The following is a 435,028-nucleotide window of genomic DNA, read 5'->3' as shown; positions in this document are numbered from 1 at the left end:
TGTAATTACATGGCATGTAAGAATTATTCTCCTGTGTTCACTGGGATATACATACATAGCAGTGTGCTATTTACACAGCAAATGTTAAATGACTTCAGTTTGTTATTCTGGGTAGTGCACAGGTAGCCTAACCTTTAGTGATCAGCTGCAAGCTGGCCTAGCTCTTTTATGGCACAAGAGGGGATCATCAGGCTTATAACTTCACAGAGGCAAGGAATTGGCCCTTGCCACTTGTAGCTTCAAAAAAAAAAAAAAAAAAAAAAATAATTCAGACTAATTGCATGAGGTGCTACCACTTCCCTCTTCTGTTCTGGCATCTCCTATAGCAGCAGATTGTCTCTCTGGCTTGTCCAACCCTGGAGTCAGGCGGTTGTCAAGAACTGACTTTTTCCCCTCTGGTATTTTGGCTCTAGGTCTCTGGGTTGGAGGCCACAGTTTTCAGCACCTGCTAATAATTTTTTAACAGATGCTAGAAAGGAAAATTTCCAAATACAGCAGATACAATCTGTTGTAGCCTGGGTCAAGCATGGACCACAGGGTTCATTTGCCTAGAGATGGGGGGGGTAACGATGTCCATTATTTTAGCAAAAATGTTGTCTTCCTTGAAGATGATGGTCAACGTAGTGCCTTCGCTGCAGAGGGGAAGCATGCTGTGTGCAAGCTCTCCTCTTTCTGCTCTAACAGTGACTGGCTCCTCCACCAGTATGGGTAGGAGAATCCACACTGCCAAGAACTATAATTTGCATTTTTTTCAAACAAACTTTTATTTAAAATCCAAAGGAAACATTGAACCAATTCAATATATTCAGGTTCAGGTTGCAGTACCACCACAGGAAAAATTCAGAAGCTCTGTTCCTTGCAGTGATCAAGTCTAAAACAAATCTTGACATAAAACTTCACTTCAATATTTCTGGCAGCTCTCTGTCCCACGACTTCCACCACCCTTTGCTAAGCAAGTCCCCTGACTCCTTCCCTCTGTTTTTCTTGTGATAGCCTGTGTATTTTAATCCACTACAACTATTTGTTCTCATAGCCTTCCCTGGTCAGCAGGAAGTAATGGGACCTTTGAACGACTCTTGAGAGGCAAGGGAAATAAATAAAAGACAAGGAAATTGAAGCAGTAACAATGAACATACCATCCAGGGCAGGCTTCCATTAGGCTCAGGAGGCAAATGACAGTAGGTGTGGAAGGCTGTATACGAGACAAAATGTCTCATAAGATTTTGTCACTCTCTGATGGCACTGGCTAGATATAAATGTGCCTTTTTTTTCTTTTTCCTGGGTCCTAAGCTGACACAAGGCTCAAACCAGGAGAAATGTAGAACGATGAGTGTTTGCAGAGTGCGTGTTACAGCTGGGGCTTCTTCCACTGCCTTTTCCCAGTATGTATGTATATAACCACACATGTGTGCCGTATATCGATAACATACATCTATAACAGTCAGGTCTCTATGCTGATACCTGGTATGGAAGAGCTGCATTGTCTTCCTCCAAGGAGTCCTCACTCATCCTCATCCCAGCCCTCAGGTCACAGGCACACATGCTTTTTCTCTGTCTTCAGAAGTTACCTTTAGGCTGTCTTTCATAAATTAATTACTTTCAGATGTACCCATCATAGGGTCAGAGCCTGAAGGTGAGATCAGAGAGTCCAGGTGAATGTGATTCCTCTCCTCCCCTTTTTTTTTCCTGCTTGCAATACTCCTTTTCAAGTTTGGAAATTAAAGTTATTTTCTTGCCAATGTTTTCTGCTTCCATGTGGCAAACATTTCTCTTTCCAGTAAAGCAGGAGCCAACATGGCTGCCTCAAGCGTGCGTTGGTTTTGTGTATCCTGTCAGCTCTTTCCTAGTCAAAGTGAACAGTCCTGAGATCTGTTCTGCCTCCCCCTAATCCACTTGGGTGTCACCCCTGAGTTTTAGTACATCATTCATGAACCTGAGGCAAAATAATGGCTTTTTTTTCCTCATAAATACAATTTTGAGGACATTGCTTATTTTATCTTAACTGTGAAACCTTTTCCCAACTTTTCCCTGTACCTTTTTGAACCTGGATATACTAAAAAATGCAGCTTAACATCCAGAGCATAGACTTGTCCATGATTGTGTCTGAGTGACTACTCATCTTATTTGCTCAGGTCACAGATAAATGGATAGTTTGTTCTAATTGTTAGTTTTGTGCTCTTTTTGTAGGGACTCTGGTCCTCACAAAATGCAGATGACTGTTGGTGCAGGGTCTGAGACAATGCAATGATCTTGGGTATCTCACTGTCCTTTACAGATGGAGGAGGTGAGTGGGCTGTTGAAGTGCATCAAAAGTGTCAGTGCATGCTCTTACCCTTTTCATTAGGCAACCAGCACATGCACCCTTTGAGACAGGGTTCCTGGCTTGGTGGCCATTACCCATCCTGAACTACAATTGTTCTTAAATAACAAAAGCATGAAACATAAGGGAAAAGAGATTCAAGACAGACAACAGTTTTTTGTCATCACATCTTAAATATTCCTGTCAGTTGTTCTTGCTACATTCATATTATTTCATATATGTACATATATAAAATCAACTAGTAGTTGTACCTGCTTTTTAATGTATAGGGCTATGCACTGCTTCTGGATAAAATCCATGGTTGTGGATGAATCTTATCTTGAAACATGTGTATTCTGTCTCTTTGCCATGGAGAAGTCCCAGCCTGTGGGAACTTGGGTAATGAACTGGAGAGTAATTCATGTTTTCTATCATATTTCTGCTTGCATCTATTAAGTGGCCTGCTTATGGAGTCAGTAGCTCTAGGTCCAAAGGAAGGGTGTCAGATTGTTTTCTCTCCCTTTCACTTTGTTTTCATATTTTGTGCTCTGAAGAAGAACAAATCTAATATTGTCCATGTGCTGTTACTTTTTCACATAGTATTAACATTGCAGCCTCTGCTGAATAGTCTTTAGCTATTTCTAAGGTTGTAGAAAAAAAAAACCTCTTTGCCTCACATGAACACATCTTGGAAAACGAGATCTTAAATATGGTTTGGGTTTTCAAGCATTGAATCAGGTAGTCCTGGGTGGATTTTTCCATGCTAAGTTAAAATGTATCTAAAATGAAACAGGATTTCAACTCATAGCATAGGGTAAGTGCCAGCTTCCAAAACCTGTATTTCAGGGTATGTTTTAAGTTTTGCTTCAGTCTTCATGATATTGTTGTTTACTGTGTTGTCAACAGACTTTGGCTTCTGCTGTACGTTTGCCCTTATAATACATGTGTTGGTGACTGCTTAACTCTTGCCAGAGCACGTCTCCCGTATTGTGAATAAGTTACAGCTTGAAGTTGCCACTTTCTGCTTCCATTGACTAATCACTGCTTTATTCATTATGGTGTTGCTATGGTTCTGTCATGGTGGACTTTAAGATTCTGTTACTCTGGGCAAATACATAAAAAATGATGATGTCATCCTCTGATCTGCCACCTATAAATCAAACAATATGATTTGACATATAGCTAGTCAGATAACTGCCAAAGACATATGCCAGTTGGGACAAGCACAAAATGATGTTGGAAAATAGCTGACAAACCCATGGTCAGGCATATAATTCAGGGCAGAATGCACCCCTGCAATTCTATTCAAATAAATCCAATAATGCCTCCAAAAGTGGTTGCTGCTTCACATCTGCCCTCTTCTTTTGGGACTATCCTCTTCTGTCACTGTATTAGGCACCATAACCTAGCACTGGTCTTGAAAACTGTGGAGGTTCACACCTTGGCCAACTGGAGTCTTGAATCAGCGGTACTGCAGCTTTCCATCAGCTGCGTGCTGGCGGGGCAGGGATGGAGGTGAGTTTGGAGACCAGCTGTCAGTGCGTATAGCAGGAGGGCAAGGGCTGGGACTGGTGGCGATGATCTGTGAGCTTTTATTTTCACAGCAACTTGCAGGGAAAGGATGAGGCAATGTGGGAATGAAAGGAATGGCAAAGACCAGACAGCCTGGATGGCTCTTCTAGACCTCTCAGTCTGTACTGAGGGACATATACCTGGGCAGCTAGCCGGAGCCAAGTAGCTCAGAAAAGTCCACCAAGAGGCAAGGGACAGGAATGAATGCAAGCCATTCTACACTGACCTTGAGCTCTGACTGAAGCCAAGTGGTCATTTCTACAGTCCTTACCCAAGCCAGATTCTCCTTGGACCAGCGAGACTTTGATCTCTGTACAGACTGCAGATTTTGGGCTTTGACATACTCTGCTGTGGCAGGTTTCTGCAGAAAACTGCTGCTGCAAGGCCATTGCTTGGGGCTTCACCAGGAGAGAGTGAGCACCGGGGGAAGGGATGTTTCCAGACAAGAAATAGATTTTTTTTTTTTAAACGAGTGATTTGTTGGCTTCAGGCAAATGGCAGAAGGTTTTACTGAAAAGGCTTCTTTATGGGATTGTGGTTTTGCTTGGGGTAACTGAGAGAAGTCTGTAAACCGCAGGAGCTCAAGGAGTTTGACAGGTTTGACAGGCCTTCGTGCTACTTATGAACAGGAGGCTGGAGTGAGTGTTCCCAAGATCACCTCCCTGTTTTCCATGAAAGCATGCTAGCAAGCCAGAGCAAAAGAGAAGCTGTTTTCTACCCCTATTTTATTTTCTTACTTAAAGACAATCAGAAATCCTTGTTTCTGTTTCTTTTAAACTTTGTATTTTCTGGGATCCTCTCAATATGACATTCCTGTCAACCCTTCCATGCTTTGGATTAGACGTTCCCACAGAGTCTTGAGCACCTTGAAATCTTTATGGCAATAATCATTAGCGGCAATAGGAGAGTCACACCAAAGACTGATATCACCTCTAAAGAACATGCCAGCTCTAAAGAGCAGCACTTTCACCTGTACCACAATAGCCCTATCATCCCTTCTTGTGTTCACTTAACCTACCGCACTTCACATGCTGCCCTGGACCAAGGTGAAAGACACCTGAGAAAATAATGAAAAAAAATCAAAATGAAAATGAAAATGACTGTAAAGCTGCCTTTGTGTCATGTGAAATGACAGTAATGGCTGCAGCTCCTGGTACTGACAGGCAGAAGGGACCTCTTTACTCTCCCTGGCTCAGCCTATGCCTACACACCACCCCTGATCTTAATCAGTAAGGGGAGTGAGTGCTTCTAATTAACATCACATACTTCCAAAGTTTGCAAAGCGAAGGGCTTGGATTTCTGCTGTAACAGCAGTGGCTGCTGCAATACTTAAACCATTGCTGGTCAGAGAGCTGTTGCGGTGCCTGAGTCAGGGGTCACTGCCCTGGGCATGTGGCAAAGGGAAAGCCTGGAAAGAATCAGTAATTCATGAAAAATGTACACATAAGGAGGAATTTCCTATTTCTTTGAATGATGGTAATTTAATTTAAAAGGAAATCCAGTGACAACTTCCCAGGAAATAAATGCCTTTTTGTAAATCTCTGTGGTGAAAAGATGCTTAGCTGAAAATCAGCTGAACTCTTCTTACTCTAGTTTCTAATCGTGCCTTAGTTCCTAACCCAGCGTAAAGCTTGGGAAACTGAAACGAGCTCTGACAACATGAACAGGCTGCTTAGGGCAGAACAAACCCAAGAGATTAAGTTAAACTGGCCAGCTGAGGCAAGCTTCTGAGCTTTATCAAACATGCGAGCTGGAGAAAACTCTGGAGCTGACAAGTGATCCTGCTAATACCTGAGCCCACTAAATCTTCCAGATGCAAGGAGCTCCTCAGACCTGGGGAAGCCTCCTGCCTCCTGAAGAGAAGCAGCAGCTTAGCTCCAGAGGCCAGCCTTGTAATTCCTTAGCCTTATCCCTGGTAGCACCTGACTAGCTCACCTTATCCAGCCAGCCCAGCCTGGAGGCTCATAGGCAAACCACTTTACTCAGCACCAGCTTAAAAAATAGAAATGACAAGCCCATAGGGAAAGCACCAGAGAAGGCTAGTTGGACTGAAGAAAGAAAAGCAAACCCTTCAGTGTCAACCTTCTAGCTCTCTTCTACTTCTCCCTTCTTTTTTAGTCTTATTGAGGTCTTTCCATATAAATGATGTATTTAGCCATTTCATTATCATATAAAATCAGTTCCTGGTTCTAGTCACTGTGGTGGACTATGCCCTAACATTCTCAAGTATTTTCATGGAACAAGTATTTCCTCCCCTCTTCTGGACAGAGAGTCATGAAACTTTGGGAGTTCTTCCATGCCACCTAGCCACTTAGCTGCTTTGTGCAAGTCAATAATGTAGCCTCATCCTTCATATATTACTATTCAATTAGGGGAATGACTGCAAGCCCCAAATGACTATGCTAGGACTGTGCAACATGGTAAGTGGTGACCTGTGCTCCAGAATGCATCATCTGCATGGACAAGACAGAGAAATACTAAAGTTCCAGCTATGTAAAGAGGAGCTGAGGTACACTGACATTTAAGAGACATTTCCAGATAGGAAGTATATACTAGAAGCAAAAATTCAGTTTGATCCTAGCTGCTTTTCCACCTTGTGGTTCTCTCTCTGACTAGCTTTTCTCTCTGTGGGATTAAATGTTACCTCCCAAATCTCCTCCTTGTAGGTGCAGATCAACCAGGGGGGTAGAGGAGCTATCACCACAATGCACAGATTTCTCACGGTGAGTGCAGACCTGATGATGCACGTGCTCTGAGTTGCAGCTAGCTGCCAAGCTCTCCCTGTTTGCATAATCATCTGCATCACATCCTACAAATGAAAACCAGACCATCCTTCAGATACCTCAGTCATTAAACAGTTGGTTACAACCATGTGAAACCCTTCAGGAGCTGCGGGAACTTCCCTATAGCTCCCAGTCTGGGATTTGGGGTGCACCTCCCCCTGTAGTCCTCACTCCCAAAGCGTCCCTGTGCCAACGGCTGCCCTTTGCTTGAGTAAGGGATGCCCAACTTAGCCTTTCAATTTGAACTCAGCTCCCACTCTACAAGTCATTTTTACTTTACTGGGATACCAGTGAAGCTGTAGTTCAGTAACTGATGTTAAGAGGAACTTTTAACACCTCAACAGCAAATGGAGGAGAGTGTTTCCCATTAGTGGCTGAGGAAGTAGTGCTCCTGTAACTTCAGCCTTGGAAACTAATGAAGCTCAGATTGTGGCCGTGGCCTTTGATGTTGAGATGCCTGAGGTCAGTGTAGCTTTCAGAGGTGCCAGTGCTATGCTATGTCACTGTGTTCGTCTGGGCGAGGACCCAATAATTCTAATCCTGTAATCATGTTTCTGTAAGCAACAGCATTTATTGTGCAGATAGTGGGGGATAGCTGCAGCAGTAACTAAATCAGGGATACGCTATAGAGGAGAAACTAATCGAACCCTCTAATATAATTTCCAGTAGAGGAAGTTACAGCCAACGACATCAGTAAATAAGTAGCAAAATACTGGAATCAGTTTAGAGAGAGAGTGTGGGGATAAAAACGCCTTGTTTGGCCATCTAATCCGTCTCACTGCAACTCCTGTTGTAGGAGCAATGTTAACACACCAGCAAAAGCCAGGAAAATCAAAGCTGTGCCTTGACACTCCCAACTTTGGCTCCCACTAATACATGGTGGGGTAAAAGCACCCACTGATGAGTTTGGTACTGTTAGCTCTGAATTTAATTCCTTGTCTTAGGCTGTTTCACAACCTCGGGCCACACTCTATGTATATTATGTCTTCTAATGTAGGCTGTTGTCTCCCAGGTACATGTGCATTGTCAGAAGAACACTATGGTGTATTCCACTCTAGTGGGGGGAAATACACATCTATGTGTAAATATGGTTCATCTAGGAGATGAGGAGAGACTCCCAAAAGCTGTTCTGCTGTAATGAGTACGTGTATAGACATTTCTGTTATTTTATTTTGCACAATCCACTCAACTCCATTATAGATAAATATCTTCTTATGTATATCTTATTAAATCAGAGCTCTTTTATCTTTTATAAGCACTAGATATTAAAAAACCCCACTATTTTAAAAAGGAGAAATGAATGGGAGTACTTTGTACCCCTTTTCTATGCGGTATCTCTAACTTTGTTGGGGGTTCTGTGAGGGAAATTAGTCATGAAGAATCAGTTTTGTCTATCAAGGAATAAAGAAAAATGCTTGTTTAAAGAAAATGTAATGGCAAACTGCAGACTTCAGTTGTGCTACACACAAATGCACACATGCACATATAAATATAGAGGAATAGATAGTATGTATGTGTGTATGTATATATAAAAATACATACACACAAACATATTTCCTTTAGCTCAGTGCCTGAAAGTTCATTTGTGGGCATCCTGATTCTTGATATATTATTTGTAAACAGAGGGCCAGGGGACTGGAGTATTTCCTTGACTTCAATGGATGATGAGGCCTCAAGCTGTGCACTCAGATTGGGACCTCTAAGTATCCTGCTGCTACCTAACAGCTTGCTGAAAAATGGCATAATTTGTGACATCAGCAATATGCTGCTTTAATAGAGGTTTGTAAAATGGTTTCCACCCTTGTGTGTCAGGACAAAAACACCTATCCTTACTAAACCCAAGGCAGCCCCCTCCTGTATTCCTCACACACCTCGCATCCTTTGTACTTTTTAGGTATATGTTGCTATAAAGTCCCAATATCTGAAGAGCAATAGGAAATAATTTGGTAAGATCCACGTGAGAACTCCTGCCCCATCAGTGCCAGGGAAGATGTCACTTTTCAGAAGAACGGTGGCTGCCAGCGGGAGGTTCAACAATGCAGATTTTAATGCGGAGATTTAATTTCAAATACAATTCACAGTTTGTACGTGGTTGAAAAATGTTTATTACCACCTGTATGTTCAGGACATTGTTTTGGAGGAAACAAATTTCAATTTGGACAATGCTTTTCATTTCAATTGATGCCTTTAAAACATTTTGCAGCTCTGCAAACAAGATGTTTTATGCAATTGTAATAGTAACAGCAAAGAACATATCAATTCAAAAATCACCCAAAATAATAATAAAAAAATAACCAACGGCCTTGGATAACAGGACGTTAGTCTGAAATTGATTCAAATGTGAGAGGTTTACTGATTTTTGCAACTGTTCCATTCTATAATACAATGAGCAAAGAATGATTTGCCTCTCATAAATTGTATTGCATCTGGAGTAAATTTATTTTAAAATAAGATACAAAAAAAAAAAAAGTTTTAAAGGATATAAACATTGTCAGAACTTGAACGGCAGTAGGAGTGTGCCTTAACATGAAAGAATTGGTTCTCTGGCTTTGTTGCTGCGTTGCTGATACATGAAATGAAATCAGTATCTGTTAGGAAACACACCTTAGGAGTCACAACTGCCCAGTCACACCTTCAGCATCTACTGGGATTTCTGGTTGGAGGGATGTTTGACACACTTGTGGGAGGGGACCTTTCACACACGGCTCCTCATAAATGGTAAGGGAAAATACCTCAGGAAACAGACCATCTCCGTGAGTGACTGTGTGGTGGACAAGGCGGGGTACCTGCCTGTTCAGAAGACTGTGCCCTGCGTTTTCCAGCCCACCACAATCTGGTCCCTGAGGCAAAGGTGCACTGCGTTAAGAACAACATTGAAAAAGTCAGGAAGGCTCCATGTGAAAATACAGAGACTTCATGTCTCTAAATTGCAGTGTTGTAGGCTTTCCTCACCAAAAAAAAAGAATAGAGGAAGGAAGGAAGGAAGGAAGGAAGGAAGGAAGGCAGGCAGGCAGGCAGGTAGGAAGGGAGGGAGGGAGGGTATTTTTCAAAGGGGGAAACTGTCCATTGGTGTAGATGTTTAAGCAAAGACTAAGGTGCAAGCACAGCTTGACTAAAAATAGGGGTAGGAAAGTGACTTCCCTATCTTTCCCTCTGTAAATTTTATAGCATCAAAACAATGACTAGAAAAGACCTCAGCATTCACCTAGTCTGCCCCCTCCCCGCCACGAAAGCCCTGCAGCAGATGCTTACCTAGCCTGCTCTAAAGAAACCTCACCCCTTTCCTTTAGTGACTTACCTCATTGTGCAACTAGCCTTCAATTAGAGAGGGTTGTTTGTTTTACAAACAGTTAGATGTTCACACTTTCCTTTGCTGCAAATTAAACCGATTTCTGCCTATCCTTCTGCCTATGGACACGGAGAACAAGGGATGACTCTGCCACACAGTATGAGAAGACAGGCATGCATCTGTCCTCTCCATCCCCATCCCTCAGCTGTTTCTCAGCCACTCTCCACCAGTATTTCCCTGCTCCTTAGGCCACCTCTCTGACAACGTTTGTTCTCCAGCTTGCGGTCCATGCCTGCCTACTTACTTGTAGTCAGCTCTTTGTTCAGGCCAGTAACTGGATGCACCAGAGGAGAAGTAGTGTCAGGACTTCCACAAACAGCTCTGGAGAAATATCACCTTATATGAGCTTTTACCATGAGAAGAGGTAGTTTATCAGATATTCTAGGGCCAAATGAGAGGTGTGCATGGAGTGGGAGCTGCAAAGGCAGAACTCAGTGGGTTCTGCCAGCTCCTCCTCAAATGCCATTGGGAGTGTGGGGGAATGCAAAGATGATCATGTTGAACAGCAGTGCAGCTGGTGGGCTTCAGCCATGTCTTTACATCGTGATAACAGAAATGAAATATAGTGTAGAAGCACAAAACAATTTCTGCTTTTGCCCACAACACTGACTTAAATTAGCCTCAGATCTATGGTGATTTCTGGCCAGATTTTATGTAAGCACGTTGGCTGCAGCAGGAGGGAAAGCCATGGCTTCTATTTTCATACTTGGTTCTCACATAAAATAATGGGGGGGGGGGGGGGGGGGGGGAAGAGGAGGAGAGGGGGGGAAGATGCAGCTGCAAAAACAGTGAGTGAAACATAAAAATCCCTATTGTTTTGTTGTAGTTCTCAGTGCCCTTCAACTTCTGGGCACAGACGAGGCCTCCCCCTGCTCAGGTTCAATACGCAGGGGAGCCTTGGGGCTCAGAGCTCCCTCCCTACTTTCCCTAAGCCTCGCTGTCAATTGTGCTTTTGTTCATGAAAAAAAAATTTAGCCCAATGCATGCTAATTTATAGCCAGGGAAGCAATTAAAAAAAAGTTTATTATCCTTTCCCCCCCGCCTCTCAAATGGAGTGTTACAGCAGCGGGGTTTTTTGGTAAACTTGACACAAACTGATGTCAGTACGGGGGGAGCAAAGCCAGGAACAGTGCACAGATCTTTACATCTCCCCTCCATGTGAAATAGGACAGCCTTCCAATTTTCTCCATCTGCCTGTGCTCAGGAACGTGCGTGCTTCAGGAAAACCTAGGCACAAAGACACACTCACTTCCCTAGGCTTTGACAGCAAACGTGCACTGTACACATCACCCTCATGTACCCCTTTAACAAATGCTCGTTAAACATTGAAGAAAGGATTGCCTAATACAGCTACAATGTAGGGACATATCTATATCTATTACTGAACTTCTTGTGTGCCTTTTTCTGTAAGTTTGGCATATCCTTAATATTCAACAAAAATCATATTAATCTATACGGTGAAGGCAGTTAATCTGGTTCCCCTCTTTGTAACTCCATGTAAAATCTTAGAAGTGCACCAACAGAGCTTTTGCTGATAGTAGAGGACTGGCTTTTTCTTTCAGGGGAACTGTTTGTGGTTTTTTTTTTTTTTTTTTCCTCCAAAATCAAATGTAAAGGAAAGGAAAAAATAGATGTCTCTACCAACTATATATTTTAAGCAAGCTCTGAGTAGAGTGTAATGATGTGGCGCTGAAAGTGCCTGAACACTTTCAAATGAACAGGTAGGCTTTCACTTATACCCCAGCAGTCACATGAGTGCTGAGGTGGAGGCATGGCACTGCGCAGGCAGGCAGGGGTGGGCAGCCTCTGCTGGGCAAGCTCGATCTGAGGCATCTCATGGGCAGAGACCACAGCTCTTCCCTGCGCTCTGAGCAAGTACCACAGACCTAGGAGACCTTAAACTCTAAAATAAAACACAAACCCTTCACTGATGGCCCAAACCCTGATGACTGGAGAGGATGGAAGTGATTTTGTTCCCTCACCTGTGCTGTCACACAGCAATGCCAGCGATGTAACCAGACAGCCCTTGCACATCCTCTGCCACTGTTTTCTCCCTCAATTGCAAGTATTGAATTCTATATTATCCAACCGTGGGCCTCTTGGTGACAAAACTGTAGCCAGGGCTGTCAGTGATGGTCAGATTTGCAGCGATATATGCACTAGTGACTATATCTGAACTACATTTTTACATAGGGCAGGACATGCAGAGTTAACATGAAGCATTTCCAGTGGCATCCCATAGTGTACCAGACCTGCACAAACACTGCTGTATATTAGGGGATACTACAAAAGCAAGCCAGGAATGAAGTCAGGTATCAGGAAGCTTAGACCAGGTCTTCCCAGCAGCATGAACACGTCTCCCATAAATTCTAAGCAATTGCAGGCATGTTTCACACAGGAACAAGTTTTTTACCTTCAGCAAGCTTCACTTTGGAAAATTCCTAACTGATGCATGTGCTTGATATCACAACTTCAATAACATTAGCAGTGCTAGCAGAAATAGGAATAAAATTACAAGCATAAGACCCAAAGGTACGTGGAGCCACACTTTAAATTAGAGAGGCCCAAGAAGATAGCATAGGCATTTAGCACTCCTCATTCTCACCGGGATGATCAGCTTCAAATGATGCCAGCAGGCAGTGGGCACCTACAACAGCTTTAGGAATCAAGCCTCTTGCATTTCTGAAGACATCATTTTGAGCAGCACCTTATGGTATTGGCTTTGCTATCACAGATTTGGGAGCTTCAGACTTAATTTGAGGTAATAACCCCAAACATAGTGAGGATATCTGATCTCTCCCCTGCTTGCTGTATGGGCACATGCAAGACATTTTGGCTCTGCACCTTGCACTCCCAGCCGTGTGGAGGAAAAGCCACTGTTCCCAGTGAGGGACACCCACTGCTGGGGGCCAAAGGGAGACCTGGGGTGCACCGAAGGGACAACGAAACCCAGTGGGGACTGTGAGGGGGAAGGAAGGTGTGATGGAAATGGAGGGCTCTAATTTCTCCGCTGGCCCTTGCAGGCACCACTGGTGCCAGGCTGGTGTGTGTGTACATCTCTGCAGGGGGCCTTTCCACAGGCACCCCGGTCCCGACTGAAGGGGTGCTGTGGGCATGAGAGCGGCTGGAGGACACCGTTCTCGTGAGGGTGCGATGGGTGTGATTAAAGCACCCCTTCCTCCTTCCCCTTTCTCCCTCTTTCCCCTTCCCCTCTTCCCTTTCTCCACGCTGTCCGGGACTCCTGGCAGCAGCCCAGGAAAGCACGGGGCTGTCGCTGTCCCCGCGGGGCCAGGGGCCGCCTTCCCTCCCTCCATCCCTCCACCCATCCACCCAGCCCCGCGGCCGTAGCCTGGCCGTCCCGCGGCGGTGCGGGGCGCTGCGAGGGTCCCTTCCCGCCGCCCCGGGCGCCGCTGGCCGCTTGTCGAGCCCGGGAGAGAGGGACAAACAACAACGACACCCTCTCCCTCCCGCCAGCGGGGCAGCTCCTGCAAATACCAGCACCCTAAGCCGGCCCTCAGCCCTGCCCGCCCCGCCGGGGCGCTGTGCCCCGGGGCTCCCCCCGGCCTGGCTTCCCCGGGGGATGCGCGGCTCCCAAGTCCCGGGGCACCGGGAAAAATAGGAAATCATGTACTGCCTTCACAGGCTTTTATTCCCTTCTCTGTCCCCTTTTTTTAACCTTTAAAATAGTAGTGAAAAAATAGCCCTGGCTCGGGCTCTGAACCTGAGGGAGGGGAAGGTGGGAGAAGCGGGGGTAGGAGCGATGGGATGGACGAAATGCGGTCAAAGTTGGGGTTTCTTTTTTCTTTTTTCTTTTCTTTCTTTTTTTTTTCCTCCCTCCCCCTCCAGTTCGAAATCAGAAATTACTGCCTGAGGAGCCGATACTCCGTTTTATTGGCTCGTAAAAAAAAAGTTTTGAAAGCCTAATTTCCACCAGATACATTTATTTTCCGTTGAAAGCAGAATTAGAACAATACGCGCGAGTAGGTGCCATTAAACCTAAGCCATCTTTTGCTGTTAATCACAGGCGAGAAGGAGTAGGAAAGTCAGTAAGGAACACTGTGTTTTAAACGCAAAAATCCAGATTTTTTTTAGGAAGAGTAAGCTCAGAGAAGGACTGAAGCAGCCCAAGAAACACGGAGGGACCCTTAATAAGAGTTAAAATTCAGTGTCAGGTTACTTCTCGATATTGCAGGGAACATGCCGTTCCTGGAAGGGATTTGTGGTTGTGAAATGCATCCCTTGCTAAAATACCGTTTGATGTTTGTGTCGAAGAGGAAACCAAAACAATCTTTTCCTTTTAAGCCCCGATTTCAAAACAAAACTAAAAGAAAAGGAAAAAAATCCCCCCAACAAAAAAATCACTCTAAATTTAAAACTGAAGCTTTGAACAGCTTTCCTGGCGATATTTGCTTCAAACCTCACAGGCGGAGTGCCCCTGTGTTCCCGAGATCTCCCTGCCCTCCCTTCCCCCGTTTCTGCTGCTTGTATGGTAGGTTCAGAAGCAAATGCCCTGCTAAATAATTGCTAGAATTTGAAAAAAAAAAAAAAAAAAAAAAAAAAAAGAGAGGGGAAAAAAAAAGACGGGAAAATGCGCACCAGCATTCAGGTGCTAACCTACTTATTTGAAAGTAATTTATTTTCCATTTTGCCCGTTTTCCCCCTTTAAAACAGAATGCTGAAAGAAAGAATAAGTGCTTTAACATTTCAGTGTTGTGCTCTGGTAATTACTTTTTCACTTTTCCCCTAAGTTCCAATGTGAAAACCTCACAGGGGGGTCTTTGCTGTAGCAGGGCTACAGTTCCCAATCCCAAGCGCAAGATCTGCAATTACAAACCCATTCGGTGCCCTTCCCTATCATTAATATGCACAAAATCCTGCTGCTAATCTTATAATCTGTTTTGTTTCATCAATTGCTTGCCTAGCACCCGGCGGGAAAGAAAAAGAGAGAAAGAAAAAGAAAGAAAGAGGAGAAGAATAAAGCCGGAAAAACACGGAAAGCTTCCTAAAGTCAACGAAAAAACCAAATAAATCGGATTTTATTTCTTACAAAGCGAAAATCGTTAAGACTGTTAAATGGAAGCAGGATTTTCCGTTGAGGGGGTCAAGAAAATTTAAGGAGAACTTTGAATATATCCAACATTTTATTTGCATATTCGATTTCTCCGCGTACGGGTCACGAAATGAAGTTACTTAAGCAGCCAGCTGCGGAACCGAGAGGCTGCGCGTAAACACCTCGAGAGACCTTATTAATATTTCTTGGGTTTAATGAGGGAGCGGAGGCGGCGGGCGCGGTCCGGGTGCGCCTCCGCCGCCCCCCGCGCTGCCCTCCGCGGCCGCGCAGCTCCCGCGGGCTTGTCACACGTTGTCATTAAGACTTCAGTAAAACAATGAAGACATTATTTTTTTTTTAAATCCCCCCCCCTCCCGGCGCGGTATTAAGGGAATAAAACAATCTACGCCACACGGGTCCTATTGAGATTAATGAAAAAATTATGCAAAAAAACCCCAAACCCCTATATCTCATAAATCTCATTTTCCGTTCCCTGCGCCAGGCCTCCCCTCCGCCTTGCCTTGCACCTGATGATTTATTAAGGTAATCTGCGGGGATAACTACACATGTGCCCAGCTCCGGCTTGTCCCAGCTCATCTCCTAAGTAATTGTTTCTCATTAGTTCTGATAATGTTTTAATAGCGTTACCCATAATTTAGTCAGCCAAGAATTAATAACGGAGGGTGCCCTGAAACGCACCGGGGGTGTGTGTGGGGAAGAGCTGCGAGGCGCAATATGACCAGGTAGTCTTTAATTAATCAGATTAGCCCGGAGGTCCCCGCGCTGTAAGGGAGCACCCGGCGCAGCGCCCTCGGACGGGACCCGGGGGGCGGGTGTCGGCCGCGCTGCTCGTCCCCGAACTCCGCGGGGTGTGTGTGTGGGGGGCTCCGCCGCCGCCCCCCGGTGCCAGCCCGGGGGGGGGGACCGCCCCCCGCCCCTCTGCCCCGCCGCTCCCCGGGCCGAGCCCCACCGTACCCCCGCCGTTCCCGGGGGGCCGCGGCGAGGCGCTGCCGCCGCCCCCGCCCTCCCTTTCCTCGGTGCTTCCACGCGGGTCGGTCGGTGGGGTTTGTTTTGGAGTTTTTAAAAATTTTTTTCCCTCTCCTTTCCTCTCCCCTTAATTAAACCAAAAATAACCCCAAATGTTTAAAATCGCTGCTCGGAGATGGAGGGGAAACATACTAAGTGAGCAGATGGGAGGAATAAGCCCCTGTGACTCCATACGTAAAATGGCCATGGAGGCGGTGAAAAATGAAACTAAAAAACAACTGTTTTCTATTTACAAATTTAAATAAACAGAACAGCCTTCCCCGCGGTGTTTGTCTAAGTGCAGCAGCATTGCTGCTGTGTAGGTCATGAAAAGGTTGGTGCATAGTTTAAAACTTCCCATTCTGTTAATTTCTTAAAGAACAGTCGTTCATAGTCTGAGCACAAAAGCTCATGATTTAATGAGGAACAGAAACAAAATCTCTGATTGTTGGTGTTTCAAACTTCATTGGAGTCCTCTGGCAACCACAAGTTGATCCTCTGCAGCTTCAATACCCTTTAGCCCTCCATATAAGAGTACATGCTGAATAGAGGACAATGCCTGGTTGTTATGTTTATTTACCCTTACTACAAGCTGGGTTAACCTCTTCAAAACAGCTTTACTAAGCCCGTTAACCACACGGCCCACATGACCTGTAGCCGTATCCCTAATGTGATGTAAATCTGACTCGAGACCATATGCACAAGTTCTGCTGCATTGTGCCTCCGAAAACTACAAGTTTATTGCCGTCCAACCCTTCCCGGGCTGGACGCTTCCAGGAGGAAACGCTCTGAATAGCGACCGCTTAAAAAAAAGAGAAGAAAGTCAAGAGTCCCACATTGTTGGAGCAATATTTTTAATGGCTGTGCCACATTTACAGAGGTGGCGGGGAATGCAAAGCCCGCACAGGGTCATGATTTTCATCACAATTATTTCAACCGGTGCATAATTATTTGAGGCTTTGCCCTTTCTGACAGGAGTTATGCACCAGAGCGGGAAGAAGCATAGATACAAATAGAAGCAATCGACCCGGTTTTCATCTGCTCTTTCAACAGAGCTCACAGTTTATGTTTTGCCTTTCTTCTTCAGTGAAGTCATAATCCTGCGTTCATAGTAATTATCGTGATGTCACACAGTCAGTGATGTAACTTCATTGCAGGCTATGAGTAGTATGTGGGCCGTGCAGGAGCGAGCAGTGGTTTGAGTCGGGAATAGTTTTAGTAATTAGCAATTCTGGCAAGCAAACTATGACAGATCTGCAAAATGGAAATGAATTTCTGCTTAAGCTTGAAGTCTTTAATTTCCCCCCCCAAGTATTATAGTCATCTTTTAAAACAGCTACTGGGGCCCCATGGCGAGAGCTTCATTTACCAGCTCATTTTTTCTTGATGGCTGTGGCAAGCGTAACAATGTTCTGTGCCTGCTTCAGTAATGGCATGTCGATCATGCTCCCGTGGAAAGTAAATGCTCCCTGGAAAAGAGAGAATATAAACTTCCTGAGAGGACCTCTGGAAATTGTAGTTGGCCTGTCTTTTTCTTTAAAAACACATCCATTTGCCAAGAAATGCCAGCTCCCACAGGAATCCTGAATGAGTTTTAGGAGACAAACTAACCGAGGCAGGGCAAATGCGTTTAAAGAGATGCGGTGGGCGCTGAGTCCTCCAAAGAGGAGGCAAAAAGAGAGAGAAAAGAGAAGTCCAGCGTGCAGCCTGCTTGTTTCAGCCTCTCTAGCTGGCAAACACCGAGGGTCAAGAGCAGCAAGGCCATGGATGCCAGCTGCGGGGGCTGGCAGACACTGCACCTGGGGGGCAGCTCCACTCCCCATGTCCGGCATCACCCTCCAGCACTGGGGCCATGCCACAGGGCCGGCACGAAACTGTCTGCAGATGGAAGGGAAAGCCAGAAGTGTTATCTTTGTCAGGAAACAGCAATAGGCGTTTTGAGGGGGGGAGGGAAGTTTCCCTGACTTGGGAGTGTATTGAGGTTGTGCTGCTGCACATCTCCATCAGGTCTCCAGCACTAAAAGTAGGCTGGGCTTGTGCTTAGAGCCAGGGGCTGGGATGAAAGCTGAAGGAACAAGTAGCTGGCGCAATAATATTGCCCAAATCTGCTCTGAAGCCAAGGTAAAGCCCACCTGAGCACTGCATATAGGGGATTTCCCAAAGCAGATGAAGAAGTAGCCAGTGCGCCTCAGTGGTGGTGATCTGAGAGCAAGGGCGGGTTTCAGAAGTCACTTTGTATTTCTAGGGATTTTGTGTTGGTACCATGGTGACAAGTTTAAAATAATTGACTATGAATTGTAGTTAAATCTTAAACAGAAGACACATGTTTTAAATAGGGCCAAACCTGACTTGTTCCTTTGGATGCTTTAATCCACATGTATTGCTGAGGTAGGCTTTTGAAGATAAACCACTGTGCGTCAAGACATGCCAAAGTTCAGCGGAAAAAAAAATAAGTATCTTATTTGTAATTCTGACCGTACTTGGAGATATTCTTGAAAAAAAACAAATACAAAGATACAATCCCTTCCCTGAAGAATTCAGAATTGAAGGCCTGGCCCCTGCATTGCGTAGGGCATCTCTGTGAAGCATTGCGCACCCTTTTAATGTCCTGCTGCAATCAATACGGGATCACAGGCTGGCCTTAGATGAGTAAGGCTAACCAAGAACAGGGTAAGAACGATAGCAGCATGTGTGTCTATGCATGCATAGCGAGAGAAATGCAGAGGAGAACAAGCCGTTTATTGTTTTCTGGTTTTCATTTAAGGCTTAATAATCATTAAATAGGGGACTCTAGCAAGTAAAATGAAAATGTAACCCATTTACAAAAGTGTTTAGGAAATGTGTTGCTCCAGTGACATATCTAGCTTGACTGAAGCAGTATTAATTAAATACTAAATCACATTCTAGAACAGTTAAGACAAAAATCCACCTTAAACAGTAATCTAATATAAATCAGTATCGTCGCATGTAAGAACAGGCTGTATTAAAGGCATTAAAAGTCTAATAGTTAAAACTATTGTTTTATTCAAAGTAGGATTTCCTTCTATAGCTTGCAGTATTTTAGATGGATTTGGAGAACAATGGGACTGACAGATACTCAAGCGTAGATGCTTCAAATTGAATTTCTTGTTTACAGAGCAACCAATCAATCTTACATTACCCCAATAACAACAACATTAATAATATTATTATTACTATTACTGTTAATAATAACACACCACCTTTTATCTTAGCTACACCTCAGCCATTTTCACTTATACATTTAAACCTTTACAGAAAATGCAGTGTCAAACTATTCCATTTATTAATTGTTGTGAAAATAAATTGGGAACTAAGTAAACATTTTATGACATAGGACTTCTTCAGAATAATTCAGGTCTATGTAGTGATCTCGAACTGCGAAATAAATTTTTTTCACTGTAAGAAAAACATATTTTAATTGTGCCTATTTTTCTATAGGCATTCAGTCAAATAATATCTATTGCTTAAAAGAGAAATTTGCATGTGGGATGGCAGTGGTAAGTAGAGATATGTTAAGGCCTGGAATCATCCTTCCTAGTTCTGTGAAATGGCTGACGTAGGAGTGCAGTTATCCTAAGCACCTGCAGTAGTTTGCAGAAAGAGATGGGCATCTAGGAATGGCAATTCTGATCTCTGGTGGTCCAACTCATGATCGGGAGGGTCTTATCCTTTCCACTGACTGTATACAGGATGCTCTGAAGTCAGGTACCTCTGCAGGTGCCTAAGTTGGAGCATGATGAATCTGGGTCACGACATCTTTTTTAGAAAGCAGGAGTTAATTAAACAGCATGCCTGTCCTCTCCTCATTAAAATAACATGTTTAGAAAGGAAACCAGGATAATAGTGTGTGTGTGGACACATGAACACTGAACCACTTGAGATCTGCCGTACATTCTCTTCTTGTCAGCAGGCAGCTGTAGTTTGGGTTGCTAGGAATTTGAATTCTTGAAGGAAAAAAAAGCTTTTTTTTTTTTTTTTTTTTCTGACAGCAAAGAGTTACATGAAGAAGTTGGCTTCTCTGCCTGTTCACTCTGAGGCTTATTTTCTCCCTGCTAATTTGCAGCGTTGAGCTAAATTCCAAAAAAAGAAACCAATTTTAATGCCATGGAATATACTCTATTCACTGCCTCTCTTTCCACCCACAGGTTTCAACAGATAGGAAATACCAGTAATTATAGCTTTGTCCCCATGCTCTCTTTTCCAGTTCTGCTAGATGAAATTTGCCTTTAGCATTCTTTCGATTTTCTCTCACATGAAAGTAAAGAAAACAAGACTTTCTATAAACACCATTTGCTTTGATAGCGTTAATCTGGGGATTAATTTAGTCATAGATCTAAATTTTCTTTTTGGCTAATTTTCTCAATAATGTCATGCTTCCAGCTTGTACTTAGACTGTAGGACCAAAGGTTGGTTCTTAAGGAAGCTTGCAGTGTGTATGGGAGAGATGGCAGGTGCGTGGTGCAAGGCTGGGGTTTGCATCCATCGTGTTCGGTGGCTTGTGGTTCTCCCTTGCCATGTGGCTGTATAGATCATTCAGTGGGAGCCTTTTCAAAAACCTGCAAAAGGACCCTGCCACCAGAGTCAAATGTGTCAGACCTGCCCTGGGAAGAGACAGGCCCCCCAGGGAAAGGCTGAGGGAGGAGCTGGGAGAAGGAGCAGCCGGCAGGCAGAGCCACAGCTGATGGACACAACCTTTGGGTGATGATGCATGGGTGCAAGTAACTGGGGTGGGATGAGAAGCGGGGACTGTTTCCCATTTGGGTCATCATGCAGACTAGCTAAGAGTCCTTCCCAGTTGACTGACAAGCAAGGAAAGACTCAAAGGTGTTTCCTTTGGGATAGCTCTGAGAGAGCAGAGCAACAGGAAGGCAGACCCATCTAGCTCCTCTTCTCTCTGCCTGGTTATTGCAGCTGCCCACAATTTGTCATTTCCCCATCTCCATCTCTTGTATCAGACCACCTTCTCTAGGCTGAACGATGCAGGACCAGTACTATGTAATTTGCTGCATCCCTCAGGAACCATGTAGTATTTGAATACAATAAATTCACAATGACATTTAATGCTCTGTTAAAACAGTAGTAACATTTTAAAAAACATAACAGCTATTTATGCAAGATGCAGGCCATGCTGAGTAAGATCTTAACCGCTCTACTTTGAATTTCAATGTGTCTTAAAGTGCTTTGAGAATGGAACAGAGAAGGAGAGAAGGCTTGTGGCAAATACAGAAAACAGCTGGAAGGGAATTAAAATTATAGAAAGCTGCTAGTTGGTTGGGTTTTTTTTCTTTTCCCAGAAGGAAACAGCAAAAAAATTATAGTCTTGGAAAAAAAAGAATGGAGCATGGTCAGCCCCAAGTAATAAAAAGACTCAGCCTACAGACAAGAGAAGCGATAAGGCAAAGTTGACAGAGAACAGTCATTTTCACAGGTCAGGAGCTGAAGATACAGGCTCATGAAAAAGGGGGGCAAATCAAGTTGTGCACTAGGAATAGCTAATGCAATAAATTTCCAGGTGGCTGTGGAGAGGACCAAAGAGATGCAGAACCAAACTTTGTAACACAACGGTTTGACAGAGCATAAGCTTATGAACCTCCTTTTGCATACATGCAGCTGCTACCAAAACCAACTCATATCTAGCCAAGTGCAAGGTGTAATTGAGGGCTCTTTGGCAACTTGGAAGACAACTCTGGCCATATGTTACCGTGGATCTTGGACATGGCTCCTGTCATATCTGTATGTCATCTTTAAAGATTTCCTTTACCTATAAGAAATGACATGTATCAAGTTGTAGAAAGAGTCTCAGCGTTGCTCTGCTGTTCATTGCCACAGCCAAAAGGTGAACACGTTACTGCAGTGTTTCCTGGAACATGAAGACCTCCTCATTTTGTGTGTGTCTACGTGTGGCAGCATTCACATGCTCTGTGAAACTTTTGGGTGTAGTTAAGAGCTTGGTAAATCTATGCAACCATCTCATAAACAGAGTATGGGTTTTTTTTTGTTGTTTTTTTTTTTTTTTTTAATAGCAAGAAGCATTTTACCTTTCTAGAAGTTAAATGGACAAGATTCAGAGTCCATGATTTCTGTATCATCTGGGGATCAATATGTTTTGGCGGAACTAGGAAAGGTGAAGAAACGATACAGCCAATTCTCTTGCTAGTGTTTATCATGGGTGGTAGAACTGTGCTGACTTTGACTACAACAGGAGATAGACAGGATCACAAGTGAGGTACCCTTCATGTTTTTCCAGAAGATCAGGGAAAGTAAAGTTTCATACTTCTTCATCCTGAAACCTTTTCATAATATACAGTGTTACGTGGGGTTTTACTCCAACCATCTTTTGCTTCCTTATGTTCCACTGGGTTAACAAGAGAAACAAGCTGGCTAGAACTATAATGATACAGAACATTTAAGGCACCTCATAGTGATGTGACACAATGATCTCTGAGCTGTGGATTAAAGTACATGAGTTAATTAAAGTAAAATAATAATTGTTCTGGGACATGTGGGACAGTGATCAGATGAGCTAGTCCCCTTTGGTTGACAAGGAAGATTAGATGTACTCCTGCACCTGGGAATACTTGTGGCTTTTTCCTCAGCATTTTCTCTGTCTGGTTATCTGTGCCTCTATCTACGTCCATTCCCAGGACTGTGATGAACTCAATAAGAGGGTTACTGCAGACCCTCAAAAAGTCTACCAGCTTCCTGTTTGATGGCAGATGGGACTCCAAACATGAGCACTCACAGAATTGCAGAATGTTAGGGGTTGGAAGGGACCTCGAAAGATCATCTAGTCCAACCCCCCTGCCAGAGACTCATGAGAACTCTGTGCTTTGTTTTGGGAACGACTGCTGTTGTTGTTAATTACCACAATCATTGGCAAGCCTTTGCTAATAAACCTTTGTTTTGATGCCCTGTTCTACCAGATCTCATCATACATGTAGCCAACAACTTCAACTCCCATGTGACAGTGGCCAGGACTTTCTTAAAGATATTTAGGAAGATTACATTAAGCCCATGGCTTGCCTACAGTGGAAAGAAAAAAATCAATCGTCTTGCATCAGATGAAAGAATATAGCCAATAGTGCCATATTCATTTGTTGTGTGTGTCAACGTATGGGCTGTCCTGGGCTGCTACATAGAGATAGCCAACTTTTTCAAAAGCAGTTTACTTTGGGAATCCAGTCAGGCAATTGAGATGACAGGCTTGGAGGTGCTAGGGGATCCTGGTGAGTAGGTAAGGCTTTGGCATGGGCGAGACTCTAGGTACCCGGGCCAGTGGAAGAAAAGGAAAAGCAAGCCAAGGTCATGTTCCATGAAACTGCAATACAGACAAGAAAGCACCTGCTGCTGAGTTTTGAATTAAGTCTCGGTCTAAGATAGGGGTTATCTAATGCTTACGGAATTGCCAAAAAAATTGCTGTCACTAGTTAGGTGACCATTGATTGGAAGACAAGCAAATTCATGAGTGAGCAGAGGTCCTTTGACGGCACTCTGCTGTTGCAGCGTTAGAAATACTGCTCCGCTGATGAAGATTTGGTTTCTTCAATTACTTTTCTCAACAGTTTAGCTAGCAATACTTCCCTTTGCAGACCAAATCCCTGCAATGAGTGCATGGCAGTTGGGTTATCTCCTTGTCCTACTTGGCTGCCTTCTGAGGGCATGTGCACCTAGGACCTAGGGGAAATAGGTCCAGTGAGTATGGGGGACCAGCGAGCCAACCACCCTTCTCTCCTCCATCATTAGGAGATGTCGTGAATCAAACAGAGCTCCCACACTGCTCTGGTAATGTGGGCCAGAGGCTGTGTGTGAATACAGCCATTGTCTAAATAAGCGATTATGTAAGTCCCCTTCCAACCCCTGTGACCTGTATCAGCACGCGCGGGCAGATGCCAGGCTAAATGGAAATGAGCAGAACGGGTGATGCCAGCTGGCCAGTGAAAACCTTGCATACCTTCCACAAAGGGAAATGGAGAATCCATATAGAGAAGCATCCTCAAGTCCACAGATGCAAGAAATATTTGATCCACAGTTATCTGAGAAATACCAATTCTTCCCATGACAATTCAGTGGTTTGCCCACTTCTAAAACCCAAAGGTCTAGTTATGACTTTTTGGAGACCACAAAAACACATGGAATAAACCCACTGAAATAGCTTGGCCCTGAGAACATTATCTCTAATCCTGAACAATATTAACTGTTACAAGGACGTGTGTTATGTTCTGGAAGAAGGGCAGATTTGCTCTTCTGAGGAGGGAAGGAAGCAGGTGGATGGCAAAGGGTCCCCCTAAAGAGCATGGTATTTAGGAAGATAATTCCCCCGGGATTAAATGAAAACACACATTGTTTAAGCAACCCCCTGCAGAGGAAATTTGGAAATCTTTGCTTTGGGGCTTAAAAAGAACGCTTGGATTTGCTTACAGGTAATGAACAAAAGAGAAGAGAGTGCTGGTCTCAGCAAATGGCGTTGGGTCTGTGCCTGGGGGAGGAGTGATTATCTTGACTACAAAGGAATGACTTTCCCTTGAAACAGAAGGCTGAAACCATATTTTTGGGGAAGTCAAGAGTAGGAAATAAGCTAACAGCTGTGATGGTGCTGAATGCAGGTTTAATTAATTTTTTTCTTCTGCAAGTTGTAGCCAAAGAACTATCATAAAGAGCTGGGTCACGATTCCACATTTTAGTGATGAACTTCCAAAGGTCAGTGAGCTGCTAGGAGGTGTTCGATGATATCTGGGTCAACTGAGCACATTTTTCAGGCTGTAACAAGATAATGTCTCACTCTCCTCTCTGCTCAGGCCTGTCCTGCCTCCAGATCAGGCTGACTATGGCTTTCTTTTAGCATCTTTGCAGTAGGTAGGAAACACCCAAATAACTAGTATAGTCACATATGACGAACTGAAGACTTCACATGCAGCAAGTTCTACAAACAGAGCTTTTTTGGTTACATATTTCCGTATCTTCTCCTTTGAACTTTTTGACATTTGCCCCTTTCCTGTAGCAATATTATGGGACGAAAGACACTTATACACAAAATCTTTGGGGAAAATAAATGGTCCCTGAAAAGGTTTGTCAAAAATGTGGTTTTTGGCAAGAGGAGGTGCTCAGCGTGTCTCTGTGATCTGTTGAAGGAAGGGATGGATGGGGAGGGAATTCTGCAAAGTATCAACAACAGCAAGTTTCTTAGCCATTTTGTTGATATGAAGAAAACATTACATTTCAGTACCTTTTGTTTCTTTTTACCAGTGTACACTTCCACCAGAGCAGCAGCAGTTAGTTCAGAGGATAAATCAGTTTGTAATGCCAGAGCAGGCCTGTTTGTATGAAATAGGCTTCTACCTCTAGGAGCAGATGGAAGGACACAAAAGGTCGAGAAAGAAAGAGCAGCAACAACATGAAACAGAGATTAATTTTTACCTCAAATAATTCCCGAGCAGCAGTACAAGAACTTTGGCAGAAAAAGCCCTTTCTAAAGCTCAACAGGCAGGAAGGACTTTGTGATCCCTCAAGTCCACAGTGGGTCAGGAAAGATGAAGAACAGGGACCTACAAGGTCCTTTACTTCTCTTCCACCTGACATTATCATTCCCAACCGATGAATAAGGGTCTTGTCCTGCTGTGTGAGCCAGACAAGCTGTTTTTCCCTCTTAAGCCCCCCAAGCTGCCTGAACCACTGGGGACACCATTTCGGCTGGGATGGGCCAGGGGATCCTGCTTGGTCCAGCTCCAGAAACTCGTTGAAGCCACCAAAGTCTCTGTCTCTCACTGAGTAAACAGCCTGTTTAAGATCCCTGAATGAAAGGCAGACATGGGGGGTTTTATTGCTGTCTTTATATTTTCTTTAGTTTCCTCCTCATTGTGGTTGTTGCCTTCCTGTGCACTCCTCTAGAGTAGGAAAGAATAAAATTAAAGAAACAGAAGAAAGTCCTAGAAATCAGGAATATTCTCCACTGGTTTCCATCCTCTGTCTCATAATGTATCGGGAACGGAAGAATCCTAGAGAGCACACTTGCTCTTGCCAAGCAAATCTTTATTTTATAGCACAAAAGCAGCTTCCTGGACAAACATCCTATCCAACCATGCATTTTTTTCCCCCTAGTGAGCATCATGGTTATTATATGGAAAAATGAAAAGTAACTAATATTAAGACTTCAGCATCCTCAGATGCCCTTAATTAAGTAATAGAGAATTAATTTGAGGTTTATAATCATGGAAGCAATTTATTAAATATAGACTAGAAAATTTCATCTGGAAGTAAATGACTACAGGACACACAAAAGGCATTTGATACTGAAAGGGAAGGCAGCTACAAAACACAATGCAGGCAAGAAAAGGAAAAACAGTGAAGCCCCTTCTGTCAACAAGAGTGGAATTATAATTTTTTTTGTAGTCTATATTTTTTCTATTTTCAGATTAATTTTCTGAATAGGATTGAACAGCCATGTTTTACTGCCATTCTCTATTTCAGCTGATGGAGCTTTCACGGAGAGCTTTTCTAGGTCCCTGAAAATGCCAGCCAGCAGAGAGAGGAGTGAAGAGGCAGCAAGACTGCTGCTACTTAAATTAACTGAAACAATATTTTGGCTGTACAGGCGTCTGAATTCCCTCAGTAAGCCTTAAAAAGAGCCATCTGGTCAGAACATTACATCTCTGGTTAGATTCTGCTTTGGAAATTGAAACAAGGCTTGTGAGTGCTTGTTAATGCTTTTTAAAGAGGGATTTGGGAGGTGGGTAGTTGCCTCGGTGGGTTGCTTGGTGCAGAGCAGGTTTTGGCACAACAGTGGGCAGGTGTCTGCAGCGATGGGTGCCTTTCCACTCCATGCCCACAAAAAAGCATTGCCTGCATTGGGAGTGTGCTGGTATGGCATGGCCCTTCCAAAAGCAAGAGCGCTCACTCTGTCTCACCAAGACCCTGCATGCACATCCTTGAGCTGACAAGGACAGAGGGGTTGTGACTTCCTTACTGAGGAGGAACCCAGAGGGGTGCCATTCAGTGCCCTCTGCAGGGCCTGTGTCCCCCGGGACAGCAGCTGCCTTCTCCAGGAGCTATCTCCGGGTGGAAAGGCTATGGAGGGGCACAAGATTCGTTCTTCTGCTCCCGGCTCGCGGAGAAACTTCTCCCTGTGGAAAATGTCAAAGCGCCATCCGAGTCCCTCTCCCCCCGCGTTTTGGACACAGGTCTTTAATGAGTGGAGGAAAACAGATTAAGAGCCACCGAATGCCTGCTGGGGCGTGTGTGTGGGAGTTGGCAAGAAAATGTTTTGTATGAGTTTCTGCCCTGCTTAGGAGCTTTTGCAGCCCCGCATAGTAAAATCTGTCTCCTTCTCTCCCCACCTGGCATAACTCCCTCAGGACTGATTGCGCCAGTGTAGGAACCAGTATAGCACAAGCAATTAGCTAACACAGCCCCTTCTGCTCTATTGCAAAGGTTCGCAATTTGCCCCAGATGGATCTTTCTAAGAGAAAAGCCTTCAGCTGTGACAGAAATCACATTTCTAAAATCTTTTTCAAATAATAAAATTGTATAGAGAAACTTTAAGTACTAATAGGAGCTCTCTTGATCTCTATTTATTCATCAATTTTCACATTATAATTTCACTTGTCCATTTTTTAAAAAGATATTGAACATAACAGTGTCCCATGCTTAAATCCCACCAAGCGCTCTTCATCTTTGCATAGAGATGTACCTGAGCATGCACTTCTTAAGGCCGAAGCTCACAAAAGGTAGCAATCTATCACAAATCCCTGAATCCCCCACTCTGTAGCATGAGCAATATACATTGCCTAATTAACATAAACAACAGCAAACGCCCTGTATCCTCAGAGCGAGAGCTGATGGGGCTGCAGCCCAGCGTGCACAGAGGTAGCCTGTGCCACTGGCGTTGCCCTGGGATGGGATCCAGCTTAGTTGGTGGCACCTCAAAGTTCTGCCTGCAGTCTGTTCTGGGCGAGGGGAGCGGGGAGCTGGGCTGCTCCTCACCCCCAGCTCCGCGTAAAGCCCTGAGATATAATGCCCTATAAAGTGTGATATAATCCCTGTGGGTTGATGGGGTCCCACACTGCCCCATGCCAGAGGGATGCTCCAGCACATCCCTCCCAGGAGGGAGCCCAAAGTAGCCTGCCACCTCCAGGGCACGGTCCTGCTCTCCCAGCACCTATAGACTGGACTGGGGCAGGATGAATCCCTCGTGGCTGGGCCCATACACAGAGAGCCATCCTGGGGGCTGTGACACTGCCAGGAGAGGGAGGGCAGCGGGGAGTGACCTCCCCGGGTGGTGGTGGGAGCTGGATCTGGCCCAAGCATGAGGGCGCATCGTCTCCAAGATACAGTGGCTTGGGGTAGCTTTTCCTAAACAAAGAGCATTATAAGGGAGCCACTGCTGGAAATTTCCATTCCTTTGTTGGGTAGATGCTGTGTAAATAAGTGCATTCCTAAGATTTTTCATAATCCTAGAAAGGTCCGTAAAAGAAACTGTATAGTTTGTCAAATTGCTGGAGTTCATATATATTATTCCTCAGCCGCTGGGAACATGATATACAATGGCACAGAATATAATGCAAGAAACATATGCTAAAGTTCTTTTTAGCAGCACTCTGTGCATTCATATGTGGCATGTACAGATATGTCTTCTGTTTTGCCCTGTGGGATCTAAAATATTCAACCCATATTACAGCTTGGGTTTGTGAATTACTCACCCTAACTCTAAATAATCCTTACCTGACAGGCGACTTTGGTGGCAGCATTTAGCTATTCCCTGGTTTAATGTGCGGGTGGTTTGAAAGAATTTATAAATTAGTAGATAAGGTAAATGTGTAAGCAACCTCTTTACTCTTCTACTTTTCTTTCTGTCTGAATTTTATTTAAAAACAGATGATTCAGGAGGATCCCATTATGATAATGATATTGTGCCTGATGTATTTGCAAGTTGAATGTCTCAAAACCGTATTTTCAATATCTTACTTTCTTGTCATATATAAAGAGTAACTATGTATGTATGCAGTGTATTGGTAATGTAAATGCAGGAGTCACTTACATAGTAAAGACTATTGTACCTTCACTGTTAGAAGTCAGGTCTTCTTCTTGAAATAAGCTAGTAATTTCTCCCACTAACTCTACCCTCTTGGACTCAGTTAATCTGGATTTATAAGATCACTTCCCTGTTTAATGTGGTACAAATACTTCAGAAATTTAGAACAGAAACTGTCCTTTAGACTACCAGAATGATGTTTATTACCCTTCATTTTAATTTATGAATACACTCTGATATTTAGACTTTCCCAAGAGTTACGCCTGCTTTCTTTAAGATGAACTTTTAAATTTTGAAATATCCCCTAGTAATGCAATTCTACTGGAAAAATATTGAAATGATACAGAAATAATACTTTTCTTTTTAAGCAATTTTCATTTTTAGAGCTCAAATTTCTAGACAAAAATAGAGCATTTAATAAAATAATTGCATAAAACACAAAATGTACTTTTTCAACATTTGTCTTCCAGTTGTCCAAAATACAACATTTCTATTTATTTCCTAGATATGCTATTTTTCAGTCAGATTAGAAATGCAAAAAAGAAAAAAACCCAAATCCACAACCAAAACAACCTAGAAGCCAAACCAAAACAACCCCTCAAACAGGACTCTCTTGGTAAGGTAAGCCCAAATACTTTTGGCCAGCTGGTTAGCTCTCTAATTTCCTTCTGTTTGGACACTGCCACAGCATCTCCAATTCTGCAGTGCTCATCCGAGATCCTAATTTTTCCTGACCTCAGTACGCACATTTAAGGGCTACTATGTCAAAGCATTTCAGCCTCCAGGATGAAGTTGCCTGGTTCAGCCCTCTCTCAAAGAAAGATTATTATGGCAATTGTAGCTCTCAAATTGAAATAGATTATAAAAGCTTATTACTGTACTTTAAATTAAAGTATTGTTGACTAAGGGCATCAAATTTTAAACCAAATTAATAGAAACTATGATCCTGAAGACTGCAGACCAGTAACTTATCTACCACACAAACAGCCACACAAATCCCTCACATTTATTTTTTCCAGGCTTTCAACTTTGATTAATAACATGGCAAAACCATGCAAGTCTCAACCATATTATCCACAGCTATATTTTTAGTCTTACTGACATGAACACTTTAATATAATAAAAGGAAAAGGAAAACAGAAGAGGTGTTTCATTAGGACATGAGGATTACTAAAACCGCTGTGTGGAGTATTTGTCAGGAGGTGGTAGGGGAAGAGTTATTACTTACATTTTAGCATGTCGCTAGGACGCAGAGCAATAGGATCCCTCAGTGAGATATGTTTGCTTTGGAAAAAAATTAAGCAATCAGACCATCCAAGCTCTTATTACTGACACATTTATAATACCAAACTGCAAACTCGGTTAAGAAGTTTGCAGCACTACACGGAAAACTATTTTTCCAATTTTGTTATGAAGCCTGGCAATACAGCAGTGATACATGATCCAGAAGTCCACATACTAACCTGCCAGTCCTTTTTTGTTGATAGACGGCTACATGCACAAATATATGAAGCATGCAACCTGTTTGGTAAAAAAAACAGCCCAAACCACAAGCCTTCAGCAAATCTGTTCTTGCAGCTGATTATAGAAGGTTATAACCTGTTTTAAAAGCATTTATTTAAAAAAAAATAATCCCCCAAACCCAAACAAAACCCCTCTGAATGGCTAATAGAAGCAAGAAACCAGCATTATGTCAGTAAAATAACAGCTTCAAAAGAAATTCAAAGACTAATGCTTGCCTAATACAGAATTCTTCAATATTAAACATTTCTGGCTTCATGATTGTGCGATACTGAGACGAGAGCTAAACTTAGTCCAGTCTCCTCATCGATTGTTCATATGACAGGGGTATTCCTTAGATGAGTTTCTGACACTAAATTCAGCTGAATGAACAGTATTATACACATCATAATCATAAACAATGTTCGGCTGAGTATATCGTTTGACTTTTTTCTTTCTGCATCTACCTGCCTACTCATTTGCACCAGCAGTGTATTTATAACGATGCCTTTTGTAAGAGAGCCAAGCTTTGTAAATCGGAGTAATGGGCAAAACCAGTCATACATTTTCCATTTCTAAACCAGTTGCATGAAGGCAGCTACATTTCAAAATTGAGGGAAGAGAAGAAAGAGATACAGGCATACAGCATCCTAATAGTGACCCTGAAATAACTACTCAGGACAGCACCCAAATATTATAGTCACGGACGTATTGGAAACACCCAGGTACCACAGGAGGGATGTGATAGCCTAGCAAAGAGAACGGCAGAGCAATAGCAAATACCTTTTGCCCTGAGATGAAAGCATAAGTTCTGCTTTGACCTTTTTAGCATTTCTAATGCACAACATCTGCAGTATCAGAAATGCAGGGGAACAGGGAAGGCACACGCCCCAACCTATTCTTACCCACCAGTAAGAAAAGAAATGTACAAAACCCCTTTATACACCACCGGAGAAAGTGAGACCCTATGCACAATCTTATAGGTGAACCTCACTACTGAAGAAATTTGTATCCCACTTGAATGCCACACAAGCACACGCGAACCGTTCCTGTTCATCTGCACTCCCCGTTCTGACATCGGGACTTCACTTTTTAACTAGCTCAGGCTTGGCTGCAATGAAGATAAACATATTTAGATGCAACTTTTTTTTCTTTCAAAAAGAGGCAAACTGGATTATAGCAAATAACCTTTAAGATAATTAACTGACAATGCCGCAACTAGCATAAAATCTTCCTTCAGGCGACCCCTAATTTAAGTATTACTGGCACAAAGTGGAGACAGATTGTGCATCACCACCGCAATATTTACATAGCAGAAACCCACAGAGCAGGAAACGTGAGACTCAATGATGCACTAAATTAGGAACAATCATATTCTAGTGTTAATTTGCTTTCTCCTCTATCCAAATTTCAGGTCCAGCAATTGGTACAAATGCACATAAAACATTTCCATTTTTAATGATTAAGAACCACAATCTGCAAGCAGTTCTGCTCAAAAGTAAATTCACTCGCTACTAGTGATGTTTGCAGGATCAAACCCCTAAAAGTGAAACAGGTTTACCAACACAGAGATTTTTTAGAAAACCAAGACTTCCTAACCTGTTTATTTCTTTCCGTAAATGATGTCTGCACAAGCAGCCTGTGTCGTCTGCCAGGCTACCTGCCTTTTGATTGCAAATATTTTCCTATCAGAGTAGCACCGTGACTCTGTGGCGTAATGGAAGAGCAGTTTTAATTCACTGATGCTGTAGATATATGCAGGTTCTCAAAAGGTTATGTAACCAAAGAATTAAAGTTAAAACAGGATGGGGGGGGGGGGATGGGGGGGGGAGAGAAAAAGATAGCCAGTCTAATTGTAAATCCATTGGGAAGTGACACATTTATAATAAAATACACTCTATCAAGACACAGATTTCACAAGCACTACTCTCAGTTACAGCACATAAGATAAATGCAAAAAGCCATCACCAGTCTTTCTAAATCTTAAATATTACTGAAATTTGGTTTCCACTATGGCATATTAACAAAATATTTACCTTGCCTAATCGCTGATGTTCTTCAAAAGCAGAAATCAGTTCTTGTGCCCACTTTATTTTTTCAGGGCTCGGAGAGAACTGTTCCTGGACAACAGCAATTTGGTTGGGGTGAATCACCTGCTTACCTACAAGGAAGATTAATAACACCAGAATCATGCATCGACAAACAGATGTTCAAGCAAAATGTTCCAACCACTTGAGGCTCTCATATGCCTCACAGACTTTCTTGCTCTTTAACTAATTATTTCACTTGGTTTCTTTTATTTTTTAAACTGGACAACAGGCAGATAGCTTTTTGCCAGATTTTTTTAAGAATAAAAATATCTTGAGTTATGCTTGCATTCAGTATCTTTGAAAGAGCCCACGATTCTTTCCTCTCCCTCCCCATTTCAATCCATACATCTTCTCTCAGTCGTTTCAGATGCAATTGTTTGTCTGGGTCAGTCAATAACACTTAAGTATAACGTATCTCTGAATTTAGCTATTTAAATAACAGCTCCGGCCACTCTTAAATAAGTTATATCAAAATACATTCAGAAAATGAGATCTGAAGAAGATTGCATGAGATTTGTAGGACTGAAAAGTTACCAGTCACCTAAGGATCATGCCCTAAATTCTCAGTATGGGCTTAGCATCATAAAATGCTCAATGTTGTTTAAATTGTTGTTGCAATAGTTAGCAGTTGCAGGTAGGTTGCAATATTTATTTATCCACCAGTATATTAAACAACGACCAGTGGTGCCCTGAGGTTTTATGAAGCACTTTTTTTTTAGCCTTTCTTGTATAAACAGACGTTAAGAAAACAAAAATAGACGTTGCCTTTTTTTACTAGAGATTTTCAAATGTGAATAGACAGCCACATAATCTGTTTCAATCTGTTATCGTATTTAGCTACCTTAAACCAAATACATATCTAATTTGTTTGACAGTTTTAAAAGTGTAACATTGACATTATTAGTTCTTTTCTAAGGGAATTTTCACAGACGGGTGTGATTTCTGCACTGTGGTTTCAAAGTGTTTTAATAAAGAGAGGCTACCGTAATTCCCAGTTTCCCGCAGAATAAATGACTCTCCTCCGTGCAGATCATAAAACTAGTTAGAGGGATGAGCCTGATCCTGCAAACCTGCCATCAAGTGAGCAGTCCCCTGCGCACCGAGGGTCCCACGGCTGTGCCGTCCTGCCGCACGCTGCAGCCTCTCGCGGGAGCGAGATTTTTGCACGCGAGGAGAAGTCTGAAGCGTCAGGACCTAAGGAGGTTTCCTGTGCACAGAGGCTGCTCCCATGTTCTCACTGACATTAAGCCAGCCGTACGTTAGAAGTCAGCTCGTCACTTGGTCTAGGAAGTCTCACACATGACCGCAGGGATGCACCTATTTTAAATGAAATTACCACTGCAAAAAAACTGGGAACACTTTTATCAGACTGCAGCGGGTCTCAGTGATAACCCGGAGTGCAAATAAAAGCTGGGGATGCAGCAGCACAATCTACTTAATTTAATGAGCAAAGAAAGAGCAATTTTTTAGCATTGCTATGTTTCTTTGCCAAAAAGCTATAAATAGCTCAATTTTATTTCCTATTAAAAAACCCTTAGTTCATGATCTTACAGGTATCCAAATATTCAGTTTGAAATTTCAATGTCATAACTATTTAAAAAATAGTTTAAAAATAGGTAAAAGCTTAAAACTCAGTAAGAACTATGGTTTTTGAAAGAAATTACATGGAGACATTTCTTAACTAATGTGCTTTACAGTAGGTCTAATCAAAGGGTTTTTTTAGTCAATTTAATCAAATGTCACCATTAATAAGATTATGATATTCCTTATTTGTAATACAACAAATTCTCCCTAGCTAAACTAGTAATTCTAAAATTGAAGGGTGAACAAATAATTCCTGCAAAATCTAAGGACCTTAAATTTCTGGGAAAAATATAGAATATATTTCAAATTATATTTAAAGTCAGTCTATATAACAAAAATAAAAACATGTATATATGATTTTTTAAAGTGTAAAACATTTCTGTAAAAAGATTTGCTTTTGATAAAGACATCTGTAGCAGTAAAATATACTTTTTATCATTAAACCACTACAGAACAATTTACAAGGAATATAATCTAACTGTTGATTTATAGCACTCAGTTGCTTTTTGTCACAGATTATGTATCCAAATAACTGTATAACAGACGTAATGCCATGCAGGAATGAAGCAAATATTTTAAACAGAATTGTTGTTATTGACAAGTTACTGAGAGAGTGCAAAATTGGAAGACATTAAAATTTATGACCATGAAATCCTTTTTACAATACCACTTGATATATCGTGCTTTAAATCAATACCTGTCAAGTCTTTTAGGTAACTGTATGATGGTGTCATTTTAGCCTCCTACAAAAGACTGCAAAAAGAGAGGAAACCTATAGTGTTTCATATTTAGATCTGGCTTCTCAGCATATAGCATAGGACTTTCTATAACGACTAAGTCAGCTGTTGAAGCTTATGGCAATTTTTTACACAAACACTGCTAAAACTGATGACCATTTCTATAGGCAAGACACTGACTTCAAGTCCACAGGTTCTGGTATTGTAGAACATCTTGCCAGGGGTGTGTGTGTGTGTGTGTATATAGATATTTGTATACCCCCCCAATATAAAGATAAACAAAAAAACAACAAAAAAAAGAGATGTATAAAAGATCTATTAATTTGGCTAAATTACATTTGAAAACATTTGATTTTATGTAAATGCACTCGCTGAAGGAAAAACAGGTTGCTTTTAAGACAACTAGAAAAGAAATCGGCTACAATAAGCAATGAGGGTCACAATAGTGACTAAATAGCTGGTAAATTCTTTGTTACATTATTTCGCTTGTTTAATCTTGAGTGAACATATTTGATTACATTAAGGCCAATTCTACCTGTCTAAATCTGCATGTGGGAAAATCTAAGGACATACAACTTTGCTGAATATTTTGGATTTCCATTAGTTTTGAGGGTGGTGACTTTGGCCCCATGCACGCAAATAAGTGTGTGTTCTCCAGCTAAGAGAGAAATTTGGAAGCCTCAGCTTGTTTTAGTCCTGTTGATTTCAATGATTTTGATTCTTTGTGAAAAAGTAGCAAGAAGGGATCTTAAATATTTAAAAATAACAAGCTTTGCATGTTTTGAACTTGTTAATAAGGTGACACTTCAGTAGTTTACTCTCACGTTATCAGAGGACTGTCAGTGGCAAATATGATCTGCAAACTTCTGCTTTATATAAGGTCATGGACTAAGCTAAAACCCATTTGTAATTTTCCGTGACAAATATTAAATTGAAAATGTTAAAATGTTTCATTTATATAGTTTTGGAACAAAATGTTTTTGCTTTCAGTTTTGAAATAAAAATGTTATTTTAATCAAAAGAAGCAAGAAAGATTATAAAAACATTAGATAAACTGAAAGCAAAAGAAACAAAAGAACAAGTGAAACATTAACAAGTGAAACATTTTGTATTGACCTCAAATATTTTTTCTTTTTTACTGAAAATATGAAAAACATTGTTTTGTTTTGACTTAAGCAGATTTTTTTAAAAAACTTTTGGGTTTTTTTGTTTTGTTTTGGTTTGTTTTTTTTTGGGTGGGGGCCACCACATCAGAAAAGTCAGTATTGCCCTGTCTCTAATTATGGTTGGACTGGCTGTCAGGCTGTTTGCTGGATTTTGGAAATGTGTTGATGATAGTTGTGGAAAGGCAGGAGGCAAAGAGCAGAAGCTGTGAGTTCACCTTAATCAAGCCCGTGTCTTTTACAGATCTTTACTCCTCGTAACAAAAGGCAAGACACCTCTATGGCCAAGTTAGAAGTTCACTAAATTGCTGCATATTACCTTTTTTATGTTTCCTATCTGGACCTTATCCTGATGTCAGACAACTTCTACCAGTGGAGTCCAAACCACCATCAACGTTTATGCTGAGCCTTTCTAAATTCCCTAAATTGGCAGTTAAGTATTTAGATATAAATTAAGCATTCAAAAAGAGTGCTCCCAAAGGTGGCAGGCATCTGCAGCTCCATATTCTGTCAACAGGAGGTTCAGATGCTTCATTTTTTCAAAAATCCAGCCCTTCCTTAAGCTAGGAAATATTGGTTGAGATTAGGAAGCCATCAGCATGTGTAACCATTCAGGAGCTCTATTGTTTTCCCAACTTCAATCACAGACAAATGAAGGGTGCAAGTCCACATGGATGTGGATAACATAGCTGTGAGGAGCTAGCCACTTTGCTTCTGAAACAAGATCGGGTTTTGCAAATGTTGAAGCTTGACAGACAGTAAGGCAGAGTTTATGCTGAAGAGCATTGATTGCTATTCTTTCACTGGCATGTCGAGATCACTTAAATGAATGCTTGGGTTTTTGCTTGGTGCTTCAAGATATCATACTGCTAACTGTAAAGATGCAGTTTGCTAGATGGCATCACCAGGACCCATGCCTTTGGTAACACAAACCTAAGAGATGTACTACTACTGTACGTATATCCTGAATGAAGGTCAAATAATGTAAAATATTCGTCCGATATGCTAGAATTCTCTAACGCATGTGTCAAATGGCTGATTTCTATTGCAAAACCCCAATCTTTGGTGGTTGCGCTGTCCCACCAGGGTGTCCGAGTGAGCTGGTACACCAATCACAGGGTAACAGGCTGCATTACAGGACTCTGGGGCAAGGAGCCTGCTGCTCTTGCTGTCTGCCAATACCCGTAGGTGTCACCAGCACTTACTGGGAGAAGAGCCAGGAGATGAAAAACAAATCAAAGAAAATAATAAGAAAATAACTTTCCCCTAGCAATTAGCATAAGATATTTGCTTCTCAACTCCTTCACCTCAGAAGTATTTTTTAACACCTGCCATTTAAAAATAATAGGAGAAAGGGAACTACATATTTTAAGAAGCAATTGTGGAGTGGTCATCGCAGAGTACAGCATTGTTTTTGCTGCGCTCTGTGTTGGGAGAAATCACTGCACAGCCTCTGCCCCAACTTCTCTTCAAAAAACAGTCACACGCTTCATGGGATGTGGTTTTAAAAAGCAGCCTGTGACTTTTCAGCCCCAATTTTAAAGGTGCTAATAAACATAAAAAAGCTTGGTGTTACTGAGTTTTTCAATAAATGCGCTGAAATAAAACCCAAGTTATTTGTCTAAGTGACAGTAAATGTAGCACTATGTCTAAATTGAAGAAGCTATATGTTATTTTGAGCCATCAGCAGAAAGCCGTACCAGTGAATCCCATTGAGGCACCTTCTCTTGATTGCCTGCGAAGCCCATCTTCGTCTCGGAAATCGATGTAAACAAGGTCTATTGCTTGAAGGCCAAATGCCTTTGCTGTGACTATTATTTTTTGTCTGGCATATAGAATATCCTGAGTTTCCTTACTGCTTGTTGCACCTACAAAAACAACGTAAACAAAGAAAAGCTGACAAGAACGTTTTAAACCTTTCTATTTTAAATATTTCCTATGTTAAAAAAAGGAAAGTTTGAGATTTCATTTAACTAATTTAGAAAAAAAAAGAGGGGTGCAAGGCTATATTGTAAAAACGGTACTCTTCTGAGGAAAAAAAAGCTGCTTAGCCAAAAAAAAAAAAAAATCTCTCTTTAAACACTAGCTTAAAAAATTCAGATTTTGATTTAGTTCAAATCAGAAGCAGTAAGCCTGAAGTCAGTGGTAGCTTTGGCTGGTAAGGACTGCTGACTTGGGACTAACACGAAGCAATTATTTGATTATATTATTTACTGTATATACAGTGAGAAGCATTACAGCAAGAGAAACTTTACACAAATTGATATACTGGGTACAACTAAATGGTTAAAAAATTCACACTGAGAATAGAATTGCACTTTCCTTGGTTCCGATTCTCGTCACAACCGAAGTCCTCAGCTGAATATTTAAGCTTTAGTATTTGGATGAAAAAATGGTGTTAGATGACTTCTGAGAAGAAGCAAAAGTATTCACAAGACTTCGTGTGCTCACAAGGCACCAGCTAAGCAATGTGCTCACGTGAAGGCTGGTGTGAAATAATAATAATAATAATAATAATAATAATAATAATAATAATAATAATAATAATAATAATGATGATGTTCCCTTTCCCTAAGGCCACTATTTAGACACAGATTTCCAGTTTGTCATAATATTTTAGTAAAGCAATGATAATTTTTACATCAACGTACTTATTTTTAATTTAAATGTTGATAGCTCTGCACTTTTATCTTTAAATTGAAACAGATTAATAAGAACCTAAGCAGCCTCTCATAAGAGAAATTGTGAAATACTTTTTATTTTTGAGGAAGTCTAATAGTGCTTTCACATGAATACGTGTCTGTATTGACACGGGACATTTGAAGTAAATTTATGAAGGCAAAATGTAGCGGGAGAGTATTTGTGCATGATGTCAAAAACCTAACTGATAATTATCTGTAAAACAGTGATGAAGCAGACTCCAGAATTTTAGGGCTTTAAATGTAGTTCTTAAAAGCACGTGCATGTTTCTTATGGTTATCATATTTTTAAATAATTCCAGTGACTCAACAGGTTTTGGGTATTTTTTCATTAATTTTTGATACTGCATGGCAAGAAGCACAAGAAAGTGTCAGTGCCCTGTAACACACAGGGACCACATTTTAATTTGCCAGTGATACATTCTGTGTTGGAAAAAATTAAGGAGAAAAGTGAAAACGTAAAATGCAGAATCAAGCTTTGTCATTACTTTTAATTATTGCTGTCAGAAAAGCAGTGGTCATAAATAACATAGGGCTTCTCCAATGCAAAATGCTATACGTTAACACTTATAGTAAACACACAGGTAACAACCTATGCTGGCACGGAAATCCTCTCCTCCAAAGACGACTGCGTCCAAATGAAAGCCAGCCTGGGATCCTGTTCTCAGTGCTTCTTCACAGACAGACTTCAAGTGAGAAGAGAGTATTAATTTCTACAGAAATGCAGGATGCAGAGAGACTACAGAGGATATTACAGCAACTCAGTGTTATCAAAATCATTCAGCTAAAATTGCTCCTATTAGGCAGTGCTTTAAAATGACTCAGCATAAGAGAACCTTTCCCTAAGCACCTCTATGCCTAGACTGTATAAATACAGGACATTGTAGCAGATTCCCTGCCTTCTGGTTGACATAATGCATTGGGTATTACTGTGATCACCACTTCAGATCTTTATGTAACAATATGAAACAAAACATTTGTCAAATACTGCTTAAAAGCAAACAAAAAGTATTACATTTAATTGGTTTGACATGGAATATATCTGCATGCGAAACAGAAATATAGATCAGAATCTCTTATTAAATAAATAATATGAATGGTTTAAAACAGTTGTAGATTCCCTATAGGATATAAGGATTCCCTATAAGATTGCCAATTTAAAGCCTTCTGCTACATATAATGAAAAACTAGTGAAGGAAGTTAAAAATGCAACAAGTGCTGCAGAAAAGTATTAAAAGCAAGAAAAATTTTGTTGCTGTAGCTATTCTATGAAGAAGTGCATTTCCAAAATGTTACTATTTTATATTCGTGTTTGGATAATATTAATATTTTTAAGCTAAGGTACGTGGAGACTGATGTAATTATCAGCTCTACTAATGGGTGTTCTATGGCAGCTGGTGGGACAAGAAATGATTCTTTTACAGAGTGCTTTAAAAGGCAACTCTCCTGCCAACATCAGGAACTGCGGTATTAAAAATTCCACTATAAAGACTGTAGGTGATGAAAAATCTCAGCTGGTTTAAAACATGATTTAATTCTGTGTATGCACACTGGACAGGTGTGTGTCTATTTGGTTACTGCTTTATTGTGTTCCCAGATAACGTTAGCGTATGTTGTAAGATAAATGGCTATATCAAATGAGCAGGCTGCCTGTGAGGCCTGCCGGTACTTCTGGAGGTACTTCTGATGCGTGTGTCCTCAGCTGGTCTGAAACTTTTCCCTTAGAGCTTGCGACGGGAATGCTGCACTCCTGGTGCATGCACGGGATCTTCTGTTTCATTATCATGCTGCCTTGCCTTTCTGAAAAACCTGGACTTGATAGTAAAGGCTGGGGAGTAATTTATATTAAAATACACTTTAAAAATAAGATCTGATCTAAAATTACTCTAAAAAAGGAGCACATCCTTCAGATATTTCCTATTTTCAAAGGTAATTATACTTCTAATCTTAGCATTAAACACCCCATCATACACACAAAAACCGGTAACATGAAATTTGGTTGTAATGTTATCAGTAGAAACCATTATAAAGATGCCAGTTTAGCAATAGTGAAATGATGATTAATACTTTTTTTCTAATTAAATGTTATACAAAAGTCGAGTTTGATAGCTACTAAGTAGCCAAGTGTATTGCAACACCGTGAGTATTCCAAATCTTTGGACAAGCCTGTTTCCACTCTAAGTGTGTTAAAAATGGTAACACTAATGCAGAGATTTTGTTATTTGGCATGGAATATCTGGAACTGTTCTGTCACTGAAATATTTTGAATTTATGAAGGCCTTTACAAATCAAGCACGAGAGTTCAATGTACAAATGTTTTAGAGGATTGAACAATACGTTTAGTATTTTTTTAATCTCTCTTCCTTGATGAAATTAGGGGGAGACTGGGGAATATTCTGCTTATCCTAGTTCACTGAGATGGCAAAATATGAACACTTCAAGACCTGCTTACCTTAAAATTGAGCAAGCCCACTGCAGTTTCCACAAAAGGGATAAAATTCATTGGTTCTACAAGTGTTCGTCCTTTTAGGTGATGTAAGAATTTGTCTGAAAACTAAAACTAGACAGTATGAGCTATCAGAGAGAGAAAAAAAAAAGAGAACAGTCTACATGTATATATAACGTTAAATTTTCACCTGGCTGTAACAACACCCCTCCCCACCCCAAAAACCTTATAATTACAAGAATTAAACCAGCTTTTAACAAGGCCTGTGATTCGAACCCGCAGCATTCCCATACATTTCTAAGTTTGGAGGCTGGTTTGCAAAAAAAAAAAAATCCAGGCTTAGCACCTCTCACCCTGGCTTAGTGAAATGCAAATCCGTGGGCCCTGGAAAACAATGAAGTGCTGCTGTACCTGAGGTCCGGTTTTGTTTCAGGTCCAGCACTGCCATCACTGGAAGTGCTCCCCAGCCTTCTAAGTGGCATCCGTATTATTCATTACGGCACCGTTACCCTTTTGTTCAATAGGCTTTTCTTCATAATTTTTTAGCTTACCTAGGAAGGCCTTAAAAAGGAAGTTTAATTCTTTGAAGACCAAAGCTTGCCAATTTTTTCCATGAGACCAGTTCACAGCTAGCTCTGAGCTGCCAGTGGGGTAGCCCAAATTCCAAAATCTATCATCTGGAAACATACAAAAGCTCTTGCACAGATTTTTCCCCTTTCAAGAGGGAAAAAAAAAAAGGGGGGAAAAAACCCTTAGCCCTATATTGTAAATCTATTATGTCTGTCCAGATCGAGTAATTTGCGCAGAGATAAACATATAGCAGGTATGGTGAAAATATGTTAGTAAATAAAGACAAAAATAACATATGCATATATTTTAAATTTAAGGAATATTCGACTATTAATGGATATCAAAGGAAAGGGAATTTTAATCATCTCTCCATTCAGTCTCAGTTGGGTAAATCATATCTAAGAGATTTGCATAAATATAAACCATCAAAGACTTTTCATCTTCAAAGGGGGTTTCAAGACCCTATAAGCTTTGTACTGTAATCATCGCAGGTCACAACCCTGCAGGAATAAGGCTGCTATGGCAACATAAAAAACTAATGCTTAAGGCTTAGCATAATATTCTGACTAATAGAAAGGAAACTCATTTTAAAAGCTGGCAGCCTATTTACCAGAAGCTGGATTAGAGGTGTTATTTCCCCTTTTAGCTTCCCCCCACTGCCCCTCCCCAAAAGAAGGAAAATCTAATCACCCAGATCTTGAAAAAAAGCTTTCCAGCAATTTGCAGTAACTTTACAATTAGGCCAAAATAAATCACAGCTTTCTTCGATGAAGAATTCTGCCCTTCCCATCCCTACTTTGCATCATCACTGTGTCCCTCTTGGTAACTTTTTTTTGGAGAAGAGAATTCCACCCAAAAATGTGTAAGGAGAAAAAAAAAAAATCAATGCAATTCACATGTGTGAGTGTACAGTATGGCAGGTACTATAGTGACAGAAAACAGTAAACTTCATCCAGGCAAATGCAGAAAATGAGGTAACAATGGCATCAGTATATATTCTTAAGACTCCTATCTGATTTTTATTTTTTAAGTGAAAAAAAAAGTAAAAAGCGCTAGTGTCGTTATATTTCAGGTGCAAGTTAAAGCAGCAGAGCTCTTCTTTTATTTTAAAATATTTTAAGTCACACTCCTGGGATTTCTGCTATCTCTTGTTTGGAAGGTAAATGAAAAAAAAACCCCACATTTAATTAAATATTATCTTCCTTCCTCTCTCCTTTAAAAAAATTGCAATAAGCACCAATACAAAAGGTAACAAGTGGAGAAGTTTCAATTAATTTTTTTTTTTTTTTTTCAAAAGGAGACGATTAAATGTTTCCGGCCTGGTAAAGTGTTCATTTCAGGCAGAAAGGGGGAAAAAAAAAAAAGAAGGCGGAGGAAAAAAAAACCCACAAAGCTTGGGGAGGGGATGAAGTAGCAAGGCCTCAGCAATTCTTTCAATTCCAGTGCACACCCAATAGTGTGTCGGGAAGAATGCACACTGGTCGGGATTTGTGGGAGAATTGTCCCGCCACAAAGAAGGGAGAGTTACGCTTGTTATAGTCCAATAAGCCATGCCAGTCAAACAAGTACCCACACTAGGGACAAAAGGAAAGCAAGAGATTCTCACACAAAAGAAAACAAGTAAGCCCATCTTTTAGTTGTGCATCAGCCTCCAGGTTTTCTGCTGCGCATAAATAAAAATGAAGGGGGGGGGGCGGTATGTGAGGGGGAAATAAACAGCTTCTGGGAGGCTGAAAAATCATGCCAGAGTGAATTTTGGGAGGACTGGGAAAAGAAGGCAGTGGTGTTAAGCAGAGTGCACTCTTTGTGTGCAAAGGCTGGGCAAAGTGAGAAGGAAGCAAAAGGCAGACCATGAAGCAGAAGTTGTCGGGGCTGGCTTGTTTTCCATGACGGAAATCAAAGTTAGTGAGAGGGAAGGTGGAAGGGGATGAGGGGACAAAGAACTCCTGCTTCCCACCTCCTCGCAAAACCTGCGTGGTGGCAGCAAGGGCCCTGCCATTTTGGAAGCATGAATATTCATTACTGACAAGTAACATCTAGTACTTACACGGCTGTAAACCCTGAGAGGTATACTCTGGTTAATTTAATTAAATTTTCGTGGAAGGGGACGGTGTACTTTCCATTGTGAGTGGCGGAGGCCGAAGGGGCAGTGCCACAGAATGGACGAGGTTCGTCACGTACGCAGTGTATTTGCTCAGTTGTATGCTCATGCTTGATCTCAATGGTTTGATCAAGGTTAGACGCTGAGATTAAAATAGATCCTAATACATCTGCCTGCCTTTCATCACAGCTTGCACGCATGCTAGTTGCTTGGCTAGTGGTTTGCAAAAATACAGAAGCGAATACTTCAGCATTATTCCTTTACTGGCATGTTATAGCAATAATGGTATATCTAAACAAACGTCCCCCTTTCTTGACAATTTAAACAATTATAGCATAATTAGGCCTATTTCAAAGTTTTCTTAAGTAATTTGACACGCCAACATTTACATTTCATGTTTTTATTGGCTGAAAAGTCAGTCGTGAAACACAAACACACCTGTCAGCAATTAAAAAGGAAGAAATAGAGAACTGTTCAGGAAATAATATCTGTGCTAATTAAAAACACTAGTTAAAAGCTTCCTGTTTGTTCCTCCAGTTGCCCCAAGGAGTGACCTTCCCCCCAACCCATTTTTTCATATGTCGCTAATATGGTTTCCCCATCTCCTGCTTACAATGCGTGTTAACTAAGGCTCACGGACAGAGACAGTCATTTTGCTTGTTAGGATAGTTAGAGAAGAGTCAGATACTTGTGCTTCTATTTTTGATAACATAATCTGACATCAATATTGGTTCTTCATTGACCATGGGAGAAATAAACCTGGTTTTCTTTATAAATGCAAGGTGTTCCACGTATGCCTTTTATACAGCACATCTCACACACATTTAAATGGATGCATTTCCCAATGATCTTAGCCAGGGAACAACATTGTATGGTATTTGCAGCCTTCCTCATAACTTAGAGCCATTCATCTCTATGCTGTGTGAACTTGGCCCAACAGCTTCAGTCAAAAGCTACTGTGTTGTTGGTACTCACCCATCTTATTTCTTCAACATTTTCAACCTTTGGCAGCATCATGCTTGACGGAAGGGTATTTGACTGCAAAAGCACCTCTAGATCTTCTTCTGCAAGACCGCTGGACACGGAGTTTATCCTAACACACTTTTCGGCATGGCCAAAGTCAAACTCTTCAAGCGTTTTCACAATGGTCAGCCTTGCTTCTCTCTACAGTGTATATGAGTTTAGAGGCACAAGAAAAGAAAAAGAAAGCATATTTTCTATTGACAGAAAAGGGCACTGAGCAGAAAACTTGTTGAAAGGACATGGGGAAAAAGCGAGACAGCCAGTATATTGGAGTCCCCAAAATGTCTGTAACTCTTGGACTTTTATTGAAACGGTCATCACCAGCACCTCGCAATTGTACCTTCCTCCTTTCTTTATATCTGGTAAATAAAATGCTTGGGTTTTATGTCTAAGTATTTCTACACCATCACTTGCAGAAACAAGACTTTAGTGTCCACTAGTGCTGAATACGTTTAACAAACACGAATCTTTACATTAACCACAATGTGTTGCACTAACCATCTGTGCTCACAAAAATGGCATGTTATTAAATTTGCATAAACCAATTCATTTTTGTAATTTATCTCTATACTGCCTGGATGTCAGCAAACACGGATGTACATACACTTCTTTGGTTTTGCTATATAAAACTTCCTTTTCTCCATGTATCCAAAATGTTTTAAAGCCCGTGGTAGAGTTCACAACTCGCATGTGGAAACAACGCCAAAATAACTTGGAAATTTTTCTTGGACCACTTAAAAAACTATTCTCCTGCTGGCGCAAAATAAAAATCTCCAAAGACACGTGCTTCCTGTGGCTGTTCGCTGTTTTTGTGAACGTAAATTTACAAATCTGTTTAATAGTTGATTTGCATGAAGATACTTTTCTGAAATGAAATGCATTTCTCGGCCTGGAGAAGAAGTAGGGGGGTGGGGGGTGGGGGAAGGAGGGCACTGGGCTCCTTGCTTCCTGTCAACTGCAGTTTCAACCCCAAATTCCTTCCACTTGCCAACAGCCCCTAACAAATTTGCATTGTCAAAATGCACACTTATCAAAAGTAATTTCATTTGTGAAGAGTTTTTATGAGGCTAATAAAACTTTAAAGTTCCTGACTCACGAAGGTTCAGGAATGACTTTAACAATATGCAGTTGCTGAAAAGAGATGCTTTTCAAGAAAACAGGCAAACTCAAGGGGAAAAAAAAAAAAAAATCATCAAAGTTAATATCCAGGCTAATACCAATCAGCAAGACAGCACATGACATTAGATTTAAACCAGACGGATGCAAATCTCTGCTGGTGAGAGGGGCAGAGGCAGTTTCCCAATGTGGTCTGAGTTAAAACAGTGTGAGGGAACAGTAGCTTACAGTTGTCAGGTCCGATCAGAACAGGGTCTCCCAGGCCAGTTTAAGACAGCTCTGCAGTGTAATGATTTACAGGGCTGGGACCCCCAATAATTAGGGTAAGTTTAGAGAAAAGTAAGTGATGGCTCTAACTGGTTAAAAGGAAGGAATAATGAAGCAGAAAGTTAATGAAATCTGAAGCAAACAGCCTTCGGCTTGGGGCTACTAGCCGTGCTTCTCCAAAGGCTGGGAGCATATGCCTGTTAATCGGACAGACGGGAACAAGGCGCACATGTATGCATCCCTGTGCTGCGATCAAGGGGCATGTTCAGAGGTAATCTCCGGAAAATACAACCCAAAACGTTCGAACTGCTGTGAATGGACTCTGACTGGGGCCATTAGGAAAGCCACACAAAGATGCATGCAGTTTACTACAAACACGTCCAGCTGGAAGACAGCTCCGGCGCACAGCCGTCTGAAATGGTTCTTCTGAATTAGGTAAACTGAACTGTATGATGCCAATACCGGGTAATACAAATCCCCTACGTTTTCCTTCTCTGACCAAGCATAATGGGTTTCTAGGGCTGGGCTGAAAGTTTCTGGATATGATGCAGAAGAGTAGCTTAAAAACAAGCTCCAAACCAATTTATGCTTTTAATTAAAGTCAGATTATCACTGTTTCAGCTCACACTGATCCAATTTGCAAAAGAACGATCTCCCCAAATTACCCACTAAGGCAGCATCCAATTCCAACTGAAGGCACATCTCTAGCAAACTTACAGCCTAATTCATTAAATTTTTTTTTCAGAGTATAATAATGAGTAGTAGACCATCTCATTAGCTATTTTCCTCCTCAGGCTTCAAACTCCCTTCCCAAAAAAGACAGATCGTGTCTTTCTAGGTATATTTCCATACAAAACACTTATTAACAGGCTGTTGCTGTTATCAATTTACATAAACTAAATGTGCAGCCCTCTGGTACGTATCCCAAAAATAACCAACAACTTCACTGAATTTATACCAACCAACAAACATGGGGAGGGGGTTGTTGTTTTTTCCCATATTTTAATAGAAAATATGTTGCTATGTTCGTTAACACACCCATGCCATCTGTTGGGTTGAGAACTGATGCATTTTCTTAGAACCACTATGTTTTAGATCTGTCTGCCTAGATACCCCAGGAATGGAAACGTTTCCCTTCCATGATAAAATACCTCCAGTCACTAAAGTTTCCACACCAGGATTCAATTTATGTTTTTAATTGTGAGACAAACTGAGAGGACCTGGCTGCCAAAGGCAGAGCTCATGAGGGGGCTGACTCAGTGCCTAGCCTCCCTACAATGAAGAAAATCCCATTGATATTAGTGGGGTGTATCAGATCCCCACCCAGGCTTCTGATAAAACATTTAATGGGTAAATAAAAAAATGTACTAAAACCTCTGACTAAATGTACTAAAAACATGGAGGAAAGGGAGAGCCCTTTCTGCCTCATTATACAGGGAAACGTAGATGCTATTATTATTGCAGGATCTATGCAAAAGCTAAAATCTCAAGTTAGGTAAACTACTTCAACATTGTAACAGTAGAGGGAAAAGTAGTCCTTAATACAATAATGTCTTTATAGTAGTAGATGCAAGAATAAACATGTTTTCTAAACGCTATGTAAAATCCCTGCCAAGAACGGACAAACTGGAATTTTTAAGGAACGGTGAAAGAAATGATTTACCCTGTTCTTCACACGAAAACTACAACATCAGATAATACTCTGTCATGAATGAATAGCTGATAAAGTAATAAACCTGATCATTAACTAAATGATTCCATCCCCAGGTATCCTGGGATGGTGGTATACTCATTGGGTCTCACGTGGGTTGGGCTCTTTATCAAACTGAACAAGAGAGAGAGACTTCATGGTAAACAGTATATTATTGAAATAAGCTAATTTTGCAACTTGTGCTGGAAAACCAACTGGGAAAAAAACTGTTGGTCAGGGTGCCTATTTTAGCATCCCTTCTGTTTGGCTGTGACGAGGACATGGGAAGATGTTCATTACCACACGCTATGTCAACTGGAGAAGATAAAGGTTTCAGTGACGCAGCATCGCCAACAAATCCACCACCACCCAGACACACAGACACTGAAATTAAAAATGGGAATACGCGTGTTGTCAGCTCAATTGGCACTCATTAAACCTAATAACTAACCATCCTCATGAGTTCCTAGCTCTGAATTATCAAATCTGCAAATAAAACAACATCCGTCCACTTTTACACTCCAGTGGAAGAGGTGGTCCCTCGCGGCGGGGCTGTGCAGTCTCGCCATCTGGAGAATAAATCGAGTGTGAAGTACAGTATAGTTTGGGACCAAGCTCCGTGGCGGCAGCCCAGCAGTTAGTTCATTAGTCCCAAACTTGTGGGGATTAGTGTGGTATCAGCTCTACTGTCGGATGGGATCAGGCAGGCAGAGCGCGAGACTTGGGGAAGGGGGTGGTGGCAAAGAACGAGCCCCTTGGGCTTATTTATAAAACTACTCTGTAGAAGCACACCTAAACAGGTGCCTTTGGTAACAGTATTATCATAGTCTCCTACCAGCTGAATCAGTACCTTTCCTTCTCTCCTTCTGTTCTTCCCCCTACCTTTTTTCCTTTAAGTTATATGTCAAGACATAGAAATTTCCGCTTCGAAACAGAAGGAATGCCACAGAGCTGGAAGCTCAGCCACCCACTCACCCTGGACACAGTGTTAATACAGCAATAATGAAGCAAAGACGGTCAGATTAACAGAATTTTGGGGACTGCAACAGCAGATGGAAAAATGACATTTTATTTTCTTTTCAAACTGGTATGATACCCCACAAACCAGTTTTCCAGCACTGTCATTTCTAGACCTGCCTGATTTTGGTGACAAAATCTCTGCTTTGCTTTATCTTTCTTTCCCAGTCTTACACCCCCTCCTCCCTTTTTTTTTTTTTTTCCTTAAGACCTTCAGGTCTTAATGTAAAGATAGAGGGTATATGTAAAGATATGTTTATGTACAGATCTCATCCCGTTAAGATCTTTTGGTAATACTTCTTCATATGGAAATGTAAATACATGATGCACTAAAATGGCAGGCCAGAATCTATCATCTTCATTGCCATAATAAGTTTGCATGTTTCAAATGGCAGAGGAAAAATTAATTACTATAATCACAATTTGAGTTATTTTTTGTGACAGGTCTGACATGGTAAAAACATACAATTATGTGTTAATGTTACTTCCCTGGAGTGGTTTGTTTACAGGACTTGACATTGCTGAATCTTTTGTCACTTATATTAGTGCATACTCTAAGAATGTGGCTCTCAAATAAGAGTTTGCAAAAGCAAAAATATATATTATATACCCACAGCGGTTTTTGGGCAAAATTGAGTTTCTGCAGAGGGAAAGCCTGACATTTTTTACACTCTTGTTTCTCCGTCAATGAGGTGATGCCATACAGAATGATACTTCATTTAGCTTCAAATTCACAGATGAGATTGGCGAGAAAAAAGACAAATCACATTAGTTTTTTAAGGAAACAAAGATAACTGCAACTGTGGAGTAGAGTGTTTCTGAGAGCAGGAGGTGCTTGGTTCACAACACCTGCCTTCTACCTTACATGCATCAGGCACTTGTGACAATAAATCTTTGAAATAGCAAATACTTATTTCCAGTTAGTCTTGTTAGCTGAAAAACTATGCATACATAGCAAAGCCTTCAGGAAGCTGTTATTAAATAATTTCTTACAATTACCTTCAAGCAGATAATCAGTTGAGGAGTTTTCAAAGACTTAGGAAGTTTTAAAACACATTTTCTTTTGGTTCAACAGGGAACATGCCAAACCTGCCATGTAATCCTAAAGGAAAGAAGGGTCAGGAGTGGGGAGGAGGAGGGAGAATGGGGTCTCCATCATGTATGTCGGTGTTTCTCCTCTGCAGTGCAGGCAAACACACATTTTGGAGCACTGTAAGATTCTCATTTTTCTGCTACTCTTTCCTGAAATCTTCAAATTATTTCTTTAATAATTATTTCATCTATTCAAGCCTTTTCTTTTTTTATACCAACCTTTTCACTTTTCTGAAAGAGAGATTCTTCATGACATAATGAGTCATCTAACTCTGTGCATCTCTAGCATCTGCTGCTTTTCTCTCTGCCGTGCTAATTGTCTTTACATGCAGTACATGGTCTAGCAACACTAAAATGAAGCAAACTTTGGTGGTCAGCATTATGAACTAAGCTGCAATTTAGTTATGCTCTACTGAGGAGCCTTAATTTCTTTGCCTGTTTTCCTAGAAGTTTTATTTGAGGCTTAGGAACACATCAGTGAGCCTATCAACAATATTTACGCTGTATTTTTAAAAGACAAGATCTCTTAAAGCTGTTTATGAATAGTTGGGAGCTGCTTGCTGCAATGTAAGCTTAGCAAGCCTCTCCCTCCCTCCACCAGTGTGGACAATATGGATCCTGAAAATATTAGGTGGGGTCTATCCGACATGATCAGAGTTGGACAATTTCCATATGTGATGATTGGGTGATGGCCTGTCTCGAGATGCTCAAGAACGTGGGGAAACAGAGAACAAGAACTCCATATCCAGCCAGCAGTCCAGGACCCGGGGCTCATGAATCCCAGCAAAGCTCTAGGGGTGCTCAGCTATGTAAGCACTACATTTCTGCTGATCTGGGGTATCCAAGGACGTGTATATTACTGCGAGAGCAAGACATTTTCACAAGTTGGGTTTAAGATATATTTCCGACCTGCGTGCATCTCAGAAATTTAAACAGAGGCCAGAATGCTGCTAGAATGAATTGGCACATAGAAATATTCCTGTAATATGGGTACTTAGTATAAATATCTCAGTAGTAAAAATAATACAGCATGTTGTGTGTGTGTGTATATACATAAACACAGACACAGGCTTATACCTTAAGACTATGTGTACAGAAATAATTCAAAATGTTTTTTAATGACAGTACTATATACAACAGCTTCAATAAAAGAAAATTTTGTTCATGTACGTAGGCAGCTATTCTTCTGTCTGCCAACTTTTATAAACACTTACAAAAGAGATGTAAACAACCTTTCAATTAAGACAAATCAAGCTAACACTAATTTAAGCTGGCTGCAAGATGTAGTGTCTTTACTTTTTTTCCCTGGCTTTCTGTTTTTGTGACAGATTAGCATCACAAATGAAAATTCTTTAGAAGCATTAGTGTTAATTAGTCTTCCTGGACAGTCCGAATAAGCTGCTGCATGATGAAATGAGACCACAAAATACTCAATCTGATGTATCAATTAAAAAAAAAGCTATAAATTTCTTTCATCTGGCACATGAACCTAACTCTATGTTATGCTTATTTTTGATTTAAAAATATTCTAGTTTAAGGTACACTTACTTGGCACGATATAATAAATTATTATGGAAAATGTGTACATTTAGGCATCCATTTTTTATTTTTATAAATGTATCTTTTTGTTAATGCTGATAATGAAATACATTGAGGTTGGTCAAAAGTACATCTGCTTTAGAAAACTATCAGCAGCTCATTTCAGCTGTGGTGATTCTAAGTGAGGTATGGATCAAATGTTTTGAAGATCGGCAAATGGGTACCATCAGAAGCACTATTTAATTACTGTCTCAATTATTTAATAAATTATTTTAAACAAATAATTAAAGCCAAACAAGGTAACCATTAGCCATTGTGGAAAGTTAAAAGCAAGCTAAAGGCAAATAGAAGTTTATTAGAAAGAAAACAACTGGCCAGAAGCTTACACCTGCTTGTACTGAAGGAGCCAGCGCCTGCCCCAAACTGCTCAGAAGCCCGTAGGAAGGAAGAAGGCATTAAGAAAAATCAGGTCAGCTGCGCCATGGTTTCCTTCATCCTTCCTCTAATATGGAAGAAAGTTCTCCCAGTTTACCTGCAGTCTCAATGAAACGAGGTGTTTTTAAGAGAAAACTTGGAACAACTGTGCATGTGTTTTGGTATTGTGCAAATACTGATTCATAGCTCTTATCTCAGTTTTCATGAAGTGCTTTATCTGCATTGGTAAATTAGCAAATTAATGTTCTGTAATGTGATCAAAACCCCACAGAATTCCCTAAGTCCAAGTGCTTACAGGTCATGTCCACAGTAAAATCGTACTTGTGCAAAAAAGGTCTCATCTCTTAATTTTCAACTTACATTTTAAAGTTAAGTGGTGTCACCTTGTAGATGCCTGTGTTTTCATGCAACAGGTTTAGGATGGGATTTATGACAGTAACTGGTCACTCAGGTGCCTTACACTGAGCAAGGCACCCCCAGGAAATCCTCCCACCAGGTGGGTTCTTGTACCATCTAGAAAACAACTTCTTAAACCTTATCTCACAGGCAGTTTTTTAAAGCAGAGATTATCTCATATAGTCCTGCATGCTCATGTGATATCATATAATTCCTATCAATTTCTGTTTATAGACCCTCTAAGAAAATCTATACCATCAGATAACTTAGCTCCCAGCTTCACCTGAAGGTCTTGGGCCCCAGCTGCCCACAAGGCACAACTGCTCGTTTACATCCAGACTCTCCTTTGGGAGACTGACTTGTCTGTTTCCTCCAAACCAAAACACAGGTGTGGTTTTAGAGATGGATCTCTCCAAGCATCACACCCAAAGAGCAGTATGGGCAGGACTTCACCAAGTTCATCTGCCTCCACCCTGCTCAGTCCTGTGACACTGCTCCAGCAAGGCCTGTGTACCTTCAAACATTCACACGTGCCGTCTTGTCATGCCCTGGGGAATGCAACACATATCCTCAGCTAAAGGTTAAAAATCCCCATATTGATATGGCATGCTGGTCACATTATTTCAGCTGCTGGAACCGAAGAAAAACCACCCAGAAAAACAATCATACTGCAGGTCCATCAAAGCCCCACTCTGTCATGGAGAGACCCAGACCCATGTGCTATGTATCCGTCACTGCAGTCAGTCTGCTCTCGAGGTTTGCCCCTAAGCAACGTGGACATGAACTCCTCTGCCCACTAGGTGAGGCCACAAAGGATCTCTCCTTGGATCAGATGCATTTAGCATTGTGGAAGTAGCCTGTAATTGCAGTAATTACTTCCATGGGTGAATAATGTTAGGAAAGCAGGAATGTAATTTTAGATGTTTTTAAGTTTAGAAGCTTGAAACAAGTAGATGCCAGGAGCACTGAATAGATAGCTCTCCATGGGGGCATTCAACACAGGAAACTTTAATCTAACAAGCTTCACACTAAATTGACACAACTCTTGCCTTCCTGTAAAGCAAACTTGTTTTATACCTGTATTTCTCAGCCAGTGCTCACCTTAACAAAACCCCACCTTGCTATGCTGTTTTTTTGCCAGAAATCCTTCTTCTTTCTCCACCAGAAAGGCTTCCTTCTGACAGAGATCCCACTCGCATGGGTGCCTGGGGTGAGTCAAAGAACCCAAACATCCCACTTCACCCCAAATGCAGATTTGAGCACCTTCTGCAAGCAACATTTTCTCAGATGCTCCTAATGACGTGATGAAGCCCACTACAGCTAGCTGTTCCCTCTTGGCAGAATCCCTGAAGGATGGGCAGCAGTACAAAAGTAACTGCACCCCCCTTCCTTCCACCCCCACACCCCCAAAGCGGGAGACAGGACACAGCACCAGAATGCCATGTCCTGCATGTCCTTACATCGGCAATGACTGGCTGAGGCAGAGACTGAGCTCTCATATAAAATAAGGTTAAATCCGTGACTCATGTATTCATGGCAAGGAGTAAGGACCTTTTTAGAAATTACTTCACTTGTTTCTTGTGGTCTAAACCAAACGTGACAATGTGAATTTTTCCCTGCCTAGACCTATGATTGGTGTTAAAGGAACTGAGATTTTTTTCCACTTTGAAAGGGAGACCTGTTGGTGACACGAACAATGGGATTGAGTGCACCTTCAGCAAGTTTGCTGATGACACCAAGCTGTGTGGTGAGGTCAACACACTGGAGGGAAGGGAGGCCATCCAGAGGGACTTTGACAGGCTGGAGAGGTGGGCCCATGCAAACCTCACGAAGTTCAACAAGGCCAAGTGCAAGGTCCTGCACCTGAGTCAGGGCAATCCCAAGCACAGACACAGGCTGGGGGATGAGTGGATTGAGAGCAGCCCTGCAGAGAAGGGCGTGGGGTTGTTGGTGGGTGAAAAGCTGGACATGAGACAGAAATGTGCAATCACAGCCCAGAAAGACAACTGCATCCTGGGGTGCATCAAGAGAAGTGTGGCCAGCAGGTCAAGGGAGGTGATTCTCCCCCTCTACTCTGCTCTGGTGAGACCCCACCCGCAGTACTGCATTCAGGTCTGGGGCCACCAACATAAGAAGGACATGGAGCTGTTGAGATGAGTCCAGAGGAGGACCACGAAGATCATCAGGGGCTGGAGCACCTCCCCTATGTGAGGACAGGCTGAGAGAGTTGGGGTTGTTCATCCTGGAGAAGAGAAGGCTCCTGGGAGACCTTATAGCGGCCTTCCAGTACTTCAAGGGGGCCTGCAGGTAAGATGGGGAGGGACTTTTTACAAGGGCATGCACTGATAGAACAAGGGGCAATGGTTTCAAACTGAAAGAGGGTATCTTTAGATATTTGGAAGAAATTCTTTACTGTGAGGATGGTGAGGCTGGAACAGGTTGCCCAGAGTGGTTGTGGCTGCCCCCTCCCTGGCAGTGTTCAAGGCCAGGTTGGATGGGGCTTTGAGCAACCTGGTCTAGTAGAAAGTGTCCCTGCCCATGGCAGGGGGGTTGGAACTAGGTGATCTTTAAGGTCCCTTCCAACCCAAACCATTCTGTGATTCTATGATTCTATGACCTGAGGAGGTGGTTATTTTCTAGGTCAAATCTCCCCTGTGTCAATCCACATATGGTTGTGGTATGGTATTTGTACATCACTGATAGATGTAGTGTACAGCTACAATATAATACACATCTTTATAGACATGTAGAGAAGAAATCTTAATTGTTTATTGGTGTTCTTCAAAACCTTTTTAAGGTCCTCATTTAGATTTTCTGATTGCAGTGGAGCAAATTACTGGAACTTGTGACATTTCTTTCCCTAAGCTTTTCTTCAACTGTATTTTTTTCTGATGATATTCATCAATGACCTGGATGGGGGAACAGAGCGCACTGTCAGCAAGTTTGCTGATGACACAAAACTGAGAGGAGTGGCTGACACACCAGAAGGCTGTGCTGCCATCCAGAGAGCCCTAGACATGCTGGAGAGCTGGGCAGGGAGAAATTTAATGAACTACAACAAGGGCAAGTGCAGAGTCTTGCATCTGGGAAAGAACAACCCCATGTACCAGTACAGGTTGGGGACTGAGCTGTTAGAGAGTAGCGTAGGGGAAAGGGACCTGGGGGTCCTGGTGGGCAGCAGGATGACTATGAGCCAGCAATGTTTCCTTGTGGCCAAGAAGGCCAATGGCATCCTGGGGTGTATTAGAAGGGGTGTGGGCAGTAGGTCGAGAGAGGTTCTCCTCCCCCTCTACTTTGCCCTGATGAGACCGCAGCTGGAATAGTGTGTCCAGTTCTGGGCCCCTCAGTTCAAGAAGGACAGGGAACTGCTTGAAAGAGTCCAGTGCAGAGCCACAAAGGTGATTAAGGGGGTGGAATATCTCCCTTATGAGGAAAGGCTGAGGGAGCTGGGTCTCTTTAGCTTGGAGAAGAGAAGACTGAGGGGTGACCTCATTAATGTTTATAAATACGTAAAGGGCGAGTGTCAGGAGGATCGAGCCGGGCTCTTCTTGGTGATGGCCAACGACAGGACAAGGGGCAATGGGTGCAAGCTGGAGCATGGGAGGTTCCACATAAACATAAGGAAAAACTTTTTCACTGTGAGGGTGACAGACCACTGGAACAGGCTGCCCAGAGAGGTGATGGAGTCTCCTTCTCTGGAGACATTCAAAACCCACCTGGACATGTTCCTGTGTGACCTACTCTAGGTGGTCCTGCTCTGGCAGGAGGGTTAGACTAGATGATCTTTTGAGGTCCCTTCCAACCCCTAACATTTTGTGATTCTATAAAATCAATTCTTTTTAAATGCTAGGCTGAGAAGGTGCTCCTTAGTGGGGCTTCTGGAATATCTGTGAAGTTTAAAGTAAAATTGGTGCATATTCCCCAATAAAAGGATAAGATAAATCAATGTATGTTTATTTCTGCAAGATCTAAACAGTTCTTACCCTCTTCTGCTTATTCTCACTCCATGCCCTACTTTCTCCCCACACAAGCATTTCCAATGCAACTGTTTCTTGAGCCAAGATCCATCAGGATCACCGAAGCAATCGCATTAGAAAAACTCAGGTTTATTTTATTTCTGGGTGAGGTAGTGGGACTTTTTGCCCCAGATCATTTCAGCAGTCCCATTTACAGCATGGCCATACAAACAATTGCATCACTGCAAGCAAGGGGGTTGCAAAGGATGACAACAAGCAGCTAGAAAGAGCAACATGGAAAGAGGAACTTCTTGAGCTGTTTTTGCCTTTTCCACCAAAGCCAACCAGCTAAGCATCCATCATTTCACTTGTTTTGTGCTAATGAGGAAAGTAGCACGTAGGATTCAAGCAAATGCCTTGCATCCCATAACATCCATCACTATAAGACCCCGCTCTTACATCCACATGTATTTACCCATAATGTTACATCAGCATAACTGACCGGGGCATCTGGAAGCAGTACACCTTGTTAAATCATCGATTACTTGACTAACACGACTTTTGCCTTCACTTAGGTTCTAATATGACTTTTGCCTTCACTTAGGTTCCTCCCTTCATAACATATTCCCGGGCCTGAATATGCGGGCTCCTTCACCTGTGTTTTTGTTACCTACTCTTATATCTGTCCAAGTCCAAAACTGACGTGGATTTGATACACTTCAAGCAGTCTGTCAGGCTTTGAGCTCAAATTCTTTATGTCTGGCTTATCAGGTATTTTCTCTCACTTTTTGGACAATGACTCTGCCAAATGCAATGTCAATAAAAGATAGCTTCAGCTTTAGATCATTTCTTAATATACGTAATAAATGCTGGGGCCAGCCTGGACCCTGCCTTTGTACTGATTTAACTACTTTGAATTTAGTTGACAGCAATAACATTAAGTTGATGCAAAGCTTTGGCATGCATCTCTTCACCAAAATGCTGCTAGCAGTATAATTTATTTTCCTGTGTGAATGAACTTCATGGAAAATCATGATTTTGCAGCTGTATAAGTGCATTCATACAGTACTGCTGCTTTGTTTTTATTATATTAGTTTTAAAACAGCAGTGATAAAATGGAATTCAGTATTCACAAGTTTGATACGCATTAAATTGCCATTTTTGCTCACATTTCTTTTTTCTCACATTTTTGCCCAACTTGTTTTATTGATGTGTAACTGTCTGGACTAAATGTGTATTTAGCAATTTGTCTCTTTGACTTGATATGAATCTCCTTCTTGATCTGAATGAAGGACTGCCAAAAGAGATTCATGAAAATGTATCCTACTTACCTAACGAACACTTTCTAAGGGAAACTGTTCTGCTTCACTTGCTAAACCTGTTCACGCTTTTTGACTGTCCCAGTAATACTGTGTTTCGTACTGAGAACAGAAGGTAGTTTTCCCCACAAAGTGCTCAGAGGCATCTTCTCCAGCCAGAAGACCCACTCCCATCACCTGCATCACCCTCGCAGTAAAAAAGTGTTTCCTGATGTTCAGAGGGAACCTCCTGTGTTTCAGTTTCTGCCCGTTGCCTCTGGTCCTGTCTCACTGGGCACCACTGAGCCGAGCCTGGCTCTGTCCTCTTTGCACACTCCCTTCAGGTATTTATATACATTGATGAGCTCCCACCCCCCCCCCGAGCCTTCTCTTCTCCAGGCTGAACAGTCCCAGTTCTCTCAGCCTCTCATAGGAGAGATGCTCCAGTCCCGTCATTGTCTTTGCAGCCCCTTGCTGGGCTCTCTCCCCTATGTGCTTGGCTTTTGTGTACTGAGACCTCTGGCATTCTCTTCCAAATGATTCACAAGGTTTAGAAGTCCTCTCTGTTATTTATCAGAAGTTTTTGAGCATATTAAAACAGTCTACTTATTTTTTTACATTTTTGAAAAATATTAAGGTCCATTAAAAAAAAATATTACTGGTATTCGGCACTACAGTTTATGTATTAATACTATTTTTTCAAAAATTCCCATGTCCCTTCATGCTCTTGGCATTATCTTTTCCAATACAATTCTCCTTTCCAATTGAGTGATTTGATCTCTGCTTTAAGATAATTTTTCATCTGTTGCTTATTTGGCTTTATTTCTTCTTGACCAGGTTTCACAGCTTCAGATTCTGTGTTGGCAGTTTCTTGGCCAGTTTTCCTTTCCTGTTGACCAGATATAATCTCTGCCAGTATGGACGCTAAGTCCTCTATTGCTGGCCAAGCAAGAATCAATCATGCTGAATCTTACTAATATAAATCCACACTTAACACAAATGTAATCCTCTTGGGAATTATCATCCACCCTAATATAAACTTTGTCACATTTTATGAATGCTTATGAATATTAATTAATTATTCCAGCCCACTTGCATGCATGTTTGTAAATAGATGGCTATCAGGACAATTAAAATAGCAAGACAAGAGCAGCAAAATGGCTTCAGTCTAACAGCTATATAAATATATATATTTAAGAACACTGCTTCTGCCTGGGTTTCTCAGGACAGGTCGCTGTTTGACTCCATATGCAGGTGGACCTACTTTCCAGCTCTTCTAGTTTCACATCTATATTGCAGAATCGCTGTAGAGCCACAGGCAGGTTGAACCCCATTGTCCTCTAGACCATTCAGGCTTAGCACAAACGCACGATCTAGCAACGAGAGCTTTCACTCAGCCAATTCTGCATGCCCAGAAGTTCAGCTCAGCTTTTTCATCCTGAACAATGAGGAAGCAAGGGGGATAGCCTAATATTTTATCCTCTGTTTTGCCTACGTAGTCTTTGTCCACCAGCGGTTTGCGGCATTAAAGGCAAACCTCTTGCATTGAATAGCTTTCACAAAGCCTTCCTCCTGTAGACAAGGCAACGATGAGTTAGAGTCAGTTTGCTGTTGTCCTAATCTGTTTTCCAAATGAAGACGCCTTTTTTATCGTGTATATAAGTCGTTCTGCTCCTTCCGTGTCTTCCCACGCCGTGGCATGCTCTCTGGGTTGAATACAGGACAAAATCTGGAAAATTTGTTCTTCTGCTGTCCTGTCTCCCAAGGATCACCCCTTCCCTTTGAACTTTATATTCTTTGCACTTTTTCCACTGCTGCTAGTCAAACAAGTTATTGAAATGTTTTTGTTTGTTTTTTTGCTGTTTCCCTCCCTCGCCTTCAGTCGATGTTTGTAAAGCATTTAACACTACACCAGGCGGGTTAATTTACTGCACTGGTAAAACAGGCTATTTGGAGTGTCTTGCAACACTGACATGTTTTCAGCTTGAAAATCAGATGTCTCCATCCCAAAGGAAAGAATTCTTGCCAAAGCTTTGTTTATATCGATGCCAGGTGCAATCTGGCCCAACAGTGGTAATGACATATGAACACTAAACAGTTTGTAAAAAGCATGCTTCAAAATGAAATCTGAATCCTATATATAAAGACCCAGGTAAGAGTCTTACTAGGAATTTGCCTGGTGTAGGAAAGTATTTCTTTGTAGAAACATTAATTTGGCTTCTGGGCTCCCTTTAGTGTTATTAGTGGCTTCTGATTTCAATTTTTTCATTACAGATTGTTTTTCTTTTGCTTCTGGTAGAGTTTTCAAAGCCACAGGTTTATTGTGCAGAAATATTTTAACAGAAATTACTATAATTACTGTATTTAATACTTTATTTTGTACAGGGCTCTTGCATGTATGATTAACAAAAGAAACCTTTCCTCTTTTTGCCTCGCAGAGAGTGACCCTGACTTGGTGAAAATACTGCAATGCAATGCATACTGCAGCACTTCTTGAAAGGGAATTGCCAGAACTGAATTGCATCTTCTTCTCCTTAAGACAAGTTCAAAACAGGCTTTCCTCCCTAAAGGAGATTTTTTTGGTTACTGCTGGCTACACAGAGGGGAAAAAAATGTTAAACCTGTGTGAAAGTCCTGACCCTTAGATTAAGCAACTCCCTGCCCATAATGTTAAAGCATCAGAAACCCTGGTAGGCTGCAACTTGCATATGTTTGTCTGTGCTCCGTGATGGTCACATGCTCAGCATCACTTTGCAAACTTATGGTCAGATAAAACTGTGGAAAACAGCAGTGGGTTGACACACTGAGGGGTTTTTAAAATGTGCTCAGATTTTGTTTGCAAATCTGTATTAAATTGACACTCCCACTAAATCAGCGGCCATTTACATGAAAACAAAACCAATGACATTTGTGTAGTGATCAGGTTCTTATCTCTTCGGAGGGACAACTTTAAAACCAAACACCCATTGCTGCTGTTCAGTATGCGTACTGCAGTAAGGAGGTGTGATCTACATATCATACAGGCATAGAGCAAATAATTTCCCCATAGAGTAAACCAAACAAAAGCTTTGAGAACAACAGCAATAAGAGACTACTTAACAAAAAGCTATTCATGTGCGCAACCCATTACCTCACCGCATACCTAAGTGTGAGCCAGTGGCTTTGGGTTTTGTCTTACGGAGAACTCCGAGGGAAATTTTCAGGATGCCCTTCCCATCTGTTTGAAGTAAAATCATGAGATCAGTATGCCTTTAAAACGAGAGATAAACCACTTAATACTTTAACTCAAACTTCAGAAATCATGGTTCTTGAATCAGTGCCTCAGCAGAAAAGGAAAGACTCAGATTTGCAGATGGCAAGTTGCTTGCTGTAATCTGAAAGGGTCTATACTATAATGGCAAAAAATATGACTATATACACTTTCTTCCTCTGTCCATCTGCCACTGTTAGAGTCTAGTGTGGGGGTGATTTTATTTAAATTTGGACTGTTTGCAGGCTGATTTCTCATTTCTGCAATCATTAGGTTTGTCACAAAAAGAGTAAATAGATTTTTTAAAAAAAAAAAAAAAACACAACTGCTGCCTTGGTGCTGGTGACTTAAATAGTGAAATCATTGCAATAGACTCCCACTGAAGAAATCTACATACATCTGCTGCTGGTCTGCACAGTATCTCATCCAGTGACTGTGTATGTACATCTACACATGGAGGGTTCGGGAATTTTTACAAAGCTTGTAAGTATTTTGTGAAACCGAAGATGCAGAATAGTGGTAATGACCAGACAGACCAAGAATAAAAGAAGAGAAACACATTAATAATAGAAAATGAGTAATGCAAATGGATATTTAATGTATTAATATTTAAAGGTCATAGGAAGAGTCATCTTATTTTACTCACTTATTATTCACCTTCATCCAGGGAAATTATACACTAGCTTGCCATGGTTTCCCCCGCACAAATTTTGTAAGAAAAGATGTCAGTGAACAGAGGTATGTATTTATGAAGACACAGAGACACTGAAAAGCTAGCAGGAACCATGACTGCAAACATCAGATTATTCACCTTTGTCTTTGCTCAAGACTTGCCAAGAACAGGACATATAGATGGATTTTTTTTTTTTTTTTTTTTTTCAGAGGGACCGGATTTGCCTAGAAGAAGCTTTTGTGCCTTCTGCCATCAGACCCTCATCTTTGTAGGGACCATTTGGTGGACCTGCCTCCTGGACTGGTGGTCCTCATGGACAAATCCCCCTGGCCCAGGCTGGTCCTCTGTGCTATACTCATGCCTTTGGGCTCCCAGCGGCACTGATGGACCAAGGAGTTGTCCCCTCTGCTCTTCAGAGTCACCCCCCCCCCCAGTACAGCCAACTCCCCAGAAGGCAAGCTGGCGGCTGCAGGGAATGGGAGCAGCTGGCTAAAGGTGCCAACTCTGCCAGGCTGATGGCAAAGGAATTGCAGCAAATAATGGAAACTGGCTCCTTAATATGTTACATTTTTGAAATGGCCTGTGACGTTACAGGATGCACACAGTGGTTTTCGGGCTTGCAGGTCACTAGCTCAGGGGCTCTGAAAAACTAGTATCTGAAGGCAGACTTTTAAAGGGTTCACTTCAAGTCGCTTATTCTGTGAAAATGAGAAAATACCAAACTGAAAATATTAGAAAATGTTGGTTCTCCTCTCTTTTGCACTGCGGAAGGAGTGTCAGCGTCCAAGCTGGCAACTCAAGTCCATTGGGACAGTAAAGACTTTGGATCTGTGTTTTGTGTAAGCTGGAAGAAAATAAGGCAGCTGCCAATAAGGTTTCATCCTGCTTTGAGTCCATCAGTGAAGGCGGAAGATGAGTTTGGCCCACTGCTTGGCAGCACCTTGCAAGGGATACATCTAGGTATATAAGTCATCTGCCCCGTCTAAATACTAACAAAGATGACTAACATCATCCTCTGAATGGCCCGCCTTCTATATTTCTGAGATTTTTTTTCCTTCTTTTTCCTTTAAAATTTAAAAGGAACTTCAATTTTATTATAGCTTGCATTAAATATTTGTCCTCCATCAAAATAGTATTAGTATAATACAGCATACATGTTGTTCTAAAGTCACTGAAAAGACCACTACAGAGCACTGAAGAGTGTTATTTGCTATGGAACTGAAAATATATAAACATTAACTTATTTCTTTAATTTAAGAAAATGAATAAGCAGGAGACATTTTGTTGCATGATTCTGAAATTAGGATCTTTGTCTAAAGCTGATGTAAAAAATAAAGGGGTTTTAAGCTGTGTGAGACTTAAACTACCTAGCATCTTTGTCGCTTATTCTGTGTCAAGTACCGACTGCAGTGATTCCGATAAGAAGGCTTTTCACATTCACTTCTACCAGTAGTAACCGAAGATGTCAAGGGGGGTGAAAAACAAGGGTCATATTTATAAGCTGGAATGCTGCAAAATGTATCTCTTCAAGTTTTCAGCTGAACTGAGATATTTATCTTAACAAGATCTAATTAGACCTAATTTCCATAGCATATCAATTATTTTCCTCATTAGAGTAGCTAATGCCATGTTCAGATATCATGGCAATCAAGCTTGCAATTTCTGGAAAAACTGGTTAGAAGGCTTAGTATTAAGTGTGTTTCCAACTGTGAAATTTATCCTTCCGAGCAATGCCTCCCAGTTTACTCACTTTGTTCCAGGATTCTCTGCAGCATATGGCCACTGGAACCCATTAAATAACACGAAGTAAGACAAAGTCAGTGATGAGTCAAAAATAGCTGCACTAGTGAATCGCCTTTCAAAATTCTGTCTCTAACAAGAAAAATAATGAAGAATAAGACATGCAATTAGAAGAAATTAAGGTTAATTTTCAAGCCGGGTTGCCTACGTGGTGGTTTCAAAATCCATGTTAGGCACCTCAAATAAAAGCAGTCTGATTGAACACCTGCAGCTCTTGGCAATGCACTCCCGCATATACGGCAGCCAGGCAATTCTTGTACACAAAGTCTCTACCTCTCAGTTTTATTTTCCCCATTACCTAAAACTCCTAAAACTCCAGGTCCTAATCGCTAGGTTTGACATGTTCCTTTCTCCTCCTAAGGAAGCTACCCAGTGTTTCCAGTCCGTGGCCATATGTGTGCCTTGTTGGACAAGTCCCATTTACTCAGCATGAGAGTGAAGGCACTTTTTTTAGTACAGGAGCTTGTCACAATGTATTTGGCCAAACACATTCTCACAATATATTTGGATTCCTTGCATCCAGCCTGCGTCATCTAAAAGTTAGATGGCTGCTCTATTTTTTTTCCTAGAGGGTTTTTTTTTTACAGTCAATAGTGAAAGGTTGGTACATCTGGAAGGAGATTTATCTTCTAGACTAGCTGCCTAAGGCATAAAGATTATTTGTTCTTTGGAAGTACCCATCTCCTTCAACTGAACATGCAGGGAGCCTCTGCAGCTAGTTGAGACAAAGCACCTTCTTCCTAGAGAGCTACAACAGGCAAGATGAGTCTCACCTCACTGTTTTCGGGGCTGATGGCTCCTATCCCAGATGAGACACACAACATTTTGCTAGCATGAAAGGTCTAACTATAGACCTTTGCTGCTATTAGAATATCACACTAACAGCGGATCTTCAGGATGAGCTCAATTTATGGCTATACTGACACGTTGCACGGCTGAGAGCAGGGAGATGCTTTCATTCACAGCTATACCTTAACCAAACACTAGTCAACTACATTTATTTCCTCTCATTTAAAATACATCCAGTGCTCTGATTGGGTGCATATTAAATGAAGCATAGGAAACAAGCAAGTTTCTGAATAAACTGAATTCTATTTTTGAGGCATTTTGAAGCTTTGTAGTTGTTACTATTTGGTTACTTTTGTATCCAGCTCCTTTCATTTGCAAATAAAAAGATGCTTCATCTGGAAATGATGTATTCAAACAAAATACCCCAGGAAATAAACAACTGTGCTCTTCTGACCTGTGTTATGAACAATAAAAAGTTATCTAGAGTCTGCAGACTGTATACACTGTGTCTGTCCCCTTATACCTAAGCACGCCTATGCATTTAAGAGGCATATTTAGGTATAACGCAGATCGGAATCCAGCCACATACTCCCAATTGATTTAAAATTATATGGATGGTAACGGTGCCAGAAGACAATTTAGTTTGCTCTCTTTCATACTGAGCTGAAGTTGTTTGGTTTTCTTAAAAGAAATAAAACTGATAATTGTCACTACAGTAAGTAAATATGTCTGAATACATGCAGAAAGCAGATCTATTGGGTAAGAAGGTTACAGAATCTCATTTTGTGGTCCATCTGCTCCTTCTTTGCTTCCCAAGCCAACAGACACTAATCTGGGATGAAGAAACTGACAGGACATGGGGGAGGAGTAGACGGTCATGATTCCAACTCGTTTCAGCTTTTGGATACATGTGCTCACGCCATTGTGATATAATAGAAGGAAAATAATGCAGCGGAGTCAAGAGGACAATTCAAAAATTATGTATTACAGCAGCATTTTACTGTTCAAGACTTTCTTAAAATTTCAGTGCAAATTTTACATTTTATCTCTGAGACCTGAGTGCTCAAAATTAAGATTCAAAGGGAAAAAGATGCATTACTGGAAAAGATTGTTAAGCAGATCATAAGCTGAAATAAACAGTAAAATAATCACATGGAGCTAAGAAAAGTGTCCAGGGTACTCCTGTTGGATTTTTTTTTTTTTTTTTAATTTGTGTCTATGCTGACTGTCTTGAAGAAAATGTGAATATCATCCCAATAAAAATTTTCTAGTGACACTAACATGAAAAAATCAAAAGCAGTGCAAGAGGATGGGAACCAAATACAAAAGAGCTAAGGATAAAAACAAAATTCAAAGCCATGGACCATCAATGAGAAAGACAAAGCCGAAATGGCAGTGTGGCTAACCAGGGACGGCAAATGCGAAAGGGATGCGCTATGTGACTGTGCAGCAGGAAAAAAACAGCCAATGGAGCTGTATCATGTCACCTCCATCTCTGTGCAGCTTGGCAACAACAGTACTGCCAGTCTTTATCTCTAACTCTGGGCACTTTGTCATCAGAAAGACCATAATAAATAGAAATAAGTTTGTATGGAAGCAAGAAGGAGCAAAGTAAAAAAGAGATGAAAAGACATAAATGTGTATTGTTTGGCTTAACTGTAATTAAGACGCAAGGCATGTACAAATAATTTAAGCAGTTAACTTTCCACTGAAAGTGGAATATTTTTGAACGCAGTAAAAGAGAAGTATCACTAGCATTTTGGGTAAGTACTATGAAGAAGTTACAAAAAATAAAGCTGTTGTCAGTGGGAAAGTGTGTCTCATGGCTAAAGCACCTAATCCAAGATTTTAAAAACATTTATCATTTTGACCACATGATGCAAAGCACTGACACAGTGTAACATCCCTCTGCTAGATTAAGGCTGTTCATACTTTCTGGAAGGGTAAATTTAGCCCAGATCAGAGGCTGTGGACGTGCATAAAAATGACTGGACTTCCCTCAGCTAACCATGGACTTTTAATGGGTGTCTTCTTATCCCCTTTCCACTCCCAGTCCTCCAAAAGCTACCTGGTTGTCCCTTGGATGTGGTTGCCTTCCCTTATGTGCATCACCACGATGATTCATGAGGAAGCTGGCTTAACTTTGACCTTTTTTTTTGCCCACTGCAAAACACCTGAACTGACTCAATCGCTCCCAAGGCAGCACTACCCAAGTCAACCACATCAAACAGTAGCACAGAGCTGCCGATGACTAGTGTCAAGGCTAAGCTGGTGGCCCCAGCCAAACACAATGGAGACTGCATGCTGATAGTGGTATTCCCAGGGATCACCAAAAGGTCAATCTAAGCTCCCTCTCCTCACTTTATTGTATTTTGGAAGCTGGTCTTGATCCATTCATCTTCCACTGGAGCTGTCAAAAATTCTCCATTCCCAGAAGTATGAAGAAAATAACTTTCCCCTTCTACCTACACTGGATCCTGGATCCCTGGAACGAGAGGCAGTGACTTTGTTCTTAATAGTCCTTGATTTGGTTCTTTCATGAATATGCTCTGTTGCTTTTCGGACTGATGTTCACTTCCATACTATTGAGAGGGAAATATGCATCATGTGAAACAGAGATGCTTTTCGATTTGCTTGGAATGTGCCACTTGATATTTTTTCTTGTTTGAAGCATCTTGGCATCTGCAGCCAAAGCCAGACAACTCAAGGACACAGCTGGTCCTGCAGGCTCTAGAGAAAGACTGGGAACAAAATCAGGGCTGCAGTGGTGAGAGAAGACTCAACAGAGTGAACGTGCAAAATCAGATTTGGCAGAGAAAGCCACCATGAGCGTGGAGTGCAGCCAGGCTTCAGTGGGTGCCTCAGTGGAAATTGTAAGGGCCTTTGTCCAGGACGTGATTAGCAGAGGTCAGCTAATGAATGATACAGGAACAACACCTTTTCCTCCTCAAAAATCTCACGTCCAGCCTTTAGATTCTACATCTTGATGCAGCTGCAAAGCCCAATGCAAGCAAAGACTGCTTTGACAAACCATGTATCCATCACCTGAGGGAAGTGAGGGCCAAGAGCTTTGTTAACTTTTGCTTCGCAGCCCTGAATGTTTGGTAGCATAGCAGAGAAGCTGAGCAATCACCAGCTTCCAGGTGGCCATGCCAGTGTTTTTGTTCCCCCTTTCCAAGGGGGTTCATCAGCTATGAAATGTGATCTTCCTCATCCTGCAGCTCTTACTCTGCTGCTGAGCCCTCACTGTGCTGCTGCTGGATCTCCTGTCCTTGTTCCCTCCTGCAGGACAGACCCCGAAGGGCTCTGTGAGCCCAGCTCCACCTGGAGCCTCTCCCTTTACATGATCTGGACAGCACAGGAGATGGTATGTGAGGCTGGGGACTCTGAGTACAGCCCTGCTCCCACTTGTAGGGTCTTTGCTGTCCCCTGGCATGTGCTTCTGTGGCTTGTGTGCTGTTAAAAAAGCAAATGGCATCCTGAAAATGGCACAGTTTCTCTGGCAGATTATCTGATGTGGGCCTGCGTCCCACACTGGCGAAAACACTGTCCCACGTGCCCTGCCCTGCTCAGTGGAGGTGCCTGATCTGCAGCCACATCCACTGACTCAGCAGTGCATTAGATCCTGCAGCACTAGCCTGGGACTGATTGGCTTGGGAAGCAGTTTGCTACAGAAGAAGTGAGACCTGGCAGGCGGCACACAGATAGAAAGGAATTAAACCTCTACTGTTTGCTGCTCTTTGATTCACTGCAAATTCCTTTCCGGGGAAGGGAAAAAAAATCATGTCTTGTTCTAGAGCAAAGATTTGGGTTTGGAAGATCATGAAACACTTCAGTGCTTATAGGGACTTAAAGACTAAACAAACCCAAAAGCACTAGAAAAAAAAATATTCTAGTTCTCTGCATGTCCATCTCGGAATCTACATTTTGATAGAGCCAAGCATTAGAACTATTAGGTGATTTCTCTTAACTTGTGGCTCTTCCTTTTCTTTTACCATCACACAGCCACTTACTACTGTATATCTTGGTACAAGCCCAGGTATCTATCCCGAAAACAGGACGAGTGACTTGTAAAATACAGGCAAGTCAAAGCATTGGAAGGATTTACTGCTTATGGTAAACCACCAGATGCAGTAACATCTCAAGCAGGAGGCAACACCAACCAAAATAACATAGGTGGGTACGCTGAAAGAGCTATGTAACCTGGCCCAACTGGGTAGACCTAGAAGGAACTGCTGCCAACCATACACGTAAAGGAAACTACCCGTTGTAAAACGCACCCTGAATGCAGGTATAAACAGAAATAACATGAAAATATGGATGTTCAGATTAACGAATTAAAAGAAATTACAATTTTGATCGGTTCATAAAAAATAAAATTAATTATTTTTTTCTGTAGATAGATCAAAATACACAATTTGTAAAGGAGAACCCAAATAGCCCTATATGCTTTAGGTCCAATATATTTAGCAACAGTCTAATTTAGAGACATAAACGAAGCTTTACACAAGTGTCAGAGAAGAACCCAGCCCCCTCGGTTCCAGGCCCCAAGGGGGCTAGTGCCGTCCTCTGCCTAGCACCGGACTTCCACCCTTCCTGCTAAAATAACGTTTGCTTACTAACATCTCATTCTCCAAAAGGTGTAAATGGTCCCTTGTTTGAGCCCGTCACAGATTCAGCTTTATTCTTTTATCTTCAGTAATTTGGAGATTTTTTTTTCTCTGTGGATAGTTTCTATGTTCCACTCACTGCTATTCGCTGGAGAAAGTCTCTTGGGCTTTTTGCCCTTTGTATTTCCTCTCTTCTTTCATGTGGAGAACACTGCCAACGTGGGATTTGCAAACTGCTGCCAATATGGGATTTGTGCTGCTGCGGCTGCCAATCTTTAATTTAGCATATGTATAAAGCTAATTTTTGGACACGATGCTAGTGCCTGGCATCTCTGCAGGAGTCAGCCAGGTTGTAATGTTTGTATTGTACTGCACTATAAAAAACAATAAAAAGAAAATATAAAGGAAAAAGCCTTTTATCTCTAGCTTTATAGCTACAGATATGGTCTAAATACTTGTATTCTCCCTCTGCATCTAAAATTCACTTCCTCCTTTCTGTGCCATAGCCCTTTCTTTTAGATTTGCAGTTTGTGTTGCCTGCAGTAGGAGCCAATGATAGGCTCCTGCTCCCTACTGAGCATATCTTCGTATTAAAATTTATAAATGCAACTCTTTAGCGGAAGAAAAAAAGACTAGTTTCCCTTTAATTTTATTTAAACTACACAGCCACATGCGTGAAGTAATACTTTCTCCTTTTTTTTTTAATATTTTAATACAGAGAGTCAGAGAAAAAAATCCAATCATTCAGAAAACATCTTTCTTACAGAAAACATAAGCTTGACTACCCTTCTTTGGCACGGACATCTGCTATTCGGGAGGAGGTTCCTGCAGCGAATCCTCTAAAATATGTCGGTGCCATTCTGGCCCCCATGCAGGAGTGGGAGCAAGCTGAACTCCAGCTCCAGGACCCCCCCGTACATAGGACCTTGTGCAGCCCCAGGAGCAGGCAAAGGGGAAAGCTGCTGGGTAAGCCGGGGCTGCAGGGCAGGCAGAGGGGAGCAGATTGACACTGTCCTAAAGTGATGATGGCTATAGCAGGACAAAGGCTGTAATAGAAAGGTACAGCTCCCAGTGGTCCTAGATGGATTTATAGATAGATTTATAGGAAGGGATGGATTTATAGGAAGAGCTCCCAGCGACAGTTTGCAGCTCTTCCTTTCAGAGGGGCTTTACTAAACCTTTACCTAAAACTATTCCAGCCCTTGTACTTGAAGGGTGAATGTTCATTAGAAGTGCAGGCATGAAGGAAACTCCAGAAAACGGGCTGTCGTTTGGAAGAGCATGACAGACCATGATAGTGGCAAACCGAGCTAGTGACTTAAAGTAGAGCCCACTGAACGCATCCAGCTTGAGCATCTTTCCCCAAATGCAGGGCAAAAAATCATTGGACAAATGCGGAGAAACACGAGGGGTTTGCACATTTACTTTTTAAAAATAATTAGTTTTCCCCTGGGTGGCAAAATTTGTTTGGATATTACTTTTTTATTAACAGAGATTTTTGTAATTTCTTTCCCACAATATATATTAGATGAAGGAAAATGGTATTGAACTGTCCTGGCATCACTTTTTCATTTTAATTACCTCATCTACAGAAGTCCACAATATAGTGTTGCCTACCCAGTAATAGAAGGTAGTTTTTCCGCACGGCTAGACTGGTATTTTCTAAGAAGGAGATCTGCTAGCTTGCCTACTTTCACAGCGGCAGTGCCATGTGCCGTAATGAGACAGGATTATTGTTGCAACTGCTCTTGAAGGCCTCTCTCCCCAGGCAGCTGAAGAATGACTGAGTCATGCAGGTGATGCATTTGCTGTAATGAGACAGACAAAACCCCAAAACACCCATCTAGGCCTCCACTCGGCGCAGAACAATCCCCCACGTACCCACGCTTCTGGTGGAGGTGGGGAAACAGGGATGAGGCGGACGAGAACAAAATCACCGATGTTGGGAAAAAACAAATAGATGATATTTATTAAAAAAAAAAGGGGGGGAGTCCTAATGCTAATATGCTCTGCACAGTCATGCAGAAAACCCGGAGTCTGATTTCTAATCCAGGCCTCTTGTTCCCTGGCTGGCACGGAGCGTGCGTGGGGTGGAAGGAGGTGCCGTGCATCACTCAGCAGCAGCCCCTCTGGCTGCCTAATGAAAGGGGCTGACAGGCTCTTACGGGAGACCCATCCAGCCCTCCTTGGCTGGAAGGATGATGGCCTTGGCACGGAGCATCACACCACAGGAGGGGACTTTTTCCTGGCTTTATAAACTCCATCCCTGAGGCCCTGTGTCACTGCCAACTTCTTCTGCCCAATGCAGGACTGTCTAGGACTCCCTCTGGGGCTCATCCGCCGTTTGGAGAGGCTGTTATTGAGAAACACAGGATACACTCTCGCAGAGCACGCTGAGCCTGGACCACCCTCGCTGAGCTTCCCGCACCTGCTGGCTGGGAGACTGAGCATCGGGGCTGGGAACGGTTGCAAGAATAGTACTATTGATAGGAAACAGAAGCGCAAAACAATTATTTATCTTGTGCTAGGAGTTTGTGAGGGGGGCTATCATGAGGAGCCCTCTGTAAGACAGAAATTGTCTCTATTCCCAGAGCATCAGTGCATCAGAAAACCCTACTGACAGGCACCTCAGAAATACGGAAAGGATTAGCACTCTGAATGCCAGGATGCTGTTGCCAACGTTGTGTGCTCACATTAGCAGCCGCGCTCTGAGCTCCCCACCCTCTCCTGTCATGTGGATGGCAGGAGGAAATGCTGTTATCTTTCCAGTGTCAAGTGTAACTGGACAAACATGGGACAAACTATTTTATAGACCTCCCCGCAGCTTTCGGATTACAACGCAAACATTAATTTCCAATCTGTAGTGGAGAAAGGGGAAGGATTTCTGCACCTTTGCTTTGCTTTGCAAACTCCTCTCCTGGGCACTAGCCTGTGAGTGCTGGTGACTGCACCAGGGAGCTGTTCCCTGTGACTAAGGTCTCATTTACACTGTAAGTATCTGCTGTGGTTTGGATCAGTCATTTGATTTCATAGCACGCAGGTTTGCCCTCTGCTATGAGCCAGTGGCATCTAAAGGTACTGGAAAAGCAAAGCAAGCCATTAAGGATGTTTCAGGTCTGTCTACCAGGATAAAACCTACCACAGGTTTTGTTTCACCTGTGTCTGGCCCTTCCCTTCTGATTAAATCCTGTGATTTATTAGGTTTGCCTTATGCAAGCAGAGCCCAGGCACCCTGTTTTTCCTAACAAGGTATCACACAAGCTCATGCAAGCACTGTTCAGCCCCAAAACAAAGATATTATCCCTGGACTGAAAGCATAGGCCAGTGTCTGCATCCGATCAACCACTGGTGACTCTGCTAAACCTGCCAGAAAAGGGATTGCCACCAAGTATCGTTGCTGTCCGAGAGTTAAAATCCTTGACAGTGCCAACCAGGAATAAATATGAACTGAGGGGCAAGTACTTAAACTGCATGCTGCATCACAAAACCTATTCAGAAGCCTACACAAAACCCAACCAAAACAACAACAAAGAGCTTTTCGGGAGGTCTTGGTATGACCTCATCATTGACCTGCTGATTCACCATTCAGTTGGGCAAAGGATTCATATGACACTAGTCTTTCCCAATCATGTGAGAAGGGTACCAAATAAAATAGAGTCACTGGTGTGAAACATGAAATTATCCTCTCACATTTCATCTGTCAATTATTTCACATCAGCAGTCAGGGAAAACAGATGTAATGAACAGCTCATCATTCAAAACAATCACCCACTAAACCTAATTCCCTCACTAAATATATTCAGAGGAAGATCAGCAATGGTTGGATTTACACAAGATGTGAATTGAGTTCACTGGCCTGTTTTCTATACTGGGCCACACCAGCCCAGCTGCACCCTACACCTCCGAGGGTCTGGGCAGCTGTCTGCTCCCAACCCGTGTCCCCTCACTGTACAACATCATGTCCAAAGGCAACCCCGGTTAGAAGCACAGTGCCTTAACGTCACTTACTAGATATTCTGGGCATCTACCTCTCCCGGTGTACCAGTGCTCGAGAAAAACTATCTGTGCAGCAAAATAAAATAAGGACAATGAAACATCCAGGGCAGGAATTAATCACAGTACCATAATTACGTCCAAGGTAGATCACAATCAACAGTAGAAAGCGAGGGCACATCAAACATGAATGATACAGCTTAATTTCAAAACCAACCGATGTTCCTAAAACCAACCCATATTTAAGAGGCAGGTAGACACCCCAAATTTTTTCCATCTATTTTCTTCAAGTCTTAGCTTTTTACAACCTCTGCCATCCTATGCACGTCTGACTTTAGGACTCCTAAAGCCTGAACGCTGCTGACTGTATCTCAGTGTAAGAAATACCTTAGAAATTGCACAGATGAGATAATTATCACTGCAGACTGCTATTTAAAAATGTGTTACTATGACTAATGGGGGAAGAAAAAAGGGTATTTTTTTATTTCTCAAAATACAGCACACATCTCTACAACACAACAATAAAATGCAGAATTTTTACATATAGCCCTTTGCTGATATGAATATTACAAATGGATGCTATATGGTCAACGGAGCACTGCTGAAGCATGGGCAGTCACACAAGAGTGACGTTTCCCATCTAATCGCACAAACACGCCAACAAACTGCGGCACCTCGGTGGTCTGGTTCCTCACTGATATTTCAGTTGTTCAGCTGCCGCAGCCACAGACACAGCGAATTTTGAATTAAACACTAGTGCTCGGTGATGCTGACGCTCGCAGCCAAGCATATCTTGATGAAATTAGAGATGCAGAAAATACTTTTTGACAGAGTGCACGAGCAAAACAGCCAGAAGTGCAGCCAGTTCAGTGTGAACGGCTCGTGCAGAGAGAGAGACTGGGGAGATGTTGAAAATTGGACTCTCTGATTTTGGCAGGAAGAGGCGAATTTTATTAGCAATCTATGCTGCAAACATAACTTTCTGACTATTAACAGTTTTTGGGTGCCAAAAGAAAATCACCATTTCTAATTGCTTCTCAGCTCTTACATTTTATAACGAAAAAAAAAGAGGAAGGCAAGCAAACTTACATCTCCATTATGTAAAATATTAGGTAAGTGGAGAATACAGTAGCATTCCAGTTTAACAAAATCTTCACACATGTAAACACTTTACAACCTTCTGCCCAAGCCCAGCACCCATAATTCCACAACAATTTTGGACACATATATTAAAAATGTGCAGGAAAATTTTGCAAAGCATTATAAACTAAATAGGAATTGGTAATAGTAAGACTGGTTATTTACTGTTGCTATTTATTACGTAGGGCGCAAAGTCTTAAAAATCTAAGGATGCTTTGTTTCCTTGAAGAAACATGTTGTGTTCTCATTTTCCTTTGAATTCAACAGAAGGCAAATTTTAAATTAACAGTGCAAGAGACAGCAGGATTACTTCCAACCTGTAAAGCACCAAACCCCACCTGTTTTACTGTATTTTTTGCTGGCCCAGAAGGAAAATACAGCTTTTCTGGCTCCGCGAGTACCACTGTGACCACTGAGCAGAGGAAATTGCTATGAAACTTAAAGTATCCCTGACTTAGAGGTTTGGATGGGCTAAATGAGACTTTTAAAGCAGTGTGTCTAAACCCCATTGAAAATACCCTCAGCTTTTTAGAAGGTCCCCAAAGATTTACTGAGACACAGCATGTAAAAATTAGTAGCTAGCTCCTTTAGAGAGAAAGGCTGGCAAGCTGAACAAGGAAATACCCTTTAGTCATAGTGGGGAGAGTGACCCTTGGGGAAGAGCCCAGATGGACTTGGCTCCCATGGTCAGCTATATCACCCAGCCAGAAACATACCACTTGCCACTAAAACCAAACCAGCTGTTCTCAACCACAAGGCTATGTATCTATTACTTGCAAAAGTGTCTTTATCTGGTGCTCTGATCATGCTATCTAAGAAGACTACACATGTAAGCTTTCCAGTGGCATTAAAAAAGCAGTTGCTCCATGAGGTGAGCGGGGACATTTCCTACCCTGCCTTGCCCGAATATGGCTAGTGTATGTACTAGTTTGTAGAGGACGGGGTGCTGAAAATGAAATAAAAATTCTTCTACAGTCCTTACTGGAGCCATAGATGCTGGAGAGAAGATAATGGAGAGCTGAGCAGTGCCAGATGTGCAATGGTGTGAAACCCATGCTGATGACAAAGCTTAAGGACCAACACTGTGTATGGGCACAAGGCAGGAGGGAAGGGCTTGACTACGAGCTCCCCGGACTACAAAGTGCCAGTTAAAGCACACGGTTGCAGATGGCCAAGCTTTCTCGTTTGTCTCTGTGGCTGGCCACAGCCAAGCATGTGTGGCAGTGAAGGGTCACCCTGAGACCCTGCAGCATTGCCATGTGGTAGCCTTGGGTCATGATGCTCTCTTTCCCCTCCACAAAATACCCCCAAACCAGAAGCGAAATGCAGTTCAGGTGAAACAGATGAGCGGGAAGCACCCCACACTCATATGAGAAGCACCGGGCTCCAGCCCCTGGTGGGACCCAGCCATAAGGGCAGACCTGACGTTCCTCTGACTAGGAATGCTCGGGTCTAGCTCAGCTCCTGCGTGCAACCAGGGGCCCAAGCGAGCAGACAGAAGAGCAAGGGGACAAAGAAACCAAATATTTCTTCCTTCCGTGGGATGGTGAGGCAACCCCTGCACGTGCGCGCATGCATTTTGAAGCCAGGCCCAGGGAGAAGCAGCAACCATGACAGCCTTTGCATGATGTGCCCCGCCAGGCACCTGCTGGGCCGGCGTGGCTCTGCACCCACCCCTACTGCTAGCCCCCTTGCAGTGCAACAATTTACCCTTGAATAAATTAGCAATAATTGGAAATCCACTTCACTGGACCTTACGCAGCATGACTAATGTGACTCACTTTTTAGCTCTGTTCCTTTTGTGTGACTACTCAGCAAAGAGGGTGCCTTAGAAAAGAGAAGAACCAGTAAACTTTATGCTGTGGAAAAAGAAATGACAGTCTCTGAAGAGTGATATAAAGGTTTAATGGGTGCTTTGGATGCACAAGAAGCAAGTATTTTAAGAGTACTGTGGTGTACAATGCTTCTACTGATGGCTTTTTTGCCTTTCTGTCCTTGCCTTTACCTTTTAGGTGGTGCATGTTAATTTTGGTGGCAGGGGCACAAGGCTCAAAAAAGTACATTGCTGCAACAAAGGGAATACAAATCTGCAGAGCACAAATAATTTTGAAAAAAAACAAGAGACTTGTGTTATTTACTAGAAACTTTGCAGGGATTCTATGGGCTGAGAGTCGTCTGAATCTCAGCCTTTGTCTTCACCTAGATCTCTTATGAGAATGTGGTTAAGCTATTTAAACCTCTCCTTCATGGACAAAAATCATATTAAAGGATAGTTAGAATGGTAAACGCTTATGGTGAAATTACAGCATAAAAAGCTAACGTGCCAGAAATGCAGTTTTTAAAAAGTGAGAATGTAAACATTGTTAATTCTGGAGTGTCACACACATCAGTTTTCTTTCTTGTCCCTGTTCAAGCTCATTGTATCGAGCTAATTGCCAGGCTATTTTTTTCCCCAAAAAAATAAAAATAGGAATATTCAGCATATAAATGCCTGTGCAAGCCCTGTAATATAGCACAGCTACAATATTCAAACAATTTGGCAAACTCTTGAGCACTCACAGTAACTTGCAACCTGGTATATGAAGTAAGCACCATGAATTACAATACAGAATTGGTGACATAATCACTGTGGGTTTATTAATGTCATATGCAAATGCCATGTTTAAATATTTATCTTTTGGTACCTGCCAACAGGTATCTTCCATTCTAGGGGGAGTACTTTTCTCTTGATTTATGCACATAATTCCTATAACATGAAGCCCAGATATGCATGTAGAAGGAGAGAAAAATACATCCCTGTAGCTACAATTTTTTCTAAGACATTAGCAAGACAAGTGTTTCACAATTTCTGTGCAGGATCCTTAAGCAGAAATTGTGGTGCATGAAACAATCCCAATTTCCAAGGAAAAAAATTATAGCCTTTCATTCTCATAGCAGCATGTAACTAAGGTTTAGATGAGTGAACAGATGCATGCAAAAATCAGCCATGAGAATGGAAAACATTCATTTTCACAATCTGCTAAATCTGCTAGGTATGCATGAAACAGAGCCAAAGAGATCTCCAGCAGAACGCAATGTCACAGTCTTGGCACAACGGGGAACTTTCTCAGATCCTCCTCGTGCCAGCACTGGCACTTGTACTGTACAGCTGTGTTTAGAGATCACTGAAATATACTGGAATCTGAAAGAATTAATAATATGACTGCTATTAAAATATATTCTCTCCACTTCCCACTTTTCCAGGAAATTAGATGTGATTTTTTTCTTATTATTGCAGCTACTGCTTTACGTGAAGTAACAAGTTCAATAGAGAGATTTTCTAAGTGAGTTTCCCTCTGTAACAATGTAAGTCCCTTATCAAACCCTTTCAATGAAAACTCCATGGTGTTGCCTTCACAGCACTTACATGACCCAAGCTTAGTGACCTCATGCAATGCTGAAAAGGATCCCAAATTTTGTATGATTTTTTAATATTACTGTTCTTCTAAACCAGAGTAGAAATGAGCATATAATTAGACTGGGTAGATTAGTTTGAATTACACAGTATAGTCAAATCTTCTCTTAAGTAGTAGTTTCTCAGAAATAAGGCTTCTGACTTTTCAAGGGTGAATTATATGTCTTATTCTGTTGAAATGTAGATCTTATCAATTTAACTTCACAGCTGGTGCCTGGTCTCCAAAAGCCTGACTCTCTAAAGCCCAAAGAAAGCAACTGGATTGAGCACCACCCTGTCTCATTTTAGCACATTGAAAACAAGGGCCGTGGGCAAGAAAGGATATATGGAAAAGCAGGAAGGGAGGAGATCGTTCCCTTGAGTGGCAGGCTTCTTCTGACAGCTTCTTTGTGCCTGCTTTTGGTGTGGGAGGTTCAGGCCCTTACGTTCCTAAAGAAGGCACCTTTAATCTCTTTCCCCCTAAACATGGTTGCTCAAAAGCACTTGGTTTTAGCAGCACCTTCAGAATGAAGACTGTTTTCTGAAGTGATAGAAGAGGTTTTCTGCAGAGGTAGCATTATTTTCTGGTGTCCTGACCAGAGTCTTCTCCTTTGGAAATCTAGCGGCTTCACACAAGGGGAATTTCATAGCTTATATTTCGGGATCTTGGATCAATTTTAATGGGAAAAAGTACTAAAGGAATTTGTCACATGGTGCCTGGAACCACCTGGAGAGTCAAGGATGTCTCCACGCTCCAAAGCTGCCGCTCAAGCACTTGCATTTATATTTCTTGGCAAAAACTGCATTTATGTACTCACTCGATTTCCAGAACAGGGTGAAAACCAGATGCCCTTCTTTGCACCATGCAGCTTACTCCCTGGGATGTCTACATGAAAGATACTGTGATGATGGGGTTTATTTTAAGGAAGCAGTTGATTGGTAGCCTACAGTGTTGCCCTTTTCATGCCACACTCTGGAAGGAAAAAAAAAAACTATGAAAGGAGGTGTGCTTGCGCCAAGGCACTCTATGAAGTATACCTTTCCTCTGATCTATGACCTGGAATCAGTCCCTAGAGGCAGGGAGGTAGATGCTGCCAGGACAGCCCTCGGACTGCTTACAAAACTCTGCTGGAGGCCTGACATGAGGAGGAGGAAAATGAAAGGAGTAGTTTAGAAAAAAATACTTTTGTTTAGGCCAGATCTGTGACCTGTAAAGCTGTCTCAAAAGGGGTACACAGCCTCTATCCTTCCTTCAGAGGCTCCATCAAAAGGAATGCCTGGAATCCGCAGCTCCGTGCAGTGTAATGTTTCACTTCAAACTCTTTCCTCTTTGTTAAACTCCAGAGGCGTGCACTACAATTTTGTATCTACTTCAATGATTTATTTGTCCTTTACTGTGGTATCTCTCTTTCTTCCCATTTAAGAAATTTCCAGGGTAATTACTCAGCACCAAAAGGACGGACAATTTATCTGTACAAGTCAGATGCAACACCAGCATCCACTTCTCTGGCTTGTCCTCTAATTGGCAATAATGATTTCTAACAGTGCTTTGGGGAACAAGTACTCTGCATTTAGGGAATCCCAGCAAAGTCTGCAAGTTTTTCAATATTGTAATGAAAGATAGTGCCTTATCTGGTTTTCCTTCTGTGGCGAATGGGATGCAAACCATATTTTGGGGGTTTTGCGATGCTATGTCATGGGTTACAGAGAGGCCTCACATAAGTGAAAAACATGTAATTTGCATTCTGTGACAGCCCACTGCAAAAAATGCAACAAAAAAAAATTGAACTAGTTCACTGCGGTTACTGCAAAGCAAGCTCTTTACTGTACGTGCTGTGAGGTTACCTTGGCATGCCTATAGGTTGCTACCACAGACTGACAAATGCTGAGGAACCCATTTGCACGGTTCGGTGAGTCCATAGGAGAGAATATGGCGAGCAACCTCGGCAAGCGTTGAGAGCGTGAGTCAAGGAAACGTGTAAAGTGCCAAAAGGGAACCGACAGAACATTACACTTGTATGAAATGGGAGTAATCTCATTACCAGAGGTGATAACCACTGCACCCCTGATGGAAATGCATAATTACTGAAAACAGCTAATCAACTGCAAGAGCAGCAGGGTAGCCAGAAGCTCCTATCTATACTATCTACTGTGCTTAACCTAGTTGAGCAGCTCCTCCTCCACTTTCTACAAAAGGATCAGTAAAACATGCTGCATGTACAAACCCTCACATGTGGGTCAGCGCAGCTAAGTGATACGGTGCTTTGCATTTTTAACTGCAAATAAAACATATATTAGTTCTGTGAAGTTTCCTTCCTAATTCTATAGGATGCTCAACCACGTCACACTTAGAGCACTCCATTTGATAGCTACATCTGTAGATAAACAGGGTTTGGAATAACAGTTTAACATCCAAATCCTATTGAAGAAAACAGTGGCAAGTTTCTTACCATTAATCTCTGACTTTGAGAAACCTCGCCTTTAATTTACTAGCAATATATATGGCTATGGCCAATAACAAGTGGTAATTTTCAGGCTAATGGTAAGGTAAGTTGAATTGTTAATGGGATCTGGGACCAGCTACAGGAGTGCTCCAGTGTGTGGGCGTGTGTGTTTAATGAAAAGAAGTCAGGAGATCAGGGGATCTGGGGCCAGCTACAGGATATACTGACTGTGTAAGGCCAGATATGGCCGGTCAGTATCATGCATGTATAGAGATATATATTTATAGAGATATATATTATACAGACATTGGGTGTATATGCATACTACTATACAGAGAGAGCATATGCAAGACTGAGAACAGGATTTGCCCATCATGCTGTCCACATTTATATGAGCACTGTGTGAGTGCTCGTAAGTCACTACTTTCTGACTGTGCTGAACTGCGTGGCCGGCCACTCAGTTTATTTAGCACAGTCAGAAAGTATATATACATATGTATACAGACATATATACATATGTAAATATGTGTATGAATGTGCCTATTTGGAACACTTGCTCAGCCTTGCTGGTGGTGGAACTGGCTCTAATGGGCTGCTGGATTCAGCAGCCTCTAACACACTGGGTTTTTTTCTTGTCCTGACCCTTGCAGGGCCTATCCAGGCACTTCCAACAAAAGAAGGAACTGGCTTGAATTGTTTCTCAAACTGCAACAGGTGAGGGATGAGTACAGGGGGAGGGAAAAAATAGCTGTCAGAAGTTTTTAGTAAAATATATAATTTTCCACTTACAACTAGAAAAGCAGTAAAAACTATGTGAATTGTTTCAAGGTGTTTAAACAAAAAGAGCTGTACATGGAGGTGGCAGGCTGTTAAGAAAAAGCATAAATGAAAATTTCCCTGGTAGTATAGCGGTATCTTTGATGGTACCAGTTTCATGCCTGTTGAGGATCTGATTTCTTGATTAGGTTAGTAAACTAGGACTAGAAACACACAGGGACATATGCACTGTGATGTATGAAAAAAAGCCATAGGCTAAAATGTATAAGCTCTCCCTGGAGCACAGATAGAAATCCAGGTCTCTCTTCTCTTAGGTTCATGCCCTAATCACTCAGCTAGAAAGTCAGACTGAGGCCTAGATTTACTCTCTGGCCCAGTTAATATCTACTTATTTAAAGTAAGGTGGAGGAAGGCTCTACCACAGAGGTATGTGCATACAGATCAGAGTTTTGTTTAGCAAGCAGGCTGCTGCTGTCACTCCAGCTAAGGTTGAATAGACCTCTGCTCCCTGCTTCCTGGACAATTTTTCAAACCACTAGGAAAATCATGGAATCACACAGTCTAATTCAGGTTGGAAGGGACCTCAGGAGACCACCTTGTACATCTGCCTTTTCAAAGCAGGGCTAACTACTGCTCTACAGCAGGTTGCTCCTGATGTATTCATCCAGCCAAGGCCTGAATACCCCCATGGAGGGAGGATGCAGCATTGCTCTGGACAACCTCTTCCAGTGTCTGACCACCAGCATGAAGAAGGCTTTTTTCCCTTGTCTCCAGTCAGCATCTCTCCTCAACTAACTTGTGGCTGTTGCTCTTGCTCTGTTGCTGAGCTCCTCTGAGAAGGATCTGGCTCTGCCATCCACCCAGCTCCCCTCAGGCAGCAAAGATTCCATCAAGGCCCAACTCAGCTGTCTCTTCTTCAAGATGAACACATCAAGCTCCTCAGCCTCTCCTCCTGTGCCATGACCACCTTGGTGGCCCTTCCTCGGCTCCCTCCCATTGGTCAGTCTCTCTCTTGTCCTGAGGCCCACAGTTGGGCACAGCTCTCCCTCCCGGGAGACCCTCAAAAGCCAAGTGGAGGGGAGGGACGCCTTTCCTGGACCTGCTGGCTGCACCTATGCCAGCACAGCCTTGGAGGTGGTCGGCCACCTTTGCTGCAAGGGTGCAGCGCCGACCCCATTCAGCTTGCTGTAAAACAGCACCCAGGTCCTTTTTTGGCAGAGGTGCCCCCAGGGAGTCACACTCCCAGCCTGTACTGGTGTGTGGGGTTATCCCAGCCCGGTGCTGGGACTTTGCTCTTGATCTTGCCTGCCCCTTCCTCCAGACTGCACAAGTCCCTCTACAGAGCAGTCCTGTTGTCCAGTCATTCCCCTGCAAAATCATAGAATCATTAGGTTGGAATAGACCTCTGAGATCATCAGGTCCAACTGTTGACCTAATACCACCATGCCCACTAAACCATGTCCTGAAGTGCCACATCTACACATTTTTTGAACAATTTCAGTGATGGTGACTTCCCCAGGCAGCCTGTTCCAATGTTTGACCACTCTTTCTGTAAAGAAATTTTTCCTAATATCCAATCTAATTATATCACCTGCAAACCTGCTGAGCCCGCATTCCATGAAATCACCCAGGTTGCTGATTAAAACATTACACAGTATCTGCAAAATGCCACTTTTAACCAAGCACCAGTTAGGCTTTGATCTACTCAGCACTATTCTTTGAGTTCTACAGTCCAGGCAATCTGCCTGTGTGGTCCATTTCTCCTCCAGCTGGCTACCAGGATATCATTAGACACTATGTCAAAAGCCTTACTAATTTAAAAGTAAAAGACATCCACTGCTCTCCCCTCATCCAAACTGCCAGTCATCTCAAAAGAGAAGGCCAACCAGGTTTGTCAGGCACGATTTGCTCCTGATCAGTCCATCAGACCTGGCTAGGCCCTTAGGTGCCTTGGGAAATACCTTCCATGAGAACTAACATCACCACTTTCCTGGAGACTAGCTTGAAGTTGATGGGCCCATAGTTCCTCACTCTTTCTGATGATGGTTGTAACATTTACCTTTTTCCAGGCATCAGGACCCTCCTCTAGCCACCACAGCCTTTCAATGATGACAGACAGCAGCTTCATGATTACACTAGCCAGCTCTCTCAGCAGCATCCAGTGTGTCCTGTCTGGTCCCATGGACCAGCTTATTTAAACAGACCCTAACTCCATCCTCTACTGCATATAACACCTCTCTCCCCCAAGTTTTGCTTCTAGACACAAGGAGATGACCAGGACATTTGAAAGCAGACTCTGACTGCAAAGTCTGAGGCAAAGAAAATATTAAACACCTCAGTCTTATCCCTGTCGTGAGAGAAAATGCTGCCACTCAGTAGTTGACCCACATTTTCCCGGGTCTTTCTTATGTTGCTGATAAAAGTGTTGAAACCTTTGTGGTTGCCCTCCAGGTCCCTCACCAGTTTTAACTCCAGCTAGACTTTGACCTTCCTCATTCTGTCCTTACATGGCCAGGTAATATTTGTCTATTCCTCCTCTGTAGCCCATTCCTGCTTCCATGTCCTGTATGCTTCCTTTTTGCGTTTGAGTTAAGGCAAGAGTTTCCTGTTCAGCAAGCTGGCCTCCTGCCATGCCTGCCTGTTCTTCTGCCCTTCAGATGATTTTTTTTGCATTTTGAGCAGGTTGTCACTGAAGTCTGACCAGCCTTTATAAGCTACCTTACCTTCCCCCTACATGGGATCAGGCCTGCCTACCAGCTTAAGTCTTGTGTCCTTGCTTTCCTCACTGCCTTCAGGACTGTAAACTCCAGCATCTGACAGCACCTGCAGTCGAGGCTTCTATTAACTGACAGTTCATTCTCATTCAGGAGTCCAGCAAAGCATCTTCCCTAGTTAGCTTGTTCAGCACTTGCATCAAAAATTTGTCTTCCAGGCGCTCCAGAAATCTGGATCGCTTGTGTCCCATCACACTGTCCTCTCAGTAGATACTGGCAAAGTTAAAGTCCTCCATGAGGTTCAGAAAGAATTTGAGATACTTCTTTCAGTTGTTTAAAGAAATCTTTGTCCACACTGTCTCCTTGATCAGGCACCACCATGACATTTCCCCATTCTGGCTTCCCCTCTGACGATGATCCATCAGCTCATAGTGAGCCTGTTACCCACGCCACCATAGATATGACCATTATTTCTTCTTTCCTATCCTAGCCATTTTTAAATAAAAAGGCCACATGTGTCTCCTGTCAGAGTTTGCTACGCAAGTTTTGATCCCATCTGTCCAAGGGCCTTAGACAGAATATATCTTTCTGATAGCCTTGGCATAAGAGAGACAACAAGCTGCCAGAAAAGGACAGAAGCATTTCTGAGTATGCACAAAAGTAGACTTTCAAGCGCTTAAGAGCATATGCAGGGAGTAGCAGTGTGGCTGGGAACTGCATTCTTGGATGCAGGTGTCTAAGGTCAACTCAAGGCACCTAAAATTTTAATGATCAGAAAGTACAATATGCTCCACTGCTAAGGACACTTCAAAATACCTGACACTGTGAAGGTATATAATGAAGAATAAAGTCTCTTATTCATTAAGTCTATTGATTCTAGCTGGGCACAGAAGAAAATAGACAGAACAGGTTGCAATCATGATACCACAATAACCACAGACAACCAAATGATGGAAGAAATTGGCTAAGTCTGTGTGGGTTTGCCCTGGTTTTGGCTAGGAGGCTAGGATAGAGTTAATTTTCTTCCTAGTAGCTGGCACAGTGCTGTGTTTTGGATTTAGTATGAGAATAATGTTGATAACACACTGATGTTTTAGTTGTTGCTAAGTAGCACTTAGTTTAGGATTTTTCATTTTCCCGTGCTCTGCCAGTGACGAGGTGCACAAGAAGCTGTGAGGGAGCATGGCCAGGACAGCTGACCTGAACTAGCCAAAGGTTCCACACCATAGGATGTCATGCTCAGCATAGAAACTGGAGGTGAGTTGGCCAGAAGGGGCAGATTGCTGCTTGGGCATTGGTCAGTGAGTTGTGAGCAATTGTATTGTGCATCACTTGTCTTTTCTTGGCTTTTGTTTCTCTCTCTTTTTTTTGGTTATATTCCTTTTCATAATATTTTTTTAACTGTTATTATTGTTATTATATTTTATGTTATTTTAGTTATTAAACGTTCTTATCTCAACCTATGAGTTTTACTTCTTTTTTTTTTGATTTTCCTTCCCGTCCCACTGCGAGAGGAGAGGAATGAGTGAGAGGCTGCGTGGTGCTTAGCTGCTGGCTGGGGTTAAACCACAACAGGGCTAGAGATAGGAGGACATCTCTGCCTGACCCATCTGATGGCCTTTTATGACAAAATGACTGGCTATACGGACAAAGAGAGAGCAGATGTAATACACCCTGACTTTAGATGGCATGGCATTTTCATCCGGAAGTTGAGAAAATATGGGCTAGAAGAATGGACTATTAGATGGGCTGAAAACTGGCTGGATAGCTGAGATTGAAGGATAGTTATCCATGGCTCAATGACTAGTTGGCAGCTGGTAACAAGTGGAGAACCCTAGGCTTTGATAGTAGGGCCAATTCTACCCAGCATCTTCTGTGTCAACCTCAGCAACGACACAGAATAAGCCCTGGGCAAATTTTCCAGTTATGCCAAATTAGTGTGACGTGACCGGTAGAGTTTCAGTTCAGAGGCACCATGAGAAACTTGAGGACTGGGCCAACAGGAGCACCAGGAAGTTCACCAAGGAGAAACAAGGAGTTGTACAGCAGGGACTGGCTAACCCCACACGTCTGCCTGGCCAAAGGTGACAGGCTACAGACTGCGCCTGCTGAAAGGGTCCTGGGGCTTTGATGGGTGGGTCCTGAATGGGCACCAGCAAGGGAAGGGTGTGCTTTCATTGCAAACAAGGCAAACTGCACGCTGGACTAGCATTAGAAGAAGCGTGGCCAGAAGACTAAGGGAGGTTATCGACTGCTTTTACTCAGCACTGGTGAAGCTGCACCTGAAGTACAATCTCCAGGTTCGGCCACCCACTTCAAGAGAGGTGTTAAGAAACTGTGGAGGGCAGTCAAGATGTGAGAAAGCTTTTGACAGTGCTGCAACCAGTATTCAACTGAACACCTCTCCTGGAGGGTGAAGGGGCATAATTTCAATATTTTCCTTAACAACTTGGGTAGTGCAAGAGAGATTAGATTTTCAGTGTCTTCAGACACTTGTAATTTGGAGGCAAATGCAAAAACATTCTCAGACTGGATAGACAGTAAAAAGCGAAAAAGACAGAACACCACCACATATGAGACAAAGATATAGAGGTAGAAACAAAGTCGACAATGCACTAGCAGGCTGAAGTGAATGAGTGCCAGTGTTATTACAAAAAAAGACAAAGCCAATTCTGGAAACACATTAACAGGAGCATCATATATAATAAAATAGGAAGCAATTGCACTGTTTTATGCTGCGTTTGTAAGAGCTCAGTTGAAATATCCAGTTTTGGGGACGAGAAATAAAAAATTATTGGAGAGAGTCCACAAGCTTACAAGAAGACTGATAAGATTTTCAGGTACCTCCTGTTAGAAAAAGCTGAAGTATATGCCATCATTTTCACTAAAAAGAAAAAATCTATAGGAGACATTAATAACAATTCAATACACAGAATAATGTTTTACAGGAGAAGGTTTCTGCTTTTCTGCTTTTCTTTCTGTAAGTGGTCATGAACAACAAAATCCACCTCATTTGCTGAAAATAACATTTAATTTAAATTACTAGAAAATCCTGAGTGGACATTAGGGGGACCAGAGATATGTGTGGACATTCTCTACAACTGGTTACAGAAAAATCCATCAGGGTGCTTTGGAAAGGCATAATCCTGCTTCAGATCAGAGGACTGAACTAGGTGTTGACAGGTCCTCCAGCTCAATACTTCTACTACACCAGAGAACACTCCAAAAAATGATCCCAAATGGAGGTCCTAGTTTCTCCTGCCAGATATATTTATCAGTAGAACAAAAAAATCCACAATTCAACAAATGCTCTGCTTCACTAAAGGAACCAGGCTTGATAGCCACGGGAGATTTACTACACATACCAACTTCAGTAAGCACTTGTGGAGTTCTGGATGTGGAAAAGCCAGCAGCTGATGAGCATGGAACTTTCTGCATGAAATTTGCCCATTTAAAAGCTGGCAGAAGTCCTCTTTTCTTGAACAGTGATAGTCAAAAGAGGGCCTGTAGGTAGCCCTGTGTGAAACTGCAGGCAAGACTTCTCTGAGCTGAGAAGGGCCAGTGCTGGTCTGTGCCACTGTCCCTCAGAGTGGCCTCATTTGCTTCAGTATCATTTTCTCACACCCTGTCCAAGCTACCAGCTTAGCAACTCACTTAACAGCTCCTGGACCACATTGGAAAAGAGCTGCCTTACCTCCAGCTCCAGCTGCAGTGTGCCGCAACCAGCTCACAGAGATCCTCTCTCTGCTGCTACCTGGTCTTCAGCGCTTAGAGGTATGTGTTAAATATGCACAATATGCATCATTATTATATTTTTTGACCCCAGCCAGGAGGCTGCTTGCCAAGACCATATGGCCTGGAAAGGTGGTCCTTGTGTGTCTGCTCTCCCTTAGCAGCACAGAGAAAGCTCAGAGCTTCAGAAAGGGGAGGTCTCTGACACCTCTTCAGCAAAGTGTCGTTGCTCTTTCTGCAGGGAATGTCACCCCCAGGAGGGCATGAGCCACTCAGCACTTTGCTATGTAGCACCACATACACCTTTATGAAGAGATGGACATAGGAAAAAGTGATGCTTGCTGACTGGGGATCGGGATCACCCTCACAGGCTAAGAGCCAGTTGCTCTTTCTGCTGGTTTCTGTCAAGTCACATCAAGCGCTACTCAGAGGTTGCTCAGTACGTGAATTCCCCTCAGCTACAAAATCGAGCATGTTTGTGCAGGGCTACTTGTAACAGCCTCAAGCACTGAAACCCATGACCCACCACCACATTTCCGGGCATTTCTTTTTTCTTCTCAGCATTTCCGTTGTACCTCACCGATGATAAGCAAATTTGACAACATGAAGCCAAATTCTGAGATCAGGTGTCCTGACTGGCAATGCCCAGGCACTGCTGCTGCTGCTGTTTTCCACATGGGCTCTGAACAAGCTTCTACAAAGTGTCTGCTCTAGAAAAACACATACTGAGATGCAAGAGCACTGGATGGCAGAGTCAAGCATCCCTTATTCCTCCCTCCCTCTTCAGTGAGATCTTTCATAGTCAAGCGGCTGGTGGTCATAGCAGGCACGGGGTCATCTGGAGGATGAAAGGTGCTCTGCTCAGTAACCACATTGCTCCCTTGCATCTCCATCTCTCTCTTCCAGAGACTGGAGGCAGATGATCGGTGCCCAGCCAGGTGATGTGGATGCAACCCCCGGTCATTTAATGCTATCTTCCCACACAATCTTTCTTTAATTCTCGTTTGAAAGCTACTTCACCTGCTGTGTTACCATATGAAAAATGAAGAGCCAAACCTATTTACACAAGCTGAGGAGCTAGCCAAATGTTTTAAAAACAACCCAAGTCTTACGGGCCAAATCTGTGTACTTTCCAACCCAGACAACAAAACTGGAAACAAACTCTAAAATGTTAGAGGATTGCTCGTTACTTAAGGGGGAAGGAAAGATAGATCCTTTATCTAAGGACCATGCCCTTCGGGGAAACATCAAATTCACAGCCTTCCTGATGTGAGAAATCATGGGCACATTCTGCTTCCATTTCTCCAAAAGTGCCTAGCACTTCAGAGGACTGTGGCAATGGCTAAAAGATACCTGCACCAGGCTAATGGACTGTTGTACACTTCTATGTACAGAAAAATAATTTTAAAAAGCATTTGGGGGACAGATTTTTGAAAAAGAGCCACAATAGAAGGCAAGCATCTATTTCCAATTCCCATTAGGGTTCATTATCTCTGGTGTAACACAACAGGAGATAAAGCTTTGTCCTGTTGATGCCAAATGGTGTGAGTTTTCCAACTGACATAATGGTGACAGAGTTCTTCCTCATGGCACTAACTTCAGAGGAGGACAGTTTGGCAACTTAGAAATTTCACACTATTTCTACAGCTTAAATGTTGTCATATGCTATGTTATGTTGTTATATGTCTATGTTACACAAACATGATTTAAGAAAGCCCTTAAGGCAGTCACAGCCACATCACTGGTAACCGATTTAACCTCAGCAATGATTGTTATGCACACATGCTTTGGCAGAAAAGATTCTCTCTAAAAATGTAATCCAGTAAGTAATAATGATTAAAGTAGCAATCCACAAGGAGGAAAAATGCAGCGTTTCAAAAGCATCAAACCAAGAACCAACCTGTAAAGCTATGTACTAGGGTTGCAAAGCCCCAGTTAAATCTCAGATAACAAAACCCCAGTCTGACAGTGACTCAGATCTAGTTCTGCTTTACTTGAACCAAGAAATGGGGAGGTTGATAGGCAAAGTTAGAACAAATTGTTTCAGTTAAACTCTCATTAGTAATTAATGAGATTCTCTAAAAGGAAGAAATTTGTGAGACAAGATGACAGACAACAGATACTGTTACACTAAAATCTATACTGGACCAACAACACTCCATATGATGTTGCAAAGTCTAGAAGAAATTGTTTTGTGTGCCTTTGTGATTGATATCTTTATCTAGCAGATACCTCTTAACCCACCACACAACAAAATACTACTTTCATTATTTCAGTGCTGCAGCTGTGAATAAGGGCTCACATTCTAAACACAGAGCTTTTAAAATAATTTAAAGGAGATGTGTACTTTGCAATTATAAGTAATAAAAGGTTTTCTCTGCAACTGTGATGGGGACAAACATTTTTTAATTGAAATATGACACAGCATATACCTTACAGCTTGCCTTCAGCTTATTTCATCTGTCAATGACTAGAATAAGATATTGGTAGACAAGCAGGTTCAGTGACCCACCCATCTCCTGTACCACTGCCTACAGCAGTTGTCCCATAACTGTCCTTCAAGGTATGTAAGGGGAACTGGACGAAGAGACAGAATGCACACTCAGCAAGTCTGCTGATTACACAAAACTGGGAGGAGCAGCTGACACGCCAGAAGGCTGTGCTGCCATTCAGTGAGACCTGGACAGGATAGAGAGCTGGCCGGTGAGGAACCTAATGAGGTTCAATAAGGCAATAAGGGCAAGTGTAGGGTCCTGCACCTGGGGAGGAATAACCCCACGCACTAGTGCAGGCTGGGGGTTGACCTGCTGGAAAGCAGCTCTGTGGAGAAGGACCTGGGAGTCCTGGTGGACAGCAAGTTGACGATGAGCCAGCAATGTGCCCTTGTGGCCAAGAAGGCCAATGGCATCCTGGGGTGCATTAAGAAGAGTGTGGGCAGCAGGTTGAGGGAGGTTCTCCTCCCCCTCTACTCTGCCCTGGTGAGGCCACATCTGCAGTACTGTGTCCAGTTCTGGGCTCCCCAGTTCAAGAGGGACAGGGAACTACTGGAGAAAGCCCAGCGGAGGGCTATGAAGGTGATAGGGAGCTGGAGCAGCTCTCCTACAAGGAAAGGCTGAGAGACCTGGGGCTCTTTAGGCTGGAGAAGAGAAGACTGAGAGGGGACCTTATCAACGCTTATCAATATCTGAAGGGCGGGTGTCAAGAGGATGGGGCCAGACTCTTTTCAGTGGTGCCCACTGACAGAACAAGGGCCAACGGGCACAAACTGGAGCACAGGAAGTTCCACCTGAACATGAGGAAAAACTTCTTTACGTTAAGGGTGACAGAGCTCTGGAATAGGCTGCCCAGGGAGGTTGTGGAGTCTCCTTCCCTGGAGATATTCAAAACCTGCCTGGATGCAGTCCTGTGCAACCTGCTCTGGGTGAACCTGCTTTGGCAGGGGGGTTGGACCAGATGATCTCCCTTCCAACCCCTACCATTCTGTGATTCTGTACCTTCATCAGGCTCTCTGCGGAGCAGCTTTATGGGCCTGTTCAGTAAAGGGATAAGTGTTTCTTGGTTGGACTTGATGATCTTAGAGGTCTTTTCCAATCTAAATGATTATATGATTCTGCAGTGCTGCCAGTCCTTGGCTCCTACAGCATCTAGCTGGAATGCAAAGACCTCAGCCCTCAGGACAGGAGAAGGCCTTTCTGGCTATCCCATGCTCATGTTGGATAACTGTGAATTAGTCACAAGGCATGTATAAATCAGTGTGTGGGCTAACATATGAATTACCAGTTTTGGAGCCTTTTACTACCTGATATATTTCTTTTGTATTTGAGGCAGAACATGGCCACTCCCAGATTTCATTTCTGATGCATATTTCACTTCATTTTTCCATCCTGCAATATTCATGCCATTTATCTTGTCCTATATTCACTTTCCTTTTTTTTCCTACTTTTGGGAAAAGCACCTAATATCCCTGTAGCATTAGTTTTTCTTTGTTAATGTCAAAAAAATGTTAATCCGTGAAGACTTGCTTCCTAGATAATGTTAATTCAGCTGCCAGTTTTATAATAGGATTATGCTTTCCAGGATTTAAAAATCCCACTTGTTAGCTACAAAACAGACTTCTACTAACAGCTATAAAATCTAATTTAATCCCTATTGGCATTAACTAAATAGCTGAGGTATAATTTCTGTCTAGCTACACTTAACACCCTGCTATTGCCATAAATATATAAAATTCCCTTTGAAGTTATAAAAGAAACTATTCAGTAGGATAAACAGAGTCTCATGAGCCCAATCATGTGCCATGTCCAAGGCATAACAAATGTTGTTTACATATTGTTAGGATTTTGTGGACTGTGTATTTAAATAGATTCACCCGTGTTTGCACGTATTAATTTCCCCTTTTTCTCAAAAAATGCATACTAAATTATGATCTATAATTATTCTATTTAAAAATAATTGGTTAATGAGTGGAAAATTTGGTCTGTGTGGAATCAAAGCTTAAAATGTAACCGAACAACCTGGCTAAGCTGGAAGAAAACACCAATTTGTTCAACATATCCCCTTTTAACTCACAATTGCATTGTGAAACCTTAGAAGATGAAGTTATCTCAAACCTGGCACAGGAGCAGCTATTTTGAGGCAGTCTAGTAAGAGACTGTAACAAGTAAGGAGGAAAGAAAGAGCAAGCCATGGTTTATAATCCTCCTAAAATGAACAGCCAGGATCTTTACAATCATTTTCTCCCAACTGAGGAATAACACAAGGATTTATGGTCTTCTGGAGCTCAGTGATCAGAAATGAAGAAAAATATTTACAATTCTTTTCTCCCAGTCTTCAAATAACTAGCAAGTTCATTGTTCTGGAGAGGGTAGCCCTAACACACTGCAGTGAAAGAAGGATATCAAAAAGAGCTATTACGGTGATCCACACTAGACAGCACTATGTTATTCAGCCATCCAGGAGTTGAAACAGCAATCTCAGAGCAACCAAGCTGCTCTAAAGATAGAAATTATAGTCAAACTCAGAAAACACTGAGATTTTATTTATCCTTTCAGAAAGGATGCGAAGTGCTGATCAGCTTCCACAGCCAGTTTATCACTTTCCTTATTGATAAACAAGAAGACAGATCTCCACAAGATGACAGATCATAATCTCCCTTGTGATATTCATAGCCAAAAGGAAAGACAGGCAACCTCAGCAGAGCAGCTTACATTATCATCCAAATCTGCAGTATGCTGGATTTGCAGATGTGTGCACTTGTCTTCGAAGACAGATATATAACATACTTTGGTCAATGCATTTTAGATGTGCTAAGAACTGCACGTGCTCCACACATACATAAAACCACTGCCAAAATAGCAACTTTCAAATGCAGCTCCATGTTTTTACTTATCTGAAATGAAGAAAAAAATTTGGCATGTTTTTTGCTTCTTTGCAAAAGAATTCCTTGGTTGGAAGCTCAAACTCTGGGCATGACAATTTGTAACCTGGGGACATATTAAGAGCTTTTGTGCCCCTGGAGCCTGCTGCATACTATGTAGCCAGCAGAGCTATGCAAATTTAGATATGAGTAAACAAATGCATGTAGTTCCTAATGCTCCATCCCCATTTATCATGGCTTTTACGACAGACACTAGAAAAATCACAAGAGTTGCGTATTGTGTTCTATTCTGGTATGTGAGTGCACAATGAATTCATGGCTCTGGATGCTGTCCAGTTTCAGTAAGCCAGAGACGTGTTTTTGTAGCTATTTTGGGCACCAGCCTGTTCCATGACGGTGTTTTCTTTTGGTGTATAAAGCACTGTTTAACATACAGTCTTTTCACAATTCAGAGAAGAAAGTCATACACAGAATATGTAAAACCCAGCAGCTTTAGGCAATAGTAATCCATGTGTTTTATCCTCTGTTGAACAGAGATAAATTACTCCACTCTAAGTTAAAGGTTTGTCACAGCATGGACTTAGTTCATGGTGGAAATAAGAGGCTGGTTTTAGACGGTTCTATGCTTATTTTGGGAACGGTGTGTCCTGCAACTAGCATAGTAGACATGCCTTCCATTCAATATACAGTGGTGTACAGGAGGAATAAGCTCAAACTCCTGAAGGGCTTAATCCTGAATTACTCATTTAGACACAAATGTCCTTAATTCATTGTCAAATGTTATCTGAATAAGGACTGCGGAATCTGCAACATTGTTAAGTATTGTGGATTCCTGCTAACTGGCCATATGGTGGAAGGAAACAAGGCTTCTACATAGGTACTGGTGGTTAAGCTCCCACCACTGAGGGCTAGGTTCCTTTCCTCTGGTCTCCAGAAGAACTGATGAAACCAGCTTTCAGCTGACACCTGCAAAGGTTCCCAAGCCTAGCCTTGACCACACACATCCTCACCCCCATCTGCAACTTTACTGTGTACGGCTATGCTGTTCCTCCATCTGACATCAAAAATTCTTTTCTCTCACCCAGCGTCCCACCAGACTTCCTTGTTTTGCCAACTAATAATACTACTACACCCCAGGCAAACAAATAATGTTTAAACAGTTTGGTAAAATAAACCACAGATTTTGCCCACAGTCTTCTGAGTATCTCTAAGGTTCCCCCCACTCCTCATCATTCTGGGACAGGTCCAGCTTTGATGGCACCAAGGCACTGGGAAAAGTACCATGCATTTCCTCCTTCTCTTACCTACCTATCCTACCTAAATCAGACCAAAGGTCCACTAGACCACTACCTTGGCTGTGACTGTAGAGGCACCTCATAGAAAAGTTCATCAAAGAGGGCAAGTGCTCTATTCTCTGTGTGTCTTACCACTTTCTGATCCATGTTCCTGTTAACAGGTTCTGTGGGTTTCCTCATGTTTGGCCTGCCTCTGTTTTCAAAATGTGGCCCTTACAATGTGGAAGAATAAGCACTGGTTATGAGCACAGTGGAGTCTTAGGTTCAAGATTAGGTGTCAAGATTAATTGCAATAGGAACTTGAACACACAAACATATTCCTCTGCCTGCTCTTGGCCAACAAAAAAAGCAAATGAGACTTAGAGCAAATGGTGCTGAGTGCTGAGAAGCCCTGTAATCAATTTGGGCAGTACCTTTATGTTTTCCTCACTCCCAGTACCATTGCAGCCCCGACAACACAACCCAACACATGGCTCTGCATAGGAACAAAAGTCTGCCCAAATTTCATTCAACAGATTGTTTCTAAGCTACATGTGTATACTGAACTTTTTGTATTGGCTTGATTTTCTGTAGCACACTTGAAACTCAACAGCTCCCTTCAAACTGTGAACTAGAAGCTCAATGGCTGTGTAGCCAGGTCCTTCCTGCTATGAAAACAGAAGAAATATTGAAAACTGCTCCAGAAATGCATAGCAATATATGACTTCTAGTCTTGCAATTAGCCTTCAGTACCCAGATGTGCTGATGTGCCTGTGGACAGTGGACTACACAGAAAGAGTTGAAGTACTGTGAATTCCAAGCCCATACAAACATTAACTGTATATTTTGGAATATTTTCCCAGGTCTATTAATGTACTCCTGCCTGAAATCCCTGTTAATACTGAGCCAAGACATTTTCCCTAAGTTTCTAGATACCATTGTGTCAGCAGTAATAGTTACATCAGAACATGTCCAAGTCAAACTTAATTGGATACATCTGAATCAGTGGAAAAGAAATAACTGGCAATTCAAAGGCTCTGCTCGAAGAGACACAGGCATTACTGAGCTCATTAAGAAGAAAATTGGTGAATATTGCGATTGTCCTTATGAACCCTCAAATCTTTATGTAAAGAAGATGATTGGCTTGTAGAGTAAAACAATAGGAACAAAAACTTTTATTGTCACAGTTACCACTCAGGAGTGGCAGTTCTTCCAGGACCATGGTGGGATTAATAAGGAAATGAAAACACTTTACAACTTTCATAAAAATGTATATTCATCAGAACTCTTCAAGGATCAAAAAGGCCTTGCAGAGTTTCACTGTACAGTTCAGCTTCCCTACAATAAACCAGAGAGACTTTTGGACTCCCCAATTCCTACAGAAGAAATTTCCCATGCTACTGAGAATTTTAATAATGGCAAGCCACTGGGGAAAGCAGCATTCCCATTTTAATTTTGTGTATCTTTTGAAGAGAAATCACCCTACTATGCGCCTGTGTACATTTAATCATTCTCTACACACTTTATCAGCAAGCCTTCTCCCTGTAGGAGGAATACAATTAGGTACAGTACTAATTTATTATAAATAAAGCAAAGACCTGGTAAAATAACCTAGTTATCAATGTTTCATGCAACTGTGCCTATGAAGTACTAGCTAACATTCTCACTATGATACTAGAGAAATACCTGCGGCATTGATAAATCCTAACCAACTTGACTTTATTAAAAAAAAAAAAAGATTATCATCACATAATACAGGAAAACTGTTGATTTTAATTGAAGCAGCTAGAGATTTATGGAAACGAACTGCAGCTTTTTTCCACTGATACTGTAAAAGCCTTCAATAAGATCAATAAGGAAATTCATTTCAATAAGGAAAGCCTAGGATTTTTTTGTATACCATGCTGATCCATTTTATGTATTTATCTCCACCCCCAAATTTAGTTGAAGTGTTAATTTACGTGCAAGAGCCTCTACTCATCAGTGATAAGGAATAGAAAGGTCAGAAGGCCTCAGATTAGGGGAAAAATGGTAGGCAAGGATGCTCTCTCGCTGGCGTGCTGTTTGTTCTGACCCCAGGATCAGATCGCTAGAGAGATGGAGAAGGCATTCTCATGAGGAGAAATCTCCATAAAATCAGCATGCATGCCGATGATCTTCTCTTAACTGAACTGAACCCAGAGTCATCTCTTACGTATGTGTTATTCATAATGGAACAGTCTGAAAAGTGGTCAAGCTTTAATCCTATTTTTAAAAACAGATGATTCAAAAGAATTAATTGAATTCTTTTTTTTCTTCCATGGCACAGCACAGCGATGATCTTTTAAGTGGCTACAAGATATGAAGTAGGAACAAATCTGTGCTATGGCCCTAAGAGGTCATGCTGCAGGTAAGCAAAACAGGTCCTTCCCCACCCATCCTCTTAGCCCAATTGAACTTCCCCTTGCTGCTGAGAGGAGCAGGGAGAACAGAAGAGGCTCAGGGGCTGCTGTTTCCCCTCTTGAGGAAGGGGTGTGAGGAAAGCACAGAGCTGAGGCTTCCTCTTCCCCAGCTTCTCTTGCTCAAGTGCCGGAGGACATAACAACTTCTTTATAGAAGAGACAAAGTGGTATAATCATGATTCACAGCAAAAAGGGCGTAAGAACTTAAACCCTAATCGGTCCTACATCATTTTACAATGCAGCCCTGGATATCAATAACTTCTATTGGATGAACGAGACCTATTTAGTTCCAGAGAAACAACAAAAAGACTTCTTGTTTTCAAGTGTTTCATGTCAGGGGACCACACAGACATTTCCCAGCCCTATGTACACTCCAAAGGATTGCTTTTCACGTCTGATACAAAAAACGTGAGGAGGGGGAACATGGCATTTTGTTTTGATTCTTAATGATAACACTGGCATTGCATATGGAAAGAAAAGGCCGAATCCTAGACCCTTCAAAATTTGCCTGAGATGATTTTCAAATGTAATCTTTGGCAGAAGAGACTGTGCCCTGGCTGGCCTGATGGCACACTACAGAGAGCTACAGAGTAAGGTGCTGTATATCCCAATTATACAAAACCATCTTACTGGCCTCAGTGAAGATAAAGCCACTAATAGCACTGGTTTGGAGGCACCAACATGCTCTGAAACTCTTGTCAAGGACTCAGAAAGAGGCATAAACACTACAGTAGCAGCTCCAACTGGTCTCTTGCTAGGCTGACCTGGCAACCGACACCTCCTGGATGCTCTGAAGAATAGCAGCACTGAAGACAGGATCCTGCTAGAAAAAATGTTGTTCTAGAAAACTCTTTTGTAAGGGTGGTAACCTGACAAGACCCATGGGAACTAACCATGAAATCTCAGCCCACTCTGCCCTTAGAAAATAAAAGCAGTGGCATGGAAATCTTCCCTTCTCCAACAGGAGAAGGAAACTTTTCCACTTGATAATAGGTTCACCTGGCATGGAAGCATAGCAAGTAACGCAGCTCTACAGAGAAAGCTACACCAGGGCACGCTGGCTTGGCTGAGAGCCCTTGAGATTTCTTCAGATAGCTCAGCTCCTACAGAGACTTCTCAGTGGCATAACATGCAATTCAATATAATGGCTTATATGACTTGGTCAAGCATGTTGATGCAGCCATCTTTTTTATCTTTTTGCTTTTTACAATTAAAGTGAAAGAATATTGAGGCCTTCTCCTGCAAAGAGCTAAAACAGATAGAGACTATTTTTGTACCAGTTCACAAAAAGTCTCTAGAGTGTGATGCATTTGCAACATATCAACACTGCAATCTGTATTATTTCTAATTTTATAGTTTTAGAATTTCTATTGGAACTGTTCACTTAAAAATATCACCAAGAGAGCCATTCTGAGTCATTTCTTTAAAATGCATAGCAACACTAGAGAAACTACATCAGTGGGAAAGAGCTCCTATCTTCACCTGTGAATAGAATCTTAGGGAAAGTAATTTCCCTCTAGCAGTATTCAATTCTCCCCCCAACAAAAAACTAAACTTCTCTTGTAGAAATTCACAGTATCTTACAGAGCTGGACACCTGGAGAGGCAGCTGATAGTCCACATCATGTGACACTATGCATTTGAACCCCTAAAAACAGCCTGTGGAGCCCCAACCGGAATTTGAGGTCGGCATGACTAGTAGGATATATTCAGCAAGACTAAAGATAAATTTGTAAAAGAGGCTGATGTTTTCAGCAACACTGGGATATCTTCCTATCATCATCCCTATTCTGAATTTTTGAAGACCTCCTACAGCTCTGTCCAGTCCCAAAGGGCCTGCAAAAGCCCCATGTGACCTACTCACACTAGGATCAGCTCTCACCCTACTTGCAGGCTTAGTATTGAGCATACTATAACTTTGCTTTTAAGCCATTTCTTCCCACTGGTTCCCCTCAGAAAATTTGCTGAGAAATTTTCTTGAGTACTTCTTGCTGCAAGGGTTTTTCTTCTGATGTAGTCAAAACATCAACTAGAAAAAAGATTGTAAAGAAGTCAACAGATGATACCTGAAGTCATGGTCAGTGCTGTAGCTCATGAAGGTAAGGAATGCAGGCACCAAAATGGTACACAGATTAGAGTATGGGTATGGGCTCTCTTCTTCTGGTGGTATCTGTGAACCACCACAAAATATAATTGTTGGGGGAGAGCACAGGGGAGGATATCATCCAAAACTTCTTTGAGAGAAAATACAGAAAATAGTTACAGATTTTTAATTTATGACTGTACCTTCAAAAGCAGCGACTGCAACCAGATGCAGTTTTGCAAATGTTATCAGTTTCAGTTTCAGTAAGCTAATCTACCTCATTTCCCTCTAAATGAGCAACGAAACAGAGCTGCAGACACTCCAGATTCTTGATCTCTCCAAATCTAACTTAATCCTAATAGAAACCACGCAGCATCTTGTTAAAATAGACTTGTTAAGATGTGGTTCAAACTTGCTGCTTGGACCTGATGCAAGCGAAGGCCTTCCGTAGATAGGTAAGTTTGGTCCAAGGCACTGTGAACCTTCAACCAGGTCCTGATTTTCCCAAAAACCAACATTTCTGAAGCAGTTTCAAGAAAACCTGTAAGTAGCCTTTGTAGTGATATAAAACATGGCAATAAGTCAGATTCATCAGTACTATTTGTTTTAAGAATAATGATTAAGGGACAGCTTTAGTGTTGCTGTGTTTCCCAGCGGTTTTCTTTTTTCTTAGTTTGAGATGACCCATTTGCAATGGGCCACTGAATACTGTACTTCAGTGCATGTTCTTGACGTATCTTTCACACAAAGTCTCCAAACACGCAGAAACATTAATAAATTAAGCTGCAAGAGCAATAATAATTTCACATTCACAGAACCTAAGTCTCAAAGTCTTCCTGAGTATCTGTGGCAGATCTAAACATGAAATTCCACCTTCCAATCACTTTGAATTATGCTTTGCTACTAGATCATGCAATCACACAGTCTAATTCAGGTTGGAAGGGACCTCAGGAGACCACCTTGTACATCTGCCTTTTCAAAGCAGGGCTAACTACTGCTCTACATCAGGTTGCTCACAGATTCATCCAGCCAAGGCCTGAATACCCCATGGAGGGAGGATGCAGCATTGCTCTGGACAACCTCTTCCAGTGTCTGACCACCTGCACAAAGAAGGCTTTTTTCCCTTGTCTCTGGTCAGCATCTCCCCTCAAGTAACCTGTGGCTGTTGCTCTTGCTCTGTTGCTGAGCTCCTCTGAGAAGGATCTGGCTCTGCCATCCACCCAGCTCCCCTCAGGCAGCAAAGACTCCATCAAGGCCCAACTCATCTGTCTCTTCTTCAAGATGAACACATCAAGCTTCTCAGCCTCTCCTCCTGTGCCATGACCACCTTGGTGGCCCTTCCTCGGCTCCCTCCCATTGGTCAGTCTCTCTCTTGTCCTGAGGCCCACAGTTGGGCACAGCTCTCCCTGCCCGGGAGACCCTCAAAAGCCAAGTGGAGGGGAGGGACGCCTTTCCTGGACCTGCTGGCTGCACCTATGCCAGCACAGCCTTGGAGGTGGTCGGCCACCTTTGCTGCAAAGGTGCAGCGCCGACCCCATTCAGCTTGCTGTAAAACAGCACCCAGGTCCTTTTTTGGCAGAGGTGCCCCCAGGGAGTCACACTCCCAGCCTGTACTGGTGTGTGGGGTTATCCCAGCCCAGTACTAGGAGTTTGTGATGAATTTTGTTGGAATTTATTGCATTTCTGTCAAGTTATTCTTCAAACTGCAAAGCCTCATCACAAGAGCAGCTGTGCCCTCCAGCATATCAACTGTACTCCAGTTTGCTTTTATCATGAACCTGGTAAGAGCGCACCTCATCCCATCAACCAGGTTACTAGTGAAGAAGTTAAACGGTATTCGTAGCTGCAAAATAGCACACCCGATTCCTGTGAAAAGGCTATCCACCCTACAGGCTATTCCAGTCCATTTTTTCTCAGGCTGATGACCAGGATATTACAGAACTTACTATGTCAAAAGCCTTGCTAAAGTCAAGGTAGACAACATCTTTTCAGCTCTCATAATCAAAGACAGTAATTTATTCAGAGAAGGCAATCAGATTTGGCAGGCACAATTTGCTCCTGATCAGTCCATCCTGGCTAGGTCCTTGGCTAAATCCTAAAATATCTTCCATGAGAACCAGCACCAGTTCCTGGAGACTAACCTTAGGTTGATGGGCCCATAGTTATTCACTCTTACCCTTTCTGATGATGGCTATAATATTTGCCTATCTCCAGGCATCAGGAACTTCTCCAGGCCACCAGCCTCAGCTGATGCACTTGTAGTAGCCACTCTTGTTGTCCTGCTCACCCCTTACCAGCTTTGATTCCAGCCAAGCTTTGACCTTTCTTATCCTGCCCCTATGTGCCCAGACCACACTTCTGTGTTGCTCTTTGGTAGCCTGTCCCCACTGCTACCTCCTGTCTGCTTCATTTTTGCATTTAAGCTCAGTCAGGGGCTCATGTGTCATCTCAAGTTCCTATTACAGATTTTCCCCCTGATTTCTTTGAAATCTCATACCCAATAGCATAACTCCCTCTTCACTTCAACAGCACCAGAATTTTACCACTCTTTAGAAATTACTACTATCAACTTCGTCACCTTGATCATAAAATTTTGTTTTGCTGCCATCCCCTATTACAAATAGGAACTTCTGCTATAAGTTATTTGTTTAATATAATTAAGCTGCACCTAAAAATACTACAGTTTAATACACAATTGCATCTTGTGTCATCTTACAGCAGCAGCTTCCCAAATATCACCTGAACAATATTAACTCACTGTGACAGCAGATATAATCTTAGTTTTCCACACAGAAGTTTAGCAACTGGAAGATGTTTTCTAACTGACTTCCGCAGTACACATGAATGTTCAGCAATGCTATTTTCACTTTTCAGAACTAAAACAGATACATGCAAACTCTGTAAACTTTTTTCTTTCCAACATACCTGTAAAGAGCTGAAGGTTAAAGACAGTCCTTCTGGAAAGCATTAACTCCCAAGAAACAGAAAAGAGTAAAATTTCATCCACAGTTTTGAGATGACATGGGAAAAGTTTCAAGCCTATTTTCACAACTTGTTGGACAACACATACATACTCAAACCCTAAACACTGTTTGCTGTAGTTTGAAGCACTGTAACATGGATAGGAAAACTGACAAATATGAAAATAATGTGATGACAAACTTATATTCCTGTTCAGAAATAGCTTTCACTAGGAAACACACCAGTTTCTCACATACACTGTTTAAGAGGGTGGACTTCACAGTGTTAGGTTTATGGTTGGACTCAATGATCCTAAACGTCTTTTCCAACCCAGATAATTCTATGATTCCAAGATGTGAAATATTTTTAAATGGTTACTTTCACATATTTTAAAAATGTGCCTGATAAGCAAAACTGAATGCATGCTAGATCATTTTCTCTTCTTTCACAATTCAGTGTCAATGAAAACTTGGCACTGCTACTTGACACATCTACATCTCCCACTCTGCTTTCCATCTCTGCTTTCCTGCAGCTCCTTCTATCTAAATCACTCTCCAAACCCTGGTACACTCAGGTTCTAACTTCTTCCTTCAGAAACACCCCTAAGAGCATTGCCAAAAAGCTCAGGAAGTAAATCTTTCTAAACACCCAAAGGCTCAAACCCAAACCCACGCTGTTTTGCTCACAATCTGAAGATGCTTTCATTTCAACAACAAACCCTCTACCTGCCGATTCTGAACTAACTCTTCCTTTCCTGCTTCTTTTCTCATAGACCAGTTTCTCCTCTTCCCTAAGAAATATGCAGCAATAACAACAGTATCTCCTGCTCTTCTGTGACGAGATCTTACGTCCAGCTCTGTATTCCTTCAAAACTCCATCCCTGCTTACTCACACGGGATCTCTTTCAGTTCTGGGTAAGCAGATTTTCCCAACACCTTCACAAAGCCTAACGCTGTTACATTACTTTGTATATCTTAAGATTTATCTTAGTCTCTCTGGTTGTCACTTCCCTGAGGCAACGGCAATGTTTTTCCACACGTTCTCTTTAGTGCTGATTGAATCACATAGATAGTTTTTAATTACCTTTCTGTTCAGAGCCACGCCATCTTCACAGTCCAGCACTGCACAATCTACATTTAGTGATGGGATTTTTCGTATCTTCTTTTCATCATCTGCAGGTACATACAGCACAGCTCGCCTGGGAATGTACTTACGACATGATGCAAAGCGATAACTAAGCTTAGGAACACCAGCTGGCAGAAGAGAATCCAACCTGTAAAGGATATTGTTGAAATTAGACTCTTGGCTGCAATGCTGTTAAGAATACTTGACTATATTTTAAAAGGGAAACATTCCTACCTAGATAGTGGCTGGTTTTGGGTTATTTATGTATTTTTTTCCCTTAGGAAGAGTCAAAGTAGGGAGATAGCAGTATTACAGCTAATTACAGTATAAAACTCCAAAACTACTATGTTCAACAGACGTTGCAAACTTAAACACTCAGAACTGACGAACTGCCAGGGCTAAGGTTATTTGTGCAGCCTTAATTACGCTGCCTGTTCTGTGTGCTACAGCAAGTATTTAATACAGAAGGGTGGTCGTTGTTTTTTCCCCTGTGATAGGACTCTTCTGTAGGATGGAGGCTGTACTGGGAATGGATCAGGATTGCTTTAGGAAAGTGGCTGCTATCTGCCATGTTTGCTCCAGGAGCTGGACGTGCTGTGAATGAAGGAGGAGTGTTGCTTAAAACAAACATGGGTTTGTGAAGTTGATTTTGAAACCTTAGTGTTATATCAGCAAATGTATTTGCATGCAAATTTTAAATAAATAAAATGGATGGAAAGGGGAACAAGGAAAACAGGAATGAAAATCCCATGTAATATGGAACCTCACTGATCCCAACATGTCCTCTCCGAAGCCTTGAGACCTTCAGATCCACAGCACAGACTTCTTCCAACAAAGCTCATAAACCCACCAGCATCATCATCAGTTTGTTGCTGCCTTTTAAAATTTATAAATGCTTTGTGTGTCACACTTCAGTGCAGGTGTGAGCCTGTGGTGCCACATGGCTTGAGTGTGTGGCATCTGTATGGCCTGTGGGTGTCAGGTTTGTGGCAGTCTCCACCCTGTGCCAGTGTTCCCAGTGGGGGACCAGCTAATCCACCTCAGGCGTGAGCTGGGTTGGTGCACTTGGAGGCAGTGGGGCTGCTGGGGGGGGGCTGCCCTCAAGTGTGGTAGTGAGCTTGCTTTACTCCATAATTACAAGCACAGAGAAATAAATTGCAGAGAGTGACACTGTGTTTCATGGCCTTCCAAAAAAAAAACCCTTGCCTGCTCCTGTTCCTCCCAATTTCATGCTGTACCCCAGGCCTATTCTGCTACATCAAAAATGAGGACAAAATAATACAATTTGCCTTCATACTCAGAGCACAAGTCACTTATGCCACAAAATAATCCTACCATATAGCACCATTGTACATTATCATGTATATTATTCAGCACTTTGAATAATGCAAAGCTTTTCTAGCACCGTGCTGAACATGTCATTATCGCATCATGTCAGGGACCCATGCATTTTCCTATGCCCCTCTTCATAATGCTTCCCAAGTTGCTACACTTGGATGACACATGGCTACATGTGCACATGGCTTTTCGTCAAAGTGAACACGACTAACCCTCTGAAACGCCTGGAAATGAGTTCAGTCAATCTAAATCAGAGCCAACGTGGTGTGTCACTGACACACTACGATACTTGCCTTTCTAAGCTAACTCCATTGAAGAAATCTCTCTTCCCCTGGAGTGTGCACCCTAAATGCTGAATATAAGTCTTGTGTTAGAAAAATGAAGAAAGCTTTTATCACAATTTATCTCAGTAAACTAAATTGAGAAAGACAATTCCTCTGCTGTGCCTCTGCACATCCTGGGTGGACCCACTTTATAAGCCCACAAAAACCCGCTGTGAGAGTCTTCTTTGTAATATGCCTGGTAATGCTTAATTCAGCCTAAGAAATGGGGCAGCTTTGCTGTTAAACAGAAATGACAAATTATTACAAGTGCCCGTGCTACCTTTGTTAATAAATCTTCTTCATCTCTAACTGCAACAGCTTCAAGATTTAGGTGGTGGAGGTTCTGACAACACCCACAGACATGCAACTGAGATCCACTGAGTCTCTCCTAAATACCCTCTTTGCCCCTCTCCCACAAACCACTTCATGTCCCCTGCTTCATGTTGAAGTGGGGATGGTAATACAACTTGTGGCAACTCAAGTGGCTGCTAGTTAAATCCACTTAATCCCATTTTCTTGCAGTAGTACACTTTGGGAGAGTAAGGAGGAGGTGGAAGAGTGGTTTATCTCAAATGGAAAGAGGAGGGTCTTTTTTCAGTGTGACACAGAGGTCAGTAAAGAAGTCTGCAGTTCTTCACTAAACATATATGGGGCGACAAAAGTGATTAGTTTCTATTCTCTTTCTCTGATGGCTTCAACCGTGTAGTTCCCAAAGGCACAAAGGAGTCAAAGAGCTCAGTCCATTAATAGTTAACTCTAGCCTAGAGCCAAGGAGCCTCTGAAGCACCCTTAATGACTGCCTCTCACCAAACCCTCCAACCTGCCAGAAACTCGATAGACATGGCTAACACTAGAGATGAGATGTATCTCCTGTCACATATTTTCCAGGATTTCTTCTCGGGTGTCATCAAACCATGGGCTATTTGACCAGATTGTTTCCCTCTGACTGCCACAAGCCCCACAAACGCAGCTCTGTTCCACATACCACACACGACAGCGTGTAGTATCGTGCAGGTAAAACCGTTGTTACCTGCAGACCAGATTTAGTCAGGTGTTACCACTGAGGTCTGTGAACTTTTGTTTTGATGGGGGAGCAGTATGGCTTCCCCACCAGACTGCCTGACTCCGAAGAAGTGGTAGATTTAAATCCACTAAAATGCCATCACCTAACAGGCTTAACGTTAAAAGTACCATTGCCCAGTGACTAACGGTATCTCCTCCTCAGCTAACCAACTTTGTAGCCACATGAACCCAAACCAAAGGTTTCTGAGGACACAGATTATTATAAAAATATACTGTCAATGTGTCGAATTATTAGTCTTATGGAACATTTTAGCAACTTGAAGAAGCAACAATTTTTTCAAGAGTTATGGCCAGAAAAAAAAAAATGTGCAGGAGGAACCAGTGTCAGTGGACCAACATAGCACCCTTCTCCTTTCAAAACAAAAAGCTCTAGAATTGTACATGTGAAATAAGAGTTTTCCACGAGTATGCTTAAGTGTGACTGCAGTAAATGTTTTCATACGCTATTATTTTGACATATATTCTTAAAAAAATAATCTGTTCTCACTGTGCATTTTCCTTGCATAGTCATATTTTACGTTCTACAGTAAAATGAAATGTAGAGGAAGAAGTGGATTTATTAAGAAATCCATTTGCCTACAGACCTTTTTAAAACAGTGACAAGGCCCAGGGTGCTACGCACATGAGCAGTTAGCTACTCTGGTTGGAAACACTATCCTGATTATCTTAACTTTTGTTATTTTGATAGAATAAAAACATCCTCAGCAGTTACTTTTTTAGGACAAAAAAACCCACACAGCATTGCAATCTCAATTATAGTTAAGTCCACTACCATAAAGAGGAAGAAAATCTTACACATGTTTCCTGACTGCAAGTATTTTAATGATTCAAACTAAGCTTGACTATGCTTTAAACTAAACACACGGATATAAGCCAAGTAAATTTGCTAAGACAATGTTTCTTCCTTTAAGCACTGTAAGTTAAAACAAGGACTAGGCTATTGGGTAATGCTCATTAAATTGTTTTACAGCAGCATATTTTCATTCATAGCATCTAGCGGCATGCTGAATGCTCTTGGGTCTTGGAAATGAAACTAAATTTCTTCAGCAAACATAACACTCTACTAAAGTCTTCATCAAATATGTAAAAGTAGCTGGCAAGTTAAAGTTACTCATGATCCTCTGAGAACTGTTTCACCCAAGAGCAAATAGTTCATCCTCAGGAAGGAGGAAATAAAACCTTTTTGATTACTAAGAGACATTGCACTTTGCAATGGCAGCCATACATTGTGACTGTAACCAGTGAAATTACCCCAAATTATACACATTTCCCTGTTGTAAACTGCATTTTCACATTCCAGCATTGCTGATACTCACACATATACTTAATTGCACACACCTGTGCAGTCTCATCGAAGCCAACAATGTATAGCTCACAAAGCAAAGCACTCCCACAAGTGATTTTCAGGATCAGCACTTTAACCTGCATCTCTGTTCCATGTTTATTTGCTAAATCAAATTGACCCTGGAAGAGATGCTACACCATGCTCTGCCTAACACATGGAAAAATATCCATTGCTCTACAGGCCAAATCTCTCCTTCTGCAATCTTTGGCACAGTGTTGGGCAAAGTGTTTCTGAAGAGCATTTTTAGGCATTCGACTAAAGCCATTTAAAAAGCTGGGTAATTTCCACAATGTGTATTTCTGACCGTATGCATGTTAACTGCATACCAATCACAGTCCTGGATATCTGTGGTGCTGTGGCAGAAGGACAGAAGTGACCCAGGACCTAAGACTCCACTAAACACGACCCAGCTAAGGCAGAAAGATCTCCCACAAATTATTTCTCTGATATGTGAAAAAAAAAACCAACACAGAGTAAACATAATGGTTTTCCTGTGTCGAATTTACTAGGGAGCAGCTCACAACAGCACACAAATAATCTGCCAAAGACAAAGGAAACTTCCACGAAATTACAAAGGCCCGCAATTTGCATAGTAATTTTTTCTAATTAAGAAAAGAAGATATAAGTTGTTTGTTATAAACATCAGCAGGCCCTGTGCAAATACGAAGGGCTTGCAGTCGAGCTGAGTATTTGTCGAATCAAAGCAACTCGCCAGAGAGTTTTATTGGTACAGCTGCAGCGCATGCATTTTATCACACATGCTAATAATCCCGGTTATGGCACTAACATTTTAATCATTTGTTCTGTGGGCTTGTTTCTCAAACAATTAGCACTAATGAATGGCCAAAATACCTCAGATCATATATGTCTAATTGCAGTCAAGAGCGGTTATTGTCCGCATGTACATTTCAATTCACCTCTGGGGATAATGTTTGTTAATTGTATTTCTTTATATAGCAAGTGAAAAAAAGGCTGTTCACTCAAAAAGGGACTAAGTGTTCTCTTCTTTCCCTTTGTTCCCACAAGAAGCTAAAGTCACTTCAAGAGGCACTTAATCCCATCATCCATGGTTACAATTGCCTTACAGCATCAATCAAAAAGAATCTGAAGTAAAATGATGCAGCTATATTGTGTAATTAAAAGCAATTCAGGTAGTTATTGCTTGGGGCATTTTCCAGGTCCAAATACTTAAAATGGCACTGTGGGGATGCTAAATACTGTAGTGTTTTAAATTTGGTCAACTACAATATCTCAGAGAGAAAGGGGAGGAATATGCAAAAAAAAATCTCCTAGTGTGTATTGTAAAGAGAAAGAAAAGAGGAGGAACAGCTAACGTTTGAAGTGACAAAATCTACAAGTCTCCATATAAAAGGGAAATAAAAATATCAAGAAAAGAGAAAAGGGGAGCAAAAAGAAAAGGACGGCAGTTTTCAAGGAAAAGAATTTCCCCGCAATTGTTAAAAAGTTAACATGTGAAAAAATGCTAACGTTTCCTCGCATGGAAAACAAAAGCTCATGTCACAAGCTTTACCATCAGAATACAGGTCCCTGAAATCTTAGTGCTCTCCTAGTGGAAATAAATCCGAGGTAAACTGAGCAGTTCTTCTTCGGGGAAAAAAAAAAAAAAAGAAAAAAAAAAAGAAAGAGCTTTAGGTTAAAAGAGAAGAGCTATGATATTTACTTCTGAATAAAGCCAGAACTTCCCAAAGGTACTTTACCTAAAAACTGCTACTAACCCTGATCCAATTATGCTAAAATTAAAACTGGGGGTTTATCAACATATCAAACACTCTGCTTTACATTTTGATTTCTTCCTTTGTTCCAGACCCACTACGGTCATTTCCCTGACCTCCAAAAACTAATTAAGAACGCGCCCCCTCAACCCCCCCCCCCCCCCAACCCCTCACCAGGACAGGCAGAAGCCACCAGCTCTGTGGTTTGAGATCTCTTGACAAGCAGCTTTCCTTCCCAGTCAAAGCACCCTGGAAGAGGCTTTGTCTGATTTTAAACTCCCCCAATAAGGCTGATATGTAACGTGGAGATTATTTTTCCTGAAGCTGATGGGAGTTATACAGGTATAAAATTGGCCCCCATCCCTCAAATTCGAAGAGGGTGGAAGAATAAACCCTAACACTTTCACAGCATCCTTAGGGAGACAGGCGATCTGCACCCAGCTGTGGGGACTGAGCACGGTGGGCTGAAGAAGTGCTCACAAAAACTCAGCAAATGAAGAAATTTAACCCCCGTAACAACCAGCTTCGGATATCAAAAGGGACAGATTGGAGGGGGTCGCTCCCCCAAGTGCGGTTGCCTGCTGGAAAAACTGTAGCAGGGAGAAATGAAAAGGGGGCTTTCAAGTGACCTTTTGCAAGTGCTCACTCCAACTGATCAAGACACATCACATTATAGCCAAAAAATAGAGAGGTGAACCAAATGGGGAAGGAGAGCCCTGCGGATTAAAAAAATCATGACGCAGAGAAGTGCGAGCAGAAGAAAGCAGTTTAGGGTTTAAATGGAAACTGAGTACCAAATCCAAAGTTGCTGGCAAGTCATTTTAGGAAAAACATGTCTCTTTGGCTGCTATTCATAATTTTTCCTATCTCCAGTAAATCAATGTCAGTCATATAACTGGACACCAGAGAAAAGATTGAATACAAACCGGGAACTTACTGACAAAGGCTTAAAATCACGGACCCCTAAGCCATAAAATGATAAAAGGCTATCATAGGTTAAATAGTTAACCAAACTCTCTCCTCCCACCAGCACTAAACATAAAAAAAAAAAAGACCTTTTATTTACCCCACCGTGTTCTTTCAACTACATTTGACCCTGTTGTTTTGGTTCACTCCGAGCTCCACCATGCCTTGAATTGCTTTGACTGAAGATCAGGGTTTTTTTTTTTCAGTTCAAAATGGCCAAATTAGACAGCGAGGATGAACAACAACAAAAAAAAGGACCATTGGCTTCTTATATTACTAACAACTCCTTTTTTCATGGCAGCAAAAATACTCTGTTTGTGAGGAAGAGGAAAGTGCTATGGTTCTTCGATTTAATAAGGGAATTTTAAAAGAGATTTAAATAATGGCTCAGGGTGACAAGAGCTGCTGCTTCTTACTAATGGCAACAGGCTGCTTCTCTCAGGTTGCCTGTGTGTGTGTATTTGCTATCATCCAAGGTTAATTGGTGTCCTGTCTTGGGGAGCTTTAACATACGTGACATACAGTCGAGGGTTCACTCCCTTCCTTACGGCGTGGATAACTCTGAATAACTTGTCATGCCCATAACGTATTCCCGAGCTGAGCTGTGCCTCACTTTGCTTTTACCATTAGCAAAGTTTCCGGCTCTTTGGGATGCTTTCTGCTGCTTAATCAAACCCACATCACTGCAGGGCAATGGAAAAGCCCTCTGTTTGTCTGTGACATATCTGCTTTGCCACATTAACCAAAGGAAGGTGTAGTTAAGATACTAATTCATTTCCCTGTTTTCCTAACTATAAAGATATATAAATAAATATAAACACTAAATAGAAACAGTTTTGAAGTTTTAATTTCTGTAAATAATTTCAAGTGCTTTCATGTACTTAACTAATGTTGTTTCTATGTTGCATTTTTTAAATCTACAACACTGTAAAAAGATTCTGTAAAATTTTGTTTAGCTGTACGTTTTCCCAACAGAAGCTCTTGCATTACATAATTTTTACAGAATTGCAACTAGCAGTTGTGATGGAAAATTACAACACATTTTAAATAACAAAACCATCCCACAATAAAGGTGAAGATTCAATACCAGATCAAGGTATTTAGAAAGGACTACACATAAAATCAGCCTTTTTTAAGATGCGCACTGAGAAGTAAGAAGAGATTATTTCGGTTGTATGACATCGATGTATGATTTGTTTTGGTTTGTCAATCGCTGTTGTGTACAAACCAACATGCACTAAGTGTGCTCAAGGCTGCGCAACACAAAGGAAAAAGCATGGCATCTGGAGTCAAGCATCTTCCACTTCAGAAGGATGAGGCACATACCATCAACAAGCTGTCCTGGAGCATCCCATGCTAAACTCTGCCTTAGGAAGTGAATATATAAAAACCACAAACCTGTAATGGTTGCATTTTTGTCTAGTCAGACCCATGTTGGTGGCCTCTGCAGAAAAGCTGAACTTTGATTCATTATGTCACTGCAAAACTACTCTTGCCTCTTCCAATTCTCCCCTCTGTCTCACTATCACTTTTCTTCCTACTAATTCTGCCCCAGTTTTTTCACAGGCACCGACTCTGCACCCACCCACATCTCTATGTACACATATACAAAAATTGATAACAATGTTTGGACAGAATTTCTTTTCTCACTGCTTTTCCACTCTTTTCTTCCCCGCTCCCCTCTCTTCCCTCCGCGCCAGTGCCCATACCAGGATACAGGGAGCATCCCCACCACTGAGCTCTTGCAGCTCCTGCCACCGGTCCTGCTGTGCGTGCGTTGGCTAAATGCTGCAAGGTCAAGATCGAGACCAGGATTCAAAAATTCAGCGCTAATTACTGTGATTACAGTCCGCGTCCCAAACAGCCAAAGCCTCCCCAGCAGTTTAAGAGTGGGCTGCTAACGAGTTATATGTAAAATAAGAAACAGGCACTTGATAAAGTCAGAATCAATAAAGTGCCATTCCTGCCTGTTAAATGACCTTGTTGTAACACAGAGCCACTATGTTCACCAGAGCCTATGCAGGTTAGATACCCGTATCTGCACAGCATGAGAGAAAAGGAAAACAGTACAGTCCTTAAAATCAGTTCTCATTTACGTCTGAGTTAAAATAAAATTACACTAAAGATGTGCCTGAGTATATTTAGCAGAAGGAAATTAATCAAGTGTCAATTTACTGGTGCTGCAGAAGTCATAAGAAAGAAGAAATTTGTCACCCACTTTGGGTCTTTCAGAATTTCTGGTTTTTTAATGACAAATTGTCATCTTTTTAATTTTGGTTGTGGTGGCGATATTTTACAAACTGAGGTTGCCTTCATACTTCTGAGAATTTTTCACTAAATAGGCCATATTTTATCTTGATTTGCAATTTACAGCTTACATGTAGCCAAAGCACAAACAGCTCAACAATTCCTGTACTTAGAAACGTATGTAAATTATGCTACCAAATAAAGCACAGACATTTTTTACTTCTCAGGAAAACCAAAACAATATAGCAGTCTTCTCTGCACTTTTTGCTCCTGCAAACCCATTCGAGCATGCGCTTAGCCCAGAGAAATCAAAAGGACTAGTCAAACACTTAAAATTAACCTTGTGCTTAAGTGCCTGCAGGACTGGGGATTAATTTTGGATTACGAAACTCTTCCATTTCCATGTGTTCTTAGGCTATATGTGGGCCAACCTGCTATTTTCAGGTTTTGGCACAGGGGTTTGTGCAAAATTGAGACTTAGATGCATGCAGATGCAATCCAGCTGGTGAATATCTTTTAAACAATATAAAGATGCTCGATCTCAGCTGGGGAAAAAAAAAAAACACCTGCATGATATTTTCAGAATAAGATTAAAAGCACAAATATGATTCATATTTAGCCAAGCATTATTTTGTAGAAGAATTGTTATGTAGAAGAATTATTTTGTATTAAACCAATCTTATTCAGAATGGTTTCTGTGCCAAATAACTGAGCAGTAAAGAACAATTAGTAAATACGAAACTGCTGAAGAACAGATCTATAAAACTAAAATGCACTGCAATTACATAAAAAAAATAAAATGTTGTAACTACACCAAAGCTGATGCAATATGACAGAAAAAAGAACGAATGCACAACGCTATTAGTTCAACAGCAAGTGTAGCTACACTAATTGAAAACTAACCACTCTCTGCTTTTGAATACAAGCCTCATGGAAATTTGAAAATATTTCCTAAACAGACTATAAAGAAGAATGCCTGAAAATCCTGCAGTGCTCCAGGCAACACTTAACTTTAGAAATGTCTACAGGCAGAAATACTACCCTGCAGTATGGCTCAGGATGGCACAAACAAGCATCTGTGTTTATTTTTTAACTAGTCAGATTTATAAGAGCAATGAAATCCCTACATAAGCATTTTATATTGACCTGATATGGACTTACTGTTTTAACCAGCTTTTTAACTAACTCCACAAGTTAATAAAGGCAACTACATGAATCCTTACTGCCTATACATTAAGATAAGAAAAACATTCATTAAGCAATATCCAGACTGTTTTAATTACAGGAATATCACTCTTATTTGCAGTATAATGTTCGTTAAGTACAGTATAACATTTTCTTAAAATGCCCCAGAGGCAGTTAAACTCCTGATTAGCTATAAAAAAAAAAATTCCCTTAACTTCAATCACAGGAGTTAATGCCTACTGCAATGAAATTCCAGTACTTTTAATCATACAAAAATGTCATATGTAAATCTTATTAACCATGAAAACGTTATACAAGATCAAATGAATTTTCTATGTCGCTATCACTACTCAAGGTTAGCAAAATGTAGAAATCTTTCTATAACAGTTGTGGAAGTAACAATAATAAGCCCAGCCCTATTTCCTTGGACAATGAAATCAGCTGAAAAACAGACCTTATTTTATTAATATCAAGCGATAGCAGAGAATGCCCAAAAATTCTGACTTCTATATTTTCAGGCCGTTAACTATGTCCCTGTTCATTCATCCAAAGTTAAAACACACAAAACTAGTAGCAGTGATGGGATTAAACAACATTATGGAGATGGCAGAACTTTCTTGATCTCCAGTAAATAAACACCTGGCAAAGCTTTATTATCCAATAGTAACATTTCCTTTTTCTTCTGCCTTTTTCAGTATGTTACAACAATTAACATTATTACTGCTTTTGTACAGATGATGATGAAATACAGATGTATTTATCCTGCATCTGCCCATTATTCCATACATCTCTTGAAAAGAAACTATTCATGTTTGCTAACAACACCAAGAATTCAAAAAATCACGAATAACATGATAAAAATGGCAACATTTTTGAAGTGCACAATGAAATACTATTTTCTGGTTCTTGTGTCCCTGGCTTCATATTTTCAATCTTTTCCTTGCAACAGTCAAAGCCAGAAATTTTTTTTAAAAGTAAAAAAAATATTCAAGGTGAGATTTTAGGAACCCGGGCTTAAGAGAAATACCAAATATTGAGAAACTAATGATAAAAAGGTGACAGTTGTCAATGCATTTTGATCTTCCACATAGGCAGCTGAAGGATATTTTTATTACATGGAAACAGGCACGCCAACCCCTAACTCAGCAGTGACGCTCCAAAAACATAAAGTCAGTGAACTAAAAATGGTAAATTTAGTGCCCACCAGTCTCTTCAGGCTCAGCGCCCGTCTAGCACCAAGTTCCCCTCAGCAAGTGATAAGCCTTTGCACAGCGCTACCCTGAAAGGGACAACCCCCTCACCCTACTGAGCTGGTGGGTCAGGTCCTGCTGCCCCCATGGGTGGATATTTGGGGTGTGTGGTCAAAAGTCCCTGGTGCACCCTCCAGGGGGGGGTGGGGGTGGGGATTCAGCCATAACCCTCCTCCGGACTCAGGCAGTTCATTAAGTGCCTTGAGGAGGTAAGCATGCTTGGAGGAGATGAACCCCACCCGGGGGTGTTCACAGCAGGGAACTAATTTGGAGGCACACATTGGTCATATCACGGCCTGCCTTACCAAGGATGAACTTTGCTGTGTAGGTAAGCTCAAAGATCATACGGATGCCAGACCAACCAGGGCAGATAACATGAAAATTATGTAATAGAAAAATGTTGGCCAAGGGACATATTTTAATACTAAACGCAGAAGCCTGCTACAGAAAAAAACATTTCTAAGCTACTTTTATAATTTAATTCTCTAAACATTTTCACATAACTCTTCAGAACGGCTTTGCCACATCCCAGGAGACTTAGAAACCGGGTGTAAAACCATGGGTCCCAGCTCCCTACTGCAGATCCCCCACCTAGTAAGTCCCATCCCATTTGATGGTCAGTCAGTCAGTCAATGATGTGGGTGTTTAAAAAAAATCATCATCATCAAGAGTGGAAGACAGTCAGGAAAACAATATGATTTTATTTTTGAAAAAAAAAAAAAAAAGTAGAATTATCAGCTAGCAGCCCCTTTTGGGGCACTGGGAGCACCCGACGGGCCTTGCTCTGTGCAAGTGTGAGTGCAAGCACTCTTATTACACACTCTGCAGGGGTTTCTTATCTGTATTTCCCAGGTGAGATTACTTGTGCGGTTATGGCTGCTACAGTATATATTTACCGTGGCCAGTGAACACACAAAAAGCCAACCGAAACTTAGGTAAAGCTCAGGAGTCAAAGTTGCTCTCATCCCCAATGGGAAAAGGATGCCCCTTTTCCCCCAAACACCTCAGTTTTGTTAAATGTGGATTTCCTACCTCACTGCATCACAACACACATCATCATCATGGGTCCGCCTCCCTTAAAAGCAAATTTTAGAAAACAACCCTGTCCCTGACGGCTGCCTAGTGGGAAGAGTTGGACATGGCTGAGAGGGAAGCGAAAGGCAGGACAAGGGGTCACCGAGCACACAGCTCGCTCGGGAGTGCCACAAAGAAGAAATTCTTCCATACTGCCCCAGTGTGTGAGTGAGGCTTTTTTTTCTCTAAATTCTTGACACAGGCTGTTCAATATTTATTTAAAAATAAATGAAGAAGAAAAATACACTGCCTCCCTTGCAACCTGCACAAATATAGAAAATGGCTTTTAGTTCATAATGATGATATACAATAGAAAAGCAAAAGTCCTGGATTACATGAAAATTAAATATATAACGAGAAATAGGATTATGTCTATTTCCATATAACAGTTTTTATGACATTTAAATGAGCAACTATGTTTCTCTAAGTAAGTGTTATAGCACTTTACATCTGTACAAAACCTGAATGACAGACTCTTTGAACGCACTGATATATAACCTTGTGGGAAAAAACTTTCTGTGAAAATATGTAAAGGAATCACCTGGTTTTCCTTTACAAGTCTTCTTTAACAATCTCTGTCATGAATACAGGTTCAGAATTAAGGAAACGAGATAACTAGATTACATATGTCTTTTATTCTGTACTGGATAAAAAGAAAAAATATTCCATTACTGTATCTGCCTACTTCTTTTGTATCATTTTAGATATACTTTGGTACAAAGGTGAATTAATATCATTAAGATATGTTTTAACTCTGCAGAGCATGTCAGTAATCTGTAGTAATATCATTAAACAAAGTACTTCTCAAAGTTGAGACTATATATATGGAATTTGGACAGTTTGAAGCATCAGTTTTAGTCTCACATTGCCCCTTGTTCATCATCATCTGTTTCCTTGCTGATAGGAAGAATCTCACGGATGTTTCAATTTTTATCTTCCCGAATAACAGTTTAGTCGAGCTAATGTCTCAGTAATGTCAAGATTTGTTGTCAGAGACTAGCATCAGATGCACTGGGAAAAAACTGTGGCATATCCACCCTCTTCTGCAGAACACATCCAGCAGGCAAAGTCTTTCCTCCTTTTTTGCGTCACTTGAGCTTAAAGGAGAAAATGCAGAATCATAACCTCACTAGCTCTGGGTGCAGGCAAGAACAAAATCTGAGACAATGGACAAACAACACAATATCCCCACTCTTAAAGGTAAGGTTTTCTTTTAGCTTGCAACTACGATAGTCAAAGGTGAACATTTATTTATAAGTATGCATGCTTATGTTTATATATTCATGTGTCTGTATATATATATATACACATATATAATTTTTTAATTTATCTATTTATGCACATATAAATGTGCATACATAAATATGCATATACGTACAATGTGGCAATAGACTCAATGTGGCATAGTACAACAGTAGCAGGTAACGATGGAAAGTAGCAAAAAGAATTATCTTCCATAAATCCAAGAAACCATAAAACCATTTTTTCCACAACTTTTAGTCTCAAATATTCCTCCAAATACACTTTGCTGGAATAAACTGCCTTTTCCTGCACTCCAGCCATGGCATTAGAATGGGAATTCTTCAATGAAATATGAAGTTTCCCTGGGACCCCACGTACGTTAGACTGAAGGTTGTTCCACCATTAGCGATCCATGACAGTGCCTTGCTTTTGCAGCACTTGTGGTCTTTGCATCACACACTTTGCATCCACGCACTGCAGGCATCCTGCCTATCTTGCAAGCACAGGTGTGACCCTGCAGATTCACAGCTGCTGTAGACTGAAGACATGTCTCTCTAAGCCAAAGCAGCTCTGCCCCTAATGTTATCGCTTCCTCTTTGCCAAATCCCTGCCAGAACAAAGCAAGCAACCAGGTATTTCACACAAGTGACACTCCTTCCATTTCATCTCTTGGAGCTCAACATTTTTAGCCACAAAAAAAGTAAGATAACAATCTCATATTGTCCTTTCCTTGTCCCTGCTCAGATTATTTTGGAGGGCAAGGAGGGAATTTAGGGGCTCTTTCATCAATACTGTACCACTATAACAGGTGGGAAGAAAGACAACTTTTTGGCTAAAATAGTAATTTACAGTGGTAGTCAGAGGCACTGAACTGCACTGCAAAAGAGGGGAAATAACTCATTTCTTTCTACCCTTTTGAGGAGCATCATGACAAGGGTGGGCATTTTGTACAGATGATGGAAGGAATGAATGATGAAGGATCTTTTCCAAACTAAATGATTCTTAGAATCATATAATCATTAGGTTGGAAAAGACCTCCAAAATCATCAAGTCCAACTGTCAACCTAATACCCCCATGCCCACTAAACCATGTCTAGAAGCGCTATATCAACACGTTTTTTTAAGACCTCCAGGGACGCTGACTCCACCACTTCCCTGGGCAGCCTGTTGCAATGCTTGACCACTCCCTTGGTAAAGAAATTTTTCCTAATGTCCAATCTAAACCTCCCCTGGTGCAACTTGAGGTCATTTCCTCTCATCCTTGTATTGCTTGTTACTTGGGAGAAGAGACTGACACCCACCTCACTACAATCTCCTTTCAGATAGCTGTAGAGAGCAATAAGGTCTCCCCTCAGCCTCCTCTTCTCCAGACTAAACACCCCAGTTCCCCCAGCCACTCCTCAGAAGACCTGTTCTCCAGGCCTTTCACCAGCTTTGTTGCCCTTCTCTGGACACACTTCTGCACCTCAATGTCCTTCCTGTAATGAGGGGCCCAGTATTCTATGAACTGTTCTTCACTCTGCTCCTGAGGCTGCACGGTTCCTGTGCCAAGGCTGGGCTGTGAAACCACAGCTGAGCCCTTTGCAAAACTGAATCAAGTCCCCTGTGGAAACACTGAAGAGAGGCAGGTCCCTGGGAAGACTTCCATGCCCATCTTAGATACCTGAACCCGAATAAATATGTATTTAGGCTGTTTCGTATGGCTTTGGAATAGCTAAAAGGTAATTCCCACCACAGCCAGTGCTAGTGCAGTGTTTAAATAATTTCTTTCACTATATTTTACAGGAACTACTTCTTCAGAGGAAATGTTGTTCCATTGCTGAACATTCCTGATACTCTACAAGATAAGTCCCAGCATTCAGCATGCTCAAATAAAAAAAAAACAACTGGTGTTATCTGGCCTGAAACCCTGCTTTTCCTCTCAACAAATACAGTTATGTTTTGGGGTCTCTTAAAGATATGTTGCCACTGTTCCTGTCATAAGCAGATATATTGTAAATTGTTTTCCCACCATGATAACAGTCATGCCTGCTAATTTGAGCATTTCAAGGATGTTGCTAGATTTTGATCCACAAAAAGGATATTATAAATATTAGTAGCTACATTCATTCATGCCTCAGGAGCTTATATTAATTTGAAAAATAAACAACCAGTAGTTAAGTTTTGTGCAATCATAGATATACCAGTCTAAATTTATTCTGTTTTATTATTTTCTAACCTCAGCAAAAATGCTGCGAATTATGACGAAAGTGAATAGAAAACAGGTTCTAGACCAGGGTGGATTGAATTATGGAGAAGTGAAGATACAAGAGCCTGGAGAGCCAAATAGGGCTCCGGGTGGCCGCAGTATGTTGATTACTCCATTACTCAACTAGATGTGTATAAGTCTTGATTCAAAATACAGTTTTATTACTCAATACACCTTTACATTGCTTGGAAAACAGAAACAAACAGACCAATGTTTAACCTAGCACAAGAAGTATTAGTGTGGCTTTGAATGCAGGGAAGATGGAGGGCTTCAGTAAGACTGCTCATGTTTGAGGGCATTAAGGAAAATTAAAAAACATCTACAGGAGGAAGAGAATAAAAGGGTAATGGTAGGCTGCAAGAAGCCAGGTCTGGCATACGGATCAGGTGAGGAAAAGCCAGGACCTGGGCAGTGTAGACACAAAATCTGAAGCCAGAAACATGCAACAGACAGCTCTACAGGCAAGTCAAAGCAAGAGAGACGATCCTGGACAGCCAGCACCCAGCAAGGCAGGGTGGCCCAACTGGCCAAGAGAAGGGTGACAGACGCATAGGGTCTCAGTGAGACGGCCCCCAGGCACCAAAGGGAGGAACGTCTTTTGTGCAAGTGGTGAGGCAGATAGTGCCAGGACGAGACCCTAACCAAGCCACCGTGGGAGAAGACCAGGAAGGACTGGGGAGGACTGCCAGAGAGACGTACAAGGACAGGAGGTGAGACTGTGAAACAGAAACCAAACCATCAAGCAGGGATGCAAAAAGGGAGCCGTGCTATGTATTCACTTAGAAAGCCAGAAGAAAACAAGGTCAAAAGCAAGATTAAAAGAGTAAGGTGAGGATGTAATTAAAAAAAAAAAAAACCAACAAAAGAAGAGGACAAGGTCAGTGAGGGAAACATCAATGAAGAGCAGGGACTGAGGAATCTCTTGACACAGCATCAGAGACAGAGAAAATGTATTAACTCAGGGCATCCAGCTGTATCACTTACGGAAAACAAGGGCAGCCTGGCCTAAGTTTTTGAGGATGATGCAGTGGAAGGGGAGTCAAGGATGGGGAGTACAGGGGAGGAGGAGGAAACAAAAAAGGAAACAGCAGGATCTTGATTCAGCCAAGTAGCCGAGCACCATGTGAAGACTCTGAGCACTCTAATAATATCATCTGACTAAGCACCTTCCTGAATCAGGGCCTGCTTCAGAAGCTTCCTAGTCAAAGACTGAGGAAAAAGCTACGTAAACTATGCAGAACAAATGGCAGTTCATCCTGAAGAATGGAAATGAAATGGGAACTTCGATGCTGACTCCAGAAGTTCTTCTGAAACCCTCTAACTGTGACCTGTCACCTCACTTTGCAAAGAAAGCCGAAAAATGTTTTTACTTGCCCTACACACTGATTTCCTGCACACAAGTGATCATTTTAATTTAGGGGCCTCTACATTGTTTTGCCAGTACTTAACGTTGCATAAAAATAAAGTAACTTCAGCTCCCTGCAATGCAGTGCGAGTGACGGAACTTCCCTTCAGTAGCCAGAACTGCACCCATTAAATGTGTGAAATGCTAAAGGTAACAGTGTCCAACAACAGAAAATGAGGCAAAAGGAATCTAGACCAATCTCAGGAACCAGTTTGCCAAAATTATGGGTGGATGCTAGGGGAAAAGGACAATTAATACAGGGACAGATGGCTAAGCAAAAACAAAAGCCATTATCTAAAACCTGGCTAAGGAAAGCTTAGCAAATGATTGTTTAACAGAAGCAATTAAAGAACTCAATTAAATACTATCAATAGTTTGGATTCTAAGGAATAAGACAATGGAGAACCTGCCACCATTTGTGGCAGTATTAAATACGTGCTGTGCTCATTTTAAATATTAATATGCACACATTTTATATCTAATGGGCATTTCTTATCCCTGTTAGAAGGCGGGCTGAAAAAGCGAACAAACTCTAGACCAATAATAAAAGCTCTAGTGACTTGTCAAGTTTTAGAAAACCATAACAGGGTTTTGTGAGCAGACTGCTGCTCAGGAGATCCTGCTGAAGTACTGCAGTCCTTCCCTCCCCTCTTGATTACCCCCTGCAACACATGCACACATATAGTCCTGGAAAAACATACTTGGATGGGAAGGCCAGAGCTTTGGTCATGTCCCCACAGAGGTGAAGGGTTATTTCAGAACAGCAGCAGCATTTTCTGAAGGTGCCCTACCTGCGCCACCTTGCGTGATGGCCACCATGGAGCAAGACCTGGGAGAAATGCATGGAAAGCGGCCAAAGTGGCAAAAGGGAGAAAGATATCTTACACATGCTTAGCATTGTGCCAGGTCAAGGACCTGCAACCTCTGGCAACTCTTAGCAGAGGGAGGGTGTAGCACCGGCTAGCATGGCTCCAACAGCCCAGTGGCATCACGTTGAGTCCTGGGCATCCTGCAGTGCTCTCTGCCATGAAGCCCGTGTAAAACTGCATCCATGAGGTGGGAGATACTGCCACTCTCCATGCTGACAGCAGGCACACGTTTTGCACAGTTACCTCACTCCGCCCCATACACCACAGAATTAAATCCAAAGAAATGTCTGAATCTCTGCCTACAGCCCCAGTACAAACACTGCTCTCTCAAGGCAGCATGGCATAAGTTGCACAAGTCACGAAAACGTAGCCTTCCATCAGCTTTACGCAGCACAAAATGATGGCTAAACCTGTCTGCCATCACTGCCTCGTAGGAACAGTTGAACCAATAGGCCTTATTCATACAAGTAAGTGATGTTTAGTTCTTTTTCCATAGTTTCCTGGTACTTTAATTATTTTAGTAACTAATTGACATGCATTGTATCAATGTATCGCATCTCCGTGGTGGCACCATCAGTTTGCAATAAAGGTTCTTTAAGAAGAGAAACAGCTTCTTCATTTTTTTATCAAAAAAAAAATTAATAATTACAGGAACACTGACAGTGTTGCTATAGTTACGACTATATCAGCCTTTCACTTACAACTCCCCGTTTTCAAGGGTCAATAACTCAGTTGTCAAAAATCCCACTGGGCAGAAGCCTGACACACATCTTAGACACACATTAAACAAATGCATAAACAAAAATTGTCTGTTTCAGACTTGTGAACATTTTGATTCAAACCAGTCTTTCCAGATGATATTTTGAGCATCTGACAGTAGGTTTTGGGGTTTTTTTAATATACTTTTTGGCAGGCTGATAGCCTTTTAGGTGCCCTAAAGGTAGTGTTTTGGCTGCTGCCAGAGCAAAAGGAAGAGCCACCGCTTTTTCCTCCAGCCATTTCAGCCCCCCCTACCAGAAAGGAAGCAATTCTGGACGTGCCCACTACGCTCCCAACAAAACTTTCTGAGGATTTTTAGACACAAAAGCTTCACGCGCATGTGCAGCAGCTGGATTACCACAATAGACCGTAACGGCCCTAAGAGCCGTTACGGTATATCAAGTGAGTAAACCGAAAACTAAGAAGGATTTACACAATGACCATAGTGGCTCCCTGGGAGCCGTTACGGTCTATCAGGTCAAAAATCCACTTTTTAAAGAGCGCCTAAATATGTGTATACCCAACAGGGCCTTGAGTCTCCAGAGCGACTATCACACGCATTTTCAAAATGAGCCAGGGAAGAGAAGGGAGATTACACCAAACAACATAAAATGAGAAATTTTTTACAATGAATAAGACATATCATGCAAATTCTAAAGACCTATATTTAAAGGGAAAAAAGTGCATGTTTAGTTGAGAAACAGGACACAACGCGATTTTTTCATTGCCAAAATATTCTTTTAGGTTTTTTTCTTTCCTTCCTTTCTTTTTTTTTTTTTTTTTTTTTTTTTTAAATGAGAATTAAATGAAAAAGGAAATTTCCCACCAAAAGGAATCACTTTTTAAAACAGAAGTTAGGTTTCACAAGGTACAGAAACAATGCAATTGCAGCTGGGTTCTGAGTTGTAGTTCTGCTGCATTTCAAGCCTCCAGCCACGGAACAAGTTAGTAACATAGCTCAGCTTTGCCTTTCTTTACTTCTCTCCCATTGTGTCAGAAAACAAACAAGTTATTCGAGACAGTAATTTTCTCTGTAAAAGTCACCTCTATTTTTTCCAAAAAGAAATCTGCAATAAATCATCAGCCTACTTACTTTTTCTTCTTCCCCTTCCTTCACATGCCATATTTGTTCCTGCAGCAAACCTGTAAGAGAACACTTTCTCTCGATGACCTGAGATAACGGTAATGTTGAAAGAATGGCCTCACTTGTCAAAGATTAGAGGGCTGTCTGCAGCCTACACTCCTCTTTACTAGAGCCAAATAGGCCCAATAAATGCTAATACTCAGCATGACGCATCGAGAACGTTAAGCCTCAACACTGACTAAGAAGAAAGTATCACAAATTTACTGAAATTATCTATAGCACAATAGAGAAGAGAAGGAATTAATCAAAGTCTCTCTCTTAATGCAATGCTTGATTGAACTATCCCAATCCCTTTTTAAATAGGATAACCTAGTGGCAAGTGACCCCGATGACACATCCTAGAGAGGTACACAAGTACCACTTGTTCGATTTTTTTTCTTTTATGACCTCATTAAGAAGGATTTTGAAGATTGTTCCTGAATATGAGAACAAAGTGTCTGAAGATATCTCTAGCTTTTTATGTCTTTAGCCTTTTGCTGTTGAAATGGCTTTTGAACAAGTGTGTATAAACTAAGTACGTGCATAAGCAAAAAAAATGTCCTTAAAAATGAAATCTACTAAAGCTACCTTTTCTTAAATGCAAAGACTAGCTAAGTCTCCAAGAAACAAGAAAGTTTTGCCAAGACGAACTCATGATCGCATCTCCCCCCCACCCCATTCTCCCCCTCTCTCCTTCGTTGTTATAGACCCCATTAATTAGATTTGGCGGCAGTTTTCCCTTCCTTATCAGGGAAGACAGGGTCTGCCAAATCCGCGAGTGTGAAAATACTCTATCGCCAGTAAGATTTTTTCCTAAGTGTTTGTTGATTCCGCGCTAGGATTTCATATCAAGGATTATATTTTATAACCAGAAACAAACAAACAGATTTATAACTGAAGACTGAAAGGCAAACAGCAAAAAAAAGCAAGCCAAGTACTGAGCCTAAATGTAGCATTTTTATTGACTTCTTAGAAACCAAATAACCTGGCATATTAGTGTGTGCATTCTGCAACAGACATTCAGCCCCATTGTACTACTTAGAAGAGAATAAAAAGAAACCCTACTGTTTGAAATCCAGCGGAACATCCCCACAACAGAGCACAACTGTTCCCTCATGCATGAATGGGAAGGAGATGAAAGAAAAGATGGACTTCTGAGGTACAGCAAAAAACAAAGACAACAAAAGTGCTGATCATGAGGGAATGACACAACTCATTGCTGCAAAAAGGATGAGAGAAAGGAGCTCAAACAATGGTGCAGACAGCTAAGTGACATGTAGAAGAATTGAAAAATCTACAGAAGTGTCTTTTCTTTCCACACTTGACGAGAAACAATTAAATGTTGGTACATCTGTCATAAAAAAGATAATTGAAACCTGTTACCATCATTATAGACGGTAACTTAACTACCAAAACTGTAACTGTCCAATTAAATGTTGCCCCCTCTGTTATCTATATCACTTGCTAAAATGAAAAAAAAACCTTTAATGCTTGTGATGATTTACCACCAGTATAGCTGTTACAAGCCATAGAGCTGAACCGGCACGTTATAAGGTAGATATTTAGACTACAGGGTACCTACATCTATTTGTACACACACAGATGGGGAAAGGCAGGCACACATGGGTGCAGGCAGGATCACATGCGTGAGCGCACGCATTCATGCACATGCTCTCCCGCACCCACCAGTGAGGACAAATTTTGCAAACAGATGAGGTTTTTGACAAGGAATCCAAAAAACCTGAGGAACTGACAGAAGCCTTGCTAGGTGTTTACTGCCTCGAACATCCACCAGCCTGCAAAAACAACGCTGTGCTAAACTAACCCACCAATTGTTGCTACTTGCTTGCTAACGCGCAACATCCCACAAAACTGCAAAGCAGTTATTGACCCTGTCAGAATACCTGATTAATGGATAAATGCTGTAATTGATTAGCAGACAAGTGTGAATTAAAACAGAGTACAGCATCAATAATGAGCCGCTGACAAAAGGTAGCCGACATAAAATGTAAAACGGTAGCCTGCAGCCATATCTCATCAAAGACATGCATTTCTTAAAACCAGAAGAAAACACCACCCCCGAAAAAAACCCCACAAGCATAGTGTCCTGTTCTCCGCATTCTTTAGGCTTTTCTCTTGGTAATGATTAAACCACCAGCAAAATGTTATGGGAACTACTCGTGAATCCACCTTCATACATCAAGCCAGGCAAGGCAGTTAAATGACTCCATTATTCCCTGGGCTTCTCTACCCTTAAAGAAATGCACTGCTCTCCATTTTATCCCAGTGGGCTGCGACTTTGCAGTGGTGCTGGCGCCAGGCACACCCAAGGCTATCTTCTGCAAGGTGCTCAGGCAAATCCCCCGGTTTGCAGGTATACGAGGTAGCCCCACAACAGTGTCACACTGGGAAGACAACTTGGAGCTACAATTGTGGTGTTGTTAAACTTGTTTTCCATTCCCTTAAGGGCCTTAGGAGGCCAAATGTTCCCACTTTTGTTCCCTTTTCTTTCTGATTTAATCCTACTCCAAGGCCCTACTTTATGCCTGACATTGTATGAAATAGATTATATAGATTTTATATAGCACCCGCAAACATACATGCGATGTTTCTCTGCTGTAGGAAAGCAAGTTTAATAATGCAGTGTTGGAAGCACTAAGTTGCTTGTTTTCATGGCACCTGTATTGGTCTTCCTGTTATTTAGGCACCGTGCGCTACTCTGAGCATTAGGCAGGTTGACACACATAATGTAATGCCATTAGACATATGAAAGCTGTCCTGGTACAGGCAGAAGGCAACATTAGCTTGAGTAGAGCACATAATGCAATTACGTTGCTCTGACTTCCTGGGCTAGCTCGCTCAGAAGCAATTTCTACATGAAATTGCATTGTATCCAGCAAACATAGCCTCTGCTCAAAATGGTTGTTGCTACAAGGTCTCTTGGAAGTCTCTATGTGTCCTTTTCCCCCCCTTTAAACTAAAAATCAGAAGCTTTTAAACTGAAGATACCTGCTTGTCCTTTCCATACGGAAAATACAAACAATAAAAACCAAGAATGGCATTAATATCTTGTAATAATTCTCTGCAAATTGTCTTTAATCTGATTTTGTTAATTTGATGTCTGTTTTACATTCATCTGCAAAACATAATGTATTTTTGTAACAGTTTACAAGCTCACAGATACGTATTCAAGAGACATAATCCTTTAGATAAACACATCTTTTGAGATCATTCTTTCTTTTTTCCAGCAGATAACCACAAGAATTATTTTGGCTGCAGATGGACTTTTCAGCTTCCCCAGCTTCTTCGGGACTGCTACATTTTCAGTGGTATCACAACTTTATAAGTTTAAATAATTTCCCAGCTCAGGAGTAGATTTCATCCCACCTCACGCTGGTAATCTATAACATTACTTGTGTAGATGATCCTCACTATCAACCAAGAGAATCACATATTTCCAACGAACAAGTCATCTAGCAAGTAAGCTTGGCATCTTTGGGTTGGAGGGCCTGCCCTCCAGATGCGTTCCCTCTCCCTTTACTGACTGTAGAAGTTACCCAAACAACTTGCACTTTAAAAGGTACAGCTACATCACAGGGATTCTGTCTTAGCAATTTAAGATAATTGCAATTAAGGTGGCTTTTAACCCTCCCTATTGTATTGCAGTTCTTGGTCCTCAGCAGCGCTTTGTGAGGACCAGGGACGGAGAAACAAAGTGTGCTCTGACAGGCCCTCACCCCACTGCAGAACATCTCCAGCCCAGGATGAGCCTCCTCACAGGCACTTCTTTGCCCTAAAACATGGCTGGACAAAAGGAGGGGCAGGTCACCATGTATACGACTATGTCCCAGGGAAGGGGAACCTGGGTCCCCGCTATTACTCACACTGTCTGAGAGATCCCGCTCTCCAGGATACCAGCTGTTTGGGGGAAGGCTGAGGTGCAGGTACATTTTGGCCATATAAAAAGCCATCGGTATTTCTTTCTTGCTCAGCTTCAACAGGAGGAATAGGGGATCTTCCACCAAAACAGCAAATGGATGGATGACTTGGGCATTTTTGGAGTGTTGTGTTTGAACCAGCTCAGGGTGATTGTGGGACCGAGCCCAGCTTTCAATGCCCAGGCAGGTGGGGTAGCACTGGAATATCAGAAAAATGGTGGGCACCAAAGCACTCCTTTTGTAAGAATTAAACAAGGAGACCTGGTGACAGCTCAGATATTTCTTGGAATAACTGCTTTACTTACCTGACTCCAGCAAGCCTGCTAGTGCCAGATCCTGAGAGCTGGGGGACAGCTGCCCATAGCCTTGATACAGAAGCTTGCAAACAAGAACGGGAGAGCTCACACCACCTGCAACCGTGTAGGAAACACCAACTTCCTATTGCTTATTATCAAACTTGAACAGTTTTTTCAGAAATGAAATCATGTCTCCCTCCCTTAGATGTTTTTATATTGTACTGTAAAATATGAAACCTGGTTTTAACCTAAAAGCATAAAACATACATCCAGCAGCCCAAAAGGGAAGCCTAAAAAAAAAAAAAAAAAAAAACCAAAAAGAGACAAAGTTACACTGATTTCAATGGAAGCTGGATTAGGCCCTTTAATATACTCTTTTTTTTTTTTTTTTTTTTTTTTTTTTTTTTTTTTGGGGCAGTGAAGAGGAGAGCCGAAACTCTGGCAGCTGAAGGTTCAGCTTGATCCCCAGAACTTTTAAAGAAGACATTCTTCTCCACGGCTATTGTCAGAGCTGGAGACAAAACAAGCAGAGGCCCTTTCAGCTGCTGAACTTAGCCAAAAAGCCATTTGTAACTCCTGCAGAGCAGTGCTTTTATAGGTCAGGGCAAACTCCATAAAGATTTTCTCTCTTTTTCACTCCCTTTTGGAAGATCTGGTTAGGATCCAGAAACTTAGCACAGAAATAAGAAAAAAACACTTCAGCACATGACAAAACAGTGGTAGAAGGATCCCTAAGCATATTGTTTTAATCACAGTTTTGTGATTCAGAGTTATATATTACTAGTAGGCACACACACCTACAGCGGTCATTGCTTCCTCAGACATTGTTCTCCACGAATTTTTGGTTGTTTGGGTCTTCAGATATCTCAATGTATGGGTCAAACAGAGTTCTGGAATCTAATTTTGCTTCTAGTCCCATAACATCACGGACCTGTGATGCAGTTTTAATTTTAATACCAATTAGTAGGTGCTAATTTTTTCTTCCTAATAAAATTCAATTAAATTGGCCAGACAAGAGGGGTGCAGGGAATTACAAAGGAAATGCCAAGTAACAGCCTTACTCCATTTTTGCATCTGACCAGTGGGGCAAACTCAGTTTACTGGAACGTATGTCTGACTACACTCTAAGGGCTGCTTGAGTATGCAGGCTTTAACTAAAATGGTGATCTCAGTACCTGGGGAACTAGATCCTCACCTAAAAATACTTGTCCTATCCCAAGAAATGCAACTGGAACTACTTACTGTGAACAAACACAAGAAAGGAGTAAATGCTACAGAACGAAACATTACAAAAGGAAATGCAGTCAGACAGAAAAAAGGAGATTTGAAAAGACTGATGGAAGGACACCACAGTTAATATGAGAGCAGAAAAAAAAAATCAAGATTTTATCAAAGGAGACCCTTTTAGAAACCCACATACCCACCATTCCTGATAAAACACTGCTCTGATAAAAACCCCATTGACTTCCACGACCAAATAAGAAAAAAAATAAATGCCACCAGCTAACTTTTGGTACACATTTAAAGAGAAGCATCTCATTTAAACACATCTTCTACCTTTAAGAATGCATGGCAAAATCAATGATAATCATAAGGCTTTCAGACAATTGTAATCCAAAGCCTGCTAAAACCAAACAAAATCTCTAATGTGTGCAGGAGTTGAACAGTTACATTGGCAAGAACAGGGACTGGCTGGCCTATATTCATGTTTACAGCAGTGGCAGATGAGTGGTATTTGAGTGGGTTAGAAAGTTTTCTTGCTATTTTTGCAAGGTGAAAATGTGTGCTTTGTTTCACCCCAAGAAGCATTGCAGCTTTTTAGTGTATTATTTTCTGGCAGTCCAAACCATAACAGGTTTTCCTGCATTTGTTATATGCCATACTTTCTTTAAAACACTTTGAATACTACCTAAAGATGTTGTCTAACATTAATTTACACTTACAACTGAGGACATTAAAGAATAGCTCCAGAGATAACTAGAAGTCACACCAGATACAGCAGAAGGATTCTTCACAACAATTTTGGGGTGGGTTGCTGGGTTGTTTTTTTTTGACATGGGTAAATCAGGGTAGATAAATCCTACAAAATCAGGTCTGCTTCATTTGAAACATCCAAAGCTCTCAATTCACCACTGAAGTCACACAGAAGTGAAGACAACCTTTTGGAAACAGGACTTTCTGTTTCTAGACGATTACTGCAGATGAAAACTTGCCACCACTGAAGTTGCCAACAAACTTCTCACTGCACCCAGTCAACCATCAACCCGTTTAAGAAGTCAATGGTCTGTGTGCAGGAGTTAATCTAAAGTCATGCAAGGATGTTTTCTATGTAACACTAACAAAATACATTCCGAAGTTATAGATATATAACATGAATTTACAAGACTTAGGCTAAATTGATGTGTAGGGCTACCTGTAATGTTTAGCCCTTATATCTTAAATGTTTCAGGTAGTACGGACCTTCTTAGCTTACTACAGCAGTTCTGTCTTACCAATCTACACAGTTATTCAAAGCAAATTGCCATTGCTTACACGGAACTCAGTCAGTCACATAAAGGTGAACAGAATGTGCAGTTTCTTAAATGAAATTACTTTATTACAGATGTTATTTCTTACCAAATCAATACCATGCAATCTTAATAACATCACTGACCTTATCAAACATTGTTCTGGCATCCTCATGCAAAGTGGCCCAGCTGGAGTATACCTCTAGCTAACGAGATGGTACTAACTTCTTTGAAACCAGTAAAATGTATTCCTTTTCTACATTCAGCTCCCTATCCAATTTCAGAGCGAGTAAATTGGTTCAAGAAAACACTTTTCTCCATTACATGCACATACAAAGAATTAACACTTCTGTTTCCAAAACCACTGAAATTTGGATATAACCCAGAACAATGACTAGTAGCTTTACAGATTTCGTATTACACAAATGAGATTAAATTCTGCCCATCGGCGTTTATAGTGAACTCCTGTGCTGTAATTCCACCCTGGCAGATCTCTTTAGCATTTAGTTAGCAGTGACATGAGATGAACTAAGATGAGAGGTTTGTCCATGGTTATTTTTAGGTTAGTTGGGTTTTTTTTTTAATACTGTGGGTCTTTTACTTGTGTACCCTAAGATTTACATCTGTGTAAAGTCTACTCCCAAAACAAGTAACTTGATGACTTTGTTCTAATTCTGCCCCCTGCCCCACCAAAAAAAAAAAGGCTTCTAGATGAAGAGTCTTTCTCATTGGGTTACTTAGTTCACTGGAGTCAAACTCAGCTCACTTTTAATTACTTGCCCCCAAAGAAATGCCAAAGTAGGAAACATAGTTCAAGAAGTGTGTATAATAAATTCCCTGTTATTCAATTCTGCATTAGTGGAGTTTAAATTACTTTAATAGTCAGCCCACAAATCAGAAATGGAGGCTTCCAGTGTAAATGGCAACTGTTCAGTCCTCACGCAAATGTTTCCACAGCCACAGAGCTAACACTGGATGGGTACTCTCAATGGGTGCCAAATATTCTTTAACTCTTATGCAATGATATTGGCTTTGTGGCATAATAAAGTGGGTTGATCTTAGAGTTGGCTGCAAACTGATAGTCTTCTTTTTTATTTCTCATCTTCATGTCAGTATGCTGACATTTTTTGATGACTTGTGGTGATCTATCTACTTTTCATATTTAATGTGGAAGAACTAAGTGGCTTCCACACGAGCAACATAAACCTTTTTTATGTTTCTGTAGAGAAAATGAATCATACAGCATGCCAAGTAAAATTTTGCTTTTTTAAGTTCTTCTGCTTTTTAGGATAAGACATAAAAATACTAAGTTGAAAAGAAGTACAAAGATCTTAGTAGAAACCAGAGGGATCTCAGATTGTTTCCCCTAAAAAGATGTGAAATTATGGTCCCTTCACTCTTCTAAAGATGTCACCTAACAACTTGTGGCGCAGCAGTTAGGGCTTTTTTTTCTAATGTTCCTATCTGCTTCTACCTTTAGTGTGCCAGATAACTATTTTATACCATGTTATTCTGATTTGTACTGGACAGTTCTTAATGACTTCCAAACAGTTCTAGGCACACGTACCCCAAACCCTGCCACTTGCTTCCGATATTCCCACAGGATCCATGCAGGCTCCCAAGCCCTGGAGCCGTGCTCAGGACAAGGAGGGAGCAGCGGTGGTTGGGAGCAGGCACAATGTGCCGTCCTGAGGGTGGCCGCTCGCTGTTAGCCTTTCCTCCCATTCAACTCCCCGGGTGACAGCCCAAGCCCACGGGCCGACCCGTGCCAAAGCCGAGCCCTGGGGACCCTGGCCGGCATCTCCCCCGTCCGGCTGTCGGAGAGGGGAGCTGAGGGCAGATAGGCCCAGCGCCCCGGCACGCTTATTTTCTTCCGCCCGCGTGTGCGGATGCCAACTCCGGCATCCATAAAACCGGGTTACATCAAACGGACCAACCGCCGTCATCTCCCCGTTATTACCCCCGACGCAAGCCCTGACAAAAGGCCGCTGCCAAGGCCTCTGCTGACAGGCCGAACAATAGAGGCGACAAAGGCCTTTTCTGCCTGTGCAGATGACATAAATCTGATGCTATAACGCCAGCGCGACTTCAGCTTGCTCCTTATTTATTTATTTAATAAGCCACTGTCATCCATCTCGGGAAGGTAGCTTCCAAACTCCAAATTAATCAAGCCACTGAATGTGAATTTCCATATTGCTCTGCCAAAGGTCTTCTCTACATCAATTGCTGGGAGAAGGCCCCTGTTGTGCTTTGGTGTATTGTGTGCGGCGTTACTGCTGCTGCTAAAAGCCACTCTGTTTTTAATAAACATGCATTGTTCTTTTTGTAGTAAATCCAGGAAATAATACCCAACTGGGAGTTTGGGTGCAGGCTTTTTTGTAGCGTAAGTGGAGCGATGGATGCATTTTCATGTCTGTTAGTGCTGTGATGGCTCCATTTGTTACTGCTCAGAAGCTATTTCATTTTTCAAAAATATAAATTAGGCAAATACTGAAGTAATGCTTTCTTGTTTATCTTGGAAAAGCCCAAGCTGAGGCCACTGATCCAGCATGTCTGCTTCACTGAATGGGAGGTTCAGCTCCAGATGCCCCTTGCTCAGCCATTTACCCAACTGCCAGAGCGTGATTTTCTGGAGCACTCTGGGTGACCTACCTCGGCACTACTCAGTTCAATGAAATAAAAAAGTCACTGACTTAATGGAGCCAGAATTTCAGTTGTATGCCTTTTAAAATTCTTTAGTCAACTAAATATCAGGTCTTGAGCCTACACAAGTTATCTGTTTCCTTTAGGCAGGCTGTGGAGAAAGAGGCAGCTTCCCACAGGACGGTTCATCACTGTCTCGGGGATGGGCTGAACTACCTTCCCGAGGAAAATCATGGTTTCTCTCTCTTTAATACACACCTCCCACCCTCTGTGAATGAGCTCTATCACCTTTCCCACTGGCAGAGAGGACAGCAGAAGGGCAGCAGCCCCAAGTGGGCAGGACCAAACAAGAAGGGTGGCTCCTGGGTGAGGTAGTGGGCAGAAGCACTGGCTGCACATGTGACTGCACCATGGCCCCATGCTGGTTTCGAAGTCCAGCCACTAGAAAAGTGCTCCTTAGTGGTGTAACAGGGAAGGAAAACAAGAGGTGGGTCAACACCATCACGAGAGCAGAAGTGAGATGACAGAACTCTCTCATCTGCTGTATTTGAGCATATATTCGATGCTTTTCAGGTCTTACAGATGTGGGAATGGATCTTATCTCCCCGACAACAGGTTATTTCAATTCCTAAAGATGGGAGGGAGTCTCCTTTCAAAAACATTTTCTTTAAAAATGTTTATAAGGCATTTTCACTAGAAACTGAAGTTGAAGCTCCATCTTTTTTTTTCATGATGAATGATCTTTTGGAAACAAAGCATGCAAAAGGTTTTAAATAGTGCAATTAAAAATTCCTTCTCCACTCAGCTCATCAGCTTCCTCATTTGCACTGAATTTTAGTAGTGTTTTCCAGAATAAAAATATCTCTGAATAGTTGCATTGCAAGACAAGGAAACACAATACAGACGGCACTCACAATATGAACAGAGTTTGATGGACAACAACAGGTACAATAAAATCTACCAGTGAACCAAGAGATGAGATAATTAAAGGTATATTCACTGTATTTTAAACTTTCCTATCCCTTGAAATAGCAAGGTAATTTGTCAATCAGATATTCTTATTTGACTAAACTTTTCTACTCTAGAAATACTACAGCTCCATTCAGAACAGGCTGGAGTCACAAACGCTGAGAAAGGACACTAATAGATGGCATCTTTCATATTTCAGTAACACCTTCTCTCTAAAAAAAAAACCTGCAAAACCCATAGTAAGTTGAGCTTCACAGCATATCTCCAATGAAAAGCAATGTTTTCCTAATGAGGGTTAATTATTTTCTTTTGAAGGACAGGCAGTGAAGAAGCTACCCAGCAGCTGCTGCCCAGAGTGAGAGCTGGGGTTCTTGTGATAGGCTCAGGCTCAGGAGGCTCAAATGCACAACAACCCACAGGAGGGACTTTTACAGCCAAGCAATAACACACCCAGGGTCATCCCTGCGAACAGGCTGCTCGGTTCCCAAGAACAGAAAATAGATGGGGGCAGAGACTACAAAGAAGCCTGAATTTGCAAAAGTGAGCAGGGCTGGGAGAGGAAATACCTGGATCTCAACCTGTGCTTTCAGGACTATTTTCACTTTTTATCCTGTGACTCTTCAATAGGAAGAATAGGTCTTTCTGTGAAAGCAGTGGGAATAGGAACTGCTCAGCAACCTATGAGTCCAGTCAATAAAAAGCTGTGGAGCAAGCCTGAACAGAGGGCCTGGGTGGAGCTTGCCCACCTCCAGGCAACACCATGCAGAAGAAAATGCCTGAGGTGGCAGATCAGATTGCAGAACTTCTAACAAAGTCATGAGTGAAATCTCCAAAGTAAGGAGAGCACCTCCAGTGTGAAATTACAGACACATTGACTTGTACTTTTTAGCATAATCTGATAGTCTCAAGACAGACAAATCAAAGTGTAAAAAAAAAAGCAAAAAGCAAAAGCAAAAAAACCTCCAAATCAAAAACCACCTCCACAAAATCTTGCATAAGAAAGATGATTTTTTTCCCCGTTTCAATGCCTAAGTATCTTTCCGAGTAACTATTTAACATTCACTTTTTAAACCATATTGAAGACGACCATAAAAATATGTGCCTGAAAATATATTATAAATAGCTCTGTTCTTAAAATAGTAATGTACAAAAATAAATTAAAAAAATTGTTAATTAATACTGCTTACTGTGCTACAGCCTAACCGATGAAGGGAAATGCATTCAGACTCCTAAAATGCCTGTCTCCAAGACCATCAGGGTTAGTTTCTGAGTGGCACGTTTTTAAAACATTTAATCAGTGATCTGAATATGTGTCAACACTTTCTGGTAGCGTGCTATAAAACGTGAACCTTGTCAACAGAAACATAAAAAGGCGACACACTTGGGACACAGAGCTTTTATGCTGACACACTGTAATAATATAATTTTAAAATTTATCATCTGTTTAGCCACAAGCAACAATTAATCTTTTTGACTAATCATACAATGTTTTAAATAACACCTCCAAAGAAAAAAAAAGGTCCATTTTTACTTTCATTGCCTTCCCAGTTGCGTCACTTTCAAATCCTTTCAAAGCAACACACAATAAATTTTGCAATGAGGATAAAAATGTTAGCGAATAATATGTTTCCCCCTCCTCAGTTAATAAAATTACTTAACACCGAGCCTGGAAGCAAAAAGAAAACCCCAGGAGTAACGCAAGCATCAGTGGGTTCAGTTCTGTTGCTATTCTGTCGCATTAAGTGACATTTTATTCCCAAATCACTTAACCTTTGACTTTTATAACTAAACATACAGACCTTGAATTGTTGCTGTGGAGGGGACCAGCGAGCCACGCTACTGCCAGGCACTGGAACCGAGCACCCCATGGTAGCGGATAGCTACAGGATGGAAATAATTGGGCTCATGAGAACCCAAGTTTCTGTACAAAACTTGTCACCTGCAAAAGGAGGCAGAAAGGGAAATGGGAGGAGAGGAGATGTGGCCTTGTTTTTGCTAACGACCCCTCTGCTATACAGCACCAGGTGCGTCTTCCAGGGACCCCAGGTAGGTGTTTTTGCAGCATTCCCACCGGTGGTGCGCATGCCAGGCAAAGAATGGGTTAATAAACAGGCAGAGGTGGCAAAGAAGCACTTTATAATTAAAGGCTAAATCCTGCTGAACCCAGCTGAAGCTGCACGAGAGGACAGGATGGGGGGAGCTGGCAGCTGCACCCCTGCATCCACTCCGCTTGAGGCCATGCTGGGTTGGAGAGGGAAACCCAAAGGTTCTTGAGAACAAATGCAAATGTTGGATGTGGTGACCAACTATGGCCCCGTCAAAGCTTTCTCGGTGAAAACAGACAGTACTTTTATAATGTGGGTGGAGGGGGCTTTTTGGGGAACAGCTTTAGAAGTAATGAGGTGACACCGAGAGTGGCAACTGCACCTCAGCATGGAGGGAGGGAGGGAGGGAGGAAGGGAGGGAGGGAGTGAGCCCTGCAGGGAGCCACAGCATGGGTTTCTGCAGGAATTCTAGAAACTTCATTACTTAGCACTTTTATTGTTGACAAGGCACCTACAGGTAAGCCCTAGAGAACAACTCTGCATCAGACTTTTGCACTCAAAATTTCCATGGTTTTTTTCCAAAAAATGCAGGAAGAACGTCAAACCACATGGATAACTTTGGGGTTTTTTGTACAATAAAACATCACAGATCATCACACAAGTGTGTCCGCATAAGCACACTTGCATTATCAACCAGCAAAGGCAAAGGCATCTTTTGCTTCATCTCCAAGATCCTGACTGCCTCCTCCTGGGTGCAGGGAAGCAAGGAGACACACCAACCACCTCACTGAACATGACCCCATGGCTGGACAAATAGAGTTGCATCTTTATACAGCTATCATGATTGGCAGAGACTTTTATGTCGTATGTACAGCAACTAAAGCTTCTGATTAAAATATGCAATTACCTAAATCACTTTCTTCTTCCTTGCCCACTGGCTGAGGCCTTTGTCCTTTGCAGCTCTTGTTCACGTGACAGACTTTGCTGGTGTGACATGTGCAGTCATGAGCAGGCAAGGGGAGAACCTGACTGCCAAATTCAATAATGTACTAAGCCAGTCATGGCAGGATTTAGTTTCCAAGCATGGTCCTTACAAACTTACTGTTAATGATTCTGATTAAAAGGGTAGAAAAAAATGAAAATCTTGTGTACTAAATATGGATCAGTTCACAGTTTACTTTAATTTTAAACGACAGTGTTATTCACTTTTCCTAACAGTGTAATTGTGGGTATCCATCAACCATAGAACAGTGGACTCCAAACAGCCTATGAAAATCACCCCAAACAAAAGTTAAGAAAATTGCATATTAATTACTTATGACCAATGTATCTTTAAAGGATGAATCATCTTCCTGAATAGTAAATATTTGGTCTAACACATGAGAGCTTGCTCTGTGATTAGAGATTCTTCACACTCTGGCAAAAAGCATGTTAAAGTCGTATCTTGAATTAATGCCTAGTGAGGAAGACTAAGAACTGGCAAAACAACCCTCAGCTGTACCCATTATTAGAAAAGGTAATGCTGGTCAGTCAAAGAAACTAACTCTTAAAATCTGTTTAATGAGCGGGAGCTTTTCACAGCATGGAACAGGGACACAGGCTTCTTGCAAAGCACTTTTCAGATTATGCTCTTAATTAATTGCAGCATCATCCATGGGAGCTGCATTTTTAAAGGCAGACATATAGGTAAGGGCATCAGAAAATGGAAATGAAACAGAAAACATGGCAAATATAAATGTGATGGAAGACACGTTAACAGAATTGTGAGATGGCCGGATGGATGGATGGATGGATGGATGGAGAATGACAATTTGCCCCCTCATTTCATGGCTGAAGCATCAAAATACTGCAGCCATCTGTTGCGCTTGCAGATACCCTCAACTCTTGCTGCTAGAAAAGACAGAGTTCAGCTGCAGCTGCGAAGACTAAGCAGGGGAAGTTGACCGTTTGCAACAAATAACTTCAAGAGCATTGGTCCTGGACCACAGGAAGTCATTTGTTCCTCATGCCAGACGACATTTTCCAGTTTACTTTACAAATTGCAGAAGCATGGTAAGACTTCTGCAGAGCAGTGACTAATGTTAAAACAAATATAATTCTACTACGACAAGGAAGGTGTTCACAAACTGCAGGAAGCAGTTTAAAATAAATTGATGTAGGTTTTGAATTGTCCACAAGTTGAGTTTAGCTTCCTTCCATTTACCTTTTACTGCATTAACATTTCTTTTGTGATGGCTGCTGCTGGGAACCTATTGTAAGTTTGGGCAATTAGGATTTTTGTTCCATCTGTCCCTCCCCTCAGTCAATACTGTAGCATCAAAAGAGGCCAATTCAGTGTAGGCTGGCTCTGGCTCTAAAGCCAGCTAAAAGAGATGTTAGAATTCACTACTGCTCTGGGTGGAAAGGATGGGGGGAAAAAAAAGCTATAATCATAAAAATGCTGTTTCAGGCTTGTTGAGTTCTTAAAATAATCTGACTTAAACCTCCTACACAATGCTCACAAGTCAGAGCATGGTAATATACTTCAATGTAGGTTGCCTTGCTCTCTCTAAATCCAAACTAAAATAGATGTTAGAAATCATTACCGCACTATGTCAAATACAGACTAGGACTGTAATCAGAGGGCTGCGGCTTCAGGTTTCAACGGTTCTTAAAATAATCAGCCTTAAACCTTCTGCAGGAATCAAAGCCTGGTCATTTATATTTTTGTAAGGCTGAGGATTCCACTGCCTCAGGCTTCTCCCTGATAAAAAAGCCGTTGTTTTTTTTTTTTTTTCCCCACTGGAATAACTTATGCATGGCAGATATTGGCAGGTAGAAAGACAGTGGAAACTAGGTACTTCATTCTTATCAGGAGGTTAACTCCATGTAGAGTCGGGGTATGACCCCAGAACAAAACCTGAGTGCCTTGTCTTCACTGTGTTTTTACCTGAGCACAGCAGATGTATATTAGCTACCTGAACTCAAAACTGCTTTAAAAAGTGAAGACAATCCTTATATCCCACTATGGAGCACAGTGTTAAAGCAGGCAGCTTTGCTCCTTTCCTGAAGTGTAAATTCCTAGTCTTCTATTTTCATGTATGCAATCCATGGGTTCAAATACAAACCAAAACAAAATAAGGAGAATGCATGTGATGGGGAGTTTACAATTCTTCTACCCACCCAAGAACTCCTTCTGTGTGACCAATTAGTTCTTCCTCTCTCTAATCCCTCCCTACTTCTGCCTCCTTATTTAATACAGGTTTTTTGCAGGTGCAGATTAACCACAGTCCTATTTTCAAGTATAAGTACTTCTAAGAGGACACAAGTTATCTGTGATGCAGGCTATAGACATGAAAATAAGGTAATCTTCCTATTCTTTTGCAAATGTCCAGGAAAGAATATGCTTAACATTGTGTAATAACATCCGGACCGGGGGTGGGAGGGGTGGGAAGAGGCAGGGAGTGCCTCTGATGCTCCTGGCACACTGACCCGTTCATTAAAGCTAAATCCAGCCCATGAAAAGAAAACAGGCACAAATAACCATACTCATAGGAGCATTTGTCTCTTCTCGTTTTTGTCAACATTCAGTATGCTAACTGTGCTCTTGGGATTTATCAGTGTCACAAAACATGGTATGCTGTCTTTTGTTCATGCTCCCTTTCTGAGAGTCATAGACCTACATGAAGATTTTTAAAAGAAGGTAAATCTCAAGACCGGCTGATTGCACAGGAAAGCTTGGAAATGTGGGAACCCCACAGTTCAAAACCAGAATGCTCTTAGCATTATTATTGCATGGTAAAACCTTGTGGGTTTTAATGTTTCAGGTGGAGATTCATTAAAATCTCATCCAAGAATGAAATTAGAGACTCAGGTGCTCCAGGAGGCACAACACGGAGGTAGGGCAGCTAAGCAGGGTTATAGCACCAGATAGGACTAATGGTCAGTGCCACAAGAAAACTTGCTTCTCAGCCAGGCTTTGTCCCAGGGCAGGTCTGGCCTGCCTGTTGCAAGGTCTTCTTCCACAACCAAACACCAAGCCTGAAGGCATGGCAAGTCCCAAGAGGCTGTAGGCTGGGGAAAGACCAGCCTGCCCAGAGGCGGAGAAGGCCAGGACAGACCCACCACTTCCTGCAGTCAGAAAGGACTTGGAAAAAATTCACATCACACCTCCTTTGTCCTTAGCAAAGCCAGCCGCTCGGGACTAATACACTTGCTCTCTTTCCCCCGATCCCTTCAGTTTATCCCAACCATTCTCAGCTTTTGCGTGCTCCCAGTTGAGCTGACGGTCGGTATATATGCAGAGCAGAATGCGGCACTACGATAATGTTATTTATGGGACTGAAATACAGTGGCTCCTGGGAGGTCACTGAAATTGGAGAATTGACCAAAGTAGTAGTGGGAGAGGCGTCGGAAGATGCGCTTGTGACATTCAGGTGTGACAACACCTAGAAAGAGCTGCAGGTCTTCCCCGAGCTTATTGTGCCCCTTTGACGACAGGCCAGCCTGGTTGGATGGGGGTGGTACAAAACCTTGCGACGGTCACAGGCTCCTGAGGACATAAAGGGCTTGTGGTTTACCCCAACCAGAGATAGGATTGTATTAGTGCAGCAGGAAAGCAGGAGCCACAGACCCAGGGTTGGGTGTAAACCATGAAACCATAAATTCAGCTTTGGAGAAAGTATCAGAAGAGGCCCACCTCATAGCAAGTGTGGTCGCTGGATAAAGGGGAAAGATGGTCCTGAGCCAGACTGCACCGGCATCATCTCCTGGATCAAGCCTTAGGCTGTCTGTTTGAAAGGGAAAAGAAGCAAGCTACTGAAGAGTTAATCCTAAACAAAAGGTTTCAAGTGCTAGGGAAAACTGGCCACTGGTTACCCAAGTGATTTAAAGTACTTCAGGATATCTATGCGACATTAATCTTGCATGTATACGTGTGTCACCTACTTTCAAAATAACTTCCTTACAAAGAGACAGTAGGCTTGTCTCAGTAAGATAAAAGGTTTTAAACTTTTCGAAACCTGGAGTTTTTCTGTGTGAAAGAAGCATGGAAAAGGATCGTGCAGAGTTAAGTAGCATCCACCCACATAAACCAAACAGGTCTGCACTGAAGGAATTGTGCCATAAACCTTGGAATTTTACAAGCAAGTTTTATATTAATTCTTTAGAAACCCTTTGTGCTTATGGTTTCAGACAGAATATAAAAGTACCATATAAATATCAGCATAATATAGCAGGCAGCTGTTAGGTACTTTAACCATTCCCAATCAATTATAATAAACAGAACAAGCACATTGAATCGCATCAGAGTGCCATGCAGTAACCCTCCACCTCTGTCTTCTCCTTCCTGTCATGTAAAATTAAACTTGCAATAAATTACTTGTAAAATGACAGAATACGGAATGTTCTGGAAGGTTTTTGGTAGTCTGGGATGGATAGAGAGACTAAACCCACTCTTTTCGAACAACAAACAACATTAATGACAGTAACAGTCTCTTTCTTTTTTTTTAAAAAAAAAATCAACTGTGAAAGAGCAGAGGAATAAACCCAACTATTCTATTCAAAGCAGAAGGGAACCCAAAATGTTGACCCTATGGAAACACTGAGAAGCAGCACAATCATGCCTAGCAGACACGATCTGCTTATTTGGCTAACAACAGCCAGAACAAAAAGAAATGCAGCAGTTGGGAGACTTGAGAGATGTAATGTGGTGGCAGCAAAGCCTTCCCTTATGGCAGGGAAGGAGGCATAGCTGCCCAGAGCAGGCAGCAGAGGCGCACAGAAGGAAGGAAAGGTGGGAGCCTCCTGGAAGACACGCACGTGACTTGACAAATGGAAAGTTGCTTCTGGAACTGATAAACAGGCAACCAGCTTCTTACAGGCCGATGTCAACCGCCTGTCTCTTTTGCTTTCTGTTTACACACCTTTAACTCCATCCACTTGTGGACGTGGATGTGCTTGTTGCTTCAGATGGTCATGAAGCTAAGCACGTGGAAAACTCCTCCTGATTGGGACAAAGACAAACAACCTCTTTTATGTGTTTGCTAAACTGCTTTTATGCAAATGTGCAGTGCTATCGCAGCACTCACAAAATGGTCTGAATTATGTGAGGGCCATGGGTAATTCTCACCATGATGGCTCTCACTCGCATGCTGGATCCGGCTGTAGACGTGGACGCTGACCGGTGGGGTCTGCGTCTGGACCACTCCTGGGTCAGGCCCATGGTGAATCCCACAGGCCTTGCTGAAGTTATACTTTTATGTACAGTATGCTGTGTTGTGTGAGATGAGGAGGACAAGATCTACTGTGTTTGTTTACTGTTTCTACTCACCCACACACTTGAAGCTGGTGCTTTTTTTCCACTTCAGCAGTCACAGGTCTCCTAAAACTATATTAATTTGAATTACAATACTGCCAGCCAGAGCTGTTCTTAACAAATTACATTATTTTCTATGTAATTTCTAGTAGTTTTAAAACTCTCTTAAAAAACGTGAAATAGTTTCACAAACTTTGTTTTCATGCTTCAAAACTCTTAACTGAAACAAAAATAATATCTGGGCATTCAAAGTGCTATCAGTCTGAGGAACAATTTATGCACGTATTGTAACAATGACAGATTAACCTATAGCAAATTGACAACAAAATTTTAAATTACACTTCATACTAATACTACCATTTAAGATTATCTGTATCATAAACCAAGGTGTTATAAGCGTATTCAAAGTCTTGGAAATATTTTTACTTTCTGCAATAAGACTTCTGGACATAGAAGTGATAACCCAATACAGGTATCATTCTATGCACTGGAGTACCTTACACTTGGAAGAAAGAAAATCAATGGAAATTGTGGAAAAAATATTTTTTCCTGTAGCTTCCCTGCCAGAAGGCTAGCTTTCCATGAGCATCGGTTTTCGCTTCCTTGTAAGAAGAGGATGCTCCATCAGAAAAGAAGCCAGAAATACACTGATATTTAAAGATCTAGAAACTTGACCTTTTGATGATCCAAATTCAGCCAACGAGAAGCTGAGGAAAATGCATTTAGAAACAGAGAACAATATGTAATATCAGGTAGAGGTTAACATAGGTGGTGATGATCAGAGCACTTTTGGGCCTCGGCAATACAATGACCACTGAGCCCTGTATTTCCATTTCAATCTGACAGGGTCAGAACATGGTACAGTTTCCTAAGGGACAGAATATGAGGCAGAATAAAATTTTTTGGGGGACAAAATAATCCTCCTGGAGGACCTCCCCTTTTTTGTCAGCAAGTCTGTCCTCTCCCACAGCAACAAAAGACAGCCTGCAAGATACCCTTCTGTTTTGGAGAATTATTTCTGATACAGTGAATCAGACGTAAGCTTGAGGCAAGCAAGCCATCCCAAAAGATTTTACTGCTAAGTACTTGTCATAGGCTTGCATTTCACACTTTTAATTCGTGTCAAGATTTCATGTTCAAAAACTTAATACTTGATATCTACCTACCTGTTATATATCTCTACCTTTATATCTATCTACCTGTGCTCTGAAATCATATGTGCTTGAGTCATATCACTCCCAGATGTTTAAACACTCACAGAGTTTACCGAGTTTACAAATTAATACTATTAAAAAGTAATTCATTACCAGCAAGTTGTCTCTTTTCCCCATAATATCCTTCCAGAAGCTAGCAGGATGGATGTCCTGTCCCCACCAGCATCCCTCTCACAACACAGCAAATACAACCAACATAAAACTTCATTTCATAAGGCAGCTGTAAAAAGGAAAGCTACAACAGAAAGCCTTAAATGACCCATGGTACTATTTCAATAGCATCTGAGCTATAACACAAAGCAACAATATATTTCCAAATAGCAGTGTTTTAATAAAGTTATAAATTTAAATAGAGAAATAAAAGTCTGAGCTTTATGAAGCCCCCAAAAGGCAATGAAATGCTCAAAACAGTGACAAATCTTTCTAGAAGCAAGCAAATCCTCATCCAGTACAGTTTACAGTTGACTTCTAGTAATACAGATGTTTTACAGGATACCAGTATCTATCTCTGGTGCTTCTCATTCTGTTGCCATTTTGCAGCAGAATACCTACAACCCAAAATACTGCCACAACATTCACAGCCAGCCTGTCACTTATATTTAGAAGACAATATGAGAAGAAAAAGTTCCACAGAGAATTTAAAACAGGGATAAACAGAATCAGTGGTTTCCAGTTTCCAGTTGCAAATAAAATTTGCTGGGAAAATTTACTTTAAAGCAGCTCTAAATGAAAATCTATATAATTAAGGAAAAGACCATTGCTTCAAACAGATTGACTGTCTTCAACAAATTTCTCTCTTTCTAGCTACTCAGATATGCTATATTTCCTAATTATCACCTTTTAAGGGCCATCTGGGCACCATTCCTCACCATCAGGGGGCAATTCCATTTGCATTGTTCATAGGCTTAGTCATGATCAAGTAGTCTGGTGGTAAAGTTCATTAGAAATTAGAAGAAAAGCATTAAACCTCACACAGTAAACCAAGTAGCTGATACCTACATACCCACAGGAGAGATAAGCATTTAATGCATATTCTCACACGACTTAACAAGTCTTCAACGAGCATTTTTTTTCCCAAACTGCTTAAAGAATCATTTAGCCTGGTTCCTGACCAGGTACGTAATGAAAATTCGATCAGACTCTGCACACTTCAAAATATTTCTCAATTAAAGAGAAATAAATAATAAAATCATAATCGATTTAATAAAATCATAACCTATTCACATCTTTAAACCTGAAAAGTCCAATAAAGCTAATATACGATACTATTTTTTCTTCTGTTATTCAGATATGCTTGCTACATATCTCAAATCAAGAGCAAGAATTTTCTAGTAATTGAATTAAATACACAAATACAGATGCACACGCATACACTGTGCTGTTAAAAATTACAGAAACGTCATTTTGGATTAACCATATGAGAAAGTTACTCTTTGTTGTCATATATCAATCAATAAGACTATACATTTCCCCACAGGTGAGTATAAACATGCTTTGGGCAGCAGAGGAGGAAAACTGAGCAAGTGCTTGGCCTTGTGCCTGGATCCTACAGTACAAGTCAGTATTTCATAAATATGGCCTTCTCAAAAAGTTTGAAAATGGTACTTAAAAAAAAGCATAGGAAATCTAATTCGTACAAATTACGGACCCAAGGAAGTCAACACTGACTTCCAAATGCAGCGTACTGTTTCAAAACAGAAGTGCAGCAAAACTCCTCTTTGATACAGATTTTTTATCTCTGCAGTCTGTGCTTTCGGTCATTTTATATGCTGAAGCCTGTAGCCTCTGGGAGCTATATGCCCATAATAAAGATGAATTACCATTACTTTTCTATGAAAACCCTGTGTAGCACTTGAGTTCCTGACAAACTGTGCTGAGCCTCACACAATAAAAATTTGGAGATTAAGGACAGATTAGTCCATGCACACTACCTGCTATCTTTCCATGTTATTTAATTCGGGAAATTTCTCAGTCAGCTTGAGAAAAACTGAAATGATCATGTTAATGATAAAACACTTGATGCTATAAAACATGATACACTATAACTTGAACACTACAAATGTACTTTCCTCGCTGCATGAAAGTTGCAGCATTATTGAGGTAATGTGATGCATTATGTGCACTCCACAACTTTCGGGTGAAAATGTAAATGTCAGCATATCATTGTCCATATCAAGGAGCTGTAATCGGGTATTAATGACTAGATTTATCTTTCGAGTATTGTAGGCTTCTTAGCATGTCATGTCAGTTAGAAGTGAACTCAGGCTCCAAAATTCTGGAGTAATTGGTTTTGATTTTTCAGTGCTGCCTATGAAACAGATTAGGATAGTTAGAAGTTTATTTCCTCAACAACCTTTTCTGACAATGCTCCTCAACAGGTATTCCACCCATTTCTTGCAACTCAGAGGACTCCTCTCAGAAGCTACATCTGAGCTTCTGCATTGAGGAGCACATGCCAGCCAGCAGCACTGGTAGGCAGCTCTGGTCCTTGCTCAGGAGGGCACAGCAGGCCCCGGTAGGGATGCCATTGGAAGGCTGTCCCGATTGTCAGGTGGCTACTGGATGTTGTGAGATGCAAGATTTGGAAGCTTTACATCCTCTTTTCTGATTCTGGTGTAAATTAAACTTCATAGACACTTAACAACTTGATTGTGTTCTGATTTTTTTAGAGGATGTTTTATTTTGGGGCAGAAGGATGCAAAGGAGACGTGCTGGTTCCAAAGGTACTTCAAACTGGACAAAGGCCAGCCTGGACAAAGCCCAAGTTTGAGGAGTTGAATGGAGCTCTTAGTGCCAGCTCCTCTCAATGCTTGGTCTTCTTGTGAAGTAGTAGACAAAGAAAAGATGACCTTGGCAGGAAAACTTGGAACTGTTTTTTGCTTAAAGATTGTGATGGTCTCATTCTTCAAGCATCGTTAATGCTTCAGTGTATTATCAATTATTTCTAACTGGTCCCTGGTGTATGACAACCCTATGGATTTCTACATGCAGCTCCAGAGCCAAAAAAAACCATAAGCATGGGCTTTTCACTTGGAAAAGGGCAATTGGGTTTTATAGTTTAGGATCAAGCCTCTATGTAATTGTACCTTACAACATAATTGACCAGAGATACCATTGCATTTTCTTCTCCCTCAGTATCATAAACCATACTTCCCAGGTTCTTTCAGAAAGCCTGATACAGAAACTTATTTGCCATTCAAAAAACAAATTAATTAGCTGTCTGCAGAAGACTCTATCTTTTCACATTCCAGGCTACTTATTTGGTGTAAATTTGGCCTGAGGTTTTCTAAAAAGAAACCAGCTGCACTCAGTCAGACAGACACTGTAGCTACAAAGAGCAACAAATGCAGAAGAGCTGAAAAGCAGTTAATAAGGATGACCAACACCTCTGATTTTACATGTTGCCTTCGGTAGAAAAGATGTAGGGCAGATTATCACGGTCAACACAAAATATACCTAGGTTTTGTGCAGGGTAAAACATTGCAGCAGGGTTTGGAGTATAATCAGAAGCTCAGACAAAATACAATAAACGGAGATCTTTGACAGACAAAACTAAAAACCTTATTGCCATGAGCTGAAAGTCAAGGCACGCTGCTGGAAGCTGGTGATGATGTATAATTAACATGTGGTGACAGATTCCTTTGAGACCTATCCAGCACGAATTCTCAGGGCAATCTCTAAATACAAATGGCTGGAGTGCCCATTGAAAGTCTTGTCTTCCCAGTCCATAGGTGAAATAACACCAAATAAAAACATTTTGCCCTCTTGGAGGTACCCACAACCCTGATATTAAAAAAAAAACCCAAACCAACAAAACCTACAAAACCCCCCCAATTCCTCTGCCTTTGCTGAGAGAAGACTCAAAGACTGAATGCCCATTCTGTAGATAATATTTGCCAACTGTAGAGGTATTTCTGATTGAAAGAAACTGTATTAGATCAGGTTTCTCTTCTGGATGGCTGTGTTAACCTGTTGGGAAGCACTGGCTGGACGGGAGCATGGCTGAGCTGAGAAATCCCCATAGCCTGCCAGCACCATTGGCCACTGAGGGCTGGTTTTGGCCCTGGAGTGAGAGCATGCAAAGTATTTTCAGGCACCTCAAAGGAATGCTTAGAGTATGACCGACATGCAGGTGATGGGCTTGGAGTTTGCAAACCTGATTTTGCCGTTTTACATTAAAAATAAATGTAAGTCATCAGCTTTTCTCAACAGCTGTGCCTTTTACTAGAATAGCCTACACCTGCTTTTGAATATTCCTTTATTATTTTCACTGAACAGTAAAACTCCAGTAAAAATACAAGCCTTGAGTGGATCTATAAAGCCAGCAAATGCAGTAAAATGTCACTGCCATGTCAGAGAATTGCTTTACTACTTAACACTGCACAAGGAGTATGTTTTCATAGTTGTGTTGAGTTTTAGCTACCTGGCTCCTACTGACTTTAATGGGAATCACGCAGCTAAAACTCCATGCACCACTTTGATACTTCAAAGTAATTTTTCAGTCCCCTGGAGAAGGTCATAGAAATATTAAAAACTAAAGCATTCTCCAAGGATCTCAGATTAAAGACTTGCATCAGACTTTATAAAAGTGATTGGTCAAACATATAATGTACTCTTAATGTTCTAGCTCCTGGTTTGTTTTCTTTAGAAAGAACCTTTGTGATGTTTTTCACAAAAGGCAATATGGAGCGTAAAGAACAGCACAGCAAGGCATAACATGAACAAGAAGACATACAGAAGAGTTACTTGATAAATTTTTACAATAGCAAAGTATTACTTAAGGGTTTTTCAAATATTATGAGCAAATGCAGAGCAATTCTTAATTAAGACATTGTTACAACTCCTCTATGCCATTTGATTGCAAGCAATCCTGTAACAGAAATATTTCTACTCCCTTCAGCATGTTCCCTGTCCTCTTTTGTTCCCATAACAAACAACTTGGCCATAAAATTCCATTTTCATATTACTTTCCTAAAGTAGGTTGATGTAACTGCTCTTTCAGACCCAAGCACACACCTCCTTTCCTCTGCAGTTGCTTACCAGAAATATGCAGCCTTCTTGCTTTTCAGTCCTCTGACATCATCATAACCCCATTAGTCTTGCCACACTGAAGGTAAATCATATCTATGTTATCCATTGTACAGATAGACAGTAAGTGAAAGAGTTAAAAAACATGATAGAAAAGCATGAATTCAGGAAATTTGCATTAAATTTATCTTCAGGTTACTGAAGGCACAAGCAGCAATCAACATCATAAACTAATTTCATTTTGGTGTTACCAAAAACATGGTACTTGTATATATGAAGTCATCTAGTAATATGAGAACCTCAATAAAAATAAAGTGCTTAACAGAATGTAAACAGCATAGTCTTGCCTGAGTCCTTTCTTTATACTGAACTAGACATACCATGTTTAAATTTTAAATCTGCAAAAGCAAAATTAGAAAAAAGCAAATGCACATTAAAAAAATGAAGCACATTTTAAACTCGCAGCAAGTGCCTACCATACAGCAATGAAATACCTTCAGCCTTCCACCTGGAAGCAAACTGAGAAGCTCGCTAACCACACCAGTTCTCCTGAAATATGACGTCCCACATAAAAGCACAGTCAAGGCATATGAAATAAACCCATATTTATTACCAGATAATCCCACATATAATCTAAAAAAACCCTTCATGAATCAAAATAAATATAAGCCTGTGTAAAAACACACACACTCTTAAAGGTGGCGAAGCATACCCCTCTAACACCTCCGAACTATTACGTACATGCATTTAAGGAGATGAAGCACATATATACACACACAACAGGTTTTTGCAAAATCAAGAGGTTTTTTGCATTTCCACCATCCCTACATAGCAGTTGTCAAGTTACAGACCAATTAAGCTGAAATAACCTTCCACTAAAGTCTTGAGCATAAAACAAAGCACCAGGATGACACAAAGTAAGTGTTACCATCTCAGCCAATTCGCATGAAAAATGACTGTGGCAATATCATCACACTATAGGTATCCTAAAACAAAATGGGTCACGTTTTGCTTTTTTGTTGTCACAGGAAAGGCAAATTGATGCATAATTAACAATTGGCCGATGCAAATTCTTTTACATCTTTTAATTGGTGTTAATTAGATTAGAAGTAAATTTTCTTTTATCTCGCCATTCTAATGCGAACTAATCTTCTCAGCAGCATGTCAAAGTTTCCCTTTTAATTAAACTTTTCAGCTGGGAACTTCGGCAGTGCTCAGGCAGCAAAAGATAATTTAAGGCACATGAATTGTGCTGGGTTTTATGAATGGAACATCAAAAATTTAAAGCAATGATTAAAAAGCCTCAGCAGAAGGTCAGAAATCTGAATTCTGTTGAGGCAACAGTTAGCTTTTAAAGCTGCTCCAAAAATGCGACTACAGCACTCTCCAGCCACCCCCTCCACATCCAAATCCATCCTTTTACAAAGGAAAACTACCCCAAATGTAAAACATCTTCTGTGAATTAACTTCCCTCTTTCATACTGCTTTCCCCAAAATATTGCAGCTCCTCTAAAATTGTTAACGTGCAGAATAAACCACAAAATACATTTAATATCTTTTATGGGAAGTTGACCTGAAATAAAATTTTATGTAGTTAAGGACTTTTGATAGTTCTTTGTCCAACTTTTTTCTCTCTCTATGGGGCAATGGTGATTGAAACCTGATGTCTGCTGCACAAAAAGGCCATAAAATGTTTTTATGCAGAAGTAAAACAGTAGCCATTAAGTTTTGCTATGATGTTTGAGTAGATATGCAGCATGAAAACATGATAAAAGAGCCATAAACTGATTGTGATCAAATGCAATTACAATGACTTCTCTCGAATGAATGACATGTACTAAATGCAGTTACAGTTTCTTGCAAAATTACTTTGGGCAAAGAACCAAGAAAACACGATATCCTCTTTACGAACGGCAGCTTGCCAGGGAAATCGCAAACACACAAGATTTAATATCTATGGCCAAAAAGCACTTGGGAACTCATTAGGAAAAGGTTAAAAAGACTCACTTGTGAAATACAGCTTTTTTGCGATTAGAGCAGCATCCTGAAGAGTCCCACGTTTGGGGTGTTGGGAAGAAGTGCTCCCAGAGGAAGGAGAGAGGAACCATAGTGAGGGTGGTTACCCTTTTCTCCTCACCACATTTTGACCCCACAACAAAGGTAACCTGCAGAAAAAAGCAACTTGTTTCGCAGCCTTTCCTATTAAAGTTTTATATCCTGCGTGACAGAGGACCAGTCAAAATGGGAACTCTAGCCTAACAACACATATTTTGCCAGGAAGAAAGTCCTTCAGCGCTGGAAACAATTAAGATAGAAGCTGATAGATTTGAAATCAGATGAAGTGGGCTCTTTTTAAAAGGTGGATAGGAACCAGGATCTTGCAAGTTTCATCCTTTTGATTATGTTTTGGGTTTTTGGTTAGACAACCTGGTTTAACTTTTACTCATCAAAAGGATTTCTATATTCTGAGTAGTCAGATCAAAGCCCCAGATTTCCTGAGGGGTAGACTCTAAGGAGAAGGCACCCTCAGGTGTCTGAAGTGTCAAAAGGCAGTGAGCAGTGCTAGGTCATTCTCTGGCTAACAAGATTTAAGGAAGATGGTGTAGAGATATTCCAAGTAATCTCTGCGCCAAAATAAAACATACAATAATAAAGTGTCAACAGCAGTAATTTCCTCCTGAGTGAAACTGCCCTGAAGTACCATGAAAAGTGCAAACCTGGTAGCATTATTTTCTATCTCTACCTGGAAACAGAGGGAATCAGAACCAGGACCTTCCTGTGGAATATAAGGTATTTTGCTTTATATAGGAAGGACAAAACAGAGTTGAAGCTACAGATGTAAATTTCCCTGTATATTTATTTACAAAAAGAGAGTGAAAAAAACCCCACCAAACTTGCACTTTCATTGTCTAAGAAACTCTGATTATTACATTTTAGAGCCACTTAGGAGGTGCAGAAGTAACTGCTGATGCTTAGTACAGTTATTTAATGGGCTACCGAAACTTAGGTATTATTATACCCAGGAGCAAGCTGAGGAGAGACCACAGCCTCCTTAGTGGAGGGATCAACTCCCACCACACCACCGGGATTCACTTTAATGGAAACTTATGATGCCTGTTATTAACAGCATATAGAATTGCCAACAAGCTGAATTATTTATCAAAGAAAAAAATATGAAAAAAAATTGAAATACTAACCAGGATTATTCTAATTTAATACTAACAATGTGCAGTGGTTATTTTTTATAGTGGGGCTCAGGTTAAGGGCTTATCAGTTCTTTTTATATAAGCTTCAGGTTTATAACTTACATAAAAACTAACTGAACACTGCAATGCTACAGAAGGTGTCATTGCACACACCTCTTAGTATATGGTAGAGTACAAACCACAAAGGACAGAAAAAATCCTCCCTATCTATAGCACTCTTAGCCTGCCTGAAAAATGTCATGCTAGACACCAATATCACCAGTAAGAGAGTGAGGAAACACACAGTAACTTGAACTCCCTGCCCCAGAAAGCCAATAAATCTCTCCTCCTAAAAACCAGAGCCTGCTCAGCTTTCTCCTGCCTGATTAAATCACAAACCAAAAGCAAACGTTGAAGCACTGCTGCAACTTCATATAATTACTGTAAGACCTCCTAGACTGTGTTTTAAGCAGGGAAGAAAATTTGGATGTGAAAGAGGTGATGTTCACTGCTGCCAGAAGCAGTGCTGGGATGCAGCACTGGGCTTTGGTGCCGAGGCATCTCCCCTCCTCCTCAAAAGAACATTTTTCTTTAAATCCTGTTCACTAGTTGTTTAATACTAATTACCAATTTTGCAACAGTGACCGCCAGTCAGTAATTACTAACAGTAATTGAATTCAACTGAAATTTAACAAGGGAAATGTCTATACTTAGTGTACTGCTCTCAGAATAAAAGCCTTCTACAGCAGTGTGTCAAATAATAGAAACTACAGTATATTTCAAAATGGGAACATTCAGACTGATCATACACTCACACACACGTTTATCATTATGAATATAACACATTCACTTTATTATACATGCAAATTGACTTTGTACTTGATTTTGTCTAAACTTGGTTTTTTTTATATATGTATATATATATACACACAAACACACTAGCTCCATTTCCAAGCACGTGCTGTGCTGCAGCTAGCAAGACGCTTATTTTCAAGAAAACAATAAAATCTGCACAAGTCTTACCACTGTAGAATGCACTCCTTCAAAGATTACACTTTGGCTATTTGAGTCATTGAACACCACATTTTCATTTTAGTAGAAGGTATCCCTTAAAACCTTTTACCATACATTTGGCCAGTGGTGTCTGATCACCTGATTACTTACTACTTATTGAATCTAATGCAGATTCCAGGAAAACAGGCGGGGAAGAATCTCATTTCGCTCTTCCAGAACTAAACTTTCCTTTAAAGTGTGTTAATATGGCAAGGAATAGTTCCTTCTCAAGGTTTTTAAGAAGAACCAAAATTCATCATTGCTAAACTTCTACTGCTCAGACAAGTGCAAATTAGTCTCTGGTAACTTTTTTTTTTCCCCATGAACTGGTCCTCAGCAGTGCTGTGCATGGTGGGTGAGACATGGAACAGTGGTGCCAACAACTAAGACTGTACGAGGTATAAAGACTGTATGAAGAAGGAGTGACACAGCCTGATGCTACCCGGTGTCCCCCAGTAATGGAAAGAGATAGACATTTGCTTTGCTGGTGTTTAGCAGAGCATGAGCACTACAATTCCTTTGAAAAGGGGAAGAAAGCCTTAGAACCTGGTTGGCTCCAGGCACAACGGAAGAAGCTCCCACTTCTCTGGCTTTTCTGAAAGTCACTCGTCCACCTGCACCAAACCCATGTAACCAAATAAACAATACGCTGTAACATTCAAAAATAACCTTCAGGTGGTTGCCTATCGGTGCTTGGCCAAAGGGAACAGCAGCAGCAGTTCAAGGATTTTGATGGGCTATATTGATGACTGCTGCAAAGCTAGAGCTAGAGCTGCACGGATCACACAGCATCATCCCTCATTTCCAAAAATTAAGGATTGATAGCAGCCTGCTGCAAACATGAAAATTAATGTCCAAGGGTTGGATTTGCAAATAATGTCCAGAAGAATGACCACTTTAAGATAAAAATTGAGGAGAAACCACCAGAGAAACATCTGATTCTGAAGAATTAGGTAATTTGATTATTTCATTCCTGAAACCTCTGGAACAAGTTCTGCTTCTTGAAGAAAATCCTTCAGCTTTCTCTCACTAAATACTTGGCCATTATAATCTTGGCCAGGTCACTAGTGCCTGGATGTAAAATCCTGGAAAGGTAATGTTGGCATTTGTCAGGCATAAAAAAAATCCCTTTTGATGGGAAATAGAAGATTCGGTGAGACTGAAGGTTATACAGCAATAGTAAGAAGTCCCACACAGAAGCTGTAAAACATCCATGGACACCAAAATTATGTTTTACTTACGGAAACTCTTTGCTAAGCTACTGCTGTGGGAGAAGGATGATATAAGCAGCACTGTGCTACTACCTCCAACGTAAGGTATCTGCTGGGGGGGGTCTTTTGCCACCCGCTCAGCCCTCACCAAACTACGCTACTCCAAAACGAAATGATCTTTGGCACACACGAGTAAATTGCTGCAGCACAGACATATCTGGACAGTAATTAATCACTTCGAATGCTCAATGTGTTTGGATATAAAATTAAGAAAGTCGAGTTGTTAAAAAATGACAGATTTAAGCACCATCTGGGCTCTGTGGCCACAGTGGCGCGAATTCCAAAGGAAGGCTTAACAGTGCATGATCCGAGAATCCCATCTGTCTCAGCTGAAATGAAACAAATAAATAAATAAACCAGCAGCCTCATTTACAAGGTTTTCCCAAGTTTCCCACTTTAAAACTCAGCTTGCAATAGGAAAGCATATAGAAGTAAAGACACTACATCTTCAAAATGCATCTCGTGCCTTTTACATAAATTACTACTGTACTATATCTCTATGGAAAAATCTCTATATAGGTATACCTATACAGACCAAACGTTTTGAGATGGCATTTCCTAGTATGAGTTTGTGTTCATAAAAATATAGTGCTAGTAAAGAACTGATGTGATATGACTCTTCAGCTGATCTGGGGAAGCCAAAGTCCCTTTCTGACACACACAATCTCCCTTAGCTCCTTCCCCAAGCCACTACTCACCTGCCCCTGCCCCATGGCAGCTCTGCCTGGGGATGCAATGCAGCCTCCTTGGCTCCTAACAGACCGCACTCAGGCCACCTTGCTGCATCTCCCTCCAAGGGGAGAAGCCACTCAAACTAAAGTCACCTGCAACTAGTTAACCTGCAGGATTTCTTCAATAAAACTTGCCTGGCACAGAAAAGGTAAATAAATACATCATCCAAGACAGATGCACGCAGAATATGAACACAACTATTTGTCTCAGAAAAGCTTAGCTAGGTGAGTTTTAAGTTTAGAGGTGAACCCCAGGAATAGTCTGGTGAAGTCTCCGACAGTTTTAAAGTTTATTCCAAGAGCCTCCCTCCGCCCAGCTGAGCACCAGACAGACGGACACACGAACAATGTCTGGTTCTCAAACGTCTTTGTGTCCCACCGCTCAGGACGGTGCTTTCTGTGTCAAGGCACCTCTTTTTGCTCTGCAGGAGTGATGGGGCTCTCCGTCCTCAGTGATCTCTGCCCTTGGTCAGCAACCCCATGCTGACTCAGCCCATATGCAGCTTACCTGAAGGAACAGAAAACCCCAAATCGGCACCCACCAAAGCCACACTCTCTCCTCCTGCCTCAAAGCCATGCACTCACTTTTCCTGCAGATGAGAGCAATGGAAAGATTGCCATGGACATCCGTGGGGCTCTTCTGAGATCTTGGGGAAGGGGCTTCTCCAAGGGGTTTGAATCACAATGGGTGACCACTGCCTCTCTCACATAGCCACTCTTCACTAAAACTGAGCCCTCCCTCCCATCTTGCCTACATCCAACAGCTGGAAGAAGCTCCCCAGACAAATCTGCAGGAAATAAGTCCAAAAAGTACAAGTTACTAGTTTTAGACCTAAATAAAAGATAGCATCATACTGTATAATATCATAGGTTCTTTCAAATACAGACATTTGTATCAAGGCATAATCCCGGAAATATTTTTTGCAGTATCTTGATTTTACCTTCAATAGATACCTTTGCCTTTGTAATATGAGGGTACACTTTTCTGGATTCATAATGTAACACTTCTTTGTCTCTGCTCTGCTCTTACACTTCAATTTCTGTTGTACATTTTTGTAGGAGAATAATTTGGACCCAAATGGATGAGCAAATAGGTAATATATTCTCTCACTTAAAATTGCTTTTAAATCAGTGGCCCTAAACTTGCTTATTCTTCCCTTTTTTAAAATTTGTTGTGTAGTTTGTGGGGTTCTCCTTTCAGAAAACTCATGCAACTCCTGCAGGCATTACCGAGGGCTCACCAAGAAGACAATACATATAATAAATTTCCACATAGCTCCATATACAGAATTGCCATACATTAAAAGTAAAGAGACTGCACTATTTTCCATGAAATACAAGTATTTTACAGGAATTTGCTACATATTATAAAGAATAGAAATAAAAAGGGGAAAATGTGATTATTCTCAAATCTTGTTTCAGTAGATGTCTAGCAGGAAGATGATCTCTGCATAATAACAGAAATGAAAGCGTAGCTCAAGGAATCTGGAAAACAAACACGAGAGCAAGCCTCTGTAAAACAAAACCACGTCAGGGCCTGAAGCTGGCGAGCAGCAGGCAGCTGCCGCTCCGCCGAAGCTGCTCCACCGGGAAGGTCTCAGCACCTCCAATGGTTGGGCTCTGGGGCCCTGTAAAGGTACACCAGCGAGGACTACCCTGCTACTCCGCAGTCCTCAGATGCTGTGCTCCTCCACTGCCGTCTATCCACTGCTAAAATAAACGGGATTTACAGGAATAATAACAGAAACACTGTATATATAATTGATGGGCCGGCTATAGCCCAGGTGATGGGGATTGCTGACGGCAAGCGCAGCAGGGTGTGGAGGGTGACCGACAGAGCTCGCCTCAGGATCCCTATGCACTCTTCCTGGAGGACTGTTTATCTGAGGCACTTTGAGACACTCTATACCTGGAAGATGACAACAAATGCAAAATATTGATATTTTCCATCATCAAAAAAATATTTTCTCAGCAAATACTACATCTATTTATGAATTTCCTAGTAGTTGGACAAAATATGTGTTTGTTCTCTCAGCAGATGTTGCATAAAAATGAATACACTTCCCTCAATTTTTTTTTTTCTGTATAAATAAACCAGTATCTGGTTACAAATTTTTCTTTGTTCATCAGTTTCATAAGCTTTAAAATAGGATGAAAATACATCTTTCTATCTTCAGAATTTTGAAGTGATGTAAAACCTTTGTAGTGTAAAAACAGGCACAGAGCATTTAAAATAAGCTGAATTACCAGGATATTATTGGCTGGCCTATTAAACTTAGTATTTTCAGAACATGGTAAAGTGAGCTATACTATAAATAACATATATTTTACCCCTCTATAATTTAGTCTTTGCCACCCTGTTTCCTTCATTATTAAGACTAGATGCTGTTTTTCATATGTGCAAAACTAGTACAAGTTTCCCTGTGAGAGAGTCTTCGTACCAGTTAGGTAAGAAAATAATGAATTGAACTTAATCCTCATCACCACACACCTTCCTGGGGACACAGTCCTCACAAAAGGGAAGCATTTTCATGTTGTGGCGTTGTGACGAGGGCGAGCTGTGCTCGGTGTGCACCGGAGTGGAGTCAAACGGCCTACAGGCTACTGATCAGTTTGCGTTGCATTTGATATCATCTTCTCCACTTGTAGAACAGCTGTGTAAACTGAAGGGAAGGGAGAGCAGCCAGGTTTTAGGCAGGGGTCTGGGAGATGTGCACACAACAGAAGGGACTGAGGCAAGTGGGTCCAGGCGCTACGGCAGGGCAGGCGGTCTGGCTGCGGCTCCCATGCTGGAAACCAAACATCCCTCTGCTACCCCCATGGAAAGCAAAAGCAAAGCACCTTGGGCTGTGGGGTGCACGTGGGGACACAGTGGGAGGCAACACTGGGGAGCATGAGGAAAGCGGGGGAAGAGTGTAGCCCAGCTCCGCTGAATTATTTCAGAGAGGGCACCACACGTGGGGCTGCCAGAGACAAAACCAGTGCTCCGGAGAGCAGCCTTTGGACACGGAGACTGCCCATTTTTGAGCGTCACCGTGGGCAGGCACATCTCCAGCAGGTGCTTTCCGTGTCCAGTGGGGCGGCTGTGGGGCCAGGGAGCTGGAGCAGGGTGGGACAGGGAGTAGCATGAGGGGTCGGCCAGGAGCACACGGGACCTGCACCTGGCTACGGAAGGGACAGCTTTCTCTATTTTGGGCTTGCAACTGTTTTGCAGTCCTTGGGCGAACTGCAACCTGCCTGTGTCTTGCAAGTCTTGACCTATAAAAGGGCTTGAAATGTGTGTGTGCCTTGTACTGCTATGCACTCCTATGAGGAACTGGAAATACTTGGAGATTGTTGGATGAATGGAGTAAAAATATAATTACCATAAAGCAAAACATCTAAGTGTTTTCCTTATGGGGAATGCCTCTCGTTTTACATAAATTTTCTATGCAAATTAACCCAGGGTGCTCCTAGCCACATAAAAAAAATAAGACCTCATTAAATGTTCATTATACATTTAGCACTGAAATTGGCTGGCTGAAGTTTCTAAAGAGTTCAACTGCAAGAAGTAAACTTAAGAGAGTAAAAGGTAAAATAAAAGTCTTTCCTTAGTGCAGAACCCAAATTATGGTGAAATCGAGTTAAACAGCAGCACGTGTTGGTGCTCATTTCCACTCTTAAAGGCAAATCATTTCCGAAATACCCCAAACTCGCTGTAATTACCCAGCTGACGTCGGCTGCCTGAGACCAGGCGCGGCACCATTTCAGCGATGAACCTTTACGGCAGCAGCGAAGCCACCAAGCTATATGAAGATTAATAGAAATCTGAACCACGCTACATCTTAAATAAACAAAAGCTTTTGTAGCCGCGCTGAAAGGCCCATAAAAGTAAACTACAACCTCGGCAAAGCCTTTTAAAGTGACAAAACAGCACGGCAGAGGTCAGGGAGGCAGGCGGGTCAGCAAAGCCCTGCCTGCAGGTTTGGGGGTCGGTCGCTCTCCCCGCTTGCGCGGGGGCCTCACCGGGGCCGAGGAGAAACCCTGCCGCCGCTCCTCCCTCCGCCGGAGCAGGAACACTTGAACTGCCCTTCTGTCTCAACAAAACTTTAGTTTGCTGATTGGGCACGAAACAAAAGAAAGACAGCGGGACGCGATTTATAAGGGGGCAGGGTAGGCTGACATGCTATTGTACTCCAGAGGTATCCACAAGCTGTTAATTCCATTTTAACATTGTTAATAAGACTGTTAACACATCTGACTTTGTTTAGAGACTTTGAAAACATCAACAAACTAAAGAAAACAAAAAAAAAATCCCACTCAAAAAACCCACCCCTCACCAGAAGTAAAATATGATCTTTTCAAATAGCATCAAATGTCCAAACGTGATGCTTCTGCCTGTCCGGACCTGGCAGCGAGGAGAAGGGACGTCAGGGAGGCTCAGGGAAGTGCGTCCACGTATGCTTCATCCTCTCGTTAGACTATTTAGCTAATCACATTTTCCAGGTTAAATTTAAAGGACTCGTTTCTAACACCACTGCCGTTTTGAAATGGAGAGGGAGTAAACCTGGACTCCCCCCTCCGCGCACACCTCCTCTCTCTCACTTGCACTCGCACACAGGCAAATGTGCAGATTTAATCAGTGTGGAATGTTTTAAATGAATAATTGGGTCTGACAGATTTATTGCAGTTAATTTTGCAATAGAATGGAAAAATGTTTGGATCTCAGCCTTTAAAGTATTAGGAAAACAATTAATCCATCACATAACGGAAATTCCTGTATTACACCCTCATGTCCAATTAAATAATGTCAAGTAATCTTACATTGTAAAATGCTGAAAATTGAAGCTCAAAATGTTAGGGGAATATGTTTTAATTTTTTCAGGAACCTCGAAACAAAAATCACATCAAATTAAAATCAGATGCTTCGATAAAAGGGTGTTTTTTTTGTTTTATTTGGAGGAGGAGACGTTTTTAAAGCAAAAAAAAAAAATCTAACAAAGAAAAAAACCCTGCCTTACTCCAAAAACCTTGATTTCTCTTTTGCTTTCCGGATTTTGCATCAAGAATGCTGTCTTAATAAGACAACCTCAAAACAAATCAAAAGCATTAGGATGAAGTGTGCGGCTGCAGAAAAGATCTTTAAAAGGAGATAACCAGCACTTCTCTTTTTCAGCAGGCAGAGGGGCTTATTCCAGGGTACTTACTTACTTGTGCCAACTCTCCGAGACTTCAAGCCATGTTTTGCTTGAATAACATCCCGTAGGATCGAATCCCCAGTTTAGGAACAACTGACAGCAAACTTCTGAGACTGGAAGTAAGCGGGATTCGTTTGTCTTTGTTTACAGCCCAAAGCTACTAATGCTGTAAAATTGCTTAATGTCACACTTCATCTCCTTTTTATTAAAGGTAAAGTAAAAAAAAAAAAAGCCTGCAAATCAAAGAACTTTTCCAGAATAACAAAAACACCGAGTTACAAATGTCTTGCCTGCCCCTGAAATTTGAAACTTGGCAAATTCATCCCGTTCGGCTGCTGTACAAAAGGTCCCTGAAGCGTGTTACAGTAGGGACCCGTGAGCTTCCCAAATACTTCGGCTGCTTCAAAACTAGGGGAGATGGGGCTGCGGTTTCAGGGCTCCCTCATCTACAGAGAAATCAAAGCAGTGCTGAAATTTTAATATCGCAGAGGTTTAAGAGGAGCATGTTCAGCTGTTTTTACGGGTGGATTGCTGACAGTCCTGTGGCTGGCAAGGTAGGGACTGCAGGGACAAAAAGAGATTGGAGCACGTGTCGCTAGAGAAAGGCAGCAAAAAAAAAAAGTTAGAGGCACTGAAGAAGGGGTAAATACAAAATATAAGGAAACATCCTTCTTCCAGTATGTCAACGGCAAAAATAACAAACTGAAATCTCAGGTCACATTTAAGGGCAATAAATATTGCAATGCATTGCTGGCACCTTCGTTAAGGCACCGTCGGCACGGCTGGACAGATGAAAACAGGGATTGCGCTGAATGAAAGAAGTATTAGACTTGGCCACCACCACTCAATCTGTTTTTCCAAATACAACATCGTGCTTATTTTGCTGGTTTCTTACAATCTTGACGTTCTGGATACCCGTGTTGCCACCCAACTATTTCTGTTGCCATAACAACGTCAGAAATTTGGTCCTTGATGTCCTTTTTAATAAAAACATTCTGGTACTTGGGAGCTTTCAAAGGCGGGACAGTTTCTCAATTTAGGCAGCTCACACCTTTCTCACAAGGAGCCTATTTGTTTCTGTTTCTGTAAAAAAAATAATCTCCTAATTTGAAAATGATGCTGTCCCTCCTCCGCCACCTTCTTGACATTGGAAAAAGGCCTGTTGCTATAAATAGCTTTTCTGGGGGACTTGGGATAGGAGTTTCAAGAAACAGGCAACCTACAGCAGCCGGGGGACCACCTCCTAAGGCTTACAAAAAGGAGAGAAGTACTGTACGTGCAGCCCAGCGTCTGAAATAACAGGCAAGTTTTCTCCACCTATCCACTGGATGCTTTTTAAGACCTTCAAAAACTAAATATGCAACCAAAAATTACTTAGAAAGCCTAATAGTGCTGTATATTTTGTATCTGGGCACTTGGGAGATCCTCATCCCTCCTGCAACTGGAGCTTTCTTTGGGAGCTGCCCCTTGGCATGGCTAATATTTTTTCTGCTTTCTCAGAATAAGCTCAGAATAAAAAAATTCAAACCAACCCCTGTCTCTTTACCATTAAATAAATTGGATTCACAGCACAAACAGCAAAACAAAGGCCAAGAGGATGTGACTAACAAACGCAGAGAGAAGAGTCAAGCTGCCCTCTCCTTGCATATGCAGCGAAACAGAAGTCATTTGGGTTGTTTTTTTCCCCCCCCCTCCTATTTAACGTATCTGTGCATTTCAATAAGTTGAGAGAAACAATGCCTGGCTTTCAAAAGTTGCAAATTCCTGGGAACACATTGCAAAATGTGGATAGCCCATAATATTGGAAGATGTTTAAAAGTATTTCTTTGGGTTGTTTTTTTTGTTCAAGTTGTGGTTGTTTTTTTTTTCCTCAAGAAAAAGGAGAGGGAGAAATCATAACCCTCCAGGAAAATAATCCTAGACAGGGAAGAAACTGTACTGGTGAGATACGCAAGGAACTTCAAGGGGAAAAAAGGATTCAAGTGTATTATTTTTTAAAAGAACAAATATCTATATATAGCCTTCTCACTCGCTGGTCAAAGCCAGGCGAGGAGTTCTCTGGCTCATGTGCACTGATGATTTTCAGCCAAAAGTAAACACTTCTTGCCCTCGCTGCCGATGACAGGCAGACACCTACACACCCACACCACCGCACCTCGAGCGGGAAAAACTCCCTTTTTCGCTGTTACCGGTGTCATTTCTATAGCTGCTGAAGGAGAGTGACGGGAATCGCGCCCTTTCCAAGTAGCCGGTTTTCCAGCACAAGTTGGAGGACGTCCACCACGCTCAGGAAAAGCGAAGGGGTGTGTGTGGGGGTGGTGTGTGTGACCTCCCCACGCGTGCAAAAAGCTCGGCAACCCCCTCGATAAACACCACCCCCACCCCCCCCCCCAACCCACCCAACCCTTTCCAACCCCCTCCCACGCTTGACGCTTCTACATGGAAACATCTCTTTTTCGGACGTTACGGGTCGTGAGGGTCTTCACCCCTCGAGATTAACACCCACCCCCCGCCCTCTCGGCGCGGCGGGACCCACGCCAGGCGAAGGGCGGCGAGCCCCCCCCGCCCCCCGCCCCCCGCCGCCGGGAGGGGAAACTCGGGGCTCTAGTGACACCCACCGATCCCGCCGCAGAGCGCAGCCCCGGGCTGCCCGCCCCGAACACCCCCACCCCGGCGGGCAGCGGCGGGCAGGGGCGAGGGCAGCGGCAGAGGCGAGCGGTGCCGGCATGGGTGTGGATGGGGGCAGGCAGGGATTTGGGCAACGGCAGGCAGGGGTGTGGGTGGTGGGCTTGCAGTGGGTAGGGAAGGGGCGGGCAGGGGCAGACGGGGCAGGCAGGGATGCGGGCAGGGGCAGACGGGGTGCAGGCAGGGATGCGGGCAGGGGCAGACGGGGTGCAGGCAGGAGCAGAGAGGAACGTGTGCAGGGGTGCGGGCAGGGATTCAGGGAGGGGGCAGGCAGGGGTGTGGGGGCAGGTGGGGGCAGGCAGGGATATGGGCAGGCAGGGGTGCGGGTAGGGGGCAGGCAGGGGGCAGGCAGGAAAGCCATCAGCTCAGCATTCCTGGCTGGCTTTAGATCTCGACAATTGTTCCCCCTTCCCTCCCGGCGGGGCGAGGAGGGAAACAACCACTTCAAAGAGGAAACTTTCCGCATGAAGCAGAGACGAGAGTTCTTGTCTCTCCGTTACCCGGACTATTATTATTATTAATATTTCTTTTTTTTTTTTTTTTTTTTTTTTTTTTTGTCAGCTTGCTAATGAAGCTGTTGTTATTCCTGGGGAAGGAGGAGGCAACGCGCGGCGAGGGAGGCGTGCGCACCGATAACTCCCTTTCCAATTTGTTTTCCCCTGAAGAAAATGGAAAGTATCTCTGGCAAAGGACTTGGCCAGCAGCTCTCTGCATCCCCAGCTCATGCCCTCGCCCCGTGGGGCTCCCAGGGCAGCCGGGCTCCAGGGTGAGCCTCTTCAGCCCCAGGCCAACCCACAGCACCTTCCAGCACCTTCTGTCTGAGGATTTTCAAAGGGCTGCACAAACAGTAATTAATTACCCGTGCTCCATACCCATGCAAATGCAGACCCGGGGATCCATTTTACAGATGGGGAACTGCTTGCACAAGGAGACCCAGCAAGTCACCCTCATCCGTGGTGGAGCCAGAAATTAAAATACTAATTTTCTTGACTTAAATATAAAACCGATTGACCACTTTGCCGTGCCAGGGGATGGGGAGAGACAGGCCAATCGGGAAATTAATTCCCCATCTCCTCACATTCAGCCTAGAGACGCACAAAACCTAACAGAGAGACATAACAGGGCACTCCCCTCACATTCACACCCTTTTACACAGAGTCTTTTAACCCCAAATGCTTTACACAGTCAAAACAACACCAAGAAAGAATTAAAAATCATTAGGAGGAGAGGGAAACTAATTTGAAAAATCTGGGCACGCTCATTGCTGCTCAACTGAGCCTTTAACCAGCTGAAGGGCCAGTTTGGTAGAGAGAAAGGAGAGGGATCTCCCTGGTGTTAGGAACTACAAAGGAGGAGACTCCGGCATCAATACAGGCCAGAGTGCGGGAGACGGAGACGGGAGACAAATATTGATGGGAGCGGGGGGGTCACGGGGATAGATGGGGACCAGATTTTCCAGGGCAACTGAAGATGCAGACAGGCACCTGGCAGGATTTTCAAAAGCAACTGAGCAAGATAGGTACCTAAATCCCACCGATTTCAATGGATGGGAGGATGTCTAACCTGCTTATGCTCTTTTGAAAATCCCATTAAGCGCCAGCTGCATGTTTAGGAACCCAAACACATTTGAAAATTTATTGTAAGGCTCCAGGACGGATAAATTTTAAGAGCAAAGCACTGTTGTGCTGATGTCAAGAATTAAAAAAATGAAGCCAGACTCCCTCCCAGCCCAAAAAGGAATCCGGTGGTTAAGAAGAAAGAGAAGATTTCTTTCTGTTTAAAGAAACAGTTTTGCATTTGCACATTTAGCCTTTCTCATTTCTAGCTCCTCTCCCTGTCTTTTGTAATAACCCAACTGGAGGGAGTAGGGATTTAAGATGGAAAAAGAATAACACTGCCAGGCTCCTGACACAAGTGAGCAAGTGGCAGTGCTGGGGGGGGGGGGGGGGGGGCGGCACAGGTATGCACTGGGGGCGACAGGTAGGTGCTGGGCTACGCAGCGAGGCAGCAGGGCTGCTGGGGACACTGCTGGGACAGTGATCTGCCGCTGCAAATGTGGGGAGGCAGGAAACAACAGGCAAGCATCAGAGAGCAGCTTTGCCATCATGCTCAGATGCAAAACGATGCGACTGAGGACACCGGGTGACATCCCTTTACTTTCAGGGGGTGTGCTGGGGCAACTCCAGAAAGGCAGCACGTTATCATGAAACAGCTGTGTATCACACATACACCATTAAGAATCACAGCATTAATGAGATATGGATTATTTTTTCTCTGAATCAAGGTTATTTTGCCAGCGTGGATTTTCCTGTGAATTTTGATGCTTTCATTTATATTTTTTTAGAAAACTGTTAAAACACTATTGTTGGGGAATGCCAGACTTTCCCATGAGTTCGCTTTGAATAGTTAGGTAGCAGCTGTCTCTTGATCACCAACAAACTTTAAAATCCACAGAGTAAAATCTCAACAAACAATTGTGTAAAGACAGAGACTTTCTGAAAGGTTCTTCAAAAAAACCCCACTCTTTCTAAAGCATTTTAATGCCAACAGCTAAACTGACACAGCAAAACCATTGTGTTTTGCACCAGTTTTGTTTTGCTCTATACAGCTGTGTTTTCACAGATGCAAAACCATGTGTCTCCAGCAAAAGGTCTACTCTTCCCTTCAGATGTGAACGAAGATCAAAGGTTCAAACACAGAAATACAAGCTCCTTTTCCCTTTGGAACATGTTTTTATTTTTTGCAGTGGCTCTAAACCAGAATTTCCATCTGTTGTCCTTACGCAGTGTACAGGTTAACCTTCACAGCCGGGTTTGCAATGCTGTTATCTCAACTAAGAAGTGGAGAGATGAATCACTCTTGCGTGTAGGCTCTGAACATCTCACCAAGCAGCAGAAGCAGGGCTGCCTCAGACAACCATCCGTCATTGCACGGAGGTGATGGTTGAAAGAGACTTGTTCCTTCCTTTCCAACAGAAAATTAGGAATTTCCTGAATGTTATGTTACTACGGTCACATTGAAAATTCTCCAGCTCTATTCTCTGCTGTAATAAACCGGTGTAACGCCATCAGATTAAATGTCAGTGTTTCAATTTTCAGCATGAGAGATTTAGGCCTATAGCTTTTAGACAGTATCACTTGACATTTTGTCTCTGCTCCTCCACCGCGCAGGCTGGGAACACTCTCGGTACCAACGTTTGCCCAGCTGGTTGTAAAAGCAGGGCTATCTCGTGCGAGGTACTGAAGTGAGTTGTTGCTAGTTATACGACTAGCTGGGAACGATTCGTCTGTGTTTCACAATACATGCTCTACAAAAAGTAAAGTATTTGCAGCACTTTTGCCCTAGAAAATAGCATTAAAGTGACGGAGGAAACCTCGGGGATCAAAGAAGAAATTGATGGTGCAGGTTATCTATTTTAAAGGATAATACAATCCATAAACATACAGACGGCGGTATATTTTATGCACATTCACGTCCTCCGTTTGGTGTAACGGCAGGAGCACACGCAGCCTAGGGATGGGGATGGGAGCAGCTCCCGCGGGGTAAGCGGGGCGCCGGGGAGCAGGGCGGGCTCCTGGGGAGCTCCGCGGCTGGAGAGGCGGGGGCAGGGCGGCGTCCCGGGGGACAGGCCGGTGCCCGGGGAGAGGGGGGGGGGGGGGGGGGGCAGGCCGGTGTCCCGGGGGGGCAGGGCACCCCGCCCGCCCCGCCGCGGCTGCAGGTGCGCGGCACCACCCCGGCGCGGGCGGGAAGGCGGGCGCTCGCGCTGCCCCCCGCGCCCCGCCGGGCCACCCAGCCGGCAGCCCCGCCCCGCCCCCTGCCAGCCCCGCCCACCGCCGCGCGCCGCGCCGCTCCGCCGGGGCAGCAGTGCCATCTAGCGGCGCCCCCGCGCGGGGAGCGGGGTCGGCTCTGCCCGGTCCGCGCCCGCGGGCTGCGGCGGGTGTTGGGGCGGGGTGGGCCCCGGTCGGCCGCGGCCGAGCGGGGGTTTGGAGGTTGGCGCTCCCGCCGTTGGCCGGGTTTTCCCTCCGGGCTGGCGGGAGCCGGCGGGGCCTCGTCGGGTTTGGAGAGGGGCGCGACCGGCCTCCCGCGCGCGGGGCCGCCAGGCGCCGGCGCGGCGCGCTGTGCCGTCGTGGGGCTCTACGCGAGCAGGCCCGAGCCCACGCGGGAGGCCCCTGGGAACGGTGGGGCGGCGCAGTTTCACCTCCCTCACGTACAGAGCAGGGCCGCTTGCCCCATCCCCCGGCCGAGCGGGGCTGGACCACTCCTGTCCCCCCACAGAGGCCGCCAGGGTCTCCTCCTTCCCCTGGCCCCACGGGGAGCTTAGCCTCCACGATACCCACTGAAACGCTGCCCCAATTGCCCCTGCGCTCACTGGGAGAACGGGATGGATCTCGACCAGCAACTTTGTTCCATGATCACCCCGCTCACCAGTTGTCTATGTGCATAGATGTATGGATGGATGGACAACATATTCCCCCTGGCAAGAACGGCTGCTTGAGAGAGCCACTTCATGGAGGAAGAAAGCAAAGCCATGCCAGGGCTCTCTGCCAGCACTGGAGAGATGAGGCAGCCAGACCGTGCACTGTCACCAACGGGGCAAAGGGCCAAACTCATCAGGCACGCCTGCTAGCAGACAGATGCGGCCACCCCCATTTCTGAGCCTGGAAAACAACCAGTGGGATGTGAGTTGTAAGAAGACAACCCTGAAGGTGCAAGTGGAGTGCAAGACAGGGAATGTGCCCTGTCAGGAGTGAGCCTGCTACCACTGAGGAGCTGGAGCGGCCGGAGCCAGGAGGAGCAGCCACCAGTCACCTCTTGTCGCATGCAGCTGCGCAGGTATTTGTAGCGCTGCCATGTCCTGTTTCACACCTCTCCAGGTGTGGGGTGCATACATGAGCCAAAAGAGGGTCTGGTGTCACAGCTGCCAGCTGGGAGGTCACAGTTACAGCCACTCTGTGCCCCTAGCAGTGCTCAGCCCGAGTGACTGCACTGGCAGGAGAAGCCACAGCTGGCTTTATCCAGGCATATGGCTTCACCCACAGAACACATGTGCCACCTCCTGATTTGCACTGGCAGCAGTTCGCCTGAGCCCCGGTGTCAGTGCGGGCAGCTGGGGTGCTTGGCCCCTACAACAGGCTGAGTAAAACCTCACCCCCATGGAAAGTGGTGGCAGTGCTGTGATTTCACCCATTGCAGAGATGGAAATGTTGGGGGGTCAGCAAGCATTGGGCTCCGCTTCCGAGAAGAAGGGCTGGTGGGTGGCACAGCTCAGTAGCCCAACACCTCTGCGGGCACGCAGTTGTGGTGTCACACCAGCCCATGCCAGCTATCCCTCGTGGGACGCCAAGACCAGCCAGACAGCTCGGGCTGCCCGCTGGGACGGGATGATCACCATCAGAACTGGCCCCTAGCTCCATTCGTGGCTCCGGTAGGTAGGACTGCTACCAGAGGATATATGCCTCTGCCCACAGTGATGGGAATCTTCTCCGAGCTCCCCCCAATGCAGTGGCAGCTCTGCGATAGCAGGATGCACACCAATCCCCTTTTCCCACAGCATGCTTGCCCTGGAGCTGCCCAGCAAGTGCGAATCTGCACATTTTATGGGCCTGCATTGAAGGCCCATAAGGCTTTGGATTAGACTTGCTCGGTACTTTAATGAGTATTAAATTAGCTTTGGCGGCAGCAGAAACCCCCAAAAGCATGATATGCAAATTACACTCACTTTGAGAAAAACACACAGTGATGTTGTTATTTGGAGAAACCAGCACAATCTTGGAAGAATAGTTCATCAGTAACTCTTCCTTTGGAAAAAGCCTCCAATGGGTATAGTAGCATTTAATTTCTACTTTTTATTGCAAAAAAAACAACGGTTAATAGACTTTAGCATTGCCGAACATAATTGCCAAGTATAGCTTTTGTCAAGTTGGCTGAACTTGTTTTCTCCTGCCTAAGTCCCTCTGAATATGCAGGGCAAAGACAGTGCCAGGGTTCCAGAGCAGAACAAGAGACAAAACAAGCATGCTGAAGACTCGGATGGACACATGTGTTTTTGCCATCAGATTTTCAAGTTTTTGTAAGTCCTTTAAGAAAAGGTTTCTGTAAAAATCAGCATTTATCACCATTTCCTAATTCAAATAAAGTCCTTACAAGTCTATCAGAAAAGAGATCGCAAAAGGCATGATCTTTTCTTGCTCTGTACAGCTTCAGTTGCAGTTGCTTTTCCTCCTTACAGAAACAGCCGAAGTTGGCGATAACAGTAATTCCACATTGCACAGGGGGTATGAGTTCAGCATCACGTTTCCCCACGACCTCTAAGCAAACCAGAAGGAGAGAAGCCTATGTACTGACACTACAGTATTTCATCGCTGCTTACTGCTGCTTACAAACAACTGCCTAGAGTACTGTGAAGCTGTTACTTGTATTAAGAAAGAATTAATAAAAAAACACTGTCAAAGCTTTGACATTCTGCTATTTCAGTCAAAAATGGGAGGCAAAGAATATGGGCACAGCCTGATCTACCGTTTTTGCTTTACTGGCCCTCTATTTTCACAAAGGCAAACTAGAAAAAGGAAAAGAAAAGGGTAAGAGGGAGTGAGGAAAGAAAGAAAAACAGAAGAAAACAAAACATTGTTAATTTTTCTTTAAACAAGAGAAATATCAAGAGGAGTGTAATTTTCCAAAAACTCTGGATATTTTGCTTTATATTGTTCAACCAGCTCTAATGTTATCTGCACAGGAGCTTAGTAGAGATGTAGCACATCAGCCAGTGGATGGATTTACTCTTCATGGAGAATATGCAAAAAACCCCATTTTTATTAAATTGATTAGGTATCTGTTTCCATTGACTGAGTACCCATGAGTGGGAAGAAAGCCTATGCAGTTCAGCTAGGGAGAGGGAAAAGAGAAACATGAAATGCTTTCCAGGGAGCACTGTGCTAAGCAGCAGCCATAAAACCTCTCCCAGCAGGACACCTACTGCTTTCAGTGATTGAAGGCTGCAGGCAGATGTCCTCTTCTGAACCTAACCTGAGATGGCATCAGCCTGGGGTGCTTGGGATCACCCATGGGCCAGATGCGATTGCCTCTGCAACCACGCTGGTGGGAAGGGGTTGCATCAGTGCCCCCGACCCCCCTCCAGGCACAGTGAGCCCCATTAACGTGTATCGAACTTCTCCGAGGCAGACCTACAGGAGCAATCGCCTCTCCTGGAGCGGCAGTGAGATGGGAAGCGGTGCCATTCTCAACCAGCACGTCTGGTTCCAAAATGCACAGCTACGACCTAGCTACCAGCTGCTGGTAAGAATAAACACACAGAGTTGCTTCAGGACATCAGTTCCAGTTAACAAGCTCGAGCTAAGCATTTCACTCCTATGCCACGCTTTCGCACAGCCCCAGCACAGTTTTGCTTACTTTCTCTGCAATAATTAGAATTCAGCTGTGAATTCCCTTCCCTCACACCGATTAATTTTCTTTTCAGTACCAATTAGTAAAGGCTAAACTTTAGGGCTCATACAAGGGAAACTGTTGCACAGCCTAGCACCAGAAGAAATTCTTCTATTTCTTCTATTTCAAACAGAAAGCTTTACTGCCTCTGTTGTGAAAGCAACCTAGATCAGAGAAGTGACAACTCATCTTCACAAAGACAATAATGTGAGCGCCCGCTATCTGAACACAGGGTTGTAATTTAACATGATTAAACAGCCTTTTTGCTGTAGAAAGATGTAAACAATTGCTACAATCACAAGACCCAAGTTTTTCTGCAATTGCAGATTTCCTCTCTGCTAATTTGTTAGTCCAACACTTCTGGTGTTCCAATAGCAGGGGGTCTGCATTAGCAACGCTAGTCTTTTTGTTAACAAAAACCTCAAACCTCCACATTTCGTTAGCTCTGCACCTGAGCACTGGAGAGGGCTGTCTGCTTGCCTACAGCTTGGATTCATTCTTTTCTTCTAAATTTCTGGAATTTGCAGCCTAAGCAGACTGGAAAAGTACCCATTTTTCTCCATGAACCTTGCAGAAAGTTCTGCTTCTCCATTAACACAGCAACATCATTCTCCACATTCAGCTTCCCTCATGGGAGTAGACTATCTGCAGTAGGATCACGTTGTGGCCTATTACTAAGTTGCCAGATATTCCTCATTTTCAGTTACACATAATTCTGCTCACAGCAGGGACAGGAATTGTCTGTGCTACTTGTCCACTTCAGGCTGAAGTTCTGGGAGCTTCACCACATTAACAGGTGATTTCAAAGAGTGAGGCTCTTCTGCATATCGAAATTACCAAGACTTTGAAAAACATTCCTTTTCAAATTACTTCCAACTTAGCAAGGAGGACTGGTAGTCTTTTGTATTTTATGTATGTCATGCTCATTAGAAATCACCCAAATTTAGCAAAGTTAAAAAACCTCTGAAAAACTGCAATTCAACATAGGCAGGGAAGATTTGTTTCATTTAAGATGGTAATAATGTAAGTTTTGCTGTGCTCCTTCCACTCATAGCCCTTGGTCAGACCAGACTGTGCAGTACCCTGTGCCCTCGAGGGAGCTCCACAGCATGGCTCAGGTACCTCTTGTCCTGCGACGGTCACTACCAGCAGTTCTGGTAAAATGTGGGAAGAAGTCGTTTTGCTTCTGTGTTCTCCAAAACCTTCCCCCAAATGCTGAGCCCTAAGAGGAAGGCTAGTCCTGGTCTGGCAAGAGGGCTGAAGTAAATGAGAAGCCTCAGAAGGTGAATGGGACTGAAACAATGCACTGAGGAAGAGAGAGGACAGGACAGAGCTGGCAGCAGAAAGGATCATGTCACCTGCAATGGCCCCTGATGCACCTGGGCATCTTTAGTTGCAGAGATTCCTCCTCAAAAATCAGAAGACATATCACAGTACCACCAACTATAATTGGGACTTTGGCAGGCTGTGGCTCCTGTGACCTGCTCATACTGGGGGCGCATACTCACTCACATCGTGATGACAGGCTGCGGCAGAAAGCGTCCCTAAGGTCACTACAATCCCCACTTTCTTTCCGCCCTCTGCAGTCCAGTTTTCTGCCCCCCCCCCCTCCTATGAGGACAAGGCTTTTGCCTGCCTGCCTCAGCCCTTTGCTGCAGAAGGAGCATAGCGCCCTCTCTCCCCACGGGCAGCACTGGGTACCGACCGCGCTCTGGGGACAGAGGTGGCAAGGGCAGCAGCTCGGTGACACCAGGCCGCACTGAGCAGGCATAATGCCTGCGCAGAGGACACTGACACCATATCAGCACCTAATACCTTGGTGCCATATGCATATCGATAAGTGCAATATTGCAGTACTACCTTGCATGTTGCCCACCGTGGCTTGGTGCTCTCCAGCTCACCAGCCATCTGACAAACCACATGGGGTCCAGTATCATTTCAGGCTAAAACGTCCTCTTAGCAATCTGCAAAAACCACATCAAAATACTACTGCTGAGACTGCGAGGCACGCTAACAGAAAGTTAGCGAACAGCCAAGCTGACATTTCTGTGTAATCCAAATTCAGCCCTCAGAGCACACAGCTTATCAAACTGTCTTCAATAATATATTCCAGCAGACACGTTTTATGGGACAGAACTGAATCATGACTGGATAAGGAAGATTATTTTCTGTAGGAACCTGAGAGGGGTTTTTGTTTATTTGTTTGTGTGTTGACTTTAAGGTTTTTTAAGGTCTTGCCCTCACCTGGGGACACAGTGCAGAAGTGGTGCTATCTGGCATGCAGTTACACATTCACTGGATCTGAGGGAGATGACACAAACAAGCCCAAGCATGACCTTTGAGGCCAGTCTATGAAGACTCATCTAAAAACTACTTTCCTACTTTAACCAATACTTGATTAATACCGATTACTTGGATAACTAACTGGAGCAAGGACAGAAGCTGGGTCTGCCCTCTACCAAGTGAATGCCTCTACCTATTCATCTATAAAGTCGTAGTTTAATCCATTATTAGTTAAAGAAGTGTTTTGGAAATAGAGGCTTGAATCATCTCAAAAATAAGGACAAACTGATGCCATTGCTTCTTATCACAGAGCAATTTCTAAAGTAAGGGAAGCTCTTGTCCACATTTTTGTTTCCCTCTCTGGAAGGGTCCTATCTAAATCTAATACCAAAATGCTTTTGGAAGCAAGAGCTCAGATAAGTGACTCTAATAAAGGGCTAAGAGCTCTGAATCCAGAGTGGAGGAAAGCACTTTCCTGAAACCCATAGTAAGGATACTAAATCTATGAAAAGGCTGTGAGTTAAGGAATGGTATTCTGCAGTATTTCCCCTTGTCTAGGTTTAGGTGATTCCCTGCTCACTGTATCTTCTAATTATTTTCAGCTCTTTTCAAGTGTAGTGAAGTTGCAACCATGTTGCTCTGCAAGTCTCTTTAGAAGTTACTACTTGGCACAGAATTAAAATTATTTGGACATTCAAAAGTAAAAGAGTGCAGGTGAAGAGGATATGCATGCCCAAAGTTTCTGGTTTTTTCCCCACAAAAGAGGTATTAGTGCAATAAATGGTATTGGTGCTCCCTGCACAGGTCATCTCACTAGCTTTTCTAATAACAGTGGAGAAAGTCGAGCTAAGCTACTCTTGCTCTGATGGCAAGGTGCCTCAAAAGTGAATGCTGAAATACAGATCTCTACCTCCTTAACTGTAAGCTGACAACTCAGCACCCAAATTTATGGGACATTCATGACTCTCCCTATGCCTCAGCTCCCTATTTGTAAAACAGCAGTAATACCAGCCATTTTCATCATGAGTGTTTTCTGAAGATAAATTAATTAATGTTTGTTAAGCATTCAGATATTTATAGCAATAAGTGCCATAGAAAAGCTCATGAGGAAATTAACAATTCTGTCTTCACAGCAGGGTTTCAATAGTGTGCAGTAAATAAGGCCTAGGGCTACACACTGAAAAATTAGGAGAAAACAAAATATTGAATAACTGCTCATTAACTCAGCATCGTCCATCCTGTTCACTAACTGAGGCAGGGGTCCTGTGGAAAAACCCGTGTACGATCCTGAAATTAAAAGACTATGCTATCATGCAAACATATAAGGGGGCTGAACTTTGATTGCAGCAGCTATCTTAATGATGACATTCCCTAATTCCTGAATATCTTACTTTCCAGCCTTAATGTCTTTGCAGTCTCCCCTTATGAGGAAAGACTTAGAAGAATGCAGTGTGCAGGAAGACACAGAGGCTGAATGAATGCCAGTATCATAAAAGAAAACAAGGTTAATAATAATAATAATAATAATAATAATAATAATAATAATAATAGAACTGCGGCAAAAATTTGCTGCAGTCTTTTAAACGGCAAGAAAACACTACTGAATCAATTTACATCTCATGGCAATGATGCAGAGAAAGACCTTTTACAAGGGCATGCAGTGACAGGACAAGGAGTAACAGTTTCAAACTGAAAAAGGGTGGATATAGATTAGATATTAGGAAGAAATTCTTCACTGTGAGGGTGGTGAGACACTGGAACAGGTTGGTTGCCCAGAGAAGCTGTGGCTGCCCCCTCCCCGGCAGTGTTCAAGGCCAAGTTGGATGGGGCTTTGAGCAACCTGGTCTGGTGGAAGGTGTCCCTGCCCATGGCAGGGGGGTTGGAACTAGATGGTCCTGAAGGTCCCTTCCAACCCAAACCATTCCATGATTCTGTGAATATGCAACCAATGGGAATTTCCAGAGGAAATGGGGTGAAAGAGAGTATTTTCCCACTTAAACAAGGTTTAGTCATCAACACGAAACAATGCAGCCTTCCATGCAGTTGCTCTCTCTATCTCAACATTTGGATGTGAAAGCTGGAAATCAAGTGCCTTCAAAAACACTAGGTGTTAAAAATCAAGTTGGTTTTAGACAAACACCAAGACTATTTAAAGCTTAGCAATTCCTTATCTGCAAAATTACATGGAAAAGGAGAGTGGAATATTAAGCATGTGTGAAGAGTGGAGCAGGAAGGTTTTCCTTGGCAAGCGTGCCTCTGGACAGTGGGAGGAGGCCTGCACAAAACAGGCAGTATACCCCCACACAGTTTCTCAGAGAGGGAAATTTGTGAGGACATACAATGGCAAAGATACCTGTCTGTTGGACAGAGATCACTGAGCCTTAGCTGTGATCGTAGCAGCATCTAATGTGGCAATGGATTTATATGTGACATCATCATAGCTAAAATAAAAAAGATTTTTTTTAATAAATTGAATATATATCCTGAAAACAATGACATAACATAATTATAAAACTAATGAATATTCACCTAGTGGGAAAGTCCTATCTGTTTTTGTCAAATATTTAAACCCACAATGATTTATTTGTTTAAAAAAGAAAAGAAGTATTTTAGGGAAAAAAAAAACCAAACAACCCCAAACCCAAGATTTAAGTTAAGAAATATCCATCAAAATGTTAGGTGCTGAGTTACATAAAAAAAGATTAGGTAGGAATATAGCATATCTTAGTAAAGAAAACTCTAAAAATAACATTTGTGGTAACAGGTTCAAAGATATGAAAAGAAAGGGCAATGGGAAACCTTCATTTTTCATTTCTTTTCATGCCACTTAACATCTACCTTCATGAACTAAAATGTTATATTTTTAGGCTGTTTTTTCCTTTCACTACAAAATAAAAGGAAAATGGGGGAGAACCCAGACATACTTGATGTGACTATAAAACGTTAATTTTGCCAGAAACACTTGCTTATTGTTTGAATGGTGGCATCTAGCTTGAATATATAAACCTGAGGGGAAAAATCTCAAGGATATTTTTAAACCGTGCAGCACCAGAAACATTTTAGCACTTGCCTGTTGAGGGAGATTTTGCAGTGAAAAGTTTCTCTATAGAGATTATTTACAATACTAATTTAAGGCCTTACTTTGTAATTCCTCCTCAAAGAAAAAAAAAAATAAATCCCATTGACTACAGAGCAAGCAAATGGATTGCTAAGATGACTGTAAAGAAGATTCAAATTATACGCTTTTGCCAGGTATTGTGCTTCTTTTATACTACCTCTCCAGAATTATACTAATTAAATACTTAATAAAATGCCTTTCAATTAATTAACATATTTGCCCATATTCCTCATTTAACAGTAGCTCTTAAAAATAATTAGGTTTTAAATTCAAGATCCCACGCACCTGATTCAGCAGGCAGGTTGCACTGTGCTGAGCCACGCAATTCCTTATATACGCTAACAGTCTCATGCTCACCGTATGAGCAGTGAGAGAGTTGTGTTGTCCTTAGCTTTTCAGGGGTTTTTTTGGTTATATGTACTTTCTGTGGTGTGGCAGATAACCACATTTTTCTTACTTACCAGCCTTTAACTGGGCTTTGAAACCCAAGGGGGAAATCCCAGACGGCCTGAAGCCAAGGGAAATTTTGCACTGCCTTTAGCCAGCCTGCGATTTCATTTCCCTCGAAGGCTTTTTGCTTCAGACTACTGTTGCTTTTAGCAGTACCAGACACTGTTCGCAACCACCAGACCACCACAAAAAGACAATACAGCGAAAACGACGTTAAGGACTTGTTGGACTGGGCTGCAATCTTAACCGGTATCACCGCCCGGCTTTTATCTGTCCTCGCACTGGTTTGTAAGGCCAGCACGGTGCTTTGCAAAGCTGCACCTGGAAACGCTTGGCAGGAGAGCCTGCTAAGCGAGACTTTCACAGCCACAGCCGCTTCCAGCACACCATTGTCTTGGGCTGGTGGTAAACTGGCAGCAGTGGCAAATAAATGCTGTTAACTGTACAGCGTGCAAGGGGAAAACTTGACTTGCGTCGCATTAGAACACATGCACGCGCATCCACGCGTGCACATGCAGCTTGCTCAGCGCTCAGAAAATGGACAGACTGAGTAGCATCTGTGCTGGGGGGGATATGGAACAACTAAGTAATTGCTGTTTTTACTAAGTAAAGCAGAAAATTACAGCATATCAACAGCCAAGTGTGTTTGTTGCCTGGGAAGAAGCATTTGTGTTCCAATTCGGGCTTTTTTACTCATTTGAAGTCTGTGCCTTAAAGCACATTAAAAGCATTTTAATTATTATTACGAGTTTATGTCCTTGTATAGATTTAAAGTCTATAAATAATATAAGGGGAGGCGGGGAGAGACAGCAAAATAAATAAATCCAAGCAAACTTTCTACATTTTTAACAGCAAAATCTGGAGGAAGACGCAGCTCTACATTAACACCGTAGAAAACATATCATTCTTTTCAGAGAGCACATATTGTATTAAAAAATCTGTCTTGGTTTATCAGAGGAGTGTGTGGCTATGTGTATGTTTTCTTAGCTATATTCAACTCTCTTCAGAAAGACATCCTCCAGAATAGCGCTCTTTAGGGACAGTGTTTCAGGGTTGACAAGAACATTAAACCATATTATAATTATCTCTTCAATGAAAACACGGCTTTGTAGTGAAGGCTATGCGCGGTTCTCAAGGCGAGTGTTATTAGCCTGTATGTGTTTTCTTGGAAAGAGATTCATGGAAAGAAAAAAGCTTTATAATTTACTGCAAGGAAAAAAATACAGAGTACATGTCATGCATAGCAAAAGGGATTTTACAAAGAAGGCACTTCGTTGAGTGCCTCACTTATCTTCAAGAATGCTTCTACATAATAAGTGTGGGGATCAGTTTAACACAAGCTACAATATAGATATAACACATGCATACAATTGTCCGTGACCATTCATATAGATAACTGCAAAAAAATTGTCTGTGAAGTAAGGTAAATATAAAGCAATTGCCGCCTATGCCATAAATGGGTTCTGCCTCATTCTTTGAGAGGTCACTGCTGAACCCCACACATTCTTATCGCAGTTTGGATAGTAAAATCTGTTATTCTTAACATGAATACGAATATTTTCTAACTTGTCTTCCACATTCGAAATACTGTTTTCTCGAATTAAAAAGGCAATTAGAAAGCATCAGTCCTGGAACGGTGAGCAAAGTTACAAACTGCACCAAGAAGATTCTAACACATTCTTAAATGACTGTATTTAATATGCATATGTGTACACGTACTATCCACACATGCACATTTGGATTTATTTATTAATTAAAAAAAATACTATGGATTTTAAATACTTTTGCAAACCCCTGAATTATTTTAAAACATGAATTTTCCTCTTGTTTGTGTAAATAAGGTTGCAATTTTGTTTTCTTTAGTATATTGGCAAATGGATAGATTCAAATTCCTTAAAATGGAAGGAACTAGAGGAAAGAAACAAATGACATTAACCAACAGTTTATGTACACCCTGAACAGAGCAAACCCTGACAATATTATGAAAACCATGTGCACAACATTCTAATGGAGGATTGTAAAGCTGTGGCAATTCAGTTGTGTGCATGCAAGTCCAGGCACACACAGGCGTAAGCACAAAAGACAACAGCCCTGCTAAACAGCTACCAAAAATATACCCACAATTGGCCTACTACTAGACACAACAGCTTGAGCATACTTACGAAAAAAAAGTCAGAAACTCACCAAATCTCGGTTTTAAAAGCATGCTAGGTATCCAGAGAGAGCATTCTGAACAGTCAATTACTTTCACATTTTGTCCCAGGACTTTAAAAGTTAAAGGCATAGTTCTGCCAATTGTGAGATGCCCCATCCAGCACAGACCACCCACAACTACTGATTTTCCATCTGGTGAACAAAACAGACATCTCCCTAATTATTTTTAAAAAGGTTTTTTTTCCTAACATACTTCCTTTATTTGTCTGTGACCTGGAACTTAATGGAAAACCTGGTAGATGCCAACCTCATTTCTTGTAATGAAGTATCTTATTTTCCCTACTTTAAGCATGCTTATTTAAAAGCCGTTTAATAGAAAGTTATTACCTAAGCTGATCTTTGATAGGATCTAAATTACTAAATAGTTTGAAACTAGAACAAGTTTATATCGAACCCTAAACATTTTAGTTAAATATTAACCGTTAAAAGTTCTTTCCTTAAAGTAGCATATTAAAACAGAAAGCAATGAGGTTTACAGTCTCATATGCTGGGTTCCCATATTGCCAGTGTCAAAATTTATGCCTTTTTTCAGCAATATGGTTGCCATTGCCAGCACCACGCTTGTAAATGCCAACTGTAATTAAAATCTGGCACCTTATACAAGCATTAGACATGCTTAAAGATTTAAAAAAAAAAATCTTTATTTTAAAATACTCCTTGCAGCTTATGCAGGCTTAAAAAAAAAGTTCTTCTTCTGCCAGTTTTAGAAACATCACAGAAAAAAATGGTCCACATTGTCCTGAAAAATCAGTCTGGAAAAAAACTATATACCATGATAATCTTTCACGGTGAATGCACATGAGGGAGAAATGGCAAACCCTGGATTTTTACTTGAAAAGGACAACAAAGAAATAGGGTATTCAAAAATCTGGACACTAGGCAGACACAAAGGGCGGGTAACATGCAGGTAATATGTTTTACCTCAGCATCCTTTAACTGCTGTTTTTGTTCAATAAACACATAAAGCCTCATCGCTCTCACAGTGAACGTCCAAGCAGGGTCGTGGACCCCAGAGCCTGATGAGGGAGAAGGCAGATCACTCAGAGAGGAATGGAGGCTGGGCTGCACCATAGCCTGTTCGTGTTAATAGTTCTGGGCAAGCAAACGCAATCATCTAGGTTTTTCATCCGTTACATACCCCTCATTGCTACATGCCCGTGCCTCCAGCAGTGAGCAGTGGGCTGGGTGGCCAGTTAAGAAAATTCTATTCTGGGCTCAGGATATATAGACAAAACATACAGGGCTACCTTGGGAAATAACCATGAGGAAAAGGGGGAGGTGGGGAAATGTGCCATTATACCCAGCAAAATTTCCAGCCATAAATTCCTTTTCTGCTTACTAATGGGTTACTTCTAAGTTACACAGCTGATTTATGGACCTGCTGAAGATGAGGAACCGATGTTCATGAGAGGTTAAAACCTACAAAAGCTACCCAGCAAGGTGGAGCCAGGCACACAACACACAAGCTGGAGCACCCCGAGATTTGCTTCTGGGCTTGGCAGCACTGCACTAAGCGCTTGTCTCTATTGCCTTGGTCATTCATCCCAGCTAGGAGGCGAGGAAGAGCAAGCCAGCCATGTTCTCAAGTAAAATACTGGAGAAGAGGCACCTCTCAGAAAGTCAGCACCGTTCACAGACTTTGCTTCTGGGGAAACTGATATAAAAAACAGGCAGCCTAACCATTGCCAAATGGATCTTTTAAGTAGTCAGCAACAGAAATCAATGTTTTTTTCAAAACAATTTGGTGAAAGATTGTGAAATTTACAGTACGTGGAAGAAGGGGCTGACTACTTGGGAAAATTCCAAGACTGCTGTCGGAGTATGCATGGATGAAACAAAGAAAGCCAAGGCCTCCTTGGAGTTAAACCTTGCAAGGGATGTCAAGGTCAACAGGCAGGGTTTCTTCAAGTATATTGGTGGCAAAAGGAAAACCAGAGAAAATGTGGGCCTGCTGTTGAATGAGGCAGGTGCCATGGTGACAGAGGATGCAGGGAAAGTGGCACTACTGACTGCATTCTTTGCTTCAGTCTTTATTACTCAGGCCAACCCTCAGGAGTCCCAGACTTTGGAGGTAACAGAGAAAGTCTGGAGGAAGGAACTTTCCCTTGGTTGAGGAAGATCAAGTTAGAGATCAATTAAATAAACTGGATAGCCACAAGTCCATGGGTCCTGATGGGATGCAGTCATGAGTGCTGAGGAAGCTGGCAGAAGTCATTGCTAAACCACTCTCCATCATCTTTGAAAGGTCCTGGAGAACAGGTGAAGTGCCTGAGGACTGGAGGAAAGACAATGTCACTCCAGTCTTCAAAAAGGGCAAGAAGGATGACCCAGAAAACTACAGGCCAGTCAGCCTCACTTCCATCCCTGGAAAGATGTTGGAGTAACTCGTTCTAGGGGTCATCTCAAAACATGTGGAGGAAAAGAAGGTGATCAGAAGTAGTCAACATGGATTCACCTAGGGGAAGTCACGTCTGACTAACCTGATAGCCTTCTACGAGGGTGTGACTGGATGGGTAGATGATGGAAGAGTAGTGGACATTGTCTACCTTGACTTCAGCAAGGTTTTTGACACTATCTCCCACAGCATCTTCATAGACAAGCTTAGGAAGTGTGGGTTAGATGAACGGACAGTGGGTTGGATTGGAAATTGGCTGAAAGATAATGCTCAGAGGGTTGTGGTCAGTGGCACAGTCTAGTGGGAGGTCCATAACAAGTGGTGTTCCCCAGGCGTCAGTATTAGGTCCAGTCCTGTTCAATATATTCATCAACAACCTGGATGAAGGGACAGAGTGCACCCTCAGCAAGTTTGCTGATGATATAAAACTGGGAGGAGTGGCTGAGATGCCAGAAGGCTGTGCTGCCATCCAGTGTGATCTGGACAGGGTGGAGAGTTGGGTGGACAGTAACCTTATGAAGTTCAACAAGGGTAAGTGCAGGGTCCTGCACCTGGGCAAGAATAACTGCATGTACCAGTACAGGTTAGGGGCTGACCTGCTGGAGAGCTGCTCTGTGGAGAAAGACCTGGGAGTCCTGGTACACAACAGGTTAACCATGAGCCAGCAATGTGCCCTTGGCCTAGAAGGCCAATGGTATCCTGGGGTGTATCAAGAACAGTGTGGCCAGCAGGTTGAGGGAGGTTCTCCTTCTCCTCTACTCTGCCCTGGTGAGGCATGTGGTGGTTTGGTGTCTGGCAGGGTTTTGGTAGCGGGGGAGGAGGCTACAGAGGTGGCTACTGTAAGAGGCTTCAAGAAGCTCCCCTGGCTCCAATTTTGGACCTGTCTCTGGCCAAGACCAGGCCAGTCAGCACCTCTGCAATTAACTCTAAGAGTGAAAGAATCTGTCGAGGGAGATCTTTGTGTTTCTTTGTTGGTGAGCAGAGAGGAGGAGGGGTATGTGAGAGAAACAGCCCTGCGGACACCCAGGTCAGTGAGGAAGGAGAGGGGGAGCTGTGCCGGAGCAGAGGGTCCCCCGCGGCCCACGCTGGGGTGGCGGCTGAGCCCCTGCAGCCCCTGGAGCCCAGCGGTGGCCCAGAGGTTGGCCTGCAGCCTGCGGAGGGCCCCGGGCCGGAGGAGCAGGGACCGGGCCCGGAGCAGCCGCGACTCCGAGGCAGCCCGCGCTGGAGCCGCCCGTCGGTGGGAGGGCGGCAGCCCCGGGAGGGACCCGCGCTGGGGGGTTCTGGGGAGCTGCGGCCCCGCGGGAAGGACTCCCGTTGGGGCGGTGGGTGGAGGGCTGTCTGCCGGGAGAGGGACCCCGCGGTGGGGCAGGGGAGGGCTGCGAGGGCCCCTCTCCCTGAGGGGGAAGGAGCCGCGGAGACACCTTGTGCCGGACGGACTGTGACCCCCATTCCCTGCCCCCTGCGCTGCTGGGGGGGAAGAGGGAGCAGAGCTGAGCCCGGGAAGACCGGAGGGAGGCGGGGGAAGCTGTATTGTGTTTAAGACCTGGTTGCATTTCTCATTATCCTCACATTTTCTTGGTATCACATTCTTGGCTGAATTGCTGGATCCTTATATCAAGATTGCACTTATGTTTATGTTCACTCATAGATACCTCAGTTATCGATGACTCTCATCAGGATGAAATCTTTTAAGCCACTTATTTTAATAACGAGTTAAACTACCAAGCGGGAAACCTTGAGTTAAATAATTAATTTGAATCTTGTTTTCCCATTTAAACGTTTTAGTTATTTTCTTGAAGAAAGGTTAATTCTCAGTTTGTAACCACTAAAGTATGTTGCTTTGTAACTAAATATAGCTTTTACACTAAATTTGGCACTTCTTATGGCTAGCCAGAAGGACAGAGTAGCTGCACTGATACATATTTAAGCTTTTCTATACCTCATTATACATTTTTTCAGATTAATTTTACTGGTTTTGTTAGAAAATCATGTATGGCACAATTCTTATTTACTAGCTGATCCCTTTGTGTTTACTTAGGATTTACGTTTCTTTGGATGGAACACAGCTTAACATGTAGCGAGATGGTTTATCAGTTGCATAGCACTGTCTTAAAGAGGCTAGACTTCTAAAGAAAATTGTGATTTGATTTAAAAATTGATCTATTAAAATAACTTGGTATTAGCTAGAATTAGCAACAATCTAGTATTTGGTCATAATATCATTCAATATTGTAGTATTAGCAAACCTAATCCTCTCATAATTAGCTTTTATTCACAGATTGGCAGAGAAGAACAAGCTTTTCTGCTTCTTCCAACTCCCAATTGGTCAAGTTTGAATAAATTAGCCATTTAACTGAGCTAATTGAATATATTGAAGAAAATATTCTCTTGGTAGTTGCAGAAGAGACTAGTGATCTAAAAGCCAACTCAATACTTCAAACACTTTGGGTTTTCAGAGTTTAGGCAGTGACTTTCATCAGTTGAATGGTCTGACCTGGAAGCATTGTTTCTATTTTATTTCCTATTTTTTTATGATTTAAGCAGATTTCAGTAAGTTTAGGCCTTTGCGTAATTTTAATAGATGTATTTTTAAGAATACACCCAGCATAAATTTTGAAAACTGTTTTTTTGTTTATTGATCACTATTTTTTTTGCTATCTCATTGACTCAGAGTTCAGCTCTTTGCTTATTATTTAGTTCCAGAATTTGTTTTGTGGGGTTTTTTGGTTTTGGTTTTTTTAGTTGTTATGGTTTTTTTTTAATCAAGGAATGTGCCAGCATTACCATTACTAGTGGCAGAAAGCAGCAAGACTTACATCTCAAATATTTTATATAAAAATGCCAGAAAATAAATATTTTTATCAGTTGTAGAACAGACAAAGTGTTCTGAAAAAGAAACTGCAAGTGTCTAAAGTGTTAAAAATCTTCAGTGTCTTTTTCTTCTAAACTAACTCCCTCTATGGTTGTGGAGCAAAGACATCCTGCAGCCATCCCTCTCCACACAGCGTTGTCATGCATTACAACAGATGAATCAGGGAGGGGATGAATATTTCAGTCTCTGAAGTCAAGGTCTCCAAACATCTTTGAGGTCTACAGTACCAGAAAGGCCCAAACTGTTGCTGGTTTCCCCAAAAAAGTTTACATTTGGTTTGAAACCATTTAATTTTGCCATTACCATTGCATAATGAATATGTGATTTTATACAGTCACAAATTACAATAACAAACCTAAACCATCATGTCTTAATTTTTCTTTTTCAGATTCTGCCATTTGTCGGTTGTGTTTTAAGGTTAATAGATCATTTTCCAGGCAAAAGTGGTCAAAGCAGCTGATAAACACAGCTGCGCAAAGAAACGCAGCCCTTTGATACCATAGTCATTTTCTGGTTTATCTTGTTCAGGAATACCAGTGCTGAGTTCCTGCGGGACGACAACCTGTTAATAGCATGTATCTTAGATATCCTTTGAGTATATCTGAAATTATACAGAGTTCAGTCAACTTTGTCTTTAAGGTCAGTATCATCATCTATCTTGATGGCATAAAGACAACAGTGGCCTTCAATTTTGTTTTAGAAATTAAAAGTCTGGAAATACGAAGTCAACATTCTCAGTCTGAACATGCCTTTGTGCAAGCACTGGGTTTTCTTTTATTACTATTTTTAAAATTTGTTATTTCTAGTGCGTAAGACAGGTGTTTATCCATTCCAAATGTTTTAAATTACTGAATCTAGACAAGCTTTTCCCTATTTTAAGATTCCATACCAGAATCAAAAAAATTAGGAAATACCACACCACTTTTTGGTAAGTAATTTTAATTTCTTTCCAGTATTCGTCTGCATGAGGATGAACATGAAATGGGGCAGGAGCTCCAGGCTTGACATGGGGAAGAAGGAGCACTGCTCAGGCTGTATTTGTCAGAAACGGTGAAGCGTGTGGGTGGAAAGGAGGCCCTTTGATTTTTAGCCCTAGAAAGCTCTACAGCATCAAAAGCTCTATAGCATCAAAAGCTGTGACACTAGGGTTTTGTACCTTCAGACACAAGTGATCCAATGCAACCAAACTTCTAGAGAGCTGAAGAGTTTATGGGGACCCAGCCTTGCTAGGAAGAAAGAAACTTTTCCTCCTAAAATAAGACTCTTCCTCCTGATGTAGGGAAGGGGGGAAAAAAGACCAATTCTACCTGTAACCTCCCTGTAGTGTGCCATAGCCTTCACCCTAAGATGGGCACTGTTCAGCACCCCTGTGCTTCATGTGCTGTGGAAGTATTAAAGTAACCAGTGTAAACTGGTGAGCAGACAGCACACAAGTCAAATTTTCATCCACACTGAAAGGTGTGGATGTACTTAAGGAATGACAAAAGTAAAGAAACACATGGCAAGAGAGGGACTCAGACTGAAACAGTATCGCAGGTGAGAAAACACAGTTAATCAACCGCAAAAACAAAAGGGCAGGGGGAAAAAAAAAAAAAAACAACCAAAAGCAAACAGAAAAGCAGAGACCAACAACCTGCAGCAACCTACCAAAAGAGATGGGGTTTTTTGGCATTGGTCTGCCTTTTGTAGAGGAGTGACTGGCTTCACCAAAATTTGGCTGACTGGCTTCCATACAGTGTGTGAAGGTACCTTGCACAACAGCCCTGCTGGGCTGACAGGTACATAAAAAAAGTGTATGAAAGAGGTTAAGAGATGTCCAGAAAGAGATGACTGTCCCCCTAGAAGACAAAGTTTGCTGACCCAACACCAGTAACTTTCAGAACCTAATTCAAAAAATAACTACGGAAGATTCCTGCAAAGACAAAACTGCAGTCCAAGGAAAAGACCAGCTCAGGAGGAAACCCCAGAATTATGCTTCGTGGTAGGTGTGTTACCTAAACTAGATGCAATGTTCTTCCTTCATGTTGAGATAACCTCTCTTGCAACAGGCCACCACAGGAGGTAATCCTGTAGCACTAGAAACACCAAAGTCACAATATGTAAGAAAACAAAACCTCTCATTAAAAATATAATTGTATATTTTCATTATTTATGGGTACTATGAGACATCTATCTCAAGAAGTAAGTCAAAAGTACAGCACAGCAGGATCACGTGCTTTTGGGAAATCACATACTACCTCTTCTGTACTGAGCCTCCAGTGAAGCACTGTAAGAGCTCTGCCACGTGGGTCTCAGGCACAGCTAGCACGTCAGGTAGAGGGAGCACCATCTAATGCTGAATTGTTTAATACGACGTCTCGTCTTTTTTCCTGTGAATTAATCTAGAATAAGATTTACTTCATGTTTTGAAATCTGGCTGGAGGAGAGAGGGAATCCAGAGCAGCAAGCAGTCCATGCTTGCAGCTCCCTCTTTCATTTGACTGTGGCAGGTGAGTAGCAACTGCAATTTTTTTATTATTCAGCAGATGTTTGCTGGTTATGGTGAAACCACCAGAAAGGTCAAAAACCTGAATGTGCTTACAAATTAAGCTGCCTTCTCAAACTCATGATTATTATTCATCTGCTCTAGGTTGAGACAGGTCTATGTTGAAAAATTCTTGAATTTCTGTTGTCAGTGAAGCAGCTGTGCCATGAGCAGAAAACCTCAGGCTGCAACGGGGGTGCCCATCTGCAACTTTTTACAAGCCCTAAAAACTCACACTGTACAAAGTTTTCAAAAACTGAAGACGAATTACATATTTTGCTTTGCACAATACCTGTTTGAATTACATTCTACTTCTAATAAGGTTACTGTTGCTCTTACAACACAGCACACCAAGAATGATTAAAATCTGAATAAATCCTGTTTGTTATTTTCCCTAATTTACCTATTTATTTAAACTGATGTGTTCCTTAGGAGAAATTGCCAACATGTTAGTTCCCTCCCGCCCAAGCAAAATAGGAACACTATATATAACATTATATCATAAACTTTGATAACTAGTATCTCCCTTCAGGAAAAACTGCACGTGTTGCCCTCCACCTTTAACAGGAACACATGGTTTCCAACTGGCTGCCATTAAATTCCAGGTTTTAAAACCTAAAACCCAAAAACACAGTAGAAGTTAAATTATGCACTGCTGCTAAATTTGCTGTGTGTACTGCAGGAGTATGGTCTGAAACAACAGTGTTAATGGTTCAACATTTAAACAAAAATAAATCTAAAAAAAGAAAAAAAAAAAAAAGGGACGACATTTTGAGACTGAATTTTCTATCTGCTGTATCTGATTTTCCTTGTTTAATTATCTGGCCATACTAAAAACATTGCAACCAGACAAGAATTTAAGTGAACCTATTAGTGAGATAAATTTTGGGACGCAAACCAACAGGAACCTTTTCTTTATGTTCCAAGCAGTAAAGCTGCTGCGGGGTGAGGCGGGAGCAGGCAGCAAGGCAAGGGGGTGCGAAGGGAAGTGGCCATTAACTTATCAATTCCAGGCCTTGGCTTTCTAATTGACAACCTCAGGGCTACTTTCATCACTTGTCGACTTCAAACCCACACTCAATTTTTTTTTTTAGATAATGATGCAACTATAACATAACGGTGTTTCTGACATATTGCAGCATGTAGCAGTGGAAGATTTCTTCAGTAGCTTAGTTTAACAGGAAAGGAAAAAACTCACCTGTTAAATGGTTTTCACATCTATCAACTTTTCAAAGAAACAGTAAGAAAACGGATTTTATACTTGCAGTATGCTGAAGTCACTATTTGGTACTGACCCAAGCCAAAGCACCTTCAGTGCTTTAGTGTTGCTACAGATTTAACAAAAAATAAGCCATTGTTTAATGCAATAGGCCCACAAAGCATGCGTTCATATATGAAGCCTAAATACATGAGCCCACAAAAACTAGAAATGCGCTACAAACTAGAGAACTTCAATGAAAAATACCACAAAAAATGTCATAAAAAATGTATTGATGATACGCCATCTAGAAATCGTATGTCCTTCACAAAGAAAACATAGAAGTAACAGGAATGCTGGCATGGACACATCCCTACACAGAGCTGGAAAACCCTGACTCCTGTCCTCTCGGAGAAATCCCAGCGCTTGCTGAAGGCAACCAGACCATTTGTGAAGAGTAAGGTACTCAGGTAAGTAAGTTCATCACATTTTGACCATAAAGAAAAAAAATAAAAAAAATTGTCAAGTAACAGCACGTCCACAGGCAACAAAGCACCTGGCTCTAACATAAACAGTCACGTAACTGCCTTTTAATAGTGGATATAAAGGTCTGAGTCCTGCAGTTGACGGCAAAGGCCCTGGGGTCATAGTAAACTCAGTGCAGTGTTTGGGGCCCCGAGCATGTCAATCTAGGAAACAAAAGCAGCATCAGAAAATGGAATACCAATACACTTCTCAAGTGCAGCCACTTCTCTGGCTCCTATGTGATTGAAGTACGGAAGGACAACAGTTTGGATACCACGCCAAATAGCCAACTGCTGCTGCAATCAGCGTGCACAAACACGCAGGTATTGAATTAATACAGATTAATGAAGCAAAGACACTGCAGACAGACTTGACGTGCAGTTGGCTCTTGTCTTCACTGGAATTTAGTCTCTGATGGTGCAAACTGGCACCCAGGTAATTTCAGTCATGGGACATTAACGAGGCCATGAATAGTTGGCTTATGTTGGCTGGACTAGAAGAGTTCAGCCCCAGCCATTTAAGATTACAGATATGGATGCCTTTGAATGCAATTGCTACATTTTGGTCATAAACTTAAAAATTACTGCTCCAGCTCTCATTTGAGGAGTAACAGGGGAGCACACAAGGAAAGCAGTACCTGCTCTCAGTATGAACACTGGACTCAACGTTTCCTTAGGCTACCACTCTAGTGCCTTTCAGGCTTTCTAGGACCATAAAGCCACAGCATATTGTGAATTTAGCAGATTACATTGCCTTTTTAGAGCCGTAACAATCAGTTTTATGAAGATTTGGTATGCTGGCATATCACCCACTATGCTGAAGACCTCTCCATTTCACGTGTTGTGCATGCTGCTACTTCTTCTCAAGCAATGAGGCGAGAGCTTTCCCTACAAAATGCCTGGCCCACATAATGGGCATAGGTCACCGGTTGCAAAATATTATTAAAAAAAAAAAAAAAAAAAAAAATATCAAGAGAAACTTCTTCTATTGCCAAATTAGCAGCTCAGCAAAACAGTGGGCTATAGTAGGAAAGATAATAAGCCCAACAGCTGGGCAATACAACCGATAAGGATTTGACTGGGATCATTGCCCAGGATGTTTTGGGGGGTTTTTTGGATGTAAGAGATATCAACACAAGAAGTGTGAAAACCCAGGCTATTACATTAACTATTAGAGGCAGGTGTTTTTCCATTTTTTCTTAAACCAAATCCCCACCACCTTTGCAATTTTGCCACTCCAAGGCTGCAACCAGCAGTATAAACGGGTTCCCTTTCAGGGTTTGGAGCGCAGGTTTTACAAGCCTGTTTTGCCTTCCTGCAGGCACTTTGAGCTTATAAATGGCACCTTTCAGTGTCCTGAATTATGAAGGGCAGCTAGTCCTGAATTCTCCTGTCGCTTAATGATCTCACATAAAATGAGGTCCACAAAACTTTTATTACCTCTGCAGTTCAAATTTGCAGGTGAAGAACCACCAGGGAAAGGATGCGGACATGTCTCTTGCTTTTGCTCTCCTAATTTTCCAGGTGCAAGAAAGTTTCCCACTTGGGCTTGAACAATTAGTTAACTCTCAAAGCGAAGCCTGATCTAAATAAAAAGACTGCAGTGTGTTACCCCAATATGCACTGGGAAAAGCCATAGGGAAACCACTTGAGAGCAACACACACTAGTGTCAAATTCAGGTTACTAAAATTTAGGTTAAAACCCCCTATTTAAGCATTTGTTTATTGTCTTTTGTTTTCCATCGAATTTTATTAACTTACCACCACTAAGTATACCTGACACTCAAGAATTATACATAATATTTAATTAAAACATGAATTGGTTCCTCCTCTAATCTGGTAATAACATCTGACATTTGGAAAACATACTGTACCTCAGCCGTCCAAACAAAAATTCAAAAGACAGTCTTTCCAAAAAAATAAATGATTTTGTTTGTTACAAATTACTTCTGCATTTATATAAAGATTTAATGATTCATGGCATGCCAAATACAGTGCTAATGAGCTTCGGGTTGTGTTTTTCATTTTTGTTTGAATTTTTTTTTTTCTGTTAAAAAACAATTACTAGAAGCCATTCGAACGCCACTGTGTAAACCAGGAAACCTAGTAAAACTGTAGGTAAAATTGGCATTTTGTTTCAAGCGTGGCTCAGGAGTCCAATTCGCATGTTGGCAAGCTGCATATTTCAAACAGCACTTGCATCTCCTCCAAAAAGGCAGCCGGTAAAACACATTTACAACATTCACTAATGCAAAACAAAAAATTAAATAGCATAGCCTCACCGTTTAATTCCCGCCTTCCAAAGATGAAGCATCTTAGCCTTTCTGCTTTCTTCTCCAGTTTCCAATTATTTGATATATAGATAAATTAGCAGAAAAAGAAGCTCTTCTTTCTCAGTACCTCTTTAGAGGACACACGTGCCCATAGAGGCTTAAAAACCTTCCTGGGGAGCATTATTAATCTTGCTCCTAACAGCACAGAATTTTTAAAGCCTATTAAAATACTGTCTAGTCATAGCTGTGCAAGTCTTGCTTTTTCATGTGGCCTGGTTTCAAGGAATAAACAAAAAATCAGGGGAAATGATGCCCAATTATATTTCATCATTCAGTTACGCAGATCACCTCCCACCTCAACTACTAACTAGATACCAAACATCGTCCTTCTACAACAAACCTTGCCATCTACCGCACAGAATCATGGAATAGTTTGGGTTGGAAGGGACCTTTAAAGGTCATCTAGTCCAACCCCCCTGCCATGGGCAGGGGCATCTTCAACTAGATCAATTACATCACACATTGATACTTCAGTCTAATGGAAGTCCTACCTTGACCCTGCTTCGTCCAGCCCCTCCACCTCTGCCTCTGGGCCTAAAAATACTTTCAGAAACCTATTTAACCACCTTTTGCACAGGGTGTAGTGGTCCTGCCTGGCTGCAGCTGAGCTGCTGCCCGTTTACACCACCACAAGCCAAGTCACTATCAATCCCCTGGACTTCAGTCTTCGAAGTAACATCTGTGTTACTCCAAAGGCTTTCAGATGAATTTTTAACTGAAAACATCCAGGATCTTGGGGGTTTTAACAAATCATCATGACTATTGCCCAGCAGCTGATAAGACTAAAGTTAATTAATGTTGTCTGGAAATAGAAATATGTCTGTGATGATCGAGTTTTGTTATGCCCATATTCAATATTTCCCTTCCTTTCTTGGAAGAGCATTTCACCAACTTGAAAAAAAAACAACATAAAACCAAACACACACACCCCACACCCAACAGACTGAGCAAATGAAAGATATTCATACTAACCCCGCTCTCCAGGTCACCCCACAAAAAATCCCACTGACAACATCAAGAGTGGGGAATCAAACCCCTTTACTACCAAGTCCGCAGCAGATAAAGCAGCAATTGTGGTTATACAGTATTGGAAGTGTAGCTACAACATAGCGTGACAGCTTGTTAGTGTTGAAAATATATAAGCTCTTTGTAATTGTGCCTTTGGAATGCCATCTGTCTTGAATTAACGTCCACCTGGGATCATGTTTCGATGACCAATATGGACAGATTACTGAAACTTTAAAACCTCGCTTTCTTTGTAATTGACATTTAAACTGTTTGAAGTTTCTCATTAAGTCCTTTTTTACAAATTAGGTGCAGATGTATAAAGCTAAATGTACAGTACTAAGGGAAATTAGGTCACCTGAAAGCTCAATAATAAAATGTATCAACTGCTTAAGTGCAATGAGTACATTAAAATTTAGAGATCAGCTTTATGCCCCAAATTCTTCAAAGTTCCATCATTTCCCTTTCATTGCTGCAGAGCCCCTGATGCCAACCATTTTTTAATTAAAATGGCAGAGAAGAAAGCGGGTTTGGCCACTCAGCCCGTGACAACCGGTCAACCCCAGCCCACAAAGGGCTGGAGAAGGCAAGGCAGGCAGCCGCAGCGATGCTTGTTTCACAGGGACAGGCAAATCCTATTTACACCAATGACGCTAGAAGATTTAAAGGGCACAGGGAGACCTGAGAGGTAAATATAGCACCGACAAGAAAATAAGGGAAAAAATTATATGAAGGGGACTTATTCAACACACAGGGGCTCGGTAACCATGCAGGTGACCTCCAGACCCACTTGCAGTCAAAGTTCTGCAGACCTGCTGTGCTCCACAGCCTCGTGGGGCAGGAGAGGGAAGCATAAAAAAGGCAGCGGCTAGAGAAACACATCCATGCACAGCCTGGCTGACAAAATGAGGGCAAAACGAGTATTTCCCCTTTCCAAATGAGGAGGCTCAGAGCTCAGCAACATCTGAGAAAGGGGTCCGGGAGAGACCACCACCAGGAGTGCACCTGATGTGCAAAGGACCAGAGCAAATACCACACTAGGGTTTATCAGCAGAAATCCTACAAAGCTCTTGGCATCAACGGGCTTTTAAGTGCCAGAATGACTCTTAAGAGAAGAGACTTCAAGTACAGCAGCCCAATCTTCCCAAAAGGCACGAAAACTCCAGAGACTCCACTCACGCAGCCTTTACAAGTAGCCAAGAAATACTGCACAAGTGTGTGAAGGCTCAGAGCTGGAAGGCACCAAGCATCCCCATGCAGGGCCATGGAGGAGGGGTGGCGCTGGGCCTCAGAAATGGCATCCCACAGTTGGCGGCATTTAAACTCAACCCAATCAAGCAGGTTTGGTGGAAGGTCTGTTAACCCTTTCTCCCAGAGAAAGGTCTCCCAGGATAAATTAGGACACGGCCTACATAAAATGCACAACTGCAAATCCTTTCGGCACCACAGCCAGCACGTTGGTTCTTGAAATGATATCAGGAGGTCTACCCTGCCTCCCCGCTCATAAGCATGGAAGTGTGATGGAAGAAGCAGTCTTCTCTTAAATGCTGGTAAACAAGACAAATACATTGTCAACCAGTTCTTTTTTTGTGTGCTTAGACTACATTATCTCCTCTTAAGCAGACTGTCTCCAGTATCAGTACTTACTACAATGATTTTAAAAAGCTTTTCTGCTCACACCCCCTTACAAACTACTAAAACCATTTTTGCGAAAGAAGTGTGAATTTTCGGCTGGATATGTTTCTGTGGCTTCTGATAAACAGCCTAGAAACTTCGCTGTGAAACGGGTCGTGCATCTGTTTGCAAGGTGACCAGCAGGTCTCAACCAATACCAGAACAGTACGGCAGGGGATTCTAGTTTCCTTATCCATGGGCTCTGTCTCCACGCTCATACACCTTTTCAGCTCAAGGAGGAATCTGAAGAAAAATTATGTGTATTTTTAAAAGAAAGAAAAGTTAAACCAACCCTATGTAAGCAAACCGCAACATCTGGGAGAGAACAAAACCTGACCAATATAATACAGAAAGGTAACATTTCCAGAAGGGGACAGCCAAATTAATTTGCAAAGGGGAATGCGACAGAGGAGTAACTCATTTGCCACTTGCACTGAATGAGAAAGACAGACTCACAGAATGGTAGGGGTTGGAAGGGACCTCTGGAGATCATCTAGTCCAACCCCCCTGCTAAAGCAGGTTCACCCGGAGCAGTTTGCACAGGATCATGTCCAGGCAGGTTTTGAATACCTCCAGGGAAGGAGACTCCACAACCCCCCTGGGCAGCCTGTTCCAGTGTTCTGTCACCCTCAACGTAAAGAAGTTTTTCCTCATGTTGTGGCAGAACTTCCTGTGCTCCGGTTTGTGCCCGTTGCCTCTTGTCCTGTTGCTGGGCACCACTGAAAAGAGCCTGGGCCCATCCTCTTGACATCCACCCTTTAAATATTTACACTTCTAAGGGAAATGTGTTTGTACCCAATTCTGTTTTGCTCGCACATTTTATGAATACGAGCTTTCACTTGGCTAACAGGCCTGCAAAGACAGGTAAAGACTGGGCAGGACTGTCCAGAACCATGTTAGCTTTAAGCAGACTAGTTGGGGTGTCACCAGTGATTAGCTGGACACCCTCAGCTTCGCACCCTGCTTCTCATTACCATTAATTAGCCGGCATCATACCTCTGCTGCTGCCAGGATAAGAACTGGCTCAGGCAGTAGTTTCACAGTCCTTAACGCCGAGTATGGAGTTGCCAAAGCGCACAACGGGGAGCTTATGTTGGACCCATGTCTTTCTGCCAAGGGCAGAGAGGGGAGACCCAGTTCAGCAGAAAGCAGCATGGACAGGTAATACCTCCTTTGGTGTAAGACCTCCCATGTAACTTTAACCTGCCAAAAATGTTTGAGTGCATTTGAAACACCAGAGCTATGGCTCAGCTTTGTAATGTGCTTCGCCTGACCTAGCGCCGACGGCTAACGAAATGTCCCACCCTGCACACTACCTCACACGCAGCCCAGTGACGGTGGCTGCAAGGCAAACTGAGGCTCCATCAGGTCGATCCCCAGAGAGAGCATTGCAACGCCAGGGACTCAATTAGCAGTGTTCAAGCTGTCCCCTCCCTCCCAGACATGAGCTATCAGGTTCTCACCTCGCCAGCAACACAACAACATTAGTTTAGGTGAACCAAAGTGACCTTGTAGAAAAGCAGATTCTGCAGATACGGCTCAACAGTTCTGCCAGATAAAGTAGTTTTATCACTAGAAAGTCACACTTTCAAATAAATTTCACCCTGAGGCCATAATCCTGAAAGACACACTTAAAAATGTGTAGAACATAAAATGAGTGATTTTTTTGATAGAGGTTGAGGAAAGAAATCCCTCATAGACTTAACACTTTATTGATATTCCTGGTTATAGCTCTACACATGCCAAGCAGGATCAGCTACTGGTAAGGACCACGATTCATGTCTTTCCATTTAAACGTTGCAACAAAGAATAAAACTTACACAACTAACAAAGGGGAACCCTTTAATTTGCTAGAACAATTTCAGCTCCCATTGCATTAGCACCCTCCAGTGTCCAATCCATGAAAAACAACGTCATCACTAATTTGCCAAATAGACACAAACGCGTGTGAAACACGAGACAGAGCAGCAGTGAATTCCTGAGAGGGAAGATGACAATCAGAGACGAGAGAGGAAACTCCCAATGCTTGAAATTTTAGGTGACATAGGCATAGTCCCTGAACAAGATCTGACACAAGGTTATTACTCTTCTCAGGCTCCTTTGTTCCTAGCAGGCGTACTGGTGTCTGCACCTTTGGCACAACATGCTCTACATGCCCACACAGTATATTCCATCCTCTGCAGCGCTCCACCGAGATGTGAGCTTAACGATGCCACTTTTGATTGATTTAGTACAGGCATGTGGGTATAGATGTGTCTGGAATATGCCATGTAAATAAATACATGTAAAAAACCCCTCATACATGGGTGAAGCAGATGCGCACTCAGCTAGCTGAGGGCAAACAGGTGATCATGCTTACGCGTGCAATGCTCTTCTCTTACAGTGTAATCATCAAGCAAAACCAGAACCCTTCACAAAGATCTGTCAGCAAGAGAGTTTTCATACTCAATGCTTTACTGCAACATTGCTTTTAAAAGCACATCTGAAGCTTTTGACAACAACAGAAAGAACAGCTGCATTTGTTATTAAAAAACAGCTGGAAGGAGGTTTTTTAAATTTTTCCAACAAGACAAAAATCTTTTGCAGGCAGGGAAAGCCCAAAAGGCTCTGGAACGTCGCAAGTAAGCAAAATGAGCTCCGGGTACTGTAGGTTTTACCTGCCAGCTAATGACACAAACACTCTGTCCACATTCTCACAGCAGCACTGCACAGTGGCTTCGCAGGGGCAGCAACACCCACATGAAAAGAGGATGGCGGCAGCTGGAAAGGCAGCCACACCGCATCGGAGGTACCTGCTGTAATTAGGGTCCCAGCCTGACAGTGTGACAATGAGTGCTGAGGGACCCAGGCAGCAGGGTCTGGACCCAGCGGCATCTGCCAACTCCTGCTAAAGACCAGGGAGCTGCTAATCAAACCCAACCAACACCAGCAACGATTGCAGACATCTGAACTTGTCCCTGTATTTTCTCTTCCCACTGCACATGGCTACTTGTCTGCCCAGCTCAAAGGTGAGCATGCCTCAAACCGCTCTGGTCTCTGAACGCTTGGATGCCCCAAATTCTGTGGTCTCCACCTGCATGGTGGCCTCTCAGGTTCCACAGCATCACTGATGACAAGGGACAGGCAGTTCCCACCGCAGGGAGGCCGTCACATCTCCTGGGAGTCAAGTGAGGGGGCTGTGGTGCTCAGCAGCCATGTCCCATCCCGTGGCAGCACCAGCCGAGGAAGCCCTTTCTGAGCACGGCTGGAAGACAGCAGCCTCACCACGGGCGTGCAGTCAGCCTCCTCTCCCAGCCCTGAACAGGTGCTATGCACATATAAATTTAATCATCTGACTGCCCTCACACTGTGTAGACTCATCTTCTCCCCACAGTATAAATATTCAAAATTCCTCATGACCAGAAATAGCAAGGCATAGCATTTATGACTCTGCACCAATATGTGGGGTGGGTGAGGTGGGGAAAGGCATGTACATGCACACATCTTCTTCAGAAACAGGCTCTAGAAGTAAGCTGAAGGAGGTAGGCTGGACAAATGACCCTGGGTGCTACGCAGGACAGCGTATTATGGGCAAGAAGTCTGACATGGATTTTTTGGGCTCTTTGCACTGCCTCTAGCACAACACAAAGCAGTCCAGTTGTCCCTGAGGCTCCCCAAGAACACCAGCATCAATATTACACGTTCACAGTAACATCTGTGTTACAGTTATTACAGACTGTATACTCTTTTGTCTGTCAACTATAAAATACTTACACTATCATGGTGTCAGCAGAGACTGCAAGAATTTAAAGCTTTTAATATTTAAATCAATTAACACTTGATTGCTTGCCTAATATCAGTACTAAAAAAATTTCCTTTCCCTCTAAAAGTGCTGTTGAAAACCTCCCTTAAATCAGTAGAGACCCAATAATCAATCAGTCTGGCAGAAGTCATTTTCTTCCTGCAGGTAATGCGCAAGCAGGCACCTGCAGGCAGAAAGCTGGGCATCAAACCCACACAGATCAGTCTCCAAGAGAAAGCTACGGTGGAGCCCTCCCCTTATATAGCACATGCCACTCAGGGCCTGATTCTGCAAACTGACCTGCACGGGGATCGAGTATTTACAGCGGAGCCTTCCCTAGTATCCTGTCCGAAGTCCATGCCCTGACAGCTGTGGGAAAGCCCCTGGTAAACTTGGTCCCCTTACAAGGGGACGTACATTGCCTACGTGACCCTGCCGTCCAGCCACCGCTGCGTCAGGGACACGGGGACACACCACTCTCCGGACTCACAAAGGCCTCCCCGAGTCCATGACGAGTAACGCCGACGGGGCTGCAACAGCCTCGCTTCTGCCCACACCACGACCTACGCTCAGCTCCATCTAGGGTGGCTTATCAATGGAGGCAGCAACACGGTATTCTCTTAAGAGGAAAGCCCACAGTGCGGATCCAGCGCCCCTTCGCCCCCGGTTTCCCGCTGCAGGAGCCAGGGCAGAGCGGCCGTGAGGAGCCCGCCCGGTCGGAGGTTCAGCGCAAGAACGCGAAGGGCCGAGATCGCTCCCCGCGTAGGGCGGTGCCAGAGCGGAGAGCGGGCAAGAGCGGGTCTGTGGCAATCGGAACAAACTTATTTCTGTTTTCCCGTTCCCTGTGCCCGACCGTGCTGCGTTAGCAGTGCCCCTCAGGGGGAGGCACAGGGCCCAGGCAGGGGGCTGTCCCGGGGCGGGAAAGAAGGGCCGGAGCTTGCCCGTGAGAGGCTCCCCCGGCTGCTGCCCGGCGAAGCCACGCAAGGAAACGGCAGAGCCAGAAAGCCGCGGATTCTCCCCAGCTGGCTCACGGCGGAGGCGCCCCGGCCCTGCCCGGCCCGGCCCTCGCAGGCAGCCCGAGGTTCGCCGCCCGCCACGGCCTGCCCCCAGCCCCTCCGGCTGCGGGGGTCCCCGCCACCCGCCGGCCCGGCCTGCCCCCGCAGACCCGCCGCTCGGGCCCTGCTGCCCCCCTCTCCTGCCGGCCCGGGCGCCGCGGCCGGGGCGAGGCGGGAAAGGGGAGACATCCCCCCCCTCCCCCCCGAGCGGGGTTTCCAGCGGGAGGGGGAGGGGCGGCGCCGGGGGTCCGTTGGTCCCGCCCCCCGCGCGCGGCGTCCGCGTCACTCACAGTCTCCACCTCCCCAGGCGCAGCCCAGCCCGCGAGAAGACCCACGTCGCCGCCGCAGCCGCCGCCGCCGCCATCATCACCGCCTCGGCCCCGCCCCCCCCACGGCCCGTTGGCTGGGGCGGGGGCGTTCCCCTCCGCCGCGCCCCTCCTCCCCGCGGTGCGGATTGGTCGGGAGCGGGGGGGGGAGGTGTGCCCCGCGCCATGCTCCCCACGTGCCCGAGCCGGCCGGGCGCCGCGGCGCGGGGGAGGAGCGTTACGTCCTCGTGGGAGCGGGGCGTGCTCGCGGCCGTTACCGGCCGTTAGGCGGGGCGCAGCCGCGCGTGGCTCCCGGCGGCCGCCCCGGGCCTGCGCGCCCCGCGGGGGGTCGCCTCCGCTCCTCCGGCAGGCGGCCAAGCCCCCCCCCCCCCCCCCCCGAGCCGGCGGGCCTGAAGGGGAGGTGGGCTCGCACCTGCCTCAGCCTGCCCGAAACCCGCCGGGGATGGCGCGTGTGAGGGGCTCGGCTGCTCCTCGGCCAGGATGGCACCCGCCGGTGTCGTCCGTGCATCCCAGGCAGCCGTAGCTGTACCAGTACCGCCATTGTGGTAGCACAACTTCAGCCAGCCAGGTGCTGGCGTACACCTTGGTAATCACACTGGCGCAGCAAAACTTGTCTGCAGGAAAGGTGGGGAGGGACTCTTTGTCAGGGAGTGCAGTGACAGGACGAGGGGTAGCGGTTTCAAACTGAAAAAGGGGAGATTTAGAATATTAGGAGGAAATTCTTCACTGTGAGGGTGGTGAGACACTGGAAGAGTTACCCAGAGAGGTTGTGGCTGCCCCCTCCCTGGCAGTGTTCAAGGCCAGGCTGGATGGGGCTTTGAGCAACCTGGTCTGGTGGAAGGTGTCCCTGCCCACGGCAGGGGAGTTGGAGCTAGATGGTCTTTAAGGTCCCTTCCAGCCCAAACCATTCTGTGGATATATGAGAACTTACACAGCTGGAGTGTATTTGCAGTGAGGATGTTAGGGTCAGCATGTGCCTGGGGAAATGCTGATCGAACCTTAGTGGTGGGCCAGGCCCGCTGCTGCAGCAGAGGCTTTTGGCACGACTTCGGGGGTCATTTCTGTCTGGGATGCTTCTGCTCTGCACGTCTCAGTGTGGAAGCAACTGCCGTGAGTGGAAATAGTTAATTCTTGCAGAGAGTAAAGACCCAAGACCAAAGGTAACATATGAAGTAGTAGGAAGGAAAGGGTCCTGAAAATGGAGCAGGGATTCTGCTGATCTTCTGTTTTCCATCAGTCCAAAGCTAGACCAAGAACGTATTTTTCCTTGCCATGCTACTTGAATGTGCTGGAGTGGCCACAGAGCATGATCACAGTGAGCTCCTACAATAGTGTGAGTATTTCAGCCAGGTTTCCAAAGGACAGTACCTTGGATCCTGCAACCTGTCTGTCCCATCATCTCCCTTCCCTACCCTCCCACAACTGCTGAACAAGTTCCCCATTTTGGACCAAGTCTGGTGACGACAGAAAGCTCCCCAAGACACTCAGTTATAACAGCTTTTATAAAAACAAGAGAAGGATAATGAAACAACACCCCAAACCAGTGCCCCCACTCCTCAAAAGGCTCAGGATCCCAATTGTTTAGGTCAAGCTCAAGTCCTCATGGAAAAGCTTCTTTATTTTCTAGTTTTGTTGAGTTTTGCCATGTAACTTTGTTCTTTCCCTGACACACAATTTGCTTTTCTTTGTCAGAAGGCTGTGTAGAAATTTTCTGGTCTGGCTTAGCATCACTTTACTGGGGAAGTGGTGTCAGCAAGTGTGCCTTTCCCCTCCTAGCAAAATCAAATACGCTGTTTTGAAGAGCTGTGCTGAAGCATGAAAGTGACCTGCGCTCAACTTCCCTCTGTAATCTTGCGTGCTAGTCATGGGTGATACCATCTGAATCTGACATAACGTGGTAACAGAGAAACATTTCCTGGTATCACCAGGAGCATGATAGCGTTAACCCTTTTCAGCACAGGACCAGTAAACTGTGTGTGGCAGAGACTCTTCTTTCTCCCTCCTGTCGCTAATGCCTCCCTCCCTTCGCCCTCTCCTCCCACCAATCTTATCTCCTTAAGAGACTCTTCCTCATGAGGGAGGATGTGGCATAAGGTGGTGGAGGAGAGCCTGGGGCTTGTCTCCCGCCCCTCTCTTACCTCCATAGGGACAGGGGATTTCCTTCCTGCCACCTCTCTTGTCTTTTCCCTTTCTGACTCCAAGACTCCCAGGTGCACAAAACGCCCTCCTTCCCCACTTTGCTGCTGAGGCCAGCCAGCAGTGGGGAAAAAAAGCGATGTGTGACCCCTGACAGACCCCCTTGGCTATTGTCACTCTTTGGCTCCCCAGGCCAGCCCGGAGAGGATGAGAACAGGGGTACAGCCAGCCAGGGGCAGACCCCCCAAAATGTGGATCTCCCTTGCAGCAGTGGCATTTAGTGCTGCAATGTCAGGTGGAGGCAGGACATTGTGGTGACAGCGGATCAGCCACTGTCACTGCGTGGAGACCAGCTTTCAGGTTTTGCCAGAAGTCCAAACACCCTTTTTACAGCACGAGTAGCTGAACGTAGGTTCTGCATAAACCAGCGTTGGAGAGCCTGGGGTAGCCTGGCCTGCCCATTTCCAAATTACATATGCTGCTTTGATCATAGGAACACAGGGATGCCGATTAAATCTCATTACTGTCTTTTCCCTTCTGTGTTCTGGGAAAAATACTGTTCATCTGTCTTGCCCTTTTAGAATCAGAAGCCTTTTAAAATGCTGTGTTTTCCATTAATTGGGTTAAGCCCATGTAATGTTTTCCAGGATGCTCAGAAGGTATTTATGAGCCTAATTCCCACTGACACCCTCAAGAGTTTGGCACCCAGGTGCTTGTGAGGATGTGAGTCTTAGAGCAGCAGGATCTTTCGGGCTAAGACCCTTGGAGCCGTATGTACACAAAGAGTATGTGGAGAAAAGGGCCGCTGAGCTCACCTGGGGCCGGTAGTCAGCGTTACGATACTTTTCTTGGTGCTGTTTGGTTTTGTGTCTCCTTGCAAAACCTCATGTGCACAAATGTTTCAACTGAACATGTGATGACTACACACAGAAATTAATTGGAGAGAGCGATCCTGCACTTCTCAGGTAGAAAACGAATGATGAAGTTCGAATGACTCATAGACTGCACAGTTGAAAATCATTTCACAATTTTAATGGACTAGGCAAAATAGTCTAAAAAAAATATAACTGCCTGCCAGTCTTCCTTCTCTTATTTCAACAAAGCATCACAGCAACCACAGTGCTACAACATGCATTTCATCTACACTAATTTTTTAAATTGTTGTATTTCAAACACCTTTTTTTGTAATGGTGGTCTAGTATCTTCTGAGATGTTGAAAGCATAAGGTCGCTATGAAAGAGCAAAGTAAATATTCTGGAAGAAGATATGGTTGTCATTGTTCTACATTCATTTTCTAATTCTTCAATGATCTCGTAATGGTATGATTAGTGACTAAAGCAGGTATTTTTGCATGAGAAAGGGAAAAAAGAAGCAGTGTAGAACAGAAGTACTGTAGAACTGTTAATGAGCCATGCTGATACAAATTAATCTTTTACTGAGGTCTGTGTGGAGTCTGAGTAGAAAATAAGACCTGTGTTGCTGCCGGAAGCTATTGCACGTCAGTGTCCTCTTGACACCCATTTACTTTGATTTTCAAGAGAGAAATGAACATCGTAACAGCCAAGGAATGACGTGCCTTCCTCTTGGTATTGTGAACACAAAGGGATGTCCTCCTCAGCTCGTTGTGCAAAAATGGGAAATAAATAATCATTGGCACCAATCTCGCTGAGATTTCTGTGCCTCTTTCCAACAGGCATGTGTTTTTGCTGGCCAGGCAAACACACTTCTTTGGGCCTGGTCTCCTACCTGGCCAAGCGTTTGCGGGAGTTGCTGAGTGCCTCAGCTGCCTCCCAGCTCTGAGAGCACTCGTTGCCTGGTGGGAGCCTCCTCCTGCAGTGCCTCCTGCGCCACCAAACAGCTCTCAGCATTCCCTCAAGTTACACATCTCTATCCCGTACTTTCCAGCTCTAACTTAATAGCACAGAGAAAACAAAGGGGCATTGTCAGTCTTATATGGGCGGTGTTTGATCTCCCCTACAAACTGCGTTTGTGTCTCCGGGCTTGCAGAACGAAGGCATGCAGGGAAGGTGCTAAACCTCTGCTCCCTGCCACGAGCACCCCAGAAAGCCCGTGCAGGCCTCTTGCCTGCCTCATGCCATGCATGCCACCTGAGCTCTGCCCACACCGACACCAGTCACACAAGGCCTCTTGTTCCTTCTGGCTCCTTCTGGTGCCAGCCCTGCGAGCACAGAGCGCGCCCCTGCACCCCCAGCCCCCTCTGCAGGGCACACCGAGGTGGTCTTTGCAGGCTGCGGTGCTGCTCGTCCCTCTCCAGGTCTCCTGCAGGAGCGGGGTGGGAGGGTGTGTTCCCCTCCAGGGACTGCCATGTGGCCATCCCTGGGGCTGGTGGGACACTCATGTCAGAAAGTTTCTTCAATCTCCTGCACAAGGAGCACGCCTGCCAGGCCACCTCTTGCCTCCTAACCCAGCTAGTGTCCTGACTCTTGAAGAACACTGCCTTCCTCACCTTTGGTTTTATGTGGCCCTCTCGGACCAGGCAGCAGCCAGGAGGTTGGGACCTCCACAGCACCACCGTGGATCATCTGGCCATTGAGAAACTGCCTTCAGCCTCACAGCACAGTGAAGAGCAGTGACATCTCCTAAGGGACCTTGGTTGGGACTCACTAGCTTTTCTGGAGGAGTGAAGGGGTTGACTTCACCTGGATAGTGGATTAAGGAGATACTAGAAGAGGTGTTAAAAATATAGATGGCTAAGCAAGGTCAAGGAAAGGAAGAGAAGGGATTTCGAGCCAGAAGAAAGGTGAATGGGAGTCATTAAGTGCTGAGGATTTTGTGCAGTCAAAGGCTAACAGGGCATCATGCTTGCCCCATAAACAGCGCAAGAACTGTTTCAGAGTGCTCTGGGAGTTCCTGATGGTGCAAGAGCCATCTCCTGTTGGCACATCTGTGTTAGGAGACCTTGTAATGATGCAGCTCAACCCTGCCCTATACTCTAGACCCTGGTGTCCCCAGCAGGCACTGGGGTGCAGTTTCTGGCTGTTTCCTTTAAAAGGCATCCAACTTCTGAACTTCACAGATGCTTTGAGAACCAGGGCACAATCAGTGCAGTGGTGGATTTCACTCTGCATCCACGCTACTGCTTTGGACCTACAGCCCGAGACAGCAAATTCTTCCTAGGATCCAGGCTACCATAAATAATGCCTGGACCTCACATAAGGTGTGACATCTATGGAGAGCTCAATCCAGACACTTGAATATGAGCCCGTAAGTCCCATGTGAGACATCTGCACCAGGCAGCAGATACATCACAGGACTCAGACACTTCTTGAGCCCCAACATCTGTTCAAGATGCAGTAAGAGCACCTCAGGTGGCACTGGACATCTATGGGCAGGCCACCAAATGGAGCCCACGGTACTGCCAGGACTCTGTGTTCCCATGCCAGGCAGGACCCCCATCCTCCACCTCCGCTGAGGCTGCAAGGTGCATGGTAGCACCTGGCTCCCCAGTGGAACAGGTGCCAGGGCCACGTGTGCTCAGCCTAATGCTGGGCTGTCTCATGGGCGTGCCCATCTCCTGGGAGAACTATCCTGGCCTGCTGCTCCACACAGAGCCAACAGCGTGCCCATGTGCAGTGACGCAGCTGTGCCTGGGGAGCTGCTGAGACAATTTGGCTCCTCCTGTAGGAGGAGGAGAGCCCAAGGAAGAACCTGCTTTGCAGCAACAAGAAAATCTTGGGGAACCTCCCCCAAAACTGTATCGATGTAAGACTAGAAACAAGCCAGCAAACACTGAATAGCTTTCACAGGTGAAAAATTAATTTTCCAATGGCTATTTATTGCACTGTTAAGTTTAACAGAATTGCAGTGCGTGTCATATCCCGGCAGTGTGTAGTGTTTTAATCCACCATAAGTCCATGTACAGCATGTCATCTGGAGCCTGTGCATTTAGCATGATGGAAAGTGGGTTTTGGTGAAAATTTATTGAATAGCCCTGGTATATTGAGACAGGATCATTTTGTCAAGAAAAGATCTCTCTGCAGTCTTGAAGGGCCTGAAACATCCCAGCTTCCCTTTCTCAACCACCTCGAAAGCACAGCTCGGGCAGCTGCTTCCTTCTCCTGGGGAGGGTAGAGAGCCCCTGCTACCACTATCCTATTGAACCAGGGGAAAACCGCAGCCTTGTGCACGTGGATCCTCCCTAGATCACAGGAAGCTCCTCAGGAAAGGTAAATACCCCTTGCCCACCCCAGCGTCCTTGCCAGAGATGCTCTTTAGAGGTTGCTTGTGCAAGTCCGATTCTCAGCCTTTGAAATCAAACCCTTCCCTTCCCCAGGTAAGCTGTTGATGAGCGTCATCAACAGATGGAACAAGAAAGTCAAGAGAGGGAGAAACATTTGGAACAAATGACGGGCCAGTAGCTGAGGTGAAGCTGCAGAGGGTAGAAACTATGAGAACAGGTCCAGCCGTAAATCAAAGAAAATGCTCAATAAGTGATATCAAGAATGGGAGGCCTGTTTTCAGACATCAGGAGGACATTACAGTGAATTTGTTGCCATCCAACTCGGACGCTGTTACATACTGCATTACTTTGGGAGAAGGTTACTGGAAAGTGACTGCATGGAATCACTGGAGTTCAGAAAAGTCAAAATGTTTTTGTGCTGGGAAGCAGCACAGACCCCATGTGCTCTGTACACCAGCTGGGAGAAATTTGGGGGGGGGGAGGGGGGAAGGGAAACAGCTGGAAAACAGAGTTGATAGATGTGCTTGCCAGTCCATCAGTTGGGAGCAGGTGACCTATTACAAAAAGTGGTGTGGTTTCAGTATTGCTTTTCTTCTTCGGTCCGTATACATCCCCACAGTTCATTTGGTGCTATACATGGAGCAGATGCGTTCACTGGACTGGAGTGAGACTGTTCCCTGAGTGTTAACTGGTCACTTAGTGATGAGTGATGCATAGGTGTGGTTCAGGATGCTCTCCTCTCCGTGTGTCGCCTTGGGCTTGCCAACGCGGTGCCTGCTTTGCCGCTGCGGAGGGGGAATCCCAGCACTCTCCCCTGGAGCGGGGCCTGCAAGTGGTGCTGATGCTGCTCCCGGAGGATGCGGTGCTGTGTATGGGCACTGACTCCAGCCTGCCCGGGCTCATCCCGCTCGACACCTTCCCGCGTTCAAGGAGAAGAGGGCACCTCAGAGCAATGACGACTCCTACCTGAACTGCTGTCTGCAGGAGCGTGTCCTTTCCCTGGCTACGGGCAGAGCTCAGGGAAAATAACTGTAAACATTCAGAGTGGCTGCCAGGTGAAGGTGGGTGGTGGGGACACTGCCCTACCTTATGTAGTGCTGGAGAGCCTCTGCTGCCAGCATGCCAGTGGTTTTGCTTAACAAGAGGCAGGTGATGCTATAGTTCAGAAATATAACAGACATGGAGCTATTTGGAGCAAATTTATTTAATAAGAAGTAAAATCCATCATGATGGGTTTCCTACATGAAATAGTCTCAAGCTGTGAGAGGGAAATAAGGATGCAAGGAGAAAAGTGTGATGCACGTGTAGGTGAGGAGGGGGCCAAGAAAGCAGACTGCCCTTCTGAACGTGGGTATTTTGAAAGATTTCAAAACTTGAAACATTCTGTATATCTTATAGCTGATTATATATAAACGCTTGTTGGTAGTTATATACTCTACCCTTTTATTTCAAAGTCCTCTCTCCCCAGACATTTGATAGCGTTTTCACCTTTATGGAGTTTCATTAAGCTCGCTTTGCTGCAGGATGCTTTGAAAGCCAGCAGATAATCTGCAGGCTGTTGACACCATAATATTATGATGGCTTCTGTGCCATTAAAATGGATCACAGAAATGTTCATCTATAGAACCTGAACTCAATACATTGTGTCAGTATACAGTATAGCTCCCTTAATCCATAGACTATTATTAAAATAGTGGATTAAGGAGTTGTTTGGGATCAGAGCATGCTGTATATGTAACAAAACAGTTTAACTGAGATTAGTATTTATTACTCAACACAAAAATTGATTGAAGGATTCATAATGCTTATAATATCGCAGTCTGCATTCGATCACGAAATTACTGCTTTTTTTGCCATATGAGTTAAGACCTGAGAATAAACTAATCACTTTGTGTGAAAAAGTAAGAACTGAATAACTGACATAAATGTTACTGATTAAAATATTTTAACTTCATACTAATATAAAATATGATATTAAATGGTTTAAATGCATTGTATAAGAATGTGTGTGGAAAGGGCATTCATACTTCTGAAATAATAACTTGTCAAATCTTTTTTTTAAAGAGAGTTCACAAGCTGTTATACAGATCAGTGTCAATTTAATCTAACCCAAAGCAAACTGGAAACCAGAAGTATTTTTTCTGTACAGTTTTCTTCTGCCAACAGTCTTTCTGAATTTGTCAGATGGGGAAGTTTTATTCAACCGTGTGGTAAAGTTGAACTGAGTAAGAGAGTGGCAGTTTTACAGACTTGTCTTTAATGCAACAGAAGGTTGTCAACAAGCCTTTTCGGTGACATCTCCACATGAGCATGGTGAGCAGATGATTTGAGGATTACCAGGCTGCTGGACAGGTCAGCTGGCATCTTAAAAATCTCTCCTATAAAGGACCAAATCTGCAGCCAGAAGCTGTTTACTGGCTGGAAGGGGGAGGGAAATGGGTTTGTTTAAAAGGCAGAGACCCTTGGGTTTGTTTGTGTGGCTGCCACAGATCGCTGTCTTTAAAGCTCGCTCTGTATAATGGAGAGCTGAACTCTGGTTGACACTTGTTTTCAAGTGAACTAGTAGGCAAAGTAAAACTTTAGTAGCGAAGTGCCAACATGAAAAAGAAAAAAAATGTGTATAGAAATTGTATTATATTTACTAAAAGGTAAGTAGAACAGAGCCATTTTTTTCCAAGGTGGAACATGTTTTTACCAAATTTCAGTTAAACTGCAAGTCATATTTAAAAAATGGTTTCTAATTCTAGTTTTAGTTTTTTGTGGGTTTTTGTTTTTTGTTTTTTGTTTTTTTTTTTAACTCCTGTTGCTGCTAGTCCAGGTCCCTATTGTACTTTACGGAAGAGTCTGGATATTTCTGAATGGAGGTTCAGACACTTCCATATCAAGCAAATTAAACTTCTGCAAGCGTGCCTGTGCTGGAGATTTCTCTTCCACGGACTATCCATAAGCTGATCGTATCTGTTAGTTTTCAGGTCCACTTCCTACATCTGCCCAGCCCCTGGACATACGATGCTGTGGCTTGTTAGAAGCTTATGAAACCCCATGCAGAAGGGCACAACAAATACAGTCAGCACAAGGCGTCCACAAAGGCATCGCTTTGGGAGCAAGCGTGAGTTGCATGTAGGGAAAACTATTGTACTTGTAGGCAATGATGCTCGTGCACAGGGTAGTGCAGCAGGGACCAAGAAGCCTTTGTATTCTAAAAAGTATCACCTGAATCACCGTGAAAGAAAAGAAGGACCTCTGGCCGCTTTTCAGTGCAGCTCTGAAAGAGCATCTGTGGCCACAGAACCGGGGAGTTGGCACCGGAAAACTGGAGGGGAAAATATCCAGAAAAAAGCTTGCAGGCTTTGATGAATCAATTTCCCTGTACAGCTCTCTGTGAGGCAACATTTAAGGAGTGTCCAATTTTCATCTAATCCTAAACTAAAGGTTTGTACAACTTAGCTTTTACTTCTCCCTAGTAAAAAAGTCTTTTGTAACTTAGCCCTGTGCGACTAGCGATTTGGATTAGGTTGCTGCTAGTTTCAGAAGTTACACTCCAATATAATAATAAATGAAAGAAACATTTAAAGAAGTTTTAGAGAAGTTAAACCTAGCCTGCCTACCTACCACTTTAACAGACTTTCCATCATTTTTTAACATTTCTGAAGTCCCTATATAAAAGACTGTATGTAGTACATTATCCTTTAATGCCAAAAGGAAAAAAAATAAAGAAAACCAAAAAAAAAACCCCTGATTTCTAATAAGATTTTCTCAACCAGTAATTTTGCCAAGATCACGAAGGTAAGAATACATGTTCTGAATACAGTGCACACTCTGAATTTATTATTCTGTTTATAGACTCTGAAACATCATTTAGATGCTACTGTTTCTGTCATGTCAGAAAGCAGTGTATCTCAAAATAAAATAGTTTTCCAAAGATCATTAATAATCCAAAGGCTAGTGTCTCACATCAATGAGGTCGCTTTCTCATTTTTATAAAGAGAACAAAAGGATTTAGCAAGTGTGATAAGATTTTGTGATTGTTTTTGATGCAGGAAACACCAAGTGCAATGATTTTGTTTTCCTCAAATAATGCAGGTACCCATGCATCCCTCCAAGAAGCACAGACCCTCCATCAGATGAACACTGGGACGTGATTTTGTTATACCCCTGCCCTTAAGCACAGACCGTTACTGCTGGTAGCAGAACTCCCTCAGGCTCCACGCAGGTGCTCAAGTGCGCTCTGGCCCCTGGGAATCCCTTGCCAATGCACAGAAGCACTTTGCACGCCATGTTCTGTCTTGGCTAGGATTTTAAAGACTAAATTTTCCTTCCCCTCTTTGTATGAATTAGAATTGGGCCTTTTTCTGTTCATTTCATTGGGCTGGAGAGGTAAAAATGCCAGGTAGCCCCCTCACTGAGTCATCACTGCTCAGTGCCATGCGCCACAGCAGGATCAAGCTGGGAGATCTCCGAAGACCTCCACGTGGACAAGGCAGATGTGAATTCAGTGCTGCTCACAGATCCCGAATAGAATGAAGCATCCTCTGACTTTGTCATCCACATTTATCGCGCCAAACAGGAACACACAGCCCCCGCATCTCAGTAGCCTCACAATGACTGATGTTACAGGAGTATATTGAAAATACACTTTCCATTTAATCTTCAGTTTTGTAACTGACGTGACATGAAAAGTAACAGTTGTCACAAGTATTTTAATGACATGTAAACATTTTCTGCCATCGACTAGTCCAGAATCATCGATCATTTCACAGAGATCATCATATGGCTACCACATGGGAGAAAATTTGTTCTCTTAACAACTTGGGCTACTTGTTGATCAGCCAAGGACTGAAAAACTTCCCACCTTAGAGCCCAGCTGTGGAGAGCAATCTACAGCTTAAATGCAAGTAGAGGAATGCTAGCAGATGCAGAAACATGCCAACTAGCCACTCCCATATCTCACGTCTTCTTTACAGGGAAAAGAGAGTTGTGCTTTAACTAAAGCAATGTAGAGACTCTGTTTCAGGTGGATTTGCATCAGTTGTGGTTATATGACCTACTGCTACCTCCAAGGACCTCTTGAACTGCCCGGTGACTTGAGAGAAAGGATTGCACGATTGCTCCCAAAGGTCTTTAGTTGAAATCAGTAGGTTTAAGTAGGAGATCTTGGCTAACCTAGCATATTTGAAGTGAAATGAGTTCAGGCTGGTCTAACGAACATTTCAGCCAGCAGATCTAACAGGAATATAGTCTTTGATGTACCACCTTTGGGAGCAAAGCTCCCCAGCCCGGTCTCACAGGACACAGCCACAACAGGAAGAGATCCCAGATTTCAGACTCCAGGTAAAGCAACATTGTTTTTACCAATTTAATAAATGTTAAATATTCTCAAAGGAAGAATATTTACCAATATACCTATTTGGCTAAAAAACTGCATTGGCAGACCCGTATTTCTCCCTGTGCTAATACCTCCAACTGACTAGAAAGGAAACTTGGCCAACAAAGTACACCACACTCACAGAATAAGCCCACAGCCCAGTTATGCTTGACATAAATACTTTTGACAAGGAGGCGTAATTCATTGTTTAGAATCTCTGAAATGTGTTTTATAACTGTTAGAGTAGCTGTGCTGCTTATGCAGCAGCTGCTGAAGGTGTAGAAAATCCACTGTAGACACAGAAAGGCTGAATATAAGATGTGAAAAATTTTGACAAATTTTTGAATATGTTTATATCATGCAGAAATTCCCTACATATATGTCACATTAGCCTGTCAGTTCCTATTTATACGTTTAGTTTCGCTTTCCTAATTTCAATCCATTCAAATAACTCCGTCTCAGACCTTGTTTTTTCCTTCAAAAACCCACTGCCATATGGAGGAAACATTAAAATTATTGGATCCAAAGTAAAAACAAAAGCAGCTTAGTGTTAGCACAAGAGGCTTAAATCGAGACAATTAAACCTAAGTTAAACTGAAAGTAAAAATTACACATTATTTTGACCAGTAGATGTACACCATATACCACAGAAAGTCATTGTCAGCCATAGTGGCAGCAGTCCACAGTCTTCAAAAAAAGATCATAAACTACAGAAATACAGAAATAAACTTCCATGAGAAATCTGTGTGCCAAGTGTACAAGAAAAAACTCTAGCAGGAGTATTTTTGAGAAGAGGCTGCCTTCCAGAGTGTCACCAGGGGAACGTGCACTGCCATGCAACCAAGTGATTTTCTTTGACTACCATTTTGTGAAGAAGGTCATGTGGTGTTTTCAGTAGGGATGGGACCCAGGATAATCCTTCTGCAGCCCAGCTTTCCTCTTCTGTTTGTTATTTTAATGCTTTGATTTATACTCAGTGCTGCTGTGAGTGACAGCTACTATGACAGCCACCTGTATATTTCCCCTGTAACAACGGTTGGCCTGATTAACCATTATGGCTTTGGGATATTTAGGAATAGCCTTTAGTTACCCAGTTTTTAACAGAATAGTTGAAAATGAGACTGCTACACTTGGTGGCCATAGTACAATTTCAATCTCTTCCATGTGTAAAAATATTGTCAGTGTTCATCTACAGGAATATACCTCGCCCCTCAAAAATGCCAAAGGGTAACTGGATTACACCAGTCCATGATCCTTCACTACAGACTTCCATGCTGCTTCCCAAAGACCACTGGGTGTTAATTATTAACACCAACCTAGAGGTTTTAACCGAAATTTTGGCAGGTAGCTCTGGGAGTTTCTGTGAAAACAAGCATCAACTAATGGTGAAAAAAAAAAAAACCCAAACCAACCCCCCAAACTGCTCACAGGGTAGGCAGAGAAATGGTGGAAAAAAAATTGACTGAGGTTATAATGAAAGGGGTGGGTTATAATTACTAGTCTCTAATTTGTTAACCCTATCCAATCTCTTTTGCCCCTGCTGTGGATGTTGCCACTGCCGGCAAGGTGTGGTGGCAAATGCTGGCTTCTTCCTATGCCTCCACTCATCAATATGCAACTACTGCCTCGAAGTTGTGTTAAAAAATAAAAGGAAAAAAATATGTGTTTTCATCCACACAAATAAATGCGAAGGGCTGAAACATGTCCAAAACAGGCCCTCTGACTTGTGCTACGTGGGGGAAGAAGCCAGCCTCTCCCAAGACAGGCTGACTTACTGTGCTCCAGCCAGCTGCTGGGCTTGGTGCCCCATGGAGAGCTAAGGCCAGCACTTGCCACGGGTATAGTGGGATTGCTGGGGAGGGTGTAGTACGGGATCTGCTGGCCTTGGCTGCTTTTTAAGTATCAGCTCAGCCCCTGAAATAAAAATGGTGTTTCTACACATGACACGTAGTAGGAACATCAAGCCTGGCGTGGTGGAGTTTGTGAGTTTTAGGGAGCAGCAAAGTGTAGGAGGCCCTCTCTTGTGCTGGTGGGTATGTTGGGAAAGGGAAGCTTGCTGCCACTGTGCCCAAGGAGGAGCTGAAAGAGGTGGCCAAAAGGGTCGTGGAAGTCTGAAATGAAACATTATCAGATTGTGGCCTCACAGAAGAGCAGAGCTTGGTAGGGCTGAGGGGATGATCTCAGGCTCTTCACTGTCTTCAAAGATCTGTAACTGAAGGAGGCAACAGAGCCGTGTAACAGTGTGCCCATGACAGGAGGTAATGGAAGGTCAGCACTGCACAGTGGTCTTGCCCAGGCTGGGTTAGGACAGTACTTTTCTTATACTCTGTCCTATGGTTTTGACCCCATTAACAAGAACAAACTTCTTTAACATCAGCTTCTGCATCATGACTTTCCAGAAATGCATAAGTCCTTGATAGTCCCAATAAATTTACTAAAACCCAACAAAAACATCTAGTAAATCCTCTGCACCAATAAAATTATTTTAATACAATTTAAACTTTGCATCATCTTAAATTTTGAAATTATCCTGGTTCCTTTTCCCTTTCATTCCAGCCAACGCAGATTTTCCCTTGGAGCTTAACTGTGGTAAATAGAGCTCTTTTATTGACTCCTGTAAACTTTCTAAGAGCATATTTATTTGTTCTTCCATGAACTTCTTTTGGCGTGACTGGCCCCAAACGGAGGTAGATTTCTGCTATATACCATATACAAAGTAGTAGTGTTGCAGCTTCTCTACATTTGCTCAGGCTGCAAGATTCAAAGTTGAGTAAAAGTGCAAGACGGAGTATTTGTCTTTGCTGCAGCCCTAGAACGCTAACGGTTTTCATGCAACTTCCATTTCCTATTTATCCCCCTTTTCTTTGGCAATGTTTTCATTGAGGACTCGAAGGCTACAGTTTTCCCTTCCCGGTCCTGCACGGAGATGGCCCACCAGACCGCCTCTGTCTGTGGGGCCTCCTCCTGGGTATTTGTTTGTTTGGACATCGTGCACAGGGACTTGTCTTACAGCACGCAGAAGCATATTTCTGCACCAAATCACATGGGAGATGGCTTGCTCAGAGTATTTTACCAGCAATTCTCTGGTGTCATAGATGAGTGGGACAGGAAATGGTGTCCTGTCCAAGAAAACACTAAGACTGCAAGTTCCATCCCATTCTGTGCAGCAATGGTCTTCACAAACCTCTGTGGGTAAAGCTACTTCAAAAGACAGAAAGATAAGACATAATAACCCCAAAATAATCCACTGGTCAAAAGAAGCTCTGGGGATTTAGCCACGTTCCTAATCTGCCTAAATTTGTCTGCCTGTCTTACTCTCTTCAGAAATTCTCTTCTGGATCCAAGATGCCTCTTCCAGCAAAACCCCCCAGCTTGAAACTAGTAACAGACCAACAGAAAAGACTTGCGTTTAATAAACTGATGTTTTCCTGGTACACTAATCAATTCTTTGTTTGGGCTTTGCCCCTCCTGGGTCTGGACATTGTTCTTCTTGAAGGGAAGGAAGCCTTTCTTCCTTTCTGCCATTTTTGTCCAGAGTTACTACAGTCACCCTGCTTTCTGGGATAAACTGTAAATTTGAAGCCACCCGCTGCTTCCCTTTGCCTTGCCCTCCACCTGCCGCGGGGCTGCACTGATCTGACATCATGCAGCAGGAGAACATGCATAATTGTGTGATTTAGCTCTGTTGCTGTCACTACAGCCTGGAGACAGCGGGTAAAAGGGTGACAGAACAAAACATCCATTTCTTCTCAGCTGTCTCACTAGCCTTGCTGCACTGGGCAGAGACGAGCAGTTTCCAGGGAGAGCGGTTAGGACTTTTTGTGGAAACCTGCAGAAAAAAGTAGGAAACAGATTTGACCTTGATTGCTCCACTGAGTAGCTCCAAAGCAAGGCTAGAGAAGAAACGTCACAACCCTACTGCTTCTTGTACCTCTGGGCCACGAACGGTGAGAACAGGCCCCCCCGTCAGCCCACTGACTTCCTCAGCTGTATCCCAGAGCGACTCATTCCCAGTGCACGCAACAGGCAGGAGCGGGACACGGCCCGCTTGCCTTCGCCATCCTCCAGCGAATGGGAAGCTCGCCCGTCTCCGGTGATGCTGAGGGCAAGCAGCAGCCAGACTGTGCAGGTGCGTGTGCCGGCCCTGTTGGGAGGTCATCATGTGCACCTCTTCTTCCTCACACAATCGCGGCAGAGTCGGTTTATTCTATGATTTTACATACCTCAACTGAATAGGTGATTGTGAACACATCAAAAGACAGTCACGGAGAGCTGGGAAAAATATCAGGAAGAATGTTTTCTCTACATTAATAATTTCCCCAAAATAGAGAATAAAAAATAAATCTACTGTCTTCTTGACTTGAGATCAATTAAAAAAACCCACCAAAACACACCAACAACCAACCAAAATACCCCCCCAAAACCCACACAAGCCCAAGTAACCTTGCACCACCAGCAGCAAAACACCAGTCGTGCTGAACTGTTAAAAAACGAGGACTTGACGCTATTGAACGTATGAAGCTGGGACACAGCATTCGGCCCGTCTCACCACCCAGGCTGAGCAGCCTTTCAGGCCGCTCTGCGGGGCCCCCTCTGAAGCATCCCCTTTTTAGTCAACTTAGAAAAACTGGCCAAAGGTATCAGAGTCGGCACCCGAGTAAGAACAATTCATCCTTATAAAGCGAGGCTGTCTATCTGAAATACAGCTCATTCTAAAGGACCCTTGCTAGCTGTGTGCCCATACTAGGAGACACATTTTTAGCACCTTCAATGAGAAATTACTTGTATAATTACTGTTATTGCTCTTTGCCTTGATTTTTGGCTGCCTACTTCCAGAAACTTTGAATTGAGCCTACATATTTAAAGATATAATGTTAAGGATGAGCTCCTCCAATAGAGTACTTCGGTAAAACCTTCCTATCGCCCCCTTAACTCTGCTCCTGCACTTTTTAAGTTCATGCGTGCCGTGGCCAGCAGGTGATGCTAAAATACCTCTGGCGGGAAGGCAGAATTTAGACTGCATTTTCGTTGAAAGTGCTGGAATCCTGTGAAGGGGCGATGTGCCATCACCCAAACGTGACAGGTTTCATTTGTAATCTTCTGGCATACCTGACTGACAAGCAACTAACTACTCTCATCCCATCAGCAGCGAGCTCCAGATGTTTCAAATAAGAAAGAAAGTGAATGATGGCAGCCATACAATAATTGACCAATAAATTAAGTCTCTCAGTAATCCCTGAAGATTTGTGCTTTAGTCTGAAATGTCATACACTTGTGTACGCACATGTGCTCAAACTCAATCTATGAGGTAATAGGAGAAATATTTCAGGAGTCAGATTTATGGAGATACAGAAGTAGATCGCTTTTAACTGTCTGGCAGAAGGAGAAACAGCGAGATACTGAGAATAAAAAACTAAATTAGAGGTGAATTGTAGGAAACAGTGTATCTGGGAGAAGACTAGAACATCTCTGCACAAGCAATCTTCTTTCCTTTACGAAAATACTTAGTTGTGATGAGCTCTTGGAGCTGGAGATCCAGCTGCCTCCAGAAATGAAGCTGTCGTCCAAACAGGTAAGGCACAGAAAGAGGATGGCATGTAACTTCATGGCACATGTCACAGTCACATGTGTCCCACACCAGCTAAGCTTATCAACATTTTAGCTCATATATTCCTGGAGCAGGAAAACTAAATCCAAAACTGCAGTAACATTCCATTAAAAAAAAAAAAAAAAAAAAAGAAGAAGAAGGAAAAAAAAGAAAATCACGTTTTATCAACCATGAAACACAAAATTTTCTACCAGCCGTTACGGATTTACCATACTTCCACTCCAAGACTCCATGCACCTTATTCCTTACCTGTGAAACTCAAGCTCTTTATCAGCTGAGTAACAATTCACCGAGCAACCTCAGTTTTCACTTACTGGGCACTGCTATCATAGCCAGGCTTGGCTACAGCAACCCCTCCCCAGCAATCTGACAAAGCTTTGCGGAAATACTCAGCCACAATTTCACACTCTTACTGGCCAAAGTCAGATACACCAAAACCACTACCTTTCAAAGTCTCTCGCTCCTCCCCAACCTTGCCTGAAGCACAGATGGCTGTCCAGCCTGCTTTTCTTAGTTTAGAGATTGGTATTTTTGCCTTTATTGCTATTAGTAAAACGGCGTTTCTCATCCACAACACGTTTGATTTGTACGTCAGTTCAAACAGGACTTGAACTGTGTTTCCTGTCCCTTCAAACTGGTTATCCACATCAGTGCAACTCTGAGCCCTCAGACGCCTGCCTGAATTCCATCTGCCCTCTATTCCTCACTTCTCTTCCAGACTTACTTTTCCTGAAGAAAACACAGGAACCACACGTGATGGGACTAAAGTACCCACTTAAAGCATTTTTTAGGCAATGGCAGAGAAACTTGTTGCCTTCCTTCCACCTCTGTACCCAACAACCACCTACCTCTTCTCACCGTCCCACACAGGACAGGCTTTCTCCTCCCTCCACAAATACTGATGGACGTCTGCGTGACACCATCACTCTGAACGCCTCAAAGCCCCAAAGGGACAGTAACATGGGAACACATCTACAGCTTCCACGACGCTGTCTACACCTTTGTGCTTGGTGCTACATCTGCGTCACGCCCGTAACCACACACATTCAGGGTAGCTGAGTTCAAATAGGAAAGGCTGTGCTATTTGCAAGAGCGAGGTAGGGTAACCACTGCTCTTCGCACTCGCAGGAACAACAGAGGGTTGAATCACAAGGAAATCTGTTTTCAAGCAATCCTAAGCAAAACTGCAAAACGGGAGAAAGGTAAGCAGCAAGCAGCAGATTGCACTGATGACCTCAGCCTTTCCCAGCCATCCCTCACTGCCTTTTAAGTGAAAACGGCACAAAAGCCGTGAAGATATTGTCTGTGACTGGCTCACAGTCAACTAAGATTTGTGATACGATTGCAAGACTCCAGCAAAGCAGCTGAGGGCACACGCGATCTGTATGACAGCAAAAAATCTAAGAACTCTTACAAACACAGCGAAGCATTTCAGTAAGAAGTGAAGCTACCAGGCTAAAGATGGACCAGGCTGGTTGCCATGAGATACAGCTTGCCATAAAGCTGCTTTTTTCTTTCTTAGAGAAAGAAAACCAAACCACTAACTCCCACATCATGTTTTCAAAACACGACTGAGGATTACTTTCAGAGTAAACTTGGCAATGATGGTCACTTTTTTCAGACTCCGAAGAACCGGCTTTAAAATTATTTACCAGCCACCAAAAAATCGACACTGGTCTGAAGTGTATTTTGTCTAAATCTGCTCCGTCTTTATGCAGCTCAGCAATTTGTTCCTACATCTTAACTTTCCTAATAATTTATAGTTTCTCAGATGTCTGTGCAATAACTGCATTTTAAGAAAATATCTGGCAGCACAGAAAGATTTTGGAAGAGGCCAGTATTTTGAAAGTTTAGACAAAAACCGAGGCCTCCCAAGAAGTCTGAAGAACAGATACGGTACACAGTAGAACATTTGGATGCCCTAACACACACCAGAAGCCTAAATACTAGAAAAACTTGTAAAATTTTCTGAGGCAATAATGGGTTTCAAGGGAAGGGACAACTTTAGAATAGCTCTTCTGTAAAATCTGTGATGTATTAAACTTTCTGGATTGTCTCAAGCGCTGCGCACTGACACCTAACCATTTCAAATTCCAAACCAGCTGCAATCATTACAAGGCAAGGCTGCTTGAAAACCTGTGCATGCAATAGGTTTAGATTCCAGGAGAGAACAACACGCTTCTCAAACTGCCTTTAAAGGTGAAAATAAGATACTTGAGAAGCTGCCATGACTTGTCAGCTAGTCTGTAGCAAAATAAGGGATGTACACCCATCAGTTTCAAACCCATGTACGTACCACAGTGGCTACATCTCACTTCTGTTAACCTGATTTTTAAACAGCACTTGTAAATACATCACAAAAATCTGTTTCCATATCACTACACTGAAATTCTCAAGCACTTATATTCATATTCCAATAACGGACAACGGATTCAAGTTTCTCAAAATAAGCATTCCCATTTGTGTAATAACTACTGCGGATTCTGAGCAGCAACTATACATAGAGCAGGTGATCACAAACCCAGGGATATTAAGAATATTCAGTTTTATACTTCTTAAAATTTAAATCAAGAGTCACACTACAGCTCACTGCATTAGTAAAGAACAAACACTTACCACACTCACCCTTTTCCTGTTTTGAACATAAACCATGGAAGATTTATCTGAAATCAGCATTTCCTGGTGACTGCATGTGGGGAGGGGCGTAAGAACAAATCTGTCCACAACATCTGAACAGGGCTGTGGTTGGGGATGGGCAGAGCATAGGAGCGATTCATCTGGGAGGGGCTGTGGAGCACAGCAACGGAGGAAATGTCACCTGAAGCCTTTTTACCTTTACCTAGTCTTTACCAGCTTTTAGGAGGTTAATAATGACAAGTTACCTTAACCAAAGATATTTTTATTGGGTTCAATACTCAAGCGTTATTAGGTTAAGGTCTTTTAGAAAAGCAAATCAGTAAGAATAAAAAATCCCAACCTCGTGAATGGCAATTGGTACATGAAGTTTAGTTTTAAATAAAACTTTCTCAGGCTTGTGAAAACATACCAAAAGCCAAATTGTGCTACGAGTCTAAAATTACTGACTAACATATGAACAAAATACTCCATTTTCAAAAAAAGCAAATATAGGTTTAATGCTAGTCATCCAAAATCGACATTAGTCTCTTAATATAAGGCAAAAATAGTAATTTTCTTTTATTTTTTAACCTACATTAAGTACAATCAACAATAGTTGCCGTATAGAATATGCATCATCGAGACCTTTTAAAAGCAAGATCAGCAGAGAATGCTGTCATGCATTACAGGATCTTCTCAACATACGGACAATTCCATAGCAATCTCTGAAAATGTACCTGGGTTAAGGACTGGATTAATGCTGCAGAGTGGTTTTGTTAAATGTGTGGATAATTTAATTCTCATGCGCCACAATCACATTTCAGTGTCATAGCCATGTAGCACAAATAACATTTCTTGCAGATCTAAGGGTGTGTCAAGATACATTAAACCATAGAAAATGCTGTAAAATACTCTATGCGATCTTTAAGCATCTGTCTTCAATATAATTGTATTTACATATTTTTACGAACTTATAATATGTAATAAGCCACTGAAGACATTTTTACAATATTTATTAGATTATGAATTTATAAATTCAAGGACTCAGAGGCACATAGTTTAAAAGGCCAAGAACACTGAAACTAATGAAGTCACAGAAATCGGAATATTTATGGACATAACACCAGTAAAAAATAAAAATCACATCCAAACTAAAAGCAACACTTCTTAGAGTCATCCTTCAAAGTTAGCATAATAAAAAGTTCTCATTTCCCTCAAAGAAAAATAATTCATCCCACCTACCGAGCTAGAAAAACCTATTTACAGTTGTACTTTGATCAGAAGTATCATTAAGTTGTGTAATGCAGCCACTTCTACTCTGCCATTAGAATTTAACAGCTCTTTTAAAGTATAGTTGTATTTACAAATGCATAAATATTGTAACTCTGATCTTCATTAAGATCTGCAGGAAAACAGGTTGTTAAGTCACAATACTAACGCGTTAGTGGAAAAAGTGTTTGGGGCAGCTGCATATCCAGTATCATTCTCAAAGAACAGGAAGCCAATACTTCTGACAAAGCTCAAGTTCATCAACTAGACCAGGTCTTTAAGTTACGTTAACGAAGATTAAACCTCTTCCTTGTTAATTCTTTACATTGGTCTCTTCAGTCAACTTTCACCACGCTGTATATTTTGGTTACAAACCAAAAACATGCAAAGAATCCAATTGTCCCTAAAAAAAAAAAAAGTTACAAAATGTTACACTTAGGAAAACTGACACAGGAGACATCCATTTCTACCTGTACTTCATAAATCAGGATCTATTATACACAAGCTGCTATCTTTAGTCTTCAGTACCTCCATCAGATCGGATAATAGAAAGTTATAGACAGTATCTGGTCTTTATAAGCATCAACTACTATATAAAATATCTCATTATTTTCACAATTGTGGAGCTGAATACATGGAAGACTCTTGTTTTAAGATGCTTCTGTGTTATTTTTCTTCCTACATATTTGTGCTTTGTTTCATTATTCCCCAGTCCAACTCCTTCACATTGCTCCATTTCACCCTTCTGCAGTGACAAGTCACACACTTTACCTGATCTGCTCAGCTGGTCAGAATATTGTTATTATATTTAATAAACCAATTAGACTGACAGCATCAAAAGGAGTTCCCATTTCTCAGTTATACTTTAAGGTCTTGGAAAAATCAGAGCACTACCTTTTCTTCCGTGTGAATCAAGTTAGCTTCAAACCACAGCGTAGTTACTACGCAACTTGTACTTCCTACTGAAAACAAGTGTTACACACCTCAGAAATAAACACTTCTGAAATACTTAAGGCAGTCAAAGGGTTGAAGCAAACTTGAACTGAAATTTAAGGCTGAAGACTGTTTCCCTGATAACTTAAAAGCCTTTTAGCTGAAGAAAAATAGCTCCACCCCTTCTCTTTGTGAAACTCCAACAGAAGTTTTTAACAAAGTAGTTAATACAGTTGGGCTTTATTAATCTAACTGTATTGCTTCAAAATGCAGCCTCGATCAGAACGACAAAGGACTCAGCAGCTCAGAACACCTGTTATGGGAACCCTCACTTCCCACAAAAACTAGGACAGGAAAAAAAACCCTGAAGATTATTTGATTTTTGCCCGAGTACCTCTTCTAAAATCATAGCCTTAACTTACGCAAGAGCCAAGTAAGTTCTTTAAAGAAAAAAACCCCAGCCTTTATTTTAGATCTGATAAGAGGCACAACAAAAGTTGTGTGCTAACTCATTCACTACACAAGCTTGGAAGGAACCATGAATGATACCGTGGTATTTTTTTTTTTTTTTCCCTTCACGCTTGCTAAACTACTGATGTTTAACTGACTCATTTACTATGATACGTAGTTGTGGTCCCAGCTGTGAATCAAAGATTTGTCATGTAGCTCCCAGTATTTTGCCTGCTGAGCCTGATCAATGACCTGGAATGCAGTATGGATGCAAGTGCCTGAAGCATGTGTTACACTGACATAGCAGCAGGGCACCGTCAAAACCCTTCCTGATACCAATGATTTTTAACAGATGAGTAAGCAGCAGCAGAATAGTTTTGATACAACAATTATGACTTTCTCTTTTTAGCTTCTTTATCATCCTGACACAGGAAGTCAGTTGCCTTTAGGAACAGTTTTTGCTAAATTGCTAATAATGCTTTTTTGTTCAAGAAACTAGAGAAGAACTGCCTGTCCCTTTACCCTGCCTCTAAGATTTTCTGTAAAACCTTATCTCAAAGCACTTCAGTAAATCTCAGAGAACCGAACATATCCATCTTTGAATGCACAACAATCTAAATGGACAAAACTATTCTTAAATCTTAAGAAACAGGACTACTCCCTCAAACTGAAAGATAATTTGCACTTAATCATGCGGGAAGTAGATAAAAAAAGTCGTTAAGCACGTGACATTTCAAAGTTCTAACTGTTTGGTTATGGTTAACTTCACATGTATTCTCCCCTAATTTCAATACAGAAACTGAAAATTTCAAAAAATGAAAGCATACAAAGCCTGAAAGCTTAGTTCAAGTTGCACAGCATAACTCATGTCTCCACTGTCCCAACTGCATACAAATGACTACCATGGAAAGCTTCTGAAGGGGTCTGAGAGGAAACCACCTCTTCTTTGCACGCTTGTGAACCTACCCTGAACAGGACTCCCCAGATTTGCTGGCAGGCACTGCACAGACAACTGGTCAATTGGAAGTGAACATGTGAGCAAAAGAAAAGGGGGATGCACTGGACACATCTTACTGCCTCTAGATGACGTCATGTGACTTGGCTGACTTGAAAGAATAAGGGCAAAAGATGGAAACGATACGGGTACCTTAGCTAAGCCAAGTCTCAGCATAGAAAATTTAGTGTAAATCCCCTTTATCTCGAACATGTACACTCCAGAAATACTGCATGGATTCAAACTAAACAGACTGAACAAAGAAGACAGGGTAACACAATTCTGGTGTTGGCCAAAACTGTTTGGCAGACATGCTGACTATCTGTTGGAAAAGCTAGTAAAACTAAATTAATTGACCTTACACTCATGTAAAGCCTAATTATTTTTTCAGGTTACTTTGTAAGTTTGCACTGCATTTAAAATTGATCTACATACAGCAGAACACATTCATTTCTAGTTGAACAACCATGCATTCTTAAATTATTCAGTCCTATGAGACTATTACTAAACTCAGATCAGAAATAAAGGTTAAGAGAAAGGCAGGGTAAGAAATAAAATGGAGTGAGAAAGGGAGGCAGAATCTCTGATCTATGCATTCAGAATGACTTGCTAACCAGTACACAAAATATAAATAAAAGTAGAGATGATGTGTAAATTACAAAATACCCGCAGGCAACGCCAAAACACATTAGACTGACTGAAAAAGAAGGATGGAAGTTAGAACTAACCACTTTCGGAACACAGCTTGATCACTTTTCAAAGAGATTATATAACATACTTAAATCTCATTCCCTCCTTTTAACAGGCAATGACCCAAGAAACTCCTTGCAGGCTCTTGCTCCTGTTCATCATCATCTGCATTCAGTCGTGGTGCACAAACAGCTTCAGTATTTCCCACGCTGAAGCGGTGATGTCTTTGAAAGTAATATTCTGTTACTCTTAAAATGAACACTGTTCTCAATGTCAGTTCTTTTCCCACTAGGTTTTTTTTTTTTTGTTCTCCTATGCAACTGAGAATTCTATTTATAGTTGTAGTGGGATCTGTATTAAAAGCTCCAATGACAAGCCATTTGTGTTCTAGCAGGCCTCAAAATACAGCCTTTATAGCTGTATACATAAATACATACCAAAGCCTTAGGAATCACTAAGCTTCATCATAAACGGGGAGCTTGAAATCATTTAAAGCATCGATCAGTTCAAAATAGTTTCAAAAATATTGCTCTGTAGGGTAAAGTCCACAAAGACGGATCACATTCTGCTGGAAAGAATTTAGTATTTTTAAGATTTTTGGGGACTTGGCGGTCACTCCCTTCTTGCGTTTGAGGGTTTGAAAGGAGACTTCTTGCATATTCACCGCCATTCCTGCACCCCAAACAAGGAATACGTGTGTCTGACTGAAGATCCCGTCTTGGTACTGAAGATGACAAAGGAAGATTTTGTGACTTCATCTCACTTACTGAAGAGGAAATTGAAATGCAGCACCTGAGACAGGTGCTTTTCCAAAAGCTCACAATAAAGATGACAAGGTTCTGACAAGACTGCATCAAAAAATGGTTAAGAAGTTCTGTCTGCTTCCCCAGCCACTTCAATGCAACTACAAAAGGTAAAGAAATCCCAGAAGAGAGCAAAAGAAGGGGAAAAAAAAGTATTACCTGTCAACTGTTATTCTTCTCTCTTCCTCCTATTCTACAAAGTGCTGCATTTTTTCCTTAATTGACACTATAACCTTAGACTTGATTGTGTATGATTTGAAGTGTGTTTCTCCAAAGACAACTAATTTAAAAAAATTGAGTTTGTCACATGCCTAACTTAAGAATGAAATCTGGAGAAGTATTTATCATGTTTAAAGGTGTCATATTTGAAGACCTAATTATAGGCTGCACCTCAAAGTAGCAGTAGTTTTGCCTCATCCTCACTTAATCTCTTTCACTAACATTTGTGAGCACAAAGTTGCAAAATGCTACCCAACTACCTGGAAAAAAAGATCAAAGACTTATATGTAAATTTATGATCCTGTAACAAGGTAAGTTTTGTCAAGGATTCTACTGTGCATAGCTAAAGGTAGACTCAAAATTTAAAATTAAGGTTCAATATACTTACCTGTGAAAAGGAAGAAGATCAAAACCATAATCATGGTATAACCAAAATATAAAATGGTGCTAGCTGTTCCTGTGATTTGTAGTTTAGAAAAAAAATAATGTATTGCATATATTAGGAAATAAACTGCAGTAAAACCACTAGTGAGAAATGAACGCCACTGCCAGTGATAGTCCTAGAAGGAGTGGGAAAAAAAAACACAGAACATGTGAGTAATATTCCATACACCTCTATAGCACTAACCCTATTGGTGAATGCAGAGCTACTTTTTCTAATATCACTTTATCCAAAAGTCAGTTTTTATAGTTTTATCTACAGGAAAAAAACCCTATATATAATCAACACTGCTTTAACTACACCATTCACAACTATAGATAAGAAATCTAAAGATCAATATCAAACAGGCAAAAATCTAAAAACCCAAATAAGCCAGACTGACTACTGCCAGCCACAGAGATTTTTTTTTTTCTTCCCCCCCAGGGCTGGGCATGTCCAAAACGCACTTTGATGGAACAAAGTTAACGGATTACTTTAGTGTCTTCAGAAAAGAGGGAGTTAGGCTCTAAAGATGAGATATCTGACTTCATGGTACCCAGTGCAGTGTTTTAATATTTATTACAAGTTTTGCCAGAAGTAGCTTGCTTCACTTCTGCTTCGCTTTTTAAAGATGTTGTTTAAGGACATCTAGTAACAGTGTTTATGTTGAATTCTGGAACGCTTATTTCCAATTACAAAAGCCTTACAATTTTTTGGAAGCATTTTTAAAGCAACATGAAGTATGAGTACTGAAGAATATTTCTCACCTCTGCACATAGATGGAAGTAGCAGAGCAATATCGTGGCCTCAGAACATGTAATAACCAAAATAATGAATACCAGAAACAGGAAGCCAAACATATAATACATCTGGTGAGACCTATAAAAAGAAGTTAAAAAAATTACAGTTAACATGTACACTATGCTAGTATTATTTCTTCACGCGCAGTAGTATCACCTTCACCTTAAGTATCCCCCTTACTACCGAGGTGCAGTCAGTTGTGCGGCCATACAATTGGTTAGCTTGCTGTCTAACTGAAAAACAAGAGCCTTGGCAGCTCAGTCTGAAAACAGGGAGAAAGCAAGCCCAAAGCATGCGCCTGGTTGGGATTTTAAGGAAAGAACTGACTAGACATAATGAGTGAAATTACAGTTCCAGTGAAGTCAGCATGACCTCTTCCACTGACTTCAGCAGAACTTGGATTTCACCTCACATTTCAATCAAAGAGGCAGAGCTGCAAAATAACAAGAAATGTCAAATGCTGTAGCTGTCTACATTGGGTAGAGGCACCTATTCAAGGTTCAGAAACAGTTTAACGAGATCCAATAACTAAATTGTGCCAGAAGGAAGACAAATCCCTCACAGTAGATTAGTTTGTCAGTGTGCTATGAGCCCACATCAGAATTCACTTACATTGGACTAGTCTTTCGTGCTTTATTTTTGAAAGGAATTACTCTCTGGTGCCTTTATAAAGATTTCACAAAATTTGTTCTTGATTCTTTTTTCTCCCAAGAGTAGTAATACTTTTCTAGCCCCACAACAATGGCTACAAAGAAACCTCAGGTCAATTTTAATATACCTACTACTTCGATGTTTTATGCCATATGTCAGCTTCAGAGCCACCTTCACATGAAGTCAAAGGAGTAGCATGAGAAAACTAGCTATTTGAATATTGTAGGTCAGCTGTAAATTGCTAAGCATATCACAGCCACTTCTCTACGCACCTCAAGCAAAACAGGCACCGAGTATCTTCTAAACCACAAAGTGTTAAACTGATGTTAACATTTATATTTTCATTGAACCAGCATTCTGGTAACGCTGCATCATCAAAAAAATCAGTCAAAGCGTCTCAAAGAAAAACTTTCACAAAGAAGTTACCAACTTTCATGACAAATTCACATAGCTCGTGGTTAACTTACCAAATACTATTGAGAATAAAGAACAACTGTATAAAGATACATCCAAAAGGCAGAATCCCTCCCATGATAATGCCAGGTAATGGCTTTGTATAGAACGATTGCTCAGGAATCTGACGAGGAATTTGATTTGTGCGAACTGGGTGTTCAATAGCCTTTAAATGAAAATAAGATATTGCTAAATAAAATGTCAAAACACAGCACTACTTTTTCGCTTTGTTTTTGAAATGAGTGGCTGCAAAAGTCCACAATGTGTTTTGAGCATGCACATACCCAGCTACCACGACATCTGTTTTCACTATCAGCCTAGCTACCAACATTTGCCAGGCAAATGAGCAAAAAGACAGCTCCTATTGAAAACGTAACAACAGATATTTTGGACTTCCCTTTTTATGGTTACCTATCCAAGATCTGCTACAGTGCCTGAGCGGATTTCTCACTTTTCAGCTTGCAGGTAGTGGTGGTGCAGACCCTCGCTTTCCCCTTCTAAAATTCCCTGTATGTCGTTTTTCAGGATTTACTCCAAGAATCACATTAGGGTAAACTTTACAAACAGAGAGAATTCAATCCGGCAATTAAATCCTAATTAAAGATGCATGCATAGATCAGCATGGTAGGAGAAAAAAAATTAAGGCACATAAACACATACTTTGCCATCTTTCCCCTTGCGTATAGATTACATCAAAAGCATCAACAGATACTTGCTTTCTGATTTGATTTTACTGTATTTGTGACACCTGTCATGTTGCCTTATAGTTTATCAAATCCTTTCTTAACAAACCACCTCTGTGCAATGCAGGTGGGTTTGCTGGAATTTCAACACGGTTATCAGAAAAAAACCCACTGAATTCTGGTTAAGGAAAATTGGATAACTACAGTTGATTTAAAAAGCGCCTTCTAAGATACTTAAATATCCTCTGAAGGTATTCTAGGAGAGCTAGAGAGCTGAAACTCTGGCTTCCTATACAGGAAAAAACATAAAAATATCTGAACTTATATGTGGGGCACAGTAAACCACTTTTTAAGCAAAAAGAGTAGAAGTGATTTCATTATTTAAGAAGGTTTGGTCACCAGTGTCAAAGAGCCCTCATACAAATAAGTAAAATTGATCAGTTTAGGAGTAAATCCCAATTAATGCCTGCCAAGCAGTGATAAACATTCACAGAATGCTTATGCAAAGAGATTTCACAAGAACTCTAGCAATTTGATCAGAAAATATCCTCAGTGTTGAAGGCAGACAGGAACAAAAAACCATGGGGGAAACCCAGAAATGCATAAATTGCTTTCCCTTATGCTTGGCTGGGCCAACTAATATTTTAGCAATGAAAGAGATGCTAATGAAAATAAAAGTTCCCAAATCACTGCTTTATCTGGAGTAGTCACTCAAATACAATGATAACCCTAATTATTGTGGAGAAATATCACCACCAACCACCAACTGAATACCAAAGTCTTGGAACCCCAAGATCGGATATCTAATGCAGCTCTGAAGTCATGGAACAGAACTGGACCTGACAATGCAACTAGCTTAGGTGCTACCTCGGTTATAAATCTAAACAATGAAAAACTTGTATGAGTATACACACACTTACAAAACAATTTCTCCACTTACGTTTTTCTTAAAACCAAAATAGGCGCCAATAAATGTCAGCGGTACAGATATGCAAAACCAGAGTGCCAAAATAGCAACCAAAGTACCAAACGGAATAGCTGCTGAAGAGCCTTCTCCCCAGAGAATGAGGTTCATGATAAAAAAATCCGCAAATACAATTCTGAAAAATACATAACACACTTAAAGCACAGAAATACTCCTTAATATTCAATAATATTAAGAAAACAATAGCACTGTATTAAGATTTTAGTGTAAATCTCTGTTAAAACCAAATGACACACAGAAAATATCAAAATGAAGAGGTCAAACAAGCAATTCTTTGTTAATCTAGTGGGATTGAACTCCAGCAGGAGCTGACGTTCCAACTAAGCAATTTCGAATATATGCTTGTCTTAACTACACTTCAGGATAAGACTGCTTGCTGTGATTAAATAGAACAATTTATCACATTGGTTATACACTATATGACACTATATAAGACCAACTACAGTGTGGTCACAGAAACAGCCTAGAGAGTAAAAGAAAGCAATGAAAAAGCACGCTTGTCTAAAACTTACTACTATCATAATGCTCTTTCTTAATCAACCTTTTCATGTGGTGAGAGTAGGCAAATGCTCACTAAAAAAAAATATCTAAGGTTGATACGCTATTAATACAGTCAGTCATCTTTGTCAAAAGCGCCATGATATTCTTGTAGCTTCTGGAATAAAGTTATGATGTAACATGATTTACTTGTATAGCTGAAACTTAAAATTAGCTATGCATGTCAGAGAAGCAATTTAATTCTTTTAATCATGGTGATATTCTCAACTTACCCAGGACAAAGGAATGATGTCAGCAGGACATTTGTTTTCCATTTCTCACCTCCAAATGCTGTATTAAAACATTTGACAGTCATCAAAACATGCATTAAGCTCGCAACCATTAATTTTCCAGTCCATTTACCCGTTATATTTAGCTTGGAAATACTCAAACAATGTGCTATTATGCCCAAGTTTAAAACAGCAAATTAAATCTTCAGTAATAAAACTGAATTCCCTCATCGTATTGCTTAATCACAGAGCTTCAAAGCAGAGAAACGCCTCAGTCCAAGGTCAGGAAAAGTATCCAACTAAATAAACTGGGTCTCTGACCACCTTATCGGCCAAAAAGAGAAGCAGATTTGCAGTACTTTCAAGTCTTTAAAAAACAGTTTAAACCTGGAATGATTAAGAAGTTTAAGCTTTCTAGCATTTGACTGTAGGTTTCAGTAGGAAAAAAAAAAAATCACATATCTACGTGAGAAGCAAGCTTAACAGTTTTCTTGAAATAGTTCTTGTCTATGAATCTCACAAGAAAGTCAGGACTAACACACTTACAGGAAGTAGTGATGTTCTTGAGTCTTAACAGCATTAAGCAGTGGTGATACCAAAAGACCAAAAAGAGAGCTTTATTAAGAAAATCTTTATGAATTTGCACTACACTGATAAAAATTCTAGACAGCACACTTTCAAATGAAGATATCCTGCTGGAATTCAGTGAAGCTGACAACTTCATCTGAGCACTGCCATAATGACATGCTGCTTTACTTCAAGAGTCAGAAGTGATTATGGTTAGAGTGATTTTAATTAAGTTTCTACTTCTTCATAAAATCTTGGAAGAACATAGCACCGGTTATTAAGATTAACCATTTACTTTCAACTCAGGTTTCACTTCTTAAATGCAATGGGGGGGGGGCGGGGAGGAAAAAAGCCTTTTCAGACTGAATATCCACTTCAGTTGCATTTTGGTTTATGTCTCACATTATTTGTATACTACAAGCAGCAGAAACATCCATGTTTACATGCTCTATACAGGGTATGGACCAGCTCCTGTTGTAACAAGAGTATCTCTGGATCTATCACTCACTGTCTTAGTAGATAAACACGATAGTCAAGTATCAACTAAATGATTCCAAATAAGTAGAATGTGAAATGTAATTGCTATTAGCTACATCTCCATCAAAGATACAGGATTCAATTAACCACCAATACACTTCAAAATATCCTTCAAAACACATAATACACAGCAGAAAAATTCTGTTCTCAATTATGCTCTTAGTCCCAAAGTCTCCTTCCATTTAAGTCTAATTGGCTTGAAGATTAGTAAAAGGAATAGTTCACTATGACATCACTGCCATTGTGGAAATACTCCTTACAAAATACAAACCCTCCTTCCCCAATGGTTCTCCCCACAGGAAAACTACAAAACGATTAGAAGAACGAACTCCAATGCCTACTGCCAGGCTGAAGTTCAGAAACAAACTCTTTCTCTAGCCCTCTATGTTCAGAACTAAAACAGTCGGAAGATCCAGCCCACTCAGTCATACAGTCTTTTACTCCAAGTAAGGTAATTAAAACAAGCTGTATGGGGAATGGCATGCTTCACCTTAAAATAAACCAGAGGGTACAGGGGCAAACCATTTGAGATTGGTCGGCAAGCCTTGAAACAATAGCTAACTGGGATCAGTGAAGGACAACAGCATCAACTAAATACTGTCAGGTGCCCAAACACCACTGTTGGTTGATTTCTACAACTACAGAACACCTAATAATCCTTCCCCCTGTGCCCTGCCACAGTCTGATAAGCACCACTCTCCCAGAGATCTAGGAACTAGCTAAAAAGAGATGACAAATCTCAGGCATGTAGGAACAGAAAAGGTTCATGATTTGGGGGGGAGGGGAGTTACCAAGCAACATCAACAGCTAAAAACTAAACGCAAGTTAACACCCCCCCGCAACTGTGGGAAACTGAAGTACAAAACTGTCTGATGTAATGAGCTTAGTACTAGTAAAATGGAATTTGCTTCCCAATTCCATAAATACGTAGTAGCAAGATCAATTCAGGCTCTTTAGGCATGATCACATCAAAACCAATGTAAACATGTCAGCGTCCTATACGTGTTTTCTGTTGTTAAGGTAAGAACATTTCTCCAACTTGCCCTGAGGGAAACTACAAACAGTACTGCAAAATAAAAATCAGTTCTGTGATGATAATTTACTTTAATGAACTTAAGCCTTGTCATTTTTAATAACTTTTACTCACATTTGTAGAATCTGGCAGCAACATAACCGGCTGGAGTTCCAAGGAGTACCCACAAAACTACAGCACAGGTCATCAGAGCTCCCCGGTTAGCAGGCGACAAAAATCCCAGGCAAGCAAAAACTATGAAGCAGAGATGCACAATTTTAGAAAATACATTTGACTTAAAGCCAGTACATCAGTTATCTTAAAATCTGTGTATACTAAGCTGCATGTCTACTGTATCAGTGCAGCTGTTTCTAACCTTAAGACTTTTAAGAAATTTCTAGACAAAACTTATACTGCTATTTTTACTAGTACCTTGTAATTAGCAGTGAAAAATCATCTGTACTCAACTGACTTCTCCCCACTTTATTACTTACATAGGGTAACAAAAGTCATTATTAAGATCTGTGTGCCAGAGCCTAGAAAAACAGACAACAGCATTCCCTTTCGTGGAGGCCTGAAAATATCACCATGAACGAGTTTCCAGCCAAATTCCTCTTGAGCATCTTCCTGTAAAGGAAATACACCTATTTTAATACAGTAGATTGCCATTTAAATAGCCTGTTACAGAAATACATTTCGCTGAAAAAATTACGTTCCAAATACATTTTAGACTTACAGTAGAATCCATCTGATTGTATCTTGCAATGTCTTTATGCAGTGTCCTCAACATAATCATAGCTACCATTCCAGACAGAAAGAGGACAATCACCAAGGAATTCATAATACTAAATTTAAAAACAAAACAAAAAAATCATCATCATTCAAATTGCAATGTAAACACTTCAGTACATGTCGTGGTTTAGGCCCAGCCAGCGACTAAGTACCAGTAAACTGAGCATCTGGTGGGATGGGGAGGAGAAAATACAACAAAAGGCTTGTGGGTCGAGATAAGGACAGGGAGATCACTCACCAGTTAGGGTCATGGGCAGAACAGACTCGACTTGGGGAAAAATGAAGATCAATTTAACTTGTAAGTAATCAAATCAGAGTAGGATAATGAGAAATAAACCCAAATCTTAAACACACCTTCCCCTCACCCCTCCCTTCTTCCTGGGCTCAGCTCTGCTCCCAATTTCTCTCCTTCCTCCTGCCTCAGCAGCTCAGGGGGATGGGGAATGGGGGTTGTGGTCAGTTCATCACACCATTATTTCTGCCACTCCTTTCTCCTCAGTGGGAGGACTCCTCACACTCTTCCCCTGCTCCAGTGTGAGGTCCCTCCCACAGGAGACAGTCCTCCACCAACTTGTCCAACACAAGTCCTTCCCATGGGATGCAGTTCTTCATTAACTGCTCCAGTGTGGGTCTCCTTCATGGGGTGCAGTCCTTTCAGGAACAGCCTGCTCCACCATGTGTTTCCCTTGCAGTCATGGCCTTCTTCAGGTGCATCCACCTGCTCCAGTGTGGGGTCTTCTATGGGCTGCAGATGGGCATCTGCTCCACTATTAACCTCCATGGGCTGCAAGGGGACAGCCTGCCTCACCGTGGTCTTCACCACGGGCTGCAGGGGAATCTCTGCTCTGGTGCCTGAAGCACCTCCTCCCCCTCCTTCTCAACTGGCCTTGGTGACTGCAGAATTGTTTTGCTCACATCCCACTCCTCTCTCCACTGCAGGTTCTTCCAGCACTTTCTTTTTTTCCCTTCTTAAATATGTTATCACAGAGGTGCTACCAGAGGCAGGTCCAACTTGGAGCCAGGGAAGCTTCTAGCAGCTTCTCACAGGAGCCACCCCTGTAGCCCCTCCCCCACTACCAAAACCCCACCAGACACAAACCCAATCCAGTACAGTATATTTGAAGACAAAATTTCTTCTCACCTAAACCACTGAATGTGAGTGTGAGGCATGGATTCCAAAATATAATCCCATCTTGATGCCCACCTTATATTTTTTTCTTCCTGAAAGCGTAAACACATCAGTTTCAGATACAGTCAGTATCCATCCTGTAAATTTACAAGTTGATGTTCATGCAAAGCAATCTTAAATCTCATTGCAAACTGGAAATTTCATGTTGCACGCTTTAAAGGGAATAGTTTAATAATAGCTACCTGAAACAAAATAAGATTTGACCATAGAATCTAAACAAAAATATTTTCTGCTTAGTATTGAGCACCCATGTCTTCTTAAGACATAAATGCCTATCAAATGAAATTAATTGTACTTCCCCCCTTCAAGAATTATATTCACTAATCTGGAATTCAAATGACTAGCAGAATAATGAAAGAACACGAACTTTTTAGTGTAAGTCAACACCACAGACATTGAGAAACTAAGCTCTTCTATACAGTCTCCATCATAATATTCCACTTCCTAAATAGTGCTCTGTCCAAATTATCCTTTGCTTCCATACAACCTTGTTTCAGCACCAATGACCAATCCAGTTACATTCAGCTTACACTGCAAGACAGATGGGGACACAACTACAGAACTTACATTGTTAGTAGAGGGAATCAAATTATTCCTTCAGGCATTTCAATGGATTATACTTATTCAGCCTGAAAATTCATTGATCAGAAACACTTCAAAAAGAGCATTTGCTTTACTTTGCAGAGTAAACACGAAAAAAGGAATAAACAATGCTGATCAACCTGAAGTTTGCTATTAAATTAATAAAATGGCTAGGTATCTTTCTGACAGGTTGTTATTTCATTGATTTACAACATACAAGAGTAAGAGTGCTCCAGTAAAGCCAGGTTTTGAAAATACAAAAACCAGTGGGTTAAAAAATTTAGCCAAGATCAAATATTTAGTTCACTGAGGTAATAAAACTAGGTCTCAAAGCAAGCAACAAGTTACCAAACCAGTATCGACAATTCGGGGAATTGCATTTTTCCCCATACCTACACTGCCTTTTTTTTTCCTCTTCCTGAGATGACCTGATCTGCCAACCTGACGGAAATTTTTAGTCCCCATTTCACCACAGCTGAACTGAATCCTAAAGCAGGCTATGTCTAGAATTAAGAAAGATATGTAAGCAGCCTTGATATAACAATGGCCTATTATTCTGAAAGACACCACTGACCTTGCAATCAGAACAAGAAAAAGGTTAAACAAACAAAAAAAGCCTTATTTTTTAATCTGTTAGTTCCAACCTTTTTATTAAAGTCCGTAATAACAAACAAACAAACAAAGGGATAGACTACTTCATCACAGAACTACTGAGGTTGAAAATATGAACTGCTGTGTGTGAGCTATGCCTTCAATACATACAAGGAGTCAAGAAATCCAACTAGCTATAATCTGCTCTCTTGTTAGCGAGCCATTTGCATTTTGAGGTCTTTGATTAATAGTGAAACAGCTTGGGCAAGAGTGGGAAACTTTGGTAAATGGTTTGTCCAGCAAACTCCATTTAAAAAAAAACCCCCACAACAATCTCCCTTGCTTGTCACCAGAATGAGACATATTCAAGTCTCACTGCTCCCTGCAGTTGCCTGATATACTGCTCCTCTGCTTTTAAATAACGACTAGAGGAACAAAGACTATCAGCTTCCTACTCTTTTGCAGATTTCAATGGGAGGAAGACCTTGGAGAAAAGGAAGCTTTTGCAGCAGGAGAGCAGAAAATTATCAGTTTCAACCTACCTAGAACAGTAACGTGCTGAAACGCACAATTTCTCAGACTTAAGAGCTTGGATTGAAAAATAATCTACCAGACAACCTAGGGCAACATGGAAAGTGTGATTCTTTTAAAAACCACATACCCATTTCACATTCAGTGCCCGTGGGGTGGTTGTAAAGCATATGGCTAAATCCCAAGCCATCTCAATGACATTCCAGTTCAAATGAAGTTTTAAACCCGCAAAATTGCTATTCTGAGATAATTTTAGTTGTCCATCTTTATAATTCAGAATATTAATGCATGATTTTAAGAGGTAACTACCACAAAAAGCTTAGTACTCACTTCAAAAGAAACTGAGTATGTGTAAGCAATTTTGACTTCTCCGTTAGCCTTATTACTTATATCCATAGGAACTCCTGAGCAATCAGGGTTGTCTGGATGAGTATGCTTGTAACTGCAAGAAAAAAACCACAGAACAAAAGCTGCTTCACTAACAGCACTCTTAAAGAATTCATTCGTCTTCCGAAAGCATCAGTTTCATCCAGGATTCTTTCCTTGAATATAAAAATTACTCTTAATGCCTCATAGATTTCAGAACTCATAAGGAACATATCATAAGCACAGGACTTTTTGACACTTGAACTTTTTAAACAAAAGTTGTCTGTCCTAAAAAGAAAACCATAGCGAGCACAGTCTTTAAAACAGTCCATAAAAATTAAAGAAGTCTGCTAAGAAACTCCAAAACACTCGAAAAGTTACAACAGAATTACTAATTTCTGTCAGAAAAAAATACTTCCATCACGATGCTGGACCAACAATGCAACACGCTCAGTTATACCAAGAATACAAAAGAAAGGAAAGACAAGATGCTAAGAAAGAATAAAACAGACATCAGTTATGCAACAGCCACACAGACACCAGAACAACTGTTGAGTATATTTGTGAAATCATTCCATTTGAATCCTGATTGCTGAAGACCTCAAATGTTGCACTCCGATTACTCCTGCATCAGGCACTGGTGGCCTATTCATCACAAGACAAAATGTTCCCCAGTAGGGAAATGCGGGTTGCTTCACTGAACACACACCACTTACATGTTTTGTTTTATCTTTTCTTGGCCCAAATAGGAAATACAGCACAAAGATCTATCGAATTCAGAACAAAATGATGTTAGACTATCCTACATTACACTACATCAATCAACAGGAAAGCTAATCTACAGGTCATGTAGCTGAAAATATTCCTGACTAGCAACAGGTCCCCAAATCAAAGCAAGTATCCATCCCAGGGATGGACCGCTGTTTGATGACAAGTTACTTCCGAGTACCAACCTTTTTGGCTCAAGTTTAGCAGCAACTAGTCTTGCTCCCAGAGCTTCATTTTCCACAACATGGTAATATATTTTTATGTCAACATGGTTGAAGATATAAAAAGTGTCTTTTTCATGAAATTCTGACTGCAAGGATAAAAGACGATGTTAAACAATCAAAAAAGATAAAGACATCTAAAAGCCTTAGGCAGAAGCTTACATAACAGCATTTTAGACAGCATACAGTTTTTCTGTCGAAGTTCGATTACTACTTATTCAGGGTTCCATCCCCACCCTTTTCTACAAAGCACCCTAATTATAAGAACAGTTAGATAAACAAAGTGTTCTTCTACGGTTCTTCAGTTACTCTTTCAAAGGTTATCTCCTTTTATTAAAAACAAGTATTTAAACAAGATTAAAAGAATATTGCCAGATTACATATTTGGTCACAAATGCATCCATTCATATGGAGCGTCTGAAACCAATTCATTACACAGGCAAGGACACAAAATTAGAAACTGCAGAAACTATCATCTTTGGTAAGATCCATTAAGTAAAACCAGCCATTTCGATAAAACCAAAAACCTATCTCAGGTTCTCAGCAACCTCTCCGTGGAAGAGGTCTCCGGTAATCTAAAGACATCTCGGACTTTCTATTACATTCTTAACTCCATAATGCTTACGGTGCATTTATTGGGACCTCCACCAGTTAATCCAATAGATCTGTCTCTCACAGGAGAAGCTTTGTTCACTCGTAAATCTTGTGTTCTGGCTTCTTTCATTAGCCCACACAGTTTTAGGGAAAGCAACCCTTCAAGAAGTATTAATTTCCATGCAGAGGTACAAACGCGTCTATGCAAACCTGCTTCCATGAGAACACTTCTGTCCCACAAAAATGTGAAGTCCAAGCTTTCAAATGTTTAGGCAATGAAGTATGACATGTTTTTCTTCTCCTTCACCCTTTACATGTACTAAATGTTATGCACATTCCAATCTCCATCTTTTAGAGCCCTTCCTTATCATGCAACAGAAGATACAAAGTTCTTAGGCTTACAAACTGTGGTACTCACAGATGTATCAAAACATCTACTTTCAGGCAATAAGGGTTCTTAAGATAGTGAGGATTCAGCATAGAAACATGACACAGGAGAAGTGCCAGTCTTTACATTAGAAAAAAAAGGGGATATGAAAAAAGTAATTGCATAAACGTACATTAATAACACAGGCATCTTTTGGACGGCCATCTTCTGTAATATAACAGCCAATAGGAAAACCAGGATTGCAGAACCTCTGGCCATCTTCAACATCATAACACCAGGTCACAGGCATGTTGTCCACAATCCTGTAAATGGCACAGTGACATTTCACAGCCTTTCAAAATACAGTGTGATGGAAACAAAACCGGATTAATATTAATCTAACTGTGCTACAGTCATTATTGGAAGATTAACTACAAGAATAATACTTCTTTCAGATCTTAACCCACAGTTAAAACTAAGAATTGCACCGATTGCCAATCCAATTTCTAAATGAGATATAAGCAATGTAGCTCTTCAACTGAAACTTTACCTTTTTTAGAAAAAAAAGTAAGTTAAAACATCAATCTATTTCTTCAGAAAGTGGCTTGGAAATAGGAGGCTTACTCCGTGACCATCAAAATATTCTATTCATTGCACTGGTTTCCAAGGTCCCCTGACAAATATAACCCAATACATAAAACTCTCCCACTCCAAGTCATAGCAATTTAACATTTCATTATTTTGTCTTTAAAAATGGCCAAAATCATCCACTAAACCAGCTACAACAAACTTGGTAATTTCAAGCTTAAGATAAAACACAAAATAAAAAAATTTGCCTACACGCACGTATTGTTAATTCTCCAGCTTCCTCACTGCCATGAAAAATCTATTTTGCAATGGAAAAGCACTCTTTAAACTTTTATTTTGCATTAAAGCTAAAGTGACAGTTTAATTTTGGTTTTGGCTATTTAAGTGAATTCCTGACCATTGACCTCAGTTGTAGTTCCCTGAGAGTATGGAGTATTTTAACTAGATGGCTTACATGAGCAAAAATCGTAAACCATCAGACATTTGGGAAAGTAACCACTTTCAAAACTCCTCCCATTGTCTACCTGCTGCTGTTACATTATTGCCTCACAAGATTTATATTCATATTACCTAAAAGTCCTGAGTTCAGTAGGTTTATAGCTCACTTTCAATGAAAAATTTGTGGAGGAACCCCACACCTCCATGAGGAGTTGCAGAAAATTATAAGACAGATACAAAGAGTATCCAGTTTGTAGTACAAATGTCAAAACCAAAAATACGCTTTTAAACATAGAGAAAGACACCCAACATGGTGACCTGTCCCTTTGAAAAAGGAACTACTAAAAAACCCCCAAACCTTTTCCTTTATGAACTGTTTTAACTAGATTAATCAATCCCAAAATAAAGTCATTCAAAGACGACTTAAAATTCAGTAGCTGCCCTTATAGCAACATTAATTGCTCCAAGGTATGTTTTTAAAGGTCTATTAATAAACTTCACAAATGAAGACGTGAGACAACTGCCACTTTTTGTGCATCACTAGACTAAAAAAAAAAAAAAGGACATCCCACTGAAAATTAAGAACACACATTTTTTGTAAAAAACTTATCAAGCTACTGAATATCCTTTACAACTAAATGTCTCATCACCACTAACAGACACCTGATAATACCTCATTAGGTACTTTTAACTATCCAATTAAATGCAGAAATTATAACTTCGGATAACAAAACCCAAGCAGTATTTAGTCTGTTGTGTGCTGTAACAGGCTCTAAAGCAGCGCTATTTTTCAAAGCACACCAATGGATGGGGGTAAGAAGAACGGTATGTGCTGCCTTTGTTCACACAACATAAAGAGATCTGCATCATCCCTGACATTAGCTACCAGGCAGAAATAAGTGGCCATGTTCTTGGCTTATATTGACACAGTAGAAGAGGTGCAAACAGGCCGTCCGAAAAACACACTTTCCATGTTCTCAGGAGATTCCAAAGACCATCACAGTCACAAGCAGGAGCAGCACCAACCAAATCCTACTCGCTTCACCACGCTACTATGGGGTGCTAATTAAGTTGCTATTCCAGACGCAGATTCACTACACTTGGACCGGCTTTGGAATTTTACCTCCATAATACATGCTAGAGATACCTCTTGCTTTTGTTAGTATTTTAATTTCATCATCAAAACCAGGGAAAGCATTAACCTATTGCAAACTAACTTGGTTGGTGTAAAGGCTTTCCCTTGCATCTTCTGCAGCAAAGACATACTGAGCTGCCTTCAAGCAGCAATGCTGGAACAAATTGATAGTTTAAGCAGCAAGTAATTTTTCACAGTTAATCTTCAAATTTAAAATTACTTGAAGGGATTATACTTGTGGGGCAAATATGCTATACAACAGTGTTCTTATGTGTCTCTCAAGAACATCCAGTGATGAACATTGTCAGCCAAGATATCAGCATAGCTGTTGAGTCCAATTCAGTATGTCAATTCCTAATCTTATTAAGTGGCTTTTAAAACCTTAAAAGTACTTTGCACCATCTGTGTTCCCCAGGAATTTTATGATAAATTGAAGCTGGATAATAAACCTCTATTAAATCCTCACTTGTGCTACCTTGCTGATCCCTGTACAACATACCCCTGGACCATGCATCATTCATCACAAAATCCAGCCACTTCCACCTTGTAAAGCTGTGGCTGAGGAAGATTATCATTACCATACAGATATAACCCGGGATTCGGATTCTTCATGCCACTGGTTCTACAGTTTTGGGGCAGTGGGTCTAGCAAAAAAGTAAGTGGCAGAAGTGCTATTAGAAGAACTAAGAATATAAGAAGTACCCTAAAATTAAAGGGATGTTTACACACTGAAAAACAGAACTACATCTTACTAAAATCTGAACAGTCCTATCAAGTTAGCTGTACAGGATAAAAAAAAAATTTACTGTAACGGGTCTGTGTGGCAAGGTTTTGGTAGCTGGGGGGGGGTTTACAGGGGTGGCTTCTGTATGAAGCTGCTAGAAGTTTCCCCTATGTCAGATACAGCCAGTGCCAGCACGGGTGACTGTTTCAAAAGTGGAGAAGTGAAATGTCAGATCACAGAAAAACATTTAATGACAGTGACAACATGCAACGCTCAACATTTCACCTGCATTTTTACTACTATATCCAGAAAGTTTTAATCTCATTAGATGAAGACCAAAATGTTTGTTTCCCTGAAGCAGCGAGCACATATTTGGAACCATATGGGCAACGCTGGTTAATTTTGCTCACGTATTGCTTGCAAAGACATGCCACAGGGACTCTCACAACTTCATGACCAGTTGTTCCTTCTACCCTTGCACCCAAAGGCTGCTGTTATGTTAGTACAGCATTCCAATCTACAAAGCACTGTACAAACACTGATAGCATGGCTGGGTATTTCTAATGTCAAGACAGAGCCTGCTGATAAAACCTGTCCCAGCTCTCGGATGTGGGTGCAGATCACAGCTACACCCTAACTGAAAATCAGCAGGAGATTCAGCATTCCCATTCAGCCTCCCCCCTCCCTTAATGCCTATCAGAAGACTTCAATGGCAAAGCAGAAACAGAGCCCCAGCATGCTTCAAGATAACATAGTTACAGAGGGACTCAGAGAATAGGAAATGACCAAGTGTTTATACATTCCTCAAAATTATTTCATTAATTAATTTTCATTGGCCAACTTTCACTTCCACATCCTATAAGAGAAACAAACTTTGCATAAACTCTTTCAGAACCGTTGATCTTATCTCCTGGACACAACATCTGAAGGGGAGTGCAAAGGTTCTCAAGGAAAACAGACATGACACAGCAATAGAATGAAGGTTCCCTAAGACTTTTCTCAAGCTAGGGCACGATTAACGTCTACATTTACAGGTGCAACGTAATAGCAGTATTTTACAGTAAGCATAGAGGCGGCACAAAAACCCCACAAAGCTTTCTGTTTGGAAACAGACTCGTTTCCGTTATACCTGGTGCTCATCCTTCAAGTGAGGGAAACTTTTATGAAGACAATATAACACCTTTTGCAAGAACAAGAGCAGGAAGGGAATAGATTCAGTGCAAATACCTAGTGTTCAATCTGTATTAACCTGCAAATACATAATGATAAAACTAAACTACCACCAACACACTAGACCAAGCAATCTATGAATTTTGGTATCAACTTACCAATGATGTTGATAATTCAGTAGCATACTTTTTTTCAAAAAGTCTAATTTCTGTTTATCTTCTGGCTTTGTAGTGTCATAAGTTTTTGTACAAACCGATTTACATGTCTCCCTCTTGTTGAATGTGAACTAAGAAAAATGAAAGACACATGAGCAAAAAGGTTGTAACAAACTTTCTGCCATTTCAGTATTTAACAAGTTTCCCCTATGCATTTATAATTGCCTACACTACTATAACAAAAGCACCTAACAAATTACCAAGACTGTGTATATTAACTCTCCAGATGAGGTTTTTATGTTGGTGTGTGCTATAAAACCCTCCTGTGCTCACTGTAGGGGCCCTGCACTAAGAGCTCCTTGTTACTGATTAAAATGTGTTTTCTGCAACGATCTACCAGACAAATAGTTTGACCTCATAGCAGCAGTGCTGTCCCAGGCAGATCCAATTGATAACTTTCTCTCCTAATACACGTAGGAGAGAAGGTGAGAGCTTCAGTCACCAAAAAAGACCCTGGCTAACACCATTTCTAATTCTTCCATTTTAGAGCTGCTGTATGTTCAGATCTGGTTCCAAGAAATAAGAGTACACAATTCCCCCTAAGAAGGGGACAGCTGAGGAGCAAGAATCAGGTTTTGGCAGGTTCTTAAGAGAGAAGACAACCTCCACAGCATTTCAGGCTACAGCGTCATGATGCAAAGTGCACAGTCACACTTAGGTCAAATTGACAGATTTCTATTATGGGGAATTTCAGATTTTGAAGCTCTTTGAGATAAAGCCCTTGTGAAGAGGATTTCAAAATTCTGATCTCCATTGGTTACATTTGAACGTATGCATTACTGAACACCCCTTGTCAGAGAACAAACCCTGTAAGGAGACGGTTCTATCCTCTCTCCAAACAATACTTGGCCAAGGTTTTCAGAGGGACGCTTCTTTCCTTCTGCTTGACAAAAATCAAACCTGAATTAGAGAAAAGATAGAAAAGTTAAGAAAGTATTCTCAGCTGCAAATAGCAGACCTCAAACAGTGCTTCCAAATCAACACCTTCATCACAAGCAAAGGAACTATACAGCTTTCCTTCTAGACAACAGTTTCCTCCCTGAACCTGAAAAGCAAAGTGTGAAAATCACAGTCGCATTTTGGAAAAAAACAAACCCATCAATCAAATCTCTTCAGCAGCTATTTCAGAACTAAGTTTATATTAAACATGGTAGTATAATTTCCTCAAGCAACTACAAGTTTCCTATTTGAACAGGGATTTTTAGACAAGAACTAAACCTTCAAATACTTTTGTGACAGCTCTGACAGAAAAGCATGCAGGCCAGATTCTTGGGGGGGGGGTGGGGTGGAGAATAATAAAGGCAAACAAAAAAAAAATATATACACACACACGCACATACAGACAGCTCCTTTATGACAAGCACTATTAAATAAACAGGTTATTGCTGTTCCATTCACCAACACATTTAGCAGCACATCCTCCAAGTTTTTCCAGCCTAATTTCAAGTGTATCACATTAGCGTTCATTAAAGTGTAGCTATAACTAGTGCTTAACCTCTTCAATATTAACAGTCAAAATATTCTTTGAAGCACCAACTTTACGTAGTTGTACCAGGCACTGATACATTTTGTGCACTCTTATGATGTGTACCAAGAAAACATTTAACACCTCATTAAGGTAATTGATGGGAAGTTCACACCTCATTACCACTTTAACTCATCTGGCTATAGGCTACTAAAGACAGCAGTAATGCTTTGATCTGTAAAATGACATCTAATGCAGAAGAGTAAATATTACACACACAGAGTTTAACCTTAAGTTACTCTAAAGCAGTGATACGACCTACATGAGGGCCTGTGAATCCACGCACTACTTCTAAAGTATGCAAAAAGACAACCAAGAAGAAGGAAGCAACATATGCGTCCATCTGCTTGTTGAAAATTCTGTACTTGTAAACTTATGTTAGCAAAATAAATAGACATTCCTTACTGGCAAACTGCTGTAGCAAGATGTAGATTTTAAGACAAATTAAATTCCTCTTTCTGGAAGAACTGACAACTAAAATGACATAAACAGTATAATATACTTACGCAGTGTATTCATAGGGAAGGACAGACTCCACAGAGTCAAGCCTGTTCACAAACAGCTCGATTCCAGACTGAAAGAGGGGAGATAATCAGCAGTTATATTAAAGCACTACTTCAATTCTGACATATATAAAAATAGATTTGTGTGAATAAGGTAAAGGAAAGCTGGAAATCTAAAATTTATGTAATTATACATCTTGAAACATAGAATCTCACTTAATGAACTGTATCTGCTAAAAGCCTAAGTAAAACACTTATCTAACCATCACAAACACAGTGACCACATGGCAAAACCACTTTAAGGGTAACATAACCATTCAAACTACAACATAGAAAGAAATCATGCACAAGAATAATACAATTACCACAGCTGCCAGTGTTTTAGCTTAATGTACCAACTTAGAGCATTATTAGTCATCACAACCTGTGTGTAATAAAAGCCTTGAAAGAACATCAATAAAAGTACAGACGAGATCAGTACTTCTCCCTATAATTAAGCTGCTCCATGATTTTATCTGTGTAGCAACTCAAAACTGAACTATTGAAGGTTTAAACAACGTACTCAGACTGACACACTATTTAAAGTTTGAACAGAAGCTCCTTCCAAATAGAAGGCAAGGATATCCACATTTACCTTCTTACAAAAGTTTATCAATAACTCCAGCAACTCTTGAGTAAGAGCCTGAAATTCAGTCTGCTGTGGTTTCAGGCTAGTTTGGTCTATACACATTAATCACAGATGAGGCAGCCTGCCGCAGCAGAAAGGGAGAGGTCTCTCCCTCTTCCCTCTTAGTCTCAAAATCCCCTCCCTTATTCCAGTCCCGCACTCCCAATACGTTTCAACCATTTACCTTACGCTGGTTTTGGCAGTTACCTGCTTGCACAGTAAACCAATTCAACAGGCTTACCCCCAAAAATAGTTAAAGAGCAGTTTTTAGCAGCATAGCAAGTTGAACTGTCTTACTGTGCAATCAGCCAAGAGCTGGAGACAGCAAAAGGCAGGTGAGTGCTTTCAGGAACAAGACCTCCCCCTTCCAACAGCAAGCCATCTATTTTCTCACCATGAACCAACAGCAGAGCCTTTTCTCTCTATGAAAATTCACTAATTCACTCAAGTTTAGCCAAACCAAGAAATTCGGGGGGGGGGGGCGGGAAGGAGGAGACAGACTTGTTCACATGTATCTGTAGCTCAGATACTTCAGTCAGGCACCACATTTTACTGATGTACTGTAGCCGTCCATGCGCAAGTCAGGATGCAGTTCATGGGAGGCAGGTAGCTGTGAGCTGTTAGGTTGACTCACTAAGTGAAGACACACTTTAGTGCTCCTCTTTCCTCTGCAGACCTGCTGCTTACCTCTGGGTAACGCACTCTTGTCATAAACCTGCAAGCCCCTTCAACTCACTAACATGGCAAAAGACTAGCCTGGCAAAAAGTTGGATAGTTCCCTGTCACGTTAATAAGCTCAAAGAAGGATTTAAGAAGTAACACAGCTGGGACGACGCAGAAGACAGGAACACATTGCCCAGAGGAAGACAGGAATGAAATCTCTCACTTCCTGCAGCAGGGAATGAAACTACCTCAGCTGGCCACAGAACCACGGCCTTAGATTAGATGGTTTTCGTCGAAGCAGGAGACTTACCCAAATGCTCCGATTTTCCACAAGAAGTACAGGTGTTACTGTAGATCAGCATCTTTGATGAACAATTTCCCATACAACAGCACGTTCCCTTTGGAGTCACCAGTGGGTTTTTTTTAAACTGAGTCAGGATTCTTAATGTTGAGGCAAGAGTTACTATTTAAGTCTGCACAGATCATGTTCCATTTCTGATGATATTCCAACCAGAAACAGGAAAAGTAGCCAAACTGAGTTTGCCCAAGCAGATTAGCAGACAGCTTGGAGGAAGGGGGGAAAGTCATGAGTCTCATCATTCCTGGGCTGCTAGCTAGACACCACTAAAACCACCCCATCCCATCTCATCTGACCTGACCAGCAGAGGACAGGAGATCCACAGAGATCATCATAAACAGCACCATTTAGAGATAGGCTCTGTGGATCTAAATCCTCAAGGCAGAGGAAAACTCTGCAATAATACTGTCACTGACATCATAATCAACAGTGGCAATTGTAAGAACTCAGCGAGAATATGCTAAAAAATTAAGGTTGTCCAGGGAAGCTTAGTTTTACCCACTTATGCAAATATTATGATATAGCAATTATCTGATCACATATTTTTTCTCCTCACCAGACTACATTTGTTTGCAGACTACATGGAGAGAATTAGATGTGAAGAGCAATTCAGACTTCTCCATATGCCTATGTCTCACTTGGTATGTAAACTGGCTGGAATGAGGTAGAGGAACGTAAGAGGTGGCTAATTTCAGAAACAGATTTTTGCAATAATACAGCTGTTGAGGTTATCCTAAAATGTTCAGCTAGCCACTGGTGGTAGATTTACATTACCTAAGCACCTCACCACACATTTACAAAATGATAAATTCTCAGGGTAAGGAGACAAATGTTTTGTACACCTTTTATGGGAAAAAAAAAAAAATACAGGAACATCTGACAAAGATCACCCCATAAGTGTCTCACGTTGGTTATAAAAGACAGCAGGCAACCTGGTTTGTCACCCAGGGAGGTGATAGATGCTCCATGCTTGGATGTTTTCAAGGCTTGCTTAAACAAAGTTAGAGCTGAGCTCACCTAGTGTTGGCAACGTTCCTGCTTCAAGCATGAGGCTGGATTATGTGACCTCCTGAAGTCACTTCTGAACACCGATTCTATGACCCTATAAATGAATGTCCATAGAACGTTTTACTGCTACAGCAGAAGCAGCGTGGAAACAAGAGTGAAAAAATCCACAGCTGTGGGTTAGGTGTCAGGTGCAAGATTTGGCTGAATGGAACAATCCACTTAAGGAAAGGAAAAGACATTCATAGCAACTACGCCTTCATTTTGCATTTGGCTTATTACCTGCTCTACTGATTCATGACAGTAAATGGATAAAGTCAGCGCAAGGTGTTTACCAAAAGCATACAGTTTAAATAGACTCTTCCTCTGAAGAATCATGGTCCAGTGATTCATGTAATACATAGGCTGAGATCAGAAAGTGCGAGACAGCCACTTTCAACAGTAGTAAGACAACGGATCCTAAAAGCGATTGGTCTTGAATTTTCTCATTCAAGTCTTAAAGCACTGTCTGGCATAATTTCCAATCACAGGAACAGCAAACAGCTCACCCAGAGGAGTAAAGACTATTTTAAGTACAGACTCCCCACCAGCCAACATCCTCACAAATAAGCAACTTGGTTAGGTGAACTTTGCTTGTCACTCATGTAGGCATGAAAATAAGTTTAAGCTTCAGTTGTGACTCTGGGGCCTAGCAGCCCCTACGCTTCGGGTTCGTGCAGCCAGGAAGACACCGCAAGGAAAGTGTCACTACACACTTGCGTTAATTTTCTGTCTGCTTGCAGCCATCAGCTGCTGCCAAGAAACACACACACACCCCCGTACGACCTGTCACTAGCCGCAGCTTTCCAGCAACTACTTAAAAGGGCCCGAGAGAGAAGCAGCCGGGCTTCCCATTTTCGCAACGCGCCCGTAACTCCTGAGATGTCCGACAGCCCTTTCCTTCCCTGCGAGGGACCGCGGGCACTTCACCACCGGCGACTCCCCTGGGAACCGAAACGCGCTCCAAGTCCCCGCAGCAACGGCCCCTGGGCCACCGGGGACGGCCGCTACGTTGTAACGAGGCGCCTACAACGCCCCCGCCCCCGAGCCCCACAGCAGCAGGGTAACAGCCAGGCCGCGCAGCAAGCCGGGCCTCAGGGCCGCGGCCTCCCCGTGCGCCGCGGCGGGCCCGGCCCCCGGCTCACCTTGCACTCGGGCTTCTCCTTGTCGGCCTCGCAGAAGTTGACGGGCGCCAGGCCCGGCAGGTAGAAGGCGGCGGCGGGGGGCGCGGCCGCCGCCAGCGCCGCAGCGATGATGAGCCGCCGCAGAGCCATGGCGGGGCGCGGAGAGGGCGGCGGCGGCGGCACGAGCCGGGGCGGGGGCGTGCGGCGGCCTGCGGCGGGTGGGTCCCTAGGCGCCTCGAGCGCGCGCGCGCCGGTGGCGGCAACGGTCGCGGCTCGGCTCGCCTTTGCCCCCGCCCTGACGGCCGCCACTTCCGGCTTCTCGCGCGCGCGACACGTCAGCCCGCTCGGACCGTCGGACGAGCGGGAGGAGGCGGGGCCGGCGCACGCCACGAGCCGGTACGGGCCTCGGAGCGTTCGCTTCCGGGGTAGCGCCCCGCCTGCCCCGGTTGCCATGGGAGCGCGGCGCCCTCCGTGGGAGCGGCGAAGGGAGGGGACCGCCACCGCGGTCGGGGGAAGCCTCCCTCCCCTCCCCACCGGGCCCGGCCCCCCCGAGAGCGCGAGGGGCCGCCCCGGCCGCCGAGGGACGATGGGGGAATGTCCACGGGCGATGGGAGCGGCCGTTTGGGACCGCCGCCCGGGGTGTCCCGGCGAGGCCTGGCCCCGCTCCCGGTCAGGCTCTGCCGGCTTCGCGGCTGGCCGGCCGTCCTCGCTCTCTTTAAAATATATTTTGTGCGGCTTTTTTGTTTGTTTGTTTGTTTTTTTAAATTATCAAGGGTTCCGCTAGGGACAACTCTCCCGGTTTGCAAGTTGAACCTACCGCCGGCCGAGCGGAGCCGGGGAGGAGACAGACGGACGGAGAGGTGTTGGCTGCGGTGCCCATGCGCTGCAGCAAAATGCCCGGAACCACCCGGATCCGCGTGCCCGCCCTGTCACTCGTGGCTGCAGTCGGGTGGCACGATCTACCGACAAAAAATACACACCCCACAGCCCCCCACCCTATAGTGGGGGCGGGCATAAAGTCTGTTCTTTCAGTAATGTAGGAGAGGACATTGCTCAGGTTCTCATTTTACCTTTCCCTTCTTCCTAATATTTTCCATCAGTTCGGGTTTGTGGAGCTTCAGAAACTCCAAACAAACAACAGCCTCTATGAAAAACTGTATTGATAAACATTGCAGCGTTTCTACTAATTTCCTTGAATCTCACAACATCTTTGATTGCCTTTCTTCTATTTATTACAGGGTTAGGAGGGATATGCCTGTTGCTCACACAACCTTATATACAGCCAAGGTCTTTAGGCAGCAAAGGTGTTGCTAGTCCCGGCGGTGAGGAATGAGCGGGGCTGTCCAAAGGGGTGCCCGGCCTGTATCCCACAGGACGATGTACTGGTGCCCAAGGACACAATCGGTGATACCCAGCTACAGTGCCAGCCTGCCTATGGCGGGGCGGGGCGGGGGGGGGGCTCCAGGCAGGGTAATTCACACAGTGTCTGGGCAGGGACAAGGTTGAGCGCCTGAGCGCCTCGGCCACACAGTGTAATCGCAGAATCACAGAATAGTTTGGGTTGGAAGGGACCTTTAAAGGTCACTTAGTCCAACCCCCTGCAGTGAGCAGGGACACCTTTAGCCAGATGGGGTTGCTCAGAGCTCTGTCTGACGTGACCTTGAATGTTTCCAGGGATGGGGCTTCTACCACCTCTCTGGGCAGCCTGTTCCAGTGTTTCACCAACCTCATTATAAAATTTTTTTTCCTTACATCTAATCTAAATCTGCCCTCCTTTAGTTTTAAACTGTTACTCCTTGTCCTATCGCAACAGGCCCTGCTAAAAAGATGGCCTCCACCTTTCCTGCAGGTCCCCTTTAAGGCCACTACAAGGTCTCCTTGGACCTCTTCTCCAGGCTGAACACCCTCAACTCTCTCAGCCTGTGCACGCAGGGGAGGTGCTGCAGTCCCCTGATCCTCTTTATGGCCCTCCTCTGGACCTGCTCAAGTGAGTCCATACCTTTCTTGTACTGAGGTCCTTAGGTAAGGTTATTTTAATGTATTTTTATATTTTTTCTACATTACATAAGCTGTTCTTAGTTCTAGATAAATGCATTTTAATTTGTAGTATGTTATATACATTAGTTACTTTTGAACTCTCTATATATTTAAAATTTAAGTTGTTCATCTACCTTTCTCCTTCCTAGGGCTAATTCTTACTTGTCTCATCCTGTAGATATCCCAAGAGCACAATTATAAGATCAAGCCCTGTGACAAGCGCAGCTGGAGAAGAAATCCCAGTTCCCTCTTTTTATTTAAAATTACTCATGGTTAGGGTAATCAGGTTGTAAATGACCCAAGTTCAGTTTCTCTTCTGCCACAAGGGAGTTCAAACGTATCTCCCATTTCCCAGGTTAATATTCCAAGCAAATTACTTCTGTGGGCCTAATTCCATTCCTTCACATGAGAGAATATTTAAAAGCCTTTGCCCATTTAATCCTCATCTTCCTTGAGAACACTCCAAGAGCTGCGCGATGAGTAGCAGCTGCGGTGTGCTTTCTGATCTGCTTAAACCCCTTGTCTTGCTCTGCCTTTGTGACCATAAAACCTGCTGACTCAGAACGAATTTAAGGGGTGCTCTGCCAGCTGGTCCAAGCAGCATGGCAGTGGATGTGATGCCGTATGCTATGATGCTGCCTCCTCTCTGCTTTACAAAGGTGACATGGAAAAACAGTTCGTAGGTTGTGTTATTAATTCAATATGGCAACTCTTTGGGGGCAGCTATAACCATGGGTTATAATCCCAGAAATGGCCGTGCTCCTTGAGATCCAATTTCAGCCTGGACAAAACCCATCTTCTCTAATTTAATGAGAACTTCAGTGGGAATTTTCTTGCTAATTTGTCTCTTAGATTCCCAGGCTACAGGTTTTACAGCCATAGGTTACAATTCAGGGGGTGTGGTTTTAGTACCAGAAGAACAAGTATGACAAGTTTTATCATCAGAAATTCTAAGGTTATGCAAGACTGTGAAGCAAAACACAGGAAAAATTACTGTTTCAGACATTAAGGAACCAACAGAAGCTAAAGTGAAAGAACAGCCTGGGATTTTCCCAGAGAAAATCTGTGATAAGAAAATCTAAAGACAAGAATATAAAGGGGTCAGAAACTGCTGGGAAAATAAGTGTCACTCCTTGAAAAATGTTACTGCTCTTTTTGTTATCAGAAAGGGTTGTGAATAACTGTTGCTGTTCATGGTGTGGTTCTCACCTTTTACTGCTTACATCTGGGCTGCGAGGGGTGCCTCCTTCTTTGGGGGGATTCACAGCTCTCATAATTTAGTTCTTCATTTCAGAAATAAACTCTTAAAAGTTGCTTCTATCCTACACCTCAGTGGCTAGTGCCCTCTCCCAGCATATTCCCTCCCTTGCCTGAGGGCACTGAAACCCGCTTTCCTCGCTATAGTGCCTTAGCAGCCAAGCTGTCGGGCTGTTCCACTTGCTGTGAAATAAATAATCCTTGCTGCGGAGGGTGCAAGCACACAGCTAAGATTCCCCTGCTACGGGTTTTACAGCCATACGTTACACTTCAGTGTGTGGTTTTAGTACCAAAAGAATGGAATAATACCCTGCTGCACAATGTTTAGGGTGTTAACTGGATACACGTAACATCCAGTTTACTGCTAGTAGTCATTTCACCTTTTTTTTTTAGTGTTTAATATAAACTTATGTGTTTGCAGCCCGGAACCCACATCTCCCTTCTTACAGATGAATTCCCCTAACAACTAAAATACAGAGTTTTGTAAGCGAGCACGCTCTTTTTCTCTCCCAATTCAACCGGTACTAGTAACTTAATGGCAACTTTTGTATTTGGGGGAAATCCCCTACTGTTAAGTAGCCCCTGGACCGGTAGCTTGGTCATTTTTCTAGAAAGCGAGAAGTGTGGGTGTGGATCTTATCAGGTGGAGGTGGAAGTTGAATTAAAGTCCCAGGTGGCTGTACTAATGATGATTGCTGGTAACAATTTCCCCCCCAGCAGGTGCATCAAGTGCGTCAGAGAACATCTTGCAGATGAAACAGGTGAAGGATTGTGGTTGGTGAAGATCGATGCTGCTTTGGCCTGAGGAGATTTGGGCGATGCAGTCCAGCTGAGCACGAGGTACTTCTGTGAGTGATCAGAAGACAGCCTTTAGGGACCTTTGAGCCCGAAAACAGAGCGGGCTGTGTGCCTCCTCAGAGGGATGACAGAGGGCAGGGTTACGGCTCTATGCCTGCAGTGGAAGTCAAGCACATCGAGTGTCCTAGTCCTGTTGTGGATCTAAAGCTTCCTTGACCATAGCAACGCGCCATTGACCACGTTACCGGTGGGAGTGGAGGCATGGCATGAGCACCCCCAAGCCCATGCAGATGGATGGCAGCATCATCTGTGAGGCACCGGAGCAAAGATCCTGCTGTTTTCCCTCCCCCTCTCCCAAGGCACAGTGCTCCGGTGGGTGGGTGTTGGCGTCCTGCAGCTCAGGACCATTGCAGCAGCCAGGCTGCAGCCTGTGAATGCTCTGCAGGGCTTGGTGGCGTGTGAGGTGTGCTTCTCCTTCGGGTCAAAGTAGAGCCACAGCGTTCCAGGGAAAGCATATCCTCTTGAACAGCAGCCAATTCGCTACCTGAGTAAACAGTGCAGCGTTCAGACTAGTCATGCAGCGTGTAGAAAGTCATCTGATTGTGCCATTGCTGTCTTTGGGTTTATGACTTGCATGTCTGTTTGGTTTGGGGGCTTTTTTTTTTTTTTAAAAAAAATGTTTCTGCTGGCATTAGATCCAGCACCTCACATGACTTTATGACCAGCTTTAAATTAATATTTAACACAAATCCTTTCAGGCTATAGAAGCCTATGTCCTTTTCCCCACTATTTCATATGGTGCTAGAAATGTGTAATCAGTTTGCAAATGTGCAAACCTGACTCGCCAAATTAAAAAAAGGACTGACTGACTAAAATAGGCAAAGAGCTCTGTCAGATAAAAAAACGCTACTGCATTATATCTAAAAAGAAAATGCTGAGATGAGTATACAGCCATCACTGTATATTTAAGGTTAAATTCAACTGGGCCAACTCTTTTGCCTAACCAATGGGGCAGAGCCTTCGGAGAAATGAGTGTGGCAAGAGGGACGCGGCGATGCCTTGCAGCAAACACAAACCAGACTACTCCAGGAGGGAGATGGGGCACGTGGCACCAGGTAGCACGGTCTTGGGAGCAGCTGCATTTATGACTCTTTTCAGCAGTTGCGATAGGTAAGGTTTCTGTGAGGTCCCTGGTGAATTTTAAACCAGTACCAAAGAAAGCGTGGGAAGATTGCTGCCTGCCTGGCCCACGTCTCCCATGTTTGGAGCAAGTCTGGTTCTGGCTGCACCAATTAGTTTGTTCAGCCCTCAGTGTGTAATAATGTAATGGCTATTCACGTTAGTACCAATGTTAGGGACTGGGAAGAAACAAACGTTTATACAGGAATATGTTTGTGGGCAAAACAAAGGAGAATGCTTTCTTTTTACAGTTCTATCAGCCCCAAATCAGTTGAGCTGGTTACCTGTTCAGCAGTGAGCATGGTCAGTAATTAAGAGTTTCACTGTAAGCTTAAATACCAAGCTTATCCAAATTTTCAAGCACTAAATATCACTCTTGGTGATCCCTGCTTTTTGTCAACTAGGAAAAGAAGAATCTGTATTTTATTTTCCTTCAAGAAGAGACTGTTCAGGATATTTGACAAAAGTTAAACTAGATGGGGGGGGGGGGGCGCAGAAGAAAAATTTTGTGTAATAATCTGAATCAAAATGATTCTAGCCTGTAAGTGGGAATACACACACACACACACGCACGCGCACACACAGAGACACCATCTGTGGTCACATTTCTCAAGTACTCTGTCCTCACCCTGCATCCTTCTGTGCCATGACGTATTCACACATGCAATCAGCCGCATTCACACATGCAATCAGCCGCATTCATTGACAAATGTCTTTACCCAAGTCCAGTACCTGGTGGTGAATTTTGCACCATTGTAAAGCAAATCACGTTTATGAAATTCAGATTATGGGAAGCCTTCCGGAACGAGGCAGTAAAGGCTGCAGAACTGATTTGGGTTGCGGCTGCTGGAAATTTAGACAAGAACTGTGAAGGTATTGAGGCAGTTAAATCCTTTTGAGACTCCTATTTTTCCACTAATTTCAGTTGGAAATTATGTGCCAAATTAGGAGCCGAGTGTTCATGTACATTGAGTTTGCACTGTGCTTCTTAGGTCTTAATTGCAGTCCTTGGATTTTGTAAACGGTATGTAGGGTATTTTTCGACTCATAGAAAGAGTATTTGTCATAACGATTTCCCCCCACCAGTACTGCAGGAATTGCTCTACCAGATGTCTGGCACCGCCTGGTATTTAAGTCTCTAACAAGGACTATAGAGCACTCCATAAGCAGCACTATTTAGAAGGTGAGTTTCTCAATAATCCCTTCAGTTCCTGGAATTTTATGCCCTGAAGTATGAGAAAGTTGATCTGTTGTAACTTTTTATCCTGCTTTATCAGTGTGATCTAACTGCAAATATGACTGCTCTCCTTAAAGGCTTAGGCCTTTTTAGATTTAAAAAAAAATAATTATCTGTTATGACATAGTATATCTTCACTTAACAAATAAACTATGAATTGTGTAAGAAAAATATCTTTATTTGTTTCAAATCTGGAGCTTTTAATTTTCATCCCCTACTCCCAGTATTGAAGAAAGGGGTAGAGGGCAGAGGCCAGTTTCCCTACTCTGCATCACCAGGCTTCTCTCGTGACTACTGCTTACACTAACCTGTCTGAGGGAAAAATCTCAGCCCCAGTGTCAGTCAATCTCTGAGGAATATTCCTATCAAAATAAAAAAATCCCGAGCTGGTGAAAAGGTGTCCTCTAATACACGACATTTTCAAGTAACAGAGAAAACAGGACTGGGACAAAGCGATGCTGGAGTGATAGTGTCCCTACCCCTTGGGACCTAACCTGTGCTGAAACAGATCCGTGGGAGCCACCAGCTAAAATGACGTATAGGTTCTTATAAATTACGCCGAGCATCAGGCTGGCACTCTTATCAGATGCTACAGAAACAGCTGCAAGTTGCCTTTGTCCCATCAGGTGGCTGCAGTGGTGACACTCTGTGAGACTGTTGACCAACGGTGAGGTGGGTGGGACTGCGGGCATCCTCCCCAGGATGTCACCAGTGGGAAGGTGGCCTCAGGAAGGCCTCCAGCGGTCCTGTGGCCAGCCACGCTTCAGCTGAGTGTTCAAGCTTTGGAGCACTTCCCTGGGCTCACCCTCCTGCTAGCAAACCCCAGTCTACATGGCCGACTCCTGCCTCTTGCGCCGGGTTCAGAGCAAGCAGTGCCTGGCAGGAGATGGGCGAAAAGGTCGTGAAAGAAGCAGCTATCAGCTGGTGACTTGTGCTGGGAGGCGGCGGGTGAGTAACCTTGCTCCATTTTATGGTAGTGCTTTACCTGCAAGTGCCCGCTGTGAGTGAAATTGCCTGGGCCGGTGCTGTCCTTTATCAATTTCGCTCTCAGCAGGCTCCACAGGTGAAGCATTTCATTGTGTGAGTCGGACTCTGCTCTCTCCTTGGCAGCCTGAAATGGAAAGTGGGGAAAGGAAAGAAGGTAATAAATGGCTGCAGAAAAGCAAAAGCAGGGCTGAGAGTGATAAGAAGCAGGATGTGTGTTAAACAATGGTAATTCAGTGCACCCAGCCCTCTAATTCTGGGGGAATTTGACCCTGAAAAGAGCTTTACTTTGCTCTTTTAACCTTTGCACTTAGAAGTAAAAGAAGTAAAAGAACTTTACAATTAGAAGTGAAAAATTATGGTGACTAATGCTACGTTTAAAATACTATGTAAGATGATGCAGTTAAAATGAAAAGATAATTTTCTTGATCTTCAGTCTAACAGAGAATCATAGTGGATGCTTCTGGGAGAAATTCAGGCAAAAATTCTTTTTTTCCTGTTTTTCTGAAGTCTGCATTTCAGATTTATATGCCTTGATTTTTGTGGGATTTGGTTTTTTGGTGGGTTTTTTTCCCTTTCTTAAGACAGCCTGTGTGTGACTTTCAGTGTTGCTGGGTCTGATGCCACTTCCCTTGACTTCAGAGAGAAATTCAGCATCCAAGATAAGAACCATGGAAAATCAGTAACCACATCTGAACATCTGACTGCCTGTTACTAGGGAAAGAAGCCCAGTGATTCAGGGACAGGAATGTTGACACAGCTTTAAAGTTCACAGACCCATCTCTTGCCAGCCAGTTACACCTTAGGGCTTATGGGGAGTGGGGGACAGCACAAGGCTGAAGCATTTGAGCTGGCTCCCAGCTCCTAGGAGTACTGCTTGTGTGGAGACTAGGAGGCTGATTGCAGAGCCACAAGCATCCTGCTTCAGCCGCTGCAAGCTACCTTGAACCAGGTGCCTGTGTGCAGCAGGAGACATGGGGAAGTGACGCCTATACCTCCCGTAGGATACATCCCACAGCAGCAGAAACTGCCCTAGATATGAGTTCAGGAGGCGACCACACGGTGCAGCCCGTCCCTAAAGTTTTGGGAATAAAGAGCGGCTTTTTGTTTCAGTGACGTGAGGCGTACGCAGCTGTACCTGGTGGGTTGCAGTTTGCTGCTGGTTAACGTGGGAAAACTGGTTGAGAGGCTGCTGCTGGAGGAAGGCGATCTGGGTGGAAAAGATCACAAATCAGCAGAGCTCTGAAGTTTCAAGAGAGGAGGGGGCGAAAGCAATGAACTAATGAACTTAAATGAGAAGACTTCAACCCGCTCAAAGAATTGGTAAATGCAGTCTTGTGGAAAGGAATTTTAATGGAAAAGGGAGCCCGGGAGAACTGTCGGCTCCTAAAAGAGGTGCCAAAGATGGGATGAAAAACCGCCCTGATGCAGGAGGCTCCCAGCAAGCACAGGGAGAGGCCAGTGTGGCCGTCTAGGAAGATGACCTGGCAGTCAAAAAGACGGTGTAAAAGGTGGCTTGCAGGCAGGCCGCCTGTTGTGCTTTGGTGTCTGGCAGGGTTTTGGTAGGGGGTTTGGTAGCAGGGGAGCAGGCTACAGAGGTGGCTCCTGTAAGAGTCTTCAAGAAGCTCCCCCAATTTCGGACCCGCCTCTGGCCAAGGCCAGACCAATCGGCACCTCTGAGAATAACTATTTAAGAGTTAAAGAACCTGTTGAGGGAGTTCTTTGTTCATCTGGCTTTGTTGGTGAGCAGAAGAGAGGAGGGGGATGGGAGAGAAACAGCCCTGCGGACACCCCGGTCAGTGAGGAAGGAGAGGGGGAGCTGTGCCGGAGCAGAGGGTCCCCCGCGGCCCACGCTGGGGTGGCGGCTGAGCCCCTGCAGCCCCTGGAGCCCAGCGGTGGCCCAGAGGTTGGCCTGCAGCCTGCGGAGGGCCCCGGGCCGGAGGAGCAGGGACCGGGCCCGGAGCAGCCGCGACTCCGAGGCAGCCCGCGCTGGAGCCGCCCGTCGGGGGGAGGGCGGCAGCCCCGGGAGGGACCCGCGCTGGGGGGTTCTGGGGAGCTGCGGCCCCGCGGGAAGGGCTCATGGGCAAAGTAGGGACATGTGGACTTCAATAACCTACTGTAAAGTGGAGTAAAAGGGAGGCAGGGGATCAGGCAAGCATGTGGAAGACAGAAGAGGAAGAAAGAGGTGTGGAGAGGGAAGACGGCACAAAATGGGGTAACTTTTTTTTCCTCTGAGAATAACAAAAAAGGGTCCAAAATAAAAACCCAACACAATACAATATATTGAGTAGTCTCATGCAAATGCCTTTGTCTTTGCAGCAACGGTGTGTGACTGTAAATAGCACCTGATTTGCCAGGTCAGAAAATACAAACCTGCCCTATGCTGACAAAAGTATTAAGATCCTTTGCATGAAGCTTTTTGTTTTCTCAAATAAGGGAAAAAACCAAGCAAACCTGCTGCAACTCCTCCCATAATGAAGTTCCCTTTTATATTCTAGTGGGTGGGGTCTCTAAGTACCTGAATTTGAATGGTTAAAAAATATCAAGAGGTGCGTTTTTCTAATGAGTAGACTACAAGAGGTATTTTTACCAGCTCCCACCCACAAACTGGTTTAATAATGGTTTTTGTCTTCATTTGCAATTAAACTTTCTTAGGTGACTCCATCGCCCTTTGCAAAGTGACTTGTTAGGAGCGCTTAGATAATTCAGGGGAAGGAATGCACCATGAGCCAGGGGTCCTACTATTGATTTTTGTGCAAGATCTCTGCTGAAGCATTACCATAGAATCATTAGGTTGGAAGAGACCTCTAAGATCATCAAGTCCAACCATCTACCTAATCCCTCCATGCCCAATAAACCATGTCCCCAAGCACCACATCTACATGTCTTTTAAATACCTCCAGGGACAGTGACTGCACCACTTCCCTGGGCAGCCTGTTCCAATGCTTGACCACTCTTTCAGTAAAGAAATTCGTCCTAATGCCCAATCTAAACCTCCCCTGGTGCAACTTGAGGCCTCTTCCTCTTGTCCTATCGCTTGATACTTGGGAGAAGAGAACAACACCCACCTCTCTACAACCTCCTCTCAGGTAGCTTGTAGACAGCAGTAAGGTCTCCCCCTCAGCCTCCTCTTCTCCAGACTAAACAACCCCAGTTCCCTCAGCCACTCCTCACAAGACCTGTTCTCCAGGCCCTTCACCAGCTTCATTGCCCTTCTCTGGACACGCTCCAGCACCTCAATGTCCTTCTTGTAGGGAGGGGCCCAAACCTGCACACAGGATTTGAGGTGCTGCCTCACCAGTGCCAAGTACAGGGGCACGATCACTTCCCAACTCCTGCTGGCCACACTATTGCTGATACAGGCCAGGATGCTGTTGGCCTTCTTGGCCCCCTGGGCACACTGCTGGCTCATGTTCAGCCGGCTGTTGACCAGCACCCCCAGGTCCTTTTCTGACAGGCAGCTTTCCAGCCACTCATCCCCAAGCCTGTAGCGCTGCATGGGGTTGTGATGACCCAAGTGCAGGACCCACCACTTGGCCTTGTTAAACCTCATGCAATCGGCCTCAGCCCATCAATCCAGCCTGTCCAGATCCCTCTACAGATCCTCCCTACCCTCAAGCAGATCAACACTCAGACCAAACTTGGTGTACTTGCAAACTGACCGAGGGAGCACTCAATCCCCTCATCCAGATCATCGATAAAGATGTTAAACAAGACTGGCCCCAAAACTGAGCCCTGGGGGACACCGCTTGTGACCGGCCGCCAGCTGGATTTAACCCCATTCACCACAACTCTCTGCTCGGCCATCCAGCCAATTTCTAACCCAGCTTGGAGTGCACCTGTCTAGGCCATGAGCCGCCGGCTTTCCTAGGAGAATGCTGTGGGAGATGGTGTCAAAGGCTTTACTGAAGTCCAGGTCGATGACATCCACAGCCTTCCCCTCATTGACTAGGCGGGTCCCCTGGTCATAGAAGAAGATTGGGTCGGTTAAGCAGGACCTGCCTTTCATGAACCCACGATGGCTGGGCCCGAGTCCCTGGTTGTCCTGCACATGCCATGTGAGCACCCTCAAGATGAACTGCTCCATAATCTTCTCCGGCCCTGAGGTCAGGCTGACAGGCCTGTAGTTCCTTGGATCCTCCTTCCAGCCCTTCTTGTAGATGGGTGTCACACTGGCAAGCCTCCAGTCATCTGGGACCTCCCCTGTTAACCAGGACTTCTGATAAATGATGGAGAGTGGTTTGGCCAGCTCCTCTGCCAGCTCCCTCAGTACCCTCAGGTGGATCCCCTCTGGCCCCATAGACTTGTCAATGTCCAGGTGCCAAAGCAGGACATTAACTCCTTCCTCCTGAACTATGGGGGGTTTATTCTGCTCTCTGTTCCTGTCTTCCAGCTCAGGGGGCTGATTTCCTTGAGGATAGCTTGTCTGACTATTAAAGACTGAGGCAAAGAAGGCATTAAGTACCTCAGCCTTTTCCTCATCCTTGGTGACAATGTTCCCCCCTCACATCCAATACAGGATGGAGGTTCTCCTCAGTTCTCTTTTTGTTGTTAATGTATTTGTAGAAACATTTTTTGTTGTCTCTCACAACAGTGGCCAGCCTGATTTCTAGTTGGGCTTTTGCCTCTCTAATTTTCCCTCTGCATGACTTAACGAGATCTCTGTACTCTTCTTGAGTTGCCTGCCCCTTCTTCCAAGAGTGGTAAACCCTCCTTTTCTCCCTGATTCCCAGAAAAAGCTCCCTGTTGAGCCAGGCCGGTTGTCTTCCCTGCCAGTTTGTCTTCTGGCACACAGGGATAGCCTGCTCCTGCGCCTTTAAGTCTTCTTTCTTGAAGAATGTCCAGCCTTCCTGGACCCCCTTGCCCTTCAGGACTGTCTCCCTAGGGACTCTCTCGACCTGTCCTGGACAGCCCAAAGTCAGCCCTCTGCAAGTCCATGGTTGTGGTTTTGCTGACTGTCCTCCTTACTTGACCAAGAATACAGAACTCTATCATTTCATAGTCGCTAAGCCCAAGACAGCCTCTGACCACCACATGTCCCACCAGTCCTTCTCTGTTTGTAAACAGTAGGTCAAGTGAGGCATCTCCCCTGGTAGGCTCCCTTACCAGCTGTGTCAGGAAGTTCTCTTCCACACACTCCAGGAACCTCCTGGACTGTTTCCTCTCTGCTGTGTTGTATTTCCGGCAGACATCTGGTAAGGTGAAGTCCCCCACGAGGACAGGGGGTAATGATTGTGAGACTTTCACCAGCCACTTGCAGAATATGTCATCTGCCTCTTCATCCTCGTTGGGTGGTCTATAACAGACTCCCAGCAGATCTGCCTCGCTGGCCTTCCCCCTCATCCTTACCCATAAGCACTTGGCCTTGTCCTCACAATTGTTAAGCTCTACATAACTGAAATGCTCCCTAACGTACAAAGTCACCCCACCGCCTCTCCTGCCTTGCCTATCCCTTCTGAAGAGCTTATAGCCATCCATTGCAGCACTGCAGGCATGACAGTCATCCCACCATGTTTCTGTGATGGCGACCAAGTCATAGCTATCCTGCTGTACAATGGCTTCCAGCTCCTCCGGTTTGTTGCCAACGCTGTGTGCATTGGTGTAGATGCACTTGAGCTGATCTATCGATTCCACCCCCAGCACTGGCATGCCACCCCTAGGTTCATCACTGGTGGGCCTTGCTTTGTCCCCTTCCCCCTTCAAACCTAGTTTAAAGCCTTCTCGATGAGCCGGGCCAACCCAGGTGTGAGAATTCTTTTCCGCTTTCTAGAAAGCTGAACTCCATCTGTCACCAGCAGGCCCCGTGCCATGTAAACTTCTCCACGATCATAAAAACCAGAATTCCGGTGATGACACCAGCCTCTGAGTGTTAATCAGGTGTGTTTTCCTGTTCCTTTCAGTGTTCTTCCCTGCCACTGAAGGGACTGAGGAAAACACAACCTGTGCTCCTGATCCTTTCAGCAATCGCCCCAGTGCCCTGAAGTCCCTTTTGATCAACTTTGGACTTTACTCTGCAACGTTGTCACTACCAACCTGCATAACCGATATCAGGTAATAATCAGAGGGCTGTACCAGACCTGGGAGTTTCCTAGTGACATCTCTAACCCAGGCCTCAGGGAGGCAGCAGACTTCCCTGTGGGATGGATCGGGACGGCATATTGGGCCCACCGCTCCCCTCAGAAGGGAATCATCTACGACAATTATACTCCTTTTTTTTCTTAACAGAGGCAGTCACAATGCGCGGGGCTGACTGACTCTCCCTAGGCAGCTCCCTGGAGGGACCTTCATCTGCCTCCTCATCTGCCTGGCCCTCAACTTCTAGAGCCCCATTTCTGTTGTGCAGGGGCAACTGGGAAGGTGAGGGAGGCCGGGAGGGGATTCGCCTGCTGCCCTCAGCAGGGACCTGCTTCCATTGCCCCTCCAGTCTCTTAGGTCCCCTCCTTCTGCCTGGCGGCAAGAGGGCAGGGGATCCTCTGCTGCTTGTGGAGCCTCCACCTGCTGCCTTGGCCTCAGGGCTGGCAGGGTGCGGCTCCACCCATCTCTCTCCGCCTGGGTCGACACATTGCTGCCGGCGGGGGCTTTAGGCCGAGTGGGAACCGTGGCTGGGTCCTGTTCTGGGAGGGCGATGGCCACGAGTTGAGTGAGGAGAGGGACTGCGCCCTGCCCGCCCGCCTGCCCTGCCCGCCCCGCCCGCGCCAACCGCCGCCCCAACGGCCGGGCCCGCGCTCCCCGGGGCCGCTCTGCCCTGCGAGGGGATTGGCCGCCGCCGCTCCTGTCCCCGCCCACGGCGAGTCCGAGCGGACCCCGCCAGGAGCTCGCGCTCCCCTCCCTGGGGGGGCGGGCTGGGGCGCCCTCTCGCTCCCGGCGCTTCTGCCGCCTCGGTCTGGCCGCGGTTCTGCCGCTTCGGGAAGGGGCCCCCGGCGCCACCCGCCGCTCCGGAGCCCTTCGGCTCGGTGGCAACATTACTTCACATGCTTTAAAAATTTTTGTCATTACGTCCCAAGCAGTAACAGGATGGAGGTTAGTCTAAAACTTAATTAAATTAACAATATCAATGGGATTAGGATGTCAAAAGTTGATGTAAAACATCAGCTAGGAGAATTATTACCTCTATTATTCTTTATTCATTGTGAGACAGACCAATGCTGGAAATTTCAAATTACAATCTGTCTTATGTCTTCCATATCTCAACGAAGATAATAAGGTTATGTAGATTACAGATAAACACAACATTGCTCCTTTAATTTACGATTGATGGGAGGAAGGTTGATCAGATGTGAAAAAAATCCATGCATGTTATTTACATAGAGACAGAAATGCTTGGGAAGTTCTGGTGAAAAGATGATGGCTCTCTTGGTGACCTTTTCTCCCTGGAAGTTACACTACATTCCTTGGGAGGATCACCTGCCATGCTATACATGATCACTGCACTGACAGGCAGGAGCAGAAAATAGAGGCTGTAGCAAAAAGAATCTCACCAGCTGTGTGAGTTTGCTAACAAGGCAAATCTCAGGATACTTATAGTGAAAATCATCTACAAACACTCCCATGTGGCGGGCAGGTGTGCAAAGGTTACTTTGCACTGCTCAGAAAGAGGTGTTCGTTTGCCGTTCTTGGATTTGGATGAGCAGGAAATACAGTGCAGTGCCACTGAGAAACTGGAAAGGCAACACAACGCAAAGTCTGCCAGGGCCAAGATTTTTGCAAGTCAGCTTTTTTTTTTTTTTTTTTTTTTTTCAGATTAGGCCATCTCCTAAATACTATGACTTTGTAATGAGCAGAACATCGTCATCCTAAATTAAATTATGTCCTTTATGAAGACTTTCAGTGCAGCCTGTGGATTTGTATGGACCGCAGAGCCTCTTAGCGCTGTATTTGTGTTTGGAGCACATTGTGGGCTCCAGGACTTTCACAAGCCAAAAAAAAAAAAAAAAAAAAAAAAGAGCAATCTGTGGTGCCTTGGCCTGCAAGAGTGGTGAATCTGGAAGCAATTACAGACAATCAACAGTTGAGTTTGCTAGTGCCTCGGCACCTCTGGTGCAGTGGGAAGGGCTTCATAAAGGACATAATTATATTTGTGTGATCTGGCTGAATAGAAAATACATGCAGCTGAATATGCAACCCGTGCATTCATTGCTCTGAGTTGGGTGACATGTTTGGATTGCAGTGAGTTACGTGTCTACTTGTGTATCGAGTGTTGCCTTGATTCTTTGCAACTTCTCTGAAATTTCATCCATGCTAGTGAAGTAGGCCAGTACCTATGTTGGTAATTTTTACATAAAGAAATGAGATCATAGTAGCATGGAAATGTTGGTTGGATGGGACCCTGGAGATGACCGCACTCGAAGCAGGACTACCACCAGTGTTGTACCGTTAAGTCAGCCACGCCTTTATCCAGCCAAGGTGTGAAAAGCCTCCAAGTAAGGAGCTGCCACCACCTTTCTGGAGCACCTGGTAGAGAGTTTCTTCTTGACTTTCTTGATTTCCCACACCCACCTTTTTTTTTTTCTTAAGCCTCACATATCCATCTTCATGCATTTCTCTTCTGTTCAGATGTTTTTTCCTGAATGGTGCCCACCAAGTGCAAGCCAGCCCTGGCCCTTTATCTGTCACTAGCATTGAGCATTAATGCTGGAGGTCCCAGGCAAGAGCAGCTCCTGTGGGTAGGGAAGCACCTGCGGGAGGGCATGACCATGGCCTGCTGCCCCCTCTCCTGCTCTTTGCTCCCTCACTGAGGCAAATAATGAAGCATTTGCTCCCAACAAGCAGATGGGGACGAATTGGCAAGGAGCCCAGATTAGTTATAACTTAATCTCTGTCTACTCAGCTGTAAGTAAAGAGTTTTGTCTCAAAAGAACATGATTACTTTGGCTTCACCATCAAATATTTGCTCACTGGCATCTTTTTTTCTCGTACTGTTATCCCGAGAGAAGAAATGGAGAGTTAGATTTCCAGCTACCGAGAAAAATTCTCTGTGGGCAAGCGAGGATGGGAGGCCATTCATTAAAAGGCAGATTACTTCTGATGAGGATATCGTGCCACTTACAAGCTTTTATCTCTCTAAAAAATGCTGTGCTGCCTCAAGTATTTTGACAGAAGGAATTCAAAGTGAAAGGAAGTGTGGTCTTCCACTTATTCCAAGGAGGTCGCACTGAGACAGATAAGATGAGGAATTCCCATAGAAAGATTACAAAGTTTCATGGTAGGCTGCTCCTCCGAGGAGCTTTGGAGACTACCTGGATTTTTTACTGCATTGGAAAGCCTGTTTTGTTAGGAATGGACAAAAAATGAAATCAATAATAAGCTGACAAGTGACATCATATTTCAACATGCAAGAGGTCACAACCATATTCCTTTATCTAGAATATGGCAACAAACCTTTAAACATCTATAAACTTTGTCAGACGAAGTGCAAATATGCATTTGATTTTTCTCCCTTGACCATCTTTTTCAACTCTTGTGGAACTGGGAAAAGCGATGGACACATGTAACTCCCGCAGAAGCTACAGCTGGGGTGTAGCCTAAAATCCACAGAGGGGCATGAGGTGCCTTCCCTTTTCTCCATTTGCCTACTATTTTGAATGAATTGCCGAGTGAAGGGTTAGTGAGTGGTTGGCAGCTGTGGAGATACTACTACCTGGCATCAAGCCTAGGCTGAAGTCAGAAACACAGACTATGGACATATCAGATATTCCTGATACATTCTGAAAGTTTCCCAGCCCCCAGCAAAGGCAATACTTTCCATTTTACCTCCCTAGTAAGATTAAATCCTCCCTATGCTGGGACTGGGGAGCTCTCGATGGACTCATCCTGGGTAATGAGTGAGAACAACTCCTGCAAAAAAAGCCAGGCTTTGAACTCCTGAGTTTTACCCATGTTGGCCGCACCAAGAACCTGGTTTATCTGAACTTCCAGACAGTAGTGATATCATCTGGTCAGGAGTCGGCGTGGGGATGGAGGGGAGGACTGCACAAAGCACGGCGAGCTGGCAGGAGCATGGGAGGAGCTGGCTCCATTCCTCGGGCTGCATGCTTTTCCTGCATGTGTAGAAGCAACCTGTAATGTAAATTGTCTGTCTGCCCCAGGGCTGAGAGCAGAAGGCACCTGAAATGGCACTGGCAAAGTGAAGGATCTGGTGCAGAAAGCCAGTGCTGCAGGTAGGCAGGCAGCGAAGACCCGACCACAGAGGGCCATCAACATCTCTTGCTAGTGCTCGTTGGGGCTATATTTAGACTCTTCAGTTAATGAGTAAAAGATACATGAGAAAATAGCTGCTACTTCTGGGCGCACAGGGATGGCACTTGGTGGCACTTCAGACGCCAAGAAGCTGTGCCTAAGGCTACCCTGAAACCACCTTGAGCACTGTGCCACGCTGGTTTCCTGCTCTTGTGCTGCTCTCCGGCCTCGGCAGCCTTGGCAGAAAGAGGAGGCTGCACCAGTCGATGAGTCGTCCCCCTGCTTCAATCACAACGGTGCCTGCTCTGAGCGGAGCAGCCATGTGTGTCCGCCCCATGCCACCAAGCAAAAGGCTGCCAACCCACTCCAGACCTCGGGCTGGGTCCCTGAGGATGGCTGCCGAACTCTCCCCTGCTGCCTGTTGATAAGCTTTGGTGCTTTGCAATTCCCCTTTCCAATTACTGGCCCCGCTTCCCGTGCTGGCCGGGCCTGGCGTGTGCCGCTGGCTTGGCAGCAACATGGGGACTATGGGGCTCAGGGAGGGAGGAGATGGGAGGAGCGGTGGGGCAGAGCAGGGAAGTGCATCGGTTATTGGGAAGGCATCATCTCGCAGCTGCCTTTTGCAGAATTCCTTGGTGATGCCTGCACAGCTGAGGATGGAGTTGTCCGGATAAGCCACGCAGCAGTGCCCCTTATGTGAGTTATAGGTAGGAAAAATCTTTTTAAGTGTGGGGACTCAGTGAGTACCCAGGCGAGGGATGTTGTGGCATGTCCAGGTGAGAGAAATATCTTTCTGAAATGGTTCCGGTATAATTGACAAGTTTGGGGGCATGAAAGCAGGGAGGGTGAGCCCTACTATCCCTTTTTCTTCAGCTGCATCGCTATATTGCTAAAAGAAGCTTAGGTGTATTGTCCATATAAATCTAAAGATGCAACAGTTAAATACCAACACCACTATTCTAGGTATTGTGGGCTTGATGCTTTCCCTTATCATAGGCACATTTCCATTTCTAAAACATCCAGATAAAGTTATTTGAAGCTCCAGAACTGACCTCCTGTGACTGAGTCAACAAGGAGCAATCCCGCAGTCATTGGCTAGCTGCCAGCTCACTTCGATGCAGCACTGGCACGAGGGAGGGTGCCCAGTGGGGCGTCTTGTGGAAATCCCAGCTGGCATAAGGCTGGCACCCTCCTCTCGCCTCCTCCTGATGCAGGCAGAGCACCGCCGAATGCCAGGAATCCCTATGGCATGTTTTGTACCCGAGACCACTTTGCAAGTAGGACAAATTATGTCAGAGCTTGTGCAGCCAGAGTTGCTCACGAGGGATGGATGAGCAACCTGAGGACTGCAGAGGGCAAAAGTGGGGAGCTGGCATCTCGATTTTCCCCCTTCCCCAAATTCCCTCTCCCTGGGAGCTGGGCTCCTAACCCAGGCTGGCACTGAGCTTTTATTGGTGTGAGACTGGAAACCAGCTCAGACTGCCACTGCAGGGACTGTGCTCCACAATTACCTCAGAAAAGAGGTCTCCAGAGGGACAAAGGGTTTCTCACCACAAGAAAGAGCTCTCTATTAAAGTGTCAGCTCAAAAGCAAATCTTATCTGAGTTGAGAACAAAGAGGCTGCTGACTGGGTTATGATTTTTAATATTTTAAAGAGCTCTCTTTCTGATTTTTTTTTTTTTTTTTTTTTTTTTTTAAATAGAAACATCAGAATGAATGTGAGCAAATCATGATGATCCAGTCTTGGCCTTGAAAGGAAAGAGGTAACAAGCATGGCCCGGCAACTATCCTAAAACCCCTGTGGCAAGCAATAATCTTGCAAAAGCCAGTGCAAGCTATGTTTTCAATTTATAAATTAAATGTATTTAAAATTTATGAACTTTGACTGCATGAGTAACTACTTCATTAGACTTTAAGGCTGCATGTTTCCTTGGCTTTTTTCACGGTAAAGTAAAACACATTTCTAATAAACATGGAAAGAGATTCCAAGCCAGAGTCACTACTTTTATGTAAAGGACCCTCCAGACTCATTAAAAAAGTTTACCACCTAAATAAAGCAAGCACATTGTAATTCTTGAACTCATAAAATTGGTAATATATACAGAATATTAGCCTACTCTTACATGTACACCGCTTGGTATTGATGAATGACATACAGTAAGGGGTTTACTATAAGGAAATTAGCATATAAAACTATGTTTTGGTAAGTCTTACACTGAAACATGAACTCGAGGAACAAGAGTACGTTAAGTTGGGCACTGCTCTGATTTAGTGAATAAGCATGGCTAATTATATGCAGATCCTGAGGCGAGGGCTCTCTGGTACTTTGACACCAAAGCTTTAGCTGTAACTGAAACTGCCCTGTTTCTCCTCATTTACATCAACTGTTTAGACCCCTTTGACAGCCAGTGGTGGGGACATGGATGGAGGCATGTTGGTGCCTCACCATGCATTGGCCCCCAAAATGAGGCTGAGGCTGAAAGAATGGGCACCTTCACTGCCCCTCCCCCTTCCCAGCACTGGTGCATCCACAGCTGGAGTACAGCATCCTGTTTTGGGACCCCCCCACTTCAAGGCAGATGTGGACAAACTGCAGAGGTCAGGCCTGGGGGCTGCCACTGTGGTCCAGGGCCTAGAGTGCAGGTACAGTGTGAGAGAGGTGGAGGAAGCTGGGCTTGTTTTGGCCAGTGAAGAAGAGGCCAAAGAGTTATGGAACAGCAGCCTGCAACTGCCTCAAGAGCAGGTACAAATGTGACAGAACCAAACTCTTCTTGGTGGTGCTGGAGGACGTAACAAGGGGCAATGGCCACATACGGCAGATGAGGAGGTTCAGGCTGGCTGTTAGGAAAACATTCTCTACCAGGTGCTCCAGAGAGGTTATGGTGTCTCCTTCTTTGGAGGCTTTTTATAACTTGGCTAGATAAGGGCTGACTTAATGGTAAAATGTTTGTGGAAGTCCAGCTTCAACAGAAGATTGGACTAGGTGACCTCCAGCAGTTCCATGCAACCAACATTTCTGTGATTCTGTGGTCCTTTTCCCCAGAGCAAGAAAGAAGCATGTCCCAAACCATCAATCAGTTCACCCAGTCAGAGGGAGAGGGCAGCTCTGCCAGATCCTGGCTCCTGATGGCTGGTTCCAGCCTAGCTCCTACTCGTAAGCGTGCATTAGGCTATGCTGCGGTTCAGAAACAAGTTTGCAACAAAACCTCTCAGCCTTAGCTACCCAGTGTCTTAAAGCCACAAATGTCTGACCTCCACATGGTTGTGCCTTGTAGTAGTCAGTGTACTCGCATCGTACAGTAGCTCAATGTACTTGCGCATCGCAAGGTAGCACACTGGCAGTAACCTCCCTCAAACTCATTGTGGGCTAACCTGTAGGAGACTCCAAATAAGGATGAAAGCTGCACCTTCAATTTCACGCCTTTAACCTTTCATCACAAATCCTTTGATTTTTCTCTCTGACTCTAGGCGTAGCCAATACAAGTTGTCTTCTGAAGACAAAACCTTGTTTTGTGACAGCCTGAACTAAGTTGGACCCTAATGATGGAGCTCTTCGATACAGTAAATCTTCTGTTTAGTGGGCAGAAGTTATCCATACACCATACTCAATCACCAAACCCAACTCTGAGGAACAACTTGAAACTTCCTTGAGTTTACCACCTTTGCCTTCCCTTTCGAGCCCTTTCCAGCTCCCTACCTCCCTGTTGCATCTAACACTGCTTCCTCCTGACACCAGATGGACTCCCAGACCCTCTTATTTGCCCACCTCACAGTTGACAATCCTTAGGGCTAAAAAAGCTTACAGGTTGCCCTTTGTGCAGCTTACACTGCTCAGCCCTCAAAGGAGGCATGCCAGGTCCTTGTCCATTTACCATGCTCAGAGATAGCAGAGATAGGAGGTCTATCAGGCTTCTCCAACCCTGCGAAGTACAACAGTCTCAAAGGACGTTGTCAGAGCCAAATGCCTCATTAACTTGACTGCAGGGCGTTTTCACTAGGGTGAAAGAAAAATAGGACTGTTGTGGGTGTGACTGCTTACATTGCCACTGCATGGCCTGCCACAGGCGAGGCTGAAGTCCATCTCCCCAGCACAGCACAGCAGAAGGTCCTTTCTGGGTAAGCCTGAGAGAGCTGCAAGAGTCATTGGTCTTCCAAACTCCCAGCAAGTTGCCGTCTTATTTTCAAGTCCAGTGGTGACTGATCTCTCTGTCGGAGAATGAGCTCCACTTTGGTCTTTATGTGAAGCCTTGTACGTATAATTTGCATTCAGTTCTTTTCCTGCATTGTAAGTAGTCACGAGAATCACAGGATTAGCTTTTTCTGGTGAAAACTCTCCTCTGCAGAAACACTTTCTCGGCTGTCCTCAGAAAACGGTCCCCAATCTTTCTACAGTCTCAAAGCTGACACAGCCAGTCCTCTACCTACCTCGCGGCTCTTGTCCTTTTTGGCCACAGGGATGCTCAAAATAACACCGGAAATCTGACGTCACAGTTTCTCTGCATGACAGCAAGCAACAGACACCACCCAAAAGAGCATTTTTTCCTGAGCCAACTCTCACACATTTGCAAAACGGACAGCGTGGCTGAGCAAACAGACCTGTTCCATCTCTGATTTCTTTGATACTAAGACCATATGGGCCACCGAGCTGGTCCTAACTCCCTGGAGCTTTTGTTGGTGGATATTGCAAGTTCCTTTCAAAACAAACCAAAAAAACACACCCAAAAAACCCCCAATGACTTTACTAAGTGAAACAAGCAGGTAAGGTAGTACTGCATATGGTGCTAGTAAAATTGTAATAGTGAAAGTTGGCAAGAGCCAAGCAGCCTTCGTATTAATTCTCTGGGGCTTCAGGTAGAGCCTAATGTAATTACTTGCTCTACTTTGTAGCATTTTAAGAGAAAAGTGTGTGTTTTAAAAAGTTATATTTCCAAATAAAACAGTCAGGTCTGGAGCAGACAAAGTGCCTGATTCTGGTCCCTCTGAAGTCAATAGCAAAACTCCCATGACTTAAATCAGAGCAGGATTATGTCCCAAATCTAAGAAATAACAGCAAACAGAGCTGTGCTTTTTTTAAAATTCACCATCCAGGCTACCAGATTGTAACTTTTCCCTACTTTTTTCTCCACTTGAAACTCCAGAAGGTTGGTCTTTCCTCAGCTCCGCTGTCTGGATCTCAATATTAGAGCTGATTATTTTTTTTCTCACATGAAGACAACTGCTTTGCAGACATCTCAGTGTAGGTGGGTGACTCCAGAGATCCTGAATCTCACCCACAAAAACACAATGATTTAATTCAAGAAACATTCGTGTCTTACTTTTATATTTCAAAATAGCCACAGTCTGTCAAAATGTCATAAATTTAGATTTCCTGGGCAGATTCAAAAGCTCTAAATACCGAGTCCATGTACATTGCTGCAAGTAGAAGAATTTGAAGTGTTTGGGGGATTTCTGGGAGGAGGTTTTGTTTCTTTCTGACAGTTTATTTTTGCAATCAATTAAGGCATTAACTAAGATTAACTTCCCTGTTGAAGGCGGGTCTGTGATCCTTAAAACCTGCCTCTAATTAACTGAATTCTGTCAATCAACATTGTTTGCTAACTCTTATGAAAAGTTAGGCAAGTCTGAAATAGATCTTACTAGCATCCCTTTCCCAACATGCCAGTGATAATGTATTGTAAAGCCTAACCATTTGATTACCAAATTAAAAAAGAATATGGATCCATTCCTTTTATTTCTTGGATTTGATATGTAATGTATAAAGACAGCACTTGTGGGAATCGGGTTTTTCCCTTGGATGTCCAAAATCATCTTACTATACATTTTTTCTCTAACTAGCTTGTAATTTCAAAATTTCTAGAAAGTATATGCTTCCTGGGTATATGTAGGTCTTACAGATTTTCATTTAATGCCGGAATAAAAAAATGAGGACCTGGGTCATCTTCTTGTCGCTGCCTTGCTTTGATCTCACCACACCAATTGTCAACAAAGCAGTCAGAAGTGACACAAAGCTGAAATGCGTCAAGATCCTTGCTCTGCCTAAACGTTGGCTTAAGAACAAGTCCCTAGTCCTGCCTCTGTATCAAATGGTATGTGGAGAAGCCCTGCTATGGCCATCGGGTGTTGGACGGAGCCTTGTATCAGTTTGCAGTTCACCTTCCTCTGTGGTTCCTACGTGCAATGGATTTTGCAGCACCTTAGCTCACCCTCTTATTTCTGTTCAAGTGTTTACGGTCTCTAATCAGCACCTAACTTGCCTGTACTGGAGTTTGTCCCGAACCTATGGCAGGTTTTTCATTCCGGCTTCTCCTGGCCTGCTTTCAATCACTGGGATCATGTGCCTTCAGAGGGAGATGAAAAGCAGATTTTATTAAATGGACATAAAGTGCAGTAAAGCTGCATTGGCTTTTGATAATTTCAGTCTGATGAACCTCCGTGTTTATTATTGAGGTTTTCTTATTGATTCTCTGCAGCCTCCATAGGAGATTTCCTTACAAGGGGAGGAAAGCGCAGCCCCATACTTGAGGTGGCACCCGCTCCAGCTGAGGCTAGTGGGACCTTCACCTCCCTTGGCTTTATGTTCCCCATCTACCAAGGAGAGATCTCCTCCTCGCCTTGGGAAAGGCGTCAGAATTGACTCTGGTTGTGAGGTCTGGGGCTCTCCCACACCGCATGGGCCCTAATGCCAGATGACACCTTTAAATGCCGTAACACCCACGTGTGTCCTCCAGAAATCAGGATCCTGCTGCCCCCAGGGTGGTGTGCTTCCTCCTGTTGGCATCTTTCCTCCCTCCTCCTCCCAGCCCCCACACCTGGCCTTCTAGAACTGTTTCTGACAAGAAATTAAACTGGAGCACATACATCAGCACCTTTTTGTTTACCAGGAAGCAATATTCACTCTCCAACCTCCTGCCACGACCAAGGAGGTGCCGAGCAGCTGGATGGCTCCAGAAGTCCTTGGGACCGCCTGTACAAACACAGGTTGTTATGATGTGCCTGCAAAGCTCCTGAACATGCAGATAACGCTTTGGGGACACGGACACACCTGTTGGCCCCTAGGGTTCAGACTGGGAGAACAGGGGGACATAAGGGTTCATAAATTGTACAGTGGCATCCTCCTGACCCAGCCTCCCATGCTGCAGGGCCCTGGACCTCCTCCTCCATCTCCTCCTGCAAGCCCTGGCAGCTGTAAAAGTGGCTGGAAACTGGAAGCTTGGTGACTACCCGGTCCTGCAGGTGCACTCAGCTTTCCCTAGAGAAAGCGAGACTCGTTTGTAAAATAAACCAGCTGGGGCCTTTGAGATGTGATAAAAGAAGCAGCGCTGTTTTACGAGCTGCAAAGCGGCAGGATTTGCCTGTCCCAAAACTGCCCACCAGCATTATGGTATCTGCATGTAGTGGCAGCATTGAGGCAAAACAGTGCTGCCAAATATTTGCAGCATGAGAAAAATGCATTTTTCCATGGGAATGTTCACAGGAAGAGCTCCTGAGGGTGACCCCCTCACAGGTGCTTGGCTTTCATGGGGAAAGGCGTTTTGGGTGCCAGCCTTGGCCATGCCACATCAACCAGGTTTTGCTCCCTGGTGCAGAACACCCATCACCTTCCACCAGCCGAAAAACCCTCCTCACCATGTGTCATTTCCCAGTCTGATACAGGGCTTTTTGTGCAGGTCCTCCCCAAAAAACGGTGTCATGAGAGCGGCGGCTTGGCAGAGGATGCTGGTGTGGAAAGCGAGAGTGGGTTTGCTCGATGTCGGTGGTGATTGTTACCAGCATTTCCGCCAGCTAAATATGGGGGTAGCCACTAGAAACAAATCCTGCTCTCAGTTTCACTGCTGAAATCGAGGGTGTTTCATCTGGTTTCTAATGGGAGCAATAGCTGCTGGCATAGGGTCTGAATAATTTCACTCTAACAGTAAGTGAAGATGTGTGATAGTCCTAGGTTTGAGATCACGAGAGTTAGGCCAAGGCTTTTTCTCAGTTTTGCTTTGAGGTAAGCTAGGAGTTCAGAGTGAAACCTGGCTAAAACCATCATGGTTACTTACATTTAAATTTTACCCTACCCAGAAGTGTTTGAGGCATGTAAATGAGAGCCCTCCATCACCAAAGAGGCTGAGGCTTGAACTTCAGGCATGAGGGAAAGGATCCAACAAAGGAGATGGGGGAAGCTCTGGGAGAAAGATGAACAACTGCCTGATTGTAGGCATTTCCCTCAGGCAAGTTTAACACCTCTCTTACTTATATGTCTTTAATTCATATACAATAAGAAGCAAAGACTTTGAAGCAAAGATTTTAGTGCAGCGGCTCCCATAAAACCCAACCATGACCGAGACCTCATTTCTGCCCTCATCCTTGCTGTTGGTTGGAGGTAAGGAAATGTGAAGATGCGTAGGAGACACTTGGCACTGAAGCTTTCAGAAAAAAACAGCTTTGAAGATCTGTGGCAGGGGAGGTTTTGCATAGGATGCTGTGGAAATTGTCCTTCAAAAGCCACCTTGAGTTTCAGAAGCTCAAAAATAAAAGCATTTTCCATCTGAATGCTTTTAAATTCTCTAACCAAGGAAGTAGAATTAGATTATATTAAAATATTTAGTTATTATATTGGTGACTAGTAGTAGAATATCAAGTATAGCCAAGTGACTCAAGTTCTGGCTCTAAAAGCACAAACCTTTGATTTTTCATAAAATCACAGAATGGTTTGGGTTGGAAGGGACCTTAAAGACCATCTAGTTCCAACCCCCTGCCATGGGCAGGGACACCTTCCACCAGACCAGATTGCTCAAAGCCCCATCCAGCCTGGCCTTGAACACTGCCAGGGAGGGGGCAGCCACAGCTTCTCTGGGCAACCTGTGCCAGTGCCTCACCACCCTCACAGTGAAGAACTTCTTCTAATATCCAACCTAAATCCACCCTTTTTCAGTTCAAAACCGTTACCCCTCGTCCTATCACTACCCTCCCTGATGAAAAGTCCCTCCCCACCTTTCCTGCAGGCCCCCTTGAAGTACTGGAAGGCTGCTATAAGGTCTCCCCAGAGTCTTCTCCTCTCCAGGCTGAACAACCCCAACTCTCTCAGCCTGTCCTCACAGGGGAGGTGCTCCAGCCCCCTGATCATCTTCGTGGCCCTCCTCTGGACCCCGCTCTAGCAGCTCCATGTCCTTCCTGGGCTGGCGGCCCCAGAGCAGGACACAGCATCCATCAGCTGCTTTAACTCCGTCGGCTTCAACGACCCTTCGCCGGCGCGTTTCCGAAGGCTGGGCATAGGTGCTTGCTCGTTAAAACGCCGGCGTGTAACCACTAGCCAAAACCCACGTTCGTAAGGGGTTGCCGGTGCCCCCGCCTTGGCAAGGGTCCCCGCTGCCGCCGCCGCTGCCGGTGCCGGTGCCTCAGGGCCGGTACCTCGTTGAGACGGTGACCTCTAGCGGCACCGGGGAGCCGGCTCTCCCCGCCGGTCTGCTCCATCTCCAGGCACGAACCCCAAAAGCTGCTGAAGTGCAGCTGCCATTCATCTCCGTGAGTTAAGAAAATGGGTGTTTAAGCAAGACGGACGGACGGTGGGTCTCGACGTCTCGCACCCAGATGTGCGCAGACACAAATTACCTGTGATTAGTGGGAGGTGTTTTGTGCATCTATTTTCCCCTGTCTTTCCTGGTAAAAAATCGAATTCTTTTAGTAAGTGGCAATTAATGCACTACTAAATCACTGTTAGTATGTAATCCCAAGCCGACATCTCTTGTGCGTATGGGGAGGCAGGCCTGCTTCCAAGGGATGGTGGGGAGTGGTGGATTTTACCTCTGCGTATCCTAAAAATAGCATCTGAGGATTACAACCTATTTTTGCTGTCTCTCCCTTTTCCTAATTCCTTGCTGTAAATCAACATTTCTTTGGCATTCTTGACTATGAAGATGATGTGTGTTGGGTCCCAGCACCCTTCTCCCCCTCCATGCCCCCTCCCTGTTCCAGGCAGGCTCAGGAAGAGAAGGAAATCCTCCTTCTCCTGTGCTTCTGCCCACTTCCTTCCAGCACCTTGCTAGTCCTCTCACACAAGACCAGACCCCCCAGGTCTGGCATCAAGTCACTTGGCCAACACGGGCTGATGTATTTGGCCTCATCTCCTGTCTGGGCATCCTGGGGTGTGGGGCCAGCCCTGGTGTGCACCAGCCCCATGTGCCCCCATCCCATCCACACCTTCCCCACAGGGCAAGGAGGCCTCCCCCTGCCCAGGCCAGCTCCCTATTACCTCAGCAGCCCCTATGGTCCCAGGCCCAATGGCTGCTGCGTGGAGAAGTGCCTGAGCTAGCTTTCACCATGCTTGATCTGCACCAAGCAGGTATGCACCAACTTGTCTCAAACCCACAGGTGATGTGGGATGTTTTTTTTCCCCCTTACAAAAATGGCTTTTCTTCCCTTAAATGTTTTTTTCCACTAACTCTCCATCCCTTCTTGCCTACGCAGGGCAAGCTCTGTTGCGGGCCTTGTACAAGGCTTTGCAATTGGTGTGCAGCAGCAGATCATCCGGAGATGAGAGCAACCACTTCCTCCCTCGAACACCTCTGTGAATCTGCACCAGGACCTGTTGACAGCTCTGCGCCACCCTCCACAGCTCAAGCCTAGAGAAATGCTTGCCATCAGAAACTCAAAAGTCACTCAACACTTCTTCCCTGCTGCATGATGCACACACAGGAATGACAGCAAGGTGACTTTCCACCCATAGACACTGGAGGATCTGATAATTGGACTAGCATCACCGTGGCTTTGGTGGGTCCATGGTCCCTTCCCACTTCCTCCTGAAAGCCCCAGAGGTGTTAACACGCTACCCCCACTGTGTCAGGGCTTGTCCTCAGCATCACCCTGCTCAGGGCTGAGTGCCAAGGCCCCACAGACACCCTGCACCCTCAGGAGGGCAGAGAAAGTTCAGTGCAGACTGCGAAGTGGGAGTCTGCACCTTGGCACGCTCCCTTCCTGCGGCAGGGCTGTCCCACCCTGCTGTGGCATTGCCCCATGCCACCTGGCTCCTCGCCAGCGGGCAGCACATTGCACCTGGCAGCACGGTGGCACGTTAGCAAGTGTTTCCTTGGAGGAAACTATCTTTAAGCAAACTTTTAGATTGGTCTAAGGACATGGTTTGCCACCTCTTGATCTGGGTGGCTCGGGGGATGTCCATTTAACCCCCACTGCAGACCTGGCCTCCGCTTGCCCTGCGGAGAGCATGGTCTCTCTGCTCAGGAATATTTCTTTTCATGAAAGCCCACTCCTATGCATGAATTTGAATCTAATTAGCCTTTGCTCAGTGGACCTTACCAAAGTGCCCCAGTGTGGTACATTTCTTTTACCTCAGACTTGTTTCTGATGAAAAACTGGGTCATTCAAGCAGTAAGTACCTTTTCCCTGTCAAGTTTGGTACATTTTACAAGACTTTCTCCTCTCACAAGGGCACTGCGTGACAGTGTACAAGCCCTTCAACCCAGGCAGTCGTGGGAAATCCACCCACAGATGTGCTTTGCCTTGGAGAGTAGGATGAGGATGTTCACATCTCAAGAAGAAAACATGCTTCTAAGCATAAAACCATCTTCACCTCAACCCTCACCCCTGTCTGCGCCCAATTACAAACATTAATCCCATCATCAATATGCATCATACCAGAAAAAGTGTTTATGGTTTTTAACTCACAGATCAACCATGCAAAACAAACATTGGGAACGACTGCCTGCAAAATAAAAACCATGCAAGCATTGAAATTGAAACTATTTGGGTGCAGAAGCCTGACCCAGCAGCACAAAGTCAGCAGACAAACGCCCACCTGTGTCGGTGGGTCCAGCTTTGGGTCTGGTTGCTGAGAGTTTTCCAGGTTACCTGTGCGTACAGAGCCTGGAAGTAAAACACAGCTCCGACTGGCGACACGTGGCGAGGCGGCGGGAGCTGGGTGGCAGGAAGCAGCGGGAGGCTCCTGCTGTGAGCCCTGGGCGCCTTCGGGAGGGTGGAAGGACCAGTTGCCCGCAGGCATCCCACCAGCAGCAGTGGCCAGGGTGGCACAGCCTTTTGTTCCCTGTTATGAGAAAGAGCTGAAGGCAGGAACTGCTTTTTCACAGCGAGAGGCATTCAGTCGCCAGCCATAACCAGGCTATTAATTTGTGAACCAAGTGTGGGTGGGGAGACGGTGCGTATCCTTATCTACACCTTCTGAGGAGTATCAAAGTCTAGCTATTGAAACTACACTGTCTTCATTTCTAGTAAATACTAATTTTACCCTTCTTAGGAGCTGGCATTTAAATCAGATTAGGACGATGACTCTATTTTCCCAGATTACTTGAATGCATTTTTAAAAAAAAAAAAAATAAATAAAACTAATAAGGCCACAGAAAACAGGTCACCTCTTGTGAAACTGTGTGTTTAGTAATCAATGGACAAGGCCAACTGAAGTCATCAGATGACTGCAACGCTGGAGAGACGGGAAATTACTGGCCTCCCTCAAATTTCCCTCAGCTCTTGAAGAAAAATACCCTTTGTTTCTTGTCCTTTTAGAAATATTCTTCATTATTCCCATTTTCTATCAGCCCAGCTTTGACTCATTCTGACACCGACCATCGGCAGCCAGAGCAGTCACATCCTCTTCTAAGCAGGGACATTCACACGGTTATAGGGAGACAGTGATTGAAGACAAATTTACCAAGAGAGCTACATTCCTGCTTGCTTGAGGGTTGTCAGTGCGAGATGATGTGATACCCACATGCGCTGTATATGATGGTACTAAAGAACCAGCAGCGTGCTGTAACAGCTGTGTAAGGATGGAGACCTGTTCCTGCATTTGAAAATTATTTCAGAGTAATCGGGATTTTAGACAACTTCGAGGTCAGACTTTGATCGGGGGGTGTGAAGAACAAAACGCTTCTCTCTGCACGTTTCGAGATCACACATTTTAACAGCTCTGAACTGCACGGGTTGCTGCAGACAATTAACGCTGGCGGAGAGCCAAACCAAAAAAAAAAAAATTCAGAAACTTGCTTCCACAATGCACGAAGCCGCATGGTATTTTGTCACGAGCAAAATACTCGGTGCATAACAAATTCATTATTTTAACAGCCTCTAAAAGTTTCCAGCATGGCTCACAGGCAAAGTCCCACTTTAAGACTTCTCGCTCCGTGATGCTAAACCACACAACTGCAATTTGCAAAGGAAGTAATCTAGACCACCTCATTGCCTGCCTCTGATCCCTATCTGTGAGATGCAAATCATTCCTCTGTGTCTCATGGCACGGGTAAAATCTGTGCAGATGCTAGGGTGGCGAGCGATGGGTAGGTTCAGTGGCAGACGTAAGGGAATTATTCCTCCCTCCACAAGTCACTGTGTTGGAAGTGCTGGCACTTCCCGCTTGTGCAAAGCCTTCTCAGTAAGAAGGGGCTTGAAGCAAGCCATGGCCAGCACTCTCGCTTGGGGTGTTAAAAGTTGATTTTTCTTCCCCCCCCTGCTGAAGTCGGGTAGGGGCATCTGTTGGTCTGGTTAAGCTGTGGCTCATGGCTTTTTGGGGTGGCTGAATGTGATGCTGAGAAGGCTCTATTTTTATGTGTATGGAAGGGTTTTGTTGTTTCTTGGAAAGGTCTTCCCTTACATCAATACCTGATTCTACTTTTTCCAAAAAAAATCTTCATTTTCGACGTAAATTTTCTCTGTATACCATGTACATAGAAAACTCCCCAAAGATGCAAAAAATTGTACCATTTTTTTTCCTAGTTTTTATGGAGTGCTCAGAAGTCTCTCCACTCCAATTACACTGCCAGACCAAACTCTTCATGACCACAAATCATTCAAAGCACTAAGCATCAAACGTAGCTACATTAGAGTCCAGAGACCCAAGTGTTTTCAATAAGCATTAACAGCTAAAATGTTGCAGTCTCCATGAATATGTTAAAATTGAGTGAAACCCCAGGAAGCAAAATTTCCTCTGTGAAGAAATAATTTGGTACTATATTCCCAGGCATGTAGGGGAGGAAACCAACCGCAACTTGGACTCAGGAGACAAGAGTGGAGAAGCAAAGGCGTGTAATAAACACATTAAAAAAATATTTAGCCAACAAGCCCTGAAAACTATGGACATTTAAGGTGGTAAGGTTTAAGATGCATCTGTCTGATCTTACAAATAAGCCCTAAAAGGTAAAATTTGATAACTGCAAAATAAATCCGTCAATATAATCCAGACATTTAAAGCATCACCAAAATTCAGTGTGATTAAATGTTCGGTGTTTAAGTCAATCTGGTTTAAGCAGCACATTTTCTTATGTAGACACACAGAGACACAACACAGCAAAGAGAGAAGGAGCAGAAGTTGTGGAGGGTTCCGTGAAGCACATCACCCGCAGCGAGTGGACTTCAAGGGGAAAGCTCTGCCAGGGAAGGCAGCTGCAGAGAAACGCAGGGCTGGGCCATACACAGGACCCACACAGGGGTTTGGTACCACTTTGTTGGGGAAGGATGCCAGGACCCTCACCAGAATTGCACCGTGTGACTGAACGGTGCAAGAACATCTCTCTTCCCTGCTCCAAATGACTTCCAACCTTTTTGAGGGTATTATTATCTAACAGACAATTTTGGTTGCAGCTTTGAACAAAATCTTACTCGCATGAACATGGTCCTTCATGAGGAAACTGCAAAGCAGAATTGAGGATTCACCCTGAGATGTTGCTCTCTACCTATCATTCAGCTCCAGAAGTGCCTGGTTTCTATTCCCAGTTTCCCAGCTCCTGGTGAACCCCTCTGGTAAGTGGATATATGTGTAGATGCACATAGATATACACACACATTTGAGACCGGGGCTCTCAATTCTGTTTTTAAATGGCAAATTCCCTTACGTTTGGAATATGCTTGGATGTCCTACATCCATCCCGCGCGATGTCCTGCCATATCACCGGGAGAGCCCCTGGGTGCCACAAGCAGGGGCTGAGCCTGAGCACTGGCTGCAGGGTAGGAGCAGTGTGGGAGGCTGGGCTGGAAGTGCTCGCTGTGGTTACATGTCCCCAACGCTTTCTATTGTGCAATGTCTTTGGGGTCTGTATGGCTTTGGCCAGACAGGTACAGTTTGAGTTTGGGGCTGGTTTTGTCAAAAGACTGCCTCGGGGTGAGTGCTGCCAGAAAATTCCACCTGAAAATGGCTTAATGACTTATGAAAGCAAAATTCAAGAGAGACATTCCCTTTCATATGTGAAAAAACAATGCTGTGGTTTTGCAGAGAGGTGCTAGCCTCCCAGGGGAGCCAACCATTGCAGCAGGACGCGCTTACAAGGATATGGCCATGGCCTTTTTGCTCGCTGCATGAAGTTCCCGTATCCTCTGGCCAAGCTGCGGGTCCCCCCAAAATATCAGCTCAGTAGAAGTGTTAGTGTTTTCCCCCAATTCCCTGAGGGTCTCATCCATACGCTCCTGCACAACATTTGCAAGCAGGACCAGTGGGGTCCCTGGGAGGACTCAGCACTGGCTGGACCTGTGAAGGGAGCAAAATGGTGGCAGCTCAGGGAGGGCAGCCTGCGATCAGATGAAGACGTATGCCAGCAGGAACCGACGTGCACCCACACATCTGTTTTCCCTTGCTATCTAGGGAGCACCTGTGAAGCAACCAGCCCGCGGTGCTCCTCGTCTCCCCAGCGAGATTGCGAGTGTCACAGCAGGGCACAGAAGTCTGCGCCGTGGCTGTGCTGGTGGCCAGCACCAGCGAGCATCATGGCTCTCTGAGGTGCCACATCTTCCTTCTCCTGCCAGGTCTCCTAAGCAGCATAAAAAAGAAGAGGGGAGTAGCAAAAGCAACACCAAAAAGCCAGCTTGAAGTTGCATTCCTAGTCCGGTAAATTAAAAGATGCCAGCATTAAGACTGTCTGTACCAATTCAGCCCAGGTCGCGTGCACACACACACCACATGCAGAGGCGTGCGACAGCCTTTTGCTGGGTGATCACCAACCGCTTTCTCCGCAAGACCGTGCCCTGCTCAGCACCGCGTGGGCAACGCTCTGCGGATGAATCACTGTTGTGGTGCGAATGGATTGCTCTCTTTGCTCTGCCCACAACATGTCTAGGCAGCGATGGCCACAAGAGCTAGAGCTCGCTCTGATCACTGCTGGTAAGGGTGGCTTTTATTAAGGAAGGTTTTATTCCACAGTGAGCTGGACCCACCTTCTCCCAAAACCCATGGGACTCTGCAAGATTCGGGGCCAGGGAGGTGGAAATGCACAGAGGTGCTGAGCGCTTGGGGCTGGCACTACAACTGGTTACAGCCACGCTTTGAGCAAGCAACAACGAACGGCTCTGAAAAAAAATCAGGTACCGAAGTCTCCAGCTGTTCAGTGTTCACCCTGATTTCTCTGAGGTTTCCTTTCCCACAATAAAGCAGAGAGCACCCCACTTGCATGCGCGCAAGTGCTGGGTGGATAAATCAGCAGAGGATGCTGTGGCATTGAGGTGGGTTGAAAACTGGATGAATGGCCAGGCCCAGAGAGTCATGATAGGCAGCTCAAAGCCTGGTTGGGGACCAGTAACTAGTGGTGTAACCCAAGGGTCAATACTGGGTCCAATCCTGCTCAACATCATTAATGATCTGGATGATGGGGCAGAGTGCACCCTCCTCAGCAAGGTTGCTGATAACACCAAATTGTGAGGAGTGGCTGATATGCCAGAGGGTCGTGCTGCCATCCAGAGGGACCTCAGCAGGCTGGAGAAATGGGCTGGCAAGAACCTCATCAAGTCCAACAAGGGGAATTGTGAAGTCCTGCATTTGGGGAGGAACAACCCCAGGCACCAGTACATGCTGGAAGTCAACTGTCTGAAAAAGCAGCTTGGCCGAAAAGAATCTGAGGGTCCTGGTGGACACCAAGTTGAACATGAGCCAGAAATGTGCCCTTGCTGCAAAGGCTGATGGTGTCCTGGGCTGCATTAGGACAAGTGTTGCCAGCAGGCCAAGGGAGGTGATCCTTACTCCCTGCTCAGCACTGGTGAGGCCACATCTGGAGTCCTGGGTCCAGTTCTGGGCTCTCTAGTACAACAGAGACATAGACATACTGCAGAAAGTCCAGCGAAGGGCCACAAAGATGATGGACTGGAGCACCTCTCCTATGAGGGGAGGCGGAGAGAGCTGAGACTGTTCAATCTGGAGAAGAAGAGGCTCAGGGGGAGCTCATCAATGCGTATAAATACCTGAAGGGAGGGTGCAAAGAGGACAGAGCCAGGCTCTGCTCAGTGGTGCCCAGTGACAGGACCAGAGGCAATGAGCACAAACTGAAACACAAGAGGTTCCCTATGAACATCAGGAAAGACTTCTTCACAGTGAGGGCAACTGAGCACTGGCAGAGGTTGCCCAGGGAGGTGGTAGAGTCTCCATCCTTGGAGATATTCACAAGCCATCTGGACACGGTCCCAGGCAATCGGCTCTGAGTGGCCTGGCTTGAGCAGGGAGGTTGGATCAGATGATATCCAGAGATCCATTCCAACCTCAACCATCTTGCATATCAGTGAGGCATTGGTGCACTGTGATGAGCACCCCATGGAAATGTTCATGAGGATGCTGATTTTTCTACTTCTCATAGGATTTACCTGGTACGTGTTAAACATGGTCAAAATGCGGTCATAACATGGCCCAAACACTGCATGCGAAGAATAAACAGAAATTAAGAAAAAAAAGAATAAGAAATAAGAAGGTGTCCTGCCAAAAGAAATTGTTGTATAGGATCACGGAGATCCAGACTCAATTAAGATGCAACTTTGGCACTTCCTCTATCAGGAACATTAATTTCTGCATTTTGTGATCATCTGCACCAGTTGCTTTTGTTGGTGTCATAGCTGCACGTTACAAATGTGTGTGTGAGCATGTATAGCATACGTGTCCCTGGCATAAGAAAAAACAGATAAAAATAGGACCTCAGTTCTCCAAACTTGCCTTATGATTGTGTTTTTTTAACAAGTGTTTAAACATTGTTTTTAACCACAGAAATCAGATACCAAGAAAGCTTTCATCTTATTCCTGCAAAATCAAAATGGAGCTTCTAAGTCACAGCGCAGCGTGGGAACAAGTGCCTTTCATGCTTGCTGGAGGAAGTTATTTCATAATGTGGATTTCATCGGTATTTCACCTACCAAAATGCCCAGATCTACATGACTAAGAGTTGCCCCTGTTAGCATACATACCCCCTCCCTGCAGATAGGCTCAGTGAAACCATAGACACGTGGAACCTGTGGCGGTTACATGGCCCACACTTGAGGATTTGTGCCCACATTTTGGGACTGAAGGTGAAGGGACATGGAAGGAAGCAGCTCCCAGAGTGGCCATGTTGTGTCCCACCGCTTGGGATGTTGGAGTGAGCTGTGCCACTCCTCTGACTGTCGTGACTTGGTGCTGCAACATCATTTCCAGAGCTGGTGCTGCACCTGCAGAATAAATCAGGTCATGTCACGCAGAACCAGATTTCAGCCGCTTCATTATTCAGTGTTTCCCTCTTAGATTTAGGGCCAGATTGGGTTTCAAGCATACCAAAACCCCAGTAATTATTTTCTTGAGATTTTTGTCACAAATTAGTAGGAATGTCAGTACAGATTCTGCTTTCCCTACAATTCCCATCATCTTCAGCTAAAGCCTCTCAAATGTTGTCCTCCCCACACAGCTGTTGTTATTGAATGGACAGGTCGATGTTAAAATCAGATGTTCTCCTAATTTCTGCTCTTCCACCAGATGACTAGTGGTGGCCTGAGATCCAGGGGCTGAGCTGTGGAAAAACCCTGCCTCTTGCATTGAAACTGAGAGCATCTGGATTTGAGATTTTTGTGTCTAAACCCAAAGCTTCCTGAAAATGTTTTGCACTAGAAGAGAGAAAAGGTAACCGAAGCTGACGGGGAAAAGACAGAGGGAGAAGCGATGATACAATGGAAAGAGGAGGTGCAAACTTCCTGCCGTCTCTCCGTGAAGAGGCTGTTACCTCATTTGTTATGCTGTTTTGCCAAAACTCCAAATCATCTCTTAACTCTGGGAAACCCCACCAGGTGTAAACAACAGCCTCAGCACCCCCGAGTGTAACTTTGCACCCGAAGACAAAGCTCTGGAGCAAGACTGGTGCCAGCTCTCCCAGCACATGCAAGGGTGAACACCTGCCTCGCACGGCTCTGATGGCTCTTTGCTTTCCTCACCGGTAACACCTACCGCCATGGCTGGGCTCATGGCCGATGGCCTGAAGGATCTGACGCCAGAGGAGCTGCAGGCTGTCTTTTCTGCTGGGTCAGGATGAAATGTCTGTGCAAAGGCCTCTGAGAGGGAGAGAAGGCTGCAGGGAACCTTCATGGGATGGCAGAGAGTGATGTCCTCTCTGAGGATGAAGTGAGATGTAGTGCTGCGGTGACATGGAGGCACACATCTACCCCAAAATACCCAACAGCTGGCTCTGGGAAGGGCGGCACCAACCCCCAGGCAAGCAGCATGGGGCAGCTGCCTGGCAGGGACCTGGCTGGGGTTGCGTTGTGTTTAATGACCACGATGCATATGTCAGGAAAGAGACCCTCCATGCTGTGTGTTTGGAGAGGACTCCTCCGGGAGGTGTCCCCTGTGCCCTGGCTGGGTCCCCGGCAGCAGGGACACCCTGGGACAGCAGGTCCCGCTCTCCCTAAGATGGGTGCCTGGGCTGCTGGACCCTTTGCTTGCTCCCTGCTGGGCCCAAGGAAAAGTGACTTTGTGCAAACACAGCAGAAGAAAACCTGGACTCAGCTTTGAAGTTGAACCTCACACCCCAAATCCCACACCACGTTTCATCCAAGCGCTGGGTTCGGTAAAGGGCACGATCTCTTAAATGAGGTGGCTGCAAACTGGGGTGGACAGGGCTTCTCTACACTGCCTTGGGGAGGGAGGGTCCCATTTGATCTAACCCAGCGTTGCAGAGGCAGGGAGCAGGGTCCCACCAGCTGGGAAGGGCTTCTCCCCAGCCTTGTGCCTCCATCCGAAAGGGCCGTTGCCTGCGGTGCAATACCGCTGGGCTTGGTGGGGCCACCGGGGCCATGCAAACGGGTGGAGCTGGGTTGCACTCCTGTGACACGGCACCTGCTGCACACAGGGCAGGAGCATGTTTTGCACAAAAGAAGAACCCACTTCCTTTCTTCTGCATTGCAAAAAGAAAAATAAAATCAGGCAGAGAGCATTGTTTTCCCTCCTCCTTATTCCTAAGTCCCTGGATGCGATTTTCACCTGGACCTTTGGGCTCCTCCACCTGTTTTCCAAGCTGGTGATGCCACTTGGGGCACCTCCCTCCTCCAGCTCTCCAGGACCTGCTCTGTGCCTGCTTCTCAGGAAGGACCTTATGCTCTGCTCAGGGTTGAGCCCCCCCCCCCCCCCCAAGCCCCCCTTTATCCAGGCACAGTGATGCCTTCCCATGCCCATAGGCTCCCACAAGAAGCCCCCCCATCCCCAGGGTTCGTGTTAGGGGCAGGGTTGGTGCGGCTGGGTTATCTGCACGTAATTCCCCTTCTGGGATCTGCAGCTCCGGTTTCAGCGCCTGCGTGAGCACAGAGCCCGAGAGAGTGGAGGGATTGTACGGGGGACGTTTGACTGCCCAGAGAAAGTCCCAGGCATGAATTTGCATCGCAAAACATCCCGTCCACCATCGCCAAGCGATGGTGATGGCTATGGGCCAAGGCATTGCAGGCACCTGACTGGAAGACGATGGCATTTTGCCCGGCTTCATCCCAGATTTGTTTCCTTGCTGGTGTTAGTCTGTGGAGATAAAACTGTCACGTGAAAGAGTGTAATAAGGGCAGAGGGAGCCCTTCGTGAGCAAAGCATCAGCTCTTCCACTGTCGGTGTCATGGTGACCCTTGACTTCAGGGTGGCCAGTATTTATTTCAGCCACAGCTGTATTTCATGCAGTACATTAGGTAGATGAAAGGATAGTCCTGGATCTGCTCGCTGGTGTGGGCTCAGGATTTCTGTAGGGATAGCACTACTCTGATGTTATATTCACTGGGTATTTTCATGGTGATGACGAAACAGCTCAAGAGCATTTGAGCCCCATGCAAGTTTGATTAGTTTAACTCTTGACAGATGTGCACATAGAAAATCCCCATATCACTAAGGAATATTTTTAATAATTTACTCAGCAGTTATTCTCTCATTAGCAGACCTTTCCCTTCATGTGTTATAAAACCCCCTCCCCACCCCACCACCCCACCACCACCTCCCCCCAAGCAACAGAAGTATCTCCACTAAGAGATGGTTGTTAGCAAATTTTCACTATTACTCTTGCTAGGTACCTTCAACTTGTAGTATTTCATGGCAATATCATTCACTGTGTAATTTCTATACAAATGACTCACCGTACATAAGTACATAGATTAGTACTGAGCTTAATGCCACTATGTTGTAAAACATTATAAATATTATGCAATTAAAGAATTGGTTGAGCTTTACTAGCTCAGAGAGATATACAAGTTTAGCTTAACTGTAATACTAACCTTGACGTTTCTTGGCTTCAGTATTTTTCTGTAGCATCCTGAATGCCCTGTGATGGGAATTTCCTAGTTTATTAGGAGTTTTTGGGATGGGAAAAAAAAAGAAAACAAGCGAGATCATCACCACCACCAACAAAAAAACCCCTAAAACCACTATAAAGAGTGTAAAATCCTCTTGGGATTTGAAAGTCCCAGTGATCTCCAGTAAACAGCTGCTGTGGGGAAGGCCATCCTGCCAGCCATAGGGCAAGCTGTGCTTCTGCAAACATTTTGGGAAGTGCTGGGGAGGAAAGTACTCTTTCCCTGCTGCAAGGCATGCTGGTTGCCCACACTCCTTGCCCCGTCTCTGGCAGCACCATGCCATGGGCAGGGCTACTGTTCTCATGGTGGCTCCCTGGCCGCAGCATGGTCCTGCCAGCTGCAGGGTAAATCAGAGCCATGGGGTAAATCAGAGCCCTCTGCTGCCCGGCAGCCTGTAGGGACAGTGCCTGCTCCAAGAGCTCCAGCTGAGACAAGGGGCTTTGCCCTACAGTCACCACACCATCTATCATACTAATAATAAAAATATTTTTCCCCTGAAGGTAAATTGTCTCATTCCACTGAGGTTAGCCTCTGCCTCAAGAAGCTGTGCCTGGCGGTCTCTGTGTGTGTGTACGAAAGGCAAATCTGGGCTTCACCACAGCCTAGGAAGCCATGCATAGCATGGCTTATGCTGGCCACGGGCACAATGACCTCCACGGAAGATTCATCCCAACTTTATTGGGAAAGGTGCCATGGTCTGATCACGCTGCTGTGGCCATACCTATGTGTCCAGGGGTGGACCGCATGTGAACCAGAGCTGAGGCTGTTTTCATTGTTCAGTTGCATTTAGCATCCTTGTAGAAATTTTCAGAGTAAAACCCAAAGTCGGCTCAGATGTCAGGAGTGATTGCTGTGCAGGTACAGTCATTTATCCTCTCCAGCACAGCCACTACTGAGAATAACCCCTGCTGCAGCAAAATGCCTCTCAGACACCGAAAAAAAAAAAAAAAAAAAAAACCCACCCAGAAAGAACACACGGTTTTACTAACCCTAAGAGAAAAAAAGGAGAAAAAAAAACACCAAACCCAACCAAAAACCCCAAGACCTCGCGGTGCTTTTATAGTGTGAGCGAATCCCGAGAGGCGCTCACACGGCCGGGGAGCCTGAGAGCCGAGGGCGGGCAGGGAGGCTCCGCGCTCGCCGCCCCCCCCCCCCCCACTCCCCCCCACCCCCCGCCCCAGCATCGTGCGGGAGGAGGAGGAAGAGGAGAAGGCTCCGCCGCCCCCAGGTTGGAGCCCCTGATTTCTCTTTCGTGCGTGTGCGTGTCAGCGTGCGGGTGAGCATCTCAGCCCCCCGGGGCTCCCCGCCGTCGGGGGTGGGAGGCAGCGCGGTGCCCGCCCCGTCCCGCGGCTGCTGCGCGCCAGCGGAGCGGAGCCCGGCGGCGGGAGGCGGCCCCGAGGGCGGCGGCGTGCGGTGAGCGGCGGGTTTGGGGGCGCTGCGGCCGCCCCGGCTTGGCCCGCGGCTGGGATGGGGCGGGCGGGACCAGGGGCGCACCCCGGGAGCTGCGGGAGCCCCGGGGACGGAGGGGACCCCGCTGTCCCCGGCCCGGCAGGAGCGCGGACCCGTGGCCGAAGGCAGGGCGAGCGGCGGGCGGGCGTGCGGGGCGCGGGGGTTCGGTGCCGGGGTGTTCCCGGCTCTCTGCTTCGGACGGGCGTGGAGCGCGGGATTTTTGGGGAAGGTTGGGATTTTTCCTGTCTTTCTGTTTCTTCGGGTTTGTTTCTGCTTTGGTCCCAGACCGAGGGTTGCAAAAATGCTCCTGGTCACCTCTGCCCGCTGGCGGCTCCAGCCGCAGCACCCGCAGCCCCACCGCCTTCTGGGCGTTTTCTCCATGAAGCTCCTCATTCCCCCTGCGGTGCTGAATAGATGACATCCCTGCCACCAGATGAGTTTGGGACCTTGTTTGTGTGACAGGTGCTTCCCCCTCCCAGCCCCCTGTCCTTTCTGGTATTGATCGGACTTGCAGAAACCAAAAATAAGAGGAGCTGGTGACAAGAAGAAGACAATGAGTCACAGCCTTTGTTGAGACCAAAATCACAAGAGATGCGTTTTTCCAAATGACTCGAGCTGTGTGTTGCCAGGGGGGTGGCAGGGAGCAGGGGACAGGCCTTTCTCTCCACAAGGGCGGCCCTACGGGTGCCGCTCCTGTTATTGATAAGCTGCAAGTTTCATGTCTGTTCTTATTCCAAGGGAGAAGGCAAGAGCTCACGAGGCACCACAGAAATGGCTGTTGCAGAGGCCGTGTTCCCGCCCGCCAACCTCACCGCCAGCAACCAGAGCAGCTGCAACGTGCACAACCACCACTTCTCTGCCAAAGTCACCTTCTCCCTTTTTTACACTGCCCTGCTGGTGTTCGGTGCCTGCGGGAACATCCTGGCCCTCTGCATCACCTTTCAGCGCAGGAAGAAGAAACTCAACTCCACTGACCTCTACCTGGTGAACCTGGCCCTCTCCGATGCCCTCTTCACCCTGGCACTGCCAGGCAGGATCGCCTACTACATCTTAGAGTTTGACTGGCCCTTTGGGGACTGGTTCTGCCGGGCCACAGCCTTCATTTTCTACATGAACACCTACGTGGGCATCTACTTCATGACCTGCGTAAGCGTGGACCGTTACATCGCTGTGGTGCGCACCAGGCACCCCGGCAGGATCCGGAAGATGAGCCGTGCTAGGTGTGTCTGTGTCCTCATCTGGTCCTTGGTGTTCCTACAGACGGCGCCGCTGCTTCTGCGGCCCATGACGAGGAGGATGGGGGACAAGCTGACGTGCATGGAGTACTTCAACTTCGAGGAGATTCCCCAGCTGCCCTACTTGCTCCTGGGGGCCTGCGTGCTCGGCTTCTTCCTGCCTGTGGGCATCATCTTGGTGTGCTATGTGAGGATCAACCTCAAGCTCTGCCAGACGGCCAAGGAGAACCCACTGACGGTGAAGAATGGGCACCACCACCGGGCCTTCACCGTCATCCTGGTGGTGCTCCTGGCTGTCCTGCTCTGCTTCAGTCCCTACCACCTCAACATTGTCCAGTTCATGGTCAGGAAGATCCTCTACCATCCATCCTGCCGCGAGCAGCAAGCCTTCAAGATGTCCCTGCAAGTCACCGTGGCATTCATGAACCTCAATTGCTGCATCGACCCCATCATCTACTTCTTTGCCTTCCGGGGCTACAAGCGGAGGCTGCTCCGCATCTTCAAGAACAGTGGCTCGATGGCCACCTCCTCCACTGCCAAGACCCCCTCTGAGAGCAACAGCAACAGCCAGCCGCCCGGCTCAGTCTCTGTCTAGCGGCACGACCCCCTCCCTTTCACTCTGGCCTGCAGCTTATGGACCATCCCCGACAGCAGGAGCCGGAGCTGGGCTGCAGAGCAGGACCAACACCTCCAACTGGCTTCATCGATCCCCTGCCTGGAGCCAGGGGCTCTCGCAAAGCCAACCCGGCTGGGACACAGCCCTGCCTGGCTCCGCATGCCTGGCTCTGCACTCAGCATGTCCAACCAAGCCATCCTGGAGCCTGGAGAGGCCCATTTTCATCCCAGCCCCAGAGGAGGCAGCTCGTGCAACCGCTCAGGCTGGCAAACACAGCTGGGGGTTTCCCAGCACCACACCGCAGCGCCCTCCCACGCCTGTCCCGCATTCCCTGCAGGGCTGGTGGCTGCTGGTAACCACCACGGCTGTCCCTGCCTCTCTGCCCCCTGCCCCTGCCCTGCCCCTGGAGCGCTGGGGCAGCGTCCCCTCAGTTCTCGGGGCAGCTGGCATGGAGCACACGGACTCAGGGCATTTCAGGAAAAGGCTGGGATGTTACTTCCAGGCAGAAAGCCACCTACAGCTCCTTCCCCGCACAAACGGCAACTCCACTCTCCCGCCGCCCGGCATCCCATGCTTGCAGCTGGGTGCGGCATGGGGCGAGCAGTAAGCGCGGGGCACCTGGGAGCTGCTGGAAAAGCCCTTCTTCAAGGGGAGAGGGGCGAGGATGTGAACGTGCAGAGCTCTTGGGAGTGCTGCTGCCTGCATCCGTCACTCGGGCGGCTGCTCCTTCCTCACAGCTGCCAGTGCTGTGGTTGCCCTGGGACCCACCGCCAAGAAGGGGATGCTGGGGGTGGATGCTGGGGGTGGCCGGGCTCCCAGCTCAGCTCTAAGGCTGCAAATCTGCCCTGGGGGTGCTGGCCGGGGAAACTTTCCCACCCGTCCTTAAGGTGAAGGGCGTAGAGGAAAGGGGACAAGGATTGAATGTGGCTTTATGTGACCTTGACTGACCTTCGCTTGAACCCGGTGCCCTGACAAGTCCAAGAGCCGTGCTAAGGGCAGGTGACATGTGACTATTGCCAGAGGGAGAGGAGGAGCCTGAGATGTCGGGTTCCGTTTGAAGCCATGCAACGAGGAGAAAGTGGTCAGAAGCAGGGACCTCCTCGGCTTTTTTCTGAAGTCACTGGACTATGATAAAAAACCCATACAGAGGATTTCACAGTTCCTGGGATAGCTGGTCTTCTGTTTGAGGCTGAAAGGGACAGAGGCATGCACAGAGACATGAAGAGGAAAAAAAAAAAGCAGCTTTATTTTGCTGAAAAATAAACCTGAAGGAGTTTTGTGAACAGACACTTTTAATTAATACAAATAGTTCTTTAAGGTAATAACCTTTCTTTATGGCTACAAAGTCAGTAATAGTCATGTACAGGCCTTTATTGTCTTAGATGCACATGAATGAGCTTTTGGATGATGATGGTTTTACTTATGGTATGGATAACTGTAGCATTCTGAAGGCTGAGGGATGCCTAAAATAATTCAGGTGGGAAAGGGACTCCAGTAGGTCCTTTCAGGAGGCTATCAGAGCTCTCCCCAAAGCAGGTCTAACCTCGGTGCTGGCCTGCAGAGAGCCTGTGTCCTGAAAAGGACAAGGAAGAGCTGGTGTGCAATAATATAAGGATATCAATGGTTCGAACACCCTAAAGGAGCCTGGCTAGGCTGGTGGTTGCTGTAGTTATGCTGCCCTATTAACTCAGCTGGAAAAGACCTCTCTGCATCACCTCATCCAACAGCCTGATCAAAGCAGGATCATGGCTGGCACGATGTCAGGCTGGCCACGGCTTCATCTAGCCGAGGCTGGGAAATGCCAGGCAAGGAGGCTGCGCCTGCCCAAGTGACAGCTCCTATGCTGCAGCACCGTTCGGATGAAAGCATTTTCCCCACTGCCCAGTCTGAACCTCCCCATCCACAGAGGGTGGCTGTCGCCCCTAACATCACCTACTCATGCTAAGCAGAGCTTGGCTCTGTCATCTTTGTAACTCAAATTCTGGTACAACTGTGGCGGGGGCTGCCAGGAGAACAATGGTACATAGCTATCAGTCTCAGCAAGCCTCCACCTGGACACTGGAGCACAGGTCTGCAGTGGTGCCCAACCTTTCTTCTCAAGACCAAGGCGTAGAGACGTTTTGCCAGGCTGGAGCCCACAGCTGAGACAAAGGCAAATCTGTGATGAAGCCTTCTCAGGAAAAGGCAGAGTGTAAGGATAGCCTCATTTGCTCCTTATCGGGCTCTATTTTTCTCCAAAGTATTTTATTAACAAAGGTATCGCCACCTTTCATCCTTTTGCCACCAGTAAGAGCCTTTGGAGAAAGAAATAGGTGAACAGTCGTGTGTAGTGCTGCAAAATGGCAGCACACAGGAGTGATCGCGCCTCTGTCCGCTGGACTGGCACCAGCTTTTGAAAATACCTTCCTGGGGGACAGCAGGCAACTGGCTGGAGCTGAGGGGACACCCAAGGGACGGAGAGGTACGGGACTTGGGCAAGATGGTCAGAAGGAGGCTGGGCAAAGGAGAACCTCCTAAGGCATGCTGAACCGCCTCAGACAGCTTGCCCACCTGGGAGTGCTCTTCGGTCGCTTGAGAACGGAGCATTTCACTAGAACTGAAGAGAAAGCACACAGAGCACTTTGCCTGGAGGCACAACACCACTTCTTTTACACTTCATGCACCCGCCTGATCCCAGCTCCGCGCACGACGCGTGCTCTAACCAGCCGCCACGCCCGCCCTCAGCCCGCTGCCACCCGTTTCCCGCCTCTCGCCTCGCCCCACAGGCCGCCCCCCCCCGCGAACCACGGCCCCCCCCCTTCGCTACCGTCTCCGCCACCCCCCGCCATGCAAAACCCCTCAGAACTCCCCCCCCCGGCTGCTGGCACGGGGCGGGGGGACCCCAGCGGCGGGGGGATCCCAGCGGCGGGGGCATCCCAGAGGCGGAGGGATCCCAGAGGCGGAGGGATCCCAGAGGCGGAGGGATCCCAGAGGCGGAGGGATCCCAGCGTCCTTCCGCCGCGCCAGCGCCACCCGGCGGCCGCGGGCCCAGAGGGCGGGCGGCCCTGCGCTGAGGAGCGGGGCAACGCCGGCTCCCGCCGAGAGAGGGAGTTGAAACCTTTACTCGTGGTTAAAAATAGGCCCGCGAATCTAAAAAAAAAAAAACCAATTAAAAAAATAATAGTAGCTGCAGCTTGGTGCTCCTCCCACGCGCCCGCTGCCCGCATTGAATAGGCGGGGTGGCGGTGCGGTGTATGGCAAGCACACGCCAGCACACTGGCATGGATCCCTGATGGCTTTCTGTGCGGGGAGTCATTACTGCACGGTACGCAGGTGTTTCTTGCATCATGCCAGTCTGTGGCCTATTGCCACGCTGTCATCCAAGAGAAGAAAACTGCATATTTATCGAAAAGCAGCGAGTACGCTTTTTGCGGTCACACAGCACTGTCGTACCTGCGTATAGTTGTACAGCTTCTATAGGTACGTGGTGGAAACTGAGATTTTTCTTACGCTGTGACCCTTGTAGCTCAAAAGCTCTTATGAGCCAAACCTCTCTAACGCGGTGTATTGCAGGTTTCTCCTGAACTTCTGCAAAAGGGTGATTAGCTCATGCAATCGAACGGAGTGCAGAAAGTAGGCAGGATCTCTGCAGAGGACCTGCCTGTCTTGACAGGCTGTATCTTGGTGGCAAATAAGCACATGGAGCCCGAACAGCACTGCTTTTTCCCTTGGTGGTGGGAATTCAGCTAAAAGCATGAATTTTCAGGAGAGCGCTGGGGGATCACAGCTCCTGGTTGCACCTACGCGTTACCTGTCAGTAAACTCCCAGTGCCTTACAAAACGCCGCTTCAGTCTGTGCTTTAAATTGTCCTGAATTGAACCTATTACATGTCGTGACATCCAGCTTTGTAAGCCAGTAAATATTGTCACGTAAAAATGGACATTTCTACTTAAAATAAAAGCTTCTCAGCCAAGTAACAAGCCCTGGTGTGATTGTTTGGGCCAGGTGATGTAGGCAACTGTTTTCTTCTCAGGAGCTGCATGTGTTCCTCTCCCACCTCCAGAAGGGGCGAGGGGCCAGCACAAGCTCTTGATCCACCTCCTTTACGCAGGACACTTGTCTTGGGAAGGTGGCATGCAGAGATTTACAAATAACCTTTGGAGGGAAAAGCAGGGGGACCTGCGAGGAGCTGTGTCCTTTCTGGAGCAGCTCTCCACAGTTGGGAGGGGGTGCCAGGAGAAGAGTCAGGTTGGCAGGACTAACTGTGCTTTGAAAACCAGGAATGTCCACCTGCTTTCTCACACGCTGTGGTGACTCCAGGGTTTGCTTTGCTGCCACGTTGCTGGGATGACACTGTTTTCTCTCTTGCTACATGTACCATCTCATGCAAAACCAACCCAATAAAATGGAAGGATTCCCCTATTGGACACCGCTGAAAAAAGAAGAGTGGAATTTTGATACAAGATTAGCCACGATATTGTGTATTTGCATTTTGCACACAGAATCTCTGTGAATTCTTTCAAAACTGAACTAAGTGCAGTGTGACAGCCTGACCCCCTTCTCACACCAGGTCTTTTCTCTGTCCTCCACAGCCTATCTTTTGCTTTGCTCCTTTTCTCTGAACTCTCTGGTTTTGCTCAGTTCCACCTCCCTCATCTACCTCAAATCCTCTGCTTTGCTACTCTGAAATGACATTTATGGTCCCTACTTATCTCCAGTCAAAGGCCAAATCCTGCTTGCAGTTCAGACATAATCCCAGAATTTTTCACCCATTTTTAAAGTATGTGTATTCCTGCATTCTCCAGTGCTACCATTCAGGTTTAGAAACAATCCCCTACAAACATGTGTGAGCCCAGCTAATTTCTTGTTTCTCCTTAAAAGTCTCCTTTGGAAAAAAATCAAATTACAACAGCTGAACTACCAATTTGTTGAGATTATCACCAGTTGCACCCATTCATCAGGTCTTACCATTCCTCCATTCCCACCATCTGTTTCTTGTCTTATATTTGGACTGAAAACTCTTGGTAGCACATACCCTCTTTGAGTTTCAATTAAGAGTGCACTTTCTATGGTCAAAGCATCCCTTTAAATATGGAAACAGGAGGAATGTAATCCTACTAAAAATTAACCAAACCCAGTATGTTTTAAGTAAGTGCATACATATATATTAAAAATATGCATATATATATATAAAAATATGCATACATGAGTGCATATATATAAACAGATATGGTCTTTGTGTGTTCATGTGACTCTCCTAATAAAAGAGTATTTATACTCGTTTACATAAAATACTTATCACTATGGCTACCCAGTTAAAGAAAGCTAATCTCATTTAAGTTTTTCTTGTGGAAGAACACACACAAGAAATTAATTGCACTTATGTATCAAAAAACTACTAGTTCAGGTGAACACTGTGCATTTATTTATCCTCAAACAAATGCAGTTCCCCTACAACATAAGACTTGTAGTTCGGAGTGTTTTCAAATTTGGGTGCCTTTGCAACTGCATATATACTCCAAATACACACGTGTTTGAGAGATGCGAGTCTTTGAATACAGACTTTTAATTTTCTTCACCAAATTCTTAGCTCCAGTTAAATTCATCAAACCAATACATAAATATTCTCACTCACTCTCTGTATATATACTTATGCATACACACATATATATGCATATACATATACATACAACAACAGGAGAGCCAAAAATGTTGCCCTTTGCCCAGTACCTTGCAATATGTTTTGCTTGCTTGTTCTTCTGTTTCAGACAAAGATAACAAGACCTTTTCTCCATCACATGTTCACAAAGGCACCAACAAGCGGGAGACAGTGTGGGCTGCACGTGAATGGGCGGCCACAGTCCATGTGCTCACTAAGTAGCAGGCAACCTTTAACACTTGTTTTGGGAGAGGAAAATGATTTTGGTAGGTATGGAGGCCAACCGTTCTGCATCTTAGCAAAAAAGTTAAGGCTTGAGAACCTGACACTTACCAGGGAGATTTCCACAAACACAGACCTCACTGTGGGTGTATTTCAAAGTGTCACATAACTGTCTAGGAAAGTCCCCAAGAAATGACTCCAATGTTGTCTCAAAAGACAACATTCCCAGCCTAATAGAGAAATTTTAACAGCAGCAACTACTTTTATTTCAAAATACCAAATCTTGGCTTTACTAAAACCAGTGGGAATTTCCCTCTCTGTAGAAAAGTATTCTGCATTCTCTCACTGCCTAAAAAATATCATTGTGTCACACATAAAACAGAAACTGTGTGATCAGATACTCAAAACCATATTGGACAAACACTGCGTAGGCTGTGAAGAACATGCTTCTCGCATTCCCAGAAACGGTCCACAAAAGTTTCACCATCAAGTGGAAACAGTTGTTTTCCAGCTCTAACGTGTGAATCTTTCTTCTGTGGTTCTTGCACAAAACAAGAACTGTGTTCAACGGCATCCAAGACCACTCCTTTCACCACTTTTTTTTTTTTTTAAATTGGATATCACAATCCTGCAAGCATTTTGAACACAAACCATTCTTGCAGATGTCAAGGGAATTTTTCAACTGACATCATCAAGACCTAAATTTTACCCCTTACCTTTGACCATGTTTTGCAAAATGCCCAGCAAAGTGGGGTTTTACACACAACTGTGACATCTGGATACCACTTGCACAGATAATAGTTAAGAAAGGATTTAGACTTGGAGAATATCCACTGACATGTCCCAGGTGCCACTCACTACATTTTAAATTCCCAAGGGATAAATGCTCTTTGTGCTTGTCCCTAGAGCAGGGTAATGACTGAAAGGGCACAGGTCATATTTAATTTACCCTGGGCGAGACAGACCTTTATTTCCTACAGGCAACATTTGACTTCTGAAGCAATTCACTAGTCTTTATTGCTACTTTTGATAAAATATTTGTGAAAGAAGAATCCGTATGTTTCAAAATTAAAACCTGTACTTGTTTCAAAACATTTAACTAGTTTGCAAATTATTGTAGGGTTTTTTTTTTCTTACATTTGCCCTTTGCTTTGTAAGACAGCAGGTTTCCAGAGTTCTCTGGGTACAGAAATGTCCCTATCCTACACACAAAGCCACTCAGCTTCACAGAAACAAAACCTTTCCATTAAAAAGCAGACCCTGCCTAAATAATGTGATCATAGCAGCAAGCCAAACCCTGAAGGAAGTTGATCAAAGCCCAGGAAAACACACAGTCATTCCAAAAACCCCTTGTTTCACCCACTGGAAAATACTAAAAAATACATACACGACACTGACTGTATTAAAAATTATGTCATGTGCCAAAAGCTGCACAAATTTGATGTCACTTGTGGATAAGAACTTGTATGCCTGAAGGACTTTTTTTCAGTTGTATTAGTCAATTAAAAAAGAAAAAGAAAGGTGTATCTCTCTCTCCCTAAGTCTTGTCCTGTAATTTCCTGGTGTATTTTCCAGGCCAAGTGCGACTGCGGAGATCACAGAATCACGGAATGGTTTGGGTTGGAAGGGACCTTAAAGACAATCTAGTTCCAACCTCCCATGGGCAGGGACACCTTCTGCTAGACCAGGTTGCTCATCTGCACTTCAGTACACACGTGTTCATCTGGACTTCCAAAACATCCTTCTCTCTCCTGTATTGTTTCACCTCCTCCCCTTTGCACCTGCTATTGCCTTTGTTATGTTCTGATGACTTATCTCTTATTCTAAATGTATGTATGTATTAAATATGCCCGTGTGTATATAAATAGACACATATACACACAATATACAAACACAAGTACATACATAAAAGTACATTAAATGCTTGAGATACACACGTAGATTGGTTTAATGGAGTCGCAGTTCGGAATCTTGTATTACTTCAGCTTGGTTTCACAGAGATGTTCACCTTCCTCCACCCCACCTCCTGAAACTCCTAAGGTGCTAATACTGAGCACTTCTGAGAGTCAACCCAAGCAAACTTATTTATTGATCACAAATTCAAAACCAATATGGTACTACCTTGGCATTACTGGCCTGTTACCTCCTGTGTTAGCCTGAATCATCCTTAAGGTTAATAGTCCAGTCTGTGATCAACAGTAAGTGGCTTCAGATGGTGAGGATTCAGCAAATGCAGGGTCATCCACATCTTTGACAGTAGAAAACTAGAACTATATATAGAAAAGTTAGCTTTTTATAATTTTTTTTTGTTTTAAGACAGTATGTAGCCAGCTCAAAAAATGAAACCAGCACATAGGACACTGAGATACATCCATCGTTACTGAAGTCTGTCTGAATTAGACATGGAAATCATTCAATTAATTTCAGTTCTGATCTTAATGTATCATGCACCTTTATTGCTTCCAGGGAGTATCTTCATGATCTGTATCTGAATAGCAATTCACTCAGTTTGTAAAAATTTAAATTTACAGTGGTCACTTACCATAGCTTGCAGTATGCACATGAATTTTCTCTCATCCTATCTGTGTATTATGTGCTGAACGACAACTTTTATTTAAAAAAGAATTCAAGAAATAAAATATTACAGGCATTAATAAAACTTTCCAAAGAATGACATAGTAGTCCCATAACCCTTTACTGAGTTGAAAATGAAGTGAGCTTCAAGCCTCTTATTACTGTAATCAAAAATCAAGTACTGTAAAATAACATGTAAGCTACAGAAATTAGAAGATGAAAAAAGTATGATTTTTCTTGATATGTAAATCTTGTTGTTGTGGTTGTTGGAGCTTCTTTTCCTAGTTATTAAGTCAGATAACATGTCTAACAAGGATTTACAAGAAAAAAAAAATCTACTTTATTTTAAAAATAAATGTAGGTGATATCCAGTAATAAGTAGAAACTAAAGTTGCTTTGAAAAGGATAACCAGACTAGAAACCACCAAGTGATCTGAAGGCTTGGGAACAGTTCACGTCATTCGTTAACATCACTTTGAATCATCAGTCACGAGGAGGCAGTTTTCTCTTTTCTGACGCTCTTGCGGAGACGACCTTCGTGAGTCTGTCCAGCAGGTGGCTTTGATCCTCTTTCAGACGTGTACAAACCCATCAAGTGAAGTCCCTCCACGCAGAAAACCATCAGTGCTGCAGTAGAAAATTAGTGGCTACATTTAAGTCATTATTTGAAGCCCTCAGAGCTTCTAGAGCATCTCCCCTGGAAAACCCCATTTCCATAAGTCGTGCAACCTGGAAAGGAAATAACAGCACTTTAAAACCAGAGTTTTAGTCACGCTGTGCGCACATTAGTCATGTTAACAGTTTCAGAGATCACTTTTACACTGATCAGGCTGTTCAAAAGTTTTCCTTTCCAGAGAGTAAGCAAGCATGGCTATGCACTGTCACAAAGATGTATCTGGGACAGCATGCTTTCTTGAAAACACTGCCACAGAGCTGACTGCTTTCTGATACTTTATTCAAAACCAACTGTTTGCTGAAAATGGCAAACCTGTATTTTCCCAGCTGGCCCAGTTTTGAAAGAAGAGTAAGACTGAAAGTCTGGCAGGACACGACAACTACAATCTGACCTTGGGGCTTGCTGCTCTTGACAAGAACAGGACCTCAAGAGCCCAACGCTCACCAAAATATGGAAATTTACATCAGATGTGAAAACCTGTCCAGACATCCTTAGCTCTGCCTTCCTTGGAAAGACCTACTTCTGCAGAGGGCATTAAAAAACTCAAAACTATTTATTCTAGGTAGTTTTTAAAATAAACCTGAAAGTTAGTCCTGAAACACAGGCAGTACAATACTTATATGGGTTCAGAAAAATTCTTGAAAGGATTCTATATATGTCAATGAGATTTGATGGAAGAATTACCTGGAAAAGGGCATATTAAGACAGTAATTTTGGTAATCAATAACCACTTGACATCCCTCTTTATAACACCACGTGCTTGACACCTAACCTTTTTGCTCTGTGATAACAAATTACCACATGTAAAAAGCAATGTATGTATAACCATATTTAATTTATGGTTAAATTCAAATCTAAAGTACATTTTAAATCTACAATTCTCAATTAGGTATGCCTGAAAGTCCCAATATAACTCTTCTACTTTTAGAGTTAATCTTTCAGAGAGCGGAAAAACAAGGTGGGGGGCGGAGAGGGAGCAGCACTTAAAATTAACTGTGGCCACTGGCAGCATAAAGCATTCCCCATCCTGCTCCAAATGCCCAAGTGACCAGACACCACAGCTCCTGAACCTGGAAGTCCTGGGCTACAGGAGCTGTTTGAGAGCTACTGCTGCTCCTCCTCTGCTTGTACAGAGCCTGCAGCAGCAGAATGAAGCTGAGCAGGAACGCAGCAGGAATCTCTCAGGAGTGCAAGAGCGATGTGCGCTAGTATTGAAAGTACTTTAAATGCCTTTTAAAAGAAAGGTGCCATTAAAAGCAATCTCCTCTTCCTCTAAGACACCTCCAGAACTTCCAGTATTTTTAATCTCTGTTTTGGTGGCTTACTGAGAAATATACTATTGCCAAGTATACCTAGAGGTGGGGGTCCTCCTTTCCTTAATCTAAATACACTGCTACAAAACGTTTGAGAACGGCTACCTTGGTTGTCAGAATATCAAATACAGTACTGACCATTTTTGTGCCTTTCCCCCTTTTTCCCCCGCCTTAAAACCCCATGTCGGTTTCTCACTTTCTTGTAGAGAGAGAAATGAATTGTTACTTTCAACATCTCTGCAACAATAGTGTAGCTTCAAACTGGATTTCATAACCTGTAACTTTCTAAAGTTTCCTGTCTAATTTTCCATCTAAGATTGTGCTTTTTATGAGAAAAAGGGCAGGCAGTGGAATAAAAGCTAACCACAGAAATACATTTCAGAAGAAAGCTTTTCACTGCAGTTGCCACGATTTCTAACCTTAAGAAGCGGTGGATGGAATTGCAATGTTCTCAGTCTCAGAAATAACCATCGAGCATCACAGGGAATAGATTGTAACAACAAAAAGTTCATTTCATCTGAGTATATTTTAACCACAGGAACTGAATCCAGCTCCAGGAAACAGAGATGTGTACTGGTAACAGCAATTTAAGGTGCTAAAAAACCCACAAGAAATGCAGAGATTTTTGTACCAAAAGCATGGCAAATGCTTGCAAATTTTAATCTGAAGAACAGAAGAAACCCTTGCATTTCTGCCGTTCTAAGACAACTTGTGCAGTTACTAGTACAGTCCTGAGAAAATCAAAGGTGCTCAGATTACTTTTTTCTTTCAAGGGTAACCAGACAACATTGCAAATGACAGCAATCAGTTCAGCTCTGCAACTTCAAGGAGAAAATATAAGCGCATATTGCTTTCATAAATCTGGGCCTAAAGGCTTTGGGTAAGAATCCAGCGTAAGTCAGACTAATAACTCTTTCATTAGTTCCAGCCCAACAATAAAAGTTCCCATAAGCAGCATTTGTCAATAAAACAAATAAACAAACCCAGCAGAGAAATCTTTTGGTCCACTCCATACCTGGCACTGAGTAGGCTTCCAGGCTGGCCAAAACTAAGTTTTGTGTCAGAAGTGTTCTTTGATGTTTGTTTTGGTGTTGTGTTTTTTTTTTTTCTTTCTTTTTCTGTTTGTTTGGGGTTTTTTTCTTTCTTTTTTTTTTTTTCTCCTGTTAGTCAGTTTTTTTTTTCCTTTCTGGATGTAGCCCAGTAGGTGTGCAGCAAAGCCACCAGTGCAGTTAAAGTTTTGAACATAATCTAACATTGAGTCAAAACTAGAAATCAGATCATGGCAAAGATTTCTGTTTGGGACAAGCTCACTCTAAACTAACTAGAAATGACAGTGTACTGCTAGAAAGTGCTGATTTATCTCTCTAAAAAAAAGAAAAAGGGAAAGAAAACCGCTGAAATCTACTCTTGTTCAAGGGTAGCAGAGACTTTAAACTACAAAATGGTCAACGCAGCTAACTGCAGATAGGCTACAACCTGGAGAACTTGATTGCATGCAATAAATCCTGAATACAGAAATTAGACTAATCTTAAATTCTCCATTTTCCTAGTAAATCATCCTCTCTTTTGAGAATAAAACTATCAATAAAAGTCTAAAAGTCTAAATCTACACTTGATAGAAGAGACACAAACTTCTCTGTGGCATCAGCATGTGAAATCTGTCAACCACATTATTGAGGGAAACATCCAAGTTTTAGGCCAAGTGTATGTTGCAGTCCACAGCTGGCATAACGTTCTTCTTTCCAAAAAACTACATGGCTGAATTTGAAACTTAAGCTGGAGACCTCAGTGAAGGAAAACCTGCATGTCTACAAGACAAATAATGAAATCTATTTGTCACTCTTCCTTCGTTGAAACATTTATCAGATTTGAATAGCCCCCACTAGTGAAACCACGTCATCTTTAATTACAAAAGTCAAGCAGTTACATACAAAACCAGAAACTCCCAAGCTGATATAAAAGCAGAAAGTCCCAAGCTGATCTGTAAACTCTGGTTTGGATGGTAACGGCAATTTGCTGTCTCTGTATTGTGATCGTTATCTCATATTCTAATTTGTGCTGCTGTAGAGAATGTTTAAGAAATTGCGTCAACAGATGATAAAAAATTAGTAGAGGTAATTGCTAACCAGTTTTTCAATGCCATTTTAAATTAGAAAAGTGTTTACCTGCTCTTCAGAAACCTCAGTAGGTGGAGGTGTGTCTTGTTCAGACGGGCGATGATGTTGATAATTCGCATTATGTCTATGACGTAAAGGAGGAAACAGTCTATTCCAGTTAATCATCCCACCCTGAAACCAGACACTGCTGTCAGTCTTCGCAAAAAGAACTACAGATATTTTAAAACAAAAAAGATCATCCATCACACATAATACAAAAGGCAAATGTTTGAGTAGAATACTTTATTTTAAACAACAGAAACTGCTGCAGTCTCTTATGAAGTCAAAATTGGGACTGGTTACAGATTTACTAGTTATTAGAAGTAATCGCTGTAAACGAAGGAAAAGCGCTAACAGAAGGAGGAAAGGATGTTTCAAACCATTGTGAAAGATTTGGTTTACTCCAGTGCTAGATTTCTGAGGCTGAAGGATTGCTCTCTCTACTGATATGGATTTGCCTGGCAAGAGATGCAACAGTGGGTCCTGCAAGTGCTTTGTAAGACTGCTGCTGGAGTTAACCAGGGAAAATGAGTGCAAGAAATAAGCGGGGGGGAAAAGCAAAAAAATGGATTCTCAGTGCATCACCAAAACCACATCAGGAAACTCAGAACAAACCCAACCTTCAGGATACCTGTGATTTCCATGCAAGGGATTACCTCTGTGACACCAATGCAACTATTACAGACACACAGACCACTCCACCTAACTTCCGCCTATTAAATACCGTTGCAAAATCTGGCCATATTCCAGCATCAAAACCTTTTGTAACTACACAGTAATAATACAAATGCACAGCAGTAACATACATAGGTGTATATCACAGAACTGAAACTTTCTTTTAACAACCAAGCTTCAAGTCTTGTTAGTACAAGACGTTTAGAATATAAAGTACAAGCTTTATAATTGTGCAGAAATAATTAATCCCCATTTTATTGGCTTAAACATTTTAAAAGGGATTTTGTATCACACTAAAACCACAGGCTCTGCAAGCAGGGAAGAAGAGCAAACCGCAAATCTCTCTTTTCTATACAATTTGTTAAAACATCTTTTGCAGTTTGTGTTGTCCTTTTCCTCCCCTCCCCGCTCCCTCTGTTACTATGGAGAAGATCCCCCTCCCTTTCTGTATATATAGGACATGGACTTCCTTCCTCTAGTTGCTCTATTTTAGTTCTATAATGTTGTTTCTCAGAAGACCTTCCTCTTAAAGAGTTTTTTCTTCTCTCAGCGAGGGCTCTTCCTGCCTTTATGCACCCCTAGAGCATTAAATGCTCTCTGCTCAATCAGATCAGCAGCAGCTAAACCTGCTCCTAGACCCAACAAAAAATTATTTATTTAGTTTTTCTGCCCTCTCCTTTGTTTTCTTCCTTTCTCTCCAGAGGAGATCCAACCAGCCCAGACACCACAGGGGGCAGTGCAATAGCACTTAAAAAAGCATTAGCTTGTGAAGTGTTCCAGTCCCTTATATACTAGAGCACATTTTTCCCTGTGAAGTTGTGCAGTAGCTAGGAGTCATCACTGGTTTTCAAGATGTAGTTTCCACTCTTAAGTGATTTTGAATTTTAAAAGTGATTACGTATCTACATTTCTATTTTGCATACTGTATAAAACGTTCGCTTAAAAGTCATGAGGTTTTATCCAAAGGATTCTGTATAAGCCTTGCGTTAACCAAGCAACATAGCATAGTAAAAAGGACAATTGGTTTGTAGTTTACGCCCAGAAAGGGATCTCAGACCTTAGACTGACACCACTGCACTACTCTGTGGTCTTGGAAAATCACATGTCCTGTACTTCCCCCTCTATAATTTCCCGTAACAGAATTATGTTGAATTTTAATTAACTTTGAATTTCTGAAAGTCTACTAAGCTCTGTAGTTCAGCACTAATGCTGCTTTGCCTGTTCCTATTCTTTTGGAAAGACCTGAGGAGGAGAAAACAATGCTTCCACAGGTCATTCACATCAAATTGATGAATTGAAAAATGCCAACAGGACTATGACACATTCCTTTGAAGCACCAGAAGTCATACAGAATAGGGTATATGAAATATAAAATCTACAATAAATGTATTCATTTAGCAGTATTACAATGTACCTGAAGACTAAAACAAATGTACCTTCCCAACTGTGTCCTCAGCTTCAATACTGAGCTGCCTATTCTGGTTTGGTTTTGCATCCTGCCTGTCCTGTGCACCGTCACCTAACACTACAAGGAGACTTGTCTACTTCCTTACCCTAAACTTACAATACATTTTAAAGTAATATAAACAGAAATCAAGAAACAAATGCTGATTCCTTACAAAGGCAGCTATTTAGTTTTGAAGGTTTACAGCAGCTATCTTAATAAACTACAGATGTGGACTGATGTATTCAGAAGACTTCCATGTGAAGACCAGTAACCCCTTCCCACAAATCACAGACTAGACATATTAGACCAAAATAGTTGTGAAAAGGTCTTTTTCAGTTGCCATCAGAATATTTCAATTACCTTTGGAAATGACATAACCCATCAGTTCTTAACTATATTAACGAGGTAAGTATATTTAACATACAACACTAGTAAGTATTAAAGGCTGAAACTCTTAATGGTACATGAACACCAACATTTAGGATTAATCCCAACATTATGGTCCACTTCTCATCTGTGTATTACTTTACAAATGGCATCAAAACCAGGCACATTAGGCTTCTTTTTATTAACTGCAAGAAAATTGTTTCCCCTCACAGACTTGCCTCTAATTACATGATGGACATGCACAAAGTTAGGCTCAAAAGAGCAGAGATTCAGGGAACTGCAGCAGGAACTATGGGACTGGAACTGTTGCCAATCCCATAGAGTAAAGGTAAGGAAAAATTAGGAAGTGCAGCTGATGTCTCAGATTCACGGAAGATGGAGATCAAGGCTATAGATTTCCAGTGTGGATGGTGACTGTGTAAAGACTTTCAGGCAACCTTAATTATCACAGCAGAAATACATGAAGATCTGTGAATTTTAATTTGAACCAAAGCGAACAGCAAAAAATGTTTTAAATTAACTACCACAAATTCCAGTTAAAAATACACAGAAGGAGATTTCTAGACCACCACTCCACCTTGCTTCACAGAAACTATTTTACAGACCTCCCCTTTATAATATTATGGTAGTTTTTGACCATGCTAACGCCTTACTCTGTGAGAAGTCAAGATGATTTCAGATGAAGATATCCAATATGATGAATTTATTTAAGTGACGCTTCTAAACCATCTGAGAGTTCCTCCTGGGGAATCAGCAAACAATATTTATACATTTCACAATATAAGCACCCAACAGCACAGATGAGGTCACACCCATCTCCTTACCCTCCACAGGAGCCTTGTCTCAGATAACAGAGCTCTCTGGAGTGGTCCAAAACAGAGGCAGAAAAGGAGCTAATCATTAAGCAGTGAGGACGATCAAGGGTCCACTATGTAAGCTCCTCTCCTGAGCAGCACATTCAGTGACAAATGTCTGCCGGTCTAATCCATGTAATGAAATCCAGGCAGTTCTTTTGTGATTCCAGTTTGCTGGTATGTTATAAAAATAATTAAGTTTAATACCAAATGGTTTGGGGGCTGGGACTTAACATGACTCAGGACTAGGTAAGGAGGATGCATTAAACTTCTTACATCCAGAGCAGTTTCCACAACTGAAAGACTCCGGCTATCTTGCACTGAGATTATCTCAGGGGACATTTTTCTTTGCCCTGAATCTTAGGTGTGAGGGAGCAGCAAGTGTAGGTGCTGCCCCAAGAGGAAAGGCAAGCTGAGAGCCAAGGGTGACAACAAGGCAAGCAGAGGCAGTGGCCTTGCTGAAACAGGCTGTGTTCCCACAGAATCCAAGTGAGAAGAGCAAAGCAGGTCCAGTGACAGTAACCATGGCCAGTTAGAAGTCCAAATTGCCAGGCGGGTGTAAGATCAAGTTTGGAAGCCACATCAATGGGTCAGGAGCAGGGAGGGAGATACCCTGGTTGGCACACGCATATCCACAAAGCTCAGCAATGACCAAGGGCAAGGACCTGAACTTAAAAGCAACTCCCAGTCAAAGTGGGTGAAGCTCCAACAAGGCTTCTCACAGGTATTTCTCACACAAGTCTGTTCCAAGGCTGAAGAGCTGTACTGTACCAGAGCTAGCCCTCATCACAGGTAGCCAAACCCCTAGAGAGCCTGTTGGTGCACTCAGGGATGTGACAGAAACCAACACCTTCCCCCATCCAGTGCTCTGGACAGTAGCCACTTGTCACATTATCTACGCTCAGGTAAGAGTTCTTGTCCACATCTGCTTCCTCAGTCAAATTTTTACACATCCAATTGTGTGAATGCTGCAAGATTTACTATAGCAAAAGGAAATTTTGGGGGCATATTTAATTCCTCCATTGCTTTGTTTGTGCCACCAGATGAAAGGCTCAAGGAGGCCTTCTCTGCTTATGGCATGAAAACAGCACCAAGCTCACTGTAGTCAAGAGGCTGAAGTTTCCCATAAACTTGCATGCTCTGGTCCCAATCCCTGCAGGGGGATGCTATGAAGAACTTCTAGTCTCCATTGCCAGCTGGAGTACTTGTTTTCATGGTGTTAATCAGAAACTCTGTTTTGGAGGTCCTGACTGCTGCGCTACTAGAGAGAGACAAGCACTGAAAAATTCAGTTGACAGACTATCATTCACAAAAATACTTAGTACAAATCAGTGACTGGGCCCTTATTTCTCTCTGCAACATAGTCTTCCACATGTCATCAGGAAAAACACTTGACAAAAAACCTGCTTCATTAATTAGTTGACTAGAAGGGTGATGGACACATGTAAGAAAGGCTTACAAGCCCTTCCCCCTCCCTTACTCCTAGGATATAATTTCTAACTAAGGAGAAAGTCAGTTTCCTTTGGTTTACTAGTGCAAAGACTGGGTGAATCAGTTGATTGTAAATTCTTTGTTACTGCCTGATAGGAAACAAACATACCAGGGAGACCATTTTATTGATCTCTGATAAATCACTACTGGAAGTGGATTAGGAGAACACTGGTGATGTTTGAACTTCTGTTACAGGAAGACAACAAACCAGTCACAAGTTTAGACGACTGAAGAATGAGATTTAAGAATGGATTGGATTAAGGGAATGGGAAAATAGCAGCTCTTCATCACAGAAGAGGTTGTAAGGAAATGCCATACTGATGACTTATTCTTGGATAGCTGCCAGGGCTTTACGTACTGAAGTTGTGCCTTACGAGGTCACATCCTTGCTGTCTTTTTTTTTGTTTTGAGTTGTGGTTTTTTTATTTTATGGTGTCTGGGACAATACCGTATCCTCCTTTCCTACAGAATAAGGAATAGAGCTAGCAATCGTCTCTGTCTGTACTGCCTGCTAAAACCTGTTATGTCATTTCTTTTCACGTAATCTCCTTCCCCTCTTTTTGAAAAGCAACTGTATCTATTTCCCATATACATACCTGCCATGGCATATTTTGTAAAAGCAGTTCTTATCCAAAGCTTGACAATTAAAAATATTGTATTATGGACAATTAACAAATACCCAGTTAAGTAGCTGTCACATCTGCACATATTTTAATTACATTAATTTCAACAGAAATGAAAGAAAATTCTTTATAAAAGTCCTCCTGAAAGTGATGCATGTGGTTAAGATATTTTGATAATGTTATCTCATGTATATGGTTAATGCCAACTCGCCATCTGTTTGCACAAACAGGAAGCACCTCCTGATATCTGTCCTGTTCACCTTTTCTTAACATAACAACCGCAGCGAAAGAAAAAAAAAAGGAAATTGCTTTACATTTCATCATTTAAAGTAACATTTTTAAAGTTTACTACTCTGCATAAGAGCCATTACTTGGTACAGACATGAATACTGTCTTACTTCTTTCACACAAAGCTTCATTTTAAAAAAATGTAGTAAAAGGAAGAAACGCTTATTTGCTTTTCAGACATAAATTCTTCTAGAAATTTTTATCTCCAAAGTACACACACTGATGATACAAACAAAGAAAAAGCATAGCCCTGAATGACACAGCGATACCTGCTGCCCTGAACACTCTGTAAGAAAGATGAATGGCAATGGTGAAATTTCCAGTAAGCTTATTCAAATGTCTAGCCTGCCTCTTTTTGTGAGGCCAAAACTCTTCTAGGTTTTTTTGTTTGTTTCGTTGTTGTTGTTGTTGGGGTTTTTTTACTTTAGTAACTTCCTTCTTTTGAAAGGGGGTAGAAATTTAACATTAGAGTTCTGAACATTGTTCTTAATGATGGAAAGAATTTTTCACCAAGGAAAGCACTCCAGCAATTTCTAATGATATTCCAGTTTCCTCTGGAAATTTACCCTACAGACAAGTCTCTTTAGCCAAGAGGCTCTGTCTCCAACTCTTAGTTGCTGCATCCTGAACTTTGATGCCTGAATTGTCCCAGGGGAGCTCATCTGTCGTAGAAGTTCAGAAATCCACATGTGGTCTTTTCTGAAGCCAGATCAGCTATTTCCTTTGAAATCTAGGAGGAACCCCTTAATCTGTCTCTGAAGCTGTCTGAGAGACAATGGAAGGGATTTCAGCACAGGCATGATGCCTTCATAGTAGCCGAAGCCAGAAATGCCAATGGGCAGGCACATCTGCTCCTTGGAGGCAAGGTGGGAATGGCTGCTTCTGCTGCTGCGCCCAAGGGAGGTGTAGAGAGTTGTGAATGCTTCCTTGTGTCCCCATGCATGCCCAAGCACTTGGCCTTGTAGACCATCGCTTGTCACACACAACAGCAAGGGGTGCTGTTATTTGACTCAGACACATGACTGGCTGGCAACTGTACTGAAGTAACTGAAGGGCTGCATAGGTACTGCCAAAACCTGGCGGTTAGCTCAGAACACTGAAAGAGGCAGACTACTCTGTGTTTAACCTGTCACAGTAAGAGTAAATACCTGTTCCATACCAAACTGTGCATCACAGTAACATTCACTTTTCATTTCTGCTGTGATGCAGTAATTCAGACAGAAAGTGATGGATCAGAGAAAGATATTTCATATCAAGTAGAAATTGAAAGATGGCATTTTTGAGAACTGATGTTATTAATTTGTCCAGCATTAGGGAAGTGTTGAGCAGGTCTCTCAGACTTTGTTTGCAATAATAAATAGAGATTTGGATCCTCTCTAGACAGTAGAGACAGGTCTTCAACCACCTTTTCAAAGCAGTTCCTTTTACAAATTTCCTGACTTCCCTTGCTTGTGTCATCTCTTCTTCATCCAAACTGGGCTCTTGCTGGCACTGTGACATCACAAATACAGTCGCGGTTTCATCAGTTGAAAACACACATCCATGTCATACTATTGACAGTGGGGCTTGTCACTTTTCCCACAGAAATCTCAGGTATATATTGAAAAGTAAGTTCCCATTATTAAAAATTAATCTTTATAAGTGAGTGCCTTGTGAGAGGTGAAGCTGTTGATCATAATCACCAGATTAATTTTAAAGGAATGACATGATTTGGAGCTGTTCTTATGTGTGGCATTCAACACTTGGTGAGTGAGATAATTGGGCGTGTGCATGGGGTCCAGTGTGCCAAATGCTGAAGGCAGGTCCACCAGCACAAACACAGAGTCTGTACTTGAGGAAATAATGTTATCTCCATTTTAGACATTTTACATAAAACAGAGACAGTTCTAATGCTTACTACATGGCTCTTTGGATGTTGGCTGGTGACAGTGGACTGTTATTAAAGCACGATGATTAGATAGATTATTCTTCATTCACCTTGTGTGCACAAACCTTTTCAAAAAGTAATAAGGAATAAGTAGAGGCCAAAACAAAAGTCAGAGATCAGAGTTACAAACTTGTTTTGATATGACAAGCTGAGATAACAAACACCAGGCACAAAGAAAACTCAAAACCGAATTCCCCAACATACTAGCATAAACACGTACTTGAGGCTAGTCTATGATGACATAGGGAAAAAACGAGATTAGCATCCCATCTTTACATCAAGTTCTGTCTCAAGTTGCAAATAGGAAGGGCTCCCATTTGTTGGCAACCCAAAGTCAACACACAAACTGTCATACCTGCAACACTGTTTGGTGAAACCTTTGTATCTATTGTGCTTCTTAACGTAGTGCATTAAGGAACAATCGGTGAAACATTAGTTAGGTGCTAATATCAGAGTTCTAATCAGGAAACCTGAACGCTAAGATGGACCAGTCACTATCTGAACTACATGCTTCTTGGTTAGTACATGCTGTGGAAGATGACACTAGGAAGAAGAAATGGCCCATCAAGACTCTCTCAGTGCAGACCGGAAAGACAACAGAAGCAGTCCTGGAATCTAGTAACTGACCACTCCCCAAACTGGATGCTTTATTTGCCCCATGTTCAAAGCTAGAAACGAAGGGACAGGTACAGCTTAAAAGAAACTTGCCTTCTGTAAACAGGAATTGATCACACAACAGACAATTAAATACTCTGGAAATGCTCAGGGAGATTTGTATGTCAGAAGCTTTTTTATGGGTAACTGCCTCAGTTGTCAGAGGAGGAGAATACAGAACAATCACACAGGAGAATAAACATACTCTATTTCTCAAAAAATTACTTGCTTTGAAATAAAACAGCATTTTGCTTTAGGAAGTTGTCTAACCACTGTATCAACCACTGCTTTTCTAGAGAAACTGATTATAAATATAAAACCAAATTCAAAGGCTATAGCTGAAAAGCCAAGTCAGACAGAAAGAGAGTTTCATAATTCCAGTCCAAGTAAAAAATGATAGTTCAATGCGTAAGTGGGATGCTACCGAGCGGTAGGAGTCAGAGACAGTTAGCCTTGTAACTGTGACAAGTGGCTGTTAATGAGACACATTCAGCTTATTCTAGTAGTACTATTAGTGTCTGTCAGCTTGTGGAGTTGCCAATTTCCATGAAAAAGACAGAAAAATAGATTGGTAGCCTGTAGAGGAAACAGTCATAAACTGTTTCATTACCTGGATCAGCACCCCGGAAATTCAACACTCTTAATTTCACACCTAGAATCCATGAAAAAAAGTTATTCAGAAAAAGAAAACAAAAATATCTAGCAGTTGGGTATCAACTGCTGCAAATATGTTATTGAAATGAAACGGTAAAAACCCAAGGAGTTCACACATGTCAACATCAGCAGTACATGCAGATTTATACTAAAAAACTTCTAAGAGTAAAGCTCCTCTTTTGAAATAAACTGAGGCTTATTCTCAACACAAAGAAAAATCAGTAAACAATTACAGAGAATAAGCAAGATTTGAAAGTGCCAGAAGAGTGCCAAAAAGCAAAGAATGAGTTAAAGACTCACTGAGCTCTGAAGGATAAGACACTGTTTCCTCTACAAAAATGGAAGCTGCCTGTGATTTCAAAAAGGCTTGGGGTGTGTCCACACATGTACATCGGCATGCAGAGGAAGGGAAGAATGAAGGAATACTGAGGCTAAAGTTAGCCACAATGATTACTCCTGCAGCATACATGCTTCATTTGTGGGCTGAAATAAACCCATAAAACACCTATTAGTTAACAGAATTCTTTAAAAATATTATGTCAAATCTTGTACACACACATCTCAGGAATCTGAGCTCAAATAATGCTTTTATCCCATCGGCACCCTACGTATAGTTGTCTTTGAAGCTGACGACAAGGTTGCTAAAGGCAGTTTCTACTCATTTATGTCCCAAAATCCAAAGAAGCCTTAGGTAACGCAGACTAGTTGGAATGGAAACGTTATTAGAGAAAAATACTTTGCATAACACTTGGCTGAAAATGTCACCCATTTATTCAGGTAAAGCAGTCTCACAGACTCCTTCCTGACAATGATACATACATCTGTGGAATAATACGAACAAGCTGCTTCCATCCAAAGTCCTGGCTATGAGAGCAAGAGTTTGTATGGACCCAGCAAAGTATAAAGGTTGCAGAAGGTCTTCAGGGTTCAAATTGTCTGTTCGAAGGACTGGTTATTGATACTCAAACTTGTGAAGTTATTCAAGAAGACTTCCTCAAAGCAGTATCTCTCAGTGCCAGTGAGCAAGCTAAAGAATATGCTCAGGTCTTTGAGAAAGCAGAAATAGACTATCTGGGAGTATATTCACAGGGATTTTTTTCCTACCATCATGAATGAGGATAACATTCCTGAGGAGGAATTCTTGTGTCAGGAAAGTCTTTGCTCCATTAATCTATTTTTTCCCAAGGTCGGGAGTTTGCCGCTTAGATATACCCAGAAGGTAAATCAGCAATCTCGCCTCACATTCCTTAGTAGACAAAATGTGAAACTTGCACATTTCTCAGGATGTGAGACTCCCCATAACAATAAAGACACTCAGTGTGCCTACCCACAGAGCATCTCTCCAGTGTCCCAGGAGAAAGACATCTAATGAATGAACAATTAGGGGAAGTCACATTGTTATAGACAAAATCTGGTCTTTGCAAGCAGTAGAATCTCATACAGAGATGCCATGTGATATGAATCAAAGGAGAGTCTGGCCTCACTGAAAAGTAATGGTAGCTGGAATAGAAGAACAAAAAGACAAGAGGGAAAAGACAAAATAATCTTAAAGTGGAAGATAGGGTAGAAAAGAGGTAGTGAAATGAAGATTTTCATATATGGCTGTGGGCTTATCACACTGTCTAGAGCAACCCAGTGAAGCCCTTTTCTGAGCCAAGAAACTTGAAGAGAAATCAAGTAGCAGGCAATATGGTATCTTTAACATGCTCAGCATGAATGAAGGAATAAATTCTCTGTGGATACAGAAAACATTTTCTCAAGATGAAGCGACTGAGGTTCAGACACTGCCCCTCCCAAACAGGCACAGTGATGAGCGCTCAAAGAAGTGGTATTCAGTTGCCAACAGAAGGCGCTGACCACCTTTTCTGCAACTTTCCACCACCTTCCACATATCTGTCTTTAGTGACACCAGTGTTGTCAATAATACCTAGGCATGGACTCCTCCCTTATCTAGTTACAGTTTGGTTATCTGCCAGCCTGCCTCTCAAGTTTCTCAATAGGAAGTGAAAGTCAAGTTGACTCCCTGCTACCAAACTGGTGCATAGATGCAGAAGTTGCTTCCCTTTTCCCACCAGGGCTTTCATTTGGGTTACAGAAAGATAAACTTCAGAAACATGTTGGGAAATGAAAGCGATCAAGAAATAGAAAAGTAAGGAGAGGAAAACCAAAATGTTCGTCAATATTACAGTATCAAAAAGATAAAATAGTGCTTGAAGACCCCAAGTACATCTTGTCTGAATGAGAGAAAGGCAAGAGGCATCCATCCGTAAAATCCCATGAGCTTCATGACATATCAGCAAATGATTATTGGTGATGAGACATGCCGCGAGAGAACTTCCCCTAAAGCAAAGGATTTTGTACAGGAGCAAACACAAAATATGGGAAATAATGGAGATGAAGGGAAAGAGATGATTAAAATGTGGGAGGAAGTGGGGAATGAAAATGTGAAAGTGATACGAAGGGGGAAAAGAGATCAGATAATGGGAAATACAGACAAATATGATAAATTATTTAAATTAGAAAAGAGGATAGACAAAAGAGTGGGAAAGAAAAGAATTAAGAAACTAAAGTTTTAAAAGCAGTAACAAAATAGCAAGCTGATATTTTTTGAGGGAATGAATACATATGGCACACATTTTATTCTACTGCCTCAAAAGGTGCATGGAAATGATGCTCAGTAATTAGCCATTTGTGACAACTTCATAATTTCTCAGGATTACCCGTGGAAGAAAAGAAAGAACAGAAAGTTTTCAATATGCACACTACCATCTGTTTAAGGGCTGTATCCATGGCAACTAGAAACCAAGACAAAAATCGGTCACCATGTAACCACACTCCCCTGAGAAACTAGCAACGTAACATAATTTTTTCAGTTTCTAACAACATATTCAGACATAGTACCACTGAACATTTAAGGGCTAAAATGAGGTGCATCAAGTAATGAAGTTGGTGGTTTATGTTAAAATTCTACCACACACTCAACCTACTCCTCAAAGTTATGGGTATCTGACAATCCAGCACTCGCACAGACAACTCCGTGCTTCAGGTTCCTCCAGACCAGAATATTTCAGCTAGAGGAAGACTGGGAAAGGTAAAGCTCAAAGAGTTGCCAGCAAAGAAATTCTAGTTGTTGTTTTGGGGTTGTTTTTTTTTTTTTGTAGAAAGCATCCAAAGTGAATTCTGCTTTGGCTAAAAGAGCTCAGTGAATAGCAGGGGAAAAAAAAAAAGAGAAAATTATTTACACCCCAGTATCTTGGAGGTACAGTATAAACAACTTATTTTTTTCCCCAGTTTCCCTATTTTGTTTTGGGTTTATTTGGTTTGGGTTTTTTTTTTTCCTTTTTTTCTTCTTTTTATGTTGGCTTGTGCAACTTGTCAGGCTCACATTTTTCAAAATTTCTTGCAAAGACCTGAGGAATAAGCTTAGGACAAAAGCGCCTATTTAAGAAGGGGACCCCCTTATGGTCAGAACAGAGTTTGCCACATTGCGTGGACAATGGAGCACCATTAAAACGACCTATCATGTTCTTGTGTTCTCCATAATGTTACCAATATACAGGGAAACTGCATTGTCTCTTTTCTCAAACAGATGAACTGAAGAGTAAAGGAGCAGGAAGAATAAGAGAGCACTTCTTAAGGGGCAGTTAAACAAAATTGTTTCGCTATGGCATACAACAGAGGAAAGTTAAAGTTCACTTCCCTCGCTAAACAAAATGGAAAGTAGGAGAGAAAATGTTAATTTAACGCACCTACGGCACATTACCTACGGACTGCGTATTGGGACTCAAGAAATCTGCACAATATTCTCCTAGAATATAATTCAAAGCCATATTTGATGACTGATATATACTTTGCAGCTTTTATTATTTTCAGTTTCACAAACAAACCCAACCCTAAGATCTGCATTCTTTATCAGCTTCACTCCCACACATAATATCATCATCTAAATCCCATCTGTAATGTGATCTGTTCAACTCTACTGTCTTCAAATTATACCTTTCCAAGCCTCTACAGGCAAAAGAACTAACCAAGTACAGCAACCCAGAAAATGTTTTTCAATTTTTTTTTAATACTATTTTGAGATTGAAATTAGCCTGCTTTTCATTTTTAGTATTACATCTCAACATTTGTGAATTACGCTTTTTATGGTTTAGTTGATAGTCAGTAAATTCTGTAATTAAAAAAAGGGCTGGTCAAAACCTTTCATGACACAACTTTTCTGAAGCGCCTCTCTGAAACTTTCACACACTGATCGCCTTCTGATCACTGGTTTCACAGATTAGCACTATCGGTTAACTAAATGCTGCGCTCAAGTTAAAGGCCAAACATGGAGGTAACTTGAAAGTATTTCAGCAACTTGTAAAGGGAAGCATCTTGCTGATGTTCAAACAATGTTAATTTATTTTACTTAAACCCCTCCACCTTTTTGGAGAACTCTATTTGAAGTCAAACATGAAACAACATTTTTCCACTTTCATTGTTCATAGCCTAAGGAAAGGAGAAGACGAGAAGAAAATGTTATTAACTCTTCTTTTATCATTTACCATTCTGAACTTATTTACCACTTCTTGCAATTAAAGACAGATTATAAAGATAGTCCTTCGTAACTGGAAATAGCTTCTTCCTCCTATCTGAAGAAACCTGGCTGCACTCTTCCCAGCAGCTTGTAGCCCAACAGACACTTTCAATTCATTTTCTATTACAACGGCAACGTTCAAGAATTGAGTAATTTCTAGTTCAGTTCTTACGCTGAAACTGATTAATGTTCTAATGGGAACAGAGAAAAGCAGATTAGGATCTTTCCATCTGAGGAACAATTTCATCAGATTGAAATGTTAATAAATCAAGGAAAACAGAATTATGTTATCAGGGACTGGAAATAGCGATTCATACTCTAGTTGTTGGCCAAACCTTTATGCCATCACACCTCTAATTCTGGCAACATATTAATGGCAACATAGCTATATCTACTTGCACTACATTACCTTGAACACAATGAGAACTTGTGTATCAGTACAGAGCTGTGTTTCAGGCAGAGGAAACTCAGCAAAGACCTCAAATGTGATTAAATTATGAGCAATATATATTCACATAGAGCAATGCAAGGCCTACCTATGTTGTCCACTAGGTTTGACAGAGTAGTAACACATACAACCAAGATACAGGAAAAAGTGAATTCAGACACCGTCTGCCTTGTTTTACCGCCCTACAATGCAAAGTACGCAAGTATCTGCATTTGCTGGTTTGACTAAAACAGAGAAAATAAAAAGTCTCTTCTATTCTATCCAATAAAGAAATAAACCAAGAGCATTAAACACAGCAAACAGAAAGTCCCTGTAATTGACGTCAGGACAACAGTGTATGGAAGACTGATGGAGAAGAATAAAGAAATCCACTATTTTTAAGAAGCAAGAATCACAAAAGATACATGAACCAATAAACCGTATTTTTCCCACAACTTAATATAATCCTTACAGAATGTATATCAATACCTGCTGCTGCCTTTGCCGCCTCATTTGGGCAACCTGAGACATCATGATTTGGCGATCCAGTAACTCCATTCTCTGCTGCCTCTGGATATCAACTGTTGCTCCCATTCCCACTCGAACTTCATTTGTTGGTTCCGCAGATGAGAAGATTGGTTCAAGAGTCCAAGAAAATACCTTTGCTACCCAGCTGGGTACACAAAGAATTTGATGAACTTTTAATATACTGCTATTGTAGCAAATCCCAGAAACCTAAAACCAAAAATTAAATGTTAAAAAAACAACCAAACAAAAAAATACACCAAATTTAATTTGTATTTAGCTGTAGATAGCAGTTCGTATTTCTGTCTTTTAAAGCACCTTTTATTGTTTACCCAGGGTTCTCAGTTAAGAACCAGAGAAAGAATAGGGGATTTCTTTACCTCCAACTTCCCTACAACTATAGACTATTACTTTCTAAAATCTCTGTACTGCATTGCCTGTGTGACTCAGAGAGCTGCTTGGGGGTTTTTGTTTGTTTCAGAATTTGAGTCCAAATCAAGTGATGCTTTCTCAGGTCAAAATTCAAACAAATTTTTCATTTCTAGTAAAGGAACTGGTCAGAGTATGCTGCATGCTGACCTGAGAAGATTAAGGCTGCCCCTGAGGATGCTGAAGTATTGTAAACACTCCTTAAAAAAACAACACCCTTAAGGCTTCTGCCCCCACCACCCAAGTCTCATCTTCTAGTAAAAACAAAAGCAAATCAGCTGATCCAAAGTTAAATCTAAGAGTGTGCACAGACTTAGTCCAAAAGAATCCCATCTACCTTCTAGGAGAAAAAAAAAAAAGAAAAGTTCAAAACCCAGTTCACTAAAAACTGTGATACTGAAAAAAGCCAATTTTTGTGACACCATTCTGCCACCCATAAGAAAAATACCGATTCCCAGCATTCACACTTGTGCTTGCCTTGGGGCTTGATTTCATTTCAGATTCAGGAGAAGCAACAAAAATCCATTTGCCCCATAAATGATCTACAGTCATCACTCAGCCCGTTATGAAGCCCTAGCACTTGAGCCCAAAGTGGTCCAGCAGGAAGGACAAAGTTCTTGCACTAACTCGGAGTCTGCATTCTGCTTTATGCCACATTTCAGTATTTGTGACAATTTATTTTCTGTTATGCCACAAAATTTACACTATTATAACACAGTGAAATGAACAGGAAGAGATATGAAGCAAAAAAAAAAATATCTGCAAACATACCCAAACAATGCAATTATGCTAGAAGCGAAGTATAAACTCCACATCTGGGCTACTGATTTGGGGATATTTATTTTTTCTCACTGACATTTGTATAAACATACCAAATGCACTGCTGCATATACAAAGGGAGATAGTATAGGAAAATGCAACATTCTTTGGGACGGGGATATTTTTCAGATTATTTACAAGTTTATTGTTAATTATCCAGTGAGATAATGAGACTTTTCACAAAAATACATTCTGCTTTGGGAAACACTGATTTTCATTTTATTCTGCTTTCATTTTATGACTGTGTCAGGGTTGGATGTAACACAAAACACAGGCTACCATTGTAAAATGACACAGAATGGTTTTAAACTACACTTAACCCCTTCAATCTTTTCATGCTATGAGGAAGGATGTAAACGGGATGGGATAAGAGGAAGGCCATAATCTCCGGCCTTCCAGAGATAATAGTGAAGGCTGCCTTTAACGAAAATTTTCTGTATTCAAAGAAAGGTCCTGACTGGACTCCAGGAATCACAAGGCACAGTAACAGAAGCTTCTTCATGAACTCGGAAATTCTTTCCTCAGCTCTAGTGAAACTTCCAGATGACTGTAAGCCCACAACCAAAACCTGCGCACATCAACTGGAAACTAATATACAACTGTAATTGCCAAAGAAGTGGAGGAAAATTTGTATCACTTCTGCAATTCATCTACTTTTCGTATGTAGTACTTGTATCCACCCAGCAAGAAGGTTCCTCAGAAGCTAACCACCTACCTGGTCCTAAGAGAGTCATGTAGATAGGCTCCTCATGCAAGAAAACCTAGATTGTAGGGCTACCAGGAAGGTGACTTTTTTGGGGAGCAAGAATTACTGAACCAGGTTGCAAATACCACATATACATTTAATCTGATGATTTCTTAGATGCAAAATGCACAGGCAGCACCAGAACCTATAGATTATGTTCCTTCCTCCCACCTCATATCGTTAGCTATGGAGTCAGGCCCCCTCTTTCGTCCCAGGGATTCTGCATTCCTGGTTGCGCAGGTGTAACCAGGCAGGGAAAGTGCTCCCGCTCAAAAGACTTTGTCCAACACCACACCAGCATTCCCTCACTTCTTCCAAATGTCCCTCCCAGCTAATGATCTCTTCTTACTCTTATCACCTACAGTCCTTTGATAAGGTCTAATGTTTTCAGGGCACCCTAAATCTTGAACAGGTTCAAAAAGTCACAAGAACAAAACAAAGCAAGTGGTTATAGGAAAATCTACATTTCCCTGAATGCATGACAAATCTTGACACGTGTCTGAACACATTAACCACAAACAGAATCATTCTCTTATCAACACAAGATAGAAAATATAGCAAAGAGATAGCAGCAGCACGTCTTCAGTGTCAGTACTTTGTTACTTGTTTGTCTCAGAAGGGAAAGTGTACTGCAAGCACCAACTAGCAGCTGCATCAGTTAAAGCATTATCATTATTTTTCTAAGTACAGATGGCTAGTCATAGAACCATAGAATCATTTAGGTTGGAAAAGACCCTTAACACCACCAAGTCCAACTGTTAACCTAACACTGCCAAGTGCACCACTAAACATGTCCCTAAGCACCACGTCTACATGTCTTTTAAATATCTCCAGAGATGGCAACTCAATCACTTCCCTGGGCAGCCTGTTCCAACATACGACAACCCTTTCTGTGAAGAAATTCTTCCTAACGTCCAACCTAAACTTCTCCTGGTGCAACTTGAGGCCATTTCCTCCTGTCGTTTGTGAAAAGAGAATGACACCTACCTTGTTACAACCTCCTTTCAGGTAGTTGTAGAGAGCAAGTCATTACAGGGCATTTAATCAGAAGAAAAGGCTTTATAAGGTTAAAAGTTTATGGACACTTAAAATGGAGAATGGCAGCACTGAGTGTGTCACTCATCCACATGACTCCCATCTGTCTTCCTGGCTTTACCGAGCTCACTGGAGTAGCACGCCTGGTCTATAGCCAATGCACCAGTTGAAGTAGGCTGTCTTCTCTTTCCTTGCTGCTTCTCAACAGCAGACTAGTGTCTTGGCCCCTCCTTGTCCTGCCTTAGAGAGAAACTCATTGCACAACCAAATGTGTGGACTTCTGTGTGGACCTCACAGAGTAGGAAGTGGAGAAGTCAGACAATATAAAGTTCGCAGTGAAATCTAAAATAAAAAGCGTCTGGTGAAGGAACAAGACAAGACCGCATGGAACGAGCAGAAGAGATGCATATCTTCTACATATAGTTGCCAAGAAACTAACTGTGGACCAGTAATTGTTCAGAGCAATTGTGTGAGAATGCAATTCTTCACAAGTATAAACAGATGGAAGGAAAGACTCAGCGGTGAAGAGCACCAAGTGTACACTGGCAATCCACCTTGTTACCTCCACATCTGTTAGGATTTCAGTGCCACTCCCCTTTCTCTCTCCCTTGATTTACTACTCCAATTATAAAGCTATTAGATGGAAGTATACGAAACTTTAAATGCTCTGCTCAGTTTTAACAACTTTTCAAGAAGTTTCATCTAGTGAGGAAGAGATCCCTATTTGTATATTTCCAATAAACCCAGAATGGAGACCTTTGTAGTTAAAATAGGTCTTGTGATTCAGTCTGGTTTAGTGTCATACATTTATCTTAATGTCAAGTATTTCCAAAGAACTTCCTCTTCAGCCGGTTCATATGCAAACTTGACATATACAATTCAAAAAACCCCAAGCTTTGCCAAAGTATAAAGTAACTTTTTACACTGATTTTGTTAGAGACACATAGGGGATTTCTAGTGTTTAAGAAACTAAAGCAACTTTGTTCAATGAAGATAAGATGATCCCATTATATCCCAACTTCAGCACTGTACATCACGTTAAAGGGCTACCTCCCCCAAACAGATAAGCCTCCAGAGTATTTCAGGCTCTAATAAAGTCACCGTAGAAAGATGTTGCAGTTAAGTTCATGTTGTTAGAATGGAGAATTTAATTGGCTGGCAACAAAAAATACATCTTAGTTGTTTTCTGTTAGTCACACCATCACAACCTACAACCTCATCCATCATATCATATGAGGCATAATGCTAAGCAGAGGAAATTAATTATGCTGAAAATTGTCTGCAGAAGAAAAGTGTGCTTACATTTTTTCAGTTTCTTAACAACATGTCTTACTACATGGTCCTCTTCCTGCCCCTGTATAAAGCCCAAGTTCCTCTCCCCTTCCCTGATGTCCCTCTGAAGTTGTACACTTTTTTAAAAAAGGAAGTAGCTGTAGTTTCTCTTTTACATTAGGAAAACCAAACATGGAAGCTCTCCAATATTTCACATGACAGACACATATGCTCCACTACTAACTGAGATATTTAAAATCACTGTACTTTATTAACTCTAAGAAAGGAAATCAAACTGAAAAAACAGTACAGACTGGTGTAGAAAATTATGTTTATGAAATGAAAATTTGGTTTATGAAGGGCAAGTCCTGTTTAACAAACCTGATCTTCTATGACAGGGTGACCCACTTGTTGGATGAGGGAAAGGCTGTGGATGTCATCTACCTCGACTTTAGTAAGGCATTTGACATTGTTTCCCCACAGCGTTCTCCTAGAGAAATTGACTGCTCATGGCTTGGATGGGCGTAAGCTTTGCTGGGTGAAAGACTAGTTGGATGGCTGAGTCCAGAGAGTTTGGTCAATGGAGTTAAATCCAGTCAGCGGCTGGTCATGAGTGGTGTCCCCCAGGGCTCAGAAAGGGGCCACTCCTGTTTAACATTTTATCAAGGACTGGGGATGGAGTGCACCCTTAGTAAGTTTGCAGATGACACCAAGCTGGGTGGAAGTGTTGATCTGCTTGAGGGTAGGGAATCCCTACAGAGGGATCTAGATAGGCTGGATCCCTGGGCCAAGGCCAATTCCATGAGTTACAACAAGGCCAAGTGCCGGGTCCTGCACTTCGGCCACAACAAACCCCAGCAGCACTACAGGCCTGGGGAGGAGTGGCTGGAGAGCTGCCAGGCAGAGAGGGACCTGGGAGTGTTGACTGACAGCCGACTGAATATGAGCCAGCAGTGTGCTCAGGTGGCCGAGAAGGCCAACAGCATCCTGGCCTCTATCAGGAATAGTGTTGTCAGCAGGAGCAGGGAGGTGATCATTCCCCTGTACTCGGCTTTGGTGAGGCCGCACTTTGAGTACTGTGTCCAGTTTTGGGCGCCTCTCTCCAAGAAGGACGTTGAGGTGCTGGAGAGGGTACGGAGGTGGGCTACCAAGCTAGTAAAGGATTTGGAGCATGTCTCATATGAGGATGACTGAGGGATCTGGGGCTGTTTAGCCTGGAGAAGAAAGGCTGAGGGGAGACCTTTTTGCTCTCTACAACTACCTGAAAGGAGGTTGTAGTGAGGTGGTAGCCAGTCTCTTCTCCCTAGTAATAAGTGATAGAACAAGGGGAAATGGCCTTAAGCTGCACCAGGGGAGGTTTAGGCTGGATATTAGGAAGAATTTCTTTACTGAAAGGGCTGTCAGGCATTGGAACAGCCTGCCCAGGGAGGGGGTGGAGTCACCATCCCTGGAGGTGTTTAAGAGACGGGTAGATGTTGTACTTAGGGACATGGTTTAGTGGTGTTGGTAGAGGTAGGACAAAGGTTGGACTCGATGATCTTGAAGGTCTCTTCCAACCAAAACTGTTCTATGATTCTATGTTGAAAATTATTTTGCCTAATGGTTAGAACTTGACAGCAAATACTCAATTACTTTGTTCTGAATAATTTAAATGTATTAATCATATGTATTCAAGACTTTTTCTATTTTCAGACATCAACAAATTGAAAACAAATAGCAGTATTCTTAAGGTGAACTGACAGTTTTATACCTATTTTACCTGCCTTATGCTTTGTATGGTCTAAATTCTATACAAGTAGAATCAAAACAAGGGGTTAAAGTTTGTGTCAAGATTCTGTATTTACTTTGATTAGAGAAACACATTTATCAAACCAAGAGGGATTGTGTGAAAATCAGTCAACAAATACAACCACTACACGTGTCCTTTCAACTTGTCATTATAGCCTGCAATGTAATTGTAAGACAACAGATTATTTTGTTTGGGTTTTCTTTGCGGAAACAGTTATTAAGAGTGTAAACAGCCTTCTGCAATAGTTAGCTTGACAGAAAAAACCACATAATAATCATAATCATAATAATAATAATAATAAACCAATTCTCTTCAGCTCCCTTCCCAGTTGACTGGGCTTATAAATTTCCCAGATACCTTGAATTTTTTTTCTTCAGAGTCCATCAATGCTATCTTCACTGGTCAGGTGCAGTCACTATCAGATCTCAATCATTCTTTCTGTATGTGCAAGCATGACTGCACTGCCATTTCAGCACAGTACACCTATTCTTAACTTGTACTTATAACCTAAGGATAGATTCCCTCAGGTCTCTGCTACAGTTCTGCAGCTGATTGTCATCATATAGTTAATCAAACCTCTTTACAAAAAAGATCATGATTGGATTTAGCTGCCCCAACGTAGACATCTGTAATTTACAAGCCTACTTATGAGCTGGTTGTTTAAAGTTGGTTTCATAGTCAACAGAGAGAAACGGGCACTGTTAAGATGTGACTCACCCTATGGCAGATGTCTCCAAAGTACACGCGCAGCTGAATTACTCTCATGGATGCCCTCTCTAAACAACTGAACACTGAAGCCATGATGGTGCACATGTACAGGCTAGAAAAGCTTGATAGAAGCAATCTACCTCTTACTGAACCAGCTGGCACAGCTGACCAAGTAAAGCAGACTTTGGGCACACAAACTCTTCGTCAGATCTGAGAGAGAAACTGAAAACTTTGAATACAAACTGAAAACTACAGGATCTCAAAAGCTGTGAATATAAAGAGAAAGCATCTTACGACACATTTATTACCTTCTGTTCTCCTTTCCCACTAACTTCTCCTTCTTCCAGAATTGCAAATATCTGCATCTCCCTCCTCCACAAACAATTACGACCTCACTTCCACACTAACATCCCCTGTAAGGCAGATGAATCAACCACTTTTCTTCTCAGATGCTTTAACTGATGCAGGAGTAAGTGTTGTCAGCTTAGGCCAGGTGCAACCTTTTTATGTGCTTGCGACCCTTTTCACTTCCAGCACCCCAACACGGAGTACAAGACTTAGCAGTGACCATGGGTGCTACAGGAGCAAGTATAAGCAAGAGCCTTTCTGCATACCATTCCTTGGTATGAACTATAAACATGAAGAGTTACCACTACTAGATGCAGTCACTGTCTGGAAAAACATGCTGTTGATTTCAGAAAGTGCAGTTACTCAGAAGAGACTTAACTGACAAGTAAAATCACTGAACATAATTAGTTCCATTTTGGCTCAAACCAGGACAACATTCTGCATCTTTACAAACTTTCCTGAAAAAGAGCTGGAGTCATCCATATAATCCAAAAAAGACCCTGTAGTACTGGTGCTTTCATTTTGAACATCAGGTCTTGAAATTTTATCCTTGTCAATTTTTTTTTTTTTCACATCTTTTACACAGTAAAACCTTTTGTTGCAGTTTTTAGAACATAATCCTCGATAATGTGCAACATGATCTAGCTGTAGTATAAAGACCGCTATAGCACTTTGTTACAGGGGTAGGTGTGTATACAGGACCTTTGCTGACAGGCAAAACAGGACCTAGTGTGGTGCTCAAGCCTGAGCTAGAAAACCCAGCTCATGAAGTAGGCAGAGCAAGCACAGCTCTAATAGAGCAGCCCAATACATCTTCAGAGTGGTGTTTAATGGGATTTCTTGATGGTGTGGTCAATGACAATGACTAATCAGCTGAAAATGACGTTTTGGCCCACTGCACCAATGGCCCATATGCTCAGCCTTAGCTGAACAGCCAGTGGCAGTTACAGCTCCAACCAGGCACACTTATTTCAAATACAAAGGTTCAAACACCAGTTGCAATTAAAGAAAAGACACCAGCAGGTAACCTTCAAATAACCTGCATTCTTGGATTTATTCAAATTTTAGTTTTAGTTATTTCTTCTAAAAATTATGTTTCTTGCTACTGAGAATGATAAAAATTCATCCCCCTGTGATCACTCAATGTTTTCACAAAACTAAAGACTTAAACAAATAAGTAAAAATAATCAATGAGAAAGCCACAATAAACTTATAAAACTATCTGAAGTTTAAAAGACACTGTTAGGGATATCCCCCTTTTGAGTGAATTTTTCAAGTTAGAAATGCACTGTGAAGTAGTCTGTTACCAGGCGTTTGTGTGAAAACAAGCTCAAGACAAAAAAATAGCAATAAGACATTTTTGAAGTGCTACTAATGTTATTGAGTGCACTAGATTTTACTTTACACAGTAACAGTATTCAAAACAGTAACACATAATTTAATTATTTCTTAATATTGTTTTATTTAAATTTCATACTTCTAGTAAGTTTTGCCTTCACTATAGCTTTTCACAATTCCAAATTTAAAAAAATGAATTAAAAATGTTATTTCAGTTTTTGCAAACAATTTTATCTACCTTGAACTCCAATGCAAATAATGCATTGAAAAAACAATTAATGCATAGCTTTCTTGTATTTTTTAAAATTATCCAAACTCAGTCCTATTAGACTGACTCTATTCTGTGTCACCAAAGCACTACCACAAGGCATTTAACTAGAATTACCTGAATCACCATTTATAATTACACAATTACAAAGAAATCAAGGAATATCATATTTTGACATTGACTAAAGATCTACATAAAGACTAAATGTAGATGACTGGAGGATGTCCAGACTAACTGTAGGACGAAGAAGGACGCATGGCAGGACATGAATGTGGAGGTAACTGCATACTACATTATCAGGCTCTGATCAAAGATTCTCTTCAAGAAAGTCAGCACATATTTAATACTAGTTGTAGGTATGTAGAAGGGATGATATTTTAAATGAGAGTACTGCACTGTAAGTTAATACAAATGCTTCTGTATTCCCTTCAAAACATTTTTTAAAACAACAGAAAGAATTCAGTAAGGAATGTTCAAAATCAATTAAGAAAGTTGTGGAAGAGGAAGAATAATAACAAGAAAATAAATTATTCTTGGGTCTGATCAGATAGGAACTATATGATGTTTTTAAAGACAAGAACTAAAAAAGTGAAAGTCTGGTTTAAGTATTTTGCTCCCCAGCCCAATCACACCTTATCCTATAAATGCTGATCCTAAAGGACAGGAATTCACTACAGAAAAACACCTCAGCTGAATGAATAACAAACAGAAAGGGTGAATAAAGTTCTTAACAAACAAAACTCAAAACAATCAAAAGTATGCTTGGGAGCATTTAACAACAGATATCTGTAGTCTATATAAAACCAAGTTCGCAACTTCAAAATTATGAATAAGAACCAAAGCACTCAAAAATCAGAACTGAAATTAAAACCAAGCACTCAACACTGTCTGAACTTTCTATCTTATCCTTACGCCTTTAAAGTACATGCTCTAAATTACCAATTCTCTCCAGTTTTCCAATATCTATGGTATGTAAGAAGCACAACTTTCGTACAACCCGAGAAAAGTAAATCACAGTGTAGCACAGAAATAAAGCACAAGGCTGTTGCATTTGGCTTAGCGAAATCTGCAAAGTAAACAGGGTTTTAGAAATGTCACCATTTGTAAGGTTAAGACAATCTCAATTTCCTAAGGTTTGAGCTCAACTCTACACAAATTCAAGGCAGCTCAAGACCTGGGGCATTCCAAATTTTGAACTTTATGCAATGCAGGTCACCTTGCAAACAAATAAACAAATGACACTAGATAAGAAGAAAGAGGCTACAATACTAAAATCACAGAAAGGGCCTGAAAAATACCTTTCCCCTATGAAACATAGCCCTAGCGACACGGTTAGCAGAAATCCCGGCGTGTGATCTGTATGATGACGACATTACACTAATGAGTGGAGGGAACTACGTGTCCCAGCGGGAATATTTCATCTGCTGGTACCAATCTGAGCTTACTTCTTGAAGCAGGTATGCTCTAGCTATGATTGAGTAAGTCTTGACATGCCCTTCAAATTTGAATCTGGCAAGAGTATAGCAATGAGAAATGCAAGCTGAGAACCCAACAGATTTTAAAGGAGGGGGGAAGAAGGGAGAGAAGATGGGTTTATATGTATGCATCCAATAAAACATTCAAGCAGATAACATTTTCTAAGGTGTTTTGCCTGTTTTAAAGAAAAAAATAGTAAGGAAACTTTCTGGCCCTCACTAAACTAAGTGATACGCATTATATGGAAGCATTTCTGCAAACAACTATTAAAAGAATTTCTGGCTTAAAGTGAAATGGAAGTAGGTTGTATGACTTTCATGATACATCTGCAACCCTAATATGAAGTTTCCTAATTTTATGACATAAAAAACCCCTATCATAAGAAACAAACCTGGACTGTATGTACCAAGTATGGTATATACCTGGCAAAACTAAATTAGTCTCATAAATTATAGTAAGAATAACATTACAGATTACTGATTACATCAGATCTGTGGATTTGTTTATAGTCTACTTCTTAAATTCTCCCTTTTTTGTAAATAAACTTCACGTATTTAAACAGCATGTTTTACACAACATACCAGTAACTGAAATTACCAGGCCCATACTGACATACTAAAAGAATGATAACTGAGAGGTACTCCAGTTTCATCTGCAGAGTGAAGAAGCTGCCTTTAAGAGTGTATTCCTATGTTGATTCAAAATTACAGATCTAGGAAGATATACCTTATGGCAAAGACAGACACAGTAGACCATTTGTATCCCAATAACAAAACATGTGCTGTAATCTCCTTAACTGAGAACAATGCTGTGTCAAACTACACATTGCCTAAAATTCCCTAATCACCAGGCACATCACATCAATGCCTACCTGCATACATGGACTCATACACACATACAAACACATTTCTGTAATGTGTGCCCCTCAAAACCACTGAAAACAAGAACTCAAAGCAGTACAATTCCCAGTTGCTCTACACTCTGCCTGGAATTCACAGGGAAGTCTAACAGCATTAGCAAGGATGAACACAAAAATCAATCTCAGCACCACATCTTGTACCTGGAGAGTCAGAACCCCTTTAGTGTAAGAGTGTTCATTACATGTTAAAATATAAATTACAAGAATTTAAACAAACCTAAACCAGGAACATGGTGAAGAGAAAATGGAAACTGACAATTCAGAAATTGTGCCGGCACCATCCATTTTAATACTCCACATAAACAGAAGTGCAACAAAAGCGAAATTGCAGAGCAGCATCATATACAGTTATACGAGTATCTAAGTGATCTTTAGAGCTAAAAATAAAGACAGTGAAGTGTCAAACAGGCAATGAACTAGTGACTAAATATCACACCTAGCTGATTTGGTGTTCATGCATTTACTCAGCCTTTTTGGTACAAATACACAAAAATTTGATTTAACAAAGATACAGGACGTTAGAAAATGTCAAGAGTAGTAAGAATTACAAAAATACATAGGTTGCCAGAATGACTTAACATTGATTTGACAACCTACGTATTTCTGTAATTGTACGTATATGTATGTTATCAACTATCTACACTTGTACTACTAAGAGGTGCCTTTATAGTGTTTCATATCCCTCTTCAGATTATTTAATATACTCTGAAAATTTGCTCCTTTATCAAGTTTTCACAAAAGATTCCAAATTATTATTTCTAACAGCAGAGAAAAAGAGATTTCTTATTCACAGAAGTGACAGCTATGCTGTGCAAAAAATGGCTGAAATTTTTAACATGGACTTCTTTCCAAATTGTAGCACTTACGACGAAATGGTAGAGTGCAGCTTTCTGCTTGCTGCAGAAAAAACCGAGACTGAAAACACATCATCACTGATGATTTAATTCATGCTGACTGAAGCAATACGAAAACTTCAAATAGTTTTTTTAAGCCTTCCTGTGACAGAGAGAGCTCAATTTATTTCTATGGACTTATACCTATGTAAAACATAGTCAACCTGCAATTAAAAAAAAAGGACATTTATGAAAAAGAATCCTAAGGAAGTTGCATTATACAGCTGAATAAAACTGTACATTAAATGGGTATTAAAATAAGAACTGCATAATACATCATAAAAAAAAAAAATATGAGCCATTCTTTATAAGTCTGTATAACCAAGTATACATACAGTTCCTGCCACCAGGAAAGAGGGAGTTAAAATGCCTTTCCTTTTCTTCCCTTTCCTTTCCTTCCCTCTGTAATGAACACCTGTCCAAAAGGAAGGGCTATTAAAAGAGCCAGAAGAGTAACAGGAAGGGTAGTGTGTTTGGAGGAAGCCACAGATCCTTAGGCGGGCACAGAGGCTTGGGCTGATCTCCAGGAGAGAGACATTCTGGTTTGTTAGTTGCACTGTTTTCATCTATAGTTATGGTCAGGCCAAATTGCTGAGCCAACTTCACTACTTACTGCTCCGTCACTCCTGTTAGTTACCTGCGAGCTCACAGAATATTTTGGAACAGCCAATGCAAACGGTAAGAGACCAAACCGCTGAGTTACAGCAGCAACATGTGAAGTATCCACAGGCGTTTCACTCTGAGCTCACCACAAATTCAAACTGGTAGGTTCTAAATAACAAGGGCATAATTTAAGTTCTTAAGATTGCGTCAACTTAATAATGAGCTTCTTTGGAAGAAGTGGCACTTTCACTGTTTGGAAAGCAGAATTATTTTGGGCCAAGAAATCAGAATCTGAGCTCTTAATTTCTAAGTTTATAAAATTTTAAAAGAAGCTTATCAGTATCTAAAAATCTGGAAGATTTAGTACAATCTGTTTTAGCACAAAGTGCCTTAATACTAAGAATAGAGTCAGAAAGGAAGAAGACAGACCACACCGACTTTAACTGGCTGGTGTGAAGAAAGTGATTTCGCACCCTTGCTGCTGCTAGCATTGTGAGAAACAGCTATACCACATATGTCCTAGGAGAACAGCAAAACACGAAAAATCCTCAGAGCAAAGTTGTTAAAAGCTCCTTTTTTGAATAAAAGCATGAGGCTTGCTGAAAACGGAAAAAAACCAAAACAAAACAAAACCCAAACCAATAGGGGAAATATTTCTACCATTTCCTCAGTAGCCCAATTTACAGTTGTGGATCTAAAGCTATATGGCAGCAAAATTAATTTTAGGGAGAGCAGTAGCACCCTGTAAATACTAACCAGCTCTTTCATTGTCTGTCAGTTTATTACCAGCCAGGCAGTGCTTTATACCTTTGGAAGTTAAAGTTCTACTTACTGCCACAAATACAAATGTCACTCAGTAATTTCTGTTCTTTTTGAGTCCAAATATACTGCACTGATTGTACACGTAACAGCAACACATGATTTTTAAAACAGTAAGACTTACCAATCCACTTAAGGCTAAAATCCAGATGTAGGAACCAGAGGTTAAGAGCTAGAAGACAAGAGCAGTGATTTAAAATTTTAATTTTACAACGCTGTCATTATCTGAACTACTATGTTGTATTATTATACAGGCTATGTACTTATCTTAACAATGGGAGAAGTCAGACATTTATCTCTGTGAAAATTCAGTTTAACATTAAAAAAAGATGTATTCCAGAAGTAGCAGAGGTGGAAAAAACACAGGGAGATCCAACTATTGTTCTCCTTCTACAGAACAATACATTTTATTTTCATATAGCATACTAAGTATAACAGGATGTCAGTTATAGGCTGCACAGAAAAACAAGTCTGAAAGATAGACTGAAGCAAAGGAAATGACTCAGCAGCAACAGGAGAAGAGTTCCAAGCGGGGCAGGCAGTGCAAGTGAAACTCTAAGACATGCGATCATGGAGAGACTAAGCATGAACATGAAAATTAAAGAAATAAAGTTTTCACCAGTGGCATATTTGTTGACATGAAATCACAAAAATAGGTTGGGAGTGAATTTTTTTTTTAATCCTGATAAGCCAACAGCCCATCATTTCTAGTAAAGTATGTGATTAATCACCTGGTGAAGATTATTACCAACAGAAAAAATGGGCTGAAAATTAGACTGATACTGGTTACTAAAATAGTTCTGCACGATGCTGACTGAATCATGAGAACACCTTCCCTCTAGATTTCTGACTATGGAAAGAGTGACTTGAGATAAGGGCAGAGTTTACAAATGAGGAGAAGGCAAATGATTTTTCTCTCAGCCTCTGTGTGACAGCAGCAACCGTTCTGTACACAGCAGGGAAAGATCCGGCGATTTCTAACGGCAATGATCTGTATCAGATGTGGTGTGTGTATGAAAGCAAAAGGCAAAGGACACAATGCAAAATTGCTCAGACAATACCACGGCTTTCCCAAAGTCCAGAAAAATAGTGGTATTGATGGGTTCACAAGAGGAAACGAGATTTCTGCAAGATCAAGAAAATAAGGTGCTGGAGGAGAAACTGAAGGAATCCAAAGGCTGAACAGCAAAAGGGATGAATGAGATGTTCATGTGGAGCATTAGTAAATATTCTGAAACTGAACATTCATTCTAAAATACTCTGCCACACTCATACAACTATGGTGCTTTCCATTGCTAGTGCTAGAGCTATTTTTGAGTCCTTGTAATATATAAAAATGAGTATAATTTCTCATAAGTTTGCACATCTCCTGTTTCACAATTCAGGTTCTGACATGAGCGTCCATTCATTTCTAGGCTGCTGGGGTTTTTTGTTGTTGTTGTTTTTCTGAACAACCTCTACCTTTCTGCACCAAGTACCTGTATTTTTTCTCTCATATTTAACATAATACTACATGATATTGCTCTGCTCTACACTATTTTAAATTACCTGTCACATAGTAATGCTTGATATACAAATAATATTGATTTACATAAAAGTGGAATTCAGCCAAAACTTTGATTATTTACCAACAGTCTTACCATAGAAAAATACTGTATTCTATAGCTTTGTTTGAACTCTAACAGACAAGGGAAAACCAAACAAAATCAAGAATATAAGCAAATTATAAAGGTAAAAGATACATATGCCTTAACATCAGGTTCTGTTTTCATCTATTTTCATCTAGTTCATTTTGTTGACCCAAAACACCAAAATTTGTAGAACTTTCTATTATATTTTCCTGTGCAAGAAAATCCAGACAGAAGAACAGGTCACTTGCCCACCACTTCAGCAAGTAGAAATGCATACTAGCAACACATATTTTGAATATTTTAGTCGACGGGAACAGTCACTAGCTAAATATATGTGGAATCATACACGTGGAAGTGTCAAAATTCATAGATGAACACACAGAAACAGAAATATACAGAAAAGATGAACAAGCAAGTACCTACCATACCTGTAAACCCAGGATGTAGACCAGTGTCTTGTTTGTGATAGAAAAGTGGCCTAATACTTGTGCCACTTGCACTCTTGGAATGGAGGAATAAAATGGTACAAACAGCGCAAACACAGGACCCAAGCTACAAAAAGAAAGAAACAGATGGTTAATAAGATTGATACTAGCAACACTGGTGTAAATCAATCAAAAGTAATTAATCCTAAGTACATAACAATCAAAACGTAGTATCACCTTGCAAACAAAGGTGTTCCTTGGGAACCAATGATTAGATAACTTGTGGCATTCAGGATAATAGATTAATTAGCAAATAAGAAGAACAGGTGGCAAAAAGTATCTTATTTCCAAATGTTTAGGACTGAGTTATTTCCAAATGGAGGCAGCAGAGAAGGCAACATATTTAGCAGACTGTTTCTATAAAGTACAGCACAGAAAAAGCACAGCAGTAGTCTCCTGCATCGGAACAAAACGTCTTTGATTCAAACAGACAAATGGTGAGGATCATGCCTTTCCCAAAAGGTTATGGGAACCACTTCACTTATGAAGTTAAGCTTCTATTAGTTACCCAGGCTTCAGGTGTTAGAGGATTGCAAATAACTCCAGTATCTAAGATGGGAATATCGACAGTTTGATTTAACTTCCTTGTGCCAGTGCCTTCCACGGCCCTAGAAATAACTAGCTTTCTTTAGGGTACTCACCTTAATCACAGCACAGGGTGTTTATTAAGTTTCTAAACCCTCATTTGGAAGCAGTTTAATTGAATTTAAGACTCAAGTGCTTTTTACAATGATACCTAGATTGAACTTGTGAACATAAACTAGTGCATTTCATCTGTATATCCAGATACAAAGCCTGTGTTTGTCATGATAAATCACCCAGAAAACTAAACCATCTATTAAAGACAACAGGAGAGGCCACAGCAGAACCAATGCCGAAGGCATGGATACGGGAGATCCTAGAAGAAAAGTACTTCCTAGGATGGAGAAGGTGAAGAGAAAAAGGTCACTTCACGTAGCCATGACCTGCTCCACTGGCAGAGCTGCGGGGGCGGTGACCTCCAGGCACCAAGCTGCAGGCAGCTGGCAGGGGGAGGCTATCAGCAAAGTGCACATCTCCCCCAGCTGAATCCTCGCCTGTGGCTCTGTGCCATCTTGTGTGTCTGACAGGCCCTGGATGCTGCATGGGGTAATTTTTCACTGCTCACCAGCTTATCAAAACTTTCAAGAGTTGCAGTTTCCACAGGCCTTTATATGAAAGGTATCTTAGGATACTCAGCGGCAATTCTGCAAACAGCACAAACCAGGATCTAAATAACTTGAAATGGTCCTTCAAAAATACATTTCGCTTCCGGAGGAACTACTGAGAGGACTGATACTAAGTGAAACGATGGTCTGAATATTAAAACTTACATTTCCTGAATAACTGCCAAATGCAACACCCACAGCTATGAAAAAAAAACCCTTTGAATATTATTTTTACTCAGTTAATGGGCTGTGGCTTAAGAGAATTTTGTTATCATTTCGTTTGTTATATTTGAAGTTCAGTTTGCTGAAAAGCTTCCTCTCTGAGGACTTAAATACAGTTTAAGCATACAAACATTTTTAGTAATGTCCATTTAACACACAGTCAGATGCACTTGAATGTATAGAGAATGTTAACTTAGGAACTACTGAAAAATGTTCAATTTTGCATTAAATCCTTCTTACAAAAAACCCTGTATAAACACATGAACACATTCTTAAAATAAATTCAAGTTATTTAAGTTGTAGGAGTTGATAGGCACAACTATAAGAGTGCTACATACAAAAATAATTCTTCATCTGAAGTGCTTCCATTGTAGACAGTGCTCACCAAAGCACATCAGGTTTTGTAAGTGAAAATCTTTTCCCGTCTTAGAAAAGTAGTTTTAAATTATTTCTTTCTACTCCTACCAAATGATATGAGGGAGTGCCAAAATTGTGGCACGCTTTTCAGGTTTTATCCTCCCATGATAAATAGTGACTCAGACACAGAGATTTCACATGCAAGAGTGCACTCAATCATAAGATGGTAAAGGACAAAAAGGAATTTCCCATGACTGCAAGTGCATTTTAAAAAGAGATTAGAGAATGTCGAAAGGTTCCTCAAATGTTAATATTCACCACTAATGTCAACAGACCATAGAAAGCACCACCCCAGTCCAGGGTAGTGATCTGTGTAATTCAAAGTCCAGTGTCTGACACTGCTCCATACCTGACAATCTAGAGGAGCTAGAGGAAACCTAGTGATGGACCTTTCCTCCTAAAACAGTAAGTTTGTAGGCACCACAGACATATGCCTCTAAAGACATCAGCTTTTGTTTTTTAGACAGAGCTCACATCTAGTATAACAGGTATTACAAATACCCATTCAAAACCAGTGCCCTTCAAAAAATTTTGTGAAACTTATTTGCACATGGGACTCCATTGAGTGAAAATTTATTCAGATTAATTTTAAACTTTCGCTCTCAACTTGCATTATATAATTCTGTACTTCGAAAACTACCTTGAAAATTTCAATTAATCTTTTCTGTTGCCTTCAGAATTTTCTGTACATTACTCATGCCTTGTTTTAGAATATCTATATGGAGACGCTGCTTATCTACAGCAAGTCTGTCAGAGAAGTTATCTACGTAACAATACTAGAATATGACTGACATAGTAAGTGACAACAAAAGGATGACTAAGGAAAATGTGGACCCACTGCCTGGTGGAAACAGGGATCTAGTGACAAAGGATGTGAAAAAAGCCAAGCTACTTGATGCCTTTTTGCCTCGGTTTTCACTGGTTAGTTTTGCCCTCAGGCCTCTGAGGTCCCTGAGCCTCCTGCGGGACTGGAGCAACACCTGCTGTAAAGGAAGGCAGTTAGGAAGCTCTTGAGTCCAACCAGCCATACAGCAGACAACAGGACCAGACAGGATGTACCTCAGGGTGTTGAGGGAGATGGCCGATGTTACTATCACTGAAACATGGTGGTGATCAGGGCAGGTTCCTGATGACTGACAGAGGCCTTGACAGGCTGGAGAGGTGGACCCCTGCAAACCTCACGAAGTTCAACAAGACCAAGTGCAAGGTCCTGCACCTGGGTCGGGGCAATCCCAAACACAGACACAGGCTGGGGGATGAGTGGATTGAGAGCAGCCCTGCGGAAAAGGACTTGGGGGTGTTGGTGGGTGAAGAGCTGAATAGGAGCCAGCAACATGTGCACTCGCAGCCCAGAAAGCCAATTGCATTCTGGGCTGCATCAAAAAGAAGTGTGGCCAGCAGGTTGAGGGAGGTGATTCTCCCCCTCTACTCTGCTCTCAAGAGACCCCACCCAGAGTACTGAGTCCAGCTCTGGGGTTCCCCAGCATAGAAAAAACATCAACCTGTTGCAGCATGTCCAGAGGAGGGGAAAAAAAAAAAAAAAAAAAAAAAAGATCAGGGGGCTGGAGCACCTCCCCTGTGAGGACCGGCTGAGGGAGTTGGGGTTGTTCAGCCTGGAGAAAAGAAGGCTCCAGGGAGACTTTATAGCAGCCTCCCAGTGTGGGGAGGCGGGGGACTCTGTCAGGGAATGTAGTGATAGGACGAGGGGTAACGGTTTCAAACTTAGAAAGAAGGGAGATTTACATTGGATATGAGGAAGAAATTCTTCATTGTGAGGGTGGTGAGACACTGGAACAGGTTTGTTGCCCAGAGAAGCTGTGGCTGCCCCCTCCCTGGCAGTGTTCAAGGCCAGGCTAGACGAGGCTTTGAGCAAGCTGGTCTGGTGGGAGGTGCCCCTGCCCAAGGCAGGGGGGTTGGAGCTAGATGGTCTTTAAGGTGCCTTCCAACCCAAATAATTCTGTGATTCTATGACCGGAAAAATGCAAATGTCACACCCATCTTCAAGGAGGGCAAGAGGAGGATTCATGTAGCTGCAAGCCTCACCTCTGTCCCTGGGAAAGTTATGGAGCAAATCTCCTAGAAGATGTTGCCAGCCACGTGATGTACAAGGTGATTGCTAATATCCCTTATAGATTTAGCAAGGGTGACTCTGGCAGTGTGGACAAGGAAGGGGAACACAGCGAATGTTGTATGCTCTGACTTTAGGATGGCCCTTAACTCAGTCTCCTCTTGTGTCCCTGAAGAAAAACTGGGGAGATATGGACTTGATAAGCAGATTTGAGGAACACTAGCTGCACTGCTGGACTCGAAGGGTTCTGACCAGCAGCACAAAGTCCAAGTGGCAGCCAGTTACTAGCAGCTTCCCTCAGGGATCCACACTGGGGGCAATACAATTTATTGCCTTTATTAATGACATCTCATCAAGTTGGTGAATGACACCAAACTGGAGGAAGCAGTCAACTCTCTGGAGAGCAGGGCTGCATTCAGGTATTCCTCGATGGGCTGCAGAAATGGGCTGACAGGAACCTTACAGAGTTCAACACAAGTAACTGCAGAGCCTTCCATCTATGTTGGAATAACCCTGTGCAACAGTACAGACTGTGTAGAAAACAGATTTGCAGACAAGGAGCTGGAGAACCCTTTGAATGTTAATCAGCAGTTTGCCTGTGCAGGAAAGGTCAATTGCATACAGGGCTGGATTATCAAGCTGTCCTAATTTGAGCTAAACCAGAAGTAATTCTGTTCAGTGATGTTACTTTTCAGTTAAGTCTCTTCTAAGTAACTACACTTTCTGAAAAACAGCAGCATATTTTTCCAGTGACTGCTCCTAGCAGTGATAATGTTTGATGTTTATAGTTAATACCAAGGAATGGTACGCAGAGAGGCTCTTGCTTATACTTGCTCCTGTAAGCAACCAAGGTCACTGCTAAATTCTGTATCCCATGTTGAGGTGTGAGAAGTGGGTCAGGGTGAAGTGAAAAGGTCGCACCTGCAGGGAGGAGTGAGCCAGACAGGTAACCCAAAACTGACCAACTAAGTCTTCCATCCCATACACATCATATTCAGTATAAATAAAGCTAGGAACCACAAAGGTTAACTTCTTCTTTGACAGCCGACATCCAAGGAGGACTGCGTCCGTTATTCTGTCCGTGAACCTGATCCGTGCATTCCTGAATCCAGCTCCTGCATCCCATCTGCTGCTGAGACCAGCCTTGGACTGCCCCAGTGCCAGCCCTGCAGCATTAGTGGTGACATATTGTCATCAGGGCAGTTGGGCTTGGTATTGGGTTTGTGTATATTTGTATATATTCTACTAATTTATTATTAATATTATCCATATTTTCTTATTACTGTTATTGTTTCATTAAAGCTGTTTTAGTTTTCTTTTCCAACCTGTAAGTCGCTCTCCCTTCCCCTTCTGGGGAGGGAGAGGGGTCAACAGAGAGCATCTTTCATTCATTAGTGGCTGGTCCAGCCCTAACCTGTGACACAAGCGTGGAGTCATGAGGTCAGGAGAAGTAATTGCTCAGCACTTCTAAGCCTGAACCTGAACCATTGGGTCCACTTTTGGGCTCCTCGCTTCAAGAAGGGCACTGATACACTGGAGCAAGTCCAGCTGGGGGTAGTGATGGTCCAGTACCATACCAGGTTGCCTGGAGCAACAATCTTCATCCTGAGATACAGCCTGAACACACAGCCCTAAGTAACCTGTTCTTGTTGGACATGCTTTGAACCCAGGGTTGAGCTAGATGACTGCCAGAGGTCCTGTTAAACCTACTCTCTTATTCTGTGAATAATCAAAGGCTTGTTCCTGAAACTCGTAATCACTGGAAGAATTTCTGTTCCTGTATTTCACTAGACAGGTACAAACATCCATCCATGTACTGTAAATAAAAGGACTGGTTCTTAATTCTTCTAATTATGTTAATTAATTGTCTGGGAACATATAGCAGATTCAACATCTACAAGTGGAAAACATACTCTTACTGAAGGACAACATCAGTTCTCTCTTTTCCTTTTATTTATGCTTTCCCCCTCATCCCTTTTAATCTCCCTTCCTCCACTTTCCTCTACTTTCTCTCCTTTTCCTGAGACCTTTGTCCCAGCCCTTTGTTCATTATACTATGAGAATATCAGGAATATCCTTTCAAGTGCCATGATTAACTTCTACTAGAAACTTAAGATGTCTGTGTGCAAAGAAGGGCCAGACTCAAATACACGCTGACTCTAAACTGAGTTTATACCCACTTCATGTTTAGGTAGTTAATTTCAGTCATGAGGCTTAGAAAATAAGATTTTCAAACAAAATAGAAAAGTCTAAAACCTGAAAGATTAAGTTACAGAGTTTGAACACTCTGAACGGCCACCATGTCCATCGCAAAGGTGTACTGTAATAGCAGGCTCTACAGAAATTATATTCTCATTTCGAAGAGCATGTTAAATTTCAGTATTTCCAGTGAAAAAGAAACACAGCAGACCAGATGGGAACATTCTACATCACATGAATTGATGAGATTGGTTTTGCACAGAGAAAAAAAACAACTTGAAGAAACAATAACCTTGAAAAAAGTAAACCAGAGGTGTAGAAACTACTGTCAGAGAAGAAAGAATCAGGGGCAAGTACTTCTCATAAAAGAAACTCACTACTTAAAGTTTAAAAGGCTGAATATTAAATGCAGATTAAAAGAAAATATTTTAACATTAGTAAATACATGCACAAAATACAGAAAAATGGCTCTAAAATCTATGAACAAATGGGTAGAAACCTAAATGTTACTTCTGCAAAAATATCCGCTGCTGTCAATGGAAATTCTGCAGGATTAAATTTGCAGAAATAACCAGTTATGTTATTCAGAATGACTCACTACGCTTACTAACTGCTGTGCTGTATTTTTCATTTAAGTTCTTCATAAAAACATTGACCTGACATTCACAACCACATATCTTTTGGGGGACTAAAACCATCAGCTACAAAAGCAGCTGCAGACAATGCAGAGCATGTAAATAGTGTCCTAGTAATTCAAGTTACTAAGTTACTTCAGTGCTCTGTGTTCCTACAGGCTGTCCAGACACTGCCATATTACACTTAAGGTGCCAGCCTTTATTCTGAAAATGTTAAACATTCTCAATAACATTAATTAAAACTACACAACTCCCTGCAATACGACCACCCTTGATAGCTGGGATCCTTTGCCTGATGGAGCCCAGGACTTAAAGGAACCATCTATTGCACCCAACCCTTTCGCTACACATGAGCAGGACACTCCAGTGCCTGAGGCCTCTCAATACCAGCAAAAGTGTTAGGGTACGTTACCCAATAGTCATTTATCTAACTGCCAATATTTCACAGTAATGCAGGAAGAAAGCACAAAAAAACCCACCCCAAGACAAAATGTGAAGTTGTGTATCTTGAGGTGAAAAGAAAGGTTCTTCCTGTCCATGGATATCTCAGCAGAATCACTGCAGCTTTGGGTTCATTAAAATATGAGACCCAACCAACTGAACACTTTACAATCCCCTCATGAAGACAGAAGTCGGACACCTATCCCTCCTAAAAAAAGCTTTAGTTTTTAATGCCAAGACTATTTAACAATTTATTCCATAAACTGCTGAGCTTCATTGTAAACCAGTTTCAAGTTCCTTTCCCTTCCCATTGGTGAACTTATCCAGACCTTTCCTCTTTCTGTTGGCTAGAATCTTTCTTCCAATTTCAGTTTTAATTTACTGATCATTAATAAGATGCTAACATATAATTAGTCTCTAGCTTTTTCTAAAAAGATCTGTTAATCCTATCTCCGCTCAACCTTTGTTGTCCAAACTTGACTGTTTCTATTCTACCAGCCCGCTGCAATATACAACATAAAATTTCTTCAGTTAAGCATTCATAATATACTGCCCTCAGGCAAGCAATTACTGCAGACTGTCAAAGAATTATTCAGCTTATAGCACTATGAAGATAATTTTTATTTTTTTTTAAATCAAGGCCCCCATCTTTTATTTAATATATGGTTAGCATGCTGCTATTCATGTGAAAGCCGAAGTATGGAGTTGCAGATGAAACCAATGGAGCAGTATAGGAATGGCTGGCCAAATCCCGTGCCAGAAACGAGTACAGTATCACAAGGACAACTAACTACTTATCCTTAACTGATAAGTTATTAATGTAATTAGGTGTTACAGAGTTAGTTACCTTTGCTTACCCACTGACAGTTGCTGCTCTGCATCAGATGTCTGCAGCAAGTGATTGACAGTGACAGCTTACCAAGTAGCTTTGCTTTCATGACTGACCATATTAACCAAACCAGAGTTTGAGTTCAGCAAGAGAGAGAGAGGCTTGCACTTTTCTAAAAGGCAGGGGCTCCCAGTGAATCCCATACTTGGCTAAATCTGCCACAGAAGCTGGAGCTAGGCAGAAGACATACGAAGGCACGAGGAAACTCTGAAGGGATTTAGATGGCGGAGTATTTTGTTGAGGAGGTACAGTTCAACAGGTGTATTGAAATTTTTAGTGTCCCAAGTTCATCTAAGCTTGGGTGCTTAATTTCTTCTTCTGCATCTAGATGAACCTAACATAGTCTATTTGGCCTCTGAAGAGTTACCATGAGTCACTGGTGAGTCATTGTTTACTGTTCCTCTAACTCAAGTCACTTGAGAAATCATGTTTGTCCGAAAAAAAAGGCAGGATTCAGCTACAGGTTAGTTCTAGACACCTGACCTGTCTCCCAGAAAACAAAAGGAGTTCGTTTTGGAAGGAAAGGCAGTTTTGCAGTTAAGAAACAGGCTGGCTGGATTCATTTTCTGGTTGATTCATAAACACCCTGTGTAATTCAGAAGTAATTTCTTACCTTGGGTAGTAGATGGATATGGAATTGTAAAGCTAAATCCAGTACCATTTCTAAACTGCTCAAATAGAGTAGGGACTAAGCAAGCAGACAGAAAATAAATCACCACAGGTATTATAACATACTGGTCAAAATATTAACTGCACTTCTTTGATGTCAGCATCTCCAAAAGTAACAAATCAGTATGTTAATTTCCATGTTACTCTCCTTGCATGCCAAAAGCAAAACAGTAAGCTTTTGTACACAAACAGTAGAACCAAATACGATTCACACTTTTTGATACACGCCATTTCTTGGTTTATATGTTCAAATCCTGGAACAGTCAAACAGACATTGGAGAAACAGCAGCTGTATCAGAACAGAAAACCAATAGCTAGAAGGATAAACAGTGAGTGAAAGAATGCAACCTGTGTCATTCAGCTCAAGCAATTAACATCACATCACGCTAGACTGGATTGGTAGCTAATACATCAGCGTGACTGAAAGGGTACAATCTAGTAATGGATCTTAAAAGAAGGCAAAATTTTATCAGATCAGAGCAGGAAACACATATTGGCATTATTTTATAACGGTAAGACTATATTGAAATAAACATTTCCTTTAATATGAAGCTGTGGTACTAATGTCATGCCTTGAGCAAAGACTACTACATGCCTGTGTATTTCAAAATTTCCCGTTTCTACTACATATTTTTGCTGCTGGACAGGGAACCACATTGCAGTATTATTTTGTGTACACATGAAGCAAGTTCCCCGTGCAATTTCCCTTTAAACTGCCTTTAATTCTCATTACTTCATTTACAGAGATTCTAGTCTGTGATGAAGCTAACTAATTAAAAAATATTTTTTTTAAAAAAAAAAAAGGAAAAAATCCAGAATAAGACCAGTAAGTCCTCTCAAAGACTTTCTGAATCTACTTCATTCTGCTATAGCAAAAACTTTTCCCAAAGACAAGGTACATAAAGTTTCACATTGTCATTAGATCTGCATTTACTTTAGGCTTCCTGACAAGATGGACATGCCAGACGAGACCATATCTCTGCGCACCTCCGACACTGCAAGTTCAGCAAACGCTTGTGCCATGAACACAGCCCTAATGTTTCCAAAGAGGCATTCCATCCTCTGCATGGGTCGGACCTGCCAAAAATAGAATCATCCTGCCTACTTACTGATGCTTTAAAATTAGGCCACTAAATGAGGCCACTTTAAAGATAAATAGCCTTCTGCAGTCATGAACAGTCAGTATGAGTTTTCGGGGAAAATCCCAGGTAACTCTCAACCACAGCATCTCACAGCAAACGACAGGATTTTCCATCTATCTCTGATCTCCAAAACCCTCTTAACAAACACACATTTAACTCTCAGCTCCGTGTTCTTTACCCAGAAACAAGGTTATTCCAGGTAACAAAGGTTACCTCACCATTTGACATCCCATTCCTTTCCTATTCCCTGGCCACCCTTTCTTATCAATATCATTTTAGAAGAATCAGATTTGTGTTTTAAAAGCTTTCTATCTTTAATATATTTACCTTACATGATGATGATTATTATTATTATTCTTGCTCAAAATGCAATAAACAGCTTAGAAAAGCGCACATCCTCATTAATCTCTCAAACCACCAGAGTTCTTAAACTCCCTCATGTATTTTCAAAGGGCATTTCTGTAAAGCCTCATCATTACGATACTAAAACACTGCTGGGAATGTACATGGGCTGTCGAGATGTCTGTTTTTACACAGCATTTCAGTACGCCTCAGTTCCAAAGTTTTCTCATGCTGTGTCAGTTTTGATCAGTAAGAAGCAGTTTTAAAGTCCATACTGATCATACAGCTCTTTGCTACAAACTAAATTCAAGTTATTTTTAAATGCAAATGGCATATAAACAACATTTTTCACTCAGGGATTTCAGCTGTCAACAATTACTCAAGTAAATCTCCGGGTAAAGTCCCTTCTATGAAAGTCAGTAATGCATAACTTCAGCGGGGAGGCAGGAGGGTTGTTTCTAATTACTCTCTTCGAACAGACTAATTGTAAAAGGATTAAAAATAGATGCTTTCACATCCTATAAAACAGTAGTCAGCAAATCAGGACCAGCATACAAAAAAGGTTTTTTTTTAAGCACTTGAAAAAAACCCTACCCCTCCCACAAAAGAGACTCACGTAATCACTCTTGAAAACAATGTGCAAGCGTAAACTTTTGCAGTCAAGCCATCCTGTTAATGCCCTTAACTGCTCAGAGGATCCAGGAAGCTACAGATATGTAAGTACAGAAAAGAATTAACTTTTTAGATTTTTTTTTTTCACTGAACAACAGCAAACAATTCCAGAAAGATTCTTTCTTTTTTGCATTATACTGAATATTTTCACGTGGTAGAAAGGATAAATGATCTTTGGATGGGAAAAACAAGACTAGTGGAAGAAATCCTGTGGTATTTTATGTTCACATATTAATACACTGCCAGTTAATTTTTATTTAAAGGATCTGTTGACCCACAGCATCAACAAGTTATTTTAAGTCCTTTCTTATAATACAGCCTTTCAACAATCACAGAGAAACATTTGATACTGCATTAGCTTAAACAATTTTTTTAGCAACAGTAACTTAAATTATACTCATGCAGAAATAACCACTGTACCAGTAGTAAGGGAAGGATTGCAGTTCTTAAGTGATTCACTGAACCTTGCAGAATACTTAATTAGTAGGAGAGAGCCTTAAAATAAATCCGTAATACGGTCATGAATGCATAGCTTGCTCTATCACATGCGCTCCTTGTCTACAAAACAGCCTTTATTATCAGCTCAAGAACTCCTCAGTCACTCTTCTCACATCTAAATATTGCAACAGAATATTTTCACAATTCAAAGTTTTATGAGGAAATTTCTCTTTTTTCTGACACACATTTCTTTCGAAGTAAAAGAGAAGGAATTCTTTCTCTAAATTGCAATCACCAAACATCTTTCTCCCTACTACTGATCTTCACATCACAAAGCTAAAGAAATACTACAAGTGACATGATTTTTATACATCTTCCCAATTAAAAAGGATAATTTTTTCCTATTACACTGGCAAAACAAGATAGACTGTTCAACAGACAATAACTCAACTATCATTTATCTTAACAAACAGAGATGGCACGCACACCTTTGAGCAAAGAATACAAGAGGTCTGTGTAACATTTTCATGGCTCCTCCTGAAGAGATGAGGGAACCGAAAACTTATCTGCCAATTAGTCTTTAAGAGCTCAAATCTCATCCCTTTCTGTTTGAAAGATTGAGGAGAATACATACATGTAATGAATAATAAATTTAAGCTAGATTTCTTAGGTTGTAATCCCTAAAATTAAAGACTGTATCTGTACAGGTTCCATAATCACCCAGGAAAAAAAAAAAAAATCACATGAAAGGTGTGCATGCTTTCTAGGACTAAAATACAAATTGCTATTTGACCCCTTTTTTTCTTCTGCTTGCAGGAATGTAATTGTCAGAGGCTCAGGTTTTTATTTTGTTTAGTTGCTCTATTTTAGGCTCTCTCCTTTTTACATTTAGTAAGGCAAATAAAGTGAAAGGAGGATAATCATCTCAGCATCAGAAAGGCTTTTCACATTAACACGTATCTTCGGCAGAGACGATTTATGTTAGATAGTTCTCACACTTTTAATAGCACAGATCACACTTGGAAAGAGAGATCCAACAGATAAGAGCGAGACATGTACACTCCAAATTACTTCCACTTTTTCTTTAACTAGTTCTGCAGCATTTCAACTCAACTTCTTTGTTTCCATGTCGCTTACTGTAGCTTCTATTATTTTGAGCGCCAAATATAACTGTTAAATACAACTTTGCAAAATCTATAGTGATAGATAAAAGCAGGATCATAAAGATCCCACAATATGTGCATCTGTGAATTCTGTTAAGCACTTAAAGAATATTGTAACTCTTCATAGCCATCATTAAGACAATTTCATTCATGAAATGCATACTTGAGATCCTGACATGTGGCTTACAAATTTGGCTTTAGTACTCGAACAAATTTGAGTCTATACCAAGGAAGAATAAAAGCACCAGCCTGGAAACTACTCATCAAAATTGGCAGTGGGTTGCGACCTGAGGATTCAGTCTTCAGGTCATCAGGACTACTCATTGGCATTTAGGACACAAAACTCAACAGCTTTTGAGCAAAGGTAAATTAACATGACACACTAGACATATATGAATGTTAAAGCATTAGAAAGATCAGGAAACTTTAGGACACGTCTGTCTCTTGCCTCAGCTTCTATTAAACCATGTGTAGGTCCTAAGCTGCCATACATACACCTGGATATATGGACCTTAGGTATAAGTTCTTACTACATCAACAAAGCATTCTACTATGCAACTTAGCATGTAGATTTTTTAACATATTTAACTTAGTTGAATCAAGCCTTTTTCTCAAACAGAAAACATTCTACAATGAAGATTACTTGTATGGTAAATTAGAAATTCAAACAGTAAATATGACTGGTCAACAGAAAACAATTAATTTTAGAGATTAAGGAAAAAAATTAAACCTACGTAACCACAGCACTGCATACTTCCCATCTTCTACTGTTTTTAAATTGTGTAAGACTTACACAGCTTACACCTATAGAGAACTGTAAGCTCACCAAATCCTCAGGTCAAGCATCGCAGGGAAAGCAAAGTCTCTTTCCCGACTATTCCTTTTAAATCATTTATATTCTTTATGCATACATAAACAACATTATAGCACAATACTGTCAAAGAAATATTGTCCATCTCAAAGTGACTAAACCATACCATGTACAGAATCAGGAGAGATCTTTCTAATGATCTGCCATGCCTTTCTAAGAATTTAATTAGTACCCCTCTTAAATTAGCTACTGGATTGATGAACCAGGGATTACCTCCAAAGAATGAAAATTTTGAAGAGAGACAGACAAATCACACATTACATTACAATAGTGAGTTTGCAGATGACACCAAGCTGGGTGGAAGTGTCGATCTGCTGAGGGCAGGGAAGCTCTACAGAGGGATCTAGATAGGCTGGATCCAAGGGCCAAGGCCAATTCCATGAGTTACAATAAGGCCAAGCGTCCATGAGTTACAACAAGGCCAAGCACCGGGTCCTGCACTTCAGCCACAACAAACCCCAGCAGCGCTACAGGCCTGGGGAGGAGTGGCTGGAGAGCTGCCAGGCAGAGAGGGACCTGGGAGTGTTGATTGACAGCCGGCTGAATAGGAGCCAGTAGTGTGCTCAGGTGGCCAAGAAGGCCAATGGCATCCTGGCCAGTATCAGGAACAATGTTGTCAGCAGGAGCAAGGAGGTGATAGTGCCCCCATACTCGGCTTTGGTGAGGCCGCACCTTGAGTATTGTGTGCAGTTTTGGGCCCCTCTCTCCAAGAAGGACATTGAGATGCTGGAGAGGGTACAGAGGGGGGGCTACCAAGCTAGTAAAGGATTTGGAGCATGTCACTTATGAGGAATGGCTGAGGGATCTAGGGCTGTTTAGCCTGGAGAAGAGGCTGAGGGGAGACCTTTTTGCTCTCTACAACTACCTGAAAGGAAATTGTAGTGAGGTGGTAGCCGGTCTCTTCTCCCTAGTAATAAGCGATAGAACAAGGGGAAATGGCCTTGAGCTGCACCAGGGGAGGTTCAGGCTGGATGTTAGGAAGAATTTCTTTACTGAAAGGGTTGTCAAGCATTGGAACAGGCTGCCCAGGGAGGTGGTGGAGTCACCATCCCTGGAGGTGTTTAAGAAATGGGTAGATGTTGTACTTAGGGACATGGTTTAGTGGTGTTGGTAGAGGTAGGACAAAGGTTGGACTCGATGATCTTGAAGGTCTCTTCCAACCAAAACTGTTCTATGATTCTATGATAATACACAGTTAAAGCCTTTTACGTGCTCCCTTTTCTGCTGAAAAGACAGATGCTGCTCTTTCAGCAAAAGCAAGAGATGAGAACAAGAAGAAAACCCATTTAGTGTACAGAGAGAGCTTTGTATCACTGCTTGCACATAATCCAAACCCATGGAATCTAAGGCTGCAACACTGCAATTGTTGACTCATAGCTTAAGTCTATGCTTGTTAATAGTTAAATGTACATAACATTACAATACTACATATAAAGCTCATCATACATGAACATCTACCTCTATGAACTAGGTCTCTGGATTATGTAGTACTTCAAGACTGGAGCCACTATTCTGTCCATCAAACACCTTTTGCAGAGAGGACTCTACTCTGAGCTGGACTCTTGCGTACTGCACTGTAAATGTAAAACAAATGAATAATGCCAGTCAAACGTTTTCACAGAAAACCAGTCTCCCAAAATAACTTATTTTCCTCCTTTGATGAGACTAAAAACTGGCTTAGAAAGGCACCTGCACAGATTTCAGGCATGCAAGATTTTGTAAGCAGCTTGACATGGTACTGTGATTTTTTTCCCCGAGTAGATTCTACTGCTGTCAAACGTCAAGAAAGCATACAGGACAGAATAAAAGTTCCCTAGCTAACAAATCTCACAAAGTAATTGGCTAAGGAAAAGGTTTTTTCCCACTAGTTATCAGAAAGCAAATACAATGCTAAGACTTGAAAATGGCAAGTGAGAGAACAACCTGCACTAGTTGCAAGCCTAGGCATAATATTAAAATTAATTTTAAACTCTCCCAGGCACAAGGTCCTCTCAGGTAGAAGCAGAGAGCAATGGTCATGCCCCTAGACTGGAGATATCCTGGGACATGGTGAATCTGAGACATACTCTGGGATCACAGTGAACTAACTTCACAAGCTCCCAGTGCAATGCTACACAATTCTGTCTGGGACACCTAACTGACCAAGCAGAAAAAGCAGGGATGTAGTTGTGAGTATGCTTTCAGGTACACTGGTACCAAGAGGCATCTGAAACTCCATCTCCTGTGTGGGAGTAAGCTGTGGTTAGAATGGACGTCACAGGACTATTTTGCCTTGTGGTGAGACATTTGAGAAGTTCACCTTGAACTGCCAAAACCATGAGATTGTATAAAGGGGAACGGCTCAACAAAAACAGCAATTGGAAATTATTTTTAGAGAAATTTAAATAAGAGACATTATTTAACAGGGAGGTTGAGTGACCAAAAACTACAGTACAAATGTCTAATTCACCTTCTCTTCAGTTCTCCAAATCAAGACCAAACAGCAACTTAGAAAATATGCTCTAAATGAAGTTGGAGGAATCCATACACAACTAACTAGAATAATAACATAACCTGGATTATACATCAGCTCATATTAAATAAGTGGTCTGTGTCACTGAGCATCATGTGTTTGCAGACTCAGAAAATGTAAGACAAATTAATGTTATTTTTTCCAAGTATATACTTCAAAATATTATCATTAATAAACTCAGAAAGCCACTGGGGAAAGGTATTTAATCCAACAACCTAGAAGAGCAAATACTTTGGTAGTGATTCTAGAGGGTGACTTCAATGGTGCATCTGGATTCAGGACAGTAAACGGCTATGTACTCATTCAGGCACATAGCTCATTACAAGTAAGAATCAAGTCCAGCTAGTCTGAGGTTTGCAGCAGTAAGGAGGTAACATTCTCCAATTTTGCTCCAAGAAAGCAAAACACATAAAATGGGCCTGCTGGTTTTTTGAGATACATTCATATGCTCTGTACAATAAACTGATCACTAAGGATTGCTGCCAACAGCAACCTGACACAAGGAATAGGATTTTAAAAAAGTCTTGTCTTGCTTAATAGTCTAGACATCTTTCAGGAAGAAAGTATTTTTTTAAATGCAGCCCTGTTCAAGGTTGACAAGAAAAGGTGAAATACCTGCTGAGGTGAATGGAGTTCACCTAACACCACTAAGAGCTCAAATGTACAAAGAAGTTACCATAGCTCAAGTGATGTGTGTGAAATTGTCAGATGGTAGCAACTTTATATAACCTGTTTGGGCCCCAAACCAGATACAGTATTGCAGTTTTTTTTAAAAAATTAAATATATTCAGGTAATATAGCACCTAGATAACACAGTGACTGCTCAAAAATGCCCATACATACCTACATATAGAGAAAATACTAACACTTATCTAGAGTATTAGAAAACGTGCTCTCCACAGTAACAGTCAAAATATTTTGGGGATAACAGAGGATCAAAAAGAACCCTTTCCCCACCCAGGGCTAGCTCCCACAGCAGGTAGAAAAGCCTGCTGACATCCTCTGTCAAGTCCCTCAGCTAGGACTCCTTATCAGTACAGCCATGGTTTTATGCAAGGGTGAAGATACTATCTTGCCCAACAACAACTTCTAGATTAATTTATCACACTAAAGATCTGACATCATAGCACAAAATCAGGTAACATGCATTTTATGAAATTCTACTCTTGATGTAAAAAAAAAAATTTGCACTGAAATGACAGATTTTTTCCTAAATCATAGTTAAACATGTTTGTATGATAAAAATCATGCAGTTCATATGCTGTAGCTACTTACTGCAATAGAACTGTTTATCATAAATCTTAGATTACTCTTCCTTACATATGTTTAAGAAATTCTTTTACCTAAATTTCAAGGAAGAGATGAGTAGAAAATAGATGTCATGCTGGGAGCGTGAATATGTAATCAGAAGCACTTAAATAAGAGAAACAAAACAAAATACCTCACTACTCTTATTCAGGTGCCTACACAAACCCACACCATTTTCTGCAAAAAGTAGTCTATTACACTTATGTAGAACAAGAGCCAGCCTACACACTTCTATAAGCATGCAGAAAAGCCAACACAGGAGGAAAGGATACAAGAACTATTCTCAGGGTAATAACTATTGTATTAATCAATCATCAAATACATTAACACCAGATACTGTGAACAATGCTGAATTAACTAATATAAAATTACAGGGATTCTTAAATCTGCACTACAGCTGGAGTCGCTATTTACTGGTTTAATTCCCTTATTCAAACCACAAAACTCCAACTTCCTATTTGACTATCAACCCTGAACGCAGTATTCCCACCTCTTGACACATGGCACATACTTCACAGGTATCTAAGAATCAGAACACTGCACATTTATCAGTCAGAAATCGCTTACTGGTCTTTCCTACTGCCTGTGCAACACAGCAAAAACAGACTTAATATACTATCTGGATGCTAAATTTCTTCCTTAAACATAGTAATAAAACTCACTTATGTATTTTAATACACGTCATCCACTATCTACAGGTTTACTGTTTACAGAGAACCTTATGCACCCGTGCTAACCTAGCCAGAAGTCTGACCAGATTGGCTTATAATGCAGTACGGTTGCAGGTAAATTCATTGTAAACAACCTGAAATAAGTAGGACAATCTCCTCAAAACATGAAAGAAGATACTAACCTTTTAATGCTTTCAGAAGATAATAAAGGGATACTTTCTAAAGAAAGAATACTTTCTAAAATGCGTAGCTTAAAACCCTTAAAATTGAGAGGTATTTTCCAGAAAGACTTTTTAAAAGTACATCAGACTGCAGTTGTTTGTAATATTATGTGCTGAAAGGCAGATCCTTAGAAATAACCTAGGTATTTTAACTAAAGGTACCAGACGGACTTAAAACTCAAGTTACAACAGCTTTTATCTCCAGATAATATTCTGCATTAAAGCAGAAGCAATCTTGTTTTGACTGCTGTTTTAATCCATAAATGGTGCTTCTAAGAGGCACCATTTTGCAGAACATTTGCTCAAGGAGTAATGTTAGATGCCCTGTCCTTTCTGACATTTATGCTTACACTATGCAACTGTCAGGTAACAACACACTTAAGAAATATTTTGCACTGGAAGCAGTATCAACAGGATGGGGCTCTCTCCATTTCTGAAATTCTACTGGATCATTTTTTATATTTTTAAGTCCTCCAAATCACTGCTACTTTGCAGCTCTTCCATGCACTCCTGACTGTGCAGGTTAAACGATTTCTAAAATCCACTAAATTGACAATGGGTAAAATATTTCATCTGGGTTATCTCTCTTTTGCAGCATCACTAAGGAGTGACTAAAGTGGTAGTCTTAAGGATTTATGTATGTAACAATATTTGAATTAGATTCCAACAGCCAATTCTTAAAACTAGTATTAAACAAGCTGAATTATTACGATGCTAATATGGTAAGAACACTAAAAAAATTTAGTTTCTCTAAACAAGTTAAACCATCACAATGTGAATTGTTAGAAACAAAGACTCCCTAAAAATTAACTGAAACACATTTAAAAGATTTCTATCTGCTTTTCTGACCCTTGGGGACTTCACATGATCCTTTGTCATGCGGTTTCCTCAGACTCTGTTTTCCCCTCAGATTGCTTTAAACAGTCTCCCACCTCCTGACCATCTATAAACTTCACTTCCCAAATACATGACACGCCGGGTTATTATTTTGCGACCTGTCTGCTTTTTTTCAGGCGAGAAGGAATTGGGATCAAAACAGAAAAGCCAAAAAGAGCCATCTTCTAGTTTGTTTGGTTTTGAAAGGAGGCTTGAAAAGTAATTCACCATAATGAAGTTTCATTTCAGTTTTTTACAGTCTTGCTTTTTGCAACAGAGGTTGGCCGTTGTTACGCAGAAGAAGTTTAGCTACATTTATTACAAAATTTTTCACTGTTTTTTTTGTTGTTTTGTTAGGTCTACTGAGCTTCCTGCAACAACAGTGGTTACAGAAATGGACACTTTCACAGCTTCTCAGACAAACAGCTCCACCTGTGATTTATATGAGCACAAAGATACAGCACGGATACTACTGTCTGTCTTCTACAGCTTCATCTTAATTCTTGGGGTGCTCGGAAACGCCATTGCCCTCACCGTCATTTTTAAAAACAGAAAAAAGATCAACTCCACTACCCTCTATTCAACAAATCTCGTCTTCTCTGATCTCCTGTTCTGTATTGCCTTGCCTACAAGGATAGCCTACTACGCCCTGGGATTTCACTGGCCATTTGGAGAAGCATTATGTCGAACAACCGCTCTGTTATTCTATATCAACACCTACGCAGGTGTAAACTTCATGACATGTTTGAGCATTGACAGGTTTTTCGCTGTTGTCCACCCCTTCCGATACAAGATCAGAAGGATTAAATACGCCAAAGGCATTTGTGTCTTTATCTGGTTTCTGGTATTTAGTCAAACTTTCCCATTGCTTATACAACCCATGTCACAGGAGGAAAAAGAAAGGACTACGTGTATGGAATATCCAAACTTTGAAAAAATAGCACATCTACCGTTTATACTTCTTGCTGCCTGTTTAGTCGGGTACCTTATTCCCCTGGGGATTATACTATTTTGTTACTCTCAAATTAGCTGCAAACTTTTTCAAACGGCCAAGGAAAATCCACTGACTGAAAAATCAGGGATAAACAAAAAAGCCATCAATACAATCGTATTTGTAATTATAGTGTTCATCATCTGCTTTACCCCTTATCATGTCGCAATCATACAGCACATGATTAAGAAGCTTCAGAATGAACCCTCGTGCACTGGAAAGAAAATTTTCCAGAAGTCACTCCATTATACTGTGTTTCTGATGAATTTTAACTGCTGCCTAGATCCTTTCATTTATTTCTTTGCATGCAAAGGATACAAGAGAACTGTAATGAAAATACTGAGACGACAAGTGAGTGTATCAATTTCAAGTGCTGTCAGGTCACATCACGAAGAAAGCTCACGTGACGTGGGAGAAACACAAATGACGGTACTTGCAAAATCTTCCAATGGAAAGCTACCTGAAAAATAAGGTCTGTAGTACACTGCAGTGGAGCAAGCTTAAAAATCCAGGGTCCACAGTAAAAACTCTTAGTACTACCTGTACAGCAGCTTAATTAAGATTCTGCTTCTCAGGATGTCAGAAAATCAAGGAGTGATGTTGGATGGAAAACGAATTGTCACAGGACAGCAGGAAAACCCAGCATTATTATTTCCTAGCTGCACAATTTTGATTGATGTAATTTTTTCCAGGAAATATGCACCATTGTGAATGTTCAAATTCCATACCACACATATGCATCCCTGGATGTTATTAACTCAAGCAAAGACTCAATTCACAGCTTGGGTATCTGAGAAAGGATTAAACACAAACAGCTTACAATTCAAACTGACTACAATCAGAACATCTGAAAATTGCAAGACCTCTAGCTGAGCTCCAATTACAGCAATGGTTTTGTTAGCCAAGTCACACAACCAAAGGAAATCAAGCTTTGAGATAAAATGGACAGTTTCTGTGCATGTTTGACTGTCACGAGTGCTTAGTTTATAGTCCTTTGGGGGTGAAACTGCATATTATAGTATTTGGAGCACGAATGTCTTATTGGACAATTCACATAGATAACATTGTCAAATGTAATCGACAAAAAGTTAATTAACTATTTCGTTCTCCCCCCACACTGAGTATCTCCCGTATGTTAAATCCCTCATCTTTGCAAGGTGTGTTATTTCTTTACTCCTTCTCCTAAAGGAGAACTTTTCTTTGTAGTGTGTACTGTAAATAATCTCTACTCTTATTGTATATAAATTATTTATTAACACAAAAAATAAGTTGAAGCAAGAGACTCTAATATGAAAACTGCACTGTTTCAGTTAAAAAGCAGTGATACATGGTTCTCCAGAATTTCTGCCAAAGTCAGACATGGACACAAGACAAACATTTTAGAAATGAGAATAAATGTTCACAGTTGAAGCCACCAAGAAGTAAATTAATGAGTTAATTCTGATGGTGTGAGATAGCCACCTCTTTTTTTACTTGAGAGACCAATAAATGGGAACAGCAGGATTGGTTGGGAAGGAACAAGCTTTCCCATCAAGCCTTCATGCAGGGTTACCTGAAATCCCTTTGGGCACACTGAAATTGGGCCAGCAAAGAGACTAAATGACTTAAACACATCCTGCTGGAATGGACTCAATACCAGTGGAGTAGCCAGGATGCAAGCCCTGGGTTCCTGCTGTCGTGCCCTTCCATCATGTGTCAGTTTCCTTCCCTACTTCATTCTTGGCCCCTGTCTTTTCTTTTGTCTTCTATCTTATTAATATGCCTTCAACTGCCAACACAACTTGGTGACTGCACCATGAGACTGTGATGGAAAAGGAAAAATAAAGAGTGCCTGATAATTACTGGTAAAAGCTATGCTAGATGTCAGAATAAATGTTATTTATTGCAGCTGTATTTCTCTGGCACTGAAGTTGTACTGGAAGTCAAACAAACATAGTTACATTTGTCATCTTTGCAATTCCTTCCTTCCTTACATGTTGACCTCTGCCTACCTGCAAACATGGAAGGGTCATATTTGAACAGCGTAACGGAAACATTAAATTAACAATTACTTTCTTATGGGAAAGAAAATTCAAAAGACCCTATATTTCATACCACTTTGATTGTCAAATGAGTTTCTAATTACAAAAGACACTATGCAACAGAGGTGAAAACAGAGTAAGAAAAATAATTTTTAGCAAGAAAAGTTCTACTTAATTCTGTATGCTGTAGCAGTTCTGTTCTTGTCATTTTTTTTAATAAAATATTTTAAAATATTATTTAAGAATTTGTTCCTATTGGAGTAAGCCAATGATAACCTGATAAAACCACAGACAGACCACTCATGAATACCTAGAAGCTGTAGAAATAAAATATATGTACTATTAACATCACACCAGCACAAGCTCATTTTATTCTACTTATGTCTGGTTTTTTATTTTGATCTGCGTTTCATCTAACTGCTGATTATAAAACCTTAAAGGCAAGAAGTCGTTTTTATATTTGTCTGTGAACTATAACTCAAATATATATTACAGCACCACATAATGTAGATATCTATTCTCTTCTAAATGGAAATAAAGTGAAGATCTGTATTGAAAATCTTGCTTTATTCCCATTGTCTCGTGTTAGCAATTCTGTTATTTTCAAATTTAGACTTTGTTTTTAAATCATATCAACATTCTCAAACAGCTAACTACATCAAAACACCGCTTTTGCTCTACTAAGCCTTAAGAGTGTTGGTCCAGTTAGATAAAGGTTTGACAAAAGCTATTTTTCCCCCCTTATTTTAATATTTCTCAAATGCTAAAGAAACAAATAAAATAAAAACCTTTAAAAGCTAAGATAAGCTCAGCTTCCTGACAACAGTCCTAAAGGCACAGACAGACAGACAGTGGCAATTTATAGCTGCGGCAGCTGATGCCACTGCTTCCCCTCACTACTTGTCAGCACGCACTCACAGCTCTTGTATCAATGAGGAGCCTCTTTTCTGCGTGCTTATCTGAAACTGCCAAAAGTAGCGGTGCTGGTTTCAGTTGGCCAGGGACACTGCACTGAAGTCATGTAGAGAGCATCTGTCCTGTTTCTTCTACCAGCTGTGCAGTGGGGCTGGTAGCCACCGCCAGAGAGATGGTAACAAGCTGCTGCATGGGAGCAAGTGAGAGCAGTAATACTGAAAACATACAGCTGTTCTCAAACAACTGGTTTTCTTCAAGATCCCCGTATCCATTTATCCTGCTGGTACTTTACCCCCAGTACCGTTTGTTGGAGTTTTTTTACGATAGCAGTTACTTATAGTGGCACATCTCAGGTCCCTCTGCTCCTGCACGTTGCAGACATGAATAAAGGGGTTAAACCATACCTGGTATCTCTTTTCCTCTCCAACACTGAGTATATAATAGATGTGTCTGTCTTAAGAGAGGAGCACACTGTGGCATGCAACATGTGGCTGAAGCAGTATGACCTTTGCCAAAAAAAAAAAAAAAAAAAAAAAAAGAAGAGCTTTGGCTTTGGCAAAAGCTTTAGATACATTCTAGGAAACGCCCTTTTCTATGAGAAACGCTGGGAAATGGTCATACAGATCTGGAGCTCTGGAGCTCGCTCACTCTTTTCATATATAAATAAACCAGCTGACAAGTAGCAGCAGGTTCAAATGGTTCTTCAGAGAAACTGTGTCTCTATTTGGAGGGTGAAGTCCAGTTGGGATCTTAAAACCCATGTTCACGACAAAATGATAAGATATTTTTTAACTCTACGCTTCGGAGTGTAGGGCTAGGGCAGTTGCTAAGAGGACTTCAACTAGACTACATGTCCACTGCTGAGATCTCAAATCATACCTGGTAGGGAATGTCACAGAGCACATAGAAATAAAAATGATGACAGGGGCCAAATGGTACATTCTGGCTGTCTCTGTCCAAGTCCAGAAAAAAAAAGTTGTAGAGACACTTGTTGTTAAACACATGACCAAGCGAAGCTGCATTATGTGAAAAATCCCAAAACACACGCATTTTCAGCAAAAAAGCATTTAGTGCCTTCACCTTTTCTTTCTCTGAGAATGCAAAACTAAGGACTGCTGCTGCATGTGCTCAGACAGGTTCCCTCAGCTGCCTTGGGCTTGAAGCCTAACTGAAAGTGTGGAGATAAAGAATGCAATCTCCTGTGGCTTACAGTCCCAGCAGAAGAGGACAGGTATTCCCCAAGGCATTCCTGCCTGACTCTTTTGGCTGTGGCCCTAAAAGCTATGCAGATGAGGAACCTTTTAGCAATATGGTCACCTCCTAGCATAAGACAGGAAGAGCAACTGTCCAAAGTGGTAACTGTGCTACCACAAATAACGTGATTCCTGAAGGTGGTTAATGCCTCCTCTTAAACCAGCAAGCTCATCAGTATAAAGAAAAAAACAGAGGGTTTTGTGTTTTTTAAAATAGATGTTGCATTAAAGACTAATATTGTTCCGCAACTCAAAAGCTTTCAGGTAAGCAAGGAATTAATAGACTCCAAGAAAACGATAAGGCAGCCTGCAATGTAAGAAAAATAAATATGGTGCAGCTGAAGAGAAGGAGAATAGCAGCTTTGCCTTACATGACCAATTTTGGAGGAACTGAAAAGCAGCAACGTACTCTGTCTCTTCTATCTTCACATCTGTGGTACAGAGCAGGGGAAGAACTCAAAACAAACTAAGGTTTGTATCTTAGCAGTATCCCACTGTGCTGGCACAGTACAGACAAGGTCAATGGACACCAAGAACCACTAGAAAAACATCAAATTCATCTGAGTGAAGTATTTCCTAATACAGTCTTGGCTAAGCTGCAGCCTCCAGACCAAGGCTATGGTACAAAATAAACTCAGCCTAGCTGCAACCCTTTTCTGAAGAAAAAGAGGGGAGTTGCTGTTAGTGTACTAAATGTTCAGAGATCTTGCCTCAATTTTTTTTCCCCTCAGAATACTCTCTTGGCTTCCTGCAATGTCTAACTTTGGAATTCCTGAGGCAGATGTTTCATCTTTGCACACAACAGTCCTCAATCAATTTTTCTTCCATCAGCCAGCCTGGTCCCTTTTTGAATTCAAATAAAATGTCTGTGCCTGCAGCATCTTGCAGCAAGTTCCACAGACTAACTACCCATAGTGTCCAGAGCCATTTTCTTTCACTTGTGACACCTGTTAGTTTCATTTGAAGTCCCCTGCTTCTTGTATTAGAAATGTGTGAACACAATGACTCCCTATTTACCCTGCCCGCTCTACTTGTGATTTACAGACCTGCATCAAATCCCCTTCTAGTCTCTTCTCCTATGAACAGTCAGATCAAAGTTGTTCACCGCTTCATCCAAATGACAGAGGAAAGAGAGAAGGCAAGTGCAAAGAAAGAATGGAACCTAACCGGTTCGAGCTGGGTGGTAGAAGAGAACAGGGTATCTCTATACACAGGGAGATCAACAACGTACTGATCTACTTTTCCTACCACAGTAACAGATAGGTAAGTCTCAAAACTAGGATCTTGCCCCATGATTACCAAATTTGGATAATCTTGCTCAGATGCATTAAATAAAGAAGAACAGGACCACAATGGGCTGGAAAAAAGGGTGTACAGGAACCTCATGAAGTTCAGCAAGTCAAATGCAAAGTCCTGCACCTGAGACAGGACAACCCCAAACAACAGTGCAGGCTGGGCACTACTTGGTTAGAAAGCAAGTTGCAAAAAATGTCTGGGCTCCTGGTGGACAACAAGTTAAAGAGGAGTCAGTAGTGCGACCTCACGGCCAAACATGTACAGGGCCATGTTCAAAAAGAACATCAAAGGAAGTGGTCTTTCCCCTCCATTCAGTACTTGTGAAGTCCTGTACCCAGTTTTGGGCTTCTCAGTACAAGAAAGATACTGACATGCTGGAACAAGTCCAGCAGAGGGCCACGAAAAACGATGAAGGGACTTGCAGCACATGCTACAGGAGGAGAGGCTGAGAGAGCTGAGATGGTTCAGCCCGAAGAGGGAATACACTGAGAGGAGACGTTATCACTGTCTTCAGCTGCCTAAAGGCAGAAAAGATGGCAACATCCAGTGACAGGCACAAGCTGTAGCAAAGACAATTAAATACTAGGAAGCATTTTTTCACCAGGAGGTTAGTCAGACATTGTGAAAGTTTGCACCAAAAGCCTGTGAAATCTCTGTCCTTAGAGATACTCAGAACCTGACTGGACATAGCTCCAACTGAATTGGCACTACCAGGGTTGGACAAAATGATGTCCAGAGGCAATTTTCAACCTGCATCCTTCTACAAATAACAAATTTGGTCAAAACTTTAAGTTAGAGAAGAAAGCAACATGAAACTCAATGGCCTTGCAGTAAAACCAGCAAATGATACAACGTTAAAATCTTCTAGTTTTGTCCTCTATTTAAGCCCTTATCAAGCTGCTGTCATTAACATCCTCCTAAATTAAAGAAAGGTCAAGTCATGGACTAGATTTATTTCCAAAAAGCTGTGTTCATTTTTCCTCAGTGCAAAAATACAAGTTTCTCCTCTTCCTCTTTTCTTTTCCTCAGTTGTGACAGATGTTGTGCAAAGGGCTAAACTAAAAAAGCAAGTTTTGCACCTGTTCCGAAGGCAGCAACATTTGTGGTTATCTTATCCCCTCCAGAAAACTATACATTGTCTTATACCATGCACAAGGAGAGCTATGTTCCTCCCTCCAATAAGCTAGACTTAGCAGTTTCATCCTTCCTGTGGCATGTAACTTTCGAGGGAAGTTGTGGTTAGTTGACAGAAGGCACTCTGAGGCAGCCTACTTTAAATATAGAGATGCTGAAAACTGATTATTCTCAACTTACTAGCCTACAAAGCAGCCAGACAGTGTTTTATCAGCAGTTGCTGATACTAAGGGGCTAAGAACCTGAAGAAACCTTAATGTCCCAGCTTTGAAGTATGGAAAGTTACAGCAATTCTGTCTTATAGTAACAGTGATAATTCATCATCCCCGGTTGAACACGAAGAGATCAAGCACCCTGCCAGCTGCATGCATGAGGCATTTTTGACAAAAAGAGACAACTGAAGACTCCTGACAAGTTATCAGGCTATAAAGGCAACTCCAGGACAATTCTCTTTTTTTGTCCCTTAAAAATAAATACAGTGCATTCACAATGCCAGCTATTTGAAACAGCCCAAGCACCCATTAGAACCTTACTCGTTCATTTACTCAAATGGGAGCAAACCAACTATTTCAAATGTGTCAGGGCTAGCTACTAGGATAGATACATAAGAATGTTATTTATGCTGAAAGAGGGCAAAGCTTCACATCCATAGCCTCAACACTTAACAACTTCTCATGATCTCTCCTAATGGCTTTGTTCTAGACAAGGAATGACATAAATGATTATGCAGGACATCGAGAAACAGGCCTGCAAGAAGGTAACCCATTGCATGTCACTATTAAAAATGTGACTTGGAAGAAAGTACCTCAGTTCTGTGGAGAAAAAAAAAAAATCAAGCCATCTGAAATTACTGACATAACAGATTACATTGTATTAATGTCATTAAACAAAGGATCTTTCCTCTTCAAGTCCTCTTAACTCACAAGCTAGATCAGAAGCTTTAAAACTAGCATGCTTGCATACCACCACTGGCAAGCACAACTAGCGATCACAAACACCAGGGATGACTGCAAAATGAGCAGCTTACAACTCTGGGCACAGCCAGGCCATCTCTTGCCCCTCCTTGCTTTTCTCCTACACTGTTCCAGCCATTCAGCTAGCACCTGCATCCAATGCCCTTGGCCATGAGTCCCTCCATACCGAGTTGCACAGGGAGAGCTGTCCACCGCTAGGCAAACCTACAGAGGCCAAGCTCATGGCTGACAGCAAGTAGCTGAGGAGCACCACAGATGGAAAGCCTAGGTTTAGGGAAATGCCTCTGCTGCCTGAACTGCTTTTACTGCCTCCAGAAAGGTCTCTTTACATTTCCTCCACTGCATATGGAAGCTGAACTTGGAAAAATAAATTGCCCTGGCTACGGCCCTGCCTTCCTGATAGCGTGGTTGCTGGTGCTGTGGAAGCACTTATTGTACAGCTCAGCATCTCTATTCAAGCAGTCAGGCACCACTGCCATCATATATCCCTTTGCAGTGCTTCTTGTCCTGCAACTTGCAAATTCCTGCTGAAATTAAATGATTAATGATCAGAATTGTAATTAAAAAATGTCCATTAAAAGGATTCTTGGAACAGATATCAATAAAGAGTTAGTACCATTACATATGTTAAATACAGATGAAGTCTCTTTGTCATATGGCCTAGACAAGGTCTTCACAACTTAAAAAAAAAAAAAGAAATAAAAAAGTACTATTTGTCTTTAACACTTTAATCAGTTATTCTAAGACTGAGCAACCTTTATTGGTTAATTTACATCCTCTGTCAAAATAGCTACAATTAGCAAGGTATAAAGACGGAGCTTGAATTCTGAAATTACTTCTCAGAAATCTGATTCTAATGCTCTTTCAGAAGGTGCCACTTTCTAGTCACGAATAAGAACAGGAAACAAGTGCGCCTCACCGGCCACAGACACGTTGGTGAAATAAGTTTTTGCTACTCTCTTTTCACAGTTTTATCCAACTTTGCCAGCATCTCAAAAAAGGGTCTAAGCAAATAGATTTACACTCCATCTAATCTGACGATATAACTCAACTGCTCACAACAGGACTCTCATACACACAGGGCGATGACAGCAGTGGCCAAGTAAGAGGGGAAGAACGTCAGGGTGTACCAGCAAGACGCACCAAGAACTGCAGAGCACCTCAGAACTAGAAAGGCAATTTTACTTTAGTTAAGTGACCTTTGCTTAGAACAGCAATACTTCTTCGATCCATAAGAAATCAGAAAAATCAGCAGCACTTTCAATCAAAATGTTTGCAATTGCAGAAGTAATCTTATCAATAATAATTTGTTTATCTACTGTCGTAGCCAGCAGTGGATGATTATTGTGTGAGGAGTTAGTGATTCACATAACCACTAACTGAGGTGTATGACTCTGTATCATGGATACTGTGTGACTGCTACTTAATCAAGGTGTATCTAATCAATAGTATAATTAATCAATGTATGCACAGTCAATACATAATTACTCAATGTGTAGTCAAGGAACATTTAATCTTACACATATATATAGTGTATTGTCTCATTTCTGTGAATTATCATATGCAACAGTTCTGGGACTGCAGCTTTACTAATGAGGTAAGAATAAGAGAGTATATATTGTCCAAATGAGTCTTAAAAGCTAAGTCCTCACTCCTGGCTTGATTTTGTCAGTGACTCATGAATCTATACTGTAAGCAAGATGCTAGTGATCTCAGAGCTGGTGAACCTCACCATGGATGGGATCTGCACCATACGCTACCCCTGACCAGAGGTCCAACCAATGCTGTAACATCTCGGGGTTCCCAGCATTGGAAGACACAAGATTTCATAACTTGCTATTGGCTTTTCTGGGCTATTAATGAATAGTTATCTGCCTCGCAAGTGTTTGTGCCTTTCTTATTGCGATCCAGAAAGAACTGTCCTCTCCTTGGTGCAAAACACATAGTATTTTATTTATCACTTTTCCAATCACCAACACCAGTAGGATAAAAGATGAGTCATAATTCTTTTACTCCAAAAAGAAAAAGTATTCTTTCAAATCAAGAAGATCAAAGTGACTACGTTAAAAAACTTAAATTTATTAATTTTTGTTATGAGCAGAATGAACGAGGACAAACTACTAATAAGGCTTTGCAGAAAATAATAAAGCAAAAAAATGCAAGCAAGTTAGTAGTCATGGACAACATATCAGTGAGCTATCCTAAAGTCTGTCAGAGAGAATTAAGCAGTGCTTCCTCTGAGAAAAACTGTAATCAAGCAGTTGTAAGAAAACAAGGAACTAAAATATGAATTTGAAAAAATTCCCACTCTTTAGGGTGTTTAGGACGACAACAAACACCCAAAAATATAAAACCCAATTAACGCTACATGGACTTGGGAAAAATGGCTAAACATTTGTAGTGATTTCTGTGCTTCATATATAAAAGCTTAAATACTAGCGTCAACAGAACCACATATATCTCAGAAGCTATATAAACTTGTGTTTTATTTGTTGAAAACAAACTGGTGAAACAAAAATATCCCTTAATCTGAAAACTTAGATTTTACTATTTGAGTACTCTTATCTGTGCTTCACAGAAAACACTTGACGGCCTTTGGCAAATGAAATACTGTGGGCAACATCACAATTTGCTCTCTCCATCTGGCATCGCTTTAAACTTTTTAATATTTTGCAACAAGCCTGAAGGAAAGTTTACCAACAGAGTGGTTAATATTCTATTGAAATGAACAAGTTTTCAATTCAATCTACCTCCCTCCTAGAGAAAATGGCTGTATGGAGAAATGATTTCTATTTTTGAAAAGTACATTCTTGAAGACAAAAATAGCATCTGGCTTTATTTTAATTTTTTTTTGGTAGAAATACGGAAGATAGTAATCAATTTATCTTTCCTCTTCTTTCAATTTAATTTTTAAAAGTCCACAATGTTCATATAAAGTAACTCTCAGTATCATCACCTCCTGCCGCTCCCCGCCAACTCAACCCAAACTTCATTACCAGTTCTGTTCCTTCATATATAGTAAGAATAATGGGAACTGCCACATCAAAGCACGTTTCTCTCTAATCTGCCATCCTGATTCTTATAGACAAATACTAAATCATTCTAAGAAATGCAACATCTCATAATAATATGCCTATTGTGCAGTTTCTTCATAACAATTAGTGTTTCTTCTAATAACCCCTGTTTAAAATTATCCAGTACAGAAATCCAATTACAGCTCATTTACCTTTAAAAAGGGTTAAGACAGCCAGCAATATTTAGACAAGTTGGCAAAGACACATGTAATGTTTACCTCCATAAGCTGCTTACAGAAAACAAACTGCAGAGATTAATCCTGCTGCAGGGCAGACCAGCTCCTCTCTGCTTAAATAAAAACATATTTCCAATCTGAATAATTACACTTAGTTCACAGATCTCTAATAATGACATGCTTGGTACTTTCCACTTAATAAAAGCAATTAGAAATGATAAGTGTGAAAGTGGTGACAGCCTGCAATTACAAATGCTGCTTAGCACACTCTGAATTTGAAAGGGGCAGGCCACTCATCCCAGGGAAGCCCTTCCAAGGGTGTACCACCTTGCTTCCAGATACATTCAACCACCGTCAATGCTTTTTGTCAAACTACCCCCCACTGCTTTTTTACTCTTAAATAATGTTACCCAACTGTATCTTTTGTTTGCGCACATGTATGCCTATCTGAGAGGTGTGATAGCACATAGACTTCACATCCTAACTGCAATGAAGAGGTAAGTGGTGTGAAAATGGAGCACTGCCCTATTTCAAAAACGCCCTCAAAATCCTCAGCAAATCCTGACACATTACGAAACAGCTGACTATTCGTTTGTTACTATAGTCTGATATCTCAGATGGCACAGCTTTGCATAGAGTAGAGCTGTTGGCTGATAACGACTTTCTGGTCTCTTCTTACAGTTATTAAAATCAGGGCTCGGTGTGATAAACTGTGGAGAACCCCAGGTCAGAGGTTATGGTCTACTGCCCCATCTGCCCCGCCTCCTCTGGCAGAGCTTACTGACTTTACAGCAATGCTCGCCTTAACCTCAAGCACCTGAACCTGGGCTGAAGCAACCAACCGCGAATCTTGTGGTACAGAGCAACGGAAGGAGAAAGTCCCTCTGCTGCCTTCCAGCTACATGTTCCCATCGCTTTCCTTGCATTCACCCACCCAGAACTGAGCAGGTTTAGAAACTTAAGCCAGTGGGAAATGATCCATGCAAAAATATATATGTATACATGTTTTATTTTTAAACATTATTTTATCTCCCTATAATCACTGCCTGTAGGAAGTCAGATGACTTGCACTGCAAGTGGTAGATAGGAAAGTACAGGCTGGGGCCAAGCACTTGCTCCGTAAGCATCAGCCTATGCTTCAACCGGCTCAGCCCTGCTATAAAACTGCGCCTTCAGCAGGTGAAGCAAAGCCACATGCACTTGTTCTTGCTGCCTCCTTTGCAAGGCTCTGGTAAAGGAGTGGAGAACACAGCTGGGGAAGCCGTGTTTATGTTTTGAACTAGCACGGCTCTTTCCATCAGCTGAACACAAGTCAGAGCCCTCAGTTCAGAGTACAGGTGCCTCAAGCTCCCTCACACTGCTCGAGTGTCACTTTGCATCTGTTAAGAGTACTTTTTGTCTACCGCTACTCTGTCTCTTCTGCCCCTTCTGTAAAGATCTTCATAGTTACCTCAAGAGTCTAAATATTTTCTGATCCTGTCCCCTTACTCTTTAACCTCTTGTCACAATCACTACTATATTAAGCAGAAATTACTTTAATTGAGTTTACTGGTGCACATATTTGACCCAAGATTTTTTTGGGATGGGATAAACCACTCATAGTCTGGAAGTGCTAAACCTAAGCATTTAGGGGCAACAACTTTTAGCTTGGGAATACCAGCAAGGTGGACTCCTGACTGTCTAATCCCCCTGTTGAACATTGCGTGTAAGGAATGAAGCACACCCTTTCTTTCCCATTTGCCCATCTCATACTTCCAACACAAAGAAGGGGTTCAGAAGTAGATGAGAAGATGGAGGTAAGCATTTAGATAACAGTTCCCAATCTCCAGTTATAAACAAGTAGTCCTTCTTTGCCTTTGCATGAATATTTGTACAAACATTCACTGGGATTATTGCAAACACTCATCTCCCTTAAATGGAGCCCAAAGAAGTTACTTGAAGAAGGAACGTAGCGCTCAGGGTAAGAAAGATCAGACTGCACAACAGCTACTGCAAGTGCTGTTTCAGGCCTGTAGCCAGAACACCACTTTGACTATTAAGGTGTAAATAAAACTCTGATTTTTATTTCTGGAGTGAACATTCCTTCGTGATTCCACTGTGGACATTGGGGCTCATGCCTGCTGTTTACCCCTATCTCCCTTGCTGTCTCACAGCCTGCTGTTCACTACGAGTGTCTGTACAGAGACAGTTACTGCACTGAAGAAGCCAGAAACACTCCTGAACAACCTTTATAAATATGGGGGGGGAAAAAGTGTGTTTGATGTCCAGGAGGTACAGAGATGCCGCAGTCCTAGAAATATGAGTGTTTAGATCCAGCGGCCTGATTCTCTGACAAGTGATGTAGGAATCTGGGATGAATTCTGAGAAGAATTTTAAAAAGAAAAGAGGGTAAGCATAAAATGTTATATGCTTCAGCCACAGGGGCTTGAATCTTCTTTCACACTTCTGGCAGAGCACACAGCTACCAAAACACTATCTTCATCAAAAGGTGAAAAGAGCTGGTGACCACAGGCTCAGAGCACCATAAAGTGATGAAAGACAGCACCAAATTAACATCCCATTATGGAAAAGGATCATTAAGTGAAGGCAAAACAAACAAACAAAACCACCTCTCTCATCAAGCCCTTATTAAAACTCATGGTGACAAGTAACAGAAAAGCTCTCCACAGAAAAGCACAGAGATTACTGCTGAGTATCCCTTTATGGAGCCCATTTTATTTTCTTAACTGTACAAGACACATGGGTAAAAACGAGAAAAAACTGAATAAAAGTTTTAAAACACAGAAAATAATTGTCTCATACTACAGGGAAAATCAGTTCATTTAAGAACCACAAAAGAGTAAGTGCTGCTTCTTGATTGACTGTTTCTTACCAGGGTTTAGTGGACATGTTTTACCAACCCCAAAAGCTATCCCCAGGCCAGAAAGCAGTGACAAAAAGCAAAGAAGCAGATGTAGGGTGACTGCGTTGTCAGCTGAAACAGTCTTGAATGAAAGCTGCCTCTTGGATGGAGTGGTGCCACCACAACTAACTCGTCTGCATCCTGCCCAATCTCTCTGTATCATCAGAAAACTGGAAAAGGTGGCTTTGTGTCTGACTGGCTCCCAAACAGAGGAAAACATTTTTAAAAATAGCTCTGAGAAATCTCAGATTTCCTGCTTGTGACACACCTGACTTAAGCACTCAAAATCCCACTCAACAATTTGCCCATACGTAAAGTAAGTTCCACCAAATGATTCACATCCCTAACCAAAGCAACAGGGTGATGTGTCAGCTTTCATATCTGCATAATACACCATGGTACTGTCAGCTATCACTGTTTGGATTAAGCTGAACCTTGATGGACAAAAAGATCACCTAGCCCACCTAGTCCAAAGCTGTTGCACGTCTGTTACACAGACAGGGAAACTCAAGACACAAGATCTCTGTCCCTCCAAAGATATCAGAGAAGGTTCCTGGTCTAGGTAATAGAAATTTGTGACGATACACCTGATAATAATTGAAGACAAAAGGCTAAAATCCCACGGGTGTGTGTCTTAACACCACTATAGACTCTCTCAAACTATGCCTATGGGCAAGGCGAGCAATAAGCAAAGCGCCATGTATGGGCAAACTGCCACGTGGCTCACTGAAGCAACACAAGTCCAGAGGGATGAGGGGCTATACATCCCAGTAGGAGTAAAATGCTCTCCAAGCCTGGACAGGTATAGCCTGGAAGCCAACGTGTTTCTATGAGGGTCAGCTGAGCCTTTTACAATCTTTATGAATCTGAAGAGTAGAGCGCCGTCTAGCAAGTTGTTTAGGATCTTGACGCTTCTTCTGGTAAGCTGCCACTCGTGAGCCACTCTACTGAACCAAGAGTGGGCAACTTCAATTAAGACAGGCACTTACTTCAAGAGGCCCTTGAGACACACATAACCTCAAAAGTGGAACGTTGTACTGGGAATGGTCCAACTGGTAATAGCTGAATAAACACATTCTCATTCTCCAAACTTCTTGCCTTAGAGAAAATACACTTGATCAGTAATGATGCAGGACCCTGGTATGTTACATGCCTGAATTCAAAGAGTTACGGTTTCACTTGCTTTTGAATGTGATTAGTTTCATAGCCATTCTTACTTCATGTGAGAAATATTTTCTTTCCAAAATATGCAAGTCCTACCTAAACTTATGGCTCCCATAACTTCATCTGTTTCATGTTTCTGTTGTAAAGGAAGTGTAGAGTGAGGCACAGAACAGCATCAGCATCCCAGAACCATTTGCATGGACAAGTTTCACTATGTGAAAGTTTCACTATGTGACAACTGTCTGTTGTGGGGAGGGAGAGATGGGTACCACAGGTGAATGAGAGCTTCAGCCTTTCCTAGCAGCTTCTGACATCTGATCCTTCACTGAGCTATGAGTTCCCATGTTCCAGCACAGAAACCCCACTTCTCTCCACCCTCCCGATCCCATATACAGAGCACATCACCCAGTCCACACCTAAGCAACTCAAGGGCACACTCATTACATGATGGGCCAAAGAGGGTCTTCACTCCCACCTCCCCACTGATTTAAGCACTAAATGATGATCTGCTATCAGGATCTGTATTTAGCATAAAGCTTGCGCAGAGTGGAGCCAAAGGATGGCAATTTATGATGACCTATGTTGCAAAGCACATAAGCTATCTTTGCCTCATTTATTATGACCTATTTTCGTGGTATAGACAATAAATTGGAACTAACTACTGAAACATGACTCATATTCCACTGTTCAAGATTTTGAGTGCAATTCTGTAGAACAGTCTAGTAATTGGCTACCCCTCAGTCCTCTTCTACAGTAAATATTATTCATTAAGTTTTGGCTGAGCTATTTTTTAAACTACTTTTGAATTGTTGGTTAAAAAAAATATTAAAACTTAAATCTCTTCTCATAATTCACTGCATTATAAATAGTACATTGTAATGGACATCGTAACATGTCTTCAAAGGCTAAAGACTAGTAAAGAGAGGTTTTAATGTTCATCTTATTCACGCAGTTTGTCTTACTTCACAATACTTTAAAATTAAAATGCTTCCCACAATTTTTTTTTTTTTTTTGTCAAGACACCATTCACACCTCCTTTGGATTCATGGCTGTAGATCATCTTTTCTTTTTCCGAAGAGAGTTCAGTAAGTATTCTAAGGCCCAAATTGCTGGCAGGAAATCCTTTAGCTTGTTCATGACAAAATAGAAAAGCTGTAGCTGAGAAGTGATTTCTTTGCAAAAATACTTCCCTATTAAGACCACCATATAACCCTTTTTCACAATTACAGACCAAGGTGTCTGAAACAAAGTGATGACTAAACAAAAGGAGAGTAATTCAGTAAGCACAAATTAAAAAGAAAAGAGGAAATTTTAAAAGAAAGTCATAAGAAAAAATCTTATTTATACAGAAAGTCTGCAAAGTCTTTTAATTTTGAAAAAAAGACATTCCAATTTCTTAATTCTTTAGTGAAGCAACCACATTTGGTTTTTTACTAACTATATGCACTGTCTTCTGTCTCATGCATATTTGTTTTTTAAAGTCTCAATCATACAATTGTTCCTTTTCAGAAAACCACTGAACTTACTGAATCAACTTCTGTCCATTACTTTGGTAAATCAAGAGGAGTTTCTTTAAAGTATTAGTCACTGCAAGATCTCTTTTGTGAAGTTACTCAATTACCCTCCTCCTCTTTGTCCTAAGAGAGCAATCATACACTCTTTATTTTGCAAAAAGACATGACAGACACAGTACCTCCTCATACTAGTAACATCTCAAACCGCTTTGAAGATTTATTCATCCTTTTCTTCCTTCCTCCACCCCAATCAAATAATTAGCTGCCCTACAAATATAAGGAGAGGGAAGAGCGCTACACAGACCATCCTTGGAATGGAGGCAGTTCATGCTGTGATGGAAGGAGGTATTTTATCCCTTACATGAAAGGATATCAGATCCTTAAAACAAAATTTTTGTTGTAATTCACGCTCATTGCAGAACTTCTACAGATAAGAGACAAACGGTGTTTCTAGGATGTAGTGACTACTTTGAGATTGTTTCCTTCAGACCAAGTAACACGGGGCACCACCAACAGTAGGCCAATTTGCAAACAATAGCAAAAATTATCATTTATACAGAATTGTCTGGCACAGATATCTACAATTAGATGCAGGATTTCCTTTTAAATTCCAAAGGGACTTCCACATCCCTGTCTTCCTTTACTATGGTTGAACATGAGGAACAAACAAGGTGTTCCTACTTCCTGAAAGAGGAAGAGAAGAGGGGAAAAAAAACACAAGCTGCCAGTAAAGACAGAAAGAAAAGCTGGTTTTCTTAGAGTTGATCATCCCCACGTAGACTGAAAATAACCTTCAAGGGTCAACTATGAAGCTAAAAAGGAGGCTCCCTATTCCCACATAGGAAAGAAAGCATTGTTTATTTTATGACATAATTTAATCATAAAAATTTTAGAACACAAACACCCACTCCTTCAGAAAAATTAAGTGCTGTGGTAAGAAAGTTGTTGCCATTGTCTTATTTTGATACAGACACATCAGACGAATAACCCACAACAGAATCGGGAGGTGGGTGGCTTGCTTAATTTTTTAATTTTAGTTTTTATCCTTGTGTTATATAATAAAGCCGTAAGAACAACGGTAAACGTCCTCCTTCTCCTTCCCCCACTAGGTGTCTTCTAATTCTTCACTAAGGGTAAATTCAGACTATACACAGTAAGGAAGACTTCGCTTACAACTCATTCTCAGAATTGTATCTTATTGTTCAAAAAGAAATGCAAATTCACCTGTATGAAATTTAACTCTTTCAGTAACAACAGAATTTGCAGTTCTACAACTATGGGAATGATTAAAGCTTCCAGTTCGTGTGGTACCTCCCTTTCATGGGGAAGTCAAAGTGGTGCTCACTTTTCATCATCAGTTTTCCTGCACAACCAGCTAAGTAGTGCAGGTGTGTAAAGGAATGACCCCATTATACCCATTTTCTGCTGTTCCAAAAACCTGTTGCTATGCTAGCTAAAGATCCATAGATGGCAGCATTGATGCAGTAATTAATCTTCACCACAGCAGAGGTCAAAACGCATTTCACAAAACTTGTTTCTTATTGGAGGCTAAGCCCCATTTTCAAATGTCAGAGATCTTAGCACCAGGCAGTATAAGCATTGGGCCAGGAACTGTCTGCCAGTAAAGAGAAGCCAGATCCAGGATCGTTACTAAAAGATACTATGCCAAGCGCTCACCCAATAATTGTGACAGTTTAGGCCCCATCATCTTGGAAATAAACTACATCATCTACACTGTAATGAGCACTTTGAGCCATGGGCTGCTGGTATAGTTCTTACAGTTACCTCCATATGCTGTCAAATTAGAAAGAAGAAGGAATACAGAGATGTCCAACATCCCCACCTTTACTGCCCTTTCTTCCTCTACTGCACCTCATTCAAAACAAGCTTTGCACTCCCTCTCATTTCTGCTGTTTGGGTAAGTCCTATGAATCTGGTGGCCCATATCACCACACAGCAGAGCGCTCAGTTACACGCAAATGAAAACAATGTCGCAGATGTTTTAGCACAAAAATGAAAATGCATCGACAGGCAGTATGATTTGGAGGTAAAGGATAAAAGTAGCTGAGAATACAAGGTACAGAAGTCCCAGTTCAGCTTCACTGGGCCATCCTCTCGTAAAGCCATCTTTACCAACACAATGTCTACATTGGAAGGAAGACTGCTGCTTAAATTACTGAACTTCAAATCTATGCCCTGCCTTATTCTGCTAGGCTTCTTGTCATAATAAAGCTCAGGATTTTCAGCTCCTTCCCTACAAAGTGCATGTATGTAAAAAAAAATATATATATATATTTGCAGTTGGGTAGTTTGTCAGAAAGTATAGAGTCCTCTGATAGAACCCAGCTCTGCACCTGCAAAGACAGTGACTTCTCTGAAATCATCTGCTCACAGACAGCTCTGCTGTTTTCCTTTGCCAGCTCACAGCACCGGCTGGCCTTATTCCAGCATTCAGGTGCACTGAGCATACTCACACTCAACTTCTCCTCCATTTCCCTCCAAGGACAGCGCTGAGCCTACACACCCAGCAACTCTGTCTTGCAGAGATCCTAACTAACCAGAGTCACTGCTATGTGGCAGGAACTGAGAGCTGCTTTGTCCCAGTCTGGATTATGCCAGGCCCTTTACCATCTAGAATTCTCCCTCACAAGCTCAACACATTATTGTGTTTGTTAATCTATGCCAGAGACAGGTGGCACAGCCAGAACGACACTAGAAGACTTCATCAAAGCAAGCTACCTGCCAGGGCTGGCCACCACGCACAGGAATGCCACACAGAGCAAAGTGCCCTTGAATTTAAAGGACAGCATTTATTCTAGTTCGAATACTTGCACGGCTCACTCTCGCTTCAGGTACTTTTGATTAAGCACTTCACTGGCATGCTAAAGCATATGTAGCCATTTTTTGATGATTTAATTTCTGATTACATACACTCAGGCTAGTAACCGAGCAGAGGCTGCCCAAGCTCCTGAACTCTGGAGCAGTCAAAATGATTTTCCCTACTTCTGCACTAGACTTCATCAAAAGAATCCGAGGATAATATTATACTCATCTCCCAATAAACGCATTTCTCTTGGAACATTAACTTTATCCCTGGGAGGCATATCAAGTTTCAGAACAGTACTCCTACGCACCTGAGACTTTTAAGAGCAGTTTAATAGTAAAAATATCACATACCACATACTTAGTAAGGAAAGAGTATTTGAAAAAGCTCTCCTAGACACTTCCAAACCTGAGCAACTAACTCAGTGCATAGCTCCTGACAATGCATACAGATTTAAAAAAGAAAACAGCTGAGTATTCATGCAGGTTTTAAACAACTATGAAATACTTCTCACGAGAAATCTGTACTTTCTGGGGGAAAAAGCTGCTTCCCAACACAACAAAACACAAGTGGAAAGCAGAATGCAGATACAGCATTTTAAGAAATCTGCCAAAGGCAATGTTGGTTGATCAACAAGCATGGAGCTGTGCTGTTATTTGCCATGACCTGTAGGAGTAAGTCAGAGGCCTTTGGAAGCTGGCCAGGCACTGTTGCATTGAGGAGGAACGAGGAGAGAAGGGATGGAAAGAGTTAATAGGATTGAGGTGGTTTCTGCCCTGAACCTTGAACAAGAGTAAAGAAAGATAACAGGGAAGAAAACAGGTGCGGACCGTTAGATATGAGAGGAACGTGAGCCTCCTAAATAGCAGCCAACGAAACGTAGAGAATAGGCGCGTGGACAGAAAGTAGTAACCAATTATAATGTGTAAAAGAGCGCATGGACAGCATGTGTATGCTTTAGCAAAGCTATATAAACGCAGCTTTCTGATAATAAGAAGTCTTCGATCCATCAGACCGGAGTCTGTGCATCAATCCCCTCGGCAACGACCTAATATTAGACTACATACATTCTGAGATTGCTGCTGCGTAACAAACCACTGTCTCTAGTCCACTACCTCACTCTCAGACATCTTAGACATTCAACTTTGACTTCAATTAATTTTTGCATTCAACTTTGACTTCAATTAATTTTTGCAGTATTGCTTCTTTCAAAGGCTGATGCTGCTGAACAGATGAACTTTAGGCCAGATACCCTGTGTATTTTTAGGTTATTTAGTGTCACAAGGTTTGTCCCAGCTGTACATGAGGAGGGTAAAACAAAACAAAAACCAAACAAGGAGAAACATAGAATGTCAATTTAATTTTTTTTTTTTAAAAAGGAAAAAAATCAGGAACTCCTTCCTCAAACCACACCGATTTCTAGCAAAACACAGAAGAGAAAGCAAAATGTGACAGTAATTAGAACATGTCAGGTACAGCTAACTAGGCTGCAGTCCCCTTAAGCTGCTCCGTTTCCCATTCCTTCAGCTCTGCTGCCCACAGCATTTATACTCACTTGCAGGTTGAGAAGTGGGAGCGTAGGGAGAGCTATGCCATGACGCAGCCTCCGAGTAACACACATGGCAAAACCGGAAACAATTGCAATAAGTTCACGCGTTCAGTGCCATGACAACTTTTAACCAGCAGTCTATTCTTAAACCTTCACCACGGTAAAACACAACATGGGAATAAAAAATGAAGCACAAATTCATCAAGTTTGAGAACAGTAACTCAAACCCTGCATGTGAACTCGCCCACAACAGCAAGCCAGTAAGTTAACAAACTGACACGTGGGAGAGTTGCTTCCTGCACCACTGGTGCACTGGACTGTACAAGAAGCTTTAGTTCTTTCTTTTCAATAAGGTCCAAAAGACAGAAAGTTCAGAAGGAGGAGAACACAAGCTCAAGTCTGCTCCTTACCAAACTGAAGTAGAGGGTGATCCTTCTGCCCTTCTGCACACAGAGCTTCTCTATCAGCTGGACAAAGCTTAGATTACACAGTAAGTGGGCAGGCAAAACATACTTTCCTGTACCATAACTAAACCACTGAAAGAGAAAGACCCAGCAGTACATGACTCCTGCAAAAGCAATGGCATGAAGACAATCCCTTCATTGCTGCACTTTCCCACTGTTGCAAGTGATAAAGCTCATTTCTTCTAGGGCTTACTGCCAGTTAATGAAGGCACCGTAAGAGACCATGTGTGCACTCTGCCTTATCCTCAGACATGAAGTACATTGGATCAGCCTTTATCTACTCAAAACCAGCTTTAACACAACATAACACAACTAAAATTATCTTCTTTACTCCACGAACTTCAGAATAGCAAAAAACTTCCCTGGAGGGAACTGAGCATTTCTTTTGGTAAAAGCTGGAGCAGTGCAAGTACTCACCCATCTGAGAAGAAACCAATGCAAGACACTCATCTCTAGCTGATAAAACAGCACAGAAGGAGAAGAAAACAAAAATAGAGTCAGGTGCTTCCTACAACAGAAACCAAAGCGCCAGGGGAATGCAGCACAGCGGAGCGGCCCCCGGCCTCTCACAAACCACAGATAGTGCAACTTTTCACTTGGGTGTTCATGTCCAAATGTTTGCAGCTGCAGCCAGCCCGAACACCTAGGCAAGAATGAGCACGCACTTGCTGGCAGCGCAAACACCCGTTTTCAGCACAGCACTGCCAGACAGAGCTGCCCCTCCATGCTCAGGGGGAAGGCCTTCCAGCCTGTCAGCAGCAGGGCCATTTGGCTGCCTCTTCTCTGCCGGGCAGGCTGTGAAAAGCCCGAGTGAAAGCAGAACACAGGCTGATATGTATATGGTATGGCAAACCAGCTGTATGACTAACCTGCCAGTAAACTCCACCAGGCTGCTGTTATCCACCCGTGTGAACTGCTAGGATTCCAGCTGCCCTCACAAGGCATGACGTCCCCTGTAGGGTCAAGACTTCAGGCACCCTCTTCAGACAAAATGAGGCACAGCTATAAAACTTCACCCTTCTAACCCTCCCCCAGGAAGACAGCAAGGCAAGAGGCAGTTCAAAGCACACAGCTTTTCTGATCCCAGCCTCAATATCTGCCTGGTTTCCATTCAAATCCAGAATTACTTTTGTACTCCCTCCTTAGCTAAGGAGGGCACTGTCTATCCACTTGCTTGTTGCGGTGCATTCATAGCGCAATTCAGGTGGGAAGGGACCTCCGGACTTCTGTACATTATTTTTCCCAAAATAAAGTGCTCTCGCCTAGGAGAGTTCAAAAGCGTAGTTATTCTCTTCCAAGAGCCACACGCTCTTTTTTAAACCTTTCAAAAATATATGTCACTGAATTTCAATGAGCTTTCACTAAACTTGAGAACAGTATAAGTGACACATCCTGCTGCAGCATGTTCCAGAGTTGTTTTGATGATGATAAAGCCACTGAAGGGTTTTTGACACTGGTTAGTCCTTTTAAGACACTCCTTAATCCTAAAATATTAAGCACTTCTTAATTATAGTTCATAGGATGGTCTGGGTAGGATTTGCAGCTCATTGCATTTACGAGGTCTTTGAAACGATCACAGAAATTTGTTGGGTATTAGTTTACTGAAACAGGAAAGACCATGTATCTAAAGATGTTACTAATCTACACACTGAAAACCATACCCAGGTCCCTCCCTGTGATTACTTCTCCCGTCACACTGACCTATGCAAACACCAACACACTACCACAAACCCATTCAGCTGAGATAAACTACATGACTCCAGCAGAGAGGGTATTTTTCACAGAAGTTATCTTTAGCACTAAGTAAGGATGACCTACCTATATTACTTTTACAGTCAGTGAAGACAGACATCCCCACAAACAAACCCGATTCTGGCTACATCTGAACTGCAGGACTTTGTTGCTTCTCACACCACATGCACATCCTGGCAAATTCTTGACTGCACATCAGGAGGAGACAAACATTACTGCTCTCTTCTTCAAAACAGGTCTCTGCTTCATCGGGGAGGGGTTTGGGGGTTGGGGAGGTGGGGAAGGAGGCCACAAGAGATACCAAACTCTCTGTATTGTGCTTCAATGCCCCAAAGACTGCCAGTCAGAGACCTGGAGCTAGCGAGCGCTCTATATAGAATCTGGAACGATCTCCTTCTCTGAATGTTTTTTTCAAAGGTTGGACCTTTTTTCGAGTTGACAAAGAGAAATGTAGGAAATTAAGTCTTCTTTACCTATTAGCCTTTGTGAACACTCTCATCCCACCAAAGGTGGCTGTTGCAGTGACACAGTTCAGAGATTTTACTCCATTTTAACAAAGGCTAGAGCCTCTCTTCATACAGCATTTTTCTGCAAAGCTCTTAAATAGTCACGTTACTATTTTAGACAGCAAATAAAATATAGAAACATTGCTGCTGTTTTAGTAAAATATGGTAAATACAGGCATAAACGACGATGGATACTCAAGTGAATCAAACTTCTCATTTCAAATGTAGCGAGTTTTTTGTCACTTTCAGACTGACTACTATCCAAGGCAATATAAATAAAATGGGGATTTCCACAAAAACCAGACTATGCTCTACAGAAAATACATTGGCATTGTGCTTATAAGAAACTTCTGCATAACCAAGATGCATATTCTTGCAGATATCTTTGCATGTAAACATTAACCAAAAATATGCTTTCGTTATAGCTCAAATATTTAAAAACGTATTTTCAAAAGATACATAGTACAACAGCCCAGTTTGACCACACTGGAAATATTATAAAAGCTTGACTGTTGAAAGGTACCAGAAATATCAGCTCACAGACACCACACATATGTGAAACATCAACTTTTAAGTACGACCAATGAAAGAGCTCAGAACTAGTTAGATTACATCATTGTTTCCTGCCTGTGAAGAGGAGCTATTTTAACTAAGCGAAGCTGAGCAGAGAAGAGGAAGTCTAAACCTTTTACAGATTTGGAGCTATGAAAGCAGCATCTCTGAAGAAACTTTGTAGTGCACAAAAGGTGAGTGACAATCCATTATGCTATGCTAACAAAGTAACTTGGATGTTTACATATGCTACTAAGATAGACTGCTTTCTTCAGAAGCTGAACACTGGCTTTAATTCTAGAACTAGTGAAAAGATACTTAATTCCTTAATGCACGTTCAAAGCATCAGCAGCATTCTGTAAATAACATGTAAAGCAAAACAACTGCATCTGTAAAAGCATAGTATCATAAATACTGTTGTTCACAATTTTAACAATAAATTTTAAAATATGCGATAACTAAAAGCATTGGTACGTACGTTACCACTAAAGGAAAAATGTTTGTTTTCATCAAAATAAACCAGGAGAGATCTTGATCTGTCTGTGCTTCACTGAGAGCCATGTACCCCTCAGAGAAATGTGAGCAAATGTAAGTGGCAGCAAAAGGAAAAAAAAAGGGGATTAGGAAGAGAGATTCACACCCAATCCTTTAAGTGGAATAACTGTTGCCTAACTCATAGTAAGAATCTGGAGGAAAAGATTTAATTCTGGTTTTGTTCTGAAAGTCTTTGTTCTCGTACACAGCACCTGGATGCGCTGCACAATTCACATTAGACATTCAGGACCTCAGCTATCATTAAAAAAATAAAACAGGTTGATAAAACATACAGACCAACATCAGAGTAATCATTCTGAATTAACACAGACAGACATCCAGAAACCAGTGACTCCAGGGGCTCTTCAGCAAGCACTTTAGTCAATACCAGTAAGTACGTGCTCCCATTATGAAAAATGGCAACTAGGGAAAAAAAACCACTCAGAGGCACCCAAAGATATACTTGGGCTGACCTGGGAGATATCAACCTGAACTCCATGCAGACAAGTACTGATGAAAAAGCAGAACATCTGCTTTCGCGTATAAATGCAGACAGGTAACTACACACTTTTTAAAAATCTCATTATTTCGTACCTACACAAATGTTAAATTTTAGAATCTTAGAAATTCAGTTTAGGAGAAATACATAATTATAACATTGACATGCATTTAGACCCACAAAGTTTGGAAACAGTGTCTACAACAACTAAACAAAAAGAAAAAAAAACCACTTTTTGTTACAATAAGTCCATTCTTTGCTATATCTCAAAAGTGGCACAAACTTGAAATAACCAGCAAACAAGGCAGGTTTTCCTGACAGAAGCTTGTGCCAGATTCAGCTTCCTCTCTTCCCATCAACATCAGCCTGCTGGTTATTTTGGAAACAGAACCTGACCAAAAACGATTACAGTCACCGCAAGTCCAAAAGAGAGAAGAGCAAAACCAAAACCAAAATCCGTGCTGATTATTAACATTCATCTATAAAAAGTGAATTTTTCTACCTATCCTATACATTAGTATGCAATTCACCTGCTAAATCAGTCAGGATCTTGAGATAGGTAGCCATGCACTATGTCATACAGAACCACTAGCAAGAGAGAAAAAACCAGAGCAAAAGAGATAAAACACTTAAAATGTGCAGGGGCAGGCGGGGGATGTTAAGTAATATTTAGACAATTTTATGCAACAGTAATGAAAGTGGGACAGTATGTCAGATAATATTTCAACTGTGCTACAAGCACGTGCTACAAAAATTTTCTTTCAAGAATATGCCTTTCCATAGGGTCTGCTTTCATTCTTTAATTTTTTTATTTTTAATGTTCTTCTCACAAAGATGTGTTTTAGAGGCATTTATACAGATGTCCTCCAAACCTACTTTTTTGTAAGTATTATATGCATAGCTTTTCCTATACAAAACATAAATTCTGTTACTGTTCTAATGACCTCATCTGATCAGAAAACACATGGTTTTGTTTTGTACAGCTAAAAAAAACCCATGTTGAGACAAAAGATTAGGGCTAGGTATTTGTATGCATCATTTTTTTTTAATATCTATAAACCGCAGAATTGTAAAAAAATCAGAAGTCCAAACTTCATATTTCAAGGCAGAAACTAACCTGAAAAAAGATTTAATAGGTCATACTTAAGTTAGTTACTCCATGGATACTTTTCTCAAAAGCAGCTGATATTTCCAGTGTCAAACCAGGATGCTAGGATAATAAAGACTGGTTCAATCTCCCTGCATTCCTACACCACTGAAAAAAGTACCTAGTAACATCACAGTAAAAGCATAAACCAGATGAGCAGTAACAAGATTTTTTTAATGCATTCTCCGCTTTTGGAGAGAAAAAACCACAGAACTATGCACTCTTCTGCTCTTGAACAGTTTTGGTGCCTAACTGATACTGTAGCAATTACATAGCTGTCTGTCGCAAGTGCAGATGACACTAAATTGGGTGGGAGTGTTGATCTGCTCGAGGGTAGGAAGGTTCTGCAAAGGGATCTGGACAGGCTGGATCGATGGGCCGAGGCCAACTGTATGAGGTTTAACAAGGCCAAGTGCCGGGTCCTGCACTGTGGTCACCACAACCCCATGCAGCGCTACGGGCTTGGGGATGAGTGGCTGGAAAGCTGCCAGGCAGAAAAGGCCCTGGGGGTGTTGGTCAACAGCCGGCTGAACATGAGCCAGCAGTGTGCCCAGGTGGCCAAGAAGGCCAACAGCATCCTGGCCTGTATCAGCAATAGTGTGGCCAGCAGGAGTAGGGAAGTGATCGTGCCCCTGTGCTCAGCACTGGTGAGGCTGCACCTCGAATCCTGTGTGCAGTTTTGGGCCCCTCTCCAAGAAAGACATTGAGGTGCTGGAGCGTGTCCAGAGAAGGGCAACGAAGCTGGTGAAGGGCCTGGAGAACAGGTCTTGTGAGGAGTGGCTGAGGGAACTGGGGTTGTTTAGTCTGGAGAAGAGGAGGCTGAGGGGAGACGTTATTGCTCTCTACAGCTACCTGAGAGGAGGTTGTAGTGAGGTGAATGTTGTTCTCTTCTCCCAAGTAATAAGCAATAGGACAAGAGGAAATGGCCTCAGGTTGCACCAGGGGAGGTTTAGATTGGACATTAGGAAAAATTTCTTTGCTGAAAGTGGTCAAATATTGGAACCGGCTGCCGAGGGAAGTGGTAGAGTCACCATCCCTGGAGATGTTCAAAAAACGTGCTGATGTAGCGCTTCGGCACATGGTTTAGTGGGCATGGTGGTGTTGGGTTGATGATTGGACTTGATGATCTTAGAGGTTTTTTCCAAACTTAATGATCCTATGATTTTATGATAAGTAGAAAGATCATACAAACAACTAATTCCTTTCTCCTCTTCACAAAGGTGCCAGGGGGCTGGGTAAAAGGCCAAACAAGAGGAATCCTCCCATTCAAAGTCATGAAACGGTGACCGCAGCAACAGCCAGGAAAGCAGGGGGGTGTATGTTAACCAAAGCACCCATGCAAATACCAGGTAAGGTGTGCCATCCTCAAATAGCTCCCAAGTAAACCAGTGAATAATCTTTCAGCTCTCATCACTCAGGTCTGCATAATGACATTTCAGATATCGAACTCCTATGACCAAGAAGCTGAGAGACACAACACAACTGTGCTCTGGAGCAGCTGGCTACCAGCAGCTTTTCCCCCCAACATAGGGCCTGGTTGGAGACTGCGCTGCTTCCCATCTTTTTACTTCTTTATATAGAAAGTTTATCAATCTATTGATCTCATTCATATGTCAGGTGGTTGGTTCTGATGCCCTGGGATTAAATACTGTATTAGAAGCTGCACAGCTATTAAAATAGCTTTTTAGTGTCTTTTATGAGCAACTGCATGCATCTATTCTTTTGGGAACTAAGTAGTTCCAACATAGATAAAATGCAAAGTCAATACTTCACTTTGCATATAGAAATGTCACCACATGCCATGCTCACTTATTTCTTTTCATAACTAGTTTTAATCATTATTTTTTTCAACAGGAACAACTTTTCTTTAGAAAATAGCTCTCTTACCTCAAATACAGCTGTTTCAATCTAATGATCAGCTGCTGAACCATACTCAGAGTTGCTGGTCCATCTTGACTTTTTGATTCCTTATATAAGAAATCTCTTAAGTAATTAAAAATATTGAATTAAAACTAGCTTATAAATACTATTTCTCACAGGTCTGACAGTAAAAGTACCTCCTTCAGAGCACAATAATGTATTTGTAGTCAGAAATAGCAACAAAGCTAGTACATTTTCGCAGCCAAATGTATTAAACAATACCATCTCATAACTAAGCCCCAACCTACAACAATCTTCTTGTTTGTTTTTAGAAAAAGTTTTGATTTGACTGATAGTAACTTTTCATATTGTATCTATTTTTAGGATATTTATAGAGTGCAACAACCATTCCTAAATTCAATTAAAATATGATGGCTGGAAATCATCACCCTGAAGAATACAGGATTGCATCACTGGTCTTCTACAGTTTTGTATTCACAGTGGGATTGCTGGTGAATGCCACTGCACTATGGGTTTTCAGCTGCACTACCAAGAAGAGAACAACTATAACTATATATATGATGAATGTGGCATTACTTGACATAATTTTTATATTTTCCTTGCCTTTTCGGATAATTTATCATGGGAAAGAAATGTGGCCTTTCGGAGATACATTCTGTCGGATTATCAGTGCCTTCACTGTATTTTATCCAGCCATTGCTCTCTGGTTGCTCACTTTTATAAGCGTCGACAGATTTATGGCTATTGTCCAGCCCAAACATGTCAAAGAACTAAAAAATACAAAAAAGGCTGTGCTGGCATGCACTGGAATCTGGGTGATGACCCTCGCAACAACGTCCCCGTTGCTGTTTTTACAATCTGATCCAGACAAAGCCTCGAATTTCACCACCTGCATGAAAATGCTTGATATCATCCATTTAAAGGAAGTAAATACATTGAACTTTTCTCGCTTGATTTTTTTCTTTTTGATTCCCTTGTTTATCATGATGGGGTGTTACCTAGTCATTATTTACAATTTTATCCATGGCAAGACTTCCAAACTGAAGCCTAAGGCCAAGGAGAGATCCATAAGAATTATAGTTACTCTGATTGCTCAAGTACTTGTCTGCTTTGTACCCTTCCACATTTGCTTTGCCTTCCTGATGCTGCAAGCTGAAGATACAACTTACAATCCCTGGGCAGCCTTTACCACCTTCCTCATGAATCTCAGCACATGCTTGGATGTTATACTGTACTACATTGTTTCTAAACAATTTCAGGCGAGAGTCATCAGTGTAATCCTTTATCGCAATTACCTTCGAAGTGTGCGCAGGAAAAGTTTTCGAACTGCAAGTGTAAGATCACTCAGTAATATGAACAGTGAAATGATATAAAAAGAGAAAAAAATGTCAGGGGACTTTCATAATGTAAACAAGTGATTATTTTTCTGAATTCTAGCATTTTGACTACACTGAAGAATGTTCTACAGCCAGAAGTAACAGATAGATTTGTTGCACTGCAAATATGAGAGAAGCAGAATAATAATTGCACCTCTATATTTGCTCAACAGGTTTTTTTCATCTGAAATGAAATTAAAACCTAGTATCAGTGTTAAACTTTCCAATGCTTTTGTCATCTCAAAAGATTGTGAATACTGTCAGACATGATAAAGTGACTACTAGTATAATAAAGCAGACAGCACTGAAAAACGATGATGCAACGTATACATTAATTTTTTATATTTGCACAACCAAACGCTCCTGAAACTACTATATATACCACACTTCTAAAATTAGCCTCATTCTCTCATGATCAATGTCAGCATGACTTAAAGAGAAAGCATATGTAGATAACATTTATATTTAATTCAACTAAAAACTTCTTTGATGCAGATTTCTTTGCAATTGACAACATTCTGCAGTCATAGATAAAAATACCATCAAAAGGTATGATAGTCAAACTGTTTATTAGTTCCCTGTGGGTATGACGTGCACATTTATTACACCTTACTCTTGCACTAAGTATCTTTTTTACACAGATTAAAACACTGAGTTTGTGCAGACACACTAGCAGCCTATGTCCCAGCAGCAAACTTTTAGGTAGCAAACACTAGGAGTAACTGCAGTACTACGCAAGCTTTCAACCCCTTTTGAATACTCACACACTATAAAAAATACAACTCTATAATGTCAAACACATGCTTTTTCTTCCTTATCAAATCAGCTTTTAGCTACTTCCAAGAGACATGCAAAAAAGTAGAAATAAAAAAGACTAATACCGTTTTTAGTATTAAAAAATCTCACTCCAATAGCTTTTATTATTACCTCAGAGTGTACACATGGAAACTCAAGTCTGCAGGAGGCTGATCTCACCTGTCAGAAGCTTAACCACAAAGGCTCTGCAAGCTCTACAGTTCTACTGTAACATGTACATCTCTAAGTGCAGAAATCTCAAATATAGGCTATGCAAAACTGAACAACTAAATACCTTAAAGCTTTAAGAACTTCAGAACACAAACATACAAAATACCAGTATGAAATGGATATAACTGCATCTGCATTTTGAAGTGACCATAAAGGTATGAATTATTTGTGCTCTCTTTGTGATTTAAGAAAGAAATTAGCACCAACCTGATTTCAGTTTTCAGATTTACAAAACTGAACAAAACCAAATATAGCAATTATCTGTGCACTGCAAGCTGTGTTTCAATCTTGCTGACAGTGGAAATGGGACTAACAGAACGGAAAGTAATCATTATATGGATAAATTATAAATTAATTAACCACAGATCACAACTAGGAAATGAATGTTTGAAAATATAATAGTTGTGCCAAGAACCTTTACACTGTAGTTCAAAAGAGGATTAAATTTAATTTGAAGGGTTACATGAAGACAGTTTTTTTAAAAATTAAAATCTGCACAAAATAATCCCTTGAAACTATATCTAAAATAACAAATCCATTAGGAGCTACTTACAAACCAGAAGGCAAACTGTTGATGGTGATGCCAAATATATACTGCGCGATTTCTACTAGGAGAAGATCAAACAAAGCTGAGAGCATCCAAGCACCCAGTAAAAAGGACTGGAAAGAAAAAGTTTAATTTCAATTAATTCAACAGTTTAAAAAGAAAGTTTGAAAGTATCTCTAAATAAAAGAACATGAAAACCACTATACTAGTTCAATTAAGACGAATAAAATCTTCAGCACACGTAATTCCAGATCTACATGTCTAGATACTGAAAAATGGAGACTTAAGATTTGTTATCAAAATTAAGTTCTGTGGGTCTTGGAACCTTCAACTGATACAATTGCAAACTTTAGAGTAATCCATTTGACTGCAAGATATTATCAATATAAATTTAGATTTATGGAAACCAAATTCTCTTTAAAACGCTTTAACATGTATTTCTATACAAAATGTTAGTAACAAAACCGCAATATTAATCCAAGACTACAAGATTCTAAACAGTGTAGAAAATAATTTCTGTTAAAAAAAATGTAACTGGAACTTACTGAAAATTTTCTGCTGCCATATCTTCTTTCAAATATTCTAAAGTTGTAAATGAGCAGACTGCTGCAGAATGTGTCTTTCAAATCAAGACATATTGTCCTCCCACATACAAGTCTCCAAATCTAGAAGGTTAAAGATCATCATGTTAAGCCTCTCCTTGAAGGAAATTCTTTACAGAATTTGTGCTCAGAGCGAATATAATACCGAAGTCAGGCAACCGAAATGCAGTACATTTAAGGAGGCAAATAAAGAGAGTAGAATGTTATGGAGAGTTCAAGAAGTCTGTTTAAAAATAAAGTATTTTCAAGGAGCAGGTCTACCTACAACTGAAATGAAGTCAAATACATTTTTAGATCTCTAGTTCACATTTGAAAACAAAAATGGAAATCAGAATCCTAGTAAATTGCAGAAGTACGGAAAAAAAATTTTTTTGAAGCAACCTCCAGGTATCAACTAGTCCAGCGTACTGCTCTAAGCAGTTCTCATCAGATCAGCTTGCTCAGGGTCATGTCAAATCTTGAACACCTTCAAGGATAGAGATTCCACAGCCTCTCTGGGAAACCTGTGCTAGTGTTTGGCCACCCCCATGGCTTAAAAAATTAAATCAAATCCTTACATCTAGGCAGAATTTCCCATGTTCCACCTTGTGTCCACCACCTCTTGCGCACCTCCATGCAGAGTCTGGCTCCAGCTTCGCTATAGCTTCTAATCAGCTGTAGACAGCAACAAGGTGTCTCCTCTTTGCCTTCTCTTCTTGAGGCTGGGCAGACCCAGTTCTCTCAGCCTCTCCTTTAATGTCACATGCACCAGCCTTCTGACTGTCTTGGTGGATCCGCTCCAGTGTGTTCACATCTTTCTTGTACTGAGGATTCCAGAACTGGGCACTTGTGAGATCACATCTAGAGCACTGTGTCAACTACAGGAGTAGGGCCACTTGCCTCAACCTACTGGCCACACTCCCACTAATACAGCTCAGGAGATGGTTGGCCTTCTTAGCTGCAAGAGTGCGCTGTTGACTCCTGTTGTCCGCAAGATCCATGGGTCCTTCTCTGCGGAGCTACTCCCAAGCACTTGCCCCCTGCCAGCCTGCACTGTTGCAGCCTGGGGTTATTCCATCCCAGAAGCAGGACATTCCAATTCATGAAGTTCCGGTCAGCCCATTTCTTGGGCTTGCCACAGTCTCTCTGAATAGCAGCCCTTCCTTCCAACATATCGACAATTCCCACCAATTTTGGATCACCCACAAACTTGCTTAAAGTGCACTCTATCCCATCATCCAGGTCACTAATGGAAGACATTAAATCGTACTGGTCCCAGTATTGATCTCTGAGGGGCCTGCCCCTAATTAATACCTGCCAAGTGGACTTTGCACTAACAATCATAACTCCATAGATAGACCAGCAAATTTTCCACCCATCTTCTTGTCCAGATATTCAGTACATATCTCACCAATTTGGCTTCAAGAACACAATGGGAGGCTGGGATAAAGGCTCTGCTAAAGCCAAGGTATGCAAAATCCACTGACTCCCCTTGTCCACAGCACCACTTGCCTCGTGGAAGAAAGCAACCAGTTGGTCACGCATGCTTTTATAGAATCATAGAATGGTTGAGGTAGGAAGGGACCTCTGGAGATCATCCAGTCTGACATCCTCACTCAAAACAAAGTCAACTCGAGCAGGATGTTAACTGACCACGTCCAGTCTGGTTTTGACTATCTCCAAGGATGAAGACTACACAACTTCTCTGGGGAAACTGTTCCTCTGTTCTATCAGTCTTACAGTAAAAAAGCTTCTTCTTTAAAAGGAATTTCTTGTATTTCAGTTCATGCCCATTGCCTCTTGTCCTTTCACTGGGCCTAGCTCCCTCTTCTTTGCTCCCTCCCATTAGGTGTTCACACATACTGGTAAGATTCACCCTAAGCTTTCTCTTCTCCAGGCTAAACAATCCCAGCTCTCTCAGCCTCTTCTCATACTCCAGCCCCTGACCATACTAGTGACCCTCCGCTGGACTCTCTGCAGTATGCCAAGGTCTATCTTGTACTCAGGAGCCCAGCACAAGGGACAGCACTCCAGATGTGGTCTCAGAGAGGCTGAGCAGAGAGGAAGGATCGCCCCATCAGGCCTTCTAGTGAGGCTCTTCCTGATGCAGCCCAGGGTGCTGTTGGCCTTTTTAGCCACAAAGCTGCATTGCTGCCTCATGTTCAACTTAAGTCTTCACCAGGACCCCCAGGGCCTTTTCTGTAAAGCTGATTTCCAGCTGGTCAGCTCCCAGCTCCTACAGGTGCATGAGGTTACTCCTGTCCAGGGGCAGGACTTTGCATTTGCCTTTGCTGAACTTCAAGAAGTTCCTGTTGACCCTTTCCTCACCTCTGAATGGCAGCAGAACTAACTGGCATATCAACTGCTCATCTGGTTTACATCAACCACAAGCTTTTTGAGAGCACGCTCTGTCCTGCTGCCCAAGTTGTGAATGAAGACACTGAACAGTATTGGCCCCCATATTCATCCCTGGTGTACACCACTAGTGACTGGCCTCCAGCTGGACCTTGTGCCACTGACCACAACCCTGTGGGCCCATCAGTTCAGCCAGGTTTCAATCGACTTCACTGCCCACTTCTCTCACTTGTACTTCATCAGTTTGTCTGAGGATATTATGGGAGACAGTACAAAAAGCAAGGTCAAAATGAACAAAATCCACTTCTCTCCCTTCACCCACCAAGATAGTCATCCACCTCATCATAGACAGCTATCAGGTTAGTCAAGATTTCCACTCCATAAGTCTGTGCTGACTACCTCCAGTCACTCTACTGTTCTTTATGTGTCTGAAAATGATTTCTAGGAGGGCTTGTTTCATGGCCTTCCCAGAGATCCAGGTGATGCTGACTGGCCTGTAGTTCTCCAATCTCCTTTCTTGCCTTTCCTGAAGACAGGACGACATCTGCTTTCTTCCAGTCCTCAGGAACTTTCCTTGATTGCAATGATCTTTCAGAGATAAACAAGAGTGGCCACACAACGACACAAGACAACTTCTTCAAAACTTGTGGGTGTATACCATCAGGTCCCATGGATGTTAGTTTAAACGTTCTGTAGCCTGAGTTCCCTTCACTGAGTTTGAGACTTCATTGCTCCAGACATTCGTGACTGATCTCAGCAGCCTGGGACTGCTGAAAAGAAGTCTTACCAGTAAAGAACCAAGGCAATCAATGCAAGCACTGGATACCTCAGCCTTTTCCATGTCTTCTGTCTCCAGGTACCCATTCCCATGCAGCAGCAGGCCCATGTTTTCTTTAAGTCTTCCATTTGCTGATATTCCTGTAGGAGCCCTTCCTGTTGCCCTCCACATCCTTTGTCAGCTTCAACTCCAGGTGGGCTTTGGCTTTCCTAATCCATCCCTGCATGTTCAGACAGTGTCTCCATATTCCTCCCAGGTCACCTGATCTACTTCTACCTCTTGTGTGCTTCATTTTTGTGTTTTAGTTTAGTCAGGAGCTCCTCATTCATCCATGCAGGCCTCCTGACACTTTTGCTTGACTTCCTATGCACTGGATGAGCCATTCTTGAGCTTGGAGGACATGATCCTCGAAAACCAACCAGATCTGCTGGTACACTCTTTTTTTTTCAGGAACTGTATCACATAGGAGTCTTCCAAGCAGATCTCTGAATGGGCCAAGGTCCGTTTGCCTGAAGTCCAGGGTTGCAATCCTGCAATCTGTCTTGTCCCCTCCTCTCAGGACCCTGAACTTCACCATCTCATGATCACTGCAACCAAGGCTGCCCCTGATCTTCACATGCCCAACCAGTAATTCCTTGTTTGTAAGTATGGGGTCCAGACACAACATCTCCCCTCACCAGCTCCTCGATCATCTGTGTTAGGATGTTGGTATCAAAGCACTCGAGAAACCTCCTGGACTGCTTGTGCCCTGCTGTGTTGCCCTCCCAGCACATATGAGGATGGTTAAAGCCGTCTATGAGGGCCAGGGCCTGAAATTGTGAGGTTTCTTCCATGTGTCTGAAGAAGGCCTCATCTACTTCAACCCAAAACCCTGTTGCTGACATCAGATGACCTGTGGCAAACACTACCACCAAAGTTGGCTGTTCTGGTCTGCCCTCTAATCCTGACCCATAAACTCTCAACTTCCTCATGTCCCAAGATAAAGCCCTGTGCAGTTCTGCTGCTCCTTCACACAAAGATCTATTCCCCTCCTTGCCTGTGCTTCCTAAAGAGCTTGTACCTGCCTGTTGCAGCATTGCTATCACATGAGCTAACCCACCACATCTCCATGACCCCAATGAGATTGTAGCCCTGTAATGGCATATGACCTTTAATTCCTCTTATTTGTTCCCCATGTAGCACACATCAGTGTACAGACACTTCAGAGAGGCACCCAGTCACACTGATTTCCCAGAAAACGTATGGGAGTGTTCCACATACTGCTGTCTCACAGGCACTTCCTTATTTATGTGCATACACTTGAAGTAGGTCCTTTTCAGTCCTGTTTTGTTGATTACAAGATCCCTTCTGTTCACATCATCCTGTACCTTTTGCTGCCTAACCCAGTCCACTGCCTCCTCACTTGACTGGGTTGTCATATCCCTCCTGGATTGTTACTGTCTTAAAGTTCTCCTCACCAGGCTGGCCTGCCTGTTAGCAAAGATGCTTTTGTCCCATCTAGTCAGACAGATGCCACTTCTTCCAAGTAGTCCTCAATCCTCAGAGAGGGTCCCATGAGCATAAAAGCCAAAACTCTGTTGCCAACACCAGCTGAGCAACCTAATTGTGACCCACAGGATCGGTCCACTTCACCTTGGTTGGCTGCTCCCAGTCACCTTTGTGTCCTGCATGTGTCAAGAAATGGCTTTTATAAAGATTTCCTCCATGACCTTCCTAAGGATCAAGGTAAGGCTGAGTAGCCTGATGTTACCTGGATCCTCCTTTCTGCCCTTCCTGAAGATGGGCGTGACATTTGCCTTTCTCCAGCCATCGGGCACCTCCACCAATTGCCACGACCTTTCAAATATGCTAGAGAAAGGTCTCACAATTACATTTCCAGCTCCTTTGGCACCCTCAGAGGTAAGCCGTCTGGTCCCACTAACTTGTGCATAGTTGGGTTAAGTGATCCCTAACTATTTTTCTTAATGGTGGATACTGCTTCACTCTCACAGACTCTGCTAGGAGGTTTAGGGGCCTTGGAGGCCTGAAGGCAAAACATACTAGTGCAAACAAATATATCTGCCTGAAAACCTGAGCCTTTTGCATATCCCTTGTCACTAGGTCCCCCGGCACAATGATGGGCCCACACTCTCTCTCCTTAAGTCCTTCTTTTGCTGCAGCTGTACTTACAGCAACCTTCCTTGCTGCCCTTCATCTCCCTTGCTAGTTTCCAGCTCAGCTTTGGCTCTCCCTGATCCCTTTGCTAAGCCACAGCCTACAAGGCATTCTCCCCTCCATGGAAGTCCACTTGCCAACACACCGCCCAAGCCTTATGTTTCTCAAGGTCTTTAGGCCTCAGTCGATTCTTCTGCCTCTAACTTCCCCAGCATACCAAAGGACTGAACAAGAAGAAAGAAGTGGGACCTCACCATTCTAGCTGTCCTATGTCAACATGCCTGGTATTAAAAACTAGCCAGTAGCTTGAGTACCGCCTCTCCTGAAGTCCAAACTGGCAGAGCTGTCCGTGACCTTGCAGCTGAACATTTCATGATACGCATTAACTGAACGGCCCTCGCATAGACTATGTAAGGCTTCTAAGTCTAACCGCTCTTTACTTTAGCCAGCCTAAAAAATACATAGGTCTAATGTCATCAAGACACTGCTTTTGAGGGTACCCCTTATGGAGACAAAGATCTTTTCGTTTTGCACAGTACATATTTTGCCTTCCAAATCAAATGCACTCTTCTTCAACTTTATTTCCTGTGCTCTCTACCAGCTTTAACAAGTGTTAATATCCAATATCCAAAATGTCTGTTCAGTCCCTGGAAAATTTCCATTTCATTAAACTCATCCCCACAGATGAATCTATTCTAAACAAATCTTTTTTTTAAGTGTTCCAATTTGAGTATTAGCATCAGACAGGAGTTAAACGATCTGCACTCCCTGATCTCAGAGGTAAACCGCTATATAGCATATAGCTTACTACAAAGGCTATGACAATAAATGAAGCAACAATTTCAGGAAAGAAAAAAACCCAAACCCACAAATTCCCCGAAGCATCCCTATAAAATTATCATAGCTTCTACAGATACTTGCAAATGTTTGTGCTTAAGACACAGTAAAGATGGTTTCTTTGAATAAGACACAGCTACTACTGTTTTTCATAAGATCAAATAAATGGAAAGAGAGGACTCCTCTAAAGACAGACGGCAAAACAAACAAACCAGCAAACCCCAAACCCACAACATTTCCATTTAAAATTTGAATAGTTTCTGACTTTCTCTTCCCCCTCCCCAAACACTTGGTTGTAAAGCTTTCAAAAGGCAGATATTAATTTATGCATTTTTGCTGCACAGCATTAGCAAGACACTTGGAAAGTACAAGCAGTGCTCTTGAAGAGTTGAAGTCTACATCACTACAATAAAACTCTTGTTCTTGACAACAAAGATCATGGAGAGTGCAACAGCACTGAGTATCAGTAGCTAGGTCTAACAATCTTTTAAGGTTTATAGGCTATAGATGGCATCCTCAAAGGCATTAAGTTGACTACATACTGTTTTTTGAGGTAACTGTAAAACACGTGGGATAACATAATTGCAGAGGCATTTGCTGACCCTATTCTGTTTGCCATTTCCAAAAATGAAAAAAACAAATCCCCACAAAACTTATCTAATCACTTCTCAGTGCATTATTTTGACAATTACAACTGATACTAGACAATTCTTAATTAAACCGAGAACAAAACCTTACAAGATGCAACACCTGAAAGATAAAAAATCTCAATTTGAACTGGGAATAAGGAAGAAATGTAAGATAATAAACCAATTCAGCAGATTACTGAGGAGCATGACAAACTCCCCCACCCCTTGGAATCTTCAAGATAGAAGCAGTAGTTCTATTCAACAGGCAAATTTTAGTTTCCCACAACTAACTGTAACAGAAGTTGCAGAGAGAAAGTTAGGGCCTCTGTTGTTAAAATCAATCATATATAATCAGAATACCCAATCATAATAGCACTCTTAAGCCACAAAAACTAAGCACAATAAGATATTGACATTCATATCAGAGTACTTCTATTATTACATGTGTTAAACCACACTTCATTCACAGCAAACTTCCAAATGCCAGTGGCTGGGAGGAAAAATGATACAAACCAAATAATTTCCCAGACAAAAGAAAGAAGTGAAAAGCTGTGTTGATCGTTTCAGATCAGTTTTTCTCACTTTTTCCCAAAAGTGGCATACTGGAGTGACATAAAAAAAAAAGGTAAAACAAGCTGGTCTACGAACAAAGGAAAAGAACCAGAGGAAAAACAGATTAGGGAAAAAAAAAAAGGGGGGATTAGAAGAGCAGAGTTTGCAGTCTCTTTCCACAGAAAATGAACTGACTCTTACCTGAAAATCTTCTTTTATAGCTTGTAGGTTATATGCAAAGAACTTCTGATAATGTTGGAAGAGCAGAGTCAATAGAATTGAGATGGCACTTGGGACTAGTAACAGACTCTTTGACAAAGGTGCTTTATCTTAAAGACAAAAAAAAAAAGAAAGCAGCTATTTTAAAGAAAAATCTCTCACATTTAAAAAGTAATATATTTAAACGTGATTGGAAAACATAATAGCAGTGGCATCACCTTGACTTTTTATCTCAGCAACTTCCAAGTTCTCAACAACTTTCAAATAGATAGGAAAAACACACCAACCAAAGGAAGTCTTTAGAGATGTTAATAAAAGTTGAATATTAATCAGACGTTTTGTTTTCAACATTCATTCTTTGGCTATAATTAAACCTAAGCTCTCTGCACCTGTAGAGGTCATGCCCTCCGAAGGCTCAATGTTTCAGGAAATAAAACAATCGCTCTTTTTCGCTGGCAAAACACACATGCACATCTAGTTAAAACAAATACCTTTGTTTCCTTTGAATGAGGGATTAAGATTAGCTTGCTTTCTAGAGGCTGTGAAGCAAGAACCACCTGAATAAATGTCCTGAATAAAGTGACTTTCTCTTCACCATACTTGGATCCACCGTTCAAAGAAACATATCTAAGTTAATTTACATGACATTTCATCTTCCTTCCATTCAATCATTACAATTACTAATAAAAAATTAATAAAATCAGGACGTTTGTGAAATCATAACTTCTTTCCCCCTGGTAACATGACTTTCAGAAAGGACACTCAGAAGACAGCAAGCAGAGAACAGAGAAATGTGCAATACACATTTACTAAAAACTTACAAGTAGAATATCCAGCAGGAGTATCCCCAGCAATTCATCCTAAGATGTTAGCGTAGTTGATGCAACAAAACACAAACTCTTGCCCAACATTTCAAGCCAAAACAGAAACTCTGAAATACTATTTCTTCTATAACTTCCCCTTTTCACACATGCAACTTTAATCACATTTACTTCCTTCTCAAACATCCCAGTTATAGCACAGAACCTGCTAATTTTTGGACAACTGCTTTTTTGCAGGGTATTATGTAATCCATAGATCTGTTGTCATTAACCTTAGACAACAAAAGGAACTAAGGAACAATAAGACTACTTTAAAAGTATTAATGGGTAGTAAAGAGCAGGAGCACAGGAAGAACAAAACTGCATTAAAAAACTGTAATACAGGAAAAATTTAGTACATATGCAGATAGACTGACTACCATAAATGATTCTGTCAATATCTGCTTCACACCAGAAGAGTGAACTGCTAAAAAAGGAAGTTGCTAATAGGCACCAAAGCCAAGATTTTAATCTGACGACATCAAGAAGAACTTTGAAGGGCACTGTTAGCTGTTCTCAGCTCACACCACTTTGAAGTCTGACGTCTTCTGACGTTCACATGAAGAAAGCATCTCTCCCTGTGTGTATCATAATGTAAACTTGTACTGAACACCTCTTCTTTCAGTCAATAATCTATACCTTTGAGTTCATTACTTACAGACTCACTTTCCCTGTTCCATTTAAACAATTAATGCCTTGAAGAACTATCCATTTATAGAAATTAGACAGTGACTTGGATTGACACAGGTTTCTCTGTGAGACGTATCAGGAGGGCAGAAAGCCTGGTTGATTTTTTTAATGCAAAAAACCTATCCACCTTTCAATTGAGTATCTTTCTTTGAATTTTTTTCTCTCCAAAAATAAGGTCTATAGTTTTTAGATGTTCATTTTTTAAATTGTTCATTTCTCTGATTTAGTTGGAGGCTTCAAAAAAGTCTGAAGCCATCACATTACTGTAGAACACTGAGGGGAAAAAGAAGCTGAAGCTGCCTGAAAGTTACTGTGTACGCAATACACACATATTCACTTGAAACTTCAGCCAATGCTCCTTTAGTTAACTTAACTTAGTTAAATTAACATTTCTTAATGTGAAAAGCTCTGTTTTATAACCAGAATACAACAGGTATTTGAAAGTATAGCCTAAATCAGAACAATAGTAGTAGTCACAGCAGTAGACACTTCTGAACCGAAGTTTGATAAAACTTGCTATTTCATTATGAAATACATTTACATTATTTCATGAGTTTAAATAAATTTTTACAAGAACTCATTAATCCTACAGTAATTTTCACACAAGGATCACGTTACCAAAAAACCTGTGACAAGCAAATCACTAGATTTCCCACCATGACTATATATTTCTATACAGGTTTAATATTTAGATTTAGATTTCACTGTAATTTTCATATCATTAGTTCATTTTTACATTACAGGTAACACACACTTGAACTACTTTATCCTATCAAGTTCATTCCTAATTTGAATGCATTCAAAAACAACCAGAACCTTGTTTTCTCCAAAAGTGTGAACACACATTTTCATTATGAGCCTCCTTTTAGCTTTCAGCTTAGACATTTTAAACCTTGTTATAGAGGAAAAGTACTTATTTTTAAGCATGTCACCAAGTGAAAAACCACAGAAGTAACCAACCCATTAATGTGACAGTCACCCACAGGGAACGTCACATGAGTAACGGAAAGTTGTACTCTTAAGCGTCTCAAAATGTCACCATGGTTGGTAAGTTTGTTCTTGTCCAGTAAACTTGTGAAAGATAAACTCTTCCAGGTAAATAACGCATCTCCTGAAACATTTTTTCCAAGTGTTTCACTGTACAATATAGTAGTTTTCTTTACCCCTGAACAGCATATAGATCCTTATCAAGGACTGCTGTGAGGTCACCAGTGAAGGAGCAACCCTCCCACTGCTGTGGAATGTTTCAACCAGTAAGACCAAAAATGACTAACAATCCCAGGTATCGCACAATTGGGCATTCTGACATCCAAGTCAAATTCCTTACTTAGAATGTAAAGGTAAAATTTAGAAAGCAAATTTCTAGTCAAATGGATTTGCAACTGCATGCAGGATGGAAACATGTACTATCAACCTACTGAAGTACTGGCAGCAGTGATGTAAATGTACACAAGGAGGAGAAAAACACAGTGCCTCTATACTGTGTAAAGAAAGTAGGATGAAAGGATAAACTCCCATTTTGACCCTGAAGAGTTAAAATACATCAAATATTATCTTCAAGGACCCTGGAACATATTTGCAATACCAAAGTATTCTTTAAGTGGCAAGTCTTTCAAATGACAGGCAGCAATAGCATCAGTGCTGCAACACACATACTGAGCTTCCATCTAAGTGAACAGATACATTTTGTAATAACCAGAAGAGCATGCCTATGCTATGATAAAGAGCAAAGAACTAGCTTTCACTATAGATCTTTGCTTCCCCCTGGTGCAACGGAGAAGTTCTCCCCAAACCTGCTCTCATAACCTCACAGGCAAGTGTCCCAACCTTTGTGCTACCACTGCACAACGTGAAGCTAACCCTAAAATGGGACATGAATGAGAAAGCCACCTCTAAGTCTCCACATTCCACCCCTGCACTCATTACAAAGCCCACAAATCCTGTTCATACACAACCTACTACGCTTCTGGCTGCCAGTACCACTTTCAAAGTACAGGAACTTAAGGAATAGATGTGTCTGTCTGTCACAAGCAGAGGGGGAGGTTTGTGGCACAACTGCTCAGGTAGTTGCAGCTCCAGAAGCCACCATCACATTAATAAGAACACAAAAGTTGTGGTAGCAGCAACAGTTACAGTTTTTGAAATTATTTCCTGTTCCCTGCCTGTTCACCACTCACATCTGAAGAGAGAGACCAAATAAGCATGTCAAAACAGGCAGCCAAACCAAACTACTGTTTCAGAGGGGCTTTTTGGGGAACAACTTCACCCTTTGTACTGCTATTTTGGACCCGAGACTCAAGTGTCGACTTGGGAGAGGACCTCATTGCCGATGCCAGCTGATGAGCAGTGGCTGCAGAAGCTCAAATTAGCTCAGAACACTTTTTGTGGAGATCCCTACTGAGCTCACACCACAGCTGCAGATGAACCATGCTGTATAACAGCTTTTTTTTCCACTATCATCTGCAAACTTCCCAAACCCAGCTGCTATGAGGCAGACATGCCACTTTCATACAGACCGCTAACTGCTGGGGGCTAGTTTAACGGCACAAACTATGCACAAGCCATTTTTTAATGCTAATACACAAGATCTGTGAGTCAAGGAAAAACAACCACCCAAAATAGATTCCATTCAGACGTGCATCAGTTATGGTTTAAAAGACCATGCAGATATTCATCTATTGTATTCCAAGATCTATCCAAGAACCTGTAGCAGGTTCATCAACCAACAGTGACATTTCAAAACGGTCAGAGTTTTCAAGGACTCTGGCCTACTAGTTTCCCTTCAGATTCAAGTTTGCTACACATCAAACAGCAGCATGTACACCTCCTCCTGAATGCTTGGAAACCTTGCTTGCCCTTTATTGTAATGGTTGATGAAACCCAATGTCAGATACTGAACAGTAATCTTCAAGTGCTTCCTAGATACCAACATGTGCTTTGGAAGACTGAAGCAATCTTACTAGATCTGAGGAGTAAAAGCTTCTCTTTATTATAACCATGCACTGAGTCCTGAACAGTAGTTGAGGACAAAGGAAAGCATGCCATAGAAGGAGCATGTCAAGAGATAGGGACATGTGTAATACTGCTTGAGGAATTGATCTGCGAAAGAACTCCACAATCCAAGTTGATTGTGAAGCAGGTATGTTTATTACAGCTCTGCAGCGATGGGTGCAGCGAGGGTCAGGTGCCCTAAGGATGCTTGCACCCCGAGCCGCGGTAATTGCATCCCATTTAAAGCAACAAAACTTACATATTCACAAGATTGCGTCATCACCTAGTACATATTCATCACTCTGTCCCGCTTCGGATGCAAATTAGATCTCCTCCCCTTGAGCAGGCGCAGTCTTCCCCTTCGGGGGTCTCTTGGTGGTCTTGGGGAGGTAGTAAAAGTTCCTTGATAGTCTTCATCATGATTGTCCTTTTGAACCCATCCTCCAGAGTGTGCAGTTCAGGGACAGCTGGGCAGTGTCTCCCCCCGCGACTACAGCTCAAGGCAACATCCCTCTCCGTGGTCACGGTTTGTGCGCAAAGACAATTCCTCCCCCATCCCTATCTTGCCTCAAACAATGAAGCAGTCCTTCAAGTGATAAAGACCCTACTTAAGCCCTGCCAAGGGCAGGGGGTTACGCTCTTGTTTACCAAATTGTAATACCAGAAGACTCTGCAAAAGCAGCAAAGCTACTGCTTCCTGACAGCATTACACAACTGAACGAAGTATTCTGGGTCAGGAAAGCAGCTCTTGACCCTGGTCTAGGCACAGAGCACAGACACAAGAAGGCCATCCTGTGTTCAGACTGTCCCTTCGCAGTGTACTGTGGTGGTTAATCACCGTGATGCCTGCAAGTGAATACAGTAACAACAGTATCACTGCACGAACAGTTTTTCATCAAATGCTTATGAATTTGATGCAGAAGCCGAGATGTGAATAACGTTAGTATGTATACTAAGAAAGTCAATAAAGAAAACAACTGTGATTGTGCTTTAAATCTATTTTTAAAAGGCGCTGTTAAGACTGTAATCAAACTAGTTAGCTATACATTTACTGTTTAGAAAACTGCTGCTTTTAGCCTAGGTCACAAACTATAAAAAAAATGAGGAGCAACTACAAAAAAAAACCAACCCACCAAACCCACAGGAAAAAAAAAAAAAAAAAAACAGAAAAAGAATAAAACCTCTGTTTCTAAAAGGAACACTTGAAAAGAAATAGAAAGCGAAACAGGTTGAAGTTAACAAAAACGCTCACCTCGCTAAGCAGCCTCTTCTTTCTCCCAACCACAGAGCATATTACCATACTACTATTAGCATACACTGTCAGAAATATCAGGTATGGTTATACCACCACGCCACGTGGAGATCCCCATGCTAGATTGAAATGAACTAGCTCTGCAGCAGCAGCAGCACAGCCATTTTTGTGGTGTTCAATGCATGTACCAATGTCCCTATGGTGCTCCCAGGACTCAAGTTAGTGTTTTGAACCAGGTTGCAACCGTGGCACGCTGATGTATAAGCTAACTTCTTCTCTCACATAGTACTGTACTTCATAATATTATTATGCACAGAATTCAGATATATTCAATGCATACTTCATTTTTCCTGCACTTGTACCACAAAGCATCAACTTACTTACAGTTATTGTTTTCCTGATGCCTAGGCACAGCACAGTTCAGTCTTGCAGGTTATGCAAGCAGAGGAGCACAATGTTCCCTTCTTGCCTTGGGGATTTTTAACAAATTGCTAGCACTGCCCTACAAGGTTCACAGAGAGGTAAAAGCATAAGTTGCATTAGTAGAAATGCTTGCACGCAAGTTCAAAGGACTCTACTCCCTACCACTACAAGAAGTAGCTTGTGTGTAGTAGGCAAAGTAGTCAAATATTTTCCAGATGTAGCAAGTGGATAGGCTTTAAAACATGGACTCAGATTTTACCTTAAAGAATAGCTCTAACAGGCTTTCCTGCTATACATATGTGCAGTATTGCACATAGCATGAAGAATATCAGGAGGGGATATTACAATGTCTGCAGAAAAGTTTGGTGTTGGTCTTACAGGTTTAAGTTGTTGGAAAGGCCTCGGTGTCTTAACAATGGAAAGCCTTCTGCGTATCATACTTTGCTCCTGGGACACAGCATGTTGGCGAACAAGCAGCACTACAGTAAATCAAACAGCCAACCCAGTGTCAGTCTTCATGCACTCATGCTAGCCTTTGCGGAACAACTGAAGTGTTTCAGCAGCATTCTTCATGGGACTCAAGTTGCTGGCAGACTGCAACACAAGAAACCAGCCTGCGTCCAGCACAACAGCCCACCTCTCAAGCCCTTCCTTAAAGCCAGGCGCTGCAGCATGCTTCCTGAACACACTGCAATATTGTTTTACAAGTCAACTCAACTGGGTTAGCATCTCACTAAGTCATTAGCGTATGCCTCTGCTGTGTTTCCTACTATCCAGAGTAACTGGCTTTTTCTTCCCCAGGGCATATCAGCTCCTCCAATATTCCAGATAACAGAAACAGATTCCCTTAATAAGGGCAAGCTGTCTTTGTCCTTTCAAATGGTGTTCTTCCTTGTTTCCTGACTTCCATATCTCATAGTTTTAACATGTACGAGATGTTTATTTTTACATCTCCTCATCTAAAATTGTGTGTGTGCCATGCACTGAATAGGTATGTTATCAGCTCCCAACACGGTCATCATCTGCTACACCTGATACTACCCATCTGGAATGCTGCATATCGCTCCTAGCAAAGGACCTAATTGTCTGAACTGGCTCACATGCACCTGGCGCTGGACCATTTGTTTGTTGGAGGGGTTTGCTTTTACGTGTGTCTCTTACAACATCACTTTTCAAGAATGTCTCTGCCTATGCATGTGATTTTAAAGAGTACTGAATAGGAGAAGCAGGATGGAGGATTTATACCAAGAAACTGTTAAACTAGTTTAAGAAATACTAGGGAAACACTTTATGTAAGAACTCAACTGCAGTGCTCAAAGTCATGAGACGTCTCCTTAAAAGGCTCATGGACAAGGTCAAGGATTTCACTACACAGGCCCAGCTGTTCAAGCATTATTTACAAGAAAGTCTAACTTCAATAGAAGTCGTCAAACTTACAAGGAATACCTGAAGCTGAATCTGTAGTAAAGAACTCACAAGTTTTGAATATTCCTTGGATGAAGACAATACCATTCACCTAACTGAACTACGGAGCCAGGACACAAAATGAGCTTTTTTGTGTAGCCACATATCATAGTGTAGCATCAGCTTGCACTCATAATACAGAGATGATCCATAAAGTTACTTCAAGGTAAGTACTACAGAAACAGTTTGTACTTGCAAGTAACTTTGAAAAATATTGTCTGTTTAGCATGGTAGTGGTATATTAGCAGAACTGCCCATCAATCAAGAAAAGATCCATGTAACAAAAACAGCCAAAGGGTCTATGTGATGTTTTTCGCAGCATTTTATCAACTGACTGTAAAAAATGCAACAGCAACCTTGCCCTGAATGAAGAACAGTAACAATCAGGACAGCTACAGTAGATAAAAGGACTTCAGAAAAGCTTAGCTGAGCTAAACTTACTCTGTGAAGTCAGTAGTAGCATGTCAGGGCCGCCTTATTATACAAAAGCAAAATGCATTCAGATTAAACAAACCCGACTATTCTTGGTCTAGAAATCTGGAAATGTAGCTACTCAGTAATCTGCACAAACAGATACAGAGCTGAACTCCTTTTATTGATGAAACCAAAATACACAAGTTTTTAATTTACTCACTCAAGATTTTGTTCATGCAGGCAGCCAAAGATTTTCCCAAATAAATGTTATAAATAAATAGTGCTAAAAGGAAACTACACTGTCTTCCTCCCACGCTTCCTAAAAACAGTACATCAGTATACTGCTAAGTGGCATTTGTCTACCAAAGTTCAGTCACCTCTTCTGCCAGACTTTGTCACATTAAATGTTTGGAATATTAAACAATAACCTAATTTTAACAAGCACACAGGCTTTTTATTTGAATTATAAGCTTTCTTCTCTTGAACATACAATTACCATGTCTGGGACATTACAAAAGACTGAATTGACTATAGAGTCAATCAAAGTTCCGTGATTTTTTAGAGCAAGAGGAACTACGTATGACGAAAAATGTCCAAAGCTTAATATTCTAATTAAATTATTCTACGTGATGAGGGTCGAAGACCAGTTTAAAACACATATTTAGCAAGCAGTTTGAAAATATCCTATTCATGTCAGTCTCCCTGTAGTTTAAAACAAGAGTTTTGTTTCCATCAAAACATCAAGAGGTAAGAGGCAGCCTAGAAACACTGAGAAGACAGGATGCAAGAAGGGTAAAAGTGACTAATGCAGTACCAATCAAAAGGAGATAGGCTTTGTAAGACATTGATTATGAATTTGATCTAAGCACTGCATCAAATAAAACATAAGGATTCTTAAGTTATTTCTCTCCTTTGCTTCTCTAATGACAACACAGACTATTAAATTCATCTTTATATTGTTTTCACAATCTCCTGGAATTACATGATATAGTCCATTGTTATTTATTTTGGTTTATTTTAAAATTAGCAGAAGAAATAAAAACCGAAGAATTCAAAGAATATGTCCAAGATTCTATCAACCTTCATTAGATTAATATTAACAGATGGAGGAAAAAATTTAAAACATGCTGCAACTTCTGCCACTATGAGCCACTGTTTACTCTCCTATCTCTTTCAGAAGAGATAGGATTAAATTAAATGCAATTTAAAGAATTAACTAATTAGAAGAATTTACAGGAACCAAAATACTTCAAATGAGTTAAATAATTACTTAGGTCCTGGTAAGAAGTTTCAAAATTGTAAATAAGTTTTTAAAAAGGTGAGTAGGCCAAACCCACACTTGCCTCTAGAAAACTAGGGACAAGGATGTCTCTGGCACTCTTGTTAAAACACTTTGCATAAGCAGCCCAGTGAGAATCACATTACCAAAATGTAGTAGAGCTCTGAGGTCATTTGTTGCTTGTTTGTTTTCCCATTGCTAAAGAGAAGAATTCTGCAGAAAGGAGCGAAAACGAGGCAATGATGAAAGCAACGCTAAAAGAATACAGCAACCTCTGACATTTTTACCACTGTATCTATGTCTGAAGATGCTAAAGCCCTTAATCTACTAGAAATATAATCAACAACTGGGTCATTTTTTAAAATGACCCAAGATACACATGGCCAAAAAGAGCTTAGTATTACTAAGTTTTACCAAATGGTATTGTGATACGGCTTTAACCAAATGTTACAGATGTTAAAAAGTGTGTCAGAGACGGCACATAAGGCTACAGGAGCCTTCAGTCTGACCTGGCATGATCATTCTTACTGCTGTTGAACTAGATGTCTGCTTATTTTATCTAGGGTGTCTCATAAAGGTCCATTTATCCACCAACTGTGCCCCAACAATTGTTTGTCATTGCCCTTTTGCTAGAGGTTACTACTCCCAAGACCCAGGGGCAGAACAGAACATGGTCGCACACGTATGCTTCCCTGAGGCAACATCAGGCACTGATTCATTAACTGCCTAAACCATCAGGTTCTGCCCATCAGCAACTCAGTCCTACATACCAGCTGCCACTGCAGCAGACACTTCTGCTACAAAGGCAGAAACAAAAGTCTGAGGGCAAAGGGACACCTTAAACTGCCATGGTTGTGTACTAGGTGGGCATAGAACCATAGAATCATTAGGTAGGAATGGACCTCTAAGATCATCAAGTCCAACCATTGACCTAAAACCACCATGCCGACTAAACCATGTCCTGAAGTGCTACATCAACACGTTTTTTGAACACCCCCAGGGACAGTGATTCTGCCACCTCCCTGGGCAGCCTGTTCCAATGCTGGACCACTCTTTCAGCAAAAAAATTTTTCCTAATGTCCAATTGAAACCTCTCCTGGTACAACTTGAGGCCATTTCCTCTCGTCCTATCGCTTGTTACTTGGGAGAAGAGAACAACATTCACCTCACTACAACCTCCTCTCAGGTAGCTGTAGAGAGCAATAAGGTCTCCTCTCGGCCTCCTCTTCTCCAGACTAAACAACCCCAGTTCCCTCAGCTGCTCCTCAGAAGACCTGTTCTCCAGGCCCTCCACCAGCTTCATTGCCCTTCTCTGGACACCCTCCAGCACCTCAATGTCCTTCTTGTAGTGAGGGGCCCAAAACTGCACACAGGATTTGAGGTGCGGCCTCACCAGTGCCGAGTACAGGGGCATGATCGCTTCCCTACTCCTGCTGGCCATACTATTGCTGATAAAGGCCAGGATGCTGTTGGCCTTCTTGGCCACCTGGGCACACTGCTGGCTCATGTTCAGCCGGCTGTTGACCAACACCCCCAGGGCTTTTTCTGCCTGGCAGCTTTCCAGCCACTCATCCCCAAGCCTGTAGCGCTGCATGGGGTTGTGGTGACCACAGTGCAGGACCCAGCACTTGGCCTTGTGAAACCTCATGCAGTTGGCCTCAGCCCATCAATCCAGCCTGTCCAGGTCCCTCTGCAGAACCTCTCTACCCTCGAGCAGATCAACACTCCCAACCAATTTAGTGTCACTTGCAAACTGACCGAGGGAGCACTCAATCCCCTCATCCCGATCATCGATAAAGATGTTAAACAAGACTGGCCCCAAAACTGAGCCCTGGGGGACACCGCTTGTGACCGGCCGCCAGCTGGATTTAACTCCATTCACCACAACTCACTGTGCTCGGCCGTCCAGCCAGTTTTTAACCCAGCTCAGAGTGCACCTGTCTAGGCCATGAGCTGCCAGCTTTCCTAGGAGAATGCTGTGGGAGACAGCGTCAAAGGCTTTACTGAAGTCCAGGTCGATGACATCCACAGCCTTCTCCTCATTGACTAGGCGGGTCTCCTGGTCACAGAAGGAGATCAGGTTGGTTAAGCAGGACCTGCCCTTCATGAACCCATGCTGGCTGGGCCCGAGTCCCTCCTTTCCTGCACATGCCATGTTTCACTGCCAACTAAATTTATGTCTGTACTAGAGTTTGTCAGTGCACCTGTACCAGCCAAGTCTTATCGTGAAAAAACACTTCAGCTCAACAGGTGAGTTCAGTAAGAATGTATATTGTACCAGTTTTCCAGAAGAATTTTTTTTTTTTTTTTAAGTGAAACATTTACAAGAATAGCATCTTGTCTAGGGTTTTCTCCTAGCACAAATATGTTTCTTCTGACTATAATTCTCCACTCATCCTTCTGATGAATCTATCTTTGAAAAACTTTCAAATACTGACTGTGACTTTCCAACCATTCAGCCAAACAAGGATACTTTTCATCCCACCTTTTTCTTACAGAATTATACAAAGACACATGCCACCAGAAGATTGATCTTCTACAGTATCTATTACTGGGGGGAAAAAAAAAAAAAAAATCAGGAGCTGCAAATCTAATACAATGTTACCAGATCCAGCTGCAAAAAGACTCCCCTCCCTCATCTGGATGCCCCAAACAGAATACAGCTACAACTAATACCCCTTCTTAAATGCCAGAATTATCCCTCCCCTGGTTGGAGGGTGCTTTCGCACTCAGACTTGCATTGTGTGTGAAGCGCACAGTTAAGTCAGCAAAGTTTTGACTTTTCATTTGTCCCAGCCTGCTCTGAGGGCTGCAATGCCAAAGTCCACACCGCAGCCAGGTCAGCTCTTTGTCGCCGATTTTAAACGCAGCAGATTCTCTGTCCTGTAAATGCGCTCGGAAGCAACCTGCAACGCCTGTGAAGTCTGTGCAGGTAACGCTGGGATATGAAAAGATTTACCTATGCTGCACGTAAAAATAAAAGTTAAACAGAGCTGGAAACGTATTTGCCCTTAAATCTGTCTGCATGATAAAGCGGTTTAAACAACAACGCTCTTTTCACAAATTTTTTTTTACAAAAAGAGTTCATTCTCTTCTCTGAGATACGTATTCAGGCATGTAGATCTCTAGCTGTGTATGTAGACACATCTATATACACACAGAGCGCTGGGGAGTCGGCCCCGGGACCGCCGTGCCGCTCCGCCCAGGCACAGCCCCCCGCCGCCGGCCTCACCAGGCAGCAAAGCCCGTGAAGCGGAGGCCCCCGAGCGCTGACCAGGGCACGGCGGCGACCGGCCCAACCGCTCCTGATGCGGCGGCCCCGCCCGCAGCCACGCAGCGGGAGACGCGGTAGAGCCCGAGTTTAAAAGTCGAGACCGGGCCAGGCCGCCCGTGCGGGGAAAGGGGAGCGAGGCCAGCGGCTCCCCCGGGGGAGGCCGGGCGGCGGGAGCGGCCCCGTACCCCCGCTCCGCGGCGCCGGCAGAGGTCCCGCTGTCTCCACCCCGCCAGGACCCTCACGGCGGCGCCCCTCGCCCCGGCAGCGCGGCCCCGTCCCCCGCCGGAGGGGGCCGGCCACCCGCCGACACACCCCTCGCCGCCACCGCCCCCTCCCCTAGCTCCGTCCTCCCCGGGCTGCGGCGGAGCCGATACTCACAGAGCCCGTTAGAACCGGTGCTGGTGAACATGGCGGCAGACCAGACCGGCCCGGCCCGGCCCGGCCCGGCCCGGCCCAGCCGCGGTGGGCGCCGCTGGCGCAACCCCCAGAGGCCGGGCAGACCCTGAGGAACCGCGGCGGGCCGGGCTAAGGCGGCCGCGATGGGCCAAACCCCGCCGTCAACTGAGCGGCCGGCGCCCCCTACCGGGCCCGCCGGGCGAGGGGGGGGCGGCGGGCCCTGCCGCCCTCCCCGCCGCCCCGCCCGCCCGGCGAGCTCGCTGCTCGCTGACCCCATCGCTACACGGCGAAGCGAATACGAGCCCATATAGACCGAATATGTTCTCGTGATTCAGCCGCGGTAAGGCCGGGGACAGCTGCCGGTGGCGGATGCTGTCAGAGGGCGCTCGCAGGCCCTGAGGCACAGGGAAGGGCGCTTCAAAGCTGAGGTGCAGCTAGGCAGGGACAAAACGTGAGTTAGTCTGCGTATAGTATACATAAGTACTTCTGTCTTTACACTTATGATTTAAATTTGAAATTTGTAGGTGCCTTGGGGAAGCTGGGCTCCTCACACTTTGGAAGACTGCGGCACTCAAGTCTCACCCTAATGTTGGGAATCCACAAGGTAAGTGCCTCCTTAGGAGCTGTGGGTAAGCTCTCATTACAGCTAACGGAGAGATAGTCATATAATCACAGAGTGGTTTGGGTTGGAAGGGACCTTAAAGACCATCTAGTTCCAACCCCCCTGCCATGGGCAGGGACGCCTTCCACCAGACCAGGTTGCTCAAAGCCCCATCCAGCCTGGCCTTGAACACTGCCAGGGAGGGGGCAGCCACAGCTGCTCTGGGCAACCTGTGCCAGTGTCTCACCACCCTCACCGTGAAGAATTTTCTCCTAATATCCAACCTGAATCTCCCCTCTTTCAGTTTGAAGCCTCGTCTTATCACCACACTCCCTGATAGAGAGTCCCTCCCCACCTTCCCTGCAGGCCCCCTTTAAGTACTGGAAGACAGCTGTAAGGTCTCCCCGGAGCCTTGTCTTCTCCAGGCTGAACAACCGGAGCTTTCTCAGCCTGTCCTCACAGGGGAGGTGCTCCAGCCCCCTGATCATCTTCGTGGCCCTAGTCAGTAGAGGCAGTGGAGTCTGGAGAGCTTTTTAGATGACCAAGTGAAGGTGACTACTTCAGGATTAAATCAGTCGCACCCTAGGCTCCGCCGACTGTGTGGAACTGACCCCCACTAGCGGTAATGATGAGTTATACACGGTAGACGCCTAATACCAGGTGAGCTTAGTTCCCAGTTTCGTTCAGATGTGGTATAATAACGCTGAAATTATTCAGTCACCAAATTTCAATTATATTTTCAAGTTCATGTAGAAATCAGAGCTTACTGAAATAAGTCGTGGTAGGCATTTAAAAAGTGATGATGCTCTGCTCTGCTGTGCGTCACAGACATGAATGTCAAGAAGAAATAGGACAAGGTTTGTGCACTGTGTGTTTGTGTGCTTGACAGAACTGAGGGCCTCAAAGTCACATTACTTACTGCAGTACGAGACTGAAAACAAATGTCGCTCTGGAACTGGAACTTTTAAACAGGCAACCAATAATAAAAACTTTTTAGGCAAGTCATAAATTTTTATATTCCATAAACTTTTCTCACGTAACACCAAATACAAATGTGCCTTTTAATAATTACAATCAAATACAACTATTAAATATCACTTGTAAACGTGAAGATCCTGAATCTTTGTAGACAAAATGCTCTTAACACTGCCAAGGGGGCATAAAAAGACCTTATGCTTGAGTCCACAAAGATTTAAGCAATGTTCAGCATACTAGTACGTAATTTTAAAATGTCCAGCTCCCAGCACTAACTTCGAATTTCTGTGGCTCACTTGTCCTCTTTGTACAGGGCCCAGTCAGGCAGTAGGAATGGGATTCAGAGTCAGTTCACAGAGCAGGAGGTGTGTCTAAACCAGCTAGAAGGAAGAACAAGAACGATGGTGGCACTGAAAATCCTGACTCTCTCCCATGCTGAGGTTCTTCCCTCAGAAAAGAATCTAAATTGGATTCACAGCACAAAATCTGTCAGGCACTGTTGTGTCTTTGGCTACAGCCAACTGGCTTACCCTTTGCTGTTAAAGCACAGCTGGAAGAAGCGATTTGCTACAGAAATTCTCCTTCCTTTCGAATGCAAATGGCTCCGGCTGCTGTATGTTACATATGCAAGCTCTGCCTTGCCAGTATGCTGCTGAATGTGCATAATCGCACCTAAGTCACTGGCAACCATCATTTCTAAGGAAAGGGAAGGGAAATAATGAAGTGCAAAGCCTGCAAAGCTCCTAATAGTTCCAGTGTGAAATCTCATTGGGAAAAGCTTGGGTGCCTCCTGAAGCCTCGGGGATCTAATGAGATACTCATGGATTAATTAGTCACCATTTTGGACTTTTTGGACTAACCTCCACTTAGAGTAATTAAGCCTTTTTGCGGATCTGGCTTTCATACAGGTGAGGATAAAACCTGAAAATTTTTCCATCATTGCCTGTGTGACGGGCGTAGGATTGCTGTTTTAATGACGAGGATAAAGCTTGCTTTTATTTTCATAGCCGCACAGAATGGAGTGACAGAACAATCAGTAATTTAGAGGTTTACAGTCCTGACAGCCAAGAACTAGTGTTCTTCTCTTTTATAAGCTCAGTTTTGAAGATTTCCCTAGATTGATGTCTTACAAGGTAATCACGTTAGAGGGATTCTTCTCTGCAACGTTGAGCACTGGAATTGGATTGAAGTCAGAATTGTTAAATGTACTAGAGACTTCTACATGTATTTCGCTGAATAAGGATGCATTTGGGCAAATATTTAAAAGCTATTTTGAAAGCAGCTCTGTGAACTTGTTATCACTGACAGATACAGCAAAACTGAATGAGTAGCAATAGTTGGCAAGTTTCTCCCAACAATATACCAAAATACTTACAGATTTGTCGATACTGCTGGGATACAGGGAGCTGGCTCTAAATTTGTTTGCCACTGTCTTATTTAAGTCTACAAATATATTACTGAGTCTCAAAAACATCCCATGATATCCCTTGTTTCAAAAAAGATTTATTACATCAGTTTTTCTGGGATTAGATCAGATGAGATACACTATATGTTTTTGAGAAACTACGTACCCCATGGTAATAAGTAGTTTCTCACACCAATTGAATGGAAAAGGAGTAGATTTTCCTCTCAGATACAGTGCCAAGCAGAGAGGTTTTTTTATCCCAACACCATCAGCGTCAACTGGTAGCTTGTCATAAGAATTACAGAAATTATTTGCATTATTTAAATATACAGTGTTGTCCACTTTGGAGTTAAAAATGAAGTCATCAGTCCTCATGCTTGCCTTGGAACATATCCCAGAACAGGAAAGCTAGCACTTATCTACTAATCTACTCAGAACAAGCTTAGAAGGCTTTGACACTGCTCAAATGTCAGCTTAAATATCTCCATTTGTTTATTACATGTAGTTAGTGGGGTCAATTTGGTATGTTCCAAATAAAGTTATTTAAATTTCCTGCTCAAAAGAAAATCCCAGGAGACTGGGATTTATATTTCTATTTTCCAACGTGATTAGGTTGCTTTCTTCGCTGAACTCGTGGTGGTTTTGAACTGACTCTTAATTACTAATTAATCTCTAACAATCAGATGCTCCCCTGCCATATAGAATGAAGGATAGCAGCAGAGTAAAATAGGGTAGAAATGCACACCTCACTCAAGAATTTTCTGTCTTAACTCAGTGCAGGTTAATGATTCTGCAGGTTAATGGCAGGTGGCCTATGTCTCTTTGACATTTGGGGTTTCCATGACGTTCATAGTAGCACCTGCAGTTATTACAGTTACCTGAAATATTAGCAGATACCTGAAAAGAGGTTAAACTTAATGATCTTGGTAACTTCTCCCTATAGTTTCCAAACCCTGTCTTTAGTTACAGAAGACTAAGACTTGATGATCTTAGAGGTCTCTTCCTACCTGATGATTCTATGATGAGAAAGCTGTGAACCATGCATATTCTTCAGAGGAGACTTCTGTGGCAGTGCATCTTGCTGATAGCAGCTTGCATGGAAGCAGGAGGACAGGCAGAAGGCAGAAATTCACTGGGCTGAAATCAGACTGATTGGTCCTATGCCTTTCCAAAATTAGAGAATTTCTCTCACTCCCTCAGGAGTGAATAAAGCTTTGTACTGCAGAAGACCTGCGCTCCTCTTAAACTGTAGTGAGTTCATTTTATTACACCGGTATTTTTTTTTTTAATTATAGCTAGAAGATAGAGAACATTTTCTAGATTAGTTCTTTCCATGTAGAGCTGGTAGGCTTACAGTTAATGTGAAGAGCAACAGAGTGGCTAAAGGAGGAACTTTTAGGTGTTTCTTAAGTTCTAAAGAAATGTGCAAAGGCAGGCAATCTAGTGGGAAAAATGGCAAGAGTATTGGGTTTTACCTGTGGAGTTTTTTCGGTGGATTTTGCATCATGCTATATATATTATATAATATATTATATATATTATAAAAGATGTAAAGAGTGCTGAAAAGTTTTCCATTTGTTATGGTTCTAGCCATTTATGAGATGTTTTGCAAAACTTTAACCACCATGGTAAACATGAGCTCCATATCAATGTCTAGTAATATGGATATGTGGGTAACTATTGCTTCAGTAACTCAAACATAATTCAAACAGCACTGTCTGGTTTTTCAGCTAGAACCCCAGAATGGGAGGCAATCACAGTACAGTGTTTAAGGGCCTTGCTCGGCTGGACTGAGCCAAGTCACCACCTGGTGGCCACCAGCAGCCACAAGCTCCTGCTCTTTGCATTGCTCACCTCCATCCCCAGCCAAGGCCTTCTCATGCCTACCTCATTGCTGAGTCTCAGCCTCAACCACCTTCCAACAACAGTCTCTAATTTGTCCCGCCAAATCACAAGAAACATGCTGCATCCGCCACCTTCTGGACTCGTGCCAAGACCCTCAAATGTGGGTGAGAGGAGGACAACAGTGCAGTGTGTCCTGCAGAGATGCATGGAGGAAGCACAAGAAGAAAAGTGCTTACCTGAACCTGTGGAGGCAACCTTGCTTTCTTCTTTGCATGGTATCTCTGTGGACTGAATATGCACACTGACAGTTTGACACCGAAAGTCTTAACCATCGCTTCCTTTTTAACAGTTGACTAAGTAATCCTAAGCACTGACACCACATGTGCCCAGATGCTGGCATCTCTGTGTTCAGGGGCAGCACAGGCACTTGATCAGCAGCTTTGTCTCTAAATATTTGGAAAACACTGCCTTAAAGTTGTCCTTAAATTCTCTGTCACAAGAACCAGCCTATTTATTTCAATGAATGTTGCAATCCTGTGAAAAACAAGAATATATGGTAGCATAACTAGGAACTAGATCATAATGCAAACATATTAGGAAAGCAAGTTTAAGATAGGCAAATTGACTCTGATATTTCTTAATTGTTGATTTTGATCTCAGTTTTTATGTTTAATGTTCTATGTTCATATCCCATTTGACTTAGGTGAGACCTCATTCTTGTGAGAGTGAAAAATACACTGGTTCAGCTGCCCCTGGCTGAGCAGCTGTCACTGGATTTTAGACCACTCATCTGAAGGGCATTAATTTACTATAAAGTAAATTGCAAAACATCAATAAGCATCAACAAAATGACAAGATCTAAGCATAATGCTCAGAAGACCCAATTAAGAAATCCATTAAGAGGGCAAAATATTATGTATAGCATTGCATAATGCAACATACTTGCATATCTGTACTCTGATACTAGAGATCAAGCACTAGCTAGCTATTTCAGTTTGAATTTGTGTCAAAGAGTACCTTTGTGATCTGGAGTATATGCTAAACTACCCAAGATAACTATCAGTAATAGCAAAAATTTAAGCCTTTAAGATGCAGAAAATGAGTTGCATTGTTCCATACAGGTATGGCTGCACTGAAACTGCCTATTCTGAAAACTAGATTTTAGAAGACATTTATAGGGGTATTCAAAAGGATTTTTTTCTCCCTGATAGCTGTTCATATATCTCAGATATCATCCTCCTCTTGCTTCACATCTGTATTGTAGTCCTATCTGTGTATCTCCATACAGTGCAAATGTTATTAAAAGCCCGTATTTACACTTGGAGGCAAATCTGTGTTCAAGGGAATACGTGGCCACCCACATGATGATGTTGTCAGGCCTGTAGCATAACACTGCTAAGAGATCAAAAAAACGATAAAACTTTAAGAAGTTCTTGTCCCCAAATGTCATTATCTTATTTGTATTTGATTTAAATTTGAGCATAAAGGAATAGTCTCATCTTTTTTCCCCCCTAACTCTAATTAGCCACACCAGAGGATATTTGTATTAGTATGGTTTTATTGAAATGTAATGATGCCTCAGAAGAACTTGCAGAAAGTTAAAGGATGTTCACATCAGAAATGTACTTGCATGATATTTACAGTAGAATTATGTGCATCTCCAGGAAATAAGCCTTCCCAGGGTTTCTTTTTTTCCTCCAAAAATGTTAGTAATGACATACAAAAGTGTAAAATTTTGCCCAGCTGTGGCCTTTAAATTGCCATCAGAAAACTAAACTGCTTTTCATTATCAGAAAAAGGAAATACTGTAAAAAAAATCAGTGTATCGGTAAATCACATTTAAATACAGCAGAGCTATTAGAAACACAAAAAACCATGGCTTATTACAATTATTCTTGATGCTATGCTATACTTCTTGCAGCATGGGCCATTTTCTGTTTCCTGCTACAAGCACCATTATGCTAGGGAGATTTCTAAAACTGAGGATTAGATCTAGTCTAAAACTGAAATACAAAACTAATTAAATGCAAAAGCTGGGATTGTTACTGTTCCTTTAGCTACCTTCTCTGCACATGGGAAGTATTTCTTGTTTTTCTTGCTGAATGCAATTCAAGATACTAGAATATTTTAAAAAAATACCTAGAGTACTTTATAAGTTGGGGTTGGGGGCACTACAAAAATCTGTGTTTGTGGGGCTGGTTGTAGCAGAAATCACCACCCATGGCAAAGAAATCTTTGCTGGCATGAAGATGACGTTCTGGACCTGCACTCAGCTGCCATTTTGGGCTCTTCCTCACCTCACCCAGGAGCTGGGACAGTGCCATTTTCTGGTCAGCTGGCACGATGTCAAGGGCAGTTTTCCACTGAGCCCCCAGGACAGATTTGTCTGGGGTGTTAAACCAGAGAAATGAGTACTGACATTTTGTGCCACCCTAACTTTTGAAGTAAACCCCAAAATGCCTGGATGATGAAGCTTCCAGGGATCTCTCCACGCTGCCTTCTGCCTGGACAGACCAGCCTGGGCTCTGTGCCTCCATGCTGTTGGGTGGCTCAGTGGCTCCTGCCCAGCAAATGCACCTGTGCCCAGGGGAAATGAGATAGCAATTGGGAATCCATTGGGAGGGGAGGAACTGGAAGGCCTTATTTGAAGGTGTGTCTAAACCGCAATATAAATCTTTTCTAGTATTACAGGCACATGCTGGAGCTCTTGCCACAGACTTGTCTGGGGGCACGGGCAACCGGCCACACCAGGTGGCTGGAGTCCAACGATGTCTTACCTGCTCATTCATACACTCACCTGGCCACTGCGCTAAAGGTTATGTTAAGGCCTATTTTGGCATATTAGTCATGTCAAGAAATAACAATCACATTCTAAAGCAGCTCATACTAAAACTCAAGTTTATTGTTTTGTCGTCACTGTAAACTAAGTTAGCAAGATTTTCAAGTAAGAGAAAAATAAACCGGCAAAGTCAATAAGCTCCTTTGTACATAGAAGACATGCATTCACCACAGTATTTGTTCCTTAAGTACATATTTCGTCTCTGAGTATATGTACTAGTAAGTATATATTTACAATACAAGTCATGTTACAGAGGTGACAAAAAATTACCAGTACAAATATTGGTTTAATTCAAGAATACTGGGCAGGACATGTCTTTTGGTTAATTTTATATGTGAAAGTATATTGAGAAAGAAGTATTTTCAGTCATTTTCCTACAGCTTTGATTCCAGATTTCAGTGCAGTTAGTCCTTCTGCAACACATGGTTAGGGTCTCAATAACAAATGATTGAAATGTATGATCCATCGATACTGACAAAAACTGGTATATTTGTATAGACAGGAGAAGCAGCTTGCAAGCTGAATTCCACGTCAGTGGTCTTGCTGGGAACATGTACATTTGGGGGCAAAAGTTAAGCCGTTGTATCCTAGGCTGCATTTAGATGTCATACAAACCCCAGAAATTTTGCTTACTTGAAAGTAAACTGTTTTCACCTGAACGCCACTGTGTAAGAAGATAGATGTGATGTCCAGGAAAAGCAGCAATTTGGAGCTTAAGTACCTGCATTTGATGCAACACTTGAGATGTGTCAGTGCACTACACTGTAAAACAGAGAAGAAAAAAATTGTGACAAAAAAGAGCATGTCAGCCCCAGATGATTTATGGCCTGATTCAAAGCGCCCTGAATTCAACAGTGAGAGTCCTGTTGTGTTTTCAGCGGGGTTTGGCTCAGATGGGTGCACTTTAAACTTCCAAACCCCAGTCAGTACAGCAGTGAGCTGGGGCAGATGGAACGTGTCCGTCACAGCCGGGATGATTCAGGGAACAGATGGGCTCTGTTTTGAGAAGGGAGCGGGAGGATGCATAGCTAACATCGGGTGGGAGGCCGCCTTTGCTCTACGTGGATGGCGATGGCATGAAAGAAGATATTAAAGCGAGAACAAAAAGAGAGAGGAAGGGAGTGGTCCGAGGGGAAGGCTGGGTGGAATGTGCGGAATTAGCACGGGGTGGAGCAAGAGACAGGGGAAAAAACAGAGGCACGCTCAGGGTTATGCAACTAGGCAGGTCTTAAACCTGCTACTGGCAGAGGAGGAATCCATAAAAAGCTCTGAGGAGGAGATGTGGCAAGGGGGATTGACAAGAAAGGTAACACCAATAGGATGGAGTCCAGGTGGTCTGTGCACGATGGAATGAGGACTTAAAAAAAAAAAAAAAAAAAAGAGAGAAAGAAAATATCAATGAGAAAATGAGCTAAGGAAAAATAGTAAGAGTTTCTGAATTATCTTGAAGAATTCTGGTTGCCTTGTATGTTGTATCCATACAGTCTCTTTTTCTGTAAGGTCATGCAATGAAAGGGTTTTCTGAGCTGCACTGTGTAGCTAGGGTGTCCTGTATTCCGAGTACTCTCATGTTCCACACAAAGTACGAAAGAGGTGCAAAAAGTGTCTTCCTTCTGTAAAATCCAAATGTTAATAGGACCTTCTGAGTATATATATGTGCAGGCAACACAGGGCAAAACCCTCCAAATGATGTGCAGGTAAGTAACTTTTCTTGGGGAGTGCTTGTCAATAAATATTCTGTGTACGAGCACGTATGCAACCACAATACACACAATCCATAATCTGTGAGCTAAACTAAGGAGGTGCTGGGAGGCCAGCTAAAGAGGTGAGGGTACTGCTCCAGCTAAAAGCCCCACAGTTTAAGAAGTCATTTTGTCTAGTATTGGTGCTTCTGTCATGGAAAGTGCTTAATGGAAACCTGGACTGATCATCAGGTAGCTATTTCATAGTAATCGGAAGTAATGACACATGCAAAAAAGCCTCAGCAGCAGCTTCAGCCTAAGAGAATGAAGCCTTGCCTGATATGAGCAGAAAATGGGAAGAGATCTAATTGTGCTATGTTGGAACAAGTCTGAATATAATTTAATACTTGATTTATAGACTTTGAACTGAAATTTGATGAGTCATCAGTGTTTTGGCGATTACTACAAGCACTTTTAAGGAAGTTTCAAAGTTCTTTGCAAGTAAGAGGCTAATGCTTTCTAAATCCATGGAATATGCAACCTACCTTCTCCCTTCTCTGAGAGAAGCTCAAGGAAGAGAAACAGTAAGTGGATCACTTCATTCAAATGACATTGTGTAACCACCTATGGTAAGAATTTAGGGTGAGGCCTGAGAAACACTTTATCGAGATCGAAAATTATGAAGGATGTGTGTCTTTCATCACGTATTGTATTTCTTCATTTTGTTTTGCTGATATAGTAACAACTGAGATGATCTTCTCAGACATAGCCATAATTAAGAAGGCATTGGCCAGGATTCAAGATAAGAGTGTTTTAGACTTTTAAGAATAGAACTGAGATCCAAATGGCTAGTAGATTACTCACTGCTGGTTGAAGACCTTCAAGTATTTAAAGTGAAGAAAAAAATCAGGTAGGCTTTCATAGTGGGCAGAGGTAAAGGTGGAGGTGCAGTATTCTCTCTTTTCCTGGGCTATCGCATCCAGCAGCAAAGCTGAATTCGTTAAGAACCAACAGACAATATTGTCAAAACCCAGGTGCTAATGTTGTCTTGGCTAGACAACAGGAATTATGATCCCTCTGTCAGCACCCTGTCTGGCTTTCCCACGGATCTGAAGAATGAAAGAGAGTTGAATATATTCACAAATAACAACGTAGTTGAGCAAAAAAAATGTACGTATGTTTGAAAGGAACTCTAGATTTTGGCCTGTCTATTTAAGGATATAATTAAACAACAGATGTTCCTGTCTCCTACAGATGCTTATGGACTGATAACCCTACCCTTTTAAATCACAGTGTACAAATGAGTGGCTCGTCTTTTATTCACGGTATGATAAAAAAAAGGGGCAGTCTGTCTGAATAGATCACTTCTATGCCTAGGAATATTTGCTGACAGATGTGCTGCTTTCATAAGCAAACTGTCTCCTGACCCAACAGGGATTATTTTGTCTCTTCCTTGCTGCAAAAGTGCTCGTAATTTGATGGGTTGATTCCGCATATTCCCACTGCCCAAGCATGAGGGAGCTGGCTGCTACAATGGTTCTGCCACAGTTTCTGTGCACAGATATCTAGTCTTACAGTCAGCCATGCTGCTTTGTGGCAAGAGAGGAGCTTAATTCAATTGTCTGGGCTCAAAAGACTGTAATGGAGGTGTGGCCTCATATGCTGTGTGACAAAAGTGCCAGAGGCCAAATTCTTCATCCACTCTCTTCCTGTGTTAAGTGACCTTTTCTTAAGGTTTGTCTCCACGAGGAAAGTCTTGTGCAATAGGTATGAGACACAATTAGAGTTTAACAACTATTTAATACCTGCCCTCTGCATGGACTTTCCTATTCTGCAACAAAAGCTGTCTTGAGGTTTAGCATAACCCGACACAGAATAGCTTTTGCGCACAAAACACAGCAACAGACTTGATGCTATCACTTGGTACACAGCGTCTTTCCAACACTCATTGTTTCAGACTTTTCATTCATGAGAACAGGTTTGGTGGAATTTTTCATAACTTGTACTCACCAACCAGCAATATTCATTTCTCTTGGACACTTGTCATCAATCCTGACTAGAATGTATGCTGGAGCAGTGGATGAGCAGTCTCAAACTATTTATAATCTCACTAAATCACTCATAAACAGAGAAGGACTTATACAGGGCTTCAGAAACAATAAACTCAATAGTGACTGAATCAAGATAATGATGTCCATTTTAGGAAGGATTATGAGGTGTTACATTAACCAAAGATTTCGTATTCACCCAGATAACCAGAATGTTCACTCTTTTTAGAGGACTCTTTAGAAGAGAAAGAGTGCACAAACCCCAGACGGTGGGGTTTTTTTAAGTCTCAAAACTCAGGCACCAAGAGAAAATACCCTGTATGAAGGGGGAATGGAAGCCTAACATGGAGATATGGCAGGCCTTATGTTAGCTGAGCATAAGCTCCTAGATAGTAGTGTTGGTATTTACAGAACTATGGAGAGAAGGAAAGCTGAGGTGTGTGAAGACATGGACGCTGGCCAGTGCCATCTTGCAGCCACAGGTGATAAAAAGAAACCGAGGGGCATCTGGGCATCTCCACTCTGATCATGAGAACACACTGGGAACCAGACAATGATGGTAAAAAGACTGCCTTCCATTGCAAGTTTACAAGTGGGAATCAAATGTCTCTGTAGCTGGGGATTTGTCCAGGTGATTCAGGGGGCCAAAGCATTTGGTCACCTACTCCACCATTACCTTCATTAATACTACCTTCATGAGGAGCGTGGCCTTACATGCGAGAGAGACACTATGGTGCTGTACTGCTTAGCTGTTTCATCGCTTTCATATGCAGCCCCAAACACGCCCTGACCTGTGAATGTAGCGCTCAGAAGAGCCTATTTCTGCATACCGGGTCAACAGCTCAGATGGCTGTACTGGAACTTCTCCTTGTCTGTAAAACCCATGACTAGGTTATTTCCCTTTCTGTTTTGACCATTCCTTGTGTAGGCAAGTACTCAGAACTTATGCAAAGGTAAAGGTTTGATTCTCCTTCCACATTCATGTGAATTCAGATTCAAATTTTATATATATGTACACACACACATGTTTTGCTCATCACGACTGACTGCCCTGAAGCATGAAATTATTTGTCTGGAGCACATGTACGAACAAGCTGGTATTCAGTACCCGCCTTTGCCATTCCACATCAGCACAGGGGAGATTGCAAGATGAAAAAGTAGCCCAGATGTATTACAGCATCCTGTAATTTTATTATGAGACTTACTGTATTTTGTGGTCTTCTTTTAACACCAGAGACTGAAATCCAGAGATTTTGTGAGAATCTCTGCTTTGATTTTTCCAAAGGAAAAGTTTTGAGGTCTTGACATTGCAAAGAAAGATTTGAAAATCGTGATACAGGTTTGCCACAGAGATTCAGAGGGAAAACACCAAAATCATAAAAGGCATTTTATTATCCAGGGAGGCTGACTCATGTGTTTCAGGAAATGCAATTTGCAGTATTGTGTAGGGTCACTTCTGCCCTACTTCACCTATGCAACCACTCATACCAAAAAAACAATTATAAAGCATTACTACTCTTATTTTGTAATATGCTCTGCTCCTGGCCCAGGCCAGCTAAGCAAAGGACAGAGCAATGGTCCTGTTGTGTTTTCTTGAACTTCTTGGGCAAGCCTACTAGTGATCTTAAAACACAGCTAGCCAACACAGCTCTTCTTTATGGAGATCAGAAGGGGTCAGAGGCAGCAGGTCAGAAAGTGATTAAGAAATGGATTGTGCCTGTATACACTGAAAATAGTTGAAACTATACAGAAACTCTGTGCCCAGACTTTATGTCACATCTCTAAGTATTCTGGGGAGTATCATCTAGCCATTGTCTTGGCATGCACAGCTGACATTCCTATTGCTATTTGCCTCTTCCTCAACAGAGAGGCAAGAATTCTTCAGAAACCATTCAGGTTGGATAAAACGTCAAAGGGATGAGATATTTTTGAATAAACCCACTGACTCCAGATGATAAAATACTGCATGACTGGAATGGAGAGCAGAATTGTTCAATGACACAGAAAATGAAACAACAGAACAAATCTAACAAAACTGGTCAACAGTTTCCTCAATGTGTAAGCAAGATTGCTTTCAACACAGCCATTCTCTCTCCACCTGTCAAAATGAATTTCAGAGTTGAAAGTCTCCTAAGTTTCATGGTTATGAGTTACAAGAAAATTTGAGGCAGATCCTTAGATGGATTAAGTCAATTTAGCTCCATCCATTCATCCCCTTGAACCAAAATCACTTTGTTGCAGTTCAGGATCTGGCTTCTTCCTCCTCCACAACTGAGCACAGATACAGCTTCCTCTTACCGCTTTGTATAAAAGCATCTCACTTACAAAACATGTGAGTTTAACTGTGTTAAAGTTCATTTTGTTTAAGGATGCAGTTCTCTTGCCTGAACATAAACAATATGCACAGCTATAATTTTCTTTGTGACTAATTTGCTCTCATAGTTGTGGGTGATTAAATTGCTTTGCCATATTTGGTTGGCAGAGAGGCAAGCACCTTTAAATGTATTGTAATAGGGCTTCGGGTTTTTTTCGTCTAGCCTTGTTAAAAGCTTAGTTAACACCTTTCTTGGAGCTGACTTCATGAGCACAGAAATGAAAAAGTTCTCTGAGTTGTTTTGTAAAGCACAGCTAATTAATACAGTGAAGTACAACTGAGTTAAGTAGGAGAATCACAGCTCATAATAAAGATAAGAAAATTGTATGAGGTGTGACTGATATGCATGTAATTACCTGCTTGGGAGGCAGCCTGATCTGGAAGAACCAGAAGAGATTTGGAAGGCAGGAAATCCTGTGTGGTAATCCTCATTGCCAAGGGCATGTTGCCCTGCCTCTCCTTCCCCAAAGGGTAGTCACTCAATGAGAGTCACATAAGAATTAATTAGTAGAATAGACAAAGAATCTGAAACACTTAAAGTGGGATTTAGGTACCTGTGAATATTACATGGAACAGCTATTATCCCAAATTAAAATTTCCTTGCACCATTCTCCACATCCTGTTCATAGAATCACAGAACCATTTAGGTTGGAAAAGACCTTTAAGGTCATCAAGTCCAAGCAAAAACCTAGCACTACCAAGTCTGCCACTAAACCATGTCCCTAAACACCACATCTACAGGTCTTTTAAATACCTCCAGGGATGGTGATTCCACCACTTGCCTGGGCAGCCTGTTCCAATGCTTGACCACTCTTTCAGTAAAGAAATTTGTCCTAATGCCCAATCTAAACCTCCCCTGGCACAACTTGAGGCCATTTCCTCTTGTCCTATCGCTCGTTACTTGGGAGAAGAGATGGACCCCCACCTCCCTACAACCTCCTTTCAGGTAGTTGTAGAGAGCAATATAAGGTCTCCCCTCAGCTTCTTCTTCTCCAGACTAAACAACTCCAGTTCCTGCAGCCACTCCTCACAAGACCTGTTCTCCAGGCCCTTCACCAGCTTCATCGCCCTTCTCTGGACATGCTCCAGCACCTCAATGTCCTTCTTGTAGTGAGGGGCCCCAAAGCTGCACACAGTATTTGAGGTGCAGCCTCACCAGTGCCAAGCACAGGGGCACGATAACTTCCCTACTCCTGCTGGCCACACTATTTCTGAAGTGAGGAAACAGAGACTCATAATTTCTCAGTGGTTGCTACTTGAAAGTTAAGTAAATCTGATTTTTGTTACTTTCAAGTAATGGATTACAACGCAGATTGCTAGAAAGGAATTATCACAACAATGTGCATGATCCTGAAGAGAGTGCTGTCAAAGGGCTGCTGATAGCACAGAATCAGAATTTTGTGTTTCTTTCGACCAGGAATAAGAAATCAGTCTCAACCCTAAAAAAAAAAAAAAAAAAAAAAAGGTCTCAGTTACTGACAATTAATAACCAATACATCTGATGTTATAACTCCATATTACTCCTGATTTTTACTCAAAAGCAATGTTTACAAAAGGATCTCAACTCCTGTTTTGTAACATCTCACTCCTACAATAGACAGAGGAAAAAAAATCTGAAGATGGGGAAATCCGAGAGGAAGTAAACTGGCGGTTGAGTCAACACTGTAACCTTGCAGTCAAAGGGTAGATGTAAAATCCTGAAATACGCACATCTGCTACAGCGAGCTTTCCTGATCCAGATCCAGAAGCATTTAGACAGACAGGGGAGATTCCAGTCATCTCCACGGTGTTCCTCAATATTCAGACCACTCTGTGTGTGAGGTGTCTTACAAACACAGCTAGAACATCTATGTTTTCCCAGCTCATGCAGTGACTGTCAAATTGTAATACTGGCTTGTTTATATTGTCTCATTGAGTAACATAGAAGCTGTACATTTGAAGTTATTTACCCACTTTGAATCTGAACTAATCACCTTCCTAACCTGTTCGAGTTTAGCATGGGTCTGGTGAGAGGATTCCTGTGCAAGTTTCCTCCAGGCTATTGCCACTGGTGCATGGGCTTTTAGGGCACAGGAAGAGGAGCAAACCCTTTTCAGGTTCCTCCTAATACAGTCTGTAAATCCTTTCTCTTTTCAGTGTATTTAATTCAAAGAAGATTCTTACCTCCACTCAATTAATTTAATTAATTCAGGCCAAGTCACCTCACATACATGCTAGACCATGGCACCGTGGCTTCTCTTGCCTCTATACCTCTGTAACATCCATTCACAAAGAAGTCTTGAATTTCCTGTTGGGGTGGATAACTGCACCTTTACATGGCTGAGAAACAAATAGGTTGATCTCTTTCATACTTTTCTGTTCTGAGTCATTGCTGAGCAAACAAACACTATCGCGAAGAAAAGAAACTAAGAAAATGTTTGAGCAGGACAGTGGAGCTGCACATTGGTCCACCAGTCCCGAAAACGTCAGGAAATGTAAGGGACAAGTGGGGACTCTTTTACCTTCATCTGAGAGGAGAAATGAGAGAGGTGCCACTAAAAAAGAATGTTAATGCAAGGTATTTTGCCTTTTTTGTTACAAAATTTATTTTGCCTGGGTACTTGGAAAATAATGACAACAACAATACTGCAACTGCAGCAAAATGGAAACCAGCCAGGTCCTCCTGGCTTTATTTCTGGCAAGGAGCTGAAGTACTTAATACCTTTGATACTGTTTCATGAAACCAGGCAAATGAATCATGAAAGGGTATTATGGAATGTAAAAGTTATTTGAAGCACATAAGAGAGCTGTTTTCATCAGAAGGTCGGTAAAGAGGGTGAAACACTGGAGAAGGCTAACTGATCTAGGTCTGACAGTTTTGAATAGTGGACTCAGATGAGGCAAGACTATTTGGAACAGGAACATAAGTTTGGAAAGCTGGAAGACTTGGATTGGATAAAATGTTAACAAAACAACTAGAATTTGTGAAACAGAGGAAGTTACCTAGCCCAGCTGGAACGTACAAGAGGAAGGACAATAGCCTTGCACAGATGCCAACACAGAGATTTCAGAGCTAACCAACAGAAAAGCCCAGAAGCAGAAAGACAAGCACAGATCAAATTTCAAATCCTTCGGGCGGGGAAGAAAAAAAAAAAAAAAAGAAAAAAAGAAAATTAAGGAGCTCTACACATTGTAACAAACAACATGAGCCAACACAGTATCTGGCATCAGGATGGTGGTGTAATATCTGCACAGGATTACATCACTCCGCAAGAGCTTGCCAGCAGTAGCAGGTTGCTCACAGCAGGCTCCGAGGGATGACAGCAGCCCCACCAGCTCAGAGGAGTGCTTTGTACAAACATTGAATGTACAGCACACCAGGGGAACGAATGAGCGAGTGAAGCAAGGAAGGAAAGAAGGAAGCATTGTTTGGAGAACAAATGGGATATTTGCGCTCAGGTGCGCAAGCCAGAGTGATGCCAAAGGCCACTGGTACTCGGGAAAATCTACAGCAGTAAAAGGCTGGCAAAGGAAAAAAAATTGTTCTCGCTCTGGCTAGCTGAACATCAGTAATAAGGGTGCACTGCCTTCAGGAGAGTGATCTGGCAAAGACTGAGGCAGGACTATGGGACGGCTGTAGGGAACCTGAAGTACTTCTCTGTGCAATAAGGACTGCAAAACTGAAAGGCAGGAGACTAATGGCATGTCTTTTGATTTTTGCTGTTTGCTCTATCTCTAGGTGAATTAGGAGCCAAGCTAGTTGGGAAATCTTCGGAGTCACCTTAGTGAGACAGTGGTCACAGATTCCTGGAGAGAAGTATTTAACACTACCCGCTGCAGGTAGCTTTGCAAGCATCTGCAAAGCTGGTGGTGAGTGAGAGGGATGGCATCCAGGGACTAAATGAAAAAATAGTAACAACTACAAAATTACCTCTAGCAAGAGGGGAATGCATAAAAACTTGCCATGAGAAAGGTGCCTTTGTCAAGGTTCGTGGGACTACTGAAACAGTGGTGGGCCCAAGCCCACAGCGTGAGACTAATCAGCCAGGGCTGGGATTGCTGCAGACTTTATAGGACCTCTGGCATTGCTCTATGCAAGATGTGGCTTTTCCTGTATTTTCATACCAGCTGGCTGCTCTTGGAAATGATCAGTAAGCAGCTTCTGCACTTAAATGGATAAACTGTACACACGCCGTATCTCCAGTACCGCATCCAGCTGACCTTGTGTGTGTGCAGCATATCTGACCCATGCAGGCGCTGCAGTTAGATGCATTGTTGCCACACAGAACAGCTCTCCATCCCACAGCACTCAGTTGACCAGACTCAATATTCATGCATGCTGTGTAGACAATCCACATATGCTACAAGGCAGAGTAGAGGCCTTCACTACACTGCCTCAGGCATGCAAAATCTTTATGACATGCTTGAGTACAAAGATCAGCTCACACCATGTTCATAATGGTGAAAAATAGGAGGTTTTAACCCAGTTGTGGGATTTTCACTTTCCAGTGAAAGTGAAGGCTTGCCCCTTGGGAAGTGTAGTATTCACGAGGGGCTGTGAAAACATAACAGATGCCACTCAGCCCACAACATGTCACCTTTCACTAGTTCTGGACTTTTCTTTTCAGGCCTAAAGTATGTTACTAGAAGAGTCAGTTCTTAATTTCAATGAAGGCTGCCTTTCTGGTAACCATTACATCGCTTTGGAGGATAGAGAACATCCAGGGTCTTATCACAGCATTCGAGTATGCAATATTTGCAATATTTCAGTCAATCCTGCTTATCCCCATTTCCAGCTGTCTTGAAGTTCTGTGAAAATCACTCCCTTCCACATCTTGACTTTCCTAAACTTTGCCTCACCACAGAAAAGTGAGACTTGAAATACATGCTGTAAGGGTTTTCAGTTGAGACAGAAGAAAAACAGTTCAAGGATATGCCAGTACTATTCCCAGAAGGAGAGAAGGGGAAACTAAGAGGTTATCCATGATAACCTGATGCCAAGCTGAAGCATTTTATGGCTGAGCCTCAGCTCATCCTCCCGGAGCACAGGCAGAGCTCCTTGTGCCCTGGTGCTCCACCACCAGCCTGCATTTGCAAAGCAGGTGGTGGGACTTTTGACACCTACTTACCAGACATTACTCCTTAGCAAAGCCTCTCACGTCAGAAGCCAGTGCTGCTTTGGGAACATCTTGCAGTCATTTATGTAGGCTATGTTACTCAGTGATAAGCCATTAGATAACTGTGTGTTACCACCAGGAACAGAACCTTTCTGTTAACATCTCTTCTTAATGGAGAAAAAGGTAGTGGTAACGTTTTGGGAAGTGACACCCACACGAAAATGATAATTCCCATTTCTTCCCCAGTGCCACAGTATCCTGCAGCTATGGGATCCTTTACTCTAGGGGAAGCCAAATGATGATTCAGTCTGCTCTATGTACTCATATTGTTCAGGGTGGGAGTGCAAGCGCCTGCTAACACTGCCAGTGAGTTCACGTGCACCCCAAGAATGGAATCTGTGTGGAGAGTTTTTCAAAGACCCACACTTATTGCAAGAAAAGCAAAATAATCTGGATGTGGATGTGATCAGCACCGGGTTCTGTCCTAGGGTTGCCTGAAGCAAAACTATTTGTCCCATGAAGCCCTGTCTAAACTCATACTATCACAAGTATGATAGCAAACATTTTAAAACACAGTTATTTTCATTTCTGTGACATGCCCTTGGACTCTGTTGGATCAGCCACTGACAGAGTCAAGGACCTGACACCAGCCTGGATGTGGGCTTTCTTGCCTTTTTTTTTTTTTTTTCTTTTCTCTTTTTACTATTTTAGTCGGCTACTAGTATCTAAGCTGCAAACCAAAGCAGATGTGATTATCTCAGCTGTCACTGGGATGGAAGTGGCATTGTAATAGATAGGATCCAGACCACATAGCACTTTAAAAATCCAATTGCAACATGGTGATATACAAATAGTGACAAATAGGAAACCACTGCAGCCTTTCAAGCATCAATGCAAAGCTTTCGCAAGGACTATCACCATTGTCAGCTATTTCATTCATACCTCTGAATACCATCTTAGGTAGAGTGTGCTGCAAAAGCTTCTTCTCAAAGCTGCATGTTCAGCTTTAACGAGAAAAGGAAACGGTAGGCAGAAATAAGGTAATTGAACGGCCACAGTTACGGCAACCCTAAAAGCAGCTGACTCAATGAAAAGTGAAAAGTATATTGGTGATGTAGATTTTCAAAGGAAGAACGTTATTGAGAAGGGCAAGGTTAGAAAATCATCATTAAAACTAGATTTAAAAGTATAAGCAAAAGACTCAGTGAAGAAATTATCTTCACACAATTAAGCATATACTTAATTGGACTTCTAAACCAGTTTACACTTAAACAGTTTTCCAGTACATGCAGTAGTTGTTCAGCATCCATTGTAGGTAAACTAACCTGTCTATGCAAAACAGTTCTTTTTACAAAATCATAGGGATTTTGATATCTAGAACAATTAAATGAAACATACATTTTGCCTATCTTTGTGTATTTATAAGTGACTGATACCTACAGCACATAATCTGCAGATAAGATAGTGCTTGAATGGCTAATTCATTTTATATTTGCAGATACAGTATCGCTAAGCCAAGTCTGATTCCGCTAGCAATTCTAATACCAAACTTTGCATTTTTTAGGATTCTTACCATATTTTCCAACAAATACTTTCATTTCAAGGGGGCTTTTCAGGGAGCAAGATGCTTCTTGGGGTGAGTAGAGCTGCCAATTTCACAATAGACTTTAATAGTAATTTAATCACTGATTTTGCTAGACTTCTCTGAATATCATATGATGTTTGATTTATTTATGTAATAACTTAATAGTTTATTTTTACATGTTATGTTCAAAACTGTAAGTTTATGTCCCACTATTTTTTTATATATTTATTAGAACCAGAACTAGTTATGAATACAGAGAAGTCATTCTTTGACACTTCCATTTAAAGCTTATCAGCAACAAACTGTATTATATAAACCCCCAAGCTTCATTTTACCAGTCAAATAATTGAAGAACATATAATATACTTCAGAGCCTAATGTTACTATAGTGTACAAAATCTGTTAACAATCCACAGAATTCCAGAAATGTAAATACTATCATGGGTAATTTTCCTTCCTTTTTTTTTTTCCTCCTACTTTTTAAAAGTTATGATACACAGACAGCTGATCTAAGGACTACCAAAGACTACATAGTGAGGGTGTTTTGTTCATATGTGTTTCTGAGTATAAAACAGAAGGAGGTTTATTCCATTCTGCATCCCTGAATGAAAAGTACAGTCAAACGTTTTTTTGACGTGCTAAAGGAAATTCCTATTCAGGAAGAGTTCAGATCACAATCCTGTGTTTGTCTTGTAAGGGGCACAGGTTACATGCACTATGCTGACCTCATTGACTCGACTGTATCGACTAGAGGAGCTATCCTGTGATTCTACAATTAATTTTGATTGTATGGTGCAAACGTCCCATGCCTTGTCAAAGTTCCAGTTTTACACTTTCTTCCTCCCTCAGGCTGCAGCTCAAGAGAGAATCTCACACAGGACAGCTGCAGGCAGCAAAGTTAGATATCTAAAAGCTGGATATCCATATCTATACTAGTTGCATTATACTTCCTTTAGCGACGATGGTCAGAAAGAGACACCTCCAGAGAGCAATTTGTCTCACTCCAAGGTAAATGGCTGAAGCAGATCAAATGCACCGCCCTCTGGAGATACTTGTTGCTGTCATTTACCTATATAGTGGGCTTTAGGCAACTATTTAGGTGGCGAGATGTACCCCAACTTCAATGTCTACATTGTTTTGAAAACAGAACTGAGCAATTTAAGCCATTTAGGCCTTCACCATGTGGCAATCGCATGCAAAGCCTTTGGTGGGATCCTGAGGTCACTGGAAATTTGCAGCTTCCTCAAGACTGCAGCAGTACCTCTTCAGGACTCAGTGTAAACCCAAAAAAACCTGACACCCCCTCTAGTGTACATCTCCTGGCTATTGCCGTAGCCAAAATGGTCTCTGACTGTGCTGCTGTCTCAGGGCATTCTGATGGGGCATGATGGGGACATTCTGCCAACTTTTTGCCACCCACAAAATAGTCTTATGATGATAAAAATCACAGGTATAAGGTGCTTTGTTACCCATTTGTGTGAAGACAGCTCACATAGGTTGTGGTAGAACCTAGAATCTGAAGTTCAGATTTTGCAGCATCCAGACGTTAGAGCTTACACAGCTGTTGCCACACCTGGAGCTGATACGAGGTAAAGCTTAAGAGAAGCTCAGCCTATGGACAGGCTGTGGGGGCTGGAAACAATATGCTGTGATGGCAGCTGGTGGCCAAGGAGAACTGGTGGGAATGACGTTGTTACACAGCAGCCCTGGAGCAGTGCTCACACCCATGGTCAGGGAGCTGATCATTAGGTTTCATTAGCTCCTCTGGATACTGGAATAAAATACCCTTTTGAGTAGAAAGGAACAGTCTCCGTTTCTAGGACGCCTGCTTACTCTGCTCTTTAAATCAGTTATTTGCTCTTTTCAGTCTAAACCAATATAGAATTGTGGACAAGGGAATAGTTAATTTTTGAAAGAGCAGGTGACAGAGAACAGTAGCTTTTCACAGGCTCGATCTTAAACAAATTATGGGTTTTTTACTGTTTGATGAATTTGCTCATAGTTATAGGTACTACAGCCATTTACCTTGGTTCACTGCAGCTTTATAATACTCAGCGCAATACATTTTTAAAAAATGTCCTAAATTCAGATTTCAAGATAATTTTAACATCAAGTAAAATATTTGGCTTGCAAAACTTGCCTTTCAGTAGGCTGAATGTGTTTCCGTGCTAGCAGCTTCCAGGAAACTCTTAGGTTACAATTACAAGAAGTTAAAACTGCAGCAGCAGAATTGTTAACTGGAAGTCAGAGTTTCCTTTACACCATTCCTCTTATGCTTAGTCCTGACAGCTAGCTTAAATACTTTGTTTCTTTTCTTTTTCTGTTACATTGTTGTGGTATTTTCATAACTTTTTTTTTTTCTTTCTGATCCTAACCTCTAATTATTCGTTCTTTGATCTGGTTCTTTTACCTTACTGGACTATCTACTTAGAGCAGCATTTTCTAACAACCCTTCCAGGTTATGGGGCACTCTCCTTTAAATTTATTACGGGTATGTCCAATTCTTAAAACAAGTTAAAGACATATTTTGTATTCCTTTCCAGGCTTCCTAATTACATGGTCAGTAATCCAAAGAAGAATGTAAGCAGGAAAGCCTGTGATAAGAACAATAAAAACAGTGTTTGCTCTAAAGAAGAAAACTGAAGCAGACATCACAAACTACAGGAAGAGAAGGAAAGAAGGTAATGGGTGGATTCATTGGAAGAAAGACACGGGGATTTTTCTTAAAATAATAATTTAGATGAGAAACTATGAGTGAAGATAACTAGACCATAATAGAAAATCTGAAGAAAGTAAGGGAAACACGATTTAATAAGGCTCAGCAGACAACGAATCTAGGGATGACGCTGCAAGGCAGATGGTATCTGTGCTCCACAAACTCAGATGACCCCTTTTCTTTAAATGAAGATGCAAGGAGATGACCCTGAGAAAGTGAGAAAGGACTGGGCTGGAATGCTGGCTAAGTGAGCCACAGGGGCAGAGGACAGTTTGTTTGATCCTGTCTGTCAGGATCTGAAAGATCACAGGATTGAGCAACTATGCTGAGAAACAAAATTTGTGTCAGAAGAAATGACACACAGGGCTTCATGTTTGCTTGCTTATTACATTTGTAAAATATGCAAAATATAAAAATAATATATATGTTTAGATGGTTGTTTGTATAGCAAATGTGAGGTTTACAGAGAATTTGTCACTGCTGTAGCCACTGGAATGTGCCAGTAAATCCATGGCCCCATGTCTCCTTACAGCTGCATTTATATTTGGAGTATAAGCCATGTTAGCTTCCGAAGGATTTACCCGTTTAGAGGACAGCTGTGGAGTGTTTAGGAGAGAACCTAAGGACAATATGGCTCCAAAATAAATCTGTGTTTGGCTACTCATCTTCTGACACGTGAGACTTTTGTACAGACAAAAGACTTCCAATGGAGGAGACAGAGCCTTCCAGTGATCTGCAATTACTTCCCCACTCTACACCACAGCCTTTGAAGGCTTCTTTCTGTGAATTTTTCTTAACTAACAGAAAAAAGAGGATAATATGTGGATGGATGAATGGGTGGAATATGTATTATCAAAAAACATTCAAAACATTCCAGCAGACACACTTTTTCACATGAGAAAAAAACCAAACATGTTAGTCACATTGCTTAATAAGCTTCTGGAAAGCTCTTCAATGTTATGGTTGCTACAGATAATACTACATACAATAAGTAGCTGTAGCTTGCAAATAAACAATAACCTGATCATTTTGTTGACAACTTATTTTGTTCACACATGCAATTAAAATAAACTGTAAGGACTGTTTGGTAGTTTTTGGAAGACAGAAGAGTAAAATCTAAGTGACATAAATCCTCTGTAGCAAGCAAGACAAGTTCTGAATGTAAATTTCTTTCCTGTTTGTGTATTTTTTTTTTTTGAAACAACATAAATACATACAAAACTTCACATCAGGAAAACCCGGGAAATCAAGCTTAAAATGACCTTTTCCCTTTGTCCTTGCAAAGGAAGGCTGACAAATGCACATGAGGTTCCATTCATCATGTTTCATAGGAAAAGAGGAGACAGTAAGCATCTTGAGACAGTCTGTATTGATTCACACACAGGGATCCTCCTCCAAGGCTGTTGTGCTTAACAGCTAAGCATATTGCAACTGCCCTTCTAAGAAATCTGAAGTTTTATCCTAAGTTGCATTGGTCATTGGTCACATTTGAAAGATTATTTTGATTAGGAAAAGTTGCTTTTAGGTAGTATTGCACCAGGTTATAAATTCCAAAGTCTGTGGTATAGTCCAGGATTGATTATGAAATATTTATCTTTATTTCTTGGAAAGATGTCTGACTTTCGCCCTTTCGTTCTGTACCAGTCATGGTAATTTCAGCATTCTGTTTTACGACTTTCTTATTTACACCACATCCACAAATTTACTCTTGCAGCTGTTCCTCATGTGATTATTTCTAGTAGTTTCATTGTGGTTACCCATGTGAATAAGGCTTATTGTTGTGGTATACCATCATAGGCTACAGATACGCAAAAATTATAAAGGGACAGGAAACTTCCAAACCCTTTAAATAATTTCTTTTGGTTTTGGATATGCATTCTCTTTTGGTTTTGCTTGGTTTTTTTGGTTTTTTTTTTTTTTTTTTTTTTTTTCCCCTTCGTTTTGTTTTAAGATCGCCCTGCAGCTATTTAAAAATAGCTTTAAAAAGTTTAAAAACTGTTTCCACAGATTTACTTTAAGTAAGTCAACCACAGGATAGCAAGCAGTTTCAAAATCTGCCAAAACTCTAGCCAGTAGAAATTAGCAATTATGCAGTTATTTTTATTAGCTGCATATTGTATAAAAATACAAATACCTATACAGTAAAATATTGTATAGATTATTGTATTTTATGACAGTGTTTTTGACAGTGTTTATGACAGTGACATTTATTTGTGACAATATAACTGCTATGATTATTATAAATGACAGCCACATGAACTGGCAAGGAAGAAAGCACAGGAACCAAAATCTAGTATTTTGGAGTGTATATTTATACTGGAGAAACAAGCTCCTAAATACACTACTGTAATGGGTACTGGACAAGCATGCATTATGCAAAAAAAATCTGTTTTCCTTTTCTTGTGATCAGCATATGGTGAAAACTGTTCCCTGATGCCAGCAAAGATCTCTGCTGCTTCACTTACTCTGCCATGGAGATAAGAACTATGAGCTTTTGGACTCACATACAGTGTAAACAATAACCGCTTGATCGCTTTGCTGAATACAGCTCACATCAGCTTACTTATTTCTCAGCTCATGTCTTGGAACTGTATCTAAACTGACCTCGAAATAAGGAACGCATCCAAATTCTTTGTGTATGAAGAAGTTACCTACTCAGAATGAAAGATATGTGAGCTATGCCCAATTAAAAGAATGAGCAGGCAAGTCAATAATGGAGGATTTGTAGTCATAAAGACTGCCTTGAATTACAGTGTCTGCAGGAGGCCTTGTCAGTACTGTTACGTGTTAGGAGGTTATCAGCCATCTTCTCCATGCTGCTCTTAGTTTAAAGCAGGTGGGGAGTCACAAATATTAACACTGCAAGAAACATACTACTGGTTTGTGTAGGAAGGGATGTAGTCTTGTAATAATAAATACTGTATCTGAACATTGAAGAATTGAAGTACCAGAATCATTCTGCAGTTTTAATGGAAACATCTTTGACAACATCAAGAAAGACCAATCACAGATAAGAAATCCGGGAATCAGCATATGGTCTGGCTTAGCTGGAAATCTCCATCATTACCGAGCAGAAAAATCCTCTTCCAAAGGCTACAACAACCCTTACGCTGATTATAAAAGAAAGATGTGTCCCATGGTATGCACTTAAAGCAGCTGCTGGTGGTCACGACATGACACGAGGCATCTCTTAAAAGTACACAGCAACGCTAAACAGCAGTTCAGTGAAAGCTGTGAAAGTAAATAAGTTAAACTCTAAATCATTAAAAAAATCTGAGTTAATTGGTACAAAACTTTATGAATCCATTTTCACTTTTGTTAAATGTGGCCTTCATTACCTCAGTTTAACACAAACTATCTAAACTGAGTTTTGACAAACCGAAATAATCTAAACCAAAATCAGAGTAGCCACTCAGAAGTTCTGCATCAATTTCCTATCAGGTTTAAAATCACACATTTGTTGTACTCCATTGAAAATGGAAGAAAATTATATGGAATTCTGTTCACATTACATGACTAACTCTCCAAAAGATGTTACTAATACTCACAGGCAAGTTCTTACAACTAACACTGAAGAAGGAATATTATCCCAGAAGCCTGAATTCAACTGATTAATTGAGTAATAAACTGAAAGAAGTGTCATAATTGTCTTATGAGTCAGTGGAAAAGGCAGGAAGGGAATTCTTCTGTATTCTCCTGAACTTGCATAGGAATTTATTTACACAGAACTACAGTTACCCTACTTGGAGTTTAGTCAGGGCACGAGAGGCAACACCACCTCTGCTTTTAAGAAAAAAGAAGCTATATTGATGCCAGGTACCAGTGCAGAGAAAGACTGCACTTATAGTTGCTTCTATCATTCCTGCAATACTTCTGCTGAACATGAGAAACAGAATTGGAAAAATGAGCTTTTAGAATTGCACCTGAATGGGTAAAAAGATCATAGAGCATTACTTGGTCCTTCCTCAAATTTCTGTTGGTGGGGTTGCAACAATTAAGCCTGAAACTGATTACATCATTCTGCGAACCAGGTAACACATGTAGTTTTATAAACAGTAACATGCTGGAAGTTACTGAGACACTTCCACTAAATCCTCCTGCCTTTCACCACATGATATACTCAGATTTCTAGATAAGGAATAAAGCAGAAATTTTTTTACATTTCAATTTATGAGCAGCAGAAACACATAGACATACATACTCTTTCTTACTAATATAACCAAAGGAAACAACACAGAAGTAATTTATGGTGTATCTGCTCAGTGGAAATACACATTTCCTCTACCTTACACTAAATAGCCGGTTTTAGGTATTTGAATTTAAGATGGGGATACTGTCTGATAGAAAATGATGTTATCTTAAGAATGCGTATTATGGATTTAATGGGGTATATCAGTGTTGTATAATTAAACCAATTTGTAAATGTTTGTACATTTCTGTATATAAACTTTGGCACACTTGTATTCCACTAGGTGGGGGAAAAAAAAAAAAGAAAACTAAAAGCTGCTATTCAGAATTATCTGCGTGCACTGCTTGTATAATATTTGGAAGGATAGATTAGCTGTGTCTGTGAAAAAGTCAAGTCTTAGGCAGAGGCAGAAAACCCACTCGATTATTCCTTTCAGGCACCGGGAGAATTTTAAAAAGGAGCTCAAATGAACCTACTCCAGCACATCATTGAATGGGTTAGTATGTCTGAAGATGCTAAGAAAGCCATACATCAGCAGTATTGTTTTACTTTATTTTTTACAAGTATACAGAACTAGTAGCTTATTTTAAATTAAATGCTATCAAAATGTAGCTTTTTATGCTTCTGCCTTTCAGAGCACACACACAAAAAAAAGGAAGGAACCTTCTCTGGATTTTAAGATTCAGGTCTATGTTGTTTATTATCTGTAAAACCTCCAGACTGTCTGCATGTCTAATGAGTACTCCCTTGTTTCCTCTATTCTTTTAGCACTTACTCTCACCACATAATTTGTTATGATTTGGTGGCCATTAGCTCGTCGGCAATTTTCTCTTCTAACTGAACAGATTTGCAGGCCAGAAAGGTTATTGCGATCATCTAGCTTGACCTCCATAGCAACATAAGCCAAGAAATTTTATAATGTGAACTTTGCTTTGAGTCCATAATTTGAGGGATGACTTAGAGCCCAGGACTTAGAAGAGACATCGAATCTTAATTTAGAATTTGGGAGATAGAGTTTAGCAGGTCCTTAGGGATATTATACTAAACAACTCCTCTTGTGGCTGAAAGAAAAGGATCTTGTGCTTATTCTATCTAAATTATACTAATTTCACCTGCCAGTTACTGGTTCTCACTGGTATCTTACCTGGTAGATTAAAGAGACTTTTACTGTTTAAAATTTTCTTCTCTTGCAAATCCTAATAGGTTATGATCAAGCTTTTGTATGAGCTAAACAGATGCTTCTTCAGTCCCTCACTGCAAGGCAGATTTTCCTGGCTTTTCCAGTTTGTCAATTACTTATGTTAAAATGCAATATCACTATCTCAGTAATAGTTTGATGAATGCCATATATAACATTATTACTAGTTCTTAATACAACTCTGCTTTTACATCCAAGATTTGTACCATAAGCACGACTCTTTTCTTGAGTTGTTCATAACCACACTGTAACACCTCTCTAATTTGACTTTGAAGTATTCTTTGTACTTAAGACGCTTTTCCACTCATCTGTATTCAAATAAACAATTCAGTAAGTCTCATTCTACCCACCCTGCAAAAAAAGCAGGCTCTGCTTCAGAAGAAACATCTCCCTATATTTACAGCTGCATCTATGTTACTAGCAATTACTTTATGTTTTCTTTACATAAGTCAATAAAGATTATCAAAAGGATTGGGATGAAACCAAATCCTTGTTGTACTTTGCTAAACAGGTCTCTACTCAATGATGATTTTCAAGATATAATTACTTTTCAGATCTGCTGGGTAATTTTTTTTGTTTAGATAAGTATATGTTGCAAGTTTAGTATAAAAATATTCTTAAATAAATATTTGGACTAAATAGAATATGGCATAATGTCTTCATAGAAGCTCAAAACTATACAGCTACTTTTGCCAGGGGAAATACTAATCCCATTAAACAACAGGCCTAAATTCTATCAAATCCTACTGATAACAGAAATTCACTAATTCTCTAACTCCTACATGTGATTCTTACGTTTGACTTTCATGACTTTGCCAAAGGTTCTTGTCATGTTATTTTAGCTTAAATAACCTTTTGCTTTACATTTTTAATGGGCACCAAATCAGTTTCTCTCTTTCATTTCTGAAACAAACATAGACAGGTTGATTATTACCATGAATGATTCAGAATACCACAAAATTCCAGAACATGACTTAGTTGGTCCTGAAAGTTTAGATGTTTTTACCTTTACCCGTTGCTATTTAGCATCCTTACTAAGTAATGATTGAATAAAATTTAGCAATTATATCCATAAAGTATTACTGCATTATCCAGGTTTCCATTAAATAAAAAAATGCTTTTGCACATTGTCATTGTTACTGGAAATTGTGCATTTCAAAGTGGCAGGGAAAGCATGCCACGGTCAAGATTTTTTCTTTCCTGAGCCTGATGTTTTAAAAAAATGTATTCCCCTTGTCCTGAGCCAAGATGTCTCACTCGTATATTTAGCTACTATTATTCATTCTCATTGTTTCATAACTGCTAACTTACCATTTCTGCTTACCAGCTTCCATATTTTTCCTTTTGTTTCATACACATATGAATTGTTGCTTTCATTTTCTTTCTTTTAACTGAATGCATTCAGCTGAAAAGAAACTTCAACGATTGTGGTAACATCATCTTTTGGGTATCCTGTACAGTCTTCCTAAATAAACTACCATTTACCTATTTGAACTATTTTTCCTTTGTATTTCTGTCTACAGGTATCATTCAGAGTTTTTTTCAGACTTGGAACACTGCCCCTTTTCCAGCAAACCTGCGTAATATATATGGGAAACATATATACGGCAAATATAGTTAAATTATACCATTTTACATGCAAGCAAACATAAAATCAGTAATTAGACTATTTTTTTGGTCTGAATTGTCAGAATTCAAAGCTCCCAAGTGCTGTGAAAATAACAAATGATTTTATTTTAGAAAATTAACATCTATTATTTATATAAAATCTAGGGCATGTTTGCTCGTGGAGGTTTGAGATCTAGACATATCCTACAGATTGAGATAAAAAAAATAACAAAGATAATCCTAAGATAGCTCATTCTAGCTACTCTAGGTAAATGTTGATGTAGCTACTCATCCAGCTCTCTATTCAGATAACCTGTCTCACCAGTATCCAATTTTCAGATTTATCAGCCTAAACATTGACTCATAAACACACCAGGTCTTGGATTTGTGAAATCGGGAACTCTAGTTACCTTTAATGAGCCTGATGCGTCTCCCTCTCTACGCATTCTGTCTTTCTTAGAGAAAGTATAAACTAATATGAACACTCAAATTGTGACCAGACAGCTAACTAAAAAAAACACAGCTCATGTGTTTGAATAAATGCCTTTGATACACGTCTGCAGAATACCTGCAGAAATATCCTTCACTGTCAAAAACTCCCTCAGTATAAGCTACACTTTGGTGTATTCGGACTTTTTATCCTCTGTCTTTCTGAAACAATTGCCTCAGTTATTTGGAATTTTATTAGTTACAGATGCATCTGTGAAGCATCCAAAAAGTAGGCTCTTTCTCTGCTAGGCATTTAAGTATGCAGCCTCAGATACAGCCACTCTTTGATTTTTTTTTTTTCCCCCCACCTGAAAGCCCCCTCTCCTTTGTCCACAACACTCAGTTGCTCCCTCCATCAGTGGTAAGCTGTATACTCAGTGTAGAAAAGTGTTTTTAGTTTATATATGAAGATCCCTAAGAAGATAAAGGAATGCAAGCCCTAATGCTCTCAAATGCTCCAAGCATTTAAACCTAGTCATAAGGTGTAAAATGCCTGCATGTTGTCCCCAAACTCGTGGGATCATTTACCCAGTGTGCAAGCCAACAAGAGTCAAGGTATCAGCTATTTATTAGCAGTTCTGCGCAGGAAGGCGTGCTGAGGTATATTTCCGCAAAGCTGGCACAGGGAGCACTAGCACAGACATTTATTTATGCATTATAAATAAGCAGAATTAACATATTCATTGTTTATCAGGTTTTCATTGGTGATCATAATTCCTCATCTTAAAGTTGACTGGTGTAAGTTACCTTCGCCTTCATTTAAAGGGACAGCAATTTTTAATTCTACTGCACGAGCTCAGTGTGTGAGGATCTTTGAGCAGATGTGGGCATCCTAACTTCTAGACATGTGGTTTTCATATTGTAATTAGCTAAGTTCAACCAAGCTCAGTTCAACTAGAAGACGAGGTTTCAGCTGATGGATGCAAATTGGCCAGGTTTCTCGGGCAATCAGCTCACTAAAGTTTCTGGTTCTCGGGTTTTGGTCCGTTTGTCCCTTCTGTCCCATTGTCTTGTCAGGAGCTGTTTACTCAGGTGCTTCACATCAATTACTTATTAAATTAATTAGCAATTAAAACCCTAAAGATTGCGGTATGACGCATACCGCCCCACAGCACGACTAGCCGGTCTCTCGGGAGGAGCTCACAGGAATCTCGAAGGCCGTCACCACGCACGCCTTACCTGCGGGGAGAAGCTGTCTGTGGGAAGAAAAGGGCACAGGGAAACCTCAAAACCGCGCCTCCAGCAGGGCAGGCGAGCGGCGCTACCGGCCGCGAACGCGCCCGCTCCAGGCTGCGGCCGGGGCCGCCCCGGGCCCCGTTCCCCAACTTTGTACTTTCTCGCTACCTCACGCCCTTACGCCGACCCACACACGCTCCGGTGCGGAAGCCGCTGGCGCAGGGCCCGGGCTAGGTACGGCCGCCCGGCCCGCACGCCGCTCCGTAGCCCTTTATCCTCGGGACGCGGAGGCAACAACCACCGCTCCGGCCGCGCTTTACCGCCGTCGCTCGGTGCCGAAGGGAGCCGCGCTCACCGCCACACCCCGGGGGACCCGGGACAAGCCCGCCGCCCCACCCTGGGCCCACCGTCACCACCGGGACGCTGCTGCGGCCGCTACCGCCGCTCACTGCAGCCCGGCCCGCTGAGGGAGGGGCCTTCCCGGCAAGGGCGGGAACTTCCGGCTCCAGTGGACTCCGCCCCTCACCTTGGCCTCGGGTCCACGCTAAACCAATGAGGGTGGGGAGTCGCAGCCGGGCAGGTAACCAGGGACCCAATCAGAAAAGCACCGCGGGGACAGGTGGGGGCGGGGCCTCGGCGTGCCGCGCGCGCGGCCCCGCCCCT

At 42.4% G+C, this 435,028-nt stretch overlaps 6 protein-coding genes across 7 annotated transcripts; 3 read left to right on the top strand and 3 right to left on the bottom strand.

The window, feature by feature from the left end:
- Positions 1–17,443: 17,443 nt before the first annotated feature.
- Positions 17,444–196,918, bottom strand: CLYBL (citramalyl-CoA lyase). The gene is made up of 8 exons (XM_086482056.1): positions 196,842–196,918; positions 102,417–102,606; positions 44,990–45,178; positions 41,350–41,451; positions 39,490–39,583; positions 37,899–38,066; positions 32,661–32,785; positions 17,444–17,548 (listed from the first exon to the last, which is right to left on the bottom strand). The coding sequence occupies exons 1-8, from the start codon at positions 196,916–196,918 to the stop codon at positions 17,453–17,455; spliced, it is 1,041 nt and encodes a 346-aa protein (XP_086338182.1). The 3' UTR covers positions 17,444–17,452.
- A 20,372-nt stretch (positions 196,919–217,290) lies between these two features.
- TM9SF2 (transmembrane 9 superfamily member 2) lies at positions 217,291–245,343 on the bottom strand. Of its 2 annotated transcripts, XM_086482054.1 has the most exons (17): positions 245,215–245,343; positions 241,341–241,408; positions 240,116–240,209; positions 239,253–239,380; positions 235,233–235,362; positions 234,043–234,167; positions 233,054–233,165; positions 230,972–231,051; positions 229,775–229,883; positions 229,533–229,665; positions 229,174–229,293; positions 226,926–226,983; positions 226,111–226,270; positions 224,502–224,653; positions 223,350–223,461; positions 222,550–222,721; positions 217,291–218,475 (listed from the first exon to the last, which is right to left on the bottom strand). In XM_086482054.1, the coding sequence occupies exons 1-17, from the start codon at positions 245,341–245,343 to the stop codon at positions 218,408–218,410; spliced, it is 1,950 nt and encodes a 649-aa protein (XP_086338180.1). In that variant the 3' UTR covers positions 217,291–218,407. The 2 variants fall into 2 exon arrangements, with proteins under 2 accessions (XP_086338180.1, XP_086338181.1); XM_086482055.1 differs by lacking the exons at positions 217,291–218,475; positions 239,253–239,380; positions 240,116–240,209; positions 241,341–241,408; positions 245,215–245,343 and adding an exon at positions 221,584–221,863 and having other exon boundaries at positions 235,233–235,357.
- Positions 245,344–286,612: 41,269 nt separating this feature from the next.
- Positions 286,613–287,671, top strand: LOC104348569 (G protein-coupled receptor 183-like). The gene has a single exon (XM_009953890.2). The coding sequence runs from the start codon at positions 286,613–286,615 to the stop codon at positions 287,669–287,671; it is 1,059 nt and encodes a 352-aa protein (XP_009952192.2).
- A 7,811-nt stretch (positions 287,672–295,482) lies between these two features.
- UBAC2 (UBA domain containing 2) lies at positions 295,483–386,076 on the bottom strand. Its single transcript, XM_086481547.1, has 8 exons — positions 385,783–386,076; positions 381,937–382,056; positions 381,398–381,504; positions 330,321–330,444; positions 328,386–328,433; positions 314,765–315,010; positions 300,282–300,404; positions 295,483–296,856 (listed from the first exon to the last, which is right to left on the bottom strand). Exons 1-8 carry the CDS (start codon positions 386,074–386,076, stop codon positions 296,749–296,751), a joined length of 1,170 nt encoding a protein of 389 aa, XP_086337673.1. The 3' UTR covers positions 295,483–296,748.
- On the top strand, positions 341,264–351,437 carry LOC104353775 (G protein-coupled receptor 183). Its single transcript, XM_086482053.1, has 2 exons — positions 341,264–341,304; positions 349,678–351,437. Exons 1-2 carry the CDS (start codon positions 341,264–341,266, stop codon positions 350,780–350,782), a joined length of 1,146 nt encoding a protein of 381 aa, XP_086338179.1. The 3' UTR covers positions 350,783–351,437.
- GPR18 (G protein-coupled receptor 18) lies at positions 378,850–379,815 on the top strand. Its single transcript, XM_009949994.2, has one exon. It carries the CDS (start codon positions 378,850–378,852, stop codon positions 379,813–379,815), a length of 966 nt encoding a protein of 321 aa, XP_009948296.1.
- Positions 386,077–435,028: the final 48,952 nt, after the last annotated feature.

The sequence above is a fragment of the Leptosomus discolor genome, chromosome 1, assembly GCF_034619465.1.
Source record: "Leptosomus discolor isolate bLepDis1 chromosome 1, bLepDis1.hap2, whole genome shotgun sequence".
NCBI classification, from domain to species: Eukaryota; Metazoa; Chordata; class Aves; order Leptosomiformes; family Leptosomidae; genus Leptosomus; species Leptosomus discolor.
Note: the sequence above shows the minus strand (reverse complement) of the source record. Positions and strands in the feature narration are given on the sequence as shown.

Bases quoted from the DNA above. Each gene is read 5' to 3' on its own strand.
- CLYBL (XM_086482056.1), bottom strand. From the start codon at position 196,918: ATGATGGCGGCGGCGGCGGCTGCGGCGGCGACGTGGGTCTTCTCGCGG. The intron at 45,179-102,416 runs GTAATTAAAAAC...TATACACTGTAG, and splicing joins GCGTGGCTCTGAACAGAAAG to AGAGAAGCAAGGCTGACCAT. The intron at 38,067-39,489 runs GTTGTTACCTGT...TTGTTTTTGTAG, and splicing joins GGATTTCCGTGCCAGCATAG to GTGCAACAAGCAGTAAGGAA.
- TM9SF2 (XM_086482054.1), bottom strand. From the start codon at position 245,343: ATGGCTCTGCGGCGGCTCATCATCGCTGCGGCGCTGGCGGCGGCCGCG. The intron at 231,052-233,053 runs GTGAGTACTAAG...TTACGCTTTCAG, and splicing joins CATACTCAGTTTCTTTTGAA to GAAGAAAAAAATATAAGGTG. The intron at 218,476-222,549 runs GTAAGTATATTG...TTTTTTTTTTAG, and splicing joins GATCTTCTTCCTTTTCACAG to GGACAATTGGATTCTTTGCA.
- LOC104348569 (XM_009953890.2), top strand. From the start codon at position 286,613: ATGGCTGTTGCAGAGGCCGTGTTCCCGCCCGCCAACCTCACCGCCAGC.
- LOC104353775 (XM_086482053.1), top strand. From the start codon at position 341,264: ATGCCCTTAACTGCTCAGAGGATCCAGGAAGCTACAGATAT. The intron at 341,305-349,677 runs GTAAGTACAGAA...TTGTTTTGTTAG, and splicing joins ATCCAGGAAGCTACAGATAT to GTCTACTGAGCTTCCTGCAA.
- GPR18 (XM_009949994.2), top strand. From the start codon at position 378,850: ATGATGGCTGGAAATCATCACCCTGAAGAATACAGGATTGCATCACTG.
- UBAC2 (XM_086481547.1), bottom strand. From the start codon at position 386,076: ATGAGGAAGTTGAGAGTTTATGGGTCAGGATTAGAGGGCAGACCAGAA. The intron at 381,505-381,936 runs GTAAGTTCCAGT...TTTTCTTTCCAG, and splicing joins ATGGCAGCAGAAAATTTTCA to TCCTTTTTACTGGGTGCTTG. The intron at 330,445-381,397 runs GTAAGTAGCTCC...TTCTTTTTGTAG, and splicing joins AACAGTTTGCCTTCTGGTTT to CTTGGGTCCTGTGTTTGCGC.